Below are 576,716 nucleotides of genomic sequence, written 5' to 3'. Positions count from 1 at the left end.
AAAGAAATGTAAAGACACCGAAGGATTCCAGTCTAAGGGGCCCTTGATTCCTTTGCATAGTGTTACAACATTGATGGAGAGTCATGTCCTAAGTAACCTGGTCTCAACATGGTCCAAACTCTATCTCCTCTCTGTCTCTGTCTCTCTGTCTCTGTCTCTGTCTCTCTCTCTCTCTCATAAGCTTAAGAGGTTATACCCATAGAAACTCAAAATTATTTCTAAATGCTTAAGGCATCATTTTTCAAAGGCAGAAAACAGAATGAGAAAACATGAAGGAATCCAACCCCTGAGGTCACGTGAAGGGAGGTGACTGGCCCTGGAGAGAGAGTGGATGAGTGGCTTTAGGGTGACTCTGCAACAGTCAGCTAATGCTGCCCAGATGGCGGCCACACACCTACATGCTCAGTGCCCATAGAGTAAACAGTCACTCTGCTCTGTTTTTGTCTGCATGTTGAGGAAAATGCTAGGCGTCCTTATGAGACTTCCATAAACAGAAACAGGAACAGTGTATTGAGAAACGCTGGCGGGGCATCAGGACTGGGTAGATATCAGTATTCATTATGAGTGACAGCTGACTAGGTCATCTATGCACAAGGTCCCATACAGCACCAATTGCCTGAGCATCTTGGGCTTTTCCCCAGACTACACAAATCTGCCATGCATTCTTTAAAAAGCTGGAACCCTAATAATCTATTTGCTTAAAGTACTCTTGAAAGTCAGCTCTGCTTCATGAAGGAAACCATAGTTGCAACATTTGACATGGCTTTTCTCTTTGCAACACTGGAGGGTAAACCCAGGGCCTTGTGCACACTAAGCCAAGTGCTCTACCGTCAAGCTTCATCCCAGCCCTAGATAGCTGGGGGTTCCTGATGTTGCTTTGTTTTCTTCATACCGGGCCTGACTCTGCAGCTCAGTCTGCCCTTGAACTTTCTTTCTATTACTATTCTCTGGCCGCATACTCCCAAGTGCCAAGTGCCAGTTTCACAAGTAAGTTCCCCTGCAGCCAGTTCAGTTCCACTTTCAATGTTGCTTCCTGATGCATCTTCCCTACAGATGTGGGTCTCTGCATGCTTTACAGTACTTACCTCTTTGACCCTGGCTTCCTATTTACGTTTTAATAAGCACAGAGTGAGTGTTTACCAGACACAATTTGGGGTTATTTGCTAATCTAAACAAAACCATGTTTGGGAGCACAGCTCTGTGGCTGTCATCAGATGACCCCACAGGTGCTCCATGGGATGGCTCATGCTGCAGCCCTTCTGTTAGGATTCTGGGATCCCCAACACACTCTCGTTGGGAGACAGAGTAAACAAAGTTACCATTTGATTCAAGAGACTTTAACTGGAAACAAAAAGAAGATGGGTTTCAGGAGGGGTGCAGGGGTGCAGCAGGGGTTAGGGAAGGCTTGTTTTAACATATCTTTGTGGGTGAAAATGTCGCTGCCAGCCCTGATGACCTAAGTTCAATTCCTCAATCCCTGGAATCTTCTTGGTGAAGGAGAGAACACACACACACACACACACACACACACACACACACACACACACACACACACAATGTAATACATGTTTTTTAAAGGAATCGGGGAGAAGAACTCCAAGCTTTTCATTTGAGAAGTACTGTAAAGGATTAAACCCATAGCCTTGTGCACACGAGAAAGCATTCTACCACTTAGCTTAGTGGCTTTTTATCTCTTCCTTTAGCTCCTTGGATGCAGGACATTAAGTGGTAAAACACCACAGCTTTGGAGAACAGAATCTGGGCTCTAATCTTGGCCTTGGCTCTTACCAGCTGAACTTTGCCAGAGTTCTTCATTCAAGTTGGGGTTCGTAGAGCCAGAGTAAATAGTGAAAGATTGTAGAGTCCCACTGGTGGGACCCAACACCAGTGACACTCAGGACAGGAGAGAGAAAATGAGGCAGGCCAAGTGAGCAGACAGAAGGCCATGCTGTACTTCTGGAATGGCGCCTCCTTGTGGCATGTTGATTTCTCAATCTCACTGTGTATCTTTTTAAGAGATTATATAAAAATATTCCCTGAGGGTAGCAAGGAAGAGTGTACCTGCATGTTTTTACTTCTGATTGATCTGTGACTCCATTATTTTTGCTTCTCATTGATCTGCATCCCCCATTATGGAAGTTAACTCCCGAAACTTTTAGGTAGCTGATGCATAGGTCACTACTAGGTTTGACAGGGGACAGAGACTGAGTTGTCCAACTGACTCTGAAAGGTTGGGGTGATGAACAGCAAAAGGGATAGAGGAGCTCCTGAGGGGGCCCCTTGGTATCGGTGACTCCATTTCACAGTTTTGAAAGTGATATAGGCCATTCTTAGGCTAACTCTGTCCAAACAGCGCTTGGACACAAAGAGGTGCTCAGTGCTGCAGATGGGCATCAGTACTGCTTGACCCCTCTGCACTCAGGTCCTCATCTTTTATAAGGAATAGCAATCACTCATGGGGCTGTAGAGGGGTCTCAACAGGTAAGAGCACTTGCTCTGCAATCATGAAGACTAGAGTGTGGATCCCACACCCACAGAGCAAGCCAGATGTCCTGCAAATGCCCGTGGCTTCTGCTCCTGGGGATGGAATACCCTCTTCCACACATGAGAGACATACACACACACACACACACACACACACACACACACACACACACACACACACACACACACTTTTTTAAACAGCTCACTTACCTCACAGGTATTAAGACTGAAGAAGTTAGTGAACACATGCCTGCCATCTATCTGATAGGATGCCTGTGGAAGGGGCAGAGACAAAGGCAGTCCCACTGAGTAGGCTTTGAATTCATCTCTGCCTTGCTTCTGGGAGTGCTCTGGAGCCCACAAATTCTTACCATGGGAACCACATGAGAAGATAAACTATAGGCTTATCTTGATTTCCCCCAACTCAGCCACTAATGCTGAGAAAAGCATCCCCTAGACCTTGAATTTCAAAGGCAGATTTTAGGTATAGCAAGGGCTGCTTTCATACTCTGTGGCTTGAGGGATCCTATGCGGCCTCCAGGGAACGGGTAGAAAAATTATAAAATGATAAAAACTGAGTGGTCAGTAGAGTCATCGTAGGGACAGATCACCAAAGAATTGCTGGCCCTGATCCCACCGGCAAGGACCACAATTAGGGTTGAAAACAGCCTTTAAAATCATGATGTCTTCCATAATGACTCATTAAAAAGACATTGGAAAATTAAATGACCATGCGCCTGAGTTTTCATGGGGTACCAGACAACCAGGACCACATCCTCATTTTCTGCTTCTGACACTGTTGGAGTCCTTACCACTTGACATTGCCTTGTCCAGCTTGTCTTGCTCACTGCTACTGCTCTTTAAAAAATTATTTTATATATTGTTATTGTGTATGTGTGCCTGTGTATATGTGTTATGTGTGCCTGTATACATATTTGTGAGTTATGTGCTGCCCATGTGTGGGCCTGTATATGTGCCTGTGTATGTCTCTGTGTTATGTGTTTGTGTGTATTGTATGTAGTTGTGTGTGTGTATGTTATGTGTGCCTGTGTGTGTGTCTGTATGTGTGACTGTATGTGTTATGTGTTCTTTTGTGTGTATTAGGTGTACCTGTGTGTGTGTGTATTCAGGCACACACATACCAAAACAAGAGTGGGCAGGTCAGAGGACATCTTTCTGTTTGTCTCCTTTTACCTTGAGCTCTGGGGATTGAACTTGGGTCACCAGGCTTGCTCAGAAAGCATCTTTACCCGCAGAGCCATCTCACAGCCCTGCCACTGTTCTTATAGACAACATTTTAATTTCCAGCTCCGAGCCTGCCACTGTCTGGCTGGATGCTCATTTATCACAGCAGCACAGGCTCTCAGACTTTAAAGGTGCTTTAGAGATAATCAGATCCCAATTGCTGCAGCTCTGCTGCCATGCTCCTTACCAGCTCACTGACGACTTGTTCGCGGTGGCTTTTAAAGTGGAATAGGTTTTTGCTTTTATTGATGTTAGCATACCTTTTTAAGAGACACACATAGAAAAATACACAGAGAACAAGAAGAAAATGATGGATTGCCCCATGATGTGGAGAGACTCTCTCCTAGTAGAAATGCTGATATGTGTGCAGAAGAAAGCCCAACTAAATGCCACTCAAATTCCCAAAGCCAGCCTTACCTTTAGCTTTACCCTTTAATATCTAGAAATGCAAAGGGAACATTTCTCAGACTCCCTTGCACCTCAGGTTTTCCAGGAGAGCCATGTACCCCAAATCTAAAGCACAGAGTGAGGGGTCTGGGAGGTGCTATGCCTGAAGTTTCTCAGGCAACACAGCTGTTGGATGAGGAGAGGCAGGAACTGGCAGGCACAAGGCAGTGTGATCCAGAGGTGGGGAAATGGGCTTGGGCCAGCAGGAGCAGGAGCTCACTGTGCTCCCATTCTGGCAATCCTTCAGAAGCTCACAGGGAGTCATCTCTGGGCTCAGTTCACAGCCTGCCTCTCAGTACTCCCATGGTTTGTGAAATCCCTCCATCTCTGGGTTACACCCCTTTGTGCCTGATTTAGCTCTAATGGAATCTGGTGCATACTGCCAATCTTGGGCAAGCAATACCCTCTAGCACAACATTCAGGCTTTGTCCAGCTAGGCTGCTTTTCACACAAATACTGGAAGCCTCAATTTAAATCATTGTATTTTGAGGTAATTATTTGTTTCACATTCATGTGTGGCAGATCATGCATACAAAGTTCATGAGTCCTACAGCGGGCTTCCCCATGGAAATGCCATTGGAAACTATAGTTCAAGGTTCCAACAAGGATTTTGACATTGCCATAATCTACTCATGTTATTCTATTTCCTGCTCGGCTTCCATGTATGTTTATGAGTATAAATCTGCAATTCCATCATGTATATGGGTTCCTATAGACACCACCAGAGTCGGGAAGCAGACGGATCCCGTCCCACAAAACTCAATGGTTAAGGGAGTTTGCTGCTCTTGCAGAGTTGGGCTCCCAGCACCTACACCAGGCAGCCCACAGTTGTCTGTACCTGCAGTTCCAGGGCATGTGACACCCTCCTCCAGACTCTTGTATAGACACAGGTATACATGAATAAAGCTTTAGAAGGAATCCCTTTCTCATGCTTCAGCTCCTCACTGCCCTCCCTCCAATCTCTAGCCTGTCCTCCAGTTCCACATTATCCATTCCTGAATGTCATGCTAACAAACTGCCCTGTTCTGAATATTTGTGTACCCCCAAATCCATAGGTTAAACCTAATCACCAACACAACACCATACAGCAGGTAGTATTGTTACACCACTGAGAGCCTTGCGAAAGGAGGCCTCAGGGGGCTTGGCAACCATTTCCCAATGAGGCTGCAACAAGAAGCTGCCATTTACCAAACACAGAAAAGGCCTTACTATAGGCTAAGTCCACTAGTCCTTGTTTAGACTTCTCCTCTGAAGATGCTGGATTACAGTCCCACACCACCATGCCTGTTTCGCCAACTGTCTTCTGAGACTCACTTTTTCACTCAGCGTGATTCAATGCAAATTCACACCATGGCACATGCCAGTGGTTTATTCCTTTCCACTGCTGAGTATTATTTCAAGATATGGATGTCCACAGTCTGTTTAATCATCCACTCTTTGAAAACACAGTGTGTATAGTGATGCTGAGTAGAGGTGTCATGCACACTCCTAGCGAGTCTTTTCTGTATGTGCAGCCATGACTGTGTCCTGCTGGTTTGTATTATAATTGTGTATTTAGTTTTATAATGCATTTTCATATCATTGCGCTGCATGACTGTTGCTGGATCCTAATGGCTCCCTCGGGGAGGAGGTAAGAAGGCATGGTGTCAACGACACAGACACTGGGAGTCAGGTGAAGGCAAACAGCAGACTTGTTTATTCAATAATGGGGAAGGCCTTACATGCCCTCTTCCCAGCACCCAAGCTGTGTCCCAATCTGGTGGCACTGCATGATCATCCCTCATTGGCTGGGCACAATCAGGACCTCTGACAGTGCCTGTTGCCAGGCCCTCAGGCAGACTCCAGGTTAGCTCATTTCTCGGCCTCATAGTCCTTATCTTTCCACACATGACTACACCATTTTAGGACTCCTCTCAGTATATGAGAGACCCAGTGTCTCTGCATTGTTGTGTCTTTGATCCTATTACTGTTTTATATCTTCATCTAGCCTCATAAAGCACAGTGATATCTCTCATTCCAGGGAGACACACATAGTACCACATTTTAGTGCCAACATTTATGTAGAATTGTTACATTGCTACATTTGGCTTTATGTTCTTCTAGTTTGTCCTCGACAGGAAGCTCAAGTTCGGCATTATTTTCACAAATTTTGTTGGATTTAATATTTACCGAATCACGGTTTATTTTTTATCATGATTGCTTTTATGTAATGCGGGTGTGAAGACCAAAAAATAATTAATCTTGCACAGTGATTTCACCAGAACCAGAGGGCAAACTGGAAAAAGCCAGTCTTTAAGGTCCCTTCCAACTCTTTGATTTGTCCTTTGCCTTTTGCCTGCTTCACAGCTTAAACAGAAAGAGTGGGTGACTTGAAATTCCTCTTCCCTAAGTGGAAATTATCAAGAATTTTCCATATCCCTCTGGGTCTGCCCACTGCCTGTGGCCTGGGCCTTTTCTAGAGATTTCTGAGGAGGGAAATGGAGCAATCTACTCAAGGCTTAGGAATGTAATTTCAAATGAAGTCATATTCATGGGGATGCCTTCACATTGCAGACCTTAAAGTCAACAAAGAGAGAATGGCAGACTGTGGGCATGGATTTGAATCTTAATGGTCAGAGATGGCACTTATTGAGATTCCTGGGAAGCTACCAGGAATATGTGTGTGTGCAGGATGGATTTGCTGCTCCTCAACCCAGGCTCCCACTTGTCTACCAGGCCTGGGCAGGAAAGCAGGTGCAGGGGCCACATATGAAACTCAGAAATTGTGAGGGTTCTTCTTGATTCTTAATCTCAGCAGATGGGAGAAGTACCTAGGAAATTGGTTAAGCACACTTCTGATGTGTCTGTGGGTGTTTGTAGAGAGGGTTAAACAAGAGAGGAAGACTAAGCCTGAATGTGAGTGGCACTGTCCATAGACTGGGAACCCACACGGAATGAAGGAGAAGGAGACTTCCTGGGAGTGCAAGTGTCCTCTATCTTCTTCCTCCCACCATGGGGGATTGAAATGTTCATAGCTAAAGTCAACGTAATCTCTCTTCACACTTTGCCTTGGGTTTTCTTAACACAGTAATAGAGTGCTATTGGCCAACATGCTCTCTTCTATCTCCCCATGCTCTCTGTGTTCCTCTAGCAGCCAGGGGGCAGAGACTCTTTAGTTACAAGCAACCTCTGCCTCATGCTGCTACAGTGATTAATGAATGGCCACGGTGGTGGTGGCTGTGAATTGCTCTGTTGGTGTGAGATGTTCCAGCGCAACTTTCCCTACAACTGTTGTCACCGTCTTTAATGAGAATATAAGCTTCTGCTGAATGGGAGTCTCTAATTAGAAGCTCATGATAGAAAAAAAAAATAAAACCAAGCCTTAGCTGACTCATCATTCTTATACCAATAAAGCCAAGAGAAACCTAGAGTTGCACCCTCTAATCCATTCATCTCCTAGACAAGCCAACTGAGGTTCCAGATGGCCAGTTTGTTAGCAGAGTGCCAGGGCTACAGCTCAACCTCAGACCCTGAATCCATCTGAGCCTATGGCAGCTGATAACACCAAGATAGCCATGTTGAAAGAGTTCATTGTGTTTAGTTGTGGTGTGGTGAGGATGTCGCAGGCTCTGTGGGGAGGGTCTATCATCAGGTACCTTAGTCTTCTGCAGCATCAAACGCCAGGTACTGGCAAATGATCACACCACAATGCTACTGAGATAGTCTTTCACAAAATTATAAGCCAAGGTGGAGAAGACCATTGCTTCTAGCATGTGGGACACATGGTAAGCATTCACAGCAGAGGAGACTTTGTAGATATTAACACACAGGCTAATGTGTTGGTGACTCCAGCAGAGAGGAACCTTTGGTTCTGACAGTTCATTTCTAGGGCCGAGCACAAGTGTTGGTGTATGGCAAACTCTCACTAAAAACAATAGTATATCTAATCTGGAATGGCATTTTTCTAAGAGAGTTATGTTTGGTACTTGCAAAGAGAGGCTAACAAATCATGAGAGTTTTAAAGATATCAAAATGTCCACAAAAAAGTCATCGAGAATCAAAGAAATACCATATTAGTGAAGCGGGCTGAGTGATGGTCCTCCAGGGTCAGAATCCTGCGGCCACTGCTTACTTTATGAACAGTCTCACCCAGATTGCTATACTTCTGTTGCTCTTGTATGTTTGGAGTTTTCTTTTTCACTCATTGAGAATCTCATACATACATGAATGAAATATAATCATATCTACCCCATACCTAACACCCACCCCCATCTGTGCTCCCCATAGTCCTGCAATGTGTTTACCTCCTAACTTCATTTCTCCTCCTCCTCCTCCTTTCTCCCCACTAAGACCAACTAAGACCATATGTGAATGGATACAGGGCCACCATTTTTAAAATTTTACTGTCTTGAAAATAGAAAAAAACAAATCCTATCTCCAAATGTATTTCTGGGGCTTGGGAGATGAGATGGCTGGGGGTTAAAGTGCTTCCTGCTCTTGCTGAGGACCCGAGTTCCTTTCTTACCTATATCTGGCCACTTACAACTGCCTGTAACTCCCGCTCCAGGGCATATAATGCCCTCTTTCAGCCTCCCCAGACAACCTTACCCTTGTGCACATATCACATATCCCTCTGCATACATAAATAAAAATAAATATTTTTAAATATTTTTCTCTGAATACTTAAAATACATCATTTGTGTTAAAGGACTTCGTAAAGTCCAAGTTTTAATAGAAAAATCCTAGTTGATTAGGTTTCCCCAGATTGACTCATCATGCAATAATGCCCACAGCTCGCTAGGAAAGAGGCTAGCATAACACTGTGAGCTTTGGAGACTACAGGTTGTATATTGTGCCTTGAAGGATGGAAACAATTTAGGTGGATAGAGCTCTTGGCACAGGCTGTTAGTGGTCAGTAAGCCCAGGTGTGGGCTCAGAGCAGACTGCTGGAGGCTATTATTAGCCCTAGCTCCAGGCTAAGGTTCAGAAGGGAGAGTTAGCTGCCTGAGGAGTCCACTGGCAAAGGACCCTGGCATTGCTTGGCATACATTTGGGAAGGGAAGTGCTTGTCTTGTAACTTTGAATGACTCTAAACCCTCAGGAGGAGACAAAAACCCGAAGCAGAGTTTGTCTTTTGCCATCGCAGCCTTGGGGATAGAGCATGCCAAGCAAGCACTCTACCACTGAGGCATGACAGGTCCTCCCAGCTGAGGTTTGAAAGATGCTCTAGTGGCACATCTAATCTGACAAGAGTTTCTGCCTCAATTATGTCGGCAATCCCAGCCAGCCAATGCTCTGAGCAAAATGTTCCCAAATTTACGATAATTCCGCAAACCTTGATGATTCCTGTTTTCATTTTTTGTTTGCTTTTACTTTTGTCCTGTGGGGAGGTCCACAGGCATGTCAAAGTACACAGACGGAGGTTGAGAAACAGCTTGTGGGTATTTGTTCTCTCTCTCCACCACATAGATTCTGGGTACCAAACTCTCAAGTTGTCAAGCTTGGCAGCAAGCACCTTTTCCTGATGAGCCTTTCCCCTGGCCCCGCTTTTCTGTTTTTATGAGATATGTTTCAAGTAGTTCAAGCTGACTTTGGGCTCACCATGTAGCTGAGAATGACCTTGTACCCACGATTCTTCTGCTTCCACCTCCCAAAAGCTGAGCTGACAAGTATATGCCACGGCATCCAGCTTCATATAGGTTTGAACCCATTAATATCCCAAGAAGTCTTTTGCTCTTCAACTGGAGAACAAGAAACAACTGAAAATTAGAAAAGGTTTTAATTTAATTTTCCCTGCATGCTGATTTGGATTTTGCAAATAGAGAAAAAAAAAACCTTAGTAAGTAGAAGTTTCCTTTAAAAAGTTTAATACTGAATTTTGTTCAAGATGCTTATTGGCCACAATCGCATTGTTCCCTCCGTGGCTAAACATACACTGAACACATATTTAAGAAATATGACATTGGCAGTACAGTCTCTCTGGGGTCCCCCTGTCTTTCCCTGGCTCTGATGAGAATGGAGCTTCATCCCTCTAATGTGACTTTTGGGGAAGCCCCTTGCATATGCTACACAGGAAGGCTGAATAAACAGCTGGAAATGGGATTTCTCCAGAGTCTCCTTTCCTTCTAGAAGTTGTCCCCCAGGCACCAGCTGGCTCTTGCAACCAACCACACAACCAAACAAAATAACAAAAATAACCAGTTGGACCTGCCATCTAAAGAATAAGCATTGAGTGCTGAACACAAGGGATAGCATCCCTCTGTCCACCTGCTACTTGAGAGGAGGGATGCAACAACAGCTATCTCTGCCCTGGGCTCCCAACAAAAGAATCAGGGGTCTCTCTCTCTATTCTAACAAGTCGTCCATTCCCAAGGGACCATCTAGAGCAGATTTGGCCCTTCAATTAGCCACTAGATGTCTATGAAGCTGTCTGTTCTTCCTTCCTCCACTGATGGTTTTGTCCTTGATTGTCTCCATTTCCTGGGCTGTAAAACTAGTACACACTGATGGCATCCCCAGTCTGGTGTTTGGAATGCACCTGACACTTTGCTCACCTCCCTATGTGTGGGAAACCAGCTGGGAGATCGGCTCTCACATTTTACCCCAGGGTATTCTTGAGGAGTGAGGGATAAGAGATTTATATAGAAGGATAGAGGGGGAGAGAAACAGAAACACAGGATAGGCTTGAGAGGTCCTGGATACTTATCCACTGTCCTCTCCTGTCTCTTCTAAAGGGCTGTTTATAGGAATGCCAAAGGGTGGAGCAAAAGACTTGCCCCTAGCTCAGCCAAGTGTAGACCCTTCCAATCACCTAGAAGCCATGTACATGGTCAAGCAATCCTCTGATGCAGTTCTGCTGGGTAAAGCAAGCTCAGATCTCACTAGGAACCTTTGTGAGCCTCCACACCTATGCCTCTCAAGTGCCTTCCTATCACATGCATGTTGCAATGCTGTAGGGGGAATAGTCCCTTCCTTTGTAGGACAGGTACATTCACTACGTTTATAGGGCTATTATAACACATCACTCCAAGTTGAATGGCTTAAACAATAGAAATTTATTCTCTTATCGTTTGGAGACAAGAAAGCTCAAATCAAGAACCAGAGTCTCTCTGGATACCCTAAGGGGACGTCTTTTCCCATTTATAGCTGTAGTTGGACCCAGGTGTGTATTGACTTTTACCTAATACCTCTAGTTTCTGGGTTACTTTTTTTAAACCTTCTTTTTATTTATTCTTTGTATCTTTCACATCATGCCTCCTGATCCCATCCATCCCCCCAATAAAACAAAATAAAATTTAAGAAAAAAAGTAAGAATGGGAAAATCATGGAAACTGCAATGTGACATAGTGAGTCATGCAGTAAACCCCTTTACCCATACATTTTTACATGTATGGGTTCATCACAAAAAAAAATCATTGGTCTGATTCAAGGCCCCTGGTCTCTGCTATACTTTCAATGCTTGGTCCTCACTGGGACTCTTCTTGGACACCCCATTGCTGCCCTGTGTCATGGAGATTCTGTAGCCCTGTGTCTGAAGGATTGAACCCCATCACCCCCAGCCTCCAAGCCACCCTCATGCTACAGAGATCACAGATGGGGTGGATTGCTGTAGAATAATCCTCTTATATTCTGTAAAGATTTGTCACTTGAATTGGTTTAATAAAACGCTGATTGGCCAGTATCCAGGCAGGAAGTATAGGTGGGGCAACCAAGCTAAGGATGATGGGAAGGAGAAGGGTGGAGTCGGGATTCTCCTGCCAGATGCAGAGGACGCAAAATGAGAATGCCATACTGAGAAAAGGTACCAAGCCATGTGACTAAACATAGATAAGAATTATGGGTTAATTTAAGTGTGAGAGCTAGTTAGTAATAAGCCTGAGCTACTGGCTGAGCATTTATAATTAATATAAGCCTCTGCGTGGTAATTTGGAAAGTGGCTGTCAGCTATTTGGGAACAGGCAAACAGGAGAGAAATGTCTGATTACATTGGCTGTTGGAGTGGATCAACACATAACCCTGGTTTGTGGCCTGGGTAGTTACAGGGTTAGTCAGCCTGCCAGCTCTCCCCTGTCTTCACCACAAGGCCAGTTCTCTGGCTTTCATGTCCCCAGAGTCAATTCTCCCACACCACACCTTCAGGATCAGCTTTACTGTGTTGCACCTCTGGATTACTTTAAATAGTAATCCAGTAATAGTAATTACTTTCCTCCAAATACACCCACCTTTGGGTCAAAGCCCATCCAGATAATCCAGGATGAGCTCATTATAAGAGTCTTAGCTCAATTATATCCACAAAGTTATTTTATCCAAATTAGTTCATACAGATTCCAGAAACTTAATCCTAAACTTATCTCTTCTTTTTTGGGGGGCAGGGGGATGTCACAATTCAAGTCTCCTTTTAATTTTTTCTTTTTCTTAAAATTTAATGTGTTGGGGTGTTTTGCCAGCACAAATGTATATGCACCCTATGCATGCCTGATACCCATGGAGACCAGAAGAGGGCATCAGATCCTCTGGAACTAGAGGTACAAATGAGTGTGTATTGCCTTATGGGTTCTGGGTTCTGGAAAACCCAGGTCCCTGGAAGAGCAGCCAGTGCTCAAAACCACCATGCCATCTCTCTAACCCTGTCTTCTTTTCTTAACTAGTGGCAACATTCTTACTACAACTTGTACTTAATCAGATCTGCGGCTTCTCACAACTTTCCCTTCAGAAAATCCAGTGAAAGGTCATATAGTGTTGAATCACATGGTGACACAAAGACCATGAGTGTGCCTAATCAAAATGTATTTTCATTAGAAACTTAACCCTTTCTCATAAAGAATCTCAGACACTTTGTGAGATGTTGTTTATCTGACATGTAGCATGACTGACAGCCTGGGAATGTCCCTTGTCCTGAGCCTGTGAGAGACAGATGTCCTGCTCCTTGAGGATGCCCTGGTATCTCCCTAAGCTTGTCTCACCAGGCTGAGAGGACCATACCATGAACCACCTGGATTTTGATCTTGGTTACCCTGAAGCCAATTCAAAGATCATGTCATCTATCTATCTATCTATCTATCTATCTATCTATCTATCTATCTATCTATCTACCTATCTATTTATCTATCTATCATCTATCAATCTGTCAATTATCTATTTATCTATCTATTATCTATCTATCTAATCTATCATCTATCAATCTATCAATTATCTATCTATTTATCTATCTATCATCTGTCTATCTTATCTATCTATCTATCTATCTATCTATCTATCTATCTATCTATCTGAAGTATAAGCTCCTTGGATCATACTTTAAATTTTATCTACACTCATTTCAAAAATTGTCAAAATCTCCTGTGTTCCTTAATCCTACAGCCTACTGTTTAACTCCCTCTAAAATGGGCCTCATGCAATCTTCTGCAATACATCTTCTGAGACAAGTAGATTAACCTATAGACTCACCCCTATTCTCAGCACCCCTAGGATATACAACGATCCCCAAATACACTCCTCATCAGAAATCCCACACTTTAAAAATGCATCCTGACCACTCCCATCAGTGGGAACACTTTGAGCCTGAGGGATCTGAATATGCAACCTCTCCATAATGAATTCACCTGTTGAGTATGGACTATAGTCACTGCTCAGTTTTGGGTTGCTGCCATAAAATGTCTGACATAATCAATTTCTGATCATGAAATTTTTATTTGGCCTCATTGTTTGCAGAGTTTCAGTTCATGGTCAAGTGGCTCAGTTGCTTTGATGCCTGTGGTTAGATGATGGTGTATCACTGTACATGGCAGAAAGGGGTGCTGATCTCCAGGCAGCCCTTAGGCGAAGAGAGGAAGCTCACTCTTTCATGTAAACCAACATGTGAATCTGTAGGTAGATAAATTTACAGATGAGGTCAGATCCACTCACCTCCCAAAGACCTGGGGACACTGTTGAACTGGGGGCCAAGCCTTCAACACATTTCTTTGGGGGACATCTTGGTTACACACAACACAGGGGTTACAAATATTGATGAATGGGCTAAGACACAAGATCTAGACTGTCCACATGTGGATTTGGCATGAGAACTACCATGATGTATTCGCCTTACATTTCAGATCTTTCAGCAGAAAGGGCTGTCAATCATATCTGCCTTGCACATTTACAAAATCTTTGACAGGAGAGCTCTATCTCACATGCTTTTTGCTTTCCTACAAAGAGCAGTACTTAAATCTTTTCAGAAGAGTGTCACAGCAGGAAATCCCACAGGGGCTTTTCTCAAGGATGGATATATGTGTGTGAGAACAAGAGGGGGAGACTCAAAGCCAGTGACTGGTCCCTGCTCAGGCCCTTGTCCTGTCACTTGGCTTGAATATCCTGGCTTCACATTGATCTTCTCCTCCCAGTCTAGGCTAAGCAAGGCCTTCCACATTCCCGGCATTACCCCAAGTGTCTGAGTCACCTACAGATCTGTTCTAATTTGCAGATAATTCAGTTATTTTCAAAGTGTCTTGCTTGGCTTCCCAGTTTTGTAGATGATGTTTTTCTCTCTCCTTTTGCTTTCACTACCGTTCAAGGTCTAAGTAATATTTTTCTCATATTGTATAAAAAACTGATATGAACGTTGTGATTTACCATATATGCATGCCTAGGGCTATACAACACTTCACATACACACACACATACACACATATGTATATATATATACATATATATGAAACATTGAATAATTTCACCATCCTTGTAAAAATATAAAAATTTATTATAAGTACAAAACATCTATTCATTAAATCCATTGTTTTAAGATTCCAGTAATAAAAATAATTTTGATAATATTTTATTATTGACTGATAATTCTCCTAACCCTAACCCTAACCCTTAAAAACATCCTGCACATGAAATTCTGTGTCCGCTGTTTGAATGCCCTGTGAGAGGTCTTGAGGCTTGGGGACCCAATCATCTGCTGCTCCCCGCATTCATTGCCACAGTGACGTCACTGACCTCTGAGATCTGTCCCACGTCCCTTCTTCATTCTTTATGTGGTTTCTTTTTCCTGGAAGATGAAGACTGTGTTTTGGAGGGAGTCACAGGGCAATAGAACTCTGTACCTGGGAAAAGGCTTGATAAGGATGCAAGGTAGTTACTGTGCATTTTACCATTTTACTTCATCCCCCACCTCCCCGGGGCCATCAGATGCAAGGAAGAAAAAACAAAACAACAATAATAACAAAAACAAACAAACAAACAAGAACCCCAAACACAAAACCCAAACCAAAACTAGTTCACTGATAATTTTGGGCAGAGAAGCAGTCCACCCAATTTTTAAATTCCTTAGCCTTATTATCTAGCTGGTTCCTCCATTAATGGGTTACACGAATCATTAACAGATGCTTAGTTCATGTTTGTGTAACAGACACGGCTTTTATTTAGCTTTGGGGAAATTCTATCTGATACCATCGGAGGCTCTGCTGGAGTTTCCAGGTGGCTTGCCTTCCATAACCAGTTGCTCTCCCGGGCTCCATAGGCCATCTTCCTTCCCACAGCACTGTGTTCTCAGAGGTAATCAAGATGTCCGTCCCTCCCCTTCCTGTCTTTCTGACCACCACCAGTTCTGCCCTTCATTTTATCTCTGCTTCCTCTTCTAGCTGAGTACATCCGATGATGTGTTCACATCCATACAGTGTTGCTATTATTGCCTGCTGGTGGCGGCAGCCACTGGTGAGTCCGTGACTGACAGGTGGTGACTTCAGGGAGTCTTAAGAGATTTCCTCACCCAGAGATGGAATGAAACCATGTCTGTAGGAGACAGAACAGAACCATCTGTCTTAGTTTTTTTTTTTTTCTGTTTGTTTTGTGGGTTTCTTCTTCAAGGTCTGTTTTCTATATTACTCTGCCCTAGAGCTAACATTATGAAGCCTAAGATGCGGAGTCTCTGTGCTTCTGACTGAGAGAAGACCCAGCTTCTGGATGGATGATTGACATACCCGCCTGTATCCATATGCACATACTAATCTATAGACTATGTCAATACATGGTATAGTCTGCCAAAACGAGTAAGCTCTGTTCTAATTGGCTAATGGGCATTTATGTAAATCTATTTAAATATCATATTCTCACAACTTTCCTAAAACAAAGACCCCCAACTCTAATATTTTTACATATGCTAGTCTTAAACCCAACAAGGGCAACAACAAAAACCTGTCGAAGCTGCCCAGGCAGAAGCTAAGAGGAAGAGATGAAAGGACAATGTCTAATGACGAGCTGCCCATCCATTTGCCTTCTGACGCCGAGGGTAACAAAAATGAGCAACTTGTTACACTTCGTTTCTTAAAGATAAATAAAGACCTGTGTAGCTAGAGTTTTTCTGGTCCTGCCTGGCCCACGGTCAGGACAAATCTCTCTCACCCACCAATCCCGCAGTGGCTCAGACCCAACACATAAAGTAAACACACAGAGACTTATATTGCTTACAAACTGTATGGCCGTGGCAGGCTTCTTGTTATCTAGTTCTTCTATCTTAAATTAACCCATTTCTATTAATCTATAAGTTGCCACATGGCTTGTGGCTTACCGGTATCTGAACATCTGCTTCTCATCATGGTGGCTGGCAGCGTCTCTCTCTCTCAGCCTTCCACTTCCCAGAATTCTCCTCTCTCCTTGTCCCGCCTATACTTCCTTCCTGGCTACTGGCCAATCAATGTTTTATTTATTAACCAATCAGAGCAACACATTTAACATACAAAACATCCCACAGCAGACCTGGGCTTCAAATTTTTTATTTCTTAATTAAGAGATGGATTGGCCTAACCTTCCTAAATTTTTCTTTTTTAGCATATTTACTCGAGGGACTTAAGTCACTCACAGATGTTTTACATTGTGAAAAACAGAACACTGTGGCAGTGGTTTGTACCAAAGGTAATTGTGTTCTGCAGTGTGCCAGTTTAAGCACAATCAAAAAATCAATTAGTTAATATTAAGTTCTTAGTACACTATTAACGGATTTGCTTAATGTGTAATATCTGACTACCTGGATACTTGGTAATTTCTTTGTGTGACAGATTGCTACCAAATATTATTTTTTATGTGTCAGAGGGTGGTTATACTTCTCAATGTTAACAAGTGTCCATTTTGCCACTTTAAAAAGGCAGAAGGTATATAAAAGAAATTGACCTGCAGAGTCCAACCTATAAATGCAAACGAGCTCTTCAAGCCCATTAACAAGCTGACAACAGAGTAGTCACTTACCTCCTAGATCAGTGGTTCTCAACCTTCCTATTGCTATGACCCTTTAAAACAGTTCCTCATGTTGTGGTGACCCCCTCAAGCATAAAATTGTTTCCGTTACTACTTCATAACTGTAATCTTGCTGTTATAAATTGTAAATATCTGATTTGCAGGATGTATTTTCATTGTTGTAAATTGACCTGAGGGGGTCTTGACCCACATATTGAGAACCTTTGTCCCTATAATTTTTTTTTTCCGTGCTTGGGTAGAACGTTGGAGTTAACATGGGATGCTACTCAGAGCGGTGAAGGTGCCAAGATGCTATTTAAGATAAAAGTTAATGTAGTACTTTGGTTGGGCAAAAGAACAGTTTTTATAGTTCTAGAATGTAAACATGAATAAGGAATAAGAAAGCACAAGTTGCTTCGGGAGAGAACTCCATCTGGATTCTAGAATGGTTGAAAATGCAATAATACAACGTGAGGATTCTGCTAAAGGTGACACTGTTTAGATGACTTTATTCGAGAGCTTTTTAAAGGACAATGATTCATTTTGTACCAGATATTACTGTCCTGGATAGTTTTATCTCAACTTGACACAGGCTAAAGTCATTAGAAAGGAGGGAACCCCAACTGAAAAAAATGCCTCCATAAGATTGGGCCCTAGTGCATTTTCTTAATTAGTGATAGAGGAGAGCCCAATCATTGTGTGTGGGGCCAAACCTGGCCTGGTGGTCCTGGGTTCTATAAGAAAGCAGGCTGATCAAGCCATGGCCCTCCAAGGCCTCTGTACCAGCTCCTGTCTCCAGGTCCCTGCTCTGCTTGTGTTCCTGTCTTGATCTTTCATTGACAAACAGACATGTGGAAGTGTAAGCCAAATAAACCCTCTCATTCCCAACTTGATTTTGGTCATGGTCTTTCATCACAGCAATAGAAACCCTGACTAAGACACTTTCATTGATTCAAAACTAGAACTCAATTCCCTTTTGCTAAAATGATAACTTTTTCTTGGAATATTGATCTGGTCTTCTCTCCCAGGATATCTTATTAAAAAAAAACGCTGGGCTAGAGACAGACTATCCCAAGATTCATACCTGCAGACCAGAGGTCACAACTATTTGTGTAGATATGGCTTCATCAGAAGACAGGCATGCATATTAACTTACATGCTGTCTGTAGAGTTGCCACAAAGACCTCATGATCCTTAAATTTTAAGATGTTTATTATGTATCCCTTTACAAAAAAGTTTACTGCCCCTTGCTGTAGGGAAGGAGTGAAGTCCTGAGTGAATGAATGTGTATTGTTTGACCTGGGTATGGCCATGCCAAGAACTCCAATGCCTTAGATCCAAGGGAAAAGGCAAGGCTTCTTCCTGGTCCTTGGGTAGATGTTTACAGCATGTGCAGGAAATGTCCACCATAGCTTTCTCCCCCTGGATGTTTAGGTCCCTTCTGGAAACTGCTCCTACTAACACTACATAAACCTGCCTCCCTTTTCAGCTGTATACGATAATCCCAACTCCTTGCTCATCTGCATATAATAACGCTGCATCCTTGTTCACCTGTCTAAAATAAGCATGCTGAGCATCCAGGGTGTTGAAACGTCTCCATTAGAGAGCCCCGCCCACCTAATCCCAGCTTGTCTGTGTGTCATTTCTTCATTCCCTCACTGCCCCAGTTAGGCTGATCCTTGGAGCCATGCAGAGTGTGGCAAGTGATGCGTGAACACAGATATTAGAACCATGGGCCTAAAACACCTGACTATGGGAAACTTGAATCGGTCAAAAGAGGGAATGCTCCCGAGAGAAACATGAAAATGAAGGCAAAAGAAAAAGATAAAAATGAAGGCAAAGGAGGGGTGTGGAACTTTAAGCATCAGGTCTAACGCATGACATGTAGAGACGAGGGTTATCTGTGGGGCTTTGGAGAGAATTTTGATAAACCAAGGAAGTGGGGTGGAGGCATTGCAGGTTCATCAGTTTTGGGGCTGTGTTTGGGAGGTAGGCCCTTGGTTTCTAGTGAAAGGGAATGAGGAATCTGGCTACTTGGAAAATGGATAGATAGACGATAGATAGATAGACAGACAGACGATAGATAGATAGACAGACAATAGATAGATAGATAGATAGATAGATAGATAGATAGATAGATAGATAGATAGATAGATAGACAATAGATAGATAGACGATAGATAGACAGACAGACGATAGATAGACAGACAATAGATAGATAGATAGACAAACAGATAGATGGATAATAGATAGACAAACAAAGAAATGGAGAAAAATTGAGGGTTAGATACACAGCCAAGAGACCAGAGCATGCTCCCACATTTGCTTTTGGTTTAACAGCTTTTTGTTACATCTGACAAGAAGAATTGGTGGCCCGGTGATAGGTGCTCAGTTGTCGAGCTCTGGCTGGCCAGGGGAGTTGCCTGACTACTCACTTGTGTGGGCCACAGAAGTTGGTGAGCTGGTCCTTTCCAGCGGCTGCCCTGGGAGCCCATGCCAAACAATACACTCACTCAGGACTTCACTCGCACCCTGGGTCTCCCCTTTCTTATTTCTTACATGTTTAGGGCTGACCTTCATACTTATTCCGGGGGCGGTTCACTGCAGTGCTCAAACCATACTGAATGATGATAAGAAGGGAGATGGTCACGGCAGCCTTTTGACCAAGAGAAACACAAGCAACGTTTTTAGCAAGTTAAGGGGTTGGAGCTCATCAAGGATCAATTTTGCAATATTAGCCAGAGAAGCCAATCTGATATGAAGTCTTCTGCATTTCTAGGTTGTGCTGACTTAACTGGGCCACATCTGTGCTATCATTACTGTGGGTCCAAGCTCCCAGGAGGTAGGTCCCAGTTAACTCCCAATTATATCTGCTCTCATTTTAAGGGGCTACTGTCAGGCACATGTGTTGGCAATCCATGTGACATTCAAAATCCTGTCTAAATTGGAGGGCTGGAACCCACCTCAAATATTTGTACAGAGCCCACTGGGACTCCAGGTACTTAGAAAAATGTCCTTCCCCCCAGAATGGAGGAAGTCACTGGTGTAAACAGGTATAGGAAGATGTGACCAAGCCACTGGGTAAAAGTACAAAGGCTTCTCCTTTGACCAGTTTTACCTGCTTACATACAATTACCAGGCACATCGGAAATACAACTGCTGGGTTATTTGGGTCATGTTGTTCAAAAACAGGGTAACATTTAAAGCAGCCAAGATTTGTCCCTTTGGCTGCCTGCCTCCTCGGCATGCCGCACTGGCTGCAGTATCACTTGATCCTGACTCTTCCATGTCTATGAGTCTGTCCATCCATCATCATCCCTAGTCAGGGTTCTTAGTCCCAAGCCATTCAAGGGCATGGCACCTCGCCTTGAAGGTTCTGACCTTTACAGACGGAGAGGAAGGCTGTCTGCAGGTTCCAGGAGTCTTGACAGAGAAGACAGTAGTTCATTCGCCCACATGTCCAGACCTTGTGGCACAAATAGTAGGCATAAATATCTTGAGTTTGTTTTTCAAGCCCTAGCTTACATGAAAAAATAAAACAAAATAAAGCCCCTTTCTGAAAAGGTAGAAAACATTGGGTTTCCCCAAGGAAAAGTTAATTTTCTGGATTTTGGAGATCGAGGTATAGGAGGCAATGTGCTTGCTTTGTAAGCATAAGGACCTGTGTTTGATACTAAGAACCCACAGAAAAAGCTGGATGTAGGGTGCCCACTCAGAGTCCCAGAGACAGGTGGATCTCTGAGGCTCATCAGACAGCCAGTGAGATCCAAGCTAGTGAGAGACTCTGTCTTAAAAGTCAAGGTGGATGGCTACTGAGAAAAAACACTTGAGGTTGACTTTTGCCCCCACATGCATGCGCACATATAAACATGTATACAAAAATATATGGACGGACACACACACACTTACACACACACACACACACACACACACACACACACACACATGCACACACAGTTTGCTTAGAGCCACAGTGCCCTCTCATTTTGCTAACAATATCAACGGTGACTTTTTAACGTTAACGGTTTTTGTGCAACTATGTAAATGAACCAAGTCCATTCCCTCATGAAACCAGCTTTTTTTGTGATCCAAACTAATTTTTGGAGCGTTTCATAATCAAAGCAGAAATTCTTTAAAATTTTGTAAGTTGACGGAGTGTTGTCAGAACACAGCAAGTGACCTTTATCAACAGGGACCTTCTTTCATCAAGCCTTGTGCCAGCAGCTGCTGGCTTTCATCAAGGCCTCTGTGAGCTGCTTCAGAGGCAAGATCGGTGGCTTCAATAGAGACCAAACCTACAATGGTTATGACGTGACCCCTGGGAAAAAAAACAAAACAACAACAAAACAAAAAACCCTTTCCAACCACTGCTCTTTAGGTGTTTTTTCATTGACTTGCTAGTGAGCAGGATGATTCTCAATTCTGTATGGGTAAATACATCTTGTAGAAAGATTTCTGTCCGACAGGAATGCAGAGACTTTTCTTTTCTTTTCTTTTTGTAGACATTCGAGGACTTCTGTAGGAGAGTGGGGAAACGCCCGAGCACTGTGTTTACTGTGCTGTGGGATGCCTACCAAGTTCGCAAGGGAAACGAACCTTCTCAGGTAGGCATTTTTCCCTTTGTTCACTACATACATCACTTTATCCAGCTTCATTGTTGATTTCTCATTGATTAATTACTTCAATAAATCTGCTGCGTATTCACTTAAAAATTAAAAGATGATTAATATGCAGTTCAATTTTTACCTTCAGAGGTAGCATTGATCAAATGTTTGTGATACAGTTATGATTTTGATGTCATCAATCAGAAAAATGTAAGTTGAAACTCTTTGATGAGGTAGATAAATGCACAGCCACCATTATTGACAAACAGTAAAGATTGGTAATATCTAGTTTCAAAGAAAAACTATGGGGAAAATACACTCCTTTTATAGATATGTATCTCAGTGGAGCCAGCCTAAAGAAGAGTCTTTATTCGTTCAGTAAATTTGAAATGACTGGTAAGCTAGGGCAGACAGGCTCTTCCAGAACCCAGGTATGAAGCCTACACACATGCGTGAGGACACCCATCCCAGAATGTTTATAGCAGAAATGTTTGTAGCATCAAGCAAACAAACCTGGAGATAAACAATACTGCCCACATCAGATATGTAAAGCAATTGTTCCACAGCCACAAGACCCAAATGGAAGAATCTGAGAACGGACAATCAGGTTTAAAATTCAAGTCAAGAAGAACACAAACACTGTGACTTCATGTAAACAAAGTCAAGTCAAACAGACTACAATACATTAGGTTTTGAGTACATGATAATACTACAAATTAAAAACATGTAACTCGCGGGGCGGTGGTGGTACACGCCTTTAATCCCAGCACTCAGGAGGCAGAGCCAGGCGGATCTCTGTGAGTTCAAGGCCAGCCTGGTCTGAAGAGTGAGCTCCAGGACAGGTGCCAAAACTACACTGAGAAACCCTGTCTCAAAAAAACGGACAGACCAAACAAACAAACAAACAAACAAACATGTAACTCTAAGACAAAAGTCAAGCTCATAGCTACCTCTAGGTAGGGTACAAGGAAAGATTCAGAATCTAGGAAAATTCTAGAGAGAAATGTAAAAGGAACAGTCAGGTCTTTTTTCCCCTAAGTTGTGTTGACAAATAATAAGCTTGACTTAACACTGTTGCTTAAACCTTATAAACACTGTTTTGAAAACACTCAACATTCAGTAAAACAAACAAAAACCTCAAACAACACCACCACCAACAATAAAACAAATCTTGCAATAGAGCCTGGCTGTGAACTAAAGGATGGACTATAAAAATTAAAACATGCAAGGCAAGAAGAATTCTGTATGTCAGCCAAGATGCTACAGGTTACAAATGAACTATATGTAAAATAGGCTTAGTACAAGAGAAGGTCAAGGCTAGGGTCTCTGCCTCAGCTCAGCAAGGGGAGGTGGGGAAGACTGGTCACATCAGAATCCTGGACCCTGCTTCCCCGCTTACAGGATCTCTTTCCCTTAGGATGGTAAGTCCAACATGTAGGTTCTTTTGCTACATTGTCTAGGCTGGCGCCTTGGTGCAGTGAGGAAGCCGCTGTTCACCAGGAGGTCCTGGTGTGAGTTTTTATTGGTCCCCCATTGGTTCACTTTGAAACATGTGAATGCTCTGGGCCAACCATTGCTCAGGAGTACAGTGTTCTGATTGGCCAGAACAAATCACACGTGCCCTCTGGGCTCTAGTGGGAACTGGATCCACTCAACCTGCATAACCAAGGGTGAAAAGAGACACCGATACCGGATGTTCTTTTCCAAAAGAATCAAATGAAGTTCTGGTGGCAAAATTTAAAAAACCAAAGCACCACAGAGTCTGGGTTATTCTTAGTGAGCCTGATGAGCACAAGCCAAAGACCAGTGGCCCAGTCACTGAGTGTTTGTGTTTATCTGCGTTCCCTAGGAGTCTGGGCCAGAATCCTAGGCTTCTGAGCTTTTAACTCACTAGGGGAGCCCTAATAACCGAGGGACAAAGAAAACTAAGAGGGCAGTGGGGGAGGGGTAGAGCATCCAAAGTACAGGGATGAGGCAGCGGCCATTAAAAATGTGGCACATTTCTCTGCCAAACAGGAACATCTTCCAAGTTCTATAAACTACCTGTTTTCTGATCAAGGTGCTGACTAAAGAAGTCATGAAATGGGAGAAAATGTGGACGTCCCAAGCAGGCGGAGTTGCGGCATAACTGTTGGAAGGAACTTCTTGGGGGCTGTGCTTTCTGGAGGAAGAAGGCTACTTGGAGCAGGGTCCCTGCCCAGTGTGGATTTCCTTCTTTTTTGCCTCAGGGGCTTCAGATGCAGTTATTGCCCATAGAAAGTTGGCTGGAGGCAGCAACCACCAAGGGCCGGGTAGGAGGAGTCTTCTTCAGGCTGAGGCTCTGAGGTGTCACGTGACTCGCCGACTGGCTTGTCTTATTTCTGGGGCAGGGTCTCAGGACCAGTCAGCATCAAGTCTGCCTGCTTTTGTGACTCCTCCCACTTGGTACCCGGACCAGCCGCTGAGCAAAAACAAGGACTAGGAAAACTCCAGGCTGCTTGATGAAGAGATGAAAGGGTTAAAGATAAAGAGATGAAAGGGGTAAGGAAGGGTGTTAGTTAGAATGGTGCTCCCAGCCCAGGGACTGCTCTGTGACTGTGTGAAGTTATGGCTCCCCGAAGGTTAAGTTTTTTTTGAGAGGCTTTCTGCACCACTCTAATGTAGAATTGGTTTCTGGGAGGTCAGCAGGGCTGTGATAAAAGCCCATTTGAAAAAAAAAAAATCAATCCGAAACATTAAAGTGGAAATAATTCCACGCTCAGCTACAGAAAGTACGAAATGCATTTCATTGATGAAAAGCTTTTAAATATAATAGAGACTCCCATTTCCTAATCTATAAAATGAGAGGTCTGGGTCAGGCGACCTTGAAGGTCATTTGTCTCCCTTTGTTTTGATTTCAGGCGTCTTAAAACTCCCTTGCTGCAGATTTTTAAGAGGCTCAGGGTTTTGGGTTTGTTTACATCTCTCTCTGTTGTTTTATATATTTTTTTTTCTGTCTGTTCGCTCCCCATTTCTGTCTGCATTTAGAACTTGGATATGTGTGGGTCTCCATGTGTATGGTGAGCTGTGGCAACCCCCCTTGCTAAGCATAGGTAACCAAGATCCCTTCCATTTTTAATACTCTGTGATTTTCATAATGCCTGCACTTGTTTTTGCCATCTGAAAAATAGAAGCAATAATTCTTGTGTCTCTCCTTCTCCAGCTGCTGAGTCTTGGGTATTTGGAATATCAGATGTAAATAATAGCCGTGGAAGCTCCCCGCTGCCTTGTGTTCTCAGAGCTCTGCTCTAGACTGTGACAACCCCGGAATACTTAAGTGTCCCACTTTTCACCGCCACCCGCCCTCCTTGTCTCCAAGCACACAGCCCAGCTCCGACGCCCTTCCCCAAGGTAAAGCACAGAATTAATTTCTCATGTGTCTTTCTCACACTCAGCTCCTACATCAGGGCATGAAGACTTCTAGAATACCTGAGACTGTGGTTCTTCAAGTTCATTCAGTCCCAGTAAGAGGCCCAGCAGATACATTACCAGCCCGTTAACAGGTGGCCTGTTCCTTCTAGAGCAGATCATCATGACACGAGACTGGCTCGCTCTTTCTCTCCTCTGCCATCAATTCAAGGCACTTCTTCATTGGAGTACATTGTGTATTACCCTGACATAAGCCCCCATCCTTCCTTTTCCCCCCCTCCCTCCCTCCTTCTCTCCCTCCCTCCTTTTCTTCCTTCCTTCCTTCCTCCCTTCCATCCTTCCATCCTTCCTTTCTTTTTCCTTTTTCTGATTCCTTTCCTTTCTCTTCTTTTATCAAATGCTTCTTCACCCCAAGAAAAGTTGACAGACTACTCCTTATTCTCCAGCACAGACTCTTCCGTTTTAAACAAAGAGAGCGCTTTCTTGCACTCTTTATTTTAAGCTTGTCACAGTGGTCAGGACAAAGTGAGGTAAATCTGTGGCTTAACCAGCTGTAAATCCTGGCTGTGCCTTGCAGCCAGGGCCTTTGTTAAAGGGATAGGTAGCACCTCCACATTAACACTTCTGTTCTAGCCACACAGGCAATAATCCATTCCTGCCTGGAGTGTTCACGGGCTGTGTGAGGAGCCCAGCAGGGTCCTGGTAGGTCATGATAAATCTGGGGTGGGAGCAAATGAACTCAATTCTTGCACAAGTTCAGGTGAGTAGATACTGGCGATGAAGGACAATGGACAGTGAGCAAGGTTTCCCTCTATGACTGCCTCTTCTGTGTGTACTTTCCCTGTGTTTACAAATTGTCATTTAATTTTAAAAACAAATGATCAGACCATAATTGCTAAGCCATTAAGCAGATGAGTCAGACAAGGTCACTGGCTATCCTTCATGGTAGACCTAGGATTTCTACCAAAGTTTCTGATGGCAGAGTTTTTCATCAAACTGCTGGTCAGCTCTGTCCTGCCAGCCCACTCCCAAATAACCACACAGAGACATTATTAATTATAAATGCTCAGTTGATAGCTCAGGCTTGTTACTAACTGGTTCTTACAACTTAAATTAACCCATATTTCTTATCTAAGTTTTACCACGTGGCTCATGGCTTGTTACCTAATTTTCTGCCCATCCTGCTTCCTCTGCATCTAGCAACTCCTCAGGCTCTGCCCTTCTTCTTCCCAGCATCCTCCTAATCTGGCTCTCCTGCACAATCTCTTCCTAGCCAGCTATAGGCCAGTCAGCTCTCTATTAACCAATGAGAATAAAACATATTTACAGTGTACAAAAATTGTTCCACGACAGGTTTCTGTGCTTGCAAATCTGGGTTCTTATCAGGTGTTTGTGTATTTTTTCTTATCTACTTAAAATGGCAACCCTCTAAGACCAATATTGGTAACTTCAACTTGCAGTTTTGCTCTGGAAAGTTCATCACCTTGTGCAAGCCGAGCTCATGCTGCACGTGGCAAGGGCACTGAAACCCCAAGTTGCTTCAGTCAGCTTTTGTGACTTCCTCTCCAAACAGCCAAATTGCCCCCTCCCCAGCAAGGAAGCAAGAAGCTGGCTGTCAAACTGTCTTCTGCCCTCAATAGGCAAACTCTCTGGCATGCTTTTTCGTTTTTGTAAGTGTGCACTTGAGCCCCAAGGAACATCTACACAGGCTGGTGTGTTGCTCTCCAAGGCAGGTGCCATGTACTCAGCATCCCTCTGTCCTTCCATCTGGGCCTACTGCTCAGTTGGGGAAGTTGCATTATCAGTCACCCATATGGTGTGAGCTGCAGCTCACTTGTCTGTATGGGGTGCGTTGAAAGCTTCTAATGAAGGTGGCAGCTTTGCCACCCCATTTGGAAGCTGAAGCATGGCACTAGGAGTCCTGCAGTCCCAGATAATGCCATGCACAAGATGTGGTTGTCATGGGATTCCCTTTGGGACATGGAATCTGCTAGTCAAATCCCTTGTCATTCCCGCCACCCTTCCAGAACAACTTAGTAAATAGCACCCTTGCTTGCTACAAAGTAGGAAAACATCTGCATGGTGGAACTTGCCAGCAAAAACCAGTGCAGCCAAACCCAACTCAAACTTCTCTGTAACAGAGTAGCTTCCTTCCTTTGGTTCTAGAACATTGACCTCCTGCTACAGTAGTATTTAAACTTCATAAATAAACCTTTCCTTTTCTCTTTCTGCTAATCCCCCTCCCAGGCTTTGAGAACTTGAACTTTCCCTTGGGTTTATTTAATTATTCTTAGCACAAGGAGATGGGAAAACCTTAAATGAATCACTGGGGACAGAGGGATGCTGGGAAGGGGTGAGCAGCTTCACCCTGCTGGACATGGCAGCCATTCTCAGGACCTAGCACAGAAGCTGGATGTTAAGCCAAGGATCAAGAAACCACCTAGAAAAGGTGCTCAGATACCTCAGGGCAGTGCAGAAGAAAGGGATTCTGGGGGAACTCTAGCATACCACAAGCATTCCTGAGATGGTGAAAACTTCCAGCTGTCCCCATCAGCCTCACATGGCCTGAAACGATGTATGGCCCTTGTCCAGAGGGAAGACACCTCTGCCATGCAAGTGCATTCAGTTCCAGCTCTGCAGACAGGGTCATGCAAAACTGACTGGGATCATGGATGAAAAAGCCAGTCCTGTGGGGGCAGAGAGGGCTGAGGGACAGGGACAGCTCCTGAACTTTAGGGAACCTTTGCCACTAACAAGGAAAGGAATACATTCCAGGCTATAGTGTGTTCAGAATTCTGGATAATGCTTGCATTTATGGAAAGTCTCTTGTGCCCTAGGGTTGTAGCTATTTCTCTAATTCAAACAGACTTGACTGGTAGTGGAAAGAGAGGATAGGGGATGAGAACATGAAAGTTACTTTTTGAGATACTCCTCAGGGTCTCATGAAATACCTGAAGTGACCCTCCTATGATGGAGCTGTCACATTTTCATCTTTGAAGAAAGCATCAGGAACCAGGCACTGTACTAGTGTCAAATATAAAAATAAATAAAACGATTTCCACCAGCTAGATGATATCTACTAGAGAGTGCAGACATATAAACTAACCCTGTCAACACAATATATTAAAGTCTATGCAAGAGACAGGAAGAAGATACAATGAGGTGACAAGTCCATGGACTCTTGAGAACAGTGTGTTGTGGAATAGTACTTTAACTTGTAAAGAAGTGTTACATTTGTTTATGCTGCATTTGTTTATGTAAAGATGTGTTACATTTGTTTATGCTGCATTTGTTTAACTATATAAAGGGGTGTTGCCTTGCCTGCCTAGGGCACCTGACTGGTCTAATAAAAAGCTGAATGGCCAATAGGTAGGCAGTAGAGGGAAAGGTGGGGTAGGCAGGCAGAGAGAATAAGTAGGAAGAGGAATCTAGGCTTGAGAGGGGAGAGAAGAGAACAAGGGAGAAAGAAAGGGAGATGCCAGGGGCCAGCCAGCCAGGCAGCTGCCAGCCAACCAGACACGGAAGAAGTGGGAAAAGTAGGACATACAGAATGAAAGAAAGGTAACAAGTCCCAAGGTAAAAGCATAGATGAAGAGAAACAGGTTAAATTAAGTTATACGAGCTAGTGGGACAAGCTTAAGATAAGGCTGAGCATTCATAATTGACAATAAGTCTCAGCGTCATGATTTGGAGGCTGCTAGTCCAAGAAAGCCTGCTACCACAGTGGCAGTAACCAGCTGAAGGGAGACATGGGTCGGGGAAACTACAGGCATGGATGAAAGAAAAACATATGTCATGTGCAGAGAACCAGGAGTGGGAGGGGCTGTGGCCAGAATGAGCAATGACGGTACTGCCTAGCTCTCATGCTTTTGAGCTCATGTATCCCAGGACTTGTCACTCCATGCAAGACATATCCCAAATTAGGAAGTGATATGCTCAGTTGTGTTCCTGGTAAGTTATTCATGTGGCTGTATTGGTGATGTGGCAGAAGACAGAGCTGATGGCCGAGGACTGAGGAACTTGCCATCATATTATCAAGACTTTTCCTACCACAGTTGCAGAATAACTATTTTATAATTTTGGTTACTTCTCATTAATAAGCAAAATCGTTGTTAATGTCATTGCCTTGACCTCATTTGCCCCAATCCCTATTATTTAGAACCTATCATATGGGAGTCAGAGGATGGAGCCCAGTGGTAGAGTGCCTGCTTAGCATGACCAAGGCCCCGAGACAGTCACGAGAACATGAACCCCTTCAAGGTTATCATTTTCTACTGAAATGCAGCAATGTTTTTGCAGGGTTGCATGCTCTGCTTTCCTTGTTTTTTTGTAGCCACGGGCTCAGTTGTCTATGCATTCATCTTGAAGTGGTGGCTTTGTGGCTAGCTTACCGAAGGGAAAACATGAGATTATCTTAAAAGCATGTATAGTCCAAGTAGGACTGTTTTTATTTTTGAAAACACTAAGTCAGTTGAAAGTGGCAGATAAAACTGAGAAAAAAAATGAAGAGGAGAGGCTTTAAAGAGATGTGTGTTTTCACAGAATAAATATGAGTAAGGGCACTGTGTTTGGGTATGACGTAAGTCTTCCACTAGAGTGGCCCTCCCCTTTAACAGCCAAGAACATCACATCACACAAAACACAAACATCAGCTACCTGAGGGCACTGAACACTGAGCAAAAGCAGCTCTCTCTTTCCATGATAAAGAACAAAGAAAAGAACATAAAATAGCCCCAGCCCCAAATGCCAAGAGGGAACCCTGAAAATGAGAATGCTAAGGGGAGAACCTCTAATCCTGATTCCAAACCTGTTCTGTACTCTGGAGAGTCCCTGACAGACACACGTGCGAGACTAATTGGAGCATCCCCACAAAAGGCCAAAAATTGGATTCCTGTGGCATGCACACCTGCCCGTGGGAATGAGAGAGTGGAAGTCTGAATCTAATTACGTTAGCATTTTGATGAAACAAAGCACAAATAATCTCCATGAAAAAAGAAAACAGCCCGGAGTTACCACCTCTTAATAGTCATGTTTAATATACTTCACAATTACCTCACCTAAACAAACCAAGAAAGTGAGCCCACTCTCAGGGACAAGATAATTTTGAGATAAATCCAGGCATTGGAAATAGCAGATACAAGAGCAGCAAGTTGGCACAGTGGTTAAGACAGTGTGCTGCTCTTGCAGGGGATCTGAGTTTGGTTCCCAACATGAAGCAGCTCACAACCTCCTCTAGCAGCTCCAGGGCATACGATGCCCTCTTTGGTTCTCCACGGGCACCTGCACGCACGTGAACATGCCTATACACAGGCACGCATAAGTACATACAATTAAAAAAAAAGCTCTTTAAGAAAGTCATTGTTGAACATGTGTCCAATGAGGTAGAGAAAAATTCTTTTATAATATATTAAAACAAGGAGCCATAGTGGAGATATAGAAAATATGAAAGAGAACCAAATGAGAATTCTATAGTTGTAAGTCATAACATTATTCTATTTTATAACCATTGAAATCTTATAAACACATATCTCTAATTATTGGCAAAGATTAGTATAAGCAGTACTTTATTATGCTATGAATGATGTTATCGAACACATGATCCTGTGGTTCAATGGTTTCCTGAGACATGAAACATACAATCACATGACCTACCCGTTCTACTCTTGGGATTTCCCCCAAGATAAATGAAAATGTATGTTCCCTCAAATACTTCAGTGTTTTTTTCTCCCTACAACATTAAGGTAGAAGCCACCTAAATGTTCATTGGCAGTGAATAAATGGACAGAAGGTAATTTATTCATACATGGGAAGGCTCCTATGTGCAGAGTGTGATGAATGTCAAAAGCACTGAGCTAATAAAAGAAGACAGGCATAGAAAGAAAATGCGAAGTTGTAAACACTATTTGTTCCCATAAAATTTTAGGAAATGCAAAACTGATTTTTGCTGACCTCCATTTGGTGCAGGGACTGGGTGTTGCTGGGAGTCAGAGTGAGTTGGGCTGCAAGAAGGCCTGAAAACATTTTTATTTTTTTGCGAGTTATATAAATGTCCTTCAGCTTGATATGGCAGTGACCTTACTGTATGTGCATTTGTCAAAATGCATCCAACTGCACTTTGAGCGAAGCGGTTGGCTTTGCGTAAAATACCTAGTAAAATGGAGTCTTAAAAATACATGCTATATTGGGAATTGGAGCAAAGCAGGGAAAAGAGGCTAATCAAATAACTGAGGAGCTGAGTGGAGTGCAGGAAGAGAGGAAACACAGTCACCTTGAGAAATAAGTGGATTCAATATTTAATCTGAGTCCATTGGGTTCCATGTTCTTCAGAAGCCCAGGAAAAACAGACCTGCCTGTTGACAGTTTTCCATGTAATTGATGGATAAAAATCTTCTGTGCATGTGGCTTGATATTGAATGAAATAAGAAAAGCACGTATAGGTCAAATTCTATGATTTTAGCAAAAGTAAGCTTAGATCAAAGGAATACTAGCTGTACATAATATCTCCCAAATGTGAAAGAGGCACGATGAAGCTGATGTCTCTCTGTAGCTGGGACTGGAGGTTTGAGGCAACAGTACTCAGATCCGAAATGGTCATGTATATGTGACTAGTTATGTGGGTTGTAGCTGTAAAAGCTATGAGCATGAATTTTTTTGGAATGTGAACATGGATGAATATTCAATCGGGCAATGTGTCAAAATCTCAGGAGGGCTCTTCAAAACTTCTGCCCTGGCTCACTGACCCTTACCTCTACTGTGGCCAAGGTGAGTACCAAGACAAGGGTTTCTGAGGAACTTTGTGCTTCAGAGGAGTGCTGAGATGCTCTTTTTTCCCCTTTGTCCTGTGCTAGTTAACACCTTAGCCACACAGGCCCTAGTCTCTTCTCCAACTACAAGTGGCTCTGGTGGGTTGGCTTGAGTCTTGTCACTCTCTAATAGGATACTTGTCTGACACAAAATCTGCTGGGTAGAGCAAAGCTTCTTGTGTATAAGCCAGATAGGATTCTCTAGGAAGTATCACTATTCCCCGTAAAGCTAAGCTGAATCTTGCTCTAGAACTGCCCATTCCTTATTTCTGGGTGAAGGAGAAGGTCCTGTTTCCAGACATGCCTCCAGATGCACAGATGCCAGTCTACTAGAAATTCCCTGAGCACTCAGTTCCCCTCTGCCCACAGAAGGACCACCTTAGCCCTTGGAGCGGTTGGACGGCTGGAGCCAAAGAACTGAAAGAACAGCCATGAAATGGCATAAAACAACCATCTGTGTGTGTATTATCGAGACCCGAACTGTTTCTTGAATGTGATAAAATTGAAAAAGAATGTTCACTCATCTTGGTAAATATGATATTTTGGAAAATATGCCATTTTTACATTTCTGGTTTTTTTCTTCTTTTTTTTTTCATTCTGAAACTCATTTCACCTGATCAATGGGAACTAAACTGGAGTCAGACAAGAGAAAGAGGTTTTGCCGGGTGGTGGCAGCAGCGCATGCCTTTGATCCCAGCACTAGGGAGGCAGAGGCAGGAGGATCTCTGTGAGTTTGAGGCCAGCATGGTTTACAGAGAAAGTTCTAGGGCAGGCTCCAAAGCTACACAGAGAAACTCTATCTTGAAAAACAAAGCGAGAGAGAGAGAGAGAGAGAGAGAGAGAGAGAGAGAGAGAGAGAGAGAGAGAGAGAGAGAGGTTTCAGTATGCATCACAGAGTAGGGTGGCAACGAGGCAGGGATTATTCGGAAGCCTGGAAGGAAGGGCACCAATAATTGCAGCATAAACAAGAGATGCTTCAGATTATGTGCGTGTACATTTAACCTAGTTTAAACATTACATGGTATTTACACATACCAAATGTACACAGGCAGAAGCATCATCAGATGGTGCCCTGTTAGTATCATATACTGTGACTCTACTCACATCAATTAAATATTGAAACTATTATTAAAATTTCAAGATAAATTAAATGGAATATCTCATTCCTTAGTTAACATTGCTTCGGCATTGTCTTCTTACATGTCATATATCGTTCTAATGGTTTTCATACATAAGGTAGAGTAATCCTCACAGTATCATGAGTTACTTATTGTTTATCTTTGTAGAGATAGAAGAAGAAGAAAGAGGAGGAGGAAGGAGAAGAGAAGAAAGTGGGGAGAATTGAGGCAGAGAGAGGTGTTAACAACCTCCCAAGGACAGCAGATATTTTTGCAGATGGAGCTGAGATTTCAGCCTGGCAGTGTGGCTCCAGACATCACCCTAGACTAAACTCCTGTGTTTTATTGACTTTGTGGCTGTTACAATGGCGAGTTAAAAGTGTGAATCAGCTGTGGTCTCATAAGACAGGTATTCTGCCAGCAGGAAACAACAAGGAAACGCCAAGGCCTTTCTCACCCTTTATCACTGTCCTAGGACTCTGGGGGATTTAAGGCTTCACGGTACAAGTCATTAAAAAGTATTAAAGATGAACCTTGGATCAGACTTTAAGGAGGCAGCTGGCCTGTGTTGCTCCAGTGAGAGCCTGGCCTGCTGTGTCCCCACATAATTTTCTCTGTATATATTTCTTTTGGATCAGTGGGGTGTGAAAATAGGAAAGTGAAAGTCAAGTCACAGGCAAGAAGGCCCAAATTGTAGTTCTTTTTCTGGAAACAAATGACATTGAAATTTCCATTTCTCCTCATGGGCCTAAATTGGCTCATCTAGAACATGAAATTTGTCCCATTAGTTTGAGCAGAAGTTATTGCTGGAGTGTCTTTTACACAAGAAGCATAATAAAGAACGGTGTTGGGTGAAGAAGTCCGAGCCCCGTGGAACTCACTGCCCTGTCTCTACAGTGTGATGGATGGAATGACTATGGTGATTCACAGCTGCGCAGTGAATGCCTTGGGTGGAGCCACTCAGGAACCCAGAATGAAAAACCCGACAGTCCTTATTACACTAAAATTGATTTTGAAAGTCTTCAACAAAGGCTAAGGATTTGCACTGCTTAGTCTAAAAAATACACCCTCATGATGTGGTGCACCTGCTAGATACCAGCTCCAACTCTCCAGCTACACTGAATGCTGCTCTTTGTTCGTTTCCCTTTGGCTAGTTCATCAGTCAGGGCTCTCTAGAGGAACAGAACCCATGAAAGGGATGTATCTTAGCAGAGAAGTTAGATAGGCTTCCAGGTGATGGTCTGTGTATTCCAAAAATAGCCTTCTCCATGAGGAAGAGACTGAGAACTCAGCAGCCTTCTCAATCGGGAGCTGAAGGCTTGGAGGACTCCTGGGAGCCAGTGACCTCCAGTCACCCTGGAAGGCACAAAACAATTTGTGTTCCCATGTTAGCAGAGGATGAAAGAAGGAGCGGGAGAGGAGGAGTGGGGAAGAGGAGGGTGAGGAAGAGGAGGGGTGAGGAAGAGGAGGAGTGGGGAAGAGGAGGGTGAGGAAGAGAAGGGTGAGGAAGAAGAGGGGTGAGGAAGAGGAGGGTGAGGAAGAGGAGGGTGAGGAAGAGGGGGGTGAGGAAGAGGTGGAGTGAGGAAGAGGAGGGTGAGGAAGAGGTGGAGTGGGGAAGAGGAGTGGTCAGGAAGAGGAGGAGTGAGGAAGAGGAGGAGTGAGGAAGAGGAGGGTGAGGAAGAGGAGGGTGAGGAAGAAGAGGGGTGAGGAAGAGGAGGGTGAGGAAGAGGGGGGTGAGGAAGAGGAGGGTGAGGAAGAGGAGGGTGAGGAAGAGGAGGGTGAGGAAGAGGGGGGTGAGGAAGAGGAGGGTGAGGAAGAGGAGGGTGAGGAAGAGGAGGGTGAGGAAGAAGAGAAGTGGGGAAGAGTGGGGAAGAGGAGGGGTGAGGAAGAGGAGGGTGAGGAGGAGGAGGAGGAGGAGCCCTTTTGTTTGGGCTGCTGCCAGAAGGTATCTCCCACATTGAGTGTAGGTCTTCCTACTTTGATTCATTAAGGAAATTCCTCACAGGCATGCTCAGACACTTGTTTCATAGATGATTCTAGATCCTGTCAAGTGAATCAGTAGTAACCATCACATCAACTAATGCACAGAGACTAAGTTTGCTTCAGGTGGCAATATGCCAGGCGGGTTCTTAGTCAATCCCCGAGACACCACTTTCCTGAGAGTTATTGGTCTAGGAATGGGGTATGGGTTTCATTCAGCCCAGTAAGACGGTTCTGGAAAATTCTAGAAAAGAATTCCTCCCTAATGGAATTAAAAAGTCACAAGAATAACCCTTTCTTTTCTTTCGCTCACTCCTTCCTCTGTTTTATTGTCTGGCCATTCTTCTGACCCCTGCCCCAGGCACAGTCCCATGAAGAGTGCATGTTTGGTGCTAAAGTAACCATCTGGCATCATTGAGAGAGGACAGGGAAGTTCTAGATACGTCTATAAGCTCAAGGCTATAGCTGCTGAAATAGTCCAGAAACTTCTGTAGTCATTGGTAGAAGATAAAACCATATGGTTGAAGCTACTCTTAGCCAAGTTATTTTTACTTGAGCTAAATGCATTTGTAGCTCATCCAAAATATTTTTGCAGTACTACACTTTACATATATGAGCAAGAAAAGATCACATCTAGTGAACTCTGGAACTATTGCTCAGAGAGGCCCATCTCTGAGGTTCTCTAGACTACAGTTAAGAAGGTTTTGTTTGTTTTTTGTTGTTCTTTTTTGAGACACACTGTCGAAGAAGAAGAAGAAGGAGGAGGAGGAGGAGGAGGAGGAGGAGGAGGAGGAGGAGGAGGAGGAGGAGAAGAAGAAGAAGAAGAAGAAGAAGAAGAAGAAGAAGAAGAAGAAGAAGAAGAAGAAGAAAAAGAAGAAGAAGAAGAAGTTTGAACTTGAAGGGAAACAGTCAGCCCAAGAGGACCCCCTTATCCCATCTAGGAATTGAGGCATTTGGCCCCATTTTCCAGCATGGACATACCCTAGCAGCATAGTTATTTCATGCCTTGTAAAACATTTCCTCTTTATTTACATGAATAATTGCCAGGCTCAGACAAAGACAAAGGTGGCAGAACACAACATAGTTCCATGTCCCCCTCCCCCCGAGTGGGGTGTGTGTGTGTGTGTGTGTGTGTGTGTGTGTGTGTGTGTATAACTGTGTATCCTGGGTTAGCAGTACTTTCTGTGTAGATCAGTCTGCCTTTGAACTAGTGACAATCCCCCTGCCTCAGTCTTTCATATGCTGGAAATAATGCTGAAAGACAATATATCCAATTGATGACCATTTTCAGGAAACTTGATCAAAAGAGATATGATAAACTCCACCACTGTGCTCTCACTATGGAATGTTATCACATGGCCTTGGAGTGGAGGAGAACAGGGCATGGATAGTCAGCAGGTCCCCATGGATAACGGATTTGAACTATACTTTAACGGTGTCAGGGAACTGTTACAGGAATAAAATTTCTCTGAAGTTAAAAACTGCAGAGGACCGTGGAGACATTAGAAATTGTCCATGGTGTACCATCATCCCAGCTGAGTAGCTACTTGCTCAGGAGCAATTTTTTTTTTTTTTTCGGATTAGAAATTGCTGAGGAAGCATGTGCTAAATTATTGACCACCTGGCAGGGAAAGGACCTGAGGAGCCCCAGTTTCTGATGAGGTTAGAAGTATTTTTACATATGACATTGAAGAGAGGGAGGGTATCATGAGGCAGAATAAATCTGGGGAGGGTTAAGCAAGTACTGGCGGGAATCTTCCAAACCCCAGCTCTGCTAACCGAATTCCGAGAGGCCCAAGAGATTCAGCCAATTATTCCAATTGTTTCAGAAGGAGAGAATAGTGTGGTATTGCTCACACTCGGGCAAGCACACAGCAAGGGAGCCTGGGTTGGGGGAGAGAGGAGACAGAAGAGAGTTAAAGGAACTGGAAGGAACAAATGGATGTTTCTCCTTTAACAGCAGCAAACTTTTAGGCACAAAGACTAAGGAGGAAACATCCAAACATATTCCTGGGATGTTTGGGAGTCAGGAAGACTCCTACCTCAACTCCTTGCAGAAAAAACTCAGAAATACAAATGGGGAAGCCCTTGGTTCTAGGCTACGTGTCTGCCCCAGGTAAGCTCCACCAGGAGGGATTTCATGTTCACATACGAACAGAGGAAGAAGTATGCCAAGTAGTGATGTACAGGTGTCCATCATCTGTGACTGGCGTTTGTTCCCCATTTAGAGACCATATCAATGAGACCTCTCCTCTATATACTGAACTAAAAAAGAATCTTATGTGCCACCTTCCTCTACACACAGCCTTTTTTGTTGTTTTTGCTGCTGATGCTGTTATGGATTTGGCAATGCTGGGGATAGAACTGAGAGCCTCATGAATGACAGGCAAGTGCTCCACCCTGGGCTATTACTACATTCCAATCCCCTCCATTCATTTTCATATAAATATTCTACTTAAAAAAAATCCCTGCATATTTAACTTACTTTGCTTCTTCAAGGACCTTCAGGAATATTCTAGATCATATATTCCCAGTGAGATACTACCACTCCTAAGGAGGTGAAAATTGATTCTTGAGTATATAAGAAAACCTTGATATTACAGTGTTTTGTGCCCTTGCAATGAGCCAGCATACATAAATAGATGTACTGAGGCTATGCTATGAAAATTTCACAGGATAGGGTAAGGGGGATTTTAGGAAAACGTTTTTAAACTTCCTATAGACTCACAATTTCCTAAATATGGAGGAACTGTTAAAGGTAAAGCATCCTACCAGAACACCTGATTCCAGAGGCCATGTCCAGGACAGCTTGTGAGCTGCAGGGTTTAGCCTCGTAGTTCATATGCCACCTCTGTCGGGTGTGAGTCAAAGGACTCTGTACAGATAAACTAAGCTGAATAAACATGTGCTGCCCCAAATGCAGGGCATTTAGTTACTCAGTGAGAGGCCACTGGGTCTCTGTTGAAAACTAGTTGGCAGACAGTTCTCTGTAGGCTTCTTGTATCTCTGAGCCTTTCATGATGAAGCACTGACAAGATTGTTTGCTGATAATCTCAGCAGACTCTTTGTAGAGTGACAGCCATTTTAGATAAAAACAGTGTCTGTCTTGGAGGAAGGGCGGATTCTTGTTTCTTGACCAGGGTAGTGAAGATAATGTCTTTTCCAGGGCAAAAGTGGGTCATGTTGGCTAGAAGCTTCTTTGTAAGATTGGGGCTTCCCTATCCTTGATATTCCTTGGCTAGCATAAATTGACTCAATGCATACCACGTGGCCACGCCCATCGTCCCATCTCCCCGTATTTCACGAGTCACAGAGAAGGACCCCGCATGAAGCTGGTGCTCACGTTTCCTACCGTGCCACAGTATCTTGTCTCCCACTAATACCTGTGAGATGCAGGAAACAAACTTGTTGCCACAGTCTCCCATTCTTTGTGGTATGGAACAAAAAGGAAAACAATGTGTCCCCCCCCTTTTTTTTTTTTTGCAAGAAGGAGGCAGTAAATTAATGAAGACAGCGGAGGAAACTTTCTTTGGTACACATTTCCCCCTCATATCAGAGACGAGTAAGCCATGCCCCACAGGTCTGCATTTAAAATGAGGACGTGGAGAAGTGACAGCTTTGTCTCAGCCAAACTTGCCATGTGGCGGGACCGTGGCTGACACAGAAGTCCTTTCCAGTCAGTTTTACAGAACCGTTGGGGAGAGAAGTGGAACACAGGTAACTGTAGAGGGGGCAGAGTGGGAAGGTCAGCTCCAGCTCTGTGTGGTGTCACAGCTTCATGTGAGTGAAGTGGGACCTTTGAGTTCAGTAACAAGTTAAATTTAGACCGAGAGAAATAGAACACTAAACAAAAGCAAATTCCTTCTGTCTTTTAGGTGTCCCATTTAGAAGAATGAGTACGTGTGCCTTCGATCTGGGAGTGTGGCTTCAGTAGGAGATGAAGGTGTAATGTACATTATGTTGGTCGATTGCTATGTGCTCTTAGAAGCTAGCTCTCGAAGCAGGGGTTTGAGCTGCTCCCTGTCCCCCATTTCAGCCCCGAGTTATGTTTGTCTCAACATGTCTTCCAAGACCCCTTGTCCGAGGATAAGCTGGCCCCACTAACTCAAGGAGAAAAGAGAACAGCAAGCCTGCCCAAGAGCAAATGCACTGTCCTTGAAAACAGGTAGAAGGGGGACCATTTCCAACAGAGACCACTACTGTTTATTCTGTGATCTAAAAGTGCCAGCATTGGGAACGGGAACCACAGGTTCAGCCATGGGAAGCTCAGCCACAGACAGGAATCTTAATTGAGAACTCCAGCTGGGGCTCCAGCTTCCCTGGTCCATTTCTGCTGGATGTTTGTAAGCCCCCAAGGACGAGGACGCTGTTTTTGCATGCTCTCCCAGCCAGGCTACTCCATTCAGCTCAGCTGGATGTTGTGAACTCCTGATTCTCTCTCTCTGTCTCTCTCTCTCTCTGTCTCTCTCTCTGTGTCTCTCTGTGTCTCTCTGTCTCTCTCTCTCTCTGTCTGTCTCTCTCTCCTGCTTCTGTCTACCCATCTGCTACTTGCTTTTCTTCTTATACTTTTGTTCACTACAGACTTAACTCACTTTTCAAAACCCAAAGCATGGCTATTATAGACCATTCTCCAGGCTATACAAAACAGGGGACATGAAAGGAAAGAAAGGAGAGAGGAGATCAATGTAGAAGGGACCCGTGGACCCTTGGGCACCCATCCAAAGTTTATGCTGATGGACTTACTAGGTAAGAATCAAGTGATGGAATCAAATGGTAATCCATGATGGGCTTTGAGTGTATTCATTGTACATTACATATTATTTCTTTAGTAGGAACTATATGTAACATTAATATTCTAATGTTAACTAATGATTATGAGGAGGCAGTACATCCTAGGCACAAATATAGTACATATAGTGTCCCAACTATACAACTATACAGTAACCTACCCTTCTCAATAACTCGTTGAGGTATGGCCTCTGTCCTTGCCATTTTGGTGTTGAAGAAAATAGTCAGAAAGACAAAATCAGTAGCATGCTCACAGACAGAGTTAAGTATATAGGTCCCGAGCTCACAATCCTGGCTATTGCGACTCCATAGTTTCTCTCCAACATTCTTATCTATCGCTCTCGACATTCCCGGGACTCCTATCCTCAATCTAAAGTTGATGTCAGAATGCGAACATTCATTCGGATAGTGTTGACCGAATCTCAAGTGTTCTGGTGCTATTGAGCCACACTTCTCTGGTAGTTCAGCCCTGTGACACTTTTGACAGAAAACTAATTTTGATTCAAAATGGAATCAAAGTTGCTTGTAAAATGGTGTCTCTCAGGGCAGGGCATAGTATGAATAATCACTGTTCAACACAACATGGAATAACTTAGAGAAGGGACTGGCCTGATTTCCACATTATAGTTATCCCCTCTGAGATGATTTTAAGGCCTGTACACCACAGGATCCACCTATAGTACATACCATTTAAAAGAAAAACAAATACAAGATTGTTGTTAATTCTTTGAGATTTTCACACAAACATAGAATGGATTTTGAGTCTATCTACCTCACTTTTCCCCCAATTCCTCCTTGAATTGCCATTCTTAAGCCTGTTTATACTGAAGACTTGCTTTTTATTTATTGACTTATTTGTTGCTTTCCTTTAATTAATCTGTCTGCTGAATTTTTTGTTGTCTTGATATGTGAGGTTGGTCACTTGATTTAGAACCCAAGAAAGCTGATTGACTGCAAGACATCCTTGTACTGTCCTTTCACTCTCTTGAAAATCCCAAGTACTCTGAATTGAAAAGTTGGCAAAGCAAAGGCAGGTGGTGGCTGGATTCAGGGAGTCACGTTGGGCCTGCCATTTTGAGTCCATGACCTTGCTTTCCTCAGCTCATCAAGGTAGCAGGAGAACAATAGCTTCTCGATGTGGTTCTGTGGGGGTTAGATGGTGTAGAGAATCTGATGGCTTTAGCAGACTGCCTGGTAAGTGTTCAGAAAGTGGCTTGAGTTGTCGTTATTGTTCCCATAAACAGAGGTCCCTTACTGAGTCCCAGAAAGACTTATGGGACCCAGAGAGCCCATAACATCCTAAGACTGTCTACATAAAGCCATTTACACAGATCCCTGGGCGCTGTTCTCAGCAAGCACCCATAGATCCGCGGGATTCCTAATGCAGATGCTCACCAAATTATGTTCATAATTCCTGGTTTATAATAAAAGCTTCAAAGAGTCAGAAGAAGAGAGGAGAGACCTTATCTCCAAACTGCATTTGTGGTGTGTCTCTGTGTGTGTATGAGTATGTATTTGTGCGTATATATGAGTATGTATGTGAGTGTGTGTATGTGTGTGTGTGTGTGTATGTATGTGTCTATGTGAGTGTGTGTAAACGTGTGGATGTGAGTGTGTGTGAGTGTTTATGTGAGTGTGTTCATGTCTCTGTGTGTGTGTGTGTGTATTTAGGCATGGTTGTGTTTCAAGTCTTCCACATAGATTTTTTTTTCTTGAACAGATTTTGCATGAGGAAGTGAGAAAGGACAGAATCCTGACTCCACAGAGCCACACTCCACCATACCTTCTCCGCCTTGATAAACCATGAGCCCAGATAACCCTTTCTCCACGGAGTAGATTCTTGTCAAGTATTTGGTCCCAATGATGTGAAGGAAGCTGGTGCCAAGAAGTGGGACATTGCTCCATTAAACCCAATCGAGTGGTTTCTGGTCTTCAGAACTGGTTTGTGGAAGGAACGTGGAAGAGTTTGTAGCTATAAAAGCCAAAGATGACACAGATCACCACAAGGAGAGCATAATGGACCATTCTGGTAGGAGTTCAGGGACCAGAATAATGATAAAATGTGAACTTTGAAGGCTGTGATGGTGAGATTTCAACAGATACTCTATCAGAAACTGTTATCTGGAAGCAGCTGGAGACAGAGCAATTGCATAAATGTGGCCAGAGTCACCTACAGCTTAAGAGAAAGCTGATCCCAGAAACACTCAAAGGCATCCAGGCAAAGCACATAGCATTTCAGGCTGCTGTTCGCAACATCCAAATACTATATGCAGTTCAGTGTGGGGATTTTGAAGGGAAAGGTAGGGAGAGATGATGGGCACAGTGTGCACCCAGAAGTACTACTTCCTCTTCTCTCCATTACTCCTTTTGTTCTCCACCATTGGCTTTGAATATGAGTTACTGCCATGAAAGCCAAACATTTAGGCAAATCCAATTCAGAAGGTGAGTGGGAGCAGAAGGCTCGCTACATGCCTGCAGTGGACTCTGCCCAGCAGCTGTTCCCAGTTCCTCAGCCACTGGGAAGTGATTGAATCACAGGGTCTCCTAGCAGCAGAGCTATGTCTAACAAGGGGAATAAGCGAAACTTCATAAATGAGGATTTGGCTCTATGTGTCACCTGGAGCGGCAGAGTGAATGGTCTCTATAATCCATCAGCCACTGAGTGCAAGGAGATGTATGTGACAACTGACGTTCAATCCATCACATGCCTGCTATTCTAGCTGCAAAACAGTGGAGAAACAATCTATATCAAATAACACTGGCCTGTGATTTTGACCTTACTGGCCAATGACCATGCAGAATAGCAGTCAGACAGTTACCTTTAATAAAACAGCCTGACATCTAATCTAAGGATGACTACTCATGCCCTTCACAGAAGGCCACTCCCAGGCTGGAAGACACATCTGAAACTATCCAAAGGCCAGCATGCTGAGCTTCTATGCATTCTCATTGCTTGGATTACCTGAAGTAAGATAGATAAATGTGTATAATCACAGTAGCTACTTCTCCTTCCTTTCAATTCTTGACAGGCTTGCAGCAAAATGGAAAAAAAATCTAATTACCCTTCAACATTATGCAGAATTGCATATAGAGCCCTCATCCAATCGCACTACCTCATTACCAAACGTGATCTCTGGAAGCTGAGAATGTACTCACCTGTGTGGGTTTGTTTTAATTTTTCAAGACAGAGTTTCTCTGTGTAGCCCTGGCTGTCCTGGAACTCTCTCTGTAGATCAGGCTGACCTTGAACTCAAAGATCTGCCTGACTCTGCCTCCCGATTTGCTGTGATTCAAGGTGGGCACCACCTCTACCCTCCATGCCACTGTGGTTCTGTTTTTAAAATTTTCTATATGTCCAAAATTTCTTAATAATAGTTACATACTGTTTTATAGTTTTAAAGATATATTTTATTTTTAAGTTTTTAGATTTAGTTATTTCATGAGGGTTTTGCGTACATGTAATGTATGTGTGCCACATGCATGCCAGGTGCCCATAAGGCCAGAAGAGGGTATCAGATCCCCTGGAACTGGAGCTGTGAGCCACCAGGTGGGGGCTGGGAATAGAACCCAAGTCTTCTGTAAGAGCAACAAATGTCCCTAACCACTGATCCATCTCTCCAGCCCTTTGCATATCATTTAAATAAAACTATTTGTTTTAAAGGAGTAGGGTGGGAAGTGAAGAGAACAAGGAGCGTCATCCTAGTGAAGAGAAAAGGTAGTAAGATGTAAGTAGCTGTTGGAAAGAAGCTTAACAATCCAAAACCAATGGTCCCAGTCTGAGGTCACCTTGCCAGCCACTCCTGTTCTCTCAGTCCTGTACCTCCTTGCGTCTCCGTCAGGGCAGGATTAGCTGCATTCCTTCATCTGTGATGACAACGACAGACAGAAAGCATGGAGTATAGGACATCAAACAGAGAGTGAACCCTGGAAGATCCTGCCTATCCCTGTGGCCTGTCATGACACACATAGATAGATCCCAGGCATTCCTGATATAGGGACAGATGGACACTTCTTGAAGGATGAGCCCGCACCACAGGAAGTACTTGCCTGTGGCACAGCACTAATGTCTCCACCACTTTCCCATGGCACAGAGGATACCCAAGCTGCATGGGTTTTACCTGTTTCAGCAAGCAATGGTTTCTTGATTAAATTTTAACCAGGTCATCCAACAGACTCTTCTGCCTGCAGAGCATTTTCCAGGCACAAATTCTCCTGCTATCATCCACAGTGTTTGGTGCATGAAGGAAGAGAGTGCCCTTTATATCTGCTGACTATAGGTGAAACATGATGCCTTATGCATTGATTACAAGGCCCTTCAGTTATCCACCTTCATTTAAGAATACCAGCTTTTGCCAGGCAGTGGTGGCACAAGCCTTTCATCCTAGCACTCAGGAGGCAGAGGCAGGCAGATCTCCATGGGTTGGAGGCCAGCCTGGACTACATAGCAAGTTCCAGCATAGCCAACCAGGGCCACAAAAAGAAACCTTGTCTTGAAAAGCCAAAAGAAAAAAAAGCTAGCTTTTGTGTGACACCATGTGAATAGTATTCAAGTTTACCAAATTACCAAAAGCCTCCTGATTCAATGCATGTTTTCTTTAACCTGTCTTTGACTCCTGACCCTCTATCTATTTGTTAGTGATTTGGACAGTTTCTACTCAGTTGTCTCTACCATACATTCCCCAATCTCTTCCCGGTTCAGAGAGCAATCTCTCCCCCATTTGGGTCTTTCCCAGCCATCATTAATGTATCAGGCTATCATATTTCCATCTAGTTGATTGTTCAATTTCCTTATCACAGTTCTAACCTTATCATATGTGCACACACATACACACACACACAGCTCATTCACCACTGTGCACCCAGCAGCTATAAACAGAGTAGCTGTTCTCTAGATGTTTGATAAATGAGGGTGCAGACAAGCTTATCTCCTCCTCACTGATGCTCTCAGCCCATCTCTATTCCTTTGTATCAGTTGCTGCTGTGCAGAAATACTGTCTGCAGGAACCCCCAAAGGCTGTGGTAGCTGGGATTCGGGTAGGCAATTTTCACTCTCCTTCCTGTCCTCCACTACACTATTCCCAGATTTGCTTTTAGTCCTATAGGAGTTGGATTGCAGGAGCCCCTCTGTCCACCCTACTTCCTGGGGACTCTGTCTCATGATGCAGAGCCTGGTCCCCTGAGCACTTTCCTGTGGCCCCCTAAGCCTTTCACTCTAGCTCACTGCCATTCCTTTCTGCTACCCACTGACCCATAGAAACACTCTCTACAATGGACCCCACAGCCACAACACTTGCCTGGGATTCAGAGAGGGAAACAACAACCAAAGAACAGAACACCCACCCAACAAAGACAAGCCAGATATCAACACCAAGGAACACTTCAGATATCTAAAGATGCCTAGATACCAATGCAAAAACACAAATATGAAAAGCCAAAAAAGTCTCCATAAGAAGCAGTAATTTTACAGTAGACACTGAGAAATGCAATATCACTGAAGCACATGATAAGGACTTCAAAATAACAATTATGAATATATTCTAGGGCCTTAAAAGGATATGAATAAATCCCATAATTAAGTCCATGAAAAAACAAATGATGGTTGATGAAATAATATAAACAATTCAAGACATGGAAGTAGAATTTAATAAAGAACCATTACTGTGGGATGTCTCTCTGTAGGCTGTGAACATATGTTGCTCTCAAATTGGTTGGTTGATAAATAAAGCTATTTGTCCAATGGCGAGGCAGAATGAGGTTAGGTGGTACAAACTGAAGATGGAGAGGAAGAAGGGTGGAGTCAGGAAGAAGCTGTGAGCCACCAGCAGGAGAAGCAAGATGTGAGAGAACAGGCAACACCATGAAGCCACGTGGCAAAACATAGATTAATAGAAATGGGTTGAATTAAGTTATAAGAGCTAGTTAATAATGAGCCTGAGCCATAGGCCATACAGTTGGTAATTAATATAAACCTCTGAGTGATTATTTATAAGCAGCTGTGAGAGCTCGGGTGGGAGAAACTCATCCAGACCGTGGAGCTAGGTGGGGCTGAGAAACTTGCCCCTACAAACCATAGTATCTAAAGAAAATCCAAGCTGAAATAAACTACAAACAAAAAATTATGGTGTCAAACAAAAACCTCAAAGTTAAAACTCACCAACAGATGACAAGATATGAAAATGAGAGTCTCAGGTTTTAAAGACAAGGTACAAGAAATGGATACCTCAGTAAAAGAAAATATTAAATCTAAAAAATTCCAAACACAAAACATCCAGAAAATCTGGAACTCTACGTAAAGACCAAATCTATAAATAATAGGAATAAAAGGAGCAGAAGAAATTCAGGTCAAAGGCACAAAAATAATTTTAACACAGTCACAGAAGAAAATTTCCCTATCCTAAAGAAGGAGGTGCTTGTCAAAGTACAAGAAGCATACAGAACACCAAATAGCAAAAATATAATTCCACATAATATACAATGATCAAAACATTAAATATAGAAACAAAGAAAGGGTATTGATAACTGCAAGGGAAAAGATCAAATAAAATATAAAAGCAGGCCCATTAGAATAATACCTGACTTCTCAATGGAGACTCTAAAACCCAGAAGGGGCTGGATGGATGTTCTACAGACTCAGAGACCACATATGGCAACCAGCAAAAGTATCAATCACAATTGATGGAGAAAGGAAAACATTCCATGATAAAAACCAAATTAAAGTGCTTCCTATCTACCTATATCACTCTACAGAAGGAACAAGGATGAAAATTTCAATCTGAAGATGTTAACCACATTTAAAAAGACACAAGGAATAAATAATTAATCCCAGAACAATAAATCAAAAGGAAGAAAAATCAACACCATAACAACAATATAACAGGAATCAATAAAGGCTACTCACTGTTAGCTCTCAATATTAATGGTCTCAATTCCCAAATTAAGAGACATAGAATAAAAAACTGGATTAGAAAACAGAATATATTGTTCTACTGCATCCAAGAAACACATCTCACCATCAAGTACAGACATCACATCAAGGTAAAAGAATGAAAAAAGGTATTCAAGCAAATGGACCCAAGTTGTTAATAGGTGTGGTCATTTTTAATATCTGACAAGATAAACTTTAAACCAAAAATAATCAGAGGAGATAAGGAAGGACATTACATACTCTTTAAAGGAAAAAAATCTATGAAGACAATATTGAAATTTTACATATTTATGCACCAAACTTGACGGTATAAAGAAACACTATTACAACCAAAACTCATATAGTGACACTCACACAGTGATAGTTGGGGACTTCAATACCCCACTATTGCCAATAGACAGATCATTCAGACAAGATCTAAAAAGAGAAATGCTGGAGTTAAATAATATCATAAATCAATAGACTTAGCAGAATATTTCACCCAAACAGAAAAGAATATAGTTTCTTCTCAGCAGCTCTTGGAACTTTCTCCAAAACTGACTACATACTTGGACACAAAGCATGTCTCAACAGATATAAGAAAATTGAAACAACACCCTGCATCCTATCTGACTACCATGGGTTAAAGCTGAATATCAGCAGCAACAGAAACAATAGAAAGCTTACAAACTCATAGAAACTGAACAACTCACTATTGAATGAAAGAGTCAGTCAAGACAGAAGTTAAGTAAATTTAAAACTTTTTAGAATTGAATGAAAATGAAAACACACATATTCAAACACATGGGACACAGTGAAGTTGGTTCTAAGAGGGAAATTCATAGCACTAAGTACCTACATTAAAAAAAAATGGAGAGATTTCATGTTAGTAATTTAGCAACATACTTTTAAGCTCTAAAACAAAATATAAGAAATTATGTCCCCTCAAAGATTAGATAGCAAAAAATAACCAACTCAGGGCTAAACTCAATGAAATAGAAACAAACAAATATGGAGAATCAGTAACAAAGAGTTAGTTCTTTGTGAAAACAGGATTAACAAGTCCTTAGCCAATGAACTAAAAGACAAAAGGAAAAATATACAAATTAATAAAGTTAGAGATGAAAAGGGGGCATTGCAGCATACATGGGGAAAGTAAGAAAAGAGTAAGGACCTACTTTAAAAATTTGTACTTCACCAAACTGGAAAACATATAAGAAATGGGTGAATTTATACATACATACATATATATATATATATATATATATATATATATATATGAACACTAAAGTGAAATCTAGATCAAATAATAAGCAATTTGAACAGACCCATACCCTAGTGAAATAGAAACAGCAATTAAGTTTCCCAAGCAAAAACAAACAAGCAAACAAAAAACAAAAAACAAAAAACCAGGACCACAGGAACACAGTGTAGACTTCTACCAGACCTTCAAAGAAGAATTAATACTAATACTCCTCAAGTTATTCTGAAAATAGAAAATAAAGCAACAGTTCCTAACTCTTTTTAATAGGCCAGTACTACCTGATACCAAAACCACACAACGATTAAACAAAAAGATAAAATTATAGACAAATTTCCTTTGTGAACATAAGTCCAAAACTTTCAATAAAATGCTCGTAAACCAAACCAAGAATACATCAAAAAGATTATCCACCATGATCAAGTTAGCTTTGTCCCAAAGATGCAAGAATGGTTCAATATGCATAAATCAATAAACATAATCCACCACAGAAACAGACTGAAAGACAAAAATCACTTGATCATCTCATTGGATGCAGAAAAGGCTGTTGACAAAATCCAAAATCCCTTCAGGATAAAAGTCCTGGAGAGACTAGGGATACAGGGGATATACTTCAACAAAATAAAGGCAATCTATTGGAAGCCCATAGACAACATCATCCTAAATCAGTGGTTCTCAGCCTTCCTAATGCTTTGACCCTTTAATACAGTTCCTCATGTTGTGGCAACCCCCACCCATAAAATTATTTTTGTTGCTACTTCATAACTGTAATTTTTCAACTGTTATGAGCTGTAATGTAAATATCTGTGTTTTCTGATAGTCTTAGACAACCTTTATAAAATGAGTCATTTGACCCCCAAAGGGTCATGACCCACAGGCTGAGAACCACTGACCTAAATGGACTTCCACCAAAATCAGGAACAAGATAAGGATGTCCACTCTCTCCATACTTAAGTCTTAGCTAGATCAGTAAGACAACTGAAGGGGATCAAGGGGCTATGGAAAAGGAAGAGTCAAAGCATCTTTATTTGCAGATAATAAGATTTTATAGATAAAGGATCCTAAAAATCCCATGAAAAAACCCCTACAGCTGATAAACACTTTCAGCAATGTGGCAGGACACAACACCTCTAACACTAAATGCCATTTGAAAAAACATGGAAACTTACTACTACTATAGAAGCTTCCTAACATATGTACATATATGAAAGGGTTCTACACACAACCATCAAACAGGAGGGGAAGAGGGCCACAACTAGACATCTTACGCCAAGTAGTAAAGCCTCCAGTGTCTGTAATGGGTTATATCTTGTTGAATCTTAGCCAAAGAGGCCCCATCAAAATACCCAATCATCACAAGGTTGTTGCCAAGGTTGTTGGTTATTCTCCACTTTCAATAGTAACACCCTACTGCAGAAGACAATACTTACTTATGTCATCAAAAATGGAGAAGTTTTCCTACTAGCAAAGGAAAAATCAGTTTTCTCCAATAGAGTCTCACTGGGTATGTAAACTACATGCCCAGGAGTAGTTGACCAACCCAAAATGAGCTCAGTAGTATTTCTGTACACATTTTTTTTTGTCTACTTTTGTTTGGTTTGGACATTTTTTGTCTTACTGGCCTTTTTCTTGTTTATTTTGATTTCCATATTTTGTGGTTTTGTTGGGGGGTTGATTGCTTTTATTTTTTTTTTAAAAAGAAAAAGAGAGAACATAAAGTGGGTGGGTAGAGAGGTAGGAAGTGTCTGGGAGAAATTGGAGAAAGGTAAATAGGTTGTATGAAAACTTTTTTTATTTAAAAAACAAATGTCTGGGGACTATATAAATGATTTCTCCTGCCAGGATTTCTGATGCTAAGCTCAGGGACCTGTTATAATTGCAGATGTCTGTTACAGGTTATGAGCAGATTTTTTACTGTACCTCTTTCAGGCCTCTGCTCTCTGTAGCTGGTACGGCACCTTGTAAGGACTCTCCACCATGTACTCCTGCTATCATGCCTCCCCACATGACAGACTAAGACCCTCTGAAACTATGTGCCAACATGAATCTGTCCTCCCTTATTTCTATCAGGCACTAACTCATAGACTTGTGAGAGTAAAGAACACAACAGTCCAGCTTAGTCATGGATGAGATCTATCTTTTACTGTGGTTGACTGTTATTTTGTATATTTCTCTATTTTACTCAATTGGAACAAATATTTTTAAGTGTTAGTAAATAAATAAGTGTAAGGACAGGCATTCCATCAACAAGCATGTTGTAGTTCTTATTTTCTACAGGAACAAAACACCATGACCAAGGCAACTTACAGAAAGAAGGGCTTATTTGGGGCTTATGGTTGGAGAATGATGAGTCCCATCACCATAGTAACAAGGAAGCATGATAGCAGAAATGCTTGAGAGTGTGTGTCTCAAACAGCAAACAGTAATAGAGCAATCCAGGAATGGAGTATAGTTCTTGAAACCTCAAAGCCTACTCCCTAGTAACACATATTCTCCAGCAAGGCTACACCCCCTAAGTCTTCTCAGACAGCATCATCAGATGGGGACCAAGTATTAAAATGTCTGAGAATGTGGAGGTCATCTCATTCAAATCACCCCCTTGCACTCCCCGGGTCTCATAGTCTTGTGGTAACAGCATAATGCAAAATGCATTTAGTCCAATTTCTCATGTTCCCATAGTATTGTAGTCTCAACACCATTTAAATTCTGAAGTTCAAAGTTTATCTATCCTGAGACTCAAGGGAATCTCTTCACTGTAATCCCCTGTAAAAATCAAAGTGAAAACTGCGTACTTCCAACATTTAATGGCACAGAATATACATCACCAATTTTAAGATAAAGGAATTGGGACACAGTGGGGAAAGAGTGGACAGAAGCCAAACCAAAACCCAGCAAGGCAATTATCAAATTGTTTAGCTTTATGTCCAGTGCTAAATGGCTTCTGCCCTCCTGCTAAAGGCATACTACACCACACTCAACCCCCTTTTAACTTTTTAATTGACAGAATAATTGCACATGTGCTATGTAATGCATATAAACAATGTATGACAATCAAATCAGAACAACCGGCCCTTCAATATCCTCCATCACAGATCATTCCTTTGCATTAAGAGCCTTCAAACTGGTCTCCTCCAGCTCTTTATGAAGTATATACTAAACTGTTGTAAACTGCTGCCACCCTCCTGTGCTATGTAATAGTGTACTTGTGGTTTTGTTTAGATTCTGAAGTGGGGAGGGGGACGGGGGTTACAAGGAAGATACTTTAAAGATGTGAAGACGTTTTGTAAATAGCTGGTTTTGGGAAATACAGGAAATGCAACCATTCACTGTCCTGGTGCTTGTTATTCATCCAAGATGAACCAACAACACTCCAGTGATATTACAATGACACCCAAGGCCTTTGAATATGACTTTGAATTAAGCTTTGAAATTTTTCCTAGCAACACATTTAATTAACTGGGATACTTGGTTTATATTAAATCCATATCAACTAATATTAAAAACATATATTGAGGCTTAACAGCTTCAGGGGGCTCAGGAGCTGATTGTGGCGTTATTCATTGTAATGTACAGGTTCACTGAATCTCTCCAAATTGAGCATTAGGGACTGACTGCATACGACTATGGATTTGGAAATCAAAGTAGGAGAAATTAAGTTCTTGTGTAACCACATTTATATTCAGAGCACTGTTTAGAATTAGTTGTGGGAAGCCCAGGGTATCACTGTATTGATTATAGCGTGTTCCTGTCTACCTCATATGTTGGGAAGTCATTTCTTAAGCCAGTGCAGGATGACCACAGGGATAATGTGGCTATCCAGTTTGTAAGAGGAACTATAGCTTCATTACTGAAGCTCAGTGTAGTATCAAGGATTGTCAGAAAGATGCAGAATCTGAACTTGGAGGAAGCAAGGGCAGGGCAGGACCTGGGAAGGATTTCATCAGTACTGAGATGGGCTGGGCATCACACAGGGGGCTCGGGGAGGTCATAGGACAGGAAGGATACAAGTAGAGCTCGAGAAAAAGCCAAAGACATCCCCTCAATGTTTCATCCCACAAATGTATTAGACAGCAATATAAGTAATCTCTTCTATAGGATTCAAATTTCACAATGCAAACCCACTAACAGAATACTTGACTATTTTGGTTAGTTGTTGTTTATCTTGCTTTCTCTCATCACATTCATATGTTGTCATCATCCATCATTTAATTTCTTCAGTAATAGTTTTAACATGCCCCAAATATGAAAAGATAGGATTTAAGAAGGAGCAGAAGCTGTTAAGAAGCAAATTTTAGATCCCAAATTCCTCCTGGAGCCCCACACTTCTTGTCAGGAAGTCTTTGACTCTATTCCTGGGACAATGCATGGACTAGTCACATAAATCACCATGAACCCTACCCCCTCGCTTACACACACAATGGATGCCACCATTTTGCTTTGGGGCTCAAGCTGGTTATAAAGGGCCTGCATTACCTACCAGAACCTCAAAATGTCAAAACCACATGATGTAGCAAAGCACTGACTCTCACCCACCAGCTCTCTTCTTTGACTGACTGGATGCCCTTCAGAAGGCTGCCCTACATATGGATGACTCTTAATATTCTCAGCACCAATTCTGGATCCTGAATGCTAATGGCCTGAAAGACCCAAAGTTTCTCAGCACCAATTCTGGATCCTGAATGCTAATGGCCTGAAAGACCCAAAGTCCAAAGTCCTGAATATCACTGTCACTATAATGACAATCCCAAAGTTGAAATTCTGAAAGCTAAAGTTTCTTAAGCTACAAGCAAATCAACTGGAAAAAAAGAAAGAAAGAAGCCATATGAGAAAGGCATCATGTACCTGAAGATTCAAAGCTACCATCCCCAAACAAATGGAAACATTTACATTCAACCTTTGTCTTTCTGGGTCCAGGTTACTTCACTCAAAATGATTGTTTCTAGCTCCATCCACTTACCCGTGAATTTCATAATTCTTTTTTTTCTTAACAGCTGAATATAATTTCATTGTGTATATGTACCACATTTTCATTAGCCATTCATAAGTTAATGGACATCTTGGCTGCTTCTATTTCCTGGCTATTGTGAATAGGGCAGCAATGAATATGAATGATGGGGTATATCTATAGAGGGCTATAGAGTCCGTTGGGTATATGCCTGAGAGTGTTATAGCAAGATCATGTGGTGGGTCTATTTATAGCTTTGTGATGAAACTCCACACTGATTTCCATATTGGCTGTTCTGGTTGTACTTCTACCTGCAGTGAATTAGTGTTCCCCACTCCCTAAATCCACACCAGCATTTATTATCATTTGTTTTTGGTTTGTCCTTCTGCTCTATCTTAGTCATTCTGACTGGAATAAGATGAAATCTCAACATAGTTTTAATTTCTCTCATAGTAAAAGATATAGACCATTTTTAACACTTCTCAGCCATTTGTGCTTCATCTTTTGAGAGCTTTCTGTTGTGCTCACATGTTATGCCCAATGTTTCCTATTGTGCCCTATGTGTTAGTTGGGTTGTCTGTTTTCTTGATGTTTAGTTTTTGAGTTTTTTATTTAGTCTAGAAACTAACCCTCATAGATAAAGATTTTTCCCCATTCTATACCCTGCCTCTTCAGTTGAATTATGGCATACTTGGCTGTATAGAAGCTTTTTAGTTTTATGAGGTCACATTTATTATATTGTTGGTCATAATGCAATTATGACTGCACTATCGGGATTCTGTTCAGAAAATCCTTTCCTTTACCAACAAGCTCAAGGATGTTCCTGACTTCCTTTTTATAGGATTCAGGTTATCGAGTCTTAGGCTGAGGTCCTAAATCCATTTGGAATTTGGTTTTGTGCAAGGTGAGAGATAAAATTCTGGTTTCATTCCTCTACACATAATTATTCAGTTTGACCAGTACCATTTGTTGAAGATCTTGTCTTATCTCTCAAATGTATTTCTGGCCACTTTGTAAAATATCAGATCACTACAGTAGTGTAGAAATATATGTGGTTCTTCAATTCTATTCCACTGATTAACAAGTCTGTTTTGATGCCAGTGTCCTGATGCTTTTATTACCATGAGTGCAGTACCACATGAAATCTGGGATGGTGATACCGCCAGCTTGTTATTTGTTTTATTTTAATTGTTCAAGATTGCTTTGGCTATCCTGGATCGTTTTATTACCACATGAAATTTAAGATTATTTTTGCAACTTCTGTGAAGAATTGCATTGGAATTTTGATGAGGATTGCAGTGAATATGCTAATTGCCTTTGGCAATGTAGCCAGTTTCACAATATTAATCCTACCACTCCACAAGCATAAAAAGTCTTTCTACCTTCTGGTTTCTTTTTTAATTCCTTTTTCCATTTTCTGAAACTTTGAATTGTACAAAGCTTTCACTTCCTTGGCTAGATTTATTCCAGATATTTTTGAGGCTATTGTCAATGGTAGTGTTTCTCGATCTCTTTTTCAATATGTTTGTCGTTTGTATACAGGAAGGTTACTGGTTTTTGTGTATTAATTTCATACCCTGATACTTCTCAGAAAGTGTTTATCAGATGTAGGAGATTTCTGGTGGGGCCTTTGGGGCCTCTTGCGTACAGAATCGTACCATCTACAAATGAGGATACTCTGACTTCTTCCTTTCCTGTTTGTAGCCCTTTACCTCCTGTATTTGTCTTATTGCTTTAGCTAAGACTTTGATTGCTGTATCGAACATGAGGAGGGAGAGCAGGAATTCTTGTCTTGTTACCGATTTTAGTAGAAATGCTTTGATTTTTTTTCCCTCCGTTTAGAAAGATGTTGGCTATGGGTTTCCTGTATATTGCTTTTATTATGTTGTGGGAATACCCTTAGAAGTTAGGGAGTTAGTAAAGGGCGATGTGGGGATTTCAAGAGAGGGGAGATAGAATGCTGTGATATAAAGGGTTAAAAGGAAATAATGGAACAGGAAAGTGGGGGAGAGGAGGGCAGGGGAAAGGAGGGCAATAGAGGGAGGGTTAACTATTACAAAAGACATTTCAAAGCAGTCCCATGGAAGCCTAGGCTAAAAAAACAAAACAACAACAACAAAAAAAAAACAAAAAAAAAAAACCTGGTGCCAAGAATTTATTTGGCGTTTTTGGCCTGTGAGGTTCCATAGATCTCCAAATGTTGCAGGCTATTAACAGTGCTCTTGGTCACACTCCATAACTTGATGGTAAGACCCTATTGCCAAAGACAACACACAGTTGAGTCTTCGAATATGGAGAAATCAAGCTGGCTCTCGCCTAAAAGCTTCATCACTCCTGACTAGCTTTCATTGTGCTGGAAGGCGCCATGCACACTACCAGAGGAGTGCAGTAGTCACCCAGCATTTGCATCTGTGAATGCTGTGAGCTACAATGACACCCAACATGGCTGACACGCCCATTAGTGCATTCATGGCATGAACATCCTGGGAGTAACCAACCACTCTCTGATTGGATTTAAGAGCCACAGGTTGAAACCCTGACACCAATATTGGAATTGAGAACCTTTGGCTAGACAGGTCATCACCACCAGTGGAGAGCACACTGCAGTCACTTTGCTAAATGAATACAGTATTACATTGATTCCAAATGACTTATTGTTATACCTACAGATTAATGTATCTCTCAACCTTTATCAGAGAAGTTTCTATTTACAATAGGTGGAAATTGAACACAGAGTCCCACGAATGATCAGCATGAACGAAATAGTGGAATGCAGAGAGCTCAGCCCTAAATGGAACACCTATATAATAACGCTCCTCCTCCCAAGACTTGAGGATCCTGTGAAGGAGGGAGTAAAACATATTAAGAGCCAGAGGTGGTGGGTGACTATGAAGAAGCAGTGTTTTAGGGTACAAACAAGCCAGTCACACATATGAACTCAGTGGTCATGAGAGCATGTACCAGGCCCCGACAAGCTCATTGTGGAGATGGGAAGTAGCCTTGAAGGCCTACCACTAGCTAAGAAACTATCAGCGGTAAATGTCTGTTAGAAGAGAGAAGGTCGGTTTTCTTTAAGAGTGTAATTCCTGGTAGGTTCACCAGGCCCCAGCAGAAGGCCATGGATATATGGGCAGCACAAACCATACTTGATAGATTTAAGAGAAAAGGAGGACTCAATTTGAGTGGGTAGCCGAGGGAGTGGGGCTGGGAGGACTTGGAGGAGATGGTAAACGTGACCAAGGCACATGGCACAAAATTTTCAACGAATTAATAAAAATGGAGAAAATAAAAAAAAAATGAAGTACCCTTAGGAAGAGGCGGCACAGCAGGCTGAATTCTGGGTAAGGAGTGATGTGGTGTTGGTGGCATGCAAGAGTGTTGCATCAGGCTAGACAGAACACACACCTAGCAATTCACTAAAGCACTATTTGAGGTGTTATGAAGGAGTTTGTGGAGGGAGGAACAGTTAGGGGAAAATCCTCCATCAGGGTAGGTGGTACCATTCACCCCACAGACACTTGGAAAGAATAAATACAGACAGTGACTTGGTCTCTCTGAGAGCTGGCACGATTTGCTTCTGCTTCTGGGGATATCAGGATGTCAAGCCCACTGGCTATGGACTCTAGGATTTATGCCAGCACACCTACTCATTTATTCTAACACATCGTTTTTTGCAAATTAGATTTCATGAAAGTGTATTATCCTAACATTAAGTGCATGGGGTGCATAGAAGCATTATACAAGTACATCCTAGTGCTGAAACATCCTAAACTGATGAATAGATGTCTCTCTTATGTGTCTGCATTCATGAAAAGTGGGATGACTCAAGCTCTGGGCTCTGTGAGTGCCTGCCTATGTGTTAGGGTTTGACCAGTCTCGTCTGAAGACTTAGATTGCTATTGTGGTCATGTTCACGGCCACGATTATAAAGCTATGTGTACACAATTAACCATGGTGATATGCATTTGTACTTTTTACCCATTTCTTTATAAATATGGCTTACTTGCTCATAACTGTTCTGCTCATGTGACTGCAGAGCTTAATGTTTATGCTTGCAAAAAATATGTCTTCTTATTTACCTCTGGATCTGGTAAAGTAATCTACAAAGTATTGAAGTTTTATATATTTCTTACATAAATATCCCTTCAATAATATAAATAAAAATCTTTACAGAGTATTTATTTTTCCCGGAATCATATTTTCAGTACTTTTGACTTGGGGATTTATATTTTTCAAGGTTTTATCATTAGAACTATGCTGTTCAATCTGTGCCTTCCAGGATTACGGCCTACACTCGGCTCTGACAAGCTACAATCATTTTCTTTAAAAAAAAAAAAAAAATAGGACAGCGCCTGTGGGGTTTTCTTCTGATTACAAGGGACAACATATTTTTTGTCAATAAACCTACTTTTCTTTCTGTGAGTGATTTTGCTACTTTGCTACTCATAAATCAGCATTTCGACTTGGCAGAGCGTGGGTGGGATCAATACAGCAATGTGTAGCTCTGGCTGTTCCACCAATGCAGGAGGAGGCTTGCATGGGCTCATGGGCCACACCCCCTTTCTTTCCTTTACAATATAAAATAGAATTAGTCAATACTTTAGATTTGGCACAGCTTTCCAGTGCAAGAGAGAGCAATGGCAGAAAAACAGGGCAGGGCAGAAGCAACCAAATAATGAAGAAAAACGCAAGGCATCTGATGATGTATTATTCAAAAAAAAAAGGTTGTCATTTTCACACCTCAACGAACAACATAATGTTCTCTGTGTAGGTATACATGTTTTGCAGAGGAACAGAACCAATACAAGAGAGAAAGTGGGGGCGAGGGCAGATGGGATATTTTTTTTCTTATTGTGGAAATCAACTCCAGAGATCGTGGAATCTGAAAGTCCTACAGTGTGTGGCTGGCATTTGTCAAAGCAGAACACCTAATGTAAGCCTCAGAGCTCAAAGGCCTGAGAACATGGAACTCCATCTGAGGGCAAAATAGCCATATCCCAGCTCCAGGAGACAGTGAATTTGCCTGGTTCTGCCTTTTTGTTCCCTCCGAGTCTTCTGCAGGTTGACTCCCACCCACACTGGTGAAGGTGGACCTTAACTCAGTCTTCTTACCCAAATGCTGTCAGGTTTCAGAAACATCTTTGCACACGAGTGCGTATATAAGGTCCACATTCGGAACTAGTGTTTTTATCAGCAAGCTAGACATCCCTTAATGCAATAAAGAGTATAACGCCACAGTGGGATTCTGAGAGTTCTGAGACAGTCCATATAAAGATCTGGCAATTTTATGGCCTCTCTTGCTTATTTCTTTGGCCCGATACTTTGGTGCATGTGGCATTGGATAAAATTAAAATCATCTATGCTATGAAGTGGACTGACATGCTATGAAGTTGTACCTGACAGCTGTGATCCCAGCACGCAAGTCTGAGACACCTAATCTTTGTCCTAGAGACCCTTTGTTTCTTGTCATGTTAGGCCTGAGGCTTGGACTGCTAGCCACACCTGGTAAAAGTGCCGGAGGTAAAATTGCTGGCAGCAAGCCAGATGAAGGCAGCATTTGGCACAACTCTAACAATACCATGGCACTGTCTCTGGTCTTTCTCTGCCCGTAGTTCTTTCTGCTCCCCAAAATATCTTAGCTATACACACCTTCAACACTCCAAACCTCTAGCAACATAGGAAGCTCTGGGCAGCATGACCTGAGTGCATCCCAAAATGATTTAACATTGGAGACATAGTCACTTCAGCATTGGCGGTGGGCAACAATCCCATGGCTATTGAAGTCCCCCGAAGCTGTGCCTGCCATCCCCTCTCTGGACGTGTGAAGTTAAGAGCACCACAAAGAAAGCTAATATGGGTGTGACAAGCCAAAATATCTCTCCATTCCCTCCTCTCTACTCTGTTCATTTCACAGGCACATATATTGAAATATATACATATAAGAAGATGTGTTTACAAACACAGATGAAAAGCTACCAGCTAAAGGGTACATATGGCCACTTTAATACCTGCTCATTCACTCAGATAAGTGAGTTAAAAGTTGAATTCCTTTGTCTGTGTAAAAGACCTTGACTTTGAATTGGCTAAGACAGTACCCTGTACCTGGCACATTTCCTGCCTCTGGGTACTTTTCAGTGTTGGACTACCTGTACCCCAGGCCGTGGAGGTTTGTGGAACAAATGAGTACTCAGACAGCAAGTGAACAGGAGTTCTGTATCTCGTTGGGAAGTGATGTAGCAATTAGTGCAAACGTGTCCCCCTGGCTCTCCGGAAGCCACGTGGCTTCTCCCAGGCACAGTAACCTTCCTGTCCCCCATGCTTTGATGATCCCATCTCCCCTCCCCTGCTTCCGCAAGTCCTTCATGGATGCCTGGGTTCACAGTAGCAGTGCCCCCTGCTCTCAACGGGAACTGCCCTGGTAACGTGGAGGCTGTGCGGGTGCCCCGAGGCTGACAAGCCTGTAAAGCGGAGCTGCCTTGAAGTAAGGAGTACTGCCGTGGTACCATCTGCATCAGCACCGTCCCTTTGCTCTGCTCCGATGCCTCCTCCCACTCCTGCTTCCCTCAAGGTTATGTTCCTGCTGCTGAGCTTTTCAGTACTGCCTGACCGGTTACCCCGCCAACCAGCTACCTCACACTTCTACCGGGGGGCACCTTGCTTACCTCTCAAATTTCCTATGTACAAAATGTAGTGCCTGTCTTTTACCTTAAACCTATTCTCTCCTGACCGTGGTTGCTTAGTCCAGAAAATGAAAACGCTGTTTTATGTTTTCTCAGATCAAACTTTCTGGGGCCATCTCTGCTCTTTCTTCTCACAGTCCACTGCTAGTTCGGCAACAAATACTGTTTGCTCAACCTTAAAAATGAAGGATTAGACTACTTCTCACGGCCTGCACTACAACCACCTAGCCCAAGCCACCACCATTTTCTGACTGTATTAATTTTTTTTCATCCTTTTAACAAACATTTCTTGAGCACCTACTGTGTGCCAGGCACTGTGGCTGGTGCACAAGGTGAGGGTGATACATTTCTGGCTAATGAACAGCCCCAATCCTGAAGGAGTTCCCAGTCTTCAGTGGGGGAAACAAACATACACACAATGAAAGAACTGCAATGTGCCGAGCTACAGCGAGAGGTATATACAGAGTATAACGGGAGCCAGGAGGAGGGGTCGCTTATCACTTGAATCCTGACTCCCCTAGATCACCATAAAAGCAGGCATGCTCTTGCTGCCCTACTCTGGTTAAAGTAAACTTGTCTCCTCATGTTCCTCTAGCCTCTCCTGTAACTCTACCAACATGGGTTAGTTAACCAGGTAGCTAGTTTAACACATTGAGTAGGAAAGAAACTGGACAAGGAGGTTTAAGGTCAGAGAAGTTTCAAGGAAATAACAAATCTTAGGTGATAATATGGGGGTGTTTTTCATGAGGACACTGAGCGGGGGTGGGGGGCAGGTCTTGGGTGAGGGAAGGATTTGGAGTAGGTACCTGTGCAAAGGGAGGTCAGGGATCACCTATGTCCCTGGGTTCCCATCTCCAACCTGATCAATAAATGCTTTAGAGTGTTGCCAGTTCTGTGGGTGACACAGTGATGCTCAGCCCCTCAGGAGCTAACACACAGAGGAGATGAAATGGGTTCAGGTTACTGAAGGTCAGAGTAACAATTTGTAATGACAATGGAAATACCATAGGCTATTCAGAATCAGCTGCCCATAAAGTTGCATTTACAAGTTTGAAATAAAGAATGCAACCTAAGAACAGGTAGTCTCTACTAATTAAGTCTTACAGGACAACATCATTTTTAGTTGTTAGTAAAGATGGGAAGAGTATTTAGGTTGATCTGAACACAAGGAAAGAAAAACACACATGGGAATTTCAAATTCAAAGACCAGCAAATCCTTCCGAGTAGTACTTTGGAGTGGTATGGGGAACAGTGTAGGGAACCGTCTGAGCCTGTGGGAATGTTCAGTGGGACCCAGTAGTGAAGGACCACTGATTTGGAAGCTTTACCTCCAGATGAAGTTGTTGGAAAATTTAAAGTGTTCCCCCATTCCTGTAGGACCTTGGGCTGCCTGGTGATTCAGAAACTAAAGGGTTAACACTGTGTCTCTAGAAAAGCTTGGAGTTTCATCTCACTACCTGTAGGCCAGAATTCACCAAAGGCCTTTTAGCAGAGGAAGGACAGAATTGGTGCCCTGAAGATGGGCGATGCTAAGAGGCCACACTGGACCGAGTGTTGATGTATGGGAGCAGCATGAGCTAAATGGTGGCTCATTTAAAAATCTACATTTAATCAAAGGGTTAGCACATATGCTTGTGGAAATAGCCTACAAGTGACTAGTGGCAGGAGTCAAGGACTTAGGGGAGAAGCAGGCCCTAGACTGAATATTTACCAGCATATTAAGGTGGATCCCTTTATAGTCTACCTACCCAGGAGGATATAGAGCAGTGCTTCTCAATCTGTGGATCACAACCTCTTTGGGGGGTGTCAAATGGCCTTTTCACAGGGGTTACTGAAGACCTTTAGAAAACACAGATCTTTATATTACGACTCATAATAGCAGCAAAAAATGCAGTTATGAAGTAGCAATGAAAACAATTTCATGGTTGGGGGATCAACACAACATGAACGTATTGAAGGGTCACAGCATTAGGAAGGTTGGCAACCACTGATAATAGAGGCTTAAGTGATGGAAAAAGCATCCAGGCGTTCCAATCCCCAGGACATATTCATGTAATTTGATTTAGAAAGGGAGCCTTTTGTGATAAAATCAAGATAAGAAGAATCTTAAGATGAGGTAAGCTTAGATTGTCAAGGTAAAGCTTCAAACTAATGACACATTTGTTTATGTATCATTCATTCATTCATTCATCCATCTATTCATTCATTCATTTTTTAAAGAGAGATTTTTGTTGAGTGTCTATCAGTAGAACCAAAGCCAGAGATAAATCAACTTGAAGACAAAAGATTTGGTTCAGGTTAACATTTTAGAGGGGTCACTCTTTGATTGGTTGACCTTTGTGGTCTGGGCCTGTGGCTTCACATCATGAAGATAATACATGATGGAGGAGCTAAGCCCCTTACCTCATAAGATGAGAAGAGACCGGGGTCCCACTAGGCCCTTCAAGGCCCAAAGATCTGAAACCTTCACTATGTTCCACCTCTTAAAGGGTTCCTCTACCTCCTGAGAGGCAAGCCTTTACTACATAGGTTGTTGGGGGACATTCTTGTTCCCCGAGGACATACATGGAAGGAGTGATGTGAAGAGAGGCAGGGACTATATCTGTGCAGCCACATGGAAGTCAGTAGCCAGCAGGAAAGGATGCTGCTTAGTATCTGTAGAGGAAGTACTGTCCAGATAGTTCCTTGATTCCAGATGCTGGCCTCTCTACAGCTGTCAGACAGTGTAATTCTCCTTCAAATCACCAGGCTTCTTTACATTTGTTTATGAAAGCCCTAGAAAATTAGGCATGACCTAGGAACTCTGAGTGTCATACCTCTGAGTGTCCACCCTCAGAGGGTGTCTCCTCCCATCCACCTCCCAGGTATGCTTCCTGCAATGTCACACCTTGTCCACCCTCCTAATGTCTCTCACCCACTTCCCGAGTGTGCTTCCTGTGTTCCTTATTAGGAAGCTGACACAGTTTTATTTTAAGGGAGCCAGACAAGCAACTTAAGCCAGAGGAAGATACTTTCTATCCCCTTATATAAATAGCATGAGTATGATGCACTGGCCAGTGTCAAGCCCTCGGAGAGAGCCACAGGTCAAAACTGGTTGCCAGAGAATGGTGAGACCATCATTAGGACTCAGAGGTCCTACTGGAGGGCCAGAGACAGCAAAGGGAAGGAAATGAGCCCTGGACATTTGAACTAGTGTGGGAGGCAGTAATGGCTACTACATGGACACTCATATTGTTCCATGGCTCTGGGAAGAGTTTCTCTTAATCTCATGTGAGCCAGGGGATTATGGGAACTACATTTATGCAGCATTCAACACATATGAAGTCCTTTATGTTATTTTTACAGTCTCAGAACTGCCCAGGAAAGATGATAGAAATACCTTTGCTCTCATTTTGATTTTATACCTGGGAAAATATAAATATAGGGAATCTGAGGTTAGCCTAAGCTTTCAGACTCTTTAAGAGGATTTTAGAGTTAATTCTGGTGTTTAGATTATTCCCACATTAAATGTTTAAAAATGTCTTTATTTTATGTGTATGGGTGTTTGGTTGACATGGATATCTGTGCAGCACATGCGTGCCTGGTACCCAGGGAGGCCAAGAAGAGTATCAGATACCCTGGGACTGGAGTTATGGATAGTTGTGAGCTGCCATGTGGGTGCTGGGAATTGAACCCAGGTCCTCTGGAAGAGCAACCTGTGTTCTTAACTGCTCAGCCATCTCTCCATTCCCTACCTCCTTTTAAAAGCTGTCTCAAATTTGTTTATTCAGACTTACCCAAAGCTTTATTGTTGAACAGGAAGAAATCACCAATTACTTGAGATACTGGGCCCACTTATGACTTTGTTACTGCTATTATCCTGGGCCAATTAAAAACAATGTAAAATGAAATGTCCTAACTACATTGATATTTGCCATTCCAAAAGAAATCCTTCTTGGAAAAGACAATATTGATTTTCCACAGTGTTTGAAATAGGGCCCAATCTGAAACCTCCTGTGAATCTGATTTTAAAACACTGCTGGTCAAACTTCTGGAGGTGAAATGCATTTAGAGATGAAGCGTTAAAAAAATGGCCCAAAGCATTCCAGATCTAGAAGAGTATGAACTTGTTCTGAGCGTCTCCTCTGTTGTTTGCTTCTGAAGGGAGGGAGAGAGGGGTGGGAAGCTAAGCTATTGAAATTCTCCCATGTCGAGGTGTTAGGGCTGAGAGCTTTGGTCTCCCCATGTTGTGGTCTCAGTGCTGAGCCTTGGTCTTCCCCATATTATGAAGTCAGTGCTGAGCCTTGGTCCCCCATGTTGTGGTCTCAGTACTAAGCCTTGGTCTCTCATGTTGTGGTCTTAGTACTGAGCCTTGGTCTCTCATGTTGTGGTCTCAGTGCTGAGCCTTGGTCTCTCATGTTGTGGTCTTAGTACTGAGCCTTGGTCTCTCATGTTGTGGTCTTAGTACTGAGCCTTGTTCTCCCCATGTTGTGGCCTCAGTGCTGGGCCTTGGTCTTCCATATCACAGTCTCAGTGTTGAGCCTTGGTCTACCATGTTGTGGTCTTAGAACTGAGCCTTGGTCTACCATGCTGTGGTCTTAGTCCTGAGCCTTGGTCCTCCATATTACCATCTCAGTGTTGAGCTTTGGTCTTCATGTCGTTGTTTCACTGAATCTTCAATATGATATACAAAGTTGGGTCATTTGTTGTTGTTTTTTTAAGATGAAAAACAAACACTAAAAGGCAGAAAATCTTATACAACATCACCCAGCCTTTAAATGAACAAGATATTTTGAAGCAAACTACAATCATGTGTAGTTTCCCATGTAGTTTCCCTTCACTTGGGGGCAGCAATGACACCCTAAGAAGAAGGAAAATTTCTCCTGAAGAAGCCACGTGAGTCTTCAATGTAGGAGACGTCTTTTACAATGGAAGCATTGGTCTTTTATGGAACATCAGCATCTAGGCTCCAGCAACGACCCTGGGCAGTAAGGATGCTCCAGCATCCTCAGCACCATTGTGTTGTGCTCTTAATTAACCGTCGATAAAGTCAAAAGTGAAGATTCCATTCTAAAACTGACACCCATTTGGTTGCTTCTTCCTCCAGATATTTTGGCCATTTTCACCTCTGTAAGTTTGATAATGTCTTCTCAGACCTCTTTCTAGCAAAACAAACTTTAAAAATACCCCTTTCCTGAAGCTTGGACACGTGACTGAATTTTTCCTATAAATTAGCTCATTCAACACTTGTAACTACATAGACATAGACCAGAATTTTCATCTTCAGATTAACAGAGATCCTGAGAATTTTAGAAGTTTTTATAGAGCCACACAAAGTGAGTAAGGACCAGAGCAGCTGTTCTCAACTTGTGGGTTGCGACCCCTTTGAGAGTCGAATGACCTTTTCATGAGGGTTGTATATCAAATATCCTGCATAACAGATATTTACATTATGATTCATAACAGCAGCAAAATTACAGTTATGAAGTAGCAAGGAAAATAATTTTATAGTTGGAGGTCACTACAACCTGAGGAAATGTATTAAAAGGTCACAGCATTAGGAAGGTTGAGAACCACTGGACTAGAAACAAGAGGAGCTCATGTTCCCAGTCTTCACTCTGGTCCACTCTTCTAACTTCTGTCAAGTACCTTAGGCTGTTCCACACTTTAGGGGTTATTGCTCCGTGGCCATGCCATTCTCTGAAGTGCCAAATCATGTTCCCCAGGAGGAAAATGAAATAGAGCCAACCTGTCACAGTGAGAGGTCCATGCTGTGCTTCATCCCCATGTTCACCATGTTCTTGCCTGAGCCTTCCATTGCTCAGACCAAATTAGAGAACTCTGTTTTCCCTATAACAGTTCATCATGAAATCAGAGGCTTATGTCTGAGTTTGCATCTGAAGAGACACAGAACATGGTCTCATACTCTTGACCTGCATATCTGTGCATATTTACGACTTTGTATGTCGTTATATATTAAGTCTATTTTATCAGGAAGGAACCAGAATCCTAAGCTACAGATTTGGTGTCCCATTTCTGCATTAGAAAAAAAAGCAGCTTCCTTGTTAAATGGCAAATCCTTCATCTCAAAGGTTGAATAGTGCAGTACTTAAAAAAGACTTCCAACTGGTTACATTTGAGGGGCTGGGAGAAGGCTGGACCAGAATATCTTCAGGCCAAGAGCCAGGGAGTACTTTTGTTTGATACTGATTTGGAAACATTTTCTCGCCTGCTCTATTCTTGCCTTTTGAAATTAGGTCCTATAGACACATAAGCATAGCTCTGCAAGGCGGACATTGCGGGCTCCCATCCCTCATTATCACTGTTGGACTGAAAGTTCTGATGCTCCATATGACGGTTAGCACACATGGCCAAAGGCTGCTTCTGACACCGTTTTCTATCACCAACTCTTGGCTGAAAAAGTATCAAAAGAGAGATATAGATAGATAGATAGATAGATAGATAGATAGATAGATAGATAGATAGACAGAGACAGAGAAATAGAGCTCAGAACCTCTACAGGCAACAGTGCTGAGTCCCTGACCATACTCCGCATGCTGCCCCCTCTCAGCCTCTCTTGTGTGGTCCTCCCCATCTCTGGATGCTCCTCCAGTTGTGGTTGGAGCTACTTTTCCTCTCTCTCCTCGAGGTTTCACGATGTCAGCTAATCTCAACCTTCAATCTTTTAACCTCTGCTCTTTGAAATGTCTTCTCATAACCAGTGAGATACAGAGATTGCTCTGCTCTGTCCTAGATATAGCTGCTTTCCTCGGGGTCCCTTTTCCCAAATGGTAGTGAGAACTGGGCTATTCTTTGTGGTGTGAGGGCTGGCTGTCAAAGCTTGTTGCTGACTCACGTGTATCATGTAACTTCAGGAATGACTGCACTTAGGTATTTACCTATAGAGGTGTCTCAGAAATCCAGAGGCTGAACCCTGACTATGTGTGTCAGCTTTAACATCTACTTTTAAACTGTCTCCCTCACATTTGAAGTATTCTCTATGTTTTCGCCATTAACCATTAAGGGGGCAACTGTAGGCATACATCTCGCAGGAATTTCATTAAACCAGTGATTACCTCAAGAGATGGCCAACAAAAACTGATGACATCTAGTCCAGAAATAGCAGCTAGGCATCTCTGTAGGAGGATCAAGATCTTGTTACTACTCTAAAGGCTGGTAATCTCACATCCATCCCAAACAGTTACAGCATTTGAGTTAGTTGGACCCAATGGTCTAATCAGCAGGTACTCTTATATTAGGAAGAAGCCGTAGAATGATAAATGAAGATAGAACATCTGGTTGAAGCACAATAAACCCAAAGCTAAGCTGGAGTTCTGAGGTAAAAGGCTGGAATAAGGTGGCAATGGGTCCAGTAAAGGGAATCTGCTCTTGGCAATGATTTCTAGACCCCCGTGCAGATCTGGAACAGTAGCATGCCATTAAACACAGTCCCAGGAAAGATGACTGGTGCCCTGAGATGACTCATGAGGTCCCAGGACTAGTATGGCCTCCATATGGAAAGGAAACAGCTCCCAAAGTACTTTAGGGTGGGTTTCTTAGCATACAAAAGCTAGAAATGGCTGAGCCACAAGAAGCCGTTGTATGGCTTTGGCTGTCCAAGGAAGGGGCAGAGGACCACATGAATAATGACTGCCTAACTTCAACCTGTGTGAACTAAAAAGTTTTCTCACCAAACTTCTCTTGGTCCTAAATTGCTAAGGTTATTTCTTAGACATCTGCTCTCAAAGCTTCTGTTAGAGTTAGCTTTCCCATGGTATACCTGGAAATATCTGAGCCATCACCACATCTTAACAGCATGCCTTCACTTCATTAGCAACTTTTCCATAACCTTCAGAAGTTGACCTCTTTTTGTTTCAACTAACCCACCATCCATTACATCTGCTTAATAGTTTCCTCTCTCACTTTCCATCCATCTATCCCACACCAGATAACCATACAATCTAAAATATCTTTTCCCCCATTCAACAAATGTTTATTATCTTAACTGCCTGTAGCACTTTGTCCAGAGGTAGGCCTATAGAAATCTTAATGAGCTTACAGTGTTTGGGGGTTACAAAGACATTAATTAATAACTCATACAATTGAATGCCAAATCACACCTGTGATAAAGAACTGTGCAGTAGATAGATGGCTAGTGGCCTGCCATGTGTTGACTGTGGGCCTCCAGGTGGCTAGTGGCCTGCCGTGTGTTGACTGTGGGCCTCCAGGTGGCTAGTGGCCTGCCATGTGTTGACTGTGGGCTTCCAGGTGGCTAGAGGCCTGCCATGTGTTGACTGTGGGCCTCCAGGTGGCTAGAGGCCTGCCATGTGTTGACTGTGGGCCTCCAGGTGGCTAGTGGCCTGCCATGTGTTGACTGTGGGCCTCCAGGTGTGCTGCCAAACTGCTACTGACTTCATTCCCTTTTAACACTCCTCAAGTCATGATTTGTGTGACAAGCCTTTACACCTGGCACTGGTTGCATCTAAAGGTTCCTGCCCCTTTGTTCTTCCCTCAGCTCCCATGTGGTTCTACTAGCCATGGGGGCTTGCTGACCCATTGTACGGGATCCTGGTTCTTCATCTTGTAGAACCCATGGGGCACTGGGTGGGATGTTATTATATGATCCTCATAACATCCCACCAAGAGCTTCTCCAAGTGCCCTTCCCCCTAGCCAGATCTCACTTACTGAAATTCTGCTCACCTCTTCTCTCAACTCTCCTGACTCTAAGCCCTCAAGGAATTTTCCTAGCATTTACTGCCTAATCTATTATTTTGGTGCTTTTTATATCCACTTCTCTAGTTAGTTAATTTTTCATGTTTTCCCTACTACATACTGGCCGCTAAGTATCACTGGGGATTGTACTCTGTGTTCATTGATTTCTACCAGAGCACCTAGCTCCTTGACAGGGGTGCAATAAATATTTTCTTAATAAGTAATTCTTCTCCTTCGTGAAGGAGATGTTCTCCTTTATGTCTGCAAACTCCGGGATGCTGTCTTATTTAATGCATTAACAATGGTGATGAATTCTGCTTTTCAAATGAACAGGGCAACACCTTTAGTTTATTCCCTCTGAGAGGAATGGGTTTGCATAATCCATTTACACTGTATCCTAACCCCTAATAAAGTAGATTTTTCAAGGTTACATCCCAAGGTCATAACATAACTTGCAAAGGAGGTTTGTATTTAACTTCTTCAGCACTAACTAAACACAATGGACTTTGAATTTATAACATTAGCTTCTTTAAGAGAACCCTTTAGCCATCTGTCTTAGGGTTTCTGTTCCTGTAATGAAATACTATGACCAAAATGCAAGTTGGGGAGGAAAGGGTTTATTTGGCTTACTCTTCCATATGACTGTTCATCACCAAAGGAAGTCAGGACAGGAACTCAAACAGGGCAGGAACCTAGAGGCAGAAGCTGGTACAGAGGCCATGAAGGGGTGCTGCTTACTGGCTTGCTCCCCGGCCTGCTTAGCCTGCTTTCTTAGAGCACCCAGGACCACCAGCTCAGAGATGGAACCACCCACCATGGGCTGGGCCCTCCCCTATTCCTCACTAATTGAGAAAATGCCTTACAGCTGGATCTCATGGAGGCATTTCCTCAGCTGAGGCTCCTTCCTCTCTAATGAGTCTAGCTTGGGTCAAGTTGACACAAAACCAGCCAGTACACCATCAGATACACATCTTGATCTACTTCAGTTTGGTTCAGTTATTTTCAGTAAGGGAATCCAATTTAAGATCTTCCCACGGTTACTCAAAATGGGAGGCACCGTGTCTCTTCTACACACTGCTATGTGTACATATTGCATGGCACTCACCAATTTAAGGTTTCTATACATCATCTGAATGTTTAAGGAACAAGGCTAAGGCTGGGCCATGAACTCTCTGAGATAATAAAGTCTAACAAAGAAGGCAATGATACTTCTTTATGCTTAGTTCTGAGCAAATTAAGCAGTGAGACAAAGTCAAACACGACCTTCTTATTCATGAAGTTCATAAGGAAAGAAATGGTTTACACATGTAGATACATAGTCTTCCTAATCCTGAAGGCTGAATGAATTAGACTTAAACTGCTACTCAAGGCCATGCTGTGCCAGTGAAGGCCTCAGCACTCTGAACCTGCAGAAACCCTTCTGAAAGTGAATCCAGAATATGATAGGAGATGATGTACTTAAATAAGTCCTTTCATTTCAAATGTACCCAGTCGAGTCTCCCCACTTCCCTCATGGCAGAAGACATAAAGGAGTAAAAAGTAGGCAGGGGTTTCATGCATCCTTCATCAGCTCCTGCCTCCAGGTTCCTTCCCTGTTTGAGTTGTTCTGAATTCCTTCAATGATGGACTGCAATGTGTAAGTGTAAGCCAAATCAACCCTTTCCTCCCCAAGTTGCTTTTGGTCATGGTGTATCACCACAGCCATAGTAACCCTAATCAGGGGATACCTATATAGTTTAACCAATTCAATTCACCCAAGGGATTTTTTTTTTGAAAACTGGTTGCTGGAATATGACAATAACTAAGACAGCCACATGAAGATGTTTCCTGAAATTTAGTGTGTTGAGTTGAGTTGGGGTTGAGACTAGAGTCAAGATCTTGCTGGATATAAAGCCCATTTTTCCCCATCATGCCAGACTCTAGGTTATAAAGTATAGCACCCCAGTTTAATCATTCAAGTTCTGCCCTTCTGTCAACCCAGAGAATGACCCAGAGCAGTCACATTCACTGACAACACCAGGCCAACTCCCTAGCCATAGGTTCTTGTTGGTTCCCTGTGGCTTCATCAGAATCGACTTTAAGAACTGGCTTGCAGACTCCTAAGTATCCTGTGCACATAGACTTGGTTTAAAGTGCTGTGCACAGTGTTGTGTTGCTCTGGGATGTGAGGAGTGAAAATGAACAGTCACATGTCATGAGTAGGAGCTGTGAATCGCAGAGGGCTGAACAGATCCAGTAATCTTCACTGCCTGCTCTCAGTCTTGGAGGGTAGATTTATTCCACCCCGACATTGCAGCCTGCAGGGTAATACCATCCACTCCCATTCGTTGTCAGTTCATTCTGGATTTCCGCATCCTGCCATGCTCTTTACTTTTATCCCTTCCCCCCTGCAATCAAGGCAGGGGAAAGGGAGTTTTAGTACACACATGATGCACAGAAGTCATGATGCCCCGTCATGAGCAGTGGCCAAGAGTCAGTATAAACAAATGATTTCCATGTGTCCACAGAGAGTAGGGGATGTGGGCAGAGGGAAGTCAGCAGGAGAAATAATTCAGGCAGACATGTCACCCAGGTAATGAATCCATTCTCCTCAGGAGGATAAATCAAATGGAAGCTCGCTCCTGACATGGGTTGGTCAGGTAATCTCACGCCCGCCCATCTCTTGGTGTGTTGATGCATTTCCTTGGATTAATTCTGTTTCCAGGTGGGCCTTAAATAATATGTTTCTGGTCTTAAAAGCTCAGGAAAGAAATGATTTATTTTAAAAAAGAAAGCAAATCACAAACAGTAATAAATGCAAGGTGCCAGAAAATTCCACAACAAAACACCTGCTAAATAGCATGGGGGAAATGCCATCCAGGAGACTGGAGACTCCCCTTGAGAAGGGTGAGGCACTGGATATGATCAAGGGACAGGCTGATGGGCAGGGACACCTCAGAGGGGGGCTCAATTTCAAAAATAAAGCTATGATGGAAAAACTTGATATAGTAAAAGCCTTAAGTATCTGAGCTTGTCTATCCTGCCCCAAAAGAAGGGTGGAGGCTGTGAGTCTAAACTAAACAGATTTAAAAATTATATTTTGATTATGGTACACTGGTTAGGATATAGTCCTTGCACACCTGTGTTTGAGGCCCGAGATCCCTCCTCATTGTACAAGTAGAAAATCATAAGAAGTTCTTAAGAGAGAAATCAACTTCTGTGAAGAGATATGGATTTCCCGGTATGGAAAAAGCTATTTTACTACAAATGAAGGATCGGATAGAAACAAACAGCTTTAAGGCTGAAAATTCCCCAGTACGGGTTGTAAGCAAGACAGTCACAGGGGACAGTCGGCTGGGCTTTGTGTGTGTGTGTGTGTGTGTGTTTTTTTCAGCATTTTTAGATTTCTTAATTTGTTTAGTGTGATCAAATTTTGTGCGGTTGCTGGGCCCACCAGTGTTTCCAACCCCAGAGTCAGGCAGGTAAATGGGCTGGAAAGGCCTCTGAGAGGAAGAGGGAAGAAAAGGCTTTTAGCAGCCCTTCTAGCTGCAGGGCTCTGGCCAGATACTGAGGCTCATTTCCCTCAACAACAAGGGAGAGTGTTAAATTAATTCACTTTCAAGCAACTGCATACGGAGGGCCAAGGGAGGGAGGGAGGGAGAGAGAGGGAGGGAGGGAGGGAGAGAGAGAGAGAGAGAGAGAGAGAGAGAGAGAGAGAGAGAGAGAGAGAGGCCTCCCCAGCTTGAGGAAAATTTCATCACTGGCATTTAGCATTACTGGCGCATAGGTAATAAAAAGCAAACTGGAGGCTCTTTTATTGATTTTTCTGTTCTTTGCAGATACCTGCTTATGCCACACCAAACTGGGAGGCTCTGGGGACCCCTTCCACTGTCTCCTCCTGCTCAGAATTCTTTCCCAGTTCCTGAAATCTGTAATTCGGCTCTCCCCACTGACACCCAAAGGCATTTCCGTCCGCTCCTCTTATATTCCTCTTAGACCGGAGGAGTCGTAACTCGGGACTTCAACCTGTTACCAGTGAAGAGATGATGTTGTGGTAGAGCCAGGAGCAGCCATCAGTCCTGCCAAGCCAGGGTGTTAGTGAAGTCTGTGAAATACACCATGACTTTCGTACCGCGAGGAAGGGTTTGACAGCTCTAACTGCCAACCACCCAGAGCAAGTGACAGCTGCTCCGTTAGGCCTCTTGTCCAGGCATGTAGGTTCCTATGGGTCCCCTGTGGCTTACTCGGAATCTGCCCTGAAGTGTTCATTTGCAGCCCACTAAGAGCCCTGTGAACTTACATAAATACAGATGAAGACAAGTCACGTTGGCTGAAGATGCTCTTTGTCTCACTGTGTTGAATTCCCTGACTGGTCACATGTTCTTATAGAGCACTAATGTTCCTTCTTTTATCCCAAAGCATGACCTTCGCAATCCCACTAAAAAAGAAGTCCTGAGTGCTGGTGCAGGCCACCACCCTTCAGCTCCTGAAAGTGACAACTGAGGCAGGAAGTCCCAGAAGTGGGCAGTCTCACTCCAGTGCCCCCTCCGCATGCACGCACGCATGCACGCATGCACGCACGCACGCACGCACGCACGCATTGCCTTTCTCTGCCTGCCTGCTTCAGAATCTGGAACTATTGCTTAGTGTGAAGAAAACAAAAGGAAGAAAACGGACTGATAAAGAATTGCAGATCCACTGTCGTTATTCCAGCGTTGAGCTGGCTGGACATTTCTGCTCTGTTACAGGACCACAGACCTTAGGACAACCGATGCCATGATGGAAATACTATTCGGGTCTTGGAACCTAGCATGTGGACAGCGACACCTGCCAAAATGAGAATGAAGACCTTATCTATTAAAGTCCGTAGTTCTGGGAAACTCCCTACATGTACTATCATTGCTTTTTGCCTTCTGTATGCTCCTGGCTAACTGGTCTTGATAACTGGGGTGTGTTAATACAGGGTATGGCTTTTGTGCCTATATGTTCACCCCAGGAAGCCCCAAACATCCAATGCAACCATCGCCAGTTGGCTAATAAAGCCTTCCTATTGGCTTGAGCCTCTGTGTCTGAGTGGTTTTCTCTGGTGGATACCCACAACAGCGCCGTTTCAGCACGTGTGGTTTGAAAGTTTCATCTGCTTTCCAGGTGAAGTCCTAACTCATCTACTTTGTTGATTTACAATTTCTTATGCCACGGTTCGGGGTTTGAGGACTCAGCTCTGGAGGTACCTTCCCCTTAATCACTCACCATCTCTAAGTCCTATCAGATTTTCACATCCCTATATGCTGCATAGCAGCTTTCTCAAAGATTAAAGTATTCCGGTCCTGCAGGGAAGCTCCTTAAGACGGGAAGTAAGCAACTCAAAATAGGTTCAGGAAGTCCCGGGAACTGATTAGATTCACTAGGCCCCTCCCTCACAGAGTAAACAGTAAAAACTGCTGCGAGTCATTCTCAGATGCGTCAAGCTGTGAAGAAACAGAAGACAGCTGCCACTGAAGATTTAGCTAAGTAGTTCCCACCTTGGGATGGATTTCCCTAGCGGAGTGTATGGCCAAAGGTTCATAGTTCACACTCTGCCGATGCTCCACCCCAGCTGTGATACATTTCAGTTGAGGGACGGGAAGGAGGCTGGTGTGTCATCTGGTGTACTGATACATGATAAATTCTGATAGGTTTTATATAGTTTCCTCTCTTTGCTCTCCTGTCCACAGACAACCATGGACCTAGCCCCCTAACCTCCTAACCCAGTTCCTTATTTTATAGATTTCCTAGACTTAGAGAGCATACATGATAACATTGCACATTAATTTGGAGACCTTAGAACCAGGAAAGAAGATCTTAACATTTTTATGAGTTGTCCATGCTTTGGGTGATGAAGGCAGGTCTAGCTGTGAGGGCAGCAGGATTAGTGGGTGGTGCTGGGAGTCTGGAGGCTTCATCCCGGAAGCAAGGCTCTTAGCCATAGCTGGTCCTGATGAGGCTCACTGCTGCAGGCAGCTCTACTAGACCAATGCAGCATGTAGGGCATATGATGTTTCTGTCTCTTGCCCCACCAGGATGAATCCCTAGTCACAGCCACCGACACAGAGGCGTTCCTATCTCCAAATCAAACATAGAGGGGTTTGTAACTCCAAATGGACTAAGCAGGGAAGGGATGGCCCCTCTAGAATTATCTGATGGGGACAGAACAAGCCCCCTGAGCACTTGAGTTCTGGTGGCATGAGCAAATCTGTCAGACACACTGCCAGATCTTGCAGAAAGGCCATCAGAGTATGAGTGGGAGCTCCCAGGGGTGGGACAAGAGCTGATCTGAAACATGTCAATGATTGAGTCCTTTTGTCAAGGGCCGCTGGATGAGAAAATGGAAAGAAATTGCAGAAGGGTCAGGTGCAGGCACAAAGTGCTTGGGAATACTTCCATTATTTTTCACTCAGCCTTTCAATTCAGAAGCTATGCCTTTGTGTTTTAAAGGAAGATAATTTTTTTTTCCAAATGAAGTCTTCATTGTGATGGTGTGAATTATTCAAAGGAGGTTGATTTCATGCTAATGTTTTTAGGTGCCATCAGCCAATCAGCAAACCCACAGCCGTAGGAAGGGGGGCACTGGAGTCAGGAAAGGCAGATGTATGTGACATGTCACTGTGAGGTTCCTAGCAGTAACTAACAGGCCCATGGGAACTTTCTGAATACCCAAAGTGAGGTAGAAAGCCAGAGGGAGGAAGGAGATGAACTGAGTATGCAAAGTGGAAGGGGTGAGGCAAGATTTCAATCTGGTGCTCTGATTTGAATGTGGGTAGAACCCCTGGAGCCCTCAAAGGCCCAACCTCCAAGGAGTTCATAGGATTCTGGTGTAGTTCTGTTGCCCAGCTTGTATGTAGGCTGTTGGCACCACCACATGCACCAGCTGCTCTTACCAGAAGCCCAAAGCATGGAGCTCTGTAATCTCCAGAACTGAGCCAAAATCAACCTTTTTACTGTATAACATATGTGCCTAGAATATTTTATTATAGTAACAGGAAGCTGCACCTAGTTTGCATCACTTGCCTAAGAGTCCTTCAATCTAAGTGACAGTGTCTTAACATCCTGTTCTGGTCTTAGTTAGAGACAGGATTGGTCACTAATCTATAGACTGTGGGCAAATCTGTCCCCACTGGTATTTTTTTTTCTACAGCCTCCAAGCTACACAAGATTATCACATGTTTAAAAGGCTCAAATGTATCAACAGAAGAATAATGTTCAAGATATTTGAACATTGTATAAAGCTCAAATTTCAGCCTTTATAAATAAAACTTTATCGAGTACAGTGTGTGTTTATGTGTTGAATATCACTCCTTCTGTGACTCATAGAAGTTAATAGATGTAAAGTGATTGCCTGACTCATGAGCCTCATAGGTTGACCATCCTCCAGCCTTTCACAGAGAAGAGTTTTCTGGGCCTGAGAGAAAGAGGAAATGGGAAAGGTCATCATGATGGAGAATTTCTTCCCAATCCTTTGATGTTGGTGGGATACCACAGGCTTCCCTGGAAGAACCTGCATGTTCAAACTCACTTATTTTCTTTTTTACACCCAATATGAACCTTTCAGCCATGTTACAGTTTGAATGTGAAATGTCTCTTATGGGGCTCATGTGTTTGAACATGTGTTTCAGGTTGGGGGTGCTGTTTTTGAGGGTGTGTTGTGCAAACCCTTGGACAGGGCCTAGGAGCCAGTCCCAGGTCACTAGGGGTGGGCCTTGGAGATAAAACCTGTTTCCACTTCCTACCAGAGCCCTTTGCCTCCTGGTCATGGGATGTGAGGAAGCCCCTGCTGACTCCTCTGACCCTGCTTCATCACCCTGTGTCCCTACTGTGATGGACTGCATCCCCTGAACCACAGGCCAGATAAGTCCTTCCTCCTCAAATTGTTTCTGTTGGTTGTTATAGTGCTGAAGAGTGTCCCAGAGTGCCCTCCCACATGAAGGGCTGCACACACACACACACACACACACACACACACACACACACACACACACACACAAACATACATGTTGTGGAATATTATTTTAACTGGACAAAGTTGTGTTACATTTGTTTCTGCTACATTTGTTTAATTATGTAAAGATGTGTTGCTGTTTCCCCCTTGCCTACCTAAGGCACCTGATTGGTCTAATAAAAAGCTGAACGGCCAATAGCTAGACAGTAGAGGGATAGGCCGGGCTGGTGAGCAGAGAGTAAGTAGGCGGAGAAATCTAGGCTCAAGAAGACAAAGGAGGAGAGAAGGAGGGAAAAAGAAAGGGACATGCCTGGGGCCAAAAGCCAGGCAGCCACCAGACAGACATGGGGACAGCAGGAATGTAAGATATAGAGAAAGAAAGAAAGGTAAATAGCCCTGAGGCAAAATGTAGATAAAGAGAAACAGGTTCATTTAAGTTATAAGAGCTAGCCAGAAATGAGCCTAAGCTAAGGCCAAGCATTCACAACTAAGCATAAGTCTCCATGTCTTGATTTGGGAGCTGGGTGGTGGCCCAAAAGAATAAACTTGGTGCACATACATACATGAATACTCCTACACACACCACATACACCATACACATATACACACTACATGTGTAAACACCCATATACAATACAAACACACACATGCAAACACCCATGCACAACACATATACACATATTCAAATGCACATACACATACTCACACACACACACACACATCATACACACCATACACATACCATATATACCATACATGCATATACACATGCATATATATACCACACATACACATACTACACATACACCACACACACATATACACATACACATACACACACACCAAACATACATGCATATACACATATACACACTACAAACACACCATACACCACATACAACATAGACATACTACACATGCATACACTCCACACACATATACACACCAAACACATACACACATAAACACAATTACACATATTCACACATACATTACACACATATACACACATACATACCTCACACACATATACACCACACATACACACAACATATATACCACATACACATATAAACATACCACATGTCCAAACACACATCAGACACATATACACTTACCACACATATATACAGCACATACATATATACACCCTATATACACAAAGAACACACACATACACATATATACATTATACATACTCATATATATCACAGATACACATAGCACACATATACATATATGCACATTCACACATATACCAAATGTATATACATACCACACAAGTATATACATACCACACAAGTATATACATACCCACATACACCCACCACACACATACACATGTTATACACACACATATACATTACACATACCACATACCCATCAAAGATACACATACATACAACACACACACACACACACACACATATATATATATATATATATCACTCACATACACATATCACACATAAGCATATCACATACCACACATACACATACTTATTAGATACACACACACACTGTCTTAGGGTTTTTATTGCTGTGAAGAGACACCAAGACCACGGCAACTTTTATAAAGGAAAATGTTTAATTGAGGTGGTGGCATATTTATAGTTCCAGAGGTTCAGTCCATTATCATCATGGCAGGAAGCATGGTGGTGTGTTGGCAGACATGGTGCTGGAGTTGAGAGTCCTACATCTTGCAGGCAACAGGAAGTGAACTGAGACACTGGGCAGTATCCTGAGCATAGGAAACTTCAAAGCCCACCCCACAGTGACATGCTTCCTCCAACAAAGCCACACCTCCTAATAGTGCCACTACCAATGAGGTTATGGGGGCAATAACACTCAAACTAACACACACACACACACACACACACACACACACACACATACACATATTATATAGTACTTGTACCACATATATACATGTATACATGTACATGTACTACATGCCCATACACTATGCATATACTTACACACCCATACTATTCATGCACATACAGCCACCAGTGTGCTGCTTCTTGAGTTTCCAATTAGTTTTTATTCCAGACAAAGGGTCTGTTTTGTGGGAGCAAGACAGGCTGGAGTCAAGGAGGGTGAGAAGCAGGAACATGAACCAGAGAGGAGAATGACCGTGAAGCCAAGCACGTAGAGGTACCTTCAGGTGAAGAGAATGCCCATCCCAGTACTGGTGTCCCTCTTCCCTGACCTTCCATAGGAGCAAACTTTGAAACACTAGGTGTGTGTTAACTCAGAGTTCTGCTGAAGATGGGGCAGCCAGTGAATGTCCTCATCCTGGAGACACACATGACACTGTGTATGTCATAGATATTGGGCAAGCATAGATGGGGCAGCTGGTGCATGGCCTTATTCTGAGAGACACAGACGAAACTTTCACATGAAGCAACCTGGACCTACAGCCAGGAGGGAGACTCCCCCCAGTCCTGATCACTGCGTGCCTGCTTAAGGGGCAAGGGTCCTTTGTGAGCCAGCAGCTAACCTTGGTTCCTCCAATGGCCGCCCTGGTCCTCACGTCTCAGCCCTCCATCCATGCAGACAATCTGACTTTGCTTCCATTTCTGGGACCAGGTCTGAGCAGGACTTTTCTGGGGACTGAACTTCCTGCAATGGCCAATATGGGGAGCAGATCAATGGGACTGTTTTATAACTTGCAATATTAAGAATGTAATAAAAAAAAAAGCATGGGGGGGAGAGTGGGAAGGAAGAAGTGTGATAGAGACACAGCAGAGGCTGCATTTCTTTTTCATTTTCCAGCTCTTACAAGGAAAAATAATCACTGAACATTTTAATTTTACAGAAATTAACTCTTTTTTTTTTATAGGTCACCTTAGAGGATGAACAGATGAATCTCACTCTACAACAGTGCCGACTGGTAGAGACTTAGAAATGACTTCGATGTTCCCTGTGTTCAGGGAGCACTCAGAAGGTGGTTGATGCTAATGAAGGTGCAGAAAGATTCAGATTGATTTAATTCTAATTGGCTTATGTGGCCACTGGCTGTGGCAGTTGGACAGTTCAGACCTATTGGATAAACAGTTGACAAACAGTCACAAGATCCTGCAACATATGTAAAGCAAAGCAAGCTAAAAAACAATTTTTTTTCAAGTTCTCCGCATCCCTCTTGATGTGATCTAACAGGCAATTTCAAACTGCTAATAACAAGGAAGTCATAAGATTCCGCTCTTTTTGAGGACAAATGATAGACCTTGGTAGCTCTTGTCTCTTGTAAGAATTGGTAACAATAAAAAGAAATGGGCAGTAGAGCCAAGAATTTGTTTTGAAACGTAGGACAGCAAACACCCATTTTTCATCCGCTAGTGCAAGAAACAAAAATATATTTGGGAAGCTATTTCTTAAATCCTCAATAATACTCAAAAATGGGAATGCTACATCAAAAGGAGAGTCAAGAAGATTAGGTATTGCGACAATTTGAGATGGGAAAATGGGCAGCTGAGAAACAGAAAGGGGTATGAAAGGTGGGAGATGGGAGAAGCAAAGATGAGAGACCATTGGAATGCAACCATGGACGGCAATCTGCCTCACAAACTCCTCAAACAGAATTAATACTAAACAGTAAAAAGAGCCAGCTGGAGGAGCCAGCTGGAGGGCATTCGCAAAGCTCTCCTCGATTGGGCATCAAAAGGCAATGAACAGCATACAGCTAAAGCTAAGAAGAATATGATAGAGATAATAATGCAATATAATGATCAATAATTAGAGAAAACATTCCTAAGTATAAAGCTAGACCCAACGCGAAAATTGAAAAAGACCATGGCAAGATCACCAAATGAGGGACAGGAGGAGCAGCAAGATATATTTTAAGGGACATTTTGCATTTCAAGCATTAGGCCAAGTTTCTGAATGTTATCATATAAACCCAAAGGAAAAGTAGGTGATCTGTAACCTCCTAAGAAATGTGAGCACTTCCAACACCATGCTGGATAGCCAGTGTATATCAGAACATGGCAGCCATGGGCTTTATCATTCCCAGTCTTTTCTTGGGCACAGAGAACAGAAGCAGCTTTAAAATGATAATGCTGTGGAAGTGATAATTTAATTATTGTAGCTAAGACACTCATTTTTGAAAGAGCTGTTAGCTGTGTTTTTTTTTCTTTTTCTTGCTATCAATAAGATCTGTTTTATACTGGTTAAAATATGGACAGGATTGCCTCTCCAGCATTTCTTTCACAGATCACTCCCAGTAATTACATTTTGAGCCCTCCATAAAACTACATTTTTAACAATATTCAGAAATTGGTCCAAAATAGCCTATCATCTTTCACATTTATATCTTTTATGACTGCTGGAACTGTTAAACTTTTATGCATCATGATAAAGCTGGATCTGGAAACTCCTAAGGTCAAATGTTTCATTTTAATCTTGCAGAGAGTCCATTCTGGGTTTTGCACTTCATAAGAACCTAATCATAATTCCAATGTCCCCCAAACCCTCCATTTTCCATGTAACAATGTATAGCAATAGATTGAATTTCTATGTTTTTAGACATCTTGTTTCTGGAGATTTTTCTGAATTTGTGTATTGCCACTCCTGGTGGTGATGTTAACCTCTAAGCTATGGTTCAGTTTCCCCATGATCTGCCTCACTCTGCTTCACTCCATCTACAGGGATGGTCTATTGTTCTACATGACTGTTGTTTTAACTTCAACACAGTGGCTGCCTCTTAACAGTTACAGGCCTGGCCACTCAGGCCACAACCTGACAGGAATTCTGTTTCCTGCAGGCACTGGCTGCCCCCCCCCCCCCCCCCCGTGTTGCTGCTAAAATTAGCTTTAACTAAATTTCTGTTGTTCTGTTTATAAATGAGACTCGAGATTCAAAGGCTGGGGTGAAAACCTGTGAGTTCAGAGAGGCGGAGTAGCAACTAGCTGACCTTCTCTCCTTGCAGGGTCTTCCCGTGCATCTCTCTAACTCTTCCAGACACCCTCTGATGCTCTATGATTACTTTCTGTCAACTAGTTGCTAACCCAGCCTCCTGACCCAAGGTTAATTTTATTTAATTAATGCAAATTCAAATTTGGGATTCACAGTGTGATCGAATATCCCCCAACACAAGACTATTTAGAAAAACATGGAGTAGGAAAGATCTCCTTTGGTTGGGGCTGTGCCCAGTCACTTGAAGCTTGCTGCTGAGTGGAGGCAGCAGAGAAGAACACTAATAAAGACAGGTGGGGGAACCTATTCTTCTGTCTCTCAGCTCCTGAGGAGTTACTCCAGAATAACTGTTCCTCAGTCACCTGTGACACTCAGTGTCTAGACGGACTCTTTTGGCAGATCTGGACAGTTGCATTCACATGGCTGTATTTAGTCAGAGTGTCTGGAAGGCTGGACTTGCTGGTCTCTCATCCATCTAGGCCAGTATACATTCTCTGTGGTCTTTTCATCAGAGTGGCCAGACTTTTTATTTATAGTCTAGGACTCTGAACATTAAAAAAAAAGAATTGGCAATTGATGCCAATTTGTAAGACCCAGAACTGCCATTAAAACATATTCTGGTGGTTGAAGCCTACCCCAGTTCAAAAGGAGAGGACACAGACCCCACACACTTGGAAGAATACGAACCATCTATGGCTACAGAAGAGCATCTCCATCAGGTCAACTCCAGTGTAACACAGCACATTCAGGGTAAGAGAATTCTTTATTCCTTAGTTTTCACTTTTTTGTTCTTTTATGTTGTAAGAAGAAAAGATGTAGGCAAGCACTGGGCAATGTCTTTGCCCAAGGGCATTTTCAGGAGCAGTTTCTAATGGCTCTGCTCTGTCTTATTACTTGTATTTCTGCCTTGACGTTTGACCTGGGTGTGCAAGGATGAGCCAGGCACACGTCTCAGTCTCCATGGTAAAGGTTACTATAACAAAATATCATGGCGCTGGTACAGAAACAAACATGCATGTCAAGGCATTAAAATATGACCCAGATATAAATCTGCAGAGCTAGAACCACCTGATTTTTGGTCAATAATACCAAAAATATGTAGTGGAGGATAGATAAGCAAGTAGTGTTGCAAACTAGACCCAGACATGGAAGAATGGACTAGAAGAATTATATTGCTCACTCAGCCCCCCAATCAACCCCAAATGGATCAAAGATCTCAATGTAAAACTCAGAATGCTGAAAGAGTTAGAGGGGAAAGGCGTGGCCTATGTTTCAAGTTATGGGAATTAGATAAGGGCATTTGGGAAAGGTCTTATGTTACTCAGGAAATAAGACCAACAATTGACATATGGGAGCTTATGAATTTATTTTTCTGTACAGCGAAGAATTGGTTGAAGTTGATTAAGTGAAGCAGCAGCTTACACAACGAGAGAAAGTCTATACAGTTGATAGAGGACTAATATCTAGAATATACAGAGACCTCAGAAAACTTAACATAGAGAAAACAACCCAATCAAAAATGAACTATGGGACTGAACAAATGGAACTCAGAAGAAGCAATACAGAAAGCCAATAAACACTTTTAAAAGTCTTTAACGTCATTAGCTACCAAGGAAATCCAAATTAAAATTACTTTGAAACTCTATCTCACCCTGTCACATGCCTATCATGAAGAAAACAAATGACAACAAATGGGGGGGCACACTCACTGTTGGTGTGAGTGTAAATTAGTGCAGCCCCTGCACAAACCAGTGTGAAGGTTTTAAAAAAACTAAAAATGCACTATCACTCCTAGGCATACACCCAGAAGACTACATCATAGGACACATATACCTGCACATCCATGTCCATTGCTGCTCTGTTTACAATACAGAGAGTAGACTCACATAGACTACGTGATGGGCAGATAATGAAAATGTAGTCCACATACACAATGGACTTTTATTCAGTTGTTAAAAAAAAAAAAGGAACTTGGAAGGAAAATGGATGGAATTGGAGAACATTATGCTGAGTGAGGTGACCCAGGCCCAGAAAGACAAACTCTGTTTTTTCTCATATGTGGATCCTAACTTCAAAGTGTTTGCAGAGGCCAAAAAGTAAGAAAAGACTCAAGAAAAGGGGGGATAGGAGACCTCAAGGACTCAGGGGGAGGAGAATACGCCACATGTGATATGAAAGTAGATGTGGGGGAACGCTAGGCCTGATGAGATTTTAGTGGGAAAGGGGTAGGTACTGGAGGAAGGGTTAGGGTATAGGGCAGAGTTAACCAAAACTAAGAGTGTGTGAGGAAGGCACACAAAAACTGCTGACTTACATGATAACTTGCAAATACTATAAAAATCAGTTTCCACAGAGGCGTTCTGCATGGTTGGATAAGGCTCCTCCCAGAAGCCATGGGTTTTGCAATGAAAATCTCAGTGCCAGCTGTGGACTGACTCCCCATGAATTGTCTAGGAAGCCCCAGGCAGGGGCTTGCACATCAGCACAGACTATCACCTTTGTTCTTGGAATGTCTGCTAGGAGTAGATGGTAAAACCCTACTGTTGAAGACACTTCTGATACAGAAAACAGAAACTAATCTAGAACTGAGTCCTGAGCCCTAGACAGGACGTCTGTGTATCACACACACACACACACACACACACACACACACACACACACACACACACACACTCAGAAGGATGAAATGTCTTCTGAACAAGGCGTGACTGCTGCAATTGTGATCACAGCAGCTGCGGCTAGCTGTACAAGACTCCACACATGGTGGAGGCAAGGGACAACGCACACGCATGCAGAATGGAGACCAGCTGGGATAAAGAAAAAGGTCAGCAGGAAGAGCAGGGATGAAAGAGGGCAATGAGGTAAATGTGGCCACAGTACATTGCATAGATGTACGATACTGTCAAAAACAGAAAGGAAAAATGAGAAGGAAAAAAATGTACTTACTTGTTTCATTGCCTTGAAGAAGAACAAGTAAAATTCCACCTGTGAGCCCCCTCCCCCCACTACATAGAGTCTGCTCACAATGTGAAAAGAATCAGCCATTATAAATACATCATAGCGGTGACATGAGTCTGAAATACTTTTGGAATGAATAAATAACAAGGACTTAACACAGAGAGATCTTACAGAATCCCCACAACTGTATTTTTAAATGGGCATTATTATTCCAAACTTCCAGGTGAAGAGAGCAGGCAACCATGAACAATGCAGAGGTGACTCTTTGGAAGTGTGGACGACAGCTGAGAAAAGGCATTGAGAAAGCTGCTGTCAACTTCTGAATTCTGTCCAGAAGAAAGCCAGTGGTAGGAGTGAAGCCTGGAGCTGCAGGGGTGAAGCTCAGAGTTGTAGGGGTGAAGCCCAGAGTTTCAAGGGTGAAGCCCAGAGCTGCCTTCTTTCAGAGGACCACTGGGGAGGATTCCCTCCCTTGTTCCGGATTCTGTGGCGAAGAGAGGGACAGATGATGTTGGCAATGCTCCGGAGGCCTGGGCTCTAGCTGGAGGGCAGACAGTAGGAAGGGATGGTTCAGCACTCCCCAGCTCTGTGTGCTTGGCGATGGGAAAGCTGAAAGGAAAGGGAACCAACCTCCTGTGTTGTTACTGGTCCAGGACAGAGCTCAACACTCTACTTTGGAAGAACAGTTAAGGGAGTTTAAGAAGATGGCTGAAAGCACTCTGGACACACCCTACCGGCATTTCATAGTACCCTAGCTACAAACAGGGCACTGGAGTCAGCGTTGCATACTATGGACAGTTGAGAAATAGTGGAGGACCAAAGCTCTCCTGGAGAGGCATCAGCTGCACTGTGATTCCTGCCTCAAAGGATTGAGTAAGGCTCCATACCAAAACAGAAGCATCACTTATGGCTGCCACCAAATGATGGGGTTAGCCTACTCGTAATTCTTGTTTGCTCAATGGGCAATGTGATCATGTTGGGTCTGAGAAAGATGTTGGGATTGGGAAAAAAGTAAAACTAAGCCATAGGAAGTTCAAAGTAGGTATTTTTACAGAATAAGTATTGTAGGTGCTTCTGGAAATGAGCTGCTGGAGCATTGCCGTGATTTGGTAGGACTGAGCAAATGATGAGACCTGCAGAACTGTAGCAAAAGTTGGGAAAGGATATGAAGAAGCGATGGGCCAGATGGAGCAGGTTGTCTTCATGCAGCTCAAGAGGACTAGATGTCCTTGGCTGGCTCAAGCTGGCTAGTGTGCATCAGAAAGAGTACCGACAGTGCTTACCTCGGGGCAAGGCATAAAGTCAGTATGAAGTGCACGGTCCACTTGTCAAACGTTAGACCCTTCAATGTAGTTACAGGTGCACTAACTTCTCCAGTCTATGAGCACATGCCTGGTACATGTGCAGGTGAGCAAAGGGAAGTATCTACTGATAGGACGTATGAGACAGGTGACCCCGGTGTCTTCATTAGAGATGTATACAAAGTCATCATTGGAAGGGGACTACAAACAACCCTTTTAGAGCCTAGTTGAATAACTGGCATTGTCACGTTTGTGCCAGTTGTTCATGTATACATGCCTGGTTTTGCATGTGTAGGGGAATAGCGCGTGTGCATGTGCCCTGTGGAGGCTCAAGGTTAATGTTGGGATTCACCCTCAGTGGTACTTCCGTCTTGTTCACTGAGGCAGGGGCTCTCAACCGTACCCCGGAGCTCACCAATACAGCTAGTATTGCTAACCAACTTGATCTAGGAGTCCTCTGTTGCCACCTTCTGAAAGCTGAAGTTACAAGCGGGCTGCCACATCCCCCCAGCCTTTGCATCAGTTTCTGGGAATCTGAACTATCGCCCTTGGCTTGGGTACCAAGGGGCATCACTGCAGATTCGTCTCCTGGTTCCCATGGTTCTTATGGCTTCTTTGGGGGCTAAGTCTGAACCCCCAAAGACACAAAAAGCATTCTCAGTGTCTAGTGAGAGCAGGAGGTGGGTGGGGGTGGGGGACTGCAAATTGAATCTTTCAGAAGCACCACCCGTAGGAAGTAGCCTCACAGCCCAGATTCTGGGCTATTTAGCTAAAAGTTCAGGCCAGTTGCTTTGTCCTTCTTGGCCTTTGTGTGGCCCACCTGTAGAATGAAGGAAGTTCAGTCCTGAGGTCTGTCCTCAGAGAAGGATGTTGAAGCATGTTAGACTAGACCGAGGTCTGCAAATCTTTTCTTCTCTCTCTGTTCACTTGAATTTATCAAATTGCGGGCACATGCTACTGATGATTTTTCTTACGCTCACCTGCATTGTCTGTCTTATGGCTTTATTTCCAGAACAATTACAGCAATAACCAATGCTTTCAGTCACTCATAGAAGCCATTTTGGTTTGCTTTTACAGGAGGACTGAGGAGTTCTAACTGATTTTCTTTGGTCAAAGTTCCCATATTTACCTGACTTTCCTCATGGACAGACTGCACGCATGACATATAGCTTTCTAAAAATGTGTGACATGCTCTTTGTTGCACCCCACAGAGTGACTTGATTTCATCTCTTTCCTCATATTTTTGGGGGGTGGGATTCAGAAGGAAAAGAAAATATATTGTGGAACTGGTTAAAACCTTGAGATACTGACTCATGTTGATGGCTTGAACTGGCCTGGGATATTTCACCAACTACCAGAAGAAATTGACATGACAAGTTGTTTTCAGTGAAAAGCAGGCCCTTAATCAAACAGACAGCACTTCATCTGTGTGCTTAAGACCTTCATACTGCAGTACAATTCCATTTGTCCCTGGGCGCAGTAAGCAGCTACATTTTTTTTATTTACACAAATTCAATTACCAATTATGTGATTATCAAATGCATTTCTAATGAGTGCTTTAAGTTTGTGACAAGCACAGATTTCTTCTCACACTGAGATCCATTCTAGAGTGTGTTTCTTAGCTTCCAGAAAGACCCGTGGCAGTGGCTTGTGTCCACCAGACTGGCTTTGCCTTTAGGTGTTGGGGGATGACAGCATAACCCAAGCTCATGCTGACTGGCACCATTACCCACCCATCCTCTCAACTGCTGCCCAGTTCCTCAGTTCTCTACAGTAGTTCTTTGAAGGGTCTTTGTCTGTCAACAATTGGCTCCACTGAGGAAAACAGTGCAGTCTTCCTGGAGCTGTGACTTTCTCAACCCTAAAAACATCCTCAGTTAAAACTGCCCTCCACGGGAAGTTCCTGAAACTCATTACAAAGATGACCCTCTACTCCTTTCGTATTGTGATGGCAGCCGATGAACCCTGCTCCAGTACAGTAGTGCATGACCTGAGCATCATGTCTTGCTGGATGCCTCTCCCTGACTTCTCAGGGCTGTGACTGAGCTGCTCCTCTGCTATCAGACAGGACAGAAACCTACTGTGAGACAAACCCATGGGTGGAGTTTAAGTTCCAGGGCCAAATTCTGAATCATATGGAAAAACTTGAAGCAGAGTCAGGACAGCCCCCAAGTCTGTGCCAGGACTTGGACTTGGGGGTGTTCAGGAGAGCTGGCTCCAGTCTTTGGGCATCTTTTCTGAAGGTACTTGTCTGTTTGGCTGTGCCTTGTGGCGCCTGGATACATTGGGGCTCTTGGCCTTGCTCAGCACCTGCCAGTCTGGGGCCAGTAATTTGCAGCTACCCAGCCCCTGGTGCCGGTTCCAGATTCCTAGATGGATGCCTTCCTCTGGTGGAAATGAAAAGGAGGCAGGAGCGAGCGCTCCCTATTGAAGGTGGCTCCTTTGGTTTCACTCTCTGGATTCCACTTTTCTTACAGACATCTTCCTGTCAACTTCAGACATGCCCCTTCATCTTTTTAATACTACTACATTAAGGTCCTGCTCACAGGGTAGACCCCCTGTGTCACTCACTCATGTTTGCAGAATCATCTGGAAACTGATCAACAGCCCTTCAAGCCATCCATGTTGTGCTGAGCCCTTTCCATTGGGCCAGGATCCTTAGCCTTGGCCTAGATTGAGCCACTTGCATATCCTTTTTTTGACATGTGATATTTGGGCCCCTGGGTATCTCATCTGGAGGGTCTTTAAGCTGGGACAGGCATCAGCATCCCAAGGCTTCAAGGCAATGAATGTCCACTAAAGGTCAGCAAAGACCAACGGCCAGTTGGTTCCCTCTACCTTTTCTGCCCTACAAGGTCCTGTTCTGATAGGGTATGTACGCATGAGGTAGGATGTGGAGAAGTTGGTCCCTTGAGAGGGGAGGCCCATTGTGTTGGCCTTTCTGATATATTAGAATAGGCAGAAGGATGGGTTGGAAGGAACGGACCAGAGTAGGGATTTTAGGGAGTGCTCATGCCATCGTATACAGTATAGACAGGAAAGTGCCTCTCTAGATGCCGCAGGATGGGTGGCTGATCTGCAGCTGGAACTCTGTCATGCCTGAGTCTTTCCCATGCCTCAAAGGACTTGGAAGCATCATGCAAACTGCAGTCTGTCTCCAGACTAGGAGTCCTGACCAAGCCATCCTCAGTTTCACTTCTACAGACCATCATCAAGCTGCTAAATAAACACCTGAAGACTCACGTTTCATTCTTTCTCCGAGAGCCCAATTTGTCCAGATCATCCTTTGCCAGGTCTGCTCTGCAGTCTCCCAATCAATGGCACATGATACCCAGCCCAAGTGTTTCCAGAATCCAGTGCCCCTTGGCCACATAAAGGTCTTTTAAACATAAAACTCAGTGCCTGCTCACAGGACTTCAGTGTTGCCAAATATTCGGTTTATACTCTCATTATTTACACCCCTCATCTTAACAACCATTATTACAAGGGAGTTTATTCCTACAGCGATCATGCATCAGAGTAGGCTGCCCTTACCTTACCCCACTGTTCTTTTCAGTGATGTGCCTTGAGGGCATTGTTCCCTTTGTGAAATCCAACACCAAGTGGGCACTTGGGCCTGGCTCCTCTCAGAGGCAAATTTGATGTGGATGGATTCTTGGAGGAGTGCAACCACGCAGATGCTGTGCCCAAGGACATCAAAGGCTGCCTTTCCCTTGCCCTCTTCTCAACTGTAGCTTCTAATATGAGACCTGCCAGCATCTACTCTTTCTTATAAAAACATTTCCTAGCATTCCTAAGCCCAGGCTGAAGAAAGCTCATTTCTCCTCCTAGGGCTGACATGTGCTGTTCCTTTATGACTTTGGGGCCCATGGGGCTTACCAGAGTGTTTGGTTAGGGTGTTAGGGCTGCACACTCAGAGGCAGGAGATAATGAAATCATTCTTGTCAGTGACTGATGACAGATACATGCCCATGCTGCAGCTGACACCTAGGCTGCAGGATGTGGTCTGTTAAAAAGCTTCGAGAAAAAAATCTTTTCTCTGTTGCCCTTGGGCTACACACTGGATTCACCCTGCATTCTGGACTCTCTCTTTGTTAAAAACTGTTTTAACATATTTGGTTACAACATTAAGTTGTCTCTGTCACTGCCAACTTAAGCTAGGGCCACCTTCAACAATTCTGGAGCCACAAAATGAAAGGACAGATGAAGTCAGAGACCACAGAGAGTGCACATGAGTGGCGATGGCATTTGAGCACCACCCTTTCGCTGCTGAGAGTGTGGAATGCAAGGCATCTTGGGAGTCTTTGGAGTTTGCGACTGCTCGCCATTCTGGGCAGTCATGGCAAACACTTAATGGGTGCAGATGACACTGGCGTTCCCCTCACGAGCTCCAGCTGGACTCCTGGATTTGCTTAATTCACATCTCTGAATACAGAATGACTGCTTCATTACGGTGTTGTAATAAAAGCGCAGTCACTTTCGTATTCTACTGGCTTCGCATTTGTATAATGGCTCTCTCTATTCCCTCCCTACCATTTTACCCACCAAAGTCAAACCTGGAAGAAATAGCCCATTTTCTAGAAGTCCGTTTTTATCTACTGCCAGAGCATTGCAAAAACTTTAGCCTCCTAACTTCCGGTTCTCTTTTTGTGTCCACACCTTGATTGCCCCATGCACAGCAGGATTTTAAAGTGTGTTCGTGATTATGACTGGGGATGATTAACCTCTCCAGATCCTGAGCCAGGGAAACTGACTTTCTGTGGTTCTGAGAATCAACCCCATGGTCTCAGACTTGCTAAGGAGGCGCTCTGCTTTGGAACTGACTTTTAAAACCATGAGCAAGTGTCACACATCCACACATGCCCCCTTTGTTCCTGCCACTCGCTGGAACTCAAGGTCCCACCCGTACATGCCAAGAACACTCTCAGCTGGAAGAACAGTGTAAGCAAAGGACAGCTGGCCCAGAAGAGCTACCCAGGGGAACAGAGACCACGCCTTTCAGAGAGGCATCAATGGGATACAGCCTCAGGACTGAGCTCATGGGCCCGGCTTCAGGAAGAAGAACCAAGAATTGGGGTCCTGGCCTAAGCAGGAGCTGTACTGAAGGCCCCTGAGAGCTGACCATGTACATCATGTGTCACTGTGGGTGGTGTGGAACAGCAGGCTCTGGGTAGGAGGGCAGAAATCTACCCCCATTCCTGACCAAGGCCAAGCTAGTTTCTAATTGGCTCATAGATCTCTGAAATGTATTGTGCCCTCAAGGAGACTGAAGAGGAGGAGCCAGGTTCCAACTCTACAGGAATTCACTTGCCTCCCAACTGTAATGAGGACCTAGTCATGTCCCGACCCCATGCCCTCCTTTCTGACATCCATGATGTAGAGAACTCTATGAATAAGTCTCTGCAGGCAGAGATTTCCAACCAGGAACAGTAGAGCAAACCTAAGGTGCTCTGACTTATTTGGAGAGCCAGGTTTTCAGATTTTCACACATATTTGTGTCGTCAGCCAACTTTATAGAGTGGGGCTCCTGGGCAGCAAGCAGATTTATGGAGTGGGTTAGTCTCAACTCACAAAGTTTGTGACTCAGCAATATCTGCCTGACATTTATTACACTCAAGCAGACTGGCAGCCATAAATTCAGCTGCACTTTTGCTGGTAAATGCCTCCTGTCCTGAAACAAAGGGATAAAGGAGAAGAGTCCACAGCTGTGCTACTTGTCTTCTAGCTCACCAAAAATGTAATAAAAAATAACAAAAGGTCGTGTTATAGTAGGATCATCTTAATAAGCAAATATGTGTGCATACTCCATAAGACAGAAGAGACACATGCTGTGGAGGTACAGAGTGGCTACATGTCCATTCTGGGCTGGTGCAACAAAGTCTCCTGAGTAGCTGCTCTGAGATCAGAATGGTTGGCCTTCAGCTACCTGTGTGATGCTCCTGTACTAGTTATGAGCCCAGCTGGCAGGCAGAGCTGTAGGCACAGATGCCTGTGGCTTGTGGGATGAAGGGGAGCTGACAGGGGAGCAACAGCCTGGGGGGGGTGGTTGTAGTGGTGTACAGAGGACAGGAGACAGATAACGGTGCCTCTGGAATTCACAGTGACAGCTTCTGGGACACATTGGTTTCTGCTCTTGGGGAAGCTCTTCTCTATTGGAATTGTTCTAGCAGCAACCCTCTCCAACATATGCTTTAATTCCATCATGTTTTAAAAATGAGCATGTTCAGAATGAGAGGGATGGACAAGACAGTTTTGAAGATCAGTTTCAGCTCTCCATCACACTGAATAACTCTTAGTTGGATGGTCACAAAGAGAGAAGAAAGACAGTTCGTAGAACTTTTCAAGTCTTTCAGGAGAAAACTCAAGCTAAGAGTGTAGCTGGGTTGTAGAGTCTTGTTCAGCTGCCCAAGGACCCACCCAGGCTACCTCTCCAGCACACTATCATCATCATCACCACCACCACCACCACCACCACCACCACCACCATCATCACCATAGAAATCTCTTCCCTTTAGGATGAAGGACTCACTATTTAAATAGCATGTTTAGCACTGAGGAAACTGAGGCGGGAAGAGCCTGAGTTTATGACCAACCTCAGCTACAAACCCCAGATGAACATTAAGTAATGACAAGGAAGACTCTCTCTGAGCCTCTCTCTAAATACTGAGCCACTATAGTGCAGAAAAAAAATACATAATGTATCCCAAAATCAAAATAAAGCATTGGCATAATGATGCACTAACCCCCCCCCCCCACATGCTTATCTAACTATCATTTCCCGATAGCATACCTTTGCTTGTGTTTAATAACTAGTTGTTAAATTAGTAAATCTGTCTATCCTAGTTAGGTTTCTGTTGCTGTGATTAAGCATTCTAACCAAAAGCAACTTGTGGGGGAAAGAGTTTATTTGGCTAACACCTCACAGTCCATCACGGAGGGAAGTCAAGGCAAGAACACAGAGGCAAGAACTGAAGCAGAGACAACAGAGTAATGCTGCTTTCTGTCTCGCTTGCTCTGCCTTGCACTGCTACCTTCCTTATACAGTGCAGGCCTACCTGCCTAGGGGTAGCACCAGGCACAGTGGGCTAGGCCTCCTTCCAATTAGCAATCAAGAAAATGGCACACAGACATGCCCACAGGCCAGTCTGCTAGAGGCCATTCTTCAGTTGAGGTCCCTTCTTCCCAGGTGTGTCAAGCTGACAGCAGAGATTTGATGTCACCCAGAGTTGGACAAACAGTGTGCGCGCGCGCGCACACACACACACACACACTCACTCCTCTCACACCTCTTACTACTTATTTTAATTTGGATCATCATTGACCAAAGAGTACATGGTTTCTTAAAATTTTTAAATTTCTTTCCCTTCCAGGGGTTCCCTTTTTCCTTCTCAGATGTTTGGCTAAAGAAGATAACTTCAAAGGGAAATCATTAGTACTTTTTAAATGCTAGCAATAACTGAGATATCAGCACTTATCCAAAAGAGGAGGGGTCTCTTTTGTGCACTAGAGCAGTGGAGAGGAGCCTTGATAAACACACCTGACTATGAAGTCGGGGAGGGGAAGGACACGGGGCAGGGCTGTTTGGGGGCCAGTGAGTGTGGTGAGGAGCAAAAAACAAAGATGAAATCTCAATATTTGGCTCTTTCTCTCCTAGTACTGTCAAGCGCCAATGTCTGGTTGAACCCTGAGTCCCAGGAGACCCCTGTCATCAGAGGACTCCAAGAGATTTCACAGAGGACACTTGGCTAGCTTTCAGGGTTAAACTCTCTAAACTCAAGAGCAATGAGAGAAGATGTATAAAGAAAGTGGGCATAGGCATATGATTGGCCTCCAATTAAATGGTTATGAAATGATAAATGAAGAATAAATATTTAAAACATTACTTCCAGGGAGCAAATGGGAACTTCATGGTTTACCGACATGCCTCCCAAGTGACATGGACTCTCAACATGCTGCTTTTAACTCCTTGTTATCAGTCACATTTTGAAAACCAGCATTCTCTAGATAAGAGTAGTAAAAAGAAAAAAAAAGGTAGACGAGGCACCCCAAACTTCTGACAATGTGATGCTGAAGGCCTGTGGCCACAAATCCACAGCAGGAAATGAGGAGGGAACCGGCAGCATTCACATATAGAATCAAGACATACGAGGGCCCCGATGTACTGAGAGCTGCAGGTTGGGAATCGAGGGCATGGTATCCTTCTTCCCACACTGTGCTCTCTCCCAGAACCCGATGAGTTCTGTCTAGGTGATGAGTGGAAGTTATCTTTCCTGCACTCCAGCCATCCTCCATTACATTATTCTCAACCCAGCCAAAGAGATTATATTATTGATAAAAATAGGGGACTACTCCTGTGTCCTTGCCTACACACACATGGTGTTAGTAACATTAGGGAAGCTGATCATACCTCTGATTATTAGCTTCTCAGAGACTTCTACAGGAAGAGTGGACCAAGGCAGAGAGAATAACAACTCTTGAAATGCCAGTGGCAGAGTCACCAGTACTAACTTGACAGCCACAATTAACAATGAAGTCAGTTTCAATCAACAAGAAGACAGTTTTGAGACGGTTGAGCATCCATGCATCCACATGCAGAACCCTAATGATCTCAAAGCAGAGCCTTCCTTAGCCGCTGTGAGGAAGGCTTGCATTGCTGGTGGTCTTCCTGCTGGATATTCTACTATTTGAAGAGCAGCAACCCCCATGGGGAGCTTGTCGAGAATTCTCAAAGGAGAATTATAAGGGAATCCATTATCGTGTGCAGCGATCTTCATTTTCTTTAAGTAAAAACGGTGCTGTGTTTGCATTACCTCAGTCTCAGAAGCTGAGTCACCCTTCACCCTCCCTGACTCTGGTGACCACGAGGGAGCTTGAGCTTGGACTTGGGACAACCCCAGCTGACTCCAAGTGACAGCAGGTTGCAGATCACTTACTAATGGCGGTCGGAAGGGCGGAAAGGGAGAAGTGAAATTAGATTTTTTTTTTCCCTTACTCATATAATTTGAAGATTACAGAGTATGGGTTTTAAAGGTCAGAGTGAATTACTAATTAAGTTGAAGCATTTGAAATTAGCATGTACAACCTCTACTCATAACAGCGATTAAGGAATAATTAATCATGTGGAGGAAAATGGCTGCCAAGTAGAGACAGCAGTAAAATTACTTTTTATCTAGTTACTACAGATTTTCCAGATGCCATCACCGGGAAACTGGATAGTCTTAGCTCCATGTCTTTCTCTTTAGGCTGCTGAGGTGGTGGTTGTTGTTGTTGTTAACTACGGGATATGAAGATAGCCCAGTCTGTAAAATGCTAACCCAAGTACTTCCTGTACAAGCAATGGAGACCCATGTTCAGTCCCTACCTAGAACCCAGATAAAGTCTGGGTGTGGTGGCACATCCTTGAAATCCCAGCACTGTAGAGGTAGAAACATGGGTTCACTGGCCAATCAGAGCCAGGCTGTGAGAGATACTGTCTCAAAAACGAAGTGGATGGTTCCCGAGGAGGAACAATGTCCAAGGTTGTCCTCTGGTCTCCAAGCACAGGAACATGCATCCCCTCCCACACACACTGCTTTTATACACACACACACACACACACACACACACACACACACACACACACACACACACACGCACTTAAAGCAAATAGCATTTAACAGGTTTTCGGGACAGGACAGTCAATGATGTTCACCAGTGCTGTCAACCTCATGTGTGCTAAGGAGCATACAGAGCAGCTGGGACTGCTTTACCTGTTATTCCAGATGTAAAGGAACCTACAATGGTATCAAAGACGCAATGTCAAAACCACTTTCATTTTACTATAAATGCAGACTTTTCAACTACCATAATATTATCTCAGATACTCTGAAGACCAGTGTTGACTCCTCCTTTTAAGAATTTAAAAGTCAGAGCTGGAGAGATGGCTCAGAGGTTAAGAGCACTGGCTGCTCTTCTAGAGGACCAGGTTCAGTTCCCAGCACCCACATGGTAGTTCACAACTGTCTGTAATTCCAGTTCCAGGGGATCTGACCCTCATACAGACATACATGTAGGCAAAGCCCCAAAGTACACTAAATAAATCTAAAAAAAAAAACTTAAAAGCCTTTTGGGAAGCTGAGGCAGGAGACTGACAATTCTAGGCAGGCCTGAGATACACAGAGAGACCTTGTCCCAAAAAAATGAAATAGATACATAAAGGAACAAATAAAATTAAAACTTAAAATAAATACTAAAGTTGTGATTTTGTCTGTTGGTTATTTGGTGGTATTTGGTGGTACAACCAATTCAGCTTTGGATTGTGCCCTCAGTCTATTCTGGCACTCTCAGGATGCCAACTTCCCGCATGCTGAGATGGCAAGTGTGGTCACCACATCTGGCCTTTACACATCAAATTTAAATATCACACCATTGATTTGACTCATAAATCTTCAGCAAGGAAAAATATTAAGGCAGCATTTACATACAGATTCATTAGTTTAAGCAGTTGTTATTTATTAATTAGCTAATCCACACAACAAACCTATGAGGTAGTTTAACATGCCTTGAATATGAACAAATTCAAAACCAGAAAAGGGGAGGGGGAATCCATCCCTACATTAATATGTTGAACAGACAGACCCTTCTTAGTTTTATTCTTACAAAAGAAAAATAATTCATTGGACAAGCTGATCAAGTGAACGACAGATATTTAGTGGGGAGTGTAGTTATGACCTGGTAGTCTCTTATTGGGGTTTGGTGTTCTGTATTCCCACTGCCTTGTCAAAAAATGTCTCACTCAGCCTTGACAGAAGGGGGAAGGGTTCTGCAGAAGTGTCGGTGTTGCTCATGTGTCCCATCACTCTTGCCTTTGATACGGTTGGCCTAATAAACTTACACCAACAATCCTCACAGTTCCAATTTATGTTTCTATGTCATCGAAGAGGCCAAGAGAGTTCAGATCCTATCGGTCTTGCAGTCCAGCTGCAGTGGGTGAGTTTTATGGCTACTCTATCAGCAGAAGGAATCACGGCAGCATTTGCTGCTTAGTGGATTGCTTTATGAGCATATTTATTAGTTCACTGGGCTGTGGAGACTGTATGTAAGGAGAACTCATTAATTTGGGTCTCACTGCCACGGCATTTGTGACCACTGGCCCATGTGCTAGCCTCAAGCTTATTTCTGCACTAAAAGGGAAGAACATTTTGTAAAGCAAATTTGCATTGTGTTGCCAGGACTAAGGAGTGATTGAGTTCCCTGAAAAATCAGGGCTAAGCATGGGGTTTGGTGGGAGAGCATGTGGGTAATGCATGTCAAATTCCCAAGATGCTGTCATGGGATAAAAACAGAAGCTAGAGAAAGACGTTTGACTATATCAACCATCAGTGACTATTCTATTGAACACAGACATCTTGATTTAATACAAGGTCAGTAGGTATGTGTGTTCCTTGTAGTTGTTCCAGAGTGCTCAGAGTGATGGCAGAATGTGTCTCTTTCCTTTCCAGCAGAATTAACTGGCCATTTGAAAACATTTGCCTTAAATCCAACTCCCATCTACCCATAACAAAATTGGAAAGTAACATAAGACTCAATGAAACATACAGTCACACCAAAGGAACAGTGAACAGCACAGTTTTCCAAGTAGAGAGGTGTTTCTATTCTACAGTCCCCAGGACATGGTGGCATTTCTGAGCCTTCCTGCATCAAGTAGTCTGGCCAAGTAGTCTTCATGGTGTGCTGGAATGAAACTCTCCTCCTCTGTATGGGCATGAGTAAAAGTGAGAACGATCAAACCAAGAACATTTCTGGTAGGGTGTTTGTGTCAGCTTGCCAAAGAGGAATGGTATTTAGATGAGGCACTCTGAAATAATCAGATTATTGTAGCTGGAGGTTTATCTATAAAGGACTTGGCAAAGCTTCACTGTAACACAAAGGGAATCTATGTTCCTAGGTTTTTCTATCTTAGGTCATTTAAAAAAATAAACGCAACACTTCAGGGAAAGAGCTCAGGCACTAAACATAAACAGAAAAAAAAGATTTAAAAGTGAAAAAAAAACCTCAGACTGTGCTTATTTTACAGCAGAATTGACAAATAAAGCTTTATTCCACACATTCGAAGAAGAGCCATCATTGGAGGATTGTAGCTCTGCTGTGTTCTTCCTTCCAAGATAGCAAAATAAACTTGCTGTCACCACACCCGTCTTCCTCCCACCTGCAGCATGACTGTACATGGTGTGTGACCTTCCTCTTCGTGGTCTGGTCCCTCTGGACTGTGACCTCCTCCTCACACAACAAAACAGGCACCTTAAGAACAACACTGTGCATTTCCGTGTCGTTTCATTTATTGCTCACTGGCTGTAACCACTTCAGATCTCCGTGGAAAGCAATGATGTCCGGGAAAGTCTGACTTCATCAGAGCGGTGGTCACAAGGTGTCAAGGGCTGCTCCAGCCAGCTGAGAGCCCAGGAACAGAAGTTCTGCATCTGCCTTGTAGTGTCTACAAGACACCACTTCCCATCACGATGCAGAGCAATTAACCCTGGAGAAGGAATTTTACAGCTGTACTCAGACTCGATCCCTTCAAAGATTATTAGTTCTCTGGTCCATCCTCTACCCAGAGCCAATCTTTTTCAAAGTCACTGAATCCCAGCTCAGCAACATGATGGAAGAGAAACAGAAGAATGAAGCTTCTTCAGGATTGAGTCACTTCTTCCCCCAAAATCATCAGTACCCCAAATTAAAGCCCACAATTCAGGCCAACTTCCTAAGACCTACTTCCATCTCACTCTGGGGTTGAAAATTCTCCTTCAGATGCCTTTAGTAAAGCATTATACCAAGGTCAACTGCTGTGATGACATTTTGACGTAGTAGGATCATCATGCAATCAAACTAATTCTTTTTCTAAGCTATGATCTGGCAGCTTGCAAGGAGAACATGGCTTAATCTTGGGAAGCTTTCCATCAAGGTGATCCAAAGAGAATGTCCTTCCTCTCTGTTTCCATCTAATTTCATGATCCTGGCATTTAGAGGCAAGGCTGTCTCATCGATGTGAAGCAGGAAGGACCAGTGTTCTATCCATTATATAACTCCCACAAACCACAATTTGTTCTGTTCCTGTGGATGTTGTCACCAACTATGTTCCCCATGATGACAAAAGTATATTCATTAATGGATCTAGGAGACTTACATGATAATCATGAAGGGTCTCACAGAATCACTGTAACTCTAAGGAAATCTAGAATAAATTGGAAATTAAATTTTCCACTCTTTGTAAGTTTGAATAATGCTCCAACTAGCTGCTGTGTGATTGCAGTTTAGAACTTGTGCTAAACGTGTTACCAGGAAAGTATTCTTTAAAACTCATCCAAGTATAATTTGCCACTAAATGAAACGAAGAAAAAGAAATCTTATCTACTTCCAAAAAAATCAAGACTGGTCATGTGTTAATCTGTGAATCCTTGTAAGAAGTGTTCATTGCTCAAGAAAGGATCCTCTTGCGGTTGGTGAGCAGATCTCTGCCACAGAGACATGCTGCAATCTCTTCTTAGCTCTTGACTGATGCTTTCACTACTTATTCTTCAGGCTGTAAGACAGAAAGGAGGACAGTAGTACTTTCTTCCATAATTATACACATTGACATTCACCTCTTTCTCCTTCCCTTCCACCCCAACCCCATCAAACTTAAACTAGGCTGAATTTAGATGGTGAATCATTTCTCTCTCTCTCTCTCTCTCTCTCTCTCTCTCTCTCTCTCTCTCTCTCTCTCTCTCTCTCTCTCTCTCTCTGTGTGTGTATTATGAGTGTGTGTGTACACATATGTGGAGGTGTGGTCACTTGTGAGCATCTGTATGGCAGTCAGGATCAACTTCAAGCTTCTACCCTTATTTCTTTCCACCTTATATTTTTGAAACTGGGTATCTCACTCAACCAGGAACTCACCATTTTGGCTAGATTGACTGGCTGGCAGGCCCGAGGATTCTCCTGTCTCCACCCTCCCAGTGTTGAGATGATAGGCATACACAGCCATGCCTGACATTTATGTGGGTGCTGGGGATTAGAACACAGGTCCTTGGGCTTGTACACCAAACACTTTACCCTCTTAACCATCTCACCAGGCCTTCTATGGTGATTCTTTTAGGAATTATATAATGGCTGAATTATCAATGCCATCTCCATATTGTGAAAAATCTGCACTTCTACACTCAATCCAGATACTTGCTCCTTTCCAAATGATCTTAACAGAAAAGCAAGAGATGTCTGAAGGTGGTTGGCTCCTCCCATAACCTATGTGCCACCGTTGCACTGGTGTATCTTGCAGACAGGTTGCTGCTGTAGGTCAAAGGGTTTGTAGCTGGGAGATATTGATTACCCTTCTCCTGTGATAGCTTGCATAGGCCCTTCCAGCACCAGGAACACTAGTTAGTAGGGGTAAAGCTCCTAGTTAGGCACTAGCATGATTCTACCATGCATGGTTCCATAATGAAGTGTTGTCTTCAGCAATAGGTCTTTACTATCAGGTTGTGGAGAGCAACCAATAGCCTTGACAGCAGTTTGTAATGTTTAGGGAGTACCAGGGGACTCCTTTGGCCAAATACTCAGCAAGATGTGATTCATATTGGAGTTGTAACTTGGTGGTGAAATGTGTCTGATTGGGGCACTGGCTCACCTTCTGGGTTTAAGTCTCACTACATAAGATGTAACCCATGACCTGACACTGCTAAAATGGCCCCAAACTGGAGACTCAATAGGTCATGGGCTTACAGGAAAACCCAATATTAGTATTCTGTCAAAGGAACGTAGCAATAAAATGAATCCTAATGACATACTGCTATCCACACAGGTCAGTATCTTGTTCAACCTACATCAGAGAAGCTTCTGGCAGTGGGTGAGGATAAACAAAGATACCCACAAATGAATGATGTGCAGAGTGAGAGATTTTGAAGCACTTGGTTCTAAATGGGATGTCTTTATCAAACCTCTCCCTTCAAGGCTCAGGGATCGAAGTGGAAGAGACGGCAGAAAGATTTTAAGAGCCAGAGGCGGCAGATGACTCCGAGGAAACAGTATCTTCCAGACACTCAGAGAGACTGTGGCCGCATAGGCAAGGTCTACACAGGTTCAAGACAGGGCAGGGGGTATCCCAGCACTGAAAAGTGGAAATAGACAGAGGATCTCACCTCTGTGTAAGAAGTTATGTGCAGGTGACAGCAGCCATTGCACTCTGGTCTTCGCTGACCTTGAGCTCTTACAATCTCTGGGCCCTATCTTCCATGATGGTCTTTGAGCCTTGGGGATGAAGTGTGATACAAATGTCCTATTGGGGCCTGAGCACGCCACAGTCATTTACTCTTTGCACTTTGCCCAGTTGTGAGCTTCTGCATCAACCAACATCAACTGCACCAAGAAATGTCTCTGATAGGATATAAGAACTGCACTAAACTACAGATAGAGATCCATGGATTTGGAGGGCAGTTTGATACAATGTCCATTTAGCAAAATAACACTAGTGGGTTTTACCCCTAGGGCCTGTGAGCTCTTCAGCCATGGATTCTTGACCAAATATGCAGTAGCAGGCATGAGTTTCCTCCTGTGGAATGCGCCTTAAATCCTATTAGAAAGCAGTTGGTTACCCTCTAACATCTGTGCCACTACTGCACCTAGGGGCATATCTTGTTATACTGGTTATTATTGCAGTAAACAGGGTTTATAGATAAGTAATACTGTTTAGGACACCCCCACAGCAGCTTGGATAGCATCTTCCAGTACAGAGAACCAGAAGTCTTGATGGCAATCTAATGAATACATTTTTAACATTTACAAAATGAAATACAATCACTCAGATCTGAAACCTCATTTTCCAAAAAAAATGTTGTCATAGAATATTCTTAGGATCTAAGTAAGGATTTGAGTGCAGTTAGTATGATGCAAACCACACAGAAAAGGAGACTCTGCACTTTTTTTTCTTTTTAATGGCTTTGAAATTTTGCCTTGACATGACCTTGGAAACCACAGCCATTTTTAAAAATAGTTCTTCTACAAAGAAAAACCCTATTTAAAAAAAACCTTGCATTTGGTTTCTGCCAATAGTTCATGACCTAAGGAAATTCTACTGTCCCTGTCAACTTCATGAATTAATGTGCTATAAAGGCCAAAAGTTCATACTGAGCAAATAAGTATAATTCCATTTCCATAAACTGTGGCAATGAACAGTTTTCAAATGAAAATGAGCCTGGATCACACATTCGTGGGTACCAGTGAGGAGTCCAAGCACATCTGCAGCAAGTAGTCATCAATCCTGATTGCATCGTTCTTGGAATTCAGCTAGGGGGATTTTGTTTTAACTTATAGTGAAAGTGGCATATTAAGGATTTAATCTCATAATGAGGAAAAATATCACTCAGTTCCCTTTATAGTCAGCATAGTTATTCAGATCCTTTCTGAATGCAGAGAAGTAATGACAAATTAAAGAGTCTTTCAATTCCATATAACTTTGATAATTATTCTCCTGTAGCTGTTATCCTTGCTGGAATGGCTCCTTCATAGTTTACGTAGCATCCCATCAGAGACGAAGAACGTGGAAATTTTTACTGCTATTAATAAATATGGAGCTATTCAATCCAAGCAGAAAATTTCTTTTCATCTGAGAGATAAGCTGCATAATTCATATATTTTCAGAAAGTTCTTAAAATAGAGAACTGAAGAAAAGCGGAGGAAGGAGAATTCATGACATGGTCTCTATTTAGGTGGAAGGTTGGTATTCCAGTTCCAGTTTGCTGTCTGTCGCTGTGATAAACACCATGATGAAAAGCAAGCTGGGGAAGAAAGGGTTTATTTTATCGTATAGGTTATAATCCGTCATCAAGGGAGGTTACAGCAGGAATCTGGAGCAATGTAACAACCATGGAGGAATGGCAGCTGACTGGCTTGCTCCCAGGCTCATATTAAGCTATCTTTCTTAGGCAACCTAGGCCTGCCTGTTTAGCTATGGTACTGCCCGCACTATCTGGCCCTCCTCCATCAACTACTAATCAAGAAAACCCACTACAGACATGACCACAGGCCAGTCTGACAGAGGCAGTTCTTCAACTGTGTGTCAGGTTAGCAACCATGATTGATCATCACAGATAGTCTCATAGTCTATCTTCAATTGGATCAAATCAAAGAGAGAATTTCAGGCGCATTGGGCACATGTCAGTCACACAGCTCACTTTACTGTCAACATGCACAATAAACAGGATAAGCCTAGGGGCCCTTTTTTTTTTTTTTTTACACATTTCCAACATTTCTGAGAACACTAGATGTTAGCCTTACTTGGGATCTTGGAACACCATTATAAAGAATGGGAATCATTTATAAAAGTTGCAGGCATCTTCCAAAAGAAGTTTCCATGTCAGAGAACCATGGGGTTACATATAACTCCTGTGAACTGTAGCTCCTATGGGATGTAATGGTCTTAGGACAAGCCAGATGAGAACCATGCTTCAGGATCAGGCAAACACAAGCACTTCAGATCTTTCCAGCCCTTTCACTTTGCTGCATTTTAGCTCCAAAAGATTCAAAAGAGTGGGTTTTGCTCCCACCTGGATACCAGACAGACACTCTGTGTAGCATCATAAGAACCACTGAAAAATGATGGCACCTTTGAAAATGACCAGAAATGTACACAGGTTGTCTTCCTGTTATTAAATAAGCATGCGTGTTTGAAAGGGGTTATTGAAGGGAAATGTAATGACCCGTTTGTCCCACATGAAATTTACACCATTCCATAAATAAGCTAAAAACCAAAGCAGAATAATACTGTCTGGTTTCATAAAGCTGCATTTCTGACAGTCAGACCACAACTAAACAGTGACAAAAATATCGCCACAGGCCACGGTTCCTATGAAATGACACGGCCAGAAGTATCGGATGAAGAGGAGCTGTGGTCTTAATTTTTTTTTTATACACAGTCATGATTTTAACTGATTTGATTATCCAAGCTGTCCAGGAGGCTGAGGCAAGAGAATCACAAATTTAAGGTCTGGGACAGTGTGAGTTCAAGGCCAGTCAGAGCAACTTAGTAATGAGCTCTCTCTCAAAAAAAAAAAAAAAAAGTAAGAAAACAAACAGGGTTAGGTATGGAACTCAACACTACAGTACCTACCTAACGTGTAACATGTGCTATGCCTAAGCTTCACTCCCAGCACCAAAAACTATTCATTCTATATTCCCCAAAGCATATGGTAGCCAAAGGCTTAGCACCTTTGCTCAATTTTCTCAGCTAGTACAATGAAATCCAAGTTCAAGTGTATCCCTCAAGGGAACACCTGCCATTTCTATTCCTCCCTTCCTTCACTCCCTCATTTAAAGTCAGGATTCAGGGCTTTCTCCCTGTGGTTCCTTTTTCCCATCATGTTGCAAGCAATCAACTACCAATATGCTGTCCTCCTACTTCACTTCACGTCTACTATTGTCTCAGCATCATGGAACCGCATCCTACTCCAGAAGTATATTCCCATAGAGCAGAAGGACACCGTAACCTACAGTAGCTTTCTGACGCTGGGCCACCTTTTGGCCAATGGTGCCCTCGGGATAACTCCTCCCCATCATGATTCTGGAGGTCGCTTGAGGTTCCTGCCCTGACCTCGTCATGTTTTCTGCAATGTCCATTTGCACAGATTGTTCATTCTGCTTGGAAATTGGCCCAGCCTTTTTACTTGCCCAGATCTCTAAGGATCCTTAAAGAAAGCATACATTCCCCCAGATAATCCTTGCCTGAATTCACCCTGACACAACCAAATGTAACTGGCTATTTTCAACAGCCACTTGGGAATAGAGAAGAAAGCCTTAAGAAAATGGCCAAGCTTCAGGAAGTGATAGGCAATTTCTATGCTTATGAAAGGGGGTCAGATGGCAGGGGGTCAGGTCAGACACACTGTTTCTGAGAAGAGTAGCTGTCTGGAGAATGAAGGGCACAGGAAACAGTGGGGAGGGGAGAAAGAGAATGTGGAGAGATGGGGGCAGGAAGATGATTGTACACTGTTGTTACACCACCACCTCTGAATAACATTCAAATCTTAAATGTGATTGTCTAAATGAATGAAATATTTGCAGTGTTCCATTTTAGTGGAATTCTGTGTCGTCTGGTGAGTAGAGGGAGGGAAGGCAGGAAGTTTTCAGATGTACGAGGAGGGATGAGAAAGATGCAGAAAACCGCAGACAGTGTGAGTTACCAGTGCAGCCAGGCCTTTGGATGCTGCAGGGCAGGACTGTGCTGACTCAAAATGCCCAAAGGGGTTCAGTTGACATCAGATAAGCACAGAATGAATGTATTCAAATCTATCCTGGAAAACAAATCCCATACATGTATAGCCCATGGGACAGAGAAGTAATTTGAGAAAATTCAGCTATCATGAACAGAAATCATGAAGAGTCCAAAGTACAGGCTATTTACAAAGAATTCAGATATGCCGCTTCCTAATACACACAGACTTGCAAAATTGACCAAAAAAAAGTATTTGTAATTAACTTACCAAAGACCCTAAAAAAAGCCTCCTCTGCTTATATAAAATTTGCATTGTTTATATGCAAATGAATGCTCCTGGTGCATTTTAGAACAGTTTATTCCCTTAAGAAGGCAAATATTCTCTTTATAATCTTGTTTACACTATTCATTTGCTTTGCAAAACATTTTTTTTTCCACAAAAATCTCAAAATAATGAAATGTTAGAGCCACAGGGACCCCTGGGATTATCAAAGGAAACCCGACATCACTGCTTCACAAATGCAAAAGCCTGACAGAGCCCCTAACACACAGGTACATCCATGCTTGTCATTCCTGAGATCTATGCCCTCACATCCAAGCTCCTGGATGACACTCCTTCTTTGGGGTTTTAGCCCCACAGGCAAATGTAAACAGAGCAAGAAACTCACAAAGCCCTAAGATTTGAAGCACCATTGGGCCCCACCAGCTGGGCAGCAGAGTGGATAGGGACCTGTACACCTTTCCACTCCTGTACAGAGCAAGAATTTGCTAAGTTACCTCTCACTTAAAAGCCTGGGCAATCTTGTTCTGTCCTCCAACCTCCATGATGCTCCTCTTGCCTCACCATTCCTCCAGACTCGGACCCGGGTCCTAGCTGCGCTCCTTGATTATCCCACTGACCACCTGATTTCATTTTGTAACCATTTGTTGGCCATCAAAGCCCCACGCAATGTCTGGGGCTGTAGCTTTCTAACTCCATGTTGTCTATGCTGTTTTAAGACCTGGCACAGGAACAGTGTAGTGCATAACCTTTCCTCACCAACCACGCAAGAGAAACCAGAAAAAGGGATCAGCTGCCACATCTGGAAGAAACAACTCCAGCTGTGCACAGGGCTCACCCACTCTCTGTTCTGAACAAGTCCATTTCCAGCCCATATTTTCAGGGAGACTCAGAGCTGCATTCTCCTATTCCTCATCCATTTATTATCCTTGTGTGTTCCACTTGTTATCCTTGTATTTTCATAGAACTTGTGATTGATAGTTAGGAAATGTCACAGTTACATATTGTCAGTTAATATCACACCAGGGGCTGGAGAAGTGGTTCTGGGGCTATGAGTGAGTACTAGTCTTCCAGAGGACCTGAGATCAGTTCCCAGAACCTATGTCAGGTGTTTCACAGCCACTGGGATAACTCCGGCTCTGGGGGATCTGCTACCCTCTTCTGACCACCATGGTCTCCGTCTTTCTCACCAAACCAACAAACAAACACCCAGCCTCACAACAGTAGTTAGCAGGGATGTTTATGGACAACACTGTTAACTTTTTTAGCCCCATTAATCTCTAAAACAAAGACATCGATAGCATCTTTCTCATGGGAGCTCCATGAAGAGGAAAGGAGACAATGCATGTGCCCAGGACTGGCTGAAAATGCAAAGATGTTTGTGTTCCTACCTTATCTCTAGTCACCAGAAAAGTGGCTGGGGTAGGTGTGGTAGGCCGCAGAATCTACAGTCTGCAGAGTTCATTATGTGCATGTGTGAAGACATCATAACAAAGCTATTATCTTATTTATTTACTATGTGCTAATTTTAAAAGATTCTTACGGAAGAGTTTGGCCTTTTCAACACTTAGAGGAATCTTTCCTATTGGCCATGGAGTATGATAGTTTGCTGTAGGAAAGTGATGCCCCTGCTGAGTTCTGAGGCAGTTCCAGAACAGAAGTTAGTCACACTTAAAAATATCATCTACAGGATGAGAGGGCAGAGGCAAAAGCATGCTTGCCCAGCCTCAGGGAGCATAGAGTGTTGGAGCCCAGAGTGCAGTCACAGCCACTGATTCAGCCAAGTTCACCTACGCAATGGTCACAACTGCTGGCCCCAGGGCTCCACCTAGCTTCCTGAGCCAGTGCCTCAATGTCCTAGGAGGACAGTGTGTCCCCATTTCACAAGGATGGGGTGCAGGAGCTCCAGGAATGCTACCTCCCCCAGATCTTGTCTTCAATGCCTTCTCATTTGACTGGTTCCTATTTGTATCCAAGGATAACTAACCAAAAGTCTAGCTCTTTCTCGGATCCTGAGACTCCTTCAAGTGAATTGTTGAATTTGAGATAACCTGGGGAACACAGAGATGCATTGCTAGTGGGAAGTACAGGTGGGCAGAGGAGCCCCGGGCTTACAGCTGACGTCTGAAGTGCAGGTCTGCTGAACACTGTGTCCTTTGGTTGTAAAGTGTGCACTAACCCTCAACAGTGTCAGAATTAACTGGCACAAGCTTAGGTCAGTCATGGAATTACTTTTAAAAAAGTTCAGAGTTCATAGTCATATAGAGTAAATATTGAGAAGGTTCAAGGTGCTAGGTCAGGATTTTTCTGTAAGGTATCATGACAGAAACACTACAGTAGTTGTCAGAAAGAAGACTTCACTTTCAAATGTCTGAACTGAAATCTTAGCACATGCTACCTCTGTGGCCATGCCTCAGTTTCCTGGTACATAAAATGGGTATACTATAGTGATGCATAGACCTCATTCGGATTCAGTGAAGACTGAGTTACTAAATGAAAGTATTATGGAGATAGTACATGAGAAATAGCAAATGGTCTCTTGCAATCACTAATCTTTTTATTCTTCTTCTATGTGGGGCTCAGTCAACTGCTAAGTCTGATGTGACTGGCAGGCACAGAGGTGGGGTCTTGAAGCAGATCTAACTTCTGGAGACCAAAGGCAGTTGTGTTCCACCTGCCCTACGGGGCATGACGAAAGTGGCATAAAGGTGACAGATGGGTAGGATGCTGATATTTGATGGGTCCATAGTAGCACTCAAGTTGAAGAAGGCTGCACTCCCTACCATGGTAGCCACAGTTATGTGTGGCTATTGAAGTATAATAAAATAATTGAAGTTAAATACTATCAAAAGTCAGTTGATCCTTCACATTAGCTGCATTTCGAGTGTCCACAGCGACGTGTGGTTCTGGTACCACACTATGAGTGGACACAGAACCTTTACATCACCACAGAACTTCGTAAGTATAGTGCTAGTCTGGAACAACCAAATGTTTCTTTAACTGGATATGCTTGGCAACATAACCCACGGGGCTGGGGTCAGAGAACAGAACAGCCACTGGATATAGAGGCCAGAAAATGGTGGCACACACACACATACCTTTAATCCTAACATTCCGAAGGCAGAGAGATCTGTTTGGATCTTTGTGAGTTCAATGTCACACTAGAAATAGCCAGGCATGGTGACACACACCTTTAATCCCAGGAAGTGATGGCAGAAAGCAGAAAGGTATATAGGGCATGAATACCAGGAACTAGAGTCTTGTTAAGCTTTTAGGCTTTGGAACAGTTGTTCAGCTGAGATCCATTTGGATGAGGACTCAGAGGCTTCCAGTTTGAGGAAATGAGATCAGCTGAGGAATTGGCCAGGTGAGGTTAGCTGTGGCTGGTTCTGTTTCTCTGATCTTTCAGCATTCACCCCAATATCTGGCTCCTTGGTTTGTTTTTATTAATAAGACTATTTAAGATTCGTGGTACAGCAGGCAATTTTTGTATAGGTGAACCACTGTTCTGTTCAACTGACCTCCATCTCTCTCTCTCTCTCTCTCTCTCTCTCTCTCTCTCTCTCTCTCTCTCTCTCTCTCTCAAGCCTTTTAGTCTTCAGTAGCTGGAGAGAAGCTGGCACACCATCTGAAATAATGTGCCCCCATGTTCAGCTCACAGTAAAACTTCCCGTAGAGCATGGCTTCTGAAAACCTAGGGCACTAACCACACCCACTGCTCCCTGATGTGTTCAGGGCAGCAATGGTCAGCAACAGGCTGAGGAAGGCTATGCCCAGCACTGGCCTGGGGCACAATGGGTTGAAGGTGTAGAGGCCCAGCCACAGGAGCCCAGGACAGAGCTGGTAGGAGTGAGTTTGGGTAGGATGGGAGGGAAGGTCTGAAGGAGGAACAGTGATGAAGGCTTTAGGAAAAAAAACCATGGGTGAGCTGTATCTCAGAGAACAGCAGAACATGAGCCATCTTGCTGGCAGGGACATGGTGCCAAGCTGAGATGCAGAGTAAGGTACCACAGAGATGAAAGGGAAGGTGAGAATCTATACCCATGTAGTGGACCCTGGAATGGACTCTGGCACCCCAGCTGCCTGGCTAGTGCTAGCCACAGCAGCAGCATGCTAATGTAGATTTTTTTTTTAGGACAGATTTTTAGCAATAATTAGATCAAATCCCTCAAATCTGATATAAGTTCACTTACTGTGATTCAGAGAGGAGAATGCTGACTCTGCAAGAATCTCCCACAAAATGGCTGCCCCACAGTGTTGTGGCATCCCCTCCTGCCTCAGATTCATCATCTGCTCATGGACTAAGAAGATGAACCCATGCTCCAGCTGCCCTTTCTCTGCATATGCTGATGTCCTGTGGCTTGCCCAAGGGCAGCACCGTAGAGACACACCCAACCCTGTCTGCCATTTGGTTCCAAGTTCAGCCATTTTCTGAGGTGTATCTCCTCAGAATTGACTAAACCCCCAAATGGCAAATCCACAGATGGAATTCCTACACCAACTTCCTCTCCTGTGTCAGGGTTCACATGACAACCAGCACCCGCTACAACACAGAAACCTCCAGCCAACATGCATATCCATCTATCTACCACCCATAGCTGCCAGCATGTTCAGTAAAAAGAGTCAAACTCTCTCTTATAAATGTATGGAGAAGCTAGAGGAGGACAGAGTAAGATCACGAAGGGGATGTGAAAGCCTGTGGTCTACGGTGGCATTCTCTAGGTCATCCAGATCTGGACCAAAACAAAAGAAAGCACATGCTACAAAGGAGGGGAGAGGTCTATAGTGTCTCTAGTAGGCAAACTTAACTTTTCAGAGCTGTCCTCCCAAGAGTCTCAGGAGGACACCAGAGACATGGCTGTGGGATGTCATGTGACACCTTCTATGCCAGGAACCAACAGCAAATTATTTCACCTGAGTCTCAGTTCTACAATCTCGAAAATGGGTGTAAGTAAGACACATGTGGAGGACATTAGTGAGGAATAAGCAGATTGATGAGAGCCCTTTATGAGTGGTTAACTCACGGTGAATGCAGCTACTGATGAAGAAATCATCACACTCTTAACTTTATGTTATCAGATGAGCTTACAGTTCACTAAAGAAGATCTTCCTCATTTTAATTAAGATCGCACAACGGGACCCACACATTAAGTAAAGTACCATCAGCGATTTTTTTTTTTTCCTTACATGATCATTCTGTCTCAACGGGACTTTCAAACATCTAAGGAGTCCTGCCTCGGACGTTCAAGGTACAGAAAGCAAGATTTTCATCCACACGGCCGTGCCGGGGCCTTTTGAGGGGGTAGCCTGGGATTACAAAGGGCAGTGGAGCCAGAGGTGGGATGGGAAACAAGGTAAAGCAAGGACGGCCGTAAAGGAAGGCGCTCAAACACGTCTGCCACCTCATGACTGTTTCCTGACCAGCAATAACAGATGTGGAGACGCAGGGCAAGCCATTCCCAGGCCAAGTCTGGAATGTCCCATCGGACTTCCACGTTCATAGCAAACTACGAGACGGACAAACTGAGCCACAGAAGGGAACCACGATGGATTGAGCCTGGAACCTCCCAGCAGATGTTGGGAGCCTTGTTCTTGGGCTTGTGATAACTTGGAGACGTGGAACCTATAGGAGGTGGCTGGCCGACGGCAGTGGGTCCTGAGGTCTGGGCTGTTGAAGGTTAGCCCCTGGCATCGGTTCTGGGTACTCACCGCTGTTTGGTCTGCCACGCTGTCAACAGTGACCCCATCACATGGATGCCGTCGTGGAGAGAACTGCCCTGCCCTGCTTTCCCTCCAATCATGGAATGAATACCCTGAAATCTTGAGGCAGAAAAAAAAAATCTTCCCTCCTCTTAGCTGTTTCTCTTGGGTATTTAGTCACAGTGACGCCAAAGAAACCTACATAGAAGTTAAGTGTTGACTATTTTGAAAATGTTTGGCTCATATGGATAGGACAGAAAAACGAAATGGCCACATCAAAATTTGAATTCTGCTGCTACAAACCAAGGGCCTTCCAGAAGCTAAGAAAGTCCCGGAATGCAGGACATTGCCTGCTCACACCTGGTGGCTTCCCTGCCTTCTGAGTGCTTAAATAGTATGTTTCTGTGGCGAACGCCCCTGGCTTGGTCACAGTCATTAAGGTCAAGAGAAAGAGGACCTAGCATGGCAGATGAGGCCAGAAACACTGCTCTTGGGCTCTGCAGTCCCCTGAGACGCTGCCATCTCCTCATTAAGCCCGGCAGAAGCAGTCAACGTGTCTGTTCGTCTTCAAACTCCATCTCTACAGCCTGCTCTAGCCACAGAACGGCGGCGTGCTGACTGACCCCAGAGCATTCCATTTCACATGACAGCCTCCTCCCCACACCTCCCGTAGGCCAGAGGGCCAAGACCCTGGAAGAAAAACTTGCAGCAAAGTAAAACTCCTAGGTATGGGAAAAAGAAAAGTCAAGACAAGGAGGACCCATGCAGATCTCATCCTCACCACGGACACATCCCAGGGAAAGAAAGGAAAGGAAAAGAAAAACGGGGGGGCATTTGGTGGAAACTCATTAACAGTGCCAGCTCACCTTTTTAAAGGTGCCTGAGAGTCAATCAATCATTTCACAAGGAAAAATAAAGCTCTTGAGGTTCCCCCTCGTGTAAATTTGGCTTCTATAGAAACATTCACCAGAGTTTAGCTCTAAGTGTAAGCAATTGGATTCTTGGGGTTAGGATCGATTGATTCTCACACCCTATAACTATTTGCTTTTAGTTAATAGACAAAAAGAAATTGATTATGGAAAACTCAGGGCTGAAAAAAAAAAAAAAAACAAGATATCCTGATTAAAATTCATGCTGACTGCTCTCATCCGGCACTGGTGGGGAAGAAAGAAAAAAAAATTTTTTTTTGGTTGACTTTGTTAATGCTGAAGAAGAAAGCCTGAAGACATGAATTGCGTTCCTGTGGTCCTCAGAGGAAACCCTCAGTTCCTGAGACAGCATAATTATCTGCTTCTAGCCCATGACCTTTCTTGGCTGGTGACTGGTGTGTGGGAAGGAGAGGAGATCAGAGAGGCCCTGTGAGGGCTGCAGTTGTCAGGCGATGGTCTCCATCTCACCAGTTGCTACAGGAACTGGGTTATGTGCAGCACACGGGAGCGGCTTGGACCCTAGCTCCCTGCCCACTCCACAGATCCTGGGATCGTAGACACATCCTGCCTGCAGTGGCTGGTCCCGCAGAGGATACTGTCTTACATCATTCCCAAAGCACAAGACAGGCTACTGGGGAGAAAAAAACGCAGCCGCAATGGCGATGAGGAGGGGGTGACATTTCTTGAGGTGCATCCTTGGCACTGTTTTGATGAACTCTCATTTCTAGATGGCGAAGCTGCTTCTGTTAATAAACAGCAAGCGCCGATTAGACAGCTGTGTGTGTGACATCTAAATGGAACACTTGGCTGGCTCATGCGTGTCCCTGCTTCCCCATCTGTGTGTGCCATCCAGCCCGGGTGATCTCATAAACCACAGAGGATGCACACCCCCTTCACTTGCTCCTCTGTTGATGTTTCCTCCCTGTTTTTTTTTTTTTTTCTTTCCTTCTCCTACTCTCTCACAGCCTGGCTCCCTGACCTAAAATTCAGAGATCCATCAAACAGCAGCTCCCTGCTGGTGCCGTGAAAGCTCTTTACTGACGATGGGAAGTAAAGGGAATCATAGACTGTCGGGAAAGACATGGACCTGGGGGGCCGGGCAGGCAGACTAGAACTGGAACATAGGCCTTACCATTCCCAGTCCTGTGACGGGGGCAAGCCATTTTTGCTTTCTCGGCCCTGTCCTCTCATCTGACAACACTCAAATATGGCAATCCCGATATTTGTCCTTTATATAAACTTAGAGCCACACACTGTTTTAATGTGATGGAGGTGTAGCAGGAAACCAAAGTGGCAGAAGCCAGTAGCTTGTAGTTGGGATGGAGAATATGGATGAGTGGAAGAAGTAAATTTGTTATCACTCCGGAGACACGAATAAAAACAATGAAGGGCAGAGGACCAAGGACAGGGACATGGGAAGGAGGGGCCCAGCCACGTGCAGCCACTTGCCGTGTGGTTGTCGTGGTTGCCGGGAAAGCATCGAAGCTGGACCAGCAAGAGATAAAGGCAAGGGACAAGACCTTGCTAATGAGCTCTTCAGAGGAAACAAAGAAGTCTCTGCAGCTGGAGCTGAGAGAAAGAGGCGAGAACCTGGCAGCGGGACAAAGACATGCCTAAAGGAAGGACTGTTAGGTGCGTGTAGCCCCGGAGGCTGTCCTACATGTTCAGTTTTTATGAGAATGGAATAGAAAACGGTCCCAGTGTTTGGAACCAAGTGGTAGCCCGGTCATGAAGGATGCAGTGAATTAAAAGAAGGAAATGAAAAGGATGGGAGGGGTGAGGAGGAGGAATGATAGACAGCACCAAGAGTGTGTCTTCCTGGGAAAGGGATTTTACAATATGGTGTTTCAAACCTTTGCACAGTCTGCTCTTCCTTCTCATGAGACTTTGTGATTGACTTGTAAAATTCTGATGGGAAATTTTTGTCTTGTCGGAATGTTTAAACCATCAGAAATGAAGTTTATAACCAACGCATGTTGCTGTGCTACATGTTTTTGTGGGTGAGTTCTGCATGGATGGTTCAAGGACTTCAGATGATGCTATAATTCTTTGTATAGGTGCCAGCATAAGGGTGCTTTTAACTGCCATGTGTTCTACATGTGTATTCCACATAGACTTAGAGAGTATAAAAGAGAATTCTCCCAGAAGAAAACAGAAAGACCAAGGCAGGGATGAGGTTGGCTGGGCCCTTGACCACTTGACAACAAACTTGTTTATAGCTATCCTGTGATTGTATGGTTTTTTTCTTTTTTTTTTTTTCATTTATGGCTTTTCCCAAGTAGACAAATGTCAGGAGATACACAGATGGCACATGAACATTGCTCTATAAGGTTGTTGACTGACTTCTGGGGTAATTAGGAGGATTCAAGAGGAAGAAAGATAAGCTTGTAACTCCAGCATTGAGTTGTCTGTTGAGAGCTATATAGAACTGTGCCAGAGAGACCATAAATACCATACTATTCACCTGAATTTTCCCCTAAATCTATGTTTCTTTATGTCATACTTCCCTTTGAGAATGGCTCCTTTCTAGGACCTGAGCCAGGATTCTGGGAATTAGAGACTGTCCAGGACACTGGGGATCATGTGACACCATTCTTGCATTTCAAGCCCTCTCCCAGCTTCTGCACATTTGTTGTTGATGCTATCCTCCAGAAGGGCACTTACCCGCAGTCTAACTTCCTTCATTGTGTCAACCACTGATTGGTTGGGAGGAGATCAGCTCTCACCAGGTCTCTTCCCTGCTTGGAGCTTTTCGATTTTCTCTCTGGCTTTCAGGGTTTAGATTTACATGCTCCTTCAATTGGCTACGGAACATCCCATTCTTCTAGCCGAATGGTCCAGCCACATAGCGCTCTCAGCTCTCCTCCAGTGGAAAGGGATCGAGGATATCCTTTGTTAGTTCTCCCACCTAGCCTGGAAGAGTGTGGCTTCTTGAGTCAGTGGTGGCCCTGAGAGTGCAGGCCTGCCACTACCTGAGAACAGTAAAGGAAGCATCCCAGTGCTGACCCTGCCTGCTTTTCCCAACTTGTTTCCAGACCATAACCTAGTCCAACAGGGATGACAGGCGGGCCCTTTCCTGGAAGCTGTGGCTCTTTCCCAAGCAGTCCTCCTTTCTAATATAGCACAAAGGTCTAGTCATACCTGCTCTCTCCCTCTTCCTCACTCTGTATTAGCCTTGAGGTCTGACAGTTCTCCCTGTTCCCACTAGGTCTCTCATTTGTTTCCACATGTACTTCCTCTAATAAAACCCTCACACAGCTAATCTTCTTCGGGAATTTGCTTCTCAAAGGACCCAGTCACAGACCAGTACAATGACCTGCATGTGTTTATTACAGTAATGGTGTCTGCTACTTCTCTGGGTCCACAGCAGTGGTTCACTACCAAGTACGGAAATGCTTACTACATAGTTAATGCTCGATAAATACATGTTGAGATCAACAAACAAATGGTTCTTGATTGACTGAATGAATACACACATGAATGATTTATACAAGCTGGAGGGCAGAGAAAGAAATCAAAGCCTATCACAAACATGGCATGGGAAGGGTAAAAAAAAAAAGGGAAACACTAGCCAGCAAGACTAAGAAAGATTCCAAGTGGGGTCTGTTGAGATTTGCATTGAAAGTGTAATTATAAACACGTATTCAAAGTTTGGTAGTTTTGTTGTCTATTGCACTAATTGTATGATTATGGGCTTTTATGCACTAGAAGAAAGATGTGGTAAGGAATTTACAACCATACCTGAATGTGGGACAGATTTGAATTTGTAGAAGAGACTCAAAAAACAGAAACCAAAACAAGAACCACGCACCACCCACTCCCACTTTAAATGTCATTATAGTACAAACCAGGCTGTCAAGAGGAAGGGGTGTCCCAAAGAATGGGGTGATCTTACAGCCCACCCTGCATGGGCCATATTAGGTGCATGCTACATTTTAAGAAACACAATGTAACCCACGGTGCAATCTGCAGTTACAATTTTCCTACTTTCAAAGCAGGGGCTGTGATGTAATATTTACAATCTGGGAGTCAAAGCTGATGTCTTCTCTTAGCTGTGTGACTTTGGACAATGACCAGAGCTTTCCAGAACATTCATTTCCTACCCAAGAAGGAGAATATTAACTTCCTCATTGTGTGTGTATGTGTGGGCGGGGGACTGAGGAGCATATACACAGATATTAAACAAATGGTGTCTGGCACTTGATCAAGGTTCAGTCAACACTGCCTGAGTTGGTAGCCAGAGACAAAATGGTACTGGGTCATTTCCGATGTCTGGGATGAACTGACTGTCTGCAGAGGTCCTCACAATAACCCTCTTACTGCTGCTGACTTCATTTACTCTTTGTTGACATTCTCAACTCTGCTACAGCAGGGTCTGAGAAACTTCCCCAAGGTGCTGCCCACTCTCTGGTAATCCTGCCACTAATCAATCTGCTGTGGCTGCCTTACAGGAAATAGCCTGGCACTTCCTGGACCCCAGCAAATTAGATGAGGCTTCTTTTGCTAGTTGTGCCTACAACACTGGCAGCCTCACTCTCTCGATGTCCAAGAGAAAACTGCAGGTGATTCCTCTCTGACTTGTAGAGAAGTGCGGTGACTTTAAATACATGGCCTTCCATTTGTTCACACGCCTCTCTTCAAGAGGAGGGTCTATACTGCTTCCCATCTGCAAGACTTAAAGTCACTCTGACCAATAGAGAGCTGAAGTGGTGGTGTGTGATGGGGGAGATCTGGCCACAAAAGGAGCTATATCTGTCTTTTGTTCTTGTTCTTGGGCTTCATGTTCTGTAAGAAGTGGGCTGCTGTCATGGCAGAATGTTAATATAGCCCTAGATCACATCATGATACTCATCCTGATTCAGTAACAAGTGTCTACTGCTTTGAGTTGCTCACATTTGGGATAATTTGTTACATGGCCCTAGATAGCTAATTAAGACCATGCTTTAATATTCCAATGTTTTGGAGTTTTTAAGACATCTTGTGCTTTAAGGTGGCCTCTGGCATTCTTGAGCTGACAGCTTTAGGACTTGAAAGTGATTTGGAAATGAAAATAAAGTCGTGTCTGACTCTCCTTGGACACAGCAGTATTTGTACTGGCCACAGATGTTTCTAGCACCAAAATAATGGTGAGTGCATTCATATGGGATTCCATACCTAGGTCACCTTATCCTCATGAGTTCCACTGGAGAAGTAGAAAGGTCACTGCTGTCCTCGTCACAGCCCATAATAAGTGACTCACCTAATGTTTCATAGACAATGAGAGATGCGGCTGTCGGGGCAATTAACAGCTTCTGAACGTCACGATCTACATGATAACCTCTATGTTGTTGTCTGTACATGAATCCCTTCTGTGATGGCTAAAAGTATCAACTGGACAGCATCTAGGATCACCTAGGAGACATGTCTCAGGGCACGCCTGGGAGGACTTATCTAGATTAGATTAACTGAAGTGAACAGATCTGCCCTGACTATGGTTGGCACTGTTCCACAGGCTGGCATCCGGGATTAAATAGAAAGGAGCTAGCAAGCTGAGCGCTGGGCTTCATCGATACCTTTCTTGCATCATGACCAGGTGTCTCAGGTGCCTGCTGCCATCACTTGTCCACTAGCATGACTTGTGACCTCAAACTGTGAGCCAGGTACTTTACCATAGCAACCAGAAATGTAACTAACACAGAAAAGTGATACCAAGGGTGGGGTCATTGCCGTCATAAACCTGATCATGTGCTTGGTAAGCTCTGGGAACTGATGTGGCAGACATAAAGCAGAGCTTAATGTTCCATTCTGGGAGGATCTTGGGAGACTAGACTGTCAAGAGAAACATGGAAGGCAGGTCTTCCATGGAATGCAGGCCTTGATCCTATGGGCATAAGAGGAGGAAGGTTGTGGCATAAAACTGATGCGTTTTGCACGTGAAGTTGAGAAGGGGTGAAGAGATCATGGGAGCTGTGAACTTGACCGGCTCTACAATCACCAAGGAGAGAAGCTTCAGGGGATGCCTCTGAGGGATTAACTAGGTTACTTGAGGTGGAAAGATCCACCTTAACGATGGGTTGAGCCATTCCACATGGGCTAGGAGCCCAGATGGAACTCAAAAGGACGAGACGACAACTGGCATTCATCACTCTCTGTTTCCTGACAGCAGAAACAATGTGGCCAGCGGCTGCAAGCTCTGGCTTCTCCGCCATGGTGGACAGCACTCTTGAACTGTGAGCCAAAGTCATCCCTCCTCCCTTAAGTGGCTCTTATCAGGTGCTTTGTTATAGCGAACACTGTTAACTAATACAGAAAGCAACACAGGCTATCACTTTCACTACAATACATGCAAAAGGCAGGGGCGGAAAAGGCTTCACCTCTGCTTTCGACCAAAGCATCACCTTCAAGGTCACCACTGACATCTGCCTCTGCTTTTGGTAACAAGCAACCTATCAGTGTCTCCAAAATTCTACCAGGGCTCCTCTTTTGAGAACCAAGTGGACTGAAGAAGGCAACCTTCTGTACTGAGCCTCAGCCAGTGCTGGGACAGATAAACACTGTCTTCAGGGGCTTTCCTGAAATGTTGAGAATCATTAACACCATCACATCAGACACTCAGGCACAGCTGTTACTGTCTTCATGCCTCCCTTTGTCTGTTTGCTCGGGTTGTGCATCCTGTTTGTTTTCCTTTGGCCTCTTCTCAGATGGTTCTTAATCCAATCAGATCTCCTCTTCCATCTTCAGGATCCACAGTGGCGACAGCACCAAGAAGCAGTTAGGAGCTTTCTGTGATGAGCACTGTCCTTAGATCAAAAGGACAGTTCTGTGTCCTCAAATTGACAGGACCCTTCTCATCACACCATGTCACAGGTACTGACATCTGTTGGTTTTAAACGCGGCGCTTTCACTCTGTGAGGAAAGGTCACGAGGCAGGACAAAACCCAGTGTCAGAGCTTTATTGGGAGGAGGGGGAGGACAGAAGAGAGCGTGACCAGGCCTGTTGGAGAGACATGTGCGGAGAAGGGAGATAGGAGGGAGGAGGAGAGAGCAGAAGAGAGGGGAGGAGTCTGTGACCGGCTTTTTAAGGATTTCCCTGCACATGCGCATGTGGGCTTATGGAGCTACGCCACGCATGTGGCGAGTGTGTGACCACGCTGCGCACGGATGATGTAAGACATAAAGCCCCTTGCTTGGCTACTGAACTGCGCATGTGCAGTCATGCAGCTGGAGGAGTGGCACAATCCTAACAACATCCCCGTTTCACAGATGAAGATACTGATGAATAGAGGCTAATTTGTTTTCCCATGCCATATAGCTAAGGGGCTGATGCTGTGAAGTGGCACAACATCAACATCCATGTCTGCCATCAAAAGCTACACTGCATCTTCTGCAGCTCCTCCTTCCTTCACTGATGACATAAACCTGTGTGTGCATCCTCTGCCTCCCTCATCTCAGTGGGAAACACTCCTTGTGGGCTCTGGTCCTCTGGCCTTGCCTCTCCTCACCATGTCCCATTCATTTTTCCCCAGTCTGTCCCCACACGCCTGCTCTTCTGACTGTTCCACAAACTGCATTTGCTGAACCGTGGAGCGCACATCCATATTCTGAAGGTGCCACTGAGACCTCATCTCATCGGGTTTCTCTTGTGTCCTCGACACAGCCTATGATCCCCTCCTTCTTTTCAGTCTGTCCAGGATTCTGACAACACAGATGCAGGACTCCCACCCTCTTAACGTTCCTGTTCCGTCTCCTTCATTCCACACCTGAATTTTGTGATTTTTTTTTCTAGGATGTCATCCTTAATTGCTTCTCTTCCCACAGTGTATCTCTGTGACTCACCATCACCCATGCTAGCATTAATTACTGCTGCATATGCACTCTCAAAACCCACATTCCTACTTTCATCTGTATCCCTCTCCAATTCCTGTGCTTTCGTTGAAAAAAAAAAACCTCTTCCTTTATGATATACAGACTTCTCAAACTTTATCTTTCTTCTTTCATCAAGTAGTATCACTATCCTGGAGCTATACAGTTGTCCTGCAACGTGATTATGATTCACTCTTTCCTTTCTTCTATCCACAGTATTGTCAACGTCTTTAGATAATGCCTTTCCCTTCCTGCACCCAGGTCTACAACCCACCCAACTTGGAAGCAGGACATCCCTGCCTGGACTTGGCAGTACTCTGCTAATTATTTCTGTTTCTTGTCCTATAGAGAGGTGTATGTATTTGGGGGGCTGCAGGTTATGGAACCTGGATCCTTGAGCATGCTAGGCAAGTGCACTACAATTTAGCTACATCTATAGCCCAGACTTTTCCTTTTCTAAAAACCAACTTTCAGCCTCCTTCACTGGGATGACTTCCATGTTACCTCCTCACCTCTGGAGACATGGATGACACAGAGTGCTCACTACACTAACTCCCACCTCTTGCTCATAACTCAAGTCTATCGCTCTCTTCTGCCTGCAACCCATGCTGAGATTTTCTAGATTGCTTTAAATACTTGTAGCTACCTAAATGTGTCATTCAGAACATCCAGAGTTACTTTCAATAAATAGGAATCAGCTTTAACTGATGGTATAGATCCTCAAAAACTCAAACACCACCTCTTAGGTAAAGCTTCCTACAGAGCAGACTGGCACCCCATGCTGTGTCCTGAAGCTTCTCCAATATGACATTGCCCACGTGGTTTTTGCATTGTCCATTTCTGACTGCAGGTAATACTGGTGCACAGTATATGTCTTGGATGCCAGCCCCTTCTAAGTACTAGAGTGAGAACAGAGAATAAGACCCATGGAATCTTGGCACCTATGGAAATTTTGCTCTATTTCCTAAAGGAGATATGATAGAGACAGAAAACAGACAGACAGGCAGGGACATATCTTAGGTTGCAAGGATTGCTATGAGCTACCAGGAAAATATTGGTGTTACTTCCAAGTAGGGTGAGAAGGCTTCAGAAGATTTATGTGGGGCAGCCTATGACCTGGGTCATGTTTAAATGCTTGCTCCAGTTGCTAGATAGGAAACAGCACATAAACAAGGAGATGGGGCATGAAAACCAGCCAGAGAGGTGTTAGGAGAACAGAAGGGAAAAAACTACAGGCTGAGACAGAGGAGCCTGGAGTGGAGATAGAGAAGATGGGCCAGAGCTGAAGTTTGTGGAGGTATCACAAGAATTGTTCACAAGAGGATGTGTAAATGCAAGAAAGGAAGCAATGTTAACAACCAGACTTCTGTGTTGAGCTGCTGGATGGATGGTAGTGCTGTCTAGAGACAGGAGTTGGAGGAAGAGGTATACAGTCTGGCTAGGGGAAAATCAATATTCTCTTTTAACCATGTGTGAGGCTTGTGGAATAACAACACTGAGTATCTGGACTTCAGGTCAGGATTTGAGATAAAGATTTGCAGGTGTATGTATACATATGTACACACACACACACACACACACACAGAGAGAGAGAGAGAGAGAGAGAGAGAGAGAGAGAGAGAGAGAGAGAGAGAGAGAGAGAGAGAGAGAGATCTGGATTAAATGTTTTTTAAAGAATATAATAACAACAAAAGAACAGGCAACCAAGAAAGGGGCTCTATGATTCCTTTATGTCCACTGAAGCAACCCTCTTTCTGCAGACAATCATGGCAGAAGGGTTACTGAGCCTGGGCACACTTGAAGTCAGCTGTTACTTTAGCACATTCTTATTCTTGGAAGTCTGTCATGTTCTCTAGCTAACACCAGTCCTCATGCAGCCAAAGCAGAGGACTCCTAGCCACTGGCACCAAGCTAGCCCTTCCCCTTTCAGTCTCCAGTCCCACACATTCACCAAGTGTCTAAGCAATTTTCTTTATCTTTTTTTTAATGTTCTTTCATAATCCTGTCAAATTTTAAATATACATATTGAGAGTAAAATAGACAATTTCACACAGGACAAATGGGGTATTTTGTCATAACTCCTTATCCTGAACAGTTTATATAAATACTCCTACTTCCAGTCATAGGCTAGCTTCCAGGAAAGCCCTGCCATGCTTCCCTGCGTCTCAGCAACAGCAGAGAAGAGTTTCTTTCTTTACTCATCAGAACTGGTTTTCTTTTGCTGGAGAAAACACATCATTTTATTTATGAAAATATAATCTTGATCTCTTCAGGTCATATTTTAATTCCTTAGCATCCTGGGTACAATTCACTCTCGGTGCATATCAATTAGCTTCACATGCAATGCTCAGATGTGCTTGCTGAAGGCATATGGCTCAGTTCAGCTCATCTTTTCCCCCATCACCTCTGTGCATATTAAAGTAAGTAGCTGGGACTGCAGGTATGCTCACACTTCACTGTTTCAGAAGAGGGGCAAGAAGATCTGTGCTTCTATCTTTGCTGGGGCGTGTAACCATTCTGTCTTATCTTGTTACCTAGCACTATTGTTATATTCATACAGTGAGACTCGGCCATGTTTCTGTAATTCTCTTCCTTTAAATTTGTGAACCTGTCTGTCCTCAGGCCAGCACTTGTGGCTCAAACACACAAACACCACATGCCCCTGAGGCCACATCGCTGAGGCTGAAGCTGCTAAGAGCTGATGTCAGGTTCAGCTTCTACTCAGGGGCTCTGGTTTATCCTTACTCCTCCTGACTCTAAATTTCAATTGCCTTGGATGAAAGACATCCTCAACCAGCAACTATAATTGCTTAAGGTCTAATCCCTAGTGTATATAAGAGAGAGAGAGAGAGAGAGAGAGAGAGAGAGAGAGAGAGAGAGAGAGAGAGATGGACTGACTAACAGGCACCTCCTACTTGGCTTTTCTTCTGATTGGATGCTCACAGATAAAATATTCCCTTCTCTCTGTCTCTGTCTCCCTTCCTTCCTCCCTTCTCCTGTCCCCTCCCCTTCCTCTCTGTCATCCCTCTCTCTCCTTTCCTTCTCTACTGTAGAATACACACCGACTCTTTTTCCAACAGAGCACTCCATCATGCCATCTTTAAGCTCTGGTCAGTATCTGCATAGCAGGTTTCTTTTCTAACTACTATAGAATGTCTAAACTTGACATATGGTATAACTGACTCCCATGCTGGCCAGTCTCCATCAGTATTCCTCCTACATCTCAGACTAGGCAGGCAGGCCCTGTGAGTCTCCTCTTGGTCACCTTACCAGTCATGATTCTCAGTGGTTCCTCAAAATGGAGAGATTGGCATGGGCCAGGGAAGAAATGCACTGGGTAGCACTACACTATGTTCACCTCCAGAAGAAAGAGTTCTACTTCTATGAAACCCACACACCACTGTTTTATAGAGTGTGCTCCCACACAGACTCTGCCTGTGCATGACATCCTGTACATCAGCTCTGCCTCCTCACTGGCCTTATCACTATCTGTGGGGCACAAACGGTATCACCGCTAAGCATCACTTCGCCTCCTTCTCCATCTAAGCTGTTGTGATCATCACAACATGACCCATATAGTCTCAAATGTCACACTGCTTCCCTGGCCAAAATGGATGGTCTCCCTTAATGGACAGTGTTCTTCCCACTTGACTCTTTGGGGTTTTTATTTCTCTCTTGTGCACCTTCCAGAAATGGTCTTTAGTCTTTGATTTCTGAAGCCTTAATATGTTTTCTTACTTAGAAGAGAACCTCAAAATAGTCACTGCACTCACTCCTTTCTTTGTCACCCTGTGTGTGTAGGTCCAGGTGCTGGTGAACAAGCATGTGTATCCCTCAGGTCTTTACTTTATACTCTCCCTATGTCATTTCATCTGCTCCCTTGGCATCCACCTCAGCAGCTTCTAGGACATGGTGACTTCCAAATCTGCATTGCTGCCACCCATTTCCTCTGAAGTCCAAACCAAGAACCCAAACTTCCCCAACATCTCCTCTGCATATTCCTAGACTTCTTAAGTGCACTCTTCCCGAACCCAATTCCTACTTGGTTCCTTGTTGTAGAATATTATTTCAATGTGTGTTACTTTTGTTTATGTTGCAATTGTTTCACTCTGTGAAGCTGTGTTATTGTGCCTGTCTAAAACACCTGATTGGTCTAATAAAGAACTGAATGGCCAATAGCAAGGCAGGAGAAAGGATAGGTATGGTTGGCAGGCAGAGAGAATATATAGAAGGAGAAATCTGGAAAGAGAGGGAGATCTAGTAATGAGAGAAGGAGGACATCAGGGGCCAGTCACCCAGCTACACAACCAGCAATGGAGTAAGAAAGAAAGGTATACAAAAGTAGACAAAGGTAAAAGCCCAGGGCATAAAGACAGATGAGGCTAATTTAAAGTTAAGAAAAGCTGGTTAGCAACAAGCCAAGCTAAGGCCGAGCATTTATAATTAAGAATAAGCCTCTGTGTGTGATTTATTTGGGAGCTGGGTGGTGGGCCCCCCAAAAAAGAGTAAAAAAAAATCCAACAACAGTTTCTAGCTTAGGTTAATCTTATCTCAGCATCTTTCTCACTATCCCCACCTGTACTTCCTCCCTTCTCATAATACCTCAGTTCTTATATAAATTACTTTTGTATATCAGCAACTAAAGGCTCTTCAGCTGTTATATCTATTAATTTGTTCTCCTCAGTTAGCTATAAGGTTTCTTTTATTGAAGACAAGAATCACTCTTTAATGGTGCTATATTCTTGCAAAAATATATATATATATATATATATATATATATATATATATATATATATATATATATATATATGGACCTAGAATAAATGAGCACACTTGAGTTAATTCATTATCAAGCATTGAGTCTCTAGCAGAGGAGTAACACACTGGGAAACCTTATACATGCTGTCCAAATCCAGAGACAATGGGACAACTTACCTTTGAGTACTATCAGTAAGACAATGCATAGGTGTAGAGTCCAGTCCCAACTGATACATCTACAATACTACTCCTGCTGCTGAGGGAGCATTGCATAAGGAGGGGGAAGGATTCTACACTTGATCTTAGCCAAAAGGCCGAGAAGCGATTAGAGGGGGAAGGATTCTAAGAGCCAGAGGATCAGGGAGTTTGCTGTGACTTTGACTTCTAGCAATTTCAGAAACTACACCCATAAATTCTCACATGACTGCATATATGTGCATGTGTGTATACATATATATGTATATATGTATGCAACAACAATAAAAAGGAAGCCATGAATTTGACAGAAAGCAAGGAGGGGTATACAAGAAGGTTTGGAGGAAAGAAATGGAGGGAGGGGTGATATAACTACATTGTAATCTCAAAAAGAAAGAAATAGTAGAAAAATAGAATAACATAAAATAAAAAGGAAATAGTCTAAATTGGACTTTTGAATCTGAGTCGGAACTATGGCTCAGGATCCTATTCCTCATGCATGATTCTGCATGAGGTGACTTATTTCTGTCTCCTCTAATTCTCTTTTTAGAGCAGTCCATTTGAGGACAGAGAGTAAGGACATGATTTATTATACTATGTTGGCTCTTTCTTTATAGGAGCTGTTCCATGACACTGAGAAGTAGTCTAGAATCCAGGGCATTGGAGTGTAAAGGAGTCTGGGAAGTAGGAGAAGATTTCTTGCTCTGGCTTCAATATTCAAGTGCCCTAACGGGTAGCCATCTACCTTCAACTATGTGGCCCATGCACAGGTCCTTTCCACTTGTTTTTCTCAGGTATACTAAAACTCAGAAGCCACACCCCAACCATCTACAGTTCTCAGACAGATATGATAACAAAACTAGTTCATCTTAGGTTTATGTTGCTGTGTTAAAAAAAAAAAAAGAAGAAAGAAAATGATCAAAAGTAACTTGGGAGAAAAGGGTGTATTTTAGCTTACAGTTCCACATCTTAGTCCTAATGGACTTAGTCCACTAACCTGAAGGAAGTCAGTGCAGAAATGGCAGGAACCTGGAGGCAGGAGCTGATGCAGAGGCCATGGAGGAAGACTGCTTACTAATTTGCTACACATGGCTTGCTCAGTCCACTTTTTTATACAACTCAGGATGACAGCCAAGATATGGCACTATGGTGGTTTGAAAGAAAATGTCCCCCAAAGGGAGTGGCACTATAAGAGATATGGCCTTGTTGAAGTAGGTGTTGACTTGTTGGAGGAAGTGTATTACTGTGCATTGGGCTTTGAGGTCGCATATATGTTTAAGCCATGTCCAGTGTGACACACCACTTCCTGTTACCTGTGAGTCAAGATATAGGAATCTCAGCTACTTCTCCAGCACCACATCTGCCTGCTTGGGACCACATCCCACAATGATGATAATGAATAAACCTCAGAAAATATAAGCTACCCCAATCAAATGTTTTTTCCTTTATAAGAGTTGCCATGGTCATGGTGTCTCTTCCCAGAAATAGAAACCTTAGCTAAAGCAGAAGTTGGTACCAGGAACTGGGGTATTGTTGTGATAGGCCTGACCATACTTTTGCTTGAAGGAATATGGGCCCTTGGGACTTCAGATTAGAAAAAGCAGTGGAACACTTTAAGTGCTGCTTAATGGGCCATCCTAAAAGGAATATGGAGCACAGTGGTGCTGAGTGTGATTTGAGTTGTGGGTGCCTGGCTCAAGAGAATATTAATATGTTGCCTAAAGATCATTCTTCTGATATTTTGGTGAAGAATGTGGCTGCCTTTTGCCCTTATCTGAAGAGTCTGCCTGAGGCTAAAGTGAAGAGTTTTGGGTTAATTCCACTGGCAGAGGAAATCTCAAAACAGCCTACTTTAGACTCTGCTGTATGGTTATCAACAATAACTCTAATGAAGATATATAATGAAAAGGAGCAAACTGCATAAGGAGACAAACAGATTAAGGAAGTGGTGACTTCAGGACAAGATACCATCCAGCTAAGTTTCCAACTTGTGAAAAGAAATTAAAGAAAAGCTTAGAGCCAGGTGTGGTAGTATGTATCTTTAATCCTAGCACTCCAGAGGTAGAGGCGGGTGGATCTCTGAGTTTGAGGTCAGTCTGGTCTATAGAGAAAGTTCTAGAACAGCCAAGTTTAGGCAAGAAGGAAAGCATGGAAAACAGAAAGCTGGTGAAGATATAACTGAACAAGAAGGCCATGTTCCAAATCTAGCAAGCAGCAGAACTTGGCAGATTTGGCCATGTAGTTCTAGAGTTAAGGATAGGAGAAAGGGGCTATGGAATTTGCCTCTGCTACTAAGGAAAGTCACTGAGGCCAGAAATGTGGCAGGGGTGTCCCTGCATGGAGGTCTAGAGAGTCCATTGCATGAAGCTGTGAAGTGGAAGCCTGGATTGCCTTGGAGACCCCAAGATGTGAGGAAATGCTAGAGCCACGGGATACCTGCCTAGGAAAGCTGATAATAGGAAGTGAAACCAGCCCAAGAGAAAGAAGTGTGCTTCAGTTAACAAAGCTAAAAGGAGTTGGAGATCTGAAGAGCACTTTAACATCCAGCATAGGGATGTAGAGTTTTGAGTTTGCTCAGATGGTTATTAGTCTTGCTTTGGTCCAGTATTTCTTCACTATGCTCCCTTCCCTGTGTTTCAGAATGGTAATGTATATCCTGTGCCATTATATTTTGGAAGTATGTAATCTGCTTTATTACTTTAATTTTATAGGGGATTACAGTTAAGAGATTGCATGAATCTCAGAAGGGACTTGGAATTTTAGATAAGTAAGTTTGAGACTGTTAAAGACTATGGGGACTTTTGAAGTTAGACTGAATGCATTTTTTGCATTATGATATGGTTACAAGCCTATGGGGGCCAGGGAGTAGAATGTGGTAGTTTGAAAGAAAATGTCTTCCAAAGGGAGTGGAACAGTTAGGAGATGTGGCCTTGTTAAAGTAGGAGTGGCCTCACTGGAGGAAGTGTGTCACTGTTGGGGGTGGGGTTTGAGATCTCATATATATACAAGCCATACCCAGTGTGACAGACCACTTCCTTTTGCCTGTGAGTCAAGATATAGGACTCTCAGCTCCTTCTCTAGCACCATGTCTGCCTGCACATTGCCATGTTCTGTCATGATGGTAATGGACTAAACTTCATAAAATTTAGGCCAGCCCAGTTAAATGTTTTTGCTTTATAAGAGTTGCTATAGTCATGATGTCTCTTCACAGCAATGGAAACCTAATGAAGACAGGTACAACATAACCCACAGCGAGCTGGACCCTCTTACAAGTCCATCATTCGGCAAGAAAATGCCCCATAGACCTTACATTTTCTCAGTTGACATTCTTCTTCCCTGATGATTCTAGCCTGTATCAAAGCAAGAGGCCACAGAGAGCACACAGAAGCACTGGACTTCTCCCAGCCCCAGTCTCTAGGAGGCCTGAGTTTCAGTTGTTTCTGTTTCGGTCTCAGTTTCTGTTTCGGTCTCAGTTTCTGTTTCAGTTGCTGGTAAAGCAGGCGAGGGAGATACTACATATCAGGCTTGACTCAGCACTTGCAGCCCCAGTCAATCAGAAATGCATTAGTGTGGCTTCTGCGTGCTTGGCCAGTCATGTTTAGGATGATGTCATCCCCTTCTGGCTGTCTACAAAAAGAACTTGTGAGCTTTTCTGGTCATCGCCATTTTGTTGTGTGGCTGACCCCTGCATGCAGGAATTCTTCTCTTGAGAAATAAATGCTCTTGCCTTTGTTTATGTGAGTGGTGGTCTTTGGCAGGGTGATTTGGAAACCCAACAAAAGTCGTCAAAAAAAAACAACACTATCACACACCACTTCTCTTTTCCTTCTCTGAAACTGCCACATGGGTGGGCCATGAGTTCAGTTAATCTACTAACTTCTTGAAATTTTTATGAACATCAAACTTGAAAAAGTCTAACACACACAACTATGATGATAAGAGGGTCTAGAAATACATGTGCATAGAAGATAACATCTGAGCTGCGTGCTCCTCACTGCTCTGCAGACTCAGAGTTTACTGAAGCAGGTGCTGTAGCTTATAACTTGCCTAGCCTGAACATGGGAAAGTCAAGCCAGTCCCAGCCATCTCAGCCTCCTCTTTCCTACATCTCTACAAAATTCAATGATAGTTTTTAAATTTGTCTTGGCCCCTCCCATCTTCACCACTTACGGCCTTCTGGTATTTGGCATTTGCACACCTCACAGTGCAATTATCCCTGGCTGAGATTTCTATGGCAAAGCAGACAAAAGCACATTTTTCCCTCTGTGGATATAATTTTGACAATTACCCAGCAGGTATATATAGGGACGAGGCTATCACTTTGAAAGAAGAAAGCAATCCTCTGAAATTGCATCAAAGCCAAACTGGGAGCTACAGTGCGTAAAATCCACCAGTAATAATGTCAAAATCACAATACCATTCTGGACTGCTATCCATGATATTCATTGACTTTAGTAATCAAATAGACTGTTGACCTCCACCTTAATTAAACAGTTAAAGAAAAGAAGACTGTTGATTATAGAACATCTATGATGGGCACAGGATGCGATATTTTAATGAAAAGATCAAGAATAATTGTACTTCAAGGTTAGAAAAAAAACACCCACTCCAGGAGCAAAGGCTCCAATTCAGAATCATAAAATAGCTCTTGTTAGAATGTCTGATGCCCAGTCTTATGCTTTCATCTGTATACCTCCTTACATGATCATTTACTGGCTCCTTAAGTGACATGAGATAAAGTGTTATTAGCATAAAGAAGAACGAATAATTAAAGTGATTTTCAACAGAAATTCGACAGATAAATGTCTCTAATCATCATTCTTTGATCACAAATGTCACCTATCCTTAATGGAATCGCTCAGGCAGGTTTCTTACCAATGAAGTATCCTATCAGGTGTTACAATTTAAGTCCTCATGCATAATCAATGAGAGGTTTTCAAAGACTATCCAGAAAATAGGAATTTACGAGTGAAAGAGGTAATGTCTTTCGGAGAAGGCTTTGAAGTCAGACATCAGTGATTTCCTAGGAACAACCACAGCACTGTCTTGGTGCCAACAGCTAATACCCCTTTCTACCCAGAGCCTGCTTCCCAACCCCTTCTCATCTTTGACAGGTTCCAAGAGCTCCATCATCTAGTATCTATCTCTGTATGGATAATGTCATATTTTCGTACACAGTAGGTACATAACGACTCTTAGTCAGTTCAGGGACTTTTCCATGGCAATGACTCAGACAGTTCAGCAACCAATTGCTATCCCAGCAAGGCCACCAGCACACTCAGCTGCGGTTCTAAGGTTCCCAAGCACTGGAAGGTTTCCTTTTGGCTTTGTAACACTTGAGTGTTTGGAAATTTAAACAGTGGCCCCAATGCAGAGCCCTAGAGCAGGGAACATGGCTTACTGACCTGTTATTCTTTGAGGTGATTTAGAATGCAGTGTGTAGTAGGTCATTTAATGCACAGAGTACACCCAACCAATGAATGTTTTGGGGTTCTTTACATAGATGCTGTCTCACTGACAATCGCAAGATCGCTCACCCACAGGAACAAGCCTCTTAATTCACTGTGGAAATAGTACTTTGTGCCCATAAGGATGACCAGTTAGCTCCTCATTACTGGATTAAATATTGGCTATGGTATCTGCTTTCCCCACATGTGCGTATGAGGGAAAGTGGAAACAAAACTTGAGAAACTTGTGTTGATGTTTTTCTATGGCTGGTGGATGACTTTACCTACTTCCTGTTGCCTTAGAGGGGACTCTAGTCACTGAGCTGGCTTTCTTCCTTAGACCACACTCTCTCTCAGCTCCCTTCCAGAGAAGCTCATCTCTACTCCCTGGATTCCTATATGGCATGGGATACTAGTTCCAAGATTAAGAAATAGAAAGTTGTGTGATTGCTTTTGAAATCTGTTGTAGAAGCTTCTGGAAAATCTCAAACTCCCCTACCCATCTTCCTGGAATAGAAGCTATGCTGACCAAAAACTAGATTTTAAATGAGAACCATCTCTACAGAGGCTTAAAGTGTCCGTTCTGACATAGAGACACAAAGACAACTGGGTCCTAATTTAGTAAGGCGTCTGATTATAAAAATCTGAGCCCTCCACTGGGCTTATCTCTTTTAACTATGGCAAGAAATTTCGAAAATTGGATCTATTATTTGAACTTTATCCATTATCAAGGAAATTAAATCCGAGTTTTTAAAGTTATCTATTTAAGGCATTCCTAAGATCTTCCTGTTAGGACAGAAATAAGTACAATGGTGACAGTTTTAGAAATAAAAGAGTAAAGTCACATGCCATCGCGCTGGGCAGCTTTTGAAGAAAGGGCTCTTACACGAGGAGGGCGAAAGACAGGAGCTCTCAAAGAATACAATAGCACCAGAGGCTGTGGAGACAACGCTGAACTAATTGTGTCCTGGGGCTTGAAAAAGGACCAGCATTTCTGCAAGCTAACATTATAGATTCTGATTTTGATTTGACTACTCAGCATGAAGTGGACTGAGATTTTTCTGTAACTCAGAAAGCTGTAGAAAAAAAAATCCACGTTTTCTCCTTCCTATTAAAGACAACTGAGGGTCAGATAGGTATACAGCGACACTTAATAAATTGATACTGACCGAAGGTCTGATTCTAACTCCATCTGACTTTCCTGATCATAACATAGAATGGACTAGATTAGCTGCAAGAAGAAGAAACCCTTCACAATGCCTATTACTAAGCTAAATGAATGGCCGCAGCTAATATCGGACACAGCTCCCTCATTCAGGAAATCTGGTTTGGTTTTGTTGTTTTAACAACAAACAAACATAAAAAAAACCAAACCTCTTCCAATTCTGGACAAGACACATTTCCAAACATAACCAGTCAGTAATGGGAATTTTGCCTTAAAAATCCCCAAATAGAGTGAAGATATATTTTAATGGTGAAATAAAGATTGAAAATGGGAGGAATGAGCTATATAGAATTAGAAAGGTAAAGGAACACCACCAAGGGTCTCTCAGACTAATGAAAGAATGCTATTCAGCAAAGAACATGTTCAACTCTATTTTCTTTAGTTTCAAGGCTATAATCCACAGAGTCTGCAGGATAATGTGTAAACTGAGGATGACTGACTAGATGAAACTGAAAAAATATTCAAGAATGTATCTTTAATTTTATTTCTTATCTTTGTGTACGTGTATGTCCATGCCACAGCACCTGGGTAGAAGTCAGAGACAACTTTGTGAATTTGGTTCTTTTCTATCACCTTTGGATGGAGTCTAGGGATCACACCCAGGTCAGGCTTGTGTTGCCAGCCCTTACACACTGAACCATCTCACAGGCCTGTGAGACCGATCATCAAATTGTTAGTGAGGTAGAAAGTGAACCAAGGAAGAATTCAGGTAGCGAAGACCACAGTGAGAGCATTACAACCCCCCCCCCCCCCGTGGCATTTTGGAGGATCACCTTCAGGTCATCACGTATTGTAGGCAAGCACTCTGGCATGGGGCCTCACCACTGGCCACAGGAAACATTCTTTATGAATGGTGCAGTATAAAATTCCAAATTGGAAACTGTTGTATAAAATGAAGTCCGAGACCACAAGAAGTTCAGAATGGGCCACTTTGGTGGTGGGCTCAGGTCAGTCCTGCTGTCCTACTGCCTAGTAAAGTCAGTTGATATATTTCACTGTGAGTGGGCTGGATCTACTTTATGAGGACCCAGAGCCCTCCCCTTGAGGACAACCCATATGTGGAAGGACTGGAGACTGTAGGAGCCACAAATCTGTATACCTCAGACCAACTGAGGACTCATCCACCCATTCCTCAAGGCTCATTTGAATAAAGTTTAGATTACAGTATTAATAATTAATTCTTTCTTGAGGGAAAAATATTCCATGACAATTACCGTCATAATATTTATTATTGTTGGTTGTGATCTTAATCCTTACCATAGTCAAGATGAGTGTGTGTGTGTGTGTGTGTGTGTGTGTGTGTGTGTGTTTTAAAGCAGGGATAGGCCTTAGGCACTACTCAAATTCACTATGTAGCTGAGGCTAATGACTTTGAGCTCCCGATCTTCCCTCCAGCCTCATCCTTCAGGTTAGTATTGATAAACATTGCTTTCCACAGATGTGCAAACTAAACCCGAGGGAGGTGCTCAGGCACACACGCAGACACACACAGTTGGTGGATGGCAGAGTCAGGGCCGCCGGAACTGCTCTCACTCCCACACTTCTGCATGGTGTCATTCCATTACAACCTCAGCTAATAGTTCCAACCCAGGCAGCCATTCTTGCACTGTGCATGCCTTGTGCTTGTGTGATCTTATGCTCACTTCTATTATGACTTGGGTTCTTGTTGACCTCCTTAGCTTGATGATAGACAAGGTAGGTATGAGGCACAGACATCTTCATGGCCTTGTGGTCTCCTCGGCACCAATTCTACTCTCTAATCTACTTGGTCTGTGCTCAGTAGGCTTTGGTTATTGTGGTGATATTTTATCTGTGTCCCCCAACAAAGCTTATCTGGAGATCAGAGGAAAAAGCCAGTCACTATATTAAACACAGAAGTCAGGCAATGGTAGCACACACCTTTAATCCTAGCATTTAGGAGACAGAGATTCATCTGGATCTCTGTGAGTTCAAGGCCACACTGGGAACAGAGCCAGGCATGGTGGCACATGCTTTTAATTCCCAGCACTAGTTAACCATAGAGGTCTGGAGGTCTGTGCAGACAGACAGGAAGTGATAGAGCTGGGCAGAAAGAGGAAGTGATGTAGCTGGGTGGAGAAGGAAGTGAGATGTCAGGGACAGGAAGGATATAAGGCATGGGTATACAGGAAGTATCTCTCTTTTAGCTGAGGATTTCCTAGTAGTAAGAAGGTGGCTGGCTTCTTTTTGGTTCTCTGATCTCTCAGATTTCACCCCAATATCTGGCTCTGTTTTTTTAATTAATTAGACCATTTAGCAATTTGTCTTACAGATTATGGGACAGAATTGATACCATCACCCTATCCACACCATGAAAATGTCAGTCCAAAGGGACAAAATGCTGTCTCTTCCCTATCCCAAAGGCAGAAAAAAATGGGATTCATCCCTTCAACTGGGGACATAGCTCTACCCTGATCATCTCTTCTCTTTATCCCCAGTGGAATCTGACTGGTAGAATAGTATCTTTTATTGACTTACTTAACTTTACAGATGGTAATGTTTCATGATAAACGATAAAAGAATGGACAAAACCTAGCCAAACTCAATTCCCTAAAAAAGTTTTGTAAATGCCAATTGCAGCTAATCATCTACAAGCACACACATTCTATTTCTTTTCAAAATTGCTATTTATCTTAATCACACAGACTTTTAGAGTGTAGGAGATATTTTGATACCTGTGTACTGGTCACACTGGGGTAGTTAAATTTTCAATGTCTTTAAACACTAAAAATTGATTAATATAATAATCATATATATTTATAGAAAATAGATCAGAGTGGGATATAATATTTTTTAGAATGCATAGAATACATGAGAATCTAGTAGCTTAATGTTTAAGCAAGCAGTTAGAGTCTCCTTAAGAGCACTCCTGAGTTGATCTTACTCAACCTATTTTCCTGAGTAGCCAGAAGAGTCTGGTTGCAATATCATGATGTAGAATGGAGATATAATGAGCTCCATCCTTTATTTTCAACCTGACCACGAACTCTACCCCTCTGTCCTCAGTTAAAACCAACAGGAAGTCCCCACCTCATATTCTGATAGTCAACTGGATTCAGGGAGGGGTTTGATCAGCTCCTGGACTATCCAGCAGTACAGAAATAAACACTAAAAAGAAATATTTTTATAGCCATTTTCCTGCTAGATTAAAAAAATAAAAGTTAAATAACGAAACCTTCAAGTCATACAAGTGAAGAGTATTGGAGCTGATGGGAAGTTTGGCGTGTATGCTACAGCACAGCACGTTTTCAGGAGAGAAAGGGATGCTCAACAGTGGCATGCTTTGTTCAAAACCACCCAGGCAAAGAAGGAGCTACCAATACATGCAGCAGTGTGAATGACTGTCAAAAGCATTAGGTTGGGCAAAATAAGCCAGGCAGAAAAGAACACACACTGTACCATTCCATTAAATTCCAGAACAACAAACTAAGCAATGATGGTTGGGCTATGGTTGAAGATATTGGTGGGGAAAAAGCCACTGGTGATTCTGAATGTGTTTTGGCCCTTGACTGAGCTGATGGTCCCAGCATATCCAGGCATATCAAACCCATCAAACTGTGCACATAAAATCTATTTTTTTATTTCTGTTAATTTGTGTCTTCATCGGCTTGCTTAATAATAATATTTAAATTTGTTCAAGAACACATAATAAGTGAGAAGAAAATCTGGCACTAGGTCTCAGGCCAATCAAGAAAAGTCTATCTGGCTCTGAAAACAAGCCTGGTTCTTTTTACTTGTGTTGGGAATCCACTTCTCTGAACCAAGTCTTAGAGTGAGTGGCCCTTCACCCTGGTAACTGACACTGAATGCCTATATGAGGCCGTATCTCAAAGAACCTAAGATTTGGTGGGTCCCAGAAGTTAATCTAAAACATTACATCATCACTCAGAGCCACCTGAAGGCAGCCATGATTCATCCTGATGTCAAGGAAGACAAAATGATGAGTATAAGTCCCACAAGGAAGGAAGGAGGAAAGAGATGAATGGGCTGAAGACCACCAGGTGTCATTTGTAATTCTAGAAGCTACTCACAAAGATGAACATACACCCCATATGGTTTTCTTCAAGCCTACAGAAGACCTCAGCACACAGTAGTTATAATATAGACTTAGTATATATAGTAAATATACAACGAAAATATATATTAAAATCATGCAAATGTAACAGGAAATTGGCTGCCAAAGTTTACCCTGTATCAGAGAACTTCTTGAATAAAGCAAGGTACTAAAGTCCTCATCTCCTTCAACAGTGGAATCCTTGGTTAAGAATGGTAAACTACACTGAAAAGTCCATAGTGAGTATTTATATTTCAGTTTTCAAAGAAGGATATGTTGGTTGCTTGCGGTTTTTCCAAAGGGAACCAATTCTTAGGTTTCTAAGCTGCTTTCGTTTTCATTAAGTATAAAAAATTCTTTATGGTTGGCATTACCTTCAAAAATATTTTTACTTACTGTCATGTGCTTCTTAAACAACTCACTGCTACTCTTAATTCTAACGTGCTTAAAGAAAATATATTCCATGCTTGAAAATTAGTCTGAACAAGCATTTAAGCACTTGAGAAATAGATAGATATAACAGAAATGAGTAGCATAAACCTTTGTCCTGAGAATTCATACTAGTTATGGGAAACTAGAGAAAGAACAATGGATATCACCACTGAAGACATCTTCAAAGAACAAATGAATTCAGAAACTACGCATTTTGGGTTGGGGTGATACCTGCACCTCATTTTTAATCAACTGAAGTATCAAAGTAATGACAACTTTTATGTCCTTTACTTCTAGGTAATATAATGTTCTGAGGCCTAGAGTGTTCCCTGAGCTCAAATTTAAGTACATTAAGGGGGAATTATTCATTAGTGTATGGTATATACTTAAAGCTTCTAAATTTCATTTTACTCATTTGCACTAATTGACAGACTAGATCCCCTGGAAGCAATGAAGAATCGACTAACAGGCAATTGCTTTATATGTCAGTGTGGGCATTTGCATTTCTGATTCTTTAGTCTCATTAGGTGGCTAATATTTCTCTGGCTGTTTAACAATGGAGAGAGAATTGACTGATTTTGAGCTATTTATGGTATTTTCCAAAAATGGAAAAGACTCCATCTATGTTATTAATACTAGCAAATGTTGACAGTAGTTTCACTAGGAAAGACACTCATTGAAATGATGGACAGACAGCTTGACTTCTGCTACTCATCTCTGCTGAGCAATTATTTTTAAGGCCCTGAATATGTTATCTAACTTCTCTGAGATTCAGCTTCCTAACCTATGAAATAGAGATGCTGCCACCTGGTTGGCGACAGGATACTTGGATACTGTGCATTTCCTGTGCGATGCCTTTAAAACATTGACATTTGTCATTCCACTCTACACTCAAGCTCCACTCAGCTATCAATCATGGCATCATCACATCATCACAGTCCTTGACAGCAGAAGCAAAGTGGGTGTTTGACTAGTAAAAGGCAACCTGAGGATTATGTGTAGAATGAGGGTAGAGGATTTTGTGTACTGCATTAGTTTGAAGGTCATCATTAAATACTATCACAAGCTGAGTGGTTTAAAGCAACAAAAATGGACTCTCACTGCGGTGCTTTGGATAAAAATGCCCCCCCATAGGCTAATATATTTGAATACTTGGTCCCCAGCTGGTGGAACTCTTTGGGAAAGAATTAGGGGGTGTAGCCTTGTTGGAGGATGTGTGTCACTGGCAATGGGATTTGAGGTTTTACAAGCCTACACCATGCCCAGTTAACCTTTTCTCTCTTTATCCTACTTGTGGATCAGAAGTGAGCTCTCAGCTACTGCTCTAGTGCTATGCCTGCCTGCCTGCCTGCCGCTCTGTTCCCCAACATGATGATCATGGAACCACCCTCTAAAAGCCCCAATAAACTCTTCCTTCTATAAGTTGTCTTGGTCATGGTGTCTTTTCACAGGAATATAAATAAATGTAGCTAAGACACTCACCACGAGAACAACACAGATGTTGAGTGGATATCTGGCTGGAATCACAGTGTCAGGAGGTAACCCTGCCTGCCAAGGTTAACTCTTGCAAATCAAACCAGGAAATAAGCAGGCTTCATTACTTTTATATTAGACAAATTATACCTCAAAACTGGGTTGTATCATACTGTTTAAAGAAATAATTCATCAAGAGAATATTATAATTTTGAATGTATAGGCATCAAATGCAGTTACTCAATGTAAAGTCACAGATGAACTCTAATCTGATAATAATGGGTGATTTTAACACCTTGCTCTCACCAATAAAAAGATCATATTAACAAAAAAAGAGAAGCATACGAGCTAAATTACTTCATAAATCAAAATGACTTAATAGGCATCTACACAATATTCCATCCAAATGCCACAGAATATACATTCTGCTCAACAGACCATGGAACTCCTCTAAAAGAAATCGTATATCAAGCACACAAAGCAAGTCTTGATGAATACAGGAAAATTCAAATAATTGCTTATATTCTACCTGGTCATAATGGAATAAAACTAGAAGTCAACAGCAAGAAATCACAGAAATTTCTCAAAATCATGAAGATTAAACAATGCATTACCAAGTAATGGATATACCATTGAAGAACTGAATAAAAATAATTCTGGAACTAATTATAAATGAAGACACACAACACAAATCTCACATCTAAGGCTCAGAGAGCATTTCAGAAGAGGGGTGGGTAGAAATATTGTAAGAGCCATAAGGTCAGGGAGTTTGCTGTGAGATTGTGTCTCCTAGGAATGTCAGAAGCTACACCCATAAAGTCTTACCAGCATGACTGCCTAACATGAGCTGATCAAGGATAACACCAATAGACATGCCAGTGTGGACAGAAAAAAGCCCACAAGACCCAAGCCCACACAAAGAAACTCAGGCAACTAAATAATGCTAAGAACAGGATAAGTGCTCTTCTCCAGGGAAGATCACACCAACTGGTTATCCAATACCAAATAGTCAGCACTGAAAACATACATGCAAGTAATATCATATGGACTGAGCTGGTTATGCTTATGTACTTAGGAACATATATGTTTGCATATACATCTGTATATATGTGACAACAATTAATGGAAACAGAGGCCATAAATTTGAAAGAGAATAAGAAGGGGTGTATGGGAAGGTTTGGAGGAAGGCAAAGGAAGGGGAGATTTATGGAATTATACTATAATCTCAAAAAATATGCAAGGGATAACCTTTAAAAATGAAGACACAATGTACCAAAACTTATGGGACATAATAAAAGAAACCCCAAATTCATAGCTGCAAGTGCCTACATTAAATACCAAAAAACTCTCAAATAAATAACTAAATGATGTACCCTAGTGCCTTGGAAAAATAAGAACAAACCAAACCTCAAAGCAGTAAACCTAAGAAAGCGCTCATGATTAGGAAGAAATTAATGAAACTGAAACAAAAATTACAAAAATCAGTGAAATGAAAAGCTGGTTCTTTGAAAAGATAATCAGGATTGGTATTTTCAGCAAAATAAACCAAAAGAAAGAGAAAAAACACAGGTTAATAATTGTAGAGATGGAAAGTGAGTATTTACAACAGATATAAATGAAATTAGGAAAAGCATAAGGATATATGTTTAAAAATATGTATTCTGTTAAATTGGAAAATGTGAAAGTGATTAGTGATATCCTAGACCCATATGACTTACCGAAGATAAACCAAGATGAGATAATATAGACTGAAAGCAATGAGGTTAACACAGTAATTAAAATTGCATAACCATAAAAAAAAATGTTTTGTCCTGGAAGGATTCACTTAGCCAGGTCTTAAAGAAGAACTAACTTGAATCCTTCTCAAACTATTGTATAAAACAGAAAAAAAGTTCATTTGAAAGCCATTGTTACTCTGATACTCAAACCAGACAGACACAACAAAAAAACAGAAAATTATAGACAAATCTCCATGATAAACTTCTGTCTTAGTTAGGGTTTCTATCACTGTGAAGAGACACCTTGACTACAGCAACTCTTATAAAGGAAAATATTTAATTGGGGTGGCTTACAGCTTCAGAGGTTCAATCTATTATCATGGTGTGACATGGTGGAGTGCAGGCAGACACGGTGCTGGAGAAGGAGCTGAGAGTCCTATATCTTGACTCACAGGCAACAGGAAAGTGGTCTCAGACCCTGGGCAATATCGTGAGCATATATGCAACTTCAAAGCATGCCTCCACAGTGGCATACTTCCTCCAACAGGACCACACCTACTCCAACAAGGTCACACCTTCTCCTAGTACCACTTCCTTTTAGGGGGCATTTTCTTTCTAACCACAACATCTCTGCAAGAAATCCCACTGCAACAAGTCTGAAAAGAATTAAAGAATATAGAAAAGTTCATTCATCATGATCATGCTGGCTTCATTGCAGAGATGCAGGAATGACTCAACGTAAGTGAACCAATAACTAATATATTTCATCAATCAACTCAAGAACAGAAATCACTTAATCATGACAACATAACACAGAAAAAGCCTTTGGCAAAAGTCCAATGACTCTTCATGATTAAAACTCTGAAGAGACTAGGGATGAAGAAAACATATCTCAACACAGTAGACTATAAATGACAAATCAAAGCAACATAATGGTAAATGAAAAAAAAATCAAAGCATTTTCATTAAGTACAGGAAGAAGACAAGGGAATCTGCTCCCTCGACTCCTGTTCAGTTTATAATGCTTGAAATCGTAGCTAAAGCAATAGGACAAGAGAAGGTAATAAAACAGATTCAAACAAGAAGCAGATGATGTACTTTCTTTACAAGAGACCGTAAATACTCCATCAGGAAACTCCTGGAGCTAATACACAACTTCAGCAAAAATTGCAGGATACAAAGTCAACTCATGAAAGTCAGTTGTTTCCTCAATAGCAATAACAGACATACTGAAAAAGAAATCAGAGAAACAATCCCATTCACCATTGCCTCAACAACAATAAAACACAAACATATAAATCACTGGAATAAACTTAACCAAAAAAGTGAAAGGTCTCTACAAAGGAAAGTTTAAAACACTGGAAAGGGCCATGAGGAAGACACTTGACTATGGAAGGCCCTCTGATGCTCATGGATTGGAAGCTTAATACTGGGAAAGTGGCCATCCTGTCAAAAATCAATCTAGAGACTCAATGCAGTCCCCCCCAAAAATCCAACACCATACTTCACAGAAATATAGGAAAAATGATAAAATTATTAAAAAGCCCCTAGACAGTCAAAGCAATCCTGCCATAGGAAGAATGCTGTAGGCATCACTGTACCTGATTTCAAGTTACACTATCACAACAATAGAACAGCATGGTACTGACACATTCAGACAAGCAGAGCAGAACAGAGGACCAGGACATAAGACCACATACCTTATTTTTGACAAAGATCCAAAATTACACATGGAGGAAAAGATGGTATTCTAACTACACTATATTTCATTTATTTTTTTGAAAATCTCTTACATGTACAAATGTAGCTTGGCCATATTCACTGTCCGTCCCCCACAAGTCATCTGAATATCTGCCCTCTATGTTCCTCCCCTAATTCATCTCCTCCTCTTTCTCTTTCTCTCTCTCTCTTTCTCTTTCACTCTCTTTCTTTCTCCTCCTCCTCTTCTTCTTCTTCCTCCTCCTCCTCCTCTTCTATAATCAACTAAGATCAATTAGTACTGCTCACTATGCATGGATGTGGGTTATCCACTGCAGAAGGTCTGTCTACTGTGCTTCCAAAGTACTTACTCTTCCTCCCCCAGTAGCCATCAACTGTCAAAAGGGGTAGGGAATGTGTGTCCTTCCTCCATCTACACATCTTTACTAAAGGATGTTGGAAAAACAGGATACCTACATATAGAAGAATATTGATACATATCTCTCACCATGCACAAAAATCAACTCCAGGGATTCAAAAACAGGCATGAAAATATCATAGTGGAACCTAATTTGTTAGGTGCTCTCCTGTGACTGTGATAAAGCACCATGACTAGGACTTAGAGAAAAAAGAGTTTGTTTTGGCACATGGTTACAGAGGGTTAGAGTCTATAATGTTTCTGACAGCATGCATGACCTTGAGTGGCAATGGGAGCAGAAAGCTGAGAGTTCTCATGGCTTCAACAGCAAGAATGAAGCAGAGAGTGAATTGTAAGCAGGCGAGGCTCTTTACTGTCAAAACTCATCCCCTGGGATTGATGCTCTTCACCCAGCAAGACCACATCACCTAACCTCCCCAAACATTCCCATTAATAGGGCACCAAGTATTCAAATTCTGAGACCACTGGGGCTATTGCTCATTCAGATCTTACACCTATTATTATATATAATTAATGTATGCTAATAAAGACATTTAAAAGAGTAAGAAATGTGTTACAGTATGGTGCATAAAGTCAGATAGTCTCCTAAGTCACTTTATGGCAGTGCATTTTTATAAAATAGGTAAGATAGATTAGGAAAAATAACTTAAACCTTCTAAAAATATGAAGCTCCAAGACTAGGTGGTTTTTACCAATGAATTATTGCTAAGTAAGAGAAGCCTACCACTCACATATTCAAGGATCAAAAATAGAGGGAAAAATCTTTTAACATAATTAAATATACCAGCAAAATCCTTATAATGAAACTAAGAGCATTACAAGAAAAATGAAGGCCCCAAACTGCTTCATTAAAAAGATACATAAACACACACACACACACACACACACACACACACACACACACACACACACACACACACACACAGAGAGAGAGACAGAGAGAGACAGAGACAGAGAGAGAGTCCTTAAAATATTTTAGAGTGTTCATTCTAGAAATACATAAAAATATAATATTTCAAGGAAAGTGGAGTTTCAGTGAAATGTATTGATATTTGAAAATTACTGACTACAGTTTAACAGTCTACAAATGAAAATTGAGATACTATAATCCCACCAGGAAAGTAAAAACGTTTGATGAATTTTATCGTCCAATCAAAAGAAAAATATCAGTAGGTTGTGAGAGACAAACAAGTATATTACTTTGATTTCTAACGTTAGCTGAAGGTTTGGGGGATGGGAATGTCATGACTATGGTTCCGCTTGAATCTTCAGTGCCGCGAAGGTTCTCCACTGTAATGAGACACGTAGACGGGGGTGAGAGGAGGAAAGGATCTCTCCCTGTTTGCCCATGATGTGGCTTTCACATAGAAAATCCCCGATTATTTGCTCATGGAATTAGACTATTAAGTAAATTTAACAAAGCAGTTTGATACAGGCTTGGAACATTACTGTTTACAACTGAAATTTTTAAATGTTCTTGTTTATATTCTTGTCTGTTAATATGACATAAATCATTTGCCTTTTACGATGACCTAACACCCTCCAAAACACAGGTCCTTTAGGAATAAATTTAAACAAACATGTGCGAGATTCCTGCAGAAAGACCAGTCTTCCTGAAAGAATCAGAGGCACAACCAAAGAATGGTGTGCACCATGGATGAGGACAGATGCAAAGACGCACTGGTATAACTGGTTTCAGGGAAATTGACAATTTGATTCTAAAATTTATGTAAGAACAAAAAGAGTCAAGATTAATGAAAACAGTCTTGAACAAAAATGCAAAAGTAGAAAATTTACATTAGTAGATACCAAGACCTACCCTAAAGCTGTACGAGACCATGTACAATGGAGTAAGGAAAGAGCCGCATTAGGATGAAGAGTGTAGAATCCAGACAGGAACATAAAGACATGCCTGGAAACCACCTGATTTATGAACAGGATTTTTGAAATTCTCTTTTAAATAAATGATATGGGATCAACCTGTATTCATGTAGGCAAAATCTGAAAATTGTCCTCTCTATCACACTATGCAAAAAATTGACACCAAAAGCCTATATCCATAAAGGAAGACAATGTAAGATCAACATAGTAACATGGAAATTTATCTTGGTAACCTTGGGATGAGTAGACAATCTCAACTCATACTCAAATAACTTAAGCTATAAAGAACAGATTTTAATGAGCTGGACTTTGCTGTGGAATAATCCTCTAGCACACTGTAAAGATTTGTCACTTAAACTGGTTTAATAAAATGATGATTGGCCAGTAGCCAGGCAGGAAGTATAGGCAGGGCAGCCAAACTAAGAATGACAGGAAGGAGAAGGGTGGAGTCAGGAGTCACTGGCAAACACAGAGAAGCAAGATGAGAATGTTGTACTCAGAAAAGGTCCCAAGCCACGTGGCTAAACATAGATAAGAATTATGGGTTAATTTAAGTGTAAGAGTTAGCTAGTAACAAGCCTGAGATATCAGCCAATCATTTATAAATAATAATTAAGCTTCTGAGTGGTTATTTGGGAACTGGAAGTCAGGAGAGAATCCAATAACATGGGACTTTGCTAAAAATTAGAAAATTCTAGTTCATTAAGAAAATAAGGGTGTAGGAGTGTAGGTTGGCTAAAGTGCTTTGTTGTATGCCAGAGGCCCTGAGTTTGATATCCAGAACAACACAGGCAAGAAAGAAGAAAGGAATAGCAGCAGATGATGATATTAAGATGAAAATCGGGGGTTGGAGAGATGACTCAGCAGTTAAGAGCACTTGCTTCTTTTATACAGGACTTGAGTTAATCCCCAACACCTACATCTGACAACTCATTACTGACTGTAACTCCAGCTCCAGGGGAACTGACATTCTCCCCTGACTTCTGTGGACACCTGTATGCTTGTGGCATGCATGTACATACATACATACATACACACATACAAAAATAATAAAAATAAGTCTCAAAAAATAGAATCAAAGTCTTTTATAAACAGACAAAGAAACTCACACATACATACTTATAATATACATGTATGCAAAGACACACACTCATAAGCATACATGTGAAGAACATACACGTACACACACGCATGCACAGGCATACATACAAAGGATACCTAAATTAAGCATAAGAGGAACCAGAACAAACATCTAGGACAGCACCATGAAATTACTTTGTTCATTCCCCCCACCCCATTTCACTCTGCACAGAGGAACAGAGTTCTGCTTACCACACAGAAGACAGATGTATAAGCGAGTGGGATGTGTTCTTCTGATGTCACACGTATCTACTGAATCATATGTGTAAAGTGGTACCTCCTTTGCAAAAAAATGCATCAGGAAGCTCTTTACTGGCACTCCTTTGTTGAAGGTCCATGTTTGTGGAACTGAGTGACATGGAGTGAGTAGAGGTAAAGTCAGACCCTGCTGGGATCAGTCCTTTCTCTGCTACTTCTTGGCAACTTAGTGCTGGGAGAGGTATTTAACCTCTGAGTCTCAGTTTCCCCTCTAGGATAATGATACACTGATGCTTTTATAGAGTAAATACATGAATGAAATGAGAAAATAAGTGTAAAAATACCACAGAATTTTATAGGTATAGATGGGGAGATAGATAGATAGATAGATAGATAGATAGATAGATAGATAGATAGATAGATAGATAGACAGATAGATTCCTGGAGCTGTAGACAACGTCTGCATTTTGATATGTATGTTACATACCACTTAAAAGTCACTATTGTGCCATTTTTATTTATTAAGAAGAATTAATGCACACTCCTAAAAGATTATAAATTTACACAGATACTTTTGTGTCACCCTGCACACTGAACACAGATTAACTAAGATGCATACAGTGCCTCTCATACACAATTAGAGAGATGATGAAAAGAGAGTACTTGGGGAACACAATGAAACAGTCAATACCATCAATGAATGCAGAAGCTGTAGGCATTCCACAAAGAGTCGTGAATTTTCACTGTTGTTAATTTTTAAGACTTCCTTTGATGTAGATCCTCTCTTGGGTAGATCACAGCAAAATAAACCTGGACTCTCAAGAAAGCGGAATGAGGAGAAGAAAGCAATTCTCCTAATTATTTCAAGCAATTTCTAGGTCTAAACTTCCTTACCTGAGGCTGATATCCTATGACTTACTTGTCTAGTGTCTGCCTAGAATGTCCCTACTCACAATATAGCCTGGGAAATTGTGACTCGTGTTTTGACATTGCATACTCATTCCATCAAAGCTTCCTGTCTTAGTCAGGGTTTCCATTGCTCTGACAAATCACCATGACCAAAAGCAACTTGGGAGGAAAGGGTTTATTTCATTTACACTTCCAGGAAACAGTCCATCACTGAGGGAAGTTAGGATAGTAATTCAAGCAAGGCAGGAACCTGGCGACAGGAACTGAAGCAGAAGCCATGGACGGATGCTGTTGACTGCCTTGCTCCTCATGGCTTGCTCTGCCTGCTTTCTTATGCCATCTAGGACCACTTATCCAGGGCTGAAAACACCCACATTGAGCCGGGCCCACCCACATCAATCATTAATTAGGAAAATGCCCCCACAAACTTACCTACAGGCCAATCTTATGGAGGCATTTTCTCAATTGAGGTTCCCTTGACTCAGATAACTATCTTGTGTAATGTTAACAAACAAACAAACAAACAAGCAGACAAAAACTAACAAGGACACCTCTCAACATGGAGATCCATGTTGAGCACCAAAAATGAACTATTCCTCATTGTGTATCATCTGTACCAACATCCTAGGAAAACTGGCTTCACTCACGCCTCCCTCGGTACCTTCTCATGGCTCTGACATGCACACACTGTCGAGAACAACCTTCCCAGCTGGCTGGGGTTCACTAAGAGAAAGGCAGACACCTACTCACCTGTCCCCAAGCTACAGGGAGGTCTGACACACAGTGGCACTCAATAAATGTTTGTTGGATGACATTAATTATTCATGGGGCCTTAATATAGTCAGCTCTGTTCAATGATTCTCTTGATAAATTATTTAGAAATGGAAACAACTGCATCTAGTTAGATTCCAACCTTTTGAGACATTCTTTGTTCCTCATACCCTACTGTATGAGTGTTTTCTTAACAGCCTCAGCGCTGCCTTCACACCGCTAGCCATGGTGGTGGTGATTCTGGAAGCATGCAGGAAGGGAGGTGAGATGATGCAGGGAGCCTGCAGCCTGTTCCAGTTTAAAAAGCTGAGGCTCTTCTGGGCACAAACAAATCAGAACAGGCTGTTATTTAATTGACAATATGCGTGTGTGTGTGTGTGTGTGTGTGTGTGTGTGTGTGTGTGTGTGTGTGTACTTATATCTGATGAATTCAATATACCAGGAGATGGATCTGTTACGTTTTCATAATAGTTGACAACATACACCCAGACTGGGAATACACTAGGAGACTGTCACAGAATTTGACCATATAACACAGAAGTTTAATACAGCCTACACAGAGGGATCATGTTGGTTACTAAAAAACACAATACAGTTCTGAAAGTTTCTTCAAGACCATAAAGCAGGCAGAATTACTTTTGGAAAAAAAATCCCATTATTTGTGCTGAAGTGGGAGAAGCAGCTGTTCTTTCAGTAACGCTCGGCACATTTTGATGGCTAGCTCAAGGAACAGAAATGTCAAGGAGACTTTGGAGATAAGAAGATAAAATCTATATCTGTCTGCTTTTTCAAGATAAATAACATGTCTGGTTTTAATGATCTTGCAAAAACAAGTCCACAGGAAGGACCAAGGAGTGGAAAGAGAAAGAGTGGGAACAGAGAAGGAAGGGGTAGGGACAGGGAAAGAGTGGGGACAGAGAAGGAAGGGGTAGGGACAGGGAAAGAGTGGGGACAGAGAAGGGGTGGGGACAGGGAAAGAGTGGGGACAGAGAAGGAAGGGGTGGGGACAGGGAAAGAGTGGGGACAGAGAAGGGGTAGGGACAGGAAAAGAGTGGGAACCAAGAAGGGGTGGGGACAGGGAAAGAGTGGGAACCGAAAAGGGGTGGGGACAGGGAAAGAGTGGGAACCGAGAAGGGGTGAGGACAGGGAAAGAATGGAGACAGAGAAGGGGTGGGGACAGAGAAGGGGTGGGGACAGGGAAAGAGTGGGGACAGAAAGAGTGGGAACAGGGAAAGAGTGGGGACAGAAAGAGTGGGAACAGGGAAAGAGTGGGGACAGAAAGAGTGGGCACAGAAAGATGGGAACAGGGGTAGAGCGGAAACAGTACCTACTTGGTCTGATGTTTCGATCCTTGCAGGTGTGCATGGTACTGTTCTATTGAGTTGAGTGACACACTACAGATGGTGCATCTGTAAGTCCGCCTCAGACCTGTGGGTGACAGACAGACATGGTTAGCTGCGTCCTGCCATCAGTCCCGATGACGGATGAATGTTAGAATAGCCACAGAGGCAGGTTCTGAGTGTCAGAGAAGACACTGGGTCCCCTGGACCAGGGCCACTCCTGTCAATCCTTCTAGAACCCAGCCACCAGACTCAGCAGAAGTGGGACTGTGCAGGTGTTAGAAGCAGCCTGTCCTGTTTGTAGATGGCTGAAGGGTAAAACAAACGACTCTAAACTCAAGATCAATATTTTGGGAATTTTCTAACTCAAACCAAGAAGTATGCTGCTTCCCCCCCGCCACCTAAGTCATATAGATATGTTTTCTATCTCTATAGTAAAATTAAAAACAAAACAAACAAGCAAAAAACCAACCAACCAAACAAACAAACAAAAACCCTCTCTCCTTCCTTTGCCATCTCCTTTACAAACCAGAACTGAAGTGTAACGTTAGATATTACTAACCTACACATGATACTATGATTGTCTTATAAAATGCAAGTAACCAATAGAAATAAAATGAACCAATCCATCCTTGGGGTCTGACTTCCCATCAGAGTTAAGACCATCTATGTATTCTCCTCTTTATTCATTTGCCTCATTAAGACAGCATCAGCTTTGGGCTCGGCACTAGGAATTCCCAAATAGAAAGCCCTTTGCTTTCAAGGAATTTAGCAAAATCTTGAGTGTTTCAGAGTACTGATTTAGCCGAAGGAAAATTTTGTGTTACCAAGCAGCATTATCTACACCACATTAACCCTTCAGTGTGGTAGAGATCCACAGTGGCGCACATTCCTCCTCCTGCTGTACCCCTAAAAGGGAGAAAAGCTGAAGCTAATGCTGAATCCTACAAGCCAGCAGTACATCCTAGTCAGTTTGAGACCCTTGCAAGGAAAGACGAGCCTATGCCAGCTTGTACAGTCTCTGTGACTTAACTTGTCATTCTCCATTTCTTCTTAAATGCCCACGCTGCATCCTCAGCCTCAGAGGGACCAGGGAAAACACGGTGAGAAGAAGAAAGAACGAAGTCCCAGAGGACAACCCCAAGCTCCAGGAAGGAGAAGGAAGAACTCCACCACACATGTCTTCGGGATAAGCAGTGGGAACATCTGCTCTGCCCTGGATATGTTAGTGGGAATGTCCCATGTCTGTGGATGAGCAAAGGATATTCCTGACATTGAAAATTCAGGCCATGAGAGAATGAGCCCCACAGGGGCAATGGGAATGGGGAGTGTGGGAAAAGGAGAATTGCTTCGAAGTTCTGCTGAAAGGCCAGCAGTTCTGCTGATGGAGTGGGGTAGCATTCTTGCCCCACAGGGGCAATGGGAATGGGGAGTGTGGGAAAAGGAGAATTGCTTCGAAGAACTGCTGAAAGGCCAGCAGTTCTGCTGATGGACTGGGGTAGCATTCTTGCTCTGAACATCGGCAATGTGAGCAAAGAGTCAAATTCAAAGCACAGTGCCTTAGAGTATGGGTCTGACCTCAAGCAGCTGCCCAGGAAAAACCTCTGTGGCAAGGGTCCTCAACCTTCCCAACTGTGCCATTCAAAACAGTTCCTTACGTTGCGGTGACTCCCGACCACAAAATTAGTTCATTGCTAAATCACAACTGTAATTTTGCTACTGTTACAAATCATAATGTAAATATCTGATATGCAGGATAGCTGATACGCAACCCCGTGCAAGGGCTGTGTGACTCCCAAAAGGGTTGCGATCTACAGGTTGAGAACCACTGTTCTATAGGTTCTGTTCAGTAAGCTATGCATAGAGTCAGAATGTGTTTCAAACCAGAACCCCATTCTACCCTATATGCAAACAACAGCCGGAGATGGTGGCACATACCTTTAATTCCAGCACTCAGGAAGCAGAGACAGGTGGATTTTCTGTCAGTTCGAGGCTAGCCTGGTCTACAGAGAGAGTTCCAGGACAGCCAGGGCAACACAGAGAAAGCCTGTCTGGAAATACGTGCCCCGCCTCCCAAAACAAAACAAAACAAAACAAACAAACAAAAAACGGACAAACAACAACAAAACCCCACAACTTCGCCCATCAGATCAGACTTTTCACACTCCTTGAAGCGTGACTCAGGACCAGCTAAGGTGGGTCTTAGGAATGAAAACTAAGTTGCTCCATTAAAAAGAGCTGAGCTTGCACAGACTTTCCACTTCAGAAGGATTATCCTGCTCCCCAAACCCAGAGGCTATAAGTTATCACAGCCAGTATAGAAGTTGTCAGGATGCTTATCCAGGCCTGGTCCATGCTGCTCTTTTATGCATAGAATCAAAATATGAAATCCGGCCTCAGGCAGTAACTCCCTCAAGAGGTCTCCATCAATCTTCCTATAATACACAGTAACTGCTGTGTGTGAGTTCTCCTTAGAGTTCACACTAATCAAAGTGTTCCTCGTGAAAAAATGAAGGTTCAGTTTGGCAATAGGCATAAATATTTATGTTTAAAACTGGGAACTTTTAAGAACATCAACAAATCTAAAAAATATTCTGATCTGCTGCTTTCCAGAAGTAGTCTTGTGCTCTGTAGCCACACCGAGGCATGGGCTGGGGATGGCTGGTACTTTATCGCAATGCAAACTGCAGGGGCAATGGACTGCAAGGCCGTGGGCATACATAAGAACAAAGGTAGAGGGAACCTCCCACACACAAGACGTGGCACTCTCTGTGGGAACTTGGGGCTTCTTTAATACTTAGTTGAAATCCTAACTGCTTTGGAATTATATGGCTCTTTTCCCTCAGGGAACTAGAGAATCTAATTATTAAATCAAAAATGTCAACTTCCTTACTGAATCCATTTCAGCACAATAACACATTAATAGCATCCTAAAGCCCTGGAGTCTAGTAGAATGGTGTGGGAAGTAGACAGAGAGTTTCTGACTTGGACGATCCAGAAGGATCTTCTTGAAGACACATGACTTTGTATTTATATTTCTCAGCACTGTGTTTATAAAAACAGATGGGTTTGGAGAATTTAGCAGAATGTGACGCCTCAATGTGTCTTTTCAAGTCTAGTAAAACTAGAGTCCACATGGCTTCAGCTGCATTCACTGTACATTAGAGAAACAGTACCCAGCCTATATTATGGTGCCAGGTATTTTGCTGAATGCCCAGGATATTGGAAATAATAACACACCATATGTTTTCTTATAGAGCTATTGGGGAGAAAGGCAAACAATGAGTTAAGGACCCCTGAGCCCTGGTCCTCCATAGGGAAGCTACTCTTGCACTGGACAGCTGTGGTGATATTTTATTTGTGCTGAAATGTGGTGACATTTTATTTGTATGCTAATAAATAAAGTTTGCCTGGAGATCAGAGGAAATAGCAAGCCATTCAAGTAAACACAAAAGTCAAGCAGTGGTAGCACACACCCTTAATCTGATCACTTGGCAGGCAGGGTCCCTGTGTGCGTTCAAGGACACACTAGGGAACAGAGCCAAGCATGGTGACACATGCCTTTAATCCCAGTACCAACCATAGAGACCTGGAGGTCTGTAAGTCAAAGCATTAACAAGGAAGTGAGGTATTTGGGTTAAGAGCCAATGAGAGGCCAGAACAGCAAGGCAATAAAGGCGTAGGTAAGACAGGAAGCAGCTCGCACATTTGGAAGCTGCAGAGCTGGTGAGTTAAGGTTGGCTGGTGGCTCTTCCTATTTCCCTGATCTCTAAGGCTTTCACCCCTATATTTGGCTCCATGTTTTTTATTTAATAAGACCACTTAGAAATTCATCTACAGACAGCAGTGAACAGACTCACAACTGGTCAAAGTACTGAGAACACTTGATGGTGGAGTCCTCCACCCTAAATATGACTCACCTACCCTTCCAAGGCTTAGGGAACATCATGGAGGAATGGGCAGAGAAAGAATGTATGTGTCAGAAGTTGAGGAGGACATCTGTGAAACAGTGTCTACTGGACATGGCAGGGGTAGTGCTCCTGAACTCACAGCATCTATGGTCACCTGAATAAGACCTGAATGGGATCCAGCAAGGAATGGGGGGTGGGGTTCTCAAGGCCCCATCCCTAGATGAGGAGCAATTGGCACTTAATGCCTGCTGGGGAAGGAAGAATCAGTTGTATTTGGGGATATGGCCCCTGGTAGGTTGGCCTTGGTCCAGTGTATGGCCCCACACTCTTCCCCATGAGGGCATCACTAATTAGACTCAGTGGGCTCTACGAGAAGTCCGATAAAAACAGGACAGCAACGTGTCTGCAAGCTGATGCTGGGTAAGGAACAGTCCAGGGAGAGGAGTCAGCATGTGGAAGGCAGAGGAGGAAATGAGCCTGAGTGAAAGATAATAAAAAAAAAAAGAGGAAAAGAATGGATGAATTAGAGAAGCAAAACACCCTTGTCAACCCAGAATTCAACACCCATTAGCACACCACTTGAAAACCAAGGGAGAGCAAATATATGCCCATGAGCAAAACCTAGCCACCCACTATGCCTGCAAACTTGAACTTCTACTGCTGCATAAAGTTTTTAATTTGAGGGAAGGCAAAAGCAAAACAACAACAACAACAACAAAACCCACACCACGTTGAAATTGAGATGTACAGGCAAAACCAGCACTAACACCAGAAAAGATGAATGGCACAAGGCTGGACTATCACCCAGGTCTCACATGGGGAAAGAAGAGAATGTCCTGAACACTGTCCTCAGACCCCAATGTGCATTGTGACATGCATGTGTGCATACCCACATACACAACGCACACACATGCACACTTGCACACACAAATAAATTTCAAAATGTAAAAAAAAGTAAATAATGAAGATATGAGTATCTATCTTTTATTGTTCACCCAAAGGCCACCAACAACTCAGATATGATATTTAGTGTTCATAGCATACATCAAGTTCAAGCAAAGAGTGAGTAGGAGTAGAAAAACACTACCAAAGTATCATTTTATTTATATGAAGCAGTGCAGTTTTAACTCTAAGATGACAGTGGGAATTTAAGGAAGGGATAATTCCACATGCTTTCTTACAGCAATTAGTAAACAAATATAAAGAGCTAAGGACAGAGGACATAATGCAGAATGGTGAGTGTTTCTATTAGCCCAAAGTGAGGTGGGGTAAGAGTTGGGAAACAAATGGAACTGTGGGAAAGGGACCCTCAGTCAGTACAGTGTTTGCTCTCCAAGCATGAGGACCTGGATTTGGTTCCCAGGCACCCATGTTAATATCTGCGTGCAGCACCAGGTGATCACGGCCCTAGCACTGTGGAGGTGGAGATAGGAGAATTCCTAGAGATTTCTGGCCACCAATTCTACCAAATCAGTGAGCTCCAGATCAGATAGATACGAGACACACAGAAGCATATGCATCCCCCCCTCACACACACACACACACACACACACACACACACACACACACACACACAGAGATATATATATCTGCCACACACATACCCCATGCACATATACCACATACACATATAACATACATATACATCACACACATACTCCCCAAACACAGCCCTCACATATACATGGAAAAATAAAAATAGAAAACAAGTGGAACAAATTAAAAAAGACAGCAAAGTGATATAACTAAATTCAATCACATTAATAATTACATTAAACAGAAATAGGTTAAAAAAAATCTCAGAGTGGATGAAAACCAAGACCCAAATATATCAAAGACATGCTTTAGTTAAAGGTGGATTTTGTATACGTAGAGGCTATAACTAAAGGGGTTAAAATTGATTCAGTAGAACAATAAGGTGAGAACTAAAGGGGTTGAAATTGCTTTATTAGAATAGTAAGTTAAGAACCAGAGGGGCTGGAATTGATTTATTAGAATAGTAAGTTAAGGAAATGTCAATGCTTCTGTCTATGTCTGAACAGACTTCATGGCAAGGCATTTCCCAGACATGAAGAGGGCACTTTATAATGATAAGGGGAGGGTTTCATCAGGAGAACATAACTCGAAATGTCATCGAGCTAACATGAGCTTAAGAACAGATAATATAAAACCAAAGGAAAAAAGAGTCAAGACCACATGATGGGGAATATTCACATGAAGCTCTTGGTAATTGTTAGAAAAACAGGATAAAAATCAACAGTGTCTAGAAAACATGAGCAAAAGTGCCAGCCATCTTGTACTAATTTATATCTGTAAGCACAACGCTATAGTTGCTCACTGGGAGATGCCCATGTGTAGTGTGTGCCGAGCTCCTGAAAACCCCATAAACTTAAAGGAAGTTTTGATGACAACTCAATTCAATTAGAAAGAAATCACAGTAAGATTTGCAAAGCATCTAAAATATTTCTGAATCACCCCTGATAAAGAAAAGCAGAAGACAGCTTGAACCAAATAAAGCAAACATTCCAGATGCTATTGTGAAGGCTTTAGAGATATTTATAGTCTCAACCCTAGGACAGTAGACAATGGCAAGTACTTCAACCAAACTGAAGAAAAAAGGGGAAACTGTAAGTAACAGGAACAAAGGACAGGGAAACATCCACATAAAAATTAATAAAACCAAATTCTGGTCTTTGTAAAGATGATTTCAAGTATCACCCCCAAGCACATTGAACAGAGATTAAAAACAAACAAGCAAACACATACCACCCAAATAATAGTAGACATCAATTCAAACAACATAGACCAATTTAGAATAACAATAAAAGAATATTATGAGCATTTAATATTCAACTAAATGCATATCTTAGAATATGCCTGAGTCGGGCGTAAGTACCAGAACTAAGAGGACAGTCATTCACCAAGAGATACAAATTAGTTGTCAAGAGTTTCCTACATAGAAAGATGGAAACCCAGATGGTTCATCTGGAAAATCCTATCAAATACTGAGGAATTTTGTAACTTTACAACAACACACTCTTGGAAGATGGAGGAGGAAAAAAATACCGTGTGTAGAGGAGGATGTTCTGGAAGTTTCTGCATCCAGGACCAAAATTCCCAGCAAACTAGAAGAAAGTTTTATTTGGTAGAGAGTGCCTATGTAAGTTCTATAGCTAAAAAAAAAAAAAAAAAAAAAAAAAAAAAAAAAAAAAAAATCATTCAATGCTAGAATAATGGACAGTTTCCTCCAATTAAGAAAGAAAAACAAAACAAGAATGTCACTTGGAGAAGGGCTGCTAGTATCAAACCCAGGGAGTGCCCATGCTGAGCTCTATTACAGCAAGGTGTGAACTTCATGCTGGCAGTGTTAGGCTACATGGCCAGAGAAGAAAAGGAAATAAAAAGCATCCAGATGTGAAAGGAGGAAGTAAAATAGTCTTTATTCATAGAAGACGTTATTAAATAGAAAATCCTAAAAGGCCAAGCAAATGACTACAGTTAGAACACAGGAATTCAAGAAAGCAACCACACACAAGATCAATAGGAGAAATGGTATCTCTTTTATCACTTCATCCAATTGGAAAATGCCGTTGTTTAATGTCATTATAACCCAACCCCAAACCACTTTTAAAATGGGAGTAAGTTTAACAGTAGTGTAAAAGATCAAAACCAACGAACAGTTTTTGAGATAAATCAATAGGAACTGATGAAAATACAGAAATCTAGAAACAGGTTCATGGACTGAATCCACACTGTAGCGCCATTGATACATCACCGATTCATTGTAAATGCATTAAAATGTTAATGGGCTCTTTGTACACTGAGACATGTAAACTGAGATAGAGAGGGAAATGAAGAGACCTGGAATGACCAAGACAGTTTGAAAAAAGAAAAATAGTGTAAGGGGCCATATTGAGGAGCTGGTGATGCTCAGTCAGCATTGGGTGGACACAGGGGACCCGTAGGGAAGGATGGAATCAAGGATTGTGCTCATTAGAGGTAAGGTGAACATCAATAAAGATTTCAAGGCAGTTCAACTGGGAGGAAAGCTTTTCTATGAGTGGATAAATGTATGACACTAACAAAACAATTAGGGTTGGCTCGAGCTACCAACACACATGAACATAACGGGGTTGAAGTGGGGATATGGCTCAGTAAAGAGACTACAAACCCACTGACCTGATTCAATCTCTAGAACCCATATAAAAGTACAAAGAGAGAACCAGCTCCACAAAATTGTCCTCTGACCATTCACATGTGCACACACACACACACCCACACACACACACACACACACACACATCATACACCACAATAATAAATAGAATAAAAAGTAAAATTAAGGCTGTTAATACATTAACATTTACACTTAATGTTATGTTAATACATAACATCTTATATTTAAATATAAGAGCTAAAACTATAGAACTTCTATAAAACATAAAGGCCATAAAATATCTTCATGAATATGTAAGAAGAACATACTATGGAGGTAACTGCAAATACATGAAAAAGGATAAAACACATTTTATAAAGATTTTACTTATGAAAGATGCCATTTAGATATAGAGCAGTAATACCTGGGGAGAGATACATCCAGTGCAGGGCTGTGTCTAGAATGCAGAATTAACTCCTTCCAATTTATCACTAAAAGACAACCAAGTTTTTCAAACCGCACACTACTTGATCAGATGTGTCATAAAGAAAGATATAAATATGATCAATAAGTACGTGAAAAACTATTCAGCTTCAGTGGTCTCTGGAGAGATGCAAATTAAATGAATGATTAGTCACCATCTCACATCTAATGCAAACACTGCCATCAAATAAAACAATGCCAAGTGTGACTAACCATGTGAACAACCAGAATTCACACATTCCCGGGGCAACTGGAAATGTCACTCCTTGGAGAAGCCATCTGGTGGTTTCTTCTGAAGTTTTAATCACACACCTAACTGTTTAGGGTTTTACTCTAGAAAAATAAAAAGCTATGTGGGGGTCTCTCTGTGTGTGGGGGGGGGTTTGTCTGTCTGAGAGTGTGTGTACATGTCTGAGAGTATGTGTGTGTGTATGCATGTGTGTGAATGTATGAGTGTGTGTGTGTGTGTGTGTGTGTGCAAAACCTGTATATAGATGTTTATAGCAGCTTTAATTGTATTTGCCAAACAATGAAAGTGTCCATCAATACAACAATTGATAAATTAAGATATACTTTAATAATGGCATAAAAATGAGAAAAATTCAATGTACTAATTAATATATCAACATAGATGAATCTCAAAAACATTATATTTTGGTAAAGCACTGGGTACAGAAAGGCAAATCCTGTGTGATCCCACTGATGGGATAATGGAGACACCGAAGTGTTCCTGGAAAAACAGGGTTCAGAACAATGCTCCCTTTGGCAATGGGAACTAACTAGTGAAAAATGGGAAAATGTGAAGAAATAATGTCTTCTATTTTAATGTAGGATGGCAATTACAAGATATGTTCACTTATCAAACTTTATTATATTGAGTACCTAAGACCTGCACTTCCCACTTAAGTTTTTAAAATGCATGGCTACAGTTTACACAAAAACTGCAGCTAACCAGAAACTTGAGTTCTGTCCTTTTCCCTCTGTTGTTTTTATTGTATTGAATTACCTAGATACATTCTCCATGTTGATGCTATGACAGCCTTGCCCCACACAGGGAAATGTGCACACATGTTCTAATTACAGTGCTCCATGAATTGGGATCCTCTGTTGAAGATGACTCAGAATATAAAGGTAAGAACCATGTGCTGGCTATTCTTGGTTCTCAGCTTCACTATATCTGGAATTAACAAAATCCCCAAAATGGAGTGGCACACCTATGAGGTATTTTTGCTTAATTTGAAGTGGGAAGGTCTGGTTCTTATCTGGATCTTTGAGGTGGGAAGACACACCTATAATCTGCACCATGCCTTCTGCTAGAAGCCTGTATAAGGAAATGGAAGAAGGAAGCTTTTGCTCTTTGCCTGCTTGCTCCAGCCTCATTAGCAAGTCCATTCCTTTCCTGGTGTTAGAGTCTACTTCTCTGGAATTCTGACATTTACTGAAGACTGACTGAAACATACAGTCTCCTGAACTGAAAAATGACTGTTCTTGGAACTTCCATTTACAGGCGTCCATTGTTGGATTAGCTGGACCACAGCCTATAAGTCATTCTAATTAATTGTTTGTGTGTGTGTGTGTGTGTGTGTGTGTGTGTGTGTGTGTGTGTGTGTGTGTGACAGAGAGAGAGAGAGAGAGAGAGAGAGAGAGAGAGAGAGAGAGAGAGAGAAATAGAGAGAGAGATTCCACAAATTCTGTTATGCTAGAGAACCCTAATACAAACAGAAAAACAGCTTTTGACTTTTAATTATTTCTTCCAGTTCTTGATCTTAAATATCCATCAATCAAACTGTCCTATAAGTGGCTTTGTCTTCCTCCAACACACAATAATTTTGTATTTTAAAGTTCTGCAACATGTGTCTTAGCTAAGCACAGCTGGGCTTTCTCTGCCACTTGGCTCATCCACCCACTCATTTCAGGACTCTAGAAGCAGATTCCATTGTCACTATGAGCAGATGAGGAGACTGGAGGGCAGATTCCTGCAGAAATGAGAGTGCAGACAGAGCTGGCTTTGAAGCCACACACTGTGGTTCAGAGTCCGTGGTCCCTGTACTGTGCAAACTGACTCCACACACTGTGGTTCAGGATCTGTGGTCCCTGCACTGTGCAGACTGCCTCCACACACTGTGGTTCAGGATCTGTGGTCCCTGCACTGTGCACACTTCCTCCACACACTGTGGTTCCTGCACTGTGCACACTGCCTCCACACACTGTGGTTCAGGATCTGTGGCCCCTGAACTGTGCACACTGCCTCCACACACTGTGGTTCAGAATCTGTGGTCCCTGCACTGTGCACACTGCCTCCACACACTGTGGTTCAGGATCTGTGGTCCCTGAACTGTGCATACTGCCTCCACACACTGTGGTTCAGAATCTGTGGTCCCTGCACTGTGCACACTTCCTCCACACACTGTGGTTCCTGCACTGTGCACACTGCCTCCACACACTGTGGTTCAGAATCTGTGGTCCCTGCACAGTGCAGACTGCCTCCATGATAGGTGACTAGGAAGAGTCTCTTTGGGGTCATCAGGTCCACATCCTCATACAGTACCCAAGCACTTAGATTCATAAAGCCACAGATAGTTTCCCCTAATTTATAAAGATTGAGTAGCTGAAATTAGTGAAAGAAAGCAGATTTATTTACAGTTTGGAAAACTCAGGGAGGGAAAACTTAAGTTTCTTATCCTGTAGTAAGGTTATAAATTCATAGAAAATACTAAACAAAAGACTGTAAATGGTGCACGTTAGGTTAGCCATAAAACAAGCTGCCCTACTGTGTGAACTCTCTTCCTTCTAGACAGGTTTCTCCTCCAGCTGGTGCCAAGGCTTACACACACATACACACACACACACACACACACACACACACACACACACACACACACACACACACACCAGCCTGGGATTCCTGGAGAGGATTTAATTCTGTGTGGTCCATTGTGGGGTTCAGTTGTCTAATAGCAGAAAGGAAGGAAGGAAGTGTCCCTCTCTAAGCATGAGCTGAACAAGGATGACATCAATGGATATGCCAGCGTAGATGGAGGAGGACTACAAGGCTTCAAGCCTGCACAAAGAACTACAGGCAACTAACTAATGCTGAGACTGGGAGGAAGTCTTCCCCAGTGAAGAGCACACCCAATGGTTATTCAATACCAAATGGTCAGCCCTGAACACACATACATTAGTAACATCATGTAGAATGAGCAGGCCATATTTAGGAATATATATGAATATATATACACACATTTATGTAAAAATAATTAACAAAAAGGAGGCTATAAATTTGAAAAAAAAGCAAGGAAAGATGTATGGAAGGGTTTGAAGGAAAGAAATGGGAGGTAGACGTGGTATAATTATATTATAATCCCCAAGATAAAAGTGTTATCTAAAAAAGAATTCTTTTTCTCCTGCCAGGATCTCTGCAGTTATACACAGCCCCTGGAAACTTGAGAATCAAGTGGGTGTTCTCAGAACAGGAACCTATGTCCCACAGATTGCTGAGATGCAGTGAATCTATACTGGAACCTTGAGATCACTATTATTATAAATCCACAAATTGGGGAGCAAAACACTTTTTTCTTGTCCCAACCTAATGGGCTGTGTTCAGTTGCTGTGTCTTTGATGAGCAGAATTGCTCTTTGTATCTTCTCTAAGCCCACCAGTGGACAGGAATACCCGCCCACTGGGGGCACATTCTTAAGCTCAGCTGTATTCAGTTCAAGCCTGAGTGAGCTTTTTTTTTTTGTACAGTTACCTGATACAAGTTTATTCCAGGTGCTCGAAGACCCTTATTCCAAACTGAGGCTGCTCACTAAACTTGTACAGTGCTCCACAGTACAAGGTATCCTCAGGCTCCCCCTGTCTTCACCACTACCCTTGGGCACATTTCTTATGCTCCGATTACCTTATGAAATAATGACTCTTCTGTGGCCTCATCAGTGTCAAGGACAGTCAAAGTCCTTGTGCTTGTCAATATTTGAAGCTTTCAGAAGGGTGTGTGTGTGTGTGTGTGTGTGTGTGTGTGTGTGTGTGTGTGTATGTGTGTGCCACTCCTGACACACTGTAATCCATACTGACATCGAACCTGCTATCCATCAATTCTCCCAAATCTCTTCCACAATGATTTTTTTCAAGACAAACCTTCATCCCCTCTATATTTGCACTTGATTACATAACTGTCACTGGATATCCCTGTTAAGCTCTATCTCCATGAATTCTGTCTATTCTTCTTAGGGACAGCTACACACTCCAAGTTCTGGGTCCACCATAACAGGTTGTTAGTGGCTGCCTGGTGACCTCTGGAGGGATTCTGAGCCTCCCCCCAGATAATACATGGCCATTTTCTGAATCCAGATTGACTCCCAGTGAGGGGTAGGGACCAAGTGCTGTGCCGTTTGTGACTATGTCCTTCTCGCTCCAATGTGTTGGAACAAACTCCTCAAAGGGCAGGGCAGGGCCTGTGTAGCTAGACTAGAGCCCTGAGCAAATGCACGGATTTAAGGTCCCAGGCCCAGCTAGCTCAGTGGATCAGGAGTAAACAAAGGGAAGAAAGAAGGGGCCAGGAGAACAGAGGCCCCATTAGCTCTGCTGGACACCAGCTCCCTCTCCATGGGTCTGTGGCTTCAGCAGCTTCAGCCCTAGGAGCATCTGGGCTGGTGGATACTTCTGTCTCCATGGGGCAGTGGTGCTGGGTCACACACACAGGGGTGTGAGGAGATGGCCCCTCCTTCCGTTCACGGTACCACCGAGGCTAGAGGCACTAGGAAAGAGGCAGTCCCCAGACCATCCCTATGATTGCCACTTTCCACTCCTAGTTTAGCTTGCTGTGGCTCTCCCCTAAAGCCGTTCTTCTTCCCAGCTGCCAGCAATCCCAAACCCAGAAAACCCAGCCTCCTACAGATGGCCTAGGCAGCTCCAAGACCGCCTGAGATCTGAGCCCCATAACAAATGCTTTACAACAAGCCCAGCGGCTGCCTCTCCCACCTGAAGGCAACAACTGCCACAAAACCCGAATGGTCAAAGGAAATCTTTTAAAGGGATGAAGGAGCTCTTGTTAGATTTCATCTTCAAAACCCCTTATGAATATTAGCTCATTTTACAGATGGGTAAACAATGGTTCAAAGACATTAAATTCATAGAGCCAATGAGCAGAAAAATCTAGATCTGAATCTACATACTTCTTATTTCAAAGCCAGTGACCTTGATAACTAGGACTTTAAAAAATGAGAGGAAATGGAAGGAAAGGAGCCCTACTTAAAACAAAAACAACAAAACCTACAAAAAAGAAAATAACAGCAATAAACATATGTATGTTTATATACATATATGTATGTATGTGTATGCATACACATACATACATACATATACACATACATACACAATATATATATAACCCATACTTGCTCAAAGTGCTGGGAATAAGCAATTGTGAGTGTTCATCCTTAAATGGGACATCAACATCAACACACCCTTCTTCCCTCAAAGTCTCAAGCATATCAAAAAAGAAAGAATGTAAGAGCAGGGGATGGAGAGGAGGGGCGATGTGAGATGGTGTCTTCTAGACATGGCAAGGCTATCCCAGTCCTGAGCCATGAACTCGCACAAGCTGTGGTTGCCTATACAAGACGTGCACAATATGGAACCTGTCATATCATGCTGTCAAAATTCCAGCACAGATGGCGAAGAGGCTTGTGAGGCCCCACCTTTAGTGAGGAGCTATGGGCAGTTGAAGGGTGCTGGGGGAGAGAGAGTCAGTCTTGGGGTGTGTGTTGCCACTGGTAGGTTTCCCACCTCACTGCACCCATTTGTATATGAGTGGTGCTAACGACACTCCTCGGTGGATTATTTTTTTAAAAAGAGAGAAAACACAAAGGACATGAAATTAGGGAGGCCTGGGGGAGTTGGGGGGAGCTGGTGAATGTGCAAAATGCATTATAAACATATATAAAATTTTCAAAGACTGAATTGAAAGTATATAAAAAATACCTTGGTTTGAGATGGCTTTGTGAGGTAGATGAAATGTAATGTCTGACTGTGGTGAAAATTTTGGGTCTAGAACAAATGTCAGTTCTCCGTCAAAATTCCAAGTACTCAGTAAGTACTCTGGGACTAGAGCTCAGTTTCCATGGAGGAATTGGGAAGCCATGCATGGAGACAATGAATGTGGCTCACACACCCAGTCTTAGGCTTGCATGATGGAAATGGCTCCTCTCTACGGGTTGAATCTACAAAAACCTCGCTTTGCCACAACCCAAACTAGCAGGTAGTAGGCTTCTCCTCCACATTTGAGATACTCTAAGCACCACAGAGAGTATCTAAATGCCTTCTGAATTCAACCCATCGCCTACAGGCATAGACTACAGGGTACCAAACAGCTAATTAAACAGAGAACACACACTTTCTAAAACAGTCCTTTCTCTGTTTGAATAGTGAATATGCAAAGCTTTGAAAGCTGAATCTGGGAAGCAAAGGCTTACCATCCTCAAAAGCCATTTCCAAACAAACAAACCCTAAAGAGAGGGAATACGTTCTCAGCATTTAAAAGGCAATTCTATCTATGTTGGATGCCCAGCCCTCTCAGGGGCTGGGAAGTAAGTTGTCATCAGTGAACATTCAGAAGGGACAGAGTAGTTCAACCTAAACGCTAGCACACTAGAGGACGATGTAGATCTCTTTCACTAGGCAAAGGTGGGTCATAAGCTCTGATGGTTTGAACAAATCCGCCTCAATATAGCCTTAATTTAGTTGTAAAGATGATCAATCATTGCTCTCATGTTATTCTTTGCAACTTACTAGAAAGCCAGAAAATTGAACAGTTTTGATTTTGTTTTGGGGGATCTGAATCAAAGGCAAGGCAAACATAGATAGTCTGTCTGAATCTACCCATTTGAACTGTACTCAAGTGATTTTTAGCCATATGTTAAATAACAACAAATGTGAGAAATGCTTTCTCTTTTGTTCTGATGTTGATATGGTATAAATGGAAACAGATAGATAAGAGGTGGGATGTGCTTTTTTTGTGTGTATCTTGTAGCACGGCCAATGATGTCAGTGCATAGAGCAAGTGATAACATCAACATTGGGTGTAACATTTTCATGAAATTTACTTTCTCTAGGACACAATTTTTGGCTTCATATTACCTCAGTCATGAACTGGACCATGCTCTTAATAGGGAGTTGTGGATTATGGCATCAAGTTAACAACGCATTAAAGTAAACTTCAACTGTGTTCTTGTGATCTGGGATCAGTGGGAAAATGGAGCACTACATAGGATGCTATGACCAACTTAGCCATCATGTCCCTTCTCTTCTACTCTATGGCGTCTATACCCAAGTCATCATGCATGTCCCTTCTCCTCCCCCTCTATGGCATCCATACCCAAGTCATCATGCATGTCCCTTCTCCTCCCATTCTATGGCATCTATACCCAAGTCATCATGCATGTCCCTTCTCCTCCCCCTCTATGGCATCCATACCCAAGTCATCATGCATGTCCCTTCTCCTCCCATTCTATGGCATCTATACCCAAGTCATCATGCATGTCCCTTCTCCTTCCCCTCTATGGCATCTATACCCAAGTCATCATGCATGTCCCTTCTCCTCCCCCTCTATGGCATCTATACCCAAGTCATCATGCATGACCCTTCTCCTCCCCCTCTATGCCATCTATGACCAAGTTGTCATGTTTGTCTCTTCTCTTCTGTTCTATGGCATCTACAACAAAGTCAACATGCATGCCATGTCCCTTCTCCTCCTGATCTTTGCTATTGCTCTTCAAGGCAACTCATCTCTTCCTGGTGGCTCCTATGATTTCCTCAAAATGTATCAATAATCGTGACACCCCCACAGTTGTCGATAAACTGGGATATATGCCTTTAGCTGTATCGCCTGAGGTCCCAGTGAAGAGTCCTAACATACTTCCGCCTATCTCTCTTCAGTTGTATAAGTCCAAAGGCTCTGGGCTGCATTGAGAGAGGCTTGCAGTAAAAGCCAGAGCAGAAAAGACAAGAGCCAAAATGTCCTACTTGTCAATAATTCCTTATAACTACTCAGATTTCACACAATGCTGTCCTTTCTGTCCCCTGTGACTCACACAGACTGGCTAGGGGTCCCATGTTTCTTTGCTGTTCTTATAGCTCATTTGCTGAGCCTTGTTTGATCCATAGTTGTCACGATCTCCCAAGTAGCCAGCCAGTGTTCTATGTCAAGTCCTGGCCATACGCTGCCTCCCTGCAGAACTGACCTCCTAATAGAGCTGTTCCAAACTGAAAGTCTTCAACAACAGAAAAGAGAATCACCTTTAAAGGTGGTGATACACCTCTGATTATTTGATTTAGAGAAAGGTTGTTGCGATTGTGGACTTCAAATCATCATGACCATATGCACACCTATACTCCTGGAAGCTTCATACTGACATCTGACAGCTGATGGCCCCACTGTGACTTCTATAGGTGACTTTCCTCATGATAGGAGCCTTATGATTTAAAACATCTATCCCAATAGTGTCGCCTATTTATAGTTTCACACCCAATTACCTCACATACAATCCAGCACAAAGAAGCAGAATTCACAGGCTGATGAGGGAACTCGTTGCTTTTAGAAACCAAAGACCTTGTATAAAGACTAGAAAATTACACTCCTCAATAATCCCTAGATACACTGGGCCTCAGACTTGGGAGAAAGGAAGAAATGATAAGAGCCCTACGGATCACTTTTAGGGGAAGAAATCTATATTTTTGCCATTCTATGCTTACTATTTAACCATGATGCATCTTTGTTTCCTAATCTATAAAACAGAGGGGGAAATTAAAACCATTCAGAGCTCATATTAGAATTAAATGAATTAGTATGAGAATGTAACATAGGAAACACAAACAGCTCAATGAATGTAAGTGACAATGAATAGTTGCATTTTATTTCAATTAATTAATTATTTCTCTTAGCTTCCAAAGAATTACGTTTCATTATGGCATTCATCAAATTTATTTTTGCGGTTTTTCTCCACTACACTTCTCCCCACCCTCCTGTTTTCTTTGTGCCTTCCCACCCGCAACAGGCTACTTTCTATATTCATGTAACAGATGACCCTTTGCCTTTCCTGCATTTCTGAGCACTCCTGTTCCTCTCCCTTAATCTCCGGCCTAGTTCAAAGTCTACACCCATTCTCCCAATCCCTTATGTACATACATACAAATGGATGATGGCTTGAACAAAATGAAGATTCCACTCATGAGTGGAATAATTTAACGGTCTAGAAAGAACGCTCACTTGGTAACAGACACATACATGGCATCCTGGCAGGCTGCCTTCTCTACAGATGCTCTCTATTCCATCTTTTGACAGGTCACGTGCTTCCTAATTTACTCATCAGCCCATACATTGGCTTAGCTTAGAGTTGAATGGAAAAATGATCCCTAGTCTTCATTCAAAACTGTGTTTTGAAAACACCATGAGACAAAAATGACATGAGCTGCTTTTGACAACACTACTGACACCAAGGATCTCAATGTGCTTGCCGTTTTTTTTTTTTTTAAATTTTAAATTGAGTGTCTGAGGCTACTGAGTATATTAATAGCTAAGTTCATAAACCAAATATACCCACAAAGCAGAAGAGTATGTTGAAATTAGTATAACTGCATCTTCTTTTATTCTTAAGAGCACACACAGAGGCTTATCTGAGGAATTGGTTTTTTTTTTTTTTTTTTTTTGTATACTTAGGTGTTTATTCCTTTTATCAATAGCTTCTGCTGACCGTACCATTTGCTCTCTTGGGTCCTTGTAAATCCTGACTCCCTGACAGACTCTGATGTGTCCAAATGGGAAGGAAGGGTTCGTAACCCCCACTGTCAACACTCAGGGGCCTTTCAAGCTTAAGCACATATGTTTGCAGGTCAGCTGACATCCAATGCCTGCAGCTAAGGAAGGCAACCTTGCCTCCTCGCTCAGCCTTCCCATAGAGAAATGGGAGAGATGAATGACAGGAGGCAGAAGAATGGTGTGAAACCAGCTGTGGGACCCATTAACTGAGATAGAAATTTCATTTGTTCATCTGCGGCATCTTTGAGCAAGGTCATTTAATACTTAGCACAGCTCTCTCTCTCTCTCTCTCTCTCTCTCTCTCTCTCTCTCTCTCTCTCTCTCTCTCTCTCTGTGTGTGTGTGTGTGTGTGTGTGTGTGTGTGTGTGTGTGTGTGTTAAGGAAAATATAAAATAGTTATTTTAGGATTTAAGACTACTATCATTGTAGACACAAGTGGATGACTATGTCTGATAAATGGAAGGATAGGCACATTTCCTGTAAAGCAATGGTCCGGTGGTATTAACTAACTCATTAATATACACTAAGTTTGGCAGCATGATTTTGCATGTAAGAACTTTGCAAATTACAGTCTTAGAAAATGATAGAGAAGGGGGTTACTTTATGGAAGGGAACCATCCCAACCTAGAACTGACTGTACACATGCGCACAGTGGGCCAATATGAAACAGTGCAATGCAGACCTTTGTCTTTTCAGCTATGTGTTTGAGAGAAAGCAATTGGGATGAGACAGAAACAGGTCACTTTAAGGCCACATGGAGCCATGATAGCTATGAATGTGTCCCAACACAAAGCCATAAAGTTAGAACAGTATGACAGTTTTTTTGTGTGGTTCTCAAATGTAAATTTTGTAGATGGCAACATGGTCACAATGCTACAGAAACTAAGCACATTCATGTTGGATGTGTACATATGTGTGGCTGGAGTATGGCTTCCAAGGTGTCATATTCCAAGCACAATCAAATGTCATCATTACATGTTTTCATAGTGAGTAGGCAAGTGAAACCATAATTATCAATAATGCTTAGACTTCCATTGAAAATGAAAGTAGTTGAGGCTATTTAGAAGACCGATACATACTCGAATTTTATTTTTAGGGGTACTTCTATAGTCACACCCCAAGCACCACTGCCATGTCTTATATTTCACACCTGCTTTCTTTTGCATCATAGCTGAGATGTAGAAGGGTCCAAACCTTGTTTTCTAGTTTCCTATTAATTCTCATATTTAAAAAATATACTCTCTTGTCTATTATTATGTGTTTAATCCAAGTGTGGCTTCTATAATATCTCTAAAGAAAACTGAATCCCCCAAGAGGGAAAATTACAGATGCAGGAAGATTGTTCCATGCAAAGTGGGCAGGTAACCATTTTTTTCCTCAAGGCAAAGAATGAGGCAATCCACTTAGTTTGCAGGGAATTTCTGCAAGTTTCTATGTTTCAGCCTCATGGCTTCCTGAGCATGAAAGTCATCATTGTAGCATTCTATCAGACATCCCAGCGACCCTCTTCCCTCTTCCCTTCATCACCCACAAACTCCATCAAGCTGCAGCATCTCATACTTGCCCCATGCCTGCTCATCTCTCACATGTGGGCATGGCATGGGTCCCAGCTCCTTCAGCCTTTCTTTAGATGGTACTTGTTCAATGAGATCTGTCTCCAAAACTCCAGCTATACTGGTGACCTTCTCCCCCAACTTCCCTTTTTATCTTATTCTCCAAAGCACACAGCAGATGTTAGATGTTACATATTTTTCTTTAAAAAAGATTCTGAAATTCTAAACTAAATTCCAATATTTAGAAGAGTAGATTAGTTTTGTCTTCTGTTAATTCTTACGGTTCCACAGCTAGGAGTGTCTGACACATACAAATACAAAATAAATGTTCACCTAGAAGCACAAAAGAGTGACTAGCCATCGAAAGGTAACAGATGAGCTAAACCCAGAAATATTAGTCTTTAAAGGACAACTGACATGCTCCTCTGCTTTATTTTCTTGTTTTGTTTTGGTAGGAAAGTTCAGTGAGCTAGTATTTGAAGTTTATGTTGGTTTAAAACCGTGCTCCCAGAACAAGCAGGGGTTTTCTGCAGCGATTATAATGTTTCCCCAACCCAATTCTAATCTGCCTTCTCAAAATTAGTTTAAAAAAGGAAGACTGTGTACAATTTTTAAACCTTCCTGAATCTTAACAAACTTATTATTCATACTATATTATAGCATTGTTCTATTTAAAAATACAACCCATTCATTTTTTATTTTTACATGTTAATATGTGAGTGATATGCTTAATATTAGAGTCAAGTAGCATAGAATGTATATTTAAAGGACACAATGGATTAGTTTTGGATCCTGTGTAAACATGCATAGAACAATAAATAAAGCATCAGTTCTAGCATTTGAAGATCTAGAAGTTTTTCCTTGACTCTGGAAGCCCCCCTCCCCACCCCACCCTGACTCTGGAAGCTTTTCTCTGACCCTGGAAACTCTTTCCTGATGTTCCAACCAACAGAAAGCTTTCATCAAGCATCTGTATTGTCATACCATTTGTCCTGATCAGCCAATAAAAGTGACTGGTATTTAGTGAAAAGTCACAATTTTCTGTTGAAAGGAGTTGACCAAAATAATTTAGTAAGTAGGTATACTCAGATCAATTAGAAGTTTTGAATATGAGGTTTCCTGAATTACAAATATTTGACATTAACCTTCAGTTTGAAATATTCTTTTGGTTTTGTTTTTTGTTTTTGTTTTTGTTTTGAGATTGTAATTTAATTACAACATTTCTCCCTTCCCTTTCCTCCCTCCAGATCTGCTCATGTATCTCTCCTCTCTCTCTCCTTCAAACTCGTGGCCTCTTTTTCCACTAATTGTTATTGCATACACACACACACACACACACACACACACACACACACACACACACACACACACACAGGCATATGTGTGCCTGTGTTTGGGGGGGTATTCCTAAATATTCCTGTTCAGCCTGTACGATATTACTTTTATGTATATAGTCAGGACTATTTGACACTGGACAACTGCTGTGGATATCGCTCTGTATAAATAATACACTGATTGGCCAGTATCCAGGCAGGAAGTATAGGTGGGACCAGCAGAGAGGAGAGAGGAAAAGGAGAGGAAGGCAGAGGAAGGAGATTCTAGCTGCCCTTCAGGGAACAGCATGTAGAGACAACAGGTAAATCCACGGAACATGTGGCAACATATAGATTAACAAAAATGGACTTGGTATAAGAGTAAGAGCTAGACAATGGTAGGCCTGAGCTAATGGTCGAGCAGTTTAAGTAATATAAGCGTCTGAGTGATTATTTTATACGTGGGTTGTGGGACTGCGGGGGCTTGGTGGGACCTGGAGAGAAGCTCTCCAGCAACAGACAACCAATTGATGTGTTCTTCCCTGGGGAAGACCACCTCTCCCACTCCCAGCTCTCCTAAGTTACCTATAGTTCTTTGTGTAGAGTTACAGCTTCCTGGGCATTCCCCACCCAATTTGGTGTGTTCATTGATGCCATCCTTGCTCAGCTAATGTTTGGGCAGTCATATTGTTGAGACTTTATGGGTATGACTTCTAATATTCCTAGGAGACACAATCTCACAGCAAACCCCCTGATCTTCTGGCTCTTCCAATCTTTCTGCCCTCTCTTCTACAATGTTCCTTGAGCCTGGGGCGTGGGGGTGTGTTGTAGATGTGTCCATTGAGAGTGGGCTACACAATTTTTCATTTTGATTGGTTGTGGTTTTCTGTAGTGGTTTCCATCTGTTGCAAAGAGAAGTTTCCTTTATGAAGGATGAAGTTTACACTTATCTATGAATATAAGGACCAATGTTTATATATTGTTGTCAGCAAGTATGCTAGTTTAGTAAATTGGTGGTTATAGATTCTCTTCCAATAACCATGAACTAACAAGCACTGAGTAACTAGCTAGGTTTCCAGTACCAGGCATGGTTTCCCTCTTGTTGAGTAGGTTTTATGAAAATTTAGGGTCCCAGATTCTCTGATAATATTTTTTCTTCATTTTCTCTATACTTTAATTGTCTAGCACTCTGGACTACTGTGCTACTTGGGTATAAAATTCTGGAGAAGAAAGAATAGTTGTTTCACTCATGTATTTCCAACATTGCTTTATTCATGTATTTCCAACACTGTTTCATTTATGTATTTTCAATTGTCTGACACACAGTAGATATTTCATTGAGATCTATGCTTAAGACTAATTAGCAGAATAATATGGTTCAACACACAAACTTGTATACAAATACAAATATGTATATATACACATATATATATATATACTTATTATAGACACATTTATGATACAGATATAAGCTGACATTCAAGAAATAGAAGAAGTAAATTTCCTAGATAAAATTGGAAAATTTCACCAAAGAAGGAGTTTCTAACATTTAGAGATACTTTATAAAATTTGTGCTGAATACAATTCTATACGGACACCATATATTTGCAGATAATTTTGCATCAGATTGAAAAATTCACAAGTCAAAGTAAACACAAGAAGACAAGCTAAGTAAAGATGATTATGGGGGAAATGTCATCTTCCTTTGGATTTAGAATTGAAGTGTGTGAAGAATTGCCTTCGGATGAGCTATAGTAGCTTCCTTATGGCTTTCCTTCCTGGAGCTGTGCCTGGAAGCAGGTGGAGGCAGGGTTAAACATACACCAAATGGTAATGTATGTGGAGGTAGCCACACTGCATGAGAAGAACAGGGTGGAGTATATATAAACTCCTGTCCCCCAGCCTAAAAGAACTTCCCATCCCGGCACCAGTGCCCTTCTGACCTGTGCTTCTTCCTCATGAAGGCTGAGGTGTCCTCTGTCTAACTTGGATGCTGTCTGCACTAATCATGGAAAGTTTGGAACTCTTCTTGCCCCTGATCTATTCAAACCAGTGTGATTTTGTTGTAGAATATTATTTTAAGATGTGTTACATGTGTTTATGCTGTGTAACGTTTGTTTTAATGATGCAAAAATGGACTGCATTCTTTTATGTCGTAATTGTTTAACTCTGTGAAGCTGTGTTACTGTGCCTGTCTAAAACACCTGATTGGTCTAATAAAGAGCTGAATGGCCAATAGCATGGCAGGAGAAAGGATAGGTGAGGCTGGCAGGCAGAGAGAATAGATAGAAGGAGAAATGTGAGAGGAATGATCAAGGAGCAAGACAAGGTGGAGGACATCAGAGGCCAGCCATGCAGGTATACAGCAAGCCACAGAATAAGAAGTAAAGAAAGACACACAGGAAGAGAAAGATAAAAGCCCAGAGACATAAGCTAGACCGGATAATTTAAGTCTAAAAAAGTTGGCTAGAAACAAGCCAAGCTAAGACCAGGCATTCATAAGAATATAAGCCTCCATGTGCTTTATTTGGGAGCTGGGTGATGGGCCCCCCAAAAGAGTAAAGAGTAAAAACAACCAACAACACAATTTCACTCTTCCTACCTTAAGCTGCATACTGCCCCATGGGAATGGTACCATCTCTATGCAATTACCCACAGCTGCTAAATGTGTGTGTATCTACATGCATGGAGGAATGCTGAGCATGCAGATGACAGAGAAAACTGCTTTTTGCCATTATAAATAAAGCTGTATAGCCTATTCTGCAACTTTCCCAATGTCTATCATTCCCCTTAGGACAAAAGTCAGCAGATGAGGAAGGTCATGTGTCTCGTGTTCAGGCATTCTGTTGTTCTGACTTCTATTCTTGCTTGACCTGTGCTAGCTTCTGCAAGAAAATACAGACCAATGATAGCATCATACCATGGTACAGAATGTAAATAAGGTCCCGTCTTGGTGCTGACTAGTACAGAGTTCCTACATTTCTCTGGTGAGTTGCCTGCTCACTGTGGTGGGTCCAGCATGTCCTTGGCATCCTCCAGCCCATGCTGATCTCTAGAAGAGACTAATGAGCTCCAATCTCACTGCAGAAATAACTGCTGCCATGACCTCACCCTGCTGTTGGCTCATGCTGGACTGCTAGGCCTCTGTAGGAGTCAAAGGTTAAGTATATCAGACCCCAGTTCCTCTCCAAATTCAGAGGATGCTCCTTGACACAGTCCTCTGCTTGAGTCCATGTTCTGGAGTGTGCTTATTCCTCATACCATCTCTATGCTATTCCACTGTAGACTAAATGAAGGGACCACAGAGCTCTACTGAGTTCCAGGAAAGACAAACCTGAAAAATGGATCTCATTGTCAGTGTAAATTATTGGTTAGGTACTTTGAGTTCCAGAGAAAAAATGAAATGGATCAAATAGGAAAGGGCCTCCTGGGGCTGCTGTGTGTGCTAAGGAATACTGGAGACTCCAACTCACAGTGGTTACAGAGCTGAAATTTTACAAGATAGAGAAAAGTTAAAGCTTTGCAACTTTCACTTCAGCAGCTTAAAAAAAAAAAAACCTTTAACTAAAACCTTCATCAAGGGCACCAACAAGCCCCAGAAGGGTCCTTTTCTGAGAAGTGATTCCAGAATTTTTCTCAAGGTATCTTGTAGTGAAGAACTTAATGACTTAATTTTTACGATGCTGCAGACCATACTTTTACAAAACTCAACAAAAAAATTAACTATTACAGCAATAAAAAGACAGCAAACGCATAAAATCCGAGCTGAAAGTTTTCTCATAAAATTCAGAGACTTGGAATGACAAATTCGGTATTTCTAAATGCTCACCCTCAGTTTGCGCAGTGTGCCGATGAGTGATGTTATCTCCCCTGCTCACCTGCCCACCGGTGCACTGGTTCCTCCCCTGAGCTTCCCTGCAAATGCATGACATCATTTAACCTGCTCATCTGCTCATCATGTACTGGCTTTTCACCCAGGCTTTCCTGGACCCCAGAGCAATGGATACTACCCATGTTCTCCACCAATCTTCATCAGCCTGATCTCCCATCAGCCCTCTGTGGCTGACCAAAACACATGCAAATGCAGCTGAAGATGATGACATCACAGCTGAGATTTCTTTTCTGGGCTCAACCAAGTCTTTCTTTCCTGCCCTTCCTTTCCGGTTCAGTTGAAGGAGAACAGACTTGAGGTCTACCTGTCCTCACTCCTCTAAACTTGCAAGTTTGGAACCTGGCGTCCTGCAAGTTTCTCATCCTTACTGTTCATAAGACCATGTGTGAGAAGGTTTAACAAATACCTACTGTGGGCACTGAGCCCACAGTGCCCAGATTCAGGGGGGACAAAGGTCATGGGATTTCCCATACAACTAGGCACATGTGGCTACAGATTCAGAATTTAGTCCCCCATCCTAGCCTAGCTATTTATTAGATGTCACTGATGAACCCAAGTCATTGTAACAGGTTCCAATGGCTGAACACCCTTTCTATCTTTACAAATGAAATTACAAGGAATCTAAAAGTAAATGCCCACCACAATATTGAGTCTAGAATTCAGAAAACTTCCATTTTATATAATAATTTCAGAAAACCAAGAAATGACTCACCAACAAGCATATGAGTAAATGTAAAGGCCACCAGAACAAAGTCTTCCATTTCTGCATAAAGGGCACTTGAGAGTTCATTTATCTTTTATTAGATCAAACTAATACACCCTTGTGAGTGCATCATGCTTTAGGTAGACACACAGTTACAAAGTCAACATGGGTTCTAGGAGGGAGCTGTGCATGGTTGCATTTCCTCCGTAAGAGTAAGACAGTTACACACATATGTCCTCATCAAGTGGGTAAGCCACCAAGCCACATACATGCTTTCAATGCATCTATCAGGGACTCTGGATGACAAAATCCCCAACTGAAGTAGGGATATGTGACCTGCTTCATTTGGAGTCAACGGAGTGATGTCATTCATCAATGCACAAGTACAATTTGACTCAGGTTTTGTCCCTGGGAAATGCCTGACTCTCACCTGGATATAAGATCTGATGCTGCTACGGGGTGCTCTGAATCTTTGGACAGATCTTTGATTCAAATTCACAGGCTCTATAAACAGAAAAAGGAAGTGACAAGAGATGGACACTAGAAAAAAAAATCCAGCTTTGTGACACTCAGTCCTAAGGGCTTTCCCCAAGTTTTGCTCAAGGTATGTACATGGTGCCTATGAACAGACTTCTTTTCATCACTATATGACAAACACACTTAGCATTTCAAAAGGACTCAAAGTGACACCTGCACTTTTCAGTCCTGAGTTCTGGGAACAGGGGTCGGGGCTTAATTGAAAGGTTCCTTTTGCAAATGCAAAAGATGTAGAAAATTCTGTTGTCGAGTCACTTGGAAGTGGTTTTAATGGACCATGTAATAGTTTATGTGACTGTGCTCTTTCATTTCAGCATAAGCACATAAATATTCCACTCAACTGTTAGAAATCTATTCAAGGCAAAAATAGAGGCCCAGCGTGTCAGCTACAGCATTATTTAGGTTGTGGTCCATTTACACTGCATCAGTGTGTCACCATTAACTGTGTCCACCTGAGAAATGTGCGCATTATCTGTGGGCTGCATCTCATCTCTGAAATGTACATTTCAATGTGTGTACTGACATTTAGAAAAACATCATTCTGTCCTACACAGTATCGATGTAGGATTCCCTTCAAAGGAGAATATTTGTGTTGTCTTCTTATTCTGAGGATTAGTAAGAGAGACTGGTAAAGATGCAAAATAAAAGTCTGGAGTATTCAAAAAAATGGTTTCTCAAGAGACATTAACAATAAAACTTTACCGGCACCCTTTTCAGACAATCGACTTAACTGTAGCCCTGAACCAGAAGAAGCAGGGCCTGAAATGAACCTGTGTGTGAGAAAGATGATTTCTCAGCAAGAACTTGTATGAGCTGACCCACAATCAAGGGCAAGGCAGTGTGGTCCAGCAGGAGAGAGGTGACATACCTTGCCTCCACCGAGGCCCATTTTCCTGCATTTTTGCAAGCATGAAGTTGGTGCTGTTGGCCTCATGGGGTTATTATGGAGGACGGCGTGATGCAGCTGGTGTGCCATGCCTAGCACAGTCATGATAGGCCACGCCCACTCACTATCCTTGCTCCTGTTGTTATTCACGTGTATGCTGAGTGGCAGCACAATTGCTCTGGGGCCACATTACAGAAGCCAAGAACAGTAATGTGTCAACACCAATTATGGGCAGGGAAGCAGGTCCTGTGCTAAATTAGTTACTCACAACAACAACTAAAAAATCTCTGCTCTGTGGCATTAGCAGGTCTTTCTGTTTCCTTTTAGGTCATTCCTCACCACGGATAAGCAATAGACCTTCCTCATAGGCTGGCATTCTTCTAGTCACTGGCTAGCCTTTCTTTTCTCATGACCTTATCCCTAGTCTGACCAATTTGTGGACCTGAGCTATGCCTTCGTGTATGTGATCTGATGTCCAAACAGCCAGTGCTGGACTTGCTCCAAGCTCCATATTAGCATATTCAGTGCATAAATGTCATCCTTGTTGGAGGGAACCTAAACCCCAACATCTCTAAAAGTGTCCTCTCTGCCTCATCCCCATCACTGCCCTCCTGTATGTTCTCTCCTATTCCCATGCTCTCGTTAATGGTATTTCCACCCCATCATTCTCTAACTCAGCTCTTCACCTGCCAATTTAAGTGGTCTATCTAGGCTTTGGCCCTTTCCCTCCCACCATCTTTCCATCCCACAGCTTTTTTTCTGCCTTCTATCAACGTGTGCACCTTATGCAAATCCTCTTGGACTTCCTAACCTAGACAGTTTTCTGGACTTGATATCCACACACCGTGAGTCATTAAGATGCTTGCCTTAGGACTACAGGCACGGAATTTCATGTTCCTTATGCTGCAGCTAAACAAACTTGGCTGAGGTTAGGAAATCCAGCATTCCAACCAGCCACCAAAGGGCCTGGAGGATATGACCTGGAAGTATGAACACACCTAACTTCCATGAGGCTGATTTGCCCCCAACGTCGGACGGAATAGATCTAGCAAAGGGATTCCTGCTTTTCCCTCTGTCCTGGACCACTGGAAGGAGGCTTCCGGAGCAGACAGACACAAGTGATGCACAAACTGAGAGGCATCCCTTATGTCATCTTCCTGCTCAGAAGCAGCAGCAGCAGCAGTAGGCTGTATGCATCACTTCTTACAGTTTCACATCCTTCCGACGTCCCCCATCTTCCCCTTCACTTCTCCAGCCCAGGGTTTGGACTTTGCAAACCAAATAACAGCTTTTTAACTCTTGCCTCCAGCTCTATTTTCAAGGGAATCTAGGAATAAGCATGCTTCTAAGAAGGACTGGATGCAGCTTTAAATCGAAGCCTCTTTACAATAAGCTAAGAGCCCTTGGCTCACGACCTTTTTTCTGGATTAAGTACAAAAGAAAAAATAAAGTATTTGTAGTTAAAAGTATGTTTGAGGAAAGCTGCAGCTTTTACAAACTTTGGCTTTTCTAGCAGCTGGTGTAGAAAAAGAAAACACCAGACTCACAAACAAGTACCGATTAGTAGTAAATTTATCAGGGAAAAAAGTCTGAACTGTTACTAGATCCTGAGCTTTAGCTCAATTTTTTTAATAGTTTTCTTTTTCTTTCTTTTTTTGTAGTAAGGGAATTGCCTCCTACATGCTAGGCAAGTGCTTTACCATAAGCTGTACCCCAGGCTCTGCATTGAGAAAAATTTATCCTGCTCTCTATTCAAATTCTTAAGAGCAACACACAGCATCACATCAATTGCATCATGTACATTTTTTTTTTCACAAAAAGTTTCCCCACATATACACACTGTGTTCCCTTGTGAGTTTTTTTTTTTTTTAATACCAAGTTAGGTAACGACCATAGCCAGGCATTATAGCACAGGCTGTACAATGCTGATTACACAAAAATTTCCAAGAAATCCAAGTGCTCCTTAGACTCACATAACTGAGCCCTGAAGCTGGGGTACAGGTAGGGCTTTTGAAATGTTGCAAATATACGGCCACCAAAGTTTGAATATGGGCCATTTATAATACTTCAACCTAAAGGTCATCTTCAGAGTTGTTATAATTTTAATAGCAGACATTGGTTCTAAAGGAAGATTCTGAATGTTATCACAGAATGCTGGGTCACTTTATAAGAACATTGTACTTTCTATTTCAGGGCTTAGAAGATATATATAAATCTAAAACAAAGCAGAAAGTTACGGAGGAGTTGAGCATTCTTTCTGCACTTATCTGTGAGCACATTCTAGGGTTGCAATTGCTTTCTTAAGGGAAGAGGGCTGCATGTGGATGTAAGATACTTAGGCGTGGAAGCATTGATCCCATGCAACAAAACTCAGGGCACACTTCAGAGGAAAAGCCACCCATTGAAAGAATGGACCACCAGACTCTACTCACAGATGCAAACTGATTGTTGAATATTCATCCACTGAAGAGGCCTAAGATCAATAAAATGCTTTCTTTTTGCTTTTAAAAAATAATTTAATTTAATGCATTTACTTTTTAGACAGGGTCTTATGCACCCCAGTCTATTGGAAACTTGCTATTGTAGCAGAGGATTATCTTGAACCTGTAATCCTCCTGCCTCCACCACTCAAGTGCTGGGATTACAGGATTACTACCATGCCTAGTTTATGTGATGGTGGGAATCAAACTCAGGGCCTTGTGCATGTCTGACAAGCACACCACCAACTGAGCTGCATCTCTCACCCCACGTTCTGCATTTCTAAACAGAACTCGTTCTTCCAAGCATTGCTTTGTTACAGACAAGGGGTGCGAAACGGGAAAGCGAACAATACAAGTCATGGCCTGGGTCAAGCACTGGGATACTTCCTCAACTCTGACCGCTCTCCCTGCTCTAGTAGGGGTGACTGCAACAGGCTCTCCCTGCACTAGTAGGGGTGACTGCAACAGGCTGGATGCTCAGAAACGAACTCACCACTGCTTTCCATACACTATTGGTGCTCAGTTTCTGCCGCTGGCACCTGTGCTGAGGCAAGCCAAATATATATTCGGAACAGATCTTCTTAATAGGACTTTCCATGTTCAACATTTACATATTTGAGAATATCTGCCTGATTACAATGAAAAGGAAACATTATGTCCGGGATGTGCAGAACAAAGCCAGTGGGAGGTGAGGTTCCTAGTGCCAACGAGAGCCCCAGGGGCGCTCTGGGAGACTGAACGCTCACAGACAACTCCGCCAGAAGATGAAGAAAGCAAGTGTAAATAATCCCACTTGACACCAGTCTGCTGCTCCAGGTGGCCAGGAGGGAATGGTGGATTACATGTCACTTAAGAAACTATAGTTCGTGTTGACAGAAATCCTGAACTACTCAGTGCAGAGCTCTGGAGCATGTTTTGATGCTTCTAAATCCAACTCCTTTAGTTTCCTGACATTTGAAACTATGTTATCACTTTTAATTGTGCATCTGTACGTGACCTCAGCATATATAGAAGAAGGAAGATGTCTAGGGTTCAAGTCAGAGGGGAAGCACAAGAGAAGTTAGGGTCTGGCCTGCTCAGGCAGTCTTGCCACAAGCCCCAATGTGGTACCATGGTGGTGTCTCGGTTTCACCAGAACTGACTCATGTTATGAGAAATCCACATGAGTCTGCTTAAGAAGGTAACAAGGCTTTATTAAAGTAATAAAGGGGAAAATACACTCACAAATGCAGAGCCACGTGAACAGCCAGCGTCAGTTCTACCCAGGAGCAAATGGATCCAGCTGTCTGAATCCACTCCAAGAAGAAGGGACTCGACACCCCCACACCTTTTAAGGGCTTATACCACAAAGCTAATTAGTGGGAAAGAATTCCCACTACAAACTCACTCAAGGAATTGATGCAGGCCGATTCTAGAGGCAAGTCCAGGGAACACCAGTCAGTGAACAGAATAAGACAGTCAGGGATAAGTGGCCATGAAAGGGTTTGTGTTCAGGAAGTTAGCTCTGTGAGTAAGGTTAAGTCCCCTTACTGGGGTCTCCCAGTGACCCCACAAAGGAGGGGAGGAGCTGGGGGTTTCCTATATCATCTCTATTAATCATTGATGGAAGGATGGTGAGGAGAGGAAAAAGTCACTCATTCTCTGATGCTTCTGGATGCTGAAAGAATAGCAAAAACGTGCTCTAGTGACCAGAAAAAAAATCCATAGACAAACAAAGGTTAGTGGTAACTGTGTGACATCAAGTTGATGTGTGTCTACAATTTGTGGGTGGGGGGTCATGGGCAGTACATCAGTGGAGTCATCTTCTCATGGTTTTGCTTTTTTAATGTGTGTCCTCCAGACTCTGCACTTGTTCTTGCTCATGACTGATGCCTTGGGGGGAAAAGTTTAAAAAAAAATGCTAGAGCCACACTTGCATTTCTGTGCACAGGTTGAGTGTGCTTATCACTCTCAACAAATAGGACATGCTGCTGGTGGGATTCAGGCTGGACTCAGGTTGGAGACCATGAGTGTACCTTTCAGGCACTTTCAATGGCAACGATGTTACACCTGTGATGAGGACAAGAAAGGCCTCTCATTGCACATTGGCAAACAGAGAAAAGTAGTGGTAGAAGCTTTTCCTTAGACTCTGGGAAACAGAACGGGACAAAGAACTAGACAAGGCCCTAGGAAACGCCTAGCAGCATCTCATGAGTCTCTGAGCGTCATCAACTATATTTCATCCATCTCACTTCTGCCTGTCTATACAGACCTCCAGGTCTTTATGGTTCATACGGAGATTAAAGGTTCAGCTGTGTTCTTGAACACAAGGAGATTCTACCTACCATGTGATTGGATTAAGGGCATGTGCCATCACCGCTGGACTTCTGTTCTTAGCTCTGATCCCCAGGCAACTTTATTAACATACAAATAAAATCACATTTCAGCACAAATAAAATATCACCATAGTGGAGCCTATTGGGAGGTCTTCAGGTCACTGGAGCACTCTTTCTCTTCCTCTATTTCCCCCTGGCCGTGAAGCAAATAGCTTTGCTCCCTCATATGGTACTTGTTCAGCCTCAGAGGCTGTGAGTCCACATGACCATGGCTAAAACCTCCACAATTGTGAGCCAAGATAAATGTGCCTCTTTTAAAGCTGGTTATGTAAGGAATTTTGTTATAAATAGAAAGCTAATGCAGGCACCAAAGATGAAGGGCATTTCTGCCCTCCCCTGAAGAAATAACCGAGACCTAGGAAGCAAGAGAAGAGACTTTGTGTATGTGACTTTCCCCCAAAACAACAAAGCACTTACCTTCAGACTCGACATACAGCCTATTACATTACCCGTGGCCCAAGACCTTTTAGTCTGGCTTCTTTGAATGAGCCGCCCACTTACAATGAGCTTACATAGTAGAAATGTTCTGTTCAATTGGTATTGGCCATCAGACAGCCACAGTCTGTGTTTGCAATATCCGACAAGATTACAAATCTAGCGGTGCTATTCTGGAGCTTTGGGAGAGCCTGAGATGTAGGAATAGCTTGGCTTAATTAAGAATGTGCGGTCTAAGAATTGTTGTTACAGGACATAACTTCTGACCCACATTCCAAAATTTGATCTGTCATTCCCGAGTCTTGAGAATCACGACATAGACAAGCTGCAAAGTGAAAAATAGAAGTTTGGCTATTTAAAGCAAGAAGAAGTCAGACAGACCTGGAGCAGATGGGTGTGGGATCCCATGGAGGGGTTGGCCCTCTCTCCATCCTTTCCCAGAACGTGGCTGTGACACATCTGGCCAGTAAGCTGGGACACAATGAGATATAGTTTCCCAAGAGCTAGGAATGTGCTTTTTAGTGAAAAGCCTTTTTTAAAAAAAAAAATTTTCTGTAAAAGGTGTATTTTGATATTGGACATAGAGCCATGAGCCTATAATCCCAGAGGCTGAGATGTTGAAGCAGAAAGTCTCAAGTTCAAGGCCAGTGTGGGCTATGTAGCAAACCCTTCGCCAGTCTGAATGACCCAGCCAGAACCTCTTTCCAAACTGTGAAAGAAAATTCTTGTAACTCAGCATGTTAATTAGTTCTCTGTCCCTATAATCCAAGGCCAGCGATAGTCACATTGTCAAGTATAAACGTTTGTTTGGCTTATCATTTCAGAGACTTCATTCTAGGGTCAGATGCTCCCATTCTCAGTGCCTGGGTCAAGGAGGAATATGGTCGAAGTGTGTGGTAGTGAAAGTTCTCACACAATATTGAGGGGAGGTGGGAGGAGAGAGAGGGAGAGAGGGTAGGGAGGGGGATGGAAGGAGAGAGGGGGAGGGAAGGAGGGGTTCAGTGAGGGAGGGAAAGAGAGAAGGGGGGAGGGAGACAGATAGAAGATGGAGGGAAGGAAGGAGGAAGGGAGAGGGAGAGGGAGAGAGAGAGAGAGAGAGAGAGAGAGAGAGAGAGAGAGAGAGAGAGATTCCAAGTTCCCTAAGGATACTCTTCTAACAGCTTACAGACCTCGCACCTCCTAAAAGCTGAATTGCCCCACAAGATTACCAGCCTGAGTGCCAAGTCTCCCCAAAATAGGCATTTGAGGACACCTGAGCCCCAAAGTCAAACTCATAGTGAACTTCCAATAAAACACAGAAAACCCACTTAGCAGTAAGCAAGTGAAGAGTTTTGTCTGGATGACATAGATTACTTCCACAGTTTGAAATGCTTTCCCTGTAAAATCCACCCCATATTATTCCTCATTTGCATGTCCTGCTTTACAGATTTTATTCGCTTTTTTAAAATCAGGTCATTTGGTTTCCTATCACTTCTGTTTGAGTGTCCTACAACACACAGCCCTGGTAGGTTGTAACTGTGTACCCAGTTCTGTGGGAACTGGGACAGAAATTCTGCCAAAGATCTTTGTCCTTCAGTCGTGTTTGCAGGCAAGCTTGGTAGTTCTCCATCTGGAGAAGCCTGTGTTGTGTGCACATTTCACCATCAGCATCCCGCCCAGCTGTGCCTTCATCTCCAATGCATCTTGGGCCATTTGCAGCATCATTAGAGATGCTCTCTTCCACACAGCTGAAGCCCGAGTTGTTAGAGAAGTGACAACATTCATTTCTCATCTCTGTCCTTTTAGCCTAAGAAGTATGAGTTTGGGCTGTGTCCTTATAGCCTCAGTAATACCAGTGAGGAACTGGGGACTTCACAGATGTCATCAACACTAAACACAGATCTTGTGTGCATAGGGCAGCCAAGTACCTCTCAGGACCTGCCCAGGAAAATCAAATATATAGGTAGAGGAGAATATTTGATCTACTTGGCGAAGGCAGAGCTTGGCTCATTAAAGGATGAATACAGAGAAAAGGGACTGAGGTGGTCCCAATCTAGCGCTCCCACGTGGGACGAAATAACTAGGAACCAGATTTGATTTCACCTGTGCTTCCATTAGTCTAAAGGATCAGGTCTGAGCTGCTGGCATTCTGCAAAGAAATGGGGACTCAGAAGCAGGGCAGAAAAAGAACAAAAGAGGGGGAGAGAGTAAAATCATGGCAGCAAGCAGGGTTGTGAATTTAAAGATCCGAGATAAGAGGCAACGGCACAAGACCAATACTACTACAACTTGACATCATTAACCCGCCAGCACGGGCTCCTCAACCGCGCCCTGTGCACGTCAAGTACCACTGTTCATAAGTGGAAGTCCTGAGACCTCAGCGGTGGTGCCACTTAGTGCCGGACCTGAACAAGGAAAATGAAAAGACTTCACTTTGCTCCTCCTTTCGGTTTTCTTTTCTGTAAAATGAGTACCATGAACTGGTCTTTTAGAGTCACCCAAGGTCTACAATGGAATTATTGCAATGGTTCCTTGATACAATCTATGAATTGTTCAAGGCAAATTAAATCATAGTTTGATAAAGCTTCCTCAGGGGATTCCTATTTTGGCAATGTCACAGGCTAGCATCACTAATCGGGTTTAGGAATTTATTTTAAAAGTACTGCAAATATTGAATCTTTTGTACAGTTTTAATAAAATTACTAAAAGAACCATTATGATAAGCTCCACTGCAATTGTCTCAATTGTTTAATAGGCTTAAACTGCTCATCACCAATGTATGAAACAGCAGAAAATTCAAGGGTGTTTGTAATTACTAAATAGCCTGATTAATTCTTTCTTACCCACTAATTGCTATGGTTTATAGTTTAAACACATAAAACACAAAGGAAATAAACTAGGTTATTTCAGACATTCAAGGTGAAGTGGTATATATGACTCATGTTCTAAGGATATTGGGATGGACCCTTGCCCAAACACTGATGTTGGGACAGATCCTTGCCCAAACACTGATGTTGGGACAGACCTTTGCCCAAACACTGATATTAGGATAGACCTTTGCCCAAACACTGATGTTTGGACAGACCTTTGCCCAAACACTGATGTTGGGACAGACCCTTGTCCAAATACTGACTTCTCAACACTAAAAGTAACCAACACCTTCACCCTCCAGGGTGAGGAATTACATTTCCAAGAAGCTGGCATGAGTGAGCTAGGACTGTGGAGAATGAACCTTATTCTGAACAGTGCCAACAAACCTGGAGAAGTTGCACAGAACCTTTCTCTTCTCTGGATTGTGTGCTTCCCTTCCAAAGCAGAGGCAAAGCCAGTTTGAACACTGTGACTGTAGAAAACTCCAGAGAATCAACGCTTCCTCCTACGAAACTTCCATTGCCTCCTGACTACATTTAAGACACGATGATGGGGTTGATGACATCATGACAAGCAAACAATGAAAACACAGGATCCAAAGTTCTAGGAAATTAGGTTAGTTAGCTTCACATCACTGTAACACAATGATCAAAGCAACCAACCTATGCAGAGACAGTTTGGAGCGGGAATTGTAACTCAGCAGTAGAATGGTAGTTGTTTGACATACATGAGCCCACATTCAATCCCCAGCACATGCACTCAGCAAAAGAAAAAGGAGAAGGAAGGGGATTGCCTTGGCTCATAGTTTGGGAGGGCTTCATCTATAATCAGGTACCCCTGTAGTTCTGCATCTCTGGTGGGATGGATGGAGGGTAGGATGGGAGAACAAACTGCTCACCCCTTCAGCCAGGACATCAAACAGAGTGCAGAGAGAGAGCCAGGATCCTCCAACACCCTTCAAGGGAAACCTCTCAAAGGCCTAAAGACTTCTCAAGATTTCCACTGCCTCCCATGGAGACTCAGAGGGCTTTTGGCATCTCAACTCCAGCAGGAGATGTCTGCCTAACTGAGGGATTGCCTGCTGAGGACCCTGCACACCACTGAGTAGCATGCAAACTGAGCATGTCTGCCCAAGATGCTTCGAGGACAGATGCTGCGAGGACAGAGGAAGGGCCACAGTGGCACAGGAGGACTCGACATCTCACCATCCTCTAGATGCTTGGTTTTGTGAGCACACTGGAGCAGAGTGGCAGAGTAAAGGAGGATGGCTTCCGGGATCACTCTATGCAAATACAGTCACTGCCCAAACATTCATTCAGTTTGCAAAAACACAACTATGCTATTTTCCCTTTGCATGGCTAAGGGGGGATTAAAATGGGAAACGTGCAAAAAAAAAAATGGTAGCTGGGGTAGTCTAATGCAGTCTGGTCTAATGTTGTAGATACATTCGTTTTCACTAATATCCAAATTATGCAAAACAAATAAAAATAAGAATGGAGACTTGCTTAGGTTTGTTAGAAGGAATTCTGTGACTGTCAGAGGTTACATGGATGCAGGGATTGTACCAGACATTCTAGTAGAACCAACACACAAGAGCATCCTAAAACCCAGAGATCCCTGCCGTGATGTGGGTCCTAGAACGGAAGAACTGCCCTTGTTCCTTCACAGAAATAGTCTTCACCTGCCCCTCCGAGCAACCACAGTGCAGGCATGTTGGATCCCACCAAGAGACACTCTCCACCATTGGTGGTCCTTTGTCCTTGTATGTTACAAATACTGATATGGGAAAAGGGTGGATAAATCCTTGGTTCTGCTTGAGAGATGCTAAGGCTGGAATATTTGTTAGACACTAAGTGCAGATACAAAAGCAAGTAGAGAGGTACACCAGCCTGGAACTTAGAGGTGAGGGGTAAATCTGACAGTGATTAGCATGAAGGCATGGTAGCCATGAGGGTGGGTAAAGGCATCAAAGTCCATCAGATCTTTGGAGTCCAATATCTGCACGGTGTGTAATCCCAAAGCTCCCCATTCCATCCTTCTTAACCCACATTCCAGGCTCAGTAAATCGTGGCACTCCAATGCTGAAGCTGTAAAAGGCTCTCTCCAGCCACTACGCATCATTTATCCTTAGGTGACTCAGGATAAAACCCTGGGACACATCAATATCTAGAATCAGCTGAAGAGAAGAACCCAGCCAAGAAGCTTGGATGGTATAGGTGGGGAAGGGGAGAAGGCAGGTAAGGGATCTCAGAAGCCAGGAGAAAATAAACATGATAGCATTTGAAAGCCCTAACTGCTATGCAGAAAGGACAGCACCAGAGAATTTACAGCTCACCCTCACATGCCATGCAGAAAGGGAAAAGCAATTCAGGTACACACGTGACCACAACAGTCTCAGAGAGGATTCAATACCTGCAAGGATGTGTTCCAGCTACTGCCATGCCATGAGCAGTGATGGGGGATCAGAGGGAACTAGCAAGACCAGGTATTGAATCCTCTCAGAGACTGTTGTGGTCACGTGTGTACCTGAATTGCTTTTCCCTTTCTGCATGGCATGTGAGGGTGAGCTGTAAATTCTCTGGTGCTGCCCTTTCTGCATAGACCATAGACCACATGGGGCATGTCTGGGACTCAGTCAAGCCAGCTGATGAAGGAGTTAACCTGAAATTCATCTTTGCACCCAGAACATCATTTAAGAGCCCATTATTTCTTCACCCACTGGTGGGAGGTCAGGCTCTGAAACTAAAGGAACCTGTCAGTGTTCAGAGCACATAGAGAACCAAATGTCATGTGAGTTGGGATGGATGAGAGTCAGTTAAGAGTCGAAAGGGAGGCACATGGATGGTACAGGGCGGCTGGCATGATGCAGCCCTTTACAGCTCTAGCACGGGAACACCATGATTTACCAACCTGGCAATGTATGTTACAGGGTAGGATGGTGAGCTTCGGATTGCACTGCTCTGATGCCCCAACCCCAGAGGCCTGCTCCTTCTCTGTTCCCCTCAAATCGCTATTTATAACAGGGCTTAGTGGGCGACTGCTCATTGCTTCCCTTCCTTCACTTAGCTGCGCCTGGTCCAGCAGAGATCCAACAAATGATGATTGCGCCAATCAATATTCAAACAACTAATGGTCAGGATACATGCAATCTGGTTTATCCTTGAGAATATGAGATTTGCCTTCGCTGGAAGAACGCTGCTGAGGAAGGTTCTATTAGAGATGCTGCAATTTTCAAGGGCGTTAAGCACGCTTGGGATGTGTCACCACATTACATAATCAGAACATCTCAGAATCAGATGTATCTACAGCACAGTTAGGCTGTAGAATTGAATGCTTAGATAAACAGGCAACACACCAGTCAATTACAAAAATGTATGCATACACATGCATGTGTTTATATAGGCACACAGAAATATCCCTAAGCTCAGAAGTAAGAAAAACATCTTTCCAAAATTCATTAGTAATATCAGCAATAACTAAGAATATTATAAATCAACTTTCTCAACATAGCATTTTTCTATCATTTCAAAACATCTTCAATTTTGTGTAAGCAGGAACATAATTAAAACATCTTATACCTACGTGATTAAATACTTTCTAGATGATTTTCCTATTTGAATTCTTTTCTCTTGCTTATTGAGACATTAATCACAGCAAAGAAATATGTTTTTCCCTCATAGAGCAGTATACCCTGCCTTTGCTCAACAAATAGGTGTGCTAACAGGGCTTTGTGATTGATATGGCCCCATTTCTTACAAAACTCAGAGAAGAAGAGGGGGTGGGTAGAGACAGAGGAGGCAGGAAGCTGGGGATCTGTGGAAGGAGTCGAAGCCATCTACTGAAAGATAGTAACCTGTAGGGCAGGTTAGGACGAGGCTACACAGGATCTTTAGACTCTCCTTCACAGGAAATGGGCAAAACAATACACAGAGGTGCATGGTTATGAGCTAAGGGAGGAGTCTGCTAAATTTCCAAGTCCCAGGCTGAGTTGACATTCACCATTGGAGTGTGACATTGTGATTACAGGAGTGCCAGCCATGGTGTGGTGACTGCAGAGGCACATCACTGCTCAAAGTGATGAGAGTAAGTGACAGCTCGAGTCTCAACATAAACGGGGCATCTATAACTCTGTAAAGTTCAGGAAACATCACACAAGAAGGGGAAGGAAAAAATGTAAGAGTGGAGTAAGAAATGGAGTGGTATGAAGACTGGGCAAGACACAATGCTGTAGTCAGGAACTCACGGCCGCTGCAATTCCTGGCACATGATATGATATGCACAAGGTGGGAACTATCAACAGCTTGTTGAGGAGGAGGGGGTGGCTCCCCAAATAATCCCTTAGGATTTAGCCCCAGTTAATGGTGACTTGGGGGAGTATGGCATTTTTCTTCAGTGGTGTGGCCTTCTTCGAGTAAGCAACCCTAAGGAAACTTGTTAGGTCACACAGAGACACAGTGTAAGAGACATGAACACAGAAGGGGGTTAGCTGGGAAGAGGAATGGGGTCATCAGGAGTGAAGGAAAAGAGAAAACCCAAACCAAAAATAGCTCCAAGGTAGTCTGACAGGACATAATCAGGAAGGTGTGACTCCAGGGGTACTAACGAGAATGGTACTGAGAACAAGGGACACGTTGAGATCTGTGCTAAACAAAAGAGCCAGATGAAGACAGGCAAAGGTTTGGTTAGTGCAGATCAAAGGACTGAGGTCATTAGCTCTGACTGACATCTCAGGAGACTCACGGTATGTCCAGCAGTGCACTTTACTCTGCATTATTTCACTCAGGCTTCGGGACAATCTTAGGAGCATACATGAAGCAAGGTTTCACTGCAAATCAATAGCAGGCATTAGAAGCTTCCACTCTCACATCTATGAGAAGACCTCACAGAAGGCCAGTGAGACTGCTCGGGAGGTAGACGCTCTTGATGTATAAGCCTGGTGAGCTGACTTCAATTCTCAGAAGCCACAGAAAGAGAGAGAGAACAGACTTCCAAAGCTGCCATCGGACCTCCACTGTGGGACACATGGGCCTACGTGCATACATATACCATATGAGCACAATAATAATACATAAAACATGCTTTTAAAAACCTCATGGAGAATGGTGACTTTTGGAATTGAGAAACTATTTCAAATATAGAAAGCTGTGGTTCAGATACAAGTTTTGGAAAGAAGGGAAGAAAGGAGAAATTTCTGGAGGGGACAAGAAACAGATACAAGAGTTGGAAAGAGATTACAAGAGTCTAAAAAAAAAACATTACTATTGAGTTGGAGAGCAGAAGTAAAGTGTGGGCTGTCATAAATGAAGAGGACACCAACAGTACTTTGATCCTTCAAAGCTGACTGTTGACTCATACTAAGGAGAACCACTTAAAATTGCCATCATAACTCAATACTACACACAATGACTTCCACCTACATCCTAAATGGACAGACATGTAACACACAATGGAATAAAGATTGTGTCTAGATGTGAGCATGCGCAGACACATGTGATTGAGTGACTCTCTGTCTTTTATCTCAGCCTTGGTTTTCTCCATCTCCTCTGAGAAAGCTTGCTGTCAACACTTGTCCAACCTTTATGTGTATTTGTCAAATTCTCTTCTGTTTGAAACAAATTTTACTCTCCACTGAAGCTTTCCTTGTGTCTTCAAATAGAAACATATGCCACCTGTTACAGAGTCCATGGGACTTTATTTGCACTTAAAATGCCTATTCTGCCTTTCATAGGTACATCCATAATTAGAAAACAAGAGCTCGCATTATTGGGGAACATTCTCCTTGCCAGACTGAGAATTAATGCCATTAAGTGAATTAGCCTCAATAAGCCTCATATATATCCTTTGGGGAAGACAAAACTACCATCAGTTCCACTTCAGAGAGGAGGAAACGGGTTCAGAAAGGTTAATTAATTTACCTCACCTCACAACAACATAGTAGGAAACTTGGGGTTCAAATACAAGCAGTGTGATGCCTGCTATTAATTTTTCACTCAGCCACTGGAGTGTGCATATAAAGCACCTTGGTAACACTTGCATGCATTAGTAAGATCTGGGCTAAGAACTGTGTCCAATTTATTTATATTTTAGTGTATGCTCATGCTAGTATTTGCCCATACTAGGCTGGATTATCATATTCAACAGAGAAAAACTCTGTTATCAAACAAATACCTGTAGAAGAAGAATTACAAAAAAAAAGACCAACTGGAACTCAGATTCAAAGGAATATGGGGAGATCACATGACTTACCACATGTATAACAGTACACTAAAGACACCTGAGTAAACAGGACCACAGCAGCATCCCTTACCCCAGGCACCCTAAATGCATGTACTTTATGTGGATGTCTTTATACATAGGTTCATGAAGCCATTTCTTAACCTGAATAACTTTATTTTTTCATATTATTTACTTATGACTTTACCAATACAAATGTACAAATCATATATTCCATATTTTCCAAACAGATGTAAGGCTGAAATGGGTAATCTACATTGATACATAATTTGTGCTAGCCAAAGCCTGTATTTCTGTAGGTCAAAGATTGTAAGCAAGATGGCACTGATGACTGGAGAGCAGAGACAGGTAACCATGACTCTCTAATAATCTTTCTTTTTTAAAGATATCTTATGCATATGTATGCATGCAAATCTTCACATGTGTGCACACACAAATTAAAAGCACACATGGCACATGCCCACTGTAGACAACTCTAGGAATCTGTTCTTTCATCTCAACAGTATCTTTTACAAACACCAAGCATCTTACCAGCCAAGAGAAATATAATGTGAGCCACATATGACACTTTAAGTTTTCTGGAAGCCACAGTAGAAAAGCAGGACTAAGTAGTTGAAGTTAGTGTCAGTAATGTTGTATTCCACCTAACTTATCCAGAGCATGAGAATGTCTACATGCAAACAATACAAGATACTAATGATGCTACACATTATTTTTTCGTGCTAATTAAAAATCTGGAGAACATTTTACATTTACATCTCCCACATTTTAGGAATCTAGGAACTGTCTGTGGCTGGTGACTACCATGCTGAACAGTGTGGTGACAGAATGTTAGAACGAAAAGACTCACAGAAGTGATGCCATTAGTTTAAAGAATTAGATGGGGATGCACAGAGGAATTAAGTGTGTGGCTCAGTTCCACTCAGTTCTCACTCAAGACTTTTCAAGCTCTTTCTGCCCCCTCCTGCACTGCTCCATGATTGGGTGGAGTATGAGTGGGGAGAAGTTGCAGTAGAGGTGACTACAGCCTTATATTTCCTTAGACAGAGCAGCTTGAGGGACTGCAGAGTCCAAGCCTCATCCACAGATAAGGAACCTGAGGAGTAGGGTTAGGCATTTAGAAAAGGTTTCATGGGGTGGGAAATGGGACCTGGCTAGAAAGCTGTCCCTTATACAGTTCCTTGATCCAAGACAAAGTCAGTTGGCACAGACACACATGCACACACACACACACACACACACACGCACACGCACACGCACGCACACGCACACGCACACGCACACGCACACACACACACGGGTGGTGGTAGAGAGGAGGATAGGGAGAGAGAGAGAGGAAGAAAAGAGGGAATGAGGAGGGAGTGAGAGGGAGTGTAGAAACAACATGGCAAATGACTTCTCAGTACAAGACACATCCTCCAATATTAAATACTCAAAACTAAAATGAAACCATGAAATTAAGACCATTTTCCTGCATTTTGTGTTGTGGCAAGTTCTAGACCTCGATTTCTGCCCACATCCAGCTCTGCCCCTGCACAGAACAACTTCTGTGTAGAATCATGATGCCTATATATCTCACTGCAGGGCAATTTAGTGGTTGAACCAACTGGTGGATCATTCTTGGGGTAGAATGTTTGGCTGCTAATGTCTGCGACATCAGCATTATGACGTTTGGGTGGGATACAAGAATTTCCCTAGAAATCCACATCAAACACATAGAAATTGATGAGAAGGATGGGGATTGGAAACATGTATGGAAGAAAAGAAGTACATAACAAAATAGTCTTATAGACTTCTGGAAATCATGCTATTTTCTCACCTATTAGTTACCAATTAATAATGTATGAACAAAACAATCACAAGCATAAGAAAGTAATAAAAGTTTACTATGTCAAATTCAGTGAGAGATGTAGCAACTCCTCAGAGATATGTCTTTGTGAACTCCAACATGTAACTTCAGAAGTAAATAGGGTTTTTGGAACTGTGACTTAAGCATATGGAGTCATCCTGGAGTAGGGTGGGTCCTATCCAGTGTCAAGTGTCCTTGAGAGAGGCACAAATGGGCAAAAGGGAGGCAAAGGAGCATGTGAAGAAATGGCCCCATGCAAAACCTAGTTTGCTTCAGAGACCGCGAAGGGAACCGAGGCCTTTCCAGACTTGGGTGCCAACATTTGGACCCCTTCCTAGCAACAAGCACAGGTCTGTTGCTCTTAGCTATGGAATTTATAATGGTTTGTTTGGGGAACAAATTTACCTCCGTAACTCAGGCCACTGTGTGAAATCCTCATGTGTGCATGTATTTGACATGCAGGGTTGTAGTGTGGGTTCTGTTTGGATTTCAGTTAAAGGGGAAGGAGAGCTTGAGTTTGCTCGATGTACCAGACACAGCAGGAACTTGTCATGGAGCATTTCACTTTCACTTTTTGAATATGGTGCCTTCTCCTTCCTCTTCATCCCAAATACATACTGAGACTGAGAAAACGGTGTTGGAGTAGGGAGATTATAATTCATTGCCAAAGAAACACAGAAAAGAAATTATCATTGTTCTTTGGACATTAACATGATCACCCAGTAATGACATGGCCATGGGAACAGCTGTCTAGAATGAGAATTTTTCAGAATCCCTTTATTTTTCCTTTGTTGTGCCAAAGTGCACCCTCCAGATCTACTTCTGCGCATTCCAAAAAGCCAAGCCTGGCCGACTCAACTCAGTTCTCCTCAGGCAGCAAACACTCCTGTGAAACATGCTATGTGGACACAGAGATGCGATGAAGAGATGCTGTAAAGAACATAAATATTCTGACACAGTGGGGTGTGGGGAGCAGGCAGGGAAAGGAAGGGGCACTGGAGGATGCAGAGATAATTCCACAGAAGTGCTGTAAAGGTGAAACTCATTGTTCCTGTCTCCTCTGTCATTTCATGAGCCACTCCTTATCAAAACTGAGTAGAGCAATGTCAAAGTCATGTGAGTCATCCCATGAGCAGCCTAGTAAGTGGCCCCCAAGGTGTGTCCTCCCATAGTCCCTCTGGAGAACCCAGAAATGCCCAAGAATCAGGTTGGGAGTCTCTCAGATGGTACCTGAAGATGTTGTATGGTTTTATAGATACAGCCACTGGACAGTTCATCCCAGCATAGATAAACAGGTGGTCAAAACTAGAATGTCACAGAGTCCAAATCATCACTTAAAGCAGTGGTTCTCAACCTGTGGGTCTCAACCCCCACTGGGTCACATATCAGTTTTTCTGTATATCAGATATTTACATTATAATTCATAACAGTAGAAAAATTACATCTATGAAGTAGCAATGAAATGATTTTATGGTTGGGGGTCACCACATGAGGACCCGCAAGGTCTCAGCATTAGGAAGTTTGAGTCTTAAGAGAACTTCCAAGCATCCTGTTGTTCGAGTAACAATAAGGGATCATTAAGGGGCAAGTCATTCTGGTTAAGAGAATAGAACCTTTGTGCTTAGAAATCTAACATCCTAATGGAGTGGGCCAATCACCCAGTCAAGAGCCCATCCCTCAGGGAAGAGGCATTGCCCCTAGGAAGGCAGACTCGCCTCACACCATGCTAAAGAGAAAGGTGAACCAGCATCCCTGTAATGAGACACCGTCCTGTTCCATTCCAGAATCCCTCCCCTAGTGGGGTCATTTGAGAGCCCATCCATGATGCTTCTAAGTCTGCCCCATTTGCTCAGTCAGTCAGGAAAGCATAGCTTTTCCTTTTTTCCCCTAATACTTCAGGTTTACTCTTTGACCAAAGACCTCTCCTGCTGTGTGGCTGCCGGATGCCGAGTGTTTGACCCTCAGCCTGCTTAGTTCAAATGGTATGGCCTTTCCCTCTCTCCTCTGTTCTCTTCCGGGCATCTGCTGAAGTTTACAGCTTGCTTGCACTGCCCTGGAGGTTTATCTTGTAAACTCTAATGAAATTGTCCTTGAGCTTCAGTTTGAGTTGGTTCTTAAATTCTGCTATTAATGGGATTACGAAACCCAAGAGGAGACCTCCTCGACTTCTCTATTATCACAAACTCTATGCAGGAGGTGGGCATAGGAAAGGGTTTCATTCTTTTAGCATGGCAATCTTAAGTCCAATTACCTTCTTTGAACCATCCCTCAAAACAACACAGACAGACATCAATCATCTCACACTAACTGTGTGTGCGAAAGCTCGCAGGGGACTGCGCTGTCCATGTAATTACAGCGGTTACTGAAGAGTGATTTATTCTATAGTGCAGCCTCCTGCACATTCATGAATCTATTACCCACAGCCCTTCAACACCTTGTACCTCATTTGCAAAACATTAATTCCTATGTATATACAAGGAGTTCATGGTGCTAGTCCCAGGGATCAGTCTTACGTCTGTTCTATCTCCCTATTGGATGGTGGGGATCATGTCAACGGCAAGGCAGCAGTCTCCCTGAGGCTCGTGGGTAAACTGCTCAGCCACAAATGCAGATGAACAGGTTTCCTTAGTTTCCTTAGGTTTCCTCCCACAAATCTGTACACATTTGGGAGATTTCTAAAAGGCCCACTGAATTAAGAACCAACAGATAAAAGTTGGTGTGGGGAGGGATTTTCAATAAATCTTGGCCATTGCTTCCACAAGGGCCCTAGTACAAGCAGTGAGGATGATGCTCACTGTCTCCTTCTAGATAGTTCTCTGCTGTCTTTCTTCCTCCTCAACAACCTCTGCTGCTGTCTATGGGAAACCTGTGTTTCTGATACTGCATTTCCTTTAAAGAATACTCAATCTCAACATACCCATGTGAGCACCCACGCTTCATCCCAGAACCCACAGGAGCACACGTGGTTCAGCCCAGCACCCACAGGAGTATACATGCTTTATCCCAGCACCCAGGAGAGCATCTGTACTTCAGTCCAGCACCCACGGGAGTGTATATGCTTTATCCTGTCACTCACAAGAGCATCGCGCTTCACCCCCACACACTCACATCCTTAGGTATTCCATCTTTTGACTCAAGCAATCAAAAAAGCTCCCATTCACTAGTCTTCGGGTACACTAATATTTTATTTAAAACAAGTCATACTGTAGGAGTGGCTGCAATGTCTGCCATGTCGCAGACACAGGAGGTGACTGAGACTTGGAAGTCCTAGGCTTGAAGTCTTGCCTCATCATTTACTATTGCTGTGACCTCACAGGGAAAAAAGAAAAAGAAAAAGGAAGGAAGGAAAAAAGCTGAAGAAGAGGAAGTAAGTTTGAGTTCTGGACCATTCTGAGAGCTTCCAGGACCACCCAGTGGGAAAGGTGTGGGAGGCTCGGGCGCGTCTCTAAAGGTCACAGGCCTCTGAGGAAGCTGGGTACCAGCTGCTATAGGATGTGCTGTGTAGAGCCATGACCTACTCCAGTCACAGAACCAAGGAACTGTCCCACAGAACCTGCCAGCATTTTAATGCACCTTTTAAGACTGAATTGCTTTGGAATTAGAGGAGCTGACAAAATTTTTCAGTAAAAAACCAAAAGCATGCAAACGCCATGTGTGTAGGTATGCACATTTTGCATGGCCTTTCTCCTTGAGTGCGCACACAACTGATTGTGGTTGGAAATCTCACTGCCCTGAAAGGTAGAGGTTGAAGTATGATTCATGAATGTCTTTAATTTGCGAAAACCAGTGTCTCTGACATGAGACAAAACAGTTGACTCAAGCCCTGCGTCCATTAATCATTTACCAAGCCAGTGCTCAATTCATTTTGACTAACACAATCAAAATCACCTTACCATGGAAGATTTGGGGTGCTCAGAAGCCAGCTTCAAATGCCTTCCCATTACTTCAGCTAACTCCTATCGCTCTTTGAGGAAAATGAATAACAACTTAGAAAATCAGGATAATTTGCTGTGCCTGCTGAAGCTCAGGGGCTCTAAGACAGGAAAAACAAGGGAATGTTCTCAAGCGACATAGCCCAGAGGGGCTTTAATTAAATAGACAAGCTTCAAGCGACTCGTGCAGACACTGACTGGGTCAGGCAAGGGAGAATTTGTGTCTGAGACAGCCAAGTGACAGTCTAATGGGGAACATCTGGACACTAAGGAAGCTTTTATGAGGAATTAGGGCCTTAGGATCAATTTTAATCTCACCAAATCCATAAGACCAATCACCAAGATTTTAGAGGACAACTCTTCATCTTTTTAAGGAACCAACCCTGCGGGGAGAGTCACAGAATCTTTATCAGATCTGAGAGATGCTGAATGCAGACCTAAGTAACCTTACAAAGAAATGGCTTCCCTAAAAATGTACATATAAGTAATATACAGAACCAGCAGGTTATATCTAGGAATATATAGATATATAAATATTACATGTATGTATCTAACAACCACTAAGGAAAAAGAGTCTATGAACATGAAAGAGAGCAAGGAGGGGTATGTAGAATGGGCTGGAGGGAGGGGGAGGAAGGGGGAAATTGTGTAATTACATTATAATCTCAAAAAGAAAAGAAAAAAAGAATGACTTCTCCAGCTGATCTGTACATGCAGGATTCTTGGGAAAAGTAAACTTCAGGTCCAAAAAGAAAAAGAGACTGGATCTTAAATTTAAAAAACATTAAAAACTGTAAAAACCTGCAAGTCCCGTGAAAGAGTACAGGACTCCTCAGAGGCCTTTTCTGTCTTGAAATAACAATTCACAGCAAATGTCAAGTGTTGGCAAAGGAGTCAGAGAGAATGCTACAAGATTTTGGCCCAAATAAACTAACATGGCATTATCTTGAGATATTCTCAGAATGAAACCAATTTTAAAAAGACAACACAAGTCGACTGTTATTGCGCAAACCGCTGAGCATCAATCCAGAATTGATGAAAAGTGGGCAATTTCTCCAGGCTAGTCTCAGCCCCCGGAAGCCACTGAGAGTGAGGAGAGAACAAGCCACTCCTTAAGCTCCTGCATTTTCCTTTCCTTGCCTCATCGGAGAGGTCAACACGATACCACCAGACTCAGTTTCGGGAAACAAGTCCTTCCACTGTCATGCTACAGTAACCCAGTGTGCCCACAAGGCCACCATTTCCACGGGAGAGAAAGGTACAGTGAGGCAAGTGTAAGAGTTTGGGTTGCACTTAGTGTACATTCCAAAAAACTAAAAGATAGGACGTTTAATGTTTTCCCTAGAAAGAAATGACTACTCTCTGGGAAATAGGTCTGTTTAAATTAATTTAAACATTGCACAATGTATCCAGGTATAGAAACATAACATGATACTCTATTGATGTATGCAATTAGCTCTTATTATGTATCTGGTAAGACTACATTTAATTACAAAAGTTTCAAAAATGTGCTAAACATAAGTCATTGTTATTATGTAGGTCATTTGCTACATTAGAAGGTGGAGAATTAGAAATAGTAACCGAGACGATTCAGACAGGATGACAATCTTGGCAAGTATCTGAGTTTAAAAATACCTGTTTCATGATTGTGACGTAGACTCTAAAGACTTCTGTATTGAGAATCAGTCCCCCAGCAGCTGTATCCAGTTAGAGCCTTGAGAGGTCACTGGGTTATGAAGACTCCGTGTTAGTGGGTTTATCCATTTATGAGTTCATAGGTGAACTGGTTATCACTGGGGCTTGGGGCCTAGTAGGAAGTGGTTCACTGAAGGTATATTCATGTGGGTGTATCTTGACCTAGCCTTTCCTTCTCTGCTTCTTGACATCCATGAATACAGCTCTACATTGCTTTGTTTTTCCACCATGATGCCTTGCCTTGATATAGGTCTTTAACAGCCCGGCAACCAGGGCCTGGAAGCTCTAAAACCAAGAGTCAACATCAATAGTTAGCCCTAAAAGTTGATTTCTCTCAAGTATTTTGTTACATGAATAAAAGCCCAACAAATGTGGTAAAAGTCCTCATGTGGCTTTTAGATGGAGGAGTCCTTTCTGAACTGACCATGATGCTTTATACCAAGTTATAAGGAGTCAATGAATGAAGTAGAAAATACAATGGTATGGTTATTTGAGAAATATCAGGAAGGTACCCATGTCAACACGTACAATGGGACATCAGTCACACTTTCTATTTTGTGCATGAATGTGCATGTATGAACATGTATGAGTCTAGGGCACATGACACCAAGGGAAGCAATCCAGGAACAATGATTCTTGAACTTCAACATTACTACCATTATTTGTCATGAGGGTTGACCTAAGAATTCTTCAGAGAGGTAGAATGGAGTCAACCAAGGTGAAAATGCACTTTTCTCGAACAACTTAAGAAAATAATTAGGTGAGAGAAAGTGAGTTTAAGACAGAACACAAGTACATGTGTATATCTGTATGGCTCAAGCTAACAATGACCTTTTGATATGTGTGTGTGTGTGTGTGCACGTGTGTGTGTGTGTGTGTGTGTGTGTGTGTGTGTGTGTGCATGTGTGTGCGTGTGTGTACTCACAAGAGTCAATTCCCTCTTTCCACAAGGTGGGTCATGGGAATAGAGCTTGGCATCAAGTGCCTTTACCTGCTTAGCCGTCTTGCTAGCCCAGCTATTGGTATTACTTTGATTGTGGTGAGTAAAGTACATAAGACCTGTGTTCTTATCCAGCATTTGAGAGCAATGCCTCTCAAATGGCTGCAGGCACTGTGCTGTATGAATCATCTGGAGGACAGCCACTATTGTAGAAGGGATGGGAACTCACTTTATCTTCTTCAAGATGGTCCTAGAATCTGTATTTTGACTGAAATTTAAACTATAGAAGATAATATAAGCCTGAAGGAATAAGGAGGACATTCCAGTTGCCAATTTGTAGCTAAAGATTTCAAGGAAACAATTAGATTTAAATTGGGTAAAAGTAACAAATCATTTTTAATCAAAGTAAGTCAAAAATTTCATACTTATTAATATATAACTTCTTACTAAAATTAGGGTGAAGAAATAACCTATGTATTATGAAAAAATGTTTATAAACCACACATTTGTAAAGGATTATCTAAAATATATAAAGAGCACAGATAATAGCAAGAAAGCAATAAAAAATTTCTAATTAAAAAATGAGTTGAGCAAAGGACCTGAATAGACTTTTCTTCAGAAAAGATATACAAATGGCCAATAATTATATATCCTAAGTTCTCTTATCCTAAGGATAAAGGACACTAAGATCACAATGGACAATGATCTGCGTATCCATCCCAGAATGGGTGCTACTGTGATGGTAGGCCAGGAGACCCTGCGAGAGAACCAGTGTGCTGCAGACAGGCAAGCAGAAGCTGGACATGAGAGGGATGGTGTAAGGACACAGCAGAGTCAGCTCTGCAGACAAGCAGAAGCCTGGTTCATGAGCCTAAAGCCAAGGGTTCAGATGTTTGCTAGAAGAGACAAGCCCCCATAGTCACAGCCTGCATGGGCTAAATAGGATCCTAGCAAGTGTACAGCAGAGACAGGGATAGTTAACAAAGACTGCCCTGCTTCTCTTTCAAGCTTGTACATGGAACGTGAAAAGGCCTTTTGTGTGCCTTTGATTTTCTCTCACGTTGTGCTGGCAAGTTTTGTGTCAACTTGACACAAGCTAGATTCAATTTTGGAAGAGGGAATCTCAGTGGAGAAAATGTCCTACCAAACCGGGCTGTGGGGAAGCCTGTGGGGCGTTTTCTCTGTTGATGATTGATGTGGGAAATCCAAGCCTACTGTGGGGAGGCACCACTCCTGAGTTGGCAGTCCTGGGTGCTATAACAGTGCATACGTGTTCTTAATATGGAACATACTTTGGGAAGTCAGGATATATTTCTCAATCATTTCCTTAGTCTCCATTCCATCCAAAAAAAACAATCATAATTAGTTTGATCAACATACATTAATAATGGTTTTAATACAGAAAAAGAAATTATCATTTAAGAGAATAACAAACTTATTTTCTTATCTTTAATTTATTTTCCAAAAAATAAAACTGATTTGGTCAAGGATAATGTAAATTCACAGGAAAATATGTTCAACTGGAAACAATCATACTAAGTGACGTGATCCAGACCCAGAAAGACAGTCATCTCACGTTCTCTGTCTTATGTGGATGTTAGCTTTGAATTTTTAGATAGATGGGTTTCATTTGTAATTTCCATAGGATCAGGAAATAGCAAGGGAGGATGCGGTGCCGTGCACAAGAGAGGCCAAGCACGAACTCTCAAGGGAGAGTAGATGCAGTGCAGCCATATAAAGTAGGATGGAGAAATAATGGGACAGGAAGTAGTCAATGGATGGGAGGTGGGAGGAGAGGGTAGAGGAGAGGTTATGAGGAAGGATAAAGGCCTTTTGATAAAGGCCTATGTAGAAACCTATGATTGTAGAAGCTTCCTAAAATACATATGAATATATATATGAAAAAAGTTTAAATGGAGTTATCCTATAGCAAAGGGGACAATACCCCAATTAGATACCATATGCTAGCAAATAAAAACCCCAGTATGAACAGGTTACCTCTTCCTGAGTTGCTGGATAAACAGAGCCCTATAAAAAAAAAACCCAAACATTACAAACCATTACCTTTGTTCTTGGCTACCTGCAGAACTTGATAGTAAAACCCTCTTGCAGAAGACACCATGGATTTGAGTCCTAGACCATGGAGAAATCAAGTGGACATGGACCTGGAAGCTTCAGTCTTACTGGCTAGCCCTTAATATGCTGGAAAGTGCTATGCAGGCTACCAGAAGAGAAGAGTGATCATCAATCTTGCTGAGCCATGAACACTGTGAGTTACAGTAATGACTGTCCTAGAAACATATTCCCACTGGTGCAATTGGGGCACAAAGGTTATGAGGGTCCCCAAGCACTTTCTGATTGGATTTAAATCCCACTCCATAAGATCAAACCCATACTTGGTAAGAACCTGCAGCTAGATAGGTCATAGGTCCCCAAGTAGAACCTACTACTATTATTCTACTGGATAGGTATAGTATTAAAATGACTTCTAATTGCTATGCCCATAGATTAATATCTCTTAAGCCTCATCAGAGAAGCTTCTCCTTGCAGCAGATGGCAATTAACACAGTGACCCCCAACAATTCAACATGCAGAAATTAAGAGACTGAGGAGTATCTAGCCCAAAATAAGACATGGCACCTCTCCTCACAAGCCTCAGGGCTCTTCAAAGAATAGGGTGGTATGGAGAAATGCTAAGACCAGTGGTGGCAGATGACTACAAGGCAACAGTATTGTCCAGACACCAGGGGGGAAATGCACACATGAACTCATAGTGATTGTGCCAGCATACACAAGAGAGGCCAAGCATAAGCCACCAAAATCCCAGCATGGAGGAGGGGAAGTGGATTTGAAGGCCCACCCCCCGCTGAAAAGATATTGGCCCTTGATAGCTGCCTGGAAAGGGAGATTCAGATTTAAGAGTTTTATTCTCAGTAGGTCAACTATTATGCAGGACAGGTCCCACCCCCAAGACTATTTAAAACACTCAACGGGTTTACAAAGAAAAAGAGAGAAGGAATTTGATAAATAGGGAAATAAGGATGCATCTAGGAGGATTTGGGGAGGGGTGAATATGATCAGAACACAGTGAATAAAATTCTCAAAGAATTAATAAAAATATTTTTAAAATAAAGGAGAAACCACAAACACAATGAAAGATTTCTAAATTAATTTGGTCATACTACCTGTAACCCTGGGTTCATGGTACTGTTACAGCAGATGTGAATAAATGAATTTGGGAGCAGTGACGGGGGGGGGGGGCTATTTGACCTCAAGTATTTCCCCTTTCTCCTTTCATGTTATCTGTGTTCCATCATCCCCTCTAATTCTTTCTTGGATTGGAAGATCATAGGTTTGTACATAGTCTTTTTAATGTGCCCTTCATTTTGGAGCAATTTCATGCTTGGTGCCTGTAAACCTTAAGTCCCCATGACTGAGGCTCCAGGTGGAGAACCTGCTGTCATTACTTTGCTAAATGGTTATATTGTCAACCTGCCTTCTACATATTTACATGTAATTCCAAAGATTTGCATTGCTCTCAACTTTGACCAGAGAAGCTTCTTTCTGCGGTGGGTCATGATTAATGCACAGAACAGAACTGGCCAAAGTGTCCTTTGTAAATAACTCTGGAATGCTCCACTATAGATGGATCAACCTCCCACAATCCAGGCTTAGGGACTGTCACAAAAGAGGGGTTGGAAAGAATGAATGTAAGAGACACTGAATGGGGAGGAGTGCTGTGAAATTCTGACTTAGCCATTTCCTTATCTTTTGTATTTTTATTATTTTCCTTTCCATGTTTTATTATTCATATTTTTTCTTGTTATGTGTCAGATCATTGTGTTTGACTTCGTGTCACTAGAAAAGTCATCTATGACTTACTCTACAGCCCTGACAATATTTTCATTACAACATTTGGTGGTTTCAGTGAGATGTCGCCTGATAGTCTCAAGCATTGGAGTGTTTGGTAAGCAGTTAGTAACATTGTTTGGTGGGTTGGTCGGGGTGTGACTGGAGGAAGTACGGCACTGAGGGCAGGCAGAGCCACATACCATTTCCAGTGTGTGCTCTCTGCTTCCTGTCTGCTGTTCCAGACAAGAGTTCGAGCTGTTCCTGCCACTATGCCGGGCGCCTGCTGCTATGCTTCCCTGCTGTGACAGTGATGGACTCTCATCTCTCTGGAACTCTAAATCCAAAATAAATCCACGCCCTTCTATAAGGTACTTTGGTCACGGTGTTTTGTCACAGCAGTAGAAAAGTAACTAAAGCACTACTCCTCACACCTTTAACCATCTGCTTTCCTTCTCACATTTTGCCACATCCTTCCACTCTTTGCCATCCCTTTCTCATTTTACTGTTTAATTATTGTTGCCTTTTGCTCTAAAAAACTATAAACTAGTTTTTATCACAATCTGTGCCATAGTGCTACTGTCCCAGAACCTTACCAGGGACACACATGGAGAACACAGCTGTCATCTATTGCAAGTTATTATTGGGACTGTTTCAAGGCATTTTTTATCTGTTGCTGCAATCAATTTCTCCCCTAAACAGCACTGAGAAGCGATCTGAGTGAAAACAACTCACTAGGAAGACTTGAGTAAACTAAAACAAATAAACAAAATGAGTTAAAAGGGGACGAAAGGTGAGCAAATAAAATTTGGAGGCTACATCTCTCCCAAAAGATGGGTAAAAGCCACACACACACACACACACACAGAGAGAGAGAGAGAGAGAGAGAGAGAGAGAGAGAGAGAGAGAGAGAGAGAGAGAGAATGAGACAACTCTCCCACTCTGACCACACGCTGTAGCATTTTAATTCCTGAAACAAAAATAATAAAACAGATGAAATGGGGAAAAAAAGATTTCAAATTTCTACTCCTAAAGAGTGTCAATGGCCACAAAATGTCTCACAGAAGCAGGTGAATATACTACAGAAATTAATGAAGGATCTACACAAGAAAGTAAAGTGGAAAGATAATGAATGTTCATTTACTTGGAGGGAGAAATTTAAAACATGGAAGGAAAGAATTGAGCAAGGAAATTGAATCTGGAAAAAGAAAGAAATGGAAATTCTGGAATGAAACAGTCACTCAGAGAAGAGACACAGAGGAAGGCGGCAGCAGAGAGGACCAAGCAGGAGACTGGATTACAGGAACTGGGGACAAGGTTGAAATAAAGATAAACAGATTTAGACGTGTCCAAAGAAAAAGTTAGCAAATATGACCTTTCTTTTCAAGATATCACGCATACATTAAAGAGACCAAATCTAAGAGTCCACAGGATCAGAGACTCCCAATCCCTTCCCAGTTGCTCCACGCTGCTGACTCCCTCTCTTCTAATCCTCCTCCTCCCTCCACCTGGGCAATCTCTCAGTCTCACTCCATCATCAAATCATGTTTGCAGCACTCAAGCAATGATTCCTCAAAAGTTTCTCCAGGAGTGCATGATGGCAGCCACATGATCCATCACAGCTGATCCAATTTAACTCTTCTCCTGCTACATCAAAGTAACCTGACCTAGATCCCGAGGGCAGAGTCTAGCCCTCCTCCATCATGTCCCCTCTGTAGGAAGTAGCCAATGAGAGAATATGTTGCCCCCTCCTTTTTATCTGACTTCAGGGTCTGGAGTGAAGGATTAATGACCAAAAAGCCTCAGGTAACTGAAACACTCTGGACAAGCAAGCTGACTTGACTGATAACCCCGGTGGAAGCTGCTGATCTGGAGACACACGTACCAACTCTGCTGGTGTCTACACAGTTCCAGACTGCAGGGGGACTGACCTGCTGATGGACTCTTCCATTCCCAAAGTTCCTCCTTTACAATCCTGTAAAAGCCCAAGTGTCCCACACCATGTGCACAGTCTTACCTCCACAGACTGATGCCTTTCGCTGCTCTGATGAGGGGACAATTCTGCTTCTGGAGATGCTTCCCTTCTTCCCTACCATCAATCCCTGTCTAACATTCTACACCTGCAAATTAATACAGGCAACATTTGAAAAACCATGACCCTTTGTAAACAGTCAGTGAGCACAGTGTCCTGGGCTGGTTTGGTGGGGACTACCCAATGGTCTCTCGCAGATCACTATGAGACACTTCTTCAGTACATAGCAACTGTCAGATGTTGTTAAGTGTGGAGAGTATAGACAGGAAGAGAGTTCAGAACTCAGGCCAGTGGGAAGCAAAGGTGATTGTCCTCCACAGTGGATGCTACCACAGGATACACAACACACAACTGTGGAGAGATATGAATGATGCCGAGCTGAAAGTTTCTTAAAGGACAATAGCTGTTCATACAAAGACAGAATTAAAAGCAAAAGAGGATCCTGTCAAAGGGTGAATGAACCACAGTTCCAGTCATAAAACTATGACTAAAAAAGGCTCCTGAGAACTCCAGTGTTTCAGTAAGGATGGTATAAGGCACAATTGAGAACTTCTAGATGGGAAGTCAGAAAGGAAAATAGGAACCCAGTCCTGAAAAATCTTCCAACAACATTATATTTAAACCATGTCCCTAGAGCAGTCCTGCACTTATGAAGGATTTTTAAACCATGGTAACAACATAACGAGGTTTATATTTTATGATTCTCTCCAGTTGCCAAGCAGGAATTAGATTAAGGTGGGGGGAGCACTTAGGAGACTCTTATGTAGAGTAATGATGAGCTTAAAAGAATAGATTGAATTTGAAAGAAAAAAAGCTTGAAGTAATAAACCCTTATTAGATGAAATAAAAGGGGGAAAAATCATCCAAAGCAAGCAAGTACCTACTGACCAAATCTTCATTGCTAAGACCACTGGGGGATGGGGGGATTCCTCCAAGAAATATCAGATTTTATGAACTGAGCCAAGAAATTCACATGCTGAGCCTAGAGTAAGCACCCTTTATGTTAGAAGGAAGGTACAAAACCAAACAAAATGCCCTCGGCTCCTCATAGAATGACAGAAGAATGTACAGGGGAACAGGAGGAATAGTTCCTGGTAGCACACCCTAGCATAATGTGACCCACTGTAAAAGGAATAGAATTGGGTTGCAATCCTAAATATGAAATTTACAGACAGACATACGACTTCATAGTGTTGTAATAAGCGATTAGGAACAATCTCCTATGTAAAATTTCCAAATGATTTATTCAGAGGCTTTGCCCTCAAAGGGTTAGAAGACAAATCCCCACTCCTTACATGTATGCTGTGCTATGACTTATTCCCAAAAGTACAGAATGACCAAGACTGACAAAAAATGACAGGGAGACAAGCAAGGTTGACTTAATAGTGATAGTCATATTGATAGGCCATACACTTACATGACCAGGAGAACATTGATCCAACCTAATCATTTGGAAAACATTAACTATAACTGAGGAGAGCTCTCCAAAATATCTGAGAAGCATCATGAAGATTGTTAGGATTATAAATATAGACAAAAGAAATACTAAAACTAACAAATAAACCTACTAAGGTTGTTAAAAGATAAGAAAAATCACAGTGAAGAAGACTTAATGCGACAAATTAAAAAAGCCATTCAATATTCTGGATGGGATTCTGGGGCATTAAAAAAAGTATTTGATAAAACCCAATGACAACTGAACAAAATAAAAGTTCAGCTAATAACATCGTATCAATATTGGTTCATTAGTTATAAATGGTGTAAGAAGTACTAGCATCACAAATTTCTGTAATATATAATTATTCTAGAAGAAAGACACATGTTGAAAAACAAGAAAGAACCTGAGGTGGGGATGGAAACCATGAGTCCCCAAGGGAAGAACTGTAGTTCACTGAGTAGGTAGTGATTGAGATAACTGAACTACAGGATCAACTCTGTTGGTGGATTGGAGAGAAGGTTCAGAGTGAAACAACTCAGGAGATTAGTGTTCACTGAGTAAGGATTTTTATTTGGATGAATCTCTGTATAAATAGAGAAGAAAGAATCATTAGGGGAGAAATGTTGGGTCTAGTTAGATTACTTCTTAAGGAAGACAAATCTCTTTAGATCTATGAGTGGAGCATGGACCACTTGGGGATAAAGAAACATAATTTCTGAACAAATATCTGACTTATACACAGCTAGACTGCATCAGCTTTGACCATAAGACTCCCCACGCTAGGTACAGATTCCATACATCAGAGGCGAGTTAAGTATATTTGAATGAGTTGAACTGACTGAGGCACATTTTATGAGAAAAATATACATCTTCCATCAAGTAGTCTATAATCAGTATCACATATACAGACACACAATAATGCACACACACATATAAAACAATGCTGAAATATAATGGACTTTAATAGACTTTTGAGTCATAATCTTGTAGTGACATAGTGACACTGAAAGCACGTGGGCATCCTCTCTCTAACAAGCTCTCATACAGAGTTGTTTATACTGAAAATAGTGTTTAAGGTCCTCACTGGATTAGTTTTTTCTCATTCATTCTGAAAAGTACTGCATTTAAATGGAGTGTTTAACCCATTTTTCATTAATGTAACTATTTAAGATGATCACAGGTAGGGCTTCCAGTTTACACCCATTTTCTATTCATCTCATCTATTTTTCATTTCACTACTACTTCCATGTTATATTTACTTAACCCAAACTTCTCAGAACATTCATATTTGTGCATTCTCTTTTAAACTCTTCCTCTGTGTTTTGAGTAATTTTTCTAAGGTTTATTGTATACATATTTTTGTAGTGGGTAGCCATTCCAGCTTTGATCTGGAAGTTCCAACCCCCATTGACGCTTCGGCAACTGTCACGTCTACAAGGCGGGGCCAAGGGAGGACCCTGGAGACCCGAGATCAGGATGGGCCAGCATGCTCTCTGTTCCTGGACCCTAGATGGTGGAGGTTGACTGAGCAGAGCTCCAGAGAACACCGCTGGACTGCGATACACCTTCCCCAGACCCCGCGACCTACCTATCCCTTCATTTGTAAGTTACCCACTAAATAAATCTTCCTTTTAACTACATGGAGTGGGCTTAATAATTTCACCAATATATTTTAACTTTTTATTCACTTTAGAATTAATATTGTATCACTTTTCATAAAGTGTAAGGACCTTTTATTCTCATATTTCATTATGAAATAGATTTCATTTGATTTCACATGTAGTTGCTAATACAATTGATATTAATGAAAGATATTCACTTAATACATTTATTTATAGTTGTCAATTTCATTGAAATTGTTTAAGGCAAAGAGGGGCATTTTTGTAATGACAACTTCACCCAATCTATCAATAAATTCTTATAAGTGTAAGCATACATTCATGTAACAACAGAACCAAAGCTTGAAAAGAGTAGATGATTAAATGCTTAAACACTGCATTTTCATATGGATAGAGAAATTAAACAAAGGATCAACACGGAAATCAAGGACTCAAATGACACCGTAAGCTAAGGAACCCCAAAAGACAGGTGCAGAAGCCCGCACTCAATGGTAGTAGAACACATTCTTAGGTGCATCTGAACTGATTCTGGAGATAGACCACATATTTAGCCATAGAGCATGCCATAATAACTTTAAAATGTTTACAGAAAGCCATATAAATATGTTCTCTAATCATACAGAGGAAAAATTAGAAATCAATAGCCAAAAGAAATCAGAGAAACTCACACACCCTTAAGTAGTCAATGGGACAAATAAGAAATTTAAAAGGATAACAAACATAGTGATGTGAATGAAAATTAAATCACAAGGTCTCAAAACACACAAGGAACAGCAACACAATGCTGAAAGAAAAAAATGTAGCTGAAAATACAAATATTTAAAAACACAAACTCCTAAAATCAAAATTTCATGTTAAGAAGCTAGAACAGGAAGAAAAGAAACTCAATCCAAAAGAAAGTTGAAAATAATAAATATCTTAATGTAAATAAATCAAATAGATGATAGAAAACAATAAGGAGTACAAAAAGAAAAACAAAACCAAGCGTTGATCCTAGTTTTCTTTTTAAATTCTGATAAACTTTTATCCAGATGGTCAAGGAAGAACCAGTAAGTCACAGATTACTGAAGTCACATATGACAGAGGAGCTTCTAGAAGGACCGTATAAAGATGGAAGGATTAGAAAGGAGTACTGTGAGGGCATGTCCACAACCCAACCCAGTTAAACAGAAAGAAATCAAAGCCAGAACTGACAGTCAAAATAGAACTTCAGAACAGACTTACCATAAACAAAACAGCCGGGCGTGGTGGCGCACGCCTTTAATCCCAGCACTCGGGAGGCAGAGCCAGGCGGATCTCTGTGAGTTCGAGGCCAGCCTGGGCTACCAAGTGAGTTCCAGGAAAGGCGCAAAGCTACACAGAGAAACCCTGTCTCGAAAAAAACAAAAACAAAACAAAACAAAAAAACAAAAAACAAAAAAAAAAAACAAAGAACTAGTAAGTTGTAGTGTACTACACCAAGAAATGCCTGTTTCCATCTGATTTCACTGGTGAATTCTACACTTTACGAATTGACATCAATCCATTACAAACCTTTCCTAAAGCCAGAATAACGGACACTGCCCCGTTCACTCAAAGTTGGGTCACATGAGAGAGACAAAGATGCCTCTATCGCAGGCTGAGATCTGTTATTTCAAAGTCAATCAGAAACAAACACAATTATTATTCTTACATTTTTACCTACATGGTTGTTTTAAGTGAGAATAATTATTTCTGAGCGGAAAAAAAATGCTTGAAATGTTGAGTAGAACTGCACCCGATATCCATGGCTATAGGCAAAAGTAAGACCTCTGGCTGTAAAACCATGAAGCCACTGATGCCTTCAGAAGATGCTGAAACTGGCTTCCAACTATGTCACCTATTATTCTCAAGCCATGTCCCTGATCTCATGAGTTCCCTTGACCTCCTGTTTAGGGTGGTGCTTCCTACAGTGTAGGTGCTGGAGAGTCTCATGCTGTGAAGGACTTCACTGGCATACAGTATTATGAAAGCATCCTCTCACTAAGTCTTACATGTGTGAGCACCATCAGTGGTTCTGTCTTTATGCCTCGAAGGGCTTGGCATTGCTCAAACTCACCATCCATCCATATTAGCTCAATACTAAATCACAGCAAAAACTGACAAGACATGAAAAGAATCTTTCTTATAACTGTAGAAATAAAATGTTAGCAAAGTGTCAGTAAAGTGGACCCACAAAGAATATACACTATGACTAACTCAAAGTAATATCAAGAATGCACATTTGATTTAACATATATAATTAATTAACATAATTTCTGTAACAAATGAACAAGAAAAACCCACATGACTGAGAGAAGGAAAGGAATATGAAAAGCCTCCAAAATATTTCATGCTCTAACATTCAATAAACTACAAAGAGATAAAAGCTGTACAGTTAATATTAATGGGTACACCAGAGATTTCCCCCTAAGGTCCAGAAAGAAAGCATGTCTATTCTTGCCAGATCTCTTTAATATAGTACTGAAGGTTCTAGCCAAGGTCATTACAAAGAAAATTAAGAAATCTTATATTGGTAAAATTCTCTTTCTGCACATAGCGTATTCTGGTATTTTGCTACATATAAATATTCCACAGAACCCTTTCCTTTAGTTCCTGTCTCCTCACACCTTATATACTCTTCTCTGCCCACCCATATCACTTCCTGTCTCAACCTTTTTAGTGCTGGGATTAAAGGCTTGTGTACTTCCCAAGCAAAGGCATGAGATCTCAAGTGCTGGGATTAAAGGTGTGTGCTACCACTGCCTGGCTCTATTTCTCTCCTAGACTGAATCAATCTCATATAGTCCAGGGTGGCTTTGAACTCATAGAGATCCAGATAGATCTCTGCCTCCCCAGTGCTAGGATTAAGTGTGTGTGCCACCACTGCCTGGCCACTGTGTTTAATCTAGTGGCTTGTTCTGTCCTCTGATCTTCAGGCAGTTTATTAGGGTGCACAATATATCACAAGATAGACCCATATAAAGAATATCTGAGATTGGATAGGCTCTCCACACAGTTCTTCCACACAGTTGAAGGAGGAGGCATGCCAGCTAAACTCTGTAGAGTGGTCCCTGCAGAGGAGCAGCTCCAGTCATCCAGGAGGTGGTGGTTGTGGTGGACACTTTGTAGACATTAGTACTCAGACCAGGGAAAGGCCTTGCCATCTCCACCCCACTCATGCCTCATTCACTGGGGTCCTTGACATGGCTGTGCTCATGCCAACAACACACACCCACTCATGATTTCTCTCCCCCCGCCTCTCTCTCTCTCTCTCTCTCTCTCTCTCTCTCTCTCTCTGTATTTGGGTCTTTAAACTGAACTCTAAGCTTAAGGTAATAAGCACTCTACCACTGAGCAACACTCCCAGCTTTCCTGATTAATATTCTATTTTCTAACTCATAAGTACATTTTATTTTATATAACCTTGAGTATAAGCAAATTAGCTACTTTTCTAGACCATCTCAATATTTGTCTCCTTTCTCTTGAGTACTAATCACATTTTCAATTTTCTTCTTGGTCATTTTTATTAATTTAGAATTATATCTGGGTATAGTGAATAAAACATTGTGTAAACTCTGCTTCTATATATTCCTCTGGAGTATTTCTTTTAAAGCAGGCAGTGAACTTAGATGAACCCAAACTTAATCTCTCTGTTCTGTGATGAGAGTGGAGGGTATGAGGAAGAGACAGTAGCTGAAATTTCGCTTAGCACAATGAGGCTTAGTTGGCCTGCTTGATGATGGCCTTTTAACATGTCATTCAATTGTCGGGGTCAAGTACAGACAGAGGACATATAATAAATTGGGGGTTCCCCTCTAAATCTTGATTTTTTTTCTGTCATGAATGTTCCTTTCACATTTCAATGCTGTGTGTCTCGCAGATCTCTTTATACCAATTATTCCTCTTGGGTTTTCTTTCTTTTTCTTATTTTTCTTTTCATTTTTTAAATAGCAATTCAGCTTTTATCTTAATGAATAATAGACTGCCTGATGCAGCTAGCACCTCTCGGTTCTTATCAGAGTTTCAGACTGACTGCTTGGTGCTAATGGATTAATCCTGAGAGGAAAAAAAAAAGCATAGAAATTATGAAATACTCAACATTGCTTCTCAATTGTTCATTTCCCTCCAGTTCTGCCTGCTTTGGGATTACTCTTCATTGCCTTCAAGTAGATGATCTTTCCCTTTGTCCAAAGTCCGCAGACACTGTCAGTGGGAGGACGCACTTGGTAGGCATTCTTCCACTATTAGTAGACATGATCCCCATGATTGAGCAACAACAACAGTGAACTCCACTCACCTGGTGACCACACTCAAAGAAAATGAGAGACGGGAATATTATGTAACCAATATTTGCACATGGGTACATGTGTATGGACAGTGGGCTGCAAAGACCAATTATTATCAGCCTTACTGAAGAATGGTTACACCTGGGACCTAAAGACAGATAAGGTACAGAATGTGTGCCTAACACTGAGGGACAGGAGCAAAATAGAAAGGCAAGAGGGAGGGAGTGTGTGTGTGTGTTGAGTTGTAAGGATTGAAGGAAGACCTGGGGGTGGTGGGAACATAGTAAAGCATTGCTTACATGTTGGCTTGTATGGGGTTACATGTTGAGATACAGTTTGCACAGACTCGAGACACATAGTAGTATGAGGTCATTGTCCATGTTCCCATGCTTGCGTTGCCCCTGGATTGGTAGAAATCATAGAGAGAAGACAAATAAAATCTATTTCATGGGCCCGAGGTAGGGTCAATTTATTAAAATGAAGCCCTAAGAGTCAAAATCCCATTTTGGAAGGGCAATTAACAAGCACATGAACTCGGAATGAATTATCTAGACCAACCTCAATGGGAAAAATGCTGGAAGGTGATTCCGGCTAATCAAGTCCTCAATGCTTTCATTACAGACATAAAACCAAGACCCAGAGAGGCGAACTGTATCCTCTGACTGTTACTAATGCTTGGTCACAGAGATAGGACTTAAACCTGGGCCAGGCTCTGAGTGTACCCCATTGCACGTCATTCATTCACCATCACTTTATGAAATCAAAGCCTCCCAGGAGAGAAATGCCTTTCTTCCGTGTAGAACTGCACAAGGAATCAAGATTCTTATTTACAAAACTTCAGTGCTCACCAACTCATTCCAACTCACTGAGCAGCTTGCCAGCTGGGGTCTGTAAAGGACTGTGCTACCTCCTCACTGGCTCATTAGCTATTTCAGTAAATTATCATTATTTGTCATCATTTATAAAAATAGACTCCAAATCTGAGTTACTGCAAATCTCTGTTCATCATTTAGGTCTACAGATTCACTTAGATAATGTAAGCATCGCAGTCACCTTCCAAACAAAGATCTGTTGTTGCAAATATCATTTCTATTGTCACGACACCAGAAGTTTTCACATTTCTAGAGAAAAATCTAGTGGTTCTACTGTAAACGTTCAAGTTGAACCAGATTTTCTAGGCTCCCTGGAGAAGGTTTTCCATTTCTTACACATACAAGTCATAGGAGTTCCGAAACATTATTTAAATCATATTAACATGTGTACATTGGCTGCTTAGAAGTTGACTGAGCTCAAGGACCGCGCCTAGAACACTAGCACATCCTCATCGCTGAGCAGGGTCAACAGCACAACAGCCACTTAAAAAGCAAGTGGTGAATGAATAATGAACACCATTCTTTCAGGTGACTCATAACAAAGAAAATACGTTGTTGGATTTCTCTGTGTTTGGGGCAGCATTTTTAGTCCTGGGCACAGAGCCACACAAAAGTTCCAAAAAAAAAAAAAATCTATCACTATACTTCTCTCTCAACTACAAAATTACTTCTTTGAGGGGGAAACTTCATGGAATGATAATTACCAGTAGCAGAATAGATTTGACAAAATAGATGGAGATTGTGAAATGATCAATTGAGTACACATTTCATTCTCCCTTTCTTTCTTCCTTTCCTTCTTTCTGTCTGTCTGTCTTTCTTTCTCTTCTTTTCTTTCTTTTTTCTTTCCTTCCTTTTGCCTCTGTTCCTTGATGTGAGCAAACAGACTAGAGGTCTTTGGGTACCATCTTCAGGGATGTGAGTTTTAAGAGCATTTATCACACAATTTCACTTGTCACAGAAGCCACAGTATTGTGGAATTGTTGAGAGAACATCTGTATGTTCTGGAGTTTGTCATGGTGTCTATCACATGGTAAGTGCTCATTAAATATTAGCCAAAATAACATAGTCAACAAGCATCTCAATGGATATGTGGTACTTCAAGCAAATCTTATGCTTTATCTTACACCACAATCAGTGGTATTGAGTCTCATCTACTGGGTTCATCTGCAGAAAATTTAACATGAAAGATACTTAAGATTACTCTTTTGTATTAACATAAAGTTACAATTTTATAAACAAATAGTTTCTCATCTGTTAAAGGACAGGTTTATCTTGGTTTTAATATTGCTGTATCTCTTATTTTGTCAAAAAAATTGTGCCACGACCCGCCACAACTTAAAAGCCAACATGGCAGATATATATTCCCATAACCTTGGGAAAATATTATACTGAGCTTCTGCGAAATGCCAGCCTAGCTCTTAACCTTAAAACAAACAATGGGGACCTCAGGCAGCACCAGTAAAGGCCTTGGAGCTCTGGTACAAAAACAATAGTCTTGCATCATATTTTCAGCTTCCTCCACGTAGCCCCAGGTGACCCCTAACAGAAGCCACTTGGGTGGGGACACATGGGGGGTTATTTTTGCTTTTTCTTAGTCAATATCTTAGAGTAAAGATGATGGTTTCCAGATCAGTTCGTGCCTGTTTCCAATGCAACAGCCATGTCTAAAATTAAGGATCTAGCAGTTTCCAGTTCCTGTTTAATTGGTGTGTGTACAGCACATACATGGTAGCAGATGTACAAAACTGATTCCATTTTAAAATTCACTCTCATCTTTTTCAGAGATCTAGTCAATGAAGATGAAGACTTAACCATGCTTTTTTAGACAGCAATTCATTTATTAGGGTCATTAGGAAAAATAATGGTCAAAACCTGCCCCAGATGAGGAAGGCATTGGCCCACAGGGTGTAAATAGGCCACTGCGAATGTTCATCAAGCAGATTTCTTGTTGGATTTGAGGTTTAACAGAAATCTAGGTTATTATTCATACTCCTCATTATATCTGGTTGTTTTTTGTTTTTGTTTTGTTTTTTTCTGTTAGAGTTCCCAAGGCCTAGAGCTTCCTTGTCCAGGTCTTGGAGAATCCAGCTCTCCTGCTCATTTTCATGTAGCTGGGGTGGGACACACAGGTTGTGCACAGAGCAACACATCTTGTCTCTCCTGCTGCTCCACCTCGGTACCCTTCAGGCCCTCACCAGATTTACAGAGCCACTCCATCTCGGTTTCCTGGCTTTTGGGGTCCCCTCACTCCAATCCAGCAAACTCTCTGCTCCCAGGCAGTACTAATGTATAAATGACTCCAGTCATCCTGTGACTTAGAGCATGTCAGTAATGGGCAGAGAGAGTCCAGCTTTGCCTGGCCTACAAAACAGCTTGTCATGGTTCTCAGCTGTCTTTCCAGCCTGATTTCATCCAGACAGCCAACCTGTCTAAATTTCTAATGATGCTCTACTCTCCCCATCTTCCCATACCTTCACTCATGTTCATCTCTTCTCTACACATCCTTGTCACTGATGTCCGTATTTCTTCGTACCCATCTCAAGTTGGGAGTAATTATTTTCTCTTTTTTAAATTCTAAAAGCATTATGATTAAAGGGCTTTTAAACTCTTCTCCCTTTATCTTGTGTTTTATTTCAATAAAGGCGTCATGTTTCTCTTCCCCTTTGTTCTACACTTTAAATCATTTCCGATTAAAGAACGAGTCATAAACAATTTAGTATTCCCCTTATAACTTTAGGAACAACTTCTTTCCCATAGTGGGGACTTAGTAAGTTTGAACAAATGAGTGAGTGAGTGAATGAATGAAATAATCTCTTCTACATCATAATATTTTCCTACCTCATTCCCACCAACAATTATGACAGGATGTGAGACATTTAAATAGCTAAATTGTCTAACCCAGAATGTGGGCTCTGAAGATCAGAGCAAGCCTACATGCAGCAGCTAAGGTGTCAAAACACATTAAAAATAATAACGCAAAAATAACCAGGTGTAATCTAAGCTAAGTATTTTCTTCAGCACTTCTACCATTCAATTTAGAATTGTGTTCTATAATTATCATATCTGCTTAAAGGTCCTATTTTCTGCTGATGCTTAACTAGTTAAACTACACGCTGCTTTCACAGATTGAAAACACTAGTGTAAGGGAGAAACTGTTGTATTTGTTTTAATTGATTAAACATAATAAAAATGTACCTTCGTTGACACAGTAATTTTGTCAAGTATGTGGTGCTGGAAACCTTTAAATTATCCACTCGAGAGCCGTGGTTCTGACTGCGTGGGGGAATGGAGGATGGAGAGCACCAATGTTTTTCTGTTAGAGAGCATGGGCAAGGCCAAGCATGTAGGACTTCTATCAGCACTATATGGATCCAGACACTGGATAACACAAAGGGGGAGATGTGGCCTTCATTGTCACAACACCAAGGCTGGGCTAAAAGGAGCCAAACTGCTAGTCCCTGAGGCCCAGTATGGGATACTCATGCTTCAGAAGACCATGAGAGCAGCAATGTGGCAGGGAAGGTTAAGGCTCTAGGACAGTATTTCTCAACCCATGGGCCTCAACCCCATTTGGGCCTGAATGACCCTTTCACAGGGGTCACCTAAGACCATTCTGCATATCAGATATTTACATTGCCTAAAAGTGGCAAAATTACAGTTATGAAGTAGCAACGAAAATAAATTTATGATTGGGGACACCACAGCATGAGGGATTATATTAAAGGGTCACAGCACTAGGAAGGTTGAGAACCAGCGCCCTGGGGCTAGGGCTGTATAGGTCAGTGGTTGACTGCTTGCCTATGACTTGGCTACCATGATCAAGACCCTGAGTTATGTCCTCAGCCATGGAAAAATATCAAAGTACATCATGACCCAACTCACCCAACAAATCCTGTTGAAATTCCATGTTGGTCAGCTTCCCATTACTGTAACAAATATCCGACTTAATCCACTTACAAGAGGAAAGGCTTTGGATTTGTTAGTGACCCAAAGGACCCATGTAGTAGCATACGGTGGCTGAGTAAAACTGTGTCATGACTAGGAAGCAAAAGAAAGAGGAGGGGAAAGAAGCAAGCCACGGAAGACACGTTTCGGTGACCCGGAGACCACCTGCTAGGCTCTATCACTTACTGAATTCTGCTGCTTCCCAAGAGCATCATGTTGGGAACAGTCTCCAACACATGGGCCTTTAGGGGGGAATTTTGGATACAAAAAAACATTCAAGGTTTTTCTAATTTGTTTTCTTTACTGTTAACCCCTAGCACCCCCAAACTTTCTTCATGTGGCTCAGATTGGTGTAATTTCTCACTGGAAATTCTAATTAGGCTAAAAACCTTCTAACATATATCCCTGCCCGTAATTTCTCTCCCTCGTAACAGCCTCAGGCTACTTTCCGTAGACACATTGCAAAGACGTAACTATCAACATGTGATTTCCTGCTGAGAATCTTGAGCTGGGGCTTCATTTTTCTGTAGATATAAATAGGGGCATTCTCCTGTCACTGTTATCTGAGTCCTGTTTGCTCCGCCCTCTGCTCCTAGCACTGTCAAACACAGCTGTAAGCCTCTGCCATTCCACAAGCCCCACATCGGACTTCTACAGTGCAGGTCCTCCGCGGTGGCCCCATCCCTGTCCGCAGTTACCTGAGTGCCGCTCAGTCATCCTTCCAAGCTTGCTTGGTGCACTGTCTCTCAAAGCCTCAAACTTTCACAACTCTATCCCCACTGACGCTCTTGCCTCACTTCTTTAGCAATTTGGCTCTTCTATTAACTCAGCCAGATGAGACTTTTGGGTCAGTCACCCGAATCCCGTGTTCTGAGATGGAAGCTATGAGATAACTATCAGGTCCAATTTTGCAGGAATAAACTGCCCCCGACAGCAATAGTGCATGCCTGCTTAACACTGTTGCTGCTCCACCCTGATGTTCCTGAGCTCAGTTTTGAGGGAATTCTGATCTCAGACCCACTAGCAACGGTCAGCACTAAGAAAGGAATCCAAGCCAGTTGGTGTTGCCTTTCAGTACTACATGAACTCCAGGGTCTTTGCTTTAGTCTTGTCGATCACAGACCAGTGGCGGATCTCTAATCGAGATGTTGGCTCTCCTAAAAAATCTGCTTCTTGGCAACCTAGCTTTGAACAAAGGAAACAGGTAAGGGTTGCATTCATGGGGGTGTGAAGAGCAGAACCACTGTTGGACAGAATGAACAAGTAGCCCAGGACAGAGAGGAGCTCGTCCCTGAAGTAGAGGGGAGGTGCAGTGATTGGATTCACATGCCATGTCACACAAATGCCTACCATGAAACCCTTTATCATGACCTATGAAAACATACTAAATGTGGCCACGCTTGTCCCCAAGCTTACTTTTCACCATTGTCAGCCTTTGTCTTACTGATGCTAAATGTACTTGAGCGTGTCGCCTTCTTTCTCCACTGACGACCCTGTGATCTAACTGGGCACTCTGTTTGAGACAAGCCATGGGCTCACATCCCACCGTTTCTCTGACCTTGAGGTTCGAGTTCAAGAACTTCAGCAGTTCTGCAAGGCTGTCACTAACCTGTTGCAGGAAACCCCCCCCCCCCCCATCGCATTATTCTCTCGCCATCCTACTGCCCCTTTGGCACTTGTCACAGGCTAAACATGTTTATTTCCTGTCATTTGGTAAATTAGTCTTCTCTGGTTCACTGCAGTATCTTCAGCCTCTGGTGCCTGGCCTGTGATAGAAGCTTGGGAAATGCTACAGGGATGAACAGGGGGAATGAATGGATGAGAATATCAGTGCATCAGAGATGAAACATAGAAGTAACATACAACATGATCCTGCTTATGAAATATTATCCCCAGCCACCTAATCAGATCTTCCATTCCTAGTGAATCACATGGGGACAGGTGGCCCATGACCAGACTATGTGGTCTCCAAAGCACATAGGAATTCTTCTTGCAGAAGTTAGCTGTCCATCTTCTGACTCACTGTGATAGGTGTAAAGTGTGCTGAAGCTTTCTGCTGGTGTTTGAAAGGGGAATTTTGGTCCCCACACCACTTGGATACAACTAGATTTATTCACACAGTTAGATTCTTCAAATCTCTGGGAGAGATTCAAGGGACAAGAAAAGACCTGTCACTGCCAGTCATGACAGGAGAGAACCTTTTCTTCATTTACTCAGTTTTACACATTTAAATGTTACTCTATCTTTAGTATATAGTCATGTATATTTAACAATGACCTCTCTTTGAACACCATGATCAAAGACCAATTTCCATTACCCCTCAACTTCTACTTGCTGCTGTACTGCAGTTACCACTGGCTTTCTAACCCAAATGACTCTGACTCACTACTTCTAATCTGTTTCCCAGGGTCAAATGAACTATTTCCATCCTCCAGCCCATCCTAGCTGCAGTTGACAGCAACCTGGCCCCCAATTCTGCTACAAAATCAGGAGAAACCACAATTCAGAACCACAGAGCAAAGTCACATCCAAAATTCTACACTAATGGGAGGTGTGGCCTTCTTAGATTAGGTTTGATCTTGCTGGAGGAAGTGTGTCACTTCAGGGGTGGGCTTTGAGGTCTTCTGTGCTCAAGCTACAACCAGTGAGACAGACCACTTCCTGTTGTCTGTGCAAGATGTAGAACTCTCAGCTACCTCTCCAGCCCTTCTGCCTGCACATCACCACGTCCCACCATGATAATGGACTGAACCGGTGAACTGTAAGCCAGCCCCAATTAAATGCTTTTCTTTATAAGAGTTGATGTGGTCATGGTGTCTCTTCACATTGATAGCCCTGACTAAGACAATGGTAAATATGGAAGAAGATAAACATCTCCACTGAGCTTCTAGATAATGTCTGATTTACCTTCTTGTCCTGAATATTGATTCACTCCCCAAGTACATCCTTTCTTTCCTTGGTCTTAGAGAAGATTTATTGTCCAGATGCTTGAACACAGCTACTAAAGGTAACAAAAGGCAAAGAAGCAACAAGTTCTAATTATGCTAAGCCACCCACTTCCTGGGATTCTGGCAAAGGCCAAGATTAAGCATAACAAAAGTACGTGGAGTCAAGTCACTATACTACTTCACAGCAGAAATAATTTCAAAAAATGAAAATCTCTCATTGCCATGTTCTACTTATTTAGAAGTAAATCAGCTCTTCCTGACTCACATCCCATTTTTGCAATGTGAAGTCCTACTTGAGTTGCTTTCTCCCCTTGAAATCCATCCCCATTACAGCCAATCCAGGCAGTAGCTGCAATTACAGAGAGAGGTAGAATACAACAGCCCCTCACAGACCTGTACCTCTCAAGCCCTCATTTCCATTAAGAGTGAATATGCTTTCTTTGCATTTCAATATTCATTCCAGTTCACACAGAGTCATAAACTCCATAGGAAAATTTACTTAGTAAAAGTATACCATACATTTTGTCAAGAACTCATTTCTGGAAAACTGAGTTAATTATGCTTATTATATAACTGAAGTCTAAACAAGGTCTAAAAATGTATTTAAGAATATCTAAGTCACTCAACCTCAACCTTCTAAACCAAGGAGTAAATTGTTCATGGTTCTAGTGCTGAGTCACAGAGATGGGTGCACCTGCAAGCAGGAGGTGCTGAGTCATGGAGGGGGGTGCACCTGCAAGCAGGAGGTGCTGAGTCACAGAGATGGATGCACCTGCAAGCAGGAGGTGCTGAGTCATGGAGAGGGGTGCACCTGCAAGCAAGAGGTGCTGAGTCATGGAGAGGGGTGCACCTGCAAGCAGGAGGTGCTGAGTCATGGAGAGGGGTGCACCTGCAAGCAGGAGGTGCTGAGTCATGGAGAGGGGTGCACCTGCAAGCAGGAGGTGCTGAGTCATGGAGAGGGGTGCACCTGCAAGCAGGAGGTGCTGAGTCATGGAGAGGGGTGCACCTGCAAGCAGGAGGTGCTGAGTCACAGAGATGGGAGCATCTGCTATCAGAGGTTTAGACCTATGACTCTAATAACAACTCAGAAGAGAAAAGCCCATTCACAACTCTAGACCTCTGAGCCTCACTCTGTAAAAAGAAAGGGCATGCATAATTCAATGATATTTAATGTGTCTTACAGGGCTATTACTCTTTTGATTCTTGGAAGCATTATTAAATTTTCAAATGCACTTGAAAGCTGTGTCTGCAGACAGAATTACAGCAGAAGAATCTAGAGTCCTCTAAAACAACAAATAAACCTGGGCTTAGTCTCATTCTGAAGCTTTTAAAGGAATTATTAAAATGTATAAAATGAATATTCTATATGCAAGTAGTCATAGTTTCAGAATTTACGTTGCCACAATTTCTAAATAAGAAAGTGCTTTCTATAGATGTTTTATGCTAACACAAAGAAATTAAACCATAAAGAAAAACTCTAGGGTACTTTCCAACCATTAAATTTCATAATTCCATACTCCGATAGATGTTTTTATAGTAGAATTCATGTTCAGGAAGAGAGACAAGCTTTCCTTGTTAAATCACAATTCAGATGTAGAGAAGCTAGCATTTGTTTCCTTGAAACAAATAACACCAGAGTTGATACTTGACTGTACACACTAATTAATACTTAGGCCAAGCCTACTTCTAATGCTTTGTTAGTCTGTAGGAAATTGTCAAATTGTCTTTTAAATTTTTTACCTGTTACTTGAGGCCACCAAAAGCCAGAACAATGTGGTTCTACAGTTTCCACTGACAACAAACCATGAACCTAAACACAGCAGAATGTGTACACTATTTGTATTATTAAATTATATGAAAATAATAGGTATAAAATTATGTGTAAGTCACAGGGATTGAAGCCAATGTAGAAAAATCTTTAAATATTATCAGCAAATACATTAAATGACATTAATATATATGTACTTTGTAGTAGGTTAAACACCACCAAATATTCAACATGAATTCAACAAATGATGCGCAAAACATTTGCCCTGGCTCTAAAGCATCATTGGCAGACCTCAAAGTCACAAGTGCAGAGAAGGTGTTCACAGATCACATGACTCTATGCTTTGAATAATTTAATTCCCCCACACTGATCTGCAGATAATTGGATCTCACTCAACAGTCCAGATAGCTTTCTAGTTACAGACTGAAAAGCTGATTCTGAAATTCATCCAGCGTGCAAAGGAGTTTGAATAGTCGCGCTACCTTCAAGCTGGAGACCATGAAGTCTCTAAGTTCAGGATTTCTCCAATGCTAAACAATCAGTACAGTATGCCAGACCATGAGGCTCCCTGGAGACAACAGTTGTCCAGAAATAAATCCAAACACAAACAACAGATGTTCCTCTTTAACAAAGACTTTATTTATTTTTATTTGTATGTCCAAGTGTTCTGCCAGTACCATTGTGCACAATACTTTCAGAGGCTGAAAGAGGGCATTGGAACCCTTGGAACTGGGGTTCCAGAGGTCATGAGCTACCATGTCAATGCTAGAACCAAACCCAGGTCCTCTGCAAGATCACTGAGTGCTCTTAAACCACGAAGCCATCTCTCCAGCTCCATAAACAACAGATTTTCAACAAAATAATTTAAGGCAATTCAGGAATGGAAATGAATTATTTAGCAAAATTTTTGTAATTGCTGTGTGAATGAATGGAAACAAAATGAATTTCAACCCCCTACCTCAAACTAAACAGAAAGTTAATTTGAGATATATCATAATATGAAACATGATAGCTAAAACTATGAAGTTGTGGAAGTCAAGAGTATCTTGGTCACAGGTATAAATAACGACTATGGATGAGTGTGTGCATGTTCTTGTTCATGTGTGGGGTACATGTGGGGGTCAGAGGACTGGGGCTGACCAGGAACATCCACAGAAATGTCTCATGATATAAAAAAGGTCACATAAGCCGGGCGGTGGTGGCACACGCCTTTAACCCTGCACTTGGGAGGCAGAGGCAGGTGGATCTCTGTAAGTTTGAGGCCAGCCTGGGCTAAAGTGAGTTTCAGGAAAGGCGCAAAGCTACACAGAGAAACCCTGTCTTGAAAAAAAAGAAATAGAAAAAGAAAAAAAGGTCACATATGATCACAGGAGTACGAATTATACCAGTACTTGCATTGTTAAAACTCATAAAAGTTTAAGAGTATCTATTCATTTAAGTGTATATAAAATATACATCATTTTTTAAATTGGAAATATTGTAAAGCATGTCTTATGAAAACTATTCAATCAGGGACATTGTAGAAATGAGGTATGCATAACTGTGGGCCAACTTTTGGGGTTTGCTTTTTGTTTTGGTTGGCCTTTTCTTATTATCCATTCAGCAATTATTGAGTAACTATTATATGTCTTCCACTATTCTAGATGCTCTGAATTGTCATGTCAACAAGAAAAACCAACAGAAGAGTCAGATTTCAAGCTGCTAACAATAATCTGTGTGGAGAATAGGGAGAAACAGTTAAAAGAAAAAGGGAATACCATGATAAGCAATAACTAATACAGTATTGAAAACCATGAGCGTGCTGTGAGAGAGGAAAAGGCTAGCCCATAGCAACACTGCCATCCTCCTCCATCTTCCTGGTGCTATTTTTAAAGTTATGATATGCCTGTACTTACGATGCACTTTTGCCTTATTAGTTTATCCTGCTTTATGTCAGGAAATAGCATATGCCCGTGAATCTTTTAAAACATGCCAATTTCCCAAGGTTGCTTTATTCCTCAACAGTCTGTAGTATTGAACATTTGCATAAATATATATCAAAGCATTGGCTAGTGTGAGTGAAAAGGTGGATCCAAGGACAGTGTTCCTTTTGCTACTAAGTCACAACTAAGTAGAGGTACCAAGACAAAGAGCATCCTTTTGTCTTCTTATCAAAGACAAGCCACTCTAGTGTGAGAGAATTTGACGCCCAAGCCATTAAGATGTGCTTGCACATAAAAGATGCAGTGCAGATAATTCAAACTAGACAAGAAGAATGCGCTGGAGGAATAATTCTTCTTCATGTCATAGTATCTGGCACAGACAATAAATAAATCCTCATTTTTCTCTTCCAGTGCCCTGCCATGAAGGAGCCACACAGCCGACTTGTTACCTGCCATTAATAGCAACTTTGTGGGGTGGCCCTTGGCTATAGAAAGACTTGTTCTCTGTATACAAGACAAAGACTTTTTACCACCAGAGATCCCCCCAACAAAGAACAGCCTTGCCAGTGACTCAAGACCTTCTACAGTGTGAAGTTAGCTAACGTACTGAAATAGTAAGGACGCTGTGGTGTTCTGTAACTAAAAAACCACACAAGAAATTGAGCAAAGCACTTGGACATTTGTTCTTAGATACTGTTCAAACATTAAGGAAGAATCAGCTTCGCAGTTGCATCCTGGGCCCTGAAACTCAGACCCATGCTGTCAGCTAGGAATCTTCCAAAAACATGCATTAGAAACCTGTTTCCGGCTTATGTGTCCTGCCTCTTGGCAAGCTCATGATTTTGCTCACACGTCTAGCTCCAACTCAAATCCTTTTCCTTGGCAAAGTCTTTCTCACTAAACAAAGTCTTTCTCAATAAACTTCTCACCGTATGACCTTTGATCTCACTTTCATGATGAAACCAGGTGGCCTTCTCAAAACTGGTTTGTAAATTTTTGCATTCTATAACTTACAAGTGTTATTATCAATGGTCTCCCTGGCCAGTTCATAAAACCACATCTAAGATATAATATACCAGGCTGAGGACACAGGACCAACAGGACCTTTCAGGGCATCATTTTCTGAGGAAATAGTAACGTAATATGTAGCTTGAAATTTTGTTCTGTTTCTACACTCCCAATATTAATCTGATAACAAAATGTTTATGTAATCAAAAATGCTTAAATGATTACTGAGGATAAATTATCTCACCGAGTCCCATAAATTGGACATGGCCCCTACTACACCCATTGCAGCACGCATCACTACTCTACACTCTCCAAGCCTCTGCTACAGCCTCAGTGAAAACTCACAGGAACTCCAGCAGCCCAGAGAGGCATAGTGGCAGGAGGTAGGCTGCCACTGCCATGAGCCACAGAGCACATCATTGCTTCATTTGGCTGAACGTACAGCACATGCACTTACATAAGACAGCATTATTGACCTTCAGCTTCTCTTACACTACTCATCCTCAAAAGCATTCACTAGAGAAGGGCCTTAACAGGAAACAGAAAAAAAAGACAATGGCTCATAGATCTGCATCTTTGATCTGAAAAGCAGTCAAGAAAATTATGGAAATAAGTACTGTGAAACAAAGATGGTCTTAAAAGTCAAGCTAAAGCGACTGCTCTTACCTCTCAGTTCCCCCAGATCCAGCGACGTTCCAAGCTGCTCTAGCAAGGCAACCCGTGCTGCGTTCTTTTTGTGTTTCTTGCCTTCATAATGCTGCTGGGCCATCAGAGGATTATTAAACCAGGCTGCACAGAGGCCACAGTATCTGTCTGAGTCTCTCCTTTGATAGGGAGATGAGACCACAGGAGCCGTGTCCACCCGAGGGGCCTTAAGTGAACTCAGGGGTGTTGCTGTGGGAGAAAGCAACATTATGTCAGTGCATGCCTGGGCACACTTCCTGTAAGTATTGATGAATGAGCATCCTATGCTCATGATAGTGGGGGCTTTTTCAAGACTAGGAAATCACCTTTGCCAAGCATCATTTTGAGTAGGGTACAAACAAGAGTCTCTAAAGCACTGAGATCAAAGTTTGTAGGGTTTTTTTTCTTTTTTTAAAAAAAGCTAAAGAGATGGTCTTTGGTGGGAAAAATAGTTTTAAATTAAAGTCTTGAAGGAATGTTCTGCCAGTCAACTTGACGTACAATCAAGACTGAAAGGCTCAGAATGATTCAACTGGTGCTAACATTGAAACACAATAAACAGAGGCATTGGCTAACTGACTTGCATGGTACCAACTAAGGAAACCAGGCTACAAATGTCAGATTTTTATTGGAATGGGCTATTTCAGACCGTATCTGCTAACACTGATGTTGAAAGTACAGTTTCTCTCCCAGAAGACCAGATGAGACACTCTCCTGAGCAGAAGTTGCTTATCTAAGCTGAAAGGGCACATATCACTATTTTGAGATTGTACTCCCAGCTATTAATTTAACACATCCCATTGTGAGTTTAGTTATTTCTGGCCCAGGGAAAGAATAGAATTGAACTTGAAGGAGTTTACTAATGGAAAGTAAAAATAACTTCTGTACGCTTTCAACATACAAATTGCTTCTCTCCTAACAATGAGTGCGCCTGGAGTTACTGCCCTATTTCTCAGATGATTGACTTCAAAGACAGCAAGGGGAATGCTATAAAGGTGAGGGGTGTAGTTAAATTGCACGGCACAGAACCAAATACTTAAGCTCCAAGGCCAGAGCTCCTTCTCAGACCCCCAAGAACCCCTTTCATGCTTAGTAAACCAGGAGGCCACCTCTTTGTTTTTATAAAGGATTGCACTGCATTGTAGAAAAAAAAAGATTTCAATCCAAATATTTTGGAGGAAGAAAGTGGTATTCAGTCTCATTGGCTTATTAACCATAAGCAATTTAACAGCTTCTTCCACGTGTCCCTAATCTCCATGAGAAGAATTTGTAGTTGACAAAATTGTGACAATCAGGGTATTCTTCCAAGGAAAAGCAACAGCTTGGGACATCAAAGACAAGTTAAAGAACCAATTAATCAACTCCTCAAGCTTCCAAGTTTTTATGGGGGACCTTTAATGTTTGAGTTAAGTGACTGATGAGCAACAACATACTTGCTATATGACATTTTCATCCATGCAGTACAGCATCATGACAGTGTCTCAGGCAGACTTCCTTTTTATTCTGAGTGCTCATCATAGTTGTAGCTAAGATTAAACTAAATGGGCCGACGTGTGGAGGAACTCTGATACATTTAATGCTTTTTAAAAGCCTCCCTGCTGAATTTGGTCAGCTGGAACCATACAGAAATGAAGCTCAAATGTGGGCCATATGTCTCGGTTGCCATCTGGTATCATTCCATCATGACTTAGCAACACTAATGAAAGCCACAAATATGCAGTCGACCTGTCTATGAAAAGATATCTGTCTCCTATCGCAAGGAAATTGCACCTTGCTTCCAAAGTTTCCTGCATCCTTATCGGTTTCTGAAGATACACAGCTACCAGCAATGGGAAGCACATCAAACATCTGCAGTCAGAATGAACGCTGACTCCTGAAGCACAACTGCTTTTCTTTGAACTCTAGAAGGGATTTCACAGTCATTCTTGATACTTGATACCTGCTAGTCCACAGCTGGACAGGAACGGCACACAAGAAAGAATCTATCAAAAAGATAGCCCCTCTGGCACATAGGAAAGCCATTGCTCCTCTCTTGGTGTTATAGCTTGTACTCAACCAAATTCCAAAAGTTTAACTTTCTCTTTGGTCTCTTTTTCCATCCCTCTCCCCATCTCCAGGCAGTTTCCATTCCTGTAAGGCCTATGAAGGCAAGTAAAGGCCCCAAGGTGGAAACAGCCTTGAATCAAAGTCATGTCCCGGTCAGGGCTTCAGCACCACTGGGCTGTGTGACTCCCGATTCCTGACGTCTCTAGTTTCCACAAAGCTACACGCCAGGGTGTAAGCTAGCACATTTGTGCTTACAGACTCACCAGGTGGGAATGGGACAGGCTGCAGAATTACTTTCTTTTTGACAGCTTTGACCCAATGCCAAATATAGAAATTATATAGGAGGAGCACAGTCTCTCAGTTTTAATAAAATGTGTGTGTGCATGGATCATACCACAGTGCTTGGCCAAAGTGTGCTATCCTAACCAAATGAATACAAAGAGGAATACGGATTATCTTTGATTGAAAAAAACTCTTTAGTTGATATGTAATTTTATTTTAATTCCACATTTTTTGTATTCTTTCTAATTGTAAGAAAATATCCAATACAGGTTTCACCTACCCTTTTAAAATTTAAATCCAGAAACATTAGCTACTTAAAACCAGTGGATTTTTTTTTTATTTAAGCATTAGATTCATCTAAATCTTAATATCTCTATGCCCAGATTGAACCTCTAACCAAACACATCAGAATAGGTGGGGATATGAACCAAGTCCAAGGATATTCTCATACACATCCCCATTCTAACACTGGTTCATGTTCCCAATGTTCATTCAGTGCTGAGAACCATAGTCCTAAGTACTGCCATATTTTCCTTTAAAATTACCATAAAATAGCAGGAGGTGGTGGTGGCACACACCTTTAATCCCAGCACTCAGGTGGCAGAGGCCGGTGGATCTCTGAGTTTGAGGCCAGCCTGGGCTACAGAGTGAGTTCCAGGACAGGCTCCAAAGCTACACAGAGAAACCCTGTCTTGAACAAACAGCCCCTCCTCAAACTACCATCAATCTGTTTTGGATCGCCATGAAAAAGACAACCTCATAACATATGCATCAGCAGCAGAGGAAAAAAAAACCGCCATATCTATGTTTCCATTTTATGAAAACATAGCTCTCAGAAAATAGCAGCTAATATTATACATTAATATTGTTAAAGTTAAATAGCAATTTTGATTGCTTTCCCAAGGAGACACTTTGATAGTAGGAAGTTGTTGTGATCACCCGCTGTCAAGTGACTCTGACCAGTCGGCGTGTGGCGCCTGGCTGTATTCTTCCTATTGCTACACTGGCCTATGGGATGCTCCTCAATTCATCTACTCAATGAGGCCCTGACAACCTAAGAGTGAGCTCCCTTTCCTTTCTCTAAACTTACAAGCATTCCTTCACCATGCCATTCACTCGGCATTTTTTAAAACCACTTTTAATCTTGGTAATCATATAAATGTGTGTTTGTGGATGTGTGGAAGGGAAATGAGATGATAAACTTTTACAGATACATTTGTATTCATTGTCTTATCTAGTTTATACCCATAATTCCTTGTTGCAATTCAAAAAAAAACCTATAAAAACTCAAGTTTCTCTGTGGCTCATTTATTACAAGAACTTGGCCTGAAGTCATGTGATGGTATTTATAGGCTACATATCACTTAGTGAGAAGCCTACTGGATGGAATTATTAATCAATTGTTTCCCCAGGTTCATATATGCATGCCATGTGGTGCATGTATCAGTATATGTGTTGGTTAGTTTTTTTGTTTTGGGTTTTTTTTTTTTTTTTTTTTTTTGGTTTTTCGAGACAGGGTTTCTCTGTGTAGCTTTGCGCCTTTCCTGGAACTCGCTTTGTAGACCAGGCTGGCCTCGAACTCACAGAGATCCACCTGGCTCTGCCTCCTGAGTGCTGGGATTAAAGGCGTGCACCGCCGCCGCCGCCACCGCCGCCGCTGCCACCACCACCACCTGGCATTGGTTAGTTTTTATTGACAACTTGATACAAACTAGAGTCACTTAGAGAGGGAACCTGAGCTGAGGAATTGCCTCCATCAGTCTGGCCTGTGGGCATGTCTGTGGGAAATTTCCTTCATTGTTAATTGATGTTGGAGGGCCCAGTCCACAGAGGGCAATGCCACCTCTAGGCAGGTGGGCCAGCGTTGTGTAAAAAAGCTAGCTGAGCAAGCTATGGAGAGGAAGTCAGTATGCATTGTTCCTCCTTGGTTTCTACTTCAAGCTCCTACCTTGGATTTCCTCAATGAAGAACAGTCATCTGTAAGCTGAAATAAACCCTTTCTTCCCCAGGTTGCTTTTGGTTATGGCGTTTATCACCACAATAGACAGTAAACTGGGGCAGTCCATGTTCAAAATCCTGAATTTTCTCAGTTTCAAAACACTTGCAGCCTCAATGTTTTGACCAGAAGGTCATGGATTTGCAGCCAGTGAAAAGTAACCCACAGAGACCCCAGTTTCTCTAAGAATTCCAACAGCTGGGACACAGCATCCCTCAAATCTTGACTTAGAAGAGTCACGGCCCTACACACATTTCATATCCCTTCTTCATACCTTAAACAAAGTTTGCCAGGGAACAGCATCTCAACAGAAAGTTTTTAGATGAGCTGTCTCGAATAATAACCTGGAATAATGTGCACCTTTGACCCCTGTCTGTGTTTTCTGACAAACCATGAGCTGATTCGAGGACAAAAAATGTTTTCAGTATCTGCACTGCTGACAAAATAATGCTTTACTCTGCAGCAAGGTATTGCGTGCAACCCACCTCTGCATGAGTGGTAAGCAGCTAGTAGAGTGCAATCCATGTCTTTCATTGAATGATTGAAGCAACTCATTAATCAATGAGTAAATAAATGGTCATCATTATAAGCAAGTACATTTAGACGAAAGCAAAAATTTTCCTTTTGCTTCTAAATTGTGTCATGAAGGGCTTGAGGAACTTGGTGTTATGATAGTCAGTGTCAATATAAGCAAGGCTGTGTGTGACAAGCTGTTGGAGGGGAGGGCTTGACAGCTAAGCAGCTTGCCAAAGTATGGATGCACACCCCAGGCTTCCTTTTTCTTTCAAACTAAATTAGGTAAGTTGAGATCCACTATTCTCTCATTTCTGTCCATTTTTGTGGAGTGGCCTATGTATATTTCAGAGACTGCAAATTGCGCTCACCGTTCTAAAAACTTGACTTTCAAGCAGGACGTTCTATGCTGGTGTCTGAACTCTCCTTCTCTCTGGTTTCTGTTATGGTACTGTGATCTTCACTTATGATGATACACTTGATTGGATTAAGGACTGACTCAGACATTAGGGGAAGTTTTGTCTGCGATGGCGTCTCCAGAGGCTATTAGATTCCGAAGGCTCTGAAGTAGTGAATGGATTCATCTCTTGGTAGGTTTATCTGACAGCATCTTGAGGAGGTCAAGAAGAGGAGGAGGTGGGCCTAGTTGGAGGAGGTTGGTGGTCTTTTGGGTGCTACATATCAGCATGGTCCCTTGTTGTATTTCCTCTCCTGCCTCTTGTCTGCCAGGAAGCAGTCTTAAGTACAGCCCTCCCCTACTTACCATGATGCCCTTTCTATCCTGGCATGGGGGACAAGCAACCATAGACTAGACCCTCTGAAACTGTGAGTTGAATAATTCCTCTTCTTAAGTCAGGCGTTTTAGTCAAAAAGTCGCTGAGAAGGTAGCAATTATCATAAAATGGCTGATACTTGGAGGTTTCCCAGATATGAACTTTCAGGGCCGAAACAGGAAAACCAGGTCGGTCTACCCCTACTTCTGAGGAAAAAGCTGGCTTAATGTCACACTAGGAAAAAAAAATCTGTGAGAAGTTTGGGATGGGTGTTTCAATGAAGCAAACAGAATCTACCACCAGAACATCAAGGGGGCATCAAAACATGGAGGCTGAGCTGGCAATGAGTCTCTAGCTACTTCTATCCCCAGCTCCCACCGTGGTGGGGGGTCTTCAACACCAACCACATTGATGACTACACCTCCTCTCCCTTTCTCTCTGCCCCCTCAGGTCCTCCTCACATCTGTCCTCACATCTGCCAAGTCCTCTCTCATTTGTCTTCATTTTCTCTCTGCTAAGCTCCCTTGTTCTCTCTGTCTTCCTCTCTCTGCCTTCATTACCCCTTTTTCTCATCTCCCACATCCTCTCAGTTTCTCTCTCTCTCTCTCTCTCTCTCTCTCTCTCTCTCTCTCTCTCTCTCTCTCTCTGAATCCCAATCATTTACACTGCCCCTCATTCTCCTCTTCTCATTCTCACTTATTCTCAATGTTATTCTAAATGTTGAAGTAACGAAGTACAGCCTGCTCTGACAAGGATCTCATCCCATGGAGACATAGCCAGGGACCCGCTTCACTTAAAGTATGTGGTCTCACCATGGCATTCTTCTTCATGATGCTAATCCTTCCCACTTGTGTGTTAAACAGTTTTCCACTTTCTTAGTTTAACTGCCCCAAATTCTTAATTAGCCATTGGTGCACTTTGGAGTTCAGGGGATGAACTATTTAGCATAGAGCACTCTAGTAAGAAGTAGCACAGGAAACAGCAAAGACCAGATCTGCTCTGTGACCAGCACAATTGTGCCATCTGGTTTCCAGTGGCGCCTGGGGACCAAGAGGCCAAATGAGCCAACGCATCAAGTCCAAAAGCACTTCCCAGGCATCAGCATCTGTTCTCAGTGGGCATTATTTGAGATTGTACATTTTTCCCTTAAAAGAAATTGATTTCCAATGCTTATGATGGATCATCTTTCTTCTTTCTTATCTTAATTCAAATTCATGACTGCAGTAACTCTTCAGCAATTGTCACACACTCCCAAATACTGTAGCTAGTACATCTGACTGGATCATTAAGTGCTGACTGAAGACACATCTCTCAGTGCAAATCTGCAGCTTCATTGCTAAGCTATCCTGATCCTTCCTGCAGGTACCTGACTCAACTCCCTGCCCCATGGGAGGAGCCATTTATACTCAGATCCCTTGCACACCACCTGGGGTGTGTTTGATACACAGATGATGAAGGAAAGAAGGGAAGGAGGGAGGGAGGGAAGGAGAGAGGGAGGAAAGAAAGAAAAGGAGGGAGGGAGGGAGGGAGGGAGGGAGGGAGGAAAGAAAGGGAGGGAGGGAGGAAGGAAGTAGGGAGGAAAGAAGAGCACCATGGACTTTTTGCTCACATTTACTTCGAGTCTATTTTATGTTTTAATAAATATCTTCTGAAAGCTAAATTTGAAAGCTTTGAGAATGTCAACAAAACAACCTTACAGAGCTAACAAAGAAGCTATATTCATCATAGGTGATGCGGACATCCATATTTTGAAATACATTGCAATAGGAAAAAAAAACAATATGACCATGTTTTAAGAATGTATCATGTGACCTAGAGAAATTCCCAGGATAGAACATAAACTAAAGGATTCTGCATAAGGTATAAAACCAAATCATTCAGGAAATGATGTGTCCACATACACATACAACATCCACCTATGTATAAATACTGTAAGGGTACAAATCAAAATATCTTAGCAATGCTTGTTTCTCCTGTGGATTATGAATTTTTTAATATTCATGTATATATACTCATCAGTGCAGAAGCAAGCATTTTTATTTTATAAATTATTTGTAGGCTACATTTCATACTACCATGCTTTGGTATAGCCTGGAAAACATGACTCTGGAGACTTGCGGCACCACACCAGGTCTTAAATCTCTGAAGATTTCATTTGCAATGACTTATTTATTAATTTGTTGTTGATTTTCCTGGAAATAAGGTGGAAGAAAGGTAGCGTGGCCAGAATATAATGTAAGAGTACCTGTGTCTTCTCCTTTCCCAGAAGACCCAGAGGAGAAAAGCAGTTTTCACAGTATTTTAAAAGACCAAAAGGGGTTCTAATTATTTAGATAAAGTACCCCTCCTCTTCTCATAAGAGAGACCCTGAAACGAATTCTGTTCCCTGTGCCATGAGAGAAAAAAAATAACATGCCACACTATAAATTAAACACTATAGTATTTGATGTTTCAAGCCTGTATACCGTTGTGTATTTCCCAAGAATAAATGAAGAGGATGATGGTTTCACGGAACTGTCACTCTGATTCAGTTGTGTGTCAACACTCTTAGCATAATCAGTCTGCTAACATAGCTCGCTTCCTCACCCATCCCCCTGCACATGTTATCAGTCTTCATTAAGACAATAGTCATAGATCACCGGTTTTCATTAGTACAGAATAATTCCCTCCAGTTTCAATCCCTGATTGGGCTCTAAATATCTTAAGTGCATCTATTTTCTGCAGGATCTTCGTGTATGGAAAATAAGCTAATCACATAGAACTTTAGAGGGGATGAAAAGCCTTTTATTACTTTCTCATACCAACAAGAGTTAAGAATGTAAGTTCCACAGGACAAGGGGTTATTATCTGCTTGCTCACTGATCCGTCTCAGGTGCCAGGAACTGGACCTGAACATGGCATGTTCTTGTTAAGGGACGAAAGCAATTCGGTCTCTACAACTTCATTTGCATCCAAGAAAGAATGAAACCTTGCTTAGGGCACCCCCTGACTTGGTATAATGGCTGCCACTGAATCACTGAACATGGCTCTCTGCAGATGGCTCAGGAAAATGTGTTTCTCCCAGAGAAGGCATCGTGACAGTTGGTCTGCAGACTCTGCACAGGGAAGAGGCTCCGATCCCTAGGAGTGGCAAAAGCTTTGGCTGTGGTCACAGTTCCCAATTCCTTGGTGGAGCTGGTCTGAGATAATGCAAGGAACTCATACAAAATCTGTAAGGGGTTTTAAAATCTGAAGACAGTAAAGTCTTTTGGATCCCACAAGAATCACTTGCTCAGGGTAACCTACATTTTCACCATTAGATACCATGTCCCTTTCAGTCATTCCCTGTTTCTGGGAAGCTGGACTTGTGGATGTTATCCAGAACTAATCTAACTGACCAATGAGGAGGTATCCATGTTTGTTACCAAACTTTGTGATGCTACATACAGTGTCCAGCAGACAAAGATCTTCATTGGTCAGAAAGGTTATTTAAAAATAAAGTGAAAAGATTTTCTCTCATTTGATTTGTATTATATTTTCAAATGTCCGAGTTATTAAAAGAGTTATTAAATTGTTTAGATCTAACTATTTGGTAAATGTATCTGAGAAGTATTTCTTTTGACTGGAGGGCATAGAAGAAAAATTATAAAGATGCCTACTGCAGCACATTTTCAGATATATTAAGAATTCCTGGGCGGTGGTGGTGCACGTCTTTAATCCCAGCACTTGGGAGGCAGAGTCAGGTGGATCTCTGTGAGTTCAAGGCCAGCCTGGTCTACAGAGTGAGATCCAGGACAGGCACCAAAGCTACACAGAGAAACCCTGTCTTGAAAAACCAAAAGAAAAAAAAAAAGAATTCTGACATGGTGCCTCTATGGCAGTGGTGTGGGATATGGTTCTGAGACCCCAGGTCTCTCAATGTTCAATGTCTCACTACTGCTATAGCTCTTAGCACATTTAGAATATATATATATATATAATTGAGATTGTTTACCATTCCCTTTAATGGACGCACTTAATGATGTAAGTTGACACCTCTGAATGGCCAGCACCATTACTCTTGCACTTTGGGGCCATTCTTGACTAAACATAGGGTCATTTGAACATCAGCACTGTGATTCCATGGTAGTCTATATGATGTCCATGGTGGCTACTCAGTAGTGGACATAGACGGAGCCTAGGCAGCTTTGATACCTTGCACCCAAGGGTGATTGACAACCTGAGCAAGACAGAGCAGGAGGAGAGATTTCATGACTCTATTCAGAATGGCGCACAATGTAAAATTCATGAGTTGTCTAAGTCTGGAACTCTTCTTGAATATTTTTGGATCCATAAGAAAAAGTGCAATCCTATTCAAGGTTGAACTATCTTGCTTATTGCTTGGGTCAGAATCAACTAACCACCTGTTAAGCAGATACCTGTAGACAGGATGACAGCTCCTAGCTTTAGACCCCTTCTTTGGCATGAGGAAGAGGCAACATTCAAGACAAGCACGACGGTCTTGCTGCCAGGAACTGGTTGCTTCACCACCTCGCAAAATCTGCTCCCAGAAAGTGTCTGAGACAGACACGTTAGTTACCTCAATCGCAGAAGCTGAGGTCAGAGCAGCAGGAGGCCTGAGCAGCTGACACCTGGCCCTGGCACCAGCTGGGGCTCTTCTTCTGTCAACACTCCCAGGGCACCCAACCCTTACCCTACACTCAGGAGTAGGGAATAATTTACTTATCCTACAGCATCAGCTATTCAACTGGAGAAGCCGCTTTCTGGATCATTTCTTATAGCCCATGAATATTTATAGAGGAATCAGAGATGAGAATAGTGATCAGGGCTAGAAGCGTGGCCAAGATATAGCACCACAACTCAATCTGGAAAAAGAGAGAAGCAGCCTTGCAGCCCAGGGCTGGGAAAAGCAGAACATTTGGAAGTCCTGATGGGAAGGGAGCCTGGACTTGTTCTTTGAGCAGAACTCCCACAGACACACCTGCTTTTCTCCACCCACACCACCTCCCTCCACAGAAGGGGGTTCCTGGCTTCTCTGCTTAACTACAATACTGAGGTTCCTCATGCATATACTCTGAAGTTAGCATTGACCTCAATATTCTATGGTTTTCAAGCTATGAAAATTGACTCTACTTTATATTAAAAGTACAATACTAGCTATGTGTGCATAGTGTTTGCATCTATTCGCAGATAATCAGAGGGTGAAACATTCCTTCACTGCTACTTAGATAGAAACAAACTTGAGAGTTGACACTCTCCTGACTCAGCTCTGTAAAACTCCAAAGCAACTCTGGAACGTCATGTGATCACACGTGGATGCAGATGAGCTGCTATACTCCAAGACAGGGCAGGTCTCTCCCAACATTTACACCTAGAGCAGCCAGAGTGTTAGATGCTAAGATCCCCTGGTCTCTAAGAATGTGAAGCCCCAGGTTTCTGTCACTGCTGTTCAAATTGAGCAGCGAGGTTGGTGAACAGAGGATGAGTGTCTGCTGTGGGATGGTCTGTATGGCAAATGTGTTGCTAATTAGTCAATAAATAAAACACTGATTGGCCATTGGCTAGGCAGGAAGTGTAGGTGGGACAAGAAGGAGAATAAAACTGGGAAGTGGAAGGCTGAGTCAGAGAGACACTGCCAGCCGCCACGATGAGAAACAGCATGTGAAGATGCCGGTAAGTCACGAGTCATGTGGCAAGGTACAGACTTATAGAAATGGATTAATTTAAGCTGTAAGAACAGTTAGCAAGAAACCTGCCACGGCCATACAGTTTGTAAGCAATATAAGTCTCTGTGTTTACTTGGTTGGGTCTGAGTGGCTGTGGGACTGGCAGGTGAGAGAGATTTGTCCTGACTGTGGGCCAGGCAGGAAAACTCTAGCTACAAGTATCAATAAGGAAGGAGTTTTTAGGCTCGACAAGTCTCTCCAGATAAACGTTGGAAAAAATCATTCAGTTAGTTCATTCCCCCAGAGGACCTACACAAAGCATACATTATCAAGCGCATTCACCCATTGTCATTAATTTCACAACGGTTTCATCAACGCACATCATTACTGTTACATCATAGTAACGACAGAGGCTGTGTCCATGAAGAACAAGAATAATTTCTTTTGATGAGGCTATGTGTAGATGTAACCAACCGTCTTATTAAATAAGAAACACAGAACCAATGCAAAGAAGAAAGCCAAGAGATCAGAGCTAAGAGCCTTACCCACCTGCCGCAGTTAGCCTCTTCAGCCAAGAGACCTCTCTGAAATAGACCTACTTCCTGTGTGCCTGTCTTTATAAAGACTTTGTTCTGCCTTCTCATTGGTTGTAAACCCAACCACATGACTGCCTCATCACTGCCTGTCTGTACAGACCTCCAGGTCTTCTATGGTTGGTATTGAGATTAAAGGCGTGTGTCTCCAATGCTGGCTGTATCCTTGAACACACAGAGATCTACCTAGCTCTGCCTACCAAGTGTTGGGATTAAAGGCACCACCACCGCCCAGCTTTCGCTATGACTCTAATAGCTCTGACCCCCAGGCAACTTTATTTATTAACATACAAATAAAATCACATTTCAGTACAAATAAAATATCACCATAGCTATGTGTGCCAAGGACAGCCAGTGAGAGAACAGCTAGTTCAAGTCTGCTCCCCAGGGTGTGCCTCCACCAAGAATACACATCTTCTGTCAGTGGGTTAATCTCAGGTCGTTTGTTCCTCGACCAACGGATGGAAGTCTATATTCTATAAAAGTCTCATACACGAAATAAACTTGGGAAATTGGGATTAAGGACTCAGTGGCTTTCAGTCTTGGCTGGGCGCTCGAATTAGCTGAGGGAGGTCCAGCTATCTTTGTTCTCTGGCCTCACTAACTGGCTCAAAATGCCCTTGGGTGAGAGAAGCTAACAGCAGGCTTTAGAGCTTTGCAGGTGCCTCTCAGGTGGCAACAGTCACTGTGGGGGACAGTCTATGGCATGGGCTCACTTTCATGGTAACCTTCCCCAGCAGGTCCCATTAGCTCATTTTCATCACAGCCGGCACTGTGTTCTGCACCAGGCAGGCAGCACACCTCATGAACTTCAGTGCCAGAATGGACATATTTTGACCCGGTTTCCCAGAACTATTTTTACTAAATGTCTATATGTTTTCTAAGAAGAAGATCATGAAGTCAACTAATAAAAAGCAATGTAAATTTTGAAATTACAATCACACTCAACTCAAATGCACAGCTCTAGGTAAGGTGATTTTTATATGGGTTTTCGTTCCACTGAGGCCCTCCTCGTGTGGCTTCTGCGTCTGTGTGAAGATGTGTGTGTAGCCAGGCTGGAACCCAAACCTCTTCACTGTTCACGATCTTCCCTTCCTTTCACATTGCTATCTATCCTGAAACTGGCTGAGCTGGCAAAGGTCAGGCCAGCGCGAAGATGAGTGTTCATGTAGCTGGCCATAGATCTGTTGTCGATCTAGAGACCCAAGACTCTTCCAAAACCGAACAAGATGCCTGATAGAATAATAGGGAGGGTATGTAAGAGCCAGAGAGATGGTTTACAAAGGCAAGCTTCACAGGCTGAAGATTTAAAGCTACTTAAACCGGAAGAAGAGAGGCTAAAGTATGACTTAATAATACTTGAGACACACTGGAGATGAGGGAATTTGGCCTGTTGGTCATCTATTTTCCAAAGCAGCTAGAAAGAGGGAAGCAGAGTGGGCCAGGAAGAGCAGGCCTTTAGAAGAGAGGTACTTAATGCAGGCATGTTGACTGCAGTTGGTAACTGAAGGAGGGGCAAGACTTCAGCACCATTATTTCCAGCGGAACAGAGGAAGGCTGTCAAAACAAACAGGCTGTGGGACTCAAATGAAATGGAATCTCTCCGGAAACAAGCGGATAAGATTGGATTTTGTAAACTTGTTCCATCTCTGGATGGGGTATAAACACTTTGAAAAGCAAGATTCTTAAATACTGAACATCAGGATTCATGAAATGTGTGAATTAACTTGCCCCTTTATGTTAAAAAAAAGTATATGGTAAAATGCTTTTACACCCAGAGTTAGTTCCCTACCCCCACCCCCTGCCCCAATACTCTGTATGTATTAGATTTACTAACTGAAAATGGGAAGTCCAGGCATTCAGGTCTCAGCTATGGTACTGGCTGAAAGCAAAATGATGAGGCTAATGATTAGCAGTTCATAGTAATCAAGGTAGAATCGTGGGAAGATAAATGGGTTTCAGCTTGTGTCCACTTCTCAGGCAAGTATCTCAACAGGTAGCAATCTGGTGGCAATCAATTATACAGATGACTGGGGACTGCCAGCCTCAGTGTCCTCCCTAACTTCCCACTCTTGAGGCCTTTGCTCAAAATTCCTGGATCCTGCCTGTAGCCACCCCTACCTAACAACAAGAATCTGTTGTTAGGTAGGCCTGCAGAGGGACTGAAAGACTTACTAGGGTACCCTTAATCTCCCCTTTGTGACTCATAATACAACAAAATGCTCTTGAAAATCTTGGGTAAATTTAAAGTCGTGAATTCCCAGGCACTCCATGGACAAGTGGAAATCACTTAGCAGGAAATCCACCAGAGAAGCAGTTTCTTTAAAGCCTATCTGAGTTAAAAAGGAAAAAAAAATAAAGAAATTGTATACTTCAGTTTTCTTGAGCCAACTTGCTGTTGACTCACTTGATAAAAATGAACATGTTTTCTACTGTATTCTAAACACAAAGCTAAAACCAGAGGTCTGGCTTTCCTACCCTAGGACCCAGTGAACCATGGTATTTATGATGAGTAGTGTGAGAAGAGAAGGGATCTGAATGTGAACGTGGGGTATGCCCACTGTCGTTGTCAGGAAACAAATGGGCTTTATAGGGACAAGAGAGGAAAGGCAGGGTCCTAAGTATCACTAGAACTCTGAGCAGCCCAAGAACAGTTCAGAGCAGGTATGAGGGGCTCTTCAGAAATGCCTATGGGGAAGCCTTGGTCTTGTCTTCCAGAGCTCGGAATGGGGAAGCTGACACCTTCAATGAGAGTCTCTTGCCTCCTCAGTGCAAGGCCTTCTGAGGAAGACAGGTGAGAGAGACCCACTTCTAGAAAAGTCCTGGGGCCAAGTGGACAGTCTGTTGAGGTGAAGTACCCAACTTCACTCACCTGGTGGCCAGTGACGTCATCACAAAGCGGCCCAAGCTTAGAGGCAGAGATATCACTGATCGTATTCACAGCCTGCTTCTGCAGCCCTAAAGAGAGAGGAGGAGCCCCAGGCACTGGCTGGAGCTGGCCTTTTCACCAATCTTCAAGGTCAGAGAAAATTTAAATCTATTTTCTAAATATAAAACAATACAATGCTTACTTCATTTGAACACAGCTCCTGTTAGGTATGCTTATAAAACCAAGGGGAAACACAGTGTCTTAAGGCTGGCATTCAAAGTCTGTGGGTGTTTTAAGGAATAAAGATGTTCTGAATGTTCACTGTTCATTATTTCAGGTATCATGCCTACTTTATGAGCGCCTTCTCAGTTTCACAGACTAGACATGGTCTGGGCTCCTACCATTGCTAGGTGAATGACCGTTTCACCTGAATAGCAATGTATTCATTCTGTGTGGGCATCCTAAGACCAGCCACATTTCCTGCTGACAGTAACTTGATCATCTTACTGTTCTGCTGTGCGTCACCATAGACATGGTTAGGGAACTCTTTCTGCAATAGAGGACCAGCCACAGGCAAAAGGCTGCTTAAGTCCTCTACTGTCTTGAAGGTCTCTTGATCACCCAAAAGAGAAATGTTGAGTTCATGGCAGTTAAAAGGATCTGTGAATTATCACTTAAGATAGCAGTTGTATGGTAGTCAACATTCATATGGTACCTCTCGTTCACAACAAGATCCTCACTATTCAGTGAGTCTTAAATGACAGGCTGTTAAACTTCTGAGCCTTCAGGGAACATGATAGTTGAGTCTGAAGGCAGGCAAAGCTTCAATCTCCTCTCTGTTTACAACTATATTTTACAGTAGCAACATCAGGGCTGGAAGTCCAGTCACCTGCTTATGTGACAATGGGCCTAGAGATCACATGCCCCTAGCATCACCTCTCACTGACATCACTGGAGCAATCTTCTAGAGCAAACTTTTCTCAGTGTCAGTGCCGAGATGGACAGCCTTCCCTTCTCATTCTCACAGAACTTGATGGTGTTTGCTTCTTGGTGTCCCATTTTCACTCTGAACCAGTGGCAAAGTGAGTAACTTTCAAAAAAGGAATTATTTGTATAGAAGATGATTAAATTCCAGAGTTTGGCTTTGCAGGGAGGGGGGAAGGACAGTAGTTGTAGTGTTAAAACCCTTAACTCAGGCCAATCATTGATCTAGTATCTTCAGTCAAACTGCAAAAGTCCAGGAAACTTGATCTAATCATTGTTCCAAACGTACTGTGATCCAGAGGACAAGTCATGTCCAAAAATCCTCAACTCAGCTCATGCACAGGACTGATGCAATTAAGCCCTAGGGACCAGAAAGTGGTCCAGGAACTGAGTGGTATGATCTCCAAACGATGTCCTAAAGGGATAATTACAAGAAAAGAATATTTCTGCTGTCAACCACCTGCACCTCCTGGATGGACGATTCTACCCTCTAAGTTTCAGGTCCCAGAAAAGGAAAATGAGATGATTTGCAATTCTACAAAGCTATTTCTTATATTTGTGCGTAGGTATGAAAACAAGTATCGAGACAGATTATGCCAAGCAATCCAAGTAACCTGAATCAGAGGCTAGAACTGCAATGGTATATAAAATCTTATATGCAAATAGGAGGTGTGGATAGAACCTGGAGTGCATACATTATTCAACATTTGAATTTATGTAACTTTCAAACAGACCTAGAATACCCTGATCTTTATTCATTCCACAGAGAACTCAAATAAGCAAGTCTGTGTCTCGCATGGAAATTCATGGAAGATTCGTGAAGCTCTATTGCCTTTCCCTCAGGGAACAAAGACAAAGAGGAATGTACAGTCAATACACACACTGAGGCTGAGTGGTCAAGGCCATAGCTGATTTTTTCCCATTCCTGTACTGCTCATTGACCCTACAAATGAAAAATGATCCATTTCAAGAGTATAAATAACTCTCCTTGTGGCTGTGCTGCTTCTGATCTACCTAGATCTACCTAGTGTAAGCCCTAGAGTTTGAACTGCTGTCCTCAGGAAGTGAGCTAAAACCAGCAAGTCATTTCATGAAGCATTACTTACCATCAGAGAGCAGAGCAAAGTCCTGGTACCTACAATCTTCCTAGCTTTTGCTTTTCAATTCTGACTGTGCACAATGCAAGATTCTCACTTGCAGGTCTCTGCGTCTTCTTCTTCAGTTAGATGGTCCTAATAATAATACATTACTATGCTCTATGCATGACAAAACACAAAAGATTAAATGAAACAATGAGTCTGATGCTTCTGATATAATAGCTTTACAATTACCAGCTTTGGTTACCGATTTTATTATTATTAAGCTAGAGTCCGTCTACTCAGCTTCACATAGCTTAACCGTATTTAGAATGTTTTCAAATGTTAGTTTTTATTTCATTGCAGAGTAATGAGTGGACTTTTTGAAGCTTAATATTTGGAAATGAATAAAGGGTAATTTTTGCTGGGTATATACATAGTCATTTCTCATTATTCATGGTAGGTTTTCAATTGTAACCAGAAACATTGAACAATGAATGATGAGCCACTGCTATAGAGGAAGCTCATGACCTGGCTCCTATGAGCTTGTGGTCACATTTTTATACAACACATAATCTTGCTGTGCATTTGTTTATGACATATTACTTAATGCACACAGTGAATCCATGGCCAGCTATGCTCTAACTAAAGCTTGAAAGAACCAGAACTATTGTTCGTATTTTCTCTACAAGGTCATCTTCACCTGCTTGCCTTAGGAACACTAAACAGCACCTCAATACAACCCTTGGGGCAAGTATAAATGGCAGAATCACCATGAAAAATCATAGTCAAAGACTTTATTCTCAATAGAAAGTAAAAATAGGACAGTGCGAAGAGTGTGGGAGCTGACCCAGAAGGCTAGAGTGTTGCCTTGTCCAGCCTCAGTCTGGATCTTTTTCATGGGGGTGACTCAGATTTCTTACAGTTCTGTTTATGTGTGGGAATAACTACAAGGTGCTCTGGGAGCTGATGCATTTCAGTGAATCCTTATTCACCAATGATAAGGGTCGACTTGCATGCTGAGATACACTATGTGTATTTATACAGGACAAGCTATTCACTCTAAATGTAATAGGAGATGGATACCACACCAGGCTTTTCTGAATGTATCATCTGCCTTATTGTACTCCTTCTACAATTCATTTGAGGGCTGGTGTGCAAACAAAACTTATGAAAGCACGCATAGGTAACACAGAAATTAAAACTGGGTCTGCCTTCAGAGGCTGTGTTTGTGTCTTGGATTGCAATCTCTACCATCTATTTTTAAGGGAAGGCCGTTTGTAAACTCAAGAAAGCGAGCAGGCAAGCCCACCGCTGTCTTCGAACTTTAACCAACGCTCCACAACTGAAAATGAAGCCATCAATATTGAAAGGCCTATTGGTATTCTAATGCTTGCTCCCAATTTTGCATCTCCAACAGATATTTATTCAATGTGCCAAAAACTGTGGAAGCACTGCAGCAGGCCTGGAGCAACAGCGCCATGCTCCCTGCTAGGGAGCGTGTCTCCGGAATGCTCTGCCAGTGTTTTCCAGTATGTTAAAACAGGTACTATAGCAGCTCCAAAAATGAAAGAATGGTTATTGCAAGCTTTAGTGTCATTACTGCCAGGCTAATGATGTTTGGGAATTATAGAAAACCCTGGGCTCAAGATCTACTTTTTCTGTGATAGATGTATTCATAAAAAGCTTCCAGGTGAAACAGGACCCTGAAGGGACAATGCATCAGCAGGATAGATTAAGCTCTCTGGTAATAGCACGCTCAACTCCAAAGTAGCACACTGAAGGCTTGCTTCTGGTTCTTGCAGAGTTGCATGTCCTCTTCCATTCTGTAGCCCAGCCTTAAAAGGATACCTATATTATACCTATTCACAATCAACTTCATGTTTAGTGTAGGAGTTGAGTAGGTTTCACAGAAGCAACGTGGTTGCCATTAGCACTTACAAACCCTCTAATACAAGACATAACTCCACCCAGCCATTCAGATTATGTATGCAAAAGCTAAACTTCCTACTTCAATTTATGGCAGAACATGGAAGATGCCTGTAAAGATGCCTTTCTAGGTTTCAGATTTCCCTTTCATTCTTATTTCTCCCAAAAGTTTTGTTTGTTATATTTTTGTTTGTTGTTGTTGTCTTGGTTTTTCAAGACAGAGTTTCTCTGTGTAGCCCTGGATGTCCTGGAATATCAGGCTAGCCTCAAACTCAGATATCTGCCTGCCTCTGCCTCCCTGATTACTGGGATTAAAGTCATGAGCCACCCCACCTCGTTTTCCAAAAATATTTTAATGATAATTTTTAATTATTGAATTTATAATATAATCACACCATTCACCACTATCCCTTTCCTCTTTCTAACCCTTCCCAAGTAACCCTGTTGATCTCTAAAATTCATGGACTATTTTTCTTCAATTGTTGAGATATATATATGTGTGTGTGTACGTGTGTGTATATATATATATATATATGTGTATACATTCATATGTACACACATATGTACATATATATTATATATAGATTATATGTGCATGTATGTGTATTTGTATGTTTATATATGCATATATACACACATACTTGCTACCAATGAGCTGCATCTTCACACCATGCTTGGCTATTTTGATTCATCTTCTCTGCTAGGTTTTTGTGACACTGCACACCAGTCTGGACTTTTACACTCAGACTTGTCATCATGTAGGAACTAAACGCCAAGTTCTATTTTTCTATCATGAAAATCATGGCAGTCAAGTTGGTGTCTGGGAATGTGCCAGAATAGAGAATAACTGTGGAGATATGGCTCCTTGATGATGTGAGTTTATAGACCAACTGGCAAAGTAAATTAACCCAGTAGATTCACCTTGGATGACAAACAATAGAACAACTCATGTGCAAAATTGTATGTCCTAGAAAAAAGTTTAGAACAGAGGAAGTAAAACTCGGCTACATCTGTGGAATGGACAGAGCCATTTATGGTGCTCTAATAATGTGATAGCAGTGTTCTCTGATTATAATAATCAGCTCATAATCATCATGGAAGTCCAAGAAAGCCAAGTCCTCCACTAATAAACCCTGGGACTAAGCTATGGCTTATGCAAAGCCCACAAGGTAATCTCTGAGATTTCTAGAAGCCACGAGGGAATCCCAAAGACTAGTGGAGTCCTCTACAGGATTTAGGGGGTGGGAGGTCATTAGACACACAACAGGAAGTGTGAAGCACATCTCAGATGTGGACTCGCTACATGGAAGGCACATTCAGGAGTGAGGATTCAGAAGCTGTCTATAACATTTGAGAAGACATGGTAACAAATAAAAGGGCAGCGGATGTGGAGGACTTAATGGGAGATCAGGACGTATACTATCAGAAAAGCAGTGGCCAATGGTTATACATGGGGCCGGCGGAAGTAACTAAACCTGAGGAGGAAGACCCAGACGAAGATACACCTCCAGCTTCTCCAGCATTCCCTACCCACGGTCATGGCTGCCCTTAGGTTGTATCTGTGGGTCTCAAGGAAACAACAATGTGAATTACACATAAGGGCAACAGTTCAGCTACTTGTCATTCCAATTACCAGTTCTCCATCGTACCTATCACATATTTTGTGGCTTCAATAACACAGATCTGCAATTTTACCATTCTGCCAGTCAGGACCATGAAATGGACCTCAGTAGCTAAAACCTATGTTGTCAGGAAACTCTAGAAGAGAACCCTTGCCTTCTCCAGCTCCACCAGCACCTGAATAATGGTGGAGCCTTCCCACTACAGCACTCTGACTGACCCTTGCCTCCTCTTTCACTTTGGAATACACTGGTGATTACATTGGGTCCACCAGGCTACTGCAGAATAATCTCCTCATTTCAAAGTTGATGAACTAGCCATTGTAATTCCACCTGAAACGCTGATTCCCTGCCATATAACCTGTCTGTGCAGATCCTGAGGAACATCCTTGGAGAACATTATTTCACCCTCAGCAGCCTGCGATCATGTTCCTGGGGCCCCACCCATGTCAGACCTGATGCCATCTAACTTGCCATGTGGGAATATGATTGCACAGCTATGAGATCAATGCAGCAGGGGAGACTGTACAGGAGCCCAGGAGGAAGCCATCATGCACCTCACAGCCTGGAGGATGTCTCTGGCCTGTTTGGTACTTATCCTGTAGTGCAGGCAGGGGAGGAGTGGTTCCTATGCAACCCGTGGACTTTGGTATCAAGCGTCCAGCTTTTTCATCATTGTCCTTACTGTGGTAAGGACAGAGATCATTCTATATATCTGAGACATAGACCCTCTTTGAAACTCTGATACTGGTATTTCATCCTGAATTTCTGTCTTGAAGACTACTCCCTATTGCTTCTACTTGCTGGTCTAGGGTTTTAACTCCTGTTCAGCATCCCTCCTCCTTAAAGCCTTACTTACTTCCCAGATTTTGATTGCCTTTATGGGCTCCAAGGCCCTCCCCATCCTTAAGTCCCCAGATCCTCCCTTTCATGCCCACCAGAAATGCCTCCCCCTTCCCAGTAGATTCAAGTGCCAGGCCCTGCACCTCAGCCCACAAAACACAGCTCAGAAAGTCATGTCCTAAGAGATTTAATGCAATGGCTTCTTGTGTTCTAGACAAGGCAGCAGATAAACAAATCGGGGGCTCTGAAAGTGGAAGGGAACCAAGCTCTTCCCTCGACAAGAACCCTGCAAGAACAGCGAGATATATGCAAATGTATGCACAGCAGAAGAAACAACAGACGAGAAGACTGGAGCTGGGGCGGAGACGAGACTGTGCCAACCAGAATATATAAAACTGACTCCGGGAGCACTGAGCCGAGCTCCCGTCCATGGTCCCTACATCGGTGTTCTCTTCAGCCATCCCGTCAGTGGGTGCGGCCATATCTGCAGGTGGCGGTAGGCAGAAAGTCTCAGGTTTGGAGGGCTTTGAAAAGTCATCTAAGCTAAGCACTAACTGTTGCTGGAACCCCAGCTGGAAAAGCCCTGAGAAGCAGCCTACAGACTCTGCATCAAGAGCTCCCACATTCGCACTCTGCCTGTGAGCCTCTCTGGATATCAACAGACTCCTCCTTGTCTTTAGCTCCCACCAAACTCACCGGTTTTCTGCCCACTCACTGGTTATATCTGTTGCTCTCAGGCACATGCACAAACACACATACGCACACAGAACACATGCTCCACAATTATAGCTCTTTCCTATGAAAGCTTTTTAAAATACTTCCCTCAAAGTGATGTATTTTACATACTTAACAGTCCCAATTCCTTTATTCACCCTTTAAGAAGAGGATTTTCATGGTATTCTTTTCTTCTAGTTTGGATCCTAAATTCCTCCAAAGGCTTGCGTCCCTGGCTCTTATGAGAAGTGGTAGAAGCTAGTGAGAAATCTTCAGGTTATCAGGTATGTACCTTTGAATGAACTAGTAGGGTTTATATTCTTTTCTCTTCTATACCAAGAGAGGGGCACTTCTGTCCCACCACACACTTCCACAGTAATTTCTTACCTCCCTTGTAGAGCTGAAAGCTTAAATCTGGGGGGCCCAAACACTGGGAGCCCCCTCCCCACCCCTGAAAACACTGTGCAAGTCATGGACCCACAGATACCGCTGTTAGAGCTGCAAGAGACTAAATTCACCCTGGATTTGGAATTCAATAACAGCCACTCACGACTGTCCCAGTCCTTTGGGACCCTGCTCTAAGACAAATCTCAGGATGCCGGTTACACTGTGAACACAGCCTATCTCCTTCCCTGTCCCAGGCTCCCAGGGCCCTGCCACAACCCATCAATCAAATCAGTGAACCTCTCCATCTTGCCCTGCAGTGACTTCACAGCACCAAGCAGCCCTCAGCAAGAATCGGCTGGAGAAAAGGAAGCCCAAAGGGTAAATTGTGATTTGCGAATTACCTGTTCATTCAAATTTTGCATTTCCCCCTAAGATTCTCTTTTCTGTAGGGGATGAGGGAGAGTCAGGGAAGGGTTCAAAAAAATCATTAAAAAAAAAAAAACTTTTAAAATCATCTTCATTGTTTTTACTTAAAATTGGTCTATATGTCTTTTTCCCCCAATTATAAATTAGAATGTCATTGTCCTGTTGCTATAGTGACAGCTGATACAGCCTTCTTCTGCTCTTTGGCCTCACTTTGCACAGTCCAGTTTCTCTGGTGTCACCACAAATGACAGGATACAGCAGCATACATCTCCCTTCCCATCTGGGCCTGATCTGCACCCCAAGTTCTTTGGCCCTGTGATCACATGGTGGTCAAGCATCTCTCCTTGTGTTCCTGTCTGCACAGCTGTGTCCAGACCAGAGACTCCGAGACACAAACCAAGATGTGGAACCGGTTTGTGGTCCAGTGATCCAGTGGGCTGGCCAGGCGTTTCAGAAGTCCTGGTAAAGATGTTCTCATCTGAAGAAGGCAACTCAAAAGGGCAGTGGGTGCTACAGAATGCTCAGCTGACGTGCGGTCCAAGTACAGACGTAGGTGGAAGAAACAGTGACTCATGGGTCCTGACTTTCCATCTCCATCAGATGGAGCAGCATAAAGAAGCAAAGAGCCTTCCTCCAATTATGCCTCCAGAGATCACTGGGGTTTGAGAGGCTATTATTCATGACATGGCGGCATCAGAGGCATACCTGAGCAGGGAATTGCTTCTCTCTGGCACCGTGATTCAGTTGACTAGGTTTTACATGTCACTTTTTCACTTTTGTTTTCATCACAGATATTTCAAGCCAGCCAAGCTGATTAGGCAGTACTAGCCCCTGTGTACATGTGCACAGGGAAACCCTGGGACTGAGCCCTCTCTCACTCGCTGCTGGGAAAGGCTGTGGCCTGCAAAGGAAGGCAATGTTGTAGCAGATGAGGAATACACACCAACTCCAGACGCCCTGGCTTGGGTCTTCTCCAGCTTCTAAGTTCTTGCTGTCACAATAACTGGGTTTGTGCTTTTGGCCAAACCTCAACGAAGTCCTTCTCCAGCCTGACACCTGCTCCTTAACTGTTGCCCACCTGTGATCCTCTTTTTCTTTTCTTTTTCTTCTTCTCTCATGTATTATATCCTGACTGTAATTTCCCCTCCTCTCCACCCCCTAAGTCTCTCCCTCTCATCTCTCCTCTCTCCCAGATCCAAACCTCCTCTGTTTTCCCTCAGAAAAGAGCAGACCTCTCAGGAACATCAACCAAACACAGCATAATTTGCTACAATAAGCCCAGGTATATCCCATCACATCAAGGCTGGATGAGGCAAGCTAGTAAGAGGAAAATTGTCCCATAAGTAGGCAAAAGAGTCGGCAACTGCCCCCTCTTCCACTGTGAGGAATCCCACAAGAACATCAAGCTACTCAGCCATTACATATAGTCAGGTGACCTAGGGCAGACCCCTACAGTCTCCCTGATCTCAGCAAGCCCCCATGAGTCCCAGCCAATTGATTCTGTGAGTCATGTTCTCGTGGTGTCCCTGACTCCTCTGGTTCCTCCAATCCTTCCTCCCCTTCCTTTGCAGGACTCCTCAAGCTCTGCCTAATGTTTGGCTGTGGGTTTCTGCATTTGCTGCCATCAGTTGCTGGATGAAGTCTCTCTGGTGTCTTTGATGAAGATACTGCTAGGCCCTGGTCCCAGAACACGCTGCAGGCAGGACAAGCTGTAGGTCTTGTGGGTCGAGGTTTTGTGGCTGGGTTGGTGTCCTAAGCCCTCCAACTGAGGCCTTGCCTGGTTACAGAAGATGGCCAGTTCAGGCTCTTTGTCCTCCATTACTAGGAGTCTTTGCTAGGGTTACTTTAGTAGGTTCCATGGAGTTTACATTGCACTAGGTTTCCATCTCACCCCCGAAATACCCAATTCCAATTGTTTCTCCCAGTATATTTGCCCCCACCACCCAGTTGACTCCCCCTGTTCCCACCCATACTTGACCCCAATCCATCAACAAAATATATTCTATTTCCCCTTACCAGGGAGATCTTTGCAACTCACCTTAAGCCCTCCTTGTTACTTAGCCTCTCTGGGTCTGTGGATTAATAGCATGATTGTCTTTTACTTTGCAGCTAATAACCACTGACAAGTGTGCATATACCACAATGGGTATACTGGGTGGTTCTGTGTGCCAACTTGACACAAGCTAGAATCATCAGAAGGAGGAGCCTCAGATGAGGAAATGCCTCCTTGAGATCCAGCTGTAAGGCATTTTCTCATTTAGCAATCAATGGGGGAGGGCCCAGCCCATGAAGGGTGGTGCCATCCCTGGGCAGGTGGTCCTGGGTTCTGTAAGAAAGCAGGCTGAGCAAGCCATGGGAAACAAGCCAGTAAGCAGCTCTTCTCCACGGCCTCTGCATCAGCTCCTGCCTCCAGGTTCCTGTCCTGCTTGAGTTCCTGTCCTGACTTCCTTCAGTGATGAACAGCAATGTGGAAGTGTAAGCCAACTAAACCCTTTCCTCCCCAACTTGCTCTTTGGTCATGGTGTTTCGTCACAGCAATAGAAACCCTAGCTAAGACAATGGGCATCCCTTCTTATTTTCCCTAAACCCCAGAACTGCAATCCAAAGTCCTGCTGTCAAGCACTACATGTGTCCTGCTTGATCACGCAAGTCCTCTGCAGCCACACTAGCACACTACCCTTTGTCCCATCCATGTTATAACCTTTAGCCTTGGCCACACCTCCCCGTGCTTATTTCTGTGCCTAATGGCTGGCATCATTCCAAGCATGAGAATCAGTTGAGCTTCTCAGGACTCCAATTTTGTCTGTGGTTGCTGCCTTCCAAGATCCTATCTGCTCAATGCAGATGGATGAGAGGGAATGCTGAAGAAGGAAAATGTGAACCGGTGAGAAAGAGTCTAAGATATGACAATTAGGTCCCCTGACTCCCGATGGAAGCTTCAAGGCGATAGTGTAACTTCTCCTTTCCCATTCCCATTCTGTTCTGGCCCAACAGGTTCCTTGATCTCTGCATCTTCACTGGCTAAGTTAGCACTATAGCCATAGCAAGAGCCAACTCACTGAATAAGGGTATACTCTAAATGATCTGAATTTTGTCTTTGGAATCTCTCTCTCTCTCTCTCTCTCTCTCTCTCTCTCTCTCTCTCTCTCTCTCTCTCTCTCTGTGTTTATTCTTTTAATGTTTTAGTATATTTGTTTATGGGGAGGCATGCCTGCCATAGTGTATGTGTAGAGGTCAAAGTTTAAGTTCTCTCCTCCCACCACAGAGGTCTAGGAATCAAACTCGGGTTCTCAGGCTTGGGAGTGAGTTCACCCCCTAGGCTGCCATGCCAGCCCTCATCTTTGGAATATATTGAGAGTTAATAGGAAACCCTTGAGTTCTATGTCCTAGTTCTGGGATTCGTTGAGTTCAGAAAAACGACCCAGTCCTTCATTTTCCTGAAGATGGATACAAAATTGCAAAGAACTATTTTTGGCATGTGATAGTTTTGATACAGAAATAATCATTTTCCCATTTGCTAACCAATGCAATAAACAAATATACAGCCCCTCTCATCCCATTACTACTTATTTAACATCACTATTCTGCTTAGGTAAAGAGAACACATCAGCTAGTTACTCATTCACAGGAAGAACAGAGGAAATTTTTCCAGTGACTTTCTTTGTGGTGTCTATTTTAAGAGATTTGACGATGTGTAGGTCACAAGGTTAGTGCCCTAACATTTCAGAGAACAAGCATCTCAATAGAACACGGCTTGATCAATGCCACATCACGTAGAGGCTCCAAAATAAGCTGCACTCGTTCCCAGACAAAACCATTCTACACATGAATGTCACCTCCACCTCCAAGAAAACAATATGCTTTACTCAAACTAAGCTGGAAAATGAAGTGAAAGGATTCCTTGCCATTTGCTAAGCAAAAGAAGACAGTCACTTAAGAAAAACTCCAGGGAAGTAAAAGCCAAGCATTGTTTCAGACACTCTCTCATTTCCAAAATACCATTTAAAAATAATTACACCCACGATTTATGCACGATTCATTAGACAGCAAGATAAAATGCATTACTAAATTTTAATTGCACCGCAAGAGTAGACAGAATGAGAAATATCCCCTAACTTCTTGGGCTTATAACCCAGTGCAGTAACATCTTCATCATGACATAAATCTTGTCCAAATAGTTTTAGAGTTACTAAACTATAAAAAAAATGTTTTAGCTTCATGATCTGATAAACCAAAGACATTCTTTAGTTAAGTATTTATAAGGTCAAGTAATCTGCTATCAATATTTGTTACTGATGAAAGTTAATAGGTTTGAATCACAGCTTCCCCAGTAATGATGGCAGGACTATCATAAACACACACTCATCTCCAAACTCAAGTGGCTCCAAAGACTACAGCTGTCATCATTGCTCCCCTATGCCAGACTAAGAACATACGATGTAATAACTCCCTGCTGTATGCAAAACACAAATGTAAAGGATGGTACTGGCTTTACCAAGACACCGACAGGAACCTACCTCCCATGCAGTATGCACATCCATACTCATGCAGAGTACAGGCTGAACCTGGGAGAGCACTACAGATGTCTATCTTACATGGTATATAATAGATGTGACAAATACCCTAGAGGATGTAAACAGTAGATGAAAGAGGCTGAATAAGCTGCTGAAATCACACTCAGTGGTCTGGTGTGCCACAGCTCCCCATCCATCCCTCTGGGTTTGAAATGGCACCTGTCACGAAGCCCCACAAAACTTGCAGCTTCTGAAGGGAGGGTGACTCATGTGACAGATGCAGCGTATGGCTCTCCGTGCCAGCCTGGATCATTTGTTCCCGCACATACCTGTGGTTTTCAATGGCGGTTTCTCTCCTAGCAACAGTTTTAACCTTTTGGCGTGGATTTTGCCTTGGTAATGTGAGTCGGCCACCACGGCTGAGGTAAAGGACATGTTACAGAGTGTACAGCACTTATTCTTATCCACCATGTCAGCGTCACTTCCCTGCATGGGGAAAAGGAGAAAGACAGTGTCACAGAGGAACTCTAGTCCCGTGTCATGAGATTCATCATTTCTGTGAGATTTGTCTGTTGCTGACCAGCTTATAGACATGCTTAGCTTTTGTTCTGCAGTCCTTTTCTTCTTTGTGATAATTGCCATCAACTCAGGAATGTACATTGTGCAATGGTTACATGTGCAAGACACTGACTGGGCTTATAGGAAACTGCAGATATGAGTTACCTTAAGAAAAATGGAACCTACAATTAGGAAAAAGCACAATGTCTGGATCTGTGAGGAAAGCAGTTGGTAATTGCACACATTATACTCATTAAAGTAAGGAAAATATCAGAGTTCACATGGCCTGAATTATTTAGCAGAAATTATCATTTGGCATTCAGCTCTGCCTTTACCAATTTTAGCCTCACCAGGATACATGGCTCCAATGTTCAAGCTGCTTTTATCAAAAAAGTTTCTCTGAGGACTTGAACATTTTTCATACTTAATTTGCATATCTATCCTAGAACTCTGATGACCACACTGCCTGAATTTCCTGGCAAGAATTTGTGTAATATTTTCCCCCTTTTCTTCAGAAAAGGTGATTGGCCAAATGCTTAGTCCAGCTTAATTTTTATGCTTTTGTAAGATTTAATGAAAGTGAATCGTGAATCAGAAAAAAGCAACTCCTTTGTCGGAGTGTGTGACATGGCCATTATGTGTGCAGGTCATCAATTACCTCTACTCTCCTAGAAGATTAATCCTCTGCCTCCCCTCCTGCCTTGCTGGAAATTGAGGGTACAGCGGGCTCTAAGATAAGAGCTCAAATCTGTTCCTTATTGGAACTGCAATAGCAAGGCACCTCATTGTTAAAGAACAGCCTCAGAGGAGTCTCTAGTGCACAATAGTCCCTTCTTGGAGACCCAGAAAAGCCTGAAATGAAATTTAAAATTGGACAGGACAGGGAGGAGGGTGGGGACAGGATGGGGGGGGGAGGAGAGAATTATATAATTTTTACATAATAACAAAATGCCCATACTGCTAGAGAGAGTGTAGCCTCACACATATTATGTGGTAGTTAGAAAAGTAACTCCTTTCGTAAGGCATCACTATGTGAGATCGCTGATAATTAGTTTTCAGTACTTGAAAGTGTGTGTGTGTGTGTGTGTGTGTGTGTGTGTGTGTGTGTGTGTATCTCCCAGGAGGCTGGCCTCTAGTTAAAAGGTAGAGACAACAAACTGAAATACTGAGATGCTGGGATCGGGGACAATAGTCAGTGTCAGGAAGTTGGAGCCACCAAGAACGGGGCACAATTCCACAAGCCTCTCTCCTCTGGGGGCGCATCCTGCCCTTGCCCAAGGTAAGCTATGGCACTTTGAGTTTTGCTTCCAGGTGAAAATAAAGGCACAAGGATGTTTACAATCCCCCAGTGGTTTACTATGAGATAAAATGGACCAGGCAGTAGAGCAGGAGCATTAGCTCTCACTCATCTCTCCAACCAAGCCTAATGGGGGTACAGAGTCCCTTGGAGAGGAACTGTCAGAATCTAGCTCCAACCTGTTGCAAGGTTTTGGAGTAGGGGGCATGGAGGAGAGGGGAATGAGGAAGTATTAGATATAAATATAAACAGAGATGGAGAGAAAAGACAAAGACACAGGATAGCTTCGGGAGGGCCCTGGGTCATTACCCAGTTGCCTTGAGATTTATTCTAATGGGCTTTTTATACACTACCAAGAAGAGAGGCAAAAGACCTCCCCCTTTCAAGATCAAAGCACAATGTACAGACATGTATAGACTCTTCTTTTTTGTTATTTTGTCTTTTTTTTTCAGAGCTGAGGACTGAACCCAGGGCCACTGAGCTAAATCCCCAGCCCCATAGACTCTTCAAAACACCTGTAACCATGCCCTTGGCCAAATCATCATATTATGCTGGGCAAAGCAAGCTCAGACTTTATGACCTTGAGTAAGGCCTTACTAGGGAGCCTCTGTGGGCTCCCACAAGGAACAAGTCCAGAAGCACCAAGAAATGTCAAATCTCAGAGCAAGTGAAGAAGCACAATGCACTCACTGAAGAGTGAGCAGCTGGGGTGCTTTGGGGCATAGAAAACAAAAATGGCAACCTTCCCACTGTTTGGTAGGCATATTAGTCCTATGCTGTTTTTTTCAATTGTTTAAAAGTTTTTAGGTTGTAATATAATTAAACATTTCTCTCTACCCTTCCATAATTCCAGAACCTCCCATTCACCCCTCCTTGCTCTCTTTCAAATGCATGGTATCTTTTATTATTGTAAGTACATGCATACATGTACATGTAAATACATATATATTCCTAAATACAACCTGCTCGGTTTGTATGTTACTTATGTGTGTATTTTTAGGGTATTAAGTATCCAATTGGTGTGTGCTTCCTTGGGGAAAACTATTTTTTTCCACTCTCAGCATTCCTTAGTTGCCTGTATGTAGTTCTTTGTATGGGGTTGAGGCCATGTGGTCTTTCCAAAGTCTACTTTGTCATGTCAATTGTTTATATCCTTGCTCGACCCATGTTTAGGAAGTCATGTTTCAGGAAGACTTTATGGGTGTTGCTTCTGACATTACTAGGAAACACAATCTCACAGCAAACTCTCTGGTCCTCTGGCTCTTACACTCTTCCCACCTCCTCTTCTCAATGTTCCCTGAGTCCTAGGTGCAGGCGTGTTCTGTAGATGTAACAACTGGGCTCCACAACTACATTTTGTTTGGTTATAGCTTTCAATAATGGTCTCCCCCTGACGTTTCAAAGGGAAGTTTCCTCGATGTGGGGTAAAGACTACACTTATCTGTGGGTATAGGACAAATGTTCAGATTGTTGTTAGAGATTATGCTGGTTTAGTAAAGTAGTGCTTATAGGTTCTCCTTCAATATCCGCAACTTCACCAGCACTGATAGTTGGGTAGGTTTCTAGTACCAGGCATGAATTTCCTTCTATTGAGCAAAACTTAAGTCCAATCAGAGAGCTATTGGTTACAGCAAAGGAATGCATGCCACTACTGTACCCTTAGGGTCATGCCATGCAGGTCATTGATGTGGTTTATAGGCATCAAAGCTGGTTAGGATTGTTTGTTGTCTCCCTCTTCTGGAAGCTTGAATGGCATCTTCTGGTACCATGAAAGCTAGTCCTTAAGGAGGAGGCATTCAAGTCAGTTCTAGCTCAGGGATCTCTGGGCCCTGTTTCTGAAATGAATGGTATTTTCAGCAATAGGGATTGGCTTTCACCTCTTGGAGACAACCAAGGACAGTAGCATTAGGCTGAAAGTTTTGGCCAACAATGCAAAAGAAGGCTTCTCATGCCTGGTACTGAGAAATTTTTTAGGTGGTCTTTGGCTCTTAGAGAGAGCAATGTTACAGGAGATAAAAAGGTTCATTAAAACCATCTATGCATTTCATACACATTATTAAATTTATGTTTTTAAGTAAATAGTTCATCATATGATTCCTTATGGCTTTCCCAGAAACTCTTGTTATTTTACCCTCCTCCTTTCTTCTGTATTTACCTCCCAGCTCCACCATAAGGAGCTCCCCATTTTTCATTGCCCCAATCAAATCACTTGTACCCCGCTAGTCCATTTTACCCTGCTCCCTCCTTCTTCTCTATTTACCTCTGTCTCCCTTCTTATAGAACCCCCTTCTTCCCAGTCCTCCGATCAGATCACTAAGATTCTGCTCTTCCCTTCTCTATTGCTCTCCAATGCCCCTATCCCAGCAACTATTCCATTGTACTTTCTTGGTTCTGTGGTTACTCCAGGCTTTGTCTCTACATCTAAAGATTCAGAGCGAAGAACTACCGATAAAAGAGTACCTTTGGCATTTGTCTTTCTAGGTCTGGGTTACCTGACTCAACATGATCTTTTTCAGTTTCCATCCATTGATTGGAAAATTTCATGATTTCATTTTTCTTTATAGCCGAAGAATATTCCAGAGTGTATTTGCACATTTTCACTATCCATTTGTTAGTTGAAGGTTATTTAGATTGTTTCCATTTTCTAGCAGTTATGAGTACAGCAGCAATAAACCTGGATGAGCTTCCCCACTCCCGCTTCAGCATTTATTGTAAATTGTTTGGTGATGTTTGCCATCCTGACTTGAGTAAGATGAAAACTCAAGAAAGTATTGATTTACATTTCCTAATGACTGAATACAATGAACATTTTTTTTTTTGAGGTATTTCTTAGCCAATATTTTCTTTCTCTTCTGAGAACTCTCTGTTCAGGTCCCAGCCCAATTTTGGGGTGGACCATCTAGTTTTTTGAGGCTTTATCGAGTTCTTTATATATATTAGGGATATGAATCCTTTGTCCGATGTGTAAAAACTCTCTTCCATTCTGTGCACTTCCTCTTCGTCTGGTTGATTGTTTCTTTAGCTGTGCAGATTTTTAGTTTCATGAGGTCCCTTTTGTCAGCTGTTGGTCTTAATTGTTGAGCAAATGGAATTGTATTCAGGAAGTCCTTTCCTACACATGTAACATGTGGGTACTGCCTGTGTTTTCTTCAACAGTTTTAGTGTTTGCTGTTTAGGTCTTTGAAGTTGGTTTTGGTGCAAGGTGATCAATACAGGTCTAATTTCATCCTTCTGCATGTGGGCATCAGTCTCCCCAGCACCATTTCTTGAAGATGCTTTCTTTTCTTCAATATATGTTCTTGGTATCTTTGTCAAATATTAAGTGGCTGAAGTTAGATTCACCCTAGGTCTTTTACTTTGTTTTGCTGGTCTACATGCCTGTTTTTGTGTTAGTATAGTATTGTTTTTATTAATATGTCTCTGTAGTATATCATACGATCTGGGATTTTACTCAGGGTTGTTTTTATATCTGAGGCCTTTTGAAGCTTCATATCAATTTTAGTTCACTCTTTTATCTCTCTAAAGAATGAGATGAGGATTTTGATTAGGATTGTACTGAATCTGCAAATAGCTTTTGATAAAATGATCATTTTCACAATTTCACTTTTACTAATACATAAGTATGGGCTGTCTTTCCGTTTTCTAGTGTCTTTATCTCTTTCTTCAGAAGTTTAAAGTTGTCATTGCAGAGGTCCTTCACTTCCTTGGTTCGGCTTATTCCTAGATATTTTATTTGCTTTGAGGCCATTGTGAATGGGAATCTGTCCATGATCTTCTCTGTATGTTTCTTGCTGATTTGTGTGAACTGACTCTGTATCCTGACACATTGCTAATTTTTCTAGAAGTTTTCTGGTAGAATTTTTCGGATTTCTAAGGTACAGTTAATAACCTTTGGCAATAGGGATAGTTTGATTTCTTTTTTCCCTATTTGTGTCCCTTCAATTTCCTTCTCTTGCTCTATTTCTCCAGCCAGTGATCTACACACAATATTGCAGAGGAGTGGGGTAGCGGACCTCCCAGTCTTGTTCCTGACTTCACAGAGATTTCAAGTTTTTCTCCATTTAGGATGATGCTGGCTGTGGTTTTCTCATATATACCTTATACTGAGGTATGTTGGGGCATGCTCCCTCTGTCTCTACATCTGTTAAGACTTTTATTATAAAGTCATGTTACTTTTTGGTTAAGGCTGTTTCTGAATCTAGGGCGATGGTCATGCAATTTTTATCTTTAAGTCATTTATATGTATTATTATATTTATTGATTTGAGTATTCTGAACCCTTCCTGCATTTCAAGGATAAAGCCAAAATAATCATAGAAGATAATCTCTGTGTATATCTATATTTTTTTGCAAGTGTTTTACTGGGCATTTTTGAGTCAATGTTCACTAGGGATATTGGCCTGCTGTATTCTCTTTTTCTTTCTGTGTCTACACCTGGTTTGGGTATTAGAGTGGTCCTGGCTTTGTAGGAAGAGACTGGGAGTGTTCCTTCTGTTTCTAATATTTGGAATAAAGAAGGACTGGCTGTAGATCTTCTTGGAAAGTCTGGTAGAATTCTGCTGTGAATCCATTGGCCCTGGTCGGTTTGGGATTTTTTTTAATTCAAAAGCTCTTTGCTACTATTTCAATCTCATTTGTTATGGGTCTGTTTAGGTTGTTGACGTCTTGGTTCAACTTTGGTGGCTTGGTTGAATCTAGAAATTCATCCATTTCTTTTGGGTTTTTTCAACTTAGAGGGGGTACATATTTTTAAAATATGCCCTTATAATATTCTGAATTGTTTTCTGTCTGCTGTGATGTTTGTCTGGTCCTCTCTAATTCTCTTAATTCGGGCTCTCTCATTCTTATAGTTAGTTGGACCAAGAGTCTGTCAATCTTGTTCATCTTCTCAAAGACCCAGCTTTTGCATTCCTTTGTTCTTTGTATTATTTTGTTTGTTTCATTATTTCTGCTCTGAGTTTTATTATTTCTTGCAGTTAACTGGGTTTGGATTTGATTTGTCCTCATTTTTCCCACTTTTTGAGTTGTATCATTAAGTCATTTATTTGTGTTATTTCTGATTTTTTTTTTATGTATGCACTTAGAACTATAAATTATCCTTGTAGGATAAATTTCAATATGTTCCAGAAGGTTTTGTTTTGTGTTTTCATTTTTATTTAATTCCAGGAAGTTTTATATTTCTTTTTTGTCTCTTCTCTGAAACATCCATCATTTAGTAATGAGTTGTTTCATCTCGATGAGTTTGTGTATTTACTGGGGATGATTGTGCTGTCAATTTTAAGTTTTATTGCATTCCTTTCAGATAGGACACAAGAAGTGAAAGCAATCTTTTTGAATTTGTAAAGATTTATTTTGTGTCCCAGAATATGGTCTGTTTTAGAAAGCCTTTTATGTGATCCTGGCTAGAATGTGTATTCTTTAGTGCTTGTGTAGAATATTCTGTAGATACCTGTTAAATCCTTTTGATATATTACGTTATTTAATCATGATTTTCTTTGATTGGAGAAAATGAGGTCTTGAAATCACCTACTATTAGTGAGTTGATGTTCATCTGTGTCTTTAATTCCAGTAGTAGACCTTTTTTTTATGATATTGGATGCCCCAGAGTTTGGTGAATACATGTTTAGGATAGTTAAAACTTCTTGGATAACTGTATCCTTAATTAGAATGAAGTCCCTCTTTATTTCCTCTGATTAGCAGTAGTTTGAAGTCTATTTTGTCAGTCATTTGGATATCGATGCCTCCCTGCTTCCTGGTCACATCTGACTAGGTTACTTTTGTCCATCCTTTTACACTAAGGTGGTGCCTATATTTAATGTGTTTCTTATAGACAACAGATTAAGGAATTTTGCTTCTTGATCCATTCAGTCAGCCTGTGTTTATTTACTGGAGAATTGAGGCTATTGATATTTAAAAATGCATGTTAATTGCTGCCATTGTGTTGTTGATATTTGGTGGTGCTGTGTTCTCAGTGGTACTTTGTTTTAATAATTATGGCTTCACAAAGGATAACCAGACTACAACCCACAGCTCCAGAGAAGCTAGCTAACAAGGAGGACCCTAAGAGGGACACATGGATTGGATTGCCCTGGGAAAGGGAAATAGAAGAGCTCTCCAGGAGTAAATTGGTGGTGAGGAAGGGCTATAGAGGGAAGGGGGTGGGGGATGAGAACATGAGGGAACAGGATGGTGGAGCTAGAACACAGACAGAGTAGGAGAGCAATGAAAGAGATACCTTGATAGAGGGAGACATTGTGGAGATAGGGAGAAACTTGGTAGGGAAGTTCCCAAGAATCCACAAGGATGACCCCAACTTAGACTACTAGCAATATTGGAGAGGGTGCCTGAGCTGGCTTAGCCCAGTAATCACATCAGTGAATACTCTAACTGTCATCATAGAGCCTTCATTCAGTAACTGATGGAAACAGATGCAGAGATCCACAGCCAAGCACCAGGCTGAGCTCCAGGAGTCCAGTCAAAGAGAGGGAAGAGGGATTCTATAAGCAAAGGGCATCAATATCACGATGTAGAAACCTACAGAAACAACCAACCCAAGCTAGTGGGAACTCATGAAATTTAGACCAATTTAGAGCCTCCATGGGACTGGACTAGGCCCTCTGCATAAGTGAGACATTTGTGTAGTTTGGTCTGTTTAAGGGACCCCTGGCAGTAGGATCAGGATTTATTCCTGGTAAAGGAGCTGGCTTTTTGGAGCCCGTTACCTATGGTGGAACACCTTGCATAGCCTTCATATGGGAGGAGGGGCTCAGACCTGCCTCAGCTGAATGTACCAGGCTCTGCTGACTCCACATGGGAGGCCTTACCTTGTTGGAGGAGGGAATGAGGGGTGGGTTGGGGGGAAATGTTGGAGGCAGTGGTAGGAGAAAAGAGAGTGGGATCTATGGTTGGTGTATAAAATGAATAAAAAATTTCTTAATAAAGGAAAAAATAAGTATGGCTTCATATTTCTTCGTACAGGCTCTTTGCTATACTCACTCCTCTCTTCAGTCTGAAATCACATTTCCTGTATTTTTCCTTAGGTTTGGTTTGTTGGATATAAATTTTTTTTTATGGTGTTGATGCCACGGAAAGCTTTTGTTTTGCCTTCAAACATGGCAGATAATGTCACTTGTTATATTATTCTATATTTCCTCTCATAGTCTTTTAGGACTTGGAATGCATTGTTCTGGGCTCTTCTGGCTTCCAAAGTTTCCATTGAGAAATCAGCTGTTATTCTGATGGGTTTTCCTTCATATGTGACTTGTGTTTTGTTTGTTTGTTTGTTTTTGTCTTGCTGCTTTCAATACACTTTCTTCTATATATTTAATGTTTTAACTATGATATGCCATGGGGATTTTCTTTTCAGTTTTTGTCTATTTGATGTTCTGTGTGCTTCTTGTATTTATATGGGTGTGTCTTTCCTTTGTTTGGGAAAGTTTTCTTCTACAATCTTCTTGAAGATCTAGTCTATGCCATTGACTTGATTCTTCTCCCTCATCTATGCCTATAATGAGCAGATTTGGATTTTTTCATGGTGTCCCACATTTCCTGTGTGTTCCTTTCCTGTTTTTTAAAATTTTTCATATTCCTTTATTTTATATCTATCCTCTACTTTATCTTCAAGTCCTGATAATCTGTCTATCTTCTGCTTGCTTCAAAGGCTTTGAGTTGTCTTGTTGAATTGCTGAGTTTTGACGTTCTGTCTTCATTTCAGTTTGAGTCCTCTTCAGTGCTTCTATCTCCTGATTGAATTCTGTTCCAAAGTCTCGGGTTGTCATCTTGGTCTCCAGTCACCTTATATTTGTGTTTTCTTGGGCATCATTCAAGCTTTTATTCTCCTTAAGCTCTTTCTACTTAATTCCACTGATCTGTCTCTTTGTGTTTTCCTTAAACTCTTTGGCTTATTTGATGAAGTTTATGATTGGTCTTTTAAAATTCTATATCCTGGAGTTCATCTTGGCAGATATTCTCATTGGCAGACATTTCCACAGGACTGGTAGGCTTTGGAGAGAAGATACTGGCTCAATCTTTCATATCATTGGTATTTTTGCGATGAGCTCTGGGCATGTGAACTCTTTTTGGTCATTCTGAGTTTCTTACAGACAGAGCAGTTTTGGAAAGAAGAGAGGATGTGTGGGAAGACTGGGTCTAAAGGTGGGAAATGGCTTGTCTGGAATGAATTCACATGGACAAGGGGACTGCCCTGGTGTATGTGGTGTCCCAAAGCTGGCATGTGGGGGTAGATCTGGCTGAGTAAAAAGGCCAAATATGGCATGAATGGATCCTGTTGGTTGGAGGCAAGGTAGGGTCTGACACTGTCTGAAGCCTAAAGCTCCTTTAGGATACAGGCAGAAGATACCAGACTAGGCTGATGTACTGCTTGTGGGGTTTGCATAAAAGGCATGAATGAGGAATACAGGGCAACTCACTGGACTAGACCTTGGAGGAACTGTTGAAAAGTTTATTACAGAGCAGGGTGGGTGAAAGCTACACAGAAGGGATAGGAAAGGGGGAGTTGCAGATAGTGTGGATTTTGGCAGAAGCCTAGAGCTTGGCTAAGGTGGAGGTAGGAGTAGCCACAGTAGGCTGGGCCTGGTTCTGAAACTTTGACTAGTATGGATGGGGAGGTCTGGGGTACTCACAAGGCTAGATCCTGGAAAAGGGTGTGGGAAGTCCGGGTACTGGATGGGTTGTGGACGAAGTGACAGTCCTACAGGTATTTTTTTAAGGAAGATGGTCAATGTGATAACATTGTGGTTTGAAATATCTTTTATTATATATGTATGTATGTATACTTTTAAATTAAGCACAGTAAGGTCATACTCTTCGATTTAACTCAAAATCTACCTTTCTAGACTCTACACACAACTGTACAATTTTAGTAAAAGTCCCAGTCCCTGGAGCTTCATCATGCAGACTTTTCTAGAAAAGACCAGAATCCCAGCCACAAAACCAGTGACACTAAATGGAGCATTCAGTGTTAAAAGCATGACAAAATCTTCTCTATACCTGAGAATGGCCAAGAGATTTCTAATACTTATTTAATGCATTTATAAGGACCTAATAAGTATGCTGGGTGCTATGCCACATGAATGCTAGTCAATCCATTGCTATAGAAGAGCCTGGAACCAGGAGGATTAGGGAAGGAAGAAAGAAAATAGGACAGGCTACAACAATCAAGGGATTACAGTCTCTTTTTGAACTCTCCCAGTCATGCAGAATGAAGAAGGATCTGTGTAAGAGCATCTCTCACTTCTCCATGGAAGCCCTTTCTCCCCACTTCTTATCTAATACATATTGACCACAGTGTGCATTCATGGCTCAATTCAACTTCATCTCCTTGAGATGGAATCCCTGACACCTGCAACTCTACAGAGTTGAGGGACTACCCTCTAGGATCTTTGGGTGGCCTGGGCATCTTTCTCTCATTGGAGAATACTAAATCCTTCCATTCACCTTTTTCAGATTTGTCTCCTACAGTAAAACTCCTCTAAAGGCAAGAAAATTATCTCATTGATAGTGAAGACCCAGAACCCAGCACCATGCTCACTACACAGGGGGACTGTCCACTGTTTTCTGAATGAGTTAGTTGTTTCTGAATGGCTATCTATGGGGCCAAGAATCTGAATGACATAAAAGTCAAAACAGAAGAAGGTTATGCAGAGGGATCTTATCATAAGCCAAACTGTTTTCAGATTGGCAAGGTGGCTAGAGAAAGAAACTAGAAGTATCTATAATGTATACAGCAACTTCAGGGTTCAAGTAGAGGAAGTTGTTCCCAATATTTATGTCAGTTTTATGATCACAATTTTCGCTAGCATCCTACAATTCTATTCCCTAGGCAAGGTCAGTCAGTTCTCATGCAAAGGAGGAAAGATAATTAGAAATGGAGAGCCAAGCACTATGCATCAAAATATCCTGCAACGGAGTTGTGATATCAATGCAGAAGAGGGAGGAGGGCACCTATACATGACAATAAGGAGGGTGAGATGTCCCGAAGAGTTAAGCAGCCTTTGAGGTCAGTAGCATGTGCTTTGGGTATATATCACTATCACATGGTCTATATTGTATCCATGCCAGTGATGCTGGCAGAAACACACTAGCTAGCAACACAGGTCTTATCCCGGCCTGTCTAGTGCCAAGATTTAACTGGGGATTCTTAGCTATCTAAACCCAAAATTAGTGGTTTCTTGAGGCTACAGATCATGGTTTCTTTCTGAAAGTTTCCCACTCCGCACAGAGCAAGGTTCACTTGTCGCCCAGGGTGAAACTTCATAAATTTTCATGAGCTGACCTCAAGGAATGCATTTAAATATCTTGCTTAAAGAATTGAAGAACAGGCCTAAAGCGATCATGTAAATGAAGGGAGGACCTATGATTATCTCAAAGCAAGGGCTTTATGCTGGAGAGAAAATTCAAACGCAATGTCTGTGTGATGAAGAAGAAGAAGAAGAAGAAATGAGTTAGTGGAGTATGTGAAAACTTCTTATACCAAAGTAGTTTGCAAAGTTGAGACATTCTCAATAGAATTCAGTCAAGAGAAAGAAAATACCAGGATGCCTCTGGCTGGCATCTCATCCTGAAAGGCCTTTTCTCTTTTCCAGAGTTCTTTTTTAAAACCCAATTGATAGGACTGTCTTCACTCAATTTAGCTTTAGGTGAATACAAAAAGTCCTGGAGAGATGATCACTACAAAAAACGGCAAAATGAGGTGTTTTACAAAATTGTTTCTAAGCAAAACAATCATTAACTGCTGAAAAAGATGTCTTTGAAAAATCCTTTAGAGCTCCTAGAAATCATCTTAACAGCAAACAGCACTAAAGATGTTTGAAAAGTCACATGGAAACCTACTACTATTGCATAAGCTTCTTGGATATTTTTTCATTTATTTACTCATATAATACAGTTTAATGGGCATTACCTGACACAGGTGATAATACTCCTCCCAGAAGCCATATGCTATCAATAAAAGGCCCAATGTCAGGTATATACATGTATATATGTGTGTATATATATATATATATATATATATATATATATATGTGTGTGTGTGTGTGTGTGTGTGTGTATGTATATATGTATGTATATGTATATGTATATGATATCTTTCCACTAGAGTTGTTGGCCAAGGGTGTCCCTAAGACCCCAAACCATCACCACTGCTCTTGGTTACCCAGCAGAACGTAACATTAAGACCCTATTGCTGAAGACACCATGCACCATACCCATTGGTCGCAGGACACATAGAAATCAAGTTGGTAAGGATCAGGAATCTTCCCCCTTGATGACTAGCCTTCATAGCAAGAGAAGGTTCTATGTAGCCTTCTGGGAGAAAAAGTTATCAATGATTTACCCAGCTAATAACCCTGTGAACTACATCAATAAAAACCATGGCAAGATATGCTCATGGGTGCAGCAGGGGAATAGATGCTATAGAAATCACTGGCCATTTCTGATTGGATTTGAAGTCCATTCCATGGGAAGAAATGCATGCCTGATACTGCTAATTTGGCTAAGAAACCATTGTTGAGGAGCTCATGGTGCCGAGGGTGAACCTAATACTACTAGTCTCTAAACCAGTGGTTCTCAACCTTCCTAATGCTGTGACCCTTTAATACAGTTCCTCATGTTGTGGTGACCCCCAGCCATTGCTACTTCATAACTAATTTTTCCACTGTTATAAATTATAATGTAAATATCTCATATGTGGATATCTGATATGTGACCCCTGTGAAAGGGGCATGCCACCTTGAAAAGAGTCACAACCTACAGGTTGAGAACTACTGTTCTAAACAGATACAATATCAAACTGCATTCTAATTTCACAGCTCTCTACCCATAGATTGGTGTATCATAGAAACGTCTGTGTAGACTGGACAAAACTTAACTTAGAATCTCACATCTGGACTTAATACAGAAATAAGTGTCTGTAGAGTGCTCAGCCATACATGGGATATATATATATATATATATATCTTGCATTACATCCATGAGTGGGATGAAACAGTGTCTTCTGCGCATGGCAGGACTAATATTCTCATGAATTTACAGTAGCTGTGGCTTTCTTGATTCCAGCAAGTCAGTCAGCATTCTAGTGGACATAAGGAAAGGAATCACTAGGCCTGACCTCTAACAAAGAGCTTATTGACAGTTGATGGCCTCAGCATCAACTGAAAGGAGAGAGTTTTCTTGAAGGATGTGGTCCGGATAGGTTGACGATGCTCCTCAAAGAAGTAAAGGGCCACGCTTAGATGAGGGAAGTGTGAGGCAATGTCTTAATTCAGAAGTATAAACTGAAAAGAACCAAAAGATGTCCTGAATATAGAAAGTATGAAAACCAACATTAAAAGGTCACAAAGGGCCTCAGCAGTAGATTCGATTTGGCATGAGAGTGTCAGAAGGAAGAAAGGGGCAGCAAAGCATGTGGACAGTCACTGAGAGTGTCCCAAACACAAAGAAACACAGTTGAGAGGACCCAGGGCTTGCAAAAGCCTCAGCAAACCCACACCAAGCAGATCACTGTAGAACTGTTGGAAACAGACACCAAAAGAAGTGTTTGGAAAATGCAGAGGACAACCTTTCATGCACAACGAAACCACAGTAAAGTTAACAGATTTCTCAAAAACAATCAAGTTCAGAAGTCAGGGGGAAAACGTTGCAAGTTCAGAGACAGGACATCTGTTAAGAGCACCCACTTCACAAGAAATATGAATGGAAAATGTTCAGGGGGAAGGCCAGGGACCAAAAACAACACTCCAAATCCCCACAAGTAAGCAAGAGCACTGGAAAGGTTAGTTATGAAATCATAAAAGACAATTTGATGCACACTTAACTAATATATACATGTGTAAATAACTAACATAGATAGATGATAGCTATATAGATAATAGATTGATATATAGGTAGAGATAGATAGATAGATAGATAGATAGATAGATAGACAGACAAATAGATAAAATAGAGATATATAAATTATATGTGAATAATTACCCCCATAACATACACGTATTTGTTGGACAATAACAGCTCAAGGAGTCAGGCAGGGGCAAAGCTGTACTGCTCTGAAAATGATACCACACCTAATCCATAATCCATAAGCACAAATGGGGAGAGAGAAACAGGGTGACTAAGAAGGGTAATAAAGCAAATACCAAAATATATAACCATTGTTCATTTATTTTTTTAGATTAACATAAATGAAGTTATACAATTAATTAATAATTATAACTGTATTGTTGAATTTGTAATGTGTAGATGTAGGTTGTCTAACACTAGTAGTCAGGGGAGGAGAAGAAATAACACATGGGGTGGTAAGATGTATGTATCTGCCTAAAATCAAAGTTGCATAAACCTGGTTCTAGTGAATTGAGCTACATATGGTTGGCTCTGGATAGTGCAACCAATAAAGAAATAACTCAATTTAACAGCCAAGAAATGAAAATGTTATAGTCTAGGACATCAGTAGAACAGAGGAGTACAGGGAAAACAAAATACAGCCAGAGCAGTAGTGTTGGTGAATAGGGACAGACTACACAGCCTGCTGTGTAGTCTGTTACTGTGTGGTGGTTACTGCCATAGTGTGCTTTCTCTTGATGAGATGGAACACTGACCAAACGCAGTGAGAGGAGGAAAGGGTGTGCTTCATATTCCACTTCAGATAACACTCCATCACTGAAGGAAGTTGGAACAGGAGCTTAAGGTCTAAACCAGGCAGCAAGAACTGATGCAGAGGCCATGGAGGGATGTTGCTTACTGGCTTGCTCCCCATGGCTTGCTCAATCTGCTTTCTTATAGAACCCATGACCACCTGCCCAGGGTGGCACTACCCAAGTGGGCTGAGCCCTCCTGTATCAATCACTAATCAAGAAACATCCCCCCAGACTTGCCTACAGGCCAATCTTATGGTGACATTTTCTCAATTGAGGTTTCCTTATCCCAGACGACTCTAGTCTGTGTCAAGTTGACAAAAACAACTAAAATAACCCAAATATGAAGACTGTTGGGCTAGCTGAAAAGAAACATAATAGAATAAAAATGCAAACAGATAAAAACAAAAAGACAGGAAGATGTATGTCATGCAAATGGCACAAGAAAGCTGTGCTGATTGTACAATACCAGAAAACTAAAAATTCAAGATGAAAAGTATTGTTCATCATAGACATCTTTATTATAAATAAAGTACTGAACCATTAGGAAGATGTAAGAATTGACAGAGTTGGGGGAGAAATGGATAATTCTATAGACATCTGCTGAGTCTGGTTGGTTGGTTTTCTCTATCTTTTCTCTTGTTAATCTGCCTAGTTGCTCAGGCCCTCATTGTATATATAGTATGGGAGCCTCCAACTGCTGTTGAAAATTACCCAAAACACAAAAAATCTGGCAAAAGACCTATATAGAAGATATAATAGCAGCCAAAACCATAGTCCATTTATATGCATTTAATTTTCCAAAGTTGTAATTGCCACAATCTCCTGTCATCTTAAAATGAGTGAAAAAGAAATAAACAAATCATCCATTTTAAATTAAATACCATTCTGAGTAGTGTGTGACACTTCACAGTGGCCCAGTACATCATGTCTGGGAGTGAGTCATCTCTCCCTCAAGCATGTATGTTGGCTCTTTATATGTTAATCAATCATTACTCACTGAATCATCTTCTCAGTTACCAACTGTCTTTGTACCACAGCACTTGCTCATGCTCCTTTTTGTTCAACACAGTGCTTGCAAACTGCTTCAGCCATAGTGCTGGCACTTTAGATATGCATGGGACAGCCACATGGGTTTTCCTCCAAGTAAAGAGTCAAAGCGCAAAAAGAGCTTTTGAGACCATCTTGTAGAATGTTGATTATTATATTTTATAATTTTTATTTTATTACTATCATTTTCACTATATTATGACTGCTTTATAAATCAAACTCAACCATAATTATAAAGAGAAATACCAGAGCAAATATGGAGGTTTTAAGATCCAGGATTTTAGAAATCTACTAGGTGTCTTCCAAAGTATCCCTAGGAACTACAATAAATACATGCATGGATAGATTAATTGTATATATATATGCATCATTGATATAAACTTTTACATAAGTTGTAAATAAAACCATAGTCAAATACCACAGTATAATCCCTCAGATGGCTAAAATCAAAGAGGTGGGTGATAACAAGCCTTAGCAAGGATGTGGAGAAACAGGTGAGAATGTAAAACAGTTTGGCCACTTTGCAAAATAATCCAACAGTTCCTCAAGTTTAAACACTGAAAAGGGGGAACTTCCATCCATGGACTAGTGGGAGTGTAAAGTGTTCAGCCACTCTGCAAATCTTTGTGGAGGTTTCTCAAAAAATCTAAAATTAAAACTATATATGATCCAGATTTATCATCCTTTACATATTCCTAAAGGACTCCCGTATATCCTACTACAGAGATACTTTCACATCCTTGTTCACTATTGCTGTTTACAATAGCTAGGAAATGGATCAGCCCATGTGTCCATTAGCTGAAGAATGGATAACAAAAATGTGATATAGATATATACATATATATATATGTATATATATGGTTAAATTTTTATTTAACTCTAAGAAAATTAAAATTGTGAAATTTGCATGGAAATGGATAGAACTGGAAAAATATTCTACTAAGTGTGGTGAGTCAGGCCCAGACAAATGCCACATAATCTGTCTGATATGTAGATTCTAGCTTCAAATTCTTAGATTTCTATGTTTAACTTGTAGGGCTTGTAATGGATGATAAGCAAGAAAGGAGTGGGTTGCTTAATGGAGGAGAAAAATAGTAAACTCATTGATAAGAAAGTAGAGGTAGGAAAACAAATGTTTAAGTGGAGATTGAGGTAGACCATCAGTCCTCAACCTGTGGGTCACAACCCCTTTGGGGGTTCACATCAGATATCTTGCATATCAGATATTTATATTACAATTCATAACTATAGCAAAATTACAGTTACAAAGTAGTGCAATGAAATTATTTTATGGTTGGGGCATAAGAAACTATATTAAAGGGTCGCAGCATTAGGAAGGGTGGGAACCACTGAGGTGGACGGACAGGGGAGTTGAAAGAGTGAGAGAAGTGGTTAAAAACACTAAAGCTGTGTAAATAAAGCATGGAAATGTATTACTTTCTAATAAAATTTAAAATACTAATGGAAGTACTTTCCATGGATGGATAATGCTGATCCCAGAAGCCATAGGTTACTCAACAAAAATCTCAGAGCCAAACACAGGTTATGTCTTTATGAACTCGTCAGGAATGCCACGGAGGTCCCCCAAATAGTATAGGTTATTGGCATTGCTCTTGGCTGCCCACAAGAACTAGATGATAGGACTCTAGGACTCTATTGCTGCAGGTACTTTGACTGTACGGTGTAGGAACAAACAGCTAGAACAGAACTGAAGTTTCCTCACCGTCAGCTTTCAAAGGGACCGAAGGTCCTACATAGGTTTCTGGGAGATGAAAACCTATCAACCTTTGTACACATCTGGGAATCCAGCAAACTATGGTAACAACCTTCCAGACAAGATATGTATACTAGTACAAGAGTGGCTTGACTATTATGGAGGCAACAAACCACTTTCCTGATTGGATCTTAGGCTGTTCCACAAGAGGAAGAAATACTCAGTGTTCTAAATTTGGTCAAAAGCCCATAGTTAGGGAGGTCCTAGGCCCTACAAAGGGAGAACTCTATTACTATTGCTTTGATAAATGACATGTTGTCAAATTACCTTCTAAATATTTATGTTCACATCCATTGGTTACTTGTGCTCCTCTTAGCCTTGGCCAGACAACCTTCTTCCTGCAGCGGGCAGCAGTACTGAGAACAAGTGACTGTTGGGTGCTAAGTCCTATCTGAGATGTCAAGAACAAGTGACTGTTGAGTGTTAAGTCCCATCTGAGATGTCAAGAACAAGTAACCGTTGGGTGCTAAGTCCTATCTGGGATGTCAAGAACAAGTAACCGTTGGGTGCTAAGTCCTATCTGGGATGTCGAGAACCAGTGACTGTTGGGTGCTAAGTCCTATCTGAGATGTCTATTTCATTCCCTCCAGTGGCTCAGGGAACATTGCAGAAGAGAGGGAAGAGTGAATGTAAGAACCAGAAGGAGCTCTGTGAAAGTGTCGTAACACAGCATGACTGGTTCATCTGTGAACTCACAACAGCAGCAGCTACCCGAATAAGATCTGAACAAGAGTGGGCCCACTATCATTCCATTGTGAGGGAGCATCTCAGTCAGGCCCTACCTCTCCCTAAGAGGCTACCAACAGTTAATGGTTGCTAGGGGAAGGAAGACGTATCTCTCAGTCATATACCCATGAGTAAGTTGCCCATACTCATGCAGACAGCCCTAATTTAATGTAACAGGCTACAAAACAGGCATTAAAAAAAGTAAGAGATGGACTTGTTACCATAAGACCAAACAATTCCATTTGGATTTAGAGTCAATATCGCACCTGTGTTTATGAATCATGGACACACGCACAGGACCAAAATCCTCGAGTCCTCTGATGTGCACAGTCCCAGTCAGGGCCAAAAACCTTTGTTCCATTTCCCTCTTTCAGCTCTCATCCTGTGAATCTGTGCATCTTTGGCGCCCTGTATCCTGCAATTATAGTTTAGTGGGTGATCCATCCCACTGCTTGGCCCCAAGGGTAATGCTGAAGGGCTCTCTAGTGGTTCTGAGTACGAGGAGTTTCCATACTCTTTATGAAGAACAAATAAAGCCCCAACTGACAGTGCTTCTGCTAATGAGTTCGGTGTTAATCGGTCAACGCCCTGGATACCTAAAAAACGGAAATTCACCAATCTACCATAAGAACACTGTAGAGGATGATTTACATAGTGTAACAGACACACAGAAAGACAGAAAATTATCTACTCTGTGAATATCCAAGTTAGCAACTGATGAAAGAGTACAGAAGAGAATACATTGTAAGGCTAAAAACCAAAGAAATGTATATCAGTGTTACCCCAGATATGAAGAATGCTAAGTCCCTTTGGGTAGTATTTTATTATAAAGAAATACTATGTACTATGCATATTTATTCGTAAGAAATACATACTAATGTATCTTCAAAGAGAAACTTCCATAAAATAAGGTTGTATGTTAACTAATTGCTGAACATGCTGTGACAGGGGGATCCAAAGAGCCTCTACTTCACCAAGAAGCTATTCTATCACTGCTGAGGACATCACAGGACATAATTACCAAGAGAAGGAAAGTCAAGTGTATATTTCATTGAAAGTAATAAGAGCATATATACATATAAAAATTTATGCATAAATGCTCATAGCAACATCATTTGTAAGAACAGAAATGTGGAAACAGCCCCAATGTCTATCAGCTACAGAATGAGTAATATATGATTTGCTCACACTGAAGTCCACTATCAGTGATGAAGGGATGAAGTTCTGATCCATGTTCCAACAGGGATAAGCCCTGAGAACAGTATGTCAAATGGAGAAGAAATCACAAAAGCCATATATTAACTGATTCCATTCAGCTGTCGTGTCCAAATGACAAAATCTATTAAGTGTGAGAACCAAGAAGCAATTGTACAAGAGGAACAGGAGTGAGAAAGAAAGCAATGCACAGAGAGACATACACATAGATGTGCACACGTGCACACACACACACACACACACACACACACACACACACACACACATACACACACATATCTCATCTATCTTTAGAGTATCGCAGAGTAATAGACTGATTGCCTACCATGTATGAGACCCAGAGTGGAGTCACCAGCAGATTAGATAAAATTCATTAATATGTAATATGATTAATATGTAATCATATTAATTAATATGATTAAAACTTTCTGAAGTATCACTCTATTACTACAATATTCAGTTTGACTATATAGTACCTAGAGTAGCTGATCTAGAGAATTACAATGCAAGCCATATTGAGACCACAATTTAAATTTAAATGAGGCCATATTTAAATTTTCCTATAGCCACAATTTTAAAAAGAATCTGAAGTTAATTTAAAAATATATTTTATTTAACCCAGTGCATCCAGAGCATCTTCCTTTGAACATGCAGTTGACATAAAATTATTATTTATATTTGTTTTTCTCATGCTAATGCTTCAAACCAAGTATACAGTTCCCATTTAAAACACATCTAAATTTATACCACCTGCATTTCCACTGTTCACTGGATCCATGTGATGGGTGGCTATTACACTGAACCTAGAACCATGGACAACACTGAGTAATCATCACATGAATGTCAAGTGAATGCAGACAGGAATGAATGAGTCAGGATGTCATTCACTGGTAGAAATTTGTCACTACCACGTGTAAGGCTTACATTCATTTCACTGCACCAAACATACAATGGATAAGTGAATGAATAAAGGAGCCAGGGTGTAAATAAAGGAATAAAGCTCTCTCCTTACAGGTTGCAGAAATGAAGTGCAGAGATTATACATAAATCCTGTATCATGCCCTACTTTCAAATGTGGGGAAAATGCTGTTTGGTTCTTGTCTGACCAGTGTAAGGCATGCTACTTTCACAGCACTGCCAAAGGCTCTGTGCTACCTAAAAATAAATTCTTTATCATGGCATTTAAAATGAATAAAGTTAACTCTCAGTATCCTTTTGTATTCTCTGTCCCTCCATTATTTTCCACACTCTACAGCTGCAAACAAACCTATTATTCCAGGTTAGGAACACGAAGGATCTTGACTAGAAGGGGCTTTCCCTTCCCCCAGCTCACATCTGCCAGCAGCCTCGCCTTACTGGACGCTGTGGGTGAGGGAAGATTCAGTCCTTCAAATCCCAGTTTTCCATCAGGATGAAGATCAGAAGCTTCCCTCAACCAGGCAAAGGTCCCTCCCTCGTGTGTTCATCTGTTTCCACGTTATGCGTGGCACACGGCAGCTTATATTGAGTACAAAGGAAAATTGGAACAGACATTTGAGCTTGCTTTATCACTAGGTAAGTGCATCCCTTTAATGGCCTGGTTCACATAGCCCATCCCAATGAGGAAGCCCTCAGTCTGTTTATTTGCTATATCCTTCACCAAGGCTTTCAGGAACTCCTCATCATAGAGATTTCATCATTCCCTCAGAGCATAGAGATTCCCTCAGACCTCCCTTGAATATGTAACACCATTAAGCATATAACGTACCACAAAGAATTGAACGGCAGTTCTTTGAGAAAATATATTGCCCTATACATGTTTTGTGTAATGTGATTGAAAAAAAAATATCAAACATTAAATTAAAGAGGAGCATATTTGCATTAGAAACATGCTGTTTAAGTTTGGGCTTTAAATAGAAGAGACATGCAATCATTAAACTTGAAATCCTTGTTTTTAACACGAGAGTATTATCGACCCGTCTAGTCAAGACAGAGGAAGATACAACTGGAGTCCAGCTATTGCTAGGAACAGAGGTTAGAGCAGGGGCTGTGGCCCAGAAATCTAGGGATCTGCATTGTCCTCGGATGTGGGCATTGAGAGACCAGAGTCTAAGAATGAGGCAAAGCAGGTGCAGCATCCAGATGGAGCAGACACACCTGGCTAAGAAGTTCTCAGTGTTTGCTGTCACTGCCGCATCAGTGATAGCATGGATGCATACCTGTTCACTCTCATCCACACTCAGCTGCAGATTCAAAAAAGCAAGAGCCTCTACAACGTGATGTTCACAGCTTCGTCTAGATTGTCTACTAAAGGTTCCAAGCAACCAGCACTACATCACCGCTTATGAGCTCATTCAGAAAACTGTATCTGACTGAAGTCAAAATAACGCAGTCAAATCATTGGTGCCTAGAACCTCAGTCTCCCTAGAGGCCTAGAGCATCATCTCACCTACTGATGTAATCCCCCAGGACCCCATAATGGACAGCAGGTGTGAGTTGGGTTACTACTAAGAGCTCAGGAACAAAGAGAAAAACAAAAGCTTGCTGCCTTTAGCCAAACAAGGACACTATCAGACAGACCCTGCAGGCTCATGGACGATGCAGCTTTTACAAGGCTATACCGTTCCACTGCTGACTTATATTCCAAACAATGTGGTCTGGGTGCTCTTTTATCACAGCTGTGAGGGTTAGAGGTAAGAGCTCCATCCTCCTGACCTGGAAATACACAGCAGCAGAAAATGACCCTTGCGGTCTCACGAATACTGAAATCATCTCACCCACATCCTGCACCACCCTCATTGTGGTAGGCAACAAGAACCTCAAGAAACAGTCTGGTGGAGTCAAGACACTGATAACTAGCAGTGGAGAAAGAGGCTACTGTTTCACGAGCTATTCTGGGTCAGGGCAGAGTAATGAAATTAGCACCCCTGTGAATCATACACCCCCCCCCCACACACACACACACATTAGCCCAGTCTGTCCTGGGCCAGGTAGCTTGCTCTTGCTGAAGGGGTTCTGTGTATAGTCCTGTACCCCAATGTCTTAGTTAGGGTTTTATTGCTGTGAAGAGACATCATGACTGTGGCAACTCTTATAAAGGAAAACATTTAATTGGGACTAGCTTACAGTTAGAGGTTTAGTCCATTACCATCATGGCTGGAAGCATGGTTGCATACAGGCAGACATGGGGCTAGAGAAGAAGCTGAGAGTTCTACTTCTTGATCTACTGACAGCAGGAAGAGACTGCCATACTGTTCATGGCTTGAGCACCTGAGAACTCAAAGCCCACCCACACAGTGACACACTTCCTCCAAGAAGGCCACACCTACTCCAACAAGGCCACATCTCCTAAAAGTGCCACTCCCTATAGACCTGTGGGGGCCATTTTTATTCAAACCACCACTCCACTATTTCTATTTCTGTTGTTGAATGGGAATTCCTCACTCAGGCTTGTTCTCAGTCCTGGCCTGAAGACTGACCCTGATAGACTTTCTGGCTTCCCTCTCCACCTCTCCCTGAGCTCCCCAGAGGGCTGTTCACACAGCTGACTGACTCTCACTGGCTCTTCCTCCTTGCTCTCAGTCAAGATCCATCAGTTGCCCAGCCCCCTCACAATTTCTTTTATGCTTATTTTATTTTTAATTGGAGACCAATTTGCCCACTAGACTACTCTTCCCCTACCTTTCGGGCCAAGTCAGAGCAGCAAATACTTAGATCAGTAAAGCATGTATCCCATCTAGGAATTCCCAGGAGGGAGAGATATGGAGGCTTTACTTTGCCAGCATTTGTGAGGCAGGCTTAGCCCTGATAAAACACTGACCCTATCAGAACCCGCCCCTTCCCAGGTGAGTAAAAAAATGTCACACCAACTCCAATTCTTTACCCTGAAAGTGCTCTTTGATGGTAAGAATATGCAGACAGTGTGGGCTGTAGCATGAATCCTAATTGGTCTTATTAATAAAAACCTGGACTCAAATATCAGGGTGAAAGCTGAAAGATCAGAGAAGCAGAGCAGCCAGCCACTAGTTTTTAGGTATATGAAATCCTCAGCCCAAAAAGAGCTGAATCCTGTCTCCTCCACCTTACATTCCTTTCTCCACCCAGCCATATTACTTCCTGCCTCCACCACCCTAGTGCTGGGATCAAAGGTGTGTGCCACCACTGCCTGGCTCTGTTTCTCTTTTAGACTGGATCAATCTTGTGTAGCCCAGGGTTGTGGTGGTATTGTATTCCCCAAAATATTGTGTACCTTAATAAACTTATCTGGGGTCAGAGAACAGAAAAGCCACAAGATACTTAGGCTAGAAAATGTTAGCACACGCCTTTAATCCTAGCATTCCAGAGACAGAAATCCCTCTGGATCTCTGTGAGTTCAAGGCCGCATTGGAAACAGCCAGGCATGGTGACTCACGCCTTTAATCTCAGAAAGCAGCCTTTAATCCCAGGGAGTGGTGGTAGAAAGCAGAAAGGTTTATAAGGCGTGAGGACCAGAAACTAGAAGCATTTGGCTGGTTAAGCGTTCAGGACTTCTAGCAGCAGTTCAGCTGAGAGCCATTGGGATGAGGACACAGAAGCTTCCAGTCTGAGGAAACAGGACCAACTGAGAAGTTGGCCAGGTGAGGTTAGCTGTGGCTTGTTCTGTCTCTCTGACCTTCCAGCATCACCCCAATAACTGGCCTCAGGTTTGATTTTATTAATAAGACTCTCTAAGATTCCTGCTACACAGGGTGGCCTTGAACTCACAGAGATCTGTCTGCCTCTGCCTCTGAAGTGCTGGGATTAAAGGTGTGAGCCACCACTGCCTGGCCCCTATGGCTAACTAGTGGCTTAGCTCCCCAGTCTGATCTTCAGGCAAACTTTATGTGTCAGATCACAAACCAAATATCACCACATGGGCTGTTGGCCTCTGTTAGCCCAAAGGACTGCAGCAGAGGGTACAGTCTTCAGTAGAGTGGGCTGTCTGAGGAACACCAGATTTGAAGCCTCATCCCAAAGCCAGGTTTAGAAAGCTACTGTCTCGCACAATGACAAAAGAGTGTAAGTTCCACACCACATCTCCTCAGGCTGGCTGAGCCAAGTCCAGAAGAGAGCAGTGAAGCTTCTGAATCCCAGGTTGCCACGTCACACACATGTACCTGTCAGACTCACAGCAACAGATGCCCCACACTATGAATCTCCAAGATAGGAAATGACTTGCTTGCCTTCTTCCTGGATACGGTTCCACTCAAGTCATTGCATCCTATGTTGGCAAGAGAATAACAAGAAGCTGGGGGGTTTGTTGCGGGGGGAGGGGGGGGGTAACCCAAGGCCAAGACCACTGCAGTTACCAGCCTCATGCTGCTGAGAATGCTGAAGCACCTCTCTCTGGAGCTGGGAGACGGCACTCCTCTCCTGCCTCATCCTCCCGGCCCTACCTCAGACAACCCTGTGTTGCAGACAGAGGTAGAGCATGCAGAATGGGAAGATGGCTGCTGAATCCTGCCTTTCTACTTGGGACATTTGCCCTGGGTGAGCTTCAGTCTTCAGGAAATGCCTTGGTAGCAATCAAAAAGTTGCTTACTGAAGCCTGATGTGACTCACGGCTACCCCACATTCTTCCCATCCAGGCCAGATCAGAATCTAGAAACTGTTTCTCTACTTTTAACCCAATAACTTTCATCTCGGTCTCTATTTTAAAGTGCTTTCTTTTTAACCCTTTATCGTATTCTACATGTCATTTGCTTCCTTCTTCACTTTGCTGGGCTTAGGGGTTGCTATTGGTTTGTTGCTGTTCTTGTTTTTGAGGCAGGGTTTCATATATTCCAAGATGCCCTTGAACTTGCCATGTACCTGAGGATGATCTTGAACTCCTGGGCCCCCTGCCTCCACCTATTAAGATGTGTACCTAAGAACTGATGAAAACTATAGATACATAAAATAAAATAAAGATTCTGAAAGATGTTATTAGCAATGCTGACAGTTTCCAAATTTCTAAGTTCTTACACAACAGCAAAATTTGAACAAAAACCCGCAGACGGCATTTATAACCAACTTAGGTAACAAGGTATTCCTACAACCTCAGAACACAGCTGAATGTGAGCAAACCAATAGTAGCCCATAAATCCTGTGTGATACCAGCATTTGCAGAGCAGTAGAATAAAGAATTCCAGGAGCTAGGCAGTCCTCAGTAAAAGAGTCTGACCTATATAAACAAGGCTGGAAGTTATCCCCAACAGCATACTGATACAGGTACAGGTAAAGTATGAGGGGCAAGGAGAGTGTGGACCATCCTATTACAGCATCTTTTCAGCTATGGAGAAGCTCCTGAAAACAGAACTGAGTGGATGAGAGCGAGAACCACAAAAAATAAGAAGAGGTTCCCACAACATGGGAAGGAAAAATGCTATGAGTTTAGGTAAACAAACCACTACGTTTTAAAACACTATCCCACGTGCCAAGATTAGCAGCCCTGGTGAGTTAAAAAAAAATGCCCTTGAACCATCTTGATGACATTTAAGATGCCACACTGGATAGCAGCCAGAGAAAAATACCAACATCACACTCCACAGAAAGTTTTCAAGAGAGCTCAGACACTGTCCACGTTAGCTTCTCGATTGCTGAGACAAAACACCAACCAAAAGCACCTTGGGCAGGAAGGGTTTATTTGGCTTACAGCTTAGACTCCATCACTGACAGAAGTCAAGGAATTCGAGGCAGGAAACCTGGAGGCAGGAACTGAAGCAGAGGCTGTGGACGAGAGCTGGTGACTGACTTGCTCCCCATAGTTTGCTCAGTCTACTTTCTTATACAAGCCAGGATCACCCACAGAGAGGTGTCACCATCTAGCTTGGCCTGGGCCCTCCCATATCAATCATTAATCCAGAAATGCCCCCACAGACATGCACACAGGCCAATCCCATGGAAGTAATTCATCAGTTGAGATTCTTCCTTCACAGGTATGTCTAGGCTTGTGTCAAGGTGACAGAAACAAACTATACCATGCACTGTGAAAGTAAATTATATGTGTGTGCTTATGGGGAAAAAAAGCAGAGCTACAGCCTTCCTTCGTGGACACAATGAGAGTCTTTAAGAAATAGTGCATAATACTTTCAAACAACAAAAACAAGACCATAAAGTTCACAATTTAGGTGTACGAGCTACAAAACAGACAGAGGAACAACTCGCTTCAGAGATGAAGATTAATCTAGAACAAACACAAAGTGATTAAACACGATGAAGAACTGGGACAGAAAAATACAAGGTAAAATGGAGGAAATCGTTGGACGTGTTGAGAAAAATGAAGAGTTGCCAAGAGATTCAGTGCCGATGACGAAAGGCGACACCCCCGAGGAGGTGTGATACATGAAAGTTGTGAGCTCATGAAGCAAAGCGGAGCATGGGGACAAAGTAAACTCTAAACACCACAAATCTAGCATTACCATTAAAGACAGGGTATCCTGAGAGTGCAAACCGTTGGTACCTAAATGTCAGTCCAGAACAAAAAGACAAAAGTAAACATCGTCTAGTGAAAATCATTGAGCAGAATAAAGATAAAGCATAGGCCTCTGTAGAAGAAAAGGACTTAGCTATGAGAACTAAATTAGTGACAGAAATTTATTTCACCTGCAATGTGTTATTCCAAATGCTAACAGAATAACATATGTTTTACTCTTAAAACCACAGAAGTTGGACAAAAACTAAACAGAACACAAAAGGGTCAAAAATGATAGACAGGAAGCTCCTATGGTCTTGTTCCGACAAGCTGACCCACATGTGCCCACTAGAATACACATCAAATCAAACAACAAGTGCAAGAGACTCCAATAAGAGAACCAGAGAGGCAGGGGAACAGGCATGTATGTGTGTATGGGGGTGTGTGTCACGAGTGTGTTCATGCATGTGTATGTGTGTGTGTGTGTGTGTGCATGCACTTTCATATGTGTGGTATGGGAACTGGAAGGGAGAAGTTTGCTATACAGTGGTTATATGCTCAGGTTACTAATAATTTCTTCATTTGAGAAACAGGGAGAGAATAGAAGGAACATGCACTAAAAAATGACAGTTTCTCCACTGATTACATTAGCGGTGCAGTATTAGGATTGTCACTCACGAAATGTCTACATTTTTTTGGACAGAATGAGTGAACAGTCATTGGAGACTCTTCCTTTAATCCTAACACTCAGAAATCTCACCAAACCTGGCCTGAGGAGACGGCTCATGGTTAAAGCATTTGCCAAGCCTACAAGAAGAGCAGACTTCAGATCCTCAGAACCCAGGCTAATGCCAGGTTGACATGAAAGGTCATCATAATTCACTCTAGGAAGACAGAGGATCTATAGCAAGGGGGCTAGCAAAAGTTCTCTGCTTCATTAAGGGACCCTGCTTCAAAAGAATAAAGTGGAAGAGTGATTGGGGAAGGTTTGACTCCAACCTCTTACACACCTCCATACACACACACCAATACACACATACATGTGCACACACACACACTATACCTACAAACACATGAAAAGAAAAAGAGAAGAGAAAAAGAAATCTGAGCAAACTGGAACTACAATTACAATGAAAAGAAATGCTGTTTCTCTTTAGGAGGCATGGAATAGAAATTCTAACATGGACATAAACAGATGTCATCATGGATCTATGATGAAGCTATAAACCTATGACACCCTACCAGCCTAGATCACAGGGACCTTCCTGTGAATGACAGCTACCGTAGTGAAGCAAGGACTCCTCAGAGGTGAACTGAGACCACTCCATCTCAAAAGAAAAGCAATTGCAGATAAACACACTCACAAAATATGTCTGAGCCCATGGGTTCATAAAAACCCACCCTAAAAACACTGTTGTTCACTTTTGTGGGATGATAAGGAACCGACTCCTTCCTTGGAAAACTGATCAAAGGAAAAGATAGAATCTAATTTTTTCCCTCCCTTTCCTGAAAGAACTGTAGCACAGAGTGCCAAGTAGCAAATGAGGCAAACTGGTTGTTCTAAAATTATCCCAATTAATCAATGGGGAAATGATAGAATAAAACAGTTTTGCAAAGTCCAATGAATTAATGTATCTAGGCATTGAGCACCAGCAGCTGCTAACATCACATGAAGAGACAATCAGATACCATGTGCCTAAAGATGAAAGAATTCAACACCATTTATAGACTTGCAAATGCATCAACCAAAAATCCAATCAACTCTCTGGATCCGTCTGCCAGTTTTCAGGGAACACAGGAAAATGATGAATGGGAGACCACAAAGACACAGTCAGCAAAATCTACACTTCAGAAAACTAGACATGGAAAAAGCCTGGGTTTCTTTACAAGTAAATTGTGGGAAGGAAGGTGTGGTGTTTGAGTGAGAATGGCCCCCATAGTCTCATATATTTGAATGTTTGAGCTCCAGTTGGTGGAACTGTTTGGGAAGGATTAGGAGGTGTGGCCTTCTTGGAGGAGGAGGCGTGCCACTGGGAGTGCACATTGAGGTTTCAAAAGCCCACACCGCTCCCCTTTTCTCTTTCTCTGCCTCATGGTTGTTGTTTCAACATGTAAGCTCTTAGCTACTGCTCCAGTGCCATTCCTGCCTGTTTCCATGCTCCCCACCATGATGATCATGGATTCTAACCCTCTGGAACCATGAGCCCCAAATTCAGTGATTTCTTTTACAAGTTGCCTTGGTCAGGATATTTTATCACAGCAACAGAAAACTAAAACAGAAGGCTATGGAGAAGGAATCTGGAGAGCAAGTGCAATATCTGGGCAGACAGCTCAGGAGGGTCTGGGTTCTGATCTCTGGAACCTCCACAAAGCCAGGTGTGCCGGTGTGTGCCTGTAACACAGCACTGAGGGTGGAGACAGACAGACCCCAGAGGCTCAGCGACAGCTGCTCCAGCTGAAACAGGGTCTCTAGCTTCCACAAAAGACCCTGTCTCAAAAGACACAGGAAAAGCAGCAATTAAAGACATCCTAGTGTCAGCCTCTTGTCTCAGATGTATGGGCAGGTACACTCACATGGCACATAGGTATATACATGCATACACTACATGTGCACGCACACACACACACACACACATGTGCACACACAGATACACTAATATGCTTACATTAAAATTTTTTTATAAACTTATCTGTGTTGAATCTCATATAAAAGAGCCCCTAGAAACAGTTGTGGGGCCCTGTGAAGATCCCTCACAAGTCTTCCTGTAGACTTGTATTTGAACCAACCTACCAAGTGAAGTGTCGCCCTCCGAGGTACGCCTTCTTGAGCTGATAGCATCACATTGCTCAACAAATCCTTAACTCTCAGCCACAGAAACCTAATGCTCCATACTGTAATCGATGGAGCTGTTCGCATCATCAACAAAAGAATGCCATGGGAGCCTACATGAGGAAAGTTCCAGACACTGTGCATCCTGAAAATCCTAAGTGTCTCCTAATGTTAGAAACTCAGCCAACAAGGGTAGGAAAAGATACCACTCACAGGGACAGCACCTTCCTCGTTGAGAATCTTCCAGATCTGGGAATGGGCCCAGGTGTCTTGCATTGCAAGCCACATTTAATGATGGCTATAAGAAAAGACATTAACGAACTAGCCAAGTGAACGTCAAGAGAGCAATGTCTTCCCAAATGTACTCATAAGCTTACTCAGTAATGTCTTCCCAAATGTATGCATAAGCTTGCTGCAAATTTAATCACTGGGTATTGAAAGAAAGGCATTCTGAATTTCTTTTTTAGGAAACAACAAAGGGCTAGTATACAGCTCAGTCAGAAGAGTGCTTACCAAGCACGTACAAAGCTCTGGGTCTGATCCCAGTACCACACGAACTGGCTATGGAGGCACACAGCTGTAATTCTAATACTTAGGAGTTGGAAGCAGGAAGACTGGGCAATCAAGGTCATTCTTGGCTACACAGTGAGTTTCAAAGCATGATGGGATGTATGATATCCTTTCTAAAAAGAAAAAAAAGAGGAAACCAACAGACACTTAACAGCTAGGATAATTTGGAAAATTAAACATAAGAACTGTTGTAGTATCAAATACAAAAAGCCTATTTTCAAATCATTAACTTTTAAAATGAGTCTCTACAGAAAAATACAGGTTAGGAAAAATCCACATGCAAATTCATTTGTAATGAAAGGAAATTCCAAGTTAATGAGAAAAATGGCATACTCAAATAAACAGAATGGAAAGAAACAAAAACAATCTGAAGAAAATAAAACCATAAAATAACTAGAATACATACATACACAGAAATAATTGTACAATCTTAGGCTAAGTCAAACTTTGTATGCATTATACTAAAATATATACTAAAAACGTACCAATACACAGAACATATGTATTATTGCAGCCTGCAAACATAAAAAATCACTTATTTTAAGCACAAAACATGTTAATGCTGATCAAGTATCCTTTTTAAATGCTTCCCTATGTAAAGAGCACTTGTAAAACACTAAAATAAAATAGTCATCCTACTACCCAAACTAAGCAGAAAACGTACACTAAAGAATGGATAAAGCAAATTTATAGGTGTTGGGGAGATGACTCAGTCAGTAACATGCTGCTTAGAGAGGCATGGGGGCCTGAGTGTGGATCCCAGTACCCATATTAAGAAAGCCAAGTGTAAACCGGGCAGTGGTGGTTCACGCCTTTAATCCCAGCACTCAGGTGGCAGAGGCAGGCAGATCTCTGTGAGTTTTAGGACAGACTCCAAAGCTACACAGAGAAACCCTGTCTCCAAAAACCAAAAAGGAAGGAAGGAAGGAAGGAAGGAAGGAAGGAAGGAAGGAAGGAAGGAAGGAAGGAAGGAAGGAAGGAAGAAGAAAGAAAGAAAGAAAGAAAGAAAGAAAGAAAGAAAGAAAGAAAGAAAGAAAGAAAGAAAGAAAGAAAGACAAGTGTAGCAGAGCATACATCTAATCCCAGCATGGTGAGGCAAAGACTGGCATCTCCTGGAACTTCCAGCTAGCCATTTCTAGCCAAATTGTTCACTGAAAGACTCTGTTCAAAAAGGAAAATGGAGAATGATAGAGGAAGATACTCACATTGCCTTCTAGATGTGTACACATGCATATAAACACAAGAATATATACACATACATACACCAAACACACACACACACACACACATCACACCAAGAAATATACAGTACAAAGATTGGGAAATGAACAAAGGAAACAAAGTATTTTAATGGCTTCGGATGCTGCACACTTAAAAATTGGAATCTTCTTGAAAACTGCTACCTGGTGTTTCCCAAAGTGAGGAGGAATGAGCAATTGGAAGACAGAGTTTGGAAAAACAAGAGCACTTTGGAACTTGATCTGAAACTGTGTATCAAAACCCTAACAGACAGTCTTCTTGATCCAGTAAGTCACTTCCGGAATTTACAAAAAAGGAACTTCTCAGATCTTTGAGAAACAATGCGGAGGCTGTTTGTTGGGGTTCTGGTAAAATAATAATAATAACAACAATAATAATAATGGGAAAATGTATATACAAAGTTAATGAAGGCTATCTGAACAAACTTAGTGAATTAGTTATTAAAGTGACATGAATTTGTGTTTAATAAACCATGTCATCATTATATATATAGATGAACTAGAATGCAATGTTGCTAACAAAGCTATTAAAATCATGATAGAGAAAAATTACTGTGTATTGAATATGGTTCAGGATAGACAGCAAATACTTATTCAGTCTTTTAAAACAGCTCTTTGAGGAATGTCATGGAAGGGCAGTCAGAATGTTCATATTCTAGCAAGGAAGGTGACAGTGTTAAGTTGATAAAATGCCTGTCATGTTCTTTGGTTGTGACCATAAGCAGGAGAATGTGTGTGAGGTTTTAAAGGACTCCAGATGGCGTCACTGTGGAAGAGACTTTTGAACAAAAGCCTAGGAGAAATGAAGAAGTGACAAGCAGCTTCAACAGAAGACCCAGCAAGTCGAGAGGTCTTAAGCATGGGGGCACCGGGACTGGTCAAGACCCACCTCAAGGCTAGTGATGCTAGAGCTGAGTTGAGGACGAGGCAACAGGTACAGAGGCCACGGGAGTGGGGCGGGAAAGGTGGGGGAAGTGGGAGGTGGGGGGGAGGAGCAAGAGGGGATGGAATGTGGGGTGGAAGGTGGGGGTAGTTGGGGTGGAAGGTGGACGAAGTGGAAGGTGGGGGCATGGGGTAGAAGGTGGGGGTAGTTGGGTGGAAGATGAGGGAAGTGGAAGGTGGGGGTAGGTAGGGTGGAAAGTGGGGGGTAGGTGAGGTGGAATGTGGGGGAAGTGAAAAGTGGGGGTAGGTGGGGTGGAAAGTGGGGGGTAGGTGGGGTGGAACGTGGGGGAAGTGGAAAGTGGGGGTAAATAGGGTAGAAAGTAGGGTTAAGTGGAGTGGAATGTGGGGTAAGTGGAAGGTGGGGGTAGGTGGGGTGGAAAGTAGGGGTAGGTGGGGTGGAATGTGGGGGAAGTGGAAGGGGGGTAGGTGGAGTGGAAAGTGGGGGTAGGTGAGGTAGAATGTGGGAGAAGTGGAAAGTGGGGGTAGGTGGGGTGGAAAGTAGGGGGTAGGTGAGGTAGAATGTGGGAGAAGTGGAAAGTGGGGGTAGGTGGGGTGGAAAGTGGGGGGTAGGTGAGGTAGAATGTGGGAGAAGTGGAAAGTGGGGGTAGGTGGGGTAGAAAGTGGGGGTAGGTGGGGTGGAATGTGGGGGAAGTGGAAAGTGGGGGTAGGTGGGGTGGAATGTGGGGGAAGTGGAAAGTGGGGGTAGGTGGAGTGGAATGTGGGGGAAGTGGAAGGTGGGGGTAGGTGGGGTGGAATGTGGGGGAAGTGGAAAGTGGGGGTAGGTGGGGTGGAATGTGGGGGAAGTGGAAGGTGGGAAATAGGTCAGGTGGAAGGTTGGGGTAGGTAGGGTGGAAGGTTGGGGGTGGGGGTAGGTGGGGGTAGTTGAGGGTAGAAGGTGAGGGATGTGGAAGGCGGTGGGCAGAGCGGGTGGAGAGTGGGGGACGTGGAAGTTGGGGAATAGGTGGGGTGGCAGGTGGACCTTAGGTAGCTTGGAAGACTGGGGAATGGAAGGTGGGGGAAGTAGAAGATGGGGGGCAGGGGTGGAAGGTGGGGTTGGGGTGCATCTCAAGCAGGATCCTGTAGGAAACTGCAACACTACCAACTTTTCCTCTGAAAGATGCAAAGATGCAGGCAGTGTGGGGGATCCAAGTAGTGTCACGTACAGAAATGGCATTAGCACAAATGCATGCATTTTATTTATGCATGCATGAGAAGGTGGAGGGGGTGGGACAGAAACAAAAATGGAAGACAGGCCCCTAAATATCAACACTGCAATATATATGCACATACCATTATGAAAAACTACTTTTGTCCTAAATAGTTTAAACATTTCATACTGTGTATACATACAAAAGAAGAAGCAAGTTTTTTTCAACATTTATGGTTTTTAAAGTGAATAAGTCTCTTTTTCTTTGTTTTGCAGACAGGGAGAAATTATGGCTTTTTCAATGCTATTCTCGTTCAGTTCTTTGGGAGTAAGTCCAGTAACTCATACAGCAGATATAGAGCTATCTCTGCTGCATGGAGCTGCAGGGTGACCCAGCTCACTATCTGAGCTGGATCTCTGGTAGGCAAGGTCCTGTGTGCATTCATTTACATGCCCTCAAAACTCCAAATGCACTGCAGGTTCAAAATACTCAGACCCTGCATACCATAAAGAGGAACCATCAAAACGTCAACATAGACATTTTCTACCTCAACCTGTGGCTTTCTGCCTGCCTGTGGCTTTCTGTCTTTATCATTGCTATAGTAAGTTAAAGGTCCCCTACTGCCCACAGGGTAGCCAATCAGATATGAGAATCCATGTCTCACCTCCAACAGCTATTCTTATAGAATGTTATCTATATGTGTGTGTATATATATATGTATGTATGTATGTATTATGTGTAAATATACATTATGTATATATGTGGCTCATATGTAAGGAAAAGATGGAGAATTAATAAAGGGTTTTTAAAAACAAAACCAAAGATTTAAGATGAAATTAAAATCTCAACTAGATTCTCTATGCACACTGAAAAAAAAAAAAAAACAACAACATCTAGGTTCTCAAAATGTGGTACCCAGATCTGCAGCCCCAGGAGCATCAAAGAATTGATAGAAATGCAAATGTCCTGGGCCTCCTATCAGACCCGCTGCATCAGGACCGCTGAGCATGAATAAGACCTCCAGGTGATTTTTGCACCTTGCCTGGAAAGCCAGAAGTGGGGGTGGGGATCGCTTCCTCTGACTCCTCCTCACTCTGCTAAGAGGAAAACAGGACACTGACCTCACCTGCTCTTTGCTCTGTGGGATTTCTAAATTGGGGCTGTCCTTCAGAAGTTAACATCTACCTGGGCTTATTTACCATTGACCTTCCTGGTCAGCCTAAGATGCAGCCCTGTCCCTGAAAATGTCCCCAGTGCAGTCTGGAGAGAGACCACATGTGCTCGTCTTTGGACTCTTAATCCTTTCATTGCCAGTACACCTGTCACTGTGAAATTGTTTCGTGGGTAAACTAATCTCCACGCATTAGTGCTATCCCATGAAAAGTCCTGAGCATTCCTTTTCAACAAAGGGGAGAGCTGAAACATGTTCTCTCTCTTTTATAATCCTGTAATTTTATCTGTGATTGCTCTGTAACACCATCTTTTCCCAACAGGATAGAATAACAATTCACTATTAAACCTTGCACACACTGTAGGCTCATAAGTCCCCACCAGGAGGGACTAGATGGAAGGTTGCTGAGGAATCCCACTTACCATTTAATTGGTATTTGACCTCTGAGATGGATGGTATAAAAAGGTCTCAGAGAATTGCATAGTTACTACTCTTTCTGGATCACTCCAAGAAAATAACACCTTACATTATTACATCTGCAAAATCAGTAAGAATCCTTTTTACCTCAAAAACTACATAGGGCCAAACCCTCAAAGCATCTCTTAACAGGAAATTATTTTCCCAAAGTACATGGCTGTGAACATTTCCGGTATTGTTTTGATGTAATTTTTGTGTTAGAATAATTTTAAGAAAGAAGGGGTAATAACATCACACAGTGGTCCCACAGACCCTACTCTCCCTAATGTAAACACCCTGCAGGACTGTGATGCACTGGTCAAAACTGAGAACCCGGCACCAGGGCAGGACTATCGTAGCTCTCGTCTTTAGTCAGACATGAAGAGTTCTTCACTGATGCTTTCCCTCTACTCTAGGAGCTAATCCAAGACACGGCGTTGCATTTAGCATTTTGTTTTTTAGCTCTTTTCTTCTGCTTGCCAACTTCTGGATTAGAACTTCATATAGAACCCGCACTTATAAATAGCTGCTAATTAACTAACACAGCATCCCACATTCCCTAACTGTTGGCAATTCTGCTCCAAATACAGAGCCCTCCATGGTGCAGAGGCTAGCTAAGTCACAATGTTGCCAGGTGGCCTTGGGGCTGAGGCAGGCCCCATCCCGACACTGACATCCTCATAGGTGAGCTGAGAGCTGGAGGGAGAAATCTACTGGAGCCACAAATGAACTGGACACGTTAACGACGCCCTACAGATCCCTGGTCCTGAAGATAAAAACAATGTTCTGAAGGAAACTCTTTATAACAATGCTCTCAAGACAGCTAGAGCAACAAATGGTTTATGTAACTGCACCTATTCATTTTTATAGGAAGCATTTTCCTTATCAGTTTGTCCAGTGATGGATATTAATGTTGACTCTTTATCCTCTGGCTATGATGAAGTGATGCCATAGATATGGAGCGCAGGGACAAGAGACAGGGATGGGAATGTACTCACTGCAAAGAAATGATAGATGCTGCTATGCTAACTAGCTGTGCTGATCACTATCTATTGTATATATTCATAAAAACACCATACCGTGCCTCTTAAATACACATCACACTATATGCCAATCAAATAAAATGTAAAGCCTCTTCATTCCAAAATCTTCCAAGGTTACTCAAAGGCAACAGTAAGAAGGATGTGTGGGCAAAGGGAAAAGAAAGGTCCATTGACAGGGCTGGAGAGATGGCTCAGCAGTTAAGAGCACTGGCTACTCTGCCAGAGGACTCTGGTTCACAAATCCCAGCACCCACATGACAACTGTCTATAACTCCAGTTCCATGAACCTAACACCCTCATAGGCCTACATGCAGACAGAACACCAATGCACATAAAATAAAAATTAAAAAAAAAAAAGGTCCACTGATTTCACAAGGAGATCTTGACAGCAGCTATTAGGAGATTTCCTGCCCTGTGGGTCTTGCAAACCCTTTCCTTCCCATCTTTTCTTATCCCAATTCACCTCCATGAGAGTGAGAGAAGAGAGACACATGCATAGAAAAACAAAGGCTTCCAGCAAAAAGCTGAGCTCATGAACAGCCAACCAAGGACTTGGCACCAGGTCTGCTTTGTAGAAGCTCAGGACAATTATGGGTCCCTGCTCTATGTACTTGCATAGCAGTCATGAATGTGTACATAGAAGCATACTTTCCAACAATGGGTCCGTGCTCTATCTCCTTGCAAAGCAGTTATGAATGTGTACATAGAAGCATACTTTCCAACAATGGGTCCATGCTCTATCCCCTTACAAAGCAGTTATGAATGTGTACATAGAAGCATACTTTCCAACATGGGTCCGTGCCCTATCTCCTTGCAAAGCAGTCATGAATGTGTACATAGAAGCATACTTTCCTAATTCTTGGGCATGTTATTTACTTATTATTTTTATTTTATAATTTATTTTTTATTTTTGACTCTTAAAATATGTCCTTAGTCTAGCTGAGAACTGCGGGCTGGTCTAGAATTCTCTACATAGTTCATGCTGACCTGGAATTTGCAATCATCCTGCCTAGGTCCCCTTACCCCTAAGTTTAGGGTGATAGGAATGTACTACCATGTCCACCTTGAGCACATTAGTTAACCTCACATTTGTCTGAAAAATCTAAGCCTAATTAGGTTATTTCATGACCCAAAGAAAAGCAGTTTCACCCCAGAGGTTGTTACTAGTGTTTGTGGTAATTGGCCGTGTTACTGGGCGTGAACAGGATGGGCAGCCAAGGTCCACTCAAAGTTCCTCTTCAGTTCCCTAATAAAACACACTTAGAATTTTCTGTCAAGATTGGTAACAACTAGGGTACATGCAAGGACTGCCTCAAGCCAGAAATCTCTTGTTTATTTCCTACCCATGGCTGTACTCACTTGAGTTATAGGAAAATGGAGGAAGCCAAGGCCAGCAAGGTCATAGGCCAGATAGAGACTTTATAGACCTTTTTTTTTTTTTTTTTTTACAAATACCTCTCTCTTCATAGCCAGAATAATCGACATAAAGGGGGGGGCACATATTGGAAAGCTGGGCACAGAGGCAGAGCAGAAAAATGTCTTACAAAGCTATTTTTTCAGCCTTAAGGGCAGAGATTCCATACATCACAAAGCTTTAGCTTATAGACAAATCACACAACCAGATTGTAGATCTTTTAGTGTACATTTGTCAATGGGGGGGGGGCTTGTATTTCTAACACAGTAAGTACAAAATAAGTCACAACTAGCTCTCACCTCAGTCACATCTTTACCTCTTGCTTTGTCATGCTTCAAGCCCTGGAGATTTTTGTAGATTCTGCAAATCTTTCTAAGGAGCCATAACTACGGCCTTAATTAAACTGCTATCAAATATGATAAATTCACATCCAAACTACTCTCAAAATGTAATAATGAAACTATCTGATGCAGTCCCCAGAGAAACAGGCAAATTTGCACCTCCGGCAATCAATCCTCCCTGCCCAGAATCATGAGGAAAATTTATGAGGCAGAAGACAGAAGAAACAGGAGTGGAAGACATGACCTGCTGGGACAGATGCGTCCACGCATCTCTTCCACGAGTGTCCACACTAGTGCACGTGTGCCCCCTGCCCTCATACACACACACTTACTTCCTGCATTTTCCACTAGTGCTGAAATAATGAGCCACTTCCCAGCATCAGTTTCCAATAGAACCTCTTTGCTATGCAATGCCTGCTTAGTTAGGAGCCAAACCATAGGAAGCACCATCAAGAAGGAAGTCATTTTAAAATTGCCAGGCACTCTTGTGGCGTGCCCTCAGACACCTAACTATTTCTTCCCACTAAGCCACCTGGCATCAACTTCAAAGCCCAGGTCTCTCTGTTAAGTAGGGAGCAACGATGGCTAGGAAGAGATAGAGGGATCTACGTCTCCAGAGATGCCATGTTCACTCATTCCCACAAAAGACACGAGACAAAACGAGAAACGTAGCCGAGTCGCCCTCTTCCCGGGGTTTCTTTTGCTCTCTTGCAGGTTTTTGTTTCTGTATTACTCCAGATACTCTATGATACTGGATGGAAGTGTCTCACAGCAGCATCTATTTGCATGCTTGTTTTCAAAATGGGCTTCAAAGAGCAGTATAAGAAGGAAAATGCTCAGGCAAAGATGTGCACAGGAGGCTGACCCTCAGCAGCGGTCACAGAGGACACAAGCAATAAATAGGCGTTCTCCCGGGGACTCATCTTTGCTAAGGGGCTCCTTGAGACACGATTTCATTGCAACCCACTTCCACAGAGACTACTGAATTTTAGAACACAGGGAAAGTGAGATAGGAAAGGACTTGGGAATCGTGATGAACGTCCTGCTGCTCATGAGCCACCCTACAGTATTCATCATGGCACCAGCTAACCCAGGATCCTCTAATTTCCACTCTGCTGGTACTGTGTTATATAGTCTACAGCAGAAACACTCACTGTTTCTCCCCAGATCACTTTATTAGCTGACTTATGTCTCCCATAATGTTCGACACAGTTCATTAATACTGCAAGTAGAAGCCTGAATAAACACACCAGAAGTAAAGTCTTTCCCAATTAGAGCATCTTTGTACAGACTTCACCTGGCCGAGTGTGATGACATGGCTTCTTACTTGATCAAAGAAAGGCAGATGTACTGGATCAAGCCTGGTCCAGACGTGTTTTCCACATTCGTCATTGCTGTCATTTATAGACAAATGACATCAAAAAGCTGTAGCCAAGCATCTATCATCCGGTGACTGATTAAGTATAACACCAACTGTATAGCACTCTTGATCTTCAATTTTCATTCTCCGGACCTTTGGCCTTTCCATTATCTCACAACGGAAGAGGCCCTTTCACCAAAGGACAGGCTATCTAAGTGGGAGGGGAAAGAAGGCAGGTAAATGGTCTCCCAACCACCTGCTCTGTGTCCTGAGTCTTTTCTGCCACCAGCTGTGAGCACATTTTTATATAAGAGAGGTAGGTCATCAAACTAGGGACAGCCCTCCTCTGGCCCACGTCTGCTTTTTGGAAACAAAGCTTTATTGGACCAGAATCATCATGCTGGTCCACATCCAGACGATGTGCAGCTGCTCAGGCAGTGTAAAAACGGAGCAGGGGAGGGGGTGGTAAAAGGAATGACATGGCTGGCAACGTCTAAATTACTAATTTCCTGACTTCTTACAGAAAAGCTTCGCCAGCTTTCTTGGGTATTGGGCTAGTTAGTGTGCGGTCTTGGAGTGTCCTGACCAAGCTCAAGGCCTGCTCTCCATTTCCAGAGTCCACATTTCACACCGGACACACACAGTCACAAGAGAGAGACCTGAAGCCCACCTCCTTGACCGAGGTGTGGAAGCAAACATTGAGGAGACTTTCAGTCACGGTAAAGACACCGCGTTAGCTAGCTTCAGGACTTCATTGGCGTATACAGTATGTGGAAAGATACTCTAGGTAAAGGGTTAGTGGTGGTGGCAGCTTGGCACGTTGACAAGCACCCTGGTGGTTTCCAACTCCATTGCCTATGGGCCGGAGCCACAGTGGTTTGTGCTGCAAGCGACTGCTATGGCCTTACAGTGGCTTTATCTACACACATACGACAGAACAGTCACCTTCCCTCTTTCTAGTCTGAAGATTAAGCAAAACCATTCCCGGAATTCCCAAACATGCCTTTGGTTTACTGTTCCTCTGTCCCACTACATGGACAACACCATAGACCCACGCACTAATGCAGTTTCCACCAAGACAAGGGCCACTGGTTTTTCCAAACCAGCTGGATATGGAAGCTGGTGTTGAGATCTCTTTCATGTACTCTCTCTCTCTCTCTCTCTCTCTCTCTCTCTCTCTCTCTCTCTCTCTCTCTCTGTCTCTGTCTCTGTCTCTCTCTCTCTCTGTCTCTGTCTCTGTCTCTCTCTGTCTCTCTCTGTCTCTCTCTCTCTCTCCTGAAGCCTATAATTTATCAGAAAATGATGAATAGTTGAATAAACTTTGAGCTCTGTAAGAAGGATGGCCACAGACTGGCAATCAGCAATGTCTTCTATAGACTGGGATGATCCCCTTTTATTGTCGCCAGACATTCCATTAGTGGTGAGCCAGTTTGATTCCCTATTAAAATATTTTATACGTACATGCATATACATATGTATAAAAGCAAACATGTTATGTTTCAGAGATAAAACTATTCCAAGAATTATCACTATGAACTTGAATACAGCATTTTATCTCTCTCAAACTTAAGAGGTTAAGACGAAAATCCCTTCAAGGTCTATGATACAAAAATCATTACTAATTCAAAAGCCTGAATAAAAGAACACTGGGTATTTGAATAAATATTTCATTTATACTTTTTTATTTATAAGCTACATTTTTTTACACAAAGAAGGTGAGCTAGCCTTAAAAAGTTAAATAGCAGAAGGGAAATAAATAGTCATAGAGTTGGTGGCAAGGGAAAGCATTGAAGACAAAGGTAAGCAGCTTGGGCCCATTGCTAACCAGACATCCTTGATGAGTTGCTCTTAAGCGCCACCCACAAAATGGAGTCTTAAGTTCTATATAATCTAAATCATGAGGGAATACATGAAATCATGAAACTGACGGTGTCCATAATAGAGGACTAACAGTAATGGTTCAGAGGAAGCACAGTTTTGCTTTATATCAACACTTAAGATAAATTCCACTTGTATCTCCCAGGGAAGAGAACACTCTAGTAAATATTCTTCTTACCTTCACCAGTTTAAAAATCAAATGTGTTACTTATAATAATACTAACCACTGAGACAAAGCCTCAAATCTCAGTGTCTTTCCACAACAGAAATGTATTCCTAAGCATTGACAATACTCAACACTGACGGCTATGATCCATTCATCCTGCGAGTCCATCCTTCTCTAGGGTCAAGACGCTTTGCAGCCAGCTAAAACAGGACTTCTCAACCCGAGGACCATGGACACTCTAGAACAGATAGTCTTGTTTGTCTGTGGATCTCTTCTGCATTGTAGGGTATTTCGAAGCAATACTGCCTCACTTAGTGCCCAGACTATAACAAAAATGTCTCCATGTAGCACCAAATGACTCTTAGAGAACAAATTTGCTTCTGGCTGAGAGAAAGTGGATTAAAGATGACAGAAGAAAAACTCAACACCCCTATTCCCTTTTACTTGATGTCTAATTCAATACACACACACACACACTCACATCAGCACCCACAGTTCCATCTTGAGCCTTGAACTCAGCAACTTTTGGTGATTATTGCATCTGTTTAAATCACCACTTAAAAGAAGAGACTAAACATTTCTCTCACTCAGACAATTCTTAGTGCTTTTCCCTAGTTAATTCATTGTGGCATTCTGGGTAACTACATTCTGATTTCTACCGGCATAGATTAGTTTTTGTATCTTGGACTTTGCCTGTATGGAATTCTATAATACGCACTCTTTCATATTCTGCTTCTTTTTTCAACACAGTATTTTGAAGTTTACCCATATTACCACATGAATCAGTAGTTCTTTCCTTGGCATTGCTGAATAGTATTCCATTGTATAGTTGGAATTTATACGAAGTATAATGTAGCATAGAATGTATAATGTACAATGTATAAATTCCATTGTATGAAGACACCAGACATCTGTTCGCTGTTTCAGCTGTTGCACGCTGCAGTTTTAAGAGCTTATAGACTAGTATCTTAACCCATATAAACGTAAGAAGAGCTGAGAAATGAGGTACTTAGCTAGGCAGGGAAAATTCTGTATTCTAAGTAGTGGGGCATAAATCTTTTGCAAGGCAGTAAATTATCTCCTTTTATGCAGGCGCTCTGTGTTTCACTTCAGACCTTTAGGCGAGGATAAGTAAATGTTGTTGGAAGGATTTGTATTTTACATTAGTAGGGTTTTTAGAAAAGTATTACAATTTTGCTATTCATGGAAATATTTGCTGTTAACCATGTTAAATTATAAAACAAACATAATTCATTAGCCACGTGTTTTGATTAAATTCTAAAAGTGTCCAAAGCATCAACAATAAGAAATACTTCCTTTAATGTTTCTTTTTTGTGCATTGCTTTCTTGAAGGTTCAATATTTTAAATTAAAGTATTTGGCATTGGTTAGAATGTGATTGACCATGTATAAAGTGTAATGTATTTGAATGACCATAATTATGTTTAAAATATGCTGACCTGCAATTCACAGAAGGTTCAACTTTAATTTCACATGATGTGAATATATTATATTTTAACATGAACTCAAAAGAGATAATCCATATAATATATATGCAAACTGAACAGTTATCACAATTACCATGAATAAAAGCCCATAATCATGAATTCATGAATATTTTCCCAGTAAATCTTTTCCAGACAAAAGGGTTGGCACGTTAAAAACATATTGCAAAAATACAGCTGTTTGGGGCAGGAATATTGTTCAATAGTACCATGTATGCTTCATATGTATAAAGCCCTGGATTTGATCTTCAGCAGTCCACTACCTAAAAGTGGTCTTTCTATTTGAATAATGCTAAAAGGTAAAACCAACTACCTTCTGTTGCCTTAAATTTTTACTAAAGATGGTAGAATTAATATTATGAAAAATGACCATTCTACCATAAGACTACAGGTAGACACAGTAATCCTGGGTAAAAAGAACAATGCTGGAGAGATTGCTGTTGAAAATACGTTATAGAGCTATAGTAATAAAAACAATATGGTACTGTAAGAAAAACAGACATGTGAGCCAACAGAACAAAATAGAAGTGTACACATAATTTCAGCCATTTGCTATTTAACAAAGATGCCAAAACATTCACTGGAGAAAAGATAGCAGCTTCAATAAATGGTGCTAGGAAAACTGGGTGTCCACATGTAGAAGAGTGAAATTAGACCTGCATCTATTACCTTGAACAAAAATCAACCCTCTTTCACTGTTGGTGGTTTTGAAAACTGGAGCAGCCACTATGAAAATTAGTATGGAGAATTCTCAAAAATAAATCTACCCTAAGACCCAGATACACTACTCCTTGGCATATGCCCCAAACTCAATATCCTCCTCCACAGATACTTCCTCAGCCATGTTCATTGCTGCTCTATTCACAATAGCCAGGAAATGGAAGCAATCTTCAACGGCTTCAACTGATGAATGAATATTAAAAATATGGAAAAGAGATGGAACTGGAAAGGATTTTATTGAGTGAGATAACCCAGACTCAGAAGGACAATTGTTGCATGTTTTCTAATACCTGTGAGTCTTAGCTCCAAATCCTCACTTGTGAGTGTATAATATAGAGTAACTTCAGAAACCAGGAAAGACAAAAGGGAGTATGCTTGTGGGTGGATGGGGAGGCGTTCTAGAGAAGGGTATACATACAGATGACATGAAGGGAAAAGTGGGAAAAGAGGAGGAAGCATAAGTTAGGGAAGGAAGGCGACACAGACAGAGAGGGAGGGAAGAAGGACAAATGATATTAATGCTGTTTGAAAGAGCCAGAGGAATCATATTTTATATTTATCTAAAATAACCTATATAATATATCTATATACATGCATAGACATACACATAAGTATTTTAAATGAAGTTATGCAGTGTGTGACGATAGTGCTCCTCTAAGATCCACAAACTAACAAAAACCCCAGTGCCAGCTCAGAGAGAGTTCCTTTGGAATTTGGTCCAATGAGTCCAAAAGACTCCCCAAATAACGTGGGCCTTTGCCTTTGGTTGCCTCCCAGAGGTTGAAGGTAAGGTCCTATTGCTGAAGACACTTCCTTCTTCAGATACAGGAGTAAGTGGATTCTCACATTACATCCCCCTCCCTTCGGACTAGCTTTCATACTCCTGGAAGGCGCCATGCATGCCACCCAAGGAGGAAAGTAATTAATAGTCCTCATCCATCAGTGGTACTGACAAGTCACAACAATGCCAAGCATGGCAAGAGATGCCTAAAGAGACAACAGCGACACATGTCCTAGCAGGAACCAAAACTGTGTGACTGGACTTACTGACTGCTCAACAGGAAGCCAAGCATACCAGTTACTGTAAACCTATCCAAGTAGCCATGGTGAATGAGATTATGGGTCTTAGAGGAGACCTACTACTGTCATTTTACTAAACCAGTATCATTTCTAACTGCATTTTATATGTTAAGTAGAGCTCTCACCTCTCATCAAAGAATAGTCTTTTTGCAGCCAAAGAGACCTCTACAGAAAGTTACAACTGGTCAAAATGCAAGAAAAGATAACATGCACAATGCAATTCCTGAGCATGAGGGAATGTCATAGAAGAGGAAACAAAGTGATTGTAAGAGCCAGAGGACCAGGAAGACTGCTGAGATGTTGCATCCTCTAGACATCACAAGGAAGTTACACCAATGAAAGTCCAGTAATATGGTTGCCTAAAAAAGACCTGAGCAATGGCAACACAATTTCACATACCGGTGTGGATGGGGAAATCTCACTGCACCCAGATGAAGATCTGCAGGCAATTCATGACTGCAGAGAGATGAAGAATTAGTCTTCCTCAGGGATCAGCCCCACAACTGGTTATCCATTACCAAGTGGTTAGTCCTAAAAACAAGTTCAGCAGAGTATAGTTCTACATTTATTTACACATATACACACACAATTATTCAATCAAGCAATCAATAAAATTTAGAGAAAAGAGGCCATAAATTTGAAAAGCATGGTGGGGGCAGGTCACAGAAGGAGTTGGAAGGCAAGGATTATATAGTTATATCTTAATCAAAGCATTTTTAAATGTAACCAAAACACAGTAAATGCTTTGTTAAAGATAAATTAATATAAACATATCACTTATTTGGAAAGGTGGACATGAGTAGTGGGATCACAACATACAATCTGAAAGAATTTAAGCGTAAGTGTGTATATAGGACTCTGACTGGAGGACAGATCTCATAAAGATCTAAGGAAATCCCATGGAAACATCTTCTGAAGAAAGGGTGAAATAAACTGGTTCAGAATGAAAAAAAAAATACCAGAAAGGTTCTAGGAAGACAGTGGGATGAGAAGCACCCCAACCTCACAACTGCTCTGGAATAATCTATGCTAGCTAGTTTGGAACTCTGGGTCTAGAGAAAGCTTGCAACTTCCAGGATAGGACTGGAACTGTATACAAAGGTTCATTTCAGTCAATAGCAGCATTTAGCCCAGTAACAGGTGTTCCTCCTTCATTGACAGTTTCATGATAGGCAATTATATCCATTAGCATCCTGCACAAAATTTGCAAAAGACAGAGAGTAAAGAGAATTGGGTACCTCCTATATAAGCAATCTATGCTTTAATCACTGCCTGCAGCTTTTAATCCTGGGAGGAGCCACAGAATTTAGGCATCTATTGAAATGGCCCTCATTATTGCAAAAATACTCACCCTTGGCTAAGTGTCTTCTACAGGGTTTATGGTACCCTGGCTTTCTCCTTCAGCCCATCCTTCACCTTTGAATCTAGACAAAGATTAGGATATTCAAACAGACACATACCTAGACCCACACAGTTCGCTACATACACACAGAGTGATAGGCAGGCAGGCTCAGAAAACACCTGGCAATGCCTTAAATTCACAATATAGGCTGGTCCTTGACACAGGGGTAGCTTATAAAAAAACAAAAAAACAAGCAAAAATGAAAATAAAGAAGAAATAAACAAAAAAGACACATTCTAGAGAAGAAGGCAGAATTTTTAAGGTTGCAAGATATTACATTCAAATGTCCAATTGTGAACAACAATAAAAGCAAATCAATGGAAATTTTCTGCTAAAAAAAACCCCAAAAAACAAAAAACTCACCTGTATGAAGAACTAAAAATCTCAGTAAACTTCAACAAGTGCAACATAATAAAACTTTTATTAGCATAGTAGCTGTTTATAACCCCACTGTGGTTATGTACATGACATATGACTAATGTATTACAAAGGATTATTGCTATCTTCTATTCATACAGTATGTGAAACGGTATTTATAACAATTGAAAGGGAAGGCCAAGGCTGTAAAAGAAAGTTTTTATCTGTGAGGGTGGTACAGGTTCACATTAGAGTGTTTTAGTAGAATATATACAGAAGGAAATGAGATGGTAGTTGAAATACTTTACTATGAAAACTTAAAAGATAACAATGCAAAGAAAGATGGACAAATGAAGAAACAAACAAAAAAGACATGTTCTAGAGAAGAAGGCAGAATTTTTAAGGTTGCAAGATGTTACATTCAAATGTCCAACTGTGAACAACAATAAAAACAAAATCCTTCAGGATTTAAGGAATACAAAAAACTAACAAAAGTCAGAAGTAACTTCCTCCTTAATCAGTTATTACTTTATATATAAATGGGTTAAACTATATATATATGGTGAAGTAATGAGAGAAGATATTCCACAGAAATAATAACCAAGATGGCAAGATTGGTCATGCTAACATTAGATGGAATGGTTCAAATCTGAAACAGTTACAAGAGACAAAGATACTAAATATTAATAAAAAGTTTCAATACAATAAGAAAACAATCATAAATATTTATGAATCTAATATCACACTTTCAAGATATATAAAGCAAACACTAGTAGAACTGAAGAGAGAACTATTTGTATAATATGGGTCAACAAAAGAGACGGCAAGGATATAGAAAAACAAAATAAAGTAATAGAGCCTCAAGATACATATATAATATCCCTTCAACATTGATATCATATATATTCTTCTAAGAAGCAGGATAGATTATCTTTTAGAACATAAATTAAGTTTCAACAGATTACAAGGTATCTTTTCTGTCCACAAAAAAATAAAGCTATAAATCCACAACAAAAGAAAGGCCCTAAATCTCTCAAAATTGTGGAAATTCTTAGCCAGATTTGGTTTACAGTACCATGCATGCATTCTAGTACAACAGGCCTCAAATCCAATCAGAAAGCATTTGGTTACTCCCATAACATCTGTGCCCCTATTGCACTATGCTCCTATCTTGCCATGTTGGTAATATTACAATTCTGCCTTCTTCTGTAGAATGTGTCTTTTTTTGTTAATTTCTTCTTTGTTTTCATTTTTGCTTGTTTTTTTGTTTTTTTATAAGCTACCCCTGTGTCAAGGACCAGCCTATATTGTGAATTTAAGACGCATGACAGCAGGCAGACAGACATGGTGTTGGAGCAGTATCTGAAGGTCACATCTTGAGAGAGAAACATGAGATTGAGAGAGCTTACTGGAAATGGAGTGGGCTTTTGAAAGCTCAAAGCCTATCCCCAGTGACACACCTCCAACAAGGACATACCTCTTAATCCTTCCCAGACAGTTCCAGCAACTAGTGACCAAGTATTCAAACATACAATCCTATAGAGGACATTTCCATTCAAACTACTACAACTATGCTCCAGTGGACATCCCATACTCATGAGTTTATAGGCAGCCCAAACTGGACTTAGTAGGGGTTTTTTTTTTTTTTGGTTTTTGTTTGTTTGTTTGTTTGTTTTTACCAAGACACAAAATTTGGAGGGAGAAGGGAGGTAGGTGGTTGATAGATTTGAGAAGAGTGAGAGGACTGGACTTGGAGGGAATGAATAAGGGTGAATATGGTCAAATACATTGTATATATATTAAATTCCCCCAAGAATTAATTAACATATTATATTTTAAAACTCTGGGGAAATTGAACAACCAATAGATCAAAAATGACTCAGAAAAAAAATATTTGAAGATAGATGAATCACAATGTGTCAAAACTTATGAGATGCCTCAAATACAGTAGGAAGAAATGCAGAGTTCTTATAAATGTTTGCATTAAAAATGATCTCAGATAAACAATCTAAATTTACAACTTAATGAACTAGAGGAAGAACAAATTCAACCCAAGGCTAGCAGAAGACAAGAAATAATAAAGCTTAGAGCAGAGAAACCTAAAAGATATAAAAACAGGTGAAAAATCAATAAAACCAAAAGTTAATTTTTTTAAAAGGTATCTTGACAAAATTTTAGTCAGAGAGACCAACGAAAGTCTTCTGTCTCAAATTACAGAGAGCTAAGTGAACAACGAAGACACTGACGATTTCTGTGAGACAAAATGTAGGAGAGTACACGGTGGACACAGGCAGCAGCAAGTAAGAGCACCCAGGAGGAAGGCAGAGCGCAAAGGGAGCAACTGAACCAACAGACGAAGAAACGGAAAACCCGAATCAGAGATGTTCAACAATCTATACCTCTTGGCAGAAAAAAGTTCTGGAACCGAGGCCTCCACTTGTGAATTATGACAAAAACAAAACATAACAACAAAATCCAACACCACTTTCTCAAATATTACACAAAAAATAAAAATAAAAAAATCTGAAAAGGAAAAGAGACAGTTCCAACTGGAAGGATGCTGGGGCCAGCATTACTGTGGGATGTAAGTAGAGTCGGGCAAACACACTCCAAAAGAAGACAATGCAAACATCCTGAACAAAACAGTGAATTCATTAGCAAATCGAAATGATCATATGCCATGATCAAGGATGATTTATTCTTAGAATATAAAGATCATTCAGCATATGAAAAGCAACCAATGAAATACACATTTTGCGCATGAATGGGTAGTTAACAAAATCTGGCATTTTTTCATGACAAAGATTTAGTAATGTAGGAACTAAAGTAACTAATTACCGTATAACAAAAGCCATATGCAAAAAACAAATGCTCTTAATGGTGAAAATGAGAAAAACATTTAGCTGGAGTCAGGAACGGGGTACAAATGCCCATTCCTGCCACTTGGACTCAAGATAGCTCTAGAAATTATAACTCAAGAAATTAGACAAGAAAAAAAATCAAATCACACAATTGAAAAAGAAGTCAAATTATGTCTGCTTACAGATGATACTTTATCAAACAACCATAAAAACCCTTAGACTTACTGAGTTCACCAAATTTGCAAGACATAAAATCAATAATAAAACATAGCTACATTTCTAGACACTAACAATGAACATTATGAATTAGTTCCATTTATGGCAGCTTCAAAATACAGTGAGGAGCCACATATAATGAAGAAGAAAAGGCCCTTGTACAATGAACTCCAGGAAACACAAATGAAAGAAGTTAAAGACATAAATAAAAGGGAATGCATAGCGCAGTTCACACATTAGAAGATTTAGTAATACCAAGATCTCATCTCACGCTGTGATCTACAGTCAGTGCCGCCTCTTCCATCCAAAGTCGGTGATATTTTTGCATAAGTAGAAAAATCAGTCCTGAAGCTCACGAGACTCTAAAGAACCAAGTAATCTTGAGTGAGAGCAAACTGAAAGGCTTCTTACTGCTTTCAAAACTATTCAACTACAACCCTAGGACTCAACAACAGGTCAGGTGCTGGGGTGTTCTTAGGTACAGAGCACATGCCTCACCTGGAGAAGACTCTGAATTCAACTTCCTGCATCAGAAATATAAAAACTTTTTAAAAAACTTGAGCAAAAATGCAGACAATCTGATTTTTAAAAATAGGCTATCTGAACAACATCCATGCTCACTGAGGATGAACTACTTACAACAGCTAGGAAATGAAATCACCCTAAATGTCCACCAACTGATGGATGGATAGTGAAAATCCAATGCACATACACAATGGAATTCTCTTCAGCCATAAAATTAAATTTAATTTTCAGGAATATGGACAGAAGCAGAAAATACACTGAGTGACGTAACACAGACCCAGAGAGACAAATCCCATATGCTCTCCCTTGTGTGAAACCTGGCTTTGAATATATTCCTGTATTTAAATGTGTGTGTCTCTAGAGGTCAAAAAGCAGGGCAGGGGCCATGGGAGGCATTAAAGAAGAGAGAGAAACACAGGAAATATGAAAGCGAGACTAGTAGCATAAAAGGGCTTGAGCAGAGTTGGATGCAGGGATGGGGCAATATATATAAGGCTAACAAAAACTCGGGATGCGTGAAAAAGGCATACACAAATCACTGCTTTATAAACTAAAAAATCACAATTAAAAATGTAAGAGTAAAACAGTGCATGGACCAGACCTTTAATAGGTAGATACTGCAGATATCAGAAGTCATGTGCATTTATGCAAGAATCCAGTAGCTGTGTGACAGCCCCTTAAGAGGTGTTGGACTGAGGGGTCTCAGAGGTTCCCCAAAGGACACAAGCTCTTGCCATTTCTCTTGGTTGTCTACTAAAGCTACATGGCAATATTTTATTGCTGAAGACAACACACACTTTGATTACAAGAAACAGAGGAATCGGGATAGTACTGAGCTGGAAACTGCCTGCCGCTGGCTCCCTCCCTAGTGTTGGAAGGGGATATGAAGACCTCTGTGGGAGGGAGAAAAACTCATTGACACTCACCCAACTGTGGACAAGATCTGCTTTCTGATGCAATAGCAACACGACTATTTGAGGGATAGCAGACTGATTTATGATTTGTTTTGAGATTCACTCCACAGGAGGGAACTCACATCCAGTACTATAGATCTGGTCAAAAGCCATGGTTGGGGCCAGCAATATGGCTCAATGCTGGATGCCAAGCCTGAGGACCTGAGTGTGACCCCCAGGACACATGTGGTGAAAGTAGAGAAGAGACTCCCACAACTGCCCTCTAAGCTCCACGTGAGTGCTGTGTGTGCACCCATAATAAAGAAACACAATTTTTTAAGGCATATGGCTGGAGGGCCTGGGCCCAAATGGGAAACATACTGCTATTGTTTCCCTAAACAAACATGTTTCCAGCTGTCTTCTAAATATTAATGTTTATAACAATAAGCCAGTGCAAGTCTCAACCTAAGGCGAGGAGTTCCCTTTTGGAGAGGTCAATAGTTAACATAGAACAGCTGTTCTCAACCTGTGGGTCACAACACCTTTGAATGTTTACTGACTCTTTCATGGGGGTCACATAGCAGATATCCTGCATATAAGATACTTACACTAAGATTCAAAACAACAGCATAATTACAGCTATGAAGTAGCAACAAAAATAACTTTATGACTCGGGGTTACCACGACATGAAGAACTGTATTAAAGGGTGGCAGCATTAGAAGGGTTAAGAACTACTGATGCAGAGACTCATATCTAGACAAAGTACTGAGAATAAGTGATGAACACTCCGACTTCAACATGACATCTATATCACGCTTCCAGCCTGTAAGCTCCAGGGCACGTTGCAGAAGACAGAACAGAAGGAATGGGAGAGCCAGAGGATGGGGAAGAGCATTGTGAAATACTGCCATCCAAACATGATATTACCACTGAAACATGAACACAGCAGCTATGGATGCCTGCATAAGGTTGTGCCCAAGTTCCCACCACAGAGAGAGGAGGTGTCCATGAGGCCCATCCTTTCCTGAGGAACGATGAACTGTTCACGGTTGCTGGAAGTAGTCATTTTTGCTAATGATGTAATCCCTGGGAAATGATGAAGTCACAGGTCAGCAAAAGGGGTTCAGGGGGAAAGAAAGAGAGCCCCCCCCCAGGAGGTAACAGGGTGAATGTAATCACAGCAGATTGTGTATATGCACGAGACTGTCCTAAACAAAGGAAACAATGGGGAAAGGGCAGCAAAGAGACACGAATAGCTGTTCTGTAAAGAAGATATATAATTAGCCTATACACTAATCATCAGGAAAATGCAAATCAAAACTACAAACACATTAGCATAGCTACTATTTTTTTAAATAAGCAAAAATTGTATTTTCAAAGATGTAGGAATAGTTGAACTCCTGTGCTTTGCTGAGAATATGAAACGGTGTAGCTAGTGCAGAAAAACTCATCAAAACTTTCTAAACAGAAAGACCCTGTCATCCAGAAATGCCACTCTATACATGTGTAATCTAAAGGACTTGGAGCAAACCTTGAGCAGATAGATAAAGGCCTGCTGTAACAGTTTTGTTCATAGGAACTGAAATGTGGAAAGACATTCCATGGGCACATAGTTAGAAGAATGGATATATGTAATGATATGTTTAGCCTCAAAAAAGGAGTTTGTGACATACACTATAACATGAATGGACCTTAAGCATACTGAGTCACTCAGCAAAATGCAGCAAACCATTCACAGAAAAGACAGACACTGGACCACTCTAATGGCACCAGGTACTTGGTACTCTGTAGCATGAATCTTGCCAATTCCTCAATTGGTCCTGTTTCCTCAGACTGGAAGCTTCTGTGTCCTCATCCCAATGGCTCTCAGCTGAACTGCTGCTAGAAGTTCTGAACGCTTAACCAGCCAAATGCTTCTAATTTCTGGTCCTCACGCCTTATAAACCTTTCTGCTTTCTACCACCACTCTCTGGGATTAAAGGCTGCTTTCTGGCATTAAAGGCGTGAGTCACCATGCCTGGCTGTTTCCAATGCAGCCTTGAACTCACAGAGATCCAGAGGGATTTCTGTCTCTGGAATGCTAGGATTAAAGGCGTGTGCTAACATTTTCTAGCCTAAGTATCTTGTGGCTTTTCTGTTCTCTGACCCCAGATAAGTTTATTAAGGTACATAATATTTTGGGGAACACAATACTACCACAGTACTCAGAGTCCGGGCCTGAAAATGATGGAACTGTGATGTCACAAAGTGCGATGGGAGGGGACAGATGAGATGCTAGCTGAGTAGAGATTCATGCCTGTAGGATGTGTCATGGACCACAAGCCTCAGTGACCTCAGCTATAGGAGGAGGAAGAACTCAGGCGTTGGACCCAGGGATACCCAGCAGACACAGGCTAAGCATACCCTCCTTGCTTTTAACCTTAAAAAAAAAAATTCCATACAGTTGAAGTAAGCTAATATTCTTTCATAATAAGTCTGAGAACATCTCTATTTGCTGGATTTTAAGATTTGTGTGTGTGTGTGTGTGTGTGTGTGTGTGTGTGTGTGTGTGTGTGTGTGTGTGTTTGATTGTAGGCACCTAGAGAACTAAGGAGGCTAGAGAGCTCAAATCCCCCTGGAGCCAGAGCTGCAGGCAGCTGTGGGCACTAGCACATCTCTTAACTGTGGAGCTACCTCTCATCCCTTTAGATCTTTGAAGTAATCTTTTTAGAGAGAAAATCATGACACAGAGTCTGCAGTAAGGGGTGAGAAGAGACCTGCTCTTAGTTTCTCATTAAGTTTTCTGTTGTCTTTACAAAAATTAAAACTCTAGTGAATTTTATCTCCAGCTTAAAAGATCTTGAAATTCCCAGCCTGTCTTACATTTTAAAAACATTGCCAGAGAGAGTGTAAGTACATCTAATTTTCAATGAATGCCTAGTCATAATGCTAATTCAGATGACTTGTGTTAATAATCTACACTTCAAAGTGAATCCTGTATATGCTACAGAATTAACCAGAGTTTCCGCAGGTCCCTTAGCAAGTAGCTGAATACAGAAGCATTCAGATTCACTGGGCAGTCACAACCTATTACAGGCTGTGTCAAGGCAATTTCAGAGATGGGCGAAAGAGATTCTCTGCTCTTGGTAAAGCCCTAGGCACTATCAGATAGCATTAAGAATGACATATACATGGATCCCAGATAACTACAATAGGTGGGCTCCTGCTGAAGAAATATTACTTGTGAAAAGCAAGCTTAGAAAATGTCTAAGTTAGCAGAATCATTTGCTTTAATAAAGATTTTTTTTTGTTAACTCAATGACTGTCATTCCTCCAACAAGTGTTTGAGTCTTCTCATAAATTTACATGGAATTCCATGAGTTACCAAGAGAGACACAAGGGGTCTCTGAAGAAAATGACACCCTGGGAGGTACATGCTGGCAATTAGGCATATCCAGGAAGAAACTGGCAAAAAAAAAAAAAAAAAAAAAAGATGTTATGAACACGAAAATGACAGAGACTCTAAGTCTAGGAGGAAATTCAAGGAAAGTTTCACAAAGAACACAGCTGATTAGTGAAACTCAAAGGCAACAGGACTCCTATAACCAAGGACTGTGAGCAGGGAAGACAGGAAGTAGCTAGACAGGCACACACAGTAATCAAAGACAAGGACAGAAGAAACAAGGCATGGGCAGGCATGGAGAAGAGAGCCGCAGGATCTAGACACAGGTTTTTGCCTAAGAAGTATCTGGAAAACAAAGTCAAGGTGAGCTGCACCAAGTCAAGAAGCGCAGTAGATGCCAGGCTAAGAAATGTGTAATGGACTTGCTATGGGGCAGCCAGGTTTTCTGCCAAGAGTAAAAAGAATCTATTTGATGTTTACGTAATCAGAGCAGCACTGCCCTTGGAAATACTGAGCATCTTCCAGGAGGACAATATTGAGAGCAGAATTATGACATAACAAACCACCGCCAGGGTTTGGTAGGGTAATGATGGGAGCGTCATGTGTGGAAGTTCACATAAACTGCCACGCCCCAAGCTGCTGCGACCTGGAGAAAGCTTCCTTGTACTGCACAGGAAATGACAATTATTTCACATTTGGGTCCCAAAGAGGATGAAGCTCTTCCTTTCAGAAAAGCTTTTCAATGGTACCATCATCGCCAGCCTTAGGGGAGATACTAAAATACGAAACACAGAGGTGATGTTGAAACATACTTTGTACAGGACCAAACCCAAATCAAATTACTGACAAAATCTGGAGTATGTAATGGATCTTATGTAATGGATATATGAAAGTGGTTTACATTTTTAAGGAGCAATGGAGAATACAGTGCAGTTGTAGATGAGATCAGTTCAGAAGCAAATTCTCCAGGCTTCCTGGTAAAGAGTTCTTGTCAAGTCTTTGGTAAGGAGGGACTGCAGATTGCTATGAAAACCCATGGTCTATTCTTGTGTTTGGTTGTCAAGGAAACCAAATATTGCTTCTGTTGGAGGGCAGACATGATCACACGCAATGCACATCTTATGAATTCCATAAAGTAACAAGAGAATAATCTGGGTAGAAGTGTATACTGATTACCAGCATTGAGAGGATTCTTTGCAAGTTCAAGGCAGGAGCCTGTGACTACAGAAGCATTCAGTAGGGCAAGTAAAATGATTGACTGTTATAGAGCTGTTATAAAGGTCTCATTGGGTTCGGACACAGAACACTTTGCAGCAGCTAACAATGGTAAATTATGGCCCTAGGCTTGCATATCTAAGCGGGGGGGACCAAGAATGCCAGAATTCTTTCAGCTGAACCTCGTGATACTCTGTAGATAACACTGGAGGCAAAGCGGGGAATGATCTACGTATGACAAGTTCAGTGGGGAACAGGCTGTGTTGAGGGGAGAAGTCTAGAACAAGATGCTTGATGTCAGGAAAAGAATGGTGGGTGAAGAGAAAGGCCAGAGCACAAGACCAGACATTTCTCAAGACAAAGATTTTACAGGAGTGACTGTGACCAAAGTATATTATACACATATGAAAATGCTGCAATGAAATCTATTACCTTTTATTACTAATACAGACTAATAAAATTATCCTTTAAAGCAAGTATCAGTGTGTATGCAATTTGCTGGAACTACCATAAAAAATTTAAGTGAGATACACATTTAATTGCTATAATATATTTAGCAATAAATAGAGGCTGATTTTTTTTATAAATTTTAGAGTGATATTTTGGAGTAATAAAAACAGTATTCTTATTAAGAAACTACAGTATAAAATTCTGACATTCCCTTGTTTCTAGTTGTTCAATGCACTTAAATAATATTATGTTCAAAAATTTATAACATCACAATTACTAATTTAATCTTTAATAAGTGTCCCAGATGTTCATATTTCAAACATTGTAAGCCTCAGGTGTATTTAAATAATAAATTAAGAGCCAACTTTACAAAATATTACTGCTGTTTATCATGTTAGGAACATAACACCAAATTATAAATCCAGGAGTTGGTACCTGCAGCATCTGGTCCTGTGGGTTTTCTCACTTTTGTTTCTCAGATGTGCAGATGGTGGGATGCTATAGGTATGAGCAACCCTCAGACACAGAATTTACATGTTAAGGCGAGTTCACCCAGAAGGCAGCCCCCCAGATCACTCATGCCATCAACACCTTATTTAAAACCAACAGCAACAGACGCCCCAATCAAGCCCCCAAAGCATCAGAATCACTCACATACAAAGTTTACAGAGGAAAGGAATCCTGCCTGTAGAGTGTCAATGCCTAGAACACAGCCTAGCAAGCACCCAGCAGGAAGTCAGTGTTTGAAAAAATCAGCCAGTGAACACTGGAGTAAATTTTTATTTTTCAGCAGATACACTTAGGGCATTTTTGATGTGATTATTTTTTATTTGTGAAATACTGCACTGCATGCTGTAAGACAAAGTTATGATCCCAGCCTCCTCTTACCAAATGGCACTGGAGCCTCAGTGTGAAAACGGGGTTAGCATGCATTGCAATCCCAGCACTCAAGAGGCAGAGGCAGGAGGAGCCATTGGTTCACTGGCCAGCCTAGCCAGAGTCATCTAGCAAGAGATCATGATTCAATAATAGTAATAGTAGTGATAGTAATAATGATGATGTGGAGAATGATTGGCAAAGATACCCAGCATCAATGTCTGGCCTCCATACACTTGTATGCACACATGCATATGCATCCACAAACCAAGTACAGTACACAAATTTTATTGCAGACAATACAACAAAATCAGTAGCCATTGTAACCTAAAGATTATGGAGTCTGTAGAGTTTGGCTTTTGAAGAACATGAATTGTTTCTCTTTCTTGGAAGGACTCCCATATGTAGATGACTAAATAGGACACTCTGAGACATGGTAACTCAGCTTTTATCTGACCCAGCTGGTGACAACCTGAATTTCTCATCAAATCTGATGCCCTAGGCGGAAACTCTAACTTACCATCACTCAAAACTACAAATTTAAAAGATAACAGCAAAACAATGAAGCTGTATAGATGGTCTAGGTGGTGATGACGTTACAAATTAAGATTCCAAATACACATTGCATTTGGCACATAACTGGAGTTTAATAAATGCTTCTTTTCTACCAGAAATAAAAGACATAACCTTAATAAAACAGGGCAGAAAACCAGTATCTTCTGATGAGAGAGGACAAGACACCATCCTTACACATTTCATAAAGACTTGCATTGAATGGCTTAATATTTTTGCTGTTCATAAACATAATAGCCAGTTATCTGGAAAAGATACTAGCCCAGAATAGGGCATTTTTCAGATGTCGGATTATTTCCTTAAAACAATTATTTAAATATAGGACATGAGTTAGAAACCAGATGAAAATGCTTTCAAGGAAGCTTCGGGAAGTCATCTCACTGGAAAGTCCGGTTTTTGTTGTACCCACTTTTGTATCTCTATTCACAAAGGAGAGACCTTCCCACAGCTCGGAATCACACAAGTCACAAAAGCTTGGTGCTTGGCTCATGCCACGGTCCTCACAAAGCACTGAGCTCAGCTGAGTCAAAAAAATATATATATGGATGGTTCAAAAATGACGGTGACTCTCTGACCTCGGCTAGACCGATCCGAACAGCCCACCATGAGAAAACACAGGAAGGAGACAGGCGGGGCGGCTGCTGAGCACAGTACGCCAGCCACTGTGATGAAGGAGCAGCATCTACCTGCTGAGGTCAGGCCCTTCCTCTCAATGTGGCTGTGACCCAGAACCTCCATATTCCTAGGATTGCTCTTTCTACACCAGTCAGCAGTAGATTATAGAGAACAACATTTACTCACGGGATATCTGTCAGCACCCACTCTGAGGAAGGCAATACAAATATGAAAGGCGGGACGGCTCCTCCTGAGGCATTGAGAGTCAGAGGATAAAAACAAACACAGTTGCCAACATTGGCGAAAGTATCGCCTAGGTACATAACAAGCTATAGAGAGGCAAAAGCGGACAGCCAAAGGGGAATGGGGCAGGGATGCAGATAAATGGCTTGAGCAAGATGAAGCCTGTGGAGTGATGTCTTTTGCCATTTAGACAGCTCCTCTGTGAGGTGGGTGGGAATGAAGAGAAACAAACCATGAAAACAAATTCTTTTTCTTGACAAAATACCTAACAGAAAAAAAAAAACTTAACATGAGGAATTATTGATCTGAACTGAGGACTTCGGAGTTCAGTTCGTGGTCCCTTTGCCCGATGTACTGGGGCAAAGCGTCAGGAGTTGGTAGGAGTGGGTGACAAGGGGAGTTCTGTGCTTCTTGGAGGACAAGAAATACATTTAAAGGGATGGTGGCAAGACACAGCCCTCCAAGGACATGGCCCCAGGGGCACACTTCCTCCAATCAGATCTCATCCTTCGCTCTTCACCTCTTCACGTGACAGCTCGATCACGGATGAATCTATTCATTAGATCAGAGCCCTTCATGGTTAAAGTATGGAAATCCCTATAGTTTCCAAATATATGGAAACGCCCTCACAGGCACATCCAAAGGTATGCTCCACTCATCTTTCTGACATTTCTTAATCCAGTCCAGTTGATAGTCAAAATTATTCATCACAAAGAGGAAGGATGCAATCAAAGGAAATGGTTCAACCACCATCCAGCATCTTCCTGGAGATGGAAGGTATTCATTTATATGCTCCAACCCCTAAGAAGAAGTGACCAACTGTTAAGTCGATGGCTGTGGGGAGGAAAAGTCAGTTTCCTTTAAGGACGTGGTCCCTGGTAGGTTGACAAGGCTCCTGGAGCAAATGGGCAGCACAAATTAGATGCTGGGTTACAAAAAAAAGTACATGAAGTTTTGGGATATATTGGGAGACAGAGGTGGATCTGGGAGTAGTTAAGGGGAGGAATGGAGGTGAATGTGATTAAAAAAAAATACTCAATATTTAAAAAATGGTTCAGAGACACAATCGGATAGAACAGAAAGGACTAATGTATGGAGTGAGAACAGGAGTGAACTCTGCTAGGGCACTTGTTTAAGACTGGAAGTGTAGAGCGCAGATTCAGCTTTGGTTGGAGGCATGTCACACATACTCTGGAACTTCTAGGTGGAGAGATCATGAAGTATTTGGGGACACAGGTCTGGAAGCAGGAAGGACATCTGAAAGTATGTAGACAAGGTGGTGACAGGAATCAGTGTGGAGACCCAGGAACGTCAAGAGAGAAGGGATAAGAGTGAGGGTACAGGTTATGAATACTTCAGAAATGAATATGTGGGCAACTGGTGGCAAGACACTAGAGCAAAAGAAAAGAAGTAGCTAGAAATCGAAGGAGGAGAAGAAAACAATCTCTAGAATTCCAAATGGTAGAAAATTATTGATGTTTTATCAATGCAGAGGTAAACACTGGTGCCAGATGTCTAGTGCAGAAGGTAAAGAACCAAGAATCCTCACTGGTTCTAGTCACCAGCGGGTCGGCCCCAACCCTGGCCACTTTCCCGAGTGCCTCTGTTGGGAAATAAATGAGATGAGTATCCAGTAAGGGAAGTGAGGTTGAGGGAAGGTCTGCTCATAGACACACAGGCTACTCACCTTCACGTGGGCTAATCTCCCTATATACTCACCATGCTTTAAATGTGCTGAGTTCAAAATGCACTTAACAGCCCTACCCACTGCGCATCATACTTCAGAGCACACCACAGGCACAGTGTAGGTGTTAAGCCTGTAATACGAACCGTTCACTACTGCAGCCCAGCACTGCAGGAGAGCAGCACTCTCTTTTACCACTAGCCCCGGAAGGAGAAAATTTTAAATTCTAGTTTAATCATCACCACCACGAATAAATTGTAAGTATAGTTTATGATCAATAAAAAACTGCTTTGGTCTGCACCATCTATCTATCTTCTCTCTGTTCTTTTTTTTTTAAATGGAGAGAATACTAGTATCCGCAGCAGAGAATTACATGCGACAATGGATGTAAAACGTTTTAACGTAGATGCTAGAATTACAGGTGACATTATCCCTTGATAATGCCAGTTATTAAGATGTCTATCACTAGTGCCGCCACAGCTAGGACATCAGGAGCAACCAGCAAAGACCGGTCCAGAGAAGAGGAGGCAAAAGCGAAGTAAAGAAGTGAGCATGGAGTGAGGGGAATAAGGACACATCTAAGGAGAGAAAACAGGGATGAGGTAAAGAAAAAGTTAGGAGCTGGAGTGCTAAATGAGAAGGACGTTATGAACATAGGTTTAATGCCACAGAAGAGGTTTAGTGGTGGATCATGACAGAGGAGAATGGTGATGGGAAATGGGCACTAGATTGGAATAGGTTTAAAGATCACTCCCTCATTCTCAAGAAGCTGGCATCTGAGGGATGACTGTGTTTTTCTGAGAAACAGAAACACACTTAGCAAAAGTTCATACTCTAGCCTTGACCTAGGAGGTGGGATGCCTGTCCCTTGGGTGTGAAAGTTCTTCAAGGTGGTGCCCAGACAGTGTCCAGGTAACTGCAGAGCATAAAATGTGGGACGGCAGAGTACAGCAAATGGATGGTCAGATGGCCTTTGTGGTTAGAGACCCTGACATGAAGGAGCAGTGTTAACATGAGGGTAGCAAAGGAACCAGCAAGGCGGCAAGGGCAATGGGTTCCACTGGCATGGACCCAAAGTTCCAGGCACAGGCGGAAGTGCTTCCTCATGGGCAGAGGAAACCAAGGCTGGATTTGAAAAAAAAAAACAAAAAAACAGCTGGAGGGTGTGAGCTGGAAGAAAGATGGATATAGAATACTGTTCGAGGCTAAGTAGCATGCCACAGACCTGTAATCTAAGCATGCAGGAGACTGAGGCAGGAGTCACAAGGCGGGAAGAGAACAAAGCCAGCCTGCTTCATAGTGAGACCGTGTCTTAAAGAAAACAAATATGAAAAAACTCGGTGACATAAACTAGAGTTAAACCTTTAAAAGACACCCCTCAAAAGAAAACACACAAATGGCCAAGGAGAAGAATATCAGGAAAATGTAAACTGACGTGTAAACTGAAGTACCATCTCATCCCAATCAGAATGGCTATTACCAGAAATGAGGAATGATAGATAATGGGGAGTTTGTGGAGAAAGGGGTATTCTTACAAACTGCCGGCAAGAATATGTGTCAATATAGCCATTACGGAAAATGTAAGACCTGTTTTCAACCTGTAAATAGAATTATGATCTAGCAATCTTACCACTGGGCATAGAATCAAAGAGAAAAAAATTACTTTATCAGACAGATATCTGCATCTCATGTCCATGCAGCACTCCACAAAAGTTGAATTATTCCATCAACCAAGGTGCTCATCAACACAAGGACAATGTGAGACTTGTGTGCATGCATATTCCTGCATTTGGACATGTATGCACATATCTCTGTATATGTAGTGGGATGATGTTTATCTAAAAACAAAAAGCGAAATCCTGTCATTTTCAGCAATACTGATGGAACTGGGAATGTTGTTAAGTGAAAGAAGCCAGGCATAGAAAGACAAATTGTGTAAGTTCCCACTCGTGTGTGGAAAACAAAAAGCCAGTCTCAGAACAAGGCAAGGGAATGGGTAGAGAGCCATCAACACACAGCTGACAGGAGGAGTCAGCTCTAGGTTTCTACAGCAGAGTGACCTCACTATTTCCTGCAATGGCCTATGACATACTTCAAAATGAGCAGAAGAGTCCAGCATCCCCACGTGGGCGTGGCCTCTTTGGGAGGAAAAGCCTTCCTTCTTCTGACCTGATCACTACCCGTGTGATGTGCACTAAATGATTACATCATTCTCCACAAGCATTCACAAATATTATTTCTCAGCAAAAACTATGAGTGAAGGCCATTAATTTGCCCCTGGGAGCGTTTATTCCACCAGGCAGCAAAGACACAGTGCCTAAAAAGGTCCACGTTGGGCCCTGGTCCCCGTTTGGGGGGAGCTGTTGCCTTGCTTGCTGACCTTGATCAGATTTCCTCCGTACGCTAATTCCTTGCCAGTTTCACTCTTCCTGAACAGCTTACCGGAGGTTCCTTGTTTGCGTATCCTGCGTATTGGTGTAATGCTAGAATGTGAAACGTCTGTAGCTTACTTTTGCCCTCCCAGGTTCTTCCACTGTGCTGTAAGTCTGTATTTAAGGCCTCCTCCCTCCTCCAATAAAGGGCATCCTACTGAGACGAATGAGCCGCTGTCTTGTCTCTCTTTTTAATCCTCAGCCCCTTGCTTGGACATAGTGAACAGGTAGTAGCGCAGCGTTGCTACAGGTCCAGGTATCAGAATATACAAAATGGACTTTCTAAAGAGGCTCCAAAATATGGAGACCACAAAAACTGCTATTTCTAAATGCTTAATTAAATGTACACAAAACGTATCATTACGTCAACTTCATTAATTGTTAAATTTAGTGCTCATAAAACTTTCATTACATCTAGAAAACAGTTTGTATGTTAGATTCCTCCACTTTGCAAAAATCCCTGAGTAAGCTCTATGGCTGTGAGGAAGTTGCAGCCAGTTGTAAATTATATTAGTTTCCCATAACCAAGGATTTGAAAATACAATTATAATAATTCTTTCCAACAGTTATAATAAAATTTTATTTAATGTGGAACGTGGTGGGTACCAATATTCTTGATACAACATTTGAAAAGATTCCAGGAACCTTCTAGGCAAGGCTTTCAGTCCTGTGGAACGGGGGGGGGGGGGGGGGGGGGGGGGGGTCCTAGAAAGTAGAAGAGATAGGACTGTAGAGGACATAGACTCTTGTAGAGATATTAGCACCTTCTCTAGGAAAGGAATTGACCAGCAGACACCATAGGAGCTATCAGCATTGAATGAAAACTCAAGGCCCCTTTTCAAAATAGTGTCTTTGAATCCCTAAAACAGAGAACAAAGGACAGGAGTGATGGTGAATTACTTGCCTGGTGTGGTAGTATGAAAAAGAATGGCTCCCCACAGGCTAATCTATTTGAGTGCTTGGTTCCTAGTGGGTGGAACTGTTTGGGGAAGGATAGGGGGTGTGGTCTTGTTGGGGGAGGTGTATTGCTGGGGATAATGCTTTGAGGGTTCAAAAGCCTACTCCAGGTTCAGCCTCCCTCCATGCTCCCTCTTTCTTTCTGTGTCTGTCTGTCTGTCTGTCTGCCTGCCTGCCTGTCTCTCTCTCTCTTCTCTCTCAGTCTCCATAGCCTCCAACTTGCAAATAAACTCTCAGCTGCTGCTTCAGAGACATGCTGGGTTTCCTACCATGATAGCCATAGACTCATCCTCTGAAACTATAAACAATCCCCCAATTCAATGCTTTCTTTCATAAGTTGCCTGGGTCATGGTATCTCTTTCCAGCAATAGAAAGCATCTAAGACACTTAGCATGCATAAGCCCTGGGCTCCATCTTCAATGCTATAGGAAAAAAATGCACAGGATAACAAACACAGAAAAGAACAATGACATGGCAGTGAAACTACCCCAATATTTAATGCTTTGCAATAAAAAGGAACATATATCCAACTTTATAAAATAACAGAATCTAGCTGGAGAGTGCTGATATTTTTAAGCTATCTTTAATAGCATGAATGTGATTTTCAAATTTTTTTTTTGTTATGGTTGCCAACTACTCCTGTGGTCTGTTGTTTACATTTATAATTTAGTGAATAGTCTCCAGAGTTTGGTGCATGTGAAGATATAGTTTTGTTTCCAGTCTGTGTTTACAGACTAGAATTCTACCAAGACTTCTGCTTTAAAAGGCCATGCTCTGGCTCCTCTGTAAACACAAGTAATGGCTGAGGTGCACATGTTGAAAAGGACAGGACAGAAATCTTTACTGGTTTTACAGGGACAGTGGATTCAAAAGCAACCCCATAATTCTTATTCTTTCTCTCTAATAAAATCATCACACACATCTAGGACAAACTACTTCAGTTTACCTTTATCCCTTTTAGCAGAACTTCATTTGAAGAACACTAATCTTTGGTAAATACAAAGTTACATGCACACACAAACATAAAACATGATTCCAAAGTCAAGACAGTTTCATGGACTGAGGATGAACCACAAAGAGCAAAATATAAAAATCAGTAGAGATATATGACACAATTCTGGAAAAGGTCATGAAGACTTAGAAAATGTAGAAAGAGACACAGGAAACAATGTTAATTATTGCTTCTCACCAAATCTATGTTAACTAAATAAGGAAATCACACTTCTGCCCATCAAACTGGTATTAAGTAAAAAGATTAATTACATTAAATTTTTGTGTGCATGAGGTAAAATACAGGCTTTTATACATTCTTCATGGGAATATGAATCAATACTGCCTTCCTGGATAGCAACATGGTAATAGATGATAGATAGAAACATAGATATATAAATGATAGAAAAGTAGACATATAGATGATAGATGGAGCATAGATGATAGAAGAGAATATACATGGTAGATAATAGAGAATAGAAGATAGAATATACATGATAGATAGATAATAGATGATAGAGAATAGAAGATAGAATATACATGATAGATAGATAATAGATAGATGATAGAGAATAGAAGATAGAATATACATGATAGATAGATAATAGATAGATGATAGAGAATAGAGGATAGAACATACATGATAGATAGATAATAGATAGATGATAGAAGATAGAATATACATGATAGATAGATAAGTGGGTAGATTGAGATTGATGATAGATTAAAGACCAAAGTCCACCAAGTATGCATGCCACTCTAACACACCAACATCTCTCTGTACAAGTACACAAGTAAAGAAAAACATGGAACAGGCATTCAACAAGTGTTGAAATAGGAATTTCACCAAACTACTTTAGTGGTTTTTTTTTTTTTTAAAGTAGAATAAAAGTCATCCGGCTCAATCCTCCCAGACCTCTGGAAACATCACAAAAGACAAGTTGGAAAGAATGTAACAGTAAGTGTCCTTAGCTGCTGAGTCATTTCTCCAGCCTGCCTCTTCTTTACGTGAACATAATTGACAGTGTCATCCTATGTCTGCTGAATAAGACGACATGTGATTTTATATATACACTCTGCATAAACTCCTATAGCAGAACTGTTTACTGCTTACATGCAAGTATGGGTATAGACAGAAATTTCCTCATCAACCTACCATACTGCTAACAATCTCACACAGATTGGATTTTGAGATTCAGATAAGAAATAATACAGAAAAGTTAGAAAAGGAACTAAAGCTATTTATATGAGAATAATAGTGACTTGCTTTCTGTTTCAGTCAAAGGCCAACTTCTTTGGGGGAAATGTTTAAATAATTGAGGTTTTCTCCTTAATAAGAATCCAGGGCTTCAAAACACACTTAATTAGGTCTTTTGAGTCTACACCTGAAAACCATAATCTGGGATGACAGCTAAACACAGAGCTTCCGGCCTGATTGTGGCCTAATGGTTGCACAACATCAGGGAGAGAGCCAGAGCTGCTTTGAAGATGTCCTGGCTCTATGGGTACACACTGAGCATCTCCCAAAGGCCATGCAGGCTGCCTGATGATGCACACTGACAGGGCTGGCTCAGACCCCAGGGTCAGCCTCTCACTTGTTCATTCGTTATCTGTCAGACACCAATACTACCAGGCTCGAATTGTGAGTGCAGTAGCATGCCCACATCTGGCTAATTCGATCCCAACCTCCAGAACCTCAGCACTACTGAGAGGGGACCCAGGGAAGGAGCACCCATTTCTAGCTATGGGGCTGCAGATCACAGCAGTCTCCTGGGGCAGGCTCTGGCAGAGCTGGGCCAAACGTAAGAAAGGTTATTTTTTTGGAAAATAATATATTAATTAAACTAAATGTCAAACAGGCGTTCCTTTCTATAAAAGTGAACATTTTAAAGATAATAAGAAAGCTCACATCAAGCATGTCCAAGAGGGAGGACTGTCTGGTTTGGCAGATTTTGCATCACCAGAATGAACTCCGGGAGCTTGGTATAGGATGGAGTGAGCCGAGGTTGCTATGGCTGGCAAGAGATGCCGCAGAGAGATATCCCCAGGTGGGATCTGAGATTTTCTAACTGAGGAAGAGGCTCGCTTATCCTGGAAGCACAACAGACTGATTCACCAACAGTCTACTACTGTCTTGGGGTTTTATCCAGACTATTCTAAGGGATCTGTCCCCAGCCAGAGAAGACATCCAGCTTAAGGCTGAGGGTATAGGTGAGAGATGGAGAGGGACCTAAGACATGAACCATCTGCAGATCCCAGGCGGTGTATTGTCAAGCCCACTTTTTCTCATGATTCTATAAATACTATCCTGACCTTCAACATCCTAAATGGAGCAGGAGATATGTGATATGCCCCCATGGCCCACCATATTTGACCTAATAAATATAGGACACAGAGTCAGATCCTCCACTGTCCTTCATATGGTCACCAAACCACACTCAGCTCTAACTGAAGAATGATTAAATAATGTCCTTCCCCACTCCAGATTCACATTTCCATCATCATAGTGGCCATGGTACTGTTATTACCACATTTTCCTGGGAACGAACAGAAAATGAAAACCTTTAGCAAATCTCTGCCTTTTGTAATCCTGAAATTTGCATGTAATGTCTACAAAAATAACAACCTTCAAGTAGGGACTGTGGCAGCTCCATCAAGAAACTGAAATTTCACCTCACAAGAAAATACACGATTAAAGGCATAAGTATTCATTGGTTTTATGTTACCATACAGAAATTCATGAGATAATACATTTATAAAGAAAAGAGATTGGGAAGCTTCACAGCTTTGGAAGCTCTGGTCCACAAATGTTAACCCCGTGCTGTGGACCTCATAGCATTAGCAAGGTCACTGGAGAAGGAAGCCATTTCACTCCATCAGTTAGGAAGCAACAAAAAAGAAATGGCCTGAGACCCCTTAGCCCCCTTCTAGGACATCAGTTTTCTCAGGCTTTCCTGTTATTCTCTATATTTTAAAAGTTTCATCATCACCCACTAAAGCCAGCCCAGGTACCAAGCACTGACCTCTGAGGAACATTCAAGACTTAAACTACAGAAATGTCTACTAATGATGAGGCCAAGATCAACCCTTACATAAGAAAGGCAATTCTGGCAGCAAATTTTTTTTGGCAGGTTAGAAGAAAACCCAAACTTCAAAATGAAGGTCTAGAGGCAGAGGCTTCCTGCCAGGTTGGAGTTAGCTGAGGCTTGACCTCACTGGGAGGCCGCAGGGAAGGGGCACAAGGGAGGTAAGCAGTGTCAGATGGGCTGGAATCACACACAGGATCTGGATCCACGGCAGCTGAGGAGGTCAAATGCAATTCAGTCGTTTCTGGCGTGGGGAATGGAAGAAGTTATTAATCAAGTCAAAAAGGAAACAAAGAAAAGCAGGTTTGGGAGGAGAAAAAGTACACTGAGAGACAGATTTTTTAGACAGAGAACACGAAAACTCTGCGATTCTGTGGCCATCGGGTTCTCCTCTTGCTATAGCTAAAGAAAACTTCATTTCCAAGCTAGTAAGATCGCTTGATGGGTAAAGGCATTTGCCACGTAATCCTGGAGTTGCATTCCCAGACTTATTTAAGTAGAAAAGAAAACTCAACTCCATGGAGTTATCCTCTGACCTCCATACCCAGACCACAACATGGGCATACCCACATCCACATCCCATACACTCACAAAAATATAGACATAAATAACTAAAATAAATAACGATTATTTTCTAATATAAAGCACTAGTCCCATTGGCGTATGCCTTAATTCCAGTGCTTGGAAAGCAGAGGTAGGGAAATGATGATTTCAAGAACAGCCTGAGAGAGCTGGTAAGACTGTGTCTAAAACAGAAGCAAAACAAAAACCCACACTCAGAATTACACTTCACAGACTAGAAGAGATTTCTTTGTTTTTTACACAAAGCAAAAGATTTTGGCTCATTAGTCATGTGCATCTTATCCCGAATGACTCTGAGATCTGAGAGCTAAAATGACAAATGACGAGGCCTTGTCAGTCAAACACAGTGACTCTGGGCAGCCTGCAACACGTCCCCTCTGGCCCAGAGGCAGAGCTGCCAAGCTCCCCATTTCCCAGCAAGGGATGCATTCACCCCCTACTAGTCTCTGTGGTCACCAAGTCCAATGCTAGAAATTAAAACAAAGAAACCCTAGGCATTTCACACTGCTCATGACTCAATGTGCCTCATGGGTAAATTAGCGTGGACCGCTCAATCTACACTTTATTGAATATACAGTAAAAATGTCTGCTTTATCCTCTATCATTAATTTGATTTGAATCAGCTAAGCTTCCCTTAGCAGCCCTCACATGAAAACATTTCTACGCCTTCGACCCTCTGTCTCTCATTCCATGTCACAACTGCCTCCTCCCCATCATCCCAAGCAGAGGTATTCATACTCTGGTTTCCTCCTGCTTCCTACTCTGTGTTCAGGGGAAAGTAGGAATCTCTCTGTAGCCTGGAATCTCCTGAACTTTTTGTCATTGTTCTTTTCATCACCCCTCAATGCCAGGATGACTGTAGTAAAGTAATTTAGACCAAACCAAACGGGCCCTGTCCTCTAAATTCCTCTCAGTGAACTGCTCCTATATCCTGCCACAGAAGAAACCCAACAAGCGCTTAATGGCTTAAAGTGGGAACTCCTTATCTAGTCTGCCATTCAATAAATAGGCAATTCATCCAGAGCTCAGTAAGGTGGTCCTGCAGGTCTGAAGAAAACTCAGCTGCTATCGTAGTAGTTGGAATGTGAAATATCTCCTGTAGCCTCTTATGTTGGGCTACTTGGTCCCCTGCCGATAGGGCTGTTTTAGAAGACCTTGGAGTCTTTATGAGGTAGATCTTTGCTGTAGGATGTGATTCAAGGGGGCTGGCCTTGAAGTTTGATGACCTGGCCTACTTCCAGTGCTTTCTCTGCTGCCTGATTTTAGACACAATATGACCAGTCTCCTCTGCCACACCCACCACCAATGCTGGGCTATATCCCCTTGAACTACAAAGTAAACCCTTCGTCTCTTACACTGCTTATTGCCAAAGCTACCAGAAGAGTTGACTAATGTAGATGGTCTGGGTCTGCACTTGACTGGCTGGTTGGCTAATAGATCATTTGGGGGTCTATAGTGGCTACTAAATGGGGTACCTGGGCTTCTTCCCACATTCTCTCATCTTCCAGTAGACTGACTCAGGATGGTTGTAGTTCAAGAGCAAGAGCAAAGACAATGTATATCTCTTTCACATCTCTGCTGTGTTCTGCAATCCACTATCCTACTGGTGAAACACCTCACCTGGCTATGATGTGAGTGAGGATAGAAGGACAATACCATGGGTTATGAACATAGAAAAGCAGAAACTAGTGATGGAGAGATGGCTTGGGGGTTAACGGCATCTGCTGCCCTTATAGAAGACCTGGGTTTGGTTCCCAGCAGCCACATGGTGGCTCATAATCATCTATAACCCAAGTTTCAGGGTGATCCAATGCTTTCTTCTGGATTCCACAGACACTGGGAACACACATGCCATTTGAAGGGTCCACAGATGTTAACTGGGGAAAGATGACATTCTAGACAAAGACAGCAACCTTACAGAAGTTTGGTAAGGAATAGAAAGAAGGTAAATATGGCTAAAATATCAAGGCATAATGGTAGACTATTATCTTACTTTGGTTTATATTGTGGGGATAAACACCATGACCAAAGGCAACTTGAAGAGGAAAAAGAGGTTTATTTTTATCCTACAACACTCAGGTCACAGTCCATCTTTGAGAAGTTCGCACGGAAGCTCAAGTGAGGACCTGGAGGCAGGAGCTGATGTGGAAGCCATGAAGGAACGCTGTTTACTGGCTTGCTCTCTGACCTGCTCAGCCTGATTTCTTCTAAAACTCAGTACCCCAGTCCAGGGGTGGCCCCACCACACAAAGTGGGCTGGACCCTCTACATCTATCATTATTACATTGAAAACACCCCTGAAAACTTGCCTGCAGGCTGAAATAATGGGAGTAATTCCTCAATTGTATATATACTTGTGCTGTGGGATGTTCTGTATGGCAAATGTGTTGTTAATTAGTCAGTAAATAAAACACTGATTGGCCATTGGCTAGGCAGGAAGTATAGGCGGGACAAGGAGGAGAATAAAGCTGGGAAGTAGAAGGCTGAGTCAGAGAGACACTGCCAGCCACCACGATGACAAACAGCATGTGAAGATGCCGGTAAGCCACGAGCCATGTGGCAAGGTATAGATTAATGGAAATGGATTAATTTAAGCTGTAAGAAAAGTTAGCAAGAAGCCTGCCATGGCCATACAGTTTATAACCAATATAAGTCTCTGTGTTTACTTGGTCGGGTCTGAGCGGCTGTGGGACTGGCAGGTGAGAGAGATTTGTCCTGACTGTGGGCCAGGCAGGAAAACTCTAGCTACATACTTGCGTCAAGCTGACAAACCCTACCAGCAAACCAGCAAAGCAGATGCAAACCCCTGACCAGCATGAGGAGACTAGTAAGTAGGAATGAGGCCATTTGAGGATTTTTAGAGGAAAGACAGTAATGCACTACATACATACAGGCAAGCATTCATACATGTAAGATAAAAAATAAATCCATCTCATTGTAAAAAGAAAGAAGAAACAAATAAAGGCCATCAGAACAACGGAATGTCCATCACCAAAGCTGTCAGCTCTGAGTTCAGTCCACACATTCCCTTCTTATAGCCTTCACCTCTTCTGTTCTATCCACACAATAGTTGCGTCTGGCCAGAGTGCTAGAACAGACTCATTAACTCTTCCTTTAGGACTTCCCCAATCTTGTCTGCACACTGTGATAGAGTGCTATTAAAAATCTAAATTGGAATTTGGCCCACTAATTAAACTTTCCCCATGACTTTTCATTGCACTTAAAGATAAAATTACCTTAAAATGAACTGTTAACAGGGCCTAAAATCATGTATATCAAGTCACCTATTACTATAGTTTTATTACTACAGTCAATGATGCTTTTTCATAAATAGAGTCCAGAGGTAAATTGTAACACCGCCCTTCCTCTGAAGTCCTCATGTGGTGTGACTCTTCCTTCCTAGGCTCTTGTACCTGTGTGCCCTGATGGGTCAACCAGGCATCTCTTCTGTCTGTCCTTTATTGAACTTCCATTACATTATTGCATTGCCTGGGATGCCATTCTCTTAGCTCTTTTTTTTCCAGTTAATGCCTAAGAACCCTTAAAATGCTGTAGGAATCACTGCCCAGGGAAATCACTCACAATTCTCAGACCAAGTGCCTCTTCTCATGAGCTCATTGAGTCCATCGTGCTTATCAGAGTTGTTACCTCCAACAAAGACAGGGACCCTGCTAGGCTTGAGTACGTTCAACCCTATGTCTGAATGGATTCATGGATCATGTGTATGAAAAATCATTATAACAGAAAATATGGCTGAGGATGTAGCTCAGAGATAGGGAGTGTGCCTAAAATGTGCCAGGCTCAAGGTTCAATCCTCAGAACTGCAAATAGGAAAACAAAAAAGAAGAGGGAGGAAGGAAGGAAGGAAGGAAGGAAAGAAGAAAGGAAGAACGAAAAACAGAAATGAAAATAAATACTTAAGACTATAAACAGTCTGTAAATGCCCTTTACTTAGAATCACAGTATCAGTTTCCAGAGAACATTTAAATTACATGTTACTAAAATAGAAAGGAACAGGTGATAACGCAGACCAGAGAAGGAACCAATCTAGGCTCAGTGATTTGCCACAGACCTCTTGTCATTTTTGAAAGTCCATAGGAAGTGCAGTCAGACTACAGGCTTCATTCTCCTTCTGGATGACAAGACTCCAGCAAGAAGCCTACACATCCCTCAGGTGCAGGGATTCTCTGGTAAAAAATGTAACTTCACTTCTCCCTGTATAGAAGCCTACACTTAGACCCCTCCTTCTCTTCTCTTCTTTCCCTTTGCCTCACTGGGTGTAGAGAATTCACACCCAGGAAAGGAATGAGAACACACACACACACACACACACACACACACACACACACACACACACCATAAAATGACACCAAATTGTGTGGCAAGAGGGTAGAGAGAAAGGCACATGAATGGTCCTCACTACTAGGAACCCAAGGCATTTCAGGGCATTGGCTCTTCTTGAATTTTTCCATCCTCTATTACAAGAATGAATATAAGAGATAATGAAACATCAAACAAACTAATTTGTCAATTCTAGGATGTGACATCGTGACCATTTATTTCTGAGGTTGCTAATGTCAGCCAGTGACCTTCTAGGATTACCCACTGCTGAAATGTGAAGAGGAAATTTAATAAGGAAAGGTTAACTATCACTCAATGCACCAACAAAATGTGACAATTTTTTTCTTTTACGGTTAAGCAGAAAAATAATCTACAAACCAACCCTATGTCTTATGATACATAGTTAATGCTTATCACCAAAATTCTAATGGCTGCTCAAATTATATAGAGGATAATATTTGCCAAGGTCTTATGTAGCTGAAGTCATAGACATGCCTTTAAAGGTCAGCTGTAAAACCAAATAACAAGTTCGAAGGAAAATGCATTTTCCACCATGAATTCACAATAAAAATAATCTCCTGCTCCATGTGACTTTTCTTTTAAGTGTGCTTGGCACCAAGACAAAGCTAATAGATGAATTACACATGATCACAAGCCCATTTTGCTCTGCAGCACCACAGATCAAAAGGAATGGCTCCTGTTGTGAGCAGGTAATAGCCCTACCCAATGCTCGCTCACATATGCTTCCGCCGAGCATCAGCAGGGCTTCAAGAATGACACGCTTAAACAGTCACATGTTTAATATCTATTAAAGTCACTGTGCCAAGGCTGAACAGCGCTGCCTGGGAGCAGAAAAGACAGGAACACAACCAAGGGCTGGGCACACACAGCTGAGAGCCGTACCCCATCATCTGGAGCTGTTCTAGAAGTCTCCCCTCTCTTCTGGCCAGACTGAAGAATTTGGACTGGGTATCCGTTAAGTACTGACAAGGTGTACTTGTGCCTCTAAGCAAAGCTTGACTGTACAATTGCCAACACCATATTCTTCACTCTGAATTAGTTAGGTTCTTCAAAAGGCGATGGTATTGAGTACTGTAATGTTTCCTCTCGGCTTTTCTTGCCAATTACTTAAGGCTTCTACTAAGAAATAAAGAGACAGAACACAACCAAAGTGTCTCTCAGAAACGTTTAGTCTTGTACCTGTAACCTATCCCACACTAAGTGGACTTTCTGCTCTGTCAAGTATAGAAGTCATCGGAAAGAGGTCACCCACCACTGGGCCCATGGGAAAAGAGGACAGGTGACAAATGCCAAGCATCTTTCTTGCCTACACAAATGTATTTCCTACTATGTGTTTTCACGATTGGATTTATTGCTATAATTTCAGAAGAGGAAATCTATTCTAAGAAAAATGGAGGAATTTGATTAAAGTCATTCATCTAGCAGGCATTAGAAGATTTGATCCCAAGGTAGTTCCCCAAGTCTGTCGCTTCCCTCTGTGACACTGAGCTGATGGACTGGAACACTCATAGTCTAATGGGTCTGCAAAGCTGTCAGCTCTTAACAGACATCCAGGGAAGCATAGGGACAACCCCTTGCCCAGTACACTAGCCTCATATGGGTGTGAGCTGTATGCATGTTCACGGCACCTCTAGATAAAGGGGCTGTGCCAGGAAGGAGGAAAAGGGTCCACTTTAAAATAAAGGAACTGAGCATCAGGGGCAGCCACAGGAAGCGGCAAGACGCTAAAGTGCTAGACTCGTGGCCTCAGTGTTACTGTTTACTGAATTATTATTACATGGAGATGAGAGACAGTTCGATAGGGTTGGTTCTCCCCTTCCATCTTTACATGAGTCCCGGAGACAGAACTCAGGTTACCAGGCTGATATAGACAAGCGTTTTTCTCAGCTGAGCTTTCTCCATATTCCTGACCTCAGTTTTGGTCCAATCTCAGCTTCTACCGCCCCCTGAACTTCTTGCCTCGTCTGTGGAGCTGATGCAATAAGGCTCACATGACATTCTTCTGAGGCTTACATAAGACTCCATATGCACCGTTCTCAGGGCCGTCTGTGATTGAGGGCAGGTGCACAGGAAACGTTCGCTGGATCCAAGTCCAAAAAGACTCTGCACTGCAAATCAGTAGAACTCAATACATCACCCTTCCCGTTGTTTTGGATGTCAGGAGGCATCCACCACTGCCTCAGCATTCCCTGCACCAAATCCAAATCACATGCGTTATAAATGTATCTTGTATTCTAATGTCACAATCCTTGACTGGCTTTAAGTTAAGGGGAAGATGTAAGGGGTGTGTGCCTGTGTGTTTGTATTTGTGAGTGTGTGTATGTGTGAGTGCATGTGCACACATACATGTGTGTTTCAGGGTGTTTGTGTGTGCATGCATGTTTTTCTCTCTGTGTGTACGTGTAAGGGTATGTATGTGTACACATGTGCATGTGTGTTTCTGTGTGTGTATGTGCATGTTTTTATGTATATGTGTGCATGTGTTAGTGGTGTGTGTGTGTGTGTGTGTGTGTGTGTGTGTGTGTGTGATCCTAAAAAAAGCTGAATAGTCACAAGCTAAAGTAGAGTAAAGACTTCTTCCTTCTGCAAGAATAACAATTCAGAACACAAGGAATGCCCAGGGGTTACTAAGGAGAGGTGAAATGGTCACATGGGGTCACCTAATGGGAAGACAGCAAGTCTGATTAATGACATGCTTTCACGGGAGCAAAGACTCCTTGTGCTATGTAGGGCAAAGAAAGAGAAGCAAACAGTGGCCACTTGGACTCCTCCCTGTACTCCAATAAAAGACAGACAGACCTAGACACATACAAAAGCATCATGACAAAAAGCCAACGTAGAATCAAATGCTACTGAAAAGAAAACAGACTCACTATTTAGGAACCCAAGACATCTCTCAGGAACAGGAAACAGTTCATCTGGGAAGGAGGGCAGCAAGGAGAGGCAAGCTGAAGAGACCAGGCACACGTGCAAGGGACCCATCAGGTTGTAGCTACGGATCCAAAATCCTGCATATGACAGCGAGCCGCGCCTCCAAGCAAAGCGAGCAAATAAAGCTAACATTTCCGAAGAGAAGTGAGAGAATAATTACCACGTAACAAAAGCGATTTCTCAGTTTGTTGTCACCAGAAATCTTTTATTCAAAAAGCCCCGAACAAATATATACTTCGATTCATTTTCAAGGGTACACTCACACACAAAGGCAGACACATGGTAGGAACTGGGGCCTGCGAGACTTAAGACCATCAGGCACCGAGATCTCCCCACCCCCACCAGGCAGGATCATACACTTCTGCAGAATACTTCTGGAATGGCATGGTGTGGGTCTGGAGAGATGGCTAGCTCTCTGACTGTCTCTGAGAGTCACACTTCCTGTGAAGGACCCTGGTTTGGAGAGGAAAAGCAGGGCAGAAGAGAACAGTTCTGAGTTCTAGAGATAGCCAGCAAACCCACAAGGGGCTGATGAGGCACTATAGGCATTCTTAGACCCCAAACAACTACTCAAGAGACATCTGAGTTCCCAGAGTGCATTTTGGGGTCGAGTTATTAAAGGGACCATGTGCTAGTTTTATGTCAATTTAATATAAGCTAGAGTCATCAGAGGAAAACAGAGCCTCAACTGAGAAAATGCCTCTGTAAGATCTGGCTTCAGGCAAGCCTATAGGTCATTTTCTTAGTGATTGATGGGAAAGGATGGATCCCATTGTGGGTGGTGCTGTCCCCTGGGCTGGTGGTCCTGGGTTCTATAAGAAAACAGGATGAGAAAGGCAAGAGGAAAAAGCCAGTCGGCAGCACCCCTCCACAGCCTCTGCATCAGCTCCTGCCTCCCTGTTTGAGTTCCTGCCCTGTTGGAGTTCCTGCCCTCACTGCTTTTGGTGATGAACTGTTAATATGGAACTGTGAGTGAAATAAACCTTTTCTCCCAAGTCGTTTTTGGACATGGTAGTTCATCACAGCAATAGTAATCCTAAGACATACCAAGAACACGGCAAATTCTTACATATACAGCGTCCTCAGCACACAAACTTTCCCAAACAAATCTAATTCACAAAATACTCATTTTAACAAAGGTAGTTTGATGGTTTATAACTCAAATCTGAATCCAAAGATACTTCATTGCTAATACTTTCCATACAAATGACAAATGTCCAGTTCTAATTATTGCGTTTAATTTTAATTGTTTTCAAGGAAAAGCAATAGGGTACTATCTTATCACAATATGAACAATCACCCAAGGAAGCCCTCTATGGGAAGGGCTCAGCATTCAAAGATGAACAAGACTAGTCCCCACTTCATGGGGTCTAACACTGAGCTCTCCAGGTCCCATCACTGCTTAATTTCCATGGCCACACCTGAGCTGAACCTTTAAATACCCCTAGTTCTGGTGGAGGCTCATGCCAAAATTATGTCAATACCTGTATCCTTCTCAGGAAAACTCCAGAACACTTCTACTGGCCTAATGTGGGACAACAGCTTTGACATTATGAGGCGTGGTGTGAATTGACAACTTGACACAACCTGGAATCACCTGGAAGAGGGCATCAATGAGGGATGGTCTACATCAGGTTGGCCTGTGAACATGTCTGCAAGATATTGTCTTGATTGCTTTAGTTGATGGGGGGAAACGTAGCCCACCATGGGAGGCACCATTCCCTCAAAAGGGGATCCTGACCTGAATGAGTGTGTAGAAATAAGGGTCAGCACAAGCAAATGAGCATTCATGCATCCTCTCTGCTCTTGTCTGTAGACTTGGAATTGATGAGCTGCTTCAGGCGCTAACCACTGTGACTGTCACACAATGACATACTATATAAACAGAGACTGTGCACTAAAATAAGCCCTCCCTCTGCTTAGTTGCTTTGTGTCAGGATGTTTTATCACAGCAACGAAAGTGAATCTGTGGCAGGCACTAAGTTTTCAGTGCATCTATAGGGTACCTTTGCCCTGTTCTTCTGGGTGACTGGGCTTGGCATAAGGGCTCCTCCACCATGAGAAAAGCAGACACTGTGAAGACATGTCTCTGAGGACAAAATATCACCCATTTTCTTCTCTGGGGTGCTTACTGTCCCTCTGGCTAGAAACAAACTGAACCTTTACACAAGTATCTCCTCCTCAGTCTGCATCAACCTGGAAGAGGCCAGAGAAAAGTGCCTTTGCCATCTGCCAACTCCTTAGTTCTCTCTGTCCTTTGCAGCAATAACTGTGAATATCAGAGCCACCATGCTGTGGGATATCAGTCCACCCTCTTTGTTGTGTAAACCTATGGAAGTCATTCAGAAACCTCCTCCTTCATAGGCATCCAATCCAATAATTTCTATGTACTTAATTATCCCCCAGTCTGTTTCTTCCATGTTTCCCACTGCAACCATCGACCACCTCTCTCATCAGCAAAGGGCACTCTGTCATGTGGCCCCCTCAAGTCTTCACTTATTTATTAGTCACCTTCTAAACTCAGTTCAAGTAATCATCTCTTGAGAAAAGCCTTCCCTGATCCCTAAGATCTCATGGATTTTCCTACATTTATACAGTTACAAGAATCCTTTAAAAAATGCCAATTTCTGCACTATGCCAGTAAATTCAATAAAGAGTTTACCAAGTCAGCAAGGTATCTGACTTGGTTTATAATCAATTGACATTTCCTAAATGAAAGGATAAGTGTGTAAATGATTCATAACTTTGCTGGCCTTGAGTTCTAAAGCCAAGCTATATTAATTTCGAATCTCAGCTATACTGTTTAGAAGGCAATGACTTAGGATAATTTTGTTTCACTCTTTGTATCTTTTCAAAGGAAGGCAACCTTGTTTATCTTCTCAAAGAACCTGTTCTTTGATTCTTCCATTCTTCATATTGTTTTCTTTGTTCCTATGTCATTAATCTCTGCTCTGGTTATTCTTTCCTGTCATCCGCTACATTTATATTTGGTTGGTTCTGGTTTTTCCAAATTTTTGAGTTGCTTCATTAAGTCATTTAGCTGTGTGTTCTTTCTGATTTTTCGGGTTTTTGTTTGTTTGTTTTTCTGTTTTTTGCAAGATGGTTTTTCTGTGTAGCTCTGGCTATCCTGCAACTTGCTCTGCAGACCAGAGATTCCCCCTGCCTCTGCTTCCCTGAATGCTGGGATTAAGTGTGTGTACCATCACTGCCCAGTTTTCTGATTTTTTAAGGTAGGCACTTAGAAGTATAAATTCTCCTTGTAGGAACCACTCTCAATGTGTACCAGAAGTTTTGTTGTGTTTTGTTTTTATTTTCATTTAGTTCTAAGAAATGTTTTATTACTTTCTTGATTTTTTTTCTTCTGGCCCATTCAACATGCAGTAGGGAGTTGTTTAATCTCCATAATTTTGTATGTATTTACTGGAGATTTGTTTTCTGTCAAGTCTAAGTTTTATTGCATTATGGGCAGATGGAATACATGGATTCATTTCAATCTTTCTGAATTTTTAGAGATTCATTTTATGTCCCAGGATGTGGTCTTTTTTTAGAGAAGTTTCGCTGGTCTGATGAGTAGAATGCTTGTTCTTCAGAGATTGAGTGGAATAATCTGTAGGTATCTTTTAAGTACATTTGATGTATGGTATCATTTAATTTTGATGTTCCTGTTTATTTTATTTTTTTGTCCAGATGGCCTGTCTATTGGAGAAAGTAGGATATTGAAGTCACTTCCTATTAATGAGTTGATGTTAAGCTATGTCTTTAAATCCAGTAGCAGATATTTCTATGAAATTAGGTGCCCCATATCGTATTATGATAGTAATGTCTGCTTAGTTAACTGTTCCTTTTATGGGAATGAAGTTTCTTTATCTCTTCAGAATAGCTTTATTATGAAGTCTATTTTGTCATATGTTAGAATATGAATGCCTGCTTACTCTCTGGTCTCTTTTGGAGTCCATTATCTTACTCTAAGGCAGTCCCTATCTTTAAAGCTAGGATGTGTTTCTTGGAGACAGAAGATGGATTAAATCACTTTGTACATACATCCAGCCTGTGTCTTATGATTGAAGAATTGAGGCTACCGATGTCTAGGATTATTATTTAAATGTGTGTGTTGATCACAGTCATTGTGTTGTGGTTGTTCTATTCTCAGTGGTACTTTGTGTTTTAGCAATTTTGGCTTGACGTTTCTTTCTGTAGTCTCCTGGCTCATCTCTTCATTCCTCTCTTTGGCCCAAAATACTCTTTCCTGTATTTTCTTCAGGCTTTGTTTGTTATCTTTTTCCTTCAACTATGGTGGAGAGTTTTGCTGCATCATTAGTCTAGGTTGGCCTTCACGGTCTTTTAGGACTCGGGATACATTGTTCCAGGCTCTCCTTGTTTTCAGTGAGAAATCGGCTGTTATTCTGATGGATTCTCCCTTATATATGACATGTGGTTTTTTGCTTGCAGCTTTCAATACACTTTCTTTGTTCTGTATACTTAGTGTTTCATCTATGATATATCATGGGGATTTTCTTTTCTGGTCTTGTCTATTTGGTGTTCTGTGTGATTTTCTCCTCAATAGATACAAGAAAAGACTTTAACAAAATCCAATATGACTTCATGATAAAAAGAGGAAAGATACTGAAGTACAAGTGTGTGTGTATGTGTGTGTACTGAGTAAATTATTTATGAGAAATCCACACCCAACATCATCCCTAAATAGAAGAAAAACTTGAAGCAACTCCACTGAAATCAGAACAAGACAGGGACATCACTATCCCCACTCCTTTTCAATATTGTGCTCAAAGAACTCTCCAGAACAATAAGGCAAGACCAGAAAATTAAAAGGGTACAAATAGAGAAAGAAGAAGTTAGGCTGTCCCCATTTTTAGATGACATATTATACATTAGAGGTCCCAAAAAATCTACAAAAAAAAAACTTCTAGAAATGGTAAAGACTCTGCGACAAGATACAGAAACAACTTGCAAAAATCAATAGTGTGTCTACACACCACCAACAGATACACAGAGAAAGAGGTCACTGTCACACACCCTTCACAATAGCCCCATAGAAAATAAAATGTCTAGGAATAAACCTAACCAATGAAGCGGAGGACCTCTACAATGAAAACTTTCAATCTCTGAAGAAAGAGATGGAGAAAGGCACTAGAAAATGGAAACACATTCCATGCTCATGGGTTAATGGAATTAATATTGTGAAAATGACCATTTACTAGTAGTGAAATGACCATTTTATCATTAAAAGCTATTTAAAAATTCAGTGCAATAAGAATCAAAATCCCCATCTCATTCTTCACAAAAATAGAACTATCCTAAAATTCATATGGAGCCAGAAAAGACACCAGACAGTAGAAACAGTTTTGAGCAAAAAGAACAATGCTGGAAAGATTACCATTACAGATATCTGATACTGGACAAAAACAGACATGTAGCTCAATGGGACAAAAATGAAGACTCAAGCATGAGTAAGTGTAACTTCGGCCATTTGATATTTAATAAACAAAACAAAAACATATTGAAGAAAAGAAAGTATCTTGAACAAATGGTGCTAGGAAAACTGCATGTCCACATGCAGAAGAACAGAATTAGACTTGTGTCAATCACATTACTAATTCCAAATGGATCAAATACCTAAATGTGAAACCTAAAACTTCTAGAACATAAGTTGTGGTGGTATTGTGTTCCCCAAAATATTGTACACCCTAATAAACTTATGTGGGGTCAGAGACAGAACAGCCACTAGATACAAAGGCTAGAAAATGGTGGCACTCACACCTTTAATTGTAGCATTCCAGAGGTAGAAATCCCTCTGGATCTCTGTGAGTTCAAGGCCACACTGGAAACAGCCAGGCATGGTGACACATACTTTTAATCCCAAGAAGTGAGCCTTTAATCCCAGGGAGTGATGGCAAAAACAGAAAGATATATAAGACGTGGAGATCAGAAACTAGAAGCATTTGGCTGGTTAAGCTTTTAGAGCAGCAGTTCAGATGAGATCCATTCAGATGAGGACACAGAGGCTTCCAGTCTAAGGAAACAGGATCAGCTGAGGACCTGGCAAAGTGAGGTAGCTGTGGCTTGTTCTACTTCTCTAATCTTCCAGCTTTCACCCCAATAACTGGCCTCAGGTTTGATTTTATTAATAAGAACTTTTAAGATTCCTGCTACAATAAGTAGTAGTCTACATGCTATATGTGTAAGAAAGGACTTTCTGGATAGGACTCAGTTCACTCAAGAATTCAGACCAACCATTGACAAATGGGACTTCATAGAACTAAAATGCTTCTGCACAGCTAGAGAAACAATCCACCAGGTGAAGAAGCAACCCAAAAGATGTGGGAGAATCTTTTGCCAGCTATACATCTGATGAGAATGATTAATATCCAGAATATATAAGGAACTTAAAGGAAAAAAAAAAAACAGAGTAAAACAAAAAATAAAATCAACAGCAAACATCCCATTCAAAAACTGGGCCAGGGATCTAAATAGAGAGTTTTCAAGTAAAGGGAGAAAAGGGACAAGAAATATCTCAAAAATATCCATCATCCTTAGCAATCAGGGGAACTCAGATCAAAACAGCTTTTGGATTCCCTTTAGCCTAGTCAGAATGGCCAAGCTGAATAAAACAACTGAGGACAAATGCTGAAGGGGATGTGAGGAGCAGGGCACCCTCACTCACCCTCGGTGGGACTGTAAACTGCTGCAGCCACAATGGAACAAACCTGCCACATGACCCAGCCGTGCCACTGCTTGTCACATGCCTAAAGAACATGACATTCTATTCCACAGCCATGCTCCTCTTCTTATTCACAAGAGCTAGGAAATAGGAACACACTAAATGTCCTTCAACCGATGAATGGATGATGCCAAGTTCAGTATGATGATGGAACACTCCTTAGCTCTAAAAGTACAAATGATATAGTGACATTGTTCAGGTAAATGGATAGAATGAGAAAGAAGCCTATCGAGGGAGGTAATCCAGTTTCAGAAGGACAGATGTCACATGCTCTCTCTTTTCTAAGGTTTCCTGGCTCCAAATCTTCAGATGTTGAGTACAGATTCTAGAGTGACTGCAGAACACCAGAGAGGAAAAAGGGTACCGTTGCAAGGTGGGGCCAGGGGCAACAGCCAGGGAAGTATCAGGATACTAGTGATCCGAAAGGGAAATCGGCATTTGTTACATCACGGAAGAGTGGGAGAACAGACAAGATCGTCCCTGCAAAGACACACAGTGACATGTTTTCTCCAGGTAGGCCTGAATTCCTACTGGCCCACTCGGTTATGAATTCAGTGGATTATTTCCTTGGTGAGATCAGGTCCTTCGGTCCTTCATGACCCAGACATCTCTGATGACTTCGTCTCCAAAGCCTGCTGCCCTGAAGTCCAAGCCCTCAAACACAGGAAACTTTGGGAAACATTTCCAATCCAAACCTCCACACAAGGTCTTCCAAAAGGGCAAAACCTTCAGCCTACTGGACAATAAACTAAAACTCTCTGACTGGGGAGTGACTGGTACTGTCCCCTGCATCACCTGCAGAGAGCTTTGCTCTGAGTGAGGAGACACAAGCCTGAAGGAGTGTCAACCCTCCGCCGCCCCTCTCCTGCCCCCCCCCAGCACACACCCCACAGACCAATCCTAAAAATCCTCTTCTTCACATGGGGGCAAGCTAACACATTCTGTGACGGACCAGAGAGTGCATATTTTAGTTTTCTGGGGCATATGCTCACTGTCCCAGCTTTGAGATTTTGTGTCCAGAGCATGTGAGCAGTCAGTTTCATTATATAAAAGTGGCTCTGTTCCCAAAACACTTTATTCGTGGACATTAAAATTTGAACTTAATTTAATTTTATACACCACCATTGTTATCCTTCCTTTAACTTTATTCTAACATTTGAAAACGTAAAAACCATTCTTAGCTTGCAGATTTTGCATAAACAGGAAGTGCCTGAACTTGGCCAGGAGTTGATTTCTGACTCCTAATTTAATATGGTGCAGAAATAACTGCTCTTTCATGCCCATTGATTTCCTAATTGCTCTTCAGATCTTCCAGAGAAGAGCAGCAGGCCCATCCCTAATAGAACCATAGAAGTTGCAAATAACACTGAAAAGACCCAGGAAATGGTGCCATTCCTCATGTCACAGCTTCTGACTGGGACCTTTGCACAGCACCATTTCGCTCCTCTCTAGAGGGTAAATCAGGATACAAGTGAAAACACATCTGTGCAATTAATGTCACCGCAATGTCCCTAGTATAAACAGCATTCCTTCAAAAATAAAGTTCACGTGTTTTTCTTAGAATACACATAGAAAATACAGAGAAACCCATGTACCATTCTGCCACTGGGCTATGAGCAGAGGCACCCTAAGAGCTAAGAGGTGCTGGCTGTATGACTAATGAATACAGTGTCTATGAAGACATTGGAAATTCAGCAATACTTGTCAAAATTACAAATACATGTTTTGATTGAGCAAACCCACATCTAGCAAATTCTCTCTCCCTCTGTCTGTCTGTCTGTCTGTCTGTCTGTCTCTCTCTCTCTCTCTCTCTCTCTCTCTCTCTGTGTGTGTGTGTGTGTGTGTGTGTGTGTGTGCAGTTTATATATACAAGAGGGCCACATACATCTATCAACAGGACATGGACATTCTGTGTGATAGCATGTAAGATTAAAAACCTAAATAGCAGAAGATAACCACATACATTATGGGGCATTCACACGCATCATGGAATGCTACACAACTGTACATGTGTAGGTACATGTGTGAACACACATGACTGGTTCTCATGATTTGTAATGTTATGGTCGATTGAGTCATTACAGACACTGAATTAGCAAACACTGAATCATCACTCCTCCAGGGATATTCATTTCCCACAAGTTCTGCTTACATTTTTATGCACTGATCAATATGTAATTTGTTTTATACATGTTTCTGTTCTAAAGACACATTATTTAGTATACATTATGGGTTAGTCAAGACGTGTTTTCTCCCTAAGGCATATCATACCAGACAGTATTTCAAGTCTGTGCTCAGAGGCCATTTAAAATGCACAAAAAAAATCAAATAGAAAGTCAACCCAAATGCATAAAAATTGAAAAAGATGTTACTATGTTGACTTTGAAAAGGATATCTATGGTATAGGCTGATGTAAAGAGAGCATCACCCTACTTGGGAACACACACATGAGATGATTCAAATGTTCCCTAGCTTCTAGGGTCAAGACCAATGCTAGCAGGCACCATTACTTTGAGCCTAACTAAGGTAAAACATTATGATGACAGAAATGAGTGTAGGAAAGGCAGCTGCTCACTGCATAGACCCGGAAGCAAATGCGAGCAAGAGGAACAGGCTCATTAGGCTATGACCAACTTCCTCCAGAGAGGCCCCACCTCCTGAAGTCTCCACCACCTCCCAAAGGGATCACATTTGGACCTCATTAATGGGATAATTCACTGATGAGGCTAGAGTCAAAGGTCAAATCAATTTAAAAATCTGAGTTGGCAATCAGGCCTTTAGAACATGGCTTTGGGGGATCATTTTAGAGCTACATCATAACAGTGGACAAACCTGCAAAATGGGAATCCACAAATAATGTTCTAAAGCATACACACACACACACACACACACACACACACACACACACACACACACACACCTTTACACCATATAGAATCACCTTCATAAGATAACAAACTGATCAAAAAATTAAAAGTAAAATGGTATGCACATCATGTGACATGTATGAAACACAATTAATTTGTGAAGAGTTATGTAACTGAGGTGTGATGGTAACCAGATTTTCAACACAGCCTTCCCTCAATTATTTTCATGAATGTAAGTTTTCAAGAAATTGACCATGAGTTTTAAAATTCTCTATGATGTCTTATTTTTGGTTTGGGTAAAAGTAAAAGATGGATACTGGTTAAAATATATACATATTTTACATACTCAGGAGTGAGAAGATGAAAGAATAAACCCACGAAACCCTCTAAAAGAAAGAAAAGGAAATCAGAGTTTAGTAACAAATGGGATCTGGGCATTTGAGAGATGTATGGTGTGGGCAACCAAGTGAGTCAACCAATAAACCATTAATCACAACCACTTGATGACCAAATCCACAAAATGGTGGACAGAGAGAATCAACCCCATAAGTTGCCCTCTGATCTGCATACACATGCAATATATACGAATACCCATAAACACACACACACACATACACACCATGCTTATGCATGAACATGAGAACATGCACACTAATAATAAATAAAAATATTTCTCAATTAGCCAACAGTCAAAGTTGCTGTCAACAGAATGTCTGTGTCCCTTCAAAAACCATATATTGAAGCAATAATTGTGATCTCCAACGTGATGGTATTTGGAGAAGTAATCTGTGAAGTAATTCAGTCATTAGGGTAGAGCCCACATGAAAGAGATTAATGTCCTAATTAGAAGAAACACAGTGGTGTTGACTTTCTACACTTTCTTCACCTCTAGCCCCAGCCATGTGAGGCTGCAGCCCTCACTGGAAACCAAACTGTCTCTGACAAAAAAAAAAAAATTCTGTTACATAAGCCCTCAGGCAGTGTGATTTTTCTCCATCAGTTGAAGCCCACTGAGGAAGGTCATCAGCCCTGGTCATGCTCTGCCCATATGACAAGGTGGAACTCGACCTGTGCCCCATGTTCATGGTAGACAGCAAGTCTCTCTTCCTGCCATATCCAAGAAAGAGTTCAATGTAAATCCATTCTTTCACATGGACTTTGGGTGAAGACTGAGCATGGCTGCCTAGCTCACCCATGACGAGGCCAGATACAGCCCTCTATGCTCCCATTCTCGGTCTCAAAAATAATTAGCACGATTATTTGTACTCACAATAAAACTAGCTAAGGTCCACAGGTCACAAACCAGATCACTAGTGCAAAATGTTCAGTGACCTTACTTAAGTGATCAAATTGTTGCCAATTTTTTCTCCTTTCCCTGCACTGTGTCCTGATCTGAAGCTAAACAAGCACTGAGACCTTATACGAGCATGCGCGCGCGTGTACGCACATGCAGAACTCTTCCTCCAATACCACTACCAATGAGCACTAACTACAAATAAGCATGATTCCAGTGAGTCTGCATCATAGCACCTTTTCTCCACAAGTCCAGGACTTTCTAGCCTTGTTCTGCTTCCGCCTGCAAAAGGAAGCACCTGCCTTCATTCTGATGATTATATTTAGCAATTGCAGCAGACTACCATGTCAAAGCCCTCCTCACTCAGGTCCAAGCTTTTAGTCGGCACATACTTTTACCAGGTCTGTAATGGTTTGCACTTGCTTCTACACACGCTTTTTTGCCCACTTCCAAATACATGCCTCACCCTACCGACCAACCAGCTCTCCAACAGCACCCAACATTCCAGCCCAGCTTTCCCAGATCCTCATGAGGATCAGGCAGAGGAGGAAGTGTGCTAAGGAGTAGCTTGGGTCACTTCACTGGAAGGGTACAGAACTTGTACTGGAAGAAATCAGACAAAATAAAACAAAAGTGCCCATTAAGCTAAACTTCCATTGGCTAAATCTACCTGATTATTGCTATGAGCAAAGCTAACTTGATATAGCCAAGAAATTCTCTACCCAAGAAGACAAGTCATCCACCCACACTTCATCCCCCTCACATATTGAACATGCAAACTGCACAGATTTCCTACAGAATTTAGCCCCAACCTCGGGGCCACGCCAACCGGCAATGTGGTGTTTCAACCAGCAATGAACATGAATACAATAACAACTGTGATTTCCTAAAGGTAGGAGACCTAGGAAAGGACAGTGTAGCTCAGTGGTAGAGCATATGTTTAGCATGTATGAGACTCTGGCTTGTGATTTTCTTTACCAAAAGAAAACACAACAGTTTGCCATCACCTACTTTACAAATCTTCCACTCAGCTCCCCAAAGGTTATGTGTTCAGAAATTAGTAACAATAACAAAAAGCTGAATGAAGGGGAGGTGAAGCAAGAAGGAGGAGGGAGAAAGGAAAGGAAGATACAAAAGAGGAGGGGCGTGGTTTATCATAATAAAAATAAACAGAGAAGCAAGAAACATACTTCAAACAATACAACCTATGCGTGTTAATGGAAGCCATTCTATCATGACCAAAGGTGAGCAACTTCAACTATTCATAAGCTATAAGTTTGCAAACATATTTGAAAGTTATACCTGGTATATAGATTTTGTTCTTTACTTTGAATATAAAAAAATTAGTGTTTTAGTAGCATATCTAATTACACATAATGTGTTTAGCGATAACATCTTCATACATATATGTAATGTATCTAGATACTATTTGCCCCTCCCATCCCCATTAATTCTCTTCTTCCTCCTAAACCCTCTCCCTTTCCCCTTCTTATCTATAGAGGAAACATTTCATTGGAAATTTTTTCAAAGGATCTTTCTAAATAAATGTTGAATAAAAGTCAATGTGGGGCTGGAGAGATGGTGTAGGAATTGAGACCACCGACTACTCTTCCAGAGGACTCAGGTTTGATTCTCAGCACCCAGACTGGTGGCTCACTACCATCTATAACTCCAGGCTCAGGGAGCCCAATGCCCTTTTCCAGCCTCTATGTGTAACAGACAGGCACATGGTACAGAGACATACATGTAGAAAATCCATACATATAAAATTAATCAATTCACTACTTTTAAGTCAGTATGAAGGGTCTTTGGAAGTCTGCCTCACTAGACCTCCACAAGATCTTACTTGCCTCTGAGATTTTGAACAAGGCTTTGGACAGGGCCCACCTGAAGCAAGCCCCATACTTATATCAACCGTATCTAGTCCTCTAGAACTTTCTAAGTCCTAGGGAAGCAATAACTTCTCTGGTCACCTGCTTCACTAACAGCAGGATGACACAAATGTGCACTTAACTGTTGCACTTCTTTATGTATTCCTTTCCTCTCCAGGTGTGCAAAAATCCCCACATTCATGTGTCCTCTGCAATGTATCCCGCATGTACACACAGTAGAAGCTCCATAGAAATGGGCTGATAGATTAATTGTGGGAGGCGCCAGAGATCGGGAAATAATCCAAAAACAAAGAAAGTCTCCCTGCATTAATACTTCCCATACCCTTCAGACTCTATCACGCTCTTTCACAAACGGGAAGATTTTATTTGAGCCCCTTCACACTTCTGAAAGACAGGCCAGAGTAGTAATTACAGCCCTGGTTATAATCATAGTAATTAAGGTTTAGCAGTCCCAAACAATGTTATCAAACTAAAATGTAGCCGAGCCAGGAACAGAACCCCATCTTCTAGCTCTGAAGTCTAGGAGTCCAAACACTCAGCGGGTGTGGAAATGCACCTGCCTTAAAAATTTACTATGAACCCAGCTCATACCACCTAGGAAAGCAGAGTGCAGGCACAATATGTGTTAGGGCTACAGGTGAGAGATTGCTATCTGTGTCTACCATTCAGACATTCATAATCATTCTATCTATCTATCTATCTATCTGTCTGTCTGTCTGTCTATCTATCTATATCTATCTATCTATCATCTATCTATCTATTTATCATCTAACTATCATCTATCTATCATCTATCTATCATCTATCTATCATCTATTATTTATCATCTATCTATATATCATCTGTCTATCTATCATCTATCTATCTATCTATCATCTATTATCTATCATCTATCATCTATTATCTATCATCTATCTATCGCTCCCCCCTCTCCCCCTCTCCCCTCTCCCCTCTCATTGTCTTCCATCTCCCTATGTAATCAAGGACGAGCCTGAACTCCCTCCCAATCCTCCTGCCTCTGGCTTCCAAGTGAGCAACTTGGTGAGCACACCCCACCACATTCAGTTTCTAATGCAGACTCTTGTTTCTAACAGTGTATTTGATGAATAATCTCACCTCCATATTCATGACCTTTTAGACATGAAACCTTACTTGGAAATGGAGTCTGTACAGAACGATTACATGCCCTCTCCTGAGATCCTTCTAGAAGATGAGAGGACAGAGAAAGTACCAGGCTATGAAGCAGGGATTGCAGAAGCTACCACAGATGGGAGGGAGGCAAGTAGCAGGCTCTCCTAGTCTTCAGAGGGAGGAGTTCAAGTCATTTTAGCTCCTTCTCTCCTGAAACTCTGGTCTGAAACTGACAGCTGCCCAGAGTGTTATCCATTCTAGAAATGCCCTGTTCTGTCTCCCTAAAGCTATGGCTCACACTGTTCCCATTCTTACAGATGCCTTCTCCACTTCTCTCATTGGTTCACTAGCATCCTCTTTCAAGAATTAGCTAGGTGTCACCCTGCTTAGAAAGCGTAGCCTGAACTAATCCATCAGGGGCTATGGGAACACCTTCCCCGTGCTCAGGCATTCTCTAGAAGCACAGAGCACACTGTGTTAAGACACACAGATTGCAAATAGAACTTCCCTACCATTTTGGAACGAGGGGCCGTCTAGTGCCTTCCAGCACGTAGGAATGTACGCAAGCTGTCTCATGAAGTAGCATGGGAAAGCCAGAGAGGAAAAGGAGCTTTCTTTGATTTTGTTTTCTGTTTTCCCAGACACATCTCTGTCATTTACCAGCTGTCTGACTGGAGTCAAGTCATTCAGTCCCTTTGAGTGCAGATGTCTGTCTGTCTCTACCTCACACACAGGTTGAGGGTGAACGCTCCTAAAGCGTGTCACTTACTTAGAGCACATGTGGGGAGAATGTGGGAAGTGCCAGCCACTATTATACTTGTTCCCACAGCAACGTTGTTCTGGATCAGGACTCAGCATTGATGTCAAAGGTCAGAGGCAGCTTTGAAACACATTGGGGACAGGAGTGAAGGAGGTAGGGTAGCAAGCTCGGTTGTGACACTCCATGGCATGTATATCATAGCTCATATACCTTCAGTATTTTCACCTCAGTAATAAGAAAAGTCTAGATGAGACTGACATCTCACCCTCAACTCCCACCTGGATTCCAAGATGGCTGGGATCTGGAGGTCCTCAAGCCATGCTGAATGTTTCAGACCTCAAAGAAAGTGTATCCGTGCATCCTCATCGCACTAACCAAATGCAAGCTTCACCCTTTACAGGAAATTATACAGCAACTACATAAAAATGTGTTGTTTACTTAGCAGTGATTGGCAACTTGGATTGGCAGCTACTTATGCTTTTTGAGAATCAAAAGCAACAAAATCTAAATCCCAGTTTCCCTTAAAGTGCTGTTTCCTAAATAGATGTTTGCAAAGCATGTGATCCATGGGGAGAAGATAATGAGGTGGCCAGTGGTGCAAGGCCGAGTCGCTGTGGGTTAGTGCATCTCTCAAGTCCATTTGACTCTAGCGTTTCGGGAATTACTGAAAATGTCTTTAAGACAATCATCTATAACAATTTATTTCATATTTGATTTTACTCTTTGGCCTCAAAGGGAAATGCCTTGCTCTAAAGTTTCAGGCAAGGGGGCAGGGGATAGAAGCTCCAACTGCAGAGTCCTAAGGATAGGTATATGAAGGGGGTTTGGGGAAGCCAGAAATGCTAAAACGAGACAGAACTGAATGGAGGGTTTTTAAACACAGGCTGTTCTACGTGTTGGGGTGCCCCATATCTTCTTAGGGCCGTGAGTAGGGTAAGTGGGGCAGGACAAGGAGCCTGGGGAAATCCAGGAACAAGTTGTCTCTGTCCTCAGAAGCCATCCCCTTTCCTGGAATTAAGGGGGAGATGTGGAAGCGCTTCTCAGTCCCGGACTCTGGCTACACGTGTACCACAGCACCCAGAACGGCAAGAGTAGAAGGAACATAGACGTCAGTGGAAGAGCTGTGGATCCCCCGGGGAACCAGGGTGCTGGCAGAGAGATGGCTAGCTGCAAAATGTGAAAACAGGGTGCTAAGGGAACATGAGTGACATCCCAGATGAAGCTGTGAGTTTGACGCTACTCTTAGCCTCGTTTTACAGCCCTGTGAAAATGAGTGGAGACCCTCTACATGCAAAAGCTAGTAATATGGAACTTGATATACCACTGAGGCAAGCGCCACCACACAGGTTTAAGCGAGACTCAGAGACAGGAAGAGAAGGAGGCTTCCTCATAGAAAACAAGGAAGCCTTCAGGCATGCGTCCCCTGACCGTAGGTTGCTGTGGGTGAAGCTGGGGGAGGGCCAGCTAGAGGCAAAGCCCCCCATGCTGCTGTTAGGGCTGCATGCCTGCATTTCTCTGCTTGGTCCTAAACTGGCAGCCAGGGATGAAGCTGAGGGATGCTGCCACTGATCAATAGTCCAGCTGGGTGCCTCCTGCTGTAGAGTTAATGCATGGCTTCTTGGACTGTTTTCAGAAAGAGCAATCTGCCGCCGTCTAAGTATGATTTACAGCAGATTGTTCTCCTTGGCTGGACTAAATACTACAGGTTGGGAGTCAGTCTTCTCCTTTTCTATATGGTTGTCATTGAACACTGTCTATTCATTCTTTTGGTTTTTCAGTGTGAGTCTGTACAGGACAAGTTACTCCAAATACAGCACATATCCTCAGAGTCCCAGGCCGGAGCTGAAATGGTTTCTGAACTCTACCCAGCACATCAGACTGGAATATTTCCCCATCAGTGGAAATGTCATGTTTACCTGTGAACTGTACACATGGGGTAACAAAATCACCAACTCTGTCTTCACCTAAAGCAGACTTAGATTGTTGCTTTTCTGTTTATGATTTACTTTCATAGTATGATTAATAAGTTATGGGAAATGATTTGATAAATAATAAATCATTGGTAGATAAAATTTCCCAAAACCCAGGATACATGAGAGGGAAAGTTTTCAAAGGGGTATTAAGTAAAGAAGACTTGAAAATTCTCCTTGTTCTAAAATCCAAATAGCTCCCCTTCTATGAACTGTGTCCAAGATCATTGGCCAGAACAGAGCCTGAGTGAAGCAAATTGTAGATCTGCTCAAAGAGGCAAAAGTTGTGTCCTCACTAGATCTACAAATACAGTCTACAAATACAAAACCAGTCTGAGGCCCTTTCCTTTTCAGTTCCCAGCTCTCAGTGGCCAAGACGCTCACAAATAAGTGCAACATTCATATTATATATAAGTAATCAATAAATACATGTCCAAATAGCTGTTATCCAGTAGGCCTGAAATTCACACCATCTCCTGACTGTGAGCGTAAAGCACTCATAACTCCCGAGGAAGGATCCAGGTACCACTACTGTGTTATTTTGGGAAATAAAAACAGTTCTGCTCAACCTGTTCATCGGCAGAAGGCATGATTTCAGTGTAGGAACAGAATTCTGAGGTCCCACAAAAGCTGAGTAAGGCTAACTCATCTATGGCTTAGCAAGTGGTTTTGACAGGCACGCAGGCAAGACATTAGCATCATTTCCCTCCCTCCCACATCCCTCTTCCATCTGATAAACTCCATTCATATCCAAGACCCCAGCAAACGCTAGCCCTTCCGCAGCAAGTTTCCCTGACCTTTTGCAGGATGTCCCTACGTTGTGCCTCTGTGGTTCTTTTTGAACACTGTTAATAAATGCATCGTGTTATCAAAGGTAATCCATATACATCATTAAGCCCTCACTGCTCTCCTGCTTTCTTGCCAACACGTCTGCCTTGCCTACTTGTTTTGTTATGCCAACTTAACCTGTGTACATCATGTTTACCGTTTCATGTAACAGTCACAAGATCTAGTGAGGAAAGTATAATTATTTAATGTTCCATAGTGGTGACACAACATCAATTACTTGTGTCAGATGCCAAAGTGAAGAGCAGACTGAGTCCTGGGCCTCAACAGTTTGCAAATTTTCCAAGCCATTTTTTTCCCTCCAACAAGCTCTGAATGCTGCCTTGCCTGGCAGGGATGACAAGTGCCCTGCCCAGCTCAGTCTACCTGCCATCAGATCGTGCTGCACTGCTAAGCGGCATACATGACATTGGTGTGAGGGGATCATCCAAGGACTCTCCACCTTCAGCCACACAGTTTCTTGATCCTTTATTTTCTTCCCAGAAAACCCTCCAAGTCCATGCTATGCAATATTTCTTCAATGATCCTATATTTTTTAAAAACAGGATCAAGACCTACACACTGATGGCATGTGGTACCAATTTTATAGCACAGTCTCTCAGAACCCAAATTTTAATGTGTTTAATGTTCAATGTTAGCATTGCAGGACCTCTGTAGCTAGAGGACAAGGATGTCCCACATAGCAGTCCCTGCCAAGAGAAAAGTCTGGCTGGAAGGAACCCAGTGCTCTGATATTATACCTCAAACAACTTCCCAATTTTCATTGTCTTCCCAAGTAAATTCTCCCTCAGGGAGAGGAGGTCACTGATCAAAAAGTCCGAGTATGTCTCTTTGCAGAAGGCATGTACAGTCTCCATTATAAATTAACAAGCTGGCATTCCATTCTGCACAGCAGAGAAATCAAATATGTAAAGAACAAAGCAATTGGTATTTCTGACAGTTTTGCCTTTTAGGTCTTGTCTTCCCACACTTGGTCTTTGGTGGCCCCATCTCCCTGTCACCCACCCTGGCTCTGTCCCAGCACCTTCTTTCTCTGAAGGGCTCCAGTGAAACATCACCAAAAGCTTGAGGGTCTTAGCAAAGTGTGGTAGAAGAGAAAAAGCAAGTCAACAACAGGAATCGCTCCCCCTCTGTCCCGCAGCCCATAAATGAGCATTACCTCTATTCTTTTAGCTTTGGCACTCAGCTGCACACACCTACAATTCTTACACCTACACAATTCATAGCAAAGCCCCCAGGACATCATGTGGTACCATATACTCACATTTTCTGCCCGGAGTCTCTTGGCAGGACACCCACCATCCCTGGGGTGAAGCATGTAATATAGTCGGACTTTGCTTGCATGTTTTCGACTCTGGGGAGGGAAAACAAAAGGAGATTAATGTGAAATAGTAGCCGCTTGTGAGGAGTGACTTGGAAATGCAGACAGTGACCGCAGGTGCAAGGTATTTTCAGTAGAAAATACTTGGTTGTGCTCCTGCGGATTCCACGGTATTCAGCTTGAGGTAGACTGAATTAATCTAAGTTCCCAAGCCAGTATAATTTCAGGATAAATAAAACTAGTAACCAAGAGTTACGAATCGGTTCACTTTATGCCATGTATTTAATTGTCATCAAAAGACAGGTAAGCAGAGGAAACTGTGGTCAGGTCAACTATGGTGAAGAGAACACCCGGATGTCTGCTCTCATGTCTCCCCTGAGCTCAGACTTGGGGCATGACAGCAAGCCTGGCAACTAGTCAGAGCTCAAGTGTCCTAGAAGCAATACAAGCAAACAGCTTCAGGTAAATGACGAGGGTCTGTGGGCCATTGACTGGGCCAAGACCAGCAAGGAGAAATTCATCCCGTCTTGGTTCGATTTCTCCTAGTCCTGTGAGCAAAGGACCCCGGGTCTCACCTCCATCACTCTGAAGACTACTGGAATTCTAACTTTCATGTTCTCCCTGAAGCGGGAAAGAAGAGATCAGAAAGCATCCCTGAACTTCAGAGTCCCGGTCCCAGCTCTACCACTTGCATGACGTCATCAACTGGCATGTACCCTTAGTCTAAATGGGTCTAATTTTTCTCCACATGCACAATGAACACAATGCTATCATGGCTGTTGTGAAAGCTGAATGAGACGATTTCACATGAAACACTGTGATTTCCACAACCCCACTATTCTTCCCATTGACTACTCCAGTGGGTTGGGACCCACTGTATTCTCATTTCAATCACCTTTCTCTTCTCTTTCTTGGAGATTACCTCCTTCTGGAGGCCTCTTTCTGCTCCACGCTGTCTTCATTCCCAGCTGAGTGCTCGCCGGCCTCCAGGATGATGGCTTACTTTTACGGATTAGCCACCGAGGCAAACACAGGGAGTTGCATTTTGTTTGCGGCATGCACTATAAATCTTTTCTCACTGCCTTCCTCATTCATCACTTCTTAATTCCATTATTCTGCCTAGAACAAGAAGATGACACTTCCAAACGGTCCCTGGATGCTTTTCAAGGCCTTCAAGGGGGTTTAAAAGCAGTAATAGAGCATGAGAAATTTTACAAATGGATATAATTTTTTACAAATTCCAGTGTGGCTGAAAACACACTGTGGTCATCTCTAGGTTCCAGAGCAAGTTCTAATTAAGGTTGGCTGGAGTGTTTTCTTGACATCTGGAAAAATGATAGGATGGAGAACTAGAAACCTATGAGGATATGGCATGACCCAACAACATTGCTCAACTTCTACAATATGTTTAAGAATGATGTGGTACAAATTAGTATTCTCTCTCTCTCTCTCTCTCTCTCTCTCTCTCTCTCTCTCTCTCTCTCTCTCTGTGTGTGTGTGTGTGTGTGTGTGTGTGTGTGTGTGTGTGTGTGTGTGTGTGTGAAATGCTGATTACAAAAACCTACATACATGTTTTCACAATGGGGAGGAGATAAAAGATAATTGTATTATTCAAAATACAGCCCCAGGCAGGAGAATTAAAAAGGACCCTTAAAAGTCTTCAGGACACAGAGCCTGGGTGGATGGCAAAGCAGAGGTACACGGTAATAAGGTAAACAGAGTGGTAACTGTTCACATTCACACAGACTGAAACCGATTCCCAACTCGGCAGTTCCTGTATTACCGACACACCGAGAGGGCAGGGTGATGGCAGAGTGGGACCTCTCCCGGTGTGGCCCCCCTTGTAGACTCTTCTCTCCCTTTCCTGAAGTTTGTTGTTTCTCTAGAAAAGACTCCCTGCCAAAGGCAAAGTTCACCAAGTTATTTAATTGCAGTTTGACAAAACTAGTGAAAACCCATTATCTGAAATGGAAAAGGCAAATAAATGACGGGCCTTTCTCTGAATCCATTAGTGAGGAGAGAGGTTGGGATTTGAGGCTTTTCAGTAATTTTGATGACTGCACTTCTGATATTTCCCTTCGGCTTCCCAGGCCCTATTTGCACAGAGCAGGCATGGCTTTGCCTAGGGCTATGGCTAAAAACTTGGAAACCACCACAGGCTCTGGGGTAGAAAGGAAGTTACCTTGGTTCCTCTGTCATGAGTGCCCCCACAGCCTTTACTTGGGCTTCTTGGCTCCACCCCATCACTTTCTCCCACCGCCAGAGTCAGACCCTACATTTCTACCCACAGCTGACCCAGAAAGAAAGTGGCAGCCAGCCCACTCCATAGAAGGGGTCCATTTTGTTAGAATACTGAGTTTTGAATTGACCAATTGACCATAGGAAAGGGTCTCCCAAGTTTGTTTCTGAGACTTCGGCATGCTGTAACAGACATCCCCATGTGTCCTGGCTCTCACCACATCCTCATCAGGAGACTCTGAACCACTTCACTGGGTGCCTCCAACTGACTTCTCTAACCCAGTACCTTCCAGAAATTCCTTGAAATTTGGCACAGGAATGCCACTCCGTTTATTCTAACAAACAGACTTCCCACAGAAAGTTAAAATTAAATTGTAGCAAAGATGTTCACTTTAGCATTGCCTGCTTTGAACACCAACATGGGAGAGAGCAGCTGGGTCAACAGCAGAAGGCTGGTTAAAGCTGCAGTGAACTGACCTTACGGAAAAGGGAGGAGCGGGGAACACATTGGCTGTATGAGGAATACAGAATAGGAAAGTCAAACACCAAGCTGGATTATGCAATGGCCATAAGTATATCAGGAAGAGGCCAACAAGAAAAACATTTGTTAGGGAAAGTGGAAGATGATGTTTTTTTTTTTTAATTTTTATCTCTTTAACAAACTTGCCTGCGATATGTAGCAATAGTGTGGCAATACTCACACCATGGCAATTCTGCATTAAGTTCACTTTTTATCACATGATTACATCTAGTAAAAGCCACCACTGTTCGGAGTGCGGACTGATAGAATTGGCCCTGATCAACGCTCCAAATGCATGTTTTTTTTCATTGGGATACTTGATTTTACCCAAGCCTTCTTAAGCCAAGAGCAAAAAAACCTACTTCACATTTTAAACTTTGTTTTGGTACATAGGACACAATAGTAAGCATGTGTGCAGTCTAATGTATCGTAAATTTTCAACTTCTGTGTGCTGACAGGCACTGAGGAGGGTGGTCATTGTGTCTACATCACCCAACCTGTGTCCTTTGACATAAATAGACACAACAATGACAACAGATTCTTACCACATTGTCAAGATGTGCCATTACTGACAGTGTGTACTGTCTTTCAAAATTATAAAAGGACAGAGTAAGTGTTCATTGCAAAGAGTCATTGGTCTGGTTCTCTGCCTTCTGCTACACTATCAATACTGGGCTGTGGTGATAGTGTGTTCCCCAATACATTTTGCACCCTAATAAACTTATCTGGGGTCAGAGAACAGAACAGCCACTAGATATAGAGGCCAGAAAATGGTGGCATACACAGCTTTAATCCTAGCATTTCAAAGGCAGAGATCCATCTGGATCTCTGTGAGTCCAAAGCCACACTGGAAACAGCCAGGCATGGTGACACATGCCTTTAATCCCAGGAAGTGATGGCAGGAAGCAAAAAGGTATATAAGGTATGAGGACCAGGAACTAGAGCCTGGTTAAGCTTTAAGGCTTTTAGCAGCAGTTCAGCTGAGATCTATTCCGGATGAGGACTCAGAGGCTTCCAGTTTGAGGAAATAGGATCAGCTGAGGAATTGGCGAGGGGAGGTTAGCTGTGGCCTGTTCTGTCTCTCTGATCTTTCAGTGTTCACCCCAAGACCTGGCTCCTAGGTTTGTTTCTATTAATAAGACCTTCTAACAATTCGGGCTGCACTGGGCCCTCACTGGGACTCCTCTTGGATACCCTATTATTGTCTTGTGTCATGGAGATCCTTTGGATTTGCAGGGCAAGTCCCTTCACATACTCTAGCAGTTTGTAGATGAGGTGGGTGTTGGGGTGGGCTACCTTGTAGTCTTGGTTCTGGGCCCGGGTGGTAGCTGGGTTAGTCAGCCCACCTCCTTTCTCTCTTAGTCACCATGCAAGCAAACTCTCCAGTACTGCCCCAGCCCCAGCTAGGCACCCAATATAAGCTCACTGCAACACACACTTATAAGCAAAGATGTACGGACTAAAGGGTATACATATTGTGTGACTCACTGGACCACACGACAGCTTCCATGCTGAGAGTTTGTGTGTTTGTTTGTTTTGGTTTGGGGAGGTTTTTATCTAGGTTTTTTTTTTATACTTACTTTTAAATTTTGTTTTGCTGGAGAGGTTGCAAGGGCAGAGGGAGGAAGCAAGGGAGATGAATGGAATCTAAGATCAGGATACACGATGTGAAATCCACAAAGAAGCAAAAAAAAATTAAAAAAAAAAAAGGACAGACTACCAAGTGACAGTAACTTCCAGTAGAAAACAATACTCCAGGGTGTAGATGAAGCTAGGGGAGTTTCGGGAGAGAGAAGGGACAATTACTTGAAGGGAGAAAAGGTGAACAGGAACTAGCAGGCTATTCCAGCAGGAAGAGTCAGAAGCCAAAGCCTTTTCCTTCTTCACAGAAACCACAGGCATTAGAGCTTCCCAGATGGCCTGGGGAAATCCCAACTCTTCTGCTTTAACCAAAACCTTTGCCCCACCCTAGGCATTGACCTGGGTCAGACCTGTCTGAAGATCGGTTTCTTCTGCCGCCGAAAACAACCTCTTGACCCTCCGAGAAACTATGTAAAGCGGAAGTACTTTGCGAGCAGGAAGTGTTGCAAGCCTCTATTTCAGATTGCTGAGCAGAAGAGGGTGGGGGGAGAGCATGGGAACTGGAATTGATTTGTGCTCCACCAAAATAGCCATTTTCCACGATTGCACATTCCCTTTTTTTAAAAGTCTAACTTGAGTTTGCTTCCGACGAGGCTTCTCTTCATACAAAACGTGGAAATAACAAAGCAAATTTGTATTTGCATAATTCTTCAAGCAGTTTTCAGAGAATTTCCACATTCATCATCCCATTTCGTCCTCGGATCTCAGTTGTGAGGCTGGCAGGAGAGGTGTGATCTTAAATAATCCTCATGATTTGTTCTTGATTTCCTAGATAAGCCTTTTACCATCCTGTTTCATCATAGTCAACTAACTATACCTCCTCCAGAAACCAGCTAAAGAAAGCCAAGAGCAGCAAGGAGACAGAGAGAGCCCAGAACCGACAGATAATTATAGAACTGTGATTTTTCACAAGCCGCCATTTCTGAGGTATTTCAAGACAACAAACACCAGACTAACTCACTGGGGCTTCGAGAACTGTCCAGTGGGAAATAGGGATTCCCTCTCAAGGCATGGAAGGAAAGCTGGTAGGACCCCACTTAAGAGTTCATGACTGTGGACCCTGGGCATGAGCACTAGCAAGGCTGTCCTGGCCCACATTAGGAGTTAAGGTGGTTAAAGGCAGGGAAACCATATGAGTTACAGAGTTACAGATGCTTATAGAATGGCCTCCTTCTAGATTTCCGTATCTTCTGTGCTTGCTGCAGAAGTAAGCTGGGTCCAGCACCTTCCCACACTGAGTGAGTGTGCATGTTGGGCCATAGAGAAAGGTAGGAAGGGAAAACCCCAGAGGAAGGTTTTACTACCACAGAAAAGGTCAGAACTGCCCAAGCCCACCAGGTTCCAGGCCTCCTTCACAGGTGATGGGCTACCAACAGGTTTTGCAGCCACTTCGAGAGCTGGAATTGGATGGGAGGATCCTGAAAGGATCCCAGTATCCTGGCCAATGCACGGCCAATGCACATACAGAAGGATGTAGCAAGTAAGCCTTTCTAGCCCCTGGCCCACCAGGGGTGAGCGGCACACGTAAAACACTGTGTGATGTAGAGGAAACTTCTGGTGGTGTTGGTGATGGAAATTAGGGGTTTGCCCATGCCAAGCAGTCAATCACTTGAGCTCCACCCACAGCCCAAGGACAGCTTTTAGCAGATCTTCAGAGGTAAGATCAAACAATTATTTTCAAAGCACGTGCAAGGACAAATAGAAGTTGTTGATGGCATACATGCTGTGTCATTTAATGAGAGGAGGGAAAAAAAAATGAACCGAGGGTACAACCTGAAAAATGAAACCAGACAACTGATTGAGATGATACCGTCTGAGTTAATAAAGGAAGGAAATTAAAAATGCCATCACATAATTTGAAAGTCTTTTATAGCATTTAAGAGCGGAGTTGCACTGCAGATCTTTGCAGAAGTTAAGATAAAACAAATCGTGTTGAAGAGAAATCGGATGAAAAAGTGAAGGGGGGGGCTAGGTGTGACATCACGCGTGTAATTCCAGCACTCGGGAGCTAACAAGAGGATCATGAATTTGAAGTTACAAAGTCAATACAAGGCGTGCTGGAATGAAGTGAGATCCTGTCTGAAAAGCAGAGGTGAGGAGGAGGGGGAGGATTGAAACTGAAGAACTCATACCCGCAAGACTGGAACACATCTATTATGGCTGCACTGATACAAAATGTAAACAAATAAAGTAAAATTAAAAGCCCTCAAATCTAAGGAAACTAGCTAGACATATCTAACCCTGAGTCGGGAAATTTTTAATCAGCAAAAGAGTCAAGAGCAATAAATACAAAGTGACATGGGTGAAAAAAGTGCCCTCAAGAAGCCCAAGATAAAGCAGGGGCCTCATTCAGGGTTTCTATGGCTGCAACGAACATCATGGCCCAACACTCTGGGGAGGAAAGGGTTTATTTCATCTTACAGCTTGTAGTTCATCATCCAGGGAAGGCAAGGCAGAGACCCAAGGCAGGAAGTGGGAGGCAAGAGCCCATACAGCGGCCATGGGCGAATGCTGCTCCTTGCTTGCTCTCCATGGCTTGTTCAGCCTATTTGCCTGTAGCACCTAAGAGCACCTGCCAAGGGGTGGCACTGACCATAGTGAGCTGGGCTCTCCTACATCAATCAAGAAAATACCCTACATGCTTTGCCACAGGCCAGTTGAGAGGGGGCATGATTTTGAATTGAGGTTCCCTCTTCCAAAATGAGTCTAGCTTGTGTCAAGTAGACATAAAACCAGCCAGCACACAGCAGTATTTGCAACAGGCCTTTGACAGAATACATGACATCAGTAATTTGTACCAGGAATCCTAATTGGTCTTAATAAAAACCCAGAGCCAGATATTGGGGTAAATGCTGAAAGATCAGAGAGACAAAGGAACAAGCCACAGCCACCTCTCACCTCACCAACTCCTCAGCCGAAAGGACTGAGCTCCTGTCTCCTCCCACCTTATAATCCTTTCCACCCAGCCATATCACTGCTTGTCTCAATCTCCTTAGTGCTGAAATTAAAGGTGTGTGTGCCTCCCAAGTGCTGGGAGCAAAGGCATGAGATGCTAAGTGCTGGGATTAAAGGTTTGTGCCACCACTGTTAGTGCCACAGCTAACTAGTGGCTGGCTTTGCCCTCTGATATTCAGGAAAGCTTTATTTGTGAGATCATACACAAAACACCACCACACTAATTCATACAGAAAAGGCAATATTGAAACTAGACAAAAGAAATAAATAAAACTTTAGAAACAAGAATAACCAAAGGCACTTAAGAAATTCATCCAAATGCAACCTGACAATTTTAAAATTTAATTAAATTTAAATTAAATTAAGGTTTATTTTTCTCCCATCAAAGTGGTACAGATTCTTCAACTACACATAATCCATTTTTGCAGTAAAACTTTAATTTCTGTGTTCAGCTAGGAGGTAAGCAATGCCACAGAATCTTGCTATGGAAGTTTGACAAAACACATCAAAAAGGCAAGGCTTAATGCAGCTAACAATCTTACTTCTATGAATTTATTTCAAGGATCAATTAAAGACACATACAGTCTCTGATTTATGAAGGTGACTATCAAAAATTAGTGAATACCCTAAAACAAGAAAGATAAATATTATAAAACATTGCATGACAGATGACATCACAGTCATTAGCAGACAGAACACTGGTCAACAATATGAAAAAAAAATGTATATATGGCAATATAAAGAAAATGGCAGTTTTAAGCCAGAACATGAAGGATATAACATTCATAACAAAAAAAAAAACTTGAACACGTGTGTATGTGTAGGGAAAACACAGTAAGGGATTTACATTGTCCAATTCAGTGGTTCTCAACCTTCCTAATGCTGTGACCCTTTAATACAGTTCCTCATGTTATGGTGACCCCCAACCATACAATTATTTTGTTGCTACTTCATAACTGTAATTTTGCTATGCTATGGATCATGAGGTAAATATTTGATATGTGACCCACCCACCCCCACCCCCACAAAGGGGCCTCAATCTACAGGTTGAGAACCTCTGGTCTAATTGCAAGTGATTTGTACTTTCTTATGTCTTTGATTTTTCCAAGTTTTTTTAGACAAAAATTATTCCCATAGTTAAGGAAGGACCAGCCCTCCATTGCTACCTCCAAAGCCAAATTCTGCAGCGCGGATCAAAGAGCAACACCCATAGCATGCAGGAGCGGGAAGCTTGGGGAGGTGCCCTTATTGGAGACTGTGCTTGAAGCGTGAGCTCTGGAGAAAGTGGGAACTGCTCTGGAGGGTGCGGAGGGAAAGAGTCGTCCACTGCAGGCACCATGGCACATACAGGACAGAGTTCATGTGACCACTGTCTCTGGGATCAGGTGCACTGTAGGCCTCTCCTTCTCCATCTCCCTCTTCCCTCAACCCCCTCCTCTATCTCATTCCCTTCTGGTCTGCAGGCCAGTCAGCCCCTTCAACAGAACAGAAAACAACCTCACTGGGACCTTGACGGTGAACTTCTGGCTTCTGAGTTGCAAGGACATGTGTCTCCCCAGCCCTCCGGTCTGTCTTAGGTTGTGAGAGTCCAGCAGAGCAATGCATGTGTCGTCTATCTCCACTACATGTTCTCTTAGTCTCTTTTTATAAACTCAGAAATCAATCCATCCTTTAAAACGTGGTGCCAAAATTCCTAGAATTAGGTCACTTTGGTTTTTGAAATACTATTTTTTAAACCATTTGAAATAAGAACTGCTTGTCCTTAATAAGTAATGTATTAGGGCACATACATTTGGGTTGGAGAGAGTCGCGTGTGGTGAGATGTACCATAACTGTATAAACATATTTGTACAAAATCCACACTGCTGTCTGCAAGCACAAATGACTACATCAGTGCATAACAATTTTAAATCAAAGTCTTGCAATTTAAAAAATCAAATTACACTAAGACACGGAGAAAGGGTTTTTTCTGTGGTATGTCTGGAGCTAAATGTGTCTCTATGACGTCTGTGCATTTTGAGTAGTCACGGGAGAAACAGAAGAGCAGGCCCATCTAGGCCTATCTTTTTTTTTTTTTTTTGCTACTTTTTTGTGTGTGTGTGTGTGTATGTAGGGGTGGGGAGGAGACATGAAAATTTTATCCCCTGCTAAGCCCCCTGCAGAGCAGTTAATGCTAGAGTGATCCCTGATTAAAGTCAGAAAGGCCTAGTTGGCTTGAAGGAACAAGCTGCCAGATCATCTGAAATCTGAAAGTTCTGGCGCCAGCCAAGCCTGCGCTGCAACCTTTCCAGCACCCTTGGTCTCCTTCAGAAAGTTCATGGCTGAGTGATGGGAAAACTTAATACTGCATAAAAATATCACCTCCTCCCGTAAGCCCTGCCGTGGCCAGAGGCAGAAGACCTGTTTGTTTGAGCAACGTCCCGTCTATGGAAAATTCTCTGTAACAGAGAATTTGCCCTCTAAAGCAGCAAGATATAAGGCAGAGCAGTTACCCCGATACCCACAAAGAAGTCTCCAGAAACAGTGGGCTCACAAACGCTGCTCAGCCTGTCTGATGGTCTCATTATTCCATATGACATTTTCACATTAGAGTCTCCTTTTACCCTATTATTTTGCACTCTGCGATCTACTATTATAATTACTCCCAAACTGAACTCTGTTCCTAGGACTAAATCTTTGGTCTCTCATCATTTGAATAGTCCTGATCCGTTCCCATAATGCACTTTTAAATATTCTTAATAGACCAGTTTTCTACAAACACCCACTATCAGTTTAAGTAACCAGATGAGTCAGATGACAGGGCAAAACTTAATGAGATTCCACTCTCAACAGTTTAAAAAAATTATATATATATATATATATATATATGTGTGTGTGTGTGTGTGTGTGTGTGTGTGTGTGTGTATTATATATATATATATATATATATATATGTAAATTGTTAAAACACAATAGCTGCTTGCCTGAGTATTTATTCATCCTTCAGAAAATTGTATGCTAACAGATAAGTTATTTGGCTGCACTTGAAATGTAACTACATTTAAAATTTTTACCCAGAGAAGGAGAAGCAGTTCTCTCTGGGGATGAGCGCCCTAATTGGCTATCCAATACCAAGTGTTCAGCCCTGATACCATGTTCATATAAATAAAACCAAATGGACTCAGCAGGTTAATGTTTTTATGTTTTTAGGCACTAAATATATAAACTAAAAGATAAAATAAAAATCTAAAGGATCACCGTGCACAAAACTTAAGTCCAAGTGGATCAAGGACCTCAACATAAATCCAGCTACTCTGAACCTGCTAGAAGAGAAAGTAGGAAGTAGTCTTGAACGCATTGGCATAGGAGACTACTTCCTAAATAGAACACCAGTAGCACAGACTCTGAGAGAAACAATCAATCAATGGGACCTCTTGAAACTGAGAAGCTTTTGTAGAGCAAAGGATACGGTCAACAAGGCAAAGCGACAGCCTACAGAATGGGAAAAGATCTTCACCAACCCCACATCTGACAGAGGACTGATATCCAGAATATATAAGGAATTCAAGAAATTAGACATCAAAATGCCCAACAGTCCAATTAAGAAATGGGCTATAGAACTAAACAGAGAATTCTCAACAGAGGAAACTCAAATGGCCGAAAGACATTTAAGGAACTGCTCAACATCCCTAATCATCAGGGAAATGCAAATCAAAACAACTCTGAGATACCACCTTACGCCTGTCAGAATGGCTAAGATCAAAAACACTGAAGACACCTTATGCTGGAGAGGATGTGGAGCTAGGGGAACTCTCCTCCACTGCTGGTGGGAATGCAAGCTTGTACAACCACTTTGGAAATCAATATGGCGCTGTCTTAGAAAATTGGGAATCAATCTCCCCCAAGATCCAGCTATACCACTCTTGGGCATATACCCAAGAAATGCTCAACCACACCATAAGAGCACTTGTTCAGTTATGTTCATATCAGCATTGTTTGTAATAGCCAGAACATGGAAACAACCCAGATGCCCTTCAACTGAAGAATGGATAAACAAAATGTGGTACATATACACAATGGAATACTACTCAGCAGAGAAAAACAATGGCATCATGAGGTTTGCAGACAAATGGATGGATCTAGAAAAAATCATCCTGAGTGAGGTAACCCAGACCCAGAAAGACAAACATGGTATGTACTCACTCATAGCAGGATACTAGACATGAAACAAGGATGACTTGTCTACTACTCACATCACCAGGGAGGCTACCTGGAAAACAGAACCCCAAGAAAGACACAGGGATCACCCAATGACAGAGAAATGGAATGAGATCTACATGAACAGCCTGGACATGAGTGGGGGTAATGAAAGGCGAGGGTTGAGGGAAAGAGAGCTTGGGGGAGCGGGAGATCCCAGCTGGATCAACAACAGAGAGGGAGAACAAGGAATAGGAGACCATGGTAAATAAAGACCACATGAGAATAGGAAGAAGCAAAGTGCTAGAGAGGCCCACAGAAATCCACAAAGATACCCACACAACAGACTGCTGGCAGTGGTCGAGAGACAGCCCGAACTGACCTACTCTAGTGATGGGATGGCCAAACACCCTAATTGTTGTGCTAGAAACCTCATCCAACTACTGAGGGATCTGGATGCAGAGATCCATGACTAGGCCCCGGGTGGATCTCTGGGAGTCCAATTAGCGAGAATGAGGAGGGTTTATATGAGCGAGAATTGTTGAGACCAAGGTTGGATAAAGCACAGGGACAAATAGCCAAATGAATGGAAACACATGAACTATGAACCAATGGCTGAGGGGTCCCCACTGGATCAGGCCCTCTGAATGGATGAGACAGTTGATTGGCTTGATCTGTTTGGGAGGCATCCAGGCAGTGGGACCAGATCTTGTGCTCATTGCATGAGTTGGCTATTTGAAACCTGGGGCCTATGCAGGATTGTTTGGCTCGGCCTGGGAGGAGGGGACTAGACCTACCTGGACTGAGTCTACCAGGTTGACCTCAGTCTGTGGGGAAGGCTTTGCCCTGGAGGAGATGGGAATGGGGGGGGGGGGGTTGGGGGGAAGGTGAGGGGGACGGGAGGGGGGAGAACAAGGGAATCCATGGCTGATATGTAGAACTGAATTGTATTGCAAAATAAATTAATAATAAAAAAAAAAAATCTAAAGGAAAGGAAGCCATGATTTTGGGAGTTTGGGACGGGTTGGAGGAAGGAAAGAAAACAGGAAAGATGAATGTAATTATATTTTAAATTAAAACAATAAAGAAAATTATATTTGTGTTATTATTAAAACAATTTATACATATAGATAACATTTATAATGCACAAAGAGTAGCTGGCAAATTTTATGGAGGGCACTTATCAGTGTGTTAGAAGAATAATGTGGCCTCCTCACCTCTTTCCCTGGTACCCACCACTACCACATACAGTTGGATTTGAGCTAGTCTTATACAGCTAAACACGACCTCACCAAAGCGTTTCAGGGCAGAGAGTCTGCCTGCCATCAGTGCTTAAGTTCTAGGATCCCGTATCGGTGAAATTATTAAGGCCACTCCACGTAGTTAAAAGGAAAGTTTATTAGTGGCGCAACTTACAAATGAAGGGATAGGTAGGTCGCGGGGTCTGGGGAAGGTGTATTGCAGTCCAACGGTGTTCTCTGGAGCTCTGCTGGGTCAGCCTCCACTGTCCAGGGTCCAGGAACAGAGAGTGCAGTGCGAGCCAATCTCAGGTCTTCAGGGCCCTCCCTTGGCCCGGCCTTGTAGGCGTGATAGTTACCGAAGCCTCAGTGGGGCTTGGAACTTCCAGACCAAAGCTGGAAATTGGCTACTCACTACAGTCCAGCTCTGACACTAAGAGAAAATTAGTTTCCGTGGCACTGATTCCCTTAACAATGGGGAAACAGGCATTTTTCCCCCCTTTGAATCTCCCCCCCCCCTTTTCCCCCTTTGGGGACTGCTGAGTCCCCAAACAGAGGTAAGCATTCAGAAGCATCTTGTATTTTTCCAGAAATCCTTGTTTGGGTTAACACTGCTTTTTAGACCCTTCAGAGGGAACCTGCATATGCTACCAGCTGCAACTCCAGAGCTGACAGCCGAGGGCCACCTGCTTTTCAAAGTATCCATTTGCCTACCCCAGTCCTTGCTTTTGGTCCGTTTGCAGGTGGCTTTGAATTATCCCATGACTAAAGGAAAATGGGGAACTTCTGAAACAATTCCTTTTCCCCTGACAGGTGGTTCAGTAAGCGGTGGTTTTATGTAAGCCCTTCTCCCCAGATGTGCCCAGAACCGCTGCGTCCTTCAGTTAACAAACCTGCTCTCTTGAGGAGGGCTGAATTGGGCACTGATTCCTGAGTCCCACTTCATCACCGGCCTTTAAACAGACAGAACACATCTAGAGTCACCCATTCTTTTCCATTCTCTCTCAAAAGCTGTTAGTCCCTGGAACACAGTCTCTGATTCATAGAGTCATTAAAAGGCTTTCAGACCCAATCACGAAAATGACGGCAGGTGGAGAGCTGGGAATTCAACTTTCCGCTAGCTTCTGGATGGTCTCTAGGAATGTGGATTTTGACGAACCACAGCATGGCTCCCCTCCTTCCTGACCTTTCCATCCCCTTGCTTGCGCAGGGGCCCAGCCCAGACTGTCAGGAAAACACCACCTGGGAGCTATCTTCCAGATTCAGCCAGAGGCGGCGCCTCAGTAAGAGACAGCATGGAGAATCCTGCCCCAGCTGACTCCCAGGACCTACAAGGACGGGGCCAGGAAGGGCGGGGCTGGGAGGAAGCCTGTTGGCTGGGGCATCACTTGAATGTCTCTCAGCTTTCCAACTTCTCGACTGTCAGTTTGGACTCCTTAGACCTAGCTCCTCTTCCTCACGGCCTCAGGAAGTCCCCCTTAGCTATGACACTAGACCACTCTAACTCCATCCTCCCTCATAATTGTACCCCCCCCTTTGCAGTATTTCTGTCTTCATCTAGAACACCAACAGGCAACAGACACAAAACAGGGTGAAGCGAAAACATCAAGGAGATGAACCAATCATCTTAACTAAGGGAGATTAATATGTCTAACAAGTGTGATGATAGCACCAGTATGAAACAAAATTGTGACCTCATAAAATATAAAAAAAAGCAGACAAGGAATCTTTATTACTTTAATGGATGAGAATTCATTCATACAATGTGTGGCGTTAACAGAAGGGAAAGCAGAAACCCCATGTCCATCTCAATAGCGTCAAAAATGTCTTGACGCTCAAGAACTAGGAAGGGAAATGAAGGGGTCCAAGTCACAAAGGCCATCTCAGAAAACCCTGACAGCATCATTGCCAGTGAGAGAACAGAAGCACTCCAAGGATGAAGTGCCAGACAAGGGTGTCCCCACGCCACTTCCACTCTGCACTGTGTGGAAGGTTCAGACAACACAATTGGTTTAAAAAAACAAATCATCTGTCCTAGAAAAAAGAAAAGCAAATCTATTTCTATTTCCAGATGACAGGCTGTTAATGAGTCTTGTAAACAACATTGCAACATTGCAATCTTCATAAAACATGGGCAGTGTGAGGGGCCGGGGAAGATGTTCCATGCATGTAAAGCACTTGCGGTGCATGCAAGAAGATTGAGTCTAGACCCAGAGTACCCGTGTAAAAGTCTGAGCATGGGGGCTCTAGGGAAGTAGGAGTATAGGGCTCTTGGAATTGCCGGCGAGTTAGTCTAACCAAGATGGTAAGCTCCAGCTTCTCAAAAATAAGGTGAGTTGACAAAGGAAGATATTCAGTGCCAACCTCTGACCTCCACATGTGCACACAGGGGTGTATGTACCCACACATACATGCATACTCACAAACAAAGAAAATTAAAATTAAATTAAAAAGCAGCATGCATGATGTCCAATGGGAAGAAGGGATAATGGGGTGGGAAGGTGAGCAAGGAGGAGAGAGGGGCAGGGAGGTGGGTAGGAGAAGGGATAGCAGGAGGGCCAACCAGAGCTAAAGATGTATGAAAAACCCATAAGGAAACCAGCTGCTTTGTAAATTAATTAAATCAGATTCGTAAAAACTGTAATTTATTTGTAGGTGACAAGACCCTGATACATCTATTGGGGGGAAAGGCATTAGAATGAATAATTCAGAACTAATTTAGTCAAGTTGCAAGATACATGATTAATATCTAAAACCCAACCGTTTTGCTAAGTACTAATAGTGAACAATCCAGAAGGCTAATTATAAAAAGGAATTAATTTATTGTAGCATCAAAAATGACATTTAAATATAAACAGATCCTGAAATTAGAGGAATTCAGATTAGCCCAAACCATGCCGAAAAGAACAAAGCTGAGGAGGTGATGATTCCTAGTTCAACTACTAAGTTAAAGTAACCATATCAGGGTGGTATAAGGATAGCTATGGGTCAGGGAAATAGAATTGAGAATCCATAAATAAACCCTTACATTTGGGGCTGATTGATTTTGATGAACACCAAGATAATTCAACAGAAGTGGTATTGACGTAACTAAATATTCACATATAAAGAATAAAGATTCCCTTTTACCTCAGGTCATACAGAAAACTTGACTCCACGAGTATGGTCAGCCTTGCATATGCTAAAACTGTGAAACTCTTGGGAGAAAAAAAATGTGAGTAAATATCTGTGACCTGGGACGAGGCAATCACATTTGAGATGTGGCACTTAAAGGACATTTGACAAGTAGACAGCTTGACTTAGCTAAAATGTTTGCAAAAACTGTGCTTCAAGGACATCACCAAAAACGTGAAAAGAGCCAACACAGCCAGTATGATGCTTGACCACAACTTCTCAGGTCTACCCAAGGCTCACCCCTCAGTCAGACCTTCTGCAGCTCATCGCATTCTAACACATGGCAGGTCACGCTGTCTTTGCTTTTCATCGTTTTCATTTGATTAGTTTATCAAATGCCGTGCTACGGTTTCTTGTCTCCCCAGCTTATATCATGTAATTCTGCACCACAACCCCTTTAGTGAAAGGCGGTGTTCCGATGAATCATCTATATCCTAAAAAGCAGAATATACTGTAGATATGCACAAAGGCTGCTTGCTTTCAACAGAGACATGAACAAGTCTCGCTGTCGAGAGTGACGTTAGAGCAAAAGGAAACAGACCTGTCCATCAACCTCGGCTTTGCCTGTCTCTCTCAAGCATGTGGCTTGTATTCTATGGTTTCTCCTTTGCCCTCATCATTTTTTGACAATCTGATTTTCATTCAGAGTTCTTCTCTAAAGACGGCCAGATAAATGGGCGTACATAAAGCTAACCAAGACTCCTGAGACGTGTTCAAGCAGTGTCATCATGGACACAGGGTAGACATTTTTCTCTTCCAAGGGAAATACTAACATCTTCATCCGAACATCACCGGGTGTCACATGATGCTACAGCACCACACAGCCCCTCTCACCACCTGCTCTGGACCTGAATTCTGGGAGGGCTGCCCACTTCTTTTCACCTGCTCACTGATTTACTGTTTCATACAAATCACTCAACTTTTGAGGAGTGGTGAGGTAAGGCTACAAAATTATGACTTTTTTTTTCAAAAAAGATGGAGGGTTTGGTTGTCTTCAGCACCTCCTCTGCCCACTGCACTTGTTTGTTTATTAGTAACTCAGCAGCTAAAGGAGGCCACGGTCACTGGTGCCTTTCTTCTTTACTGAATTCAGGGTCCAGTAAAGATGAGTGCCTCAAACACCACCATCCATTCTCCACCCAGTCCTTCTTCTGGATTCCATCAAGGGATATATATTGACTCCAAGTCACATTCATCCAGCTCCTAGTGTTTGTAATGTTATTCCTCTCAGGTAAGAGTGAAGTTGTACACCAAGAAGGGAGGGAGTTAATTAATATTGAAGCCTATTAATATTTTTACATTTCTTTGGTTAGATTAAAGTATAGCCAACCAATAAATCCCCAGCTTTAGTTCTCCAAACCATTCATGAACATTTGTAGATCCACAATGCCAGGATAAGTCATCTGGAATGTGAACTCTTTAGGTTGAGCTACTGGAGTCAGAGAGCAGCTCCCCCACCACACCCACACACACACACCCACACACACCCACACACACACACACACCCACACACACACACACCCACACACACACACACATTATTTTCATGTGAAATCTCAACATCCCCGTTCACAAGCGTCCATTCATTTACCATTCTCATTCAGTCCTTGTACATCTCTTACTAGCCAGAACTCCCATAGTTACTGGCCTTAGCCTCTTTAGGCTTCAGTGTGCCTAGTAGCATGACCCTGAAAGGATCTGGGACTCAGACAGATGCAAACAGACTGCTCAAGCAAAAGGAGACCAGATTGCTTTGCGTCGAAGGCTATTCTAGATCCAATAGTAAAGCTAGGCAGAATACTTTCCTAAAATCAGCTACAAAAGCTATAACAGATAGCTTATTTTTTAAGTATAAATATATATAGCCTCACAAAACTAATTTCATAAGAACAGTTTAATGAAACATCATTGGATGTACATAAATTAAATTCAAGATGCTAATTTGGCTCCTTAAATATAAAGGTCGAACATAACCATTGCTAACGTCCCGTCCCAATGATAATAACTTCCCAATCACAATACCCAGAATTTGAAAATCTCAATCAACTTTAGCATGTTCATGACACGGAGATTTTGAAAATACATCCAAATCTATAGTACTAGCTGCTGATAGTAAGAAAGAAGAACAGACTCAAAATAATGGCCTCAACTTCTTCCTCAAACATCTCAAAAGTGTGTTGGGGGGCACACAAAGGTGAGTATCAGACCAGGAACCAACAAAGTAGAAAAGAAAAACAGAGGAGATAATCAATGAAAGCAGATCAGCGAAACTGATAAACCCCTGGACTGACTGATGAGAGAGAGGGAGGCATCCATCTCCATAGCAACACCAGTCTCAGGAGCAAACACCACCTCAAGAGTCTATACTTATCAAACTGTCATGGAAAACTTCCTGCCAATCAATGACATGATGTAGGATAAGATGACCAAATTGTTTAAAAATAAACTACCAAAGCTTACTCAAGAATAAACAAGTAAGCCAGAGGGCAGTGGATTGAAGAGGTCTAACTGGTGGTTAAAAAGCTTTTCTACAAAGGAAAATCACAGTTTCTCTAGATTCACCAGGAAATTCCACAAAAGATTAAGGAAGAGAACCATTGCACACAAATTCTCCAGAAAAAAAAAAATTGAGAAAAGGATACATTTTAACTCACTGTGATGTAAGCATGTTTTTGATATCCAAACAGACATCACAGCAGAAGAAAATAAAGAGCTGACTTTCTTCATCAGTACAGATGGAGAAAAATTCTTAACGAGTTTTAGCAAATCAACTCTAACAATGTATGAGAAAGATAATACATCATGGCCACATGAGATCTCAAGAACACAGGGTAGAATTAGCATTTAAAAATCAATCATTGGAATCCCAAATACACATACAGAAAATAAAAGGTGGGAAGTCCTCATAAACACTGCAATGGAGTCAAAGGAAATCCAGCACAAATTCCTGGCTCAGGGCAGGGCAGGGGGCGGGGACACTTTGATCAAAGTAGAAATAGGGGGTTGGAGATGGTCCAACGAGTAAGTACAGCTGCAAAGACATGAAAATCTGAGTCCAGGTCCCCAGAGTCAAGCATGTAAAGATGGATATAGAAGTGTATGTCTGCAACCCCCACAGCAAGATGAGAGAGAGGGGGAGTCAGGAGAATCCTTAGAAACACACAATCATCCTACATACACAGAGAGATCACAATAATAACAAAACTAAAACATAGAAATAGAAGCAAACCTCCTCAATCTGAGTAAATGCAACTACAAAAAGCCTTGGGTTCACAATATACTTTATGATTAAAGGTTTACTCTTCCCCCGGATGGTGTAACTCCTTGTGTGTGATGCTATGCTAGCAATTAAGAAAAAGAAAAACATTCAGACCGCAAACTGAAAGAATACACACAAGACAGACCATGGTTGGACCACATATGAAAGCAGATGTCAAACCTGCAGCAAGTGGCCCTAGAAACCAACTTACGATTCACAATAATCAGTCCAGAAAGGCAAGCTACTGTCAGTAGCAAAAAGAAGCCAAAAATGTAGCAATCAGCTTCAAACAGCCAGAATATGATTAATTATTGATAGCTTGTCTAACTTTATGTCCATTTCCAACTGAATATCAACTAAAAAAAATCTAAAACTAATCATGGACTTCTTTACTTCCAGGAATGCCACTCAAGACCTCCCCACACCCACAGAATCCTGAACGGACACACCCAAATTTCTCATTCTCTCCCCCGCCACACACACACACACACTGGAGACCTCCCCACTCCTCTGCCTGCCATTAGCAGATGATGGTGGATAACTCTCCCACTGTAGAAGCTCCAAATCAATAGGTTTTGCTTGTTCTTATTCATTAGTAATCTTCAAATTTGTAAATTCAAAAGAAAGACAACATCTCACAAACAACAAGCTATGTGGGTAAAAACTACCAAAGAATACTTTGAAAAGCTTCTGTACCTTGGTGAGTTAGTTATGTCTCAGGATACAAGAATGATGCTGTAAAATCAATTATGTGGCAACAATAAGGAATTCACTTAAAGCAAGGTCATTCATGATAGCATCAGCAATAGGAAAAATGAAGGAGTAACCTGACAAAACGTGTCCAAGAGGAATTAAAGAAGACCAAAGTAAACGGAAAGGTATGCCATATGCACAGATGATAAGTCTCATTATTATTCAGATATCAGTTCATCTATGAATTACTTATAGATCTGGTGTAATTCTGATCAAAATCTGTCATCTTGTATTTGCAAACAATTGAAAAGCTGATTTTAAAATGAATATGAGTATGAAAAGTATTTAGAAAAGCCCAAACTATTCTAAGCAAAAACCAAGGACTTAATTCTACCCACTGCAAGATTCACTGTTGATGCTATAGTAATCAAGAGACTGAAGAATGATATCAATATAGAAAAATAGATAAGTGCAACAGAATGGCCGGAAATGGATTCACATACATCATCAATTGATTTTTTGACAAAGATGCAAAGATAATTCAGTAGTGAACAATCATAGAACTAACTATAAAAGCTAGAAAAATATTACCTTTGGAAAAAAAACAGGATAAATTATAAGGAATGAACTACTGAAACACATGACAGTATTAATATAGTTTGGATCCATAACATACCCCAAAGGAGCATGTGTTAAAGGCATGGTATCCAGTCTAATGTCATTGGAAGATGATGAAACTTGGTGGGACATGAATCAATCTTTAGGCTACTAGACGTGTTTCATTAAAAAGATAACAGACCCCAAGCTCTTCATTTTTATATCCTAGCCATGAAGGTACCCTGCATGTTCTCATGATGATATGTTATGTTTTCCAGACCCAAAGCCAATGATGCCACTCAGTTATGAAATGGAACCTACAAAACCATAGTCCAAATAAACCTTTTCCTCTTTATTAATTCATTTCCTTCTATTTCATTATAGTGCTGAACAGCTGACCATATAGGACTCTGAAGTCAAAGAAGCTGTACATAGAGGCCACATACTTTTTGACCATGCCCCTGACAGGCTCTATAGCATGTAATCTATAGTAAGAGGGCATGTCACCTATAGCTCAGGCAGTGGAGACAGGGGAGAGCTGGGTACCGAAGATATAGAGGGGACAAGTAAGATTGGTCATAGATGGGCAAGCTTCCTTTCTTATCCGTAGCCATGGTTTCATATGTACAGCAAATCAAAGTTGACCAAGGTGAACATTTTAAATAAGCAAATTAAATAAAACCATAGGAAAAATGACTCCCATTTCAGGCAAGAAGTGAAACACCTTTATTAGAGTTGTGTGATTACTAGTAAAAATAGCACGAAAAAATATACAGGTCCCATAAGGAAAAAAAATCTCAATTTCTGACACCTTATGAAAGATGTGGGGAATGATGAATTTATCCAACAAAATCTGGTTTCACAACTGTCATATCCCCAGATTCTCATCACCAATTTAGTGGCCTTTATCAACTTTCTCCATCAAATCTCATGCCCTCTGGAATTTTGTTGGATTCAATCCATGAGAATCATGTGGGCAGGCCTGGCTCCACGGTGCATGCACGGAAAATTTCAGTATAGGAAGCCCACTATCAGGGAATGATTACCACTGAAAAGATGCTTCATTACTCCAAATTCCCCAGACACAGGGCATGTATAACCATGGTGTCTGAGAGGCAGCACACACATACACATGGAGAGAGAGACCTGTGGTAGTCAAACCACAGGAGCAGGACAGTCTGTGGAGAGAACATTTCTTCACTTTGCCATAGGAGAGAAAGGGCTAAGCAGGATGAACAGAGTTAGTACTTGGCGAGCTGCATCAATTTCAGTGGGCCCTCAGGCACAGGAGTAGTCCATGACCATCTGGAACAGGATTCTGGGGTGCTTGGGACAGCTAGACCAAGCTCACACCATGAGAGTCTCAAAGAGGATGACTGGGTATACACTCTGGGTTGTTGCTTTGTACAGGAAAAATGGGAGAGGTGACTAAAGAGAAGGTGACCAAAATGAGACAGCTGGGGTTGTCCAGAAGCCTTGGGTCCAGCACAAGAGCATAAGGCAGATAGGAAAAGCATGAGCCATATAGGAGTTAGAAGCAGGGTTGACGGCCCCTGCATGGTCATACAGCACAGCTCAGTCCTACACTTGATTTACTACTCTTCTGTCAATGTACTGCAATTCCTTATTTTTTGGCAAAGCCCTAAGCACTACACAGCTGATTCTTCCAGGTAGAGTGGAGAGACAAGGCAGGGGCCTCACTCCTCCTTCAGCTCATGGGTTACCAATGTCTTCCTTCACGCGTCTGTCAAAAGCCACAGCCTTACTAGGTGACCCTCCGTAGCTGGGGCAATTGTTCCAGGACACCCTGAGTTCCTCCTCATTCCTGAGAGGAATTAGCTTCTTGCTGTGAGGATCCAAGAAGGGCCACCCCAGGTTGATGGATAAGAATAGGCTTAACCAAGACCTCGTAGGGTAAAGCGCAGAACTGGCCAGGGTCCAAAACCACCAGAGAGTAGAAGTCAACAGGGAAGCTACCTGGGAAGTCACAGAGCAACACTGGCTGCATCCCCAGACTGAGGCAGCAGGAAATGAAGACAGACATGAAACCAAACAGTGCAGAGTAAGCACCTTGGAGACAGGCAATAGTCTGACCTGTTCACTGCTGACCTCCAGAACCCAAACCAAATGCCTGGAGATTTGAGTATTCCTGATGCTGAGAACAGCGTATTTCATCACACTGGGTAGCACATCCCACAGCTTCTGGTCTGAGCCTGAGAACTCCAAGGCTCCTCCGTGTCCTGCAGATTGGAAAACTCTGCTGGTGAGCTTCCTTGGACAGGTCCCTGAATAGCTCAGTGGCCACACCTAGAGTCAAGGTGGACCTCTAGTGCTGAACACACTCAAGGTGCACCATGACCTTACCTCCTCGGGAATAAAAGATAGGATTGGACTGGGTATGGGGACAACAAGTCTAGATGGACCCTAGGACATAAAATAATCTCAAATTAATGCTATATTACTTTACCAATAATAAGCATCTTTTACTTTCCTTTCAGCCTTCTATATTTCTGTACTTTAGCTATAGGCTGGGAGCCTAAGTTGTGCTGAACTATATGAAACTGTTATTCTGAAAGTGAAAAGTGACTAAACAGTGGCCATTTCAAATGGTCCGGCTTTATATTTCTGTCCTAATCAGAAAAATATATATTTTCAGATGGGTAGGGAGGTGGTGGTGGTGGTGGGGTGATCTGGAAAGAGATGAAAGAGGAGATCAGAATATGAAAATAATTTATCTTCAAAAAATTTTTTAAGATTAGGAGGGGCTTGGACCTGCCTCAACTGGGTGTGCCAGGCTCTGCTGGCTCCCCCTGGGAGACCTTGCCTTGGAGGGGGTGGGAGTGGGGGGTGGGTTGGGGAGGGGGTGCTAGGGGGGTGGGAGGAGGGAGGACGGGGGAGTCTGTGGTTGATATGTAAAATGAATAGGAAAATCTCTTAATACAAAAAAAAGGAAAGACAGATATTTTTATTTTAAAAAGGAAGCAGATTGTAAACATTTATCACTCCTGAATCAGTCATTTTTCTTTCTCAGTTTCTGTAAGTCTTATATATTCTACAGATTTAAAAACATGCTATTAGCAGCCACAATAGATGGATGTATAAAGTATTAATCAGGAAAAGAATGGAAATGAGCTACCAAGCTGTGAAAAAAAAACAAAAGAAACCTTAAACATTGTGGTAATAATTTGAGTGAATTCCCCCCATACATTCTCAGACATTTGAATATTTAGTCCCCAGTTGGTGGCACTTTGGGGAAAAGCTTTGGATATGTGGCCTTGCTGGATTTCCAGGTTTGAAAGGAGTCATGCCATTTTTGAGCGCACTCTCCCTGCTTCCTGTTTGTGATCCAAGATGTCAGCTGTCAACTACTACTCTAGCTGCCTGCCACTCACAACCACCACCCACCATCATGGACTCCTAACCATCAGGAAACATATTCCAAACAAACAGAAGCAAAACCACCAAACTCCCCTTTGAAAAAAGGTGCCGCGGCCACAGTGTTTTACCAAAGCAAAAGAAAAATAACCAAGACAGAGGTTGGTACCAGGATCCTGGGGTGTTGCTCTGAGGCGGCTGACCACGTGGTTTGTGGGAATGTAGAAGACCCTGGGGTCTTACAGAAAAGAGGTTCCCATAAGCAGAGTTTAAAGGGCTCTAGTGGGATCCTGTGAGACATTAGTGTGAAGACAAGGAGGACTGTGGCCCCTGCTCAAGAGGCTTCAAGGGAAGCAATATTAGCAACTGGGTTAGAGACTGTTCCCACTATATTGGGGAGGTGGGGGGAGGAAGGAGGCGGGAAGAGGAAGGAAATAAGGAAGGAAGATTTTTGTTTTGTTTTGTTTTTTCCCCTTAAGAACTTCTCTGAGGCTAAATTTTAAAGCGATGAACTAATTTCTTTGGTGGGAGAGGTTTCAAGACAGCTTGCTGCTGGTTCTGCCGTGTCGTTTTTGGAACTCACTCTTATTCAGATCTACAAGGAGAAAGAACAAATGAGGCACAAAGATAAAAACTTTACAGGCTGAGGAGAAAAAAAGAGCACGGGGAAATTTCATGTTGGAGCCAAGGCTTGGGCTGAAAGAGATGAAGAGATTGCAAAGAGCCCTGAACAGCATTAGGGTGAACCTAGGGGGGACCTCAAGGGCAAGACTCCACCACCTAAGCTTCCAACTTGTGAAAGAAAAGCCCTAAAGAAGTTTTGTTCCCAAAGCAACACAAGCCAAAGCTGCTGCACTTGCTCTTTAGGAGGGCACCAAGCGGGCAGTTAGGCTTGGCAGTGCCACCCACTGGCTTTGGAATCCAGAAGAATACATGGGTAAAGGGGTTGGGAAATCTCCCTCTGTGGTGAAGGAGAGCTGAGGCCAGAAAAATGTGTGACAGGACGGCCCCTCCTGCATGAGGGTCCTGAGAAGGTAAGGAGCCCTGAGAGGCCACTGTGTGAAGCTGTGGAAATGGATTGTGCTGGAGAGCCAAAGATGTTGGCCATGACATGGAATACCTGCCAAGGAGTGCAGTACACAGGGAATGGAATGAGAGAGGGAGAGAGAGGGAGGGGAAGAGGGAGAGAGGGGGAGGGAGGGAGGGGGAGAGAGAGAGAGAGAGAGAGAGAGAGAGAGAGAGAGAGAGAGAGAGTGTGTGAGAGAGAGAGAGAGAGAGAGAGAGAGAGAGAGAGAGAGAGAGAGCCTTATAGGCAGGCAGCAAAGCTGGAATGGCAGCTCCATCTAAGTTTTTTGACTTAGAGTTTTCCCTGCTGAGTTTTAGTCTTGCCTTGGTCCAGTGTTGCCTCACTACTCTATTCAAATCTAGCTGCTTGTAGCCCAACAACCAAACTTTCCTTCTAAGGGGGAAGAATGTGGAAGACCATAGGATTTTGGACAGAAAAGTGATTGAACACTGCAAACAGAGCTTAATGGGCCATCCTAGTGGGAACTCCTAAGAGTAGTGCTGAGAACAATTCAAACTCTCTCTCCTCACTTTTGGAACAGTAATATATATTCTGTGTCACTGTACGTTGAAGTATATAATTTGCTTTTTGATTTTACAAGGAGTTACAATTAAGAAATTGTCTTGGGTCTCAGAAGAGACCTTGGACTCAGTAAAGTGTTGAGATCAAACAACTATCGGGACTTTTGGAATTCAACTGAATGTATTTGCATTAGGATATGGCCGTGAGCCTAGAGGGGCCAGGTCATAGAATGTGGTGGTTTAAATGAGAATGGGCCACAATCCTTATGTGTTTGAGTGCTCAGTTTCCAGATGATGTCTGTTTGGGGAGGATTAGGAGGGTGTGGCCTTGTTAGAGTAACTATGTCACTGGGGTTGGGCTTTGAGGTTTCAAAGCCATTTCAAGCTAGCTCTCTCTGCTTCCTCTTTGTGGTCAAAGATGTGAGCTTTCAGCCGGTGGGCAGGCAGCCTGCTACCTTTACTCTGCTATTATGGACCATCTAGAATTATAAGGCCCAAATAAACTCTTTGTTCTATAAGTTGTCTTGCTCATGGTATTTCATCACAGCAACAGAAAAGTAGCTAAGACAAACATATGTTACTAAGTACAAAGAAAAAGCACAGCCATAAACTTAAATAGTCCAACCATATAACATTCTAGAAAAAAACAAAACAAGGGAGCTGGTAAAATGACCAGTGGTTGCAAGGGCGTAAGATGAGAGAGAGAAAGATGACAGAGAGAGAAATGAGTATACAGACCCTAAGGGGAAATTAGGGTGGGGAAGCTTCTTCTGATACTGTAACACCCACAGAATGTGCCCTGACACAAAGTGAGCTCTTGTGTCAGCAATGAGATTTATGTGACCTCCTACATCTGATCATGGCAAACGTGCCTCCCTCGTCATGCAAAATGCTAACACCAGAGAGAAAAGGATGGGGTGAAAGGTGCCTACGGGAGCTCTGCTGTCCATTCAGTTCTTTTGTAAAACTAAAACTGCTCTGAAAAAAACCCGAGTCAATTAACTTGACAATACAAAGGCAAGACGCAAACCTTGCTTCTCCCTCAGTGTCAGATAAAAGAATAGGCCAGACACAGGAGAGAGAACACACTTCTAGTGCATGAATCAGGAGGGGCTGCGGTCTCTGGTTGTCCACCAGGAGGGACCTCAAGGAAGCCAAGAGACCCAGAGACCCAGAGACCCAGACATGCTACATCACCTTTCCAATGGCCTAAAGCTGACCTCCTCCCCAACAGCGTGAGTGACAGCAGCCTTAACACGCTTCCAAGAGTGCGCTTCTCCCTCTCAGGCATTATAAATTTTCCATCTGAGGTGCTTCAAGCTCTGATAACCATTCATCTCCTCTCCAAGTCAGGCTGAGAAGTCCAACACTTGCAAATATTCCCAAAGGAAATGAGCTGCTCGGGACACAAAGTGTCCCCAGCATGCTGAAAGCTACCAGACTGTGAGGACGGGAGCCATGTACTTTATCTGTCACCTTTCTAGCCCCCGAGGCTTCTCGAGGTTAGGAGGTCTTCCCAAGACTTGACATCTGTAATTACAATTCACCCAGCTGCTTCTTGTCACCTTCTGTAGAAGTGTGACAAACTGGTCCCTCCTTTGCTGTCTTGGTAGAAATGAATTTGTGTTGTCTGCCGCAGATTTATACATTCCTCAAGGACAACTCTGAGTGACCATCCGTGAAAAACAAAATACATTTCTTTCTCCCTTTGCTTTATTATTATTCACTAAAGCAAAATGTCTGTTTCTATTTAAGAGTTTTCCTTAGAAAACTGCTAGCCAACTTATCAGGAATCAAAACGCTTTAAATAAATAAAACCTTTAATGGAAAATTTCAGACTCAAATCATTTAATAAAACCCATTGATCCATCACAGCTGGTCTGTAATTTGGCTCAGCAGTGGGCCAAAGTCTCACTAGTGTGATCTGTAGACCAGGTACATTCTCATGAATGGAGACAGCTGGAGGCTCCTCTGGCATTAGGGGTATTAGGATATGCCCCAATTCACGCCTAAAATGTTTCAGAAATGAAACTCAATGCACTATGGAGCAACACACTGTAGAGCACATTTCTCTATTGAATCTACTAATTGTAATGTGGGGTACCTAGAAAGAGCAAACACACTGTATTTTCAATTTATGGAGTGTTTTTCTAGTCAAAATATCCCAGGTTCCACCATCAGGTGGTTGGTAGCTGTGGTGGTTTGAATAGGAATGGCCCCCATAAACTCATGTGTGTGAAAGCTTGTTCCATAAGAAGTGGCAATATTAGGAGGTGTGGCCTTGTTGAAAGAGGTATGACATGATGGAGATGGGCTTTGAGATCTTATATGCTCAAGCTACACCCAGCATGGCACAGTCTCCTTCTGCTGACTGCAGATCAAGATATAGGACTCTCAGCTCCTTCTCCAGCACCATGTCTGCCCGCATGCTACCATGTTTCTGGCTGTGACGATAATGGACTAAACCTATGAAATTGTAAGTCAGCCCCAATTAAATGTTTTCCCTAAGAGTTGCTGTGGCTATGGTGTCTCTTCACAGCTATGGAAACCTAACTAAGACAAAAGTTGAACATCTGTATCAGGCTTCTTCCTACAGCATTAGCTTGAAAATACTGGGAGAAAGACAACTAAAAAGTACATAGCCCACCCACAAGGATGCTTTTTGGAACAGAAATCACGTGGTGACAATGGTGCAGGCCTTTTCCCAATGATATGACACATATCTTTGGTGTGACATAGTACCTTCGTTCTTTCAACTCTGTGACACCTACCAATGGTATGGCAATAGTATCTTTGTTCTATGACAACCTACCAATGGTATGACAACTCTGTGACACCTACCAATGGTATGGCAATAGTATCTTTGTTCTATGACAACCTACCAATGGTATGACAACTCTGTGGCACCTACTAGTGTACCTATGAAAAGGCAATAGTACCTTTGTCCTTTCAACTCTGAATTCCTTGACGGACATAGTGGCTCCCAACTCAGGCGTGTCTTTCCTCTTAAATGCAGATTTCTCCTCTACAGGTCTGCATGTGGACTGGCACTCGGACGGCTGTCCAGTCAGCTCCATCACTGATGGATATATGTGCTATCACTGATCCTGGCTGAGCTAGTGCAAGAACAAGAACCAAGCAATGAAGTAGGGACACTGGCAGACAGTAGCAAAAGGAGCCCCACTCTTGTGGCAGCGGAAGAACAGATGTCCTCAGGAGCTAGCAGAGAGAGTACACCAGATGCAGAAAAATGCCGCCTCTGTTAGAAACTCCAGACACCCCAGCACTCCTCTCTGGGCTCCTTGTCTACTCAATTATGACTCCCATGCTTTTATTCTGTGGTCCTGTGAAAAGCATCCCTTCCTCGTCCCTTGACTAGTCTCATTTTCTCCTCCACACTTGCCTTGAAAGCCCCGATCCGCATTTATGTGTCCTTATGAAGTCCCATGGCCATTAACCCATGGAACCGCATGTTAGAGAAATTTCTGGCTGAAATAGTTAACTCTCGAATTTACAGTTACAGAAATTCCGTGTTGGAGCCTAGGTTGTCTCTAGACTGAGATGAGAATTTAGTGTCTCACCTGCTTCCTCCCTGCGGGCTTGCCACGTGTTTTTGGCTGGCCACACTGACCTGGCAATGGGAAAAGTGTCCTCATCAGTAGAATACAGCAGGAATTTAAAGTTCTGAGACTCAGGATATGAACTTTCTCCTCAGATTTATTCCATACAATCCACTGCTTTCATGTTGCATATAAAACTTCTCCACACTTTATAATAACACCTGCTGTGCTGCAAATTGCAAAACCAATAACATCTTGAGCACCCAAAATGGGAGTTTATATTCCAATCACTATTCCAAGCATTGGAGGGCTCACTCAAGATTCTGAGTGGGTTTGGGCCTCTTCTTAATACAAAAAAAAAAAATGAATCTGAAAACCAGAAGACACAACTAAAAACGTAAATAACACTTTGGAGTTTTGCGTTTTCTTCATGTTTTAACCCCATCATTTTACTCTACATCCTCAATAGGAATTGATGCCTGAGGGACTAAGAAGTTTACACTATGATTCTGTTGCATCACAATGATCAGCTTCCCCCACCTTGCCTGGCCATCAGGGGCAGCAGTGGTTAGAGAGAGATCTGGAAGCTCCCACTGTTATTGATCCTGCCCTTAAAAGCCAATGCATAGGAAGACTGCTCTCATCTACATGAGATGTACAAAAAAAATCCAGCAGGCTCTAAGATGTATGAGGGAAATCATAGGTGCTGGACCCCACTGCTGTCCATCATACAAATGCTGCCCCCACTTCCGCTCATCGCCTCCTCACCCTCACCCGCTACCACCCCTTCTGGATAAAGGGTCCCTGTAGGATTTACTCAAATCCATGATGAAAAATGAACAAAGAGCTTGGAGATGCCATTTTGAGATGCTTATTTGGGTACTATTTAGCACGGGAGGAGAGAACCACTTGAGGAGGGAGGAAGGAAGTGCTTAAGTCAGCATCTCTCCCAGTGACTCTCTGTTCCCCTGGACCGTGGAATTCCACCCAGCCTTTTATCACTGTCTTAGCGGCATTTAAAGAAGCAGCAGCAGCAGCAAAGGGAAACTTTCAGAAGTGCAGACTTAAGTTCTACTGTGCAGTACTAATTAGCCAGGCGGCTCCTTCCCTCCCATCCTGCCACACGCAGCTGTTGCCCAGGCAGGTGGGGTCAAAGGACCTGGATTTGCAAGGCTGCAGCTTTTCTCACAGCCTTCCCTGGTGTTTCTTCATCACATCCCGTCTGGAATCCCTTCCATGCCCAGCATAGGGTATTGTGTTTCCCCCTTTCCTTTCGGGTATCAGGGGCTCTGTATTGTATCTCAGCCATGCTTGGGAAACTAACCAAGCCCCAGACAGAATCTGCTTAATGCAGCCACAGAACCCTGCTTTGTGCCTTGGAGTTAGCCCATGGCCTGATCTCCATCCCTAAGATCCTCAGGCCCTCGTCTTTGTCCAGCTGGGTTTCCAAATTGTCTTTCCCCTCTCTGGGTGCCGGTGGCATCTGTGCTACAAATTACAGTTTAGACTGTCACTGCCAAGCCATCCCACTGCCACAGTCATCCCCCAGGTGTGGAAACTCCATTCACTCTGTAGAACCCTACTCACCTCTCCCAGGATAGCCACACATCTCATTACTGCTGCCACCACCACCACCACTTCCACCACACGGTGTGCCAGACCATAGCTAGGCAGCGAGCGCACCTCTGGTCCAGCACTGTGGGTACGCTGGTTTGTACAGTGATTTACAACCAGCACCTGCCCTTGAGGAGCCAGGGAGCGGTCATCCAATAGGATCAGTCTCTCTGTAGTTCTGAACCTTAGGTCGATGGCTAGAGCATTCTGGAAGCATAATAAAACACTGTTCAGTGACAGGAACTCCTTGAACTGAACCAAACTGTATCATCACCTATTGTTTCTCCTCAAAAAGAAAGTGGGAGGAGAGCCAGTGAAGGGACCAGGGAGAGCATGGCCGAGGAGTCCTCCAATAAGCAGCTCATGTACGACAGCTGGGCAAATGGCTTAATTTCTCTGCACTCCAAGTTACTCAAAGAAAGGTGTAAAACTATGAAGTTCCCTGTTTTCAAGGCTATCAAGAAAGAAAGAAAGAAAGAAAGAAAGGGAAGGAAGGAAGGAAGGAAGGAAGGAAGGAAGGAAGGAAGGAAGGAAGGAAACAGATGTTGGCTGAGAGAACAGCTCAGTAGCAGAGCACTTGCCCAGATCAGTGAGGCTCTAAGCTCCACCATCAGCACCAGAAACAATTTTTTTTTTAAATTAACAAAATGAGGCAATGGTGCCTGTGCTCTGCAATGGCATTGCTGCCACCGCTAAGAGCTGGGTGAGAAGCCTATACAGTGGGAACCCCTGCATAGTGACTGCTCTCCTGCTGTGTGTCTCCATGTTCACACGTTCTGCATTGCTGGTACCTGCGCTAGAACACATGGCTACTGGACACAGGGAAGGACCCTGAGTTCCAGGCATTCAAAGGGCAGCTAAGGCACAGGTCCGGGTGCCAAGGGTTCTGACAGATGACAAAGGGGAAGAGTCAGATGCCCAAGACTTTTGGCAAGCTGTAGGGGCTTGCCTGCTTCCCGAGGCACAGCCCAGCCTAGCAGCAGATGAAGAAAGGGAGCAATATGCCCCAATAACCCACAGACGATCTCCGCTGCTGACTGACAGCCATGTTGCTTACCACCTTACCTTACACCTCCTCTTGGCCTGTGAGCATTTCCAAGAACTTGGAATGGATGCAGATCAGCTCAGAGACATGATCTGCAACTTAATGACACATCTCAGGAAGGACTTCCCAATGTTCATGTCCCCTCCCCTGGCAAAGATCTTCCGAGCCCCATGGAGGCTCTATTCTTGCAATATGCATGGCTCTGCTCCAAAGCCCTAATGCTAGGCTGTTAATGGACGACAAGACTCAGTAAGCAGGGCATCGTATTTCTCAAGCCCTGCTTGCAAGCCTTATGAAGAAAGACACTAGCAAAGAGCAGAGAAAGCACTTAGAAACCAATAAACAGCTCTCCCCACTGACTGAGTCAACCCTGAAGGGTTGCCTTGTTCCATATGCTACATAAATCCACTGGCTTTAGAGCTCCAGCCACCCCAGCCTGTGCTTTTGATGGTCCCCAGCACTTCCAACTCAGGGTGGCTCTGCTAGACAAAATCTTCATCGACAAGCAGGTAATTCTTACACGCCCTCCTAAAGCTGCACTGAGCCAAGATTAATTTCTCCTACCTTTCCTGATACTGTGGCTTTTTTCTCCGTATTCATTTCTCTAGCTTCAACACATGTCAACAGGGGGTTTATCGTCAGTGAAATAAATCTCAAATTCTAGGTACTTTCAGCAGCACACAGATCCTCTTTCCTGCTCCCCACCAGACCTCAGTACAGGGTTCTGCACTCTGCTTCTGCTCAAAGGACTTTTCAAGTCAGCCTCCTCCGTGGACTGGGAATAGAACACGTTCCCAGCTCGCCTTACCTTTGTCTTTCAGCTTAAGGTTCTCTTTTCATTCACCCATAATTAAGCAGATGGATGGACAGACACATGGGGTGTATAGATAGATAGATGGATGGATGGATGGATGGATGGATGGATGGATGGACGATAGACAAATAGATGATAGGTGATGGATAGATGGATAGATGATAGATGATAGAAAGATAGAAAGATAGATGGATAGATGGATAGAGGGATGGATGGATGGATGGATGGATGGATGGATGGATAAATAGATAGATAGATAGATAGATAGATAGATAGATAGATAGATAGATAGATAGATAGATGGATGGATAGGATATTTAAATACCAAGTGCTATTTAGATATAGATGCAATGCTTCTATCTCTCTACCCTCTAATCTAGGCAGAGAGACCGAGTCAGCAGGCATCAGAGAGACGGAGAGGAACGCATTTTTTTTTCCAATCCCAACTTTCCATATTTCCCCTTTCACCAATGAAGCATCTTCCTGGGGGCTCTCAGGGATCCAGGAATGTTTTTAAATTGAAATATAAAAGTGGAAACAACTACTCAAACATTCATAATTCAAGAAAAAATAGAAAGAGCAGCAAAATGGCTCAGAAGGTAAAGGTGCTTGCTTGCCACAAAGACTAACAACCTGAGCTTGATCCTTGGAACCCACTTGGTAAGAGGGGAGAATAGATTATTGATTACCATCTGACTGCCCCAGAATTCTGTGGCACACACATGTCCACACACACACACAGCTATACACATAATAAATCAACAGACGCAAAAAATTAAAGAAAACACACATGTCCATTCACACCTCACCTGCCACGTACATAATCACCAATCAACAGATTTAAAAAAAATAAAGAAAAGTAATAAAGACCAGAGTCTCAGATCTATGTGAAGTCTGGAAAGACACTGAAGAAAATGAATTTGAAACTTTAATGTTTCTAATTATTCCAACAGTTAGCAGCTTATGAAAATAAGTAATAGCAACTGTGTGCTCAATTTTAGACATGCTCACATAAATAAAACAAATGACAAGAAGGCACACAGGAAAACTGGGAGACATGAAGATTATTCGCATGTCATCGGGTATTCATGGTATCTAGGAACATTACCTAGCTTAGATCTTGGTATAAATTTCTAACTCCAAAGTTAAAAAAGTGGTATTTTTATTATTTTATTAATAATGCATTAATGAAAGAAAATGAGAGCAAAGATCCAAAAATAGAGCAAGAACACAAAGTGCAGATGCAAATATGTTACATATCTATTTATCAGTAACTTTACACATCAGTGGCCTAAAACTGAACAAACTGAAAGATGGAGATGGTTGGAATAGATCAAGAGATAAGAGCTATATGTTTTGTTGAAGAAGTCCACCATACACAGAAAGACACCTATAACCTAAAAACAAACTATGGAGAAAGAAATAATAGGCTAAAACTAGAAAAGACGGAGTGATACTAATTCATAAGGAACCGACGTGAGACCAAGCAAAGTTGCCGGGGATACCAGACATACCAAGGAACACAGGGAACAATCTCCTGGAACACTCAGAATGCATACACCTAATAAAAGCTAAGCATCTGAGAACGTGTGCACATCTAGAAAGAGCGTTCAAACAGACATCTAGAAAGAGTGTTAAAACAGACAGAGTGGACGAAGAAACAGCAAATTCACTATTGTAGCTGAATACTTCAACATGCCTCTAGCAAAAGTGGACAAATCCAGCAGGCAGAAGATCAGTGGGGACATAGGTGAAGAGAGAAACATCAGTCATTTGGACATAGTGGACATCTATATATAGACTACTCCAGCCACTAGCAGCACAGAGCACATTCTTCTCCAATACACAGAGTATTTTCACCAAAGCACAAGGAATTTTGACCATAAAACATACCTTGACTGGTTTTACATAATTGACAACCAGAAATATCTCTTCTCAGACCACAATGGAAACTAAACTAGCATGTCATAATGGAAAAATAGTTTTTAAATCCCTCCAAACAGTAAGGGGTTGGAGAATGCAAGCCTAAATAACATACTGGTCAAAAAAGAAATCTCAAATAAAAGTGAAGTGCCATTGGGGGTCCATCCACCAACTGTCAGCCACCTTACCCACCATGGGGCTCAGGGACTGCATAGACCCAAACCTGAAGCCTTCGCTAGAGACCCCCAGGGGCATTCCCCTCCCTACCTGCCAATCCGTCAGTCACCTGACACACTGCATCAACCTGGAGCCGCATGGAGTCCAAGCCTGCAGTCTGGAGATGAACTGCAGGTATGAATGCACAGAGTCAATCCACACCCAGGGAACACACAAACTGGATTTCATGGGAGGGAGGGAGGGGGAGAGAGAGAGAGAGAGAGAGAGAGAGAGAGAGAGAGAGAGAGAGAGAGAGTAGGGGGATAATGAAGGGAGTTAGATGGGTGGAGATATAGGAAAGGAACAGGAAGAATTTGAGGGGGTGGTGAATATGGCCAAAATATATTTTATGAAATTATCAAAGAATTTATAAAAAATTATAAAAAGCATGCCATTTTGAACAAAAAGAAAACTTGTCAAATGTGTGAGATACAGCAAAAAAAACAGTTCTTAGAGAAAAAAATGATTTTGAATATATATTTTGAAAAATGAAGAAATGTGTGCCTGTAATGTCATCACTTGGGAGACAGGCTAATGGATTGTGAGTTCAAAACCAACCTGAGCTATCTACCAAGATCATATCTGAAGGGGTCACTGCTACAGTGATCAGTGTGTGAAAAGCCCTTAGTTCAAGGAGGGATGGGGAAGACAAGGAGGGAGGGAGGGAAAGGATGGGAAGAAAGGAGGAAAGAGGAGGAGGAAGACGAAGGGGAATGATGACGGAGGCCAAAGAAGAGGAAGGTGGCTTTCAAATCTGTCCCCAAAGATTCAGCCCCAGGGAAGTAGGGAGAATAAAATCCAAACAGGGTAATGTAAAAATCAGGGCAAAAAAATACATAAATAAAAAAAAATCAATGAAATGAAAAACAGAAAATTAACAGAGAAAATCATCAAAACCAAAAGCTTGTCTTTTGAAAAGATCAATAAAATTATAAAGCCTCTAGCTAGGCAAAGAACAAAAGGGGAATGACAGGAACCATTACTATCAGAAGTAGAAAGGAAAGTATCACTGTGGGCCCATGGACACTAAAGGGACAGTAAAGCATGGGTGCACGGTTCCATCAACTTCGATGGGCTACCTGGAACAGAGAAATTCTGAAGGACAGGAGCTAACAAAAGGGGGCATCATGAAGAAGATTACTTATATCTATCAGGGAAGTTGTTGGGGTTGAGATTATTGAACTCTCTCTCAAAAGAGAAAATTCACATGGATCCACTGACAATTTCTTTCCAACATTTAAGAAGGATTCAATCAGTTCTCTAAGATATCTTTGAAAGATGCTGAATTCATTTGATGAGGAGAGCAATATCCCAATTCCAAAACACAACCAAGAAACGAGAAGAAAACTCTAGCCAGATACTTCTCATTAATATAGATGTGAAAATCATAAGCAAAACATAAAAATTGGATCGGAGAATGCCTGTCTTAGTTACTTTTCTATTGCTGTGATAAAGCACCATGACCAAGGCAACCTACAGAAGGTTGGTTTTACGGTCCCAGAGGGATAAGAGACCATCGCCACCATGGCAGGGAGCAGGGCAGAAGGCAGGCAGACATGGTGTTGCAGCAACAACTGAGAGCTCGCACCTTTATTGGCAAACTGAAAAGGGCGCCAATATTTTGAAACCTCAAACCCCACCCCCAGTGACACACTCCCTACAGCAAGATCACACCTCCTAATCCTTCCCCAAAAGCCACCAACCCGGGGACAGGGTATTCAAATGCCCAAATCACTACATTCTGTTCCCTGACCCTGTATTCCCATGCCTATATCATAGTATAAAATGCATTCAGCTCAACTTCTAAAGTTCCCATAGCCTTTCACTGCCATAGCACTGTCTAAACATAGTCCAAAGTCTTGTCTGAGACTCAAGTCAATCTCTTAATTGTAACACCCTGTAAAATCAAAAAGAAATTATATATTTCCAACATAAACTGGCACAGAATGTACATTACCATTCCAAAGAAAGAGTCGGAGCACAGTGAAGAAATATGGGTGTTGTTCAAATCTTAAATGGTCTTATAATAAAAAACCCAGTACCAGATACTGGGGTGAAAGCTGAAAGATCAGAAAAGCAGAGCAAGCCACAGCCAACCTCAACTCGCCAACTCTTCAGCCGATCCTGTTTCCACAAATCCTCAGACTGAAAGCCTCTGAGTCCTCATCTGAAAGGCCTCTACCAAAACGAGCCTTTTGTTCCTGTCTCCTCACGCCTTATATACCTTTCTCTACCCTGCCATCACTTCCTGGGATTAAAGGCAAGTGTGCTTCCCAGTACTGGGATTAAACGTGTGTGCCACCACTGCCTGGTTCTGTTTTCTCTCCTAGACTGAGCCAATCTCATGTAGTCCAAGGTGGCCTTGAACTCAGAGATCCAGATGGATCTCTGTCTCCTGAGTGTTAGGATTAAAGGTGTGTGCCACCATTGCCTGGCCTCTATGTCTAATCTAGTGACTGGCTCTGTCCTCTGTTCCTCAGGCAAGCTTTATTGGGGTACACAATATATCACCACATACAGGACCAAAGCAAAGCTGAAACCCAGCAAGCAAACTCCAAAGCCTCTAACTTCATGCCTGATGTCAAGAGGCTTAGATGTCTCAGCCATCACAGCTTTGCCACCTGTAAGATGCATCTCTCGTATGCTGGTTCTACTCCCTGTGTGCAACTCTCCTTGGTAGACACAGCCCTAACACCTCTGACATCATAGCATTTCCAACACAACTCAGGTTTTACTTCCACAGCTTTGTACAATGCCTCTCAGGATCTGTACTCGAGGACTGCTCTACCACACATGCCCTGGCCTCAGCAGCTTTTGTTAACCGAAGAGGAAGGTTCTGAAACCCCTTTCCTAGTGTATCTTTCATGACTCTAAAGGCACTGGACAATACTGCCAAGTTTGGTTACCCACTTGGAATGCAGCCCCTTGAATCACATTTGCAACAGGTTGTGTTTGCTGTTACATTAAGAGCAGAATTCCCTAGGCGTTTTTCCTTACACAAGTTGGAGGTTTAGCTGCATAGGATCTTGCCCTCAGGGCATGAGGGCATCTTTTCTTTTATTTCAGCTCAGATTCCGCTCCTCCTTAATGGTGTTAATCTCCTTAATGGTGTTAATCTCCTTAAGGTAATAGCTACTTTTTCCAGCAAAAGCCTTGGATAGAACACTAACCTCGCTTGTATCATTGTTATCTCTAAAACTGTACCATTATTTTAATTTCTTTCTGCACCACTTGCTCTATTTAACTGTAGACCTTCATTAGAATGATTATGAACAGCCACGTGACAAAGTCAATATTAGGTTGTCTTGAAATCTCCTCCACCAAAGAAATTAGCCCATTACTTCAAAATTTACCCTAAGTTTTTAGGACAAGGGCAGAGCATCCATGTTCTTTGCCAAAACACCACATGGATGGAGAACAAGGTTGAGGAAACACTACATCCATATATCAATGAAGGGCTAGAGAGATTCTCCACTGGTGAAGTGATTGTGAGCAGGAGTTCAGATTCCAGGACCCACCACAAAGCAAGACATAGCGGCAGGTGCCTGTAATCCTATCACTGGGAAGGCAGATGCAGCAGGATCAGTGAGCTCCAGGTTCAGTGAGACACCTTGACTCAAAACAAAGTAGACACAAAGAGGAAGACATCCAACACCTGCCTTTGGCCTCCACATGCGTGCAAACACACATGTATACATGCATATGCACATGCACACAAATACAAACATACATACAACACACAAACTACATTACACACAAACCATACACATTACACACAAACCACACATGGGTGCATGTACACACACAGAGAAACATCAATAAACTAAAAACAGATAAGTCCGACTATGGTATCCAAGAACCCTGAGATATGATCAAGAAACCAAACCTACACAATCACAGTATAGAAGATACTTAGATTAAAAAACTAAATGTGTAAAGAATCTATTGAATGAAACTGGAGCAGAAAATTGCCAAATTATAGACAAAAAAAAAAAAAACAGGCATCCAAACATAAGGGGAAGTTAGAATCTAAACACACATTGCCATGGAATAACTGAAATACTATAATCAATATATCAAAAAATACAAATTCACCTATAAAGGCAAACACTTAGAATAATGCAAGTAATACAAGGAATCCTAAAAGCCAGGATGGCAGAGAATGATGCATATCAAGCTCTGAAAGTAAATATCCGCTAACCAAGAATATTATACCCAGCAATACTATCTTTTAAACTTGGTGGAAAAATGAGTTCCACAAATCAAGACTAGCACAAACTAAGGCAGACGACCACCAAGCCAGCACAGCAGAAGAGCTAAAGAAATGCTATACTCAAAAAAGAAAAGTCACAATCACAAGAGCACAAATAAGAATACAGTTCTTAAGAATAGATGGACAAAGGAAAGCTCGGGAGGAACTCACTGTGTCCCAATGGCAGGGGAGTTAGAGCATTAACAAAACCAACAGAACATGGCAGAGAAGAAAAACTGTATACTACTTACTCTGGTGAACATAGACACAAAAATTCTCAATGAAATTCTTGCAAGTTGAATTCAAGAACACAAGAAAACCATACGCTACAAACCAAACTGGGTTTCATTCCAGGGATGCAAGGATGATTCCCTACAGACAATTCAATGACCATATAACAGGACATAAAAGATTTCCCAACAACAATCACCTGATTGTTTTAACTGAGAGAGGAAAGACTGGCAACAAGGTTCAACATCGCTTCATAATAAACAAAACTCAGAAGAGAAAAGAAACACAGCTCAACATAACAAAACCCAAATGTAACAGACCTGCAGACAATAATACAAGTGAAGGAAACTGGTAGCATTTCCGCTAACAACTGGACCAGGCTTGGGTCTCTGTTCTTTTTCAATACAGTGTTCAATGACTTATCCAGAGCCATAAATGAGACGAAGAAATAAAAGGGCTACAACAGGAAATGAAGAAGTCAGATTGTCTCCACTTCCTATGACTCTACAGGCTCCACCAAAAACCTCTGCAACCTGCTAAACACTTTTGGCAAATGAGCAGACTACACCACTATATGAGAGTCATTGGCTTTTCTACATCCTAGTAACAAACTTGCTGATAAAGAATTGGGGGGCGGGGGGAGTTAGTCATTATAGCTTCAAAACACAAAACACTTAAGAGCAAACGTAAGGCAGGTGGTGAACAACCTCCACAAGGAAAACCTGTATGAAAATCAAGAAGTCACTACCCGAAAGACAGATCTCCTATGCTTACAGGTCAGTAGAATTCATGTTATGAAAATAGCTCCATCATCAATAATTATCTACAGAGTGGGTGCAATGCCTCCAAAATGCCAGCAACATTCTTCACGGAACTAGAAATTAAAAAAACAAAAACAAAAACAAAACAAAAACATGCTTCTGTGAGGATGGAAGCACAAGAGATCAAAAATGTCCAAGCAGCTTAAGCAGGAGGCACAATGTTGGAGGCATCACAAAGCCTGATCTGGTTACACACCACACAGTCATAGCAACAAAAGCAGAATGGTGCTTCATAGGACAGGACATAGGAACCAAAGGAACACAACAGAGGACCCACAAGCAAACCCACACATCCAAGTCACTTAATTCCCATCAAAGGTGTCAAAACACTCACAGAACAAGAGCTCTTCAACAAACTGTGATGAGGACATCAGATATTTGTGTGTAAGAGAATGAAGTGGTATCCATATCTCTCACTCTGCAGAAAAGCCTGTTCAAAATGGATCAAAGACCTTAGTGTAAAACAGGAAACACTGAAACTATTAGAGAAAAACCAGAAAAACACTTCAAGGCCTAGGCACAAGCAAGGACACTCTGCAAAGGACTTGGGACAGCATAGGAAACAACCCCAAGAATTAAGAAATGGAATGGCATGGCATGTAAAGGTCTCTGCCCGGAGGAAAAAAAAACTGTCAGCAGAGCGAGAGCACAGACTATAGGATAGAGAATATTTTGCCATCAGAGAGGGGATTAATATTTAGAAACTATAAAGAACTCTAAAAATTAAACAGCAACAAATCAAATTACACAACCAATAAATAGATGGATGAATTGAATTAACAGTTATCAAAGGCAGAAAGACAGATGGCCAACAACGATGTAAAACATGTTCAACATCCTTAAAGCCAAAACCAAAACTGCTTTTAGCTTATTCCTCACCCCATCAGGATGACTTTGATGGAGGAAACAATGTTTACTGGTGAGAATGTCGAGAAAGGGGTACCTGGTGTGACTGCTATGGAAACCAGCCCATCAGAAACTAAAAACAGAACTACTGTGCGCTCTAGTCTGTCACTCCTGGATATATAACAAAAAGAGTCTAAATCAACATACCACAGCAACCCTTACAGGAACATGTTTATTACGGTGCTATTAATAGTAACCAGAATGGAACCAGCCTAGATATCCATCAGCATAGGAATGATAAAGAAAATTGTGCTATACATACACAACAGAACTGTGTTCAGCTGTCAAGAATGAAATTATAACATTTGAAAGAGAGTGGAAGGAATGGAAATAGTTACATGAGGTGAAATGAGCCAGACTCAGAAAAATACCACGTTTTCTCTAACATGCAACTCCCAGATTTGTGTGTGTGTGTGTGTGTGTGTGTGTGTGTGTGTGTGTGTGTGTGTGTGCACACATGTGTGGAGAAAGAGAGAAGACTATGAGAGGGGAAGATGGAGTCTAAAGAAAGCAAGAAGCAAGACAGAGTCATAAGTATCTGTGACACAAAAGTAAAAGAGACTATTTGAGAGAAGGAAAGAGAACTAGTTAGGGGGGAGAGGGGGATTATGGGAAAAGACAGTGGGGAGGGAAAATGAAAACAAAGTATTCAGAATATATATATATACATATATACATATATATATATTCTGCCACTATATATATATATAGTGCCACAATGAATGCTCTTAATTAATTTAAAGGAAAAAATAAGAAGGCCTAATGTCATTAACCATCAAGAAAATGCAAATTTAAACAATAACAATACATCATGTCATTCCTGCTAGAATGACTATTATTAAAATGAGAAAGAAAAACAGGCATGGTGTTGCAAGCCTGTAATCTCAGTATATGTGCTGAAAGAGGAGGTTCTACCCAAGTTCAAGGTCATCCTGTGCTACATAGTGACACCCTGTCTCAAAATACAGAAATAAAAAGTGTGTACACACAAATGCATACATACACACACACAGAAAAATACACACACACACACACACACACACACACACACACACACCACATACTAGTGATGATGCAGAAAGATGGTAATTTATACATTATTAGTAAGAATATAAATTAGTACAGTCAATATGAAGAAGTGTAGAGGCCCCCCCCCAAAAAAAAAACTAAAAAGAATGCTATCCTATGTTTTGTATGATTCACTTTCCCCATTCATTTCTAGGTATGTGTCCAAGAAAATCAAATCAGCATACCAAAGAGACCTGTATACCCGTAGTTACTGAGGTTACCTGCAATGGTTAAAGGATGGACTCACTTTAGGTGCCTATGAATGGGCATCTCACCCAAGAACAATTATTCCTCAACCATAAGGAAAGCCTTGGAGTTGGCAAGATGGCTTAGTGGGAAAGGCATTTGCCATCATGCTGGTAACCTGAGTTTGAGTCTGTGAACTCAGCTCGGCTAGCACACTGTGGCATGCATTTGTGTGCATGAGCATGTGTATTGCTAAAGTAGATTGTGTCCACCTAAAGTAGATTAGTGATGATTAGAAACTGGGATGCGATGGGAGTCAGGGAATGGGAAGGAAGCACTAATGGGTGTGTGCTGTGTGTATGTATAGAACTATCATACTGAACATGATTGACATGGAAAATTAATGATTATTTCAAATAAAAAAAATAAAATAAAATTTTAAATAAAAATAAAAATGAATATTTTATGATACATATAGTTTGAACCAATATTTCCTAAAACTAGAAAAAAGAATTTCAAGTGTTCATATGCACAAAATTCTCAAGGATGAAATAACTCTTGTCAAGACAAAATAGTTTAATCTCCATTTTTTTTCTAAAAACAATACTTTTTGACTTATATCACAGCAAATCTTGTAAAAATACATGTAGTAAGGATTGTCATTAAAAAACAAATGTTTGAAAGTCTACAAGAACCTGTAGATCCTCAAGATATCCTCCTAACCAGGTCAGGGATACACCACTGTCCACTTTCTGAACTCTCACTCGGGCATTTACTGTTTAAGTGTCTAAGCCTGTGTTGAGACAGACGTCACTCCTCATCAGAATTTCACTTTGTTTCATTTACACTCAGTGCAATAGATGACAGACAAGGAGTTCTTCATGATCCTACACATGACAGAAATCTCAGCACAAAAGAGCAAGCCTTCTTAAACTTACGCAGCCTTACTACTCAGATGTATATTGCCCAAGGCTGCTTTTGTTCTGTATAAGGAACAAGTACCTTCTGTCTTTACATTACTAGCTCTATCATATGTACAAATTTGGGCTAATGAAAAGACAAGGGCAATTCTTCCCATTATTTTCATATTTGTGTCAGTGGAGAACAAGTCGATCTCATCTGCCTTGTAAGCAGGCCACCCAGTCTCTGTGATGGCTCACATACCCATGCCTTGCCTGCTCCACAATCGTTCCTGTCATCGTATGTGCAGGCGGAGTCCCTACTGAAGTCCTAACTTAACTGTTTGCACAACTTGAGTTCTTCCTTATTTCGTTATTTCTTTCTTTTTGAAATTTGTGTGTATGACTGTGTGTTTATGAGTACATATATTACACACCTGCATGCAGATGCTGTCAGAGGCCAGAAGGGGATATCAGGTCTCTTGGGGATGGTGACTCACACGAATGTGAGTCACCTTATGTGGGTGCTGGGACCTGAACTCGGTCCTACAATTGTAGCAAACATTCTTAATCACTAAGTCACCTCTCAAAGCCCTGAAGTCTTAACTCTTGACCTGAAATGAATGGATCATTCTTGTCTTTTTCGTCTAGAAGTTTCTATAAAATAGGAAAATGGGTTCCATCGTAGTCCTTTTGCACAGTGTAGAAGTTTTTAATAACTACATTGGGGGAGTAAATGCAGGCACACGTCAGCAGTGTTCACTGCCAGGCTCCCGATTCAGATGGCCATAAACAGTCGCAAGTCACTCCTCCCGGAGGATTTGATACTATTTGGCTGATGGAAACCGGAAACAAAAAGAAAACTGATCCCAATTCTGGCCTGTGTGGTCTGTCCAGTGCTAGTGCCGTGACCTGATTTCAGACTCCTCTTCTCAGAAAACATTTCCCGATGAAGTCTAAATGTCGTGTGGCTCAGTGACATCAGATTAGCAGAATCAGACTATTGATTGGTACATAAATACCAGTACACTATCAGTATTGCTTGGGTCTGCTAGGCAGTCCAAGGATATTTGGGTTCTTAAAGGGCCAATGCCTACTGCTGGCAACTCAAGGTCTTTGGCTTATTCTGCACTCGATTTTTACAGTTATTTGCATTGGTCTTACCACTATACACTGTATCAGAGAAAACTGACTTAATTCGTTCACAGTGACACAGGAACACAATCAAACATCTCTTAAAGCAGGGAAGGCTCATAATGAGACAGCATACTGTTATGCAGATTCGGATCTGTACAGGTAAAATCGCATCTCTGGATCATCACAATTACCCAGATGAAGAGCAGACAGGAGGCAATGATAGCCAGCAGGGCAGGAGGTAGATGCGTCATCAACAACATGAAAGCATACACTATAATGCATGTAAGAAAATAAAACGTTTTTTACCCTTAGAACAGAGGAGACTACATCGGAACACCTGAAAGAATAAAGGTTTCTAAACAGAACACTGAACATGATTGCACTTTGCCAGTAAAATATGCTAATGAAAACACAGCTTATGGGTGAAGCAGAAAAATAAAAGAGAACATGTTTTGACTTTTTAGTACGAGATAATTTAAGAGAAAGCTTGACAAGAAATGCTAACATCTTTCTAATGGTTGGAAGCATCATTTGTCTAAAGCCAGAAACTCACCTTGACTCATTGACACAGATAGGTTTTCAGTTACATTGCTCATCGCCAGAGTAACTGCAAAGCAAAAACTGTACTTAGCTGCAGTCAATAACGGAGGTGGGTGTGCACTAGTGTGACACAGCCTCATCCTTCAGGAAGAGCAAGGCCAGGTGGCAGAGGGACCAGTGAAAGAGGAGAAGGAACAGGAATGTGAGGGGACAGAAATAAAGGAGGTCACAAAATAATAACCTCCAGTGAGAGGTCCAGTGGAACAGCAGCAATAACTGGTATTTAGGAAAGCCTTCTCAGCATGGAGACACAGTGAGCAATTCAGTATTATGATCTGTTGAGAAAGACTTCTTATAGGGAAGAAAACTTAGGAAAATCCCCACAAAACTTAACAAGTTCAAAATGATCAAAACTCAACAATGTGCCCGTAATAGAATGGGCAGGAATAGTTACAGTATCTAAAGCCAATAATAATATGTGCAAACAAATAAAGGAAACCAATGAAAAAGATATACCAAGGATATGAGTAGAAATCAGAAGAAAAAAAGGAAAACTAAATGGCTGAGAAGTATCAAAATGTTACTGTGAAGTTTATCATTGCAGAGTACAGTTTGAGACAAGAATATATAAAATGCTAAATAGACTAAGGGAAATGAGAATGCTAAATTATTGATATGCGTTATTGCATGCAGTGATATGAGAACCTTCATTGTACTGTGGGTAGGAAACTAAGGCGCAGTCGAATTGAGAACGTTATGTCCCCCGGCGGGGGCGTAGCTCGATTGGTAGAGTGCTTGCCTAGCATGCAAGGAATCAGATCCCTAGTAGTGCATACATAGGTCGTACATGGTGGCACATGCCTGTAATCTCAGTACTCAGGGAAGACAGAGACAAGAAAATGAGAAGTTCAAAGTCATTTTCAACTGCACAGCAAGTTCAAGGTAGCCTCCACTAAGATCCTATCTCAAGACAAAATAATCCAGCCAACCAAGATGTCGTACGATGAAGAAAGTCCACATCGACTTGTCCATCCAGTCAAGGTCAATTCTCAGAGAGGCTTTCTAGGAAATCTTTTAGGGATAGTCATCAAAGCAGGGCGTGTGCTTGTGGGATATTGGAAACAAGATGGATATCTGAACCTAAAAGAATAGGAAAACTCAAATTTAACCAATACTCATGTGGAATGTTGGGAAAGTGTCAGAAGCAAGAGGTCATATGCACACGTAAAAGCACTGCTGAACAAAACAGGTGGATGGATTCCATGTCGGAAAACCATTTGCACGCAGTAAAAGCATGTCCTTGCACCCTCATTGTGCTACCCTGCCAGAGACTGCCCCAGAGAGATGGAGGAAGAGAGCAACACGGAAGTGAAGAATTGGACAGACACTCCCTCAGCAAGAGGTCCAGAGTCACGTCAGCAGGAATGAATGTGCCGGCACGTGGCTCGCTTTGTCCCTGTGCTCTCCCCTCTACCAACCCACAGCAGCGGCTTGGCAGGAGAGAACCACCAACACATCCTGGGTGTCAGTCTACTGAGCACACCTGGCTGGGAACCCTCAAAACCGACGAGGTTTCCAAATATGAGGGAGGCCTGAAAAAGAGTCACAGTGTGAAGAGCCCTAGGAGATGCGATGCTCAAATGTAAGGTGAGATGCTGCCTGGGATCCTGGGAAGGAAAAGTACATGAAGGAGAAGGGGAAGATCCGAATCCAGTCCAGCCTGGCTACTTGCTGGTGTGTTACATAAGCGCGATCTGTCAGTGCGGCTCCACTGGCTGACAGATTTACTACAGTATGGGAAGATGTTAACAGTGGGAGAAACTGGGTCAAATACATACAGAAATATTCCAGAATCGGTTCGCAACTTCTCTCTAAATGGAATGATATTCCAGACTTTTAAAATTATGTAAAAATGTCCACACCCACAGAGCTATACAGGTTTTAAAGAACATAAATAAATAAAAGACATATCGGATGTAATAAAATGATTTTAGGGATGTAGTTCAAATGGTAGCACCACATAAACTGGGTGGAGGAGTAGCACATTTTCTTGGGAGGTGGACAATCAAAGGGGGATCAGGAGTTCAAGGTAAGTTTGAGAACAACCTGAGCTACATTAATACAAAAGAAAGGAAGGGAGAAGCGAGGGAAGGAGGGAAGGAGGGAAGGAGGGAGGGAGGGAGGGAGGGAGGGAGGAAGGAAGGAAGGAAGAAAGGAAGGAAGGAAGGAAGGAAGGAAGGAAGGAAGGAAGGAAGGAAGGAAGGAAGGAAGGGAGATTGGGCCAAGGGCATGAGGACCTGAGTTTAAATTGCTAGAACCTACATAAAATACCAGATGTGGCAGCTCATGTTATAATCCTGTTCCTATGGTGATATGGGAGGTGGAGACAGTGAAATCCCTGGAAACTCACGGGTCGGCTAGCCTTGCATTTGCAGCATGGGACAAAAGACATTTTTAAAAAATGGTAGAAGGGGAGGGCCAAGACCAGAGGTTGTTTTCTGCCCTACATACACACGCACCTTGGCAGCTATATTCACACACATGCATACACACATACACACTCATGCTCCCACACAGTCAAGCACACATATACACTCACACACACACACATGCATACATCCTCACATTCACACACACACACGCATACATCCTCACATACACACACACACACACACACACACACACACACACACACACACACACTTCCAGCCTTTCTACCTCGATGTTGGCTACCCCTGCAGTTTCTGCTCCTGCCTCTCCTCTGTCTTAGTAGCTTGCACCAGCCTAAAGTACAAAGCCATGTGGGCAACATATTGTCAGTATAAATACAACTCATGGCTGAAACCACAGCTGTGCCCAGCTGCACAACACTGGGAGAAAATATCTGGTTGTCCTCCCTCTTTTCAGCCATCTCAGGCTCAAACACTAAAATCCAGGAGGATGACTTCAACACTAGGAAATGCAAAAAATGTCTGTGAGCATTACCCTAAGGCTGTCTGGGAAGATAGTCACAAGGCTGGCTATGCTATGCAGTGCAATTTTGCCCTAAAGTTTCTGCCTTTGAAACTTTTTCCAATGGAGCGCATTTTATGTGGCACTATGGACCAATAGGATATTATGCAACTTGGCTATATAAAAAAAATGAGCCAGGCCTACGGGATGGCTCAGTGAGCAAAGGCTTCCTACCAAGCATAATGAAATGAGTTTTATTCCACATGGTGAAGAGAACTAACTCTCTCCGGCTGTCCTGTGACCTGCCCCCGGAGTGCATATGTGCCCATGTGTGTATACACAGAGAGAGAAGAGATAAATGAAAAAAAAAATTCTTAAAGGAGCCACTTACAGTACCTAACCCAATAATAAGCCCCTGAACAATCCTATAGCCCTCAGTAAGACAAAGCCACATGTCATTACTGCTGCATAACCAAAGGCGGCCCAGATATTCTCCTAACAGATACACCTCTCTGTCTCATAGGCAAGTAAAAAAACTCTATTATTGACTGAGAACAAGCACGTAAAGATATAACCACCACTTCAGTAAAGCACTAATAACTTAATTTAGTTTTTTTGACGGGGTAGGGGAAGTTAAGTCAATAGGAGGGGGGAACTTACTCACATGTGACTATTTACACTCAATCTTAGCTAAAAGGCCAAGAAGTGATTCATATGTGACTTTTAAAAAAAATAATGAAACTAGGCCTAATTTCTATTTTTAAATGTTTTAGGATACATGTGTTATAATAAAGCCTTGGTCAAAAGAAAACAAAAAATGATAATCTGATAAAACCGTTAGCTGATGGGACACATGAAAGCCATGGGCAGGACAAGAAAAGACTGAAGGAGAGGACGTGCCTGGCCTCCTGTGTTACAGAAACCGCAATCGGAGTGGCAGGGCCCGGAGCTAGTACTATGTCCAGCCTTCTGACTCGAGTTAGGGAGTTCCCAACTGAGAACATCTCTGAGGAAAAGCTAACAGTGAGTCCAGGGAATGGGCAGAAACTGAAAATTCCCAAGTGAGCTCCATGTGGGCAATGCTCGCCTTCCCCGGCAGTAGAAAAGAGAACAAGTGACAGCATCTGGATTGGCTCTGATGAGGAGGGGAACAAGGTAGAGGTGCTGTTCAGGGGGAATTACAAAGACTTACTGGCAATAAAACGCAACATGAATGGCTAGGATGTCTCATGGGGACACTTGTCTAGTCCAGTAAAGGTCTTGCTATCAAAACAGGGTGGGATCTTGCAGAGGCTCAAAGGAAGAACACTGTCCTAATCAGGGTTATTATTGCTGTGATGAAACACCATAACCAAAAGCACTGTTTATCCCTGAAGGAGTCAGAACAAGAACTCAAACAGGGCAGGAACCTGGAGGCAGGAGCTGATGCAGAGGCCATGGAGGGGTGCTGCTTATGGGCTTGCTCCCCATGGCTTGCTCAGCCTGCTTTCTTATAGAACCCAGGACCACCTGCCCAGGGTGTTCACACCCACCATGGACTGGGCCCTCCCCCATAAATCACTAAGAAAATGCCCTATAGACTTGCTTAGAGCCCCATTTTATGGAGGCATTTTCTTCATTGAGGTTCCTTTGTCTCAAGTGGCTTTAGCTGTGTCAAGTTGACACAAAACTATCCAGCACAATTCACCTCTTCTCCACCTGACACACAAACAAGGCAGCGTTTCTTCCTCATCCTCAGGATCACACTAACATCAACATCACAATATAAAGTATTTTAAAACTTTAAAAACCCCAGTCTTTCAAACACTAAAAATTCAGTCTCTTTAAAAAAAACAATCCAAAGTTTCTTTTAAAATCCAAAGTCCCTCAACTGTGGGCTTCTAAAAAAAAAACCAAAATAAATTAAGTAACTTTCTTACTTCAAAGAGAAGAACCAGGGCATAGTCACAATCCAAACAAAGTAAAAGCCAAACACCAACAGTGTAAATAACTGAATATCCAGTGTCTGGGATCCACTCACAATCATCTGGGCTCCTCCAAAGAGCTTGGGTCACTTCTCTGACTCCACCCTCTGCAGTACACACAGCTTGTCTCATAGGCTCAGGCCAGTTCCACTCCATGGCTACTGCTGTTCTTGGCATTTGTCTCATGTTACTAACATCTCCAAAATTCTAGGTTTTCTACTGCAACTGGGCTGCACTTTCACCAATAGCCTCTCCTGAGCTCTCTTCAGGCACTCTAGCCCTGCCACACAGTGCCAAGCTAAGATGTTCTCTATGACCCCTTCATGCCTTCAAAACCAGCACCACCTGGGAATTCTTATACCACCAAGTTTAGCTGCCAGTAGGAGGTACAACCTTGGATGCCTCTGGAACACAGCTTCTGTGTGCTGACCCTGAGGAAACACTTCCCAGAAGACTTTACCTCAACGATGCTGGTCTCTTATTACTCACCACTAATTTCTCAGCTCCAGCATCAATTGTCCCAGCAAAGCAAAGCTTTTATGTCAGTGTTTCTGGTCTCTTGTTAATCATGACTAATTAATTAATTAAAGTTAATTCAGCCCCAGATGACCAGACACAACAGATTCTCAAATCAAAATATGCAGTGGTCTGATAGTCTTTAAGTGACTCTCAAACCTCTCACTGGAACTTCACAAGGCAGACCCCATCATCTGCATTGCTCTCCATACTCAAGCTACCAAGTAGCAGCTCACCAAGCTTTGAACACTCAAGAGTTTTTCTAGCCCAAAGTTCCAAAGTCCATCCACAATCCTCCCAAAAACAACATGGTCAGTTCCGTCACAGCAATATCTCACGAGTGGTACCAATTTGTTCAAGTCAGGGTTACAATTGTTGTGATGAAACACCATGACCAAAGGCAACTTGGGGAGGAAAGTGTTTGTTTAGCTTACATATCCACAGCACCGTTCATCATGAAAGAAATTAAGACAAGAACTCAAACAAGGAAGGGACCTGGAAGCAGGAGCTGACCCAGAGGCCATGGAGGGGTGCTGCTTACTGGCTTGCTCATCATGGCTTGCTCAGCCTGCTTTATTACAGAACCCAGGACTGCTGGCCCAGGGATGGCCCCACCCACAATGGGCTGGGCCCTCCCCCATCAATCACTAATTAAGAAAATACCCTACAGGCTTGCTTACAGCCTGATCTTATGAAGACATTTTCTTGAGTTTCCTTCCTCTCAGATGATTTTAGCTTCTGTCGTGCTAACATAGAACTACTCAATACAAATGCTCATAGCAGAGGAGAGAGTTCTGGTCCATTTTTTTCTTTATTAATAAAATCTGAACTCTTTCAAAAGGATAGAAGAGCTTTTAGCAGCTGGCCTAAGGATTAAAAACAAGACTGTCCTAGTACGGACCAAAGCAAGCTGAGGAGAGGGAGCCTTACAAAGAATTTCCTGTCCAAGGGCATTTGTGCATTTATGTGCTACTCGGAGGAAATGATTGTGGTAGTGAATGTTGACTACCAACTTCAGTAATCTAGAGTCACCTAAGAAGCAAGCCTCTGGGTATGTCTGTGAGAGATTTATCTATATCAGGTTGGTTTGTGGTCACTCTGGAGAGGGATTGTCTAGACTAGGTTCATTTGAGATGTAAACTATCTTAACTGTGGGCAGCGGCATTCCATGGGCTGCTGGCCAAGAGGAAATAAAAGGGATAAAGCAAGCTGAATGCTAGTATCCATTGCTCTCTTTCCCTGACTGTGGATACAATGTGGCCAGAAACCTCACACTCCTGCTGCAATGCCTTCTCCACCAGGATGCTCCTCCCTCAAACTGCAAGCAACAATGCACTTTCCCCATCCTTCAGTGGCTTTGGTTGGTTATTTAGTTGCAGCCATGATGAAAGTAATTAATACTTGATACAATCAAATGTAGAAAAACTCTACTCCAAATTAAATCATCTTAGTAAAAGCCTAAGGAAGCTAATTAAATTCTCAAGTCATAGAGAATGGGCATGAGCACCTTTCAACACCTCAGCACATGAGAAGAAAGGGAGGCTGCTCACACGCTGTAGATCAACACTCAAGCCCACAGCTCAGGCCAAGAGCCTCTGGGGTCGCCTCATCCGCTAACCATACAGAAGAATTAAAAAACCCAGATGCCTTATTACAAAGAGGTCAGGAACAGATATATCTTCCGGCGAATGCTAAGAAAGGAAGTCTGGAAGAAAAGTCATCAGAGAACATTGCCAACCTGTACAGGTGGGGATCTGAGAACCAAGAAACATACAGATCATTAAATGGGTTCTGAGTGCTAAGTAGCTCCACCGAATTTTGTCCAGGATACCAAGGAGTTAGAAGACAATTCGATGAATGTTTCTCTACAAATTATGATATAACCACGTGTGTGTCCCACATGGCTTGGTCTGGGAGACTTGGACAAGGTGACGAAGAAAGGACAGATGCACAGACACACATATAGAAAAACTGGGATCAGGTGGGCTGTATTTTTTCTGATGGAGGGCATCAACTGTACCCAGAATCACATTGTGTCTATTTTACACATCTGAATTAAGAAGGTGAGTTTATTGTATACAGCTGAACAAGGAGGTTAGCTAATCTTAATAGGAAGTGTCTTGGGGGAAGCAGTCTCAGGCTGCTCTTACCCAGGAGGAGGAAGCTGTGGTTGATAATTTCTATATATTTCTATACACTGTCAATCATTTGTAAACACTCTTTTTTTTTTTTTTTTTTTTTTTTTGGTTTTTCGAGACAGGGTTTCTCTGTGTAGCTTTGCGCCTTTCCTGGAACTCACTTGGTAGCCCAGGCTGGCCTTGAACTCACAGAGATCCGCCTGGCTCTGCCTCCCGAGTGCTGGGATTAAAGGCGTGCGCCACCACCGCCCGGCTAATTTGTAAACACTCTTACTTGGACCAGAGGAAGATATGGCTGTCTCTGAGCCTCACCCAGAGAAGGCTTTTCTACTCCCATTGGTCTGAGCCATTGGGGTCCTTGATATTTTTATTCCCATGTCAAGTAATACAAATTCACTCTGGAATTCATCTATTCTCTACAAACATATAAAAGACATTCATGTCACAACATAAATAAGGGTAGACCTTTTTTCCACTTAGTGTGTGTGTGTGTGTGTGTGTGTGTGTGTATGTAAGAATTAAACTGTATTCTTATGCGTAAAATGTTTCAAAGAAAACTGGGTGCATCTGGGTGACTAAGAAGTGGGAGAGTTTTGACATTATATACTACTTTATTTACTGATTTTTGAATTATGGAAATTCAGTGCTTCTTCAGAAATGAATAAAACATTAATATAAAAAAGAATATTTTGTATTTATATTTCATCATTTTTCTGAAGTACTTATATCAAAATGTATCTGATTTTAATATAAAAGGAAAAATAATTGAGTGATATATATATACAAAACAAGATATGGGGGAAAAAAGAGTAGTGTCCACATCTACAGCAAATACAGTCAATATGCTCAGAGTGAAGATTCTTTTCCAGTTTCTGCATGTCACCATAAATCTAGTGCCAAAACAAACCAGAAGCATCCAGTCTCTGTGCCCAGACAAATCACATGCATCTGTCTTAGTCAGGGTCATCATTGCTGTGATGAAACACCATGACCAAAAACAACTTGGGAGAAAACAGTTTATTTGACTTACATCACTGTTCATCATCAAAGGAAGTCAGGACAGGAACTCAAGCAGGACAGGGACCTGGAGGCAGGAGCTGATGCAGAGGTCATGGAGGGGTGCTGCTTACTGACTTGCTCCTCATAGCTTGCTCAGGCTGCTTTTTTATAGAACCCAGGATCACCTGCTCAGGGATGGCTCCACCCACAATGAGCTGGGCACTTCCCCCACCAATCACTAATTTAGAAAATGCTCTACAGACTTGCCTACAGCCTGATATCACGGAGGCATTTTCGCAATTGAGGTTTCCTCGTCTCAGAGGACTCTAGCTCACATCAAGTTGACATAAAACTAGCCAACACTGCATCTTTCTCCAGTGCCAGCCCCATGAGATTGCTGATCCTCCCCTCCCCCCATGCACTCTCCCCAACTCCTCAAATTTATCCTGGTCACATGGAAAAGGGTATTACAAGTGAAATTTACAGCTTGAAATGCCTATATTAAAAAGATCGGAAAGAACACCAATAAATGACTCTCTGTGATACAACTCAGAAAGCGGGAAAAAGAAAGGACACATCAATGCCAAACCCAGTTAACAATAAGAAATAATAAAACTCAGCAGAAATGAATGAACTAGAAACCCAGAAAACAATACAGAAGAATCAATACTCTAAGAAGATAAACCTGATTGACAGGTACTTGGCCTAACTAAGGAACAGAAAGAAAGAGAAGACCCACATTAGCAGAGTCAGAAATGAAGTGAGAAACTTAACAGACACCAATGGAATTCAGAATATTACAAGGAAATACAATTTTTAATGTACTCCATGAGGCTGGAAAACCTAAAGGAACTGAATGAATTTCTATATTCAGCCAAACCACCAAGATTAAACCAAGAAATCAACAACCTGAACAGATTCATGACAAATGAGAAGATGAAATAGTAATATAAGCTTCCAGATTAAATGTCCAGGGTCAAATGGACTCTCAGCATTTCTACCAGACTTTCAAAAATGTCTACAACCACACCTTCCTAAACTGTTCAAAAAGAAAGAAATAGAGAGAGAAGGAGTATTCCCAAACTCCTATGAAGACAGTGTCACCCTAACTACCAAAATGGGGTAAAAACACAACAAAAACAGAAAATTACAAGCCAATATCTCTGATGAACATAGACTCAAAAGTGATGAATAAAATACTTGCAAAAAGAATATAGACATAAATAAAAATATTATCTACCATGACCAAAGTTGTTTCTTCTCTGGAATGCAAGCATGATTCAAACACACAAATAAATAAATATAATAAACCATATAAATGGACATAAAGACAAAAATCACATGATCATCACAATAAATGAAAAAAATCTTTGACAGAATCCAACATACGTTTATGATTTAAAAAAAAGTCCTAGCAAATGCAGAGCTAGAAGAAACATACTTCAACATAATAAAAGCCAAATATGAGAAACCCTCAGTCAACATCATCCGGAATAGAGAAAATCTTGGAAGCAATTCCACTGGCATCAGGAATGAGATAGGGATGTCAACTGTCCCTACCCCTGTTCAATACTGTGCTCAAGTACTAACTGGAGCAATAAGGCAAGAAAAGCAAATTAAAGAGATATACAGGAACAAAGGAGTCAAACTATCCTGTGTGTGTGTGTGTGTGTGTGTGTGTGTGTGTGTGTGTGTGTGTGTGTGTGTGTCTGTGTGTGTGTGTGTGTCTGTGTCTGTGTGTGTCTGTGTCTGTGTCTGTGCCTGTGTCTATGTGTAGTATATAATGATACTACTATACATTAGTGATACCAAAAATTCTACCAGAAAACTTCTAGAAACTATAAATAAATTCAGCAATATGATGGGACAGAGAATGAACTCAAATAAGTCCATACACTAAGAAAACCACACAGAGAAAGATAATGGACAGACTCCCATTCACAATAGCCTCAAAGAAAATAAACTACGTAGAAAAAAAGACTAACGTAGGAAATGACGGGTTTCTACACTGAAAACTCGACATTTCTGAAGAAAGAAACAGACAATCAAAAATGCAAAGATGCTGCCCGCTCATGAAATAATGTCCCAGGGAAGAACATAACCATCTCTTTGTCTTATGCCAAATAGTCAGTCCTGAAAATATATGTACAATTAACATTATACAAACTTCACAGGTTGCATTTTGGAATATATATATATATATATATATATATATATATATATGGATGTATGTATATATATAAAAGAAAAAAGGGGGCAAAAGTTTGAAAGAGAGCAAGTGGGGTTATATGGGAGGGTTTGAAGGGAGGAAAGGGAAGGGGAAATGATATAATTATACTATAATATCAAAATAAAAGAAATCATTTTTTAAAGCAAAGCAGAAAGCAGAAGGATGAAGTTAAGTATCTCCAACTAGCTACCCAATCAGAAGAGGATGGTAATGGCTGGAGGGAGGATAGGGAGGAAATGGTGTGATTATATTTCCATTAAAAGTTTGAAAGCATTTTAGAGAGAACCATGGGATTGAGTTCTGGGCAGTAGCATGACAAGGGCTAGCTCCTAAAAGGTCCTGCGAAGTCATCCACAGCCCTCATCCTTTCCGACTGTCTGATGGATCAGTATGATATTCCTGGCAGGCAGAGAGTGATGTGAGCGTGGGTGGGAGGAGGAAGAGGAGGAGAGGGCTAAGGGAGAAGAGAGAGAAGGGGAATGAGAGGAAGAAAGCTTTGATTGTTGCAGATCCAGTAAGATTTCTCAGCCTTGTGATCCAGACTTTTTGGCAAAAATGAGATTAAGGATGTGGCATTTCCACCTACTAACTTTTAAATAAACTTTCCACAACTGAACTCAAAGGGAAATAGGCAAGTGGGTGAAGAAAAATAAAAGGAACAGCCTGGAGATTTTGTCTACAAGAAATTGTGTAGTTACTAACACACAAAGCTCTCTGAAGGCAGGTATAATGAAAGCCTTCTCTATTGCTGTGAGAATCACATTACTAAGGAAATTATGATTCTGACTTTTAAAAAATTGTAGAATACTGTGCAAGCCTGAAACCACCCTTGGGAAGGAAGTGAAGAGAGGTCAGGACCTGAGACAAGTCCAGGAGGATGTTCAACAGGAAACAGTTCAGGAGGTGAGTACCACCGAAAAGAATGAAGTTCCTCCTAAAGAAGTCAAATGCTGTTCCAGTTTTCCTTGCTCCCCTAAGAGGGAGAAAGCTGTCCCTGGCTTTCTGGTGGCCCTAAGCTACTGACTGTCCTTTGTCTCCTGTCCTTCTTTTCCTGGATGGGAAGTATTACTGTCACACTACCCTAGAGGGAAGTGGGTAGTGTTAACACCTGTTTTATTCACAGGCCAGAGGATAAGAATTGCAGATGCCTCTGGTGGTTTTATCCACTCTTAGAGCCCTGGCTACCAATCAGAAAGAATTCAAGGCTGATCCTGCAGAGAAGAGATGAATGTGTTTATGTTAGCTCCCAGGGTGAGGGGATACAGCCCATCATAGACTAAAGGATGGCATGGTGGTGGGAGAGACATGTGGTCACACTGCATCCCCAGTCAAAAAGCAAAGAGCCACTGATATCCCAGCTTGATTGCCCTTTCCTTTTTGTTCAGTCCAGACCCACAGGCTATACCCACATTCAGGTGGATCTTCCTTAGTTAACCTTTCTGAAATTACCCTCATAGACACAGCAAAGAGTGTGCTTCCATGTTCAATCATGGAAGTCAAGTTGGCAGTCAAGATTAGCCATCACACACTGATTTTGCAAAGTGACTGCTGAGACCCATCCCACAGCAGCACCTAAAGGTTTATAAAAAGAGGCAACAAGTTGGGTTGATGTTTATTACTGGCTATATGAGGCTTGCCCAATGATTCTTCTTACTTTCTTTCTAGATCTGAACTATTTCTTCCCTTGGATTTACTAAAATATAAATAAACATATTGCATATTTATAAAATAATTATTGTGTATAGCAATACTGAACATTATATATACTACATATGGTGTACGTATGGAGAAAGAGAAAGCAAGATTTTCTGTGCTTTGGGTTTCGTTTCTCATCATGTACTGGGGACAACTTTCCTTCCTCCTGTACATCAGAGAGCCACCCATCACTCAGGCATGCAACTCTTCCCTTTGCAAGAAATTATCCTTTATCCTCTTCAAACCACAGCAGATCATTCCAGTGCCCCCCCCACACCTGCAAGAAATGATTCCTGATCTTTGTAACATTAGGCACCTCATTATGAAGTGTTCCCTTCCACATGCACTTAGAGTGTTGGTTCTGACTATTCACCCATGGGCAGAGACAACAACTAATTATATTCTCCACTGCTTAGCAAGTAAAAAATAATAATAATGTCTGTGTGTCCTTCCATTTCCTTTTACATCAGGACTTCATATGCAAAGAGGAAAACATTAAAGTATATCCCTGAACAGTCTGGTCAATTAAAAACATACCAAGCTCTTATTCCCCTTCCTGTGAGGCTCATCTGCTAAGGGGGCATGCAGATATTAGCAATTCACCCATTTGTGTGTTTGCTTTTCTACTTCAGGAGACTAACATACTAGTTTCAGGGCACAAATCATAACAAAAGCTTTTCTTGTTCCCAATACCAACTCACTGTCATCTAGAAATGCTCAATTATAGTCTACAGTCCCAGATGCTTAAGAGCCTGATGGATCCAAGGTTCTCTTTACACACATACATACATGTGCACACATGTACACACACACACCACCACCACCACCACCACCAATCCAATCCTCCCGCTATGTGCTGTCCTCAGTGCCCTACCCAGTCTGCATCCTCCAGCCAACAAGACCAGCCTCTTCAACATTTTTCAGAGTCAAGTATCATTTATTACTTCCTAAAATTGACCCATGCTTGAAGCCTGGATAAATCATGACATTCTCCAGCAAGTTTTTGACCACAGTTGGTCTTCATGACGAATAATAATGTGGATGCCTGAGTCATGTGGGACTCCATGGCCTTTCTTCTCCATGGAGTTCCTGAGCTTCTTGGGCACAAAGACTATTTCTCTTACCATTCATAATCTACTCCAATATCTAACGCTGGTACTGCTGGTCACACAGGATTACACAGTGGATGCTCACTGGTGTGCCTCCATGGGATAGCAGAGACTATTGTCAGCCAGAACTGAAGAAGTATGTCAGATTGAAACGTCAAAGCAACTGAAACATCACAGGAACAGAGTTCTCAATGAGTTGAATGAACTATCTAGCTCATTGAGAAACCCACTCTACAGGTGATGTCAGCAGAGGTTGTGTGTGGAGTTCAAGGATAGACCAATAGAATACCCGTTTTCAAATAGTCCTGGGTGATCTGAGGCACGCTCCAGCATAAGTGTCCCAAACAAAGGGACAAGAAGACAAGAAACGGAGGTCAAGAGTCCCACATAAGGGATCCTAGGCCCTGCCTATGTCACTGCACAGCCTCAACATCTCTCCAGTGAGAATACACAGGCTATTTCTGATAGAAGGAGGGTGAGGGACAGACAGGCAGAAGACATCACTCTCGGCATCCATCCACATTCGGCGGGAAGGCACTTAATGTCCCTAGATGATGTATGACACTGCTCATGGAGGAGCTATTGATTGCTTTATTTTTCCTAACGCACAAATGCTACGTTCAATTAACACGTACCGTAAACAATTAGATTAGACCACAGCAAGACTCCAGGACATCAATAAGAGAACCTGAGATCAAAATAAGCACACTTTGAGTTGAGCAGCTAAGGTGGGGTTTTGTTGTTATTTGTTTATTTAAAAGTTTCGTTTAAAACATTCTGGCATTGGCTTTCTGGTTCAGCTAAAGGACAGTACTGATCAGTATCAGGTAAGAGACCCATCCCCCTCACAAATGCTAAAAAGACCTATAATGTGCAGCTACTGTTCAGGAATTGGGAATCAAATAAACAAAAGCGTTTCTATCCTCAAATATTAAGAACAACGATTAAAAATTAAAGCAAATGGGCTTATTGTAGAGAGCATAAAATTTCAGAGCAGGAAAAATTCCCCTGCTCTTTAACGATATTTTATAGTTACATATATGCTCATAAACAATATAGATAGAAATTAGAGTTTATCAATCCCAAAACAATGGATTTATTCCTTGTAAACATGTTCACTTTTAGCTGCTTCCAGCACTCACTTCCCTCTTGACAGAAGAATAACGTGCCAGCCTCCAGGTCCATGATTTCCACATAAATCAGAAAGTTACAAAAAGCAAAGTTTAAGTTTGCCAAATGCAAATACTATGCAGAATCTATGCAAATGAGGTGGGGTATGGGAACTGGGTAGGTGTCATAAGTGATCTGGAGATTATTTGAAAGACACCAGAGGATGTGCATAGGTTCTCTGTAAATATCACACCACTGTGTGCGGAGGACTTGAGTAGCCGCCGCTGGGGTTTCTAGAATGGCAGAAACCCGTGGAATGGCTGGGGTGGGCACCCCTACTGCCTTCTTTCCACAGATGTTGATTTCACAGATGCTTCAAAGAGCGTGTTTGTTTGCCATCATCAAAGCATCGCTGCGAAGGAGATAACAGCAAGAAAAGAATTTCACATGCTTGACACACTTAGCTTCCAAATCATTTCCACCAACACAAAACCCTGTGGGAAAGGAGGGGTTAGCATGTTGTGTTTCTGGGTGTGTATGAGTGTGTTGTCATTATTATTTCCATGGTGCATATTATTATTTCCTGGGGCCCAGAGGAGCTCAGTGAGCGAGAGTGACAACTGGCATTTATTAGACTCATCAGATGAAAAGCAAAAGTTGCTGGCTAAGCCCTGTAATCCAAGCTTCCTTACAAGTCATTACACCTGAAAGCCCCTATTCCCAGGGCTGCCTGCTCTTTGGAAACTGGAGTACATGATGCAGGGCTCACCATCTTGGGATCCCCAGCTCCCTGCCTCCCACTCCTGGCACCTCATTCCTCCCTGGGATAAAAGACAATCCCTCTTCTTCTCAGCCTCCGCATCTAATGCAGGAGCAAAGAGCATCCACCAGCCCTCCCATGCAAAAGATCACCATGCCCTTCCAGAGTATGGGAGCTCTAAACCTTGGTTGTGATGGCAGGGGACTTCTACATTCTGGTGAACATTTAGGGTGCTGACCAACAGGGAAGGTTCTCCGAGGAGGAGATGCCTTTTCTCCCTCTGAGACCCATGTTTCCCTGGGTGACCAGCAAAGGTCTTTGAGCCTATTTTCACATCCTAGGTGGAAGGAGGCAGTGGAACTAGTACATTTGACATGTATCCCTCACAGAGGAGTGAAGAGTGACATGTATCCCTCACAGAGAGTGAAGAGTGACATGTATGCCTTGAAGAGAGAGCAAAAGACTGACACGAATCTCTTACAGAAAGAGCAAAAAAGGGAGCCCAGAGAGTTTCTAGGGGCCAAGGCATACATTAAAATATTAGTAAACAAGATTAAATAAACTGGGAAGTAGCCAGGGCCTCAGAATAATGTCCCCAAACTTTACTCCGTGTTCCCAACAAACACATCATGACCTGACTCACACGATACAGACTCACGACTTACACTTCCGAAAACTCCCCAAGTCCAAAAGTGAATATCCTCCAGCCCCATGAGCCACAGCGTGGCTGAGTGAGCTGGGCTATCCTTACCTCATAATGGGCCACCCGCTGGGATTCGGATATCAGCTGTGCGCTGCACACCTTGCAGTAACTGTCTGTAAACAACTCCTGATCGATATCGGAGGACTTCATCAGGCTAGAGAAAAATCAACAGGGAAAAAAGGGGGAGGGGGGAGTCTGTTACTCTGATGATAATGCAGAACACTGAGCATATGTGTGTGAAAAGCAGCCGGTCTGCTGATGGTAGCAACAGGGTGGGTCTCTCCAAACCCCGGTGTTACCATACCAACTAACCACAATAATGAATAGTTGATCATTTACCTATAAAAGTCTAACAGGGGTGCTAGAGCCTTAAGAGATAATAATCCATCTTTAGCTTTTTTTTTCTGCTAAAACAAACCAGATTTGGAGCTATTGTTTTTTTCTGGGGATTAATGTGACAAAATAATTACGCATGTGACAGATATTAACAAAGAATTGCAAAGTACCCAATTCATGCAACAACAGGAAATAGGTCAAAAGCGTTCTGATACGCCCTCACACATTCAGCAGCTTACAGGCATGTATGCACAGTAGTGCATGGAACTTGGTTCTAAATATGTAAAGTGCACTCTCAGAAATGATAGGTCACTGTTTCATAATCATTTTGTTTTGAAACGTTTCTACAATGAACCTATTTTTTTTTTTCAAGGAACAAGTTGTCATAGGAGCTTTGTATGCAGCATAAAATGCGATCTGAGTTCAATGGCTACACCTCTGAAAAAATTCAGAATGCAACCTCCCTTCTAACCTCACATCTTGGAAGACAAGGAGACCTTGCCCTGTATACTGCCTTCTATATTCAGGGATTTCAGAGTCTATTAAATCATCTTTACCACCCCCACACCAGAGCTGAATTAACAGTAAATAAATACATCCTGTAGATCCAACCTGCTGTCAGAATGCAGCCTAAGTCCTCACACCCGTGAGAACACTCTAGCTGATAGGGGTCCTGTCACCTATAAACACACACAAACTCCACTTCATTGTCCTTCCTACCTATAAGCAACAGATAAAGCCTGTACCAGACTGCACCGGACAGAGAGGCAAGAGAATCTCCACCAGCAACACCATGGGTCCATCATTCTGCACCATGAGTCTATCCGACTGCACCATGGGTCCATCCTACTGCACCATGGGTCCATCCTACTGCACCATGGGTCCATCCTACTGCACATGAGTCCATCCTACTGCACCATGGGTCCATCCTACTGCACCATGGGTCCATCCTACTGCACATGAGTCCATCCTACTGCACCATGGGTCCATCCTACTGCACCATGGGTCCATCCTCCTGCACCATGGGTCTATCCTACTGCACATGAGTCCATCCTACTGCACCATGGGTCCATCCTACTGCACATGAGTCCATCCTACTGCACCATGGGTCTATCCTACTGCACATGAGTCCATCCTACTGCACCATGGGTCTATCCTACTGCACATGAGTCCATCCTACTGCACCATGGGTCCATCCTTCTGCACCATGGGTCCATCCTACTGCACCATGGGTCCATCCTACTCTAACGCTCTCATCTTACCTACTGGACTGGCCCAAAACTGCATTACTGTTCAGGGGCACAGCCCAAATGATTCCCTTTTCCGAACACGCCAGCTCTACCTCAGAGCTAATGCTGCCACGCGGTTTGTGTGAATCACTCAACTCTCTGTGTCTCAGTTTATCTCATAGCTAAGAAGATTATACTAGATGTTAATTGTCAAAAACTGTAGTGAACCAAAGAACACAATATATTGAAAATACTGAATATAAAACTCTCATCATATTTTCAAACACCCGGAACAACCAATAATGATTCCAGATACTGTAGACCACTGAGTCTTACAGCTGATGTGGACCTGGTTTTTACAGGAAATGTCATTCCTAGTGAAGTGGTGTAAAGTCCATCACTTCCATAAGGTTTACTCCCCACCATACACAATGCAATTTGTCCCAGGGAGGGTGAAAGCTTTTCTCAATTTCTCTTGGGATAAACAAAATCCATCCTGTTGCAGTGTTCATTCATTAATTCTGCTGTAGGTCCAACACAGATTACTCCTTTTTCACAAGACACCCACACTTGAAATTCTGAAGAAAAATCTTCTTGTCTGTTTCTGAGCCCTGCCCTTCCCCATAGCCTGTGTCTGTTTGAGTGTGGTCCATCTTCAAGACCAGTGCCAGGGACACAAGGAGTCACCAGACATGGTCCCATGGGGACCAAGGCAGTCCCCACCAACAATACAGCATCAGTTGTAATCTCTATTCACATCCCAGAATGAAAATGGAGGAGATAACTTTTGAGTATGGAGAAAAAAAAACGCAGCAGAACATTAGAAATGTCAAACGGTAAGTGAAAACGTACATCTTTAAGCCAACTTCCTATAAGTGGCTATGCTTAAGCATTATCATGTTCTCTGCTATTTTTAATAAAGAAGTGCACGAAGATAGATTCATGGGTGACCTGCTTAATAAGAACCTCCAAACTCCCTGCACACTCCTCCCTCATCATAGGACCAACTGTAGGCAGCAAACACCGTGAAGGGATATTCAGGTACTCGCTGGACTGAGCAGAACTCGTGGGAGTCTGCCTCAGTCAAGCAGCTGTGCAGCAGAAATAGCTTTAAAGGCAGACTATAAAATGTGTATACTACAAAAAAAATATATTCAAAAGAAGAGGAAAAATATCCTGGCTTTTCCCATCCTCTTATGTAAGAATATTGATTTAAGGAAGTCTTAGTGCAATGGAACCGCCAACGAAGACCCTTGTGGGTCTGGGACATGAGTGAAATGCCTGAATACATTACATGCTAGTGGGAAGCAATTAGTGGACAAGTGCCAGTCTGGCTTGTGCAGAGAATTCTTTCTGTGCAGGTCGGTTTAGACGGGGAGAAGATCCTGTTTGTGACTCAAAGACTGGAATTGTCAAGAAGAAAGCTGCCATCTGCTCTCCTCCTCCGGCTGATTGGAAAAGCCCTCAGTTTCACTGTTCTTCAGAACAGGGAAGGTAGAAAGAGAGAGGATGGTGGAGCATACTTCCCTTCTTAGCCTTGCCCACCATGCTAACCGGCCCATGCCTCCTATAGCAGACGGAACAGCAATGGAACCATCAAACCCTCACTAATCAGAGACAGAGCATGTGAGGACCTCTCATCTGGAAACTGCTCACTGTGTAATGCCATACGGTCCCTGGGAATTCTGGGTAAAAGACAAGCATAGTAGAATGGAGGCGTCTAATCCCCTTACTTTATCTGCAAAAATGTTTCATCTTTGCTACTCAGCCAGCAGCACACTTCAAAGGCACATCACAAAGCCATCACCAGGGACTTGAGTGACCTAGATGTTCTTCAACATTCACCAGGGATGGTGCCATCCCCAGGAGACCCAGAGCAGAGGAGCAGGCCATGTATGAATCTGGTCAGATGACTTTACTGTCCCCAGTGTCTATTCTAGGAGAGTCGGGTATAAAGCATTATCAGTCAGATGCACAACTGGGCAAAATATAGAAAATTTGAAAAGCGAGAGCTCTTTTTGTCTCCCAGCATCTCACTATGAATCTCTGGTTGGCCCAGAACAGGCTGTCCTTAAATGCACAGAGATGGACCTATCTCTACCTCCCAGGTGCTGGAATTAAAGACAGGTAGCACTATATAATAGTCACTGGGACACTATTGTGTACGGGGCAGAACAATGACAGTAGGCATAGTCCTTGGGTCCAAGTCCTCAAGGGCAATAAACAAGAACACCAAAGAGAGAGTCCCTAAGACAAAGAACAAACTGCTATACACATTGGTGGAAAGGGCTCGACTAGCCAGCTTGAGATGACAAGATAGATTATCAGGGAACTCTCCAAGAAGGTTGTATTAGACTTGCAGATGGGAGGATGGATAAGATAAGGAGAGAGGAAAACAGGTCAAACTCTAAGTCAGTCCTCTCCTCTGGCACCAAGAGAGTCCTGATTACCAACAGGATAAGAATATGGACAAGGGTAGGAGTAGAGGGCTAACTGTGAATACCACAAAGTCAAGCGAAAGCAAACCATGGTCAGAAGTAGATGGAGGAGCCCGAGACCCAGGTGGAAAGAGAAATTGACGACAATAACCGAGTCCTAACTGTCCCTCATGGGGCACAGAGAGGCCTTTTCCAGGGTCCTCAGAAGGAGCTTTCCTCTGGCTTTCTTAAGAGCAGACTGCAGAAACACAGGATAAAATCACTATGGGCTCCACGAGAAGGAGAAGTACTGTTCACTCCTCTCCGTGACTGACTGTGTGAAAATCAAGTTGACGCAGAGACCTTGAAAGCCTTGTGAGGTTCCTTGAGGAGAAAGTCACTAGCCCCCATTCTGGTTGGGTTATTCACCAGCCAGGGTGCCCAGCCAGTTCAATATGCTGGCTGTGTTCTGGTCTCTTCATCTGTGAAATGGGAAGAGGATGAATCTCACCGAGCTCTTGTGAGGGTCCAAAAAATAAAATGGATAAAGCTCCAGACACAAAGTGGCATATGGCAGACACTTAAGAAGCCAATATTCAGACCATTGTTAGCAATATTACCAATTCTGCTGTAGTGTTTGGGGAGCAATATCATAAATATTTAAGAAGAGAAGTAAACAGAACCACATTGGAGGGTGAGCAGGAAGATGACAGACCCACAGTACTGAGATCATAGTTCTTATTCCTCATCTAGTCATTCTATTACCTGCGCCTTCCTTGGGTGATAAAATGCAGCCAATGGCCAGGCTTGGGGCCTACGAAGACCCCACACTTCAAAAAATCCTTACAATCTATTTTTATCATTGGAAGTGCCAACACTCACTGAGGAAGCTCGATGAGAATTTATTCCGCTCTCTCCCCCATTCCTGCTGTCCTCCCTGTGGCCTGTTCCCCCGGGGCCATAGAAGGAAGCATTCGCAATCTAACGTTTGGCATGGAGCCATACACCAGCAACATTAGCCCACAGCTGCTCACTGTTCCAAGGAGTCGGAGCAACCATGGCCCCTCAGGGACCATCTATTCCACCCCAGGTCTTTGAGGGGCGAAGCCTTGAGCGTGATGCTGTGCACTGTGTGGTCATCACTTTTACCTCTGGCTATGGTGGCCATCATTCTAAAGCTCATCCAGGAGGTTAACAGTCCACCCCCGCCCACTCTCTCCTTTCCAGTGGCCCTTTATGGACAGGAATTAAGACTTGTGGCATTCCCAATCTAAGCTCTGTGGGTAGCACAGAGAGCCGCTCAGTGTGACACTGTGACCTCTCCAGATCCAGGACTGCAGACTCTCTAAGCATAGTCCTAACAGCACCTGACCCTTGGGAAAGTTCCAACTCTGGGAGTAAAGACTTTGCCTGAGGCTTCCCCCCTACACCGGCTCTGTAAAAGCCTCATTTTCTCTGTGAAGACACTATGACTTGGGGCTGATTATTTTGCCTGAAGGTCCCTGAGTCTCCAGCATAGCAGTCAGTTTTCTAGGCCAGGGATGAATCCCCTGTCCACAGGTCATGCCCTGGCTGGGCTGCCTTTCCCTATTGTACGTATACTACGTAGCCTACACCAGAGTCCCTCTGTCTAGGACCATGAAAAGTGCGTCAAAGCCCAGGATAGATGCCTGAGGCCCCCCCCCCCTTTTTTTTTACCTCAGTGTCTAGACTTCCTTTTCTTAGCCTGAACAGAACTATGGCTCACTACCGTCTTGCAGACATTTTGCATCCATGTTTATATCCAGATGGTTTCAGGCATGGGCACCATGACTGCCTTCAGATTAGGTACCCACTACTATGTTCAATTTAGCCTGACACCTTGAGGAGCCACTGTAGTCCATGCCCAATACAACTGGGCCTTTTGCTCCAGTCTGGAACCTTCCTCTCTATGCCACATGCCCTTCCTACCCACCATGAAATAGCTAAGCAGCTCTCAGCAGCTCTGGCCCCTGCTCCCCTGTATTCAACACAGGCTGCCTAAGCTTTTTATCTCCTGCAATGGTCTACTAAGAATGTTCTCAATTAAAGTGTTCCTTCCACATTTAACAGTTAGTCATACCCAAAAAGCACTTATAAGTTGTTTTTTTTTTTTCTGCTCTGGTTTATTAGTATTAAAACTATACTTAGAAAGAGGAAGGGGGTGTTGAAATTAGAGCTGGCCCATCTTCAAAACAAATAAGCCTCGGCTTGCTCCTATGTGGTCCTTTTAGGCTTCTGTTCCCTACACCCTGATGCTACCTCTAATGCTTTGTGACTACGGTCTGCTTTTCACCCCTTCCCCTTTCAGGTCTCCGTCACTACCCTACTTTACTAGCCTGCCTAGCAGCAAAGAGGAAAAGAATTGGGAGGGAGGCAGAATACAAGTCAACAGGGCTCCTCTGTAACCCCCACAGGCCCCCAAACGCCTCTGATGATGGGTCTGTCCTGTCTCCATCGCATCTCCATCCAAGCCAAGTGGGTGATGCAGGGCTGGTTGCCGTGGCAGCAGACTAGGCAGAAAAAAAAAAGCCAAAAAATTATTCCAGAAATGAAAGCAGGTTGTGAAATGCAGCCAGAGAACAGGGCAGCAAGCAGACAATGGTAGCCTGTCTGTTTGGGTAGCATGGTATATGTTTGGTCCCACTACATGGATCTCCTCCATGAGATCAGAACCTTAGAGGTCCACCAACTGCTACAAACCTCAGAATGCAAGCAGTGCCAGGCGTATATTCTGCTCTGGTTTACCACTGGGATTGGTCCAATAGCATGGAGCAGAACAGGTAAGGGTGTCTGTACTAGAGTTGTTTTGGGTGGCATCCTCCTGCCCACATTTCCCTATAATTTAGCATGCATGTGGGTGACCAAACATGGAAATCTCCCACAGGGTCTGTGTGCGGGGTGAAGGTCAAAGACATGACCATCTTGACGAAACTTTGGGATTCTGTGTTTCCCAGAACTGCAGCCATTTTTTTGGCTGGAAGACCTAACGTTTTTCAAATAAAGGAATCTGGTAGTTCACACCCCTCACTACACAGCATCCAGATGCACCCACCAGCTGTTTCCTACCCTGAGCTGAGAGCACCCCTATGCCTACACACATGCCCTTCCCTTGCTCCGTGCCAGCAGGAGGGGCAACACTGACTCACACCAATTGAGCAATTGCCTATTAAGGGCAGCACTCTCTTCCCATGTAAGGCCAGGCTCTGTGGTTCCTGACTCAGGCATGTGCCACTGCTGGGTACACACTTGACCCAGGCAATGGAACCACATCTGTCAGCCTCTTTCTTCTGGCCCAGTGGCATCTGAGAGGGAAGGCAGCATCATACTGCCAGCTTGCAGGATGGCACTCTGGCCAAACCCTGTGGCAAGCCACAGTGCTCGCGGCAGGTGCCTGGCTCCTAGCCACTTCTTCTCTCTGGTTCCTTTTCCTTTGAATGGACAAGTCTGAACCACAGATCCCACAGGGTACCCCTGGGATTGGTGCTGAGCAGTGAGGCCACAGTTTCAGCCTTTCTATGAAGTTCTTTGTAAATCTCTGAGGAATCCCATGCCATTTACCAAATGTCATCTACCAAAGTCTCAGACATATCACAGCCTCACTCAGATTGCCCCCCTGGTCATGACTCAAACTTTTATTGGGCATTGTCTGTGTGCCTGGCACTGCTCAGATTCTGAGGTTTGTAGCAGCTGGTGAACCTCTAAGTTTCTGATCTCATGGAGGAGATCCATGTAGTGGGATCAAACATATACCATGCTACCCAAACCGACAGGCCATCATCTCTCCACATAAATTAAAGATGCATACGCCAGCTGAGGCAAAAAAGCCTCCTGCACTCACAGCACCATCTCTGCCATTCTAGGAACTCTTCTTGCCCTAAAGGCAACAGCAAAGATATCAAAACTAGAAGTCTTCCTCCACCCAACAGTAAGACCGGGCTGCAAGTGCCAGAGGCAAGCAGGTCTAGCAGAGATTAAAAAATAAAAAGCATTCTGTCTAGACTTCCAGAAGATCCTTAACATCAGTTCCGGGGACAGCATGGATGGTCCAGTAGTAACAAGCCTGTCTATGACCAGGTGAGGGGCCTAATAAGCTGAAGAAAATCATTGTCAGGGAAAACGATGTTTGCTTCTTCAAGACACTGCCCAGTAAACTCCAACACCTTTGCAGCTCCATCAGTTGGGTGGGGAGAAGGTGGAGAACTTGTACTTTTAGTTCCTTTACTAAAATCAGAGTAAAACCAGAGCCAGCATCACATAGTTAAGGAGAGACAAAAACAGTAAAAAACAAAACAATAACAACAACAATAAAACCCCTCATTAGCCCGTGTTGACAGCAAAGGTGGGGAGAGGAAAAAGCGAGGGAGGGAAGCATGCTCCTATGTGTCACTTATTCCAGCAAACCAAAGTCACTCTTGTCCTGGAGACTCAGACCCCACCCAGCCCCATGCAAAAGAAGAGAGCTGGGGCTAGAGAGAAGGCTCAGTGGTGAAGAGCACACACCCTGCTCCCGAAGACGGTCAGGCCTGGTTTTCCAGCACCCATGTTGGTCAGCTCTCAACTATCTCTAACTCCAGTCCTAGAGGATCTGTCACACTTTTCTGGTGTCCATGGTCACCTGCACTCATGTGACTGTGTGTGCACACACGCACATGCACACGTACACGCCCCCACACAGAGACACATACTCACACACAGGCTTTAACATTAAAAAATAATAGTAATAAATCTTAAAACAAGGCAGAAATTCAGTGTGGAGCCCTCAAACTCTAAATGAAGCAGGTTCAAGAACAGCACATTTCCTTAATGAGCTAAAAACAACAGCAACAATAACAACAAATCACAGCACTTCTTTTCAACATTGCCTACCAGTCGTCAACTCTACAGTTTATAAATGAGCAACCATTCCGTTATTGTAACTTATGTGCATGATTTCTGAAGACACGGATGCCCCTACTGAACCAGGCCGACTGAGAGCAGTTTCAACGCAGCAGTCACATGGAGGGCGTCACCTGCATCCAAACGTCAAGTAAGGCAGGCATGGCCGGCCGTTCCTTGTCTTTGAAGCCAAGCTGCATGGCTACTGCATGGGTAGCCAGTCAGCCAGACATATCCAGCTCTGTCTGTCCTTCATGACTGCATGCTAACTTAGCTTGACTTCTTCAAGGAACCCAAACTGCCAGGTCGTCTTTTGTCTCTTCACCTTTCTAAAATCAACAAACTGTAGGACATCTAGAAACACCAAGAGGCCTCTTGAATTTAAAATTTAATTAATCATTAATTTTTAATTATTAAAATAATTGATTCCATCTAGTAGCCGAAATATTCCAGTGACAGAGGAAAGGACGGGCTACTTCCCTGTCGCCTTCCATGACATCCATTAACTAGAACATCTGTTCAAATCTGAGAGCTGCTTTGAAATCTTGTGACAAATCCTGCTTTGGCATGAAGCACGTGGTGAAGACGCTGATGGCTTAGGGACTTCAGCCACCATGGGAGTTGGACATGAAAAGGTTGCTGTGTACCAGTTGTGCTCACGAAAAGTCAATGAGGAGATTGGCGACAGCAGGAGTTCCAGGCTATCTAAAGTGTTGTGGAAGGAGTGGACACAGGATCTTTCACACAATTTTAACAGGGTAGCTAAGCCTTGAAAGCTAAGCCTTGTCCTACAAGCCCAATAGCCCTACTCAGACTTTACAGGAAAAAAAATCTTGCTTATGTGCAATATAGGGCAAGTAAAGTATAATGATGGCACATTTTCAAATAGCAAAGTTTGTATCCCCCACATGTGCATGGAGAGCAGATAAGTAAACTGAGGTAGAACCACTGCAGGAATAAAACACAGCAAGACAGGAGATTATGGATGAATTGTGGATGCCTAATATTCACATGAGAGGGAAATACAAAGAGGGTACACATGAGACTCTTTTAAGGCTGTAGTCATGCGTCCAGGTAAGATACAACTCTAAAAATGTTTGGAAATAAGTAAGCATAGGATACAAGATGATGGTACCTCAAGTGGGAGAGAAAGAAGGGCAGGACAAGGAAGACCCATATAGCTACTGACGGAATGTTGCCAGATCTTAGTTTCCTTAGAAGATGTCACATGGGTGCTCATTCTGCTATTGCAGATGGTAAAGAATGACAGTCATAATTTGATGACAGAGATAACAAACAGACATGCAGATAGATGGATGGATGGATGGGTGGGTGGATGGATGGATGGGTGGATGGGTGGATGGTTGGATGGGTGAATGGATGGATGGGTGGGTGGGTGGGTGGGTGGATGGATGGATGGATACATGGATGGATGCATGGATGGATGCATGGATGGATGGATGATAGCATAAAGAGGAGAAGATAGATGATAAACAACAGGTAGACACTGTGTATATACCAATGATGATAGAACTGTCTGAAAATAAATCTTCTACATTCTGTGTCACAGGTAGTTTGTTTCCTTGGTGCCATGTCCAGTTAAGACAGACTAGACTAGAGTCTCCTGCCTCTCCTGTATCCAGTGTACCATATGGGTAATCTTGTGTAAATGATGTACATACTTCTAGGCCTGGAACTGAAGACCCAGTGCATGCTGCAATCTGGCCTCTTCCTCTTCTACAGGTTAGATACTGTCACCTTGGTCAACCTGGAAGCCTGGGTTCAGGAACACAGGAGCACTGAAGACCTCATTTCTCGAAGAGAGTAAAACCCCAGTCCCTGAAATAAACTTCTGATGTACTCAGCTACTCCACTTCCAGGATTTATGTAGCATTACCTTAACTAACTCCATTTCAATGAGTAGCTTCAAGTGATTGAAAAAAACAAAAGTACAGACATGCACATTTTACCTAGGTTAGCATCTTTTATGCCTTGTGAGGAGCTAGAAAGGGAAAAAACAAAACAGAGACCGTTGAGGGTTTCCATTCCAGAAATGAGACTGTTAGACTTGCCACTGTGCTCAGGGCAATGGACTAGGCAGCCCTGACCTCAGTGTGACTGCTCATTCACACACAGCAGCAGCAGCAATGCGCTCCACTAAGTTCTAGAGTCTAAAATAAATTTATAGGAACACAAGGCATTGTTTAAGGGCCAGAAGCCTGCCACTGGTGCACTGACCAGAAATGCGGATCGGGTCCTGGAGGCCCTTCAGCAAGGCTGCTCTTTCTGTCTGCCTTTGAACAAATCTGTCTCACTACTTCTGGCAGAGCCGTGTTTCTGTCTTCTGAAATCTACTTTGATATCGTATGAGGGGGCAAACCGAGCAGATGGTCATGACCACTGGGATGCCAGGTAATGACCAAGGGCCTCACATCAGAGTATCCGGGTCCTGTCACCTTGCCAGAAATGACAGCTTGCCTGTCTGGCAACAGCCCTGATGTTGGGAAGGAAACACACATCTCTCCACTCAGTTCTTAATTTATTTACACTTTCTAAGCCATCCCCACCCTGCCCCCCACTCCATCCCCACTCATTCTTCTCTCCTTATCAGCCAAGATGAATGGCGACTAGGCAGTTTCCTGGAAAGGAGACTGAGTTGGGGCATATTCATCACCTGGCTGGGTTGCTCTGTCCCAGTATTTGGGACAGAGCAAGCATGCCCATATGGGCTGGCAATGCCCTCTGCTGCCTCTGCTTACTCACCATCACTCTGACCTCAAGCCTGGCAGAGAAGTGCCAGTGCTTCCTCCCAGGCTGCCCACCTACCAACAGACTGACCTTCAAGCTAAGGCCACTTCTATGCTCCCTCTTGCCCAGTTCCCACTTTTGAAAAGGAGGATGGGCCTGCTCTGATAGAGAGCCAGCAAAGGGAAGGAAAAGGATGTGGCTGGCAGGTGACGGTCAAGTGGAAAGTTGCCAAGACAGAAGAAGAGGAGTGTAACATTGGAGATAGAATGAGGCCATCCCATAATGTAGCAAATTATAAACATCACGTCACTACATAGGGCCTAGGAGGGCATCTCATCTAATCCCTTCAGATTAAAAAAAGAATACAAAATGATACCCAAGCAGGTAGTAGGATGGACCCATGTCCCCCCTTGTAGATAAAAATGAAAATGGAGAGACTACCCACCCACCCACCCCGCAAACAGCATTCTTTTCCTACAACTCATTTCCAGCTCTTAGCTGTCTTCTTTAAGGATCCATTTGGGCAAGAAGGAACACACCCCCCATTTTCAATTCCTGGAAAACAAAACCTGTGTGACCGGCCAATGACCCTAGTGCAACCAACAAGAACCCTCCTCCAGGCCAGATCCAAAGGTGCCTGGTAAGCAGATGCAAGCAGGGAGCAGGCATCTCAGTTCATGGGCAACATGTGATTTCCAAAGGTCAAGTGCAGGTATCTGTGACACATGACCATGTCTGCAATACCATGAGGCTAATCTAAAGACTGATTGCATTCAAAATTATTATTATTATTATTATTGTTATTGTTATTATTATTCAAAATAAATAGCTGCAGTTATTCCTATTTCTCACTGACCAAAAATAGAATGTCTTGACCCCAGGTCAACAGGCTCTGACTTGCTAACTGAGTGGACAGGACCAGATGTGTGATGAGGACTGGGAACATGGGGATGCACAGCCCAGGTACCACCTTAAGGAAGATCTTACCCCAATCACTATGTAGTGGGTAGCCATTCCAGCTTTGGTCTGGAAGTTCCAACCCCCAATGAGGCTTCAGGAACTATCACACCTACAAGGCGGGGCCAGGAGAGGGCCCTGAAGACCCGAGAGATCTGGATGGGCCGCGTGCTCTTGGGTCCCGGACCCTGGATGCTAGAGGTAGACTGAACAGAGTTCTCCAGAGAACACCGCCGGACTGTGCTACGGCTTCCCCAGACCCTGTAGTCTATCCCTTCATTTGTGAGTTACCCCACAAAATAAACCTCCCTTTTAACTAGGTGGAGTGGCCTTAATGTGGGTGGCATGCAGTCTCAACAGTCAGTCCTTTAGCACTGGCTTCTGCTGCTGAGAGATGATTATTTACTCACTGTCGCTCCTCCCTTAGGGCCACAGCCACCAGCTGGGGTCACAAAAGCAAAGAATTCCAGTCATTGCTGGAACTCACAGCAGGGTGACACCAAGAGGCCACCCCAGTTACTAACTCCTAGGAGAGCCAACTGAGGTCACCGTACCTACACTAAAGTCCAGCTTCTCCCTGCCTCACCTCACTCTGCCTGTGCCCTCCACATAGGTCCCCTGCCACAGGAGCACCACTAGTGAGTCCCCCGAGCACCAAGCTCTTAAGAGTCTCTTTCCTAGCAAGCCCTTGTGACATGCCTTCCTGCTGCTCCTTCATGACACAGGCATCACACAGTAGGGCCACACTGAGCTCTCTGCCTCTTTGGAGACTGGCAAGGGACTGAATCCTACAGCCAGAGACTAGGTCAGTTCCCAGAGCCCAAGAACTCCAGAAGTTCCTAAAGCTATTCACAAAGTAACATTCATGCAATTGGAGGCAATGAACTGTTTCTGGTGAAGCTGTATCCTGGAATGCGTTCAATACCGCTTAATAATATGCTAGCACTGAGTCCCAATTCCCATTCTTTTGATCTCGTTCTATAATGTAGTTACAGATACTATCTGCCATCTGACTTGGACTGATGCCTCCGAGTTCCATAATGTCAAATAAGTCATATTTCAGTAACACTTCCTACCCACTGCTAAAAATATTTTTTTCTTCCCACACAGCTATTCCTAATGAGATATTTCAAGACACCTGGCACCCAAGGGAGTTCCTTGACTAATTTACCCAGGAGTCCCATGCAAAAGAAAATTGTACACAACAGAATCCCGCTGGAAGCAGGTGCCAGAGGGCAAGAAGAGTATCAACCCTACAGTTATTCTGTCCCTTGAGGTGTCACATGACCACAGCAGGGTCAAACTCAGTACAGTTTGTGATGTGTTTTGGGCAATAAATATACCCGAAGAGGAGCCTGTTCCAGGTTGCTGGTTGGCTTTGCTCTAGGACACTGGCTGCTCCTAGGATTCTTTAAGAAGCAGCCTGAAGCCTGAGCAACTGCTAACTACTGATGTAGGAATGAGCTCAGATCATCTCCAGCCAGCACCTGCTCTTGCCCTCAGTCACCTCCAGAGCTTGTAAATGGTACACGTCCTTCTCAGCAGATCCTGGGGCCAGGCAGCACTTCCCCATGATGCTCTCCCTAATCTCCCCAATGCTGGGTTAAGGCTCCTTCCCAGGTGCCTCTACCACCCTACACTTCTGTCCAAAAGTCCCAATCCATTCTTGGAAGGGTATGTTGACTTGCCCAAGTACGGTGAGCCTCTGAAGAGGTAGGAACTGATGTTCATCTTTGTTCTCAGTAACCAGCTGGGAAATGATCAAACTAAGGGCACTAGTGATGAGATAATGAAAGGAAAATGCACTTGGTATAGTCAGCCTTGCATGAACAGAACGTTCTGTTTCTGTTTGTTGACAAAGTCTCATCCTTGAAAATCAATGCTAACAGCCCAAAGGGTGATCTTCTAGAAACCAACTCGAGAGCATGCCAGCACAGTAGCAGGCTTCAGGAACAGCCTGCAGCACCCACCAACTTGTCTGCCCATGCCCATTCCAGGGACAACAGGAAGGATCTGGCTGTAACTAGAAAAGGATGCCTCTGCAGCTGAGTATAAGACTGAGAGGGATCAACACGAGGCCTTCCCTCCACTACTGCAGCATTCCTGCCTCCTGGGTCTCTTTGGAGACAGAGGTGAGAGCAAAGGAAGAAGTAGATCTGGCTATCAAGGTCTTCCCTCCACTACTACAGCGTTCCTGCCTCCTGGGTCTCTTTGGAGACAGAGGTGAGAGCAAAGGAAGAAGTGGATCTGGCTATCGATGGAACAGAAGTAGCAACAACCCGGATGGGCTCACCAACACTCTCCTTTCAGTGTTCCTCTGCTGACCCATCTCCCTTCAAGGCCTTGGATCAGCAGCATCTTCACTTAAAATATGCCAGTGTAAACCCACAGCCAATCATCAGGTGGAGCTCAGGACATCCCACAGAAGAGGGGAAGGAAGGATTTTAGGAGCCAGAAGGGTCAAGGACACCACAAGGAAACCCACAGAATGAACTAACCTTGGCTCACAGCAGCTCACAGAGACTGCAGCGACAACCAGGGAGCCTGCGTGTGTCTGCACTAGGTCCTCTGCATGTATGCTATAGTTGCGGAGCTTGGTGTTCTTGTGGGACCCCTAACAGTGGGAATGGGGCTGTCTCTGACTCTTTTGACTGCTTTGGGGACCCTTTTCCTCCTACTGGGTTGCCCGGTCCAGCCTTGACAAAAGGGTGTACACCTATCCTTATTGTAACTTGTGACATGTCTGATTGCTACCCCTGGGAGGTCTGCTCTTTTCTGAAGGGAAACAGAAGAGGAGTAGATCTGGGGGAGAGGGGAGGTAGGGTGGACTGGAAGGAGGGGAAGGAAAGGAAACTGTAGTCTGCATATACTATAAGAAAAAAATTAATTTTTAAAAATTAAAAAAAAATAAATACAAAAGATGTTCCTGAATGCTCATCTCTCCATCATTTACTGGCTAGCTGAGGTTGAGTGGTATGAATTTTACCTCCCAGAACTTGTGACTGAAAACTCCTTTGGAAGCATATGAAAATGGTCCCCATAGGCCCATATGTAGGAATACTCGGCTCCCCATTGGTGAAACTGTTCAGAAGGATTGGTCGGTGTGCCCTTATTGGAGGAGGTGTGTCATTGGGGTGGGCTCTGAGGTTTCAAAAGACTTCTCTCATTAACCAGTATGCTCTCAGCTTCCTGTTCATGGATCCGGATGTGAGCTTTGAGCTGCTGCTCCAGCAGCAAGCCTGCCTGCCTTCTGCCCTGCCTTCCCACCACGATGGTGATGGACTCCTGCCTCTCAGGAACGGTAACCCTGGCTAAATGCTATCTTTTATGAGTCGCTCACGGTGTTTTATCACAGCAATTGAAAAGTAACTAAGACAATAGTCCTGGGGATATATGGAAGACAAGCTCCTACCGGAACGGGCTGAGCCCTGATCCAATAACTATGAGAAAACAGATACCTGGACACTACTAGCATGTAAGGGTGGGAGCCATGCGAGAGGCGATAACAGAGGCAACAGAAAGTTGTGTTGAGAAGCTAAAAACGTCCAGGGATTGTCTGCCACCGCCAGTAAAAATGAAAAGGATGTTCCTCTAGCGCCCTGAGAAAGGCCCTCATCCTAAGACCCTGGTTTTAGACTGCAGGTCTTCATAAGCTTCCAGAGAATGAATTTATGTTTTTCCTAAGCCACCCTTTGCATGATACTTTTATTACAACCACTCTAGGAAAAAATATACTGAAAACTCATTTGATGCTGCATTCTCTAATTCCACAAAACGAATGTATTTCATCCTCCTTACAGTCCTGGAAGGTGGTTGTGGAGGCCGGAAAATCCACCTAATATGTCCAAGGAGAGCTCAGTGTGAACCCACGGAATTATCACAAAGGACTCAAGGATTCAAATCCATGTCTCCTATCTTCAAATCCGAAATCTCTCTGCCCCTTTGATACTGAATTGTTATTGGGGTCATTTGTCTTGAGGTTCTCCTAGCACTTATTAAAATCTTCCAATTGTCTTTCTTTCTTCCCACTTACCAGAAGACAAACTGGCAGGCTCTGGCTGAATTCAAATCTAAGGGCCAGGAAAGGCACAGCCAGCTGCAGATGCAACCACCAGCCTGTTCCACACCCTGCCTGGGTTACCACACCTGCTCTGGGGCTTCAACAAAAGCAGTTCTCAAAAACCCCCTTTACCTGCCAATGTCATAAAGGGAGCCCAGAAGCAATTAGGCCTTTCTAATCACTGAATCCCACTTTAAATCTCTTCAAGAAGAAAGCAATAATTACAGATCTCTGATCCGACTGGTCCTTGGCTGGTCTTCAATCAGCCACATTCCTTCAAGGTATTATAAAAACACTTCTTAAACAGTCTCCTCATGATGGTATTTCTGAATCTCAAGTTCTTTGCAGAGAGACAAGGCCAGGAAGCAACTTGGATTTTCTTCTTCTCCCTTATGCATGGTGTCCCAGTGCCACCCAATGCTATGACCTGGATCAAAACTCCAAAGCAGAGCCAAGCAAGTGACCATGTGGCACCAAGCACCATATCCAAGGTCCCAGACACACAACTCAGCACTAGGTGTGTCAGAGACTCAGCCTCTGTCCCCTGTGTTCAGCAGTACAAAGCGTCATTTGTATACTGGGAATAAGAAGAAATGAGGAAGAAGCTGAGAAAAAGACATATGAAATCTTGTTTCCTCTAGGACCAGAGAGTGGAGGAAGAATATTGCCCTTCCACTGTCTGTTGAAACAGTCTCTCCTGTGATTTTTTTTCCCCCAGCAGCACCAAGTCCCAACTATTTCAGCCTTTTATCTCCATGTGCTCCCCCAAAATCTGCACACACAGTAGTGATTCTGTAGGTGGCTACTATTTATTAAACACCACTGAACGTAAGTTCCCAAGCATCATGCCTAAGACTGTGCCTTCTCCACTGCCTGAAGAATTTGTACCTCAAGTCATCAGTGTGTTCCGTCAATATGAATGGCTCAAACATGGCCCACCTCAAGAGATATTGGTGAAATCATACGTAGTTGAATGAGTGTGGGGTTAATTTTGAGTTTTAGCTAGTTGGACCAGCTGGGATCATGGAAAAATAAAGCCAGCAAGGTGATGGAAAAATTAAGCCAACTGGAGGACACACACACTTTTAGGAACTATTTATAACATCTTGTAACCTCTACTTTACAAGGTAAGCATACAGAACATCCAGAAAAATCTGAACTCATATAACCAGAAATATAGCCATTCAGCAAAAGCCCAGAAAAGGATTCTGGGCATTTTTATTAGCCCAGTCCAGGAACTCTTTTTTAAAAGGCTCAAATATTCCACTGCAGCTCAAGAGCTGGAGGACAGGAGACTGTTTCGTGTGCTCTCTGAAAAGAGCTAAATGAAACAATAGCTCACCATGCATGATGACCAATGCTATGTGTTAACTGCAATAAAGGATGCCAAGGAAGCTGGTCAAACAATATTCTAGATGGTTTTTGAAGGAGTTAGAATTTGCATTTATAGACTGAGTAAAACCAGCCTTCATCAACCCACAGAGGCGGGCTTCATCCAACCTGCTGAAGATAGAACCAATTTGCAAAGTTGGTCTTTCCATCCTTGAGCTGAGACGTTCATCTTTCCCTGCCCTGGGAACTTGCCTGCACATACCTATATTGAGCGTGTGTGTGGACCGGGATTTACAAGCTTTTTCTGTTCTCTGACGTCAAGCAGCTGAAGAAGCTGAGGCCTAAAAAGAATGAAGTGAGTTCTAGGGATATAGCTCATCTGTAGGGAGTGTGCTTAGAGTGTATGGTGGTTTGACTGAGATGTCTCAAATAGTCTCGGACACCACTTGTATACTTGGTCCCCAGTTGGCTGTGTTGTTTGGGAGGCTTAGTGGGTATAGCCTTACTGGAGGAAGTATCTCGCAGGGGAGGGCTTTGAGAGTTCAAAGGCTTTCATCATTTCAAGTTCACCCTCTCTGTTTCCTGCTTGCCGTTGTTCCTGCCACCATGCCTGCCTATTGCCCCACTTCCCTGCTATGATCATGGTAGACTCGAATCTTTCTGTAACCGGGAGCCGAAAATAAACTCTTCCATAAGTTTCCTTGACCAATAAACTAGCAAAGGTTGGAGGAGGCATTTTATCACAGCAGTGCAACAGCAATAACCACAGCATGCATGAGGCCTGAGTACGAACTCAAACACTAGGGGAAACGACTTCCCTGATGCCACGTGGTCTGAGGCAGAGTCAAGGCAAGATCTCAGGCACCCATGCAATGGTATGAGCAGAAATGACAAGGCTCCTCCGGGATGGAAGGTCTCCCTCAACCCCTAAAGGTACGACACTGACTGAGCTCTTTGACTGTTGGGAGGCTCGGTCCCACTGAATGTGACTGCAGGGGCTGAGTGGGCCTCTGTGCTAAATACTAATCAGCAATAATTCCCACTCCAAAGCCTATCCGGCCTTGCCTTCCAATTAGCTCACCCCGCCTCCACTTCCATGTGACTTAGCTCTCAAAGAGAAATGTGTGGATACCTCCGGTCTGCTCCCAGATCAATGCGGCCAAACGACTCCAAAAAGGAAATTCTAAGCATCTTCATTATTATTTTCAAAAGCTTTGTTGCCTCCAGAGAAAAAAACACTCTCATTTTGAGACTTGACACTCTGTAGATTACCCAAGGAAGAGGACAAAAAGTTTAAAATTATTAATGGGCATCTCTAGGCAATTAGGAAAAAAAAAATGTCTCCCTCAGGTCCCCAGTCTCTTCAGATGCTGCAGGCCAGTTGATGGCTTTTCTGCTTCTGAAAGATAATGCAGCCTTCAGTGCAATTGCTAAAATGGTCCATGAGCCAGGAGATTGTGGCAGCCTTCTGAAAACATAGCAGTATCTTATAATTTCAGCAGAGGCAAAATACTTGCTTGAGTTTCCACATAGAGAGATCCCCAAGAGACAACTGAAAGAACATGGCAAAACCTGTATTCACTGTCCCAAGGAACTGCAAAAGCCCATCAGGAAATGGCTCAAACTCACAAGCTAAGTGCATTGGCTATTTTAAAAATAAACTAACGAAGGTTGGAGGAGGCAGCAAGAGCGTAAATGTATTTAACAGACAATGCCAAGCAGCATCAATTAGGACCTGCCCCAAATGATGGCAAGATGTCCAGAGAAGAACCAGCCAGTGGACAGATGGGCTCTGAGCAGGAAGCAAGCCTCTTTGCCGAAGAACCCTGAAATTCCTGGATTTGGACTCCAGCCTTTCACAAACTCACAGAGGCCAACTCCACAAGAGCTGTCCTGAGGCATGAGGAGAGTGAGCAGCCAGATCTGTCAATGTTTCCCTAAACAGTCTGCAGAGCAGCCAACCTCGTAGAGCAACTCCGTGTGAACCTTGCTCTAAATGGGCTCCCCAAATAATGCTCGTATTTCTTCCCTCGAAGTCTTTATAACGTCTCCCTTCCACCCCATCTGTCCCACCCCTGTGCCCTGCTTTCCACGCAATCCACCCTCAGCTTGGAGGAAGACTGGCGGCGTTGTCTCCACACTTTGCTGTGGATGCCCTGGAGAGACTGCCTGGGGCCAGCGGAGATGGCTTTCCTGAGGGTGAGGACACCAGGCATGGCCGTGGCACTGCTGACCGACCGTGCTGGCTGTGGCATATGTAATTAACGCTCTGGGTTTTGGACAGCCTGCTCTGTGCAGAGTGATTAAAACCCCTGCTCTGCTTGTTTCTGCATTTCTTCTGATAAATGGTGAAACCCTACAGCAAGCAGACACAGTGAGTTTCCACTGCACTGTTCCGTGGCATCCTGTGCCTGAGCTGCCTTCCTCTGTGGAAAGGTGGCGGCAGGGACAGCACTGTACACAGGATAGAGTAGGCAGGCGGGACACACCCACAGACTCTGGGCAGTGTTGGGGGATGAGCGCCATGGAGGGCTCTGGCAGTTTCCCATCCACTATTTGGGGCAGAAGGCCCAGAGGGGATTTTACAGGGAAATCCACAAGTGTAAGTTCATGCTATTCTCTGCCCTTAAAGAGCAAACAATCCAGTCACCCTAGAAAATACAGCATTGCAAAGTTTCTGTATCTCCATCTGTAAAATGGATATAGTGACTCGTACTTGGTCCACTCATCACACTGAGGCGTTAGGAGGATTAAACAGCCTCATGTCTAGGAAAAAGCTCTCCTATCTGCAATGGCCGTGGAGTCTGGATTTGTCCATGACAGATAAAGATAGAGATAGAGATAGAGACAGAGACAGAGATAGAGATGGAGATAGAGACAGAGACAGAGAGAGATAGAGATGGAGACAGAGACAGAGAGAGAGACAGAGACAGAGACAGAGACAGAGACAGAGATAGAGATAGAGATAGAGATAGAGATAGAGATAGAGATAGAGATGGAGCAAGTCAGCTTGTTCCCAAAGCAACTTGACCCTGAACTTAAAGCAAGGGGCACTGAAGAAAGCCTGGAAGGTGAAACATGGGAAGACAAAGGTGTTCTAGGGAACTTTCTAGTCCTTCTCCAACCAAACAAGGTCTCCTGTGGGCCTCAGGCAATCAGTCCATAGGTCTTTGCATATAGGACTGCTTTCCTAAGGAGCTCAGCGACATGCAGGCAGAGTGCCCTTCCCTAATAACTTGCGTCCTCCCTGGAATTCAGTTGTGAGGCATTGAAGACACCTGCAGAAGTCACCTCTGCCCCGGGAGTTTTGCCTGGCTCCTGAATTGCATCCAGGATGCGCGGCTGAACCTGCTTCCATCCAGTTAGTGTCTACAGGGTTCTGACAAGAAAACTGAAAGTCAGCCTATTAGGTCTCCCCAAAGTGCTGACCAACCTGTGGATCATGGGAGATCATTTCCAAAGCACAAATGATGTAGCCTCTAATTTTAAGCCAAGGACTGTTTTTCAACAATGTAAGAGTGAAAAAAATGTTCAAAGGGCAAGAGGAACTCCGTGTGAACTCTCGATCTGGTGAGTCTTTCTATTTCCTCCTGCCGTTCACTGTCCGGGGAAATGATGTTGCCCTAATAGAGGAAAATGAAATCTTTATGACTATAATAACAAGGAAGATAGGTTTCAGATAAAACAGGGAACTCCTGAAAGTAAATGATTCTGCCCCAAAGCCACCCTGGACCACAAAAACACAATCCTGAGGCTGTGAGTGTAGCTCCATGATGCAGAACTATGCTAATGTGGCCAAGTCCCTGGGGTTCACAGCCACGGATCAGGAAAGGAGCAGGTTGGGGAAGGAGTGCCCTGACTAGTTTTATGTCAACTTGACACAAACTAGAGTCATCTGAAAGGAGGGAACCTCAATTGATAAGATGCCTGCATAAGATCCAGGTGTAGGTCATTTTCTTAATTAATGATGGGGGCAGTCCATTGTGGATAGTGCCATCCCTAGGCTTGTGGTTCTGGGTTCTATAAGAAAGCAGACTGAGTAAACTATGGAGAGCAAGCCGGTAAGCAGCACCTCTCCATGGCCTCTGCATCAGCTCCTGCCTCCAGGATCCTGCCCTGCTTGAGTTCCTGCCCTGACTTCCTTCAATGATGAACTACAATGTTGAAGTCTAAGCCAAATAAACCCTTTCCTCCCCAAGTTACTTTTGGTCATGGTGTTTCATCACAGCAATAGTAACCCTAACTAAGATGGGGGAGGGGGTCCCTCAAAGTAATATGTCATCCACTCACACATATTTCCCACTCTGGCCCACAGTCTACACCTGAGTATGATGTCACATGTCAGATGTCCTGAATCTGACCAGAAAATGTTCATTGTGCCTTACCAACACCACCACAAACAAAAATTATTCCTTTGTGTTGTTTGAATCTTCTTTAAAATAAAATGTGGTAAGCCAGCGTGAGAGAGTCTTTGGGGACACACAAGTAGGTGTGAATATTGACTTTGACCTGTGCTGGATTACATAGCTCTAAAGAAGTCATTTGATCCCTGAACCTCAATCAACTTGCCTATAAAATTGTCCATGAAAGCCAGGTGGAAACATAGTCATGAGAATACAAAGTTGCCCTCAGTACAGACTAAATAAAATGTAGTTATCTTTGTCACTGCCCATGGCTACAGCTATATAATTCTCATCTCTTCTGTCTTCCATTTGAAAAATCTCTTTGCTATCGTCCCTGATCCCGTAAACGTGGAGTCAACACCTACAACACTCTTGCGGCTCCCAAAGAACCTGCCTCAGAAACACCTCCAGACTCTGGTGCCAAGAAGACCTCAGAGGTCTTCTGCAGGTCGCCGAGCTCTGTTCTTGACAGATGGCAAGTCATGCCGGGAGGACAAGCTGCCATCAGGTTGACAGTCCCACCCCACGCTGGCATCGCACATGACAAGGTCAGCCTGCACAGCTGCCTGGAGGGATCCCAGCCCACAAATCTAGATACAGGGAGGAGCTAAAAGACGATGTGAGAGGAAAAAGCACAGCCTGGCAACATCTTCCCCGATCTGCAGGGGCGCTGGGCCACTCTCAATGAGCAGCTACCCTGGTTCCGTTATCTTTGATTTTCAGTAATAGAGATGTGACCCAGAACCCCAATTATGCTAGACAAGAGGTCCACCAATGAGCTATATATACTCCCAGTCCGATGTTCGTCATCCGTAAACCAAAAAGCATACAGACATGGGCCAGCACTGCACAAGGAACGCTCATCCCTCTGCCTCTCTGAGTACTTTCATTATTTACTTGTAATATATTTATAAGTAATGACATTTCTCCACCCACCTCTCTCCCACAGACACAAGAAGGAGGAGTAAGATAAAACGCTATTAGCCTCCCAAGAGAAAGAGATGAAAAAGCAATGTTCACATCTCTTGGGCTCCTGGATCTTAGAAAATTGTTGCTGAATCATGCAGTGTTGTGCCCTGAAAACCATACACATTCACTGATTATCAAGTATTTTCTTGGACCTTGATCATCCTCAATATGCCCCTCAAAGGGTGGAAATAGAAGATAACTCACCCAGGAGGAATTACTCACTGTATATTCTATGCTCCTACAGTACTACCACAGGAGAGAGATAAATAGAGCTTTGTCTTGTGTGAGTCACACTTCTGAGAGTCTCCGTTAGCATCCAGCTCAGGGTCTCCCACAGAGCAGGTCTTGAACAACATCTGATAAACTAAGGTGTAGTTCACATTCCTGGACATTCAGCAGGGCTCAAATCTGACTTGGCACCAGATGGGAACCCTCAATCTATCTACAAGTTCACTACCCTGTGGCTTTCACACTCAATACAGGATCTACCCATTCACTAACTTGCTCAAGATTCCTTTGAATTCCTTTTAATTGCTGAGATTCCTGGTGGCCCACTCTGTTCTCTTTTCTTCTCACCCACCACTAATCTATTAGCAAGAAAAAAAAAAAAAAAACGATTTCCTTCTCATATAGATCCAGACTATGTCTCTCTAGCTTTAGCAGAAGGCCAGGATCACAAGCTGCCATCACTTCTCAAGGAGACTAGGAGTTGCAGCCTAGCCCCCCCACCCCGTGCCGCACCCGCCCCCCTCCACCTTGCCACCCTCATCTCCTCAGGATGATCTCAGCTGTCAACGGGATCCTGTCAGCCTTCAGCTGGAATCCTGGCAAGATTTCTCAGGCAATGAGAAATACAACCAGAAACCCTCTGGCTCAGAAGCCCTATCCCAGCTTGCCCTGCCCGGTTCTCTGAGTATGTCTGCCCTGACACACCTCCTCGTGTTCCTCTTCCCCGTTTGCACTAGCCCAGCCATGACCACCTCCCAAATGCCGGGACCATATCTGAAATGCTCCATGGCTGAGCCCCACATAGGCACTGCCCACCTGGCTCTCTGGCCTACTTCCTCTGCCTTGGAACACTTTCTAGTACATACAGTGATAGCACGTGTGTTTGTCTGCTCCCTTAACTTCTCATCTGAAGAGCCTAAGGTCTTTAAGTGAAGAAACCCAGAGATGCTGTGGAAGCCATGGTCTGGGGCCTCAACTGCCACAGGTACATAGCTGATGCACAGTAAACATCAGTGGGCTGACTAAGCTAACTGGCTTAGTCTAATGTGTCTCCAACGTCACTGAATTTAGTCTTGCACGCTCATGAATATTTATAGATCTCACTGACTGAGAAGAGAGGATAAACTCTCCAGCGTCATCATGTAAACCTCCACCTTCTAGCCGTCTTACAGCTTCCCAGCTCACCAAAAACTAATGCCTTCCTCTGAGAGAACATTCTAGGTCAGTAGTTCTCAGACTACTCAGGGCCTCCTTCACACACCTAAAATTGTTGAGATGTCAAATGAACTTCTGCTCATGTGTGTCACCTCTACTGGTGTTTACTATCTTAAGTTAAAACCAAAAATTTAAATAGCCATTATTGAACATAACAAACCCCCACATGCTAACAATATGTGCGTTTATACAAAATGAAGCACATTCTAGGTACAACATGAAGTAAGAGTAATATCCTCAGTTCTCTCAACAGTTATAATTTAAGCTAATTTCGTGCTTTTCAAAATTGTACCGTGATTGTTGTACCCACTCGAGACTCGGGAGAATGCCACTCCAACGAAGATCAGATTAAAAGCCCTTTATTGGCTGGTGGTCAAGAGCAGGATCATGCCCCAAAGAACTCTTGACCAGGGAGAGAGGCAGGGGAGGGTTTTATAAAGCCAAAGCCACAATTACATCACACCAGGGGCAGACAGGGTCAAAAGTTTCAAGTGTTTCAGGTCAGTTGATTAAAACAGTTTGTTTTGTCCTAAACCAGTGAGACTCCCAAGGCTGCAGGTGGGACTGTATGAGAATGTTCTGCTCAGCAGAATGTGCTTAACTGGGGTTGGGGAGCCCTTCAGTGAAGACCCGAGCAAAGTGGAGTCTCTTTGGGAAGTTTGAGGATGACACATGAAGCGAACATTAGGGGACACTAAGGTGGTTCATAGAAACTCTCCTGCATTCGCAATTTTCCTCTAAATGAATTTTATTTTAAAACAAAAGGCTTATTTTACACTGTCTCCTTAAGAAAATTATGAGAATAAAGATGTGTTTCATATTCTTCCCTATCTCTTCTGTGAGTGGCTTAGTAAACAATGGCTGTGTTTTCGTAACCATGTCTTCCATCAATCTGTTGTGATATGCTATTTTAGTTGAAATAAATAAAGAAAACCCAGCTCCACAGAGAAAAATGGTTTGCAAAGTAAAGAACTCAACAGCATTATCTGGCACTTTTCCTTGCTACTAAACAAAGGTTTGACAGGCTGAGCTTCTTCTTTTTTTTTTTTTTTTTACAAAAGATTTATATTTATTTTTGCTTGTGTGTGTGTGTGTGTATGTAAGAGAGAGACAGACAGGCAGACACACACACACACACACAGAGAGAGAGAGAGAGAGAGAGAGAGAGAGAGAGAGAGAGAGAGAGAGAGAGAGAGAGAGGAGAGAGAGAGAGGGAAAATATGCCATGTGTGTGCAGGTGGCTAAATAGGCCAGATCCCCTGGAGTTGGAGTTACAGGCAGTTATGTGCCACCCAATGTGGGTGCTAGGAACTGAATTTAGTCTTTGGCAAGAGCAGCATATACTTTTAACCACTGAGCAATCTTTCCAATACCAACGGATAACATCCTCAAGGTTAGTTACAATTCTCTACCTGTAGCCATACCAGTCAACTGCGTGTGTACTAATACAGGTTAGTGTCTGTTGACCCATGGTGCACCTCTTTACCTGTCCACAGTTTTGTGTTATTATGCTTTGGTCATTTGAAATTACATTCACTGAGTTATACAAATCTTCTAAATGTTGACACATTTTATTCTATAAGATTTAAAAAAAACAATAACATTAACCTTCTCATCAGAAATGCCTTTAAGGTTTGGGAAGTTATCAAACATATTATGATGGATACAGATTTTCCAAGGTTCTAATTTTTGTTTAAATGTTGGAATTTTATCACTGGAAAAATAAAAAATATAGTCACTTGTGCCCCCTTTTAAATGAGAGGTTCATTTTCATTCAACTTTTCTAAATTTCCCATAAATATTTAAGTCAGAATAGCAATAGTTTGCCTGTCACTCATTTTTTCAAGTAAAATTAAATGATCCATGAAAAAATTCTATTTCCATTCACAACATAAATGCACAAATAACTTTTTCTTTTAAAAAATGTTGTATGTTGATAGGAGACAAAAGTGTTTAAGGTATGCATCTCATTTTAACACTCGGAATATTAAAAATGTCAAAGATTGTCATTCAAAACAGTGATTTCTCCATCAGCCAAGCCCTTCTACAGTGACACTGGCAAGTGACCTTCTGGAGAAGGTTAGCTTTTGATTCCAAACCAACACATTCTAATATGTTGACTTGATTGGATCTGACACCAACAATTTTACCCATCCCTTGTTTGGTTGTTTGGTTGTTTCTTCAATCTAAGGAACACACATCTTAATATTATAATGAAAACAATTGTGACCTCATAGATGCAATAAAGGATGCTGGGAAACCTCAGTAGTCTACAGACCAATGATCGTGAATGACCACTCAGAATTACTTGCAGTAACATACTTCAAAATGCAAACATGGACCCAGCACCAATTTTGTGAGCCCGTTTTTAAATTCCTATAGTTAGTGAAGCCAGGACAGCACAAACCAGAGACCAAGTCCCTTCCTTACAAGTTCATGAAAATAGCTATGCAAATATTAGAGACACAAATCAGCCTGAGTAACATAAGGGCACCCACAAGGACAGCCAGTCGGGTACCACAGCAGGAACTCAAGGTAGCAAGAGGATGCTGAATGAGGCCTCAAGCCAGGTGAGTTGGGAAGACTAGGATTCTGTGAGCCATGACCTTTGGCAGAGTCAGTCCATGTATCTGGATGTTTCGCCCAGCAAAGGTGCTTCTTCCTGGAGAGGATGCTCCATCCAGAGTCAACAACTTAAGCCTGCAGGTAGAGCTGGTAGGCAGGGAGGAGGGATCTCAGCACTCCCTTAGGGCTGCCAGGCTGCTGTATTGCCCCAGCTGTCAGAATGCTTCTGGAACTTAAAGGAGAACGAAGAGACAGACAGAAGTCTCTGCCCCATACCCATGGCGGTCATATGGACAAGAGAAAGAACTAAGAGGACAGTGTGGGGGACTCTGAAAGCCTATTAGCAAGTAACTACTTTTAAGGGACTAATTTCCTTGAAGATCTGTTAGTCATAAAAGGTTAATTTTAAAAGGCTAATTTCCTTTCAAAGGGGCTTATTTTTTTTTCAGTTGCACACACACACACACACACACACACACACACACACACACACACACACACACTACAAATTTATAAAGTCAGTTCCATGCATGAAAGGACACAGTCCAAGGGCAGGCAGGACACTTGGGAAATGAAGTTTGTAAGGGGTCCTGTGGCACCCATACTGCCTGGAACTCCCACAGCTCCTTGAAACACATTGGCATTCACGGTTTTCTGCCATCCCCCGTTGTTTGTGTGCATTTCAAATGACACTAGCCTTCAAAACTTGGCTACCTGCCCACTTAACTTAGGCTCTTTGTAAATGGCTTGCCCGGACCAGAAGCCATTACAGCCTGTAATATTTTTCTGACAAGCTGTGTTTTACCCAGCAGAGCCAGGATGCCCGGAATCCTAATGGCACCCACTGGAGCTCATCAGAGATGGTATGGGCTTTCTCTGCTGGCTGCTTTAGCCTTGGTACCAGATGACACAAAACCCCTCAGGCTCTATTGCTATGCTCACATGATTCCAAGCAGAGGGCTCAACTTAACTTTCACAGAGGTAAAACTAACTTTCACAGAGGTAAAACCTGCCCTTCTCAAAAATATCTACAAGTTGGAGGGAGGCAGTGACCTCCAGGGCATAACCCTTGGAGAAATCAGAACCAGTTCTCAGGACTGCGGGTGCAATTTCCCCAACAGAAGGGGCTAGTGACAAGTTCAGTGACAGCAGGACAGGCCTGCCCACCACACGCACAAGCAGTGCCATGCCCACAGTATTCAAGAATGGCAGACTGTTTACCATAGCTTTTTAAATGGGATTTACCCAGCTAGTATCCTCCCCAAGACCCTTATGCATGTGTGTCCTGGTAAATCATTGCCTGCACAGGCTAGATCGGTCTGGGAGAAGAGATATACATGGAGCCCAAATCACATTACTAACCTCTTCATTTTTATTTGTTTTAACTCTAATGGAATGGTGTGCTCCTTCACGATGGGCTACAGGAAAGGCTTGAATGGCAAAGGAATATGGACATAGTGTATGTAATCAAAGGTAGAAAAAGTTTCATGGCGGAAGTGAGACCCAGGGTCCTAAGAAAGTTAGGAAGGACTGAGCAAAGAAGATGAAGGGCAGAGAGAAGCCTCTGAGTGAGAGTGAAGACACACACAAAGGCTTTATCATCCCGCAACAGGACACACTAACATGTGGAGACTTCAGTCCCTGTAAAGAAAGTGGCTATGACAGGAAGCTGACCACGAAGCTGCTGGACACTACATAAGCCACCCAACATAACTGCCATCGCCATCCCAGCAGAGGGATACACTGGGAAGGAGATATACAGAACAGGGGAATGCCAACCCTGACCACCTCAAACAGGCAGACACTGCCTATGTTAGCCTATGGGAAGCCATATGGGAAATGGGCAAAGACGGCCTTCCCAAGGACAGGGACCAGCGTGCATTGAGGCCTTTATGAAAGGGCACTTTATGTTCAGACTAATAAAGCACCAACACGTGTCTGGAATGGAAACAGACTGGAGGGCTAAGGTTCTAGATGTAGAAAAGCCAGGACAGGAAGGGATGCTGAGTGATTGCCAGCACAGGTTCTGAGGAGCCCCGAGAGTTTCACAATCATCTCAGGCTAAAACTAGGAAGTGAGGACAAGCTAGGGGACTGGACACAGGACTTCCCACACTCCCTCAACAGTCAGGCTCTGCTCTCAAGACAGAGCAAATGTAAGGCGTACTTAATCACAGACAAAAGTTGGAAAAAAATCCTCATGTTGGGCTAGTTATTGGTTTCCAGGAGAAAAGGGCTGAGGGAGCCAAACGAGTACACCGGCCATGGCCTGGCACAGACACACGGACAAGATGGCATTCTGACTAGACAACAATAAAACGCAGCATGGGGTGGAACAAAAAGCCACTTCCTAGGACTTGGTGTCTCATTTTATATGAGGAAGCACATGAGATTCTTCTACACATCACTAGAAGGGCTTCAGTTCAAAAGGCTGGCGATACCAACGGTTAGGGAGAGGCAGAGGTTCCTCAACCCCAGGGCATTGTGGGAGCGAGGGAGAACAGAGCATCCACTTTGGAAAACTAGTGATATTTGTTGGTAGTCAATGTGCAATTCCTTTTGACTCAGTTATTTCACACCTACATATTTACCTAAGTGATGTAAAAGCATATCCCCCCCAAAAGAACTCATAATAATATATATAGTAATATGCATAACAATCTAGGAATATTCCATATGCTCATAAATAGGGAAATGGACAGAGACATTGTGATACATTCACACAAAACAACAATCAAAAAGCATAAAAATAAAAAAATAAGCCACTAAGACAAGGGGCAGTCTAAAAAATTATTTAAAGGAAGAAAAGGCAGCCATAAAAGAATGCATACTATACGGTCCATTGATGAAGGTGGAGATGTGAAAGTTGGGGAGAGGCATGAAGGGCATCAGGAAGCATAGGCAAGGATTCTGGTCGTGCCATCTTGTCCATGTGTCTGTGCCAGGCCATGGCCAGTGTACTTGTGGTACAGGGGGCATGCGCTTTCAGCCTAGTGGTGTTACCCAGTGAAAATACAGCAGAGCTCACTGGACTTCAGACCCATGTATTTCACTGCATTTTTCAAACTATATTTCAGGGGTTTTGATAACTCCAAAACTCCAGGTAACTCAAGAGTGTGCCTGGGCATTCAGAAAGTTAATCAATCACTAACAGCACAGGGAATAAACAGGGGGTGTTCCCTTTCAGCTCCTGTAAAGCTGAGTCTTTGTATTTGAGAACACTTGATTTTGTCTTGGGCTTCCTAGTGGACTAGACACCCCCTGGGGTCCCTTGGCTACCTACTGAGCAGTGGCTCAGTAAGTGGATGCTGCCTTGGGCCCCAGGCCAAAGGCATTATCTCTTCTCCCTTCTTCCTCTTGAGATTGACAGATTAAGTAAGCAAGTCTTTGAAAATATTAGTGAAAGAGGGCATGTGACAGAGATGCCTTTGGCCAAAATCATGGCCTCCCTTCTGTGGGTCTTAGATTCAGAGCTTTGCTGTGGAGAAACCAGGCTGGAAGTTGAGGCTCACCAGGAGGCCAGCAACAAGGCAGTAGAAGGAGGAGAGTTTGTCATTAGACACTAATACTCCTTCTGTTGGCGCTTCCTGCTCACTGCCCTTCTCTACTGTCTTCCTCTTCCTGCCCTTGGTTTCTTTGTTAAGATGACTGGACATAAGAAAACTATCTACATCCACCATACACAGGTCTCAGCCATTCCTTGTCCTGGGAAGGGAAGGAGGCCTGCAGGACATCCAGGCTTACAATCAATCAGTTGTGAGGCTACAAGGTCATCCCATCAATACGCTCTTTTCTTCCACCTAACTCAACTGGGAAGACACCAAATGTCCCCCAGGAAGCCTTTGTAACAGTCCTGGAGGAAGAATCTATGTAAAATGTCAGTTCCTCTCCGGCTAGGCTGTGGCTCCTTTGCCAATCCTGACCTCAACAACTTCAAAAGGATTGTTTTTCCCAGGCAAATTAGATTTATACAAAATATCCATAAAATCACATGACTGATGTGCACAAAAACCCAAATCCTCAGTCCCTCAACATGTCTGCCAGGGGCAGTAGTCAGGTTGAGCAGTATACAAGCACACAGGCAAGAGTTCACACCTTAAGGATTTCAGTTTCTGCTATCAGTCCACAGGAGTCATATAAAATGAAGCAAAAGCTATGTGTGTAAGAGGGAAGTACCCATTGCAACTGAACGGGGCAAGGAATATAAATTACCCTGAGTGTATGTAAGCAAGCATCTAGAAGAGCGCTTTATAAGCATGAGCCAAATCAGAGGGTCTGTACAAATCACAGAGTAAGTAAAGCAAGAGGAAGGATCAAAAACAGTGTCTGTTTCTGCAACACCTTGCAGACCCACTTTCCTATTCTGTAACTCAAACCCCTTTAAAGTGCAGATGGGCCGCATGTGTAGCTCACATGGTAGAGCACCTGCTCTAGAATGTGCAAAAGCCTTAGCAACTCCTAGCAGCCAAAAGCAAAACAATAAGAAAAGACAAAGAAGCCTGGCGGTGGTGGTGCACACCTTTAATCCCAGCACTCAGGAGGCAGAGGCAGGCGGATCTCTGTGAGTTTGAGGCCAGCCTGGGCTACAGAGTGAGTTCTAGGAAAGGCACCAAAACAACACGGAGAAACCCTGTCTCGAAAAATCAAAAAAAAAAAAAAAAAAAAAAGAAAGAAAGAAAAGAAAAGACAAAGAGAGAGCCAGGGCTATGCCTCCGGTTCTTCCATTGCTTGCCTAGGATGCACACAGCCAGAAGTTTGATCTGTAGCACCACACAAAACTGGAAGGTGGCCAACACCTTCAACCCCAGCACTCGGAGGGTAGAGGCAAAGAATTCAGAAGTTCAAGGTCATTCTCAGGAGTTCAGAGCTAGCCTGGGATGAATGAGACTTGCCCCTAAAAGTAAAAACAAAACAAAAAATATTTCTATAGAAGTAACCAACTGTTAATGTAGTCTGAGTGACATAGACAGGGACTCCACTAGGCAGGCAGAGGTCAGGTCTGAGACAGCTACCTGGGCATTGCCATATTATGCCCCAAGAATTTCTTTGTGCAATTAGAACAGACAGATTTTTACTTTGTGGCAATATCCAGTATGATTTTAGGTTCTCAAAGGCCACACAAGCCCTCTGCCCTCATACTACTCTTACCCTGCCCAGGGTTGGCAACTCATACTCTACACTGCCCAGGGTTGGCAACTCAGACAACTTGCTTCCAGGACCACTGGAGATCTAGAGCCTGGGACCACACTGGAGCTCTAGGGTTGCCTCACTGTTCTTTAGGACAATGGCTTGCATACCTTTGCGGTTTGGTTCACTGAGAATTTTGGCAGAGAGAACAGATCACATGATGCATTGTTTCTCCTTTTGTTGGGAAGATCCTCTCACTTTACTCAAAACTATCAACAGATACTTATGTGCAACTACTTGTGCGCTTAAAAGACGAGCCTCCAGCCGGGCTTCTGAAGATGAGAGATGGAGGGCAGTTGCAATATAACAAGATAAATACTCCAGTAAGAGAAGTACCTGATGCTCAGTAAAGCCCTGAAAAAGCCATGTGGTCCAGTCAAGAATGCAAAGAGTAGACTCCTAGAGACAGCTGTGTGGAAAAGACCCCCAAACAGAGCAGTCTCAGGTTCAACGTCCCTTTCTCAAAGAAGCAAGCCCTCCTCGACCACTCCTGCCTTTATAAACTGGGCCACCCTGGCACTCTCTCGCCCTGTTCTTTCCCTGACTTATTATCAACAGCATTTGCACAGTCGTGGTTAATGCTTCCCCTTGACTAGTTCCAAGGACTGTGATGGGAAGGACATGTCCATTTTTTTCCTGCTGGTGTTTAGTCAAGGACCAGCACATGCTACAGGCTCTGGCACATGTGTTGGATGAATCTGACTAAGAAGACCCTCCTAGGTTGAAAGAACAGCCTGGAAAAAGGGGGACTGGGCATCAGAAGCAGACGGTGAGGTCAACAAATAGTGAGCCAGAGGTCACCTGGTTTGCTGATGAGCAGTACAAGAGCTGAAGTCTGATTGAGAAAGTAAAGGGGCCAGCCAGTGCTGGGTAAGCACTACAAATGGCTGTGGATGTTCTGCCAAGGACAAGATGGCTCTCTATCTCAGACATGCATGGTGGTGGAAGAGGGAATCAGACTTCTGTTGCACACTACAGGGTAGAAAATGTAGAATCCAGACAGGAAATGGCACTTCTGGGGATCTAGCCAAAGCAAATGAAAACAGCATGCCAACAACACCAGCATGCCAGTGTTTATGGTGGCACTGTCCACGATAGCCAAGCTTGGATGTCAGCCAGTGGGTGAATATATGAAGAAAATGTGGTATATACCCACAACGAAGGACTATTCAGCCATAAAAATAATGAAATCTTGTCATCTGAAGAAAAAAGGGTGGAACTGGAAGCTGCCATGTGAAGTAAAATAAGCCAGACACAGAGGCACAGAGGAATGAGTTCGACACACTCTATCTATCTGTCTATCTATCTATCTATCTATCTATCTATCTATCTATCTTATATGTAAAAGCTAAAAAGTCTAATTGAAAGTTCAATAATGGTTACTGGAGATTGGAATGGTTGTGGGGCTTGGAGAAAGTAGAAAGGGTGTTTAGACTTGATCGGTGCATACTCTATGCATGTATTACCACACTGGATATGTGCAATCCATACACATTCGTCAAAGAAGGACTAAGAAAACAACCATTAAGGAGAAACCTGGCCAGGAATGTATCACAAAACCATGTAAAAGATTATGGTAGTATGTTCTAGAACTGGACAAGAGTTTGCAGGAAGTGGAGGTACCAAGGAACTCAGCACAAAGTGGAATTTCGTCTTCTGGGCATGCTCTGAAGGAGGTGAGTTCAGAAAAAGGAAGAGTCAAGGCCCACAGCCTGTGGCTTGTCTTTACTGGTGGTGCCTTTGACACCATGGAAGAATGGGAAGTTTTTACTGCAGAGGAAATGTACAGGATGGCTTTGACTCATGACTGTCGAGGGAGTAGAGGCCCCATGCAATGCCCCACTATCAACACCTAGGAGAGGCAACTACACACTCCAGAAAAAACAGCTTAGACAAAGATTCAAACTGAAAATGTAGATTTCGGTATAATCTGTAAGACAGTTATTGATGTCCAAGTACATAAAATCCCCTCCTCAAATAATTAAAAGAGAAAACTTTATAAGATACCACTTAGGGTAGGTCTTATAAAAAGTTGTCAATTCCGAAACCAGAGCAAGTTATCACAACCCTCCAAAGTAGTATCTGTGTCATGATTACACAGCCACACTCACACTTGCATTGGAAGGCTTACCTAGGTAAATAATCACTACATTGTTTTCACCGGGGAGCAACTCAGTCATCAAAGTCCAAAGAAACAGGGATATTTCTGTCTGCACCTTATCCATCTTTTTAACATATGTCTTGTATAATTAAAATATTGAAGGCACTTAACCAGTATTTGCGTAGTGCTTGGAATTTAATTTATTGACTAAATAGGTTTCTTGGTTCCTTTCTCAACTGATGGATCCATTGGGTCTTCCTGCAGATGACAGAAATCGGAGTTCTGTTTTCCTAAGCTCAGGAAATTGGTCTGTCCCTTTGCTGGAGCAAGAAGTGCTATGAAGTCATAAGTGGTGGCACTCAGGAGGCAGAGGCAGGAGGAGCTCTGTGAGTTCAAGGCCAGCCTGGTCTACAAAGTGAGTTCCAGGACAGCCAGGGCTACATAGAGAAACCCTGTCTTGCCCTTCCCCACCAAAAAAACCCCAAACACCTAAATAAACAAACAAAGGATCCTACATTAGAAAGAAAAGGAGAGAGAGAGAGAGAGAGAGAGAGAGAGAGAGAGAGAGAGAGAGAGATATGAAAATGGAAACAGCTACAAACAATCCATGTTAGACTTATTTCCCTTTCTCCTCTCAGGTTTTGGGCACACTCCTACAGAGATAATATGTCACCAAACTCCACAGAAACGGAAGTTTACATTTCAGAAGTTGTGGACAAACTGAGGGAAATGGAGATTTAATGCCAGTGTGTCAGGCGAGGTGGCCATGGGAAGACAGCCATGCTGGCACAGCTGGGCACGTATGTGGGCAGGAGCAGCTCTGCAGACCCAGGCATCCTGCAAGCGGGAAGAAAGGAGGTTTTCTATGTCACATTTAACCAGCTCGTGACAGCTAGTCAAGAGGCATCTCAATTTTGAACTCCTTATCTCTGGTTACAGCAGGGCTCATGACTTATCCAAGGAAGTGATACTGTACTGCAGAGGTAGAAGCCGAATTGGAGCAAAAATATAGAGACAGCCACAGCATTTAGGAGACGGCTGTGAAATGCCTGCCAAGTTACATTCCTTAAAAACTGAACTATATGTCACAACATAATGAAAATTGAAATGTACCGAAACTGACTCGTATGGGAGGAAGCTCCAGCATTTGTGAGGTATAGGGCTCCTAAAATGTAACATCCCGCACACTTTTATTGAAGTGCTTACGGAAATTCTCCCTCTATTTGGGAAGTTAGTTCTTTAAATAAAAGAGTGACATTAACAGAAAATGCAAAGTTTTGCTGAATGAATTCTGAGCAGGGTCAGACACAAATGTGAAACTCAAACACAATGAAAAATTCTGATGTGATATTTCGTTGAAAGACATCTTTTGAGTATGGACATCTCGTTTTTCAGTAAAAGTAAGGGAGGGTTGCCAAAAAACAAACAGAAAAAGAGTGGGAAGCCCACAGACTTTTATTGAAATCAAAGGCTCTCAAAAACTCCCAGCAAGAACGGCAGATACCACTTTCTGCCCTGCTGACCCTGATGGTGTTTTGAGAATCGAAGTCAATGACAAAGGGAAGTCATGAGTGCAGAACCAAGTGACACATGGGACCCAGCACTGACATTCCCCTGACCATGCTCTTCTTCAACCCAGGACCGCCTGGACTCCTTCTAAGGCACAAGGAGCCCTATGTGTGAGAGGTATGGAGGAGCAGGGTGTGGCCTGTGGCAGCAGGGCCTTCAAGGCTACATGTGAATTTTATCCTCTAGGGGGCAACCCTGTGAGGAATCCCAGGCCCCTCCCTTGCCAGGTCCCCTCCCAGGACAAACAGTGGATACGGGTCTGGCATCTTTCCATGCTATATGTATGACTGGAAAGCATGGCTATATTCTCCCCAATTGCAGCTCTTGCAGGGACTATACCATTAATGTCTTCCTGGGGCTCAGAAAGAAAATGGATCTCACAATGCTGTCACAGGCTGGTGAGGAGGCTCAGCAGATAAAGGTGCCTACCACTGAGACTGAACACCTGAGTTTGGTCAACAAGACTCACACAGTGGAAGAACTGAATCCTTCAAATTGTCCTCTGACCTATCCACACACACACAGAACGAGAGAGAGAGAGAGAGAGAGAGAGAGAGAGAGAGAGAGAGAGAGAGAGAATAAACAACTGCGATAATACAATAAATAAATAGAATGTTGTCACCTATACTCCTGGTTTAGAAGGCCAGGATGACAACTTATTGGTACTGCACTGAATGCGGCTTTTCGTGGTACCAGGCGACAGAGCATCTTGTCCCTGGGACACATCCTTCCTTCTTCTCCCCGATTCACTAACTACATCAGATCTTCCCAGCAACTCTGCAAATTTTACAGCACTAAACCACCTAACTGTCCAGCTGTTCTAAAGCAGCAGCCAGGGAGCAAGTACTGGCAAGAAGAAAAGCTGAGCTCTAGAAACCACCATGGACGCCGCACTAAGCTCCAGACGGGCTTGCAGCCTCTCCATGCCTCCTGGCTGCAAGCACAGTTCAGCAACTCCATAGCATCCCCAAATACCACCCCGGCTGCTGAGGGCTTCCCAGAAGAAAGGATGCTGAGGGCTTCCCCCCCAAAAAAGTGATTCCCTCTAGCTCTGTTCAAGTCAACGCGTCTGCCTAGTGGGATGCCTCTTCCCCGGCTGCACTTCTGCCCTTTGCCTGGTCTTCCTGGACTTCAAGGACTAGTGGGCACCATAGCCCAGTGACAATGGTCCCACGTCTCTGCAGACAGTGCAGCGTCCCAGACTGGAAACTCCAGTGATCATCTGTAAGCAGATCCATTTCTGCTAATGGCTTGTGAATGTGCATTCTGAGCCCGCTGCACCCCAGGCACATTACCAACCAACAATGTGGCACACATAGGAATTCATCCGAACCCAGCAAAAATCACTTAGCTTAATCATGCCGCCCTGATTTAATTTTAACTTTTCATAAAGCGTGAGAGATGAGTGGGGTGTGCTTCGTGTCTTATAGATTACTGATGAGACTGGGCTCACATCTGCCTGTTTCTTCTTCTTTTTTTTTTTTTTTAACAAGTTCCAAAATGAAGGGGGTTAGGAAAGGAAGTTGATGAATAATTAAGAGGAGGCAACACCTGCAAGATGTGTAACCGAAATGCAGAGGGGGCTTTTATTTTCCTTCTCTCGGGTGTTCAGATAGCCAGCGAGCACCTGGGGGATCCTAAGACAATAGCTCCGTTTAATGGATTTGAGGCTGTGGCTGCGGATACCCGACAGGAAAAACCTGTGTGCATACATGTGCCCATGCACACACTCGCACGTGTATATACATGTTTGGAGAGCGCACGTGTATATACATGTATGGAGAGAGAGAGAGACAGAGACAGAGACAGAAACAGAGAGAGAGAGAAAGCGAGAACGAGAGGGGGGGGTATAGACAGACAGACAGACAAACAGACAGACAGACAGACAGAGAGAGAGAGAGAGAGAGAGAGAGAGAGAGAGAGAGAGAGAGAGAGAGAATGGATGATGGATGGATAAGACAGATGATAGAGGTAGACATACAAATGGTACCCAGATGGGAAAACAGCATTCCATTGTGTCCTAGTCTGCATGTAGACCTGATTGTAAACCCCGAGAGCACCCTCAGTGTGCACCACTACAGTTTGCAACTGCTAGACCAGAACATGGGGCCCCACAGTCTGATCCTAACTCTTCTAGCATAACTTCAGATCAGCTCCTCGTTTTTTGCCCCTCTGCAGCCACCACCATCAGAAGGCACTGCTGCCTCTCCTGGCATGATCATGGTGACACCTTGGGGCCCCCAAGTACTCTTTCTTCTTCTTCAGCTCAGTCTCGAATGAGGTGAGCCTGACAAATGTGTTTGAGCCCATACTCCTCATTTCTCTCCAAGTAAAAGCCAGAAACTATACAGAAGCTACGGGGCCCTACGTGATCTACTCCCTCCGTCTTCTCTACCTCATAGTCTACCCTGGATCTTCTCTTCTAGCATCCTGGCCTTTCCATCTCCAACTTGCCAGGTACTCTGCCACAGGACCTTTGCACTTGCTCTTTCCTTTTCCTGAAAGGCTCTTCCTTGTAGTATCAACACAGTTCTCTCAATTGCTGCCTTTGAACTTAGTTGAAGTGTCACTTTATGCAGGATCCGATGCACTAATTATAGCCCCCTCCACAGCATTCCCAATCCCTCATCTGGGGTTTTATCTTCCCTCTGCACCTACCAGCCTGTGACATGCTACAGGATTTGCCTATTATTTCTCCATGTTGCCTGTTTCCACCTGGATAACCCTAAACCCTCATAGGACAGAGATTACTATTTTCAGATACAGACTAGAACAGAGATTAAAACGATGTTTAGCACAAGTACATTAACATGTTAGTAATCTATTTGTTTAATAAAGACTGAACAAATGACCTGTTTTGATTTGCAAATACATTTATGTGGAAAATAATAACACCAGGATTTTCATGCAGAAATCTACATGAAAAGATAACAGAATCAAGAGGACTGGGGTAGACAGAGACCTGTTGGCAGAATGAACATGGAGTGCTGCAACTTAGAAGTTCCTGCCATACAAGAGAAGTCATCTCTCTTCTCAGGACCTATAGTCTCTAGAAGTTCCAGGACTCTGCCTTTGTGATGACCAGTCTTTGCCATACCACAGGACAGGAACTAAGCCTGGCCCACCTCCTTTGCCCATGCTTTGTGAGCGTTACATTAGTTTTTCTGTAGGCTGCATCTCCCTGTTCCGTGGACCACATCAAGAAAGCCCATTCATCACAGATAGCACTGGAGTACCACTGAGGGCTCAACAGACTTGAGCTGAGAAGGCAGAATGAAAAGAATGTGTGAGAGTTATGTAGGTAAAATAAAGAGTCCATAATCTTTCCAGCACTTGCCCCATCTTCAAGAAAATCCCAAATTCCTCTGATCCATTCTCTAAGCTGGCCTATGCTCTAAGACTGTATTCTTGCTTTTACAAGATTGAAGTACGAGTTTGTTTACCCAAGGAAAGCTCTGTGTGTGTCTCAGTCTCCAGTAGCCCTGGGTTACAGATGGGTACCAGCACACAGAGTGGCTAACAAGCTTTGGAGAAACACCTGTCCATTCTCCCACTGAGATGCAAAGCCTCCCTGCCTTCCTGCTCTGCCACCAAATGGCCACCACATGTCACCCTTACAGCCTCCCTGTTGGAAAAGCACCAGTTTCCCATTTAACCAAGCAGAAGAGTAATGAGCAGGTCCCAGAACCCTACTTTCCCAACACTGCCAACAGGAGAGCCTCTGTCTTGGGTACCATTCCTCAGCTCTCCTCTCAACACAGCAGACATAGCTTCTCACCTCTGACCCTAAAGTTTCAGTCATCCAGTGACTGCAAGAAGCTCCCCTGACCCCCCAAAGGCAGTTGGCTTTGTTCTCCTGACAAAATACCTAAGCTTTGTTTAGTTTAGACATGGAAAGATACCTCTGCTTCCAGGTGGCCTGCTGTCAACTGGCTGTGTGCCTTGGGATGGACACAGAGCAGGGAGCCACCACAGCCCTGGAGACTGGTGGACCAGATGAATCCCTTCAAAGCAGCAGACTGGATGGAGCAGAGAGGGGTGGCCCTTATGTCCCAAGGTCATGGCCCCAAAGAACATTTCCTCCTGATAAACCTCTACCCTTTTTTAAATTTTTATTTTTATTTTTTAAATGATAATATATTTACACAAGTTTTCTCTTCCCTTTCTTCTCTCTAAATCCTCCCATATACCCCTCCATGTTCTCTTACAAATTCATTGCCATGTTAAATTAATTTTGGGTACATTCATATATGTATAGATGTATAGATATATATCCCTGAATATAACCTGCTCAGTCTGTATACTGTTACTTGTTCTTCCTTTGTATAATGTATGTTTACAGGGCTGCCTGTTCGGTATTGGGTCGGTGTGCTCATCCCCCCAGTGAGGACTGTTTCTCCCATTTCCAGCCTTCTTTTGCTGCCTGTAGCACTTTGTATAGGGTTGAGGTCTCACCCCATTCACTTTAGCGTGTCTATTGCTATTGTCCTGGTTCAGCTCATGTTAGGCAGTCATGTCGGTGAGACTTTATTGATGTAGCATCTGACATTACCAGGAGACATGGTCTCACAGCAAACTCCTTGATCTTCTGTCTCTTAGAGTCTTCCTGCCCCCTCTTCTCCAGTGATATCTGAGCCTTAGGTATGAGGGTGTTTTGTAGATGTGTCCAATGGGACTGGGCTCCACAACTCTGTATTTTGATTGGTTGTGGTTTTCTGTAATAGTCTCTGTCTATTGCAAAAGCAAATTTTCTAGGTGAGGGCTGACAACTAAATTGATCTATAAATATAAGGACAAATGTTTAGAGTGTAGTAAGGGATTAGATGGTTTAGTAAAGTGGTGGCTGTAGGTTCTTCTTCAAGATCCATGACTTTTCACTGAGTAGTTAGCTAGGCTTCCAACACCAGGTGTGGTTTCCCTCATAAGTTCAATTAGACAGCTGTTGGTTACCACCAAGATATGTTTGCCACTACTGCGTGTTGGGGTTATGCCATGCTGGGCATCATTGTGGTTCGTAGGTATGAGATAGTTGGTTGCTTCCCTCCTTTGGAAATATGCATGGTGCCTTCTGGTAACATCAAAGCTAGTCCTCAAGAAGAGGCATTCGGGAGATTTGGGGCCCCATGTCTGACATGCACAGTGTCTTCAGCTATAGGGACCTAACTTCCACCTCTGGGGAGAAACAAAGGACTATAGCACTAGGCTGTACGTTTGGGGAGGCTCTTGGGCAGCCCCAGACAACAACTCCAAAGGATTCTTGTGTTTGATACTGGAGATTTTTCAGTTTTTTTTTTTTTTTTTTTTTTTTGGTTTTTCGAGACAGGGTTTCTCTGTGTAGCTTTGCGCCTTTCCTGGAACTCACTTGGTAGCCCAGGCTGGCCTCGAACTCACAGAGATCCGCCTGGCTCTGCCTCCCGAGTGCTGGGATTAAAGGCGTGCGCCACCACCGCCCGGCGATACTGGAGATTTTGTTAGGAGGTTTGGGGCTCTAAGGAGGAGCATGGTTAGCCCAGATGATAAAAGTCCACTTAAACTATATATGTATATTTACACATAGAAATGTGTGTATTATTTAATTTTCAGATAAATAGTAGTATGGTTCTTTATGACTTTTACAGACATCCTTACTATTATTTTACCCTTCCTTTGTATATATCTTCCCCATCAAAGATCCTCCATTTCCCCGTTTTACAACCAGATCACTTGATTGATCCGCTGTTCCCTCTCTATTACTCCCCTTCCCCAGAAATGGTCCCTTTTTCTTTCCTGGTTTCTGAAGTTACTCCAGGATGTAAACTCATCTCTAAGGATTTGGAGCTAGGAGCCTCTGAGAGAGAATACGCAACATTTGTCTTTCTAGGTCTGGGTTATAGCACTCTACATGATCTTTTCTAGTTCCATCCATTTACCTGAAAAGTTCATGACTTCATTTTCCTTTACACCTGAATACTATTCTATAGTATATATGTACCCGCATTTTCTTTATTAATTCTTCCATTGAAGGACATTTATGTTGTTTCCATTTCCTAGCTATTATGAATAGAGCAGCAATGAACATGGCTGAGCAAGTATCTGCAGAATAGGATGTCAAGTCTTTGGGCATATGCCAAGGAGTGGTATAGCTGGGTCATACGATAGATTTCTTTTTAGCTTTTTTAAGAATTCACCACAGTGATTTCCATAGTAGCTGGACCAGTTTGCAATCCCACCAGCAGTGGATGAGGGTTCGCTCTCCCATCACTCCCTACAGCATTCATGTTGGTTGTTATATTGATCTTTGCCATTCTGACTGGGGTAAGATGAAATCTCAAAATGGTTTTGATCTGCATTTCCCTAATTGCTGGGGACAATGAACATTTTTTGATGTATTTCTTAGTCAATTTTTTTCTTCATTTGACAACTCTCTCTTGAGGTCCAGGGCCCATTTTTCCTTTTGTTGGTTGATCATTGTATTTTGGGCTCTTTGTTTTTTTTGAGTTTTTATAAAGCTAGGTTGTTAATCCTCTGCGCATATATATATATATATATATATATATATATATATATATATATATATATATATATATATGGCTCTTGGAAGTCTTTTGTGGTTCCATATGAGTTTTAGAGCAGTGTTTTCTATTTCTTTGAAGAATAAGAAGGGAATTTTGATTAGGATTACACTGAATCTATAGTTTCAGAAAAATGGTTATTTTCACAATATTAATTCTATCAATCCATAAGCAAAGGATGTGTTTCCATATTCTAGTGTCTTTCTCCATCTTTCTTCAGAGTTTTCATTGTCTGGTCCTTCACTTCTCTGCTTAGATTTACTCACCTTTTCTTGAGTCTGTTGTGAATGAGAGTGTATCCATGATGCTTTCTCTGTATGTCTGTTGGTGGTGTATAGAATAGGCATTGATTTGTGCAGTTTGATTCTGCATGCTACTACATTGCTGACTTTGTTTATCATTGCTAGAAGTTCTGTGGTGGAATTTTGGGGATCTGTAATGTATATTATCATATCATCTGTAAATAGGGATAGTTTGGCTTCTTCTTTTCCTATTTGTAGCCCTTTAATTCCATTCTCTTGCCTTATTGTTCTAGCTAGTTCTTTGAGTACAATATTGACAAGGACTGGGAATAGTGGGCACCCCTGTTTTGTGCCCTGTTTTAGTGAGATTACATCAAGTTTTTCTCCATTTAGGATGATGTTGCCTGTCAGTTTCTTATAACATAACTTCTTTATATAACTCATGGCTTTTTGGTGTTAAGGTATGTTTCCTCTAGCCATCCAGTCTCTGGGACTATTGTCATAAAGCCGTATTGTTTGTCTAAAGCTTTTTCTGAGGTGATCATATGACCTGACTCTAAATTAATTTATGTGGTTTATTACATTTATTCCCTTATATATGCTGAACCATCCCTGAATTTCAGGGATTAAAGTCAACTTGGTCATGGTGGATAATCTTGTTGATGTATATTTATATTCTGTTTGCAAGTATTTTATTCAGGGTTTGGGGTTTGTGTGCGTTAGAGATACTGGCCGGCAGTTTTCTTTTATTGTTATTTCTTTACCTGGTTTGGATGTTAGAGTGACGTTGGCTTCATAGGAGGGGTTTAGGAGTGTTCCTTCTGTTTCTGTTTTTTAGAGTAGCTGAAGGACTGGCTGCAGATCTTCTTTGAATGTCTGGCAGGATTCTGCTGTGATTCCATCTTACCCTGGACTTCCTTTTCAACTGGAAGCTTTTCATTACTGTTTCAATCTCCTCATTTGTTTTGACTCTGTTTAGATTGTTGATCTCTTCCTGGTGCTTTGGCTGAATCTATAATTTCATCCACTTCTTGTAGGTTGTTCAGTGTAATGGAGTACGGGCTTTAGAAACATTCCCTTATAATATTCTGAATTTCTTTGGTGTCTGTTGTAATGTTCCTCTGTTCACTTCTTATTCTGTTCTCTCTCTTTTTGTTAGTTGAGCCAAGGGTCTGTCATTCTTGTTTATCTTCTCAAAGAACTAGTACCTAAGGTGACTGTGGTCACTCTGTGTGTGTGTGTGTGTGTGTGTGTGTGTGTGTGTGTGTGTGTGTGTGTGTTCTTTGTTTCTACTTTGCTGATTTCTGCTCTGATTTTTATTATTTATTGCCATCTGCAAGGTTTAGATTTGGTTCTTGTTTTTAGAAAATTTGGAGTTGCATTATTAAGCCATTTGGTTGTTCTTTTTGATGTTTTAATGTATGCCTGTAGAGCTATAAATTTTCCTCATATGACTACTTTCAATGTATCCCAGACATTTGTTTTTTGGTTTTGTTTTGTGTTCTCATTTTCATTTAGATCCAGGAAATTTATTCTTTTCTTGATTTCTTCTTTGACCCATTCATCAATTACTAAGGAGTTGTTTCATCTCCATGAGTTTATGTATTTACTAGAGATGTTTTTGCTGTCAACTTTAAGTTTTATTGTATTCTTGTCAAATAGGACACAAGGAGTGACTGAAATCTTTTTAAATTTGTAAAGATTTGTTGTGTGTCCCATGATATGGTCTATTTTGGAAAGGCTTCCATCTGATCTGGGCTAGAATGTGTATATTTTAGTATTTGTGTGGAGTATTCTGTAGATATCTGATAAGTCCGTTTGATATACTATGTCAATCTTGATGTTCCTTTAATTTTTGTCCAGATGACCTGTCTATTGAAGAAAGTGGGGTACTGAAATCACCTACTATTAGAGAGTTGATGTTAATATGTATCTTCAATTCCAGTAGTAGACTTTTTATGTAATTGGACTTCCTAGACTTTGTACATGCATGTTTAAGATAGTAGTATTGTCTTCTTAATTAACTGTTCCCTCAATTAAAATTAAATTTATCTCTTCTTTAGTTTTAGTTTGAATTCTATTTTGTCAGATATTAGGATGGGAATGCCTCCCTGTTTCCTGGTCCCATTTCTTTGGGGTACTTTTCTCTGTTCTTTTAGTCTAAGACAGTGCCTATCTTTAAAACTAAGATATGCTTCTTGTAGACAACAGATAGATGGATTTTGTTTCTTGATCTATTCAATTGGCCTGAGTGTTTTGGAGAATGAGGCCATTGATAACGAAAGTTATCATTGAAATGTGGTCACTGTGTTGTTGATTTTTTGTGTTGTTGTTTGTAGCCTTAGTGGCATTTTGTATTTTCATAACTATGGCTTCTTCTTTCTTCCCACAGGCTCTCTGCTTTGCTCATCCCCTTCAGCCCAAAGTAATGCTCCTTGTATTTGCTTTTTAGGTTTAGATTGTTAGATACAATATTTTTAGGCTGTTTATGTTACAGAAATTCTTTCTTTATCTTTCAATTATGGCAGACAGCTCTGCCTGGTATATTATTCCATGTTGGCTGTCACGTCTTTTAGGACTTAGACTGCACTGCTCCAGGCTCTCCTGGCTGTCAAAGTTTCCATTGGGAAACCAGCTGTTATTCTGATGGGTTTTCCTTTGTATGTAACTTGCAATTTTTTTTCTCTTTCAGTTTTCAGTACACTTTCTTTGTTATGTATGTTTAGTGTTTTAAATATGATATGTCTTGGGGGATGTTCTTTTATGGTCTCCTCTATTTGGCATTGTTTCCTTTCACCAACTCCTGTTTTCTCCATCTACAGTGGAGCAGCAAGCGCTGGGGACAAGATTCCAAGGAGAGTCATCCCAGCTTCCATTCTCCTATTGAACAGTGTTCATAGGAAACTCTACAAGCAATTCAGTGGCTACAACAATGTGCACTGTGCACTGTGGTGATAGAGCATCCAACAGCTCCCCAATATGCTCCTTATGACTGACCCAGGTCCATTCTTCCTTGACCTAAGGGGATTGAGAGGGTGTTCTGTTTGTTCTATTTCACCTGTGAAAAAGGAACATAATACTGGGATTTGCAGTCAAACAGATCTGGACCTAAAACTCCACTTGCCACTTACTGCTCCTGAATTTGACTAAACTCCTTAGTTATTATCTCAGTTTTGCTCTATAAGATAAGAAATGTATAAAACCAGATAATCCCAAAGCCCTTCTAGGGCAAATAATTTTACTTTCCTGACCTTCATACCCAGGACAATAAGAGACACATTGCCAACAATGAGAAAATTTGAGTCAATTTTAAGTATTAAATCACTCCTATGATGCTTGCAATGCCCGGTATGTAGGAGATTGCCAAACGTGCCAAACGCCAACTGCTACTGTCAGTCTTGTTTGTCTTTGGAAGATTGGCACATAAGCACAAGGTGAACCACTCACATGCCTGACAAGCATGGATGGGCCTTGACTACCTGCTCTGCCCCTACAGCAGTCCATCATCTCTTTCTCCTGGAGTTAATTCCCTGATCTTTCTATCACTATCCTTGAGGATCTCCACAGTTCCTTGTAGATGGAAGTTTCTATCCTGCAAATTGCTCCCAAGTAACCATTCAGAGGCTTAATACTAATTATAAATGCTTGGCCAATAGCTCAGGCTTGTTACTAGCTAACTCTTACAGTTAAATTAATGCATATTTCTTATCTATGCTTTGCCATGTGGCTTGGTATCTTTTCTCAGTAAAGTATGCCAATCTTGCTTCTCTCTGCTTCTGCTTATGAGACTCCTTCAACTCCACCCTTCTTCCTTCCAGCATTCTCAGTTTGGTTCTCCCACCTAACCTTATCCTGCTCAGCTCTTGGCCAGTCAGCTTCTTTATTAAACCATCACAGTGACACATATTCACCCAGTGTAAATATTCCACAGTTCCTCCATTTGTGGCTGTGGGTACACCACTCTAAAATGACTATAGGAGATCAAATATTCTAGACCCCCAAATACACTTCTTTGGTATGTTTTGAGCTGCTTTCCCTGGGAAATATCAGATAGTAGAGAAGCTCTGAAAATCTGGTCTTGTATAAAGCACATGTGCATGTCTAAAGTAAATCTACATTAGTAAATTGTCTGGATTAGGAAGGAGGTTGCTCTATATAATCTTATTACCTGGGAAACCGGAAGATCATCCCTGTGTTTGTTTCTTCCTCTTGTGCTCCTCTGATTCATGTGACTGCTACCCTCAGAAGGCCTTTGTGTAGCTCTAGAAGTTTCTACTAACTCCAATCACATGTCCTTCTTTGTGAGATGCCTGCTTACATGCATTTGATCGGCATGGCTTTCTCCCTCTTGATCCATCCCTGTCAATCAAATTCACAGCTGACTCAAAGAGTCTGGAAGGGATGGGGCTTTTCCCCACTCCTGTCCACACACAACATAAAAATCAAGAAGTCTGGTTAATTCTGGGAAGGCAGTTTCCCTCTCGAGATTACTTATTTATCCCATTTGATATTTCTTGTGCTGTGGAAGGTCTCTGTGAAACTCTTTTCCTATAGACAGTTTGTTCACCCAGACTGAGAATGGATTTCTAGAGTCAAAGAACATCTCTGCATTTATTTTTTTTTCCCTCAAACACATAGACACCATAGGTGCTAAGAAGAAAGAAAGAAAAATGAAACAAAGAGATGCCTCAGTCAGTAAAGGTGTTTGTTGCTGGACCGTGAGGATGCAAGTCTGAGGGCAGGGATTCAATCCTCAGAACCCATGTAAAGGTAGGAAGAAGTGACTCCACAAAGTCGTCCTCTGGCACCCACACAAGTTCCCATCCGCACGCATTGTATACACATGTACACAGTAATAATAAATACGACTTCTGAAAAGAATCTAAAGTAAAAGTACCTTTAAAGGGGGGGCAGCAGGGCAGTAGTGGCATATGCCTTTAATCCCAGCACTTGGGAAGCAGAGCCAGGCGGATCTCTGTGAGTTTGAGGCTAGCCTGGGCTACCAAGTGAGTTCCAGGAAAGGTGCAAAGCTACACAGAGAAACCCTGTCTTGGAAAGCAAAGGGGGGGCATACCCACAGGCTGGGGAATGCTTAAATTCAGTAAAGTGTTTGTCTCCCAAGCATAAGAACCTGAGTTCAAATCCTCAATCTCCACATAAAACAGGGGATATGGCAGCATGCATCAGCAATAGCAGTTGGGGGGGGGGGGGGGGGGGGGGGTCGGCAGAGACTGAGGGTTCCTAGAGCCTGCTTGTCAAACATTTCAGCAGAAACAGTAAACTTGAGGTTCAGTTGAAAATGCTGTCTCAAAAAACAAAGTGGAATACAATTGAGGAGGATACCTGATTCTGACCTCTGTCCTGCAGGGTTTTACACACACACACACACACACACACACACACACACACACACACACACATCCAAACACATGCATGTGTGCACACATATACACATGCATATGCATCCATACACACACAATGGTCTCTCCGGCCACTGGCCACTCTTACTCAGTAAAACTGTTTTCTTCTGCAGCAGCTCCTTTGGGCATCGCCCCCCACCTTGAAATGACCTCATGCTATGCTGTAACAACTATGTTCTTTATCTCATATGAATGCATTCAATGGCGATGACCAGGACCGAGGAGCCAAACAGAGACCACGGCAAGATTAGGCTGACGCGGCACCAAGAGTTTTCCATTCGGCATTTCTTGTCTGCAGTTCAAGTCGGCACTGTTTGCTCCCAGGCTCTGTCCTCTCATACACTTTCCTCCTCCACAAAATGGATGTTCTTGTGTTCTCAGGAGTGGACTTGGTAAACTACATCCTGATGAGTCTAAAATGACAACAAGGAGTCCTGAGTTGCCCTTCCCAAGTTTATTGGTTTTTGTAACTCAAATCAAAGCTAAATGCTAAAGAAATCCATCTCAAAATTGTGACGTTCAGTTGGAGAATTATGTGACAGGCTTTCCAAAGCAGAACAGACTGTTTGATGTCGAAGACAACTTTGGCAAATTCGGGAGTTCTGGTTGCTACAAGCAGCTGGCCACTGGGGAGAAGGTTCTACATAAAAGTGGGGAGTACCTTCTGAGACCCCAGACATCATACTGATGGGAAAACTGCTCCTGTCCCTCTGACTCCTGTCAGGAGCTGGTCTCTGCACAGTCACACAGTGTGTGCATATGCACACATACTCAGTGAGGAAGCCGCTATGCAATGCTGGAAACATATCCCACAGGGAGGAATCTGAAATGAGAACCCCACAGAGCACCCCCAAAGCTAACCAGCTGGGGCAGAAACCCTCCAGGTGCCAGTGGGAGCATCCTTCCTTCAGACCCAAGTCATACCACAGCAGGATTCGGCTGTTACTAGGCAACAGTGCTCCCCCACCTCCACCCTTCGCCTCCCAGTCCCCAGGGCTCCCACCCTGGAGAAGAAGAGTAAATAACATAGTAGCTTCCTCTTTTGTGCTTCCTGATCTTCACCCCTGGGAAGGCAGGCAACCTCCCCTTTGCCTTGGCCAACCATCTGAGAGCTGGCTGGAGGAGAATGCACAATGGTCAGAAACAGCAGAGGCAAGGCAGAGTTCCTCAAGTGTCTTCTCTCCATGCCCCACAGGTGACATTCAGTGTCTGTGAGATTCAGGGTGCTTTACATGTAAGTCAGTTGTCAGAGGACTGGATTTGAGTTGGAAGAGAGCAGCCAACTCGGGCTTCCTACTTCCGGTTGAGGAGAGGTGGGAAGGATGAGAGACCTTCACTTGGTTTTAGTTGTAGGTGGCTGTTTTAGGATCCACAGGAGGCTTGCTGCTCCCACACAGCCCTTAAGGCAGAGCAGACCACAAGAGCAATCAGCAGAGGCCAGCCTGCAAACCTTTCTGTGTGGACCATCACAACAGAGATCCTGGCCTCGGGGATTTTAAATAAGCAAGGCTTGTCAGTACCAATGATCCTCAGTCTCTGAAGCCCCACGAGGTTAAAAAAAAAATTTTTTTTCTATGCAAGGTGACAAAGAGATTTAGATTCACAACCCTCCAGGGGAACAAAGCAGGCAGCTGTGGCTTTTAGAGATGGGTGGCCTGTGGCCCATCTGAGAAACCTCTTGTCACCTGACTGGCCATCCGTGCCCCAAATCGGCCTTCTTTGGATACACCAGCACATGTGTGCAGGAAAGATAATGTTAATGTCACTCCTTATTTATTCTTCTGTCTACAAAAAATGCCCAGTTATCAGGATTTAATGACTCTCTGAAATAAAGCTATTTTAAAACATTATCCAGGATGCAAATGAGTCACTAAAAGCTGTTGCTATGACCTTCCTCTGTTGCTGGGTAGATGTTTCTAAATCAACACCAGGGACCCCATACTTCACAGACAACATCTGTGTTCACCTTAGCTCTGGGGAATAACAGACCTCAGAATGGTTCCAAGGTCCTTAAAGGGCCGACTCTCTAGTTACATGGAACTCCAGCATGGCTGTGCAGGACAAAATGTTCCCTCCTTGGAGATGCTGGCTCCAGTCTCTGGCTATCTCCTGAGGCAGCCCAAACGACTTAGCAACAAGGAAAACTTAACGCCCAGAGAATCTGTCCCGGCTTTGCGGCCACCAAAAGCTGCAGGTACAGGCGACTCCAGCAGACAAGGTCAGTCAACAATGAGCCCCCGAAGCTCTTATCAACATCAATTTAATTGGAAGTTAGGAAATGCGACCTCTTAAAGACCATCAGTCCTGCTAGCTGTTTTCAGCTTCGGTTGTTTCTTATTATATAAATTCCATTAACCAGCAAGAAATTCACCCTCTGTGTTCACCACTATCCCAAAATGCATGAGATAAACAGCACTCAGAGACCGAGGCAGGAGGATCCAGGGTTTGAGGCTATGATGGTGACACTGGTTCACGATCAGCTGACCTGTTGCTTGACGCCTTTGGCCACACACTGTGGAGGAAACAAACAGGGAAGGAATCCACCCACCTCACCATAGCTGGGCAGCAAGAGCTGGCATACAAACACCTCCTCCGAGTGTGCCCCTCAGAGACCTCACTTTTACCTAGGCCCCATCTCTTAGATAGCCAATACAATAGGCTAGAGGCCAGGTCTTTGACAAATGGGTGTCAGAGTACACTGTTCAAACCCACACACCCTTGAATGCTAATGAGCATGAGCAGAGTCGTCAGCAGTCAAAGCCGAGAGCCCAAGCCAAGCTTTCATGATTGTCTGGAACTCTCAACACAAAACCATTGCCCCCATTCTGAGATCAGGCAAAGCAGATTGTGCAGTACCTGTAATTTTCTTAACTCATAGTTCTTCCCTTCAGGAAACTTCCCAGTTTCCACCCCTCTATCCCATCACCCCAGTTTCTCTTACATGACACCCAAGGACTCCATCTTGATTTATCTCAGTTTGCTTAACATCTTGAAAAACTGGTCCAGGGTTTATTGATGAAACTCTCCTGCAAGCTCATGGAGGCCTGGGCCTACCTGGAAGAGCTCACCTTCCCCTGCTCTGCTCCAGCCCCCCAAAGCAGCCAGCCTTCCCATTTTATCCTCTACTATTGTGGCTGAACTACGCTGGAAAGCTCTTGCAGGTCCTGCTGGGTGACCAGACCCAGCTCTGCATATCACTGTTTGGGCACCTTATTTTTGCCATTCCTAAGGCAGGAATGAGGTGTTGGGCACTGTGGGTCCCCCTGCACAGTAACTGACAGTGAGAGGTGTTCCCTGAACTCCTGTGGACTGAAGTGCCTCTTCCTTTGGTGCCACAGACAGGGAAAGGTCCATTGTTCACCAAGTCACTCACTGCAAAATCCCAACAGGAATAGTTTAACTAAGTTGCCCTTACTTCAACCTAAGTATGCTTTCGGCTAAATCTCTCCCAACAAAGTGGCATTCCAACCAAAGATCTCTGAAGTCCAGCATCCTATGAAAAGCCAGACAAAACCTTCCTCACCCTGACTCTGGTCCTCCCAGAACCAAAAAGGAAGATTCAGCTTTTAACAATGCTCACACTCTGATGGCATACGAATTAACACCAATTAATCATGTTCATTAGGTGCGATAATGACTGTGGGAGAAAAGATTAGAAAAAAGGTGTTGCCCTCCAAATGTGCCATGTCCATACCAAGTGTGGCTGTAACTCATGAGATTAACCTGCCTGCAATCAAATCTTCAACCCAGCAGCCCTACTTTACTGGTGAGGTGTGGCGGGAGCCCTGGATGGTGTCAAAAAAGGCAAATGTTCCAGCTGGGGAAACTGCTAAACCCTGAAATCAGATCTAAACAATCATGATGAAATTAGTTGACAGGCTCCCTAGCAGTGAGGCTTTGTAACCAATTTAGCAGTTGAAATACAATGTATCCCTCTGCGGTAATTCCCAAGTCCAAGGAAGGCAGAGAAGCTGAACCACAGGGCGAAGCAACTCCCAGCAGTTTCCAGTCCAGACTCTTCATCAGCCAGATGTCCCGGAGTGCTCCTCCCTCCTCTGGGTCGGTAAGTCCATCCTTCCCTATGTCCAGTCCCCAACCATCGTGGTCCCTCTCAATTCCTTTCCTTCTCCCCAGGTCAGTTATAATCACTGTACAAAAGCCAGAACCTCTTTCCACCTCCACCCTCAGGTTCCTGCCTTGACTGATCTCCTACGCCACCTCAACATAGCAACAGAGAAATTCTTCTTAAAGAACAAAGCTTCCTACATTACTCTTCTGCCCCGCACCCACACGAGCTTCTTGTGGAGATGGCCTCAGCGACTCTGATTGCCCTCCCTGTATTTCACCCTTACCTCTTACCGCCACCACTACCCACCGCTGCTGACTCTTTCCTGTTCCGGGAACACTTGCACCTCAAGGCTTCTTCAGGGTGCCAACTAAGAGACAACCTTCTCCTGCTCTGCGGTTAAAATACTCTTACCAAAGCTACTTACATAGGTTTAATTCAGCTCAATTTCATGTTGGGAAGTCACAGCAACAAGAGCTTGGGAGACGTAACATTATATCCTCAGTCAAAAGCAAAGAGAAGTCGATGAACGCTTGCTAGAGCTCTTCTTTTCTTCCTTAATTTTTTAATTACTTTTATTTTATGTATATGGCCATTTTGCCCACATGTATGTCCATGCATGTGTGAGTGCTTGCTTCGTGTCCACAGAGACCAGAAAAGGGCATCTCAGATCCACCTGCAACTGGAGTTACAGACTGTTGTGAGCCACCATGTGAGTACTGGGCATTGAACCTGGGTCCTCTGGAAGAGCAGCCAGTGGGCTTTACCCCGGGACCACCTCTCCAGCCCTTGTTTGCTCCACTCTTGATACAGTTTAGGATCCTCTTCCCAGAGAAAGGTACCACCCACAGAGGAAGGGTCTTCCCCCCTCAATTAATGTAACCAAGAAAATCCCCCACAGACATGCCTCCAGGCCAACCAAATACACACAAACTTTCGGGGAGACTCACCCCCCGGGTGACTTGTATCAAGTTGACAATGAAAATTACTCATCACAGCTCTATTTAAAACGGCCCCTTTAGCTCTGCATTCCCCAAACCGTTCTCTAGCTCTCTTTTCCCCTCCTTTGTTATGGCTATTATCATCTAAGGTATTTCTGCAATTTGCTTTTGTGTTACTTCTATTATTTATAATCTGGATTTTTTTTTCCCCTACTAAAATGTAAGTTCAATGAGACCAAAAGTCTCTGACTTGTTCCTTGCTTATCCAGAGCAGCAGGAATGATGCCGGGGACACGGTGGAAGGAAACCTTACTAATCTTATATTAGTACGTTCTAAGAACAGTTAAGACTGTTAGTTAAGTTAAGGCAACAGTTAAGTTCTGTTGTCGGAAAGGCTACACAGAACATTCAGTGTGTAGTGTGTAGCAAGCCTTGATGGTGTAGGAACCTGTAGAGAGTTAAGGAAGGGTATTCATGGGGAGTGCAACAGTATGTCTTGGCTATAGAAGTGCTACAGTGGGACAGATCTGTGAGAGACAAGGCGGGGTGAATGCAAGCAGGGGGTGACAGAGAAGTGGGGTGCATATGTGACCTTAAGTCACAGCCTTACGAGCCAAACAAAAGAGTTCTGCTGCCTGTAGTCACTGAGGATGCGGTGATGAGCTAGAGGTCTTAGAGTTTGTTCAGACACTTCGAGGCTACAAAAATATAAACAGGGTCTGTTCTTCAAGACAGCATTGACCTTCACAGGCTGCCAGCCAGAAAGGCTTGGCTATCCCCCACACTCTAGCCTGCTGAGGGGCCTTGGATCACGTGTGGTCCCATGCTCCTTGCCTGGCTCTTACCCCCTAAACACTAACACTGTCCAGCTCAATTCTTCCTCTGTACTTAAACATCCTCTACCCACCATTAGCAGCCCTGACCCCCGGTGACCCTTCCAGGCTCTCAGCTCATTGCTTCTGCCTCCTCATTAGAATGGCACTTAATGCCTGTGTGGGGTCACTGAGCACCTTGGGCCCCCTGGTGGCTTCTGTTCAGTTTGAGCATCAGGAAGTTCTGTGCTGGATGCTTTTTCAGGGACAGGGTCAAGAGGACCCAGCACAACATCCCTTGCAGTAGCTGAGGTATCACCCCTGGGCACTGTGGAGGTCCATTAGAGGCTCTCCTGAAGAGATGATGAGCAGGAGGGTATGCAGGACGTCCTGAAGAAAGTGCTTTCAACTGTTTCTGTTTTCTAACAAATGGATAAAATGTACACCGGCGTGCCCCGGCAGGAGAATGCAATCAGCATTCATCTTCGCTGATTCCCCACTGGCAGGCCGCTGGTGGCTCTCTCAGGGAGGCGGCGGACCCGCCACATCTCCTTCTCCTGCTGCCCCTCACTCTCCTTCCCGTCCGAAGTTACAAAAGACTACTTGAATTTTGGAATATATTCCTTTGCACCGTTCCCCGGGCAGCCAAGCAGAGCAAGCTTAATCATCATTTACCGGTGACTATATCTTTGCAGATGCGTGATTTGGCTAGTGGAACTAGTTTTTAGTGATTTTCCCTGTCAGTGGCCCAAGGCCTTCTCTAGTAGCTCTTGGGCCTGAGTGACCTGCAAGGCCAGGTGTGACTCCTCTTGGTAAATAAGCCAGAGAAGGTAGTGTTTATAAGTTTATAGTAAGAAGGGACCGGCTTCCCCTTGTTCTCATTTTCCGACTGCAGATCCCCAGCCACAGTAGGTGGTGTTCTTCAGAACGTCAGCGGGTGGGAAGAAGCCCCAGGAAGATGAAGTATGTCAGCTTATCTTCTACAGGCAGTGTTTGTCCATGCCTCACTTAGGAACTGGCGATTATAGTATCCAGGGATAAAGCTGGATTTTTACCTTCCTGGCCCTGGCCTTCAGTTCTGTCTCTCCCTAGGGTCTCAAGGTTTCTTCTGAGGAAATACAATTGACCCTTCATGTCCCAGAGTCCCTGAGCAAATCTGTCACCTCTGGTCCACCTGAAAGTTCTGGTTTATTCTCAATCTACCCCTGAGTCTAAACTTGCCCCTGGCCAGCTTCACCGGGTAGCAGGGAGACAGGGAAGCAGGCAAGCTTGTTCAGGATGGAGAATGTGTTAAAAGAAGAAGCAGTTACTGTGTCTGAAAAGAATAAACACAACTTGGAACATCAGTTGCAGTGGTTAGTTTTAACTGACACCTTGACACAAGCTAGAGCAATGGTTCTCAACGTGTGGGTCATGACCCCTTTGGGGGTCAAATGTTGCTTTCATAGGGGTCACATAGCAGATATCCTGCATATTAGATATTTACATTTCTTAACAGTAGCAAAATTCCAGGTGTGAAGTAGCAATGAAAATAATGTTATGGTTGGGGGTCACCTCAGCATGAGGGACAGTATTAAGGGGTTGCCGCATTAGGAAGTGTGAGAAGCACTGCTCTAGTGTAACCTGGGAAGTGAGCCCCAGAGGGAGTCGAGATCAGGTTGGCCTGTGGACACATCTGTAATGTTCCACTTCAACTCCCTTAATTGATGTGGGAAGACCCAGCCTGAAACCGAGCAGCACCATCCCCTGGTTGGGGGACCTGAAGTGTGTAAGAGCAGAGAACGCCAGCGTAACACTCAGGATACACACACTCACTTCTTTCCACTCCTGACTGGGTGTGTCTCCTTGCTTCAAGTTCCCACCACCTTTCCTTCCTGGAAATAACAGAGTGTGGACGGGAATCTGAACCCTTTCTCTCCCCAGTGGCTTTCTGTCACAGTGTTTCATCACAGCGACAACCATGAAACCAGACATCGGTGTTTGCTGCCAACCAGGTAAAGAAAGGTAAGTGAGTACAGCGTGTCTGGAGAACCTGGGTTTCAGCTACAGCCTCCACTGACAGTGAAAATGCAGCAGTCCCAGGGGGTGACCAAGGAAGGAAGCACAAGAGGAAACTGTGTCTCTGTGTCTGTGTGTGTGTGTGTGTGTGTGTGTGTGTGTGTGTGTGTGTGTGTATGTGTGTGTATGTATATAAATGTGTCTGTGTGTATGCATGTGTCCATGTGTGCCTATGTGTTTCTGTGTGCATATGTGTGTATGCATGTGTCTATGTATGTTTGTGTGTGTATGTGTATATGTGTCTGTGTATGTGTGTGTCTGTATACATGTGTGTATGTATATAAATGTGTCTGTGTGTATGTGTGTATGCATGTGTCCATGTGTGTTTGTGTGTGTATGTGTATATGTGCCTGTGTATGTGTGTGTCTGTCTGTATGTATATGAATGTGTCTGTGGGTATATATGTATGCATGTGTCCATGTGTGTCTATGTGTTTCTGTGTGTGTTTATTTGCGTGTATGCATGTTCTGTGTGTGTTTCTGTGTGTCTGTTGTGTGTGTGTGTGTGTGTGTGTGTGTGTGTGTGTGTGTGTGCCTACTTTACATGCTTCATGGGCTGTGTGTAAAGGAGGGAGGTCCTATAGGTAGCTGGGCCCAGACTGTGGGTCAAAGGGCAGCTAAGCCCTTTCTTCCATTGGTATTATAAACTCTGTCCATGGTGCTGGAACAAGTCACAGCAATAGAGACCACTGAGCCACTCTCCTGGGCATCCTCAGGTTGGGGACAGGAGCTCTCTCAATACCTGCTTCACATGTGTTCACTGATCTTGCTGGGCACGCAGAGCTATGGACCACAGGGAGGTCCATCTACAGGAGGGAAGAGTGGAAGGTAGAAGCCACTAGACCAAGTACAGTAACTGGTAAGTTTTGTTGATAAAAAAAAACAACTCTCACATCAAAGGGGATAAGAGCTAGTTTATTCTGGAGCCAAATATGGCCCAGAACACAGACTTAGGTTACTCCAAATTCCATGTTCCAACGTGGTCATAGTTTTATGAAGCTTTTATAGTAATGGAAAGAAATCTTAAGTCAAGACACTTTCAGTTACCTGGTGGAAATATCAAGTGAGCTGGTTAAAGCGAAGTCTCCACTACTGGCTCCAGATGCTGTCTAAAGACACTCTTACCCTTTTGGCTGGTGGAAGCTAGGGTCTGTGTAGTTAACACATTCCAAAAATGGTTTACCTGTGTGTCACAAAGATGTTGGCCAGATGTGGATAGGGACAAGGAGTGGCTGTTAAAGGAACAGAAGACAGCCATCATAAATCATAATTAGGCTCTGGACTTGCAACCCCTCCACATTACAGAAGCTCTTAAGCAGTTAGTCTGCCTTGTAGGAGGTTCATACAGTGGGAGGTATGGTTCTTTCCAGGGGTCTTTGCTCACAGTTCCTATCTGGTGATTAGAAGAAGAGATAGTTAATATGGTGAGGAGCGACCAGTTAGCAGAATTAAAAATTCAGAAGTGCTGGGAAGTATAGAAACCTATTCCTTAGCAAAGAGAGGAGAGCTGTGTACCACATCTGACTACCTGGGATCGTTTGAGGAAAGTTCTTCCCAGAAGCGTGAGTATTACCTGAAAGCTCATGTCAGAGATGGAGTGAGTCTCTCTCATGCTGCGGCTCTGTAACCATGTCCTTGGGCAGAGGCGAGTCGGGAAGGAGGGGCTGAGTTAAGATGAGAAAGCTCTTAGGGTGACTTACAACCCAGCATGACTGGGCTCCTCAAAACTGGGGGACGCTGGGACATGCAGAAACACCTCAAGAAGAGGTCCTAAAGAGATGTGGGTACAAGCAGGGCCAAAGATGGCTCCGAGGTTAAGAGCCCTTCCTGCGGCTCTTCCTTGTGGAAGACTCAAGTTCTGTTCCTGGCATCCAGGTCGGGCAGCTCACAACTGACTAAGAACTACAGCTTCAGGGGATCTGATGCCCTCTTCTGGCTTCTACTGGCATCTGTGCACTTGTGGTGTATGCACACGCACACATACACAATAAAGATGTGTGTGTGTGTGTGTGTAAGATGTATGTGTAAGATGTGTGTGTAAGACGTGTGTGTGTGTACGATGTGTGTGTGTAAGACGTGTGTGTGTGTGTGTGTGTGTGTGTGTGTGTGTGTGTGTGTGTGTGTGTGTGATTTTAAAGACACACAAGGAAGGATGCCCTCTACAGGCCCAGGAAAGGCCACCAGGTCCTTCCTCTTCCATCCTTCAGGAGGAACTTGCCCTGCCCACAACTTCTCTTGGGCTTCCAGCTTTAGAACCACAGGAAGGCAAATTCCTGCTGTTGAAACAGCTGTCTTGTGACATTCTGTTGCTGACACCGTTAAAGATCTTGTCCAAACCCCAGAACCCCAGGAACTTCCAAAAGGTGCCTTGGCATAGTACCCTCGGTCAGGCTGGCACAAGTGGCAGCTGACCTCTGGTTAGACGTGAGCTCTGAGGGTAGGAACGAGTTAAATTTAGCGCTGTGCCTGGACACAGTAGATTCGTATGGTTTTTTTTTTTCCTTGTTGCCATTAAAAGCTCTTTAGCTGCTTTTGTTCCTAATTCCTAAAACAGAAAGAAACAAAAACACAGATGGGGCTGAGTACATTCAAGATTTTTGTTCATAGTTTAGATGTTTAACTATGAAAGTGTGTGCATGCATGTGTGCGTGTGTGTGTGTGTGTGTGTGTGTGTGTGCGCGCGCGCGTGCATGTGCACGTGCGCATGAGTGTGTGTGTGGGGAGTGTTTTTCCTAGTGGGTGGTGAGAGAAAAATCAGCATCGTGCCAGCATTATGGCTGATGTTAGAGCTATTTATAGACTTGGCCATGGTCATGTCAGAGATAAAAAGAAGCCAAACATCTGGGTACATTCCAAAGCAGCGGAAGAGCCAGAGCCCCAGCACATCCCTGAAGAAAGCTGCATCTCTACAAAAAGCTGCAATTTACCTTTGCTAAACACAATCCCAGCCCAGGGCTCCCAGGGACCTTGTTCTACACTTACTGCAAAGACAAAAATCACGCAACAGCCATTGTGCTTTCAAGCCCTGAAGTGAATGAATGAAAGGCCGATGGATGGAAAGACAGCTCAGCTTCTGTGTGGAGAGCCTCCATTCAGCCTGGAGTCAGTCGGTATCAATGGGAAAAGGTGGGTTTCCTTGAATGGGAATCAAAGTTAGGGCCCCAAATGGCTTCCCAGATCATGTTGTAAGAATGAATTTAAGTAAAATATTTAAATTTAGAACTCTTGGAACTGAGGAGAAAATATCTGGATTCCTACAATATTTTGCAGAACTAAAGTAAGTGTGCTCTACTTCCAGCAGCAAAACCAATATATTTTTAAAGTCCCGATTTTAAATATGCTTTATATATACATATATATAATATGCATGCATATGTAGCAGAACTAAGTTGTTCAATTTATATATGGGAATCAACTCTACCCCACAGTCTGTTTTATTCAAGGAGAGATGCCTTCTGCAGAGCCCCAGAAACACACTGGGTGTGTAGGACTCTGTCATACAGCCTGTCCCATTGGTACATTTAACCTAGTATGGAATTTACAAACCGCATTCCTGCACCCCCACCTCCACACAAGCACAGGTGTGCTAGGTGGTGCACATCTGTGGTGCAACCCTAGCTGGGGAGGACTGTTTGTTTCCTGGGAGACGCCAGCTCTAGTCCATTGTCTTTGCCTGAGTGCTTCCCTACATCACCCTGCATCTCCAGCCCCCATGTTCTATTAGCATTGTGTAGGCAGGGCTGCTTTTTTGTTTTACAAAACCTCTTCCTAGCTTCCAGTGACAACCTGATGGAGAGGGAACAGTGGTCCCCAATCTAACATGGCTTTGGTAATGACTAACATGCTAACACTGTGGGTCTGCCATATCTGTGGCTTCTAACATGCTAACACTGTGGATCTGTCATATCTGTGTCTTCTAACATGCTAACACTGTGGGTCTGTCATATCTGTGTCTTCTAACATGCTAACACTGTGGGTCTGCCATATCTGTGTCTTCTAACATGCTAACACTGTGGGTCTGCCATATCTGTGGTTTCTAACAGGCTAACACTGTGGGTCTGCCATATCTGTGGCTTCTAACATGCTAGCACTGTGGGTCTGTCATATCTGTGGCTTCTAACATGCTAACACTGTGGGTCTGTCATATCTGTGGCTTCAAACATGCTAACACTGTGGGTCTGTCATATCTGTGGCTTCTAACATGCTAACACTGTGGGTCTGCCATATCTGTGGCTTCTGGAAGTAAATGGATTTCTGGCCAGAGAGCAAGTGGGAAGCGGCTGTCCACTGTACTCTGTCCTCAGAGCCATCTCCACTACTTCTCACTCCCCATCCCAAGTGTTTGTTTCTATTCCCAAAACATTATTTCTTCCACACAGGACAGGGAGGAGTAAGAGGTGTGTCCTCCCAAAGGCAGGTTTGCAAGGACTCCATGCAAGGATGGATCCACAGACAAGACTATAAGGCCTCATTCTTATATTGGATCTCATTCTCTTTCTATCACTGTGTTATAATCAATCAATAAGGGTTCACCACAAAATATTTGTAAACTACAGGAAAGAAGCCAACAAAAATCCCCCATAATCTCAGGACCCAGACGGAGCTCCGTTCACACTGGTGTCTGAGCAACATTCATGACAGCTCAGAGGCCACTGCACTTAGAGCTTCATGAGCATGAGCTCATGTCATGAACGTCCTTCCGGTAAATTTACAAGGTGGCTAACTATTGTATGGATGTGCCATTATACACATAACAGGCTAGGTGCCTTCTTCCAGGGTGTGTTCTGGTTTCATTCTGGTACTATGATAAAACACTCTGAAGAAAAGCAACTTGGGGAGGCAAGGGTTTAGTCAGCTTATACTTCCAGGTCACAAACCATCCTCAAGGGAATTCAAGGCAGGAACTCGAGGTCAGAACCTGAAGGAAGAAGCATAGAGGAGCACCGCTGTGGCTCACTCAAATAGTCCAGGGTCACCTGCCAGAGGACTGGTGATGCACACCCACCGTGAGCTGGGTCCTCCTATGTCACTTAACAATGAAGACAATCTTTGTCTTCAAAAATCACAGACTTGCCTGCAGGCCAATCTGATCTTGGCAGTTCCTCAGGTGAGGCTTTTTCTTGGGTGACTCTGAGCTGTGCCATGTCCACAGTTAAGGCTACCCAGCTGGAACAGTTTTCCGGGACATCACAGAGGACTGCAATGAACAATAGCACACACATATACTTCCCTACTTTCTGATTATTTCCTTAGGGCAGAAACCCAGAAGGAAGTTAGAAGGTATAGAAATCCTTGAGACCCATACTTTCCAGAAAACTGGCCCTGTCAGGGCTCTGAGACACCAAGTAATGTCTTTCTTAACCTCAGTGATTTTCTAGCTTGCAGTGTTTCATCCTGTTTCCACCTTAATTAGCATCTTCATCACTGTTATTATTAGAGTTATTACTGATAATCGTACACGACTTGAATTACCCTCCCTCTCCACCACACAGTGCCACCTGGGAAGCAGCCTGTCCCACATCCACACCTCACAGAGGAATGGTGGCCAATAGAATAACTTGACAATGTGATTGGACCCACTTCAGAGCCAGCCCCCAGGTCTGATCTACCCCATTGAGGCACTGAGCTGACTACATTTTCCTTAGGTACTTTCAGGGATTCCTCTCAACTATGCTTTGTCTAGTTTTCCATGCAGAAGAACAACCCTCTGTACTTTGGATGCTTCGATGCCACTCTGTAAGAAGATTTTCACATCTCCTGACGCTCTCCCAAACCACTATGCATCCCTGCACAAGCATTACACAGCAGTGTCTTCTCTAAACATGGGAAGAATTTTAAACAGCCTTGGCTACCCCCTCCTGCGATGACGAGCATCGTGAAGTTTTGACAGCTTCCATGGGAAAATATCAGTTAAGTCAAATCCTACGGAGCAGTTCTGTGAGGTCCAGAAACACAAGCTACTTTGAAAAGACAGCTTTTGCAAGGAGCACATCTCACAGGTACATTGATCCTTCCTGAAAGGAGGTAGAGTGAGAAATCGTGTACTCTCTTTACATGGAGATGGGAGCAACCCCTATCGGGAAGCTTCCTGACAGCTTGATAGTGAGTGTATCCCCATCCAGCTACTGTCCATCATTTCCTCCCCTCAGAGGCTTGAGGGAATACCCCACATTTCCTCAATCCAAAGGACAGAAGCATCTCCAAGGAGAAGAGACCCAAAGGTGGCACCTCTGGTCGAGCCACACACAGCCAGGCACTGGCCATTAACCAACCACAGGCCAGGGTTTGGGATGTGTCACTACCCCTCAATCCCACACGTGCTCATCAAGGTGTGCTGCAGAAGAGGTCCACAGCGATGTAGAGCATCCCGACGCAAGTTCCACAGATCCCTCTGCATCTCACAGCCAATCATCTGCCTTATTCAGCTTAAGTTGGGGAGATGGGCAGAATTTTCCCAGAAATCCTTTGATTGCTATGAGAAATCTATGTTCCTGCTGCCCTAAGCATTGCAGGAAATTTGGTCCCCTTTACTTTCAACATTGTGGCCCTCACAGCTGAAGGGCTCACAGGCTCATTTTAAAGGTGTTACACTATTTGGCAGTGCCACTCTGGTCCCCTATGGTTCCCTTCTTCCGAAACACACAACCGACCAGCAATGGTTGGGAGGATGTGTCTGAGCTTTGAATTGGAAAAATGGACATTTTGGCCTTCTTTGCTCACCACTCAAGGCTCTGCACAGTGGAGATATGTGGAATCCATGACCCCAGTCCACTATCCCACCCCATCCTTAGAGCTATTTATTACCCTTTAGTAGCTTGCCATAGACCCTGGGTACTTAAGGCCAAGTCCTTCACATCCGACACTCTAGCTATTCCCTACAACAAAACTCTCAGACCCAGACCTGGCACTTGAAAGCTGATAAAATTGGCTTTAGTGGCTGGAAAGACGGCTCAAAAGTTAAACACTGTTGCTCTTCTGACTTCCCAGGGCACTGTAAAGGAAATTTTTAACTGGGTTTGGGAAAAGGCATATGGACTTTGAATCAGGTGTATGGAGTTACCGAGGGGTAACCTGGGGTTAATCTGAGCTGTGTTATTCTGAGCTTTAACTAAGAAAGACACTCCTAGCATAAGATCTGGAGGGGAGATGCACAAGTCTTCCACCTTGATCAGTTATAAACTTCAAACTCATCGCCTCCATCACCTGTGCAGTGACCTCAATGATGCATATCAAATGCAGCATGTTCCATCCTTTGTAATCCAAGAAGAGCTTGTATGCAGAAAAACTGACTCAGATGGAGCCCACCTCATGTCCATGCCCAGCTCTTCACACGGCCACCCTTTACTTGGGCAGTACTCATGGGACAACCTACGCTAGCTGGCTGGCACTCTTCCCCAGGTTCCCCGAACTATCCTTCATCTCATCCCAGCACTTCCATCACGAAGTCCTGGACCAGCTGTCTGCTGCGTACCCAATCTTAGGTGGTTCTAGTACCAAATCCACGTCACTTTCTTTCCCCAAGCCCCACTTCCTCTCCAAAGTGGGTCCACCTATGATTTCTGAGGTGGGCTGCTGTTAACTTGAGGGAGGCAACTTTATTTCTTTAAATGCATTTATACAAAAGCTCCCTCAGTAGGCAGCTCTGAGCCTACTGGAAGCTGCAAGAGTTCCTGAACAGGCTCATCTCAGCCTCATTAATTCTGCCATCACTCTTCAGAATTTACAAGGCATCTTTTGTAGTGAAAAGTTCAAGTGATAGTGAACACACATGCATGCACACATACTCAGACACACACACACACACACACACACACACACACACACACACACACACACATCATATAACTTTGGAGAGTCGAAACAACCCTCCATCACTGTCTGCAGCCCTCTCCCACTGTGTGGGGAGCCTCTGTCTCCAAGGCCTACCACGCCCAACACCTTCACCTCTTCCTGCAAGAGTCTCCATCCTACTTTCTGCAAATTTGAGAAAATGAAGCACCGGAAAGCATCCCCACCCCAACACACTCACTGACCAGACCCATCAGACAGTCTCTCCTACCTTCCAATCTGTGTAAGAAGAGGCCTGCCCTCCCCAACCCTACTCTACTGTAGGATCTGGCCTCCGGCCCCTACAGCATTTTCACCTGCTTACACAGGGCCTGTTAGGTTTTCCATTTTGGAAGCAGACATGCTGGCTTTGACCTCCACACAGCCCTGTGGGTTACCATTTCATCTCTTGGCACCTCTTGAGGGCAACACTCTACCATAGAGTTGTTTATTTTCCTTGAACCCACTCCACCCAAAGTACCCTCATCCGGTACGCTCATCAGTCTCCACTGAGCGCCGCTCAGCTCTCAGCCCGCTCTTAGAGCAACAATGTCTGACCCTGAGCGGCCCTCCTTTCTTAAAAGAGCCTCTACCTTGAGTTCCTAAGGCAGCATCCTCTCCTTTTCCCCCCTTTCTCACTGCTACTTCCTCTCTTTCCTGTTTCCAGGATAATCCTCAGTGTCTTAAACCCAAGGTCAGAGAATTCCGGCCCACGGGTCAGACGGATTTGCAGTGGAGTTCTCCTGTAACCCAGCCTCGCTCGCTCATTTATAGCTGTCCGCGGCTGTTTTTGTGCTACGAGAGTCAAGTTAAACAGTGGCAGGGAACACAATACGGCCTGCAGAGCCTGAAGTATTTACTGTCTGGCACTTTAGGAAGTTTGCCAGCTACTCTTCCCGATCTATAAATACTGCCATTCTCAAAACTCCATCCTTTACCGCCTCTGTACCCAGACTCCTCCGAGTGAACTAATCTGGCTCCATGACCTTAGACGCTACTGATGACCCCAAAGTCCTTTTCTAGTCTACATCTTTCCTCTGGGTTCCAGACCCACAATCCACTTTTGCAGTGGACATTCCCATTGGATGTCTCATATATCCTACAACAAACTCCCCATTCTCTGCCCCGCCAGCACCCCGGTCCTCACCTCCCACCCTTCCACAGCCTCGGCCTCATTGCCTGCCCTGTCCAACCACCCTCACCCTTCATCCTGCAACCCACACCATCCTCACTTCTCAGCCTCACTCTCTGCCTCAACAAGGACCCTCCATCTTTCTTTCTGTCCTTCGACCAACAAATCCCCATCCTCACCTCCTGCCCCGCCCCACTCCCCCGCTCCCATCTCGCATGCCGACACCCCCACCATCCTCCATCCCCATCATCACGCCCTGCCACTCTACCCTGCACACCCTTTCCTCTTCCCTTCCACTCATCCTCACTCCCCCCCGGCACCCCCTCCCCTTCTGCTCCTTATACAGACCATTCCACTTCATTCCAAACCCTTACACACGGCCTTGAATGTTCTCTCTCAAACCCAGAGTTCAACTCGGCAGCACATCCTGCCTGCGCCCTCTTCAAAATATAAAGAGATGCCGGGCGGTGGTGGCGCACGCCTTTAATCCCAGCACTCGGGAGGCAGAGCCAGGCGGATCTCTGTGAGTTCGAGGCCAGCCTGGACTACCAAGTGAGTTCCAGGAAAGGCGCAAAGCTACACAGAGAAACCCTGTCTCGAAAAACCAAAAAAAAAAAATATAAAGAGAACTTGACCACTGCCCGTACTGCCCCACGGCTGTTAATCAGGAGCCTGCTCTCCTGGCTGCCCTCTGCCTACACACGGCCTGCTACAGCACACTCTCAGGATGACGGCCAACGATGCTTTGACATCATAGACCAGACACACTGCTCTGCTCACGGCTCCACAGAGTTTGAGGAGGCTGAGTCTGGCCTCTGGCCTTGCAGCTACTGCTGACGCCCCCTGTGTCTCCAGCTTTGAAAACTTCCCTGGAATGGACTGCTAGTCCCCCAGGATCCACACGGGCCAGCTCCACTGTTTCAGGCCTCTGAGAAGGGCTACTACAGGAAAAGCTCTTCAGAAGACTTCCTCCCCAAAGGTGCTCCCTACCCCCCTGGCTGGCTTTATCTTTCTGCATGCAGACACTAGCCCTCAGTCATATTTACTTGTGGTCTAGCCGCCTATCTCCCCACCTAGAATCTAAGTGCCGAAAGGATAGAACCGAGGACAGCCTCATCCCCTGCTGTATTCTCACTACTTAGAGAATTCTGTCCATTCTCCGTATTTGGAACAGGGAACAAGAGTGTACGCCAAAATGGCCAAAACTTTTGTTCCATGTTAAGAAAAGGGGGGAGGGGGATAGGAAAGAGAAACAAACTGTTTGCAGCATGGGAAACTCCAAGAAAGCAGAACGGTATCGGAGAGCTCACACGGCCAAGCCCGCCATCTTCCTTGGTCACCTGCCCCAGGGAATGGACTGAATCAAATATGCTCCGGTGATACAATGCCTGTGCAGGCAGAATCCTTCTGCAGAGCCTCCTGGATCAGTAAGGCCATGGAGAGGAGGGAGAGGATTCTGTGAGACAGAGAAATGTAAAACAAGCTCCTTCCCATTCAATGTTAGTCACTTGGAATCCCAGCCAAACAGGAGCAGCTATCTGAGACAGCACCGTCAGGGAGGGAACACAAGGTGGGCAACGGTCTTACACTCCTAGCCATGCTCCCTCAGTAAACTTCAGCTATAGTCCAAGCCTGTTTTCTCCCCACTGAAAAATAAGGTGCTCTCACCAAACGTTTATAAATATAAAGCAAGGGGCCATCCTCGGCTCTCTGTCTTTCTTTCCCATGTGGAGTTATCACACCTAGAAGTTCGCACCATGCCTCTGGGGCTTACTAGCTTACTCCCAACTCGGCCCCCCATTTCAAAGTGTTCATTTTTCTTATCGGCTAATAAATTTGAAAGCCCCAAGCTCCCAGAAGAAGGAGGGGGATTGAGAGAGTGGCAACAGTCTCAACTCTCCCTTCTGTCTTCCTGGGACCCTACAGGACAATTCCTTTTCCACGGGGACAAAATCACGAACACAGCAGAAGAAAATGATAGCCCTTAGATCCCAGCCCCCTGTGGTCTCCCTCCCTTTACGCCCCTCATTGCCACATTGTCCCAGTCTACTGAACACAAAGACTTTCTACGAGGGCAAGTCCCATCATGACAGAGTGCCTGCAGCGCATCTTAACATCACCTCAATACATCCCACAGCCCCTCGGCAGTCGGAGATGTTCCTTGCTAGCTCTTGACTCCAGACATATAGTACTTGGAGAATGCCCCTTCCACCGTCCAAATTAGTTATATCCTTCAAAGTTCCATGTTCAAGATGTTTTGTCTTCGTGGGCCTTTGGAGACCACTATTTCCCTCACTGATCATTGTGTTTCTCAGCACCTATACTCAGCCTCACATTGTAGGACTCAGCTAAAGGCTCCCTGGCACCCATGCAATGTATTCTGCTATTGTCTCCCCAAGTAGCCACAAGGGCTACACAGGATGCTAATTCACATCCCTCCTTTACTAAGGACATACAGGTCCATGGGAAATCCTTGCTGCTAATAAGCCAGGTACAATTGGCAGGCAGAATTCAGCTGCCCTCACAATTCCATATCCATTTCCTATTGATTTCTTTCCCTGCAAAATGGGGAGAACACCTCGCCCACACCTGAAGCTTCCAAATACAAAATACCACATAAATCTGGGCTCTTATTAAAATAAATAGAGCAGCAAATTATGTATACACAGCTCCTCAACCAGCCCTGCTTGCCACAAGCCTGCCCACTTTTTTTCCCCAATTAAGCCTGCCAAAGCCCCAAGGTTATGCCCACGAGAGCCACCACCAGCCGTGCTGTGAGAAGGTAGCCCAGAGCCCTCATGTGGCCCAACACACATCAGGGAGCCGGCCAGCTGTGTCTTCCACCCCAAGCAAGCTGACTTGGCTGCCCAGAGTTTATGCAGCAGGGGAAATCACAGTGGGAAGTGTTCACATTCTGGAAAACAAGAACAAAGGAGACTCTCGGACAGGATGCAGCCAGTGGGGTCGCCTCTGGCTCAGCACCCACAGCCCCGGCTCAGAGTAGGACAGCTGTCGGCACATTGATTTGGTCTTAACTAAAAAGAAGGGTAATGTGGCTCCACACTGTCCCATGGAAATCAGCCAGCCTTCAGAAGCACACAGAGCTCAACAAATCAGCTATTCTGCAAAAACCATAGCATCTAGCACCAGAGAGCCTGGGGCTTGTGTCTACCAATGCCATTCAGGAGGTTTACTACCCAGATTAAGTCACAAGCCTCGCTGAGCCTTAACTTCTCTACTTGTGATATATAGAAACATACTACTCGAAATCCTAAGACAGGTCTTCATCACTGTGACAGAGTGACATGGCAAGAGGTCACAAGGCCCGGCCACCTGAAAGGCCTGTTGCCTGTGCAGAGGAGCAGAGGATGAGCTCATTACAGAGAAGTGCCTGCTGGATTTCAGGGCTGTAATCACTTATCACCTTTCCAAATGCACTGAGGACACGTGCCCATCTTGTGAAGTGAGCATCGAGCCTCCAGTGCTGTTACATGTATAGTCACTGCCTGAATGTCTATAGTTGGAAGGACTGACTTAAAAGAGCATTGTTTCTCTGTGAAAGAGGAGACGGAAAGAGTGTAAGAGCCAGAGGGGATGGAGGACACCAAGGAAACAAGGCCTTCTGAGCACAGCAGGACCCATGCACATAGGAACTCTCAGAGACTGAGGCAGCGTGCATGGGCCTGCACGGATCTGCCCCAGATGGGGTCCCAGTGCTGAGAGGAGAAGTGGGCACACGTCCCCATCCCTCACCCCGAAGCTGTCTCCAGTTGATAACCACTTGTAAATGAAAACTTCGTTTTCTCCGATGGAGTCTCACTGGGGAAACAGATCACTCTTAAGGCTAAGCCCCCTCCCGAGCAGTAGATGGCCAACACAAAAAGAACTCAATGATATTTTTAGAGGTTCTTTATCTCATAATATATGTCAGGGTATTTTTTAACCTTACTTATGTTTTGCTTATACATAATAGTTTCTGATTTTGTGTTTCTGTAGAATTTCTGAGTATGTGAAGGTTTGTGTCTGTGCATCTGCATGTGTTTCTTGTACTTTTTCTTTGGTTCTGTTTTTCCTGTTTGTTTTGCCCCATTCTGGTTGGTTGGTTGGTTTTTGTTTTTATTTTTTGGATCCCTGACTGTTTTCCAGTGGGGGGAGGGGCAGTGTGAGTGGGTGAGTGGGTGAATCTAGGAAGAGTTGGGGATGGTGGAGACCCTGATCAGAATATATTGTCTGAAAGCAAAATCAATTTTCAATATAAAGAAAGAACATTGTTTCTAATTTGCAGAATAATATTTTTCCTGTTAGGAATTTGGAAAACTCAAAAAGTAAAAAATAAATAAATAAATTTATTCATTTCCATGTTATGATATTCCATTCCACTTTAATTGCAATTACACTCTATTTACTTTTCAGTCTTTACTTAATAGATGTATTATTAGCACTTTCTGCATCCTTATATATTATTCAATGTAGTTTTAATAGCTTCTTTGATTTCCATTTTATAGATGACCCATATTAGATTTAATTAATCCCCCACACAATGTTTTGTTAGCATGAATAATGCTGAAAGGACTATTCCTGATTAGAACTACTTTGCACATCTCTGTTTATTTCTTTAGGGTTAATTCCTTGGAGAAGATCTGCTTGCTGGTTTAAAGGGCAGTTTTTGAGACCTGTCTCATATTTTCAAATTATCTTCCCACCAGTGAAGTATATAAATGTCTATTGTTCTCTACAGCAGTGGGTAGGGCACTGACATTTTTCATTTTTGCTAATCTATTAGGCAGCTAACAATATCTTGGTTTTAATTTTGCATATTAACTACAAGGCTAGTGCATCCTCCAGCCACTTATTTCTTTTCTATATGTTTTTGAAATATCTGTCCAGAAATCTTTGCCCACTTTTCTATCGACAGAACAATTTCTTCTTCTAATATTCTGCAGAAAAATAGTTCACAGCATCCTTTGATGATTCTGCACCTGTGCCTTAACAGGCCTTTCCACTAAAGAATAAACTCTAACATCTCACTGATATTCTCTCCCTGTAGTTTGAAATCATTTCCTGTTTTGAATTTCTGTTTGAGTTGTATTTATTTTGTGTGTGTGTGAGTGTTTTGCCTGCATATATGTCTGTGCAGTGCCCACAGGGGCCAGTAGAGGGCATTGGATTTCCTAGAACTGGAATTACAGATAGTTGGGAGCTGCCTTATTGGTGCTGGGATTCAAACCCCAATCCTCTGAAAGAGCAGTCAGTGCTCTTAACTGCTGAACCATCTCCCCAGCCCTTTGACCCACTTCCTCTTACCCTATTTCAGTAGCAATGGCTGATCTTGTCTCTCTTACATCACGGTGTCATCTTCTTTATTACGTGCCAGCTGGTCCTCATTGGGATGCGGCTTTCCTTTTCTCCTGATCTCATGTGACTCACGAAGCCAGCAGATCTCCTGTCAGCAGTTGCAGCAGCAGTATTGTTGTGGGGAACACATGTCATGGCAAGCAAGTGGAAGTCAGGCTGTAACTGTGTGAAGTTTGGTACTCTCCTTTGTGTGGGCTCTGGGGATCAAACTCGATTCCTCCAGCCATACAAGGCCTCCTGCAGGCCTCAGGCAGTCCCCAGGCCTTGCAGAGTGGGCTGCTTTCCCAAGGAGCTCAGCTCCATGCAGGCAAAATGCCCTTCACTAATAACTCGTATCCTTCCTGGAATTCAGTTGTGAGGCACTGAAGAAGAAATGCAGAAGTCACCTTGGCCCTGGGAGTTTTCCCAGAGCTGAGCTGGAAGTGTCTTCAATGAGCCATCTTGCTGGCCCTCTTTGTTGCCACTGTCTGTCTTTCTTCAGGCTCCCATCACTTTTCACCAGTCCAAGGCTAGGTCTTCCCTTCTTAACCCCCGCCCCAAACCTCATCTTCTCCACTTGGCTATTACTCCTGGCTATTATTCCTAGCTCCAAATGACACTGTGTCATTTCTTGCCTGAAACACTTCTGCCCTTCACCTGGCCAACTGGACTCTTCCTACCTGGCAAGCACCCAGAACACGACCTCCTATTCTCCTCCCAACACACACACCTCATAGATTCAGATATAACAGCACCCAAGTATTTCAGGCATGTTGTGCTATCCCATGCTTTTGGCTGTGTAAACATGGCTCCTCCCTGCCCATCCCCCTCTCATAGACCTAGTGGTAAATTACTTTTTCCCTAGTCTCAATCACCCATTTCTTAAAGAGACTTCCTATGAATCACTGCTCCCCACTCCCGCCACCAATAAGCCAGGCTGAGCCTCACATCTAAGATATAGCTCTACTCTGCTTAGCACACCTATTTCAAGTATAGTCCACAGCATCAAAACCGAGGAGGAAAGGGTGAATGCAGGTGAAGGTCACCCTGAAGGACAAAGACAAGATGAATCACTCTGAGGGCTTGCATATCTAATGGATTCCTCAAAGTTCTCCCCCAGGTGTGGTTATTCCACTCTCCCTCTGCAAACAGACTCTGATCCCTCCATCTCTTTCCTCTGTCTCTTCCAGTGCTCTCTGCTCTGGCAGCCCATCTTACACTCTGGGGAACCAGTGTGTAAGACCAGCCCAGTGTGATATCTGCAAGGCCCTTTCTTCCTTTGGTTCCTTTAAATTTCCCCTCTAAGCCACTCCTTGGGCAGACATCCTGCCCTGCTGCCTGAGTCTGAGGACTTCTTTTGTGGTGCTCAGCTCTTGCTCACTCAAAGACCATGAAGTGAAGACCTTCCCAGCTGCGGCCTCATGGTCAGAAGTGTGAGGCTCTTCCCCTCACCTCACAGACAGCCAGACTTTGGACCCTGGGGGGAAGCTCCTGTGGGCTGCTCTCCACCTTCTATTAATGCTCCACACATGCCGCTGTTTGTTCTGAAGGTAACGGGTGAAGTATTGTATTCATGGTATGACTCTGTCATGGGCCTTTTTATTCCACTATTTCTGTGGAGAAGGTGAATGGATAGCTACAATCGCTAACCATTGCAAGATTCAGATTCAGTATCTCCCATTATTTCCCCATCTCTCTTCTTGATTCTCCTTCCTTCTCTGTCTATTCCCTTCTTTTTGTTCTGGGTTCTGACAGAAATGCTGCCATGTGACCCAGCAGCAACACCACAGAGTCCCAGAGATGGCAGAGCAGCCTCCTCCCAACCCGTGCCTGGAGACGGAACAGTATGCCCTGTAAACTACAGAAAGTGTAGTCAAGTGCAGTGTGGGCACTGTGGAAAGGCACACAGTGTGGACGATGAGTGCTGTGGAAAAGACACAGTGTGGACAATGAGTGCTGTGGAAAAGACACACCATGTGGGCAATGGGTGCTGTGGAAAAGACACAGTGTGGACAATGAGTGCTATGGAGAGAACACGGTACCAGCAGCAGGTATAATGAACTATCAATGAACAGGGCTCCGTCGCAGATGTCAATCTTGGCCTTTCAGGTAAACAGATATTAGGAGCCAAATAAATCAAATAGTCTGTTCCGTTCGGGAAAGAAAAGGAAATGAGCTACAAAGACGATAACCCTGATTCTGAAGATGGGGAGGAGTGCTTAATTCTGGTACCAGTTCTGTCACCGATTCCCAAAGTGATGCCACCAAATGCTTTCACCTCTCTGAGACCATGTGCCAGGTCTGCAAGGAAAGACCAGTGCAGACTATCTCTAGGCAGTGGGCACAACAGTCCTGTCAAGATGGCAGCCAGCTCAGGGAAGAGGGAAGGGGTTCTACCCAAGGGGCTCCCCAGATTCACCGCATTCCTCACTCGCCCCAGGAACTTCCAGCCCCCAAAGCCAAGGGTGTAGTTTGGGAGAAATGATTGTAGGTTTTCTCCTGGAGAGAGAGAGAGAGAGAGAGAGAGAGAGAGAGAGAGAGAGAGAGAGAGAGAGAGAGAGCCTGAGGCTAAGGAATCCTGCCCTTTACCTACTCACAGTCCTCCAGCCCCAACTCCAGCTAACACCTCCAGCTTCTCCTTTTCTTAAAGATGATCTTGGAGGCTCACAACCTTCCCTTTTTAAAAAAAAAAAAAATTCTTGCTGATGGAAAATTCTTCCTCATACCTAATCTAAGTCCATCTGCTACAATTTCTGTCTATTTTCTCTCGTTCAATCCTTACTGGAGATGGAGAACAGCTGGTCGCCATCCTCCATATAACATCCCCTCCTAAACCAGAATCAGTTATGACATCACCCCTCAGCCTGGTTTTGTGTTTTTTTTTCTTCTGGCCTACCGTCCACTGTGCCTCCTGGCCTATCTTCGCAGATTCTAGCTCTGGAAGTATGACCAGTCACCATGGCAGCACAGGAGGCCGCAGAGCTGTGGCCTCCACAGCAGGAGGTACACTCCCTGGCAAGATCAAAAGAGAAGGTCACTGCAGAAAGGGACCTAGAAGAAGAACACCATCCAATCTTTTTACACAGGAGGAAACTAAAAGCCAAAAGAATAAACGAGTGCCATGTCCAGGATCAAATCCCAGGGTTCAAGTGCCAGACCCAATACTCCTTTTTGTTTTTTTCATTTTTGATGGGGGGGGGGGGGGGTTTACAGGTAGGATCTCCTTATATGGCCTAAGCCTGCCTTAAACACCCCCTCCCCCATTATCCTGCCTCCACCTTCCAAGTACTGGGATTATATAGTCATGTACCACCATACACAGCTAAAACCCCAAATATTACCACAACTCCCTGGGTGGTCACGGCAGTGTCTCAGCTGACAAGCAAAGAGCCACCGTCTCTCAGTTTGCATCTCTTCATTTCTGTCCTTCTGGTCCTGCCAGCAGATGCCTGAACTTCTGCTACAAACGTCTTTGGGTTTGGGGTCAATAAGCAACCACTGGAAGTGAGTGTAGCTGGGTGGTAGTGGGGTATATTTGTGGAATATGAGGGAAAGACTTCAACACCTCTGCAAGTTCCACTGTTAGCTTAATGTAGGAAGTAAATCTGATCTTTTCTAATTACTGATAGGTTCCGATTAAAAGAGAACAAGGAAACAGGGAGAATGGCAGGCAGACTGTGCTGTCCGCTAATGTTTCCAAGGTCAGTCCCCAGCTGGACTCTGTGGAGGCTGTGGAAGGGGACCCGGGGAGTGATTCTCAGGACAGAAGAGCAGCAGGATTCCTACACCTGGTAGGCATCACCTTTGCCCAGAGGCATCTGCCCCGTCTGCCTCACAGAACCAGCAGCATGACACCCCGGACCTCTCCTGAGGTGTGAGTTAGAACTGAACTTGGTGAAAGGTTTACCTCGTCGATTCCATGGGGCACTCTCTGATGGTTAGCCGAGCATTCCGGGGGCCTCTGGTTAGCTCTTTCTGAACTGATGTGAGCAGAGTGTCTATGAGGAAATCTCACCTAGGGCGTCCCAAGACAGCGGGGAAAACCAGAATGGAGGAAGGACAGAGAAATATACCTACCTATCAAACTGAGTAAGGTACTTGCTTCAGGTGAACTGAGTCCCCAGCTGGGATGAAGGGTGGAGACTAGGTGTACAGAAAAAATGTTCTGCAAGAACTATTTACTCATAATTTTGGCTCTGAAATTTTCCTAATTGAAGACTGGAGGACACTCGAAGATGGAGAATACTGATCTTAGATTTCAAAACAGCCTTTTGCCACTTTGAATAAACAGTGGCACATTGCGACTTAATCTTGTCGACTTTCAAGGATGTTCCAGACTGCTTCAAACCTGCAGACACACCCTCCCTAAGGATAGCTGGGGAATTCATACACCCGCAAAAAGAAGGAAGACATCATGACGGCATTTACCAAAACGCCTAACCCAATAAACGTGCTTATTTGATTTCCCCCAAACCACAGAATTAAATTTTAAAAGAGAAAGAAAAAGACACTTCTCTGATAGAAATTTTAATATGTTTTCAATCTTATTTCTGGGCATGATTTTCTTTAACAGCAAAATCTGCACAAAATGATGAGATCGAAGCAGGTTGGCAAAGAGATTACTTATTGACATGTTTATCATGGAGAGGGATGACAGGAAGGATGGTGGGCAATGAGGTCCAGGGGGGTAGATGAAGTCTCTTATTTGCCAGGGCAATCAATCACACTGGGCTTAGAACGGCCGAAGGATGTCGCCCCTCCACATCACAGCAGCTCAGGACAGAAGCCCTGGCTGGCCAAGTGGGCAAAAAGAAAAATACTACATGGATGCATGGTGCCCATCCAGGTGCCCAGCTAAAGCTATCATGTTCAATTCGATAAAATGACAACCAACAAATTTAATTTCCAGAGCATCCATCAGTTCCTTCACACACAAGCAAGCACCCAGCCTCACAGGAGTTCATTAGCCACAGACCACGATGACATTCTCCATGGCAGAGGTTCAGGGTCCTGGGGTTTGTGCCCACACTGTCCAAGGTAAAGCCCCAATGAGGGTGGTTGAAGTTTTGTCAATTACTCTCCAGCTCTATACTCATTTTTTTTTTTTAGCTTAAGTTGTTATTTTAACGATCTCTGTTCCAAATGAGGAAATACAAGGAAGAGGAATGAGGAGGAGGGAGAGGGAGAGAAAGCAAGTGCTCCAGCGTGTCCCACTTGTACTTTTCAAAGCTCCCTCAGCTCCCTCCCCCACCCAGCCTTTTCCTCTGTGCATGAGTCACCACAAGGAGCTGTTTTAAAACGCCTTGCTTGAATGCTCTCCATCATGATAGACACCAACAGATCACAGATCGGCAGAAATGGAAGAGGGACCCTAATCTCTGCTCCTGGGTCAGAAACCAGGATACCCCTCCAACTCAAAAGCTTGCTGAATTTATTCCTATGTTCATTAGAAAGAGAACAAAACCGAACAGGGTGTCCGCATTCAGGTCACTTTCTCAATGCTAGGTACTGACCCCATGGCCTCTTTGGAGTCATGTGCCTTACATCACAGAGAAAAAATATCCTTTAGAACTGCCCCCCAACCACCTAGAAAAGTTCAGTTCCCCTCGGGGATCTTGGATACCAGGAGTCATGCTATGCCAAGCCTGGGATTTGTTTTGCAACTTCCAGACAACCCGTGCACAAAAGAGGTCAGGCACCCTGACCAGCTGTAACTGCACAAAGCTAGGCAGTTATTTCTCCCACCATCGGGACTAGAACTTCCATAATGACAATTCCCATCCAAAACAGTTGCCTAATGGAAGTGAAGGGGAACCTGTTGTGCGTGATAGTGAAGAACAGAGGAACTGAAAGTGGAAATGATTTGTGGAGAAGAAGAATCCAGGCTGTCACACCTCTGAGGCAGCGGGAAAGGTGTCACATGGATGGGGTACTGTTGCGAACCCTTCCCAGAACTCCCTTGTCAGGACTCTTTCAAGTCTGGGACAGAAAGCAAAGGGAAGGAATTCACATGGACCCTGCATCCCCTGAAAACCCAGGGACTTGTCACATCACCTGGGCACTGGAAGCGCCAGACGACATTGCAGGTATGACACACCACTGCGTGCCTTGTAGCAATGGGCACCAGGAACTACCTGTGTGTGAAAGGAGGGAGGCCAAAGCCAAGTATATCACCTTCACCGGCACTGGGGACACCACTTCCCCAACGTCCACTTACCTAGCACTTCCCTGTGGCAAAAGTCAACAGAAAGGAGATCCCCAGTATCCAAAGTGGGTCTCAGTGAAAGTGGGGCCCTTGGAGTCCCACCGTGTGGCATATTCAAGAACCAACCATGGGCCATGGCGAGCATTTCTACTTGAAGAGCAGTTACCAGAAGCAGTGTGAGCAGGGACTCCAGCACCATCTTACTGCCACAAGCGCACCTGCGCATCTAGACAGAACTAACCCCCAGAGCTTCCCTTCCCAGCAGCCTCACTTCCAGAGCTGTGGGACCTCAGAATTCCTTTCTCTGATAGAAGTGTAAAGCACCCTGAGATAAAATCCAGCTCCATCCCCACTGTGTTTCGGGGTATATATTTACCAAATCCAGCAAGTCTTCCGGAGTGTTCAGGAGCTAATCAAGGAAGACGTTTCTTTGTCAATGGCAAGGGTTTTTATTTCTCACCAAGTTGGGGGTGATGCGCAGACAGACGTTCCCGGGGTCAAACGGGACAGGCTCCTACACCCTACGAAATTTCTCTTTTCACCAAATGAAGACAGATGGAGAAAAAGTAGGCAAAAGCAGCCCAGGAGAAGATGAGAAAAGTTTGAGGAAGGACTGGAGTTGAAGGTCACAGTAGTTTGGGCAAGACAGGTCAAGGTACAGCGGACAGGACAGACCTGTCCAATGGCAGAAAATCCAATCAAACCTAGCTTGCTTCTGGAACCAGTTCGTGGATATGATCACAGCATCATTCTGGCCCAGGAAGCTGCCGATCTGGGGTCCAGCCTCAGTCACCCAGCAAACCTGAGTCTACACCCTAACCATGCAGGTCCTCTGGCCCCAAACCAGAACCATTTGATGGACCTGAGCACAGCCAATTAAGAGTAGTAAACAAACCTAGCTCTTGACGGCGCAGAAGTTTTTCTGAATTGTAGGCTTGTTTTCTTCCCAACAAAAGACAGTGGGTCTCCACCTTTGTCACCTTTCTTCCCCTTAAACTTTTCTCTCTGCAATCCCTCCACCTGTGCTAACTGCAAGCTTGTGCGAAAACACAGCGGAAGCAGCCCCCTCTCCCGGGACACAGATAAAGGTACCTTCTCCGAGAAGCAGAGGGGCTCTCGTCCGGAGGCTCGCTGCCGGCCCAGCGCAGGAGGATGCAGCCGGGATGGAGCACGCTGAGGATGCTGCTGCGTTCCTGCCTCTGCGACCAGACCTTTCAGCAGCTCGGACCAACTGTGCTAGCGATGCACTTAGCAATTATCTGCTGGCGCCGACGCCCCGCCTCCTGCTCTTGTGATTGGCTCTCCAGTCCCGGGCAGGACTGCATTGGTCTCAGCCGACCTCACTCATTGCTTTGGCTCCTACTATTATCTAAGCCATCAAAGGAAATAATTCCATGTTTCATTGACAACCTGTAAGGTTCTCCTCCCGCCAGGTGTCCGGGGGGGAAAAACTGGGAGTCCAGAAAAGGGAGGGGAGGAGAGCCAAAAAAGGTGGGGGTGGTCGAGAAAGGGAGGGGGGAGGAGAGAGAGAGAGAGAGAGAGAGAGAGAGAGAGAGAGAGAGAGAGAGAGAGAGAGAGAGAGAGAGATTCTTGCCCCAGCATTTTAACTTCCACAGAACAAAGCCCATTGCAACAATTACCTGGCTTATTTCCTCATGTCTCCCCCTTGCTGGTAAATATTCCTGAGGCTTGTAGGAATCATAACGTATCAAAAGGCTCCGGGAAGCAGGGCAAGGTTGAGAATTGAAGAAACAGAGTGATGCTTTTACACCTTGGAGGTCATCTGAAGGTCATTTTAGATCGTTCAGGGGGTCATAGTACATGCTTTCACTGGTTGTTCATGTGCCTAATTCTTTTCCCTAAAGGTTCACTAACTGCCCCAACCCCAGGTCTCCACTTCCTTCTGCATTCTATCTGGAGTCTGGAGAGAGCTGTTCTTAAAGTCCACAAAAGTCTGGGGTTTCTCACCACGGGAGGCCCAAATGAGCAAGTAGAGTCTGGACCTAAGGACCCAACAGGAACCTGATGGTTTGTTTATTTGTTTGTTTGTTTGGTCTTTTTTTTTTTCATTATTCTAACATGGCTTCATTCCATTAACTGCACAATCTCAAAAATTATCAGCCAAAACAAGAAAGAAAAAAAAAAGTGGCACCTCAACCTACATCTGGTGAATACTTACTTCAGTTTCTCACTCAGAGACCCATACAGAAGGGTTTTACTTCTGTCCAGCTCCACATTTGCTCGCCATGTAAAAAGGACGTAATTTAGAGTCTGCTAAGAAAAAAAATGATTAAGAAGGATCTTTGGAAGATAAAGTTCTTGGAAAATCTACTTCCACAGGGAGCGGCTCATTGGCAGAGCGTGTACTTGCCTGCGTGTGCAAGGCTTTGGGTTAACTTTCAGGGTACTGTTATTTCACTAATTCAAAGGGGGAAAAAAAAATCAAGTTCAGGCTCATTAGAGGCAGCCCTTCAGGCTTCTCTACTGGAATCCCACCTCTTTGGAAAGATAAAGCCCGACTGGTCCCCACCTATCCTAGGCTCCAGTGAGCTGCCATGTTGTTGTTCTCCACATCCTCAGCAGCAAGGGGCATGCTGTCCTCCACCTGGTGAGGTAGCATCTAGCTCACGCATACATGCCTGGCTCCATAAATATATTCTGAACTCTGGGAGTATGGAAATACTATTGAGAGAGGCAAGAATAGGAGATAATTTAGTACCCACCCACCCCCCATAAGAACCCACCTGGCAACATAGTTTCTTCACCTGCACACTCTCTGCACATACACTCCTATCTAAACAATGCACCGAGCAACCTCACAATCCCCTGACCCCTCCATCTACATCAGGCTACATGGATTTTTACATAACAATAGTATGAGTTCTCCGACTCCTGGTAACAAGCAAATATGGACAGTTTCTCTTCGTATCTGAGCAGGAAGAACAGAAGGGCTGATCCAGGGCCTGGACTTGTTTGGGTAGATGTGAAGTAAGGCAAATCATGTCCTCCTTTAGAGAGAATCACCCTATTTACCATCATTATGTCTATGTCTACGCATTAGCCAGACGGTGGTGGCATGGGCCTTTAATCCAGCACTCAGAAGGCAGGGGAAAGCACATCTCTGCATCTGAGGCCAGCCTGGCAGCCTGGTCTACAGAACAAGCTCGAGGACAGCCAGGGCTCCACAGAGAAACCCTGTCTGAAAAACCCTTAAAATTTTTTTTAATTGAAAAATAAAAAATAAAAATGCATTATGGGAAGGGACATGCACAATAGAAAAAATGATTACACAACCTCAGTTTAAGTAGAGAAACACTTTACAGCATTTAGTCACCAACCCCTCTTTCCTTCGGCTCTATAAAAAGAGACCTCGGGCTGCAGCTTATGGCTCTTTAGAACTTCACTCATGTGGTCTACTGTCGATCTTTACAACATGTCCATCTTTAATCTCTATCATTGCTTATCTACAAATAAAATTATCTTGCTTCTTTTGCAAATCTGCATGACTTTTTATTTTCAGTTCTTTTAGATAAGTGGCCAAGAATCTGGAAACCTCCTGCCCAGACCTTGGCCTCCAGGAGCAGTATTTTGTGTATCTGTATAACTCATAGACAGCACGGAGTTCACCACTGAGGTGTGCAGTTCTGAGCCTCACAGAGCCATCAATCTGCTGCTATGGCTCATCCTTGGTAGGTTGAGATGGGAGAACCCACTTCAGAGACCTAAAGCTGAAAGGCTGTGAACTTGCACAGCTTCTGAGATGATGCCGGGTCCCCAGTCCCTTCAGCATCCTCTTGGTTCAGTTCTGTCACTGGGAACAAAGACAGAAATTACAGCTCTGTACTGTCACATACAAAAGCCTGAGGGAGGCAGGCCCCTTCTCTTCGAAGGACCTTGACTCGGTTAAAATGAGATCCTTGACTTCAACTCAGAAAAGAATTTTAGAACTAGCCACTATAAAGCAGAGTTGTGGTTCACTAAAAGACATAAAAGATATGCTTATATAGATTTTAAGCAAGAGGAGAAGGCATTTAGGAAGAAAGGAATATGCAGCTGAAAAATGGGTGTAGGCTTCCCTAAGAGAGACAGTCTCACTTGGTTGTATTTACAATAGTCCTATATGGGATTTCAGTGGATTTTGAAACTTCTAACTTCAAGACGTTTCAAAGGAATTTGTTCTATTTTGCTTTGCTGCTGTGATAAACACCACTGTCAAAAGCAACTTGGGGGAGAAGGGATTTATTTCCTATTCCAGGGGTAGTCCACAGTTGATGGACATCGAGGCAGGCGCTCAAGCAGAGCAGGAACTGAAGCTGAGACCGTGGAGGTGCACTGCGTACTGGATCACTCTCTGACTCATGATCCGCCTGCTTTTTATACAACACAGGACCACTTTCCCAGGGACGATACAGCACCCAGGGAGCTGGGCCCTCCTACATCAACTAGCAAGAAAAATGTCCATAGACTTGCTAAGAGACCATTGTCTAGCCAGTTCCCCAACTGAGGTTCCTTCAAATAACCCTGGTCTGACAGCTAAAGCTAACCAGGGCAACCCACATATGGTCAACTTGATACAAACACGTCACTTTAAGCCATAACCTTTCTTTTTTTTTTGTCCCCCAAATCAGCTCTAAACATCCCACAGACTTTAAAATACTAACACTTTAAAACTGCGAAGTCTCTTCTCTGTGGGTCCCTATAAGATGGAAACAACAAGAAGTTGCATACTTTATTATTCCTAGAGGGAAGAATCAGGACACAATTACAATCATATCAAAGAGACACCCAAACTGAACAGTGTAAAAAGCTCAGTGTTCAACATCTTGCACTCAGTGAAGATCTTCTGGGCTCCAAAAGGCTGAAGTAACTCCATGTCTATGGCTTTGCAACCCACATCCTACACAGCTTGTCTTGTAGGCTCAGGCTGGCTCCACTCCACTTCAGCCACTACCTTTGGTGAATATCCCACAGTCCTGGCATCTCCAATATCCTGGACTCTCCACTGCAAATGAGGCTTCACTTTTCGCCAGTTAACTCCTGGCCTCTCTGGTGAGATTCCAGCCCCTGCCACTTGGTGCCAAGCTTCAGCCTCTCACCATGACCCCTTTGACCCTGCGGTCTCCACTGCCCCGAGACTGCACATTCACCAATGGCCTCTGCTGGCCTCTCAAGTGCCAAGTCTCAGTTCATCTCTACGACGTCTTCAATCTTGAAGCTTCCATGCCACCAATAACAGCATTACAGGGGAGACTCTTTTACAGTATTTGGCTGCCCGCTTGAGACGCGGCTTTGGCTGCCTAGACATGATAGTCTCGGCTTCTCTCTTAAGTATCACAAGCCAGACGTCCATTATATTCATATTTCTCTCAACATTCTTCCCATCCAAGCTCTCACGTAGCATTCCATTAAGTTCTGAGCACTCCAAGGCTTTTCCTGCCCAAAGTTTCAAACACTTCAGCAATCCTCCCCCAAAACAACATGTTCAGGTCAATCAAAACAACATCCCACTCCTGATTACAATCTCTGACCTTGTTTACTTCATACTGTTTTAATAAACAGACGTCTGGACCGAAAGCGACTTGTGGAGGGGAGGGTTTATTTCATCTTCCAGGTTACAGTCCACCATCAAGGGAAATCAGGACAAGAGTTCAACCAGGAACTGAAGGTGAGACCAGGGAGGTAAGCTACGTTTTGGCTCACTTTTTCTGGCTCATGCTCAACCTGAGTTTTTAAAAATCCCAGGACCAGCTGTGCAGGGATGATTACCCCCCCCCCACCGCCCCACCCCAAACCGACACAGACACACACACACACACACACACACACACACACACACACACACACACACACACACACTGGACTGGGCCTTCCTCCATCCATTAGTAATCAAGAAAATGCCCCACATACATGCCCACAGGTCAATCGGATTGAGGCAATCCCCCAGTGGAAACTCCCTCCGATGTACAATGCGTCAGGTTGACAGCTGAAGCCAATGAGGAGAGAACCGAAATTGGGATCACCAGGTGGTTCTTTGGGGTCCCTAAGTGGATGACATTTGATAAGGTAGAAGTCTGGGTCACAGGAATGCAAGATGGCAGGATGTCTCTGCTCTAAACCAAGTTAACAGTCCGGCTTGACGTTTCCCAATAATGTCTGAGAAAAGGAACGAGGTCATGTATCAAGATCATACACATTCAGGCCTTGATCCTGACTCATTGCTATTTTAACATAAAATATCCACATATCAAAGGTGTTCTAGTCTGCCACTTTTCACATCTGATTGTACTGGAATCCTTGCTTCTCAGCTGGAGGGAGGCTTCAACCAGACTCCGGAGTGAGGGCTTCCTTCCCTCCTCACAGTTTTCTTCATCTTTCAGTCACGCTTCAAGTATCTTTCCTCTCCCTCAAGTGCTTGAGGGAACGAAAGGATGTGGGATGTGTGGTTTTCTTGCATGCCATCCTCTCAAAAATGTCAGTCACTTCCATAGTGACTTTCCCAGAATGGGTATGGCTAGCAAGAGAGACACTGTGTATTAGGAATCAAAATCTAGGACAAAGGGCATAGCAAAACACCCATCTCCACCTTAGTCATTTGACCTTGACCAGGCGAGATTTGGACAAAGGAACACTGATAAAATGGAACTCCTCCACACCTCTAAAACTGACACCGGCCCAGAAAGTCTGGCATGTTTGGTTATGGTGTAAAACCATAAATAAGCACCTCCATCATTTAAGTACTGTGAATTCTGGGAGAAGTTTTATCCCTCCGTCTTACCGCTCCCTCCACTGCTGTGCATGTGTGTGCATGCATGAGTGCATGTGTGTGCATGCATGAGTGCATGTGTGTGCATGCATGAGTGCATGTGTGTGTGTCAGAGAGAGAAGTGAAATTATGATCATTTCCAGGAGTGATGGAGTTAGGACAGCTCAGTCAACAGAATGATGGCCTACTACGCACAAGACCCCAGATTTGATCCCAGCACCACACGAGGAGACTGGGTGTGTCACTCAGACCTGCAGCCCCAGAATTCCAGAGGCAGAAGGATCAGAAGTTCAAGGTCATGGCCCAGCCAGACGGCTCAGTGAGTCAAAACTCTGGCCTCCGAGTCTGACAATCTGAGCTTGATTTCTGGGACCCATGTGATGAAAGGCAAGAACCAACTCCCGCAAGTTGTCCTGTGACCTCTACAAGTGTGCCGTCACACACACACACACACACACACACACACACACACACACACACACACCCCACAATAAATGTAACTTAAGAAATGAAATAGGTGTATATTCATTCAAGAAGGTCAAGGTTGTCCTTGGCTACACGGCTAGTTCAAGGCCAGGCTGGACTGCATGAGATCCTGCCAGAAGAAGGAAAGGAAGAAAGAGAGAAGGGGGAGGAAAGAAGTGGGTGTGGTGGCACAAACTTGAAGCCAGCTTGAACCACACGAGATACTTTACCAAATAATAATGACAATTTTTAAAAAAACCAGAATTCTCTTGAGCACCCATCACAAGTTCAATTGTCCTCAAAGGAAAGGCAAAGCATTACAAGTGACTTTCTAAAATGCATTACCTAAAATACCACACACACACACACACACACACACACACACACACACACACACACACACAGAGGAGGGAAGGAGAAAGGAAGAGAGAGGGGGAGAGAGAAAGAGAGAGAGAGAGAGAGAGAGAGAGAGAGAGAGAGAGAGAGAGAGAGAGAGAGAACCAGCCAGAACATGGACTGCAAACAGTTGTTTGTCAGTGACTTTTAAACCCATTGATCACAAAACAGTCTCTTTAAGAGAGGGATGAGCCCTTTGTGTCCCATAGATCAACGACTTAATTGTGGGAGCTGGAGAATGCATATTAGATATGCAGATATCACTGGTTGCATTGTATCAAATATTAGCTCCACACAGTTTAAACTCAGCCAGGTACGGAGGGCACTGAATCCCATCAGCCAGGTACGGAGTGCACTGAATCCCATTTTGCGGCCGCACTGACAACACAGCCCACTTTGATTTAACAGATTTCACCATATTAGCAGTCTGAAAGGCTTTGGTGTGGGGGTTCCCATTGCATTTGAATTGAGTAATTAAGGAAGGAAATACAGGTTCCTTTATTACAAGACAAAAGAAATCGCAGGCAACAGAACTGCCACCTTCCTGTGGGTAACCACGTGTTGCATAAAAACCCCCCTGACCTACGCGCGACGCCAGAGGAGTTCCATTCACCCTTCTGTTTATACCATTTTCTCAGTTATCCTTTATTTATGCCAAATTCTATTCCTAAAGGGGAGGGGAGGAGAATAAATCTGGGCAATGCCAAGAAAGCAGGAAATGTGTGAAAACATGAGCAAAAAGACTTCCAGCACCAGGTCTTTGCTAATTGATGCGAGCCGTCCAATGCCGTTTCACTGAATGCGTGCTGGGCAGTCCAAGGACATCTTTCCTCGTCTTTTCTTTAATGTCTTGTTTAGTACTGGATGAGAGAAAGGTTTTTTCTTCTCCAACACCTCTCCAAGCACCCCTTCCTAAGTAGAGAAACACACAGCTTTCCTTGCTGGTTAATGGCCGGGGTAGGACCTCAGGCGGCAGAAAGCCCTCCCTCTCCACCTCCCTGGTCCACCTCCCAGTCAAACCTGTGCAGCCAGGGACGTTTCTCCAAAGTTCAGGAAGAGATTGTGGCTGCCAGGAAAGTGCAGTGCACCGGGCACCATTCTCAAAGAAATCATGAATTACTAATGAGTCTCCAGAAGATTTGTCTTAGACAGATCTTCATGAAACTTCAAGATGGGAAAATTTTATTATTTAAGACAATGATAAACAGGAGGGGATAATTCTGTTCATTGAAATCATGATTATGTTTATTGTGAGCCAGTGTTATAAAAGGAGAAGAGGAGAGGAGAGAGAGACAGAGACAGAGAGATTTGAAAGGCTAAATTACCCATCTAAATTCTGTTTTGCTTTAGTTAAATTTTTTATAAGAAATATGCAGCTGAACACTGTTGTGAAATATTGTCCAGCAATGTGCCAGTGGACAGGAATTGAAGAATGGCGTTACGAAAGTTGGCAAGTCTTCTGTAAGGCTGACAGCACACACACACACACACACACACACACACACACACACACACACACACACACACACACGGAAGTGCCCTCTGGGATGAAGGAATGTAGCTATCAGATCTCCTGTCTTCTGGTACCCATGCTTAAGGGAGATGCTTCCTTGGAAGAATGCATTGATTATTTCATCAATACAGTCCACACACCAACTTCTCCTTCATGACACATGGGGAATCATACTGTTCTAGGGCTCCTGGGATGTGACAGCCAACCCTCCTGCAGAGTCATTGTGTACCAAGCTGAGGCTCAACAGCAGCAATGTCTGAGCCTGAACCAGTTGACATGAGGCCCATCATTACCTGACTGTGCTATACCACTCAGATGAGCTCCTGGAGTGGGGCCTGAAGACGTCCAGAGGGGCAAAAAAGACACTCCCAGCAAAAGGCCACACCTTGGGTCAATGAAGTTTCACACCCTGTTGCCACAACTACTCTATCAGTGGTCTATCCTAGAGGAGAGGGCCTGGAGGGGGGTGAAGATATTATCCAAGTGATACACCATAGCCATTATTTCTTTAAATGTGTTTGTTTTATTTCCCAAGACATGTGAATCTTTTATTCTGTTCCAAAATATACCCATGCTTGGAATAAAAGTCAGTTGATAGAAAATGCAAACCCATGTTGAAGAATCTTCTGTGCTTTCCATGTCTTCAAGACCGGACAAATGTGTTTACACACTGGTGATGAGCTGCACATACTCCCTTCTTCTGCCTCTTCCACTACCTCCTCCTCCTCTTCACTGTCTCCTTCTCTTCCATTTTATAAGAAGCAGTCGATAGTATAGTGATGTACAGAAGTTACTAAGGGAATGAAATCAAACTTAAGCATCTTGTCTTGAGACAGCATCCAGTATCCAGAGAGGTCGGATCTCGAACAATAGCTTCAGGCTTCTGTGCAGCAGACGACTTCCCTTTTTGTGAGAGAAGAGAGCTCAATAATCTCTTCCTTCCTTTTTCTTTAGTAAGCACACTAGGTTTCTTCATAGCATTGTCACGCATACATATGACTGTGATTTGTCACACGTGCCCCAAAATCACCTTCTCTGGTCCTCTCTCATCCTCTACTTATGTCAGAGGCTAAAAACCACAAAAAATTTGAGCTTTGTGATGGTTACTCCTATGTTCATCATCTTGGTGGGAGCTAGAATTACTGAAGAGGTGGCTCTCAAGGAACACGTAAGAGATTATCTAGATTAAGGTTAAGCCCTGAGAACATCTGGGAGGGATTATTTTGATTACATTGATGTGAGAAGGCTTATCTTAATTGTGAGTGGAACCGTTCTCTGGGCAGGAGATCTGGAATTGGATGAAAGGGGGGACAGAAGCTGAGTACCTAGTGTGCAAGCTACCATCCTCCCTCTCTGCTTCCTAGTAGTGGGTACGGTATGACCCAATGCTGCAGTTCCCTCTGCCTCCACTTCCCTCCCCATGGGCTGTACCCTCACAGAGCCAGGGTAAGCCCTTCCTCCCTTAAGTTCCTATCATCGGAACATCCATCACACCAGCAAGAAGGCAGATGAAAACCAGGCCATACATAAGAACCACAGACTACAGTTATTTAAACATTGCATTTACTTCCCCTTTAGAAAAAGATGGCCACCCTCTCCAAGCTTAGCTCTGCTTGAGCATAGTTCCTCAGGTCTTAGGCCACATCTCTGGGCTCACCCTCAGAAAACAAGTGTGGGATCCATGCAGCTCCCAGAACTCCAGTTTCTCTTGATTTCCCACAGCAGAGTCAGAACTCCTACCTTTCCATGCTACACAGTAGCCAAGGGCTCTGAACTCCCCAGAGGGAGCTAATAAGGTTGCCTTTAGATGCTCCTTAGTCATTCTCCATACCAGCAAGGCTTTCTGCTCCTCTGTGAGGGACTTTGGTTAGAAACCTTATCAGGCTGGAGAAATGGTTCAGTGGTTAAGAGCACTGGCTGCTCTTCTAGAGGACCCAGGTTCAATTCCCAGCACCCACATGGCAGCTCACAGCTGTCTGTAACTCCACTTCCAGGGGATCTAACACCCTCACACAGATTTATACAAGCAGGCAAAATACCAATGCACATAAACTAAAAATATATTTTTTTAAAGAGAAACTTTGTCAATGAGTCACATTTTCATTTGATGATACTTTAAGTTCATAAGGAAAAAAACCAGTTTATTATAAACTGGGTCACTTCATCCATGTGAGGAATAGGGACTGACCAGTTTTTACTAGTTCCCACAGAGAACAGTGTGGAAAGCCTGGTGCTGTCTTCGGCTGTGAAGAGGCTCCTATGGGAATCCTGGGAAACAGGACTTTAATGGAATGGATGGGCAAAAGAAAAAAACAAAGAGTATCCTCCTGAAGGCCTGGCTTCCATACCTCTTCCCCTAAATCTCCTTGTTTATTTCTCCTGGCTCACCTTCCCCCCGCCTTCACATCCGTCTCTCCCCTCTTCTCTTCTTTATGGTTCCCACTGCCCTATTCAATTTTTAATATCAGTCCTTCATGATCAACGTCCCTGAAAGTCTCTTCTCTCACTTATAAGTCAGTCTATGCTAATTAGGAAGCCACTGACAGGACAGAGAACATGAAAATCTAACTCAAGGAAATAAAATTCCACTTCTTTGAGGGGAGGGGGTAATAGTTGGATTTTTAAAGAGTTGAAGCTAAAAGGTGTTTATGAGGGCAGAGTGACATAAAGTCACAGCATAATGGTTTTATTGAGCATTTTATTGATTTTTCTCAGGAGTTGGGTTGGGATATTACTCTCAGGTAACCTCAGCAAATGGCTCCACAGCACTGAAATTCATTAGCATCTGGCCTGTTTGTAATCATGCAGTATGGATGGGAAGGAGGGGTGTCTGGGGGATCAAGCAGCAGGGCACGTGAGGAAGGAAAGACCAATGCTGCCAACATTTCAGCTCAAAGCTTGAATGGCACGTTTATGGAACCCCTGAGAGATGGCGCCCAGAATGACCTGAGAGATGGTGCAGAGAATGCAGCTCTGCCTTCCAGCTGCTAAAGGGCTGCTAAGAAAGCCTTAGTCTTCCAGGAGAAATCTCTGAAATGACCCAAGCCCCTTAAGACGGTGTCCAGAGCCCACGCAGGACAGGTCTGCCAGCAAACCACAACAATGCCACTGCTGCCAGTGAGGGCAACCTTCATGCTGATCTCTATCTTTTAAGGGTGTCTGTGATGTAGAGCGTCTGTGAACCAGTGCCCAGTCCATAATGTTTCCTTTCGGGTCCACTAAGAGGAGCCTTTGTGTAAAGAAATGTGGTTCTTCTGCCCTGTAAGGATTACAGTCAAATGTTTCAGATCCACACAGGGATGTTTTAGTAAAACATATAACCATTTGCACAGAAATCCCAGCTGGGATTCTCCATCATGATCAGTTGGTTAATATTTCCTGGAGTTATAAAGCCATATTATAGCTTCCTGGAACCTAGGCTTAGGGGAAAAAAAAAAAAAAAAAAAACACCAGATTTTCACCTTGACACCAAAGGATCTCAGATAGGGTGGATCATAATCAAAATTTTAGTAAAGTCCGTGCCCTGTACAAAACTCTAAAATGCAAGAATATCAACAAAAAGGCTTGCTGTCTAAGTGGCATCAATGATGTATGTTAGGACCTGGCCAATGCTCGGGGACAAAAACATGCTACTAGGGCTCGACAAGTATTTATGGAAGAAAGGAAGGAAAGAAATACCATCAGACAGATGGACAGGTGGGTGGATTATACTATGTGTTTAAGCCTTTGGTCTGTTTAGCATAAAACCTTTCTAAGAGGGTGTCTTTGTTTGTTTGTTTGTTTGTTTGTTTTTCTGGTTGTTGTTGTTGTTGCTTTGGTTTTGATTTGGGTTTTTCAAGATGGGGCTTCTCTGTCTAATAGCCAGAACTGTAGACCAGGAACTCACTCTGTAGACCAGGCTGGCCTCAAACTCACAAAGGTCCTAAGATGGCATCTTCAAAAGAAGGATTTTCTTTTCTTAACGTCACAAAGATTAGGAATTTATCCCAAACATCTTCTCTCTGTCTTCTTCCCTCCATCCATTCCTCCCCTTCTCTCTCTCTCTCTCTCTCTCTCTCTCTCTCTCTCTCTCTCTCTCTCTCTCTCTCTCTCCTCTTTTTCTCCTTTCCCTCTCTCTCTTCCCTCTCTCCCGTGGTATACACATGTATGTAGATATGCCAGAGCACATACACGGAGTCCACAGGAAGCTGTCAGGTATCACATTGTCACTCTTACCTCATTCCTTTGAGTCAGGGTCTCTCACTGAAGCTGAAGCTAGGCTGGTGGCTCCCAAACCCCCCAAATCCTCCTTTGTCTGCCTCCCAAAGCATTAGGATTGCAGCTCATGTGTGACCGTGTCCAGCTTCTTACATGGGCTCTGGGGATTTGAACTCAGGTTTTCAGGCTAGGGTAGCAAGCATTTTTGCCCACTGAGCCATAGTCCCATCCTTCTTTGTAAGTTTCAATTCATATATGCAACCATAAACAAAGGTACCATCAATTTTTCTGATTTATCTCCTTAAACACCTTCAAATATTCAGATTCCGTAAGTACATGGAATGTCCCCCTGGATGTTGGGGTGTATGTTAATGACTTGATGAAAGTGGCTTTGAATGACCCTTTCACCTCACTGCTACCCCTTCAACTACCAAAGTCACTGGTAGGTATGAGGGATTACTGGGTAGTTGTGGTTTGGGGGAATTCTGCTAAAATGCAGTGTGCTTTCATTGGTCAGATGGAGCTGCTATCATGTGGGTTACGCAGAGTAAATGTATAGGCTCAGTTTTTGAGATGGGAGGTACCAGATCAATGTCTGCCCAGTCAGGGTCTACAGAGATGGCTGGACGTAGCCTGTCTTCTCCCTGTGATCGCACATGGTAGAGAGCAAACTCTTGGTGTCTCTTTGTAGACGGACTCATAGAAGGACTCTCATCCTTTAGAATCTGGGTGATTCTTATCATCATGACATTATCTAACGTTTAGTCACTTCAGCACTATTATCAAATGTATTCACATGTCAGGTTACAGTTGGAGTCTTGATGTTATTGGAAAAGCGTGAGGTTAATTCTCCCTACAGATGAAGAAATAGAATGGGTGTGTGACACCCTCACAGCTCATTCCTTCCGACCTGATTGTCCCGAGCTTCTGCAAGCCGCCTGCCTGTCTCTTCCTTTCCTTTTGCCTCTCCTTCTGCTCCATGCTGTTGCCAATAAGTTGACCAGTTTTCCATATTAGAATATTAGCATAAAGCACAATAAAGCAACCCCCAATAATCTGCACCCCACAGTAGATGATGTGCTGCGCCACTTGATCTGTTGCCGCCTCTGCCTTCGAGCTGTCTGCCTTTCACGGCCTCCTCTGCATCTTGGATCTTTGATGTAATCCCCAGCCTCCCATCTCTGTGAACTCCTCAAATGCCCTCCTCCTGACTCCAAGCCTGCCACATGTCCTCCAGCCACATAAGCAGACCTGCCTCGTAAGTACCTGGAAAAAACTCTGGGGAAAGCCAACCCTGGTTGAAGTAGAGGTTCAGTAGATACTTGTAGAAAAAAATGGCTCTACTGTCAGTTGGACATAACGGCCACATTCAGAGCAGACTAAGGTATGACCAAAGGACAATGTATGCAGTATATCATATTTTTTGTTTTTGTTGCTGTTGTTTGAATGATTTTGTGTTTTGTTTGTGTGTTTGTTTAAGAAAGGTGCCACTGTGTAGCCCTGGCTGGCCTGGAATTTGTTATGTAAACCGGGCTGGCTTTGAACTCACAGAGATCTGTCTTCCTCTACCTCTAAGTACTGAGATTAAAGGCTTATACCACTAAGGCTAGCTATGGTGCTTTATTTTTAAATTAGCAAAGAGCTGGATCAGGAGTCCATGTTCTGGTATTGACTCATAGCTCCATCCCTTTGTACTCAGAGCAAACACCTAACTTCTTTGAAGCACAATTTCTACACCCGTAAAACATCCATCAGTGTCAGTGACAGATATAGTGAGGAAGATCACCACATGAGCCAAAGCAGCTGGTCTCATTGTCACATGGCTGGACACCAGCAGCAAGGTCATGACATTGACATTACCAGGCTTGTATTGGATTGGCATCAGTAGCTATAAAACGTCAACATCACTTCCATTGGTTTCTTTTCTTATTGATGTGACTAAATATATAAAAAGAAGTAATGTAGGGTTTTGTTTGGGCATACAATTTGAGCCAAAAAGGGAAGGCATGGCAAGGGGAGCATGGTGCAGCTGATTGAAAGGGAGCATGGAGAAGCTGATGAAAAGGGAGCATGGAGAAGCTGATGGAAAGGGAGCATGGAGCAGCTGACAGAAAGGGAAGCATGGAGCAGGTGATGGAAAGGGAGCATGGGGCAGCTGATGGAAAGGGGAGCATGGAGCAGCTGATGGAAAAGAAAGCATTGAGCAGCTGATGGAAAGGGAGCATGGAGCAGCTGATGGAAAGGGGAGCATATAGTAGTTGATGGAAAGGGGAGCATGGGGCAGCTGATAACAAGGTGGACATGGAGCAGCTGACAGAAAGGGAACTTGGAGCAGGTGATGGAAAGGGAGCATGGAGCAGCTGATGGAAAGGGAGCATAGAGCAGCTGATGGAAAGGGAGCATAGAGCTGATGGAAAGGGAGCATGGAGTAGCTGGGCATATTACATCCAGTTAGAAAGCAGAGAGATGGATGCTGATGCTCAGCAGTTTCTTTGTTCTGCTTTTCATTCAGTCTGGATCCCCAGCCTAAGAGCTGGTGCCACTCATGAGCTTCCTTCCTCCATTAAACATCCCTTGAAATTCTCTTAGGAACACGCCCAAACAGGATTCTCCTCAATAATTCTAAATCCAGTTAAGTGGACAATGAATGATGGTTACATCATCTAACAGAAACTACTAGGTACAAGGTAATTAGTGCTTTGAAGAGGACTTTAAAAATGCACTAATAGAGTACTATTTCAGTAATAATAAAAATGCAAATAAATCAATTATACATATCACAAATATGTTAGAAATAAATAATACATACCTAAAGTAAACTGAAACAACGTGTAATTGAATTAAAATCAGAAGTAATAAACTGGAAAACTAAAAAAAGAACAATTAAATCACAAATTAAATAGCTCATCATCAAATGCAAACACTAAAATTAATAAATTAGAAGTTCAATCAAGTAGAAGAGAGAAGTACAATTATTCAAAGTAAGAAACTAGAAAGAAGATGCACCCTCAGACACAAAACCAGATATACTGAACCCAATAGAAGAGAAAGGGGGCTAACTCATTGACCCAGGAAAAGACTTTCTGAACAGAACACTGTTAGCACAGGCACTAAGATCAACAGGGACCTCAGGCAACTGAAAAGCTTCTGCATGGCAAGGGACACCATCATTAGGATGAAACGGTAGACTACAGAATGGGAAAGATGTTTAGCAACTCCACATCAGATGGAGGTCCAAAATATATAAAGAACTCAAGAAACTAGATATCAAGAAACAAGTAATACAATTAGAAATATAGAATACAGATCTAAACAGAAGATTCTCAAAAAAGGAAACTTAAATGGCTGAGAAATACTTAAGGAAATATTCAACATCCTTAATCATTGGGAAAATGCAAATCAAAACTATTTTGAGATTTCATCTTATATCGATCAGAATGGCTGAGATCAATAAAACAAATGACAGCTCATGCTGGTGGAATAAGGGGAACATTCATCTACTGCTAGTGGAAATGCAAACTTGTACAGCCACTGTGGAAATCAGTGTAGCCATTCCTCAGGAAGCTGGGACTTCATCTACCTCAAGATCCAGCTGTACCACTCTTGGAAATACACTCAAAAAATGGTTCATCCTACTGCAGAAATACTTGCTCAGCCATGTTCACTGTTGCTCTTTTCATAATAGCCAGAAGTTGTAAACAATCAAGTTGTCCCTCAACAGAAGAATGGATATAGAAAAATGTGGTACAATTATACAGTAGAATAATACTCAGCCACTCCACAATGAAACCATGAAATTTGCAGGTAAATGCATGGGACTAGAAAAAAAATCATCCTGAGTGAGATAACCCAGTTCCATGAAGACAAATCGGGTATGTACTCACTTATCTGTAGATATTAGCTATTTAGTCAATGATAATCAAGCTACAATCCATAGAACCACAGAGGTTAGAAATAGAGTAAGGGACTGGGGATGGGGTCAGGGAGAGAAAGATCTCCCCAAGAAGGGGAAATACAATCAGTAATTGTGGGCGGATGGAGAGGACTGGAATGGGAAGATGGAAAGGTTGGGGAGAGGAAGTCAAGGGAGTGAATAAGGGGAGAGACAGCCAAAATTAAGGGCCATTTGAGGGTAGTATGGAAACCTAATACAGTAGAAGCTTCCTAAAATATATACATATATGAAGGCGATCTAACTGAAATTGCCAAAGAATGGGGAAGACACAGCCCCAACTGGGCATCTCTTATCACCCCATGAAGCTTCCAGTGCCAGTATTGGGTAAGAGCTAATGGTGTTGTTAGCCAAAGGGGTCCCATAAGAACCCCCAAACAATTCCAACCCTGGCTGTTGCCAAGACTATAGGCTGTTCTCCACAAACTGAGGACAAGGCCTCTTGCTGAAGACAACACCTACATAAGTCACTGAACGTGGAGAAGTTGAGCTGGTGCCTCCACAGAGCTTCAGCCCTACATGCTAGCATCTTTGGTACCGGAAGGTACTCTGCACATTACCAAAGGAGAAATGTAAACACCAACCCAGCTGCAAGCGCTTTGATCTACAGTGGCGTCCTGCCTGCAAGACAGGCTACTGCAATCGTGGCACAGAGCTTGTAGGAATAACCAACCAATATCTGATTTGACCACTCCATGAGATGGAACCCATACCTGAAACTGCTTGGGTGACCAAGAACCTAAGATTAGACAGCCCATGGACCAAATACTAGTGTTCTAAAAAGGAAAAAGAGGGTAGCAACAAAATGACTCTTAATGACATTCTGCTATACTCATAGATCAGTGCCTTTCTCAGCCATCATCAAAGAAGCTTCCTCCTGCAGCAGAGGGGAACAAATCCAGAGCCCCCCAGCTAGACACGGTGCAGGGAGTAAGAGACCTTGTCACAGTCCGCCCTAAAGAGAATGTCTCCTCCCCGGGCTCAGGGAATCTAGTGGGAAAGGAGGCAGACAGAGTGTAAGATCCAAGAGGATGGAGGAGGACTCCAGAACCAAATCCTTCTAGACACAGACTGAGGCAGCATGCACAGGACCTGCATGGGTCTGCACCAGGCGGGGTCTTGGAGCTGAAAGCGGAAGTGGACACATGCTTCCATCCCTAATCTGGAAGCTATCTCCAACTGATAACCACCTGCAAATGAAAATGAGACTCTTCTCCAAGGGAGTCTCACTGGGGAAACCAGCTACTCTTAGGGGTTGTTCCCATGGCCAGCAGGAGATGGGCCAACAGAAAATGAACTCAACAGCATCTCTGGAGGTTCTCTGTCTCACAATGTTATGTCAGGGCTTTTCTTTTTTGTTACTATTTTATTCTTTTCCATTTACATTCTCTCTGTGTCTCTTTTTAACCCCACAGGTAGTTTAGGCATATATTATGGCTTCCAGTTTAGTGTTGTTATAGATTCCCGAGTGTGCGAATGAGTGAGTCTCTGTGTCTGTGTGAGTCTCTTGTGCCTTTTTTTTGGGGGGGGGGCTCTTTGCTTTTTTTGTCTTGTCTTGTCCCAATGTCTTGGTTTTTGTTTTCTTTTTTTTTTTAATTTATTTTAATTTATTTTGCAATACAATTCAGTTCTACATATCAGTCACGGATTCCCTTGTTCTCCCCCCTCCCGTCCCCCTCACCTTCCCCCCAACGCCCCCCCCCATTCCCATCTCCTCCAGGGCAAAGCCTTCCCCACAGACTGAGGTCAACCTGGTAGACTCAGTCCAGGTAGGTCTAGTACCCTCCTCCCAGGCCAAGCCAAACAATCCTGCATAGGCCCCAGGTTTCAAACAGCCAACTCATGCAATGAGCACAAGATCTGGTCCCACTGCCTGGATGCCTCCCAAACAGATCAAGCCAATCAACTGTCTCACCCATTCGGAGGGCCTGATCCAGTGTGGACCCCTCAGCCATTGGTTCATAGTTCATGTGTTTCCATTCATTTGGCTATTTGTCCCTGTGCTTTATCCAATCTTGGTCTCAACAATTCTCGCTCATATAAACCCTCCTCATTCTCGTTGATTGGACTCCCAGAGATCCACCCAGGGCCTAGTCATGGATCTCTGCATTGTTTTCTTATATTATATTCTAGTAATCATTTAGAAGCCTGTTTGTTTTCTAATGAGACAGAAAAGGATTAGATCCAGATGGGAGGGGTGGCAGGGAGGAACTGGGAGGAGTAGAGGGAGGGAAAATGTAATCAGGATATATTATGTAAGAAAAAAATCTATTTTTAATAAAATAGGGAAAAAAGAAAATTTAAGTATAATGAGGGAAATATTGGACACAAAGCATGTGAAGAGATTTTATATTAGAATGTTTAGTGGGAAAGTTGTAAGTATGAAACAAAATCCAAGCACAATAAAAAGAAATACCTAGTCATGTGACTTCACCTAAAACAAAAAAAAAAAACTCTGCAGCCAATGGGAAACAGAGCAACAAGCAAATCATAAGACCAAGAAAGGGATGGAGATTATTTGCAACTAACAGTTCAGTTGCGACTAATTTATATGACATGTGAAGATTTCTGGTAAGTCCACAAGAGACCAGTAACTAGTAAGAAAATGAGCAAAAAAAAGAATGCTTCTCCAGAACTCAAACATAAAACAGTGGCTGACCCTGACCGAATTCACAGTAAAGCTGCAGACACGTTTCACCACTCACAACTACACCTATCCTAAACGTAACAACGTCCAGAGGGATGGGGCCTTGATGATGCTCTGTGCCAGCCACGTGTGGGCCACAGGCCTCCCGCTCCTAGCTACTGGGTAGAGAAAGCTGGTCACATCAACAATAACAGAAGACGACTCCCTAGGTCTTTGTAATCTCATTTCTAGGAATTTTATACTACAGTTAGATCCCTGTGTGATCTAACACAGCTACTGAAAAAGAAAAGTCACCCTGGACAGGGCTGGGCACGTCAATTGTCCCCATGGTATAGGGCTATGCAGTTAAAGCAGGGTGAAGAACACCATGAACGGTGCTAATAGTATTTAAAAGCAGAGAGGAAAGAGGCACACATTTACAGGTGTGCTGTACATGCATCCAAAGATGTGGAGGGAACCACAGGGACCTGGAAGCAGTGACTGGCCCCTCCAGGAGGCAGAGATGTCTCACTTACGTCTAGAGTAGGAGAGAGGTAGCTCTCAAATGTATACCTGTTAAAACACCTGACCTTATATTATGTGTCACAGTATTTTGGAAATAAAATAAGCCTTAAAGTCTTTGTCTTCTCTTTGTCAACAAGACCTTACTGTTTAAACACACATTCTATATCAGGAGAAAACGCAGGTTAGGAGAAAGATAATCGCAAAATTAAATGGTCAAAGGCCACAGAAACAGTGCCCCTTCTCCTTTCTGCTGCCCATCTACCAAGCTGTTGAAAAAGTCATGCTTAGGTGGGTTTATGCTTAACAAGTGGGTCTCTGTGAGGGTAGGAGGGTCATCCTCCTGCCCTAGCACACCCCTGCATTTGTGTGAGGAGATACTGGACTAGGTGGTCTCCAAGGTCCCTCTAGATCCAGGATGCTGTAGAGCTTCACTTTGCTCTTTCCCTGCGGTCATCATATCAGCTTGTTTTCCCATTAGCCCACCAATTAGAGACTGCCAGCTGCTGAATACTGCTAGAAGCCTCCCCTTCGTTTAGCTAGCCTTCCATTATCAGCTTTCTCCGGATGCCAGGTTGATGGCATGAGCAGACTCTGCATCTTTCTCAGTCACTGACACTTGTGTTTCTCTTGATTCCAAGCGTGGTAGTTCTGGTTTTCTAAGCATCAGCATCACCTGTCCTTTCCATCTAAACTAAAGGCGTGAGGTAGTCTCCTCTTCCAGAGATGCTGAGGCAAGGCAGTGCTCTGAAATGCAGGCTCCCCTGCCTAACTGCAATGGTCTGCAGCTGCAAAGACATCAGGGCTTCAGAGGGAAGAGCTGCAGAAGAGGGGTACGCAAAGACCACAGTTTAATAAGCAAAAGAGAATAGAAGGTGATGGGTATTCAGTGTTGACGGGCTTTCTGGAATGTAACCCCTTCTATTCTGAAAACCTGAGAGTGGCCGGCTGCAGCATTTGGCTTTTAATCCATAGCTGTTGTCCATCTGATATTTGTGGATGGCTAGACTTGGTCCAGAATCCATCTCAGGCTTAGTGGGAGCCACATGGCTAGTTCTCACCGATGGACTGTGAGCTGAAGTGGTGGGTCATCCCCAGGCTGAGGTCGTTCGTGTACTTTCTCGGTTCCTTCTTCCTTTTCTACTTCAGAGAACCCAGGGCTCAAGGATGTGGAGTCACAACACAAAAGGGGCCTGGTTGCCCGGTGCTTCAGGGAGCAGAATTCCCCCTTCCCAATGCCAGGCAGGAAATTGAACTAACCTGTAGAAACCACAGCAATTCTTCCAATTGCCTAACTGACAAAATGTATGATCAGAGCTACAGGCCAAAACACATCCATAGAAAATTTAACAAATAGCAATAATAATTGAAAGTTAAATGTCCGAAAGTAGATCAATGCTGGTATAAACTGGGGTATACAATGTAGCCATTAAAATATACATCTTTAATGCCATGCGGATATGATATAAAGTTAAATGATCTTTTTTTTTTTTTTTTCTGGCTACAGAGTCTAGCAGCCAGAGAGTAATTGTGAAATAACTCAAATGTTTCATTTGCACTCTCCGAAGGGGATTTATAGATCACAGAATTCTTTTCAAGGCGCTTTTAGCTTTCAGTCAACTCTTCTTACAGAGTGGCTCTTCGGTGCGTTTTGAAGGTACCTGTGCAAACACTCCTCTGAGCTTTCTCTCTGTTTCCCGGTACTGCTGCCCTAAGCTGGGGGGCAAGTCTAATCTGGCAAGAGGCAAGACTGAGCAGGAGAAAAGGCAGTAAGTCCTCCATCAGAAACACCAGCACTCAGTTCCCAGTACCCAGCACCCACCACTGTTCTTTGGTTGTTGTTGTTTTCCATGTTTCTACACCTTTCCACCTCTACAGCATTTCTCATCTCTGCCCCAGAATCACAGGACATTTGTCAAGAGAGGAAAAATGAAACTGTTCTCCACTACCAGTCCAGTGAGGAAAGACGGCTTCCATATTTCTCCTACGGTCGTGGAGAAAATACCTAAGCAGTCATGAGATGAGAGAGTTAAATTCCATTAAAATAAAAAGTGAAGGAGTTTTTTCATGAGGCAAAAGTATTCCTTTAAAGCAGAAATCTTATTTGATCTATGTGTCCTGTGCGCACAGTGCCTGCAGAGGCCAGAACAGGATGTCCGATTCCCTGAAACAGGAGTTACAGATGTTTGTGAGCGGCCATGTGGGTGCTGGGAACTGAACCCAGATCCTCTGTGAAGGGCAGCAAGTGCTTTCAGCTGCTGAGTCATCTCTCCAGCCTCCAGATCATTTTCTTAGGGGTGACTTTTATTTTTTATATAGTAAACCAGTGGTTCTCAACCTTCCTAATGCTTCGGCCCTTTAATACAGTTCCTCGTGTTGTGGTGACCCCACCCACCCACCCAAACCATAAAATTATTTTCGTTGCTACTTCATAACTGTAATTCTGCTACTGTTACAAATCGTAATGTAAATATTTTGGGAAATAGAGGTTGGGTGAAGGGGTCGCGACCCACAGGTTGAGAACCATTATTGCAGAATTACAGTCAGCTGTAACCTGGATCAGGTTTCCCCCAGCGCCATGACCCTACTACAGCCTGTCTCCCATACCACACCCCAATCAGTAGGACAGTATTTGTCACGTATTCTGTGGCAGATGACCTGGGCTTGGGTTATTCCAACCTCTAGAGAAGCATTAAATGGCAAAGCAATTGTTACTTGGCAGATGTCTCAAACTTGTACGGGCACAAAAAAGGACCAGAGGAATAGCACTGGACTGATTTACTGCGAACAACATGGACAGTGACGTAACTAAAGGAAATGAGTCTGAAGCCTGAGGAAGAGTCAGGTCTTCAGGAAGCGAGAAGGGCGCAGGATGTCCTCCACCACGAGGGAAAGAAGACAAGAGCCTGGGAACCCGGGCATCCATCCCTGAGAGAGTGGAATGGCTGCTTTACGGCACAAGATTGAGCCAACTACATCAGCCTTTTAATGAAAAGTTACTTTCGCTTTGCTCGGGTCTCAGGTACTCAGCTTCTGGAGATGGCATGTTTTTACAGCCCTCTGTAGTGCCCTCTTGAAGTGCTCAAGGGGAGAGCACATGCTTAGCATACATTATAAAAAGAAAGAAAAGCTACCCTCTTTGTAATAACTAGTCCAGAAAATAACTAGTTCTGAAACCCATCCCTCCTACTCCCTAGAGAGGAGCTAGAGGCACAGTGTGGGGGTCAGAAAAGAAACTGGCCACGGGAAATTGTATGCGCAGGTGTTAATTTTATTCTCCTAGCTACCTAGCTAGCTAAAGAAGCAAACACACACACACACACACACACACACACACACACACACACACACACACACACAAAGACTGGAAGCTGCTACCACTAAATGGAATTATATGGGAAATTTCTTTCATATTTTCAGGATTCCCAATGTTGAGAATAAATTAGAAACTGAACAAAATAGACATCCCTGGGGGTGAATGGGTGGTTCACCAGTTCAGAGTCCTTGCTCTTCCTAAGGACCAGAGTTCAACTCCCAGCATCCACATCAGGTGGACTTACTGTTTCAGCTCTAGGGGATCTGACACTCTCTATGGGCACACCCCTCATGTGCACAAATCACACACACACACACACACACACACACACACACACACACACACACACACACTCAAAGTTAGATTTAGTTCTGGAATAAACGGCATTTATAGAATATTATTCTGCAGTCCTATTACCAGCAAATGCCTCCTGACCAGATGGCAGTACAGAAAAGCTAGATTTCCTTCCTGAAGTGATTGAAGAGGCATGTTTGTGCCAACATGATGATGGCTGATTATCTGGGCCTAGGGCTCTCCATACCTTTGATTTCTAGGTCTCCATGGACCCCTAGGAGATCAGGAGTTCAGGGGATTAGTGAACACAATCCTCCCTTTGTTTCTTTATTCATCCTTGTCTATTTGAGACATGATTTCCATGTATGGCTTATCTGAGACTATATAGCCCAGGGTAGTCAAAGTCTCCCCAGTCCTGGGATAAAGATGAGTATCACTACATTGGCTAGTCTGCAGTTTGGAGAGAAGTAGAGTCAGAGATGCATTTTATCCACCAGTGAAAGGTTCTGGCTCTGGAGCTGGAGCACAGCCATGGTGCTTTCATTTCCCATGACCAGGGAGCCTGGCAACAGGCAGCATCCTTGTCCATAGCACTCACATACGCAACCCCACATACCATCAGCTCAGATCTCAAGTCTAAACAGAGTATCAAACAACCCCGGCCATGATATGCACAATGCACAATGTTCTCTGCCTCCTCCTGTGTCCCTTGCAAGGAGAGATAGAGGAGGTGGCCGGCAGAACGGAGGAGGCCCTGCCTCTGCACAGTCAGCGGCAGAGGTCCGCAGTGAGCCACATTGGGCATTAGCTATTGCATTTAGTGGCACAATGTTTACATGAGCCGGAACGTCTTGTAAAATCTGAATTCATATTCTTGTATTGATAAATAATAAAAAGCCCCCTACCGTTGTCCTCTTCCTCTGCAGCCCCCGCAGTTTTCCGATCACTTTGGCAGGTGGAAGCATTCTTTCTTCAAAACAAGTTAGCCGGGCCCGGAACATGTCACTTTGAAGAGAAAATGCCCTCGTAGAAGTACGAGGCAGGGTGCCAGTTTTCTCAGCCTTGCCACCTGTTCTGGGCACCTATTTAGTGCTTCAGAATGATCTTATTATTAGCTGAGTCTTCTACATTACTAGGTGCAAATTAACTAACTACTAAACCCTAGGCTGTGGGCCAGAGGGGGTAATTCATGGTGTCACCTGTCTATCTTGTACCTCTGCCAGGGGAGAGATCCTTTTGAATCGATGACCCCATCTGGAAGTTACTTTTCCCATCAAAAGTCTTGCAAACAGGAATGCCAGCCCCAGGAGAAACGGGCCTGGGAACGGAGGCAAATGGATTCTTCATCTTCAGAGATGAAGAAGATGCTTGAAAACATCCCCGCCCAAGCGAAGCAACAGGTAACTGGAAGAAAGCATTAAGGTAAAGTTGTCATTTCAAAGTCACTGAAAGCAACTCTGCCTGAAATGGAGCTTCAGCTTTGAGCAAACCCACAGCTGGCATCGTGCCAAGCAGTAATCTGAGATGGGCTGCAGGGATAGGCTGAAGATCAGCCGAGCCCAGATTTTAAATCTGAGTATTCTGAACCTGTGAGGGTGGAGATGTTGGCTCTAGTCATGAACAACTAGGAATTTATCTCCGGGGGGGGGGGGGGCAGGTGATGGTGTGTAATACTAAAATTCAGTAAAATACCAGTAGCCTGCATATCGCTCAGGTTTGGGCAGCTCACAACCGCCCATAACTCCAATTCGCTTGAACTGTGGTTTTGTTAGTCTGGCCTTACCAACGCAGGCTGCTGTAAAAGAGGTAAGCTAGCCCTCCATGTTCTCTCCCCCTGCCATCCCCTGACTTCTTTTATGCTCCTGCCAATGGGGAACACCTCCATGATGTGCTGCAGCCTGAAGACCACTCGTGGCCAACCAGAGAGGGTCACCCAACCTTGAGCTCCCAGACTCCAAAGCTGTGAGCTAAATAACCCTCTTTCCTCTGGAAAGCACCCAGGGTCTTGTGTTAAAGCCACAACATGTGGACTAAGACCCAGGGGGACGCCATCTGGACTGGGTGTGTCTTGCTGACAAACCACAGATACTGTCAGCTGTGCGGGGCACAGATACTATCACAAGTACAGTGGACAGCATGCAGTGTGGCTTTAGAAGTCCCCATTTCCAGAACAGTCAAATGGAACTCGGAGAGAAGGGATCTACTGTTGCAGTCACTAGAGAAGAAAACCATAAAGAGGAAGCCGCACCATGACTACATTCCTGCTGGCTTTTTTAATAACTTTTCTGCAGTGGTATTATCAAAATTTTTTAAAAATTGAAATACTCCATCTTGATTCAGTGCCTGGCTTTTTTTTTTATTATTTCCTTCTATCCTCAAATATTCTTTGAGAAAATCACTTTTAATGAACTGCTTTCTACTCTGTGGTATTCAATTACTTACCCAACCTTTCTACTGTGGGACACTTAGATGACCACTAATGTTTTTTTTCTTTTCAATGACACTAATGGCTGAGATGTATATTCTTGAACATAAATCTCACACATGAGTTTGATTATTGCCATAGGATAAAAATCCTAAAGCTAAAATTACTGGCTCAAAGTGTTTGAACGTTGTAAGACTGCTCATAGACAAATTGCCAAAACACCCACTAGAAAATGTTCACATGACCACATCACTAGCAGCAGCAGCAGATAAAACACTCTTTCTCAATGTTATGAGCGACATAGTTATATTTTCTTAAAACCTTTCACCAATATAGTGAGCAAAGGAAGTACAGATTTACACTTTGCTTTTCCTTGGTAGGAACAACAGGACATGTTTGAGGGTCAAAAGACATACAATTCCACTCTGCTTTGTCTGCTCCATGGAGTACCACCCCCATTCTCCATCATGCTTGTAGCGCTTTTGTTCAGAACTTTCAGGAGGTTGTACTGGACCTTTTCAACACTAGAAGTCGTATGTTCATGGTGAGGCAGACTCCCTCACTCTGAAAAATGATGTTCCTCACGCTTAGCGGATGGGGGCAGGAAGAGGCGTGCACTGACCTAATCCAGTGGTTCAGGGTACTGAGAGCTCTGTGCACTTAGAAATGGATGAGGAACCAGGACCAGAACTTCAGGAACAGGTGACGCTGTACTGTGCAGCTCTCAGGAACTTGCCCTTCGACTGAATCTGGCCAAGTTGCCATAGAAGCAGAGCCGTAAAGGTAACATGCAGCAGACAGCCCTACAGACAGTAGAGGAAGCCTCTGAGGGACGCTAAGGCCCAGTGTGGAGAACATGGCCATCCTTACACTCCTACAGAAAAGGATGTAGCAGTGCCCCGCCCTCCACTAGACACATGTGTGCTGCCCCGACAATGAATTTAACAGGAGGAGGGGGTGAGTGGGGAGGTTCTTCCTCCTTTCAAGGAGGCCATGAGGCTGCCTTGTCCTGCCCTTTCTTTACTGAGAAGCAGCTGGTTCTGGTTTATGGTGAGTGGACCAGATGTGGGACATCCAGAGCTGACTGTAGGTTATACCCATGTAGTTGTCATAGGTGAAGAATGAGTGAAAACGTGGACAAAGAGACCAGCTACAGTGTGCACACTTATAATCCCAACAACTAGAGCAGCTGAGGCTGGAGGACCATGGAGTCCATGAGTTTAAAAGCAGCTAGTGCCAATATATACATACATGTATGCATACATATACATGTACATATATACACATGTGTACACATATACATATATGCATACACATGCATACATATACATGCATGGCATAGACACATGTATATGCATGCATATATATACATGTGTGCATGCATATATACATATATGCACAAATACACACACATATACACACATATGCATGCATACATACACACACCTATACACATATACATACATGTACGCATAAATGCCTGTGTAGATATCTATGAAGAGACAAAAACACTTCTCTAGTACTCATGCCGTTTTGAAATGATTTATACAGCCGTTTCAGTCACATAACTGCAGCCGCTTTGAGAATAATTCTTCTTCTTAGATTCCTGGCACATAGTTGGGTAGATGCTTATTGAATGAAAGGGTAAGCCAGAGAGAGAACAACAGAGAGAGAGACAGAGACAGAGACAGAGAGAGACAGAGACAGAGAGAGAAAGGGCGACACTAAGCCACGTCTCAAGCTCTCACCTCTAGTTCCTCTCTTAGGAGCCATGTACACAGCAGCAGGATTCTCGGCTGAAACCTGTGGCCACTTGCGCTTGCTGGAGCATCCTCATCATGTTGTTCTGTGCTAGCTGTGGGCAGCGGGAGTGATGCCGTGTGACAGCTGACCCCACAGGGCCCTTGAAAGAACAAAACATGTCTTTCTGGCCTGACACCAAAGACTACACTTTCTCAGAGAAGGGAGAATGTGCCCCTGTACCTGAGTGTACTTTTACTTACATGCGTGGAAGGTGGCAAGCTCTGGAGGAGCTACCATCACCTCACATCCAAAGAAATGACAGCGACAGATCCTGACGGCAACTGAAGAGGATGTTTGCAACAGGCAGATGCCCCAAGTCAAACCTTAGATGGAATCAGACTTCGATTCTAGCATAAGAAAGAGGCTGTTGACAAGTTTTAATTATGAGCTGGGGCGGGAGGGTGGAGGAAGCATACCAGAACTCAAGTCATGTGGGAAGGAGCAGAGTGGGTAACATGTTAGATTGGCTAGCTCCTGGTGCACAGCACCCTGCAGCACACGGACCTCCAAACACCCCACAAAGAGGAGGGCCTCCTCGGGCTCCTTCCTTCCCAGATATCCAGAGAGCCTCCCTTCCCATCCAAATGGCTCTGTGCTTTCCCCATAGGAGCATTGGGGCTTTTAAATATTTCAGAATTACTGGGGTATATAGGGGCTCTGGACTGGCCCTTTGGATACACAAAAGCCAATGTCAACTGGTGTGGGCACAACCATGATGAAACTACAAGAGATGTACACCCTTCCTTCTCAGTTCTAGCCAGAGCTTTTGCAGTATTCAAGGCCATGAGCAGCCATTGTGCAAGCTAAGCTTTGTGGTCTTTACTAAAGGAGAATGGCTGATGGAGGAGGGTGAGGGAAAAGGAAGCTCAGATGCTGTCCCATGCCTGCAACTGGCTGCCTACCACTCCCTGGTGTGGTGACCCCGATGACTCAGGCTCCCCACCCACATCCCATCCCAGACCCTTTGATAACGGCTTCTGCATGGCCCCAGTCAACCGTGGGAGCCTCATGGGACTACCTAGTCTCTACCATCTGCCTGAGAGTCTTCACGACAAGCTTTGTAATGACCACATTTCCCCAAGTTTGAAAATATCTTTTGACTCTATCCAGGTACCCTATGTCGGTCAGTTTCATGTTATCTCCACACATGCACATGCATGTGCACACACACACACACACACACACACACACACACACGTACGCACACACGTACGCACACATACACATACAACAAACAATCTCTGTGCCTTTTTCCTTTCCACAACTGTCTTTTTAAAGAGTTAATTAAGGGACTGGAGAGAAGGGTCAGCATTTAAGAGCACTGGCTGCTCTTCCTGAGAACCAGGGTTCGATTCCCAGCACCTGCAACTGCCTGTAGCTCTAGTCCCAGGAAATCCGATGCCATTTTCTGGCATCCATCTGTCCTGTAAGCACATGGTACACAGACTTTCAGGCAAACACTCATACAAGTAATTAAAAATTAATAAAATTTCAAATTTTGAATTGATTTATTTTATCATTATTTTATGTGTGTGCATATGATGGGGGGAGGCTCATGTGCCATAGCGTGCACATGGAGGTCAGAAAACAACTTTGTGGAGGTGTGTTCTCTCCTTCCACCTTTATGTAGGTCCTAAGAATCAAACAAAGCTACCTCAGATCACCAGGCTCGAGTGACAAGTGCCTTTACCAACTGAGCCATCTCAGTGGCTCCCATACTCACTGTCTCAATGGGTTCAGCTGATACACCCAAATTCAACAGACTGGGGGCTTAAAAACAACAGAAATTTCCGGCTCACAGCTCTGGAGGCCAGAAGTCCAAGACAGGTGAAGATTCAATGTCCTCTAGGGACCCTGGCTCATAGGCAGCCACTTCCCTGCAACCAGACATGGCAGAGAGGGTAAGGGATCTCTCTGGGACTGTTTTATAAGGTCACTAAGCCATTCCTAGTGACCTGCTGCAAGCCCCACCTCCTAACACAGTCACCGTGAAAGCTGAGAGGATCAAAGGGTTTAGTTTGCTTCACTCAGCATCGACCGACCTTCCTATCTGAATGCAGGCTCTCCCACCTCCAGGCTCTCCCACCTCCAGGCTCTCCCACCACCAGGCTCTCCCACCACCAGGCTCTCCCATCACCAGGCTCTCCCACCATCAGGCTCTCCCATCACCAGGCTCTCCCATCACCAGGCTCTCCCACCATCAAGCTCTCCCACCATCAAGCTCTCCCACCACCAGGCTCTCCCACCACCAGGCTCTCCCACCTCCAGGCTCTCCCACCACCAGGCTCTCCCACCTCCAGGGTCTCCCATCACCAGGCTCTCCCACCACCAGGCTCTCCCACCACCAGGCTCTTCCACCACCAGGCTCTCTCACCACCAGGCTCTCCCACCACCAGGCTCTCCCACCTCCAGGGTCTCCCATCACCAGGCTCTCCCATCACCAGGCTCTCCCACCACCAGGCTCTCCCACCTCCAGGCTCTCTCACCTCCAGGCTCTCCCACCACCAGGCTCTCCCACCTCCAGGGTCTCCCACCTCCAGGCTCTCCCATCACCAGGCTCTCCCACCACCAGGCTCTCCCACCTCCAGGCTCTCCCATCACCAGGCTCTCCCATCACCAGGCTCTCCCACCTCCAGGCTCTCCCACCTCCAGGCTCTCCCATCACCAGGCTCTCCCATCACGAGGCTCTCTCACCTCCAGGCTCTCCCATCACCAGGCTCTCCCACCACCAGGCTCTCCCACCTCCAGGCTCTCCCACCACCAGGCTCTCCCACCAGCAATTTTAAATGTGTTCTTGTCTGTGCCTAGATGTTTCTATGTCACATTTTCTTCCGGTTTCTATTCATGTTTCAATCACCTTGAAGACGCTTCTCTTGACCAGGCTTTTAGACTCTCCACACATATACTCAGCCCCTGTCTGTCCTCTTGCCTTCATTACTACCTGACAGATTTCCAACAAAATCTTCAAGGAAAGGGTTCGAGGATTCTCCCATCCCCAAACCCAAGAATGTTCAAGTCACTTCTACACACACTTTCCTTATATACTTTAAATTATCTCTAGATCACTAACAATTCCTAACAATGTAAATGCTATGAAATATTGCCCTCCTGTATTGGTTAGAGAAAAATGAGGGGGAAAAGCTTACAAAGTTCAGTACTCACATGGTGTTTTCAAATATTTTCAGACCATTTGGTCGAATCCACAGTTGCATAAAGCACAGGTTTGGAGAGCTGATTGCGTGATTGATGATGGAGTTTTCATCCTTCGGCACCAGCAAAGATGTATTGAGAAGGATTCTGCGCCTTCCTTTTTATTTACTCCTACCACATACAGCAACACCTTGACAGGGGCCTAAATCCATCCAAGCTCTCTGTTAAATAGGTAGTGAGAGCATCATTGTTTAATTCTACAGATAAAGGAACTGAAACTCCTGGGAATTAATCACCTGCTAAAGCCTGTGGATGCCGGAGCTGTACCCGAAGCCTCGGTCTATGAGGTTCTACACATAGCTCTCATTATATACTCTACCTTGGAACCCAGTGCTGTTGGCTCACGGTACCTCTGTGTTCACAAGGGTACTGCATCTCCTCCTCCACCTTCCTCCCTCTGCCTACCCCAGATGCTGTGGTGAAATACAAAAACAGGTGCAGCAGGCAGGTAGTCCAGGGTTTACCTCGTGCCTTGCCCCCCGCTGCCCTGTCTCATAACCAAGCTCCTGAAATGTCAGCAGCTGGCACGAACTCCTGGCACTAACCTGTGAGGCAAGGGCCCCAGGAGCCTGGGCTTCCTGCAGCGACCTTGCTGTCCGTGTTTGGACCTGCCCTCTGTGCACACTATTCAGGACTTCTGTAATTGTAAGACACAGAGAAGGGCAGGAAATCCATCTCCCTAATTATAACTTAACTGGATTCCTGAGGACCTTTTGCACCTCAGCAATGTGAGCGAGCCCTGTTTCGTCAGCACTGCAGACCTGGGAGTGAGCGGAGGCCAACTCGCCCCCTTCCCCTGAATGCGGACTACTGCGGCTGCTTATGCTGACCTGTCCCAGACCACCCTAGCGGCAGGCAACATTGCCCCACCCAGCTGCCCACCAGGATGGGTGGGAGCAGGGAGGAACAAGGGTGATATGGACAGACTCTCTGGAGCCTCCATTGTTGCTGCAGGATGGTGACTCTTCCGTCCCTTCCAGGAGCAGGGCTGCACGCTCTTCCAGCCTTGGGAGCAGGTAGCTGACAGCAGCAGAGATTTCAAATGGTTTCCTGTCCTCTACCTCCCAGGCTCTTCTCTGCAACCACGGGAGGGAGGGGGTGAGCAGGGAGCGGCGGGGGGGGGGGGGGGGGGGAGAATAACATCAGAACAGCAACTTATTGACTAGTCTGCCCTCACACCCCAGTCACAGCTCCTCTCCTCAGGGTTATTGTGCCTCACCTGCTCCTTCAGGAATGCTGAACTGACTGTAGCCTGTGCTCTGCTGGGAGAGCTGTGTGACAGAGACAGAGGAGAAAGGAACTCAACCACCAACTGCTGCACCTGAGGTACAGCTGGGGTCCCTCTCAGCGGGGCACCTGGCTGTCCTGCTCCTTCCCTTTCATGAAAGGAATGACAGAGCTGCAGGTGGCCAGCCGCCTGGGCCCTGTCACCAACCGCTGCTCCTGCAGCAGCGGGCTGTCACAGCCTCCCGAAGTGCCCACTTTTCTCACCCAGCCTCTTGCTGCCTATGGCCTTGCCCGCCCTACTTGGCGGCACACAGGTCCCCAGTGATTCCCCGGAGTGTGAAAAGCTGTGTTACAGAAGAGGGGGGAGTTGAAGGGTAAGTGGGGAGTGTGATCACAAACTAGAGAGAGCTAGAATGTGGGGTTTCTTTATGGAAGGACTTTCTGGACCCTTGAACATATGTTTAAATTGCAAATTTTTACAAGGGAAGTAGCAACAATGTCCTTTCAACTTATTTTACAAAAGAATGTGTGTAGGTGGTCGTGGTGGGGGTTATGTACTCATCTAGACTATGGTTTTAGAAGTATGTGTATGGGTGTGTACATATGTGCTGTGTGTGTGTGTGTGTGTGATGTCACCATAGAAATAGACAAACAGTAGTCACAAACTGTGAAAATGGACATATAACATGGTAAGATTTAGGGGGAGCAAGTCATGCCACACCTTGGAGGACAAAGAAATTCTACTGTCAGAAAGACAAGACCTCCAAGCCTCGTGTGTCCTGTCACCCCCAGCCCCAGGTTGGAAGGAGATGCCATGTGTCTAGGCCACAGGCAAAATTCAAACATAGTGCGAAGCACACAGAGTCCCATCTTTCTCGGTGCAGTAGAGATCCGAACATCTGCGTGATGCCAATACAGTGTCAGACCCTGGCCCTGAGGGTGGAGGGTGGAGGCTGGAGCAGGCACAGACTGAAGGCCCGGGCCCTGTGAGGTGGGCTAGCGGAGATGTTCGGAAGCCGCCATGATTTCCAAGCAGGAGGCAGGTGGTCTGCCTTGCCCGGCTCCCCTGGAGTTCTCCCCTAGCTCTTCCAGTTGTTACATCAGGCTTGCGACATAACAGACCTCTTCTTGCCCCACTGCTGCTCAGCCTTCACTGTACGGCTTCTTAAGCACAGAAGAAACGAAAGCCCTCAGTAAAAAATATTACCGCTAGACCAAGAAAATACACCCGGTTTTCGAGGCAAAGCCACCCACATTATCTCTGATCCTCTGCCTGGTCAACTCTATGCTTGATCACTTTGAAGTGCAGAGCTGAACACACCATCACAGGCTTTCCCTGTCTAATTGAGGCCCTTGCATTAATGCCAAAGTCCTGCGGAAGACTGACGCTCGAAGGCATTATTTTCTCAGGCTATGTCTTATCTGTAGCTCCATGCGGTGGGCTTACCAAAGCCCAGGCTCTATCTGGGTCTCTCTCTCTCTCATAGATTCATCAATATTTTTGGTTTATTTAAGGTGACACATATCTGGGAATGAATGCACGTCATCAAATTCACGTCTTGATGGAACCTCAGCATGGAAGAGGGACGCCCAGCAGGGTCATTGTCTTTGGTGAACAACTGGTGTGGACATTTGCCCAAAAATAAATGTCAAGATTGTGCTCGGCAAATACCTTGATGCCGCACTGTGCACAGGGAACCATGCCTGGTGTGAGGTGGATACAGTGGTAAGTGACACAGGGCCATGCCCTGAAGAAGCTTCCTTACACATGAACACCATGCAGATGCTGATGGTGGATAAAAGAGCTGCTAAGGAGTCTGAGAGGAAGGAGCACTCCTTCCAGAGGGGAGTGTGGGGAAAGAGAAACAGAGGGCACAGTCTGAGGGGTGTTCTTAAGAGAGGTGTGAAGGTTTTGCCCAAGATGGCGGAAGGTGTTACTCCAAGGGGAGCGAAAGGTTATAAGACAAGGAGACGGGGAACGAGCGAGTGAGGCATGTGATACAGCAGAGCGGAGCGTGCAAAAAGGGCAAGGGTGTCGGACTGTGCCTTGCAGATGCCGAACACACTCAGCAGAGAGCTCTAAAGGGGCACGTCAGTAGAGCTAGGAGAGTGTGATGTTCTCCGGGTGTGGTGCCTCTGGCTGTACAACCCATTCTAGCCACTTAAAATCGTGCCTTGCAAGGGTTTTGAAGACCGTTGACGTGCCTTAGTCTCTTCTCCTGGTTCTCCTATTCTGTACCAGTTATAACAGTCCCCAGGCTACAGCAGACTATGATTGGAGGCATGTGCTTGTCTCTGCCGCTTTGTACACCCATGTCTTCTTTGCATCATTCTGCAGCTCACCCTTGACTTCCTGCTGGGAGCTGAAGATCCTCCATTCTTTTTTTTCTACTTAAATTTTTTTATTCATTTTACATACCAACTTCAGATCCCCCTCTCTTCCCTCCTCCCACTCTCCCCAGCCTTCCCTTAGCCCACCCTCCATCCCCTCCTCCAAAAGGGTAAGTCCTAGCATAGGGAGTCAGCAGAGCCTGGTACATTCAGTTGAGGTAGGACCAAGCCCCTCCTTGCTGCATCAAGACTGAGCAAAGTGTCTGACCATCGGTAATGGGCTCCAGAAAGCCAGGTCATGCACCAGGAATAGATCCTGATCCCACTGCCAGAGGCCTCTCAAACAGACCAAGTTACACAACTGTCTCCCGTGTGTAGAGGGCCTAGTCCAGTCCCATGCATTCTTAAGACCCTCCATTCTTAAGAACGATGCAAAAGCAAATTGGTCCTTAAGGGAGGGCCCCTGCTCCGATAGCTGTCCTCCTCCTTTGACAGAGTTTAATACTGCTTGCGCCACAGCGGACAGTTACCTCCATTCTTGTGGTCTGCCTACCTAAGCTTCCACACACCTGCCAGCTACAGTGGGTACCTACCAACAGAACCAGGCATAAGACACAGTTGCAGGGCATGTCCACTGCACTTGGCTTTCTGCAGTTCCAGAAAGGCCTAGAATGTGTGTTTGGCGATAATGAATTCCAGACTTAGAGAGAACCAACTTCAAGTCTCAGCCCTGCCCCTTATTAATGTGAATGAGAATTCCTGGGAAGAAGCGTGCATACAAAAGCCAGTTGACTGACCAAAATCTCAATGGCTATAGTGAGTCTGAATGAGGTGGATGCAAGATCTCATTACAATTTATCTTGGGCTATGTTTAGCCACCTAAACAGCCATTCCTTTCAGAGTTCTGTGTCAGACCTCACATTCTGTGTCAAGCAGATAAAGCTAAACCTAAAATCCCGATTAACAGATTAAAAACTTCTTTTAAATGTGTTCACAAACCCTCATTCCACCAATCAAAGGGCCGAGAATGATCTGAGCTAGCTATGATTTCTCTGTGAAGCTAAAACCTCTGCTTAATGTTCTCATCGATGTATTTGAAGTGCTTTGGTTTATGGCTTTCTTTGTGCCATTACTATAAAAATTCCATGAAACTGCTACTTCATTGAAACACAGAATTCGGGGTGACCTAAATTTATGTTTCCAGGCCATGGTCACTCATGTTTGTCTCTAGAATAAACTGTCTTTTATCCCATTTGAGATGAGCGTTCTGTTTTTTTGCACTGACACCAACTATTGGCCTTGTTATTTATTCCAAGCTCTGGTTCTTTTGCTTTAAATGAAGATAAAGATCGTGCCCGAAGAAGGGAGGAGGGAAAGGAAGGGTTCACCGGAAGAAGGAGGGCTGGAAAGGAAGCCAAAGACAGAAATCATCTAGCGGTTCCTTTTCTTTGGTTAAGACTAAACTAAGCGAATGAAAGTATTTGTAATTCTAAGAAAGCAACAAGCAAGAACAAAAATACAACCGTGGTACACAATGTTTGCATAATGTTTGCCGACATGATATCAACCATTAACATATCTGAGATGTATGCTATCAGCACTCTGAGGAGAGTGAAGGAGACGTGTACACACATAGGTGGGAGGAACAAGAATGGTAACCCTTAAAGAGCACCGGCCTCACTGGGCCCTGAACCCTGCAGCAGGACTCAGAACATGGTCCTCTCTTGCCTCATCCGGGTCTGGGCTTCAACATCCCTTCCTTCAATCAATGCGTCTGAACGACCGTCGCCTCTAGTCTATGGCACTGTCCTTCCGCTCTGCTCTGCTCTACAACACAATGGTGTCCAATCACAGATAAGACAGCCACATAGACCAGCACTTATCCCATAGGAGATTGTTGACAAACACTGGTTGAATAAAGTAATGAATGAATTGCCATAATGGGGAAGCATCAATGAGCCCGTCTGGATCTCTTTAAAAGCTAATGTCTCCAGTGAATGGAGACAACCCCTGTTCTTACAGTGTATGGTCTTAAGGTCCCCTCAGCTAGTTCCTTCTCCCTCAGTGTCCCCCTCTGCACTGGTTGGTATGAGACTGGGGCTAAAGCAGGGGCTGATCGATGTAGCTTCAGGGATGGGGTGAGAGGGTGGGGGCTTGTTTAGGGAATCTAGGGTTTCAGTGTTAGATAACAAGAAGGTAGGGGTTGAGCAAGTATAACTGTCCTTTGTACCACTAAGAGATATACTTGAAAAATGATTTCCACTGTGGATTTTATACTGTGTGGATTTCATCACATAAAAGGTATTTTTAGATCCCCCTTTGAGATGCACAGACAATATCATAGTGGAGTGAGTCTAAAGGCAGCCATGGCTATCAAGAAGGGTGCGTGATCATTCAGAAATCTCTCAGGGAGGGTAGGTCTAAATCCCTTACAACCATGGTTCTCAACATTGCTAATGCTGTGACCCTCTTATATGGTTCCTCATGCTGTGATGACCCCCAGCCATCAAATTATTTTCATTGCTACTTCATAACTGTGACTTTGCTACTGTTACAAAGAGTAATGTGAATATCTGTGTTTTGCAATGGTCTTCAGTGACCCCAGTGAAAGGGCCATTTGACCCCCAGGGGTGGCAACCCACAGGTTGAAAACCACTATAAAAAGGAGCCCCTGGAATGATGTAGCACCTGCCACAGATTTAGCTCTCTACTGGAGCCAGGAGGGAGGGAATTTATATACCAATTCCCATCTGCTTGAAGGCTTCTTCCAGGGAAATAACTAGCACTTCTGGCTGGCTCCTGGCTTCTCTGAAGTCCTCAGGCAAAGAGGGCAGAAATTGATAGCTAGATGCCAGCCAGCGGCTGGTGAGTGAGGCCTAAGCGATGGGTGAGCACAAGTAGGTCACATACAATACCCAAAACCCATGCTTCAGAGAAAGCAATATCTATAGATAGAGTAAAGCACCAGAGAAGACCCACTGGCAGAGTCCAGAGCATCGTGCCTGTGGACGAGGGCTCAGAAAACCATAGCTCTGTTTTCTTGTAGCTTTTCCTGACTTTTTTGTCATCTTATTTTTCTTTTAAACTATGTCTGTGCCTTATTTTGAAACTAATAAGTCAAAATCAAAAATGAATATGAATATCACCAGGAAGTCATCCCACACTGAATGTGAATTCTAATTTTTTTTCAAGAGAAAATGTCACAAAAATGATTAACCAGCCTGTGAGGAAAAATAAGCAGTGGATGTTAAGGGAAGATAACCCAAATCAAACACATTGGAAGCCAGAGAAAGTTGTGTTCAATACCAAGCATGGGCTGTCAGCACCTACTATGGGCCAGACCCTGTCTCGTGGTAAAAGGGTACATGAAGACCCTCATGCTGAGTTCAGCAGTATCCCACAGCATCCGTGCCCACCCAGAACCTCAGACTGAGACTCATTTGGAAGTGGAGTCTCTGCAGATGTCATTATTTAAGGTGATGTTACAAGGGGATAGGACAGCCTTACCCCAGTGACCGATGTCCTGAGATACAGCCATGTGAAGACACTCAGAGGACACTCCTCCTCCTGTCCGGAGTAAAGACACATGAATCTGTTGGTGACCAGAACCTGGGAGGAAGGCCTGGAATAGGCTATTCCCTACAAACCTGAAACTCCAAAGCATGGATTCTGGACTTCTGCCACAGCAACAATTATTTCTCTGCTTTAAGCCAGAAGCTGTGGAGACTCATTATGGCAGCCACAGGAAGATGATTTTGATCCCACGAGAGTGTGGTCTTCAGCTGAAAGGGGTGGCCTCAGGCTATGCCCTTCACCCTTCCATGTCTCCTCCCAAATGATGATGGCTAGTTTTTGTCAACTTGACACAAGCTAGAGTCACCTGGGAAGACAGAGCCTCAGTGGGACAGTTGCCTCCATCAGACTGGCATAGAGACCAGTCTATGGAATTTTTTCTTGACTCATGGTTGTGGTGGGAGGGCCCAGCCCACTGTGGGTTATGTACGCCACTGCTGGGCAAGTGGTCCTGTATTATATAAGCAAGAAATTTGAGTGAGCCATGGGAAGCAAGCCAATAAACAGCATTCCTCCATGGTCTCTGTATCATTTCCTGCCTTGAATTCTTGCCCTGGGTCCCCAAGATGGTAGACTGTAACATGTAGGCTTAACAAACGCCCTTCTTCCCCAAAATGCTTTTGGTTGAGGTGTTTATCACAGCCACAGAGAAACAAACTCATGCTCCACTGATTGGGTGTGAGCCCAGCCAGCACACTGAGCTGGGGCCAACCATCTTGAACCTAGGAATGGAAGTCTTGCATCAGAAGAGGGTAATGAACAAGGGGGATCCCCCCCCCATCCCTGAACAGAGCGTTTCTTCAGATTTCATGTCACTTATTGCTGAATCCAATCTCAATTTCCTATCTGGAGACACAAATATCTGCAACTCAGTGTGCTCACTAATGTGATAACCGCAAAGGAATGAGTGATTCGTTTCACCTGGGGAGATCAGGATTGGCATCTCAGAACAGGCCATGACAGCCAGCTTTGAGAGACAAGCCATCGGCCAGGAAAGCGTTTCAAGGAAGGACAGCATTTATAGACATGGGTGGTGGTGTGGCAGAGGGGGTCAGTGGAGCCACCTGTGGTTCTGTGTGGATGGGGTTTCTGGTGCAAGGCAGGCAATGAAGGGGATGAACACTTACAACGCCATCCTGGACACTTATACCTCCCCCTCAAGAGAGGGGCCATCAATAGTGGACAGCATTGACAGGGAGCAAGGCCAAGCTCAAAAGAGCACATTGGTGTAGGAACGGCTTGGAGGAAAGAAGAGTTGAAAATGTCAAAGTTAAAAAAAAAAAATGCCCGCTTTGTTTTACGACGGGGAGAGCCAAACTAGTGCTGAGGCCCCGGGAGAGAGGGGGAAACGGCTCCTCACAACACAACTTCGGTTGCCAAGTGCATTGGCGATGAACTGTTACAGACAAGACCACACTCCACGGGTTGGAGCAGGGCAGGATGCATGCTGAGACAAGCAGGCTGGAAGGAGAGTGGGAAAAATTGTTCTTTAAATTCTGAACTGAAAAAACAAAACAAAACAAAAACGCGGCTCCTGTTTCAGGGGAGCCCCTGTTCTCCCACCAGTGGCCACTAGAGGGAGACAGAGGAAGGAGGCGGCCTTCCCAGGGGAGCCAGCCATGGACCAAGCAGGCCGGGTTCCAGCTGCTAGGACAGCGGTTCTCAGTCTGTGAGTCACGACTCCTTTTACAGGGCTTGCCTCAGACCTTTGGAAAACATAGATGTTTACATTACGATTCACAAAACTACCGTTGTGAAGCTGCAACAAAAATAATTTTATGGTTGAGGGGGGAGTCGGGGGCGGGAGGGGGGGGGGGGTCACCACAACCTAACTATTAAAGGGTGGCAGCGTTAGGAAGGTTGAGAACCAATGCACTAGAACCAGCTCTAAGCAGATTTCCAGAACGGACAGACTCCAGGCAGCGGCCCTCCGAGAGCCATTCTGCCTGTCATGGTTTGAATCCGTGCTGTCACCCACAGGGCTCAGAATTTGAATGTCCAGCCCCCGGCTGGAGGAGCTATTCTGAAGTGAGGTGTCGCTGGTGGGAGTAAATCACCAGACATAGGCCCCTGGAAGTTATTCCCGCCTGCGCTGCTGTTTGTGGAGCATCCAGCATGCATCCCACGGCCATGGAGCCACTGCGGCTTGCCTTCTCCTCCAGGCTGAACTGCAGGCCCCGAACCTGTCAACGAAAAGAAATCTTCCATGCTTCACCGTTCTGTCAGGAATTTGTCTTAGTGACGCAAAGCAACTAACACAGGGCCTCCGTCTCCTGAGGTGTGTGGGCAGCGGGTGGACTGTGTTCTCTTGCCCTGGCCTGAGTCCTGACTCCACCAACCCCTCCTCAACGCCTCTGGGTCCATCCTCTGTCAACTTCTGCCTCCCATTGTGGGGTGGCCGTTTCCTGGGGTGGCTGTTGTGGGGTGATGGTTTTTCTAAGTGTCCCTGCTTTTTTTTTTTAAACTACCCTTCAGCCAGTTTCCCATATTAAATCCACTCCATCACGCGCCGTGTCCTGACTGAAGGAGTTGGTACACAAACGGTCTGAGGAGACAGATGTAACCCACAAGAGGGTTTTGAGTCGCGTGGGTACATCTCCAGGCCTTCTGGGAAGTGTCAAGTGGAGTTCAGTGGTCCACAGTCTGGAGGCTGGAAGAGAAGGGAAGCTGTTGATGATAGAGTATTTGCCTTTATCACTGGGGCCATGGTTAGCTCTCCAGGGAGCAGGGGATGAGGAGACAAAGGACTGGAGGAGATGCAAAGAATCCAGATAAAGAGGCTGATGTAAGGGCCTGTGGCTGGGCCAGAGGAGGACACAAGGATCCAAAAACTAGGGGCTGGGGGTGACCAGTAAGGTATGTTTCCTTCTCCCAGAAAAACACTTTCAACAGGAAGTGGCCCCCTCTCTAACAGCTAAGCTAATTAAAAAAGCATGGTGTCCCACACCTTTAATCTCAGTAATAAGGAGGCAGAGGCAGACAGAGCTCTATAACTTTAAAGCCAGCCTGGATCTATAATAAGTTCCAGTCCAAGCAAGGATACCCAGTGAGACCCTGAACTCTGAGACAACACTTGTGGGTTTGGTGAAGGTTCTTCCAGTAGAGGGAGAGAGGCAGAGGCCCTTGAAAACAGACGATGAGAAACACTGATTAGAACATTTGCTAGAGGAGCAGAGGAGCGGTTCTATTTTCACACGAGGGGCACTTGAGTCCCTTCAGAGGCTGCAGGAAGCAGCCAGTCAGAGTGAAGTTGAGTGCAGGGGTGTGATGGAGAGCCGAGAGGGCACATCTTCAGCAACAGTGACGACTTTCTCTGAGGCTACTAGCTCGCCCAACAAATCTGTCACTGCCGGAGAGCCGCCAGGCACTGCTCTAGCTGCCCGGACAGCAGTCAAGGAAAAGAGGAAAACCAGAGGCTGGAAGCGAGGTGGCCCAAGTGGCAAGTCTCCTGGAAAGATCTCAGCGGGTTTCAAGACAGGCAGGCAGGGGCTCTGGGCAAATGACTTTGCTGCATCTGTCTCGTTCCCTGAAGATGACAGATGATTTTTCACAGCCAGATAAGGCTACTGCCCTTCCCTGACACTAGACAGTGGCTCTGAAGTCAAGGATGTTTCATTTATCCTGGGATCAACACAGAGAGTAACTTATATATTCCAGTGCCCTTGGTGTGGCCTTGGGTTCTGTAGCCTGTTCACACAGTGTTGCCCTAAGAACACACTGACTTCCTTCCTTTGGATTTCCAGCCCAGTGGGAGAGGGGGGAGGATGGGGGGGCAGGGCAGGGGGAGTCTAGTTGACTTTCCCACTGGGTATTGTCAATGCAATCACAATGAACTTCTGTAATACCTAAGATGACACCACCAGCCACATCTTAAAGAAGTCAACAAATAAAGCACAGATCCATGATTCTCCGGCCGTTGAGAGCATCTCCCACAGCGCTGCCCTATCAGATAAATGAAGCTGTAATGTCAGGACATCTCTCACTGTCTCCACAGCCCTAATCCATCTCCTTGCAATTCACTGGCTAAGCATGCCATTCACCATGTAAAAACCCTGCAAGGAAGACTTGATCCCGGCCCTCCTTCCCGGCAGCCTCCCTCGTGGGCTCCCTCTGACACTATAGATGGTGGCACGGAATGGCCTGTCCTGCTCTGAATGTGTCAGGCTCTCTCGTGAGTGGGCTTTTCTGGGTCAAGAACAATTCTTTTCGCCCGACTTTGGTCAGCTTCCTAACTTTTCAGATTACATGGCGGCCATCTTCCCTAGCTGCATGGCATCATCAGTGGACCCTCGACTTTAAGTTGGGTGGACCGCTAACATGATCTTCGACTCTGCGCACTCTTGCTGGAGCAGGACAGGATGGAATGCAGCCACTCTACCTTTTCTGCCTGTCTCCTCTCAGTAGAACATCTCATTTCTCTTAGTCATCCTGACAACCGAGGCAATTCAAACAATGAGCTTAAGCCTTGGATAAAACAAACACCAAGCACCCCCACTTCTCAGGAGAAACACGGCAAATCGGACATAGCTCTGGCATCGAAGTAACCTGAGCGGGTCCAAACACAGGTTCCTGGGCCTCAAGGACGTCAGCAAACTCAGGGACTAATTTAATTACGGAGCTGTAATTTTTCAAGGTGGGAAGTTTGGAGCAGAGCCAGAGAGGGAGTCTGTGCTCTTAACGCGATAAAACAATCATTACTAATTTACAATGAATACAATCAAAGCTTTGATTTTAGCCAGCAGAAAAATATCAGTTCCCAAATCTGTATGCAAGAAATGTCAATTTATTTATTCTCCTTTAAAATTAGTTCTTTAAAATTGTGCACAAGGTGTTTTGATCATATTTGCTCCCCCTCTCCTCCCATATCTACCCGCCCCTCCCTATCCTCTCAACTTTGTGCCCTCTGTTTTTCTTTTTTTTTCTTTAACCTATCAATTCCAACTTGCACTGCTCACATATTCCTAGATATGTGACCTTCCACGGGAGTGTATTTGACTTACAACTCTCTCTCTCTCTCTCTCTCTCTCTCTCTCTCTCTCTCTCTCTCTCTCTCTCTCTCTTTTCCCTCTCTTTGGCTTTTTGATTTTTCAAGGCAGGGTTTCTCTGTGTAACAGCTTCGGCTGTCCTGGAGCTCACTTTGTAGACCAGGCTGGCCTGTCCCCGAACTCACAAAGATCTGCCTGTCTCTGCCTCCCAAGTGCAAGTGCTTGGATCAAAGGCATGCCACACTCTGAAAAACAGTTGATTCTCCCTCTCTCAGCAGTCACCAACTACCAATCACTCCTTTACTAGGGACAGGACTTCATGCCCAAGTCTCCTCTGCAAGCTGGGTTTGGTCTGCCTTGATCTCGTATAGGGCACATGCATGCTGTCATACCTGCTGTGGGTTCATAAACAGCTGCCCTGCTGTGTCTGGAAGACGCTCTTTCCTGGTGTTCATCTACCACCTCTGGCCCTGACATTTTAAGCTCTCATCACTCTGGGATGGCAAGAATGTCACCATGTCACCCCTGCCATTCCCCAGAGTCATTTCAGAGAGCTCATATTTCCCATGTGTCTGGGAGGTAGTTTGAGAGCCTCCGGTTTCCACTAAGTCATCGACAGAGCTGACATCCACACTTCCCACCGTTGCTGGAGATCTGTGAACTCTTGCAGATTGCAGCTTTCCTTCCTCACATTGTCCTTGAACACGGAAATCTGCTGAGGTGAGGACTGCCTGACCTGTAAAGATGTCCCATCCCAGGAGCCACCACAGCAGAACCTGCAAGCTATCACTGTTCATATATCCTGCAGCTAGCTACTAAAAAAGACTTCTGCTTCCTTTCCACTGAAGTCTGTCCTTTCTCTCCCTTCCCCATCGACTGGACAAAGTCATCTACATAACAGGCTTAAACCTTGAACAAAACCAAAGCCCCGAACAACATCTTAATGGGAATTAGCCGAGATGTGGAGCTAATTCCTCTCTCCGTCTTCTGGACACCTGCTGGTCGGGGGCACAGAGCCCGGCACAGCATGGTAAAACACCAGGCTTGCAAGAGAAGAAAGTGAGATCCTTGCCAAACAACAGCCTCAGTCAGAGGGACTGGAAACAAATTCTTGAAACCATAAAATTTCAGTAGAGAAATAGGACAAGCACCTGGGCTAAAGAGGACAAGAGATAAAAGGAAGGGATCCCAGAAAGACAAAATAAACGAAAGGAATCCGTATTATACAGAGAATGTCGAACACTAAGACAGCATCGGACAGGACACCAAAGTCCTCAGTGGGAAAGACTGACAGATGATAAACACAGAAAGCTGCTGGAAGGGGTAGATGGGGAGAGAGCACAGTTTAAAACACACCCACCATCAGGAGCCAGAGTGGAGGACTCCAGTCCTAAAAAGCAGAGACCTGCCCCTTCCGGTCAGCACTGGGTAATTGTTACAATTATCTGAAAACAAATTAAAAGAATTGATACTATGAAGGAAACCTGAAGACCGTACCCAGGTGGGGAGAGCAGCTGTGCTGTGAATGTGAGCCACCCTCCTCAGGGACCAAGGTCCCTTCCGGTGTCCCACAAATAGTCCCACACCACTTCCGCTAGAATGTTTAGGCATAACTTGCTTCTTCTCTTCCACCTTGCTAACCATTAGCAGGCATGTGGTTTTCTGTTGTATACTGTGACAGTGAGGTTTCTACTGTTGTGACGAAATCCCTGAGGAAAATCAACCTCAAGAAGAAAAGTCCACTTTGGTTTATGGTCACTTCAGCCCATGGTCACTTGGTTCCATTGTTGCCGGGCCTGTGGTGGGGTAGAAAGTGTGGCATGGAGCCTGTGGTGAAGTCAAGCTGCCCATGTCATGGCAATCAAAAGCAAAAAAAAAGGTCAGAGACAAAACACATCTCCCCAGTATCCACCTCCTCCAGCAAGGCTCCACCTTTATGTTCCCATCCCCCAATAGTCCAGGAAGTCCATTAACGAACGAGTCCACTGGTGAGATTTAACCTTTGCGATCCCATCTCCTCCCAATGCCCCACCTCTGACCACACTGGCCACCACACCTTCAGCATGTAAGTGTTGGGAGGACATTTCCGATCCACACTGTAACAAGTACGCTTACTATACTCTCTGGGCATGGCGGTGCTCAACTGTGATCCCAGCACTCTGGAGGTGAGGACATTAGGATTGCTACGAGCTGGAGAATGATGGGCAAAGAGAAAAGGAAAGAAGCATCACTTGAGAATGCCCTGGAAGCAGTGGAATGCCTTCAGTTTATTAAATCTCGCCCTTGACGAGCACACTTTCAGTTTCTCTCAATGGAACAGGAAGAGGATGCCGAACAACACAGGCCTTGAGCAAATGCTTGATGTAAGCTGACAATGTTTCACAGAATGCAGTCTGTTATGGTCTAAGATAAGAATGTTCTTTCTCCTTTAGGGGAAAGGGATTGAAACAGAGTCTTACTCTGTAGCCTGTGCTGACCTTGGAACTCACTAGATAGCCCAGGCTGCCATCCAACTCACAACAGTCCTCCTACCTCAGTTTCCCCAATCCTGGGCTTATAGGCACAAGCCACCAAGTTCAGCCAGGCTCATGTTCTGAGCATTCATTATTTACAATGTTGTTCTGACCGTGGCGGCTGGGGGGGGGGGGTTCCTTTGTGGGTGGAGACTGACTGGTAGAAGCAGTCACTGGGAGTCGACATGGTCCCTGCCATGCTCTTTGCTTCCTGGCCCACCATCATGTGACATGCCCCCACCGCCACATGCTTCCTCCACCATGAACTCCTCTGTGCCATGCCTGCTATCATGGAAAGTGTGGGCCGAAACAAGCCTTCCCCTTCAGCTGTGGGTGTCGGGTGGGTGTGTCTCAGCAACCCAAAAGGAACTGCGTTTATGTGGAAACAGACACTAACAGGAAAATCTTCATTATTCAGATCTGAATACTAATAGATACTTACTCAAAATGAATAAAGTGAATCTTTGACTTTGGGGAAACTGACATTATTTGTTTGCTAATGGCAAACACAGTACTTCAAGCAAAAATTGGAATTTTGGAAAACTTCACGTGCACATAGACTTTTCTGTTGAAATCACTGGTGACATGAAAGAATGCAATCGGTTAGAACAAAAGTACCGGTATTTGTCATGCCTGTGTATCCCAGAGAACTGGTACCCAAATGGCCAGCATGCCATGTTGTTAAACTGTGCAGAAGCAAAGGATGGCAATGCCTGTGTATCCCAGAGAACTGGTACCCAAATGGCCAGCACATGATGCTGCAAAACCATGCAGAGCAAATGATTCACTCAGAGTGCAGGATAAACCAACAAATGTCATCTTACCCGAGTGAAGAAGTCACCCACATGGTTTCTGATTCCACATAGCATCTAGACTTTAAGAAACTATATTTGTCAAAAAGGTACTGCTATTTGTCAAATTGGTGTGCAATCAAAGAATAATAGCCTAGATTATTTGAAAAGACTATCATTTTTTCCCTAACTACACACTGAAGTAAGGACACATTTTCTTCATTTACTTCAACAAAACAGCAGTTATAATTTTGAAGCAAGGTAGGGACCTACCTTTTTTTGCCTGATGAGGTTTTCAGAAGTGTAAAACAGTATCACTCTTTAATTTTTCCTGTTTTAGAAAACAGTCATTCTGTTGAAAATGTTTTTATATCAACATATAGTATGTTTATTGTTATTTACACATTATGTGATTTTAACCAACAAATGTTTGTATGTCTAGCATAATGTTCAAAATATATGAATATTTGAGAGTGCCTAAATAAACTAATTAACATATATTATCTCACATGCATACTGTTTCTTGGAACAAGAATGTTTAAAATTACTCTTTTGGCAATTTTCCAGAATATAATACATTACTGTGGACTATAGTTACATGTTGTACAATAGATTTCCTGGATTTATTACTCCTACCTAAATGAAATTTTGTGTCTTTTGAGCAGCATGGTAGCTGCAATTATATTCTGTGTGTGTGTGTGTGTGCCTATGTGTGTGTGTGTGTGTGTGTGTGTGTGTGTGTGTGTGTGTGTGTGCTTGTGTGTGCCTTCGTACTAACCAAGTTCTCTACCTAAGCCTCATTCTCAGCCTACTCTCTATTTCTGTAAGTTCAAGTTGTTTATATTTCAATTATGTGACATTTGTTTTCTGTGTCTGGCTTGTTTCACTTAACATAATGTCCTCTGGGTCTTACCCTGTCATCACAAATGACATTATTTTCCTTTTTTTAAATGATGAATAGGGTTCTGTTATATATACAGACAGTCCCCAATTTACAATGGCTAAACTTGTAAAGTTTTTATTTCACAGTTGTGTGAAAGTGATACACATTCAGTAGAAACCATATTCTGAATTCTGAAATTGGATCTTTTCCCAGCCTATGAAAATGAGGTGTGATACTGTTTGTGATGCTGGACAGCAGCAGCCAGCCACAGATCCGTCCACCACTCTGTCAGGAAGACAGACAACCCATTCAGTATCCCCTTGCTATACTGTATTAGTAGGCCATCATATTTGGTAGGTCATGCATCATATCAACTAGGGTTAGCTGGAGGAACAGAAGGCAGAGAATGAGTATATAGTAAAGGGGGTTATTAGATTGACTTACAGGAAGCAGTTAGAGTTGACCAACAATAGCTGTCTCACACTAGAAAGGTTGAAAAAGCCGTTGCTGCTCAGTCCTTGAGGCTGTGTACCTCAGTTGTCCTCATCTGGTGCTGAAAACCTGGAGGACTCCCAGACAGGTGCTGGGCTTAAGTTTCTGTTGGAAGCCTAAAGAAACTGCGGTAGCAGCGATAGGGTTGATGAACTTGTCAGCAAGAGTGACAGTTAAATGAGTTAAAAGCAAAAATCTTTGCTTCTTCCCTGTCCTTTTACCTATGCAGCTGTCAGGTGCCACCCACATTTAGGGTGTGTCTCACCAAATCAATCAGAACAATCAAGATGGTCCCTCCCCTACAGACAGGCCAATGGGTCAACCTGATGTAAAAATCCCTCAGTGAGGCTCTCTTCCCAAGTGATTTTAGGTTATGGTAAGCTGACAGTTACAATTAACCATCACAAGTATATTGAGTACATTTCTGACTTCTGGTTTTATCGACTTAGATTCGAGATGAAACTCCAATGTAAGTCTATAGAGAGAATGTTTTCTTGATTTACTCATTCACTGATGAGCACAAAGTTTGAATCCATGTCTTTGCTGTGAACAGCGCCACAATAAATACTTAAATGATGATATCTCTCCAAATCACTGATTTCCTTCCCTTGGAGTTGTACCCAGGAGTGGGCTCCTGGACCAGGAGGCAGTGATGTCTTCATTTCTGAGGGACCTTCATGCTTTCCCATAGTGGCTGTATTAAGTTACACTCCTGCCAACAGTATACGCTGTCATCTTTCATTGTGTGCATAATAATAGCCACTTTAACAGGTTTGAGTGACTGTTTATAGGTGTTACATTTCCTTGGAACTTTAATTTGCATGCCCCTTATATGCTGTGATATTAAGCATCATTTAACCGTTTATGTATCTTCTTCAAAGAAACATCCACTCAGCTCCTTTGTCTATTTTTTAATCAGATGTTTGATTTCCTTAATATTAAGCTTTTTTCAGTTCCTTGTGTGCTTTAGACATTAGCTCTTTAGTAGATATGTGTTTGTAATTTTTTCCTATCACATAAGTGTCTCTTCACTCTGCTGACTGTTCCGTCCACTGCAGGGGTGTCTCTTCACTCTGTTGACTGTCTCTTCCACTGCAGGGGTGTCTCTTCACTCTGTTGACTGTCTCTTCCACTGCAGGGGTGTCTCTTCACTCTGTTGACTGTCTCTTCCACTGCAGGGGTGTCTCTTCACTCTGTTGACTGTCTCTTCCACTGCAGGGGTGTCTCTTCACTCTGTTGACTGTCTCTTCCACTGCAGGGGTGTCTCTTCACTCCGTTGACTGTTACGTCCACTGCAGGGGTGTCTCTTCACTCTGTTGACTGTTCCATGCACTGCAGGGGTGTCTCTTCACTCTGTTGACTGTTCCGTCCACTGCAGAGGTGTCTCTTCACTCTGCTGACTGTTCCGTCCACTGCAGATGTTTCTCTGCACTCTGTTGACTGTTTCTTTGGCCATGCAGAAGTTTTTCATTTGCTGTGATCCATTTTCACTTTTGTTGCCTACATTTTTCAGGTCATGTCCAAAAATTAATTGCTCAAACCAACATCATGGCATTTTCCCTCTGTATTTCCTCCTGGTAGATTTTTACATGTTCAAATTTTATGTCTTTTACTCATTTTAGATGGTTTTTATACACGATGCAGAGTAAGGGTCTAATTTCATTCTTCAGTATATGGATAACCAATTGTCCTAAGATTTTAAATAAATTAATGAATAAATCTAACTTTTATTAAATTTAATTTCTAATGCAATAAATATAAATAGAAGCAAACATAAAATTAACATCTCTTAAAAGTTTTCAATTTTTAATTAAAGGCCCTATGCCATTTAAAAAGCTTTATAAAGGGAAATGCTTCATCAATTTTTAAAAAGGGAAATTCTTGTTCATAAGCACTGTAAGAAATGCAAAAGAATACTTATCACACCATTACTAGTAATTGCAAAACCTTTAAGCCATTCAGGTACAGCATGATAAATTCAGCATGGTATGCTTACACAATGGAATAACACAGAACAATGGAAACTGATAATCCAGAACAGAGATTAACATTGCTAGCATAACGTTAAAGTGGGGAAGAAGGCTGGAGAACTTATCTAGTGTATTACACTTCCATGAACCTGTTAGACAAAACAAAATATAAAAATTCAAATGTAAACAATTATTTAGTTGTGCAAATTATAGGACAGGGAATGAGATTTAAAATTCCAGTTTACCACCAAGTCTACCTCTGAAGAGAGAACCCAGAAAAATTGAGTCAGCGCATACACATTGCATTATATCAATTGGAGTAAGTACATGGGTAATTGTGTGTTTTATTTCTATTGTATACATCTTTTATGAATATTTTATATGTACCCAGATTTTATCAATCAAGTTAAAAGTTAGAGAAAACAAAGCTTATGAAAAACTGCCAACTTTGATGATGAAAATTGAAATGAAAACGCTTGTCCTAAAGGTACTAAGAAACCATAATAAGCCGGGCCTGTGTACACATTTGTTATTCTATTAATTTAGGAGGCTGAGGTAGGAAGGTCACAAGTTCAAGACCATGCTGGTATACATAGTGAGACCTTGTCTCAAAACAAAGCAACCTAACTATAATGTTAAAACAGTATAGCACATATAAGAACAAAACAATCTAAAGAAAGGGAAAAAAGAGGTGTGGGGTTTTTTTTTTTTTTTTTTGTGTGTGTGTGTGTGTGTGTGTGTGTATACATACATGTGTATGAATGTGTATGTATATTATGTACTCTCACAAATCAAACTACTGTTAGAGATGTTGACTGGTTAGATTAAGAAACAGTAGTAGGTTTTTACCTAACCCCAAATCTCAATATGAACTCCAGATGTCTTGATATTGAAATGCATAAGATAAACTATATTATAAACAACAATGAAAAAAATATGATCTGAGACTAGAAAATAACCTCTTAACCCAAACCCACAAGATATAAACTACAGGAGAAAATTAATGGATTTGATGACATCAAAAGTTAGGGCTTTTGTACAATGAAAGTTACTTGGCAATAGTGAAATGGGAGATGTTTATAGAATGTAAAATTGACAAGTAATTAATATTGAGGATCCTCAATGAACTTCTAGATATCAGAGAGCTAGCAAGAAAAAGGCAGAAACACACACACACACACACACACACACACACACACACACACACACACCTGCTCAAAAAAAAAATAGTCAATGACTTTGAATGGCAGTTTACAGAAAAGGAATTTCCAAAGCAGAACAAAGATCTGCTCTAGTTGACTGGACTTAAGAGAGAAGCAATCAAGATGCCCACTTGATATCTTTCATCTTAGCAAACAGTTGAAAGCTGGGTAGAGTGGGTTGTATGGGGATTCCTATGAGTGCTGGTGAGGGTGTCCACATAGAAGCCATGCTGGGAACTACTCTGCATTCAGACACTCTATGATCAACAACGTTGCCCTTCATGCATACTGTTGAGAATTCTCCCACAGGTACCGAAGAGGTTCATTTGAGGCTGTTTGCGGTAGTGGCTGTGGTGAGAGATGGTTTAGAGGCCATCTACCTATCTGTTTGCTTCTAGAGTAGAGAAATAGAATAACAAAACCACGACGTGTCAAAACCTGAAGGCAGTTCTATGAGGCAAGTTTCTAGCAGTCAGTGCCTACATGAAAAATCTGGAGAGGTCTATTATGTATAATGTAATGTTACACTCAAAGTTCTAGAAAAACAAGAAGTAATAACCATAAAAAGAGTAGTTGAGAAGAAAGAATCAATTTCAGAATTAAAATCAATGAAATAGAAACAAACAAACAAAAGACAAAGAATCAATCAAAAAAAACCAAATCTTTGATAAAATCAGCAAGATTGAGAAACTCTTAGCCAAATTAAATGAAGTACAGAGAGAAAAGATGCAAAGTAATAAAATTATAAATGAAATGGAGAGACGCTACAATGGATAACAAGGAAATTCAAAAAATCATACCAACATGTTTTAAAACTATATATTCCACCAATGAATGAATTTCCTGGTATATATGACCTACCAAACTTAAATCAAAGTGAAATAAACAATTTAGACAGACCTATAAGCCCTAGTGAAATTGAAGCAGAAATTAAAAATCTCACAACCAAAATTAGCCCAAGGGCAAATGGAATCAGTCCAGAATTCTACCAGACCTTCAAAGAAGAATTAACATCAAATATTCCTCAAATAATTTCACAAAATAGAAAGTGAAGGAATATTCCTTTACTCGTTTTCTGAAGTTACTGTCACCTGACACCAAAACCACAAAGACCTAACAACAGCAAGAGATAGAATTATAGATCAATACCCTTTATGAAAAAAAGATGCAAAAATTATCAATAAAATACAAACCGAATCCAAGATCACATCAAAAAGTTTTATCTACCACAATAAAGTTGGCTTCATCCCAGAAATTCAGTGATATTTCAATGTACGCAAATCAATAAACATGATCCACCACATAGACAGACTAAAAGACAAAAGCAACATAATCATCTAATTCGATGTAGAAAGGGCCTCTGACAAAATCCAACATTCCTTCCTGAGAAAAGCCCTGGAGAACCAGGGATACAAGGGACATAACTCAGCATAATAAAGCAACTTACAGCAAGTCCAGCACCAACATCATCCTAAACCAGTGGTTCTCAACCTTCCTAATGCTGCTACCCCCTTAACACAGTTCTTCCTGTTGTGGTGACCCCAATCATAAAATTATGTTTGTTGCTACTTCATACTGTAATTTTTTACTGTTATATAAATATTTTTGGAGAAAGAAGTGTGTTAAAGGGGTCATGACCCACAGGTTGAGAGCCATTGTCCAAAAATATAGAGAAACTCAAAGCATTTCCATTAAAATCAGGAACAAGACAAGGCTGTCCACTCTCTCCATACTTTTTCTGTATAGTACTTGAAGTCTTAGCTAGAGCAAAAAGTCAACTGAAGGTGATTAATGAAGTAAAAATAGCAAAGAACAAAGTCAAATTACCTTCATTTGAAGATGATCAGATTTTATACATAAATGACCCTAAAAACTTCCCAGGGAACTTCTACAGCTAATAAATATTTTCAGAAAAGTAGCAGAAAAAATTAACACAAAAAACTCAGTAGCCTTCCTATTTACATATGATAGAGAAAGAAAACAAAGAAACAATACCTTTCACAACACCTTCAAAAAAATATCTTGAGATAACTCTGACCAAGAAAGTGAAAGACTTTGTACAACAAAAACTTTAAGAGATTGAAGGAAAAAAATGAAGAAGATGCCACAAGGTGAAAAGACCTCTCACGCTCATGGGTCAGTAGGATTGATATTGTGAAAATGGCCATCTTACCAAAAGCAATCTACATATCTACATACTCAATACAATCCCCATCAAATATCCAACACAATTCTTCACAGAAATTGAAAAAGCAATCCTAGGCTTCATATAGAAATACACACAAAAAAAAAGAAAAAAAGGATAGGGGAATAATCCTGAATAATAAAAGAACTGCTTGAAGCATGACTATCACGGATTTCAAGTAGTATTACAGAGCTGTAGAATAAAAACAGCACACTATTGGCATAAAAACAGACACACTGATCAATAGAATAGAATTGAAGACCCAGATGTAATTCCATCCATCTATAAGCACCCGGTTTTCAACTAAGAAGTCAAAAATACACACTGGGGGAAAAAAAGATTTAAAAATATAAAAATCTTCAACACATGGTGCTGGTCAGACTGGATAGTTACAAGTAGAAGAATGAGAACAGATCTCTATCTATCACACTGCACAAAACTCAACTCCCAAACGCACCAAGAACCTTAAAACAAGACTAGATGCCCTGAATCTGATAACTGAGAAAGTAGGGAATAGGCTTGAGTGGCCCCTGCACCTTGCCTGGGCAACACAGCAGAGCTGGTCCTGATGGTGTAGGTGTGGGAGAGCCGACCTTGAGGGCGTAACAGCAGGAGAATCAGCTCTGCCCCTTGCTCACTGCTGAAGGGTGAATTATGCTGGAGAGCTCACCCTGGTGGTGAGGAGAGGGCAGAACTGGCAGGCTGACCAACCCTGCAACTACTCAGGCCCAGAACCAGGGTTATGAATTGGCTGACCCCGACATCCACCCCCACCTATGATCTGCTGCAGCGCATGAAGGGACACGTCCTGCAGACCCAAAGCTGCAGGATCTCCATGACACAGGGCAACAGCAAGATATCCAAGAGGAGTCCCAGTGAGGGCCCAGCATCGATAGTGTAGCAGAAACCAGAGGCCTCAAACCAGACCACTGACTCTTTGCAATGAACACTTACACATAAAGATATATGGATAAAAGGGTTTACTGCGTGACTCACTGTATCATACTATAGCTTCCCTGATGAGATTTTTTTTCCTTTTCTTCCTTCCTTCCTTCACTCATTCATTCATTCATTTACTTATTTATTTATTTAAATTTTACTTTATTTTATTTTGGGAGGAGGTTGCAAGGGCAAAGGGAAGACACAAAGGGATGGGGAAATAAATGGGATTGAAATACATAATGAAAAAAACACAAAGAATAAAAATGAAAGTTTTTTTTTAAAAAAAGACCAATGATTAATAAATGGGACCTTATGAAGCTAAAAGTCTTCCATATGTCAAAGGACACCATCATGTTCATTACTGCTTTATTCATAATAGCTAGAAATTAGAAACAGCCTAGATGTCCATCAGCTGATGAATGGGTAATGAAATGTTGCACATTTACACAATGGACTATTGTTCAGCTATTAAGAAAAACAAAATTATGAAATTTGCAAATAAATGGATGATGCTAGGGGAAAAAAACACATCCTGAGTGAGGTGACATGGACCCCAAAAGACAAATACTGCATGTTTTCTCTTACATGAGGATGTTAGCTTTTACGATTTATATGTGTGTGTGTTTCAATCTGAATAAGCACAGAGGTTGGGTCCAGGAAGTGGAGAAAACGGAATCTTCCAAGGAAGGGAAAATAGAATATGATGTTATCAAGAGGTTCAGAGGAAACTGGACTAGGAGAATTAAACGGGAAAGGGGACGGGAAAGGTAAAGGTAAAGAAGGAATATGGGTCGGGAAACTAAGACTAAAGGCCTTTTGAACAACCGTATTGGAAACCTCCTGCTGTAGAAGCTTCCTAAAGCATATAGATATATGAAAGGAATCTAAAGGGAGTCGCCATATAACAGGGGATACAACACCCAACTAGACATTTCATGGCACCAAGTAAAAGCTCCAGCCCCAGAAATGGGTTATATCTTGTTGAGCTGTCAGTAAACAGCATCCCATAGACCCCTCTAAACATCACAGGGTGTTAACAAGGCTATCTGCTACTCTCTTCAAACTGATGCTAAGTCCCATTGCTGAAGACACCACTTACATATGTCATTGAACATGGAAAAATCAAGGTGATGCCAATCAAGAAGATTCACCCCTCCTGACTAGCATTCACGAGGATGAGAGGTACTCTGCATGCTAAGGGAGGAGCGTGGTAATCATCAGGATCACACAGCTACAAACCCTGCAACCTACAACAGCAACCTGTCTGCCAGATACACTGGTGCAGTTGTGGCACATACACTAGAGGAGGAAGCAACCACTTTTAGCTTGGATTTAAGGTATGCTCCATGAGACGGAACCCATCCCTGACACAGCTAAAGTTGCCCAAAATCTGAGACTAGATAAATCATCAGCCTAGGGAAAAGCCTATTACTGTAGTGGGTAACTGTTCCAGCTTTGACCTGGAAGTACTACCCCCATTTAGGCTTCAGTAACTGTCATGCCTACAAGGCGGAGCCGAGACAGGAGCCCTTAAGACCCGAGATCCAGATGTGCCAGCTCGCTTAGTTCCTGGATCCTGGATGCTGGAGGTAGACCGAGCAGAATTTTCCAGAGAACACTGCTGGACTGTGCTACACCTTTCCTGGTGTAACCTATCCCTTTACTTGTGAGTTACCCCACAAAATAAACCTCCCTTTTAACTACGTGGAGTTGCCTTAATACTACAACCACTATATTACTATTATTCTACTAAAAGAAGATAGCAATAAAAATATCTCCTAATAACATAATGCTGTACCCATAGACCAGTACATCACTCAACCCTCATCAGAGAAGCTGCTTCTTGATGTAGATAGTAATGAACACACAGAACCACAACCAGACAACGTGCAGAGACAGAGAGACTTTGGAGCACTCAGTCTTACTAGGAAGACTTTATAAACCTCTACTTCAAGGCTCAGGGATCTGTTTAGAAGAAGAGGGAAAAGGTCTGTGAGAGCCAGAGGAGGTGGATGACCACAAGTGACCAGCATCTTCCAGACACAACAAGGCTGAGACACATACGAACTTCTAGAGACTGTGACAGCATTCACAAGAGCTATACAGGTTCAAACCAGGTAAAATACCAGCACTGAGACAGAGAAGTGGACACAAAGCCCAACCCTTAACCAAAAAAACTATTTGTAATTGATATTTGCTGAAAAAGAGAAAGTAAGATCTCTCCAGTCTGGTGTCACTGGGTATAACAACCACATTCCAAGGCAAGCCCTTAGATTCAGGAGTAGTTGACCAATACAACATGGAACCCATATTGTTGTTGTGAGGGCTCAGGTTGTTGTTTCATTTTGTTTTGTTCCAGTAATTTTTTTGTCTTATTGGGTTTTTTGTTGTTGTTTTTCATTTGTTTGTTTTGATTTTCATTTTTATTTTTGTTTTGTTTTAGACAGAGAAAGAAAGAAGACAAAATGGGGTGAGGGGGCAAGTATGGAGAGTCTGGAAAGAGTTGCAAGATAGTAAAGGATATAATCAAAATATATTGTCTGAAAACTTTTTAATTAAAAGAAGAAGAACAGGACAATAGAAAGAGAGGTGGTATATTGTTGAATTTAAAAATGTCTATATACAGTAGCAAATTAATATACTTACACACCAATACATGATGGATACTCTTAAGAACACAAATAAAAATGAAAGAGTACATATAAAGGGCCTTAGACAGATCTCCTATGAGAAATAAAAATAAAGAAGACAAAAGGGAAGAAATAGCAAGCAAGGGAGAGATGAGCCTTGTAAGCATAAGATCCGATGCCTTGAAGGGGAAGCCACAGTTAACTCAACTCTGCATTTAACTTCAAAAGGGATAAAGGGATATACGGGGGCAAGAGTTTTGAATGCATTGCATGACTGCCTGGAACTGGTGCTCTCTAAAACCATGGCCAAGATGTCTCACCCAGCAGTACATGAAGGGGAGACGGGGGTCCCCAAGAGTGACCTCTAAGTTTCCACACTGTCTTACTTTTCAATTCTCACAGGTATAGTGTGTCTTTGAATAGGAAAATATGAAGAAGGGTGATGGATTAGTTAGTGTCTTTGGGTCCTCAAGAAAAACAAAAGGACGCACACGATACTGCATTATATGCAGTACACGTAGTCGTAACTCGTAACTCAAGCACCACTATAGAAGTAATTATGTGAACGTATATTCCTGTTACCTAATAGAGGGGGGTCGAGACCAAGAAGGCTGAGAGCATGAAGGAGGGATATTTTCAAAGAATCGGCTCACAGGATCACAGCTTATCTGAAACTCATAGGCCAGACTCGAAATTCTCTCAGTTTCTATCTTCCAGAAGCCACAGCTTTGCTTTTACTGGATGAGATGTACTTGTATAGTACAGATAACATCATCAAAGTTGACTGGTTGTGGGTCTCCAGCCACAAACTAACTTGACAGCACCACCTGGCTCCATGCTTGATTGAATGGCCAGGTACTACAGACCTGCCAGTTGATGGCATAAGCCAATTATTGCAGCAGGGGCCAGTTCAGTTGGGGAGAGTCACAGTGCAAATTCCTGTGGATAACTGAGGAGCTGGATCCATCGACCAGTACACCTTCCAAGAAAGTCTGCTTCCCATACAGCACAAACCTCCTAAGCCCCTCCTCACCATCTCCATGACTGATTCCCTCGGTCCTAGTCATAGCCCAGCAAGGCCCAGACAGAGCCTTGGCTCTTCATTTGTTCTGATCCAGAGGTTCTCAACCTTCCTAATGCTGTGACCCTTTAACACAGCTCCTCATGTCCTGGTGACCCCCAATCATAAAATTATTTTTGTTGCTACTTCATAACTGTAACTTTGCTACTGTTATGAATCATATTATCTGTGTTTTCCGATGGTCTTAGGCGACCCCTCTAAAAGGGTCATTCCACCCCCCCAAAGGGGTCATGGCCCACAGGTTGAGAACCACTGCACACCTATGCTCATTATCCTGTCTGATGCCAGCACATACAGGGCCTAAGAAGCACTGTTACCATTTCACACACACACACACACACACACACACACACACACACACACACACACACACACACACGCATAAATAAATAAATAAATAAATAAATAAATAAATAAATAAATAAATAAATAATACTGTTCTAAAGAGGTATGGTATTTCAGTGTTCCCATTTTCACAAGCTCCTTGACAGGGTGTTAGTCTCAGGACGTTTGTCTGCCCCAGGCTGGACATCAGATCATCTGAAGATTTGAGCTTTGAAAGGACAGACAAGAACGGAAAGTCTACTCCATGGTGGTGGCTGGGGTGTCCAAAGCTGCCCCATTCCTGCCTTAATTCTGAAGGCTTAGTTATCTAGAACTTCTCTCAATTCACTGTGCTGAAGGAGTCTGGACAAAGGTTCAAAGAACTATACAATGCAATGGCCTGATCAGAGGTGGCTTATCACTTGCAAAGCAGCACTCCTTTGGGACAACTTGGTTCCACTAGCTAGCTAGCTACCCACGGCTCTGCCATATTCAATACTCTGAGTCTTCCAAGGTCACTCCAGTGGAAGCCATCCCCAGAAGGAAGTGGAGGGAACATGGAGGCATGAGCCTGTGAGGTCTCAAGGCCAAGCATAAACAGCTCATGAAACTTCCAGGTTACTAAAGCAGGGAACTAAGGCACAGGCCTAATGGTAAGGACAGGGCTGGGAAATGTCCCTGGCTAGGCAGCCATGTCCTGTTTTAGACTTCACTGTGGAAAAATGACAGAGAAGCTCTCTCAGCCTTAGTGGTCTCTAGGTATGATCATTTCTAATAAATCCACTTTCCCTCCAAGAGGAAGAGCGGATCTCTTCCACCTGGTTGAAGTCCAGAACTCAACAGCTGCGGATCAGGAATGACGTCACCTCTTCCCTTGGCCACAGCTGCAACCCTCTGTAGAGTCTGCACTATAGCTGCCAGAGCCTTTCTCTTTGACAGGGGGAAAGTATTAGCATGGAAAAGCCGCCAAATTAACCTGTCCTCAGACTCCAGAACAGCCCAAGCCTCATTCTCCCTGCTGTTCTCTGCACCTGGGGGATCCTGTCTTATAGGGTCACTATTGCCGTGCTGAAACACCATGACCAAAAGCAACTGGGGGAGGAAAGGGTTAACTCAGTTTACACTTCCACAATTCATGGTCAAAGGAAGTCAGGACAGGAACTCAAGCAGGGCAGGAACCTGGAGGCAGGAGCTGATGCAGAGGCCATGAAAGGGTGCTGCTTACTGGCTTGTTCCTCATGGCTTGCTCAGCCTGCTTTCCTATAGAACCCAGGACCACCTGCCTAGGGGTGGTACCACCCACAATGGGCTGGGTCCTCCCTCATCAATCACTAATTAAGAAAATGTCCTACAGGCTTGCCTACCACCCAATCTTATGGAAGCATTTTCTTAGTGGAGGATCCCTCCTCTCAGATGACTTTATCCTGTGTCAAGTTGGCAGAAATATCCAGCATAGATACCATGCACATCTTAGCTATCACGTGGCTCCAAATGAAGTTTAAAGGAAGATGAGACACGAAGGAATAACTACCACACTGGAAGCAGACACTACAGTCTGCACCAGCAATGGCAAGATTGCCAAGTTGCCAGCAGATTACCCAGGTCTTGGGCCATATGACCCAAGCTTCTTAAACCCCAGGGTGGCATGTGTTCAATTTTACTAATAACAACCACAACAATAGCAACAATAATAATAATAATAAGCTCCAGTGTCTGAAAAGCATGCCATTCCTGCAGAGCTTCCTTTTCAAACAAACCTCATACCCCATGGACATGAGCCCTGATTAAACCACTGCCCAGCACCCAGAGTGGGAGGGCACTGCTGCCTGGGAGGGGTAGGCAATCTCTCAAAGACACCAAACACTGCTCTGTGACACTGTGGCTACCAGTCACCAGTGCCATCTGTTGCTCGATTTGAAGTTGTCATACACAATCTCTCCTCCCCCCCCCCACCCTGCACTAAATGACAGTGAGTTCAGTAGGCCATTGCCCTGCCTTAGCATGCTCCCTGGCTCCTCCCTGCCTCTGGGCAGCTTGCAGGTTCTCCTTGCTTGTCTGTCGGAGCTGCAAGACCTAGTTGCTCTCTGTCAAATGTTTATATTGCCTTTCCCCGTGACTCACTAATAGGGCTCAGAAGAATTACCACAGCTCAAGTCCTCCTTTTAAATTCGATTGGCAGGGAGGCGACGCTGTGGGCACTTGTGCTAATAACACCCCAACAGTCCTCTGCATTTTGAGTGCGGTATCTGTGATGGACATAAAAGAGATGCCATTCCAGCGCTGGGTCAAGTATCTTTCTGTGCGCCAAGCTTGTCTTGCCTTGAAAGACCTGGTGAGGATATCCAGTGCACCAAAGGGAAGAGGGTGAATCTAGGTAGCTGGCTTGAAGCATTTGGCTGAGCACAGTGGAGAAAGCCTGCTTGGTTTTGCTGGTGTTCAGGACTCCGAGGCTGGAGTGCAGAGTTTCCGCTTATGCTGTGCAAGATAACCCGCTTTCAGGGAGTGAATACTCGAGCCCCATGTACCCCCTTCACTGAGGCTTCTCTTAAGACCTGAGGCAGACAGCCGAAGTTTGGTCTCAGGATCCAGGCTGGGACCTGAGTTATCATCCCATCTCAACCATTGGTTATCCGTGCGAAAGCATGCAAGTCACTCAGTGATCCAGTGCCTTGGGGCAGGAAAGTGTGGGGGACAGCAGGGTGAAGGAAAGGGACCTGGCACCTGAGACAGAGTGGGTTGACCTTCGGAGATCTCCCAGCGTTTGTCTGTACAGACATACTGGGAGATCTTGTGATTTGATGGAGGGGGGTGAGTGTGCACTTGTGAATGTAGGTATATGTGCACATGTGTGTGCATGCAGAGAGGTCAGAGGTCAACTTCCAGCATCATTCCTCAGGTACCATCACATTGCTCTTATGACAGGGTTTCTCACTGACCTGAGACCTACCAAGGAGGCTGCCTGGCCAGAGAGCACCAGGGACTCTGCCCATCTCTGCTCCCCTGGTACTAGAATTGCAAGCCTCACCATGCCCAGCTTTTTTTTTCAGTGGGTTCTGGGGATTAAACTTGGGTCCCCGTGCTTGCACGGCAAGTCTTTTACAGACACAGCCATCTCTCCGCCTCGAGTGCTTCGGTTCTCTTTTTGTATTGTCGTCACTGTGGAAACGGTGCTGCATGCATTTGGAGCCAATATATTGAGAGTGATTGTGTGGACATCAGTTGCTAATGCCACCTGGTGACAGATGGCTAGATGTCAGAGGAAAGGTCTGAACTGAAGCACGGAGGCCTGCTCACAATTCCCAGCCCTGCCAGTCACAATCTGTGGAGTCTGGAAACAATGGCTTTCCTTCTCTTGGCTCCATTTGTCCATCTGCAAGCTCTGGGGCTCTGGGCTCTTCTGGGCTGCCAGCTCTCTTGTACCGGTGGCTCCCTTTGCTATCCCTGCTTCCACCTCCTGCACCTGCTACACGCATCACGAGCAGCCTGCTCACTTCTCAGGAGTGCCCTTGGACTGCCAGAGCACTGCGTCCTTGAACTCAGAGAATGGAAATGCCTTAGAGTTTACAGTCCCTCCTCCTGTAGTCAACCTGTAAGGTGGTAATATGGAGGCCCAGCCCCTTCCCACGTCAAGGACCTGGGGGGGACACTGTAGCATCAAAGCTAAGTCAGCCTCACCCTGGCTCCTTCCCTTCCCCAGCCGGCTCTCCTTCCTTCCCAACTTGTCCCCCAGCATTTCCCCAGCCCATCAGTTGTACACAAGTCCTTGATCGGACGACAAGTGCACACTGGTGAAACTGAACAACAGAAGTAACAGGAAATACGGCTTCTTTCCTGAGACATTGCACTGCTGAAAATCAGGATCTGCAGAGATTTGACAGACGCAGGCTCACAGCACCTCAGGTCTCTGGAGAGAGGAGATGTTCCACACTGTAGCACACTCCACTTTCTGAGTGTGCCCTGGGCTTGTGAATTCAGCACAGGGGGAGTAGGGCTGGGGGTGCAGCTCAGTGGTAGAGCATGGGCTGGCATGTGCAAGGTTAAGGGTTTGAGCCCCAGTATTGCAAAACACAAAATTAGTTAATCAGCAAATGAAGTAAATGTTGATCAAGGACAGAGGGCAGAAAAACCATCCCTGCAGGAGCAGATGGAAGCCACTAGGGATGGTCTCCTGGAGAAACCAAATCCCAGGCCCAGAGACTGGCTGAATAGTACACAGCCATTTCCCTCCTGAATACTCAAAGAGTCCCTCCCTGCCTCCCCCCCACCTCCTCACTTTGTTCTGGCTCCTTCGTTCTGTCTTGGATGGGCATGAATGCCTGCATGAGACTGGTACATTTGAGGGCCCTGGCCTGGGGCCTATTTTACTAGGCAGGACTAGCAAAGATGCACAAACGTAAGTTATCTGTACTGTTGGAAAAAAACAAGAGAAATGCAAGGGGAAACTCTAATGCTTGCATCTAGGGAGTTGGTATATACTCCTAGGACAGGGGTTCACAACCTTCCTAAGACTGTGACCCTTTAATACAGTTCCTTGTGCGGTGGTGACCCCCCAACCATAAAATCATTTTCATTGCTACTTCACTGTAAGTTCACTACTGTTTCGAGTCCTAACATAAATAGCTGTGTTTTCTGGTGATCTTAGGCTACTCCTGTGAAATGGTCATTTGACCCCAAAAGTGGTTGTGACCCACAAGTTGAGAACCACTGTGTTTGGAACTCTGTGAGCTGAGTCTTGAGTGCACTGGGTGGGTACAGACAGATGCAGAGGAGTATGAACTTGGAAAAGAGCAAAAGCAGTAACCGGAGAGCCAGAAGCAGGGCATGGCAGAGAAGGGACTTTCAGACAAGAAGTCCCAGAAGTCACAGTACTAAGACGGGAGGCTGCCTCGGCCACAGCAGGAACCCTTCAGCTCAGGGCTCTGGCGTTCACCTCTGAGGTCACTCACCCATTTCCGCACCTTTTAGCACCCAAATCCAGATTTGATAGGTGCATAGATGGACTGGTTACCTCTCTCAGGCCTCCCTGTTCCTGCCCCTCCAAGGATGCCAGAGGCAAAGCCTGCTAATTTAAACCACCATTAAGGCCTGGTGCAGGCCCTGGAGTCACTTAATGAATAGAAGTTTGATAATTTGCTCTTCACCAAAGGAAGAATTAAAAACTCATTTATACCCGTGGCAGCGTAGAAAGAAAACAGTGATCTTGCTCCAGCCTGATAATGGAGATACCAGCTCCTGCTTTATGAAGTCCTAATTAGATCTTCTCCATCTCCTGTTTTGATTTCATGTTTGCTTTTCTAAAAATGAAGGAAGAATAGCCGCCATGTCCCACCACGCAAGCGTTATTGTACGGACAGAATACTGATGATGAAGCGCTTGTTCCACAACACTGTGTGGAGACTGAGCAGGTGGGACGCCTCTCCGAGTGAGCTCTCTGTCTCTAAATTTTAGAGTCTAAATGGTCCACATGCTTGTTGAGGACCCACTGTACTTGTCATGCATTGGAACTGAGGCAGCTTCTTGGCCACAGTGTAGAGAGGTCAGAAGAAGGTAGGAGGGGCCAGAGTCATGGTGAGTGGGCAAGAGCGTTCTTTGCCCGTGTTTCAGCTTTTCCTCTTAGAATGAAAATGAAAATCACCCAGGAAACTCAAGGGCAGACACGTGGAACTATGCTGGCAGGGGAAGCAGGAGGGTGGCCGTTCACTTGCCAGTAAAACCAATAAGGTAAGACCCAGTTCCCTAATGCCTACAAGCCTTGAGAGTGTAAAGTAAGAGGACCCCCAGAAGTCCAGCTTGTGTGCAGGGAGAGGGCTTCTCGCAGAGAGCATGGAGTGTTCTTTCCCTGGGCCTCTCTTCTGGCTTCAGGTAACTTCCAGACAAAGTCAAAGGAGACTTCACCTAGACTCTCCAAGACATGGAAGACAGCCTGGACAGACTCGAAATCTCAGCACTTGGGAGGCAGAGGCAGGTGGTTCTCCATAAGTTCAAGGCCAGCCTGGTCTACAAAGCAAGTTCCAGGCTGGGCAAAGATACATAGTGAGTGTTAGGATCCTACCCTCACTCCTCGGGGTCTTGCATCTTACATCATCAGGGGACACTGGTGACTACGTGGCCCCTCAATCTGCACCTTAAAAAGCCGGATGCAGACCCCCACCCTCTCTCTCTGTTTTCTGCTCTCTCTGCTCTGCTCCCCACTTCCCTCCCCCACCAGGCCTGGCTGTCCTCTCTTCCTCCCCTTTTTCCCTTCTAATAAAGCTCTAAAAACTAACAATGGGTTCTGCCGTGGCTCATGACCTTTCTACACGGTAACCAGAGCCGCCACCAACACCGTTTACCTATCAGTGAGACCCTGTATCAAGCAAACAAATAAACAAACTAACAAACAAACCAGGTTGCCAACTCATCAGACTGATAACTTAGAGATAAAGACAACAAATGCAGCCTATGGGCCACATCCACCAGCTGCCTACTGTGTACGTGCGGCGTAGCGGCACTCAGACACAGCTGCAGTTACATGCTGCCTGTGGCTGCTTTTGCACCTACCTGAAGCAGAGCGAGTCCTCCCAGGAGGCCCAGGATGCATACAGTGTTCCTTGGCTGGCCCTTAGCAGGAAAAGCTTGACAGCTTTGGTGTGGATCTGGGTTGCTGTCTGCCTGTCTGGGCAACCACCCTTCCACGTGTCCCATCGGGAGGCTGGAAGTCAACTCAGGGCGAGTCCCTGGCAGATAAATGGTTAGAGAAGCCTTATCCCCCATCCCTGAGAATGGAGGGGGCCAGCTCCCCTGCTCTCATGTGGTGACCAGAAAGATCATGAGAAAATAGAAAGCAGTTGAGCTATGTCAAGACAGGACAGGCTAGCAGCCCTCTGCTCCCTGCAGAGAGGGGTTGCCATGCTCAGCTTCGAGAATCCAATTGTTCGTTTTGCCCCATCATTCTTAACACACTCACCGCTGCACAGACCTGACTTACAGGTCACTGGCACATCCTCCAGGACCTTGTTTTAACCGCATTTAATGCCTCAGACACAAGCCTGAGCACTTCACTTCTGAAGACAGGATTGTCAACCCATTATCTTGACTGGGCCAACACAGGGATTTAAGTTGTGAAAGCAATCTCATTGATCCACCTGCTTGCTGGATGGTGACCAGGCCCTGTACGTGCCAGGGACTTAGCTAAGCACTAGGGAAGCAAACTAGGTCAAGGCCACACAAGTCCCTGCTGCTCACTGCCTGTTGCCCTACAACCCTCAATGTTTCAACCCTGGCGAAAAGCAAGTGATGGCCAGGGTCATACAGTTGATGTGTATTTTGTAATTTCTAAGTAGCCAAGTCCTCAAAGACTTAAAAGTAGAAAGATAATAGAACTGTTTCAGAATAAGTTAGCTGTTGCGATAGTTAATATTTGCCAGCCTGACTGGATTCATGAGAAACGTACATCTCTGAAGATGACTGGGACATGTATCCAAGTACTGACAGGGAAGATACACGCCGGTTGTGAGCAGTATCATCCAACAGGCCAGGAGCTCAGATGGAACAAAGCAAAAAAGGGTAAATTCATTACTTTTCTCATTACTAGGCAAAATACCTGACAAAGATAACTTAAGAATGTGTGCCAGATAGTTTTACTTCAACTTGACACAAGCTAGAGTCATCTGAGAAGTGGGAACCTCAATTGAGAAAATGCCTCCATAATATCCAACAATAAATCATTTTCTTAAATAGTTATTGATGTGGGAAGGCCCAGCCCATTGTGGATGGGGTCATCCCTGAGCTTGTGGTCCTGGGTTCTGTAAAGGAAGCAGGCTGAGCAACCATGAGAAATAAGCCAGTAAGCAGCACCTCTCCATGGCCTCTGTATCAGCTCCTGCCTCCAGGTTCCTGTCCTGTTGGAGTTCCTGTTATGACTTCCTTCAATGATATACTATTGATGTAGGGCAATCTTCTTGTATGCTATAAATATGTATTACTCTCATTTGCTAATAAAAAGCTGATTGGCAGCTAGCTGGGCAGGAAGAGATTGAGCACGAGAGCCAGCCTAGGAGAATGCTGGGAAGAAGAAGGGTGGAGTCAGAGAATGCTGTACTGAGAAAAATGTACCAAGCCATGTAAACATAGATAAGAATTATGGGTTAATTTAAGTATAAGCATTAGCTAGTAACAAGCCTGAGCTATCAACCAAGCATTTACAATTAATATAAGCCTCTGTGTGGTAATTTGGAAGCAGCTGCTGGCACGGGAAAACTCTGCCTTCAGACTATGATATGGAAGTGTAAGCCAGATAAACCCTTTTCTCCACAACTCGATCTTTTGGTCATGGTGTTTCATCATTGTATTAGAAACCCTAACTAAGACAGGATGAGTCATTCTGGCTCACAGTTTGAGGGTGCTATCACCATGACAGGAAGGCATGGCCAGCAGGAGGCCACTGGTTGCATTTCACTCTCGGACAAGAATCAGTGAAAGATGAATGCCAGAGCTAACTTACTTTCTCATTTTTGTCCCGGACTCCAGCCCGTGGGGCCGTACATTCAGGGCATCTTCCAATCTCAGTTAAACCGCTCTGAAAACGTCCCCAAAGACATGCCTCTGACTCCGAATCCAGTCAAGCAGACAATGAGGATTAGCTGTCACAGTGGGACGCTCAACTCTGCTGAGCAGCATTTTTTCCACGGATGCCCTTGCCTGCAGACATGACACTTCACTTTTTCAATCTTTACATGTGGATTTAGGAAGCCTCTAGACTTGCAGCTCACACAGCGGCTTCATCATTGGCCTCTCTTGTTCTGAGGCTTCCACGTCCTTGGCCTGCACAGCTGCTGGATTCCCTGGTTCTCTGGCCCGCAGATAGCCATTGTGGGATGAACCCAGTCTCTGGATCCATCTAATAAACCCTGGGTTATCATTGCATATACATCTTATTGGTTCTAACCCTCTAAAGAATCCTAATGCAGGCAAATACTTAGATTGTTCCTATAATACTGGTCGATACGGAATAATCACATTTGTTTAGTGATGAGGGGAGTGAAGGGCAACTCAGGCTTTGAACTTGAGAGAGGCATTTGTGGGAGGAGCAGGATACAATGAAGGAGCCCAAAGTGCAGGCTGATGGGCAAGTCCTGCTATTGACTGAGAAGGCCCTTGGCTTGCCACACTGGTCTCTCTAGTGGGCAGAGCTTTGGCATCAGTGGAATGGGCACCTAGGCAGGAAGGGAGCAGAGGGAGGAAAGATGCAAATTTCTGTGTCATGTGGTAGAAAGGCAGGATGGAAGGATCAGTGTCCAGCCTGCAACATATATACTGATGAGTTTGCTTCACAGAAATGAAACTCAGGGAATCCTCTGGTCCTCCCCAGAATGGAGCGGATGGGAAATCCCTGGAGAGAGGTCAGTAAAGGCGGTGGCCACAAGCCCAGGAGGGCATCAGGAAACTTCCTCTACTAGGGTTTGCTACCACTGGCTCAAGCCTAGTTGTTCCTAATGGGAGTTTTCTCTAACAAGAAAAAAAAATCACTTGGCTCGAGTAGCTGACTATAGTCCCAAATCTCTACCAGCATCATCTAATGTGGTGATATATTGTGTCCCCCAATATATTGTGCACCCTAATAAAGCTTATCTGAGGATCAGATGGGAGTTCTATCAGATACTCACCCCATAAGCTGGGGAAGCTGCTCCCCAAAACTGGCTTTTCCCAAATATATGTTATCTGCTCTCTCATCCTCCCCTGACATTCCAAAAGTTTCCTCTTCATCTTCTCTGCCCTCGTCCCCAACCACTACAAATATTCCAGTAAGAGCTCTAAGTTACAGATTCGCTGGTTGTTCAAGCTGGCATAGCCTTGCAGATGCCTGATTTATTCCCTCTAGTCCGACACAAAGCCTGAGAATATGATGGATGAGACTTTAGATTTTTAACTCAAGAATAATAAACACTTTGTTTATGAGCCAGGACCAATGTTTGGAAGCTAATAGTGTTCGTATCCTAATCTCACAGGTGAAGAAATTGAAGCCTAGGTAAGGACAGTCTGTGATGAGAAAACCAGGTAGGCTGCCCACAGACCTTCTCTCTCTGTTCTGCCAGATCCAGTCCCCCTGTCTCATCCAACTGCAGGCTTCCCCACCCCTACCCCCATCCCCCACCCCCACCTGCCCACATCACCAGTGGATCTCACAGTCCATCTCCTCCTAACCTCCCTCCCCTGACTCAGTCATCTTATCCCAGCCCCCAACCCCAGAATGTGTGAAGGCAACACAGACCCCATCTTAGGGAAGGGCGACCATCTTAGACCACCTGCTGTACTCAGTTCCAGGAAGGACCTCAGGAATGTGCCATGACAACTCGAACAGATACAGGGCAGTATGCTCCTGTAGACATCCTGTCTGCAGTTTATGACCCTTGAAGATATCTAGATAATCTTGCTGAGCAGTCCAGACAATCCTGTTCAGCAGGTTGTGGTTCCCCACCAAAAGTCTAGGCCAATGGTTTCAAATGTGGTTTTGGGCCCAAAGTCTAGACCAATAGTTTCAAAAAATCACCTTGCTCCATAACCCTTCTACCTAATCCCAAATTGACAATTCCCAGCTTGTGCTTTTTCCCTATAAAAACTCTCTATACCTGGGCCCATGGCTGCCACCACATTTCCTTCCATCTGCCATGTGGTGGCCCAGGTTGAACCTGAATAAAAGTACCCTTATGTGCTTGCATCAGAAACCGGCTCCCAGTCTCAACCCCAGCTGTGTATCAGGAAAGCTGATGTGGTCTCCCTTTCCTATCTGACCCCATCTGAATGGATCACAAAGACCTTCTCCTCCAACCTTCCTTCCCCCAACTCAGCCCAGTACCCTAGCCTCCAACACCAGCAGGCATTCCCTGTGAACACACTAGCTGAGCAGGCCATGGAAACAGGCAACACACAGCCACCATACTCTCCAAAAATCCAGAGAGGAAACAGAAACCAAGAAACAAATCAGCACCTAGACATATAATCATCCCAAACCTACAAGTCTAGACACCAATGTAAAAACACAATCAATTACAGCCAAGGCAATATGTCTCCACTTGAGCCCAGCTGTCCTATCACTACAGCAGGCCCTGAATACTCCAACATAGCTGAAGCACACACACACAAAGAAAAAAAGACCCTAAAACCAACGATATGGAGATGATAGATGTTCTTAAAGAGGAATGAATAAATCCTCTTTATGAATGAAAGAAATCCAGAAAAACAAACAATTGGGAGAAATGAATTAATCCCTTAAAGAAAGCCAAAAAAACAAAACAGTTGAAGGAAATAAATAAAACTGTGCAAGACCTGAAAATGGAAATAGAAGCAATAAAGAAAACACAAACTGAGGGAAATCTGGAAATGAAGAAAAATTTAGGAATCAGAACAGGAACTACAGAGGCAAGCTATACTAACAGAATGCAGGAGATGGAGGAGAGAATCTCAGGCATTGAAGATGTGATAGAAGGAATGGATACATCAGTCAAAGGAAATGTTAAATCCAAAAGGCTCTTGACACAAAACATCCCAGAAATCTGCAGCACATACTTGGACACAAAGCAAGTCTCAACAGATAGAAGAAAATTTAAACCAGAAAAAAACTAGGATAGGTAAAACAGTACTGAAGAATAAAAACACTCCTGGAGGTCTCATCTTCAGAGATTTCAACTTGTACTACAGAGCTATAATAATAAAAACCACATGGTACTGGCATAAAAAGAGATGTGTCGATCAATGGAATCCAATTGAAGACCCAGACATAAATCCACACACCTGTGGACACCTGTTTTTTTATATATATATTTATAAATAAGCCAGAAATACACAGTGGAAAAAAGAAAGCATCTTCAACAAATGGTGCTGGTCAAGCTGGATGTCGGCATGTAGAAGAATACAAATAGATCCATATCTATTGCCCTGCACAAAAATCAAGCAGATCAAAAACCTCAACATAAAACCAGATATACTGAACTTAATAGAAGAGAAAGTAGGGAATAACTTTGAACTCATTGGCACAGGAGAAGACTTTCTGAACAGAACATCATAAGCATAGGCACTAAGATCAACAATTAATAAATGGGACCCCATGAAACTGAAAAGCTTTTGCACAGCACAGAACATCATCATTAGGACAAAGCAGCAGCCTACAGAATGGGAAAAGATTTTTGCCAACTCCACATCTAATAGAGAACTAATATCCAAAATATGTAAAGAACTCAACAAACTAGATATCATAAAACTAAATAATCCAATTTTAAAATGTGGTACAGATCTACACAGAGAATTCTCCATATAGGAAACCCAAAGGGCAGAGAAACCCTTAAAGAAATGTTTAACATCCTTAGCCATCAGGGAAATGCAAATCAAAACTACTGTTTTACACCTGCCAGAATGGCTAAGATCAAAAACCTAAGTGACAGCTCATGCTGGAGAGGATGTGGAGCAAGGGGAACATTCCTCCACTGTTGGTGGGAGTGCAAGCTTGTACAGCCACTTTGGTAATCAATATGGTGATTCCTCAAAAAGTTGAGAATCTATGTGCCTCAAGATCTATCTATACCATTCTTGGCCACATATCCAAAGGACCCTCCATCCTACCAGAAGGACACTTGCTCAACTATATTCACAGCAGTTTTATTCACAATAGCCAGAAACTGGAAACAACCTAAATGTCTCTCAATCAAAGAATGAATTTTAAAAACGTGGTACATTTACGTGATGGAGTATTACTCAGCTGTTAAAAACAATGGCAAATGGCAGAAGGCCTGAGGGCTAGATGTGGAAGTTGGAGTCTGAAGAACTTCCTCATAAATTTCTTTTTTTGTGAAATGGGTAAGAGAGAAGTTTAGCGATGTGAGAAGTTTTTGCTTTTTTTTTTTTTAAGTGTATAGAAAGCAAGGAAGTAGTTTGCCAGGCAAAGGTCATGTGGCTGCAGTATACTAGCCCACTGACATTTAGAGGTCATGGTCAAGTGAGACTGGTCTATACAATGTGAGCTTTTCACCAGCCAAAAGCCTCTGCCTGGGTAATAGAAGACCGAGGACATTGGACCTGCAAGAGTGGACTTGTTGTCCCTGCCAGGCATTTCAGGAGCCGGTGAAAATGGCTGATGCAACATGGCACCAGCTTCTAGTCTGAAATCTCCAGTACTTGTTCTCCAGGGTGAAGCTTTTCCAACAAACAGATGTGGACTCCAAGGAACTCCCTTTGAATATGTGGGCTCAGTCCTTTGAGAAGAGGTGGCATTCTTTCATATTATTCTTTCATATGGAATCATTTTTAGGAAAAACCTATAGCAAGCAACATCTGGCTGTTTGATTAGTAATCAGCTGTGAGTAACTGGCCCATGTCCCACCAGTTGTCCAAGCCAGCAGTCCTGCTGGTTTTTTCTGCCATGGAGGACTGGGGAGGTCCTGCCCCTGCTGTCTGCTTCCAGGCAAGATGGTTCCCCAGTTGCGTCTTGCATCTGCCTCCCTTTGGGTACCTGACTGTGAGTCTTTTAGTGACATCTGCCTCTGCTCTGAGAGTCTTCTGTGACCTTCTGAGTCACACAGCTCTAAGTTCAGGAAGGGAACTGCTCCTGCCAGGCTCTGGCCAGCGATGGATCATGACAAGTGATTAAATGCTGACACAAGGGAATGAGGTCGAGGGGCCTGGCATCTATAGTACGGAAAGTCTTCTTCCACGTCCACTTGTGTGCTGTCTCCAAACTTGCCTTACTTACTGAGATTTCAAATAAGTGCCATGAAAAAAAATCAAATAAATGCACTTAGGATTTAAAAAATAAAACAGTGTACGTGTCTGGCCCCTCAAAGGGTTGTTTATAACGACGAAGATAATGTTTTCAGATTTGTGTCTTGTTTCTTTGCACTATCTAATGCCTTTCTGGGTGAATGTAAAGGCTCAGGAGAGCTTGCCCACATCTCCTTAACTATTTTTTTTCTTTTCAAATATGCTATCTCATTTTTGTGTGTGTGTGTGTGTGTGTGTGTGTGTGTGTGTGTGTGTGTGTGTGCATCTGTGTGTGTGTCTGTGTGTGTGTCTGGTTGTTTAGTTTTTGTTTGAAGCACTTTTAAGAACAGTTATCAGCATCCAGGAGAGGCAGCAGTCACAAGACTGGATGAAACACCCTCAGCTCCCCGAGGAAATAGGAGTGTGCAAGCCTGAGGAGGGATGACTAGACCCCTCTCACACCAGAGGTTACTAAGCAGCCGTTTCCAACACAACAGCGTGACAGGAGAAAGAATTCCCGACTGTCCAAGTTACTTGAAACAGATACTGAAATAGTAACCATGCCACAGTGGAAGGAAGAACTGCACCAGAGACTCTTCAGCTGTGGCTGTCTACCCGACTGTTCCTCTTATCTTTTCCTTCCAAACCCCTCTCTAACATTATTTTGATTGATCCATTTGAAATGGTGAAAGCTTTATTTCTTTTGATTTCTTTTTCGAAATAAAAAAAATGCAATAAACAATGACCTGCATGTATCATGAGCACAGATTCCCTCTGATGCATTAACAAAGTCAGACAAACATAAATGACTTTTGTCAAGGAATGCTGGGACTTGATTCTGTTTCAGTGGGCAATGACCAGAGAGGAGCCCCTTTCCCTGGGGAAGTCTGCCACCATGTGGAAGTTGATGGTATTGCACTTGTCTGTCCAAAAACCCCTACCTCCATTTAGAGAATTTCACTAAGGACAACAGGATTCTCTGAGTCAAAGCCGAGAGAGAGGTTAAAGCATAGCACGAAGTTCCTCAAAATTATTCTCAGCAGGAAGCCAAGCGAATCCCACTCTCAATCATCTTTGAGCAGCAAGATAAATCTGCAGTTAGCAGTGATTTGATGTAAAATGCCTGTCCTGCTCAGAGTCCCTTTAAGCGAGATAGACTCTCTCCAGGGAAGACCTGTCTACCAGCAGAGGAGGAAGTTAGGGCTCACCCTGAGCTTTTCTTTCTTTTTATTCATTAAAAGATAGCAAGCAAGAGGTAGGCTGGCTGGGATTCTTTTGTCATTTCTTGCTCTGGATAGTTCCATGACTAATAGGCTAAGGCCATACTATCTACTTGGAGTCCCTTCTCAAAGGTACCTGGAGTAGGCACGTTTGAAAGGAGAAGCATCTACCAGCTAAGCCATCAGCGCAGCACCTATGAGATCATCCAGAGAGGGTCCCGGGGACAGGGTCTGTCTGAGAGGTTTAGGACTGGCCAGCACAGTGGTGGTACAGGACAACAGAACTGCCAGGTCTAAGTGACTGAGGTGAAGTGTTTTTGGTAGGAGATCAGGTAAAACGGGTGGTACCATGAGGTCAGAGGTAGGTCTTTTGGACATACCTGCCTACCTGGTTTATCCACATTAGGGATAATGGCAGTCTTCTCACACTACAAGGGACCGGAGTGATAGCTCTAACACTCCCCTAGTATAGCTGAACGAAGGGAGCTATGACCTTCTTTCTCGTCTCTCAGAGTGCTGTGGATTTCCTTTCCCACAAGCCAGGTCACCAGAATGAGACTTCTCTCTCTCTTGGTGCTTGTCTGTCTCCCTAGTTCAAGCTCCTGAAAGGCTAGAACTGTTCTTTGTATCTGTATGTGGCCAGGACCTAGCATCCAGCCTGACAGTGCTGACCGCTTATAGACAGAGAGGAGAGGGAGGTGGGGACCAGAGTTAGTAGTCCAGGGATGCATGTTGGTAGATACTTAGGTGACAACTTTTTTAAGTGCTTGTACCTCAGGCCTACATGTAAACAGCCCACTCCATATTGTCCAGGCCACCACTTAGAGCTCCCCTCGGTCATCAGAAAGGAAAAACACAGGTTATCTTCTCTTCCCTCTCTATGCTCGCACTGGGCTAGGATTTTGCTCTCATTTGGTCTCTGTGTTTACAACATTACTTCTTTAAAAAGTCCAACCTATAAGACAAACACAAAAAAATAGAACATGGCACATTCTTCATTAAATCCACTCTTGTAAGAGGAGAAGTTTATCCTTCATGGTTTCCTTCATGCAAAAGCAAATGATGCTGGGAATGTACCTCAGTGGGAGAATGCATGCCTAGCACAAAGAAACAAATGCACACACATACCTGTGTTCGCTTCCCTGGGTTTCTTATACAAAAGACAACAAAAATCTGTGTAACTTTCACATTCTGCCTTTGCTTGTTAGCAATATGTTATGAAAATGACTCACTGTCCATTAAGAGCAATCTTTCTCCTTTGCATCACTGTGGAGACAGGTCCCCATTCTGCTCCAGTTAATCAGTCTCCTGTTGTGTGACTTTTCCTGGAGGTTGTGAACAAATATCTATTCGCCCTAGATAGGACACACCAAGGAGAAACCAAAGAAAATTTCACCCAAGTCTAGCTTACTGAACCAAGTGAGTTTATTGGAGTTATTTACAGGAGTGTGGGTGAAGGGCCACTTACAGGATCGTGATTATAAAAGCAACTTCATCACCAAAAAGATCACCCAGCATGATGATAATCTATTAAAGCATTGGTTCTTGAGCTCTCTATAACACCTGTAGGAAGCTTGACTGTTCAGAGAATTGCCTCTTCCCAGAAATTGTTACTGTCTGTATACTTTGTAGTGTGCACACCTATGTGTATGTGTGTGTGTGCACTCATGTGTGTGTGTGTGTGTGTGTGTGTGTGTGTGTGTGTGTGTGTGTGTGTGTTAGAGGATGATCTTATTCGTCTTGTAAGTTTGAGGAACTTCTTGAAACTTGTGAGTTGTTTCCTTCTCAAGTCTTAAAGAGCCTCCCTCCAGATTGAATATTTCAATTTGGAGGAAGTTACTCCTCAACACCTATGGGTCTACATTTTATTTGTTTGCAGTATTTTGCCATGACAAATACTAGTTAGGTATAACATTCAGCATCTATTATTTTAAATACTTAAGAGTACATATATATTTTTCAGAAAACTCCCAGAAGTGGATTGCTGGTCCAAAGGTTATACAGCTACTATTCTATGTGCTATGTCCAGATGTCCCATCCATGGGTTCTTCCTGCTCTGCCATCTAAAGCACTGCACACCTGAGCCCTATGTCCCCACAGCTTGCCACAGCGTTCTGCAAGCTTCTGAGGTTTTGCCAGATCCCTAAGTGGAAATGTTACCAAAATCCCATATTAATTTGCATTCTTCTTTCTGTCCATTGTTTTGTTCTTTTTTTTTTTTTTTTTTTTTTTTTTGGTTTTTCGAGACAGGGTTTCTCTGTGTAGCTTTGCGCCTTTCCTGGATCTCGCTCTGTAGACCAGGCTGGCCTCGAACTCACAAAGATCCGCCTGCCTCTGCCTCCCGAGTGCTGGGATTAAAGGCGTGCGCCACCACCGCCCGGCTGTTCTTTTTTTTTTTAACCATCAAGTTTCTGATCATTTATCTCCTTTGATTTCTAAAACTTCTTGGGGTCATGTTAGTCCAGATTTGTAAACATACTGTAAATATTTTCACCAAATTTATCATTCAAGTGTTTTGCCATTAAAATGTTTCCAGAGATGTGCATGTCTTCCAATTTGTTGTTCTCTTATATTGCATCTGAGATGACTAATATTGTCACTACAGCATTACATGCCAGGGAAGATGTTTGCCACTTCACCACGGTTCCCACCCTCCGTGGGAAAGCCTGCATCATTTTATCACAATCAAACTCTGTATTGGGTCCAGGTGTATTAACGTGTGTGCATAACTATACAAATAGGTACACATACGCCATGTTAAACAAATGCCCACTGGTTTATAGCTTATGATTTTATAAGGAGCAGCCACTGGGTTCTGTTGAAGACTGCCATGGTTTGGGTGTTAAATGTTCTCCAAAGGCCCATAAGCTAAAGGGTTGGTAGCTACCCTGCAGTGCTATTGGAAGGTAGTGGAACCTTCCAGAGGTGAGGCCCAGGAGAGGAAGTGGAGTCGCTGGAGGTGTATCCTTGAAAGGGATATTAGAACTGGTTTCTCTTTCTGACCCTCCTCAACTCTCTCCCTCCCTCCTCCCCCGACCCCTACCCCAACCCTCCACCACCATGAAATGAGTAGCTTTGCTCCATCATATATTCCCCATCACATTGCTCTGTCTGCTCATTGGCCCAGAAGCAAAGGCCAGATGAACACCAACGAGTACCATGGGAACCATGGGCCCAAAGCACCTTCTCCTCTTTAGAAGTTACGTCAGATAGTTGTCCCAGGAACAGAAACTGACCCACACAAAGGTAAATATCCATCTATGGACATATATAAACTACTTTCCTGTATTAATACAATGAATTATATAATTGTTTCTTAGCACTGAATAATTTTTCATTCTTGAAGTAAATGCTCTTTAATTATGATTTATTATTTTCTTCACATTTAATTCTGTTTATTACCATTTAGAATTGTTGTGTACTTGTTTGTTTTTAAATTAGTATTGACTTTCCTCTTTGGGTAATTTCTTTAGTATACTTAGCATTGATATTACACGTCTCACTGAAATTATTTGAAAGCAATCCTTCAAAATCCTTGAAATAAATAGCATAAGAGTGTGGTCCTCTGATCCTTAAAAGTTTGAAAGTGATCACTTTTGAGCCATCTTGGCTTGGGGCTCTTAGGAGTGGGATAGTATTTTGATCCTTCTTTGATGGAATTTAGTCTCCTCCAGCTCTTTATCGCTATTGAAATCAATTTTGAGAAGCCATGATTTCCTAGGGAATTATCCATCTCATGTGGGTTTTAGATGCCGTTTGAACAGTGATGGATTAGTCCCATGTGCCGGCTCTCATTTCTCAGCTTCATGATCCTTTCCCTGTTCATGTTTGTGTGAACGCTTATTCGGGCTAACTGACAGGGTGTGTGGCTTACTGCTTTATAAAATGCAGTCTGGATTTGCCGTTTTGATGGTTTTCCTCACTTTGTATCACATTCATTTGTGTTTATCCTGCTGATCTTTTCGGTTTTGCTTTTGGTTTACTTTGTTATTCTCTAGCTTTCTGAGCTAAACACATATTCACACTTACTTGCATTTTATTCATGCTGATATAAGTATCTCGGGTGATAGACATGCCTCTGGTCACTATTTTATAACCTACAAATTTTGATGTGTCTGTTTTACGGTAATTTTAACTAAAAGTTTCACACATCGCAACAGCCATACCTTGGAGCATGCAGGATACTGTTTAGTCCACTCACACAGTAGCAGTATCACAGTCTAACTCCTGTCGGGAGGCTTTAATATAAGTGAGATTGTATGCCGTGTATGGCCTTGTATGTCTTGCTTTTCTCATATAAGCCAATGATGTAAAACACCCATCCACCCTGAAGCATGTATTCGTGCTTTGCTCCTCCTGAATGAATTTGGAATATAATGTTCCACTATGTGGTCATGTAATATATTGTATTTATTACTCAGTACTTCATGAACATTTGTGTTGTTTTCGGTTGGGGGGTAATATGAACATCTGTATACCCATTCTTGTGCAGATGTCTATCTTCATCTATCTTCGGTTTATCCTCAGCGGCTATGTCATTTTATATCTCCACCATCAATGCATAAAACTGCAAACTCCCTGCATTCTGTCTATCATGTGTCATGTCTATTTGTACATCGCTAGCCTAGTGAGTGGAAGACGATGTTACTATGGCTTTGATTTGGATCACCCTGATGAATAAATAATAATGCCAAGTATCGTTTTGTATACACGCTGTGTGTCTCCTTTGGAGGGACATCTACTCCAGTCTTCCCTCTGATTTTAAAATGTGTTCTCTGACAGTTTTGTGCGTGTGTAGAGTGAATTGCTGTGTTTTTTGAATCTCCTTTGGTCTCTCACATCCCCTCCGTCCCATGCTAAAGGCTTCCTTCTTCCCAAGAAGCCTGCCTCCTGTTTACATGTCTCTTTCTGTCTGTGTGACTGGGTTTAACTAGGGTTGCCGTATGAGTGAGATGTTATTGACTGGAGCATGGGCTACTTTTCAGTGGCTACAACAGGGAAGAGAATTAGATAAATCCCCCCCCCCCACCGCAACAATAATTAGCTGCCACTAGTTCCTCAGAGCCCTATGACAACCCCCCTCACCCACATCCTTGATAAAATGTTGAAGGATCCAATCTCCTGCAGGTCATGTGCAGATCACATTGCAGGGATTTCATGTCTGCATGAAGGCCACGTCCTACCCAGAGAATGTCTTTTGAGGACACTAAACCTCTAGTGCTTACATTCTTTCTACTACCTCATCAGCGATACTCCCCTAATCCTTGGAGAGTAGATACTGATGTCCCATTCAGGGTCCAGCCGTCCACCATTGTTTATTCTTGTCACTTCGACCAGTTAGGAGTACGGACTGACAGCCTCCCTCCCCCAGCTATGAGAGGCTTCTGTGATGGAGGCTGAGAGCAGCACTGATCTATCTGTATAGACAGTGGTGTTTAGAAGGTAGTTCGACAACTTGTCCATTTGATCAAACAACAGCAGTCGGCCTCCCTGTGGGACCTACGATCTCCCTGCTGGGGGCTCTTGAGCACGTTTACAGCATCAGGCATGGATTCCCTCTTGCGGAGTAGACCTCAAATCCAATCATAAAGTAGTTGGTTAACTTCTTCATAACCAGGCCTCTATTTCACCAATGGGCACATCTTTCCTGGCAGGTTGGTATTGCAGCTCACAGGACCCACCGCTGTGCAAGACTACTGAAGTCTATCCTAACCCCTGGAAGCCTCTATGGGACCTTTCAGGACTATGAAAGCTAGCCAACATGGAAGAAGCCTCCAGTTCAGTTTTAGCTTGATGTCTCTGTGTTCTGTATTCAAAGTGTGTGGTTGATATATTTAGCAACAGGGTCGTACCATCAAGTTCTAGTGGGGCACCAAGAGTGAAGACAGTAATGATATGTACTATTTAGGGGACCTCAGGGACCTCCCTGACCCAACAACCTAGAGAGAGGCATCCTACCCCTGGCACTGGGATTTTCATTTAGCAGCCTATGGCTTCTGGGAGGAACACTGCCTACCCATGAAGGGTACCTCCACTCAAACAGCAGATTTCCAGTAGGTTTTTTATCAATCCCTAGTTTTTGTACTCCCTTCCTGCCCCGCCTCTGCCATACTTTCCCACCTCCTCCCCCATTTAAATCTTCCACACCTCAAGTATTTGTCTTTTTGCTGTTGATCTGTGTTTTGTCTGTGTTCTGGATCCTGGCCACTGATCAAATTCACGATTTGCAAGTATCTTACTGATGACTTTTTTTTTTCACTTTCTTAAGTATGTACTTTGAAGAATAAAAGTTTTACATTTTGATAAAATACAGTTTATGGTTGTTTTGTTTGTTTGTTGTTGTGGTTGTTTTGGTCGTAACTGAAATTCAAGCCAAGACTTACTTACAGTTTCATTCTACAAATTTGACAGCCTAGCTCTGGGGCACTATGACACACTTTTCACTAAATGCTAAATGTTTAATATACTGTAAGCAATAAACCCAACTTTATTCTTTTACACATGAAAAACCCAGGTTTTGGAGCTCCACTTGACTAAAATATGACTCATCTCCATTGGATTATTTTGGCTTCCTTCCCAGACATTAGCAAAGCATTAGCACGTGGCTCTTTCTGAACTTAACCAGGGCTATCTTTGTGCAAGTTTGCTGCACACTGCACACGCTACTCCCTGCTGCTGCACACACTGCACACAATGCTCACTGCTGCTGCACACTGCATACACTGCTCACTGCTGCTGCATATTGCACACACTGCTCACTGCACACTGCACACACTGCTCACTGCTGCTGCCTACTGCACACACTGCTCACTGCTGCTGCACACTGCACACACTGTTCACTGCCCACTGCACACACTGATCACTGCTGCTGCACACTGCACACACTGTTCACTGCCTACTGCACACACTGATCACTGCCCACTGCACACACTGATCACTGCCCACTGCACACACTTCTCACTGATGCTGACCACTGCACACTACACACACTGCTCACTGATGCTACACACTGCACACACTGCTCACTGCTGCTGCCCACTACACACACTGCTCACTGCTGCTGCACACACTGTTCACTGCCCACTGCACACACTGCTCACTGCTGCTGCACACTGCACACACTGTTCACTGCACACTGCACACACTGCTCACTGCCCACTGCACACACTGCTCACTGCCCACTGCACACACTTCTCACTGATGCTGACCACTGCACACACTGCTCACTGCACACTCCACACACTGCTCACTGATGCTACACACTGCACACACTGTTCACTGCATATTGCATACACTGCTCACTGAACACTGCACACACTGCTCACTGCACACTACACACACTGCTCACTGATGCTACACACTGCACACACTGCTCACTGATGCTGCCCACTGCACACACTGCTCACTGCACACTGCACACACTGCTCACTGATGCTGCCCACTGCACACACTGCTCACTGCTGCTGCACACTGCATACACTGTTCACTGCATATTGCATACAGTGCTCACTGAACACTGCACACACTGCTCACTGCTGCTACACACACTGCTCACTGCTGCTGCACACTGAACACACTGTTCACTGCACACTGCACACACTGCTCACTGCTGCTTTTTGTAGCAAGTTGAGGAGTTTGGCCCTGTAATTCCTCTACCTTTGATTTTAGTTTTCAAATGTGTCTTTAGGAAATCTGGATTCTTTCAAATTCTGTGTGAATTTGAGGCTTACATTGTCAGTTTCTATAAAGAAACCAGCTGATATTTTGTTAGATGTTAATTTTATGAATCAGCTTAGGAAACAAAAACAATTAAAGATATTAAGTCTTCTGATCCATGAACATAGGGTGTTTTCCCATTTACTCTTGTGTGTATGCATGTTTATGTGTGTGTGTGTGCACATTCCTGTCTCTGTGTGTATGTGTGTGTGTGTGTGTGTGCACGTATGAATTAAATTCAGGTTCTCATGCTTGTGTGACAAGCATTTTACCAGCCAAGCCCATCAGCCCCTCCATTTTATCTTTTTAAATATGTTCAATAAAATCATTTTAGAAGCCATTTTTAAAAAATTTTTATTAGTATATATTAATTATAGTGATGAATTTCATAATGGCATTTTTTCAACTATACCATGTACTTTGACCATATTCACTTTCACTACCACCCCCTTCTCTGCCCCCTCCTCTCCCTTCCCCAGTTCCTCTTCTGTTTCTGTATCACATGTGTTCATGTGCATAATAAAAACAATCTAGGTTTACATATGAGATGGTCTCCAATTCCATCCATATTACTGCAAATGATCTCATTTTGGTATTCCACGTGGATTAACAAAACTCCACTGTGACTATATACCACATTTACTTTACTGCTTCGTCTCAGGATGGACCCTGAGCCTGAATTCACACCTGTGAACAATGAATGTTGCAGCAAATATGGACACGCCAGTGTCTCTATGCTGTGCCGATTCACACACCTTTGTGTATATTCTCGGCAGCCTTATGGCTGGGTCGTGCAGCAGTTCTAGCCTTAGTTTTTTTGCAAAATGCCTCTACTACTGTTCCAGAGCAGATTCCCAATTGTAGTGTTTAAGGTTCCTTTTCCCTCACATCCTCTCAAAGACTTCTGCTGTTGGATTTGTAACCATAGCCATTCTGACAGGAGTGAGATGGAATCTCCATGGAGTGGGCTTTTTACGTTTATTTATTCATTTGTGCGCGGGAGCTGTGCGGCACATATGCAGCGGTCAGAGGACAACTTGCAGGAGTTAATCCTTTCATTCCGCCAGGTAGGGGGCCAGGAATTGAACTGGGATCAGCAGGCCTGGCAGCAAGCTCCTTTAGCCACTGAGCCATCCACTAGCACTCAGTGTGGTTTCAATTTGCATTTCCCTGGGGATGAAGGAGGCTGAGCATCTGTCGCTATCTGTTGAAGCAGGTAAATGGAGTTCACAACTGAACTTTCCCTCTACACATGAGCTTCCCAGGGCTGAGCTTCAACTCTCTCTCCCACTGCAGGCCGGCACTGTTAGAGCACAAGCACGGGATGAACAGTAGTGACCTCTATTGGAAGCGATTTCCCTATCTGCTCTCAAGGGCACAATGGCTTCACTCTTGGGCTTTTCTACTATTCCCCTTCTCCCCATCACAGAGCTGGAGGTCCAGCCCATATCCAGACAAGGCATTTTACAGGACACTTTGAGACAGACGGACATGGGTCTGAAACTGGGGGCAGTCCTGTTTCTAAAGCCAGCTTCTCACCGAGCTCAGACAACATGTGACAATTTACCAATCCAATGTACACTGCAGGACTCTTCCTGCTCTCTGCTTCCCAAGATGGGGCTCTCACCAGGACACCTTGGGCTGCTGCCAGCCTAAAACAACAGCCAAGTGACCATGGAACAGAATCACGAAAGCTGTAAGTCAAAAAAAAAAACAAAAAAAAAACCCTTTCTTCCTTTCAAGTCATCTATTCCCTTAGCAGAAACTTGATGACCTTATGTATCCTGCTGGAAGCTAATTCCCCAGAACTAAACATGCCTACTGTAGTATGTAAGACGGATTGCTAAATGGTCTGATTAATAAAACACCTGGAGCCAGATATTGGGGTGAAAACTGAGAGACTAGAGGAATAGGACAAGCCACAGCCAACCTCACCTCACCAACTCCTCAGCCTCCAGAGAGAATCACTTCCTGTATACCCATGTCTATATGCCTTTCTGTCCCCGCCATCTCACTTCCTCTTTCTGCCCAGCTCTATTACTTCCTGACTATCTGTACAGTCCTCCAGACCTCTATGGTTAACTAGTGTAGGGATTTAAGGCATGTGCCACCACGCCTAGCTCTGTTCCCAGTGTGGCCTTGAACTCACAGAGATCCGGATGAATCTCTGCCTCCCGAATGCTAGGATTAAAGGTGTGTGCTACCACTGCCTGACTTCTATGTTTAATAGAGTGGCTGGCTTTTTCCTCTGATCCCCATGCAAGCTTTATTTATTAGAGCACACATAAAATTTCACCACAGTCGTAGGTATCCATAGCTGAAGAGACAGGAAGGGTGAGTCCCAGTGACCCAAGTCACCAACCAAGAAAGTCACAATCTTCTCTCTCAAAAATGTCCCACCCACCAGGTAGGTACCCAAGCATACCCTATCTGCTTCTGGAAGCTGAAGAGCAATGGGGGAGTCAGCTCCTCTGTCACCCCAAGACACACACTTGTCTCACCTCTTTTCATCTTCCTCTGCCTCTGAGGATAATATTCTCTAAAGTGTTCCAAGTCTGACCTCCAACTCAGAGCCCTTCCTGATGGGCTTATGCTCAAGTAAAATGTCTCCCCAACTGCGTGATTGCAACATCACAAGTAGATTGTTTGGCCCCGGTGGCCTCCCTAGCAGCGTAAAACCTCAGGAGAAATGGATAAGGCTGGCCACATTATTCTAGAATGAACTAAAATCAGAAGAGGGACCTGCAGCAAGGCTAGGACACTCAGAGTCAGGCTTGTCTGGTAAGGATGCTTTCTTAACAAAGCTGATAACAAGCCTTTGGAAGGTTCTGCATATAAGCACCGGTTCTCAACCTTGGGTTGTGACCCCCACTTGGCAGCATATTAGATATTTATATTACAATTCCTAACAGTAGCAAGATTGCAGCTATGACACAGAAAAGAAAACATTTTATGGTTGGGGGTCACCACAACATGAGGAACTGTGTTGAAGGGTCTCAGCCTTAGGAAGGTTGAGAACCACTGTCATAGAAGGAGGCAGTTGAGAGTAGAGTTCACCACTGGTCAATAAGGCAGTAGTGTGCATGGTAAGATCAGGTGGAAAGCAGAGAACACAGTAAGAGCTCCATAGGATAACATGGAAGAAAACACTTCGGTTTCAGAATCACTTTGAAGGAGAGATTGTGCTAGCCTCCACGGGAAAAGGTCATTGAATAACTTGCCACAGATTATACTGTCAACACAGGACAAAGCCAAGGTCCGCTAGCGTGGTGGTTTGATGAGGCATCTCTCCCACAGGCTCGTGAATTTGGACACTTGGTCTCCAGTTGGTGGCACTGTTGGAGAAATGATGGGAAGCTGCAGCCTTGCTGGAGGATGTGTATCATGGGCTGTCAGGATTCACAGTCTTGCCTGGATCCCAGTTCACTCTGTTCCATGTTCACCTTCAGTTTGACCTCTCAGCTTCCTGTTCCCGCTGCCAATCTCTCCCCCGTAATGGACACTCCCCCTCTGGAATCATAAGCCTAAATGTACTCTTCCAAGAAGTTGCCTTGGTCATGATTTTTTGTCAGAGCAATAGAAAAGAAAGTAGTAGAACTCACTTGCCCCATTTCCATATGACTCTATACCACATACCACTTCTCAAACACTGGGTGCTTGAGTGCTGTTTGTTTCCTGGGTTCTTGTCGTCTGTCACCTGCCTAATGAGTCAACCTTTAGCCTCCTCTTCTTCTTTCCTTCAGAAAAAAAAAAAAAAAGCTAAGACTAGAAGAATGTCAGTAGTATCAAACCAATGCTTTCTCTTCAAGATACTTAGAACTCACAGAGAACTTTCTGGTTGTAACACCCAATTTCATACCATGTTTGTGTATCTCCCAAAATTATCTTGAGTACCACAGTGCTGTTTGCCATTCTGCTTCCAGGGGTATGTCGGGATATCAGGGGTGACTAAAGCCAAACACAAACCCATAACAGAGGCAGTGACCTGGGGTCAAAGATTATGTCCCAGGCTTTGTCTACCTCGTGCTAGAGGGAATACTGGAAAATGGACACATCTAAGGTGTTGCATGTCACTGTGTTGCTGGGAGGCTCCACTAATATCTCCTTACCATTGACATATCATTTCTCATCCTGTTATCAGTTTGCCTATAGGAAAATATTAAAAAGAACTCGGTGAATGAATTATGGACGAGTACTGGGGTGGGAAATGTCCCCCAGGCTCTGGAAATTGAACACTTGGTACTCGGTTGGTAGCGCAGTATGGGGAGATTATAGGAGCTGGAACCTTGCTCGAGGACGCACACCACTGGACGGTAGGCTTTGAGAGTTCATACACTTGCTCTACTTCCAACTTACTCTGAGTATTCTAAAGATATTCTTGATGGAAGAGGAGGCTCAGATCAGATGCTTTTATTGAGATCCTAAGATGCAGTGTAAAATAGCCAAATGTGTGACGTGCATTATTTTTTTAAAGAATGCAAACTCAGACGGTGTGTGCCATGTGCCGACGCTGGCAGGTGTCTATTAATCTGATGGTAACGAATTGAATCAATCCTCACAAAACATGACAGCGCAATTACTAGATCTGTTCTTATTGCAAATGAGGACACAGATGTAGAAATATCATAGAGATATCTAGTGGGAGCGGCAAGCTTTCACCCAAGCTACCTAAAGTGAAGAGCCTGGCTTCTGGCCTTAACATCCATCTGCACAGCAGAGTTCCTATGGTCAGTCCACACATAGGCAGTTAATTGTCCTGCATACCACGTGTTCACACACCCTAAAGAGAAGTTCTGCAGTGGAGCAGTGTTTAATGTTTGGGACAACTGTAAGCAGTGTGGCTCTGAAATGCTGCACCTATAGACAACCGTCACAGAGAGACCCTGCCTACTCCATGTCCGGCCCACGAAGACAGGACAAGTAAGATGCTCCCCTTTCCACCACCTTCCATAGGACCTGAACCGTCAGAACTACTTGGAAAGTTACACAGCACAAATCACAGGAATCAGAAATTCAGGGGAGAGCTGCTGTCCCTGGAGTGGTCAGAAAAGCTTGACGCACAAAGCAAAACCTGCAACGTGGCCAGAAACTAGAAACCAATGGGGAAGAGGAGTCATCTGTCCTGCGGAGCTTCAGTAATGGGCTTACTGCTGTGAGGTGTCCTGAAGGCCGTCAGCCTCTAATATATCATTCACTGTCGGTGGCTTCTCAAAATATCCGTGAAGACACACGGACAGATGAAGTCTTAACACCGGAAACTGAACCTCACGGTCACTCCGCTTCTAGAACCTGGTGGAAATTTCCATTAACTATTGAATGAAAACATTTAGAAAATTAATTTAGTAGTTAGTAAAAAATGGAAATGTGACCAAAAAAAAAAAAAAAAAAAACCAAAAAAAGTCAAGTTCATCATAGTCTGCATAAAATGACCCAAAGGCCAGTGTGTTGAAGGTGTGGTCATGAAGGAGGTGGGTGGTGCTTTCAGAGGTCACTGGCCATGAGGGTGCCAACCTCAGCATGCTATTCTATTGAAGAGCTCTCAACTGAATGTCCCATTAGGTGGGGACCATTAGGAGGAAGCATGGGATCATGCCTTTGCAGGATATCTTGTCTCTCTATGTGTCCTGTCCTCCCCCACCTCCTCGGTTTCCTGGTTACTATGAGGGAAATAGTAAGTTTTGTCATGTACTTCCCATCAGGGTGTTCATTAAGCCTTGCTTCAAACCTACAGAGCCAAAAGACCATGGAGCTAAGCCTCTGAAACTGTGAGTTTCAACAAATCTTTGCCATGTTAGGTTTCTTTTTCCGGTATTTTGTCACAGCAACAGAAAGCTAACTAATACATTCTCTCTCTCTCTCTCTCTCTCTCTCTCTATATATATATATATATATATATATATATATATATATATATATATATGTATGTATGTATATGTATATATGTATGTATATATCTTTCTCTCTTTCTCTCTCTCTCTCTCTCTCTCTCTCTCACACACACACACACACACACACACACACACAAGTCTGGAAACACTGAATTAATGTGAAAATGGAGGTCAAGAGTCAGATGACTAAAGACTGAATCTTGGCTCTTCCATGACTTATCAATCTGAACAAATAACCTAGAACAGTGGTTCTCAACCTATGAGTCGAGACCCCTTTGGGAGGGTCACATATCAGATATCCTGCATATCAGATATTTACATTACTAGTCATAATAGTAGCAAAGTTGCAGTTATGGAGTAACAACAAAATAATTTTATGGTTGGGAGTCACCACACCACAAGAACTGTATTAAAGGGTCACAGCATTAGGAAAGTTGAGAACCACTGATTTAGAAGAATGATTATACATTTCTCCATTTATTAAATCAGAAAAAAGTAATTAAATATATCTCACAGCTTTATTGCAAGCATAAATTAACGCATATTAAATGCACAGAATAATATAAGAAGACAGAATTATTAATTGAGGCATTTATATTTGTACTTAGAAGTTTGCTAGCAATAGCTTAAAGTAGACTTATCTGGGAGATGGAGCTGTACCTCAGTGGCAGACTGCTTTCCTTAATGAATGAGGCTCCAGGTTTGAACACCAGAATCAAAACAACAACTATAAACAAACAAACAAAAGCCAACAGAAATAGTTGTGGTAGTGAATGCCTGTGGCTCTAGCACTTGGGAGGTAGAGGCAGGAAGATCAGAAGTCCAAGGTTATCCTTAGCTATATAACGAGTTCAAGGCCATCCTAGGCTACATGAGACCTTGTCTCTAAACAAAAATAGACAGCCAGGTAGTGGTGGTGCACGCCTTTAATTTCAGCACTCGGGAGGCAGAGGCAGGCAGATCTCTGAGTTCGAGGCCTGGTCCACAGATAGAGTTCCAAGATAGTCAGGGCTACACAGAGAAACCCTGTCTTGAAAAACAAAAAAAGGGGATAGACTAGATATTCAGGGGTTCCTTCCAAGCCCAAGTGACCCTGAGGACCAGATCTTCAACTGGCCTTGACATTTAAAAATAAAAGAGAAATTAATTAATTAAAAGCTGTACTTAGCAACTCTGGAACTCCATCTCTTTCTGGGAGAGTACGTCTCACAGCTGTAGTGGTCTTTCTGCATCCTAACCACTCATGTTCCTGTTGTAGAATAATCTTTTTGTATAGTGTGAAGATGTGTCACTCAGACTGGTTTAATAAAAAGCTGAATGGCCAATATGTAGGTAAGATTTTCAGGGCAGAGAGAACACTGGGAAGAAGAAGGTGGAGATGCCATGAGATGCAGAGGAAGCAGGACATGCAGGAGGAGAGGTAACAGCCATGAACCACATAGGAGAGTGTAGATCAATAGAAATGGGTTAATCTAAGTTACAAGAACTAATTAGAAACAAGCCTAAGCTATAGGCCAAGCTTTCATAATTAATAAGTCTTAAGTGGGCTGGCTGTCAGGACAGAGAAAGTCTTGCTACAGTTCTGATTAAAGAAGGCTTCCAGAGACCCTACTGTCAAACTGACAAGTTGGAGAAATTATTCAGGATAAGCAAGTATTGTCCCCGGGACACTGATGAACAGTCTTACTAAAAACACACTTCTCTTTTACATCATCAATTAGATGTTGTTGTCTGGTTAAGTGTCAATAAATAGAATCTGGATTTCATCCCAGTTTGGCCCATATTGTTCACCTCCACTGAATATCACATCCAGAACACGGACAGAGGCATCTCTTGCTGGTGAGGACCCATCAATAGGACGATTACCTTAGCTGACTTCTCATACGGTTTCCGGGTGCTTGTTCTTTACACAGGAGTCTGCTATAACAAACAGCTGACTTCACAGTCAATATCTTGATGAGTCAAAGACAACTTAGGTCTATGTAGAGTATTTCTGTGACCTTATACTTCTGTGGGGTTCTGGTGCACAGTCCAGCCAGCTAATGCTGCACTTCAGGAAACAGGACTCGTCAAGATAATAAATAAATAACATGATTAACAGTACATTAACCGCATAATGTTAATCACAATATCAAAGAATTTTTCACAATAACTTTATGTCTTAATGTTCCCTGTGAGGTTGGGATTGAGGAGACACAATAGTTGACTTCTGAACTGACACCGGCCACTGAAAAGTATCTCATGCTCCTAAGCCAAACCAATGGGATTGTACATTGGTTTGTATATCTTATAGTGGGCGATACTGTCAGAGAAATCATTGGTTATAACGTCTATGACAAAGGCTGCCAAGGGCTCTTTGCATGGTTTTCCTCTAATAAGTACAAAACTGCCCCAACTATCTTCCTGATTATAATCACAGCAGGAATTAAAGTAGTACTAACAGTGCTACCTCACATGTGAGCTCACTCCCAGGATGCTGCTGTCATCACAGGGCTGTCTTATTCTGGATCTTTGCCATCAGTTAAGTTTTACGGTGGCCCCGTTAGGTCAACCTTCCTCTAAGTTACTCTGTTTGCCCAATGCGATGTTAGCTCTAAACAGTTAGAGCAGTCTGTAGAGTGACCTCTGAGAGGGAAGGATGGGAGACTAGGAGACAGACAGATTCACTGCTAGCAAGACAGGGAGAAGGGCCATGATTAGGCAATAAAGATAATAAAATATCCAAGGCTTCTTCCTTGCCCTCTTGACCTGAAACAAAGGTCTGACAGCCTAAAACAAAGGCCCTGAGGGAGTTGTTTTTTTTCCTGACAGTAGGGTCCCTGCTGATGGACAGGCTCAACAGTTCAAGGCTGGATCAGGACATGTTTACGAAACAGTTGGGAGCCAATCACCAATCCTGTCTCTCTTCAAACTGACCAACCCTAAATTTGGGAAGGAAGACCCTTCAAAGACATGAAAAATGCCCAGCCCCCAGGGCGAAGATGGACTTTGGCTTCTCAAGTCCCCAGTCTGCCTTTTGGAGGGTCTTGATCTCTGTGTGCCTACTGTATGTGTGTGTTTCCTCTACTAAAAGCCTCTCTTTCATACACACAGAAGAGGATAGACTTACCTGAAAATCTGTTTCATAGCAATTTTTTCCTGTCTTTCCACAAAAACAAGGAATATGAAGATGAAAAGACACATCACAAAGAAATTAATATCTCCTTTTAATATTAAAATAGTTTTAGATCTACTTAAATAAAACCCACTAGGCTAACCACTATCTCAGGAAGAAGAGAAAACTGTAACTCTTTGGTCTTGTTTACAGAGGTTCTGAAGCATGGCCCACCTGATTTGTGCAATGCAATCTTCTCATTCCCCACATGAACATGAAAGCTATTCCTGTTATTTATTAAGCGATACTGTTTACCATGCGAGAGAAGCCACAAGGCACAACAAAACCCACCGTAAGAGTTTATTAAAGTAAGGGAATAGAAGGGGTGTGCATAGATAGGCCTTTGAAATGACTGTGCAGGAAGAGAGGGAAGGAATAGGTGGAGCCTGCTTTTATAAGCACACACACACACACACACACACACACACACACACACACACACACACACTCATATGGGCTTACATAGCTACACCACACATGCACATACATTACATGACCGTGCAGCACACGGATTACATAGGACGTAAGGTCCTAGGATGACTAAGCATCTTGCTTGGCTACTGGACAGTGCATGTACGGTCATGTAACTGAGGGAGTGGCTAGGAATTCTAACAATTCCCCCTGCTAGTCCTCCCCAAATGCCACCACTGGACACACAGACATTACTGCAGCCTGTGATAACCTGCTAGCAAGCCTGTAGCCACCTGTGGCTCTCTTGGCTCTCTTGGCTGCCGACTGCTGCTCCATTGCCGCCACTAGAGCCCATGAGCTCCAAGTTCTCATTAACGGGCAGTGGAACCCAGAATCTAACGAAGACTGCTTCCTGTTTCTTATATTCTTACCTCCTGCCAGGGATTAGCTTTCAAGCCTCTGGTCTTTGAACACAGAAGAGAATACTGGAGAGTAAAAATGAAGCCTGAAGTACTTGATCAAGTACCAAATGCCAGGGTTTTTTAAAAAATGGCTGAAGTAGAATTAGCAGTTCCAAAGGATAAATTTATGGCATACAGAATTGACTTGGAATATTATTCAAAGAATAACTCACTGTATTCTCACATTAGCTGTGGTAGAGGCTAAATTGATTTTTATTTTCAGTCAAGGATGGTGGAGGACAAAGCGTGATTTAGAGAGCAGCAATCATTTTCCTGTTACACTTTATTCCTCTCTGTCTAATTTTTACACTGGTATGTTTGGATGGACGATGATCTATTGAGAGAATTATCAGACTTCAGAGTGCTGTGTTTACAGATGTGGTCGTCCACTCTGAATTATTCTTCATAAAACGTGAAAAAAAATCCCAAGTTGGTTTTTTAAAAGAATTCATGATCTGAAAGCATTTAAATGACAAAAATGGGCTCCCAACATTTACAAATGTTTTTGATGTTCTAACACAAGTCAACCACGTGAGGACTGGAGTTTTAGCATTCTGTTTGCTACTATGAGATGTTTCTAAAGTGACTATTTTTTAAAAATGATCTAACTTAAATACTTTAAAGTACATACGGCACTCAATCTATTTCTTCCATTTAAAAGTTTGAAGTGCCAGGCAGCTATGGTGCATGCCTTTAATCCCAGCACTCGGGAGGCAGAGCCAGGTGGATCTCTGTGAGTTCGAGGCCAGTCTAGTCTACAGAGTAAGATCCAGGACAGGCATCAAAACAACACAGAGAAATCCTATCTCAAAAAAACCAAAAAAAGTTTGAAAGTATTTGGTAATTCTTTTTTTTTTTTAATTCATTTATTTATTGTGTATACAGTGTACTGGCATGTATACCTATATGCCAGAGGAGGGCACCAAATCTCATTATAGGTGTTTATGAACTACCATGTGGTGGATGGGAATTGAACTCAGGACCTCTGGAAGTGCTCTTAACCTCTAAGCCATCTCTCCAGCCCCAAGTACTTGGTAATTCTTATATCAAGTCAGCAACTTTTACAAGTAACTTTCCTTAAGGAGAGCTGAGTAGTGACACTGCTCAGTTTCCCCTCTTCCACCACAGTCAGACTGATTATCTCCCCCAACCCTCTGGTCCCCCAGCATCCTGATCCAGGCTGTGACAGACTTCTGCTTTTTCACTGGGTGTTTAAAAGTCTTCCCTAATTCCAGCAGTTCAAGTGCTGAATACTCCAGACCACCCTAGTTTCTTGTACGGAAGGAAGTATTGTTGAGGCCCCCCATCTATATGATGGATGGCAGATTTTCCCTCTTTTTCTACTAAAGGTCACACTTGAGGGGTCTGTATCCTCTATTTCCTTTATCATTCCCATCTCTCGATTCCTCTTGTTTATCTAATTTACTTGCCAGATAAGAGGCTAACATGAAGGATACTAGCCATATGTCCTTTCCTCCTTGCAATTCCTCCATTATAGAAGTAAGTCCCTGCCTGGCCATCGCCCCAGCCTCGGATACATTTCTTACTAGGGACAGCAGTGTCTAGGCAACCTCTGTAGCTGCTTGCTGGTAGGTGTCCACCCTTGTGCACTAATCTCAAAGGCTACGAAATTTCCTCTAAAGCTTTAACTGTTTCCAGGCTGTCTCCGTACTCACGTGACTGATGGGCCCCACTCATCGTGCGCCACCCCATACCACACAGATGAAGACTGTCATCCTGGGGTTCCTCCCACACTCTTCATCCTCATGTTGTCTGAATCTCACCACCTATAGCAAGAACCATGCAACCCAACTGCTGCCGTGGCAAAGACGCACATTAACACACACTATACTATGATTGTGTTAGAATTTCCGCTATGTGTGCCCTCCCATCAGGCTGTTCAGCTTCAGTAGCATCTCTTAATGTGAGAGGCCTGAACTTCCTCCATTTCACAAGCTGGGT

At 43.2% G+C, this 576,716-nt stretch overlaps 1 protein-coding gene across 3 annotated transcripts; it reads right to left on the bottom strand.

The window, feature by feature from the left end:
* Nucleotides 1-96,123: 96,123 nt before the first annotated feature.
* On the bottom strand, nucleotides 96,124-484,818 carry Zmat4 (zinc finger matrin-type 4). 3 transcript variants are annotated; one of them, XM_052751848.1, is made up of 7 exons: nucleotides 484,658-484,817; nucleotides 406,816-406,921; nucleotides 345,870-345,959; nucleotides 251,267-251,423; nucleotides 223,711-223,938; nucleotides 147,307-147,407; nucleotides 96,124-99,211 (listed from the first exon to the last, which is right to left on the bottom strand). In XM_052751848.1, exons 2-6 carry the CDS (start codon nucleotides 406,915-406,917, stop codon nucleotides 147,307-147,309), a joined length of 678 nt encoding a protein of 225 aa, XP_052607808.1. In that variant the 5' UTR covers nucleotides 406,918-406,921; nucleotides 484,658-484,817; the 3' UTR covers nucleotides 96,124-99,211. The 3 variants fall into 3 exon arrangements, with proteins under 3 accessions (XP_052607808.1, XP_052607807.1, XP_052607809.1); XM_052751847.1 differs by having other exon boundaries at nucleotides 147,311-147,407; nucleotides 484,658-484,815; XM_052751849.1 differs by lacking the exon at nucleotides 147,307-147,407 and having other exon boundaries at nucleotides 484,658-484,818.
* Nucleotides 484,819-576,716: the final 91,898 nt, after the last annotated feature.

This window comes from Peromyscus californicus, unplaced genomic scaffold (assembly GCF_007827085.1).
Source record: "Peromyscus californicus insignis strain IS unplaced genomic scaffold, ASM782708v3 Scaffold_23__1_contigs__length_62951481, whole genome shotgun sequence".
Lineage (NCBI taxonomy): Eukaryota > Metazoa > Chordata > Mammalia > Rodentia > Cricetidae > Peromyscus > Peromyscus californicus.
This window is presented reverse-complemented; position numbering and strand designations above follow the sequence as displayed.

Bases quoted from the DNA above. Each gene is read 5' to 3' on its own strand.
- Zmat4 (XM_052751847.1), bottom strand. From the start codon at position 406,917: ATGAAGTCCTCCGATATCGATCAGGAGTTGTTTACAGACAGTTACTGC. The intron at 251,424-345,869 runs GTGAGTATATGG...TTCCCCATGCAG, and splicing joins AGAGACTCCGGGCAGAAAAT to GGAAGTGACGCTGACATGGT. The intron at 147,408-223,710 runs GTAAGAGCAGTC...TGTCACCCACAG, and splicing joins GGATCTGGGGGAACTGAGAG to GTCTGAGGCGGACTTACAGA.